This window comes from Chrysoperla carnea, chromosome 1 (genome assembly GCF_905475395.1).
Source record: "Chrysoperla carnea chromosome 1, inChrCarn1.1, whole genome shotgun sequence".
Classification (NCBI taxonomy): Eukaryota; Metazoa; Arthropoda; class Insecta; order Neuroptera; family Chrysopidae; genus Chrysoperla; species Chrysoperla carnea.
The window spans coordinates 59,912,403-60,455,949 of NC_058337.1; the positions used below are offsets into that span (position 1 = coordinate 59,912,403).

The window sequence follows — 543,547 nt, forward strand, 5'->3', positions numbered from 1 at the left end:
ATTTTAATTTAAAATTTTTTCCCGTTTTTCACAGTAGAATTTAGATCGTAAAAACTTTGCGCCACGAACTGGATTTTTGATATATTATAGTTCTAAGCATTTTGAAGAAATGCCTTAATGGACACAAAGAAATTTAATGAACAGTTTTAGTCATATTTTCTCCACTAATTAAGTAATATTTTTCATTTCTATTTCATTTTACGTAGAAATGGTATTTCAAAGCAAGGAATTAGTACGCATTATAACGAATTTTTATGGATAAAAAATTTAATCTAGGGGAAAATGGTCTATAATAATCCCTCAGGATAAAAGGTCCCTCATTATTTTAAGCATAGAATATTATACATACATTTTAAGTTAACCATTAAAGCCATCTAGTATATTTATCGATAGATGGCATTCCGCACGATCAAATTAATCAACAAAGACCTTTGCTGATGTATCTAGCTAATTTGTGTTTCGTAGCAAAAATATTAATTTTACTGCTTATGATCTATGGTAAGACAAATTTCAACGTAAAATTTCTTTTTTTGTGATAGTTTTTGCTAGCTGGTAGTTTTACTCTTGGCTTTTGTTGACTTTTAATAATATTATAACACATTTTGATAGGCGTATAATAAATTTTAAGGTCAGTTTTTATGACGATATTCAAATATGTCGTTACGGGTAAAATGATCCCCTTTATATACGTTAAAATGATTCCTATTTTGTGTGTAAAATTATAATAGGTAAAGAGATTTTCCAATTTGTAACGGGTCTTGAATGTGTTGATTTAGATGATTTTACCACTGATTTTTTTTCATACAAATCGTTGATACAATGCAAAAGAACAGTTAATATATTTTATGTGAACTGTTTGGTAAAAAATGCAATGGGATCATTTTACCCATTATTCTTACAAAGTCAGTCAAAACGATCCCTTTTGAAAAATAATTGAATTGCTCTAAAAATTTGAACAGATCAAAAGAAATTGGCATGCCAATATTGTAACAATTATGAATAAAGAATCCAAAAATATTTCGACGTTGTACATATGTCGAATAGTTTGGCTATAAATTTATGTGTGATGTAGTTTAAACTTGAAATTAAAGTAGTTGTGTATTCTTTCAAATGACAGAAGGCAGATAATAGTTTTAATTAGAACAAATACAGATCCTGCAGGTGCAAGAGCAAATTTTTACTCTTGCAAAATTTTGCAAGATTATTGCTCTTAGTAGTTTTTTTGTATAAAAGTTTCGCGTCACCAGTATTAAGTATTATACTAGTAGAAAATAATTTCCCTTTATTTAAAACTATAGCAATATTATTACAAAATAAATGATAGAACTTACACTACAATGGTTTCATTAACCTTTTCACATTTCAATTTATCTTACCTAAGCAGTCACAGCTTCAATTTAAAAATCTCTTGTTTTTAAAGAAATATTAAAAAAATTTAAGTTTTAAACATAATTTGTATTTAATTAAATTTTTTTTAATTTACACGGGCACGTTCGCTTAGCACGTGTTTTTTCATTAATAATTTTCAGATAATACTACAAAATATGAATACATGATTGTGAAAGCATTCCTCAACAAATACCATGTCTAATAAAGTTATATTATGATTTAGCTGAGTCGAACAAACTTAAATAATAACAATTTTTTATTTGATAATTATTTATAATTAAAAAAGATGTAATAAGATAAGATCACATATTTTTTATGATAACAATAAATAAATAGCCCCATCATTGATAATACTATGTTACCTTAAAAAAGAATTTTTTGGAATCAAATTAGTATATAAATCACTTCTTTTTAATAAACTAGTATCACTTACAAGACATTCGTCAATCTAACGAATTATTTTTCATTAGAAGTGTTAAGTTTTTAATTATTTATTGTTAAGTTTTTTCAAAATGTCGTTAATTAAAGTATTTTATATTTTTTTAATATGCTCTCTTTCCTTACCGATGATATTAACGGTTCCAGTAAATTCGGTAAATTCGAATACTGCTGAAAACACGGAAGAAATTAGTAACTTAACACTTTTGTTCAATAAATTTATAAGTGTATTAACAAATTTAGTGAGTACAGTTACAAATACGAATAATACAAGTATAAGCCAGTGTTCAAGTTCTTGTTCCTGTGATGAAAATACAGCAACTGCAGAAGCAATTAGTAACTCAACGGCACAAAATGGCAATAATATTGCGGCAGCAGACAGTTCAGCAAATACGGCAGCATCCACATTAACTAGCGATGCTAGCGAATCTGTGAATTCGCAAGCAACTGCTGGAGGAAATTGTGAAGATAGTTCGTGTGGACAGTCAACTGTGATTACTACAACTGCATGCCCAATTGCAGCACCTTACCTATCTGATGATAGCTCAAATAATAATGGTTTGGGATCCGTAACTTCAGATACTACGAGTGTTGTACAAAGTGTTTCAACATATGGTTCCGATTCAACGCTAGCAATTTCAGCTACTGATAATTCAGCAAACAATGGTTTGGGCTCATCAACTTCAGATACTACGAGTGTTGTACAAAGTGTTTCAACATATGGTTCAGATTCGACGCTAGCAATTTCAGCTGCTGATAACTCAGCAAACAATGGTTTGAGCTCATCGACTGCAGATACAACGAGCGTTGTCCAAACTGATTCAACTTATGGTTCTGAGTCAACATTAGCAATTGCATCTGCTGACAATACAGTAAACAATGATTTGGCTTCTACTTCTTCAGATACCACAAGCATCGTTCAAAGTGATTCAACATATGGATCAGATTCAACGTTAGCAATTGCATCGGCAGATAATTCGGTAAACAATGATTTAGGATCTACTTCTTCAGATACTATTAGCGTTGTACAAAATGATTCAACATACGGTTCGGATTCAACTTTAGCCATCGCATCTGCTGATAATTCAGTAAACAATAATTCGGGTCTGCCGACTTCAGATGCTTCAAGTATTGTCCCAAATGTTGGAACTTGTAATTCAGGCTTAACACCAGCATATTCATCATTAGATAATTCAGCAAGTAATGGTTTGAGTTCTACATCATCAGATACTACAAGCATCGTGCAAACTGATTCAACATATGGTTCAGATTCGACGCTAGCAATTGCATCTGCTGACAATTCAGTAAACAATAATTTGGGTTCTACTTCTTCAGATAGTACAAGCATCGTTCAAACTGATTCAACTTATGCCACAGATTCAACTTTAGCGATTGCATCCGCTGACAATTCAGTAAATAATAATTTGGGTTCTACTTCTTCAGATAGTACAAGCATCGTTCAAACTGATTCAACTTACGCCACAGATTCAACTTTAGCGATTGCATCCGCTGACAATTCAGTAAATAATAATTTGGGTTCTACTTCTTCAGATAGTACAAGCATCGTTCAAACTGATTCAACTTATGCCACAGATTCAACTTTAGCGATTTCATCCGCTGACAATTCAGTAAATAATAATTTGGGTTCTACTTCTTCAGATAGTACAAGCATCGTTCAAACTGATTCAACTTATGCCACGGATTCAACTTTAGCGATTGCATCCGCTGACAATTCAGTAAATAATAATTTGGGTTCTACTTCTTCAGATAGTACAAGTATTGTTCAAACTGATTCAACTTACGCCACAGATTCAACTTTAGCGATTGCATCCGCTGACAATTCAGTTAACAATAATTTAGGATCTTCTTCTTCAGATACTACAAGCATTGTCCAAAATGAATCAACATATGGTTCGGATTCAACGTTAGCAATTGCATCGGCAGATAATTCAGTAAACAATGATTTAGGATCTACTTCTTCAGATACTATTAGCATTGTCCAAAATGAATCCACATATGGTTCGGATTCAACGTTAGCAATTGCATCGGCAGATAATTCAGTAAACAATGCTTTAGGATCTACTTCTTCAGATACTACTAGCATTGTCCAAAATGATTCAACATACGGTTCGGATTCAACTTTAGCCATTGCATCTGCTGATAATTCAATAAGCAATAATTCGGGTCTTCCAACTTCAGATGCTTCAGATATTGTCCCAAATGTTGGATCTTGTAATTCAGGCTTAACACCAACATATTCATTAGATAATTCAGCAAGTAATGGTTTGAGTTCTACTTCATCAGATACTACAAGCATCGTGCAAACTGATTCAACATATGGTTCAGATTCAACTTTAGCGGTTGCATCTGCTGACAATTCAGTAATCAATAATTTAGGCTCTGCTTCTTCAGACACAATAAGCATCGTCCAAAACGATTCATCATATGGTTCAGATTCGACGTTAGCAATTGCATCGGCTGGCAATTCAGAAAGCAATGATTTAGGCTCTACTTCATCAGATACTACAAGTATCGTCCAAAACGATTCATCTTATAGGTCTGATTCGACGCTTGCAATTGCAGCATCTGATAATTCGGTCAACAATGGTTTGAGCTCGTCGACTTCAGATACAACGAGTGTTGTCCAAACTGATTCAACTTATGGTTCTGAGTCAACATTAGCAATTGCATCTGCTGACAATTCAGTAAACAATAATTTGGGCTCTTCTTCTTCTGACACTACAAGCATCGTTCAAAATGATTCAACATATGGTTCAGATTCAACGCTAGCAATTTCAGCTGCTGATAATTCAGTTAATAATGGTTTGGGCTCGTCAAATTCAGATACCATAAGTATTGTCCAAAATGAGTCGACTTTTGGTTCTGATTCGTCGTTATCGATTGCAGCAGCTAGCAATTCAGTAAACAATAATAATTTAGGCTCTGCTTCTTCTGACACTATAAGCATTGTTCAAAATGATTCATCATATGGTTCAGATTCAACATCAGCAATTACATCGACCTCAGTAAACAACGATTTGTCTCCAGCAACTATTACCGAAGGTTCAATAGCTTCTGATCCTGTAATCATTTGTACCTGTCCACAAGCTACTAATCCGGTAACAACCACCTCAAGTCCATTAATTTCATACCCTCCACCAACGACTACTTCTTGCCCAGAAATCTTAAATCCAACAACAATAATTCCTATTACAATATCTAATAGCCCAACCACTTCCTGTCCAGCGCTTACGAATCCAACTACCATAATTCCTATCATAGAAACGACTACCTCAATAATTGCTTGCCCAGAAGTTTCAACTTCTTATATTACCCCAACTACTCCCAGTCCAGTAGTTACTAATCCAACAATTAATACTTGTTGTTCAGAAAATATTGAATCAACAACAACTATTGCACCTATCAATCCAACAACATTGCTTTCATTATTAGATATCGTAGTTCCTACTACAACTCCTTGTCCAATATCCGTCCCATATCCAACAACATCTTCTCCAACTTCCAATTGTGGTACCTCTGCATCAAATTGTCAACCAACTAGCTGTCAAACAGACAATATTTCAACAGCTATTCAAGTCGAATCTGATTCAAATATAAATATTGAAAATTCGTCGGTCAATTCAACATCTTTAAGCATATCAAATATTACTACGAATGATGCAAGTGCTTCAATTCAAGCATCTGCTAATAGTTCTGGAAAAATTTACATAAATAGCAATGGTATTGTATCAGCTGAAAGTAACGCAATAAGTTCTGGAGCTGTCAATGGGGTACAGGTAGCTTCTTCTCAAAGTCAAGCTACTGTTTAATTTAACATGAAAACGAAGAAATGTTAAGACTAATGCTAAAAAATATTCAAAAAAGACATCCACTATGACGATAAAGATATACTTTACCAGTGCCATAAATTCAAGTGGATTGATTTATATAACGCCTCATCTTATTATTTTCCTGTTTTTCTGTTAGCATTATACGATTCACGTCATAGCTCTTATTTTTTAAAATTACCGCTTCCACTATTAATTTGGTTAAATTGCGCCCCAATACTAATAATTTATTTCATATTTCAAATATTACTGGTATTATTTAAAATATGTGTTGGCTCATTCCGTTTTACGAACTTGTAAACTTGGACGAGATCACATAATTGGGAATCATTATGGCTGGAAAATTATCACAATTCTTCCTTTGAAAAGTTTTAAAGGCTATTGTGCACTATTTCTGTTATAACCACTTATAATATTTACTATAAAGAATTGAAACTAATTCGTAATTTGTACTCCAGACCAGTGTAGACGAGCGTGTAGAAATCGACAACAAAATGTGAATCCAAGCAAAATTACTAGATACTTTAAAAAATAAAAAAATTATGTAGTTTACTAACTTTTACAAAACGCAGTCGCATGCTCGTGTAATTGAAAATCTTCAATTAGGCTAATTTTGTTTACTTGTTAAAATTTTTTGTTTTTGTTTATTGCCGAAATAATAATAGTTATCACACATACAGGGCTTCAGTATGTAGTTAGTGAAAAATTATGTATTATATTTGGAATTTTTTTAAATATTAGGTATTTAGTGTCATGTGAATTAAAAACTTATTATGAAAACCATTTTCAAATTACAATTTCAAATACTTCTCATTGTCTTTGAGAATTTATAACAGTCATTATTTAATTGTTTAAGTTTATTATTTATAACAACTGAATCATCATGTTAATTTATGTGTTAATTTATTATATTATCAAAATGTTTGTTGTAAAATAAATTTTATTTAAAAAGATGCAATTTTTTTAAATTAACTAATTTCCTTTTGTAATTGTAAATTTTGTAAATAGTAATCCCATTCTATTTGGCGAAAAGTCTTTTCTTTCATTTACTTGATTTTTTAAGTTTGGGAATTAACATTCTACAAATACACCAGCGTTATATAGGCCTTTGACTGAGCCTCTATTTTACTAATTAATTTCAAAGTTGCAATTTTTCAGTTTAAAATAGAAAAGAGAAAAACAAACGCAAATAGCAGTTAAACTGAAAAATTGTGATTCGTTTAACGAATAGAATCCATCCATTTTTATGTTCGATAAACGTATTTGATTTGTCCATGTTTATTCATTATTGTGTGTTATTTGGAAATCGTAAAAAATGTGGCCGCACCATTACATACAGATAAAACTAAAACCAATTAGTTAAAAATGAAAATTAAACTTTTTTCTAAATAGAAATATTTTAATTCCACACCATTTTTTCACTACCATTCCATTCAGTGCCGGCCCTGATTTTTTTATCAGGGTAGAGCGAGATTGCCTTTCAACGCCCCTTTAGTCGATGTTTTCACTTGGCTTAAATTGTACTTTGTCTCTTTAAGTTAATAATAACAAATTTGTCAAAACAATTTATTGCAAACATCAAAACTAATTAAATTTAAATTAAATTAATTAGCTGTATTTATTATACTCCTGCTTCTTTAACATTTTCTGCTGCCACGTAAATAATGTTTTTTGCATTTTATTTTTTAGGGCCTCTTGCTACTTGACACCTAAAGCGATCGATCCTCCTGCTCTACCCTGGACTGGCGCTGCTACCATTCATATATTGACCAAAAACTTCTAGTTATATCACTTTAACGCTGTAGTGATCACCGGTTTTTTTTTTTTTTTAATTTCAAGGTAACGATTTCAGTATAAGTAAGCAAAGATTATTTTGTTTATCATTTTAATTTTATTATACAAAATACAAACTTAAAATAATCTTGAAATCTACATTTTATACAACGTCTAAATTGTCAATTTTAAATTTGTTTCGGATTATAGCGCTGCATGCTGCATTCAGAAATGAATTTATTTAATTTACTTCACTCACACATTCGAATTTTATACATAAATAAGTTAATTTCAATCTAAATTTGAGTTCAGATTGATCAGACATTAAGGCAATGTATGGATAAAAATCTGAATCTTTTATTTGTTAATCTGAAAATAATTAATTTGAAAATAATAATTATGTTTCAAATAATTATTTGAAAAAAATGTGTCGAAAGGTTTTCATGTAATTAATTATTAAAAATTGGAATTTTAACATATTGGTAAATCTTGTCCATTACGTTAAAATTTGAAATAATAGTCAAGTTTTGGAAATATCTTAACTAAAAAGAAAAATAATTTACTCTGCCAAGAACGACAGTTACATAAATCTGATTACTAGTGATATTAGATGCTATCTAAGTTTAAATAAAATATTTAATTTACAGATTAATAATTTTCGTTAAAAATTAAAAAATAGATCTTTTTCATGAAAAACAGAAATGCTTTTTGATAATTTTTTATGAAAATATAGGTCGAGTAGAGCCTGTAACTCGAAAATTACGTATTTTTAACAATAAAAACGCTATGAAAAAAATTGTAAAAAAGTCGCAATATTTGAAATAATTTAAAACGATTTTTTTTTTTTTTTTTTGCTCCACCGCACACGTGATCTGTGATGTTAATCCGACAAGCAATGGCAATAAAACAGTGTCAACAGTCGTATTAATATATCACTATTATAACTTTAAATGACGTCAAACCAACATTCGAGTAACTTCGTGTGTTTCCGGATCGTTTTCGCCAATTTGAATTTTAATGATTTTCATTGTCTGTTTTTTCGTTTTTTCGGTCATATGGCTCCAAAAAAATCGAGGAAAAAAATTTGCCCATTTATCAAGACATTTACTTTCATTTAAAAAAAAGAAAAAAAAATGTAAAAAGGTCTATTTAGAGTGTATTGTAAAATTGCGTTGTATTGTCCGATCAACCTTTATTAAATTCAAAACAAAAAAATTTTTATTTCTGAATGCCGCTCGAACTAATTATATTATCACAAAATATAAAATTGAATCGAATATTATCAATACATTTTTTTAAATAGGTTTCAAGAATTACTTCGAGAAAAAATAAATAATTGTAAAAAGGATGCCACGCTGTCTAAGAACTCGAATATACTTTCTGCACATCTATTGTGTTTTATTCAATAAAACATTCGAACGAGTTTTTCTCGGTGTATGATCTGGCATGTTTTGTATTTTCTTAAGTGCTTTTCTTAACGGTAATAATCCTAACGCATATGGAATTTCCCTACCAGTCGATTGTGAAGACGTATTCGATGTTTCACTATTAGTCTTTTTTCGTTTTGATGAAATTATTTTCCCACGGTCATCGTTATTTTCGGTGCTAATTTTTGGGGAGTCAAATAACTTTAAGAAATGTTTATTTTTTCGACGTTTCGATGCTAACTTTACAATATTAATATCATTCGACTCACTATCGTTTAAAATTTCGGAAATATCTTCATTTTCTGTCTGATTATCGTTAACTGTGGTCATGTAATTCGTAAGATCTGTTGAAAAATCTGCATGTAATTCAGCAATTTTTTGTTCGATCAAATCACATTCAGAATTTTCCACATTTTCGGTTTTTATTATTTTTTCACAACCATTCTGTTCTTTAGGAGACTGCGTTCTTTTTTGAGCTTTTCTTTGGCTCAACTCTAAAAAAGGTGATGTTAAATTTGAATTGAAATACCGTGAATTCGCCTTACGTTCTCGGGTAGTTTTAATTGGCTGTTCTTTTACGTCATTTTCAACCGTCTCTACATTTTCTATTAATTGTGAGGTAACATTTTCTATCTCCGTTTTACCCAACGATGGCGAGGGAGATGGGGTGTATAAAGTCTCTGATACTAATTTATCATATACAACATTAGTGGAAATCTCGGGTTCATGAGGAGTAGGTATTCTTGATTGCTGTTTAACCGCGCTGCCTAATAGTAATTCACCAGGTTTACCTTCTTCATCAACTACTTGGTAAATAACTTGTCCTCCACTCGCAATCTCTTCCAAAATATCTTTAGTAAGTTCCACAAATGAACCGTCATTACCTTCGCAGTAAATTGGAACGTCTGTTGGTACACCAGCCTCTTGAAGCACTTGTAAAGCTTTATTTGTTTCTGGATCCTCACATTTTTCAGAATCAGGATATGTCAGCGATTCTTCATCGAAAGATTCTAAATGTTCCTCGAGATATTCTTCGTCTTCAAAATGTTCTTCATCAGGTACAACTACTTCATTCTTTGAATTAGATATATTTTTATCGGATGTTGAAGTGACAACGATATTTTCATGCGATTCAATTTTCATTTCAGAAACAGAATCCAGATATTCTTCAGCAATTGCTTCAACCTCAGTCTCTGTATATTCTTCATTAACAATTTCTTCATTTGTAGTTTCAGTAATCTCAAAGTTAACTCCAGAAATTTTTTCTTGTAAAAATATCGAATTTTCTTCAAAACTTTTTTCATTCGATTCTTGGCTCAAAGTATTTAAATTTAAATTCGTATTACTAATAATATCCGAGCGTTCTGTTTTATAAGTGCTCAAATCATTAAGTACGTCTTCGATAACCTGAGTTTGTATAAACTCTGGTTCTTCAAAGTTATTAAACTGCGTTGGAATATCCTCAAATGATTCATCCAAATCATGTGAATTAATACCACTCAAACCAGATATTTGAAAAAATTTTGCAGCTACTAATACCGATGGCACATCGGATTCTTCGACATAAATTTCTCCTTTATAGATAAATTCTATTAGTAATTTTAGTATCTTAAGTTGAATTGATTTAATTAAAATAACCGTTGAACTGGAATTCTTTCGAAGTTGTTCCTGAAACATGTTATTTTTTACATTAACCATTTGATAAAAATTTAAAGTTTTGATACTAAGTATCGTAGTAATTTTCGGATATAGTGAAAATAAGCATTTTTAACTGTCGGTATTGAGTAATACGAGTTAGTCTACATCTTCACCAACAACAATATAACGTGAGCATATTATGACGATTACAACTTTTTGAATCGTTATATCCCAGAAACGGTGGCTCTTGGGAACAAAAGTATTGAGACATTTTTTATTTTTTATTATCTGATCTACAATTTTCGTCTGAGCTAATTTTATGATAAAACTTTCATAGGTATAATAATAACAATACTAATAATAATAATAATAAGTAATTAATAAGTTTTTCTTTTAAAATACAACTAAATGATCAGTACAACAATTTCCAATAGATTATTGATTCGTCTGATCTTTATTTTGAGAAAATCAACCGGTCCAATGCATTCTGGACGCTCGAGTGTATGAAATATATGAGTGATTCCTATTTTAAAATAAGTCCAAAGTTTGAATCATCTTATTAGAAAAGAATTGGGATATTTGGTAGATTGATAATCACGCTTTCGCAAACATTTTTTTTTCGACAATTATATTTTTATTGTAATGTACAAATGTACACACTCTACTTGTATACACTAATAAGATTTCGATTTATTAAATATATTATACATTATATATAACATTTAGATTTGCATATTTACCTCAAAATATAGACTGGCTGCTACTAATACGCACTTATGTACTCCAATATCGGCATTCTCACATCTTAAAGTTATATCCAAATATTGCCGAGCTTCATATAATTTAGTTAAATTATGTACTAAATTTGTGTTATGATTATCCCATAATAAACAATATCGAGTCATGTTATCAAATTATTTTATAGCTCTTTCAATTTCAAAAATATTAACCTAATACTCAATTCGATTATTTGATGGTAATTGTTTTTAGATCAAGTATCATTTTAAAATTATATTTTCCGTATATCAATTTCATAATATTTTGTTTAATCATTATTTTAAAATTGTTTTCTAATTCCACTTTTTTCCATTTGTTTTATTTATTACTTCTATTCAATATTACCTAACCTCAAAATTAGCATAGCATTGAGCGTAATAATATGGTAATAATAAAAATGTCATATATTCCAATGATATATTCGTGTTATAAAATTATAAAATGCGCGCACTAAAAAAAAAATACAACAAATATGAACAAATAGGTTTAATTGTTTAAACACCCTGAATATGCTTCGGTATTAATGTTTAAACTTTTTATAATTATATTTAAGGTTGTTAATTAAATTACACAAAATATGTCCATACAGAGAATTAATTACAAGATGAGGTATGCGTGCATCTATTTAATTAAATACTTTTATGTATTTTGTTTATGGCAATCTTTTCCCTTTCACAAACTTAAAGCCATTTTTTAGGCCTAAAATACGCTGAAATTCCAATTCGCTATTTCTTTTCGTTTTTCTGATTTCGTGTTCTCGGGTAGACAGACGGAAATAGATTCCTTTCTAATAAGATGATTCAAACTTTGGACTTATTTTAAAATAGGAATCACTCATATATTTCATATACTCGAACGTCCAGAATGCATTGGACCGGTTGATTTTCTCAAAATAAAGATCAGACGAATCAATAATCTATTGGAAATTGTTGTACTGATCATTTAGTTGTATTTTAAAAGAAAAACTTATTATTATTATTATTATTATTAATAGTATTGTTATTATTATACCTATGAAAGTTTTATCATAAAATTAGCTCAGACGAAAATTGTAGATCAGATATAATTAAATGTAAAAAATGTCTCAATACTTTTGTTCCCAAGAGCCACCGTTTCTGGGATATAACGATTCAAAAAGTTGTAATCGTCATAATATGCTCACGTTATATTGTTGTTGGTGAAGATGTAGACTACCTCGTATTACTCACTGCTCGAATTCCAACGAAAAAAACTATTTTTTTTAAAACCTGAAAAAGCTCAACATTAATTGGAAATGTATTCATCGAAAAGTTTATCTACTTTTATAAAGTGTCAAAATCATGTAGGTACTATTTTTACACGGAATAACTGGCTGTGATACGACATCTGTATTTTCCAGGACGGGTAAAACAACAGTTTTTAAAATGTTTGAGAAACAAGGTTTAGTGCAATGTGCTGAAGTTACACACTAGAAGTTATCACCAACGGAATTCGCTTTCTTCTTTCTATGTGCGGAGCTCGACCTAAAAAACTTAATGCTTAAATAAGTTTCGATATGCATGTTTCGTTAAAAATACTCGAAATAAAAAACTAAGTACAATTAGCTTGTCTTCCTCCAACATCAGTGGCTGCTCAAAACCACTTATTTGGGTATATTACCAAGTTCAAGTGTGGCGCGGTTATCAGCTATAGACTTAAAAGACTGGGGTTGGAAGTTGGTCGACAATACATTAAAGCCAGTTCAGACTTTGCTTCCACCTGCGCCGGAAAAACTGCTAAACACAATTTTTTGCAACTGTAAAAAGGGTTGCGGTGCTAAATGTGGTTGCAAAAAAATTGGACTGTTTTGTTCTCTAGCATGTACAAATTGTCAAGGCCAATCGTGCCCCAATGTCTTCAGCCCAGAATAAAATTGTTTTATCCACGTGGAAGCGTCAAGATTACTTTATAAAATAGCATCCTTTTCATCCCATTTGGATACCCTCACAGAATCAATAAATAGCATATGTTTTGGTACACAAGTCCTATGTATGTTTACCATAGAGATATGAATACATAGAGCAGCACGTCAGGGGCCAAAACTTACGTAGCAGACCCCCGGCGTTCTCTTTATGTCATCAAGTATAATTGTTTTCGTCTATTGTCAGAATCCTTGTCTTACACAATATAACACAAATATAAACAATATATTTATAAAAATTTGTGAGACAAGGAATCTGGGAACATACAAGGACAAACATACGTAATGACGTAGGAACTATTTTGGTCAATACAATGTAAATTGATCATATCGTGATACTATCATACAAAAACATATATTTAGCATGTGGGATCTCAATTGTTTGAAAATTTGGTGGAAGGTAGTTTTTAACATGCTGATTACAAGTTTTTAGGATATTTAGAGTCTCTATTTCTGAACGAACTAGATTTGACTATTTTCAAGTTTAAAGGGTCAATTTCCGCATATAAAGTTCTTATAAGTAAACAATTATTAGTTAGCATATATTTTTACGTTAAATTCGATATGCATTCAAAAAAACTTTTTCAAAATCAAATAAACAAACGAATAGGCATGACACATAAAAATCTCTCAACGATCATTGCTCAATACCACTTTCGATGCGGCAAAAAAATTACATCCAAAGAAATAAAATCTTATAGGTAGATTGGGATAGAAAATTCTTTCGAGTATTCCTTATTTTTCTGCGCGAAAATAAATGTTAAATTATCAAAATTAATTTGTTTATTTGAATTTGATTGCGCGTCGAATTTAAGATAAAAACATATTCTAGTCATTTTTTCTTATTTATTTCTTATACACTATTTGTGTTAAAGGAATTGAATGAACCCCTAAACTTAAAAAAGCTCGAATTTAATTCATAAACAAAGAGAGACCTTTGACCTGGAATATCTCAAAAACTGCTTTTAAACCTGTGACACTTTTAATCAGCATGTTAACATTCCCCATATCAATTCTGCAGTCTCCGAGGAATTTTTTTTAAACATTATGCTCCTTTTATACACAATACATCCATACTATATGATTAAAAGGGAAATGATGATCATAGCAGTGATTGTCGTTATTTTTTACAGGCTAATTTTATATCTAACGAATCGTTTTTATTAACAGTTAATCCGTCGAAAGTGTAACATAATGATTATTCGAAAATGTCTTACCAAAAAAAAACTAGCATTTTACAAATAAAATAACCCTGCAATAAGTTATTTTAATCATCTTACAATTACGAATAATTACTACCCCACAACCAGCGTTGTGATCCTCATTTACATATTTGTTAACAAGTGGCTAACAATTTTGCGTCAGTGTCTCCCAGTTTTTAAGTAGTAATGTGACAAGAATTTTTCTATTTAGTCTAAATTTTGTAACTTTAGGGGACAAGGAGCGCTAAAATATTACTTATCCAACATAACCATAATATTGTAAAACAAATTTAATTATCTTGGAAATAATAAAATTTTAAATACTTACCGCCCCTTTCGGTGAACTTGAAAACTCATGCGTTATCAAGTAAAATTTACAAGTATTGCAATTGCTTAAAAATTTGATGTACTCCCGTCGATATTTTTTCGTACAGAAAAGTATGGTCACAATGCAAATATATTGTTTTAAAAAAAGTATGAATCAATAATAAGATGGTAACATTTTTCATTTCTAATTTTTAAAGACTTATTTTAAAATATGATAATGTTATTTAAATTTGAATTTTGTAGAATACCTCTGGGATATATATTTTATGATGAATGTAAAATGAAAAATTTATTAATTTTGAGGGGAAGGTCAAAATAAACTAAATTCTTCATTTTGAAAAGACCGCTGAGCAGAGCCACGGTGCTTAGATCTAACAATTGTTTTATATTAATCGTTTCTTTCTCGTATCATATCGTTTCCGCATTCCACTTGCAAAATTTAAAGTATTCTGGGGAGGCTTTTCTGACCTGGCTACATCACGAAACATAGACAGATAGGTAGCGATTGATCACTTTGCATCAAATTGAAAACAAGTGGGAAGACAAATTTTTTTGAAAAATGGTCAATTATGTCCATTGTTATTTATCTGTCTGTCTATGTGGTTCGCGATGCAATCATATCAAAAAACTTTCCGTAGAATTATTTCAATTTTGGCGGCTTATATTTCCTTCTTGATTAGTATTATGAAATCGACTTTTGGTGAATAGCGGCAGATAAGATGATATCTTTGACTAGTATTAGAATCTTGACGAAGCGATATCGCAGGGATTTTATCCGCCTTTAAATTTGTAGAAAATTTATACTGATTTTGTAGGAACAAATATCTCCTTAAAGTATTGCAATTTAAATGTAGATATTTACACGTTTCGGATGAGACAAAACTGTTTATTCAAGTTTAATGTAGATCGGGAGATTTCACTTTTATGAAGTCTTCGAAAATCCCAAATTCCGGGTATTTTTCTAAATAAAATTGTTTTGAGCTCGTCATAACGAAGACGCATAGGAAGTTTCAATTAGTATAGTTCTAATCTGTAGAGAAAATATATTATCCATTTTCAACTCAAAAAAGAGCGCCGATATAAAATTACAATTCAATTTATTTAAATAGGAAAATACAATATGATTTCAGGGATTAATTTGCTTCGAATTTTAAGTGAAAATACACTAAAGTAAATTTTGCCTCAATCCATTCACATAAAAAAATAATCATGAAACGGGGAAAGGTCTTGAGGGAGCCCAATTAACCGGATAACCTAACAGTTCGTTGAAAGACTCCTCGCAAATGATGGTATCTTTTACAAAATTTTAGGAATTTTGTTTGAGAGTAAAAATTTATTGACTTGTATAATAGGTAAATTTGATCTGAGCTTATGAGCCTCATTCTCATAAACTCAGAGTGGAAGTTATACTTACTTCACCCTGTACGTTGTATTCTTTACGAAGGTGCTCATTACTTCTCATACCTCTGCCTCAATGCATTTATCATTTGCAGGGAAAATACTGAATCATTTCTCTTTATTGCAACCTTAAATACTAGACAGACTCTTTATAAAAAGATGTGTTAAATTGAATAATCTAATGTAAAACTGACTTCCATATACATATTCACAACAAAAATTTTATTAGTCGAAAAATTAGTCGATTAGTCATCGTTAAAATTCCTTCAACCATGATATACTAGAAATTTATTAATTTTTCTTAATAGCGTACCGTGCATAGTTAGCCATGGAAAGACATTATATATATATATATATATCTGTCTATTCGTTGCTTGCATAATCGTCCGCCCCGATTGCGGAAATACTTGAAACTTCTATATTGTTCCATAATTTTATTAATTTGAATGTTCAAAATTTCATCATGAATGTAAAACTATTAATGAATAATATCATTATTTAAAAATACAGGCGATATTACACTCATGATTCAAACATTGTGTGAAAACTCAAATTAATAACATAACAACGTATTTGCTTGGGTATGGTGTCCATAAACTTTGATGATGAGCTGGTAATTCTTAATAAACAAATTAGCTTAATAGTTTAAAAAATTGTTAAATACGTGAGATAACGCCACACTCAAAAAACTGTGAAAAAAATTGAATATTTTGGTCAAATAAAATATCCATACAAATTGTGGTAAAAAAACGAAAAACAAAACAAAGTTTTAAACATTGAAATCAAAATTTGATAATATCCCCATCGATTTCAGAATGCCTTTATTGTAAGAATCGTCAACAAGCCAGCCTGTTCAAAAATAAATATAAAATCAATTATTTTTACTTTACCACGACGCGCTCATAGTTCAATTTCAGACAGATCCATCGCTTAAGAATTATTACTATAAAAAAAGTCCGAATAACAAAATTAAGGTGAATTTTAAATAAAAATAAAAATTTTAATTTGAATAAAAATAAACTTTAATCAACAAAAGAAATAACTAAATAATAAATATAAAATAAATGATATTTTAAAAAAAATTTTACAATAACATATTATAATATTTAAAAAAATATTATAATTTTGAAAAAAAGTATTCAAAAATAACACAAATACACATAAAAATTATATTCTGGGTGTACGAGCATATGACGTTGATGGGGGATAAATGCCGAGAAAAACGGAGTCTAAAATGAATCTAAATAGTAACCAACATATTTGTAAATATAAACTAATAAAAAAATTGGCAGTTAATTTAATTCATTTTAGCCGCACATTTTCTGTGTTCATTTCCTCCAACATCATTTGTTCGTACACTGTGCATATAAATTATAAAGAAAATTTTTAAAAAATTTACAAAAAAATAAAATGCACAGTGTGTTTTGTTAAAATATAATTTATATTATTGCAATAACTTATAACATGCAAAAAAATAAAAATAAAAATTTTTATACATGGAACAATGAATTTCTTTATTTTTTTATTTTTAAATAACCACAAAAGAGCACCAATATAATAATCATTTTTAGTGTGTATGGTACTCTTAAAAATATAATTTCAACACTTTTCTTATATTTTAAATTTGTCCCATTGAAACCAATCTTTGGCCATAAAATTTTTTTATATTATTAAAAACGCACAAATTAAATAAAATAATTTGTAAACTGTGTGTGGATGCGCCATTTTTTATTTGTTGAGTATTAAGGTGTGTGTAAGAACATGCTTATTTATATTCGACTGCAACAAAATTCTTGTATGTGATTTCATCGAGAAGTTGCCTTGTTCCTACGTGCAATTAAAAAAAATTTAAATTAGCAAATTAATCTGAATTAATTAAAATTCACACAAAAATGAAGCATTTTATAAATTATTTGTTTAGGTAACATTCAGAAATTAAATTGAGTTAGGCCAGAACAATGCCAATGGTAGGAATTAAATCTTAATAGAGTTAATAGGGGCTTTAATAGAGTTAAAGATCTGAGTTAATTGGCATTATAATTTGCGTTAATTGATTCAATCAGAAATTATTTAATTTTGAAACGAGCTAGTGAAGTCAGCAAATGTATAAAATTATATATGATTATTATAAGTTTTATTTATTAAAATTTGAAAATGAAATAGTTAAAATAAACTTGAATTCCTATAATAAACTCAAATTAATTTCTGAAAATACTTTGATTTAAGTTCTTTTGGTGTTTTTATTAAGCTGTGAAATTTAAAATTAAGTTGAAATTATTAAGGTACTACTAAAACATTATTGAATTCAGCCTTTAGTTTCTAATTTATAATTTTATTTCGCAAAACGTGAAACTTAAGATTAGAAAAAAAAAACATTTTCACAAACAACGCAGACTTCCATTACTCCATTGATCAACATACTCCCAAGCATGTGTTCCTTCAAAAAATTTTATTCGGAAGATAAACATAATCGTTTCTCATTATATGTTTAGTATAAAAATAAAATTTGTTTTTTCAAGTAAATTTATCTTAGACAAGTAAATCTAGTGTCGAAGCTATGTAAATAATTAAGACAATTTGAGTAGCATAGCGTGACTAAATTGTACACTACACTAGCTCATATATAAGTATAATAACGCTACTGTGAAGAAATCGAAATAAAATTAAGCCAAGTAAGTAAGTAAGTACACTTATAAAGTACATTTAATAAATGAACATGCAAAGCAAACCTGATAAAACCCAAAAACCATGCTTCACATTATTGTCTAAATTTAATAACAAATAGAATTAATAATGGTCAATTTCATGTTTTTTTGAATTCATTGTGCACTTATAAGAACAAACAAAGATTAATATTGACTTAAATAAACAAAGAAATCGAACATATATTTCCGAATTTGTTATTGAAATATTTGTTCTAATTCCTCGGATTAAGGATTTTTAACCAGGGATAAAAGGCTAACAAATTTCAGCAAAGTTCATATCCTTCTACATATACACAAACCAATAGAAATTATGTTAAAAATTTGAAGATGTAAGTCAATACCCCCGTAAGAACATTATTATGACTCACATTGGCTTCGACTATTCTGATCAAGGAAATGATTAAAATACCAAGATTAATCATGGTAAAACTACAAAACTCTTCATCATAGCTGTCCCTTTTCTTAGTTTTATAATAAATACAGAAGTAAACGTAAATTAATTGTTCTCTCTTAATTTTTAAACAAAATAAAAACAAAGCGAATTGTTCGCTCAAATTCAATTCAACTTTGAAGCGTCCTTCCTGCTGAAATTTGTTCTACAATACTTTATTTTTGAATTCTCAAAAGCAAACAACTTTACATGCAAGCAAGAAAACATTCAAGGGATCAATAACGATGAATAAACAGACAACCTTCCATAATATTTTTAATTATTATTTTTAACAGTATTGTGGTATTTTCCATTTATTAAATGTTGTTTATTTAACAACAAAATTGCAACATAGTAGATACATATTGACATAAAGTACATTGTATACATTTCTTTTGCATTTCATACATTCAAATACGCTTTTGTTTTGTTTTTTTTTTTTTGAATTCTTTGTTAACAATTTATACCCATTTTGTTTTGAATAATTTTTTTTTTATAACTACTAATCGCCCAAAATTTGTTCACAGCCCCGCTAAACACACGTTTTTTGTTTTTTATTTTTTTTTTCTTTTTTTTGTTTGTTTTATAATATAAATCTTTAATTAGTAAAGAGATTTTAGTAAAGTAGTTTTTTTCTTTTGTTTTAAAGTTACGTTAAGTATTTTTCAGTACAGTTTGTTTTTCTTTTTAACAATTGAGAAAATGTTATTATAAACATGTGTTAAAATAATCAGTACCGGTGCAGAGTATCATTACAATATTATATTTTATAGGGTTTGCTTTTAATATGTTGACGATTCAAACATTTTTACAAAAAAGAAATATTTGCAAAACAATAAAATTTATCAGGGCAATCTTCCGATAATCAAGTAAAAACTAATATTACCGAAATAATTTGATTATCATCTACACAATAAACCGCAATAAAAAATAAATAGCCGCAATTTTAGCTCTGTTTACATTTAGTTATTGATGAAAAAAACCACACAAAAATTTTGATAATTACGCCATTGGTAATCGAATCCACGAGCTCTCGTCACTGGATTGTCTCTAACTTAAATATCAAAAGTATAAAAACTCTAGTCATCTTTAATGAAACATAGCCTTCTAAGTGTTTTTAATAACAATAAAAGAAACATAAAAGTTTAAATATAAAATAAAAATTTGTTCGAAAATACAATTACAATCACTAAAATAATTTCTATATGGAAATCAGATTAATTTGAGGAAAAATATAGTTTACAATATTGTTATCCACGTGAATAGCCACGATCCACGAAGCTAACATTGGTAGTTTTTGAACGTTGAAAAAATGTACTGTTATATAATCCAAAAACTATTAATTTTAAAGCCTCATGATCATGCAAACTTTTGACCAAGATAGTATACAATACTTCATCATATAATAATTTTGACAATATTGATCGGATTCAAATCCCTCACAAATGAGTGAGAGTTACCCTTAAGTTACCACTTGTGCATGTTTGCTATTTTGTCGACTACGAAGTTGATTCTAGAATTTTAAAAACTCAATAGAGAAAATCATTATACTGCGACAAAATAATTATCCAAAAAGCTATTATTTTTTTAGTAAAATATCGCTCTTTATTTCATACCCTAAAAAAAAATTGTTGACAAAAATATACTTTCATATATAAATAATTATAATTAGACAATATTTTCATTTAAGAGTCAAGAAAAATACGCCGTTTCAGCCAAATAATTACAGTTCAAGCAATTAGCAATCACACGAAATCAAAATTAATTATCTTATTCACAATACGAATGCTAAAACAATTTTGATGTTAGCCAACGATTTATCCAAGCAAAATGACCAGTAATTTGAGCTCATTTGCCATAATTAAAGCTTTAATAAATTGAAGACAAGATAAGCATGAAAAGTTAGAAGAAAAGTCAAACTAAAAAGTTTTTATTATAAAATTTAAAATATCAAAATATCAATGGTATGCATATAATTCTGGAAATTCCTTTAACAGTATACAACAGCAATGGTTAAAGAATTCAATTTAAGGATGTCAATAGGGCATATTCATGATTTCAAAGCATACTCAAATATTTTTCGAATAACTATAAAAACAACCAAGATATAAGCCATCAAAGGTTTGTTTGTATCCTTTGCATCCTTGTAAATCTTATGTCCGATCTCTCTGTCTAATATCTGTCTAATTAGCAGTTTAATATGTTTATATCATCTGTATTTTTGACCGATCTTAATTTTAATTAGACTTTTTTCCATCTTTTTACGGTACTTTCATATTTTATTAAGATATGCGAAAAACTTTACTGAGTATGCTCTATTGTGTCGTTGTTATCAAAAATTGTATGTTTTGTGAAACGTATCGCATTTGATGTTTTGGTAAAAGCGTCAAAAATGACACTAGCTTAAGATGAATTGCTAATTGGAATCAATAAAATGAATATGATAAAAAAATCGTTCTACATTGACTTCATTTCACACGAGTTTTCAGATTTGTGTATTGAATCGAGATCAAAATAATAATAATAATAATAATAAATAATAAAAAACATTATAGTGTTTTTAAGCACCCTGTATAAATGTAACAATAAAATACTATAAAAGGATAAATATGCTTTTAAAAAAAATTCTTTTTTCTTTAATATATACGAATTTAGTTAACTGCATCCTAAATTTTTTTAATACTGCTCGATTTATAATAATAAATATAAATTCCTATAATTGTTTCATTTCTTTTTTTATGTTAAAACATTTTTTTTGTCTAAATTTACATTTTTTGGTAGACATTTTTATTTGTTCTCTCATACATTTACAAATAATAATTAATAAATAAATAAATTTAAATAAATTAAAGCAGGTTAAGAAATGGTAATAGTAAATGCTCATCTATAAAATTGTTCCAAGTTAGTAGTGGAAATCTATTTTAGAAACTATCGTTTTTAAGATTCTATTATAAAAAGTGATGCTATTTTGTTTAAATTTTATGCCAATTAATCTGGGAGAGGCAATTTGACAATCAAAGTGAATATGTTGGGTTTGAAGAAGTCAGTATTCCTCAGGATATTAAAAAAAAAATAGAGAGTTGGAACTTGCTTTTTTTATTGGGAAACAGTTGAAAAATGAGTAAATTTTAAACCGCTAGGTGGGGTGCTAATTTGTTAGCACCCCACCCCATATGATATTTTTATCTAACATTTTATATTTTAAAGTTAGCTATGCTATACGTCTTTGGTTTGAAGTTTCAGACTGCTTCTGATTAGTTGTAGTTCCATTCTAGTTGTAAAACTGTGCCTATTTTAGATTCCGCAAGTTTATGTAACTTTATATTTTGGGAATACAATGATTAAAACATGGTTTTTATATCAATTTATGACTTTTTCTTTTGCCCTGTTTACAAACGAGTAGAAATCATAACGGCTTAATGGGGATCTAACAGACATCCCTTGGCAGTTGGTTGGTTTCTTTACGTTACTTATTTGCCATGATTGATTATACTGAATCTGTCAAGGCAAATAATAAAATAATATTATAATATTGCAATTTATTTGTATTCAGAAATGATTTTGGATCTCTTTCCTGCCTTTGTCTGAAAAAAAATTATTAAAACTACCCTTTTGGATTAAAATTGAACCGTGGAATATTAAAAGAACTTTATTTAGTTAAGTAAAAGTTAATTATGAAAGTATTATTTTACTTTCAACTTAAGTCATTAGAAATATGCATACCACAATTGTGGATATAACGTGAGCTTCATGCAAATTTTTACAAGTAGATGGAAATACAATCAAATCTAGGAACAATTGTCAATCTCTCCCATGTATTTTGAAATGCTTGATATTATAGATAAATTTTAAAGGCGTAAAATTTATACAAAACAAGTGTACTAAATTTTGTACAAAAAATAAAACTATTAAGTGCTCGTTTCTGTAAACTATTCTAGATCAATGATTCGATAATCTAAAATAAAACTACGACGAAAAAACTTACTAGGTAATTAATTATAAAATAATTCATAAAAAATTAATTATTACAAGCAGTTCTGTATAAAAATTTACTGTTACTTGTTAATTATTAATTAGTTAAATTGGTTCTCTATATAAAAGATTTTTCACTAAACATTTTCTCATAAATATTTTTTTGTTTTAATTCTTAAAAATACTAAAATGTATAATTTTGGTTTTTCTTTATCTCTCTATAAATCTAAAAATAATCATCATAGCCCATATTTTTATATCATTTTGTTTAAATATTTATTGTTAACAAAGCTATAAAGATAACAATTCAACCAAATTCTGTTCATAGCGAATTTTCTTTCTTAAGAAAATTCAGCTTTTTTACTATTTCAGAAAAATTATTTAGGCACAAAAATGATAGTTCAGTAAAGTTTTATTTTTATGGTTTTCTTTTTAAAAGTTCTATTGACGCCCTAATAATTTATATTTAAAAAATCTGAAATCAATTTCTCATTTCAATTCATTTAGTACACTTAAAATATTGAATATTTTTTAGACTCCAATGAAACATAATTTATTTATGCAAAATTTAACTTAAAAACTTTCTTGTCTAATTTTACTTATAATTGAACATAACTTCGTTGCTTAAGCCTCTATGTTTCAATAATTTAAATTTTCCGACTAAATAAAACTACAATTTCCTGATATTAATTTTTGCAAATTTACCGTCATTAAAGTGAACATAAGCGACGATCTACTCTGCAGATATTTTACATTTCATGTATCGATAATTAATTTTTTTTTAATAGCAAAACATTACACATATATGGGATTTATATAAAGCAATGACGGTTATTTTCATTGTTTTGAAAATATTAAACGTTTTCGGTATTCAGTTTTAGTTTATTTTATAAAATATTGAAACATTAAATTATTTAATTTTCTTTAACTTATTGTAACGATTGCATAACCGTCCTACCAAAATTGCGTTTATATGTTAAAACATTCGGTTTTATTAACTAAGAAAGTTAACTAAAGAGTGTTTCATTTTCGATGTGTCGCAATTTTGGTTTTGTATGTCATATATTGTGGACAAATGACAAGTGGAAAAATCCCGGTTAACAAAAATGGTAACATATTTCATCGATGAACGTGTGTGAATGGAGGGTGTTATTTTAAATTAAAAATAACATCTTAATTACACAATTATCTCTTGAATGTCATCAATAATATACAGTTTCAGATAACCTATGGTTTAAGGATCATTAGTGCATACCTTGTCTTCAAAAATCTCTAAAGAGAAAAGCCAACAGCCAATTAATGTCTACCATTTCATTGTCAAACCGTTCAAATATCAAATATTTCGTCATTTTCGTAAACCGGAATGATTTTACTTGCCACATGTCAAAATATAGAAAATTATAGTACAAAACACTAAAACGATAGCACATTCAATAATTACTTCGAATAATATTTGTATTTTCCACAATTTTACATTATGAAACGGTAAATTACTGCAAATTTATACAAAATGTCTTTCATTCTCAGAAATAAAATTCTTATTCATGTATAAAAAATGCTGACTTGTTAAAAATTAGTATCCGATTTATAAAAATAATTTTCTGAAGCATAAAAAAAATATGTACTATAAATTTTTTAGTATTTTTTTGGTCTATTCGAAATGCGACAGTATTATTTAAGAATAGGAGAACATTTTGTGTGTATTCTTAAAACAATCAAATTTTATACATTCTGTACGTAAAATTTAACCCACAACGCGTTATAATTTTAAGTGTACTGAAAACATTGAAATGAATTTAAAAAAAAAAAAAACATAATTATTAATTTTTATGAAGTGCTTCGTATTTGGAAAATAAATAAAATCGTATTTATAATTATTTGCACTGTTATTTAAAAAATATATATCAGAGTTTATAAATTTTTGTACACAGAGGTGTTTTCAGATGCGTTGGACACAATAGTACAGGTTACACTTGTTTCAAACACAAATCCAGAAAAATAAGAAGTAGAATAACAAATGGAGACACAAAAAATATTTTATTTACAACAAGAAAACAATCAACAAATATATATAAAAATGAAAAAGAAAAGGCAGCGTCCAAAATGAGAAAGAAGAAGCTGTTTGTTATATGGAAAAAAATTAATTTTTTTATAATGAACACTTAAAGCTGGATTTTAAATTTGTTTTTGTATTTCTCTCTTAGAACAAAATTTATTTTTTGAACATAGTAAATATAAAATGACAAAAGCTTTGCACACTTTGTACGAAATAGCAACAATATTTTTGTTCTCTATTAGTTTTATGTTTTTTATTTTTTGTTAGCATTTTTTTGGAAATAAATAATCGAACGGAAAAAGCAATAAATAATGAACCCCTGCAGTATTTGCTCAATTCCATTTTATATCACAAAATCATAAATAATTTACTTTTCAAACAAATTTACAGAGACGCACCATTTTATTAATGTTTTCAGTTAAGGAAATCATAATAAGGTTACGAAACTTCTTCCAAAGCAAAATTTGCATATTATTAGATAATAATTAATATCTAAATTTGGTACCACTTAGCTAACGTGAAATGTTTAGAAATCAAAATTTATAGGGATAGGAAATATTGATTGATAAATTTACCAAACAAGAGTACTCGAATATTAAGATTAGTAAGAGAGTTCTAGAAGTTAGAACAAATGTGGCATCACACTAATTCTGCCAAACCAGTATTAGTTGCTTCCACAAAATCCCAAAAACATTGTACTATTTTATGGCGTTTCACATTTTTTAAGTCTTATATCTGTAAAAGAGATTCCAGGAACCACAAAAAAGGAAAAAGTAAATGTAGTTTTCTTCAGTGGAAAAAGAATTTGAAATTTTGTCGAGTTTCATTTTAGTAACTTAATTATGGCAACACTGCGGCTGAAATTTCGATTCTTAAAACCGATTGTAAAGTAATTATCAGCAATGTAGAAATGGAAATATACTCAAAAGTTCTCTATTTGTTTAAAAGTAATTACTTATAATTTATATAATAACTCATTATTTTTTTGATGGTATTATAAGAATGGAATATGGCATTATTAAACCACGCATGCGGAGAACACCCCCATTACACGTCACCCAATATCTGCATCACCGTTTAGCACATTACGACTGTAAATGGCTTGTCTGTAACTATACCTATTAGTTGGTGGTGATCGTCTATCGGGAACCGGTGGTGGTACAATTCCTCCAGCCGAACTTTCTAATAACGCAACACCGCTCGCCTCATCCACTTCACCGATACATGATTCAACTAATGATGATTCTAATTCTGGATATTGAGCCATCCGGGATCGTAATAAATATGCATATGTTTTATAACGTTTTAACTGAAAGCATAAAAAAAAAAATTAACACTGAATTTCTCGAATCTCAAGGTATTCTGAAATACCTCATAATGAAGGTAGGTATCTTTTTCTTTATAGTTTTGTATTGCCAATGCTTTGGCACTTCTTTCTGGTTGATTTTTACGATGTTCTTCTAATTCTAATTCTAATTTGACTACTCTATCTTCATGGTCTCTTAACTGTTCTCTCTAAAAAAAAAATATTTAATTTTTGATGTTTATTATTAAAAGTCTCTTTCGAAGGTATATGGAAGTAGGGGAGAAGTGAAATGAAACATTCACTCTAGAGAAACCGTCTGGGAATCCGGGAAAGCAGAATCTTAGGAGCTTTAGCAGCAGAAGATTTGTATTTGATATTAAAGGACTTTGAAATTTTATTGAATTCATGCGAGTAATAAAGATTAGAAATGAAATCTACTTACCAAATTTAATTTTGTATGACTACAAGGTAAAAGAGGTCGTTGGAATTTCTTTTGAGATCCAACACCCCCTTCTAATGGTTGAGCAGAAAAACTTGCACATACGAAATTTATTGTATCAATCCATGATTGTAATTCTTTAGAATCACTGAAAAACAATCAAAACAGTTAGAAAGAGGAAGATTAATGGCTAAATTTTGAACATATTTACCTAGTTTGAAATAAATATTCAGCCTGATCAGCAGTCTGCAATCGAAACACATGTTGCTTTTTTGTATAATCTTGTGCTTTTGTTGCTAAGGCATGATGAATTCGAATTGCATTATGTAAATTATCACTCATTTGATTTTTTCTAAATCCATGTTCATCTTTATGTAAATACAGCACCAAATCACGCAGCGTACAGTAAAACATTTTCCAACTTCGCTTTCCAAATGGAGCTAGAAAATTGCAGCAGATGCCTTCGAAACAGCTATAATGTACTAATTCATGCGTCGTTTTTGACATTTTTAACACAAATGAAAATCAACGAATGACAATTATAATTTAAGGAAAACTGCAGACTTTCTTTGTTTTTATCGGTTAGGCAGTAAAGTATGTAATATGATAATTATATAAAAATCTACAAACTGCCAATTACAAAGGAAATAAATATTCGGATAACGACCTATAAAACCTGCAGTGTGTAAATAATTTAATGGATTTTGAAAATCTATTAAATTTTGAAAATGGCCAAGTAATAAAAAGAAAAACGTAAATATATTATCAAAACCTTGAAATACTCACTTTTTTTGGCATTAGCTTCATAACAACATTTTCGCATTACATAACCTTTTTTATATTCAATAGCACTGGCCGAATTGGGTACATCCAAAAATGGATTAGTGGTAAGATTATTTTGTAATTCAGTTTGTTTAGTTTGAGCTTGAACGGCACATTCATCACCTTCTTCATCCCTAAAATTTAAAAACATTTATTATCATTCTTTCAGATGTAAAGAATACCTTTTCCAACTTACAGTGCCCATTCAAGAGGATAACTTTTAATAGCTTGATACAATTGTTTCAAAACTTCTCGAGGGAAATTTTCACCATCATTTAAATCGGATAAATTTTCTACAAATTCTGTACACGTCATTTTTCTACCAATATTTTGACCATGTAAATCGGTATTTAATAACATAATGGCACATGTTAGCGTATGAACAGCATCTAAAATTAATTAATAAATCGTTAAAATATACGAGAAGTAGTTTCGTACGGATGTGTACCGCGAAATAAATTCAAATTTATTAATTTACAATTCGAATTCATTAAATCAATTGCAAAATAGACCACAGTATTCATTATCTTAAAATATTAATATTATAAAAAAATAAGACTCGGCATAACGAAACCATCTAATGATATGGCAATCAATAAAAACTGACAAAATAAAGAACACCTACTGAAGTGGCTTTTTCTTTATTCTTTTTACGCATTTTAAGGGTACTCTTTTTACGATTTCCACAGCTTGCTAACTCAATCATTTCACTTACCAGCTAGCGAATTTAATCATTACTACTCAATTAGAACGAACTATATTATTTTTAATATAATATATTTTGGGTTGAATTAATTTGCATCTAAGGCTAGGATCGCACGAGTCTTGCTTGAATATTTTCCTCTCGTTTTTTTTCAAAAACGTTATTAAAACGCACCATGTTTGTTACAATAATATAGTGTTAAATAGAGTTCTAACGAGCGTTGAAAAATTTATTTAGAAAAATAAATTTAGAAAATTTATTTATTATTAGAAAATTAGCTTTTGTAGAAAAAAAATATAAGTTTAAAAATAATACCTTGAGAATTAAAGGATCCTGGATTACAGTCTAAATATCTTTTTGAGAAATGTACTAAAACTCTTTCTCGTTCTTGTGTCTCTCCTGTCAGTGAAAATTGTTTTAAAAATTTTCTTAATGCTACATCTAACGAATCTCGTTCAAAATTAAAATATTTTAAATATTCTTCGGCTACTGCACGGCTAAAATCATTGCTGAAAAATTAAAAGCGCATTTTTTAAGTAAAAATTTAGAAACAATTTTAAATTTTTTAATTACTTTTTACTAAGATGTCGAGAAACGTCTGATTTTTTAAATCCATCCAGTGAATAAAGTCTTTTGGCAAGTCTTATAGCTGATGGCAAATCAACAGCTTTAGGTGAATAATGGAAACTATGTAAACTTTCGATATCGCTGTCATCTTCAGACATTGGTGGTGATGTTGCTTTACTAATAACTCTCGCTAATAATGGATCCTCTGCAGATAATCCTTGTGTATCATCTTCTGCATCTTTTAATTCATGATATCCTTGCATTTCGGGACCTACGTTACCTGAACTGTTATTATTTGCCGCTGCCATTTGCCTAACATTAGTACCAGTTTGATGGGGCATATCACTTCTTTGTAAACGTCTACTACCACGAGGGCTATGTCCTGTCACATTATTTTCTTTATCAGGGCCTTTCACTTGTATCACAATACGATGATCACTATCTGGTCCCCCTACCATATGGTTCGCATTCACAGTTTTAACACTCGCATAAGAGTTACTTTGACTATCACCTTTACCACCCGCGGCACGCCGTTGATTTGGCTCCGATACTAAAATTGTACTGTCACTATCACTGGGATCACTAATCATAATATCACGAGAACTAAGTATATCCATTGTCTCTTCATCATGGTAATCGGGACTGGAGATATTTGATATCGCTTCGGAAACACTAACACTATGTTCACCATTAAATGTGTGGCAAGGCATGGTATGAACAATACGACGAGAACCAGATTGACTTGACATTACTGAGGAAGACACAGAGGTTGGCGATGCCGGTGAAACAGAACGTAACGGACTATTGCCAGACGAGGATGTACTATGTGAAGAACTACTTCCATTCGACATAGTTTGACAACATGAATTATGATCCGATGCTGACGGAGAACTGACTGGTGCATTGTAAGTCCAGACGATTCGATCCGCGGCACTGGTTGGTGCAATATTACTATTATTTGTATCTTGTCGTGTATCTAAAAGCGTATTCAGCGAACTTGTCACATCCTCATCAATGTCAATGTCCACAGCACTCATACTATCTTTTTGTGGTTGCAAATGATCTTCGGATCGACTTGTTCGTACATACCCACCAGCTGAATGATACGCGAATCCAGCTGGTGATTTTCCCATGTCTGATCCAGTGCTTGATGTACATGATGAGTCCCGTTTCGCCGCAGCTACTGGTGATGTGCCCGCTGAAGTTGATCCAGAGCGACAATTCTGTGTACGTTGACCCATTTCCATTTCACTAGGACTCGACGGAACAGAGTTATGATAGTGTTTAATGTGTGTGTGCGATGGGTGATGATGATTATGATTATTATAATAGCGTAAGCTATCCACTTTTTTTTGTCGTGGGAACAGTCCGGTGCTTTGTTGCGTTCTAGATAAATTTAATATTAAATCCCCAGTCATCATGAACGCCTCGAACCGTGGCGGACCTTTAGATTTACCAAATTTTTCACTATTATTGAGAGGCTCCCATTTTTGCCTCTCTTCTTCATGAAAGCTGTCGCCAATAGGGAGTAATGATTCCAAATCGGAAAAGCTGCCATTGGCTTGGGGTGAGAGAGGAGGACTTTCTTGTGGTGATCGTGGTGATGCTTCTGGATGTGGGTGACTAGATACTGTCGTTGTTTTAGCAATTCGTTTTGACGTGTAAGGTCGTGATACTAGTTCGCCTATATCTTCTTCGGATGCTGAGGATAGAAACCTTCGTACTCGTGCTTTTATTACTGGATCTAGGATTCAATAAAATTTTCAAAAATTACTAGATATTTCTTAAAATAATATTTTAATCTTTTTTATCTTCTTACCTCTTTTTAGTTTTAAAGTCACAGGGTCTGTTGATAAGCGTAGACATTTTAATACTAAAACAAAAATAAAAAACGAATTTAGAAATTGTAAATTTTAAGCCTAATTAAAGGAGTCAGTATAAGAAATTGAAACTTTTTTCGTAGAACCCAAAACTTTCGATATCAAATCACGCGGGTTTAATGCAAATTTTTCACCACATTTTGAAGTATTATAGCTTCAAAACTAAAGCCAAGATCTGTTTTATGATTTTGTCGCAAAAAAAAAAAGAACTGGTAACTCAGATAAGGCCTATCTGTTTTTCTTTTGTTATTACAGGTTTATTTGGGATTCACCAGAAGGCAAAGTGATAAGAGTTTGAAAAATGATGAAAATTCAACAGAAAACATTTTGTTCAAGAAAATTTATTGCATTACTACCTTACAGCGTGCGTTTCAACGCAGTAAAGCTAAGCGCCGATAATCTAGCAAAATAAGCTCCAAACGATTGGGAAGCGGGCCGATTAACACCACCCTAAGGTATTTTCGCAGGTTGGCAATTTGCATTAATAAACAAAATAAACAAGCGATTCATTTTTTAATAATTTATAATTTTCTAGTAAAAAAGATCCAGATTATCATACATATGCTGTAGAAAATTTGTTATGAATTTTTTTAATTTCTGAATCTTTTATTTATGTCTTTTGTTGCTTGGGTATAGCTTTGAGAGATTAAGCTAGACCCTCATTTTTTAAAGATTGAAAAAAACACAAAATGGCGAACACAAAACTTTTCATATAGGCACTTAATTAACACCTAGTTAATAGGGGGTAGCCTGACGTACCTTCTGTTTGGCTGAAAATGGCGGTGTTTCCTTAGGAAGGAAACCGGTAAAGCTCTTTCTATTAGTTATTAGTACAAGCTGGTAGGTGTTTTAGTTTTGGAGGCTACAAAATGCGGCGAATCATTTTCATTAGTATCTCTGTATAATAATAATTGGTAATCAACAAGACACTTCTTGATTTTCTGAAAAATATTCTATTATTTCTACATTGATGGTTTTATTTTTTCCCTGCTGGATCATTGTTTAATGCTTCCGTGTGAAAAAATTGATTATTTTGTTAGAAACATAGAAGTACAGTGATAAGATTTAAATGGCAGTGTGATTTAGCCAACTATCTCTTATATCTCTGGTTAAGGAGAAGGGAATGATGTGAAAGAGATAAAGTTACATCTTTAATACATGACGATAGCTTACAAAAATTGAATTTTTTTACAATTTTTCGTCTTCGGGAAGGCACAGTAGTATAACAGGATAAAGTTTAAAGCTACGATCGTTAGGTACTGTTGATATAATATTTATAAATACACACTAAATGTATTGTTTTATGTTTTAGACTAAACAGGCTAAGTGTTAAAATATTCAATTTAAAGACAGAAATGATCGTAAAGTAAGTCTAATTTAAATATCTCCATATTTTATAAAGATCAGAAATGCACACATTTGAAATGACTTAATAATAGTTATATTAAAAAATGATATATCAGTAGTTACTTTGGACAGATTGGCTTCCTCTGGGCCATTCAGACATACTTTTTTGAAATGTGAAATAAAATTTTTTGCGAATTTTGTTACTTTACTTTTGTTATATTTATAATTAATAATTTTGCGTTTTATATCTATCAATTAATTATTTAAGTGAGAATTAACATTGTACCATCCCCAAAAGTCAAAACTTTTATTTGACATTTGTAATATATAGTTCAAGCTTTTGTTTTTAATCCGAAAAGTTTTACATAGTACAAGAGGCTCCAAAAAGCATCAGTATTCTTGATAAAAACAATACGATTAAATGTTAAGAAAGTGGCAAATGAAGCTGACGAGCCGATACGATCTTCTCTAGTAACAAATACTTCGGAAATTTCAGTAACAAAATGGCAGATGACACCCATTATAATTTTTTTATTTTTGGCGTTCCGTGTTACCTGAACACAACGATCCTATTTTTTCCAGATAACAGATACGCAGATAATATTTCAACCAACTCTTCATATTCATTTTTCGGCAGTGAGATAAAAACGTCTCAGCAGATTTCAGAAAATAATTTGACTTTTCCAGATTGCTCTATTGTCGTATCGTTCTGTCAGCGATGCAGCATTTACCTTTACCTTATCATTTGATAGTGCCGACTACCTTTTCCGTGTTGGAAGTGCTGTTCTAATGAATTACAAAAAATCAGCAATGATTTTATTGAATAATTTATATGTTTTAATTCCGGTTTTTCGATAAAATTTGTTGGCGTTTTCATTAAAAATTAGACAATTTAAAAGAATAAAATGTCATTTAGATTAATTTAAAGTGGAATGTAACCTGTCATGTCTATCCCAAAACTATATTTATCCGATAATTTAGAGTAGGGTAGAAAATGTCCAAATTCAATGAACAATGTGTGAGAAAAATGAATGAGGAAGATAAATAATTTTTAAGAGTTTTTTGCACATAAATTCAAATAAGATTGAGTTAGGTATATAAATTTTATCAAAAACATACTGAATCGTTCGAATTGGTTAACACCCCGTTTAAGGATTTGAAAGAGGGTGGTTTTGTACTTCTGAGAAGAATGATCGGTGTAGATATGTTTAAACTTTAACGTGTTAGAACGTGACCAACCTAATAAATTGTATATTATCTTCAAAATCTACTTAAAATTATAACGAGGTTTATTAATTGAATTATTTTATATTCACCTTCTTTCGTGGAAAATCTGTTAACGTCTGTTTCATTTACTTTAAGTATCACATCACCAGCTTCTACCTGAAACAAAAAATAAATAAAAATCAATGAAAAGCTTGAAAGACTAGCTTATTTCAAAATTATATTATCAAAACGTTTTGTTTTTTTAAATATTTCTTGGCAATCTTTTTTTACTGGAGTAGAAAGTTTTTTCAGGAGTATCATAAAATTTTATTTTTTGTTTATTTACGATATATTAAAATTAGCTAAATTAAAAAAAATTTTTTTGTCAATTTTTAATTTTAATAAGTAAAATTTTAAAGGGGGTTTAAAGCTATTAAATAAACTCCAATGGATTTTTCGATTTTAACATGTATGTAGGATAAAAAGTTTTTAACTGTTATTTATTTCTGTAATTTGATGTTGAATACGAGAAAGTTCTACTTTTGAGAAGTTTTATGAATATACAACTTTTTAAAAATATATTTAACTATCTACTTTTACCATTTTTTCAACGTTAAACTTTTCAAAAAACCACAAATATTCATAAAATTTTAAAACTACTAATCCTAACAAAAAAAGGAGGTTAATTAATTCCACAATACTACTTTTGAATTTAAAAAAATATATTAAAGGGATGTTTCAATAAACGGACTATAAAGTCTAGTTCACAATTGACAATCGTAAATGTCAAACTTACAATATAACAGAGCCAGCAGCCCTTCAACGTACCTAACTTACCTTCCTTATTCCTTTTTAACATGTTTAAAGTTTATCGAACGGACAAAAATACAAATACAACATATGACTTTGGAGTAGTTGTAACAAAAAATTTAAATATTTAAATGTCTACATTATAATAATATATAAGATAACCTAAGAGATTCATAAAGTTCTTTTTTGTACGCCATGTGTTCAAACATTAAGATTAACATATTTCATTTATAATTATCGCATAAACGAGCTAGATTTAAATTGCTTTATATTTTTTGATAGAACAAAAATTATAATAATCTCCGTGATGAAATTAAGTGATGGAGGTACAAATTTGTCCGCCATTTTGAATTTTTCAACTTTAGATTTTCAAAAGTGGAAAAATGTTCAGATGATTGAAAATAGTACAAAAGACATATTTTATATCCTCTATTCTTGTCAAAAAGCGCTGCTTGAAAAAGATAAAATATATTTAACTTTCTTAGGTTGAATAGTTTTTTGACAAATGTCCGAAGCAAAAGCAAATCTATGAAAAGGTCTATAGAACTGCGATAACAGACTTTACTTAGCCTACTTTTTTAATGGTCAAGTCATTTCATACACCCCACTGCTGTTTTTTAAGATTAAAGGTTGCATATAACTGCCATATTTGACTGCCAGTCGTCGTTCGTTATCAAAACTTGTGCTCTATAATTTGTTTTATGGAGATATAGAGGTTTGTTATTGATGCAATAAAAATGGCAAAAAGAAACAAACTACTGTTTGAAAGTATTATTTATATGTGAAGCTCTTTTAATTATATTTCTCTCGAAAATAATCGATTACTACAATGTATGGAAGGTTAACCGAGGGCGAGTGGATTACATTCTTGAGCCCTTTTATAAGCCCTAGAACATGATTTTGGATATATGTAAATGTCATCCTCCGCTACATTTAGATATTTCCGACAACCTTTCCAGATGAAATTAATTTAATTTTGGTAGGCTGTAGTGTATTCTAGGCAGAACGCTTACGCAAATTTTATGAATTTGGAAGAGGTAGAGAAAAGCCTATCCGATTTCTGAAAGCTTTGCTCTGCCTAAAGTGAGTAAAATAGTTGGAAATTTGTACATGAAACAAGTTGGTGTTAATGCAATAATAGAGGGGAAGTAATAATAATTTATTTGATAGTATGACAAATATTGTCATAATTAAATTAGTGATATATTCATAGACTATATGTTCTAAAATCTATTTGAAGTTTGAAGTAATCTGACAAAAAAATGGATTAATTAATGATTTAAAAAAATCCGAAAAATTTATTTAGTTGCTGTCACATGATTGAATACGATTTAGAGTGGTTGTCGTTGTGACGAAATCACAAATTATAAATTATTAAAGCTACTCAAGGTAGAGTAAAGATAATACAATTACATTTTTGATTCCGCTATATAAAGATAGGCGGCTATAGCTCTCTACGATTGGCTATCATAGATAGATACCTAAGCAATTTGGCTGAAAATGACGGCATTGTCTTAATTCTATCTTGAACAACACTCTATTCCCACCGTGCGTGAGTTTTATTGGAGGCGTTTACATGGTAACGATATGTATGGATGCATATATAATTGTATGGATTGCATTTATGACTTACATTGAAAATTTAATATTATTGTCTCACAAATTAAAAAAAACAATTATGATAATTTACATTTGAAAAATAATATTTGTGCAATTTGATTTCTTATTTTCAAATTTTTTAATGCATTAAGTTTAATTAGTGTTTTGCAATAATTTTAATTTGACATTTTCTCTAACTTTAACATGTAAAGAATTGCAAATTAGTCATAACAGCCTCCTTTATCGCCAAAATATTTCACTGGGAGCGCTGGCATCGATTTTATTGTCTCTACCATGACTACGCACACAACATATTAAAACTCTCTAAAAGATTAAGTTTGTGATATCACAAATTTTAGAATGCATAGTACCTATACATAGTAAATACATAACATAATTAAAAGTAAACACTTTTTATGGACTTTATACAAATCAGAAGTAGAATTGCACAATTGTGTAGAACTGTGCGTTAAAAAAAAATCTTGACTCTAAAAATAAAATCTTATAATCTAATATGGATTTCAGAAAATAGTCAAATACCCTATTTTAGTTCCTACAATTATGGTCAACAAATAAATCACAATTATGGTTTAAAAATACAACGACGACTTAGAAGCAAGAAATTAAAGTAAATAGGGAAATCAAATTAACGTGGTTAATTTATTTTAAGTGCACTAAGACTACCCGTGTTTTTTCTTAAAAGTAAAGAATAAACTCAATTATAAAAAATTAAATGAAGGTAAAAATGGTAGATTAATTAACATTTTAACCGCTATACTTACTGTACTGTATACGACATACAAACAACAACATTTATTTAAGACAATAAATAAAACATAAAACATAAACATTTTGATAAAGAAGAATGGTGTGTATAGGAAAAAAAAATGTTTAAAAAATATAAATAAATAAATATTCAAAGTAGAAACAATATACACATAATGGCAGCATTCCAGAACATTGTTTGAAAATGATAAAATTTATATACCCACTTATAACAAAACAAAACAAACGTTTGATAAAATAAAATCAGTCCGCTGTAGCTTGTAAGTAGTACGACTGTACGACCAATAAACATCACATAAATATAATGGGATAATAAATAATTATCAATATTAGGACAGAAATCGAATCGAATATTATAAACAGGAATGTGTCAGTTTGTTTGTTTGTTGGAATGAAGTTCTTTATCGTAAGTTACATATTTGGTGAATGACGGCTAAGTTTGTGGGCGTCGCCAGTCATTTGGCCAGAGAAGGTGGGCAGAATGTTAGGCAGATAGGGCTGCCAAAAAAAATTTTCAGAAAATCCGGACATTTTTTTCTTTTGTTGTTTTTTAGTGTTTGTAAATCTACCTGGAGCCCTTTTGTCGTATTAAATTAGCAAGTTTGATTAAATTACGTCGGTATATCAGTATTAGATTAGATTAAATTATAGCCTGAATTATCCCCATTGGACAAAGGCCTTCTCCAGTGTATTCCAAACTTCCCTAATAACAGATTTTCTAGTCCACTGACCGTTTGCAAATCTCTGCAATCTCATCTCTCCACATTGTTGGTGGTCAGCCCCTTTCATGTTTGAAATTTAATGGTAACCATGAAGTATATCTGGTCGTCCATCTATTATCTTTTAGTCTGGCAATATGTCCGGGCCATTTCCTTTTCAATTTTTTAATACTGACAGTTTCATCTTTGATTTTTGTTATTGATCTAATAGTGCTAGATGTAATCCTATCAGTAAGCTTGTGGTTAAATATAGATCTTTCCATACTTTTCTGGCAAGTACATTTAATTAATAAATATTTGCTTAAAATTAAACATAATATTCAAATCTTTGTCCGAAACATGAGTCTGAGACATTCTTTACTTGTTCCCGTGGCGTGTACACTATTTTTCTGCTCGACGGAGTCGGAAAGCGACAACTTCGTATAGGACAACTTGACGAAAGCTAACACTTTCCGCCCGTCTTCATACAGTTACTATTTCATAGCTATAGCAATGTCTGTTGAGAGACTACACAATGAATCAATATACACTGTATCAGGGGTACTACATCTTACCCCATTACATATTTTGTGTTACTTACAATGTTCGATGTTATAATTTTAATTATTATTATTATCATTATGCTTATAACGTGCCAAATTATTAGGTTGTCTAAGTTAATTTGATACGCACTGTAAATATTATATGACATTGTTATTATACTAAAGTAATTCTAAATACATCTACAGAATGTGCAACGGTTTCAAAGTAAGAGTAAATCTTAAATCTAATATTGTACAAGACAAGCCTTTGATCTTGTTTGCAATACAGATACGTTGAATTTATTTTTAACTTCCCAGAGGAAGTTAATGTAATGGGGCCGATTTTGAAAATCTCCTGTTTTACATATTTCCGCGGTTTTAAGGCCGCAATATCCGAATCAAACCTTTTTAATGTGATGTCTGTGTGTGTGTGTGTGTGTGTGTGTGTGTGTGTGTGTGTGTGTACGTATGTGCGTATGTTCGTATGTTCGTTCGGATTCTTTTGCCTCGATTATCTCGCGAACCAGTTATAACACGTGACTCGGCTTATTCGACACGTAATCGCGTATTTAAGAACTGACTTTTCAGCAGAATTAGTAGAGCCGTTTTATAATGGTAATAAAACAACTGGAAAAAAATGAATATAAAAATCTGAAAAGTGGTTAAAACACATCATTTATCTATGGAGATAATGATCGTTCCAGCATAAGCTGCAGTACACGTTCGAAGAATAATCTATGAAGGCTAACAAGACCTATTTTTTCAATGTTTTTTCCTCTTCTGGGAAGTTAGGACTACAAGGGTCGTGTGGACTACAGGGGTCACACTCACACGACTTCAGTACAACACCGTCTATGTACTATCAATTTATTCATTTTTTTTCTGACCACTTTTGCATTTGAAGGCTCACCAAATTCAAAGTATAAGCGATAAGAAAATAAAATTATGATTTTCAACCATTTATTAGATTTTAAATCAAAATAAAATAGCTTTGCCACCGCGAAGTTGCGGGAAATAACGAAATAAATCAGAAAGTCGGGAGATAGTGATATTAAACAAATTTATCACCGAATCATAATACTGTACGATATTTTTAATGTTTTGTACACCCAGTTTTTCATAATTAAAAATTTAAATGAATATTTTTCAAATAATTTAAAATAAAAGCTGCTCAGAGACGTAGAATTCACCTGAATATGAAAAAATAATAAAAAAATTTCTTTATTTACTGAACTCTGGAGAATTCATGTTTGATATCGGAGTCAGGAGAAACTAGATGATATCTAGAGACCACCGATCAAATCTGAAGAAGTGGCATTAATAAAATAAATGGAAATCGGAATGCAGAACCGATCCATATTTTAGGTAGTCGTGTACAATTTGGAGTAGGTATAGATGGGATTAGGACCAAAATTTTTACATTACATTCATTATTGAACTACTGCTTAAACATTGGCTGGTTTAGATTACTAGGATCTAGGAAGTGGTTGTGAGTGGTATGGTGATGACACTATTTATCATATTGTCAAATAGACTATACTATTATTCTTATTATTTTTTGCATAATAAAATTTAAACTATAATAAAAAGTCGGTTTCTACCATTCCCCGCCTAAGGTTGTTCAAAATATTTTCATTTTTTTTCTCAAGAGATTTACATTATTTAATAATTTAATTAATTATTCCTTATTCCATTAAAAACAAAAATAAATTAATTTGTTATAATGTGTTAATTAATTATGTTTAAAAAAAAAACGATATTTTATGATGTCTGTCTATCAAAATAATATGAAAAAGTATTTAATAATTTTAATCTACACATTATAAATTTGAGTGTCGTGAAAATTTCATTCTGGGAATTCTTTATTTATTCGAGGTAACATTCATGATTTTTCCATGTGGCTTCCCTAATTAATTGCGTATTAAAGTTATACAAGATGTTCAAAAAAAAAGTCTTAATGACCAACGAGAAGTCAACTCAAGTAGGTAGTTCAATTGGTTAAAGCGTAATCAATTCTGTATGTAGTATACCTAAGGTAGCGAGTTCGATTCCTGTTATCACAACAAAAAATTAATTTAATTAATGGTTGTGATGGGCAGGTGTAGTGCATGGTATATGCATGAAGAAGGTGCATTCCACCTCTCGAAATAATTGAGGAACTGATAAATGAAATTATCAGCGAAAAGGTGGTAATACACATATATGGTATCACAATGTGCCCTATGGCCTAAGTGTGTCTTTCGTGGACAGCCAACCTAACCTACCTTACAGGAAATGAAAATTTTGCCGCGAGGACCATGTTTATGCCCAGATTTCGAAGAATTAAAAACAATTGCTTTAGAAAATATTGATTTTTTGTATTATGCTCTTGAAGACATTGTACAAAATAAGCGTATCCATTGATTTTTGGATGTTTTTTATTATAACCACGTGAGATACAAGAAAACCAAAAGTTTTTATTGGCAAAAACGCTTGGAAAAATACTCGTAAAAATCCAAGTGGGCTAAGGCGCGAAAATATCTTGACATTTGCCTGCTTGAAACTGGAAGCCAGTTTGTCAATTAAAATCGAGGACATGATCGATTGACTAAACAGCCTTTGCTAAGATAAGAACAAAGTAATTGAGTTTGCATACAGGTTGCCGTTCCAGCATGTAAGCATGTCTTTGCAAACCATGTGAAGGTTTTCTAACAGTTTCCCCATAATGTAAGAAAAACGCAACTCACTTTCCGATACATTGACTCCGGTTAAATTGCTTTATACGTAAGCTGGCTATGCACAAAACTTCTATTTTTTTGTTCAGTTCGAATTGTAAAATTATTAAATTTTTGCACTTTCGTTTTTTTATCATTCTGTATGTAAACTAATTTAATCGCAGTAAGATTTACAGTTAAAATAAACTCATTGCTACAGAAATTGGTCAAATTAGAGAGTTTTCTAAAAATGCTCCAATTAAAAGGTATACAATTTTTAATGAGGATATTTTGAAAGCTTACATTTAATTTTATTACTATAATTTCTTTTAAACGCAGAGATGGCTTTAAAAACATTACACCTTCATTTTATGGTAATATCTTATTATAAGAAATTAATGATAAAATAATAATTTTTTGTTTGATACAATCTTTTGTTAAATCGAATAGTTCAGACAGTAATTAATAGAAAACATTTTCTTTTTCGCATTTCTTCATTCAACAACAGTCTGTTTAGAAACAAAAACCACTTTTATTGGGAATTTTTTTTTCGAAGAGTGTTTAGATTACACAGAAACAATTATACGAAAAAACAATTTTGGCTAAAAAATTTCCGCCCATTTTTGCCTAAACTGTATGGTTTGCAGAAAAATGTTTCGAACAAAAAATGTTACTTTTTTATTCAATAACAACTTTCTAATTTCATGTGTTCATCTATCTATTACCAATTATGAAGTAGACTAAGACTATCTTAAAAATTCAAGTATTATTATTCGAATATTTTTTCCAGAATCATTTTTATTAAAATGGAAAAATCTCTCCCGTTAAAATGTATAGTATTTTGTTCAGTTTTAATCTTTCAAACAATTTCTATGCACATGGTTTTCTGCATACCAGTGAAAAATAAAATAAGTAAATAAAACTTTCAATTTTTCCAAGTCATTAGCTTTGTGTGTGTCTTCTGTACATACTTATTTCGCACATAGAATTATTTATTTGAAAACATATTTTTTACAGCAACAAAAAAAACTAGAACAATACTTCATTATTTAAAAAAATATTTTAAATATTTAAAAGTAGTTTTTATTAAACAAGCAAAATTTTTTAAATAAGTAATGCTAAAAATTTATCGAGAACGCCACAAGACCTCTGTATATAGTTTTTTTGTTTTTATAAGTAAGAAAATGATTTCCATTTGTGTAAATGTGATGCTTGGGAACCCATACAACCTTTATTTCGAAGCTTCTCTCCCCTAGGAAATAAAAATTAACGGTATACTAAACAGTGGGAAGTGGAGTAATATCACCTGCAAAATGCTGTTTATAAGTGATAATTGGGTATATATGATGCCTGCCCACCTTGACACACTTACAACCCAGAGAGTAATCTCCCAACTTCTCTCGTTTAGGGGATAAAAATTAGCGATGTACTAAACAGTGTGAATTGGGCTTCTAACTCTATTAATGGTTTTGGAAATGGATAATGAAGTGGAACAATTATCCGAGAAGACGTTCGGATAACCAGGCCCGCCTTGAAGATTATGAAGTAGACATAACTTTTCGATGCACACAGTAATTTGTTGAAATTCTTTGTTTAATATTCTGACTTGACCACTTGCAGTTAATATGACAATATTTTTTTCTGTCTCAAGCCGTTTTTGCCCTTGGAAAACGACAGGCAACTTTTATTACAATCGTTATCTTATTCTAGATTTTATCATAGAATTCATTCGATAATCATGGCAAATTGTAGTATACAGAATCGTAGCTGTTTCGAAAAAACGAACAGAAATTTTTCAACGTGTAAGTTTCCAAACTGGCAAAACTTGCAGTAGAAAGGGAATGTTCAGTGATTTTGAACTCACCGTTTTAGTCGCTAAAAGATATTATCGATAAAATAACGCCGGAAAAACTTTTGTTCAAAAATTGGGTAAAGTCTTCAAAATTATATCTAGAAGAAGCGATGGAAATAGAATCATGGAAATAATGAACTTCGCTAAAAGCTGTTCAAAGTAATTATTTAAGTGAGGTAAATAGGTTTTCTAATACAGGTATATAAGCTAACCTAACCTAAGACTAAAACCTCTGAACCCTGACCCACCATCATCTTCCGGTCTATCTGTATTACATAGTATGTTAAATTTGTGCATAGAAGTAATATAATGGTATTCTCAGAATTTCATAAATTGCAATATAAAAAAAAAATCATAAGCTAAAATAATTTTTACATTCCAAACACTATGGAGTACATATCGTATATTTATATTTTTATAGAAATGCTTAAACATAAGTGGAATATATAAAAATATTTTAATATGTTTTAACTATATTCGTGTTCATATATAATAATTTTAACATATTTTCACACCATTTATATAAATTAAAAAGATAATAATGGGTTTAATTAAATTTTGAATTATTCATTAATATCACATACTACTATTATTTACAACCATTTTATGGTATCTCATAATATTGTAAAATTTTATTGATTTATCTGAGATAACCTTGAAAATATATTTATTTGTAAAAATCTACTGTCGAGACCACTACCGTAAGACTTCCTTGTAGGCTTCTTTAAGGAAGTTTACATTTTTTTTAAATATACCATTAATTATTGTCCTAAAAACTCTGAACAAAAGGAATGAAACAAAATTTTAATTTGTACTGCTTTCAGTTAAAAAAAATACATTAGGTAAATTCATAATCAATCATTGAAACCAGAAAAAAAAAACAAAGCAAATCTGAATAAAAAAGTAAGCGCAACATTTATAATATACGAAGATACGATAGAAAGATACAATATAATGATTATGCTTAAATAATAATTGAAATGCCACTTTTTTTCTATATTTTCCTCCAAGTACTCGTAATAACATCGTATAAAAATCATATTTTATTAGTATGTGCCAATAGAGCAGATAAGGTATGGAATAAAAAAAGCTAGGATATCTAGGACGTAGAAAATTAAATTTGTAAGTAAGTTATAGATAGAGGAAAGTTTTAACTACTACAGGTATTTATAATATTAACAAAGTTTAACGCCTCTGACTATCAATATTTTCTAAGTTAAAAATGTATATTAGTGTTGAAAAATCAAGAAAACACCAATTTTTTTCGGGATTACAACACTTTGAGCAAGAAAATAAAACATTTATCAGTTCTAGCAAACATATCAAAATACGTTTTTTGAAATAGGAATTAAATTTTGTACCCAAAACTGGAAAAAGTTTTAAAAATAACCCATCGATAATTTGAATAACAAAATAAATATTAAATACGTATGATGTTATTTTTATCACGATGTACTACCTTAAGGTAGTACCTACACGAAAGTGATATTCCAAGAATTTCTCAAAACTCAGAATATAAAATATTTAATTCATATTACACATGCTGTTAAAATTAGAAGATGATTTACCATGCCATACATGAGATATTAGCAATTAAAAGTGACGCAATTTGTACGTGTACATGGGAGAAGCGTATAAAAATACACAAATTTACAAATATTATATTTATTTATCAATGAATGACGTTCACCATCTCTATGAAAAACTAATATAATGTAGAATACTATATTTAGAAAATATATAAAAAAAATAAAAATTATTTACCATATAGTTTCGATAAAAAACTTAAATAAATAACTCGTTCTAGCGATGTTTTTTTATGGAGAGGATATAGAAACTAATGGTAAACGTATATATCATAGTGTGTGTCTGTATACGTATAGGAGATAAATTAGTGTGTAACTACAGTCTTGTGAAAATAATATATGGTATATGTATAATAGTCATAGCACAGTTAATGCACTGAATGATAGTATTAGTCCAAAACTTTTTGACTGGACTGTCGCGGAGGAACTACCTTAAGCGTAGATAATATAGGATGCATGGTTTTATTAATACAGTCTTATATTTAGTGTAGTATCCCGTGATAAAAACAACATACAATCTATACCAGTAGTACTCACATATAGCACTCACCAGTACTCAGTACTCACGTACAATATCTACTTGAAGTACATTTACTGTATTTAAAGTGATTTGTATCGAATGTGTGTCTCAATCTATCGAATACAATGTGCCCAAAACTATCGGACTACTCAGACTAATAAATACACAATGTAATTTAATGAAAATGTTTTAGTAATATTCAAATCTAGTGAGCCATCAAGAAGCTAAGAATTTGTTATTTATTGTTTGTAATTTCGAGAAATTCCTCGATTAAATTTAGTCAAAATGTAACTTTCATAATTGTAGTAAATAAAATTTACTATGCCATCATAACTTAAAAAGCTGTATCACAAAAAAAAAAAAAAATAATAATAATAATAATTGTACCTACATCAAATAACAAAAACAAATTTTTTTATGTATATGAAAAGTATTGCGATCGAAAAAAAATCGATATCGGGGTTTCAACGGAAATACACGTTTTGAGGGTCCCTGATTCCAAAAAAGTGGTTTTTAAAAAATGTGTCCGTCGGTACGTCCGTATGTCTGTTACCAAGTTGGAGCCTTCAATTGTCAACCGATTTTTCTAAAACTCGGTACATAGGTTCAGTTGGGTCATAATTCCAGACGATTTTTTCTCTAGGCCTTTTTTCAAGGGTACTTCCCTCTAGGCCAAAACAGAATTTTTGGGGTTTTCTAACGATTTCGATTAAACTTGGCACAAGGCTAGACCTTAAGGTGTTCCTAAGATTGGTATAAGCTACAAATCCGGGAAAATTCGAGAAGGCCCACACCCTAGGGAAAACCTTTCCAAATACAGGAAAATGGGATTTTCTAGGGAGAGGCTGAGGGGACAGCGGGGAGGGGAGAGTATCAGAGTTTATATCAACAAGGTCCTTGGTTTGATCGCCTCTGGGACCCCCCCCCCCCCCCCGGGGCCGTGGAGCTGAGGGGATGAAATCGTAAAAAGTGGTAAAATCAACCCTACCAAAAATTAATCAAATATTATTTAAAATGTCTTTTTAAGACACTTTTGTAACTTGGTAATATTTGCTTAACCTCATCCTTACCAAAGCACATCCTTCTAAATATTATATTAAATCCAATAAAGACCTGTTTCTCATAATTATTCAAATTGTTCACATAATCAAATAAATCAAATAAAGAAATAAATAAAACTTAATTAAGCCAAATTAGTGAAGTTAAGAAACTGACTTTGCTTGTTTTTAAATAATTCTTACAATTGGCTGCTTTCAATAAAAATATTACAAGAATAATATATCAATTTTATAATATAACAAGTGAAAACAAACAATTGACTGAGTTAATTGTTGAAATACCATGTATAGACAGTGTTGATGCGCAATCGTTTGTTTTTTTGACGTCACGTAAATAACAAAAGATATTCACTTTTAAATACACAACACACACACAACTGATATTCCTATATTAATACATACTATAAAATTTGCACCTATTTAACGCCCTTGTGGGTAAACAGTGATGTTTACAAAAAAATGTTTCAAACAAAAGTTTTTTATTTTTTTATAAGGAACATATTTTATTTTTTTACATTTAAACTTTTGTTCTATCTCTAACGGTTTACAAGATGGGTCCTACGGACCTAAGACCCAATTGACCTATGATGCTCATTTACGAACTTGACCTCACTTTTTACGTCCTGAGTACGCTGTAAAAATTTCAGCTCGATATCTTTTTTCGTTTTTGAGTTATCGTGTCCACAGACGGACGGGCGGACGGACAGCCGGAAATGGATTAATTAGGTGATTCTATGAACACCTATACCAAAATTTTTTTCGTAGCATCAATATTTTTAAGCGTTACAAACTTGGGACGAAACTTAATATACTATGTATATTTCATATATACATGGTATAATAAAGTCTTGTCCAATGTTTCGGACCGTTTATTTAAATTATTGCGGTAAATCTATTCTCTTGATAATATACGAAAATACAAAATTTCAAATTTTCTACAAAAGATCAAATTTTTTCAAATCATATTTTCTTCTAAGAATTGTATCCCAATCACTCGGCTCGTTTAATGCGATGGTTTTAACGCATCTCATAATTACAATCACGTATAAGCGACTTAGAGAGTTCTCTATCTTTTCGGAAATTACCTAACTTTTCAAAGCCCAAACTGATTGTTAGGCCTGTATTTGCCAAATAATAACAAATAAGAAAACTCAGATGCCATACACATAATTTTTTATATTTAGTTAGAGCTGTTCAAAGGAGAATTTAGACAATGCCGTCATTTTCATCGAACTACTGGTATTTATGGTAGTAAAAGAGGTATAGTCAATCGTGGACGTATGATCAGACTGTATATGACATAACCAAAATTAAATTGTATTTGTAAATTACGGCAAATAGTTTTTTTTTAGCTCAGAAAATCAAAAGTAAACAAAGAGTGAAGTTTATAAGCTTTCCTTTGCAACAGGTACATAAATATTTTCATAATATATTCTTAAGAAAACAAAGAAACAGAAGGAATATAAAAATCTTTTTATATTTTACATTTAATTGATTTATGACTGTTTAAAAATAAATTTGGGGTAATGTAGTTAGTCCTATTTCACTTTGTATCGAATACAAAGAAATAAATACCAAAGCATAACACATAAATAATAACATGCTTTGCTTCTTACAAGAAGTAAAGGAGTCGTAGACGGGTAGTGATCGAAGTTGCTTTTCATACAATATCTAGGGTAGTAATGTATATTCTCTACCAGAGAAAAGCATTATTGTGTAATACTTTCGTCGTCAGTGTATCGATTTCGTTTCTACCATATAGTGTACCATAAACATTTCTCTCAACTTTCTAGAGAGTTGACTATAAGACCATACACATATATTACATATACATATATATGGTACTTTTGCAACGATATGAGGGTTTGTTTTGTTGTACAAGCCTAGCTGTTAACCGATAATGTACTTACAAACGGGCCTTATAATATACCTACCAAAATACTATCTTTGGAGAAAATGTATTATTCATGTCAAAATAATATACAGATTGTTTTTGAGAAAGTTTTAAAAGCTTACGTGTAAATTGTACAATCACTAGGATAATTAATTGCGACTACGCGCCAGGATAAGAACAAAGTGTATATAATGAATGACGGCGTAATACATACGTCTTAAAATGAAGCCACAATTTTATTATTCTTTTACTTATTTTAGAGAAATGATAAAGAAGAAAATTGTGGTTTCGTTTCCTCGTAGCCTAAGTGGAAATCCAATTGATGGAAATCCGTCTATTTTGATTTGTGTGTTCTGATGATTTTGTTTTTTTTTATCGTTTTTATGTTAATCGAAAACCCTTGACAACCTAAATGGCGATACTGTCTGTCTCAGAAATTAATTTGTTTTTCTAAACGAAGCTCACCAAATTGTTAATTCTTTAGGCACTTGACAATTTTCAGTTTTTTACATTATTTTATTCTTATCCAACTAATTTTTATCAATTCACTAAAAGTCAAGAAAATCACGGAATTTTGCTTTCCATTTTCACTCACGGTCTATAATAAATACTTCTCTTAAAAATTGCATTTTATTTGTATTTATTTATTAATTTGCTAATCTAATAATTTGTTCATATTTTTTAGAAATGTAAAACATAGAAAATATTTATAAATTATTTTTGATTAGTTTTGCAAACATTTTTCGTTACATAAGTTTGTAAACAAAATCTCTAAAACTTCTAATCAAATGAAATATTAGTTAAAAAATAATTTTTCTTTGGTGTCGTTTATTGAAGTATCGATTAAATGTATGATAATAAAACCAAATTTATATGAATGCTAAGTTCATTAAAAGTTTTTTCATTTAAATTATGAATATATAATTATTATTTATTCATCGAAAATTTTTGTTAAAAAATACTAGGTCACACAAATTATTATTAAAACAAACTTAAGGAAAAACCATATTTATATTAATTTTTAGTATTTTAAATCCAATGGGTAAACAATTATGTGTAATTTATATTTTATATTCTAAACATTCCAAACCTTTTTTCCAACAAGTCTTCTTATCTGTATTTATAGAGCTAAAAATCAGGCTGGATCATTTTAGTCCATAAATTGTTAAATTTTGTAGGTAGTAAAATGTCAAGCAATTTTTTTAAACTAAAATTGTTGGATCGAAAGAAGCCTATTTGCTAGACATCATTAATTTGACCTTAATGGCCTGTTGTGTCATCTTAAAATTATACCGAATTCGCTAATGATAAGAGATTGAATAATACTTCAAATTAGAAAGTTGTAACTCACAAAAAACAACTATTTATTTGTTGGAATCAGTTTTTTGTAAATCGAATATAAGTAAATTGTAAATGTGGTGTTTAAAAACACTGTTTATCGCCTGTGACTATCAATGTCTTCTAGTTTATAGCCAAACAATTCTATTTTCAGATTGAATCTCTCGGATACGTGTTCGAGGTGACACGATCTAAGTCAACATTTTTTGTTCAATAAATTTTTTTGTTATCCTAGTAGATTTAGTTTTTCCTACAAAATATTTCAACTTATCGATTAAAATAGTCCACTCTGTATAATCATCATATATAATCGACGGATAGACGTTAAAATTTATTTTTGAGATATTAGTGCAGCAAAAGTTTCTAATTCAAAAACTATTTTTTACTTAAAACCATTTAGTACAGCGACCAATGGTGGTTCGCTTCATATTTGATCCGCTGATTCCAAATTCGCAACGCCACACTACTAAAAATTCTATCTATGTATGTTAAAAGAGTTGCAAATAAGGTCCGATAGAGCTTATAAACAGTAAGAATCGGTAAATCGGCACATTTTTTTCGCTTTTTCTAATTTTGCAACAGAGACGTTCAATAATGATTTAATCTTATTTTTTAAGATTTTCTCAATAAAATGAGTGATCATATATTCTATTAACTCTATTAGAAGAGTCGCTATGAGCTATGAGTCACTAAAAACGGGCAAAATGGAGGTAAGTGACGTATCGATAGAAAATTGTACATAGAGAACGTCATGTTCCAGAATTTGCGATATGATGAATGAGAGAGAAGACTGCCAATTAGTTCCTATGTGTCCTTGTCTAATCTATATGTCATTGGCTAAATATTGTTTACATTACACAAAATCTCTATGCATCATATGATTATGACATATGACTACGACAAGGACACATAGGACTATCTGGCATCCACTTACAGGGTAGTATATCCCTCGCATTATCTTTGTATAATATTCTATGGACTCATCATAACCATTATTTTGCAATAACTTTTGACCTAATTGATGCTGTGTTTTTTTGAAAATGTAGCATTCCATTATTCGGAATCAGCGAGTCAAAATAAAAATAAAAAGATTGGGCGGAAAAAGGCACAACGAATATGTGGCGGATCATCCATGCTCGCTGGAACAATTCTAAATGTGACTTGAAGTATATACTCATTGTGTGTTAATTATTTGTTCGATTCAAGAAGAATATTAAGCCTTAGAGAATCTTAAATATAGAAACCCCGATTTAGAATCCAATGGCATCCGCCTTGTCAAAGGGTCTATAATTTTTATAAGCCTAAAAACTTTTATTATACAAAATTATTTATTAATTTTCTAGAAAAGCTTACTGTATAATATTAACCTCAGTTTCATGAGATATGAAATGTTTACATGATACACACCAAGTATAAAACAAAAAAAAAAAAGAAGGATAATATTTGAAAAGGTGCTTTATGTTGGGTGTTGTGTTCTTTCAAGATATAGAATTTCAAATTTATATAAAACAAGTGAAAACAAAAAATTGACTGAGTTAATTGTTGAAATACCATGTATAGGCAGTGTTGATAACTCTGTCACATTTCACATACATACATATCTGACATATTTAACTGATATTCTCATATAATGCGCAAGTGTTGATGCGCAGTCGTTTGTTTTTTTTGACGTCATGTAAATAACAAAAGATATTCACTTTGATATTCCTATATTAATTACATACTATAAAATTTGTACCTAATTAACGCCCTCGTGGGTAAACAGTGATGTTTACAAAAAAATGTTTCAAACAAAAGTTGTTTATTTTTTTGTAAGGAACATTTTTTACATTTAAACTTTTATTCTATCTCTAACGGTTTACAAGATGGGTACTACGGACCCATGACCCAATTGACCCATGTTGCTCATTTACGAACTTGACCTCACTTTTTACGTCCTAAGCACGCTGTAAAAATTTCAGCTTGATATCTCTTTTCGTTTTTGAGTAATCGTGACCACAGACGGACGGACGGACGGACGGACAGCCGGACGGACGGACGGACAACCGGAAATGGATTAATTAGGTGATTTTATGAACACCTATACCAATTTTTTTTTTGTAGCATCAATATTTTTAGGCGTTACAAACTTGGGACTAAACTTATAATACTATGTATATTTCATATATACATGGTATAAATATAATATTTTTTACCTTGCGAAATTCGACGTATTTTATGTTGTGTACCCTGATAAATTGTACAATATTTGTTTATTTTTTGTTTTTATTATATATAACTAACATATATCTATATGCGTACCATATTGGATTATGATTAACGCTGATAAAAGAAAAAAAGATTGAGAGTTTTATATACACTCGAACCAAAAATAAAATAAACAATATTTTTATACAAATTTCGGTGAAAGTTACGAGAAACAAGTGAAAACAAACAATTGAATGAGTTAAATGTTGAAATACCATGTATAAATTGTGTTGATTACATTGTCATATTATACATACATACATGTCACACATACATAACTGATATTCCCATAATACATACTATATAATTTGTGCCTAATTGCACTCTTACGGGTAAACAGTGATGTTTACGAAAAAATGTTTCAAACGAAAGTTGTTTATTTTTTTATAAGTAATATTTTAGATTATTTACATTTAAACTTTTGTTCTATCTCTAACGGTTTACAAAATGAGGTCCTACGTACCCAAAAACCTAATTGATCTATGTTGCCCATTTACGAATTCAACCTCACTTTTTATGTGAGTAAAATTTCAGCTTGATATCCTATTGCCTTTTTGAGTTATCGTGTTGACAAACAGACGGACAGACAACCGAAAATGGACTAATTAGGTGATTTTATAAACACCTATACCAAAATTTTGTTCGTAGCATCAATATTTTTAAGCGTTACAAACTTGGGACTGAACTTAATATACTATCATATATTTCATATATACATGGTATAAAAATCAATGCACCCCATACATAGTGTTAAATTATGAAAAGTTTTAGAGGCAAAACACACGCATTACATTTTATGAGATATCGAAAAAGGAAAAGTTCAACTAATCGTAAAATAGAGACTTCAAGCTTTATAATGAATAGATGAACATGGGAATTTTAATTTACGATCAGCCTTTACGAAATGACATTAAGTGAAATTTTGATAAAAAATTTGTTGCATTAATTTTGGCGTTGAGTGTATTTCCGAAATTTAAGTATGGGTACGTCGTACGTGCTAGAATTTGGAACACAAAATATCAAGTTCTTTATATAATTCTATAAAATTTAATTTATTTGTCAACTTTCATATTTTGTTATTAAATTTTGTCTTAAAAGAAAGAAGTGGTATTAATTTCGATCTGCATGGATAATTTTCTCAAAATATGTACATGCGGCGGTATTTCGGTACAGTATTTTCGTTAATTGATATCGAAGCTGCAAATTCGATACTTAATTATAACAAAATTTGGTGTGAGCACCACGCAGCCGCTCTAGATGTAACGTAACTTTGTAATGTAACTTTGAAATGAACAGAGGATTTTGTATCTAAATTTTGTATTTTTTTCTTCTTTATACAACTTTGTTAAATCTCACTTCGGTATTTTCTTCCGTTTTTATGACCACGAGAAAGAGCTATAAACAAATAAACAAACTGCTTATCATGCTTTTATTATAAGTACAGATTATTAAATGTTAATTGTCAACTTGATATCAGATAATCACAATATTATTCAATTAACTTATTTAACAAAGTTTTTATTTTCATGAGTTGTTTTGAATGAAATTTGAATCTTCAACAAAACTTTTTGTTTTGTAATATCTACTAAAATACTGATAATATTTAATCGCTCAATAATCAATCGTTCAATAATCGTATTATTATTGATAAAAATGATATAAACATTCATTCTTTCAAGAACTAATAAATACCTGTTCAAACAAAACTTTTACTGAAAAACAAGTGAAAACAAACAAGACTGAGTTAATTGTTGAAATACCATGCATAGACAGTGTTGATTACTCTATCACATTACTCATTGTTTCATTTCACACATATATAACTGAAATTCCCATATAATACATACTATACAATTTACGCCAAATTTGCGCCCTCACGGGTAAACAGTGATGTTTACGAAAAATGTTTCAAGCAAAAGTTAGTTATTTTTTTATAAGGAATATTTTTTACATATAAACTTTTGTTCTATCTCTAATGGTTTCAAGACCTAATTGACTTATGTTACTCATTTACGAACTCGACCTCACTTTTTACGTCCTGAGTACGCTGTAAAAATTTCAGCTTGATAATTTTTTTTCGTTTTTGAGTTATCGTGTTGACAGACAGGCGAACAGACGGACAGACCGAAAATGGACTCATTAGGTGATTTTATAAACACCTATACCAAAATTTTGTTCATAGCATCAATATTTTAAAGCGTTACAAACTTGAGACTAAACTTACTATACTTTGCATATTACATATATGCAAAGTATAAAAATCTATCTGGTGGACCTAGCAAGTTTTCATTGTGCCCCTCCTCTATCTCAATATACAAGTAACATACTTATTCGTACCCTACTTAGACTCTGCGTATGGTTTAAGGGCGAAATTGCTGTCAAACATATGTTACCGCTGATTATACAATCATATTAAGCTGAAAATATTATTTAGCTTATGATGTTTTAGATTTAAATAGCAAAAGTAAAGATACTTGCAGCATATTTCAACATTTTTAGTTATTGAGTAAAATTTGAATACCTGCACATAATGACATTATTATCTAATTATCACATATGGTTTAAAAAATATATTCCACCGTTTTTATGTTTATCTCAATTTAATATGTCTGTCTCTTCTAAAACTCAGTTTTAAATAAAAAATAAATAAAATAAAATAAAAAAAGATATATTTTATGAAAAATTTTAACAATGAAATCTAATATCTTTTATTCTTATGATGAAAAATAAACATACTTATTTTCTAACAAAGAAAATTAAATAAACATTGCATTTTGTTTACTATTTACTCCCATAAGTAGTGTGTTTACATTCATGGAATAAACTTTTTTGAAATAAAAAATTATTCGGTATTATCTGTGGGGATGTCAGTTAAATCAAAATATATTAGGTTTAATGTTGTAGTGATTTAAGAAAGATAATATTTTTGTCAAAATTTTTAAGACTCCGTCAATCGATGAAACTCCTATTGAATCAGTCTCGCGTCTGTCTGTCTGTCTGTCTATCCGTTTGTCAGAGTCGATTTCCTCTGCATATCTTAGAGGAAATCTGCTTTTTAGAGCTGTTGCTAATCAGTAGAATTAAATTAAATAAACAGAGTCTTACGAATATTATTGTCATAAGTTCTGTGAATGGTCATATATTTCAACTTATCTGAATCATTTTTGAAATACGTTTCATTTTCCTCCGAGTTAGAAGCGGGTAAATGAGAAAGAAATCCAAATGTGGCAATATCTTACGGTCAACTAGGCGATTTTGATATCATTTGCTCAGTCTCCTGGTAACTACTTTAGCCTAACTAACTGTTCAAACAGCGGAAATCATTGGACATAAGCCCTACAAGAGATTACGGTGATGAAATTATAAATTAATTTTTAGGGTTTAGGTACTTGGATAGTCAATTCTTAATTCGATAGCGTCAAGAAAAATTAAAATAAACGGTCCGAAACATCGGACAAGACTTTATTATATTATAAAATGGATATATTATTCTTGTAATATTTTGATTGAAAGCAGGCAACTGTAAGAATTATTTAAAAAGAAGGAAAAGCTTTAGTTTCTTAACTTCACTAATTTGGCTTAATTCAGTTTTATTTATTTCTTTATTTGATTTATTTGATTATGTGAACAATTTGAATAACTATACGATTTTATCATGCGATTTTGGGATTTTTGAGGTTTTATTGCACTTGCACTTGAACGTAAACAGTTTACTAAATAAAAACCCAAAGCCCAAAAAAGGTGTTCCCAAGGGTGTGGGCCTTCTCAAATTTTCCTGTATATGTAGCCTATACCAATCCTAGGAACACCTTAAGGTCTAGCCTTGTGCAAAGATTAATTGAAATCGTTGGAGCCATTTTTAAGAAAATCCCAAAAAAAAGTTTTTTCCAAGAGTGTGGGCCTTCTCGAATTTTCCCGGATATGTGGTTTATACCAATAATAGGAACACCTTAAGGTCTAGCATTGTGCCTAGTTTAATCGAAATCGTTTGAGCAGTTTTTAGAAAACCCCAAAAAAAAGTTTTTCCCAAGGTTGAAGGCCTTCTCGAATTTTCCCGGATATGTGGCTTATACCAATCCTAGGAACACCTTAAGGTCTAGCTTTGTGCCCAGTTTAATCGAAATCGTTAGAGGAGTTTTTGAGAAAACCCCAAAAATCGTCTAGAATTATGACTAAACTGAACCTATGTACCGAGTTTGAGAAAAATCGGTTGAAAATTGAAGGCTCCAGCTTGGTAACAGACATACCGACGGACGCAACATTTTTTAAAAAACCCCTTTTTTGTAATCAGGGACCCTCAAAACGTGTATTTCCGTTGAAACTCAGATATCGATTTTTTTTTTCGATCACAATACTTTATTATAATATAATAAAATAAAAATTAGAAATCTAATTTTTAGGATAGTTCTCAGCCAATTTTGCTTACTTTTTTCGGAGGTAGATTTACAATTTTAGCGAATTGCCGAAGGAAATGGAGCTACTGCTTTTGTACTGCTATTTGAATTTTGTTCATTTTAAACATCCATTAAGTAGGAGGAATTATTGAAAAATTAAAAATTCGATTTTAAGAAAAATGTGTTATTTTTTCAATCTCCGGGGGATTTCGCTTAGCTAACGCAACTCCTGCGTTGCGAATTTTTCTATATAAAATATGCAAATCAATTTTGATTCTTGATGGAAGTAAATAATTTTGTTCGTATTCCTTGAAGCAAAATAATGAAGAAATACAAAACGAAGTGGTTGTATATAACATACATAGGGACATTCCAATATGATTCTAAGAGTTTAACGTTGGATAGGAACGAGCGAGGTAGATTGGAAATACAGACGTATAATGTTACTGAAAATATACTTTTTTGTCTGTCGAAAAATTCAAAAGCAAACAAGGAGACTGCTAGACTGCTTTAAAATATTTTCTATTGTTATTTTTTTAAACCGTTAAATCGTAGTCGCGCTTTGTATGTTTTACATTACATTTAAATATATTTTATTCAACTGACATACAAGGTGATCCAATTCATATGAGTCAAATGATATAATACAGTTGCAGCCGGGAAAGGGCCCTTTTATAGATTCATGATGTTAAAATTTTAGATCGTAAACTGCGAGTCATTATATACATATGTACTTAAAAATATACTATTAAAGCTTAGTCTTGTTTAATGTTGCTTAGCAATTTTTCACTCAGGAGCAACTTTTCGCACAGTAAGTGAATTGTTAGTTTTACACATAAAAATATAGGACAAATATATCTTTTGGCGGTTAGAGAAAAAAGTATGTCATTGTGAATATTATTAATAATTTAAAGCATAAGCTAATTTCGAAAGCCAGCTGTGGTGATATGTGTGTCATCACTCCGTTCCAAAAAGTTAGGGACGCCTTGCTTTAAAAATGTATTGAGGAACTAGCATTATTTTAACTATCATTTGATGAAACTCTGCTATATTAAAATGGACCAGCTTATATAATAATACACTTTCAATCATAAAAATTGAACCATCATGTTGAATTTAAAATGAGCCAAAATGTTTCCTAAAGGGAGATAATATATGCTTGAATAATTATCTACAAACAGGATAAAATAAAAATGTGATTTTAGGGAAGTATCTGTTTGGCGTGTTTTAAATTATTATATCGAGTGTTTGATTCATCAGCATTTTCAAAACATTGATGTTTTAACAACTGTATTCAAATCTGGAAAATATTGATATAATTATGATTCATTTTAACATCGAAGTTTGATTAATTATTACATTTGAGGAAAGAACAGTCTCTTGGAAATTAAGTTATCGAAATTTATGTTTTTGAATTCTATTAAAAAAGTATATAATAATAAATGGCTATTAAAATACTTGTAAGATTGGAAACGAAAAACATGGAGCGCATGCCCATAACTGTGCATAAGTATACAGAGAGTAGTGTCTGCTGCATGCGCCCCATTTTTTTTGTTTCCAATCTTAAAAGTATTTTAATAGCTATTTATTATTTTATTTTTTTAGTCCGTTATAAAAGCATTTTACGTTAAAAATTTTATTTATTTTTTTGATTTTTAGGGTTATGAGAATGCATTGTCATCCACTTCTGAGCTATGGTCAAAATTTCTAATCTTTTACTCATCGGGTTAGTCAGTAAGTTAGTTTAAAATCAATTACAGAATTCTACCCGGACAAAAAGCGAGTTAATAAAAACATGTTAAAAAAACACATAAGTTCATTCAAACGCGTTTATGTATACTTGGTATTTTAGAAAAATTTAAAACTTTACTAGCTCAAAACTAAATGATGCAATACTTTATTTACATTACACGTAATAAAAACTTAAATAAATTTTCCAATCTATCATTCTTAAAACCTATTTACACGACAAAGATAACATTAAATTTGAATAAGCATATAAGTATCAAAGTTCATTGAACCAAAATAAGAAAGTATGTAAGTAATCATAAATAGTTCAATTTAAGTTCCTTCAAGACCTTGGTGGAATAAGCGTTAAGGAAAAAATTGCTTTACAATTCTTCGAATATAATGCTAATATGGTAGAAATTTATTTTATAATTAATTAAAATTTAATTTGTAAACTGTTGATGTGTAAACTTCTTTTGCTGCGTTTAGCGATTTTTTGATAGGGGTAAAGTTTATAGATTCGGAATCGATATGTACCATGTGACTTATACAGGATGTCCGTGACTTGATAGTTATAGCTTAAAAGTGCATTCTCTGAACAATTTTAAGTCGAAAGTGCCTTCTGGACTTTTCTCCAAAACCCAATAGTTAAGGAGCTATGGGCAATGTTAACTTTAACCTCGGCCAAAAAGAGGATGTTATAGATAAGTTTAACGTATCTGTATATGCTTGCCTGTTTGTGGCATCGTAGCACCTAAATGGATGAACCGATTCTGATTTTTGTTTGAAAGATAATTTGATCGAGAGTGTTATTAGCTATGTTTCAAATACGAGATTAGTATTCCGGAAAAAAATGAAAATCGATTCCATCTGTTTAGGAGCTACGATGCCAATATTTAGTTTACGCCTGTATGTATCAGATTAAAAACATCGATTATAATCGAGAGACCATGATGTAAATAAATATCGTATGCATGAATAAAAGTAAACAAAAACAAAAAGTAATAATACAAATAAGTGGATATAAACAAAGTAAAAAATTCAATGAGTTGAAAAAATTGCACTCTGTGTCTTTAACTCGAATAGCCATATTGGTATGGCGCTTGACATGAATTCAAGAAGTCCGGGTTCGAGTCCAGGCTCGAGTGTATTTATTTCAATTCTCTTTAAGAAAGAACCTATTTTGATTTGTGTTTGTTTGGAAGATAACATGATTGAGAGTGTTCTAAATTATGTTTAAATGAGATTTCGTACTCGAAACAACTAGAAAAAATAATCTTGAAAATAAATGAGTAGTTCAGATTATGATAATAATTTAAAAAAATGCTTATACCTGCAATTACTATAGCGCCGATGATACATTCTTTAGCAGTTTTTGCTTTTTTAAACTTTGGGGTACAATATTTTAATAACAGATTACATAGACAAATTTTTACGTTAGTCAGACGAAAGATATTATGGTATATCACCTTTAAATGCGAAAAATAGGTTTATCTTACATTTCGCTTTGTGAATTTTAAACACTCCATTCGACTGAGTCCTCTCTTGTTTCTTTGCAGACAAAATCTCTGACATAGGTATTTGATCCATATATTATATTCGAGAAAGGTTTTGTAGTCTTATGTAAGAAAGGGCAATATAAATTAAGGGCAATAATAATAATGCAAATTAAATGCCGTACATAGTTTATGTAAGATGAATCATTTTAATATATTTAAAGATGGAAACGCGCGTGAAAACTTTTATTAAATTATATTGAATATGACATTAATTACATTTAACCTTTGATAAAACTTAGAAAAGAGGCAGTGCGATATTGCACACAGTACGTTTATTTCTCGATTGGATGAAAGTGTGTGTATTCACTTATTAAATTCATGCTTTGAGCATAAAACAATGACTCACTTTTAGGTGTCAACTACCAACAATCGACTGCAGTCATGCAGGCCAGCTAGTAGACACCTTCGACGAATTGTAAGTTTGAGAAAGGGTGCTTTGTAAAATGGTTAATACATACTTGAAACCTCGTGAGTGGCTTTATTTTGTAAATTGTTCCAAATTTTTTTTCTTTACGACGTTTTTCGAAGGGATGCGTTCTCAAATGAGCAAAAAGCAAAACGTCAGAAAAAACAAAGCAGCGAATTTGTCGGACATTATGACCACTTGATGAAATTAATAATTATTAACAATAAAATATTTTTCCCGGCAAAAATGCTTCACCGATGAGCTTGTCTACGACCTCGAACATGTCGTATTTTTGCCTTTCAATACATACATAGTTCATTTTTGCTGAATTCTTTAATAATTAATAATGTTATCAAGTGGACATAATGTCCGACAAATTTTCAGCTACATTTTTTTAGACTGAAGGCTTAAATATGACCTTATCGTGCTCATTTGCTAAAAGGAAACCACTCATGAAGTTTCAAGTATGTATTAAACATTTAACAAATCACCCACATTACTTGCAGTATAGTTCTGTCCCACGGTCTAAACAGTTGTTTTTTTTTTTGTTATTCTAAGCTCATCGAATAACAATTGTAAAAACGTTTGCATGGGCACTCTTTGTTATTTACACCCGATATACTTTAATTGTCAGTGTATGCTCAAAAAAGTTTTGTAGCATAATTAAGAAAAACAATAATTTCTAAGGGGTTATTGTTCAGTGTATCCTCCTCACATGATTGAAATTGAGTTCTAACTTGCAACCAATTGTTTCTAACTACTTTTCAACCAAGGTTATTTGCTTAAAAATTGGTTTTCACGAATAAGGTGCAAACCACTTGCAACAAAAAAAATTGCATCCATATCGGGAGGACCTTATGCAGTTGGAAATTTGTGTCTGTCACATTTCGTACGATAAGGTATATGCTTTTGAACCTCAAATAAAAGAGGCTAAGAACGTGTGGAAGTTTAACGACATTATGATGCTCAAAATTTAATGCGAAATACATATCTAATTTTCTTGGTAACTTCCAGCTTTTAAACATTGAAATAAATCTTTACGACCGGACCAATCGGGAGTTCAACGTACTGTATATAATAATACAATAAAGATGAAAAAAGACTTACTTGCATGTGCTATATTGTACGTAGTACTTACGTTAACATGTCAGTCACTTGACTCGGTAATTACTTAATAAATTTTATTTCTTTTTTAACTGTTTGCTTGTTACATCAAACAATATTATCTCATAACATTTTATTTTCATTGTAAATGTTTATATTTAATAATTGAATACAAATAATAATTTGATAACAACATAATTATAAACATAATATCAAATAACTTGATTCGTATTTAATCATTTAAATTTAAGTTAAATTGTTAAATTATTGTTTCTTTCTATAAGATGAGGTGTATTGTAGTCAAAATCCTCTATTTCTGTCTAGGAAATTGAAAAGGCCAGTTTATTGACTATTTTTATGTAAAAAAAATGCAGCTGAATATGATGGAGACCAAAAATTTATAAAATCATGACTTTATTTTTAAGAATTATATTTTTAGCGGCAATTTTCATCGTTTTGATATTTTTTTGTTGTTGCTTTTTTGGGAAAAGGTGCGTAGGATAATAAAAATCAGGAAAGAAAATGACGATTTTAACAAAATGCGTCGTTTAAAAGAGTCGCGATCGTTTTATTTTTGACCCTTCAATTGTTATAAACAAAATAAGGGTCAAAAATCAATTATTTCATTTTTCAAAACTTTACCCAAAATTTTTGTTTTATTTTCAATTACTATGATTGTCAATCGTTAGTGCTAATAAAAAAATGGAATAAAAAACATATAAACATACAAAAAATTAAATGTTCCCTCTTTATTTAGATATAATGCTGCAATCTAAGCGCATTTCGAACAGGAAATAGTTGAACAGAAAACGCGTCTTCTCGAAGGTAAACACCAAAAATAAATTACAATCTAACATAATTCATAATTACCTGTTTAGAGAAAGTCTGCTTGCTTTAAGGGTTAATTTTACACAGTATGTTGAAATAAAGAAATTCATTATATGCCTTTATACAATATCTAAGGTCAGTAACATTAATTTATAAAACGTGTTTTTATTCGCAACCATTTAAAACAAGAGATGATATTTAAGAGAAATTTCTCGTTTTTTATGTAAAAAGAAGTGAATTCTTCGTTCTTGATGTTGCATGTTGAAATGTAACTTTCACTGTCTGTTGTTTATATACAAAGCAAATTGCTATACCTATTGTTTATAAACATTTATAGCCTATATATAAGGTATATTTTAGTTAAATGTACTTGATCAGCCATTTTCTAAATCTTTGTTGCTTTTTATTTTTTAAATCAAATTTTATTTAAAATGCGGGGAATAGGTACTATATTTATCCATAGACACCTTCCATCTTAACAACAAACTTTTTGCGTCAATTGTTAAGAATTATGATATTTTCATTGTTGAAGTGCTATTGGAAGTGGAACACAGAAATTTCAATTTTGTATTCACTGTACAGGGTGTCCCTGAATGTCTTTAAAACGGTCTACCACATATATCTTAGCTCAAAATAAGTCGATTTGACCAAAGATTAAAAGTTACTCCTTTTTGGCGCTATACGTTCTTGAATTCCTCATTTTGAAATTGTTTTTCTTCCATAACTTTAGAACGGATAGCGCAATTTTGATAAAATTTGGTGTAGTGACATTGTTTTTCATACAAAACAACTTATATCAACTTTATTCTCATACAAAACAACTTATATACTAACTTTAAGTAATATCAATTCATGGGGATAGAATGTGGGGTTTTTGAAAGCTGGAACCCCTCTAATTCGAACGCCCAAGGAGGAAAAGAATTTTAAGTGTGGAATTTAGATGAAGTAAACAGTTTACTACAAAAAGATGCTATTCATAAACATCGACCCTTCCTTATATTTTGACATAGGATAGGAAAAGGAGGAGGGAAATTACTTTTCACTCTTTATCTCAATTTGCAGATGCTGTGATAAAGTTCAAAGGCTCAAATGGTTGAAATCAGCTTTGGTCATTATAAATCGCTCAGCCTAATAAACAACCCTACATATCGATTTTCAACTCATATATAAACTAACGTGATCCGCATAAGATTTGCCATATGCACGAAGTCATGAAACTAATGGGGTCATTCTAGGGAACATGAAACGTGTTTATAACCCATCCCCTCGTCTCCTCGTTGACTTTCGATAAAGTATAAATTTTCTGGGAAAATATGGCTAAATTACATAAGCAGGTAGACGCTTCGAATGAATAGAACACCCTTTTTTTGCCGCGAGTGTTTAAAATTAATATGTCAAGTTACGTTTCAATAAAATTTGCATTCAGTTGTATCACAAATGAAGCATTTTCATAATTGAATTATGTTTTTTATGTTTTATCCACTGTTTCATATTTTGCTATATTTTTTCATTATTTAAGGAAAAGAGCAGAATCGATTTTAAGATACCTTGCAAAAATCAATGCACAAAAATTGTAATCTTTCGCTGACTCAGAATGAACGACAATTAACCTTCGTAAGTAAAAAAAAACCTTGGATTTGGCCCTTCTGGAGAATATAATTCTCACATAAAACCTGTCACACGATCATAATAATACAACAAACCGCATAATTTTACATGTAATAGACAAATTATTTAAGTCACGTTTTTCTTACAGTATACGCAATCAAATACTTTTAAAAGATTAAATTATATTTTAGAAGATATAATGTAAATAAATTACACAAGAATATACTTAAAATATATAATTATTTTCTATTTAAAAATAATAACTATGTAATTATTTGATGTGTTTAAATGTACTGTAAGTAATGTGAGATCGTTAAATATTGAAGATGAATCATTTTGAGATTTATTGTTGAGGATAGAAACGCTGATTTGATGAACAGATTCTCCAAAATCTATTCGAATATTATAAACATCATTATATTAGGTTGTTTATTTGCCATTCGCGTAAAAATGGAGCAATACATTGATACTAGAGTTTTCGAATGCAGAAAATTTGAAACCTAGAGTGGCATACTAAAGTTATTTTTTATCCCTGAAAAATATCACTTTGTTTCACGAAAATTGAAATCACGAGTTATTGAAATTAAAATATATATAATACTAGCAGCCGGAAAACTTCTTACTGCCTGACAATGACGTGTGCGTTGGGCAATTTCAACTTTACAAACAAACCTACTGCGCTATAGCCTTCACGCCCTCCGCCCTAATTTGCCTCTACTTTAGTTTAGAATTTTTAAGTTTTAATTTTTAAGAAAACATGATTTTTAAGAAAATGAAATCTAGCTGATACATTTGCTGACAACATTGCATTCTATAGGCGAAAGAATTTATAAAATCAGTTAAAAAGTGGATTCAAAAAAGGATTTTCATACAACCCCCTCCCTCTTTTAGTCAGTGTGGTACCTACCAAATATAAAAAAATAAAAATTCAGTAACACGATATTTTTGTTTTTAAATAATTTACAGCAGTCATATAAGAGTAGGTTATTTTAAATGTATTTATTTTCTAACCATTATATTTAATTTATCGTACTTGCACTTATATCCCTATATATTATAAATGTAAAAGTATCGATGTTTGTTTGTTTCTTACGCTTTCGCGCAAAAACTAACGAATGGATTTGAATAAAACTGAACAATAATATAGCTCATACATCAGAATAACACATGAGCTGGAATTTATATATAAGTATTTAGAAAAATAAAAATAAAAATATTTAATTTAATCTGACATTATACTGCTCCATCTATGGTCATCATTTTGAACCATAAGTTAAAGATTTCTGTAAAAATTTAAAATAGAATTGTCAAACAAATGATGGCCATCTTTTCTGATATACTTAATGAATAATGACTTTTTTTTTTACATTTTGAAAAATTGAAAACTGCATATATTTTAGCTGTGTAAAACAATACCTTCGAGTGTTACAGAAGGGGAATAAGTGACATCAAGAGAGGTGGAGGCTATAGTGCGGTGATTTTTACTTTTAAGCCCAGTGAAGCGGGCGGTTATCAAGCTAGTATTAATATATATATCGTATTTATTATTAACATATATTATCATCATTAGTGAAGTTTATAAATAAATTAAGAAAACAAGTGAGTACAGGTGAGAATATGAGTGTCACACTCCTTGGTGTATACTAACTCGGCATAAGTATTCAAAGCAAATTGCATAAATGTAAAAATCTTTGAGCTCTGTCAATTTCTGAAGCAAACGTGATTTATTTCTGTACGGCATTTCTGTAATCATGTAATTTACTTCGAATACTTATCTAAAGTTAGTATCCAGTAACGCCGTATATATTTTCTGGTGCATCTGTATTCACCTGTACCGATCAAATGTGACGAGGCCATGGTACTTAAACTCACTTTTACATATAAGAGAAACTTTTTCAACATGATTCCTGGTGGATTATTTCACCCGAAAAGTTTTAGCATGGACTTTTTTAGCAGTCAAGTTCATTCTAACGTCTTGTAATTCACTCCTCAATATTTTAAAAACACTTTATACTAATTAAAGTACTTCCAACATATTCTTAGTACAACTACTTTATTCGCCCTTTTTGTATATTTAAAATATTTGTTTTAATAAGTGGTTCTTCTAATTTTTTTTATAATTTTCATTAAATAAACTTTGTCAACAGTAATTTTTTAATATATTTATTTTATGTAATGATCCTCGTCTGTATGATACGATGTTTAGTTTGTAGGTTCTGTTATGATTCACACATTATTCTATGAAATTAATGCCATCCTCATTAAAATTATAACAATTATTGTGTGTGAAATGTGGTTTAGTCATAATATAAATTTGTTCATATTATATCTATTATTATTGGTGTTAAATGCTAGTAGTGTGGCTATTATGGACAAATAACAGTGGATAGAATACATTTATTTTGAAACTAGCATGATACCCACCCGCTTCTTTGGTTTTAAAACTAAAGATCATCGCGTTGTATTCTTCACTTCCATAATACACGAAATAGGGATAGTGATTATTTTACACAGTTTTCAATAAATAAATAAAAGTATTGAAAGTCATAATGCATTGAGTATATCAGAAAACCCCTTATCCCTCTTCCATAATACACGAAATAGGGATAGTGATTATTTTACACAGTTTTCAATAAATAAATAAACGTATTGATAGTCATAATGCATTGAGTATATCAGAAAACCCTGATTGAACAGATGGTCATAAATTATATCTCGTTCACCTTTTTTACAGATATCTCTAATGTATGCTTTACAATGATATTTATAAATGGCGCACTAAAATGTTAAAAATATAAAATTAATTTTTTTTTATATCTTTATAAATTATAGCTTATGTATTATTTTGATGCATACTCTATGTCAAAAAAACGCTGGTTTTAAAACATTCTAAGTGTTACTATTATAACATAACATATGATGAGTACGCTTAAAATGTTTTAACTGTGGCGATTTTTATGGAATCAAGTATATTTTATTGTTTACAGTATAATATAGAGTTATAAAAAATAAAAACTCGACCAACTCTACCGAATGTTATGAAATTCTTTTTGTATCATATTGCCTTTAATACGTTTCGATCAACACCTCAACGAAGTCGATATCATTTTTTGTTCGCGCGATATCGATGACGAAAAAAAAGAGCACGAACGTACGTTAGTACTCATACACACACACACACATACTTCTCCTCCGAATTGGTGTTAATGCCTTGTCCTGACCATGAAACGTAAAGATATGTTGAAAATTTTCGATTTCGAAAATGAGACCATTTACAATAATTCCAAGCTGAAAAGTTAACAAGTCAACAAACAAACTCACTTTCACATTTATATAATATATAGGGAATGGATAAGACTCTACCACTTACATGTTTTATGGGGTGTAAAAGAAGATGATAAGCTACAAAAAGAGTTGATTTTAACTATTCGTTGTTGATTCCTATCAAATCTTCTGTTCGAAAAGTAATGAAATGGTAAAACAAAAAACACTTTAAACTACTACTAATTTTCAGGGGAATGGAAAATACAGTTTTAAGCTTTTTATCCGATTCATAGTTTCGTATATGTAAACCAATTTCTAGCGAGGATTGTAGAAATAATGTACATTTTTGGTGTTGACGCATGGAAAATCTATTGAATACTTTTTACAATTGAACCTTAAGAGACCCTATATTTTCTTGCTCCTGCCTCGAGAAAGGCATAACACAATATCAGTGCTAAATAAATTGAGGAGAAATTGACAAGAGATCTGAAGAGATAGAATTCGTTCATAGAAAAAAAGGTCCAATAAAATCGCATAGCTTTAAGAAAATGAAAAACAAAATTTTTGGAATGTTTGCCACATTTACTTCAGGCACTTCAACCTGTCATTATCTTACAATTTAAATTGAACAAGTGAAAATAAACAATTGACTGAGTTTATTGTTTAAATACCCTGTATAGAAAGTGTTAAATATTAGTGCTTGCATTATTTTTTTATAAATTAGAAGAGTTGAAAAATCTTTTGTTCTATCTCTAACGGCTTACAAGATGGGTCGTGCAGATCCAAGACCCAATTGAACAATGTTGCTCATTTACGAACTCAAACTCACGTTTTACGTCCTGAGCACGCTATAAAAATTTCAGCTTGATATCTCTATTCGTTTTGAGTTATCGTGTCCACAGACAGACTTACAGACGGATTTTTGGACCTATACCAAAAATTTGTCCGTAGTATCAATATTTTTAGGCGTTACATACTTGGGACTAAATTAAACTAAACTTTGATATATATTGCATATATATAGAGTATAAACATAGCTCATTCAGTGGCACAGTATTGAAAATTTTGATGACAAGACAAGATATATACTCTTTCAGAAATTTGCATTCGAGCTAATGGAATATACTCGAATAAATTTCGAAAGCCGTTCAATTCGTTTTCGTTTTATTCCATTTTTATCTTTCTAAATTTTTAAATAATGTTTTCTGCATTTAAAAAAAAAAAAAAAAAACTGTACATATTAATTTAATACTCATATCACAAATTGCAGCCTTAGTGATCCCTGTTATTTATCTATATTAACTGCACTTTATTATTAAATGGTTGCGATGAAAATTTAACAATGTGATGGTTATCGATTATTTTGTTATTTGTGAGTTTAATTTGGTAGGTTGTTTTCATTATAGGTATATTAATAGGTAGGTACTCCCATGATTGTTGATGAGGTTTCAGAGTGAATACAATTTCATTGTTCGCAAATATGCTTAAATCATTTTATGCCGACATAATGGTAAAGTGTTAGGTATTTCTAGAAAACGCTCCAATAATGTTACTAATTATACCCATTATTTCAATATTTGTATATGATCTATCTCTAATTTAGACAAAAACCCATTTAGCATTGAAATTTTTGATTATTTCTTTAAATTCATTTTATTTGGACCTATTACTCCCATGCATATTTACAGCAACTATTGGACAATAGTTTTTGTAAAAAAAATTCCTTCAACAAGAAACGGAGCATGAGAGAAATTCCTTCAACAAAGAGGGAACATGTCTTTGGAAATTTTTTTTTCAATTTCAATACACCCTGGTAAAATTTTTGTCTAGAAATGTTTTGTATGAGTACATTTTTAACATACAATGCTTTATTAAAATGGTTGAGCTTCATAGCAATCAATGCCTTTATACAATGACTGAATTTTTAATTAAAATCACATTTCTTCTTATAAAATTAAGTAAAAACGGAAGTCAAATATATCGTAGTATCGGTTTATTCGGCGATAACATAGACTCTTAAGAAAGAAATCAAAACACTTTCGTAATGATCTAACTAATACAGTTTATCTCATTTAAGATAAATATACCTTCATTGCATAGTCATACAGGCTTATGAGTCATTTTTTTTAAGTTACTTGACCGAAATCAGAATTTTAAACTCATCCGCCTACAAATTTTCATATAGAACTGATTCTTAACATTTTCTTAGCACCAGAGATATCGAAATAAATCATTACAAAAAGTTGCTTAGAAATTTTTTATACCTGTATACCAATTTTCATGACAAAATTCGCATTTTTTATTTTTTCATTTTTTTGGTTCAGACTCATAATTATTACAAGTTTATTGAAATATTTGAATACATAACACTTTAAATTATCAATTTGTCCAGTTTTCATATTCCATAGCGCACTATTTATAAAATAAAAAAATAAACTTTTATAAAAAACTTGCTAAGGAATGTAAAAACTGGAAAAATTGATAATTTAATAGTGTTATGTATTCCAATATTTCAATTTTCTTGTAATAAATTTGAAGACCAAAATATAAGAAAAAAATGCGAATTTGGCCATGAAAATCGGTATATGAGTATAGAAAAATATTCTAAGCAATTTTTTCTAACAGTTTTTTTTTTCGATATCTCTAATCATCTCTAGGACGCTGGGAATTGTAGCTGAGCTTAAAATTCTGATTTCTGTTAAGTATCTTATTAAATGTGACTCATCACCTTGTATGGGAATATCGTACTGTGTAAAATTTTAAAACGATATTCCTATAAATAATGATAATATGAGGGTGTCTTCATCTTAAATACTATACACTGTATAAACAGAAATTTCGCGGACATTCGCATTAAAATTAGTAAACAAATTATTCTCTAAAAATTGACGTAATGCCAAAATATTTTATAGCAAAAGCTACTTTATATAAACAGAACATATAAGTTGTAATATATTCACACTTCACACGTGTTCGTAAAATTTATTATACAAATAATTTATTTTTGATTCAAAGACTTTAAAAGATTTTAATTTTATTTATTTAGTTTGCTTTTGATTGTGAATTAATCAAAATGACGTTTCAAAACTTTCAAAGAAATAAAATACAGTGTCTTTCAGAAAAAAGTGTTAAAAAACATGTATTGAATCCTGCAATTATTTGTTATCTATTTTCACGCCGTTTTAGATATTAGATGTGATTAGTTTAAATCAAAATGTAGGTTTTATAAAGTCAAATCGAATGATCAACAATCAATTTGCTAAAAATTCTAAAAGTGATTAAGTACACAAAAATTATCTTTTTTCAATATTTCGGACTCGGAAGAAAAGTGCGTTAATAATTGGACATCCTGTATGCTATCAATCACGTTGTGATCGTAATGAAAATTTTCAACGAGTTTCATTTTCATCTACAATATTATATGCAAACTTTGATTGTCTCGTGACATTGATTTTCTTATTTTTTGGCACATAATATTATTATGTTGTAAACTATATTTACATAAAAACACGTATAAATGAGTAAAATAAAATAAATAAATATAGAATTTTAAAATATACATCGATCAAGTTCACACAAAGTTGTATTATGGTTTTTATTAATATTTTAAAAACAAGTTCAATGAAAATTTTCTTTTAGCTATTTTAATAATAATTATTATTATGTGTTTATGTTTGTTTTTATTATGGAATTTAATTATTGCGTTTGAAAATTTATTAGTTTAACACAGAATTTTATTTTTATAGGAATGCATATTATTATTATTATTATGACCCAATTTCATGGATGATCGCTTCTTGAGATTTATATGTCAAAAAGTGTCATAATTAATAAAACGATTTATATATTAGACGTTCTTCAATCTCCAAATGCTTAAAGTTAAATGTATAATAAACCGAAAGTTTATCTATCAAGTTATCGTATTTTCTCAGTTCGGTCATAAAACGTAACTAAAAACTGATAAGTATATAGTTATCTTTACTAGTATCAAGATATAGCTATCTTTACTAGTATCAGGAATTTCCATGGTTTGTGCGTAAATAAAATAGCGAAAAATATGCTTCTCATTTTCATGTTTACTGAAAAAATTCTATGGTAGAACTTGGCATTGGTAAACGGTGTTCGTATAAGTAACTCATAATTTGGTCTAGAAGAGATGACAACGGAAAAGTTTCAAGACGGTTGGATTTTGGATAATTCTTTTGTTATTGAAATTAGATAGGGATGACCTATAGGTGTCGTACTTAAGAGAGGCTGCATTGATTATGTATTCTAGTGCGCATCCCCGAGCTGGGAAAATTTGCACGTTTAAAAGTCATTTGAAAGCAACTTTTTATATCATGTATATATGAAATATACCAAGGTATACTAAGTTTAGTTCCAAGTTTGTAACGCTTAAAAATATTGATGCTATGAACAAAATTTTGGTATGGGTGTTCATAAAATTACCTAAAGAGTCTATTTCCTGTTGTCCGTCTGTCCGTCTGTCAGCACGATAACTCAAACACGAAAAGAGATATCAAGCTGAAATTTTTATAACGTGCTTAGGAAGTAAAAAGTGAGTTCGAGTTCGTAAATGAGCAACATAGGTCAATTGGGTCTTTTAAACCGTTAGAGATAGAACAAAAGTTTAAATGAAAAAATGTTCCTTATTAAAAAATAAATTACTTTTGTTCGAAAACAAAACTAGCGAGCATTCCGCGTTAATTTACCCAACCTTTGTTACTTAATTCAATTTAAAAAAAATATCCGAAAGATAGCCGTCTTGAAATTAACTCTCCAAAACGTTGCCAGTTCTCATATCACGAGATCAAAGGCACACCAAAAGTAGACACACCTATGAAAAATGGCCATTATAAATCATGTATGAAAAATCATCATTTTTTTCTTGGTTGGACATAAATGCTTAAAATAGCTTATTTTTTTTATAAATAAACAATACTGATAGACATAATTGCGATTAAAAGAATTTTCCATTAAAGCTGTATTTTATGCATCACCTCATAATGTCCTAGAGCTAGTATATTTATTAGCATAGTCGCTTTTCTTGAACTTTATGACTCATTATACGTAATGGCGTAATTGACAAATGAATAACAAGAATCTATCTTACATGAGTTTGTACCTTTGAAAATACACTATTGGAATCGGCAACAGAGTGAGAACCACGCCTCATAGTAGGTTGACAAGGATAATAAATGCGAAAGCATGGTTATTAATGCGCATGTCTTAATATATAACATAATATCCTGGCACGTATTTACAACATAATAATTGCCATTTAATAAATATTATTTAATAATTAAACTTTACCTGTCATACAAATATTCCTTCCAAATAAAACAACTACTAACCATTTTTTAGAACTTTTATACAGAATTAATTATACAAACAGTAACTATTGAAGCAGCTGACTTCCGTCAATACGATTATGCGCATTGAATGCTTTCGTATTGTGTTTCTCTGTCAACTGTTTAAATATTGTTGTAACATACGTTGGGTTTATCTATTAAAATAATGATCTAAGGTTTGTAAATTTTATTCAAAAATATTATTGCTTAAGATAAGTTAATTAGTTTTATTTATAAATAATTATAATTTTTTTATAATAAATATTGATTTTAAATAGCTTTTAGCGTGTATCGATTATGTATTCTATCAACAATTTTTTTTTATATTTCATAAAAATACAAATACTTGCATTAAAAATAACTTTAATTATTTTGCATATAAAGAAAAGAAAAGAAAAAAGTGTAAATAAAGTCACGTAATTTGAAAAAATATCTATTTATTTTACTAAAGAAAATACACAGTATTGATAAAATTTTAGAAAGAATATTAAAGACGGGTTTCGCATCAATGATATTTAAAGAGTCAGCTTGAGTTATCGAGGGCAAAAACATACATTTTAAGCAGATTCAATGCGTTTACTGCTTTAAACAAATATATTCCATAGATGAAGATGAACCACTAAGTAATGACCGACAAAACGGCAGCTAAGTGCTTTTCACCTATTTCGAGGTTCAATCTGAGAGGTGCTTGACAAAAATGTGGACATGAAATAAACTAATGTGGAAATTGAAATAAACTAGAAAAATGAATCATTTTCAAGGCCAGTAGCTGTATTAGTATTGAAGTATTCAGCACTAGTGATGAGTTTAAGAAAGAACAAGACTCTGATTTGACTATTTTTGCTTTACGATATGGATATTACTGTTTGTCGTTGTCCTTTTGCACTAGTATTGGAGCAATTGGAGCAACGTGTTTAAAACATGCCGTGGGTAGAGTCTGGTGTGACCCTTGAGGTCCACACAAAAAACTTCCCAACATAATAAAAAGTTATAAAAAATTAAAAAAAATAAAACCCCACCGACTTGAAACGACTCCACCGAATGTTATGAAATTGTTTTCGGATCAAATTGAAATTAATACGCTTTGATCGGCACCTCAACGATGTCGATATCATTTTTTGTTAGCGCAATATCGATCGGGATAAAGTTTAAGAAAAAGTGATATCGAAGACGAAAGAAATGTCTACGAACATACGTACGCATATAAGTACGTACATACCGTACGTACACATACACACACATAATTCTCCTCCAAATTGGTATTAATGCTTTGTCCTAGCCATGAAACGTAAAGATATTTTGAAAATTTCGATTTCGAAAATCCAATAACTTCCTATAGTGGGAAGGTAATAAATAAAAAAGAAAACTATTACTACCAATGAAGGCCGAAGCATCAAAAAAGGTATCTAACCTTTTTCCATTACCAGTAGAATATCCATTACGACTCCCTTCCCATTACCAGTACAATATTCAATAGGTAAACAAACTCCCTTTAGTGCTTTGCATTGGACAAACTTTTATAAAATCGACTTAGAAAATAGAAAAAAACAGTACAAATTCTAATTTATCTAATATAAAATAAGCAAAATGGCCTTGATCTTGAACTTGCAAGTATACAAGGTTAATGTGTAAGGCAAAACTATGGAATAATGTCTAAGACTAAAATTATTAGGCAAAGATAGTCAAATCATGGCTTTGATATAAATTATTCTAATATACCGTTCGTTACCTTATTTTTAAAGTAGAATAAAGAGAAATGTTTTTATACTCCAGCGTATGAATTTTTATACCTACTCTAGTTAATGCAATGCAACACGGTAAATAGATATTCGAATTTTTGAAATTAGTCTACAAGCACATGCTAAAAGTTCATATGTAACAGTAAGTTTAAGCACTATGGCATCAGTTTTGCGCAGTACAGATGAGTACAGGTAAGAATATGATAGTCACACACCTTGGTGTCTCACCCCTGCGCCATCGTATATGTATGGCGTTGTTGGATAGTAACTCTACATAAGTATTCGAAACCCTACCTGATTTATTTCTGTACCTACGGGATTTATAGCACTAGCTATTTGCTGGTGCGCGGGTGAGGCACCAAGGGGTGTGACATTCATACTCTCACCTATACTCACCTGTACCGCGCAAAACCGACGCCGTGGTGTTTAAACTTACTTTTACATATAGGAGCATCTTTTTCAACATGATTACATTTTAGACATGATTTCTCGGATCATTTCACGCGAAAAATTTTAGTATAGGCTTGTAGTCTAAATGCAAAGCAATGAAATATATACATTCTGATTAAAATTTTTTATCGATATGCACTCTATTATTTTATACAAAAGTTTCCATTTTATCTGTTTAATTTCGATGGTCACTCTAATAATGTGCTTAACCGGGTTAGATAGATATATGTTGGAGATCTGCTGGAAATCTCCAGTTACAGACATTTTTTCAATTGTTGTCGAAATTAGATATATTAAATGAATGAAAAGGACTTCATAAAATAATAATAATAAAAAAAATAGCCTTTAATCAAAGTATGTTTATTCTGTGTAATAGAACCAATATTGAAGTTTTTAATTACTTAAAACGATTGAATCAATAGCAAGTAAAAATAATAGTAGAATACATTCTGTTTTATTTATGCTCGCAAATACTTTATAAACTCTCCTCATCAAGTTTTATTATGTAACTAGAGTGATACCCACCCGCTTCGCTGCGTTTAAAAGTAAAGATTGATAAAGATTTTTTTTTTTAAATGTAAGTAATTGTCGTAATTATTCATTGTGTATATTAAAAAAGATAGTCGTGACTATTTTTACAGAAATCTGTAATTTATGGTAATGTCAAATGACTACTTTTACAGAATATGACAATATTAATATATCTTTATAAATTATATCTCATGTGTTATTCTGAAATATGAGCTATATTGCTGTACAAAGCGTAACAAACAAACAAACAAACAAACAAGCATGCTTACTTTCGCATTTATAATATATAGAGATAGAGAAGAGATAGAGATGGTTATTACGGTTTTGATTGAAAATTACCTGTTGTAAAAGTATCTATATACAGCGTGTTTTATACCTGTTAGTATGATTAAAATGTATTTCTAACGACATGTGACTAAAAGTAGTTTTGTACGAAAAATTCCAAAAATTAGTTTTCAATGATATATAGTTCTAAAATAAGACACAAAAAGTTCTTAGAATGGTCCAAAATATAAATTTCAATCGTTTTTAAATTAAATATTTGATCACAAGCATACGATAATTATCAATTTCGTTGATGATTTGCGAACTTTTTTTTATAACGCTTATATCTCAAAAACGGTGTGGTGAAAGGGGAAAAATTCAAGATACAAAAATTGTTTAAATTATCCAAAATAAAAGATACAACAAGTTTCAAGTCAAATATTTGATCAAAACCAAACAATAATCGTTAATTTCGACAATATCAAATTTTCATAAAATTAGGTTTTTTTAATCACTTGTATCTCATAAACGATTGCGTTTTAGGAAAAATTCACGAAACATAGAAATGCTAAGAATAGTCCAAAATAAAAGGTCTGATGACTACTTTCTCAAATTTCATAAGTTTTCAGCAGATTTAGCTTGGGCACTTTCTAATCAATATCTTCTACACACTTATACGAACATTTTGAGCCAGGTCCCATAAAAAGTCATGTTGTTCCATAGAATTACAACCTTTAATGCTTCATTTCCTACAGTAGAGTCAAGTTGTTGCATACTAATTAATAATTCTATGTTTACTATAAAATAAAAATTGTTTTATATTGTAAACAAAAATATACCATTAAATTTTAAAATAACAACAAACAAACAAACATATGAATGACCTTGTAAAATGAGTGTACACCTTTTAATAAATAAATAGCTAGTTGGCTACGTAGACAAGTGTGTCGGCTATTAATACAATTGTTTTCTCAATTGGTTGTTGTTGTGAGACTTGTGAAAAATAAATATACAAAAATGTCAGAATATAATTTATTGCCGTATTTTTCTATTTTGTTTTTCCATTTTACATCATTCTTTTGTAAGATAATAATTCATGTATCTTTTTTGTTAACTAAACTACAAAAAATATTCTATAAATTTTAGTCCTTCGAGCCGAATTCTAATTATACCATGTATATATGAAATATGCACAGTATATTAAGTTTAGTCCCAAGTTTGTGACGCTTAAAAATATTGATGCTACGAAAAAATTTTGGTAAAGGTGTTCATAGAATCACCTAATTAGTCAATTTCCGGTTGTCTGTCTGTCTGTCGTCTGTCTGCCCGTCTGTCATCATGATTACTCAAAAACGAAAAGAGATATCAAGCTGAAATTTTTATAGCATGCTGAGGACGCAGTGAAGTCAAATTCGTAAATGAGCAACATAGGTCAACTGGGTCTTGATCTTGTAAACCGTTAGAGATAGAACAAAAGTTTAAATGTAAAAAATGTCCTTATCAAAAATAAACAACTTTTGTTGGAAACATTTTTTAGTAAACTCTTATTAGTCACTGTTTACCCGTGAGAGCGCAAATTGTATAGTATGTGTTATATGGGTATATCAGTTATATATATTTAATGGGACAGAGTAATCAACACTGTCTATACATGGTATTTCAACAATTAACTCAGTCAATTGTTTGTTTTCACTTGTTTTTTAACTATTTTAAAATTGATAGTTTGTTTTTTTAAGTTATGAATTTTGCTGGATGGAACAGATTTGTTCCTGTTGGTAACGTTAATTGGAATATTGTGTATTATTAATTGAAGTTGATTTCTAAATTGGCAAATATTTCTGTAATTACCACTTATTTGAGACTTTGCATATGGCTTTATTAATACGGACCAGAAATCGAAAAATTTTGGATTTAATGAATTTACAGGGCATTTTTTCTTCTTCTAATAACAAGATACTCGAATAACAAATGGTATCTTAAAATAAAAAGGGATACATTTTAAATAAGTTTAAAAATATTTCATAGATTGTAGGTATTAGATAAAACTTTCCAGGACTCTTAAAATTGAATACCAGTTTTAGAAAATTTCCAGGAAAAAAAAAGCTTCACATTTATTATATATACTAAAGGCATACACGAAGTTTCAAACTGTATATGACAAATTTTTACGAGTTTACTAATTTTCAAGTTTCAATTTCAATTTCAAGTTTTGTACTTTCTCTTTCCCTTTGAATATTGCCAAGTTTGTGCATTCAGCATATGTAGGGAAATCATTTTGTGTTTAATTAAGTCCAGAAACGAAAGGTGATCATTGCGAGTTCTATTAGATTAAGGTAAAAGTTTCCAGAAACATTACCGTCTTAGGGTTGGTATTAGCAATTTCAAAAAATATATGTGCACTAAATTAAATTGAGATTCTTCATGGAGACCACAAATTATAGTTTTTAATTTAATAAAATTATAATCTATGATGGAGACCCATATGTAGTTGAAAACAGAGTTATAATTACGAAAAATTTTACATTTTAATTGGTAAATATCGCGAATTAATCCAACTCACCTGAAATAAAATAAAAACATTAGTAAATATGAAATCACAAAACATAAATTATTAAGCAAATAAAAGGAAAAGATGATAAATTGTTAGCATCAGATTTTTAAGATAAAAGGAATTTGATTTTTTCTGGCAAATTGAATATTTTAAGGTTCTTCAACTATATTAATAATAAACTCGTTTATTTTTAATTTGTCTAACCAAAATAAATTTTAAATATAAAATTTAAGTAGTTTTATTTTTAGATAAATTTCGTAATAGCTTGTTGACTAATAATATTTTGAACAGGTAGGACAGGTATTTTAAATATTTTAATATAGTAACAATATAATAGTGATTATAATTATTTTGATGAAATAACTTGAATAACAGTGTAACACTCATTGGCGGCAAATACTTCTCTCGCTGTGTGACCATGATTTTAAAAGTATATTGCGTAATAATCATGTGAATAATTATTATATTAATTTTTTATTTATTTTATTGACGCCGGTTAATAAAGAATTTACGCCTTGAGTTATTAAATTTAATAATGGGGAAAATCGGTCTTATAATATGTACTGCACTTATTTAGATTTTGCAATTGATTATTTCCATTTTTGTTGTTGTACAGCATGTTTCTTATCAAACATTTTCACAATTTTGATTTTTATACCATGTATGTATGAAATATATCATAGTATACTAAATTTAGTCCCAAGTTTGTAACGCTTAAAAATATTGATACTACGAACAAAATTTAGGTATAGATGTTCATAAAATCCTTTTCCGGTTGTCGGCCTGAATGTCTTTATGTCTGTCTGTGAACAGGATAACTCAAAAAAGAAAAGAGATATCAAGATAAATTTTTATAGCGTGCTTAGGACGTAAAAAGTGAGCTTGAGTTCGTAAACGAGTAACATACGTCAACGTAACGTCCGTAAATGAGCAACATAACATTACACAGTATGTATACAGGTATTGTGTATAATTTAAATTTATACGTTACTTTAATACGTTCTTTTAAATTTACACGTGTTTGTTTGTTTACAGCATATACAATATACATCGAGGAAAGTAGAAGAATGATACGTTTCTTACTTTGTGTGTAAGAGTGACCATCTTTCTTAATTTACATATGAAGAAAAAAAAACAACGATTGCGTAATCTATACTGTCTGTACATGGTATTTCAACAATAAACTCAGTCAATTGTTTGTTTTCTCTTGTTTTAATTGAGATTTTCTTCAGAAAAAGCCTTCTTTTTTCTTTAAGTAAACTATATTAGGAAGTTCACCCATTTATTATCTATGAGTTCACCTGTCAACATAAGTAGATACTACAAAAACAGTTTTCGTTATTTAAAGGAAAATTTTGTTAAAGTGATAAAATAAATAGGAATTTATTCACTGATGGAAACCAAAGGGTATGACACATTTTTCATTTCCCGTAAGTAAAAGTATTTACCACAGTTATTTGAAGTTTGTGGTTTTATTTGATATTTTATGAAATATAAGCATTATATGTTTGCTGTAAATATGAATAGTAGATATTTTCTCTTCTCAAAGACTAGAAAAATTTACCAATAGTTTTTTATGGAAGATTTTTGAACTTTCGAAGTAGATTGTACCACTGTGTACAATACCTTAAAGTGTGAATCAGTGAACTTTTAAATAATCAAAAACTAAAAAGACCGCAACCACTATTCACATCCTATCACAACGTTGATCGTGATTTATTTGAGGACATTTTTTACCCCGATGACGCCGAAGGTTATGCGTTTGACCTGTGCGTATGTATGTATATATGTTCATCTGTTCTTTTATAGCATCTAAACTACTACTACTCTATCTTTGAAAGCGTCTTGATCGTCCGCTGGTTATAGGCTATGTGACGTCACATTAAATTGAATATGGCGCCTTCTAGAAGACATAAAGTAATGAACAAGAAAAAAAATTTAATTTAATGATACCGTGTTAAGTATTTAGGGCGTAATTAACAATTCTCAAATATATACAATAAACATATTGTTATGCTTTATCACAAAATTAGACAAATATTATTGTTTGGCAAAAAAATATTAATAACATATATAATACCAATTTATATTTATATCTATCTTTCTAAGATATCTTTTTTTGTGTGAATGGCCTAAGTAGTTGTATTACAACGTAGCCGTTTAGCAAAAACACTAGACAATTAATTAAACGGCTAGATAAGCTTGTGTACAATCTCGTGAATGGAAGTTGATATTGATCATGAATAATATTAAATAAATTAGACCTCAATTTGCCACCGGATGGTTTTTTCGTAAGTTCAAGATTTACAGATATTTACGATTTTGACGTTTGAATTTGTTTAAACTGGAAAGTTAGTGGTGTAGACCATAAGGATTGAACTAACAGAGGCGGTTTGTTTTACAGTAAGCCTTATTTTGATGAATTTATATTCTTCGATGGACTACCCATCATAATAAAAAAGAATTTATACAGTACATTGTATGACACGAGCATGAAGAAGATACAATAGATTTTATAACCTAAGTTTGTCCAACTCGAACAGTCTCGGCAACCTACCCTAGCCAAACTTATTCTTCGACGAGCTTTTACATCTTATTGAACCAGGTTTCTTCCAATATTTTTAAAAAATTTTTTATTACACTACAGTCTACACGAAAACTTGTTTGTATTTCTATTGGTAATTTTTATGAAAATAAATAATATTTATATCGTAAATGATATTTGATATCAAATCGAAGTGTTTTTAGTACATTGTTACGAGCACCAGATCTTATAAAAAATAAAATATTCATTCAATGTGAGGTATAATAAAAAATTGTGTAATAAAAACAATTATTGTATCCGTGATAAAATGTAAAAGCCGTTATTATAATTTAGTTTCTATAATATTATTGCACTTCGTACTGTAGTTACAAATCGGTTGTGAGCAACACACAACGTCTATATACTGTATATAGTAGTTATATGCCAAATTTCACCTTATTTTAATGTATAGTAATAAAGAGATCTATTCTATAATTCGATAAAGAAGTTTTAAAGTATCTTTATCTCGATCCTACAAAAGGCCAACAAATTTTCAGCCCCTGGTTTTTATGGATAGATGCTATCAAATTTCTCCCAAATCAAAAGCTAAATTATTTCCATGTCACATTTAAGTTAATCATAATAATACAGTATATAAAAATTTAAGCATGTAAGACTTCAGGAACAATCGAAAATTAATCAGGTTTCGAACATAATGAATTTTCTATTTGTTTCCGATTAATCTTTTTATAACAATATCTAAATAACTAGATAATCATCAATTAACCGACTTCAGACAAAAAGAAGGAGGTTATCAATTCGGCTGTATTTTTTGTGTGTGTACCCTCAGAACTTTCAATTGAGTGAACCGATTTTGATAATTCTTTATCTATTTTAAAGCTGGTGCTTCTCGTGTAGTGCCATTTCATTTGAGTTCAGCTCTGACAACGGGATCAATGAGAAAAGAAAAGGACGATTAACTCAATATCACGAGGACGAATAACTTAATATCATGCCAACCGATTTCGATGATTCTTTTTTTAGTGACAAATTAGTAAGTGTAATTCAGTTTCACTAAAAATCACAAAATAAAAAAAACTTTTAACAAAAAGAAAACCTACTTCAAAAAAAAAAAAACTTTTCCAAAACAAATTAATATGCACTAAAAAGTAACAAATAACGATAATATAATTTAGTTTAAATTATTGTTATTTTTGGAGTCAGTGTCAGACAAGCTAATGTAGCCAACTGTTCTGACAGAGTTGTTTCCTTGGCTGACACCGACTTCAAAAATAACAATAATTTTAACTACATTATATTATCGTTATTTTTTTACTTTTTAGTGCATATTAATTTGTTTTGGAAAAGTTTTTATTTTGAAGACGGTTTTCTATTTGTTAAAAGTTTTTTTTTACTTGGTGGATTAATTAAAAATTTACAGAGAAAGCGTAGTCTTTTCGATAGTTTTTCCTTGTTCAGTGTTGTAGGCCTACTTAAAGAATACGCCTACACAAATTTCTTGGGGTTATTACGAATTTCTTTATGTACGTTTAAATGAAGTATCTAAAAGTAAAATGTTACTTGTTTCCATTTTCATCTTCGACTAATAATAAAAAATGGTATTGACCTCAAAGTGTAAAGATTCGGTGAAATAGTCTGCATATAGATGTTAAAACTTTCTTGATGCTAGAAGAACTACTACACCTGCTAGCAAGTAGCTTACAAAATATAATATTTATAAAATAAATTTATTTGATATCATAAAAGTGATTCATTTACCAGAAACATGACACTTTGTTTGTTAGTGTGTAAGCCACAAAATTTTTATTACTTCACTTCATACGTAGAACTTGATGGTTACAAATAAAACTAAATCATTGTACAACATTTATTATCATGCGGCAATTGTGCACACTTTTCAAAGGGGTTTGAGTTTCCCTTGTGTAGTGAGATTATGGTGAAATCTTTTATTGTTAATTCCATAGTTTCTAATACTGTAGCTAGATTTAAATGACCGATCGTTACATTTTGTAAATTTTTGTTTCTTCAAACGGATTTTGCGTTTTAAAAGCAAAATTATCTAAATACTAATCACTATCTAGGTAAAAATAAAGAAAGCATTAAAGAAACAAATAGATTTGAATTTTCAAGTTTTCGAATTTGATAAAATATGTTTTTATATTATATATACCTAAAAGTCTATATTGATATAAAAAGCAAATCAATAGAATTTCTTATAAACAAATAATTTAGATTCTAAAAATAATATATTATAAATATCAAAAGAAAACTTGACTTCACTATTTCAAAGTGAGTGTTATCTAATAGCATAATTTCTTCACAAGTAAAATTTACAAAATAAAAAAATCCCTTACAAATTTTTTGGGTACGGATCCCTAAACTCGGACTTGAAATATCTAAGAACACTCTCCATTAAATTACCTTTCAAACGAAACCAAAAAAATCAAAATCGGTTCATCCGTTTGGGCGCTACGGTGCCACAGACAGGCAAACAGACAAACACACAGACATAGCGGACACACACACATAGTGGTGGTCAAACTTATAACACCCGTTTTTTTAGTTCGGGGGTTGAAAAATTAAACAATTGGAGCTGAAATAAATCATTAAAAAACTACAAACTTTGGCTTCTACCACAAGTGCGTTAAAATTAACAAACGTTTTCAGTGTTTGTTTAAAAAATACATGTATTGTGGTAAATAGAGCAGCTAACACGTATACGTAAACTTAATTAAAGAAATGCGAACCAATTTAATTAAAGGTCTGCAATTGAGAATTTAAATTTAATTTTCAATGTTTTTTATAGTGGGTTATACCACCTTTTCCGGTAATTTTAGTGCACTTACTTCATGGATATACCATGCACTACACCAGCCCATCGCAACTATTAATTAAATTAATTTTGTTGTGACGGCGGAAATCGAACCCGCTACCCAAGGCATACCACGAACGGAATTGTTTACGCTATGAACTGCTAGGGTTGATAATACCTACTTTAAAAAGTGTAACACTTTTCAGTTATTTGATGTTAAATAATCCGAATTTCAATCGCCACCTGGAAATATATTTAATAAATTGCTTTGATTAATGTTAAATTGATTCAGAGAGATAATTTTTCTAGAGTAAAGAAAGTGAAGGATTCAATAAAGTTTATTATACTTCAAATAATGAAAAAACTAAACCGCAAGATATACAATGTATCTACAGAAGACTGTTGATGTTGTCATTCATGGTTGAACAGTGAAGTAAATTTTACAAGGACAGCAAATTTTATGTAAAATAAGAATAATAATAAAAACTTATGAAAATAATTTTTATACAATGATGTCATCATATTGTCTGCGTGTTTTTTACTTATTTAATTTTCTTTAATTTATTTCTTAAATAAATAAAATTCATAAAGAAGTTACATCGGGAAACAAATTCAGCGCAGTTTTTTATTAAATAACATAAAATAAAGCGTTAATATTTCAGCTTCAATTATTTGGTAATATCAAAAAGGGTCCATAATCGACAGAAAGAAACCTAAAAATATGCAGGAAAAAAGCCTTGGTGATAAAACTGTTTTTTTCTAAGATATTTTTTTTTTATGGTTAAATTTGAAAAGACTTTTCTTGAAAATCTGAGAGTAGATAAGTTTTTCTGTGCAGCTAATTAAAAATAATAAATAATTATATAACTTTGTTATTGTTACTTTTCCAAATTTGGGAGATACGGGTATAACAAAAAATTGATAAGTTTGTTCATTCACTGACTATCATTCAGCCAATGATAATTAGTAGATAATAGTAAATTTCACTTAATAATGGAAAGGGTTTTTAAAAAAGTACAAAATTATTTAATTGGATTTGGTCAAAATATATCCCACTTTTTATATTTTTATTATATTTTTGTGAGAAAACAGTAACAACTCTGAATTTAAATTATATCATTTTACGTAAACAAACAAACCACGCCCATTGTGACGTAATTTGTTTGTTTACTAATAATCGAATGTTTTCTCGCAAAAATATAATAAAAATATAATAAGTGGGATTTGTCCAAAACCAATTAAATAATTTTATACTTTTTTTAAAATTCCTTCCATTATTAAGTGAAATTTACTAATATCTACTGATTATTATTGGCTACTGGTTATCGAATGATAGTCAGTGAATGAACAAATTTATCAATTTTTCCTTAGCCGTATCTCTCAAATTAGGACTCACATTCAAATTTGGAAAATAGTTTTTTTGTTGCTCTTGATGAGCCCTTTTCCGGAAGCTAGGTTTCTGTAGTTAATAACAGAAGACGTTGTATAAATATAAGAATATAATATTGAATTGCATGTTATATAGGCCATTCACTGATGGGGAGCCCATTAACAAGCGGACCCGTTCGACAAACCTGAACGTCTGACTAATATTGATGAAAAATTTTATATATTAGTCAGCCTCTGCAGCTAAGAATCAATAGTCTTTGATCATTACACTGGGTTAACAGAAAGTTCAAAAATAATTAAAAAAATTTGGCAAATAAGCAGTTACACACACACACATATGATATTTTATTAAAAGATATTCATATTAAGATCATATAGGTCTCCCAAAACGTTGAAATATTATAAAATTTACAATTTTTGGAATGGGAGTAAATGACAACTTTTTATCCGAAAATTAATAAGAAAACTTAAATTGCGAAAGTATGAAAAAATTTGTTTATTTTCAGAATATTATAATAAAAAAAATAGTTTTTATTATGTACTGTATGGATTTAAGCGTATACGATATAAAAGTTTTGTAGCTTATTTTCATATACCCACAACTTTTGTATTGGTATATGTTTTCTGGAATATCCGATATGTGATATCCTATAACTAGAAACAATCAAAGGAGTACCAAAAACAGTTAAAGTATTTATATTTTTCGTAATTGCTAAAATATTTTCAAAACCTCGGTACTGTTTCAACAACGATAAAACGCGCACAGTAGAAGATTTGAAATTATTAATAATTTTATAAAAATATCGGAAAAAAATCATGCTGTTTGTGTCTTTATCTCTATCTCTATCTCTATCTCGATCTCTATCTGTATATTATAAATGTGAAAGTAAGCATATTTGTTTGTTTGTATGTTTGTTTGTTACGCTTTCACGCTAAAACTAGCGAATGGTTTTTAATGAAACTGTACAGCAATATAGCTGATATATCAGAATAACACATGAACTATAATTTATAAAGATATATTGATAAAAAAATTAAAAAAAAATTAACTTAATTCGACATTACCATAAATTACAGATTTCTGTAAAAGTAGTCATTTGACATTACCATAAATTACAGATTTCTATAAAAATAGTCCATATAAAATATTTCACGGCCATCTTTTCTGATATATTCAATGAATAATTACGACTATTATACATTTAAAAAAATAGACAACCATACATATATTTTACGTGTGTAAAACAATCCTGGCCATTATTTCGAGTGTTATAGAAAGAAGATAAGCAAGAGCAATCTTTATCAATTTTTGTACTTTTAACCCTGCGAAGCGGGCGGGCATCACTCTAGTGATTAATATATTCGTCAAATATGTTAACAATATTTGTCTTATTGAAATATAATAATTTTGTACCATTGAGAGATTATTCTGAATAGTAATTCAAAGTTCGATTTACATTTAAAAAAAAATTTCAATGAGCTTTTCTTTTCGTTATAAAAAATAAAACCATGTCTGTATATTAAATAAATAAAAAAAGAACTATACATGCATATTATATAAAAATAAACTTTTTTTATTTAAATAAAACTTTAAATATGCATAACAGAAATATTATTTTTGTAATTGAGATTGTCACCAAAGAGTTGTTGTTGGTTGAAAAGCATTTTATTGTTTGTATCTCTAGAGTTTTATACAAAATTAAGTTTAAATTTTATTTTCCGTATATATAACACTACATGCATCTGAAATATGTGTTGATAATATTTGTGTTCAAAGATTAAATTAAAATTTACATATCTATTCTCTTTTCAACTTCAAAGTGTATTCATAAGAATTATCTTTCTCAATCAATAAAGTATTTGAAATTTTGTCTAATTTTACACTTTAACGGATTTTATATTTCTTCCTTTTTCTTTTCTTTTATATATCGGTTTTGTTCCTTCTGTAAAATTTTTTTATGAAAATACAGTGGTTGCAAGTGGTATTTGAGCTTTATATTTAAAAATAGAGTTTTTTCTTATTATAATTTGATTTTCAAAAAGTAAACAAAAGTTATATAAACAATAAAAGCAGACAAAAACTTTACAATTATCAACAAAAACAACAATAAAAGCATATTTATGTAGAAGATGGATGTTTCATTAAAACTATTTTAAATTTTCAGGAGTGATTCTATAAGCCATAAATCGGTTGGTATACTCATCCGACTCGAAGTACCTAAAACTGCAACACGAAGATTAAACATTATTCAAGACTGTTATTCGTCCGCTTTGCTAAGAAATCCTAAGCCTATAGATCGTAAGAGGTAAAAAGTATTACCGTTTTTGCGATTCTCAGAGTTAAATTAGCCCACACTCCTTTCTACTTTATAATTATTCTTAAGACCTCCAAAACTACGAATTTGATATATCGGTTGTATGTTTTTTTTTTGTTCTCACTCCTCCATCTGCTTCTTCTTTGAAATACTTGACATTACAAGACTACTAAAAACATATAAATTAAAAAAAAAAAAAATCGCAGTACTTAGTCGGTGTGATACTGAAGTCGTGTGAGTGCGTCCCTTGTAGTCCACACGACTAACTTCCTAGAGGGAGAAAAAACACTAAAAAAGGTCTTGTTGGCCTTCATAGATTATTCTTCGAACATGTACTGCAGCTTATGCTGGAACGATCATTATCTCCATAGATAAATAATGTGTTTTATCCACTATTCAGATTCTGCAAATTCAGTTTTTTCCAGTTTTTTTATTACCATTAAAAAACAGCTCAACTAATTCTGCTGAACTCTTTCAGTTCATAAATACGCGATTAAGCCCAGTCACGTGTTAATATCGTAACTGGTTCGCGAGATAATCGAGGAGAAAGAATTCAAATGAACATACGCACATACGTACACACATACACACACGCAGACATCACATTGAAAAGGTTTGATTCGGATATTGCGGCCTTGAAACCGCGGAAATAAGTAAAAGTGGAGATTTTCAAAATCGACCCCATTATTAAATTGCTCTGGGAAATTAATTATAAGTTTTAAAATTTTAAAATTATTAAAGATATCAAAATTAAGTTTGTTAAAAATTATTAAGTATTTTTCTTGGGCATTGTAGTTATCTAGGTTGATACGCCTTGTACAAGAATCTACACATGAATGACGCACCGAAGTCACTTTATTTCTGTTGAATACAATTGTAGTTCTGTCAATATCTAAAAGTACTTTTCAATAATACATTTCGTAACAATTGTTGTTGTTGTAAAGTCAAATATACTTACTTTTTTTACTGTCAATAATAATATTTTTCTTTGTATGTTTTTTAATTTAATTTAATAAAAATATTCTCTCTTCGAGCTAAAGAAATTGCTTCAAAAATTTATTTTTCTTTTATGATTGAATTTTTATTTAATCGTTTTCTACTTTTAAATTATATATGAAGATAAATTTTATCGATTTCTACAATTTTTTAAATATTTTAGTTTTTTACAGAGTTGCTGACATGCAGAGAATGGAAAGATATAATTTTTTTCATAAATTATAATTGCTTCATTAAGCACATCCTTAATAAACAATTTAAAATATAATATGATCAAGTATGTATCTGTAACGAATGTTCGAGGTGGTAGAAAAACTTGCGTAATCAACAACCTTCTCTCTTTATATCAAATAGACTACATGTGAGGTCTTGGAAGCAAAATTTGGAAATTAGAGATAGGTCTGCAAAAGCAGTTTTCTAAAATTTCTTTGTTAACCCTTCATTTCGTAATAAATTACATCTTAAGTATGAAGAAGCTTTTTTTGGTCTCTATTCGACAATCGCCTGCGTTATTTTGTTTTAATAAAAGTGAATAACGAACTTATTGTTTTCCAAAATACATAAAGTGAAGAAACCTGGATTAGAGTTGTATAGTTGCGTCTTAAAATTTGAAATCGGAAAAACATGATATAATAATCCGCTGTGTAATTATTAGATAATGAAGAGAAAGTAACTCTGCTTTTGTACGAAAAATAAAGCAAAATTAAATCCTAACCAAGAGGGACACCAACGTTAATGAAGTTCGCTTTTCGGTAAAGTCAGTTACTTTCTGCAAACACTAGAAGTGTAAGTTTGGTATTTTTTACATTACGAATTTAAATTACTGAACCCTAAAAAATGTTATGAATGGTTTCTTATTTGAACTAAGGGTAAACTTATGAATGGGAAGAATAACCTTTAAAATAGTATCTCATTTATATTCATTGAATGCAAACTTTATTTAACTGCACAACATTAATCAAGTAACATACTATTTCCGGTGAATCATTTCCTCTTCTATTTTTGGGATATGATACGAAGTCATATTATGAAGTTAATTATTAAACATAATGTTATGAATGAAAACAAATATAAAAATAACATGAGAATATTGATAGTCAAAAATAGTCGCTGCCATTAAAAACTGTCTTTATGTCTTTTGTCTGGATATAAGCTAAAGAATAACAAAGCGAGTGTTTTATTAAAATAAAATTAAAAAATTTTAATTGAAATAATTTTTAATATGCTACGTTTTTAAAACGATTTAATAATTGTATAAACATAACTGATATTCTCATATAATACATACTATATAATTTACGCCTAATTTGCGATCTCACGGGTAAACACTGATGTTTACGAAAAAATGTTTCAAAGAAAAGTTGTTTACTTTGTTATAAGGAACATTCTTTACATTTAAACTTTTTTCTATCTCTACCGGTTTACAAAATGGGACCTACGGACTTAAGATCCAATTGAAATATGTTGCTCATTTACGAACTTGACCTCACTATTTATGTACTGAGCACGCTGTAAAAATTTCATCTTGATATCATTTTTCAGTTTTGAGTTATCGTGTTGACAGACAGAGGGACAGACAACCGAAAATGGACTAATTAGGTGATTTTATGAACACCTATACCAAAGTTTTGATCGTAGCATCAATATTTTCAAGCGTTATCAAGCGTTACAAACTTGGGACTAAACTTAATATACAATGATATATTTCATATAGAATGGTATAATTAATGGTGAAATGCGTGGGGGCCTCAAGATATCTCAGGTGAACCAATTATAAGAACACACAAGAGTATCTCTTTTTATACCCTGTATAATATGTAATATATATCAAGGTATACTGAGTTTGGTCCCCTTTTATAATACTTAAAAATATCTATCCTACGAATAAAATTTTGTTGTAGGTGTTCATTAAATCTCTTAAAGAGTCCATTTCCGGTTGTCTGTCTGACTGTCTACACGATAACTCAAAAACAAAAAGAGGTATTGAACTGAAATTTTATAGCCTACTCAGACTGTAAAAAGCGAGGTTGAGTTCGTAAATGAGCAACATTGGCCAATTGGGTCTTGATTGCGTAATCATTGTAAACCATTAGAGATAGAACAAAAGTTTAAATGTAAAAAATGTTATTAAAAATAAACTACCTTTGCTTGAAACACAACTTTTGTTTTTGAAATAACTGTTTATCCGTGAGGGCGCATATTAGGCCAAAACTATAAAAGATAGATAGTTGAAAATTTGTAAGTAACTTCCACTAGTAGTCTTGTGAAGCATTTTCGAAAAACGAAAAAAACTAGAAAATACTTTCGAAAATTTTTTAAATCTTCGAAATCGAAATAATCTTTATTTATTTACATGATCTTTATTTGCGATAAAAAGAACGATTGCGTAATCAACACTATCTTAACATGGTATATCAACAATAACCTGAGTCGATTTTTGTTTTCACTTGTTTATGAAAGAAATAGAATTTGCTATAGTAAATATATGAACTTTCGAGGAGAAAAAATTTCTGATTGATTTAAAATAAAACACTCTATATATCAAAATATGGTGGATAGATAGAATTAAAGATATTTAATTTATAATGCTTACACAACACCTTTATTATTTATATATCTAAGAGATGAATTTTCATTCAATTTATTTATACATATTAACTAACCTACGATATTCGGCCTTTTATCTCATTGAGAATTATTTAAAATTTTCGATTACAAAATTTTTACTAAACAAACAGAGACACGCGGAAAGACAATAGAGTGATTTAATAAAAATGTGTAGTAAAATATATATTTTTTTTCATAGATAAAAAATTATTTTAAAGATCTTAGAAGGCAAAATAAAGTTATCATGTCTTCCAATATAATTTGTCTTTCGGAATTGTAAAAGAGACTAGAAAAAAAAACTAAAAGCCTAAAAACATTTAACGATAACACACACTGTATTGTAAAATGAAATAAGGATATGTTATCAAAATTATTATCTCCAATAACCATAAATTATAATGTAATCACTTACCCACAAACAAAACATTGTAATATTTTTTAAAGTTTAAGTTTTGATAGCATTTTTGTAATCTATATATAATGTGTCATAACAGCGATTAAAATGTTTTCTCTGTTTACATTCCATATCTCAAATATAACGGTATTGTAAGTTGAGATTAAAGTTTGTAATACTGAAAAATATTGACCGTAGCAACTATTTTTTAATTCAGGTGTTCATGATATTTTACTCAGGTGAATCTGACTGAGTAAAATATTTGTCCACCTGATTTGTTAATGGGAAGAAAGTTTTTGAATAATCAACAAACACATAAGAATTATCAACTTCGCACGAAACTAGAAATGTTGCAAGCCAAATTACTAGGAGAAAATTTATAAATTATGTGATAATTATGGTACCTCACTAAAACACAAACCAGACGCCTCCGTACGAAAGGGAAGCTACGATTGAACGTTTTATCCTAAACTAGATTAGATATTAGATACAAGAAGGAAGTGGAAACAAATAAAAATCGATTGGTTATATAATAAGTTTCAGCTATCGTCTAAAGTCGAAAGCAAAATTCTAAATAAATTCTATTCACACCCCTTTATAATATTCGTTTCAAATTTAATAGTGGAAGCAAATAGGATAATCAAAACAAAACGTGTCTAAATTTTTGTGAACGGAACATTATTAAAAAGCAAAAATTCGATACGCCGGCCATTTTCTATTGCCCGGCGTAGACTTTTAACGACTTTTTTCGAATAGCTTGTGGTATTTAGTTCCAAAAAAGAAAATAATAAACAAAAACGTTTTCCTAATAAATTTATCTACGAAATGGCCTAGTTAATTTTCGGGTCAAATACCCATCTATTATAGTTAGGCTACGAAATACTAGGCAAACTAACTGTTTTTGTATCGGATACAATACTTATATTTTACAAAATAGATTATTTTGATAGACAAGCAGTATTATGAATCAAGTAACAACAGCTCGAATGGTCTTATGCAAAAACACAGCGTCGATTAACAAACATGCATTTCTACAATGGCCCAATACATACACAAGCCATATATGATGATTTAAAAAAAAGTTTCCACCCTTTTATTTTGGAAAGTAAATCATAAAACGCGAAAAAAAAGTTTCACCTGATGTGTAGGGGGAAAGGGGGAATGAACAGTATTTCTTTTTTTGTATGAGGACGGCTTCATAGTCTAACACAGATTAACTTTGTTTCTTTAAATGAAACTAAAAGGTTTTTGTTTCCTAGAAATCAATTTTCGGTACCTGATTTTACAGTTTTTTTAGGTCAAGAACTAAGTGTAAGAATAGTATGGGAAAAAAATTTTCCGTACAAAAGTGTCTTGTTTTTTTATGAAAATTAAGAATTTGTAAAAAATTAATACTTTGAAAATTTGCTGGTTAAATATTTTCCGATTTAAAACAACAGCATTTTTGAGACAAAGAATCATCTGCTACAAAATTTGTTAGTTCCAACTATGAAAATAAATTTGACCCCCGAGTGACCAAAAATTATTCCCTGTATAAAAATAATAAATACTATATATTTTCCATTCTCTAAAAATATAAGGGTGGAAACTTTTACAAAATCCGTCTGTAAATCTAACATATTACTATAGCTTGTAAAACATCAATGATAACATTAAAATTATCTATAAATAAAACAAACGCCCAATAGCATCAATTTTGTAATCAACCTCGGCTTTTAAAAATATAATATGTTACACAAAATAAACTTGCCCTACTTTTATGCAATAAAACAGCTCAATTAATGCTTTAACAGCCTGTAAAACTTTTTTATTTTATTGCAATAAGAAAAATGTAAAAATTTTTGTAAAAACCTAAATTTAATCAGCAAACATATTTTATTATTATGTAAATTTTTTGGAATGAGATCTGTTGACTGACTGATTCCTAATAGAAAGTTGCCATCTTTCGACATTTTTGCCAATTCAGCATTTCGCTATTACCAAAGTAGTTCTATCTTACTTCCAAGTTCAAAAAAAATGGTTTTTTAAAAACTTTTCAATTATGGAAATTTAGGCTCAATTTAGCAACATTTGTGTAAGAATCATGAAATGTACAATACCGTGGGCTTAAATTTTTTTTATTTCTCTAAGCTTGAGTAGTTTATACACATTTCATACGAACGATGGCATTTAGTGATCTTTTAAAGGTATATTCGAAATTTTTTTTAGAAATCTAAACAAAAATGTCTTTAATATTAATTCAATTTAAATAATGAATACAAACAGATTTTGCCATGAAAATTTCATTCATTTCAATGTGGGGTAAATAATTTTTTTATTTAAGAATTTGAGATCACAGTAAACGTCCCGTACATTCAATAGACCTCTTCATTTTAAAAAGTGATTACCTTTTGTTTCGGACAATTTGCTAAAAAAATAATGAAATGAAATGGATAACAAATATCTTGCATCTTTGTCTAACTCATTACTGTCTGTACGAAACAATAATGAATCGTAATTAAAATGAGAAAGTCTATTTAGAATTTGGATTCGTTTAAAGTGTGATATATAGAATTTTGTGTGTTAAGAACATATTATATTTTGTTAGTCTATTGGCTGAAGATTATTTATTTCAAAAATAAACTTTTTATTTATATATAAAATTGTTTACAAATTGATAAGAAATAATTTTATACATTATTTATTCATAAAAATGTCGTAAAATTATGAAAATGTACAGAACAAAATACATGCATGTATCGTACAGGGTGTTTTCAGTCAAAGCAATAAATTTTAATCAAATTCCGCAAACAGGAACCACTAATGGTCATTAAGGTAGTACCTACACGAAAGTGATATTCCAAGAATTTCTCAAAACTCAGAATATAAAATATTTAATTCATAATACACTTGCTGTTAAAATTAGAAGATGATTTACCATGCCATACATGAGATATTAGCAATTAAAAGTGACGCAATTTGTACGTGTACATGGGAGAAGTGTATAAAAATACACAAATTTACAAATATTATATTTATTTACCAATGAATGACGTCCACCATCTCTATGAAAAACTAATATAATGTAGAATACTATATTTAGAAAATATATAAATAAAAATAAAAATTATTTACCATATAGTTTCGATAAAAAACTTAAATAAATAACTCGTTTTAGCGATGATTTTTGTGGAAAAGATATGAAGACTAATGTTAAAGGCATATGTCATAGTGTGTGTGTTTATATGTATACTAGAAACAGTAGTGAGGAACTACAGTCTTGTGAAAATAATATATGGTATATGTATAATAGTCATAGCACAGTTAATGCACTGAATGATAGTATTAGTCCAAAACTTTTTGACTGGACGGTCGCGGAGGAACTACCTTAAGTTTAAAATTCTTAGTTTTGGAGATATTTTACTTAGAAATTTGACTCAAAGTCAATTAAAAAAAGCAATAATTGTTATCCCATCACCTTTTCTAAACAAATAAAAATTGTATATACAAACTTTTAGAAAACGTTCTTCGGTTCTTTCATATAAAGAAACTGAGCTAGATGTCTTCATCATTAAATTATTTATGTCGAAATAAAATGATTTAAAAAAAATTCATGCAATTAGATAAAAATGCAATTACCACAGTTTTTAAACTATTTTCACAAAATATAATTGAACAAACACAGTTTAACAACAAAATTATAATAATTCAAGGTGTGTAAACATCATCACATTTCTCATGGTTCCATAATTTATATTCGTCACTATTCACTGTACATAATTGCTGTAATCACAAATAAAACCAATCATTACATTATTGAAACCGTTGGGGGGACATAGCCTTTGTATACATTTAAATTTATTGACGTATAACAATTGAATATTTTCAATTAATAATTAATTATAGTATCCAACATCCATTTTTTTTTTGCGATTATGACATTTCTCTTTTATACTGGAGTAAATCTAAGCAAAAAAAGGCTGTTATATGGATTAAAAGTTCGAGCAACGAAACTTTGGGGTTTTTCTTTTCACATCAAAATAAGTATTTTTTGAAATTTTTTACTTTCCCGGAGTGGTGCAACATGTTTAAAAAACAAAATGGCGTCAAAAATGAAATTTTTTTCAGAAATTTTATCATTTTTATTTTATATTCGCAAAAGGAGACATCGGTGCATATCCAAATTTGGTAGGTTTGTAGTCCATGTTAAGAACTACTCCTCATAATTTTTTGGTGGGGTTTCGTCCCTTCCCCTCTCAGTTATATATATATGTATACATACATATGGTAAAACAGTTCATTTGACTATAACTTGAAAAATATTCGATTGATTTTAATGAAACTAATATCAATAGTAGGTTTTATTACTTACAACTTTCGGTTAAAATTTTAGCGAAATCCGTTAAATAGCTCGGCCAAAATTTCCAATTTAGGGAATTGTTTAAAATGGCTGCCATTTTATGCCATTTTGTCCTACGAGGTTAAATTTTTTTTTTAATTGTAGCATTTTTTATTATCTTTCGATTTTATAATAAGTGGCTTACCCGTAAAATGACTCCTTGATCCATATTTTTGCGAAAAACGGAAAATTTAACACTTTCTGGAAATAATTGTTTGGGGGGTGTATGGACTGGCTTTGGGGGGTGTTTTTTGCTTTGGCATGAGAAAACTATTTTTAAAAGAGGTCTATATGGTTTAAAGCAAAATTTTTAAGTTTTAACCCCCGCGCTGTAAGGGGGAAGGGGTGTATGAAATAAATGTATCTTAAAAGATTTTAAAAAGAGGTCAAAATAGTTTAAAATGCTAAAGTAACCCAAAATTTTAGATGCTTTTATTATTATAGCACTTTTTACAACATCCACCCCTTCCCCTCCCGCTTTCATATTTTTTGCAAATTCAAAATTTTTATGACGTATAAAGGGGTTTTAGGGGTCGCTGATGTCGAACTTTTGCAATAGATTATCAAAAACAATTGTAATATTTTTAGGGGGTGTACTTATTTGGGCCAAAAGTTCGAGATCAGCGACCCCCAAAACCCCTTTATACGTCATAAAGATTTTGAATTTGCAAAAAATATGAAAGCGGGAGGGGAAGGGGTGGATGTTGTAAAAAGTGCTATCATAATAAAAGCATCTAAAATTTTGGGTTACTTTAGCATTTTAAACTATTTTGACCTCTTTTTAAAATCTTTTAAGATACATTTATTTCATACACCCCTTCCCCCTAACAGCGCGGGGGTTAAAACTTAAAAATTTTGCTTTAAACCATATAGACCTCTTTTAAAAATAGTTTTCTCATGCCAAAGCAAAAAACACCCCCCAAAGCCAGTCCATACACCCCCCAAACAATTATTTCCAGAAAGTGTTAAATTTTCCGTTTTTCGCAAAAATATGGATCAAGGAGTCATTTTACGGGTAAGCCACTTATTATAAAATCGAAAGATAATAAAAAATGCTACAATTAAAAAAAAAATTTAACCTCGTAGGACAAAATGGCATAAAATGGCAGCCATTTTAAACAATTCCCTAAATTGGAAATTTTGGCCGAGCTATTTAACGGATTTCGCTAAAATTTTAACCGAAAGTTGTAAGTAATAAAACCTACTATTGATATTAGTTTCATTAAAATCAATCGAATATTTTTCAAGTTATAGTCAAATGAACTGTTTTACCATATGTATGTATACATATATATATAACTGAGAGGGGAAGGGACGAAACCCCACCAAAAAATTATGAGGAGTAGTTCTTAACATGGACTACAAACCTACCAAATTTGGATATGCACCGATGTCTCCTTTTGCGAATATAAAATAAAAATGATAAAATTTCTGAAAAAAATTTCATTTTTGACGCCATTTTGTTTTTTAAACATGTTGCACCACTCCGGGAAAGTAAAAAATTTCAAAAAATACTTATTTTGATGTGAAAAGAAAAACCCCAAAGTTTCGTTGCTCGAACTTTTAATCCATACACAAGGCGTAATTTCACTCTACTATTATTATTACCGTTTGTTTCCCGTAAACTTTCCATATCGAGATTTACATTAATTACAATCTCCAAAAATTGAAAATCATATTTTAACAAGCCATGGGCAGGATTTGGCGGGACCCCTGAGGTTCACACGAATAACTTCCCAGCATAATGAATAGTTAAAAAAATAAAAACTAGGACGAATGTTATGAAATTCTTTTCAAAACATATTGGCAACTCAACGAAGTCGATATCACTTTTTGTTCACGCGATATCAATCAGGAAAAAAAATCCATGAACCTACGTAAATACACACATACTTCTTCAAATTGGTGTTAATGCTTTGTCCTGACCATGAAACGATATGTTGAAATTTTCGATTTCGAAAATCGGACCTATTACAAAAGGTTGAAACAAAATATTTTTAGGGTAGAATTGGATAGATAGATGATTGATATTGAATTTACAATATCAAACTGTAAGACTAGATTTAATACAATAATAAAACCAAAAAACGAAGAAGTCGAGATCACTTCCCAACAATAATTTCCCATCTCTTTCTTGCAAAACGGATTTTATATTATCTCCAAAGATAACCGAACTGAAGTGATAATATATGTTATTCATCATCTCAATAATTTTATTAGATAATAGATGACCCCCTTTAATCTAAAAATGTTTTTCGGTTTTTAAACTTCTTTCTTTTTTTTTGGTATTAAAATATCAAGTTTAAAACTATTTAGATAGAAAGTTTTGTTGCAAAAGAGCTACAGGTAAATAATATTTTTTTTTATAAACTACTCGAAATGGAAAGTTAGAGTAGAACAGCCAGTATATAATGTGTTTGTATTACGGAATCCGTATTCGTTAGAATCCATATTCTACCGTTATTGGAAGCTCAGTTTAGTCGGGCATAGATATTCGGATGTTGCAACCATGATACCGTTTATCACAATAAATATCACTGCCTGATTCAAGATTGATGTCGTTAGCTAAGTTTAGCAATAATGATGATTATCGTTAAGGAGTTACAGAATCCGATTATGAACTTTTTGATGGCTTGAAACCAATATATTGTAACCGACAGTATTTTTAAATTCAAGATAAATTTAACTAGAAGATATTTTGGTGGTGGTGCAGAGAATTATCGAACATTACAATATTGAAAAAAACATACATCGATTGAAACGTTTAATCAATAACAAGTACAGGTACTTTAACTGTTTTTAACCTCCAAACCAAAAACAAGGGGTGTTATAAGTTTGACCGCTATGTGTGTGTATGTCTGTCTATGTGCATCGTAGCATCTAAACGGGTGAACTGATTTGGATTTTTTTTTGTTTCGTTTGATAATTTAATGGGAGTGTTCTTAGATTTGTTTCAACCGCGAGTTTAGGGTTCTATTCCCGAAAAAACTGAAAAAAGGCGATGATCTTCAAAATTGGTTCAGTTTGGAGAAGTCTCTAAGGAAAAAGGTAATTTAAGGTAACTTAGGGTTCCGTACCCGAAAAATTTATCGGGGGTTTTTAAATTTTATAAATTTCACTTGTTGTTTAATTCTTTTTATTTTGTAATAAGAAACAGTGTCTTGATCGATTGACCAAATTTTTCCTTCTTCATTTTGGTGTTATTATTTTGGTCGGATATATTGATGAATGGTTACTGCACCTTTCGAATTTCTACTTATGTGGATATTTCAAATAAGATATTCATGAAATATTTATTATTATAAGGGTTTCTTTAATATGATTAAAATCCGTGAATAAAATACATGTTTACTAAACTTTATAGTGTGCAATAAATACAATATTTCGATTTTTTTCTGCAATTGTGTAGGAAGCACAGAATTTTAGTTTGTGGTTTTTACAAGGCATTTACAGTTTATAGTCAAAGCATTTTATCTTAAAATATTACTAAAATTTTTTGAACAATTTTCGTTCGATTATCGAAATATTTAAAGAAACAGTAGATGAATGCAGATCAACTGACTTACGAAGAATAGAAAAAGCGTAAAGCTTCTTTGAAAAACTGAGAAAATCTCCAAAGTTGATTTGATAAAGAGTAATTTTTGTATGCGTAAGTTTACTCCAATTTATAAATTTAATCCAAATATTGTCTCTTGAAAAGGTTTTAAATCTACTAAATATTATAAAGATATCCTTGCTTTACTGCTGTTTGCAGTATTTTCAAAGCTTTGTTTACATTTGAAAATAAAAATACATAAACTTTTTACGGTTCTGAAACTGACAATTCGGTTACTTTTAGAAGACATGAGCATGCGAACATGTGGGGTTCAAGTTTCAAGAGAATAATTATGTTATGTGCCCGAAATATTTTGTCATCTCAATGGGGGGCCTTTAAAAATTATTCGATGGCCCACACACTAACGAAACTAAATCACCCAGTAACGTCATAAACGCAAAAAAAAAAATTGTTTTCCATGTTATGCTGATTGGAATTATTATTAAAAATCAATACACTATAATAATTACTTTTTAAATTATTCGATACAATCCAACAATTTAAATATTTAACTGATTTAATTAACATCGCTATTATGATCGTTCACTTGATGTTCTATATGAATCATTAACAACAATAGCCAACACATTCACTATAATTTTTAATTGTTGTATTATTTTCTATTTTGTTAAACAAATTTAAATATTTAAACAGCACTGGTAAAATGTTATAATAGTTTGTTTAGAGGTCTTGAGTTGACAAAGTTTTATAATGTACTAAAACAACATTTAAACTCAAACATAGAATCACAGACCCATAATAATATTTATCTGAGTTGAGTAGTACTCTGATACTCTGATACTCTGATACAGTTGTTTGTTGTCCGCCACATGCATGTATTACAGATTTAAGAATGTGGAATGCATATGTGAGTATATACAATATATGTACATGGATACATGTAGCAGAGAAGTTGTTTTTGTGTATGATGTTTCGCACGTATGTTAACTTGAATTTAAACATATAAAATAATTAACATAAGCGTATTCTTTGGTTTTTAGTTGGAATATAAAAAAAATTTAATAAAAAATACTTTTTAAGGGAAAAGCTTTTATTGTACTAAAAAGTAGAAAATAATTTTATCTATAAGTCACTCATACCCGACTATTTGTAAAAGCTTAAGGCGGTTAATTTAAAATATCAAAAATGAATCGAAACGCCTCATCTACTCCACACATGTCTTATTACTTTTTGATTCGTCCTTGGTATTAAGCGCCTCAAGCTTTTACAAATAGTCGGATATGAGTGACTTATAGATAAAATTATTTTCTAATTTTTAGTACAATAAAAGCTTGTCCCTTAAAAAGTATTTTTTATTAAAATTTTTAATTTAAGACTAAAAAAATGTATTTATATAAAATATGGTGGAAGCGATGGGAAAATCAGGACTACTTCAAAATTGAGTTCAAAGAGTCCACCGTAACATCCTTACATACATTGCAAGCTAAATAAAAGCTTTTAAATATAATAGAGCTGCAGCCCGTGATAGTAAAACTGCACTTAAACGGATTAGAGCCTACAGTGGCCGAGCGGTCTAAGGCGATAGAATTTGCTCGTTTGTCTTCTTTGACTTAGGTTGCGGGTTCGAATCCAGGCAGCGGCAGTATGAACATACATGTCACATATCCATAACTGATATTCCCAAATAATACATACTATACAATTTGCGCCTAATTTGCGCCCTCGCGGGTAAACAGTGATGCTTACGAAAAAATGTTTCAAACAAAAGTTTTTTACATTTAAACTTTTATTCTATCTCTAAATGTTTACAAGATGGGTCCTACGAACCCAAGACCCAATTGACCTATGTTGCTCATTTACGAACTCGACCTCACTTTTTATGTCCAAAGCACGGTTATAAAATTTCAGCTTGATATCTCTTTTCGTTTTTAAGTAATCGTGATGACAGACGGACAGACAGAAAACCGGAAATGGACTTATTAGGTTGATTTTATGAACATCTATACCAAAATTTGGTTCATATCAATATTTTTCACACTTGGCACTAAACTTAGTATACCTTGGTATATTTCATATAGATGGTATAAAAATAATTAATTTATTCTACTTTACTTGAAAATAAATGCACATGTACAATCATTCTTTCAGTTAAAAGATGATAAGTAAGCTTTACTGTTTATTAGTGGCTGTCTCATAGATAACAAAATCTTTCAAGACCCTAAAAATGATAAAAGATTACTGACCTTAAGTAACTATGTAAATATTATCGAAGATAATAAATGAGAACTCTAGGATTTTATAAATTTCGATTTTTGCCCCAATTTCCTATATAAGTTTTTTGTATTTTATAAATACGTATAAATACGTATTTCGACAACCAAGTAGTCATCATCAGTAAGAAATAGCTAGTCGTGATTACTCTTATACTGAATGTTACTCTTTGCTAATTTGGTGGCAGACTGCAGTCACGACTAGTTAATTCTTACTGATGATGACTACTTGGTAGTCGAAATATGTATTTATAAAATACAAGAAACTTATCTAGGAAATTGGGGCAAAAGTAGAAACTTAAGTGACTACTAAAAATTATTCATACATTTGCATTAACTGCCAGAAAATAAATTTGCTCTAGTTCGTACGCTCATGGTTTAAATTATTTAATATCATTAACATTGTCTTTATTATCTACCTTAATAATTATTTGTAAAGAGATTCTCAATCGTTTAATTTGGCGCCATGAAAATATTTTTAGGATGTATTTTTATAAAAATAAATGCGTTCTAGATTTCAAAATTTGTCAACACATACTTATACTTTCCGTTATTATTTAAGTGTTTTTAAATATTTAAAAAAAAATGAAATTTTTGTCATAATGTTGAAAGATTTTTCAATGCCTCTCAGCATCCAAATATGCTAATAATTTTTAATTATAATTTTTCATGAGATGGTTTCCTAACCTTGACATAAATAAATGGCTTTGAAAATTTGCACACCCGGTTAAATATTCCATGTCTTGCCTTTTAAAGTTATTCTAGAAAATCGGATCATGGGATATGAATTTTGATTACCTATAATTGATTCTGTTGATTATATTTAAAGGTATAAATTGCATTTATCCGCACTTTTTATCCAGTTTTTTTGTAACACTTCTAATTTGGAAACTTACCAATCTTTAAGTTGAATGAAAATTAGTGTATGTAAATATATTTATACGTATGCTGTGCTATTAATTTATATACAAAAAAATATAACTATTGGTCTATATTTTTATGAGGCCTGATTGTTAAAGTAAGTCGCTATGTAAACTACTGGACTTCTTTCTGTCTTTTCAGATTTTATGCAGACGGATTTTTTTAGACTTTTTAGTGTCCCGACACAATCTTATTATACCATATTAAAACTTTTTAAACCAATTTATTATTAACTTCCCAGTGGGATAGTTACTGTAATAGGTCCGATTTTTCAAATTGAAAATTTAGACATATCTCCACGTTTCTAGGCCTTTATGGTCGAATAGTATGGATTTTAAAAGGATGTCCGTGTGTGCAAACGTATGTATGTTCGGATTTTCGTCTCGCATATCTCGAGAACAAATGATGATTTTTACATGGGACCAGTTTCATTTAACGCATAATTATGTAACTTATACCTGATTAGGTTTTGAGCAAAATCGGTCAAGCCGTTTTTTGTACCGAATGAAAAATTGTATAATTGCCACTATATTATCACTTATATAGTTTTAACGCTATGGGGGTTGCAGGGGCGAAGCCCTCGCTTAGGTTTTAAGGGGCGAAGCCCCTGGGAATGCAAGGGGCAAAGCCCCCGCTGGGGGGGTCCGCGGAAAAATGGAAAAAAAAAGATATTTTTGATAATTAATAATTAATAATATATTGATTGATTTATGATATTTTTTTATCCTTTCCACTGGGAAGTTAGTCGTGTAGACCGGTAGACCGTGCTAGGGTCGCACTTAGTCCGCTTTTTTCTTATTAAATTTAAACATACAACTTCTTGTAATCATCTTTTAATTTCCATTATTTTGATACTTTACTCGTTAGGTTTGGTTAATTTTTTGATATTAATCTATGATCCGCCATTTTCGCCTATCTATCTAAGGACACTTGGGTTTAAGACGAATATGCCGAATACTGCCAAAATTCATATACATAAATACATACAAGATACAACAAAATACAAGGCACGCGAAAAAAATATAACCACTGGTTAACAGTCGGGTAAAACGAAAACCCTAATTACTATCAAGGTCTTCAATGTATACTAATCAATCACTATCTTGAAATTTGCCCACAACTTATGAAACAGATTCAAGCAAATTTACACTGCTTAACTAATATCAATTAAATTAATTGAGCTTTATAAGCATGCAGGCATTCCACTAACAAAGTAAATTCAAAACGTGATTATTTTCAAGCTCTTAGTATGATGAATCAGATAAAATAATACTTTAATAAAAGCTCATTCATGCAACAAACAGCAGAGGATAATTATTTTTCGAATAACTATAAAAACATCCATAAATTGTATCTCCTTCACCCCAATTTATGATATGGCAAAACAAAAAATATGATTTTTTTAATTTCTATTTTTTCACCTAGTCGTCCGCCCACTTCAATTTTCACTTCTTAGGTGACGCAAATTATATTGGAAAAAGGGCGGACATGTTACATATCATGGGCATGGGAAAAAGGATCACCCCACACCCCTTTTACATAATGATAACAAGATTGGAAGGACTACATATCACGAGCAGAACACGCCTCTATCTCTTAGTCCATATGCCTTTTTAAATTAAGATTATTTAAATCAGTTTTTGAGTTTTTTTCTAGAAGTTAATTTATCTAAAATTTGATAGCACAAAAATTGCAGGCGTACTATAGTGAAATACGCTACAAGTGGAACATCCATAATATTTGGACCTTATTGTAAGTAAATTTCAGAACGAAATAAACATAATTATTGAGTAAGCCAGATTTAATATTTCCTTCCCAAATTTCCTTTGGATAAGATTCAAATATTACGGTTATTTCATTGTGCCGCACCTCCCCTATGTAAAAATGACAACCAATTTGGTACAGATTTAACATCTTTTATCCATTACACAATCACATATAATAAGATATCAATTTGCTGTGACATATGCTTAAAGTACGGTTTAACAATCTTGTTAAAGAAAAAATAACTTTCTCTCCTAAAATGACACATCTAATTTAAAATTGTGTTATGTCTTAAAAAACGCATTAAGACATTTATAAAAAAAGACAGACACCATTTTTACTTTTTCTTGAGATTTAGTGTAAAATTCAATTTGGTAAAATAAAATAACTTTATTTCAATTAAAGAAAAAATCGAATAACGGCCAGTTGATTGACCTAGCTATCAGAAATAGATTTATTAAAAAAAATATTGTCAAATCTTTTACGGTAATGCGAAACAGTTCTTAGAAAATATCAATACCAAAATCAAGAATAACATGAAATTGTGCAATAAATAAGCCGGAAAATGTGGAAAAGTGGTGGAACAGCTGCGATTTCAAAAATTTTTTGTGTACGTATTCCTTAGACCTCTGGGAACATTCAGCCGCACTAACCTTGGCATAAGAAAAAAACTGAGAAAGTTAGGGTAGTTTTCCCATCCCCAAAACTCTCCAAATAGTACAGTGAAAACAAATCAATATTTCAACTTAAAAATCGTCTTCCGAGGGTTTTTGAGGTCGTTGATCATGAATTCAAGGTTAAAAAGCAACTGAATATGGTTGCAACCCCAATAAAACTACCCTTAAAGTGATAGAGACAAAAACTTTATTAAATCCAAAATTTTGCCTCAGAAATCGTGTCTCGTGGAGCTTTTAGGTTCGGTGTTCACAAATTTAATGTCAAAAAGCAATTGAGGATTGTTTCAACCCCATTAAAACTACCCCTAGTAGTGACAATGATAAAAAAAATTTGAAAATTCGGAATTTCACCTCAGAAATTGTCTCTCTCTGGTTTTAGAACTCATTGATAATGAATTGAGGGCAAGAAGCAACTGAATGTAGTCCCAAGCCACCCCTAAAGGCCACCCTTAGAAGTGACAGAGAAAAAATTTAAAATTGTTCCTCGAATATCGTCTTTCGGGGGGTTTTTGGAGCCGCTGATCACGAATCCAAGGTCAAAAAGTAACTTGGATGGTTGCAACCCTATTAAAACTACATCTAGAAATGTCAATGATAAATTAATTTTGAAAATACTGAATTTTACCACAGAAATTGCCTCTCTGCGGTTTTAGGAGTCGCTGATCATGAATTTGAGGTCAAAAAGTTACTGAATGTCACAGCATCCTTATTAAAACCTCCCCTAGAAGTGACAGAGATAAAATTTTAAATTTTAATTCTCTCCTCGAATATTATCTTTCGGGTAATTTTGGGGGCGCTGATTACAAATTCAAGGTCAAAAAGTAGCTGAAGAGGCTTTGCAAAGCCCAAAAAAACTACCCCCAGAGGTAAAAATGATAAACATTTAAAAAAATTCAAAATTTTCAAATTTTTTTAATCATTCACACTTCTAGGGGTAGTTTTAATAGGGTTGCAACCATTCAAGTTACTTTTTGACCTTGAATTCGTGATCAGCGATGCCAAAAACCCCCCGAAAGACGATATTCGATTAAAAATTTTAAATTTTATCTCTGTATCTTCTAGGGGTGGCTTTTAGGGGTGGCTTGGAACTACATTCAGTTGCTTCTTACTCTCAAATTCATTATCAACGACTTCAAAAACCGCAAAAAGATAATTTCTGAGGTCAAATTCAAAATTTTCAAAATTCTTATTCTTATTATTCTTATTATTGACACTTCTAGGGGTAGTTTTAATGGGGTTGCAACCATTTTCAGTTGTTTTTAAACCTTAAATTCATGATCAGCGACCTCGAAAACCCTCGGAAGACGATTTTTGAGGTGAAATATTGATTTGTTTTCACTGTTACAATTTGGGGATGGGAAAACTACCCTAACTTTCTCAGTTTTTTTTCAAATGCCAAGGTTAGTGCGGCTGAATGTTCCTAGAGGTCTAAGGAACACGTACACAAAAAATTTTTGAAATCGGAGCTGTTCCACCACTTTTCCACATTTGATGGTATTTTCCGGCTTATTTACTGTAGTATATTAAAAAGCAAAGAAGTAGCAATGATTCTCTAAATCAAAGTTTGCGATGCCTTGATTTGTCTTATATTTAACCGAAAATTAAATCAGATTATTCGCATTTTTGATTACAATTAATTAGTTTAATTCGAAGTATTTAGGGCGCAAAAATTCCTTAAGTGCGTATTTTAATAAACTGTATCTAAAAATTAATTAAATTTCCAACGCCTTGCCTTTTATTAAGTACATTTCTTTCCATCGTAGCTATCAAATTTCTATTTAGACGTACGTAATTCGAATTTTACAACGATGTAGAAAAAACGGTATTATTTTATTTGCATTAACGTCTATGCAACATATAAGTGAAGTTTACAATAAAGGCTTATCAAAATAATATCTGTCAATTTACTGACACCATCAAATAATCTATGCAGCATTCGGGGCTAATGACTTTTTTCGTAACCTTGAGTTTACCTAAAATTATAAATGTAATTTGTACATCTATATTAAGAAATTTTACGCAACAAGTGAATGTGATAATTGGATAATATGAATATAAAATATATTTTCCGTTAACTGGTGATAAGATTGCCAAATTTCTTTTGGCAAACGCATCAAAAAATATAAACATAATACATATATGCAGTAAATTGTTTCACAATGCAATTGTTATTTACTTTAAGTAGTTGACAAAAACAATTGTTTATTTCCTTTCATAGAAAGAAATAATACATACATTCAAATGATATAAACTAAATCAAAGAGTCCGGTACGGTCAAATGGGAGTTTAAATTGAGCGAGAGAGTTCCGACAAATTTAGATGCAAAGTTTTATCAATTTTCTTTTTTTAATAGAACTGCGCATAAATTGTCGACATGGAACATTTCACTAGTTCGCAACATTGCACTTAACCTATACTACATACCTACAGTTTAAGGTTTATTTTTTTAATGACATGAGAAAGAACGCGAAATCTTTAAAAGAGAAAAAATATAGTTCCCTAAATCCCTAAATATTATAAATGTAAAAGTAAGGTAATGTATAAGTAATGATTGTTTGATACTCTTTCACGCAAAAACTACTTAATGAAAGTGTACAACAGTATAGCTCCATCAGACTAACACATAAGTGATAATTTATAAAGTCATATTAAAAAAATAAATAAATTTAATCTATGACATTTCACTACGCTATCTATGAGCATCATTTTGAACCAAAAATTAAAAATTTCTGTAAAATTGTAAAAAAAATACAATTCATAGCCACCTGTTCAGATAAACTCAATGAATCAAGACTATTATAACAAGACTGTACATATATTTTACCAGTGTTAAATAATCCCTAATCCTATTTCGAGTGATATGGAAAGGGGATAAGCGAGAGCAAGAGAAGTGGAGGCTATAACGCTTTGTTTTTTATTTTTAAGATTAGCAAAGCGGGCGAGTATCAAGCTAATAGTAGTATATTACCTAAATAAATCTGACAAAAACCAATACTACCCTATATTGTCTATCTGTGTTTATTTATCTCATAATAGACACGTCCAAAAAAATTTTGTTCTATGTTTTTTTGTCTTAAAACTTAGTTCAAAGTCCAAAAAATGTGATCTAAGCTATCGAATCCATTTTTTAATCATTCATTTAATTAAAAATTTAATCTTAAACATCAAATTTTTGCACGGTAATAAAAGCATCTTTTATGAATGGTGTGGAAACAAAAGAATTTATATACAAAGAGAACGCGAGGGATTTGGTTATATACAGTTTTGTATTATTTTTGCTGAAAAATGAAAAAGTGTTGTAGATTTGCATATTCTCCAGTATGTGGCCGCAGTTTATACTAAGAACACAATATACTAAGTACACAATTTGTTTTTTCAGAAATATTGTAATTGAAATATTGGTAGATGAAAGTGCACTTAAATTGAAATAATAATAAACCTCAATAAAACTTTTAGTTCATTTTATTAAAAATTAAACAGTGTTTATCTTGTGTTTGTTATGTAAATAAAGTTTCTTTTGTTTCTAAATAGTATGCATAATGGTATTGTATATATTTTAAATTTATACGTTACATGCATTATGTATGTGTTTGTTTGTTTATAGCTTATACTATTATCCATTGAGGAAGTGAGAAGAAATAGACGCTCTTTACTTTGTGTGTTCGAGTGTCTATATTTCTTTACTAACATGACGTAATAAAGTAAACGATTGCCTAAACATCTCAGTTAATTGTTTAATTTCTCTTGTTTTAACCTAACTTTCACACAAATTAGATAAAATATCATACTATAAAATGTACATGAAGTTTATTCAATACAATTCAGTTTTAAACAAAGAAATATTAAACCTAGTTATTAGTTTCGACGGTCTCATCTCTATATAACCTCTAAAAGAGATACTATTTCTGTTTCTTGTCTCTCATATTATTTGATCACCATTATTGACTCGCCCAAACTTTGTTTTAAGAATTAGAATTTATTTTAAAATAAATAACTAAAAAAAAAAATTTTTTTTAAATAAATCTCTTCAAATTTTCTATAAATAAAATTTTATTTTGTTCTATTGAAATATATAAATGAATGTCCTATGAAAACAATAAGTTTAGTAGAGAGAGATAGGTTTACATTTTTGTAATAAACATTTCTACTACATAAAATATCATTTATAAATGGAATAAAATGGTACACTCACTCACACTAGATGTAGAAAATAAGTAAGCAAAACTAAAGGTTTATAGTAGACGGACGCCATGCCATTCTATTTGTTTACATCACTAAGCTACAGCTTTTCATATTTTAGTACACTACCCAGTATGCACAGTCAGTATGTAAACCTAATATTAATATTATTACTCGTCGCCGTTGGATGTAATATAATGACGAAGTAGATGGTCGTATGATCTTTACAGAATCATTCATGTACTTGGGTATCAAGACATACTTTTTGTTATTATAAGAACGGAAGTTGAGATAACGCTTTTTTATATTAAAATCTTACTGTACATGTTTTTTAAACAATAATTTTTAAGGCAAAAAACATAATTTATCAGATCTTTCACCTAAACTACTCGTTAAAAAGGTTTTTGGCCGTGAGAGTTTTTGATCAGTACGATCCAAAGAACATTGTAGGAGCGGATTGAAAAAGTTTCAAAGAAGGTCATTTTCCTAGTCACATACCTACTAAAACTATAAAATATTCATCGGTCGTACCTCGAAAAGTACTTATTAATAATTTTTGTGGCCGTGAGAATTTTTAATCAGAATGATTCAAAGAACATTTTTGGGTGGGTTAGAAAAAGTCTCACAGAAAGCCATTTTCCTGTCTAATATTGCGAAGTGCTTTTAGATTTATTTACCCTTAGCTCTGCGAAATCAAGTCCTAAGATGTTTTAGATGTAGAGGTAGAAGAGTGAGAAGAGAAAAGTCATTAAATATATTCTCTTAATTAAAACTTAAGCAAAAATATAGTTTCATTCTTCAGTTTTTTTCATTCCTTTGCCTGGCATCTTGTAATGATACATCCTCCGAGCATCGTAGATTCCCATTTATTAAAAATGCATATTCTTAGAGCTTTGTATCCATGGACACTTTTAGCCTACAAATAATTTTGAATCAAACATAATTACCATACGAAAACAATATGGCTAGTTTTGCTGGAGAAAATACTATAAGAAAAAGTTATAATGTACATGCATTCATTTATATTCAACTAGCATGGTACCCGCTCACTTTTCTGGGTTTTAAAGAAAAGACCACCGCCTTAAAGCCTTCACGTTTCATAACACTAAAAATAGGGATAGGGATTGTTTTTCATAGATAAAAGTATATTTACAGTTTTTAATTTAAAAAAATGTAAAATAGTCATAATATGTTGGTGGGAAGGAGAAAAATAAAACTTGAAATTTTCTGTTAATTTTAAGAAAGTGAAAATTTTGAAAATAAATAAAGATTAAGAAAATAAAATAAACAATAATTTACAGTCTGATAACTTTTTCTGTAAAACTAATATTTACAGAAATATTTACTAATGTTATTACAATTATTTAAAAAAATATTTTTGCTACTGCATTGATTTGAAGTGCGTGTATTGATCCCAGAATTACTTACCTCTAAGCTACACATTGTATAATTAAAGAATAATTAAAGCGTTATAATTAAATAATAAATATTTCAGTGTTTAAGGCAGTTACGGAAAGTTATTTTGATCATCTGCGAAAAGATACATTAAAAATAAATTTAATGTTTTCTTTTTCTTTTCATATTCAAGTTGATAGTGTGGACCATAAGCGTTGCACCCATATGAGTGGCTTGTTTAAGCCTTTGATCACTACTTGAAGGATCCTGTAAATAACAGCTAGAATATTCTGAACATTTTGGTGAAGTATGGCATTTTATTTCAATTTCTAGAAAACAATATAATATTATTTTTGGAAGGACGTATTACGTATTACGTAGAAGTTGTTTGTTATTGTAGATATGGGATTTATAATATACTTTGGTATCACTCTACCTAAAATATTTATAAACCCAACCAATGATCTAGTTTTCTAATAGAAGACTTAAAATTATTGTACACACAGCTGAGATAAAACCATCGTGCCATTTGGCTTTAAGCTTGAATAATATCAGGCCATCATATCTAATGTACTTGCTTTACCGATGTGCAACGTCCAATATACAGAAATGTCTTTAAATTTTTCGTGCAAACTGATGAAGCTCCAAAGTACGAAGATGAGTACGAGAATTCTACTTTCAAATAATTCTATTTTCAAAGGACAATATTCTTGTCAATTTCAATTTTTATCACTTGTTTCCATGGATGTACGTTAGGTTTTCACATAAAAAAAGAAACTGTTAAAATTTTCTAGCCCAAAACATTGTAAAATATTTAAATCTATTATATTTAAAAATTATTTCTAATGACTTCCGAATTTTAATCTTTTAGTGTCTAAATAACTGAAAAATTAAGGGAAAACTTATATAATGAAGAGAAATTATTATCCATTCACGAAGAAAATATGAGGACATATTGTTACAGCTATTATTATTTCGGAAATATGTTGGTGGACATTTATTTGCTCACGCACGCATATATGATACGCATATTCTTAAAATTTTATTTCGTCGAAAGAAGCATTAGAAATTTTGATTATTTTTTAACGGGTTTTTTTCTTGTTTATCTATAACAATAAATGATAAATGCAGTTATTAAAATTATAGAAGCTACAACTGTAGAAAATAAACGTCAATTGAAACTTTATATTTGTGTTTATTTTTTAAATTTCATTATAATTTTAAATTTTATTTTGCTTGTAAATATTATTCTTTTATGAGAATTCCTATGACCTAATAAGTCAGAATTTTCTACCTATGTATCCTAGACCCAGGATACATTTTTGTATGATTAAATTTTCTTGCCAACGTTCTATTTGCTACCTGATGCAGAAACTTTAATAGTTCGAAGAATAAATTTCTATTTAATTTAATTTGGTGCGGGTTATCCTTATCAGTTTCTATACAAAAATAGTATTGCCCAATTGACAGAACCAAAAAGAATATTAATGTTTCTGTTTAATCTCCCGTTTTTCATTATTTTTCCCATAATCATGTCTTTATCATTTTTATGCCACATTTATAATAATGAAAAATCATACTAAATCACAAATTTTTGCAAATTATGAATTTATATTTTGATTTTTAAACTAATCTACCGTTTTTAAAGGTAACCTCTATCGTTTTTTGTTCGAAATGGTCAGGCAACACTAAACGCGGAAAATTTTCAACTTGCTCCAAGATTCAAAGAATATTATCGAATTATAAATGGAAAAATCTATTGTACGACTTTCAATAAAACAGGGTTTTCGTAATTTTAAAGACTTCGATTTTTTTAATCTATAGTTAATAATAGGTAAAAACACACGATGATAACGCAATTTCATTATCGATAATATTATTTACTAATCAGCATTTGGAATCACTGTCAATACAAAAACATGCCAAAAGTAGAATTAAAAAATTATTATCTGCCAATATAAAATAAAACACACAGATCATAAATGACGATACCCATTGGCTATATCCATAAGGATAAATAAGGTATCGAATATTGCAAACATATAAATACTGTGTTGTACGTAAACAAGGCAAAATTTAAGATAATAAATCGAGTAGAAAATGAATGAAGAGCATAAATTAATTTATTAATATGTGCATCATTACAGTACTGTTAAAACGTTCATAAAAATGATACAAGAGCTTACACTACTTTTATGTATCTATATTATTAGTTTCACATTTTCACGCCAAAACGTAGGGACGCCATACACTTGCACCTCAAGATAGTGAGTTTGATTATGATAAGAAAGGCGGAAATCAACTTGTATAAAGCTGTTAAGTAAGTTATTTAAAATATTTTCCATTAATAGTGATCAAACTTAAATTTGAGGTGCACACCAAATGAACAGATATAGAGACCTGGTCCCTTTTTGAAGTGAAAACTTCTTTAGGCGCGCTGATCAGTTTTTTGTGTGAACAAAAACCATGGAACTCACGTCATAGTCACGCGTCACGGTCCATCACATTGAAAATAACGATTCTTACCCGATCACTGAAGAATGCAACATTTACGACAGTCCACATATGACTGACTATCTTTTTTTTTTTTAAATAATATTCATTCGAACGTAAGATTTGCGTAATTCAAGACATTACGCCATTTATCTAACTGGATTTTCAACTTGAGGTCGATGAAGAAAACAAGACAAGGACATTAATTTTGCTCGGATCGAATAAGTATAGAACAATACTTTTGTTAAAATGGATGACAAAAAATGGGTATCGATTTTTTTCGATTTTTTAACGGATTTCAATATCCAGCAAGAGAAATCATTGTCTACCGGTCTAACAATAAAGGACTCCGCAATATTAGATAGAAAAATGACTTTCTGTGAAACTTTTACTCGATAACCTAGTCGATAAAAATTTTTGTGGCCGTGAGAGTTTTTGATCCGATTGATCCAAAGAACATTTTTCTATTTTATATTGCGGGGTCCTGTAACAACAGTAAAAAATGCTCGGTTTACTTTGTTAATGAACAGTTATATAGATAGCTCAAATTCATTGAAGTATAATACTTTAACATACATAAAAACAATCAATTCTATTTTATATAACAAAAAAAGCTTTGACAAAAAAAAAAAATGAAAAAAATCTATCATGATGAAAAAGCCATACAACAAAAAACCATATACCTGCTAACGGTATTTTACGATATTTTTTGTCATATTATTATGGTGGATAAAAATGTCATTTACGATATATAATGCTTTATACAAAGACAGAATGTTCGAAAATGAAATATTAAAGGTAATTCAATTCGATTCGGTGGTGAAAAACATTAGAAAACATTTTGTAAAGTATGGCATAATAGTTTGTTGGTTGGTTGTGTTCGACCGCAATATGTGTCTTCTATCACATGAACTAAATAAAAATTGATAGGTACAAAAATACTTAGTTTAAAATAGGTACTTATTGCTGACCAAACATTCGAGTTTATGGTTTATGTTACACCAGTAATATAACATATTTGTTAACAGTAAACAGTATTGGGGCTTCGTACTGTTTACTTGGATTTGTTTATGTACTGGCTTCTTTACAAAAGCACTGCTTATTTTATTTACTCCAAGTTTGAGTTTAATCTTGATGAATTACTCTTTCAACATGAACATAAAATTTCATTATAAATGATAACAAAATATTGCACGATAGATATAAAACACAAAGATACAGGCAAACAAGTTTAAATACTCTACATATGTTTGAGTATCAATCTTTGAACAGAACTCGAAAAAAAAGTTTTGTCGAGGAAAATACTCGAAAAAGGATAGGTTCGAAAACACCTATCTTACGCGGGAACTGAATTCGATTTAAGCTCACCTCACTTATCGACGTTCTTGTGTGCTCATCTTTTTTATAAAGAACAACTTTCAAATTTAAAATATCCATCTATCTATTACCAGGTATGAAGAAGAGTAAAAGAAGTTCGAATTGAATGTCTGCGTAAGATGTGCACTATTTTTGTTTCGAACATTTTTCTCAATAAAAGTTATTTTTCGGGCTTCGAGAATATTACTTTAAAACAACACAGTGTAAAAATAAATACACGGAGGAGGCTTGATATCACCCGATTTACAAAGCATGTGAACATTTCATATTTTTAGGAAGGTTTTTTTTGATTTTTTCACAATGATTTTTTGTTTCACAAGAAAAACTGCTTTTGAAACTGAATTTTAAGAGAGCTTTTTCTTCAACTATTTCAGATCTTTTACGAAATTTAACTATAGGAATCCTGCTCACCTCAAGTATAAAGCCAGCATACATTTTTTTAAATGTTTAACAATAAATAAAAATTGTATAGCCATAGGCTTTAGGTAGACCAACGTCACTGACTGAGCAAGGCTGCTGTTAGCAAAGCTGCACTTTTTAGTACGATATTTGCTCTTCTAAAATGAAAAAAAGTAATTTTTACAGTTTTTTTATCTGCACATAAGAATAATAAAACAAAAAAATAAAATAAAATAAAATTCGTCAAGCTGAATGTTCCAATTAAAAATTGGCTGACTGACACATGATTCTAAATCAATTATAGTTTAAAAAACACGCTTTATTGCACTAAAAAGTTGATAGTAATTTTATTTGTAATGTAAAATCAAATCGTGGGGTGCTCGATATCTTCCAAATTACCTAATTTAAGAAATAAATGTAGAGAGAAAGTGCACGTTTTATTGCAGTAAAGCGTGTTTTTTTAGTTTTTTAAATTTTATTTTTTTTTATAGTCACGCTAAGTTAATTATTATGTACTCCTTGGGTAACAAAGTAGAGTACACAAAAATTTATTAACTTGGATGGATCGATCTCACGGCTTTCCGCACGAGGAGCGGACACCATCGCCACTACACCATCCGAGATTCACAATACTATTATTATGTCCAGATAATATTATAAAAGTAATAAAAAAAAGATTTATCCTAGTGATCTGGGTACTACGATAAAGTTATTAAATTATTTTATTGTTATCCTTGATATATTTTCTAATTTTCAAGTCAATCGGACGTCTACAAGTTGCGGAAAATTACATACATACAGCTCAAGCTAATAAGTGTGTTAGAAAAACTACCGGCTCTTTATCTATTAGCTTATATTTTTGAAATAGAATAAATAGAGAATTATTCGATTCTTACTCAATTTTTATAGGAATTATAAAAACAATTATAAATGATATAAATAAATAGTTTTTCATATTATTTTCGTTCAATTTCGTATTTTTCCCAAACCGAATAATATAGAATAACAAATATAAACATTATATTATATGTAGTGCCAAATGGTATATAAGTTTCCCCATGGGTGGTATTATGGGAATTGGGATTATTTTTTTTTATTATAAAAAATTTACTTTTGTGCAGTTTATATAGCCTTATTTTAGCTATAGCGAAGTGTTTGTGCATGCATATAATACACCTACATTTACCACCTACAAGATAAAGCACAGGAGGTGTTCTATAGGGGTTTTTCTTTTTTGATATTATTCGAAGTTGTTGTTTATGACATTGCTCTCTGAATTATACACGATTCTATTTTTATAACTTAATGTGTTTTCTAGATATTAATTAAACAAAGAATTTCTGTCTCTAGTATGTGGGAAGATAATATTCGTTTCGCAGTATTCTAGAATGGAAATAAGAATTTGTTTTTCTCAGAAAATAGTTATTATATATAAAGGTGAAGGAATTTTTTTAAATAGAAATATTCTCTGTACTTTTAAAAATCTTGATTTATACTACAGGGTTACTCCGACCTATTGACAAAATTCTGAAGGCTTATTATAGTCGTAAGAACTACCTATTTGTACTGAAAACCAATGGAAAGAGTATATTATAGTTTTCTGTCATTACAAACTTGATATTAGCAGTTCATACTGAGATTCCAGCCCGTACAAGTGAGGTTTAAAAAAAGACTTTAATAATCACCGAATACTATTATTACCGTAAAGCGTCCCTACAAAGACATAACATAACAGTAACCAGCCCACCCAAACGATGGATGTAGTATATACGTTCTAATCGCTCAAAATGTTCTAACCGCTGGAAACAGTTTCGTTGTTTCATCTGGTCAATTGGACCTTCGGTAATCCGAAGGTCGATCGATGATTTGATAGTAAATCGGAACTAACCTACGCTCTTGTAGAAAGTTCTTCTTCTACGTATTCTAATCCACGTATTACTATAAAATGAAAACGGGGTAAAAACAAGGACAAAAACCAGAAATGAAATCATTCTAATTGTATGGTGTAACCTTCATTATAATTGTATGGTGTACATAGAAGATAGATATTTTAACAAAAAGCTTTTATAATAAACTTTATTTTTAATTTTTTAATCTAGGTATTTTATTAGACCCGCAAAGCAACTGTAAAGTGACTGAAAATATTATTTCATTACTTACGAAAATATATCACCATGAAAACATCAATAATTTAACGTACCTGAAATAAAGAAAAATAAAAATTAGCAACAATTTTTTAAAATCCAACCTTTATTTATGATTAACATCATCAGAAATTTGTTATAAATCAATTTCAATGAAAAGTACAAAATAAGTTTTAAGTAAAGCACAAGAACTTATTTTAAATTTGTGCAAAAATATTTGTATTTACACAATCGTTGGTGTGTTTACCTATAATCGTGTAACTTCTGAGACAATCTACCATGTTTTTATAATGGATTAAAAAGCATAAAATAATTTCTCTAATCCTTATCAAGGATAAAACCTCGCATGTAGATTTACAACTTTTTCTAAATTATTCTGAAAATTCACACTTGCAAACTTTTGATAACTATTCAATTACTTGTAAGATTAGAAACGAAAAAACATGGGGCGTTTCATCACAAAAAGTCAGCAACTACTATTCAGCATAATTTCAGCAGCGATTTCTACCAACTACATGCGCCCCACGTTTTTCATTTCCAATCTTACAAATATATTTTAATAGTAGCTATTAAAAGTTGCCAAATATGAATTTTTAGGATACATAATTTAGAAAAAGTTATAAATCTGTATATCGAGAAGTTATTTTATACTTCTGTATAATCTCTTTTAAAAACGTGGTACAAATTTTTTTAAATTTTATTATTATTTTTGTGAACAAGAAAAGGAAATTAAAAAAACAAGAAGGAATATTATGTGATGATATTTGTTTATAAAATTGTCCAGCAAAGCAGATAGGTAACGCCTAGTGAACTATAAAAGCACAACCCTGAGAAATATATAACCATCAGCATATTTGTGAATTCCGTTTTTTGCCTTTCAAAAAGTCAAGTAAAATTTATATTTTTTCTTGTTCAAATCACTTCTATCTATCTATTCGTATGTAAACATGTCGTATCTATTTTAAATCTATCATTGACACATATTTATTTATAGATAGAATATCTTTGTGATCTCGAATATAAATAAAATAATACAGAATTAATTATATCATAATGACAAAAATAAATGCAAAGAATCTTAGCTATTCTTAGTCTTTATTTTTAGTCCAACATTCAATAAAAAAAAATTATGTACAATGAAAAAAGTACTAGTTACACGTAAATATGTTCCTAACATGCCATGATTCTTGGTATGTTCTTAAGATGGAAAATATTTACTTGCATATTTTCTTGTAGGGAGTTAATATTTTCTTGGTACAAGCTTCCGCTTTTTCCACACCGCTCCCTAGGCCTGTGAAAGTACAATTAATTAAAATTTATATATCATATACATGTATTTTTTATATAGTCTCAGTAATCTGAAGAAGTCAACCCTAGGGTAGCGGGTTCGATTTCCGCCGTCACAACAAAAATTAAATTAATTAATAGTTGTGATTAGCTGGTATAGTACATGAATGAGGTGCACTCGGCCTTTAAAAATAAAAAAAAACACATACATGGTCTCGCAAGGGTTTCCGTTGCATATGTGTCCTTCGTAGACAGCTATTATAGCCATAGCCTAATCTGAAGAAAGTCAGTAATCCGAAATCCCCTGGTTTTTATTATATCCACATTATTGAAACTCTACTGTTATATGATAAAGTTCCTGATACAGTCACCAAACGATAACTAAAAATACTAAATTAAAGCGTTCAGTACCAAAGTGTAAAAATAGCATTATTTTTTTATGAGATATGATAAAGTGATTACATAAAAATGTATAATAACATTTATATCTAAGTTGCGAAAATTTAAAAATGGAAAAATCATATATGGACAAAAAACAATTTAAAAAATCAGTTTAGATCGTCAGACAACCTCTATACGTGCCATGGGTTTCGTGATGAGATTGCATCACATCTAACAGACTAAGAGGTTATGTAAATAATTCTTAAATATATTATGGAATTCTCGCAAGTTAAGCGTTCTTTTTCAAAGATCTTGAAAAATTATCTATTGCATGGGACTTATGCACAAAACATATAGCAGATTCCACTTTTCTAGTATATATAGAACTGAAAACGTAATTTTGGGTAATTTTTCCAATTTTCCAGGGGAGTTGCAATCAAAAAGATGAAATTTCTCGAAGTTTCCCGTAGGTTTCAAGAAATTCTGCGTCGAAAGCCGAAAACCGCATCTTTCTAGAATGCCTAGAAAAATTTTAAGCAATTTGTCAACAATTATTAAAAAATTAATTGTTGCGAAATTAATTTTTTTTTCCGCATTTTCGAACGTGTTCTTAAATCGTTGGTATATGGTATCTTAAAAATGAGCCATGAATGAACTTGGTATGATGATTTTCTAACATTTTTCATTCGTATTTTTAACGAAAAAGTTGATTATCTAAAAAACTACGCTATTGTTTTACTTGAACAAAATTGTGGCTATTAACGACACACACAGATATTTTTCCCATAGATTTCATTTAAATTGAACTATTTTTGGAGAAATGAGAAATAACAAAGACGGCTTTTCACCAATTTCTCTGAAATTTTGAGGTTATGTTAAAAATGATTTATATAAAAGTCCTAGAGTTTGGCGTGATCTAGAACTTTGCTATTGAACACATTTCATTTTGACCGTAATATTAGTTAGAAAACGCAATAATAAAATTTCCCAACACTTTTTCGCCCCCCAAAAATACCCTTCTATTTTGCTACTGGGAATTAGATTTATTTTATATTCCTTATAACTTTCTTTACCATTTCCAATCGTGAAATTGCTGTTTATACTTTGTTTTTCAAAAATGTTAGTATAACTGCAGTATTTAACTCTTATCGTGGATATATACCAAAAATTTTTTACAATACTGTAGGGTTACATCATAATTACTTGAGGTGTATTTAATAGTATGAGGTTTATGATTTGGAATCAGTAAAGAATGAAAAAATCTTACTGACGTATTTTTAAGTTTTTAAAATCACTGTCTTTAAAATTAAAAAAATTATTAAAGCAAGTTAAATAAAATGTGGGACTTTTGAAGCGTCGTTTTTGAATTGATTGCACAAAGTAGGTACATAGCTAATTTGCCAAGTGGAATTTACATATTGGAAAGTAACTTAAATCTCGGTCTGGTATATACATCGAACCGTTAGGACTCAATATAGACGAAGAAATAAAGCACTAAAAACGAGTCAACTGTCGATTTGGTGAGCAGTAAGACAGATCGAGATGCGGTTTTTGCATTAGATTCTACTAATATCCTAGTTTGTAGATAGAGGTTAAAATAATCATACCTAGTAATATATACACATACATACATTTCTATATATGAACCTATAATGTGGTGTACGTATTATATAGAATAGAACAAAACACTTCATGCATTTTAATATTATTTCCCCGCGATACCGCCATCCCAACAGATATGAAATGTAATATATTAGTTCGCATATTTTATCCCCTTGCGTTTAATTTAATAGTAGGTATGCCGATTTTTTTTATATAACTAGGATTCTGTATAAAATTTCGAAGTTTCCAAGTAATCGCCGGCCAATAAATAGGAATGGAATACCAATTTCTATTCTTTGAATATGTAATAATTATAAAAGTGTATATTATACCATGTATATGAAATATAAAAAAGTATACTAAGTTTGGTCCCAAGTTTGCAACGCTTAAAAATATTGAAGCTATGAACAAAATTTTGGTATAGATGTTCATAAAATTACCTAATTAGTCCTTTTCCGTTTATCTGTCTGTATGTCTATCGTCTGTCGCCTGTCTGTCGTCTGTCTGTCGCCTGTCCGTCTGTCATCACGATAACTCACGAAAAGAGATATCAAACTGAAGTTTTTATAGCGTGCTGAGGACGTAAAAAGTTAGGTAGAGTTCGTAAATGAGCAACATACGTCAATTGGGTCTTGGGTCTTTAGGACCCATCTTGTAAACCGTTAGAGATAGAACAAAAGTTTCAATGTAAAAAATGTTTCTTATAAAAAAATAAACAACTTTTGTTTGAAACATTTTTTCGTAATAACTGTTTACCCGTGAGAGCGCAAAATATGCTCAAATTGTATAGTATGTATTATATGGGAATATCAGTTGAATATGTGTGACATGTATGTACGTGTAATGTGACAGAGAGACAGATAAATTTTTTGTTTTCACCCATATTATTCCAAGATTACAGATTCATTACCAATTTAGTTAAATTCACACTTTATCGACTTTTGTATATTTTTGTTAACTATTAAATATACATTTTTCATACTTTGTTTCAAATTATATACGAGGCGAGTTAATAACTGAGTATTTTTATTATTTTAAATGTAAAAATTATCAAAAATAAAAAATTTTTTATCATTAATATGTTCACACATTTGTTTATTTTGTTTATTTATAGAAAAAAGTAATTTTTAGTTCTACATGCTAATAAATTTTATATTTATTTACAAATGAAACCATATATCAAACATGAAAAATTATATTTTATAATATAGAGTTTTTTTAAAATTGTTTAAAAGTCTTATATTTCATTTAGAATTTTAAATTACATATGTTATTATGAAATATGTCATTTTCACCAACCTTTTTTATTAGGTTAACTTATTGTATGTCTAACCAGTCATATATGTTTACTCATTTTACAAGTTAAAAAGACCCATATCGAATCGTCATATCCGTCAAAAACAAGTATTTAAGGTAAATAAATTGGCTCAAATTATATGAAAAATCTGTGGATTTAATCAAATGAATTCGATAAATTGACTGTAATTGGCTGTAATTTATATAAGGGAATAATTATTTTATCTATGTATAAAATTAATGTTGAATCTATTAAAATTTTAAGGATCATGCCAGGCAGTCGATTTGAAAGACGTTAAGGACGAAAATCTTGTCATTTAAATTATTACTATTAGGGTTTTTGATCTTATAGCATTTTATACGTTCATTGCGTACGAACTATAAAAAATTTGTATCATATTGTGAAAACAGTTAGATTTGTTGGCGCCACAGAAAATCATTACATAATTTACTTTACTAATCATTTATGTCTATTTCCACAGCAATCTTTTAGCTCAATGAAACTAAATATCTCAAAGGAAAAAATTCTTACATCTTTGAAATTTTCCATAGTTGTTTATTAGGTTGTAAAAATTTCCTAAAAAAAAATTCGACATCTTAGAGGCGCGCCTGACTCCCTTTTTGATGGAGGGGAGTAATTGGGGGGTATTAATCAGTTTATTACAAATTACAAAAACAAATATGCATCAAATAAAAAATAGTTCTAGCTGATTTATTTGTGCACATTTTTATTTTTTTTTCCGACTTTCTAGCTTAGAAAGTTAATGATCCTCGTAAAAATACTAATATTTTTTATCAAAACTTTATTTTCAAAAATCGCCAGCTTTCGGAGCAAATGCGACATTAAAATATGCCATTATTGCACTTTATCGAAAGAAAGCATGCTACCTAGCGGAAAAAAGCTTTCGCTAAAAGTTATCAAGGGCAATAGAGGACATTCGCCATTGTCCATGACTTTGATGTTCAATTATCGATAAATTTTTGATAAACTCGAAGCGTATTTTCTTTCGATTATGACGATCATTAACTTTTGAATTTAAAGTTTTATTTTATTTCTTATCATTTACGATCTGAATTGGCTATTAAAGAAACGTGAAGAACTAGATCCAATCTGATGTCAGAACATGATGCCTTCCAACAAACTCTACCATTTTTGTTGAAGTTACTTTTTGATTGCCAGACTACAAAACGAGCTAATAGCCATTATATATCAAAAAGACCCACCCTGTATATGTTCATTTTCATTTAAAGTTTTCTATCATTCCTAAAGAAACATCCTTTATAAGAACTGTGCAGAAAATTTTGACTCCAACTCTTATAGCATCATGTATAATTTCCCTAAAATATAAACTTTTACCATTTCTCAGAGATGATTTAATTTTTATGCTACGTTTTATTACCTAAGGTTTCAAGCGAGCTTTTGTTAAGGTTTTATGACCTGTGCACGAAAAATAATGTTAAAACTTATTTTAATCTAAATAAAAAGTTTTTTTTTGTAACCTTAATCCGTTGATAAAAACTAGTTCATACACATATCACACATATATAATAAAACCTATGCGCCTACATTATTTGTTTGATAACGAACCAACTTCCAACGCTCGATCCCTGTTATGTAGGTGGAAGAGATGATATGTTTAGGTGGTGCAGGAACTGAACTACATATGAATAGTCCATCTATCCTGTTTAGTCAGTTAGAGTTCGATATGGTGTATATAACACCTTGTTTCGCGTTGTCATGTAGAAATGTTCACTATAACATACATTTATATTATCAAACAAACATTTGTTCGATGCTATTTCTATGTAAATGTGACGATAGTAAAGAGGGAAATCGACTAATGGCAGAATGACTACGAGAAACAATAAATCAGAATTATACTCAGCCAAGTACTTAAAGCTTTAAAATTTTAAAATGTAATTATTAATATTCATTTTGTACTAAATATAAAAATGCTCGTGCCTTTGGGATTAAAAAGGTTTTAATACCATTCATGACCGATTTTATTGATTCAAATGGATTCTGGAAATCCATAACTTCGAAAACTTTCATTTGGGTCATAAAAAAATTAGCTGCCACCTAATGTCACCTTCAATATAGCCTTCGAATCTGACAACTATGACTGAATTAACATGGCCACTTTACTATGTAATAACTAGAAATAATACCCCACGTTGCAGTAGTAATTTTCAAAGCTTTCTATACATTCTGTTATGTTTCTAAATGCTCGCCATCCAGCGTTACCTTTCGCTTCTTAGATAGTAGATAGTGAGTGTATTCTAAACTGATCATAAACATTTTGCAGCTTCTCGCACATAACCAATGTGCTGAGACAAGACAGTTCTCCTTTTGGAATAAGTCAAATGTGAAGCATAACTTCCAGCGATTCCAGTACAAATTCAATCAGTAAATCAAATTCACTCAATATATTTATTATTTTTGTCAAAACAATTGTTCTTTGCTTATAAAGCTATAGTAATATGCTATCTCAGAAGGGTGATGCCAGGTTGAAGGTGAAGGCCAAACTGAAGACCGCCTTGACTTACCTTTAGAGAAAGAACATTCAGTTATTCGGAGAATGTGCCTAACTATCTGAACCATATTTCGAGCGAAAGAGGCTCTGAAGGAGATCAAGGGGGTCTAGTAGAAGTAAAAAATAGGAGGGAACATTTGCTTATAAAATGAGGATTGCAAAGCGGAAGGGTAACGGCTAATGTGTTGTATACTTCCTTGACTTTTATAGTTTCTTCAATACAGTTAATAAAAATTTTAACCACATACTCTTAGCCACACACAGGTACTCCTACGAAACTCTTTTATTAATTATCAATGGGAGCCCAAGTTCTGTCTTGGTGATTATAACGATGAGCGGGGATTATAAGTGAATAGTTGTGACGGATGAGTCAAAAGTCGAAAAATACGAAAACTTTTCGTTTGTTTGAATTGTATCAGTAAAAACTATTGTAAAGGACCACATAAACTACGGTTTTTTCCAAAAATTTTCCGTAGAAACCTGCAAGATAAACTTTCATATACTAGTCAGTACAAGTATTGCCTCATTGCTACTTGTCTTTCGACTCTTACACCTGTACTTTTTGTACATAATATACAACTGAACATCAAAATTATTATGGGTATAAAATATACAGAACATATATACAGAATACTGAGAATGTTATAAATTAGAAGAAGAAAACGACATCGAATTTATTGATTTATATAATAATTATAACGATGTGATACGAATGTTATATTTTATAAAAGATATTATTATTATTATATGATACACAGAATGTTGAGTGTGTTGTAGCCTAGCTAATGTTGAATAGTGTAGCCTAAGCTATAACAAATAGGTATATACCTACTAAAAGTTTTGATTTCTATTCGATTATTATTTGTGTTATAATAACGACTGTACATTATTACATGTTGTAATCATAGATGCTTATATTCTATACAAAAGTGCTTTTATTACAGTTTCAGTATTAATAAATCACAAAAGAGAGAGAGATTTTCTGAGAATTCTCGAGAAACTTATCTTTGGTCGAGGCGGAGAAAAAAAATCTCAAAGTCTCTTTACCTTAAAAAAACACGCATATAACACCCAGATAATAGATCATATCCAAATTCAAATTATAGTTCAACTGAAGTTTACGTCTGACCAAGATAATAAAGAGGACCTCAAACTCGACATTGAATTATTCGAATGTCAACTAAAAAGGTCTTTCAGGTAGCTGAAACTACAGACAAAATCAGGCACACTTACATATAACCAAAAATTTAACAAAAAATTATTTCAGTGATTCGAGTCTGCTGGGCAACGAACACCTACTCTTGAAAAAATGTACACAGCTTTAGTGATTATTAAGCCAACATCTCGTTATCATTGTCACTAAAATAAGAAATAGCCTATTAGATGATGTTGTTAATGCCCTTGTATTTAAGACTATTTTATAAGGAAAAGCTTTGAATTAAATTTTGATTTCTTTATTGATTATTTTGCGGCTTACTACTATGCACAAACAAAAAAGTTTTGAAAGCTAATTATGATTTGCTTAATCGAAAAACTATGATATAATTAATATAATAGTTTATAAATATAAGAAAATACATTTTTAGTTTAAGTTGATAGAAAAATGTTTGTTTCGTTAAAAAAGTTTTACTTATTATTTTTTATTTAATAAAAGGTTGTTGTTCATTGGGGACTAGCAGGTAGTAGGGACCAAAAAATTATAAAAAAATTAAATAGTACCATACACTTACTAAAAATTTACCATTTGCTTTATTTTATTGAGTATATCAGAAAAGATGGCCATACATTTATGATCATCATTTTGAACCATAAATTAAAATTTTCTGTAAAAATTTAAAATAGTAAATGTCAGATTAAATATATATTTTTTTTTAAATATATCTTTATATATGAAATTATAGATCATGTGTTATTCTGATGTATGAGCTATATTGCTGTACAGTTTCATTTAAGCCCATTTGCTAGTTTTTGCGTGAAAGCGTAACAAACAAACAAGCAGACAAACAAACATCCTCACTTTCACATTTATAATATATTGGGATTAAAGGAGATTTAAAGTTACCATAGACATTAATGTATAAACCATACATTTGTATGAGCATCGTGACTACCTATATTATTTATTTTATATAATTAATTTTTAGTAGGATGAGTCTAATTGTTATTACCTAGTTCTATTCAGTGAAACTAATTTTTTTTATTCTTTTCGATCAATTACCAATACAGTGTAATAACCATTTTTAATTAGTAAATTAAAGATTGATTTCTTTTATCGTTTTGCGAAAACTCGGTGTTTAAAAATTATACTTTCAGCAAAGAAAACTCAAAATTATACCTTAGAATTGCTTGTTTTATTTTTATTTGCTGAAAGTTCAGCAAAAGTTTTGCCAATATTATGTCCACCGACGATCAGTCATTAGCTGGGACAAACATTTAAATTTTTATTATTATCTTGTATAAAATATTTACTAATGTTGGTTTTCGAAATTTCTTATATTCCTGAGTCAATGAACTGATATAAACATTCGAAATGTACCACTGCACATTAAAGGGCATCTTATCAGTAAATTACCAATAATTAGATAAAATACTTTTAATACAGGGAGTAAATAAATATAATACAGGGATAAAGTAATACAGGGAGCAATATTTGAGTAAACGATTTCACTTAATGACATGTGAAGCACAACCATATTAATATACTTAAAATTAAATTCCTTTAACGCCACAATTAATTTATAAAACAACTCATGTTAAAACTAGCTTATTCTGGAATATTTTATGTATCATATTTTAGTTTTATGTAAATCGATTTATACTAATTTTATCCTTACATGTATAAAAATATTTATAATATTATTTGTCCTATTAAAAAGGTTGCTACGTAGTTTAAATAAATTATATGTTTTAAAAGGGATTTTGAAAGGTTACTTCATTCTATCATACGTGAGCTTTTTCCTTTTTGACTTATACATGTAACGTGTTTCGTATAATATAGTATAGCTTTGCAAAAATTTTAAAATAAAAACCTTTATCGATGTCTATTTCTTCTTTAACCCAAAAACTTTACATTAACGAAATTTTCACATTGCTATTATCGAATAAGGTACCAAGTACTGTGCAAAAGTATGTAAGCTACAAGGACTATTATTATAAAAATATCTCAACTTAATTGGGAAACTACAGCGTTTCTGAGAGCTTATTTAAACAAGCTTTTTTTTCGATAAAATGATTTTTTTTTTAATTTAAAGAAATTATTTTTACCTTTTAGTTCAGCTAGTTACAAATGCTTGATTTTTAGTTTTTTTTTAAAACTATTATTTATTTTGTGTTTTTTAGACTATTATTTATTTATAAAAATGCAGTATAAATATGGTGGGAGCGCAAATAAATATATATATATTTTCAGATATAGAAATCGTTATTCCTGAAAATCCTGATCAGGATAATTAAACTTATTAAATTATTATATTGTCATCGTTCCTTGATAATTATGCCAAATTTCGAGTTAATCCGACGTTTTGAAGGGGTTAAAATCATATTCAAAGTTTTCGTTACATACTAACATACGTATGAAGCTAATAAAAGTGTGTTAAAAACAATTGTCTTTAAAGGATTATAAAATCAGCAATATTCGCAGCTTTTTTCAGAAATTCGCGCAATTCAACGCAGTAAACGCAACCGTTCTTAGATGCAAGACGTGCTTCATCCCTACCTAATTTCAATAAGAAAAGAAAATGATAAAAAATCCAGGCGTATTGAAATCATCATTCGAATATAAAATAACTCGAAAAGAAAAACATTACTGTTTTTACCGGGTGAGTTTTTTGCAAGAAAATTTTTCGAGAAATAAATTTTAGTTGTAACAAGTTGTTGGTTTCGAAACAAGACTGTTATAAACTTAATTTTAAATTTGAATGTGATAAGGTTATTTAAAAATATAAAATGTTACTAAATGTTAAGAAATAGGAAAACGCGGAAGATGTTGGTTTGTGTTATGATGAAAGAGCTAAAAAGGTTTTTGTCTATTTTAGCGAGCTATCTTTAGAGTTATAGTAGACAGATTTTCTACTATAACTTTGTGGGTTATCGAAATTCAAAGGTGTTCGTAAGATATGTTTTGAAAATAATCTACTGCGACAAAAGTTTTTATTAAAATATATAAAAGAAACTACGCAGTTTCATATACAAATATCTAGTTAATCTTAATATTTGTATTTGATATTCAAAGCATACAGAGATAGACTGTTGAGTTCTATACTATTTGTTTTTTTTAATATAATATACAGGGTTGTTAAATAAGATGTTACAATTTAAATGGAAAACAATTTGTCCAAAAACATGATACCACTTAAATAAAAGACACACATTGTCAAAAAGATGCTACCACACGTAGATGGAGGTGACTTGTTTTTTAAAAAACATAAAAAGTAATATTTATATTAGTAGCTCGGCCCGGGCGGGAAAAAGTTAAAAGGCCTTTATTAATATTAAGAGAACATCTATTAAAAATAGTAATTATAATTCAGGCATGGGCGAGTTATTTTAAGTCAAAGTCACCATTGTTATAAGTTTATTGCGTGCCATAAAGTTTATTGTGTGTCTCTTCATGCAAGTTCGCATTGCTCATAGAGGAGGAAGCGAGACAGGTATACGACTCTTCTACCTATTTCAGTTTCTCTAATAGTAATGAGATAGGTAGAAAAAAAATGTTGTCTTTCTGTCTTACTCGTATTATTGGTTGACACTGGTTAGGGTATCCCTGTCTTACTCGTATGTTAGTTACAGAAGTCTGTGTGGCTTCTCTAAGCCACGTTTGCCCATGCATGAGTTATATGTCTAGAGTATTAGGATCTGTAAAAACTAACATGGTGTGCCTAATAAATTTATTATTTAAATTTATGATAATTTTTCGTTCAAATTATTTGTCTAGCGTTTGTTTTCCAAAGCGGTATATTTTTAGTCAAACCTAGATATAATAAGCTTGAAAATGAGGGGTGAATCATGGAATTTGATACAGGAACAAGGAAGATAATGTCTCCTGTTTAAGTGGTTTCATCTTATTGAACATTCCTGTAAAACTGTATATAATTTATATCCCGTCTCTTTTCTTATTATTAATAATAAATTTTTATTCTGATATTTCTTTATTAAAACATTAAATATTGTTGAATATTACCAAATAAAACTAAAACAATGGGAATATTAAATATTTTTTAGCAAGATAATTTATTTCATTCTTTATAAGAAATTATCATTTGAGCCAGTAACAAATTTTATTATAAGTAGTGCTTTTAATGAGCTCACTGACTGAATAAAATATATTTAGAAGAGTTATTCAAATGTTTATAAGAAAGCATATAATAAACCAAAGTATCGGATGAATTTGATATGATGTTTTATAGTTCCGGGAAAATCTCTGGACGCTTATATTACCAGATTGATTAATTAAAGCTGTTCTTAAAAAATTGAAATTAATTTTTGTTTTTAGATGTTACACGGAGAGTTGGGATTTTTAACCAAATTATTTTTTTACAAAAAATGAAAGATCATATTTTATAAGTTTTATAACAAAACTTTTTTTATTTTTTCATGAAAATTTTAAAGTTACAAACATTTTTAAAAGAACTTTTCAAAAGAAAAACGAAAACGCCTGTAATAATACTGTATACAATTATTAATTAACATTATGACGTTACACGATCTTTTGCGAAAATTTTTTTGTCGGGTGTTTTCGTTTCTCTTTTTAAATTCTTTTAAAACTGCCTGTAACTTTTATCATGAATGGTCGGATCAAGCGATTGAATTTTTTTTTTTAGTGAGGTGAGGTAAATCTACCGTATTTTGATGATTACTCAAAATGTCAAGAAAACCACAGTAACCTCATATTTTCAACTTTGTCTTATAACTTTCCGAAAAATGCAGTAATTGAGTTGAAATTCTAGAAAAAGATGTAATTTATGATCTAAGTAAACGTGGTAAATTTAAGCCCGAAACATAACCTCAATTTTGAGAAAAACGAACTCTTTCTCCAAATTCAGGATATGTATCGGGCTAAAATTGACCACACTTTTAACGTTCATAAGTTATCTTTTTCCATAATTTCAACTAAAATCTTTTGTTTTTCGAAAAGTTATAAGAGAAAGTTGAAAATATGAGGTTAATGCGGTTTTCTTGAGATTTTGAGGTTATTTTGCTATGTTCAGAGTTCGATGGCATGCAAGGTCTATGCAGAAATTCAAGAAAACGTTACCAAAGAAAACAATGAAGGGATAATTTGTCACAAAACCGCGTGCAGAAGGTCGTACGGAAGGTTCCTGAAACGTTCCTTTTTTCTCTGTCTTTTACAGCGAAAGAAACCTCTTAAAAAAGAAATTAGCCTTTTCCCAAAATTTTCGGAATTGATTATCAATTCCGTATTCCGTACCCGATAACAACTAGAAAAGGGGCTACGATGTCTCAAACGAATCAATTAGATCCTATATTATGCTGGGGATTTCTTAAAATTTATTTATTTATTTATTTATTTATTTTTTTTTTTTTTTATTTAAGGTCGCTTTGACGTCTAGGTCGTTAGCGACCGCAGAGATTATACATTATTTACATGTGTTATTTTTAATACAAAATGTGTTCATATAATTAAGTCATTGTCCTTAATAAACTTGAAGAGGCTCGGGAAATATCTGGGATCATTGAGGATATCCTTGGCTGCCGAGGGTAATCCATTTTTGTTTCTTTGATGCTGGTATCCCTGACATTATGAAAGAACGTGATTCACCGACATTATTGCGTTGCAGTGTTGGCATCGGTTTGGGTTACTTTTGGTAATTAGATGGATGTGGCTCATGTTCGTGTGTTCAATCCGTAATATAATGATTGTACAATATTTTTGGCGGTCAAGGGTTGGTAGCTTGTCGAAAATATTATCGCGTATTGCATGGAGCTTAGTTGGTGAAAGTTGTAGCCATTTTTGGTTCCAGTGTTGCATTATTACATTTTTTATGTGTTTCTTAGCTTCACAATGTGTTACTGTTGTATTGGTTATGTCTTCTCTTCGTGTGGCTTCCTTAGCTGATTGGTCAGCTAATTCGTTGCCTTGTATTCCTTGGTGTGCTGGGATCCATGCTAGTACAACACTGGAACCTTGATTTGTTGTTTCGTCTATGAGTTGCTGAGCTATATGTACTAGTGAATGGGTACTATTCTGATTGCTGATGACTTTCAGTGCGGAGTTGGAATCGGAGTAGATGACGTTATTGGTTTTGTAATTTTTTGTTGTGATGATTTTTAATGTATAGATAATGGCTGAGATCTCACAGGTGAAGATGGAGCACTGGTTATTCATGCGTTGGGTGGATACTACAGCTGTTTCGGGTGTCACCGCATATCCTGCTCGATTATCTACAACGGATCCGTCAGTGTAATATTCATCAAAATCTTTATATTTCTCCTTCATTAATCGGAATAGCGTTCGACATATTTTTGATGGCGTTGATGGTCTGTCATACTGGCTCAATTCCCAATCACAATGAATGTTAAGTGTGTGCCAGGGAGGATAGTAGCTTAAGCTTCTCGTTGAAATTGGTGGCAGTGATGTTCCAGCTCACTTTGGTATTGCTGTGTTCGAATTCGGGTGGGTTTGGGTAGTCGTTTATTGTTTGCATATTTGTGTGATAAAAACTCTTTAAATAGGTTATTGTATGCTGGGTTGTTGGGCGTAGATGCAATGGATGTTTTTTTATTTAATACTATTCAGAAAAAAATATTTTGATTTTTATCGTTGCCTTATCATACAAATACTATGTCGACTCAGATGTGATGTGCCTTGAAATTTTTTAGTACAGATATTATATAACTATATATATATATAAAATACTCAGAATTAAATTTCAAAACTTGCAAGTAATTTTTTTACGGTAACATATTTTTTTTTATATATTCTTATTCGTAACAATTTCTTGTTCAAGGTAAGAACAAAAATGAAGTTGTACGTAGAAACAAATAGAAATAAAATAATTCCCCGTTCAATTTAGTTTCTTGCTGTTTCGGTTTTCAATGTTCGTTAATATGTAATCAGGTATGTGACATGTTACGGAAATAGATATACAAATAACATACCCTATGCTGTAGTCGAAGGCACAGTGATATAATAATATATTTAACGTATTTAATGTAAAGAATGACAAGATACCAGTTTATTTGAATCAGTATATTTACAAAATGTCTACAATTTCTAAGTATATTATCATTTTAATCTACCAACATAACGAAGTTCTTGCAATTGGTTCGAAAATCCAAATCGAAGTTTGCACGATATGTTTACGTTTCATAGTCAGGACAATGTAGGTATTAATATCACTTTTATATTTATGTCTGTGTGTTGGGAATGTTCTGAAAAGATTACCCAAAGCGGTGCACAGAAATTGGGGTGTTGGAGAAAGAATATCTTCTGATAACTTTTCTGTAAAACTAATACATATTAGCAGAAATATTAACGATAATTGATTTTATAAATTTGTATAAAACTAAAAAAATTTTTTCCTTAGTGTCGGGTATAGTACTTTATAACCTATTGTCTCTTCTATCGAATAATAAAAGATGTTTTGGAAAGTAAGTGTAAGTTATTTTCATCATAAAGGAAGTTGATATACCAGTCCACTGAACGAGCACGCTTAGGTTTCACGTTCCGGCAGCGGCAATATTTCAAATATAATTAAAGATGTAGTTAATTGATTGAACTATCATTTCATGGATGAAAACACAGTTACAGGCTATGCTTGGGGAGATTTTCAAGTTTTCCTATCATAGCTCCAGACAAATTCCGACATAGTTCCAATCAAAGTCGCTTAACCAAAAATAAGCAAACAAATTTTTCTCAGAAATTGAATGAAACAAGATTAAAGAGTTGTATGTATAAAACTTCTTCACTATTCAAAGTTTTAAACTAAATTATTTTCGTTTTCCTGTGAAGCATTTGATTTTTCATAAAAATAAAATAAAATATTTTCAAATAGTGCATGCACACTATAAACCTTTTTTGCCTTTTTGATGCATTTATTGCTTAAACTGTCAAATAATTGTGAAAAAAACTTGAAAATATTACGCATGCGTCTAACACCCGATATTCCACAAAACGGCATACGATTTCAATTGTAGATTAAGCTTAAGTCAATCATAACTCTTTCCTCTACTGAAAATTAAGTTATTTTATTCTTGGGTAGCCATTTTATAGCATCATTGATTTATATTTTTATTGTTCGTTAGTAAATACTAGAAGAAAAACTAATGTTTGACAGGTAGAAAGAGGTGGAATGAGATACCCAGTAAAAGTGTCATTTTCGTGATGCGAATAATAACAGTTGGTATTATAGCATCCGTTTTTCACCGTGACCAATATAAACCAAACACATACATACATATATTATTAATCTTTCAACATTCGGCATGAGTAGATACATATTAAGAGAAGAATATAAAGACCCAATATCTATTTTTAAACATATTTATGTACATATAGAGTAACAGAAATAGTCCAATTTATACTTCTGTTCAAAAATTATTGAACCTCTTTGCATTCTCTAGTGAACTATAAAGTTGTCCTTTTTCGCCTTTTTCCTTGAAAACTTACATACTAAAAAACATAGTTTTTTAATTTTGTTTTTGTATATAATTTATTTATTCAAAATTTAAATACTTTGGAAAATGTTCAATAAGGCAAATGGTTGTTCGTAATTAACTAGTAATTTCTATGTAGTTTTTTTTTCGGTATCAGAATTAGTAATGGTTATTTAATACTTAATTAAGTTAGTCGAATCATTTTTACTTCATTTTTGTAAGTACTTACTGGCAGCTCGTAATTAGCTTATAACTATGATATTTGTCACTTTTCCGTTTTCTGGCTACGACTAGCTAACTTCACTGGCCTAATAAAAAACATAAATAATTGTATAATTCTATTATTTAAAAATGTGTTTTTGAAAAAAGTAAAATACTTTCAAATTTGAGAAATTGAAACAGACACGATTTCATCAATTTTTCTGAAACTTGAGTGTATAACCCATAAAACTTTTAATGTATTGAAAGTATGGGTAATTTTTATCATAGCGGAAACCATTCTCCAAGTATTTTCTATGATCACGCAATTGTATATATATCTAAAAAAAGAATCTATATAAAAAATATATAAGTTTCTATCTACTTGAATACCAAGTTGAATATAAGTAAGTTTTATTTTATTTATCCCTTTAAAAAATAAACTTTTGTACTCAAATTAAGTATAAGTAATTCTTTTTAAGAATTGGAACTTTAATGCTGTAAAATATAATAAATCATAAACTGATAAAATTATGTCTGCTATTTCAAGCATACCTTTTTTCTAAAATTAGATATTAAGATAAATCATCGTATAAATACCATTAAAACCCTGCAAAAATAATAGAGGAAAAACATCTTTCATAACGAATTCTACTATGAAACCAATATATACAAATATTTTTTAAGGTCAAAGCGGATCAACGAATCACAGTGGTTATCATTTCGGAAAATAGTGAACAATTAATTAAAGTTTAAATCGCAATTTATAAATTAAAAAAAAAAAAAAATTGTATACAACTGTGCAAAAGTTCCTGTATTCTCAGTACCTTTTCCAGCCACCATATTAATTATACACATATTTTAATTATAAACTTCCCAGTATAGCAAGTTATTGTAATGGGTCCGATTTTCGAAATCGAAATTTTCAACATATCTTTACGCTTCAAGGTTAGGGCAAGGCTTTGGCACAAATTTTGAAAAGAAGTAAGTGAGTGTGTGTGTAAAATACTGAACAATACCAATAATTAATTTTTAATTAATTTGAATCAAGTAATAATATTTCTATTCTTCTATCATTTTTAGGCGATGTACTATGCAATACATATCACATCAAACAGATCCAATATAAAGTATTGTGAAAGTCGTTTAATGTATTTTAAAATTATATTTATTTCTTCAAATATAAACTTTTTTGTTGTAAATGCAATAATTGATTAGAAAATAATTTACTTGAAAATATTTTAAATGGTTTGTGTAGTAAACAACACGAAATTGAATACAAAAATATTTATAATTTAGATATTCCTATTAAAATGGTTTTTCTTTTAATGGAAACATTTTTATTTATAAAAACACCTTCAATCATATTAATATTATAAATGTTATTAATACTATGAATATTAATTAATATTATGTAAGTTCGAATGTTTGTTTTTCAATTACGCAAAAATGGATTAATGAATTTGGAAGAAGTTTGACAATTAGATAGTTTATAGCCTGAATTACCAACACATGGAATGTATCCGAAAAATGTCCCATACTCACAAAATATTAAGCACTAATAAGCTTTTTTGTTTAAAAAATCCAACTGAAGTTTTTTCACCGGGATTATCTTTATTCAGATTTAAGAAAAGACCTATACAAAATTCATTGCAAATTCATATGCACAAAAAAAAAATTCAATGTTAAAGGTCGTGAAAATAGTTTTTTTTTCAAATATCTCGCAAACTATTAAGTTTATTGCAGTTTTAGTTATTACAAAATTTGTTAGTTAATTTTTGTTCGTTAAAAGTTAATTTTACATAAAAAAAAGTTTTGTACAAAATTTCCATTGAAGCAATATTTTTCGAAATATTGAACTGTGAAAACTTCGAGTAAGTCGCATACTTTTTACTACACGAAAAATATTAAAATAATTTATAAATTAAAAATATTGAAAAAATAGAAATTAAGGAGGGTGACTGGCCAGTAATAGAAAAAAATAAATTAGTAGATAAGGATCCGAATTTTTAGTATGTTATAGTTCACGAAATATATTATTGTATAAAACAAAAATTTGGGTATCTTACCGTTCAATTAAGAGAGTTTTTATTAATTAAAAATACACTAAATAACATAACCTGTTATGTTATTAAAACTAAAATATTCTATTATATTATAGAAAACTAAAAATATTAACCTAAATTTATCAATTTTTTTTTAACATTTATATTTGACCATTTATCACAATTTAATAAATTGCGAAAATATATATTTTTTATTATAAGGATATGAAATATGATCAGAATAATATAGTTAGAAAAGTACGGAAAAAAAATCATTAACAATCTCCCTCATTTCGTTGCAACATTTAAAAAAAGAGTGTGTGTACTTATGTACACGCGTTAGAAGTTATACTTCTTTCATTCAAAATTAATTATTCATATGAATACTATATTTCACAACCATCGACTTGAACTGGCTCAGGGATATAAGTACTATGTAGTGTATAGTATGAACACTCAGTACTGTAACTATATTCAGTGTTGAAAATATATTTTTTTATTATTTCAATTCTGTGGCTAACTTCATCATGTCGTTCGTGCGCGCGCAGCTCACAAATTCACTCTCATCCAAACGCGCCAAAAGAAGTATAACTTCAAAAATAAATCAGTTTTTAATAGATTCGAATTCGTATAATAAACATATCCAAATATCATTAATGTCAGTTTGAGAGAGACAAAATAAAGCTCTCGCGGTCACCAGATGGGAAAAGTAAAGGAAAAGCCCTGTGTCGATTATTAAGATAGAAGGGAAACTTTCAAAAGATAATTTACAATTTATACATACAATAATCTCATTCTTCTCATCCAAAAAAATATATAATATTAATTTTTCGAAATTTAATATCTGTCTCAAACTTGCTGCTACCAAAAATTAAAATTTCTAATTTTGAGTAAACCAGAGAGTAATCGATGTTTATGAAGAACAACGTTTTTGTAGTTAATAGTTAGCTTTATTTAAATTGCATACTTAAAATGCTTAACCTTCATGAGCCTAAAAATTTGGGGGGTGTTAGCTACCAATAATCCCACATTTTATGTCAATCAATTGATTTTAATTAACAGCTGATGAGTAGTTTTGTATGATAAAACCATACCCCATACCAAATTTTATAAAAATCACGATATCCATTCTAAAGTTATTGAAGAAAATCAGTTTCAAAATTGCAACTTTTACTAGGGGAAATTAAGCTTAATCGACTGACTTTGAGCTGAGCTATATGTAACTATAAGGATACAAAAAAGTACCTACGCTGAAATCTTTCCTGGAATGTCCAGAAATAGTTTTGAGCAGTTTATGATAATAATTTCATTACACTATAATTAAATGAAGTAAAGATTCCTTTTTCTACCGCACAAAGCTGCTATAGTTTGAGAGTTTGGGTAGATACTAATTGAGGTAATTTAATATTTCTATCGCAGTTCAGAAAATTAATGTATTCTTAAAATAATTTTAGAACCAGTTGCTATTCATTTATCAAGTCGTCATAAATGAAGAAGAGTTAGTTTCCATGGGTATTTTCTTTTTGAGAAGAAAATAGATTGAATAAAATGTGACCGGGAAATTCCTAAGAAAACAAAAACGTAGTCTGTGTCATATGTTCACAAATATTCAGAATGGTTGTTACTTGACCATGGAATGGATGCAATGTACGAAATATTAACGTAAACGGCCTCCGATTAATCGACCTCCAATAAATAAGACAATAAAATTTACAAATCGCTTAAATTGTTATTGAAATAATTAAATGATGTTACAGTTTACTACGATAAACCTCGAAATTATATGACTGATATCTTCAGTAAAGTGGTTCATCAGATTACCAACTTCCATACGTGTATTTATTACAAATTTTATATGCAAGGAATGTATTTGAAAATTTCGATATAAATTAATAAATAATAAAAATTAGATTATGACAAATAGTGAAGCCTAAAACAAAATGATTGGTTTAAGAGTAAATTTGAAATTTAAGCTGAATATCTAATATTCACAGCTTTGCATTTGGAGGCTTGTGTTCGATTTCCATTATCATAGCTATAATATTTATATAAATAGTTGTGATTTGGGGAAATAGTGATTATACATGCATGAAAAAGCATGAGTAACACGAATAACCAGGGAACATAGGATAACGTTATTCTCATTGTAAATCACATTTACTGATTTACGTTGGAATAAAACAAAAGTCTATGAGTTCGAAAATTTATAAATTATCGACGATTTGATATATTTTGCATAATACGTGACAATAATATTTCATTAAATTTGATCCATAAAGTCAAAGTTAAATATTACATACAGACGGAGGGCATGTGAGTAATTGATGGTAAATTTTTTAAAATTATAAACAAAATGACTAATGTATGTTGTAAGTATAATAATGACAGTTTAAAAAATTAAAATTTATTGATGGCGTGTAATGACTAATGACTATTAATTGCATGATACATTGGCCCTAATATAATAAAATAATGTATAACAATATTACATTATAGCCAGGCTTTGATATTATGATGAACCAATGAACCATTGACCGCTCGACTACTCGAATGTCCAGCACTATACACTTTATTGTCGAACCATTTAATTATATCAAATAATAATCTTGATTCAATATGCGATTATTATCTCAATTAAGAGATCATAATTATTTTGCGTGGAAATTGTTATCAACAAATTTTAAATGCAATGAATGTATTTGAATATTTCGATATAAATGAATAATTCATCAAAATTGGATTATGGTAAATAGTTAAGCCTAAAACAGAATGTTCGGTTTAAGAGTAAATTTTAAATTTAAGTGGAATATCTCTAATATTCATAGCCTTGTTTCTATATATATGTTCTTTTATAAAGCTTTATACCGAGAGAAAAAAAATCGGTTTCCCAACATAGCTCGAAAAATAATGGTTAAATACAAAAGTTAAACGGTTCCAAGAGTTGTATTAGGTGATGATCTCGAAGTTAATTTTCTAGATTAATTTCTACTTCATTAAGAATTTTAACTGAAACACCCATTTTAGGAATGAAATTTAATCGTGCACAAAACTTTCAATCGAAACATGTATACGATGAGCTTGTGCATCAAGCACGCGAATGGTTTTTAAGAAAGTCATAAGCAAGGGTAATCCGGGATATTGTTTTTATTACTAAATTTTGCTGTTTTAACAAAAAGAAAGGACGTTAAAAAAATCGGGAGCGCCAAACCTTTATTACAAAATTCATATTTCTCTTTCATTAAATATTTCTTTTTATTACCTCAATTTTGGAGGAACTGAACAGGTTCTTACCCATAAAAATGTCGAAAAACGCAAGTCAAGTCAAGTTGTTGAAGAAATAAGCTCCCAATTTGATAATCAATCTGACTTCGCGGTAAGAAATGCATGGCGTTTATTACAATGCCGGTATAGTATATATGGCGTTATTTACAATATAGTATTGTAAATTTCGCCATACCAGCATTGTAATAAACGTCATGCATTTATTACCAAGGAGTAAACAACCCTAAATATCCAATTGCAGCTCATTTCATAAATTGTGTTTTGGGTCAAGAAACGTATTTATAGCACACCAATAACCTTTCCTGCTGGCTTTCGAAGCAAATATGACTAAAAAGTATACAAATTACTTTTTGCATGATGTTAAATGTAAAATCAAAATATCGAATACATAAAGAGCAAACAAGTAGTACACGAAAGTAATAATAATTTGTGTCCTCGCATTATAGAATTTTATATTTGATTTTCATTGTGTTAATTTAATATCAGATATCAAACAAAAATAAAATAATGTGAAATAGAGTGAAGCCACACAACCTCTATATGTATAAGCATCGTCTTTGTATAAATAGACCTAAAATTTATTATCCATATTTCGATTTCATAATTGCAAATACATATTCGACGTATAGAAAACATGTTGAAAATATATAGACCATTATGATTCAAAATTTGGGAAAAAATGGTTTAATGGTTATAAACCGCGAAATTGAAAACATAATAGGTACAATGAAAAAAAATTCTTATTATCAACCGATATGAGGTTGTCCTAACCTCAACGCGAGATCAAATTTGGCGAATGGGGCGACGAATGTGATACAATTACCGCATGAAATTGAGAGATGAAGTTAACGCAAACGCATGAGTTGTTTATATGAAAATAAAAAGTAACAAATTTCAAATATTGTTGTTTTGAAATGCAGCATAGATTTAAACAATCTTTTTTTGATTAATATTGTAACAAAAGACTGATGTGATTATCACAACCACATGAGCAGCTTTATTAGGTTTATTTTAAAAAAATCAGATTTCTTAATTCCACTGCGCTACTGATGGTTGTTATATATATTTACACAAACATCCTATATTATAAAAATGATAAATAAGTTCATTTCAAACTCACTCCAAGTTAGTAACAACATTCTTCATGTAGTTTACACAACTACATATGGATTAGACATGACAGCTATGTGTTCTTAATAACCAAATTTTATACTTAAAGCAAACGCAAATAAATTTTCTTTAAATTCATCGATTCGCTTTATTTACACGATTATATATTCCAACTAAATACAATTTTATTTTCCTTCAAAAAAATGCATGACTTTAAACTTAAATCAATCTCTTTCATAGAAGTAATGATTTTGTTTATTTAACTTCAGTGATTTTGTACCAATTCATATTTTAAATTCCATCCCATCTATTGTAAATACAAATATTTAGCTACATGTTCCAATCATTAGGAAATTGTTTGGAAAATATTTTTACTTTATTTCAATATGACACGGTTCTCTTCGGACTGAGGTTACCATTATTTTATTTTTTCTTTCAGTATACATAAAGTAAGACTTAAACGACAACATAAAAGTTAAATTTTAATGAATAATATAAGTGGGTTATTTGAATCGATCATTTGAAAATTATTGTAAGGTAATAAAAATATAGAAGAATTTTTCGCACAATAAATGATGGGTTCCGAAAATTACATCATTTGGACTTTGAATTTGACCTTGTAATTTTTCGATTAAAAAACTCCACTCTGTATAAATTCGTTCATATTTTATTTCCCGATATGTCGTAAAATTTTTTAATTTTAGATTGTTTAGACATATTTAAATTACACTGCAAGCTGTTCTAAAATTTTATGATAATACTTATAAATGTTCTCAACTTTTTTTGATCTATAAAGAACGTCTAGGATATTAGTTTGTAACATCCCACTGTAGGAGTTGCCATCGTAGGACCACTTTAAAAAGTAACCTAAGGGAGAATAATAATTGTGTACAAATTCTCATTTTAGCAAAATGAAGCAGGGTTTTTCTGCTAATTTCTAAACCATGGCAAAAATAAATATTGCGTACTTCTTTGTAGTGTAGCTAGCATATAGATGTAAAAAAGACATTAATGTCTAAAGTTTACTGCGTAGTTTGTATGTAATCAAACAGTTAGTAATAAAACAATTTTATATTTGATAAATTTTTGTTGTATCGTAATCTGAGTATTTGAATTTAACAATTATTATTAATAATATTAGTTAAACAGAATAACTTTCTAATTTTCTATCTCTTACTAGTTATGAAGCAGTAAGCTTTTGATTGAACCTGAAAGCTCAAGACGAATAACATGTTTGCGGAAGATATCACCTGAATTCAAGTGCAAAAAGTTGAGATCTAGGGAAAATTTTTTAAAACGTTTATTATTAACGTTCGGCGTGGCGTGTCTTAATACATTTGAAATTTCTTGGGCTTTGTTGGGCTGATTTAGACGAGTTCAAAAAAATCGAATTGATTATGTTAATTCGGTTATGTTAAGAGTTTTTAGTCAGAATTATTTATGTGATACACAGAAAATAAAACAGACAAAGAGCAATTAATATCACATACTCGTATTATATAAAAACGAACAGGTACAATAAAAAGGTGGAACCGAATGAAAATAAAATATTGAACTTTTAAAATAATTTAAAAACCTTTTGAAAATCGCTAATTCTGCGAAATTATTTCGTTTGATAGTTCGGTAGTGTTAATTATACACAAATGATTAAAATAAAAACAGCGGAGTACAATTTTTGAAAGCATTTGGGTAAAACATTTATGTAGGCGTAATTCTTTAGTTGTCAACACTGAGCAAAGGTGCTATTAGTCACACTTATTAAGTAAAGAGCCCGGTTAATATGTACAATTGCATCTTGAGCTTAAAATTAGTATTCCATATGTTCAGCAGAAAATTTTCAGGGCGTCGATAACCGACCTCCTGTTTCTCAAGAGGTTAAAAGATGCATGTTATTCAATAAAATTTTGCATGTGTTTGGATTATCTTATTTTCTATTCTTCTCCAGAAAAACAAAAATAAAACGAATTTTCATCAATTTTAAGCCAATGTTGTAATTAAAAATTGCTAGGCCATATATTTAAAAGATATTTCTTCCTCAATACCGCGATTGCCCAGTATTGTTGCACTACCTACGGGCTACGCCTACTTAAAGTTGACTTAATATAAATGTAAGCTGGTATTGAACTTATAGTTTTATATCTAAAGTTCTTTAATGCACCTAGTTTGGCATTATATTATTTAATTTTTACAAAAAGTACAAGTTTGGTAAACTTTTATAATAATTACATTCTTCTAAAAACAAAAGCAATTTATTCTTCTGAAAATGCCAATTGTAAGTCTCTATAAATAACATTTACACAGTTGCAAAAGTATAGATAATTTTTCAAAATCGTGCTGATTTTTTTTCTCAAATAGTCATATAAAACTATAGCCAATTTTTCATTTGTGATTAGTATGAATTTTCACTAAATTTTTTAAATTCAAAGTTGAAGATTTTAGACTAATTATAAATTGGCCCCAAAAATATAACTTTAAAGCTATTATCGATAAATTCTCGGCCTGATTCATCCACTCAGTATTAAAAATTATACTGACCTATAAGTTCTCAAATATGATATTGCAGAAAAAGATTATACAATATCACTACACATGAAGGATAGTTTATAAAAATTTACACCCTTAGTTAATATGTAATTATTCACTCGACGAGTTTTTATAATTCATAATTCATTTTACAGGAAATAAACAATAATGTTTTAAACACATTATTTAAAAAATTTCATGAAAAGCTTTTCTTTATTTAAAAAAAAAATCACCAGAAAAAAGCACTGTGTACATGTGTTTTCAAAAAAGCATTACATTTAATTCACTAAGCACAAAAAACATTTAATTTACTACGCCGTATTATTTATCCAAAAGAAATTTCGTATTATTAGGACATCACACAAAATATAGTCAGTTTATTCGGCTACTGATATAAACATAACATAACCAATAGTCATCCGACTACACAGAGAGCTTTTTCCACTCCTCGATGGACAATAACAAACCGGTTTGTATGAGAGTAACATCGAAAGCACGAAAGTGTAGCAGAGAGTAATGTAATGTTTGCGCATCGAATTGAACGCATCCAGGCAGCGTATCAAGCACACATACATATAAACATACCATCAGTTTTTCTCTAAAACACAATCGGTTTTGTAGGCACAGTTAGAGCATACTAAACATTTATAATAATAAATTCTTGTTGTTTAAAATATGGTGCAGTTAGTAAATGTCGATTTTCAGTAGGAATTGTATACAATTTCATCAAATTATTAGGTCATATGTTTGCTTTTCTTCTGTATTTGTATATTGAAATTTTTTTGGTAATTGGAATCGATGTTAGGGCGTTAACAAACATTAATTATATTTAAAGCAGAAAAGCTCATTAAAAGTAAAATCCCTAAGTTGAACATTTCTGGTCTTTTGACTTGGGTAATAAAAATTTTTTTATACGATCAATTTTTTGCCTTAACTTCTTGTGTAGGTATAAAAAGTAATAACTATTCTAGTGCGAAGTACAAACTATTTAAATAAATTAAACTTCTATCCATTTAGCCAGGTTAACTGTTTTAAGGATGGCATACAAGGACGGGCTTGAATGTAAGTTTGAAAAATCATACATTAATGCATTATATGACGGGTGCTTGTTAGTGTTTGAAATGGACATTTGTTGAACATAATCACACAAAAGACAATAAAGGTGAGTAATTCAAATAATCCCAGATAACGTAAAATCAAAGAAATGAAGATCTTTCGTTGGCTAATGCCGGCAATGACTACAGTGTCTTTACAAATCCTTACAGTACAGAAATGATAATTATTAATTTAAAATAATGTATACAAGGCGTATTGCGAAATATATATCAATATATCAGCCATTGGTATATTTCTAAAAACAGTTAACTATAATGATGAAATATATGTCATAACTGCTTTTATAGGTTATATGTAACACTAACCAATATACTGATGTATATATAAATACACCCATAGGTACTATTCATTTATTTGCGCTCACACCATGTTTAGTGAATTGAGTAATTATTAACCTTGTTGTTGTATATTTAAGTGCTCCAGCTACTGGACTATTATATCTTATTATTTCCATGAGGAAAATGAAATCACTGCTAACTCTTGGAATTACCGGAATAGCATTGCTTAATCAATTACATTATTTACGGTCACTTTTTTTATTTTTGTCACTTTAGCTTGTTAGAATGCAATTACATATATCAGATTTTGGTTAATCTTGTTTATCAAAAGGTAAGCATAAAATCTAGCATAACCTGTTCTTTACCGTGCTATTAGTGTCTTGTTTTAGTGTCACATTAGTATGGTGTCCAATTTTCTAGAAAAATATACGTTTGTTAATGGCAATTTTATTATTAAAGCGAACATTTTCGAAAAGTCTGTGTTTTTTGGCTTTCTGTAAAAATAGAATATCAAAGATAAGATTTGTTAGTAAACTAACATATGCATTTAATACTAGCGACGCCATTTATGTGTCAGACCGGGGACTTATCAGCCAACCTATTATACATTACGGTGAAATATTTCTTATTTATTTTTATCCGTGCGAAGGTGAGGAGTATGTGTTTGACCGGTATGTATGTATGTCTGTTCATTTGTTGCTTCATTACTTGTAAACTAATTATCGTAAATTGACAAATGAGGTATCGTTAAAACATCTTGATCGTCCGCTGGTTATATTATATGATCTTCAAATGAAATTGGATATCACTCTTTAGAGGACATAAAATCCTGAACTAAAAACAATATAATTTAACAATACCATGTTGATTGAGTATCAAATAAAAGGGTTATACACATCTGCACTAGAACATGCTGTTTATGTACTAATATTAATACACAACAGAATCTCTACCCCGTATGTATATTAATACCTTCATACGATGATACCTCTTACATCTTAATGCCTTTGTAATTTGACAATTTTTTTGATTTTTGGTTAATTATTTTAGTTAATTATATCAGAAGGTACGCAACAGATTAAAATTTGGTAAAAAGTTTCTTCATTTGTCTTGATAAGCTTAATTTACTGGTATACTTTTCTGTTATCAATTATAGAACACCCTGTATATTATTTTACTTTATCACAAATTAAATCCCCAAAATAATTTAAATAAAATAAAGTTCAAAAACTGAAACCTCGACGTTCATCACGTTCTAAAAAGTATGAAACAAGAAAATATTTTTCATCTAAAATTGTTATTATATTTTAAATCGTCACTATAGTCGGAGGTCCGTTCTCTGGAAAACATTGTAATCTCAGAATAAGAAATTCCTCGACTATAATGACGATTTTACTTATAATAACAATTTCATATGATAATAGTTTATTGTATGTATTAAAAATTTAATTCATGAAAATTGGACGGTAATCTGCTAGACTTTAGTTCGTATTTGGATTTTATTCAATCAATATCAATATGATTTGTTTCGTTGCTATAGAAATAGAATCTATTGATCTAGAAATGCATATCCGTTATTTACAATGAATTCTAATGTACAACGCAATTCGAAAATAATATATTATTTTATTGAACAGTAAAATAAATATTTGTTGGCTGATAAATAATGATATCACTTTTGTGAATGTGAAAGAGGTATGTAGGTATTCCAATTACTAGCTTCAGAAGCTTCAATAAATCATACATTATTTCCCGAAAATAATTTTGTGATATATTTGTAAATTTACCTGTAAATACATACTTACGGTAATAGAAAAAATTGTTGTAAGCATCTATAATTGAATTTTTTGATGCTGCAGTAGTCAAAAAGCAAAGCGAATGGTCATGTGCTTACCTGAAATAAAAAAGGAAAATTAGCTACAGTTTTATATATTTCCCTATCGAATGTGTATGTGCGTGCTCCTTGATTAAGAAAAAATAAAAATTGTCATTGTCAAGTCATTGTTTGGTCTTAAAAGTAATGCCATTCTCGAAAACCATACGTTTTACGCGTAGATTTCAAAGAAATATTGCTAAATCAATAAAATTATTACCAGTTTACATGTGAAGCCACCCATTCTTTCAAAACAAACCCTAAAAATATTTCTGCTATGATGGCTTGAATAAGTTGTCTTTATAAATCAAATAAATAAGATTCGGTGGCGTAATTCTCGAAAATAGGATGATAGAGTTATATAAAGTGTCACAAAAACAAGTTTTGGTCATATTTTCCACGAAAGTAGACTTAAGGTCTATATCGAATGTCAACGGGGAGGGTTGGATGTTTTATAAATACGTTTCATTATCTTTACTTGCGGCATTCTTACCAATTAATATTTCAAGTTTTGCCTGAAAAGTACTTGATGTTAATACATTTAGCACATGTGGACACAAAAGTTATTTAATGTAAATTAATGTAATATGACGAAAATGTATAACCTAAAACTTACTACCTACTGCAAAATCTTTAAAGCTTCTACCAAGTGAGAATCCGACAATCACTACTTATAATAATCGTATATCCTCACTAGTTATTAAAAATATTTCTATTTCAATAATAATAATAATGGAACAATAGTTATACAGTTGTGATGACGAAGAGGTCGACACATACTTCTACTTCAACACTATAGTAGGTAAACTCACTCTTATGAAGATCAGAAGTTCCATGTATCAAAAACTTAATTTTGAACACGTATGTAGCAAAAAATATTACCAAAAAATTATTCCATAATATTTCTATCTAGGTAAATATTCGGATGGAAATTTTGATGGCATCATTAAAAGCAAACCAAAAATACCTTACATATTTTCTCTCAAGTTAACCGTTTTCGAAAAAATAGTTCTCAAGGAACGAAAAAAGCGATATTCCTCCATTTTTACGAATAGCATTGAGAAACAAATACAAGAAATTTTCTGGTGATTTGATTATTTGATTACCAGGAGGATTAATAGCATTATGCCAAAAACTGAATAATATATTTTATACTGAAAAACTTTTTTAATAAAAATCACAAAATACAAAACCGATTTCAAAAAAACAAATCCAAAACAAATTAATATGCACTAAAAAGTAAAAAATAACAATAATATAATATAGTTACAATTATTGCTATTTTTGGAGTTGGTGTCAGCCAAGTTAATGTAGCAAACTGTTCTGGCACAATTGTTTCCTTGGCTGACACCGACTCCAAAAATAACATTAATTTTAATTACATTATATTATTGTTATTTTTTACTTTTTAGTGCATATTAATTTGTTTTGGATTAGTTTTTTTTATATCGGTTTTGTTTTAGGTTAAAAGTTTTTTATTATCTCTTATTTTTCTAATCTTTAACAGTCAATAAAAACAGTAACAATACAAATTTTGAAAATATGTTGCTCAGTCCTACTCATGAGTATATATTGCCAATATTTTAGTAACAAAAAAAAAAACCTTAAACGATCGTAAAGCTTTTGTAAAATCGATGGAACAGGGTTGAAAAGTATAATTTTGAGATAAACAAGCCATGGTACTACTTGGCCTCATTAAAATAGTCTTTATCTCAGTTAAGTTTTAGAATTTTCACTTGAAATTTTCACTTCATATTTTTGAATGTGTGAACTTTAAAAGATACAAACAAAAGTTTACCCCATTTTAATGGAATAAAATGAATAAATTTAATACTACGACTTCCAGCTCAAATTCTATTTCCTATGTGTCCTTTAGTAAGCTCTATTATAGAAGCAGGTAAACTAACTACTAACTAGTGTGTTGTTATGTGACAATGATGGCCTCTTCTATATAGAACGACTTAACTTTTCATAAACAAAGCACAAATATCGCAGCACCGAACATAATAACAAAACTTTTTATAATGTGTGTGGGTGGATGGATAGATGATTGTTTAGTATTTATATATAAATATTATACAAACAATGTTTTATTATTATTCTGTGATATTATTTGTAAAAGTAATTAAACATTTTCATGTTTTTTAATGGTATTTACTTTCTGTTACAAAGTTATTGGTTTTATGCCGTAAATAGACATAAACTGCTCCAAAACGTTTTTACACAAAATTTATTCGCATAGTCAAAAATATTGTTTAAGGTCGGTTATAATGTAGCCCGCCAGCAAATTAGCAACATGTAACATACACAAGAAGAGTAATTACGATTAGCTAATTCATACTGATGATGATTACTTGGTAGTCGAAATACGTATTTATATAATACAAAAATTGATCTAGGATATTGGGGCAAAAATCGAAATTTATTTCGAAATATTCTAAAGATCTCATTTATAATCTTTGATAATATTTAGTTCAATATACATTTTTTTATTATAGTTTACGGTAGTATGCTCTTTGGAGTCTAGACCCTCTAGACCCATCTAAATGATAAGGAAAATGAATTGGACAAAATAAAATCATAAATAAATGGTGAGAATGAATGGACATGTTTAATTTAATTAATTTATCTTATGTTTAATTTAATTAATTTATCTTACTTCAATCATTATCTACGTTAATTTTGTGTTGCTCCATCCAAAAAAACAAGTAGGCTTACCTTTACTTTAAAATTCAATTTTAAACATAATCTGACAATTTTGCAATTGCCTCGTTACTTCTCATCGCAGCCAAACACTTCTTTGCTTGGTAAATTTTCAAACGTGAACCCTATTGCACATTCACAACACGTCACATAATAATTTCTTGTTCCTGTATCATTTACTCAAATATTGACAATGTTTAAAAAAATTTATCTTTAGTTAGTGTGCAAAATTGATTGCAAAACACATTTATTTTTAAGACTTTCAAAATTTATTAAGGTTAGGAAAAATACATAAACAAACAAATTTCACATAGGTGATCGAAAAATTAAATATTCGTAGCGAAGGAGCTGCGTTAGCCAAGCGAATTCCCTCGGATATTGAAAAAATAACACATTTTTCTTAAATCGAATATTGCATTTTTAAATTTTCAATAATTTTTCGAAATTTCGAAAGCTAAACGTCGGAAGAAAAAATCACAGAAGTATCTTTTTGCTTAAAGAAATACAAAAATATTTTTTATTTTGAAAAATCTTTGCTCCATTTCCTTCGAAAATTTGCTAAAAATTACGGTGAGCCTGACCTAGAGAAGTGTTCCCTACATATTCATTAAACAAAACATCGTGCACTGAGGTACTCTAAAGTGGCAAATCGGAATGAAAATTGATAAATATTTGCATTTATTTTAATTGATTGAAGTAGGAATGAAGTTATAAATCTGAATTAATTTTCATCTAAGTCGCTTTTGATATTGAAAAAGCTTAATTCGTTGGCGGACAAAATCGAAGAATATTCTGCAAAACCAATAACACATTTTCCTTGAAGATGGCATCGTTTAAATTTAGAATTTATTAATATTAATTTATTAATAGCGGTAAATAAATTGAAATATTTACTATTTACCAAACCTTATGTTCCATAAAATAAGGTTTACTTTCATTTATCAAAGAATACAGCAAATTACTTAAACAGGAAACTAGTCTGGTTTGAATCCTATAGGTTCTATCCATTACGGCTTGTTTACAATGTTATTTAGAGTAAATGTTACAAGTATACTTAGGTAATGTACAAGTTTTAAGTTAAAAGTTGAAGTACTTGAAAGTTTTTGTATTGCAATATAATGTGATGTATGCTTGTTTAATTGTTTATTATTAATATTTTGATGATAATTAAAGCAAATCGTTTATAAATTTTAATAATAAACAAGCTTTTATTACAAATTACTGTCTCACTAATTTTATACATAAAATTGATGAAAAGAAGAACTATAACAGCATTTTATTTATTATAGCATGACCTGTAGCTTCGTAATAAACTGCACGGATCACTTTTTCACTCATCTCTATAGTTTCTATATAAAACTTTTCGATTTTCTATTCCTTTTTCATAAAAAAATCAGAAAACTGGATTGAAACCATAATAAGCAAAAAAATAATATTGAGAGAAAAAAAGATTAAAAAATGAAAACAGCCATAAAATGGTTTAATTGTTTCACATAAAGAATATACGTAGACCTTTCAATGATCTGACAAAAACAAAAGTATACTAATCGTAATTTTTAAATTAGATTGTTGATTTGTGTGTGTGATTTCCTGATTCCTTTAGCGATAGTACTTATAGTGATGCGCAAAATTAGTGTTGCAATCTTGGGCTTGTTCTTGCAAATTTTTCATGACCAAGACCAATATAGTACCACTTTGAAAAGACCAATACGAAGACCCTATCTATATGACTTAATATCCAGACCAAGATCCAACCCAGCAAGAACCAGGCCTAAGTCTACAAGACCAAGACTTATTTGCGCAAGAACTAGACTCATAACGAAACTTTCACCAAACATATTGTTGAAAATAATTAATGAACCTCCCAAATAATTTTTCAATGTGCATTTTTATTATCCCTGAGTAAAGTTTTCTTTCGCATTTTAAGTAAACCAGGGAAAAAAGAAGAAATAATAACTATATACTAACTTTCTCCTGTTCTATAATTGAAATTCGTAATGATTCGTAATGATTATTAAAAGTAAGACTCCAAAAAATTTGAAATAATAAGACACAATTGAAACTTAAAAGTTTAAAACATGGTTGATGACAGATCAAAAACAATACTCGATTGACCAAGACGAAGACTCAGATTATTTTTCCAAGATCAAGATTTTTGTGAACCAATTCCATAGACCAAGACTAAAACTATTAATGCAAGACGAATGCCAAGATTCAATTGTCTAGATCATGAACAAGACCAAGATAACTATAGTCTTGATCTTGAAATTGTATCGTTCATCACTAACTACTTATTTAACAAAGAGAAAAAAAAATTTGTGTGACTCTGTAGCATAACAACGAAGACCGAAGAGAATTTGCGTGTTATGTAGCGAAATAATTTTCGTGATTAAAAATCTGTTAAAGTGAATGTGGTAAACGTGAAAGTGTTGAGCATCTTTCGAAGGACAGCGAAGGTACAGCTGGAAAACTGAGAAACCAACTACTAAATTTAGGATTAACAACTGCTACTGGAATTTTGGATGTGGCTGAGTGGCAGGCACTCTACAATTCATAGGTGAGCAGACTTTGACTTTTTTATACTCTTTATGACTTTTAACAAGAAAGGTATGGTCCGAAGTGTTAAAAATAATTTAAATACAGAGTGTTACCTGTTTAGAATTTAAACAGAAAATAGTTTACTGTTGTTAAAAGTAAAAGGATAACAAGAGGAATTTAAAATTTTTTGTTTAATCAAACAAAAGTATGTTCATGATTATAATCTTCAAAGCATGCCGCTAATAACATTTTACCATAGGAGAAACATTGGTAGGCTTCATCCGTAGTAGAAATGTTGGTAGGCTAAGCAATATAGTTAAGCCTCATTGGAATTTCAAGACTTTTATTTATCTTGAAGATTTATTAAACAAAATACCAGTCTGCTAAGATAAATCTAGAAAAACATAACTATAAAATAATTTACCTTCATATATGCGTACAACTTTTAATTACATTTAAATCACAAGTTATGTATTGCGTGTTATTGACATAGTTAAATTCAATTACAAATATATGCATATTTAATAAAAATGTTTTTTTAAATAAACATATAACGAACATGTTAAAAATTATTCAAAAAACGTTTTATAAATGTAATTAAATTATTGATAACATAATTTGAGTGAAAAAAAAAAATTGTATTTAAGTTAATTTGTGTATGCTATGCGTTTGGTACATTACACATAAATAATGATATTCAACATTGATTTTTTCTTTCATACGATAACTAAATTTACATTTATTTCTGCTGAAGAGAATTCGAGAAATATTGACGTGAAATTTATAATATTATTGATAAATATACTATCCGGTAAGAAAGTTTTTGTTTTTTTTACTGTATTGAGGGAATAGTACATAACATTAGCAATATTTATGGCGGACGAGTCAATGAAGTATGCACGATTGACATATCTTGTAGATTTGTCAAATTCGCCACTCAATACTATAATATTACTTATGCTAACATAGATACTCATAGTATGTGTCTGTATACCTAAGTAAAAGGCATTGTTAGCCTAAGTTAATTCTGGTGAAGTTTAACTATGCTTTTCTTTTAGGAAAATTACCGTAAAAGAGACCTTCTCTCGCTTGGAACTCGACAATTTTAAGTGATGCTATAAAATGAAAATTGACAAATATCTGTGCGACGGCCAACCTGAAATTATAATTTTCTAATTTTTTAGAGTGTTGGGTGAATGTTTCATTGAATACTGGACAACACCATTTGTTATTCAATAATAATCGTCCATTTTTGGGACTATAGTCCTAATCGCACGATATTTGTTTGCTGGTTGGGTGTTAAAAACCAAAAAAGACACCAACAACACTAGCAACAGACACCAAAAACCGATATCTATGCTACCTAGGAAACTAAAACTTTTTCAATCGATTCAGGTTGCCAGGAATTTTGAGAAAATGCAAAAATCTTTTGATAACTATCAATTTGTATTTTTGGTAAAATTTTATGCTTTTTATCATTTAAAAAATAGTGAAAGTTAACAGAATTTAAAAAAAATTGAGTTAATTTAAAGTAAGTACAATGCAATTTTTACTCACATATTGTGTTGACTACTAAATCACAAGAATGTCTTTTTTAAACTAATACTAGAATTATTTCATACAGTAAAAACTAAAAGTAGCTATAAAATTAAAATCTTTAATCAAATCTTTGAATCAAACAAATATTTGACTTCTAAAATTAATACCTTAAGGTAGTACTATCGGTAATAGACTTTGCATTCAGAATTTAATGAAACTTGGCATAGCTGTCCATTATTATATCATAATTTAACCAGTTAAGTTTTTAGGGGCCTGCAGAGAACTGAAAAAAAGATTTTTTAAAGATATTTTAACATTGATCCTTATTAGGAAATCACAGATTTTTTTTATTTCACAAAACTGGACGGTCAGATTTTCAGTTCTCTGAAGGCCTCTAAAAATTTAACTGGTTAATTATGATATAATAATGGACAACTATAAGCCAAGTTTTACTAAATTCTGTAAATAAAAAAAGTATATTTTTTGTAAATAAAAAAAGTAAGCGCATTTTTAATGTACCAAGGTACGAAAGAAATATAGTTCCTACCGGAAAATTCTCAAAGCGATCAATAATGATGATTTTTGTGGAATGAAGAATTATTCTTCGAATTTCTTATTGGATGAAATATCTATATTCAAATATAAAAACTTACAAATCCAAATAATTTATTTTCATTCTTCACGAAAACTATTTCTATGTGTTGCTCTTACTAATCTTTAAGATTGTGACATTATTACCAATCGATTGGCGATAGTCCACATCAATTGGCAAGAAAAGTCTAACACACTCGTACAAACGATCACATACGGACATTAACCTAAACGCAGTTTTAGTGTAGACTCTCCTGATCATAAAACGTAAAGGTGTTGGAAATTTTGCACTTGAATGTGTTTAAAAAAATCCGAAATTCAAGATGATACGCTTCATAAATTATAATAACGTAATAATTTTTGTTGTTCAATTTTAGGGTTATATATATCCCACCTTGATTATTTTTCGAACTCCATTCATGATAACATTATATGCTGAAAAGTTATGATATGGAAAAAAAATCCATTTGCAAACATTTTATGTGCCACTTGTCGATTAAACATACCGAACATAACACCAGAAGAAGAAGAAAAAAAAAAACAGAACGTAAAAATGTAATAGGATATTTTTGTTTACTGTGAAAAGCATTTTGAAATTGTGTTAGGAAAAAATGTTTTTATATTATGATAACATTTAAATACGCTTGTATTTTCTTATTTTGTACGGTAATAAGGTTTTCTTTAATAATCTAATGTAACCCCAAAAAGAATGTTATTAAAGTGAGAAAAAAATAAAATCGTATAAAAAAATCTTATAGGTAATCAAAGTATTATTTATGACAATTCTCTAAATTTATTCTTCAATAACTTTTTATTATTTTTTCGTTTCCTATTTTTCTGCAAAAAGGATCTCCGTTAGATACTTGCTACTTTTTGCTTGCTCTTTTCATACCCTATATATGTGTAATAAATATCAAGGTATACTAAGTTTAGTCCCGAGTTTGTAACGCCTAAAAATATTAATGCTACGAACAAAATTTTGGTATAGGTGTTAACAAAATCACCTTATTAGTCTATTACCGATTGCCCGCCTGTCTGCCTGTCTGTCTGTCGTGCTTAGGATGTAAAAAGTGAGATCGAGTTCGTAAATGAGCGACATAGGTCAATTGGAACGTAGGTACGGAGGGCCCATCTTGCCATAATATATCCAAGATATTTTTATTTTTTGGACTGTGGTAGTTTGACATCGTTTATTCTATTGGAACAGTTCGACTCAAAATTAATATTTGGCTTAATTCAAATCGATTATCTTTAAGAGTAAAATAGATAGACTACGCAATAAAAATAAACATAAAATATTTTTGTGTATTTCGTTATTCTCATTCATGCGAACGCAACCAAACTATAATCCGAATTCTAGTAATTCTTATTTTTTTCATGATTAACTAATTTACAAAATTTTTAATGAAATTTTGAAGAAAAAAACGTAAAATTTCTTTTTTTAAGTATCAATTTATGTTTAGTCTATACAAGTCAAGCTTAATACTCCATTATAGTTAGTTTTGATAAAAGTGGAATAAGAGCATTGGGAAATCGCAGAAATACATTACTAATGCGTTATCACACGTATATCGCAAAAAAATTTATCTACACCTCTAAGATCTTAAAATAGTTTGCCATGAGTTGTTGAGAAAAATAGAATATTAAAAAAGTTACTATAGTAACTTGTTATAAATTTAGATTTTGACAGTAATTTGGCTAATTTTTATGTCACTCCTTTTTAAGCTAGTTTGATTGGTTGGAACACGGTGCGCTAATGAACTATTTGAACTTCATGGATGTAGATAAAACTATTTATCTCACTAATTATAGAAAAATAGCCTGTACAGAATATTAATTGAAATCCAACTTTATAAAAAATTGATTTCACGTGTAGCATCAATTCTAAATTACCCGTAAGGTATAGTAAGAAAATGTAACAAAGTGCAAAAGCCTCACTACATTTCATGTTGTTTGTTATGAATTTAAAAAAAAAAAAGTTTAATTTCTTCTTTGTTAATCGCTTGCAGACATTTTTTCTACTGTGTAATATCAACTCAAAAAACTATTTATAAATTCCTTCTCACATTTGACCTGTGAAAAAATGTTATCCTGATGAAGTTTTATAAAACACTGACTACCCTTAATTAAATACAGGGGGTGATTATAAGGAATATAAAAATTGTTGCTTCATGCTTGTCCGTTTTTAATAAAGAAATAATGGATTTGATAAATGATTCATGATCGTTTATGTAAATTGTAAGCTAGTTTAAAAATTGGCTCACACAGGAGAGATAATGTGGCTTTAATGATTAATTGCTCTTCATTCTGTATCCTCACAATTTTCACAGATTTGATCCCTCAAGGAAGTACTATTCATTTGAAACTTCAATATCTCAAGTTGTAATAATGTTGGTAATAAATAGAAGTATCCATATACCATTGGTCAACAATAAAGCTAACAAATCGTTGAGCTAGCCATAGAAATTTAAAACAACAAAATTTGAACAAACAAATTTTCCCAATTTGGAGGGACTTATAGAGATGAACAACGGCCTTAAAATGTTGAAAAATGCTTTTTTTTCGTTGATTTTTCCAAACTGAACAGATTTTTTTGAAAACATAGCTAAGAATAATCAAGTCATCCTTTAAAAAAAGCCTAATCAAAATCGATTCATCCACCAAGAACAGTCGTGGGCAATGGATACTCTACATTCCAACTCAGCTATCAAGGTAGTAGCAGGTACTCTCTCACTGAGTATCATCCATTTCACTTCGGAACATACATACAGTACATCATTCATCTCACTTCGGAACATACCTTTTTTGCTAAAAGTCACTCAGAGCACAAAAGAGTCAAAGCTTGTCTACCAGTGATTTTGAAGCAGACTGGCAGACAACCCAAACATAGGTACTCACGTTAAACTTCTTTTTGCATCAGGATTTAACAAACTAACAAAACTAAATTAAAATCGGTTAATCCATTGAGGAACTGTGATTCCACGGACATACGATTATAAACTTATCCTCTGCTCGAACCCCTCTTTTTGCGTCGGGGAATAAATCCAGATTACAAATTTAAAATAAAATTTTTTTGTGTATATGGTACATTGTTGATCAACCGAATTTTTAATAAAAGTAGGATTTTAATTTTGGATTTGTAACCAGGGATTTTTTTTTAAATTTATAATCCGGTTTTAAGATTTTTTCACTTTATCCCTTAAATAAAAAAGAAAAACAATAAATAAAATACTTCTCTATTTAATAAAGTTTTCTTTCGTTAATTTCTGAACAATCTGTAGTTTTACGGCTTTTAGTAATTACTGGGTTACTGTTTATAATGGATTTATCTTTTGTCCTGTTTGAAAACTCGATCGGTAGTCATGAGACATGGACATGATAAGTCTGGGTGAGAAGTTATAGAATATTGATAATGATTATCGAGAAAAACTTGAGAGTCAACCTGCCTTGTTTATGATATAAAGACATTAAAAAAAGTAATTAATTTTTGCAGTTGATCCTATATATAATAAATAAAGATAGTTGGTGAAGTAAATAAAATTTAATTCACTTGAAAGACATACAAGAGAAATTTTTATGAAAATATTTCATAAAGAATTAGCTAGAAGATATAAAGGTTGCAAAAATGTAACATTTTTAAGTAGAAGTTAAGTGATAAATTTGTCCAAAAAGTATACAAATACTTTTATTTTGCTATATAAAATTATGAAAATATAGCGTGGTTTCAAATTATTCTGTAAAAAAAAATGTTTAAAATAATATGTAAAAGTCTACGGCATTCATACAATCTCTTACCATTTATAGATGCGAGCTTTTCATTGAACCTGAAAGCTGATATCAAATTCAATGCTTGCATTCGATATGATTAAGTTTTTGAAACATTTTTCGTTTGACATATATTTCGAACATTATTGGTCAAATTTTAAGCATTTACGTCAAATTAAAAAAAAAAGAAGATCCTATATGATAATGCAACATAAAAATATTTCATTCATACTGAAAGATTTTTTATCATTTAGAGAAATTGTGCTTCGGGGGTTATAAAACGGATTTATAAAACCAAATGTGAAAAATACATTAATTTAGAAGAAATTTTGAATAGAAAATTTCACGTTCTTTAAATCGATAACACACCATCATTTTTGTAATTAAAATAAATAGTCTTAGAGTTATTTGCAATCAAAGTTATTCTGGTTAGAAAAAGCATACATTTTATGGGCTTGCGTTTGATTGATTTTCATTATACTCATCAAACTCGACATGCCACCAAAAAATTACCTTGTGTGAAAAAAATGAGAGGTGAACCCAATATGATTGTACTATCAGAGTTGCTTCTACCATTTAGTTTTAAAGTGTATGAATGGTCATTGATTTATTGAAATTCGGGATACAGCCTCCCTAAATTGGAGCTTAAGGGCTGTAAATCGCTGTCGTTTACTTTTAAGGACGTGCCTTTAAGTGCTATAAATTTTCAAGCACCATTAATCGTTTGTCAGTAAAAAGCTTCTTTTAAGAAGAAATGTATAATAAGGAAATATCACTTTAATGCTCACGTTTTTTTTTTTTTTGTTCGGTTAGTATAACCCACAAAACTTTATACCATAAAAAATTTACCTTCTTTGCAAAAAGTGAGAGTTTGGTGGCATTATCTGTTTTAAATGACTGTATTATAAGCCTATTATAAATTAATAAATGCAATCAAATCAATAAGTGGCTGGCTGAACAGCTTTCTCATCAACATAACAAACTACTTAATAACATTTATCAAATGAATACAAACAAATATCTGTTCTTCCCGTATAATTTATATTAATGACTATAAAATTATTGCTTAAGATGCCCTAGTCAGGTTATCAAATTATTATTTAAAATAAAATACATAAATATTTCCCAAAATATAATAAGTTAGCATTGTCAATAATCGTCACATCACAGACACGTATGACTCGGAGAAAGTGAAAATATTATTATAAAGTTTAATAAAACAACAATTATGAATCACCGTCTTGCATTATTAATAAAAATAAACTTGATATTACATTTCTTTTTAAACCATTTAATTTTACGATCAAAATCTAAAAATAATAATCCATAAATGCTTTGAAATATAATAAACTAGAAAGTTTATCAACCAGTCAGTGGATACATACAGTTAAACTTAATAATAAAAATAAATTTTCGTCTGGTCAAAATGAAACTCATGTAATCATTATTTATAACATACATACATAATGTTTCTATTTATTTTATTACATAAGATAAACTTGGAGACGTAATGAAACTGAATGAACCGTATATAGAAACAATAATATTATTCTTTTACAGAGAAAATAATATATTTGTTCTTATATGTATTAAATTCTTTGATTTCACAAGGTGATCCAAGCTTTGATCCAGACTTAGACACAAGCAGATATTCAAGATATTCAAAGATTCTATGTGGGTTTTTTACTCATTTTTAATAACTCGAGGCCATGACCATAAAAATACTTTCAAAGGTTTTTCATGGAACAGACTTTAGAGTGTTTGCAACAAATAGAGCGAATGGGAAAAAATCATTTGAGAATATTTAGTGGAAACTGTAAACTCAATAAGCATATGCACGAAATCAATCTCACAGGTAACGATATCTGCAGATTTTGTTTTGAAGAGGAGAAAATCGGAGTACACAATGTGTAGATGTGAAAGATCTCTACACAAGTGAAATAAATAAAATGTGTTCTATTCTTATTAAACCATTGATCAGATTGTGATGAAATTTTGGTAGGATTATTCAAGGACATCCACAAGGCTTTCTGTTTATTAAAAAAATTCTGAAGGGGGCTGAATTCGACCTATACCATACACATATACCCATTGGAAAAAAAATGTCAAAACGTACTGTAACAAAATTGCCACATTAACAACTGAACGTGGCTTATTTGACACGTTGGCTCCCCGTCGAACCAAGACGAAAAACCAAAACTAAATTTCTAAAAACCACCCTTTTGCCCACCCTTGAATTTCGTTAGGGTTCGTTTTAAAAAAAAAAGCAGTTATTGGCTTTTGCAGTAACAAAATTAGAAAGTTAAATGAAAATTGATTAAAAAACGAAGAAGTTTTAAGAATTCAAAGATTGTTTCCCATCCCATTCTAGCAAAACAAAGTTATATATATAGTTTCTATGGCGATATCGTGCAATGGCGTCCATATTCTATATCCCCCTCTTTGTTTAATTATAAGTTTAAAACATTCATATTTTGCATACTTCTAAAGATTTTCAAAAACCATTTTCTGCTCATGAAGAGAAAATTCTTCACCTAAAGTGATACAAAAATATAGTCATCATACCCATTTTCTCGTTTATTTAAATAACTAACCAATATTCACGTAAACGTTACAGCCGTAGCCTAACTTTTAAAAAATTAGGTAATAATAATAAAAAAAAATAGATAATACTTTAAGTAATATAATATCTGCTTTGTGAATATAGTGTTTTGTTTACACACTCATATGCTAAATTATATATGTTAAGTACTAATAGTTGCCTATGAATATCCAGAGAATCAATACAATACTACAGACATCATACAGGCTGTGACAGAGAAGTGAACAGTTTTGAAACGCTGTAAAAACAAATCCCATATATTTACTACTTTTAATTTTTTATTTATTTATTTAACTTAAATTGCATAAAAAAATCTTTCAAGCAAATTAACTATTGCTAAAAATTAATTGTGTTTTTAAGTAAATCGAGTTTATTTAGTAAATGTAGTTACTTTTAACTGTAATAATAAGACGTCTGTCAAAGTGGCTTAGGCTACAGTATCTCCCACTACATTCTAACTGAAAGAATGAGATGAAAAACTTGATAAACGTAAGGAAAAAAATACCGCCAGATTTTCAATACAATTTACTTAATTAACAATAAAATACTTAAGGTTGTCCATTCACCTGTTTTTTATGTGTTGATACCTATATTTAATGATGATGACGAACAAAATTTTGGAATAGGTGTTCATAATATCACCTAATTAATCCATTTCCGGTTGTCCAGCCGTCGAAAAGCTAAACGAAAAGAGATATCAAACTGAAATATTTTATAGCATGCTCAGGACGTAAATAATGAGTTTGAGTTCGTAAATGAACAACATAGGTCAAGTGGGCCTAGGGTTCGTAGGATCCATCTTGTAAACCGTTAGAGATAGAACAAAAGTATAAAGACAGAATGCTTGCGTACTCGTAATATTTATTCTTAACCGACTCTTGATTGAAATTAAAGGATACTTTTTATTGTAATTAAAAAAGTTGATCACCATAAACATAATTTGCAATATGGTTCATTATGTAAAAATATTTCAAAGTATTAAATAATCTGAACATATAACGAACGACGATATATTGAGTACTCGATATAAGTAATATTTTTAATATCCTCATAATAAGAATTACTAATATCATATTTCTAAAAATAGATACTAGGTACTCGACTTTTAATGTAATTACTTTACTTAACCATCTTGGATTATATAACAACGTTTTAACTTTCATATGTAAAGGAACATTTGAAACATTTCCAATGTGCCATTCAATAATGCAGTTTATAAGCCAAAGTTAAGGCTATCAACTAGCCAGAATTTTGCGGACTATGCCGAAATTCACCGAATTTGTACATATCGTTATCGTCCTGCAAAAAGGTTTCAGGATTGCTGTTTGTGCCGGAATTGTACCATAATCTACAATTATTTTGCCATTAAACAAAACAAAGGCTTATTATAGCTCGTTCCTACGACTACGTTAATAAGGTGAAGGACATCGATAATTTTTTTACATTTTTCATCAGCAAATCATATTTTCTTTTGGTAAAAATTTTCGGTCAGATCATGGAAATGAATCACTTCTAGATCATGTGAAGGGTGAAGTTTCTAGTAAAAACTCAGTGTCGTCAAATCTCAAAATATGTATCGAACAAAAATTAATACTTACTTCAATACATGTGCATTGAAAAAGTGAGTTTTTAATCTGTTTCTGAAAAAATTTAATAAAGAAAAAACATTTCAACCATTCACAGCCCTCGCCTATATCAAATTTTAATAACTTGAAGAGAAACCATTTTTTCTCCTTTTTTCTTAGTATTTAATTTTTCTATCTTTAAATTTAAGATAGTTTAGCCGCAAATCCACGTTTCTTAAGAATGTAATGAAATTAAAATGTAGTGTTAGTCAAGAAAAAAGACAAAGTTATGGGTATACTTTAAAACCACTTTAAAAATGCTATTAGGAGCTTTTATTTGAAGAATTAGTAAAATTTAGAAATTGAACTCGTTTTTGTAATAGGTGAAAAGAAAGAATAAAAACTTATAAACATGCAGTTAGTGTGTGTATGTGAAGGAAAAAGTTCAACAAACTATGCAAATTATTACATGGTTTTAGATATTTTTGGATAAACTTCGATTGACATATTAATAATATATCTAACAAAAATTTCCCTTTCGTTCTGTGTAGGTTAGGTTATATAGGTTGCTCACGAAGGACACACTTAGGCTATAGAGCCCATTGTGACACCATATATGTGCTCTACCACATTTCCGCTGATAATTTCATTTATCAGCTCCTCAAATACTTTCAGAGGCTGAGTGCATCTCCTTCATGAATATACCATGCACTACACCAGCCTATCACAACAATAAAATAAATTAACTTTTGTTGTGACGGCGGAAATCGAAATCGCTAACCTAGGCATACCGCGAACGGAATTGGTTACGCCTTTATCAACTGAGCTAATAGGGATAACTTATTTCTGTGTAATAATTTACTAATAATAGCGTTCGATATTCATCACTTCACAGGCTTCACGAGCCTTCAAGGAAAATTAAAGGAAGATCGAAGAAAGTTATTGTATGTGAAAGTCACCTGAACATCATCGATTCTTTTCTAAACGATAATAAATATTATTATTAAATGAAAATATTTTATTGAAAAATATAGTGAATTATTATTACAATACAGATTTATCAAAACCTTGACTTATTTTTAAGTAGAATATGAATTTTAATATTAAAATATTAAGGAAAAAATAATAACAAACCGATTTTAAAAATATTTATTTTAAAGAGATAGAGATTATCATAATATTTATAATGATTTTATGCAAAGTTTAAATATGCATTGGGTGTAGTTTAGCATAGTTTAGATACAGAAGCATTTAATATTACAAAAAGAATACAGTGTGTATAAAAATTATGTTTCAAAGCGGATAAAATATTACACAATCAGTGTTCCGTACAATAATTTGTTATCGTAACTGGATGAATCGGTGCAAAAAATCATCGACAGTTCCTTGAAGTTATAATTAAATATTCAATTGATGAGGAAAGACATTTGCAATTATTATCTTAAGATTTATTCAACGGCGGATTTCAAAAAGACAGCAAAATTTCTTTTTGCACAGCCTCTTCCTTTTTGATATTTTAACACCATTTTAATACAATATAGGCATGGGCCGTTTAAACAACAGAGCGTTTAAAAGAAAAGAAATGGAATTCAACAAATTTTGCTTTAATTTACGATTGTTGTCAATGTGACGTCGTTTAGAGTTTTCTTAACAATTTTTTTAATTTTTTTGGTAATACGAGTGAGAGCAAAGAATTTTTTTTCTCGAAAAATTAATATCTTTAATATGTAACAACAACATGACATTTTCATTAAAACAGACAAATAATTGCTAAGCATAAGGTACCCCCATGTTAAGTCAAAGCCTAAAGGCTTCGAGAAGTTTTTGAAGTTAATCTTTTTAACATACACTACTCAAAAATGAAATACAGACAGTGAATCGGTAAAAAAACGTGACGTTATCATTTTGGTATATTACGGACCTGCGTGGCATTTCTTTTCTGCCTCCACTCCGTCTTTTTTCATCCTCTCACTGGCCACTCCGGCATACACAGCATACATACAATGCTGTGTACGCCATTTCTCCCACAGTATTTAAATGCCAATTCGCCGGTGAATCGTTTTTTCTCTTATGAATACATATAGTAGTGTTTGAATTGGCTAAGGAGGGCTTATAACAATTTATGGCCATTCTACATAATCAACTATAATATTATTTACTTTTGTTTTTATATAAAGTGAGTGAAGTTTCAATTCTATTCTGGGTCCCTCGAAACAGTCCATTTTTTTGACATATACTAGTAAATAACAAAAATCATAGAGAATTGAATTTTCTTATCAAAGACTGTTTTCTTATCTGCCAAATTGAAGTTCAAAATGGCAGAAAAAAGTTTTTATAAACAAATGTACATCGATATTCGTAGGCTGGAAAAATAGAATAAGAGTTGTGTTTCAGTTGTACAAGTGCTTATTTATCTAAACTCAAGTCATTAAAATATTTTTTATAGCTATCATTAATAAAGTAATATGTTTTTAAGTATTAGTGTTTTATTGTTTAACAAAATAATAAATCTGATGTTATCTTGAAACAACAATCCTACCTTCGTTAATACAGTTTGCATTTTTTAATTTAAATGCACAACAAATCAAGCATTGAATACATTTCAAAATATTATTATCCAATGCTATAAAATGGCTCTCCAAGTATTTGGTTTCCAGATCATTTGTTATTGGTTAACCTCTAATTATATGTCATTTGAGAAACTAATACTTTTAACTGATTTACAGCAGGCCAAGCTATCTAGTAATTTAGGAATAAATGATAAAATATTTTATAATTTGGTACTTATTGGCGGCGGTGAATAATAAAAGAGCATTTGTTCTACATATGATGTTGAACTGTGTAAAAATGAATAAAACAGCCAAATTATTGTGCTGATGCCTACATTCTGAGTGTAATAGTTGTTAGCCTAATCAAATTAATATAATTTTTAAAACTCATCAATTACCACCTTATCCGTTCTAAATACTAAGTTATTATGGATATTAAGAACTGCTTCTAGCTGCTCGTATACCCCAGCGCTTCTCTAGTGAACAATTTTGCAAATTTCAGAAAAATAGATACTTTCAGGATTTATGAACATGGTGGTGGGGCACACCATTTAAATTTGCACAAATTTAAAAAATTCGAAAACCAAGACACATTTCGAAAAATTTTAGACATATTTTTCGTTAAAAATAAGATCAACCCTAAATCTACCCTGCTCTTACATCCATTACATAGACGGAGCGCTTGGTTTTTTGCTTTTCTATGCCATTGCTTATATGTTTACTTTCTATTAAAAAGTGTTTTTTTTTTAAATTTTTTTCATTCATTCCAAGTGAAAAATTATCAAAAACTTTCATTCTTCCATAAGAGCCAATGTATTTTATATCGATTTTCAATGACTTACTTCTTAAAAATTTGCACGGATACTTATTTTGAAATTTTAAACACATATTCTTTGAGTAAACGTCGGCCTATAAAAAAATTTGGAGCCTTGAAATCAAACAAATTTTTGTCATGCTCATACATCCATTAAAGGTTGCATAAAATGCTTTTTTTCAGGAAGTACGGTAAAAAAACAACCTTGTCTTATTTTAACGAGTGTAAAAACATGTTTTGAAGCTGTTTTTATTCCTTTTAGAAATTTTTTAAAGACAACATTTTTAAAAATATTTTTAGAAAAATAGTTTTTAGAAATTTTTGTAATGACAAATAAAATCAATACTACCTACCTTAGAAATGTGAGCAAATGAAAGAAAAATATTGACTTGTTAATTGACTTACCTGAAACAAAAAATAAGCACTAATTAAATATCAAATTTATAGTGTACGGTCGAAGGTTAATTTCTGGCTGAAACCGCTTAGCCGGCTATCGCCACAAATTTTGGCTAAAGCCGAAGAAGGAGCCACATGCTTAACAAATCTGAGACATTTTTTTCAAGATTGGCTACAAGGTACAACTAATCATATAAATTTTTATTTTATAACTTTAATATTGAAGGTTAAGTTTGACTGTATAATGTAGAAAAGTAATTTAAGTAATTTCTAGAAGTTGATCTAGAAATGATAAAAAATTACCTTGAGATTCACATCAAAATCACCTTCGGCAAAAACATCGGATTTGACCATAAAACCAGTCAATAGTTTTTGGCCGCAGGTGACCAAAGCCGAAGCTTCAATCGGAAACTTACTTACTTAGTATATAATTATTATTTAAAATTTAAAATCACCCGGTACATCGACTTCTATGTATATAAATGGAAAAGAAAATAGTTTCACAAACAAGGAATTTGATTTCAACAATTTTTTTTACAATGAACAAATGATAACAGTAGACTACCCACGTGTCATCAACATGAATAATCGATTCTGGTAACTTTATTGAATATATAAAGATTATAGACTGGAGAAGCACATTGAAATATCAAAGCTTTTTAAAAAAAAATCAATATTCATAAAATTGAAATAATCTATTTGGCTCAGAATATCACTAATAGTAGGTATAGCAAAAATTGAAAACAAATTACTTTATAGTATAATTGCAGCTATTTGGGTGCAACAATACCTTTGAAAATTTTTAGCTTTGTTTTTCCCATTTTCTAAAAAATCTTCACACAATTGACAATTTTTCATGATTCTTACGGTTTTTAAATTTTTCTTAAAAACTGTGCATTTTAGGTAATAAATACTCACAATAAAAGTCGTTAAGCATTAAATTTTCAACCAATCTATGTAGTCTAATTGTTCCCAATCTTTCGCATTTCCGGAAAAATCGATATTTAGTTTTTTAGAATTTATTCAAAAACTATACATTTTAGGAAAAAAATACTCCAAGTTGTAGCGCGTAAAATTTTCAACCCATATACAGTTTTTTCCAGTCTTGAAATTTGATCACTAGAGGGCGGAAAATAAACATAAGTATGTATGTCTCGTATATATTTAATAAAATATAGATTTTTTTGAAAAAGGGAAAGATTGGGAACAATCAAAATATACAGATAAGTTGGAAATTTCATGCTTTACAATTTTATGCAAAGTATTCTTTAAGAAAACACAGTTTTTAAGGTAAAATCAAAATGGGCGTCAGTCCCATACTAATTGGTGACACCCACAATACTTCTGGTGAATAGCCAATTCAATACTGTAATATTATTTATGTTAACACAGATACTAAAGTATATTTCTATATACCATGCCAGCATTTTAGTAAACGCCATGAATTTCTTACCGTGTAAAATATTCGAAAACGGATATTCATCGATGCTATTGTGTATGAACATAACTTCTATTATACCTACCTACACAATAACATTTGCTTTAAAAAAAGTAAAGTAGCATTTGTCGAATGAAAACTAAATAATAAAGACGTACAGAAGAAAAATATCATAAAATATGTATTACTAGAACTTTGAATGTAAAAAATATATCTGATACCCTTGAGTGGCAAATGTCCATAAGTTGTCTCCTTCACCCTGGTTTATGAAATGTCCAAAAATAAATTTAATTTTTTTTTTTTTCAATATATTTTTATAAGTTATAGCTCAAGTGTTATTCTGATGTATGAACTTTATTATTCTACAGTTTCATTCAAATCTATTCGCTAGTTCTTTGTGTGAATGCGTAACAAACAAACATCCTTATATTCACATTTATAATATATAGGGATAGGAAAAAGTCTTTACGTTTTACGACTGTGCTTTCATATTTAGCCTCTATAATTAATTATACGGAGTAATATGGAAATAAAGTTTTCCACTGGATAATTCAATGAAGAATTTTCAACGAATTTTTTATCCTAGGATCTTCTGATTCTATGGTTCTTGTCCCTTAATTGTACGAATGGATGAATTTTGTATACCCACCGAAAAGACTCGGATTATTCAAATTTTATACATATAAGTTAAGTTTAACATAGACATGTAATAATAAAATAATATCAATATTATGAAATTGGTGCTAGTTTACAAGATTTTTTTGGAAGATAGATGATTTCTTGGAAAAATACTTGGCATAGGCCAAGCGCACCTCGCTATGAAAATTTGAAGGCTCCTTGAAAGGAAAGTTTTCTTTTTTTTCTGGTAAATAGTTAACTGCGCGACAAGTTAAAATAGAATAATATTCATTATAGACAGCAGTTAAAAATAAAGATAATATTTGTATATGAGATAAAAGAATAGGATGAAACACTGAAACCAAGAACCACGAAATAAAGCATCCTCCAAAACTATAACTTTAGACGACAAACAATCGGCTTTGTTGATTATCGGAAAAAATGCATTTTTGCATTATTCAAAGATTTCCTGAGAGTAATGAACCCAGCAGCTATTAAAATTTTTACGCACCACCGTAACTACTGCCTGTCAAATTTCCACTCGTTCTGGACAGTCGGTCAAACACTACACCTGGCTCTAGACCCTAATAAACTTTCTTCTTTGAAACTCAAATAGATTTCAAATACAAATACAGTGTTGTGTAGAAAGGTGTTACCAGTTACATGTGAAACCAAGATATTCAAATACATGTAAGAAAATATTAAAAGTTTGAATGACAGGTTTAAATGTTAAATACATGCTAAAATATAAATCGTATCTTCAGTTTTTTTTGTATACACGCTGTGAATACGATCCATATATTGTTGTCTATTGCAATTGAGGGTACAGAAACTTACTAAAGGAGTATATTGTGACAGATTTTGAAATTGATCAAAGAATTTATTTCAATGCCAATTCATTTTCTTAAGCTTGAAATTAATTGTTATTCAACTCAAAGATAAATCAAATGGACGTCATACGAATTACATACCTAGTAACATTAGTGCTTATATTGAATGAAGTTTATTTCTCCGATGGAATTTGAAAAACTCGAAAGTTTCTAGACAAATGCATTTTGTGGTATTAGATGCCAAATGAGTATATATCTTTGAATTTGTCTGCCCGAAAGAAGGAGGTATAATGATTCGGGCTCCTGCAGCGTCAGTTTATTATTTATAAAAAGTAAGATATACTGTAAGCCAGAGCGTTAGGTAGGATATCTAAAAGACTCGGGTTCGATTCTCTTATACTGTGTAATTTTTTTAATTTCTTTCAATTTATTTAAATTAAAGCCGAAATAAGAGCCAAAACGGCCGACCGGTCGAAGGCGGTAGATTTCGACCGTTTGTCTACATAGACTTAGGTTGAGGGTTCGAATCCAAGCAGCGGCAGTGTGAACAATTATAATTAACGGGGGCGATAGAATTGATCAAATTGTCGTCGCATGGATAAGATTGAGGTAGCCGACTCCACCCACATCATAAATTATTGTAAGTGTGGATGTAGTTAAATAAATAAAGATTAACAAATAATGTGTGGGTGGTCTCTGTGTAGGCATATGTCAGAGAAAAGGAGGTTAAACCCCATTATTATTATTATTATTATTAAAGGCGAAATGGGCGATAATTCATTGACACGTTTCCAATATAGCAAAAGCTATTTAAAATCATCATTGTGCAACCTCAAATTTCAAAGCATGTAAAAATAAGAAACAATAATTAAAGCTTGGTTTTAAAATTAAAAGTAACATTATTCATAGGAAATATACTACTCGATACATTACCATGTAATTCCCATCAGAAAGATGCATTTCCATCTTTCCCTCTATATCCACATTATGGCTCTAGCTAATTAAGTTAAATAATAAATAGAATTGATAAAAATTAGAATTAATAAAAAAATAGAATTGCACTTTGTTGATTGTAAATAAAATCCCAATACGTATATTTTTTTTTTTTTGTAAATTGAATTTACGCACGAATTAAATTTTTTTTTCATGACTTAATCGCCAGAAACACAATAATCTAATTTATGTCACGTACTAGAAAAATTCCAATGTGTTATTCGTTTTCTAAAATTTATGGTGTAAAAAGAATTATGAGGAATTTACCCAACAAGAAAAAATTATCCAATTCATGTTTTATTGGGCGCAACTGATTTTTGTCACGAAACACATTTCTGTAAAGAATCTCTCATCTTATAATTATTTATTTGTGTATTTGTATTTCATAAATTTTTATACAAAATATAATATAAAATAATATATAAAATTGATGTAAAAAACTCGTGTAACTTCTATATACAAGTATAATAAAAAACCTTCAATATTATACCATGTATATATGAAATATATGTATATAGTTTATTAAGTTTAAGTTTATAACGCTTAAAAATATTGGTGCTACGAAAAAAAATTTGGTAAAGGTGTTCATAGAATCACCTAATTAGTCCATTTCCGGTTGCTTGTCCGTCTGTCTGCTTGTCCCTAAGCACGATAACTCAAAAACGAAAAGAGATATCAAGCTATTTTTATAGCGTGCTTAGGATGCAAAATGTGAGGTCCAGTTCGTAAATGAGCTACAAAAGTCAATTGGGTCTTGGGTCCGTAGAACCCATCTTGTAAACCGTTAGAGATAGAACAAAAGTTTAAAAGTAAAAAATGTTCCTTATCAAAAAATAAACAACTTTTATTTGAAACATTTTTTTGTAAACATCACTGTTTACCAACGAGGGCGCTAATTAGGTGCAAATTTTATAGTATGTATTATTTGGGAAAATTAGTTATGATGTGGCTATTTTTAAGCTTTTACAAATAGTAACTCATACAAAAAACTATTTTCTACTTTATACTACTATAAAAGCTTGTCCCTTAAAAAACATTTTTTATCAAAATTTTTATTTATTTTTCTGTCGCCGTTTTTTTTTTTTGATACGTTTATCTTTATTTTTTAGCCCATAACTTTATGGTGTTTTATGAGCGCATTATTGTAATTTTAATACATAATGTACATATTGTTGTTATTGACTAGCCAATATTTGATATTTTATTTGATATCAAGCACGGTAAATTTTATCAAACAAATACATTATCTTGAATTTTTTTAAAAATCCATAACTTTACAATGAATGTTTTATAAAAGATAAGGTAAAGTGGGGTAATAAACAATAGCCTATTTATATGAATGTGAAGAAAATGAAACTTTTAATTTAAATAATATTTATTATACACAATAAGCCTGTAGAATTTATGTTCTAATTAGATGAATGTTGTTTCATAAAGGTACACACTTTATCACTTTAAAAGACAATGTTTTGTTAAAATATCCATGGCATTTCTACTATATTATCTCATTTGTAGCAAATAATTTGAAACACTGTTGAAAATTATATGTAAAAAATTTTAATGATGTATTATACCGCGTAACGAAATGAAGAATCTCTACAACAGCATCCTATTAGTTATTTTTATTCGTTTTCTCAAAATAAAAATTTTCTCAAAAAACGATAACTTTGTTCAGTTTATCTTGAACATGTTGGATGGCAAGTATTAATAGGAATAAGTGAAAATAAAGAATTGACCGTGTTAATTGTTGAAATACCCTATAAAGACAGAACTAGAACATTTTGTATTATTTTCATAAACAAGTATGTAAGTTTAATCAAACAAAAATATGCATGTAGGACAATTCACAAAATTTTCGTTATTTTTATCCAAAAATTCTCCTAACAATTTTTGAAATTTGAAGTATTGAAATCTAAATACATTTTCCCCAAAAATTGACCCCCTTAACTCCCTACATATTATCGAAAAGGCATAATTTGAACTTAATTTTTAACTCTAAAAAAGGATATTAAAAACTATTACAAGTTTTTTATTATTTCTTTTTCAAGGAACTTTTTTTACAATTTATGTTCTATTTCTAATAGTTTACAAAATGGATCCGATTATCCATAAATCTACCGACGTATTCTCATTTACGAATTCAAATTCACTTTTTACGTCCAGATTGCTGAGTAGCTATACAAATTTTCAGCTCGATATTTCATGTAGTTTTTGAGTTATCCTGCTCACGTACAGACTGACAAACGGGAATGGATTGATTTGATCAATTTATGAACATTTATGCAAAAATTTTGTTTGTAGCATCAATATTTCTAACCGTTACAAACTTGAGATTAAATTTAATATATCTTGATAGTATTATAAATAGAATTCATTTTAACTTTTATCAAGATACAGGTCTGATCATGCCAAGGTTCAGTTTTGAGGGTAGGATATGTAATTCTGTGCCACCCCAGAACATGGAAAATTTGTTTATTTCACGAATAATTAAAGGATAATTCTAAACCTTTATTTCAAGCTGGTGTAAAGTTCTATCAGTGCCGTTGTCTGCGAGATTCTTCAAAAGCATGACACCTAATTATGACATGAAACTTGCCCTTAAACTTGCCTTTAAAGTTAGAATTTAGAATTATAATAGTTAAAAACTTAGTAAATTATTGAAAACAAAAAAGCTCATTGTGCCCGACTAATTAAGGATGTAAGAATATCTTATATTTCAAAATATCGAAAATTTTGTTTAGATATTTGGCTTTCGATATTTCGAAAACCACGGCAGACTTATTTTTCGTTATAATCAAAGTTGAAAATAAGGTACAAATAGTTTCAACCACAAGTCTAAATTGCCTTGGCGCTCGTACTACCTTAAAGGCCAATTGTAACACAAAAATAAGTAAACAGCAGAAAAACATGATGGATCAAAAAAAAATAAGAGGATCCTCTTATAAAACAATAAAAAAAAGGTATACTCGAATATTCTACAAAAAAAATGGTAAATGCTCTCCTGTTTCTCAATATAGAGTGAGCTCTATTATTCCTTTATTGTTAGTGTACATATTTAGAATAAAGAATGTCAAATTGGCATGTAAACACGAATTGAAACACAGAAGCATGAATGATTTTTATTAAGGATGCGTGTGCATTGTATGTATCGTAATACCCGCCATCATATGTTACAAATGATATTTTCATTCATAACAAACACATATTGTTAGACAAAATATGTTATTTTACCTATTGTCATCATTTTTTTATTACTTACAAAAGGTGTGTTGGTCTACTTCTAAAAATACATTTTTATGGAATATTTTTCTTCCAAAAACATTTTTTTTTTCGTTTTAATTCTCTAGGTCAGTTATTTTTTTTAAAGAAATAAAATGGGCTATATAATGCCGAGGGCCTTGACCCAATTATAATAGATACGTGAATTTGATGTTTACCTTTTTAGTAGAAAGTAATCATATTAGCCTTCAAGATAAACTTGTCAAATAAAAAACTATAGCGACATTTTCTACCATAATACCATATGTATATGAAATATATACAAGGTATATCAAATTTAACCCAAAATTTGTAACGCTTGAAAATATTGATCACCTAATTAGTCCATTTTCGGTTTTCCGTCCGCCCGTCCGCCTGTCTGTGAACATCATAACCCAAAAACGAAAGAAGATATCAAGCTGAAATACATACGTCAAATTTGTCTTGGGTCCGATGGACCCATCTTGGACCCGTGAGGGCGTAAATTATATAGTATGTATTATATGGGAATATCAGTTGAGTATGTGTTACATGTATGGATGTCTAATGTGACAGTGTAATCAACACTGTCTATACATGGTGTTTCAACAATTACTCAGTCAACTGTTTGTTTCCATTTGTTTTTGGTTAAAAATAGACATTACATATTTGCATGCCTAGAGCTTTGCTATATTAAAAACAGAAAAATAGTTTGCTAATCCATATCGCGCGAACAAAAAATGGTCGAGTTTTTTTTATGACTATTTATTATGCTGGAAAGTTATTCGTGTGGACCTCAAACTTACCCACGGCTTGTTTATTTTGTGCTTATATTATATGATTTATATTATTAACTGCAAAATTAGTACGTACGAAATTTGGTTTACAATTTTTGGAGTGTATTTTTAAAAAATACATTAAATAAAACAAAAAAGCATAAAAATATCGAAAAAATAACTGAAAAGACCCCTTAAAGAATTTTATTTAAAACGAAGAAGAAAAAATAAAAGAAAGGCTTTAATCACTTTTCCACGAAACTTTTCTCATCAATATTATTATATAAAATTTTTTCTTACCCCCTTTCAAATACAGTTTAGTTAAATTGAGTTGTAAAAATATTAAGTTACAAAATAAATTTTATTATAAAAAAATAAATAAAATAAAAAAATTAATAATTCAATTTTTGATTATATAAAATTTAAATGTGATTGACATTAAACTGACAATCAATTACAAATTATTAACATATTTCAATAAAATAATTTTGTTAGATTATGCTATTTTTAGAATAAAGTTGAAACAAATTATACTAAAAGCACAATATTTTGTATAATGTGTACAAAAACCTCAATAAAAAAAAGTTTTAATAAAAGAAAGAGTATGAAACAAAACACACACACAAATTTCGTAGTAATTTCGTTCCGGAAAAGCGACGGTTATGGAATATTGTTTCATAAGCTGTGTAGATTAACCATAATTTCAGGTAAGCTAGGCGCTAGGAAATTTAGGCGTTATATCACATAGACTAGGATACCATGTGGCCATGAGTTGCATACTATTATTCTTGATTCCCAAGTCTCAAGTATCGACATCACAGCTGCATTTAACTTCGGGATGAGCTAATTTTGTGGCTTGCTAGAATGTTTTCATGCTACCGAGTTACAAAAAAAAAAAAAAAAAAAACAAAACGAGAAGACCGTACTTTCTTTCGGCTACCGCTAAGGGATTCAGAAATCTTAATTTTGACATAAATTTCGAAGATAGCATCAACAATGAATAGAAAATTAACAATGAAATTGGAAATTAAAATTATTGTTCGGAGTAAAAGTAATCAGATTCTATTATTAGCAAACATATTAAAATTAACGCAAGAGCTGCGTTAACTAAGCGAAATCACTAGGAGATTGAAAAATGTGTTATTTTTAACTTTTCAAGAATTTTTAAATTTTTTTTTCGAAAACTAAGCGTCTAGAGAGTCACTCTTTCTCTCAGTTAAAGCGTAAACAATTTTGTTCACAGTATGCCTAGGATAGCAGGGTCGATTCCCGCCGTCAGGACAAAAATTAATTTAATTAATAGTTGTGATGGGCCGGTGTAGTGCATGGTATATGCATGAAGGAGAAGCACTCAGCCTCTGCAAATAATTCAGAGATGATAAATGAAATTATCAGCGTAAAATGTGCTAAAACACATCTTTGGTACAATGGGCTCTTTAGCAAGTGTGTCCTTCGTGGAGAGCCAATATATCCTAACCTAAGCGACTAGAGAAAAAATCACAAGCGTAAACAAAAATCAAACTTATCAAAAAATACAAAAATATTTTTATTTTGAAAATATTCAAAATTTTGTACTTTAAGCACACGCCACCCCTTGTTTATCTATCGATTTTTCTCATTAACGAACTTGACATTTCAAATACCAAAACCCTTAACTTATAGATACATAAATATATATATTTTTGACATCTATAAGACTAGATCGATGAACATTTGAAGAAATTTTCTAAAAATTCCATCATCAGTACAAAAGCAATAGCTCCATTTCCTCCTTTATTTCCGGTTTGCTCAAATAAAATTTGCTGTGCAGATTTATTCAACTTTTTAACCCCCAAACTAAACAAAAGAGATGTCATAAGAGTGACCGCTATGTCTGTGTGTCTATTTTTGTGGTAAAAAGTAGACGATGATCTTCAAAATTGATTCAGTTTGGAAAAGGCATGACACATAATTTGAACATATAAATAATTACTATGGAAATGAATGGTCAAATAAACTTGGCTCCATTTATGTCGAAAAGTGAAATAGTAAAATAATTAGGTAATTCAAGAAATAATTCAAAAGAACAAAGTCAACTCAAATATTTCAATTTCAATTAAATATTTCCAAAAATTTGTTCCAAAAAATGATAGCTCTTTAAGTCTCCTTTTCATCTCATCTGATATCCTTGACCATCACTTTGATATTGATTTGAGAAGGCGTGTTGTAAGTTTAAAGTTTTTATCTGTGTGTCTGTGTTTTCTCAGTGGCCTCGCAGCCCCTAAACGGTCGAACCGACTCGATTGAGAACATTTTATAGCCTAATTTCCAAAAATCGGTTTACAAGTAATAAATCGCATTCGGGGTTTTTTAAAATTTTGTAAATTTCTTGTCTACTATCAATTATAAATTTCAGAAAAATAAACCAAAAAAAGAAATTAAACTTTTGAATTATCTTGTAATAATTGCACACGTTGATGTTATGATGTTAGTAAAATGAAATAGGATTGTATGTCAGTAAACTAATGCCAATCAAATATAGTAAATAACATTAATAAATTGATTTGTATAACGATAATATAATTATTTAAATATGTATTGTAATACAATACAATATTGGTATACAATACAACTTTAGAAGGGGTATTACAATGTTTTGATTGCTATTTAATCGATTCAATTTGCTTTGTTTTAAATAGTAGCAGTGTAATATTATTGATACATCATGCCTTAGCAATACCATTTTCAATATTAATTTTTATTTGTAGAAACAATATCTTTTGATTAATGATTGTAATTATAAATGTATGTAAGAGCAGGGTTGGGCAAAGAATTGTGGGAATTTTAAAATATATCAATAAATAAAATGATTTAAAAAAAATGCAAATATCGACAGCGATACATAAAAACTGAAAATAAACAAACAGGTCCAGTAGCTTACACAGCAAATTTAACAGTCGGGACCCGTTATATTCTATACCGACTCAAATATTCCCAATAATGGAACTCGACTGCTAAAATCGCTAGGTAAACTACTGGACTTCTTTGTTTCTTTTCAGATTTTATTTAACGCAGTCGAGTTTTTTTAAAATTATTTATTTTAATTTAAACCCTTTATGTCCCGGCACTAAAACAACTTCTTATTCTGATATTAAAATTTTTAAAACCTATTTATTATTTCTAACTAAATTTATCTGTACGCCCGTGTGATTCTCAGTGACATCGTATCCCTTAAACGGTTGAACGGACTTGATTGAGAACATTTTATAGCTAAGATTCCAAAAATCGGCTTACAAAAAATAAATCGCATTTGTAGGAGGTTTTTTTTTATTTTGTAAATTTTACTTGTTTAAACTTAAAGACTCTATTTGATCGATTCAAAATACAAATTTTACCCATAAACTTTGTTTATTCGTACACCATATGCTTAGACCTTAAAGACGTATGTTATCAATTTATTATTCATAATACAATACATTTTCGTATAAAATATAAATATAATTTAACTTCAAAACACACAACAAGCTATGTTTATGATGGCTTATGAAAAATTAAATTGTTAGACATAAACATAACCTTTTCTGGTGTTCTGGTGTAGGTAAATAATTTTTTGTAATCTGATATGTAATACTCACTTAGGTGGATAGTATACAAGATGTAAAAATCTTAATTGGCTAGAAAAAAAAAATGTTTTACAACAAATTTTTCAGATGTGTAAATATCATGACTTTTGTTTTTTATTTTGAGCGAGAACTTCTGACATCATACACTGTTTCAATTATCAGCTATTTTAATATACAAACCGCTTATTTTATTATTAACTATGGACGGGGATGTGGTTTGTGACTGTAATTGCAGTTGTGGTTTGCGATGCCGTTCACTATGGTTATCGTTAAAGGCTTGATTTTTGTGGCCATGCTTTTGTCATAATTGTACACTGTAACACCAACCTTTTACTAATAAAGAAAGGAAATATAGACACATCGTGAATACCTACCAAAGAGTGGTACTGAATATCCTTTTTGATCATAAAGCCGGAAAAAATGTGTTTTTATGTTTTAGTCTTGTAACACTCACCAGCACAAGATTGAATTGTCAAAAAAATGTAGTCATATCAGATTCGATTTTGAACGTGTGCATTTGAATTGAAAGCATTCACTTTTTACTTTTTGAAAATGCTCGTCATCCTATCACGCTTTGCTGAGTGCAATTACTTAACCCAAAGCGTGATACCAATGGCAAGCTTGTTCTTGTCTCTTGAAAAAGTACTATTCATCGTTCGTCGTACGAACTTTTTTAAGTGAGTTGGTAACTCTCAAAGCAAAATTGACTTTTTGGACTCTAAATTATTGTTTTTTTTAGAATAATGATTGCGTAGAAGTTTTCCGAGCATCATTCGAAGACTGAAAAAATCTCTTGTGATGCTATTTGACCGTAATTTTACAAGATATTTGTTATTCTTTTTTCACTGTCTAATTTCCGTTTAAAAAAAAAAAAAAAGTAAAAGTAAATCTTTACATTATTTGCGTTTCATTTTTACTCAAAATTGATAAATTAATAGCTCATAGTGACCCATATTTAAGTTTTTCATATTTTTTTACAAGAAATATTATCGGAAAATATGCTATGTTTGAAATTACATGAACAACCTATCAAGTGGTTTAGAAAAATTGTGATTAAAATTAAAAACACAACCAAGTTCTAATTAGAGTATTGCAGTTTCTTAAATGTTCCACAAAATGCATTAACGCTTTCTTCTCTAGGTATGCAATAACGGAAGAAGATAAAATAGTTTAGAGTAAAAAATGTCAATTTCATTTTGATAGATTGTTAGCAACTTGCTCAAAAAAACGCAGGGTAGCCCTCTTTCTAAAGAAAAGAGCAAGCTTTTATAGCAATTAATTCAGCAATAGCAGTAATGGTAATATCATTCAAAATAATTTTTGCACTTGGCGTTCACTTTTTAAGATCATAAAAATAAATGCAAAATTGTTTGCTACCCTTTCAACCATCGATGCAAAGCGATAGGGTACGATAATAACTTTATAATAATGAGCTTTATACTATAAACGTGGGATTATTTTTCGTGGAGACACATATTTTGTTAATTCTATTTGAGGAAAATTCTGTGTCGGAAAATGTGCTAAACTAATCTAACTAGAGAATTTAACGAAAAGCAGGTCAATAGAATAATTAAAAAAATCAAATAAAATTTCTAAGCTATTTTTATTCAAACATTTCTATTATCACATCCTGTAAAACAACAAAAGTATTTTTGTATTCTAGCTACAGTTCGTGTATCCCTCACACGTGACTTCTTTACTATTATACGCTTATTATTTATATAAAAAAATTAGTAATAATTTATAAGGAATATATTTGGTTATTTTGTAATACAATTTTAGACGTAAATATTAGTGGCTTCTTTATTATATAATCCAATTTTATTTAATCAAATCAAATTTCTTGGAATTTAAAACAAATATTCAGTATTTCATTTTGACTCTATAAAAAAAAGTTTTTTGATTATTTTTAGAGATTTTCAGTATTATTTGTGCCAACTAAATTATTTTCGCGTTTAAAATTACCTATACTTTTATCAAATTAAATCTGTTTGCTTTCTTAGCAATTCAACATTATCATCAAAACATCAAAATTATCAGTAAAACAAAATTTTATCTCATGAATTAAACTTAAGGTAGTACTATCGGTAATAGACTTTGCATTCTGAATTTAATGAAACTTGGCATAGTTGTCCATTATTATATCATAATTAATGAGTTAAATTTTAGGGGTCTTTTTTCATTGGCCATACATTTTTCTAAAAAAACGAAAAGGGATACTAATTAAATTAAGCTTTTGCAGCATGTTATAAGAGTAAACTTTGAATTCGTGAATGAATAAAATCGATCAATAAGGTCTAAATTCATGAGAACTTTTCTTTTAAACCGTAAAAACCGTAAGAAGAAAAAAATAAATATTAAATATTTTGCTTTTGAAGAAAAAGCAACCATTGTTTAAAACATTTCTTATAAGCCCTATAGTTTTTCCACAATTATAGCTGAAGTAAAGTAGCGTAATTATTCAAATAATCCTTGTATATATCTTCAATAGTTTTTTACTGGAGTAAATCTAAGCAAAAAAAGGCTGTTATATGGATTAAAAGTTCGAGCAGCGAAACTTTGGGGTTTTTCTTTTCACATCAAAATAAGTATTTTTTGAAATTTTTTACTTTCCCGGAGTGGTGCAACATGTTTAAAAAACAAAATGGCGTCAAAAATGAATTTTTTTCAGAAATTTTATCATTTTTATTTTATATCCGCGAAAGGAGACATCGGTGTATATCCAAATTTGGTAGGTTTGTAGTTCATGTTAAGAACTACTCCTCATAATTTTTTGGTGGGGTTTCGTCCCTTCCCCTCCCAGTTATATATATATGTATACATACATATGGTAAAACAGTTCATTTGACTATAACTTGAAAAATATTCGATTGATTTTAATGAAACTAATATCAATAGTAGGTTTGATTACTTACAACTTTCGGTTAAAATTTTAGCGAAATCCGTTAAATAGTTCGGCCAAAATTTCCAATTTAGGGAATTGTTTAAAATGGCTGCCATTTTATGCCATTTTGTCCTACAAGGTTAAATTTTTTTTTAAATCGTAGCATTTTTTATTATCTTTCGTTTTTATAATAAGTGGCTTACCCGTAAAATGACTCCTTGATCCATATTTTTGCGAAAAACGGAAAATTTAACACTTTCTGGAAATAATTGTTTGGGGGGTGTATGGACTGGCTTTGGGGGGTGTTTTTTGCTTTGGCATGAGAAAACTATTTTTAAAAGAGGTCTATATGGTTTAAAGCAAAATTTTTAAGTTTTAACCCCCGCGCTGTAAGGGGGAAGGGGTGTATGAAATAAATGTATCTTAAAAGATTTTAAAAAGAGGTCAAAATAGTTTAAAATGCTAAAGTAACCCAAAATTTTAGATGCTTTTATTAATATAGCACTTTTTACAACATCCACCCCTTCCCCTCCCGCTTTCATATTTTTTGCAAATTCAAAATTTTTATGACGTATAAAGGGGTTTTGGCGGTCGCTGATCTCGAATTTTGCAATAGATTATCAAAAACAATTGTAATATTTTTAGGGGGTGTACTTATTTGGGCCAAAAGTTCGAGAAGAGCGACCCCCAAAACCCCTTTATACGTCATAAAAATTTTGAATTTGCAAAAAATATGAAAGCGGGAGGGGAAGGGGTGGATGTTGTAAAAAGTGCTATATTAATAAAAGCATCTAAAATTTTGGGTTACTTTAGCATTTTAAACTATTTTGACCTCTTTTTAAAATCTTTTAAGATACATTTATTTCATACACCCCTTCCCCCTTACAGCGCGGGGGTTAAAACTTAAAAATTTTGCTTTAAACCATACAGACCTCTTTTAAAAATAGTTTTCTCATGCCAAAGCAAAAAACACCCCCCAAAGCCAGTCCATACACCCCCCAAACAATTATTTCCAGAAAGTGTTAAATTTTCCGTTTTTCGCAAAAATATGGATCAAGGAGTCATTTTACGGGTAAGCCACTTATTATAAAATCGAAAGATAATAAAAAATGCTACAATTTAAAAAAAAGTTTAACCTCGTAGGACAAAATGGCATAAAATGGCAGCCATTTTAAACAATTCCCTAAATTGGAAATTTTGGCCGAACTATTCAACGGATTTCGCTAAAATTTTAACCGAAAGTTGTAAGTAATCAAACCTACTATTGATATTAGTTTCATTAAAATCAATTGAATATTTTTCAAGTTATAGTCAAATGAACTGTTTTACCATATGTATGTATACATATATATATAACTGGGAGGGGAAGGGACGAAACCCCACCAAAAAATTATGAGGAGTAGTTCTTAACATGGACTACAAACCTACCAAATTTGGATATGCACCGATGTCTCCTTTCGCGGATATAAAATAAAAATGATAAAATTTCTGAAAAAAAATTCATTTTTGACGCCATTTTGTTTTTTAAACATGTTGCACCACTCCGGGAAAGTAAAAAATTTCAAAAAATACTTATTTTGATGTGAAAAGAAAAACCCCAAAGTTTCACTGCTCGAACTTTTAATCCATACACAAGGCGTAATTTCACTCTACTATTTTTTATATATTGATCTATCTCTAAGCATATATTTTTTTTCAATTTAACAATTATAATATGTAGTTTAAACATTGATACTAGTACATATATGAATATACAAAAAAATTTACTCAATTAATTATTATTTTCACGCGCCCATATAAGAAAAATCAATCGCTCAGTAGAGTATTTATATCAAATTTCTGGCCAAATTATAGTGAAGGGATTTTTATGCTCAAAATTGATTAAAAAGACTATTTAGATGTTTAAGTACCTTTTATTTTTGAATATAATTTAAAAAAAAAATTTAGTCATATTCGTCTTCAAATCCAATTAAATCATTTTCTCTTCAATGTTTTGAATTTGTAATTTGAGCCATTTTTTATCTTATCTATGCTTGTTTTGTGTTTGCACATAACGTGATTTTGGAGTTATAAGTTGCAAAGTTTCACGGGGAAACTGTTTGCCCCTTTTTTTGAACTTTTTTCTTAGGCTATCTCAATCTATCTTTATCTTAGTCTTAAAAGAAAAGGCGCAAGTTCGCGCCAGATTTTTTCATAAACAAATTATCTGTAAATAAAAATACTAGAATACTAAAACTTTGCCTTTTACAAAAAATTTTGCCCGACAAAACCTGAGACATAAATAAAAATGAAAGCATGTATAAAAATCTAATTTTTGAGTCTAATAACCACCAAAAAATGAAAACTCATAAAATTGTGAACAAAAGGAGAATAAAGTGAGAGTAAGGAAAGTGAAACCTATAAAACGGTAGTTTTGTTTTTTAAGTTCAAATTACCCAACGACGCGGGCGTATAACTAAATCAAGTTAAAAATAAACTTGATTTATTAGCTTTGGTAAAGGCTTGAGTAAGGGTTGGCAGATCAAGTCTTGATTTACCCACCAGCCTTGGTCCAGGTTTGAACAACGGTTGGTCGATTGGTCCAACATCCACATAGAAAATAACTTCTGAAAGGTAAAGGGAGCTTCTTAAGGGTAAAGGGTGGCCAACTTTGACGGTTATGAGATGATATTTGTGAACTACACAGTATCTACATATCCGAGAAGTGTTTAGAATAGAACCGAATAATAATAGAATAGAACAAAATAAAAATTTTAGGGTACAAAAGAGGTCGTTAAATATCGATGTATAAGCTGTTTTGGCCAAGGTTTGGGCCAAAGTTGGCAAACCAAGTCTAGATAAACCAATGGTAGCCCAGTCTCGACACCATCGTCAGAATAGACAAATTCAAAATGGGTGGTTCTTTTTCGTTTCTAGTTTAGCAAAATATATTAAAAACAAATCATAACTATTTTGTCGCATTATTTGAACATTAATTTTTAGAAATATGAACAAGTCGGTATATTTTGGTCAGTAAAAGCTGGCACAATGCCAAATTTTACCTCTCTATAAAGGTAAAATATTATAATTCCCTGTATTATAACAAATTTAAACATTAATAAAATATATAAAAGCAAATACAGAAGCGACAGTTAGATGTGTGTGTAGGTATTCGATATTAAAGTAAATATTGTATAAAATCTATTAAGGTAATATTTGAAATTGATTACATTTTGAATATTAAATTGTGCAATTTTATATCAATACTAGGAAATTTTTTTATGTATTCTGTCTTCAAACATGGGTCGTCAATTAAAAAAAAAAATTGAAAATTTTAACAAATTTGAAAAGTTAATTAAAAAAAAAAAAAAATTCAACAAAAATTCAAGGTTTGCCGGAAGGACAAACATACCTACACTTTAAATTTGAAAATAGCATACAGTAGATACTTTCTGTTCATACAATGATATATTAGATTTTTTACCTTCGACCGGAATTGGATAGAGTTTGTCATGTATACCAACACATAGGAAATAACTACTTAAGATTAAATGATATCGTTGAACTAATTTGAGGGTTATAAGATAATAATTCTGGTGCCAACCTAATTTATTTAATTCAATTAGACACAAGTATTATCCTGAACCAACGCAACGGTCTAAATTGGTCTAGTAGTTTAGAAGTTATATAAAATTAACTTTTTGGGAGTTACTGTTTTCAATTATTACGAAAAAAACACGATAATAGTAGTTGTTAAATTAAATACTTGCAGCAAATTGAATTTGTGGCGAATGCTTGCCACCGCTAAAATCAATACTCTACGATTAGTACTCACAATATCATTGTGAACTATCTAACTTGTCAGTAACAAGCATCCAACACAAATCGATTTTTTAACTGAGTGTTTAAAAGTTCCATTAAAATAGAAATTTGGGAATTTAATAAAACCTTCCATATTTTACACCAATAAATCATAATTTTGACGTGAGTTGGCGTGTTTTTTGTCTGAAAACTGTGTGGAAATGTTCAATTTTACCAAAATCGCAATTAAAACACTGTGAAGACTACACTATCATGACTTTAGTGTTGTACAGCCTTTTCAGCGACACTCTGTATATACCATTCATTTTCAAGTTTTAAAGTTAAATTGTATTATTCGTATTATGAAAGTTTAGTAATTATACAATTCCACGAAAAACCTGTTTAATATAATAATTCAAAATGTTCAATCAAATATTTAAGGCAAACTCTGTGAGATATTGTTCGTAAAAGTATGTTTCTATTAAAAACAAATCATGTTTTAGATAGTGTTAAAGAACTTCTAGCCAACAAATCCGTGATGAAATTTTCATTTCGGGTGAAATGACCCAACAGAAATCATGTTGAAAAAAATGTAAAATTAAGTTCAAGCACCAAGTAACTTCGCTACTGAAAGTTAATCAATTTCCGAAGCCCTACGTGATTTATTTCTGTACGGCATTTGTGTAATTCACTTCGTATACTTATGCATAGTTAGTATCCAGTAACTCCTTAAATCTTTGCTGTTGTAGTGGTAAGACACCAGGGGGTGTGACATTCGTTATCTGTACTCCCCTGTAGGTACCGCAGAAAACTGACGCCATGGTGCTTAAACTAATTTTTACATATAGGAGCATCCATTTCAACATGGTTCCTGGTGGGACATTCCACCCGAAAAATTTTATCATGACCTTGTAGAATATTCGCATTGTCAGTATAATCATAATGAGTAGAGTAAATAAAAACATTTCAAAACAAAAGTCCCAAAAATGGGTTTTGCAAGAAGGTCTGGGAGAAAAAAAAAGAGTGCGGTCTTGGGACCCCCGTTAGGAACTAATTTCCTTACAAAACCTGTACAAAAACAAATTTAAACGTTAAATAAATATTTACAATTTTATTAACATACTTTTCTAAATCTGTACTATGCATATAATATGTTTTTGATTGCTTAGCAAAATAAAGATATAAACTAATTAGTTGTAATAATTTATTAAATAATTAACGTTTAAAAAATTGCTATTCGTTTGAGAGCTGATAGAATAGTCACACACACAGCACACCTCACACGGTTACGTGACGATTTCTACCAGTTAGCTCACCATGGTAAGCCGCGTATAGGAATTTTGATCCAAAAATTGCTTTTTATCCGCTAATTTCATGAATAGATAAAATCTTCAAAAAATGTAACTTTTTGTCTGTAACTTTATTGCCCTAGCAATAACCGTCTCCTGTAGTTTGTCTGCACTTTTCACGAAAAGTAATAAATAGTATCAGTTATCAAAGCCAATGCTTGAAACAATTCAAAACACATGGACTGACCGTACATTGGTTATCTGACACGTTGTCTAGTGTTACCGATAGTAAGTATATTTATTTTCCTTACTTAGGTATACATAAAATCATAAAACAAACAAAAAAACATTTTCGCCGGAAAAGAACAATGTTATTTACCAACAAATTATATTTAAACCCAAAATTTGCATCAAACTATTTTCAAGAAAATAAGTTTTGAAGCTATGAACATATCATATCCAATGTTTAAATAAAATGTCCAAGATTTGATTAATGAATTACTTTGTTTATGAATTAAGAATATTAATATTCTACAAAGAATTAACTTCACCTTTAGAAATTTTGTATAAGTCTCTTTTTCATATATATAAAATTATTTCCGCACAACTCAAATGTAAATACCAGGCCTTTATTCTACCTGGAATGTCTGTCCCTCATAAACAAAGTTAAATATTAAATTTAAACATAAAACTTATTATTAATTCAACAGTAATCGACGAGAAACTGTATAGAAAAGTGTCAAAATATGTTAAGCAGTGTGTGTGTGTTTAACGCTAAGTGCACTACCACAAAGGTGGTGTATGTTAGAAACGTTCATGTTTATTTATTTAAGGTTGCTTTTAAACGACTAGGTCATTAGCGACCGTGTTTCATAATCTATTATTGCCGAATCAAATTCATATGTTTAATTAGTTAAACAAATCTTTTTCACGAAAACTCTGCCAGTATCCAACATATCCAAAATTATTAAAATTGTTCTGTAATAATCAAAACCATAATAATTAACTTGATAATGTTGAAAATGTATCATTATTTAAACTAAAGGTTTCTTCATGTTTGTATCTTTTGCGGTACATAACATTTTCCTTCATGCACAAGCATAGTGTGTATAAAACATAGCATACGTATGAAATAATTCAATTAAACAAAACAACACAAATAGTTAGTGAAACCACTTTCATTATGGCACAATGAATCTGTGAAATATCGTACATACAACATTTCTCAAATTGACAATATGTTTTCTTCCTATTTTAGAACAACAAAAATACTTAATTTCCACACTTTTGGAAATGGAAGTCAATGGTGGTTAATGAAAACAGATTGTACAGATTGTAGTTAGTGGTTTTGTAATTTTTTAACTTCTTCGATTTAAATGCAATGTTACAACAATTATTGTTGTCTTAATTGTTGCATTTAATTATCAAATTATTTATCTCACTTTTAAATTCTTACTAAACACCACCCAGTAATGAAGTAATAGTAATCATCGTATGTCGCCCTATTAGCTCAGTTGTTTAAGGCGTAACCAATTCCGTCCGCAGTATGCTTAGGGTAGCGGGTTCGATTCCCGCCGTCGCAACAAAATTAATTAAATTAATAGTTGTGATGGGCTGGTGTAGTGCATGGAATATGCTTGAAAGAGGTGCACTCAGCCTCTGAAAATGAGGAGCTGATAAATGAAATTTATCAGCGGAACGGTGGTAAAACACATATATGGTGTCTCGTGGACAGCCATTATAACCTAACCAGCGTATGTAATAATAAACACGGTCGCTAATGGCCTAATAAAAATTTTAAAAAGTGAAATAGATAACGTGATAATTACATCCTTTGTATTTCTAAGTGTTGTGTTATACAAATTTATTAATTGATTTGCCTAATTATTTCGGATATTAGGCCTCAGTTCGAAATTTGGTTAAGAGCTTTTTCGTTCGTCTTTATAATCTTATTTAGGAAGTCAAAAGTTCTGCAGTCAATTATAGAACACTTTGTACATTATTTACAAATACATTTAAGTAATATCTATTTACCAATGTTGCAACAAAATCGTATATATCAGGTATTTTTTGTTGAATAAGTTAAATTTAAATTTTACTCAAGTTAAGCTAATTATCTAAGACTGATAACTATTATAAAAGACTGATTTAAATTTATCTGTAACTATAAAAAATGAACTTTTAGTGCCCAAATGTTTATAAAATGGCACACTCTATCAAATAGTGAAAATTACAATATTGTACACAGACATTATAAATTCTTCGAGTTATACCATTAATAATTTAAATACATAACTAAGATCATTAAATGTAATTTGTTATTCTTCAATGTTTGTTTGCCTACTACTATAATGATTGCCATAAATTTTAAACAATAAAGGGAAAAGGTATACAGGATCTCTCAAATAAATAACTATAGAAAATATTCCTGTTAGAAATAATGTTATTTTCTATCAATAAAACGATAATATATTTGAGCATCGCAATTTGTTGAGTGTGTTTCGGCCTAGTGAAAAAAATTACAACTTTTCTTCTCAGTGAATTTTTCATGCCGAGATGTAAAAGCTCTTATATACAACAATGCATTCCTCCATGGTATCTTGTAATATCAAGGAGTTAAAAAAATGATATAGATTCCATATATTAAAGAATATTTAGATAAGCGATAATATTTTTGTAATAACATTAAGATGGGCTAAAAAGAAAGAAAAGTAATGCGTTCTGAATACAGGATTTGTATAGTGGATAAAAAGCAATCATTATTAGTAAAAAAGTAAATGTTTTGCGACAAATTATTATCCGGCCATTTTTCTCGAGGCCTAATATTTGCAGAGGTAATAATTTGGTTTATAATTACTATAATGCTCTCCTTTGATAAATTTATCATAATAAACACTGTTATTACTATGGATGATATATATATTTTCAAAGACTGCGCAGCTAAGAAGTCCTTGTGCCCTCTTCGTCTCACTGCGCCACCTGTTCTTTAATCCTTTTGCAAATATGACGTCACTATTGGAATGATAACCAAGATTTTTGGGAAAATTCTTTAGCCGCGTTGTTCGATTTCATTATAATAATTTTTAGTAGGGGGTAAAAATTCTACTTTCGTTGTCTCCATGGCTTGGACATAAAGAGGGCATTCATACCACGTGACATAAATACCAAATTGAAAATGAGGGTTCACGGCCAATCTTTGAATCGATTGAACATGTGCTGTTGCCTTTTTATTATTTATTAACAGTTTTTATAACCATTGTATATCTTATATATAAAAATTTAACTTCCGTATGTTTATTATCTCAAAGCTCAAAAAGAAGTTAATGATTTATACAATCTTTGCATCCCGAAGTTCTCATGGGAACTGGAAATTGAATGAAAGTCGTATAAATGACAAATGCGTTGTTTCTCGATTATTTTTTTATTCCTCTAATAAATTAATATTAGTCAATGCCATAGCGAAACGTGGTCGGGTTTAACTAGTATGTTAATAATTTCAATTTTCAAATTATGAAATTTTAATTAGTCATACTATTATTAATTTTAAAATTCATAATACAGTTATTCTCAAGTTTGAAGTTTTTATTTCTGTTGGCAGTTCCCATGCCAATCCTTTTTTTTTTATATTGTAACAAAAAAGACCGATTTAAACCTTTAATTAGACAAAAAAAAAGGCGATACAATTGAATTCTATGAGTCTTCATTAAGACGGGTAAACTCTTTGTTAAGTTTATGACTTTGTAACCACCTGGTGATTCTTATCTCGTTTTGATCTTATGCAAGATCAATGAGATCCATGGTTACTAGCTCACATATAATTACTTTGGTTACGCTAACAGCCAATTACCTTCTGAAAGTGCACTATAAAACAGTTGTTTTCATTTATTCTCTACGTTTCAGCATATATATGTAAGAGCAACCTCTTGCAACTTTTTCTATTTCTACAGTAAAATGCGTAATATGGCTAATTTAGTATCCATCAATGTACCCAATTACTAGACTCTCTTATATCTAACATATAATTTACAATATAACAAGTTAAGAAAAGATTAAAAACAATTGCAGTCAGTGAGTATTGAACGTTACAAGATAAAGATTAATTGCTCCGTCATCTTAAACAAAACTCGCATAAACCAAATCCAAATTAATCCATGTCTCCATGAAACATTCTATCTTTAATGAGTAATATAACACAGACGATAGTTTGGAATAGTTGTAATATATAAGAATGTTAGAGAAATAGTTTGGTAATGGAAAACAACAGTTTCTACAGTCATTATAGTAGGCATAAATGAATCAATTATTATCTTTTAACAATGCAGGTGTGTGGCAGAAATTTTGAAAGAGAAAACCTTCTGCGGGAGTTACATTAATATGTATGTATCTATACATATAAATGCCTCCAGAAAACTAAATTTTAAATTACAAGTTTATTATATTCTGAGTGATTTTATATGTTGGGAGTGTATCGTTACGCTGAAAAGTAAATTACCTAAAAAAATATTTTTAATCTTGGAATAAGAAAATTTCCTTCGGGTCGCTGTAGAATCAAATCTGTTAAGTTTACATTCTCCTTTAGAATTAAGGATGCAAAAGTGTTTTTCATTTATTCATTTTACCACAACGGAATTTTACGCCAAAATGTAAAATAGCCTAAAATTCTACGAAAGTCAAATTCATTACAAAATAATGGACTGATTGTGATTGCTTTTTGATAATACAGAAAGTTTCAGGAAAAAATGATAGGCAATCTTGGAGATTGCCGACAGAAGTATTCTTGATTGATAATTTTTAAAATAACTATTGTATGAATAATTAAAATTGCATTATTGGAAAAATAAAAATTAAGATACTTGCTAGCTTCTGGTCACGTTTCGCTGTGACTTTATCTGATATTAAGTATTAGGGGATTAAATAAAAATAGTCTACAATCACATTTGACACATATGATTTTCATCCCTTTTTTCAGTTATTTTTAAATATCGATTCCCGTGAGAACTTCGAGATGCAAAGTATGTATAAGCACCCAGAAAGGCACCACCTTTCTAGTTTCGCAGCCATAAAGATGCGGAAACTAAATTTTTGCATATATTACATAAGTACAATGGGTATCAAAAACGATAAATAGTAAAAAGAAAATAGCACACAATGTTCAGTGACTAGGCCGTGAACCTTTTTCAACAAACCAAAAAAAAAAATCGGGAGGTGGTACATTATAAATGTTGTTTCTTTAAATAATTTAATTTTATAGGTTGTACTGTATGAAATAATTATAGCATTAGTTAAAAAAAAAAACATAGTTCTGATTTAGTAGTCAACCCAAAAAGTAAGTACATTACGTTTGGCTTGATTAGGATATGATGACATAACATAAAAAATGTACTTACTTTAAATTATCTCTGTTTTCTTTAACTTCTAATAACTTTCACAACTCAATTTTTTTAAATGATAAAACATATTTTGGTAAGAAATACAAATTGGCAGTTATAAAAAGATTTTTCCATTTTCTCAAAATTCGTGGCGACCTGAATCGATTCAAAAAGTTTTAGTTTCCTAGGTAACTTTGATTTTTTGTGTCTGTTGCAGTTTTTTTAGTTTAACTCCCAACCAGATAAGAAACATAAATCAAACAACTTTAATAATTAAAAAAATTAAAGAAAAATAACTGCATAAAATTAAAAATACACTCTTATGATTTCTGCTAGAGGTTATTAACAAAATTGCATCCCCTTGTTATGCTTTCATCCTCTTATGAATTCTTTTTGCATTCACTTTAGAAAATCAATAGTCTAAGTGGGTCGTAAGCCGATGTTTTCAACGAGGTATGTATGTCACGTGGTGTATGTCGCTTCCGTGTGGCGATCCAAACTATGGTGACCACCAATTTTATCTCTTCCAAAAAAACTTTTAAATAAAGTCACTGCTTAAAGAAGTTTTCACTTTAAAAAGACGTATTGAAAATGGACCGCAGGTAAAAGCAGAGGTGACTATTTTCATTTGAAACAAATTTGAAAACAGTTATAATTTGATACCAGTGTGTATGGAATAAGACTCAGAGAATAGAAAATATTCCTGCAATGTAGAAAATAATTGTGAATATGTATATCAAACACTTTTCTATGAAGTACCACTTAGAAAAGTACAATAGAGGAATTGTAACATGATGTGTTTGTAATCTAAGAGGTTATGTACTTTCTATGTACTTGATAAAACAGCACGGTTTTTTATAGAACCTCAAATTTTTTTCTAATTCCATTTAAATAAAAACTTTAAAAATTAATCAAATGTAAAATGTTCCATCCGCCATTAAATATTAGTACTGACTCTTTGTCAAATTTTTTTTTTATACTTCTTAATTCGCGTAAATAGACAGACATATTCAATTTGAAAGAGAATTGAAATTTATAAATAATAAAAATAAAATAAATAAATAAATAATAAAACTAAAAAATAAATTAAACTTGCCAAAGCTCCAGCTCAATTATTAAGGCTCGTTGTAAAGAGTTAATATAAATCAGCCTATTACTCAAAAAGTAACAATTATCCGAATGAGAAGAAATTTGGCATGCACAATTTTGACAAAAGTTTTAAATACATTTTGATAGTTATTTTTTGAGTAATAGTAACGTAAAAATTATAAAATTTTCTATTAAATCTACATGTCTAATATGGCGGCTGATTTATATTAATCAGCCTCAATTTAATGTTGAACAAGTTTTAATTTAATGTTAAGCACTTGAATAATTTCTGTTATAATTTCTATTATTCACTTCGGATATAATTCTAAAAAATTTAAAAAAATATTTGATTATTTTTTAAGCATTTGTAGGAAAATGTTTCTGCTGAGGCATATTTTTACTTATCGATTTAAAAGATAATTTCAGAAACCTGATTACAGCTGCACTTAAGATAAGAGCATTGTAAATATAATAGCAGTAATTTATTAGCCTACAAACATACATTCAAAATTTTTTATAGAATTTTCGAGTGAAAAACTGAACTTCGATATTGACACGTTTATAGAGGTCTAAAAAAATCGCTAGTCTGACGTCGGTGCAACATTATAAATTAACAAAAGAAATAAATAATAAGGATTTGATGAAATTAGCTGGTAAATTATATACCATAAGACATAGGTGGGCAGACTTGAATTTTTTTATACTCTTGATGGCTTTTAACAAGAAGGATATGTTCCGATGTGTTAAAAATAGCTTAAATACAGAGTGTCTAGCTGTTAAGAATCTAAACAGAAAAAAGTTTATTGTTCCTAAAATTAAAAGGATTATAAGAGTAATTTTCATTTTTTCTATTAATCAAACAAAAGTATGTTCAGAGTATAATCTTCAAAGTATGCCGTTTTTTTTTTAAATTTAATATTATCTAGTTATTGTATTATATAATATTTATATAATATATATATATATATATATATATATATATATATATATATATATATATATATATATATATATTATATAAATATTATATAAATATTATATAATACAATAACTAGATAATATTAAATTTTAAAAAAAACGGCATACTTTGAAGATTATACTCTGAACATACTTTTGTTTGGCTTTGGTTTTAATCTTATTCATTATATTTGCCGAGAATAGGCAAAGGTACTCCTAAATTGATTGAATAAATAATATTCATTAACAAAAAACCATCGCTTTTCAGCTATCAAAAGAATTAAATTTATATTACATTATTATATTTTTTCCCAGATTTATGTTTTAATTTATAAAAAAAATAATTGTTAGGATACCCTGTATTTAAGCTGAGTGAGTGAGTCTCACCTCAGAACATACCTTTCTTGCCTATTGTCATTGGAGGATACGAAAACTACCTGAAGAGCTTACTGAGTAAAAAGAGTAACTGGTGCCCACTAGTGTTAAATACTGATTTTCAGCTCTGATAATCACACACCTAAATCGTCATTACAATGACAATTTGTCAAGTGTCATCATAGCTCCCTATACGGGATATTAGAATGCAGTAAGTAATTAATATATACATTAAATGTAGATATTAACTATACAGGATGTTTACAACAATTTTAAGTTAGGTTTAATCTTAAAATGCTGTTGTTACCATACCGTGCACCAATGTTCCTTTTCTCCTGTAAGTATTGCAATACGAGGCATATGAAAAATCATGTTTCATGCAATGTGTCTATAGAGTCTTTAAAGCTTCTTTTTTCACTAACAGAAGTATGAAAATTATTGTTTTAAACTTTTTTCTATGTATTTTCTAGAGCTTCTAATTCAAACAAGGTGAAAGTTGTAGGAACTTATTATTGTGTTTGATTTTTAGAACCCAATAAAGAGTAATTTCAACCTGCAAAGTGGTCGAAACATAAAAAATTCTTTATTAAAAATTTCTTTTAAATAGTTGTGTATTCACAGAAATCAAGTTAAAACACTACTCATCTGTGACGACTATTTACAAAGATATTTTTCTTATCTTGAAAACAAAATATACGGAAATAGAAATTATCCAATTAAAGAATAAAAATAAAGACTTTCTAATTAGAAAGAACTATTTATTTTATGAAAAGTTTTGTTATTGTTAAAATATTTACGTCATATTATTGAATTTTATTTCTTTCAGGCATACAATAGTTGATTTCTGGAATACCAGCTTTTGGTGAATATACGGTTTTTTCCATACGAAAACCTTCCAACCACCATCACAAATATATGTTATATCTTTATATTACCTTTATCTGCTAACATTATAACACTAAAATTTCCATCATGCCCAATCTACCCCTAATGTTTCTTTCGCTTTTCTAAAATACTGTTTTTTCTGGAAATAATTTTTTTCATAACTTTAACTTGACGTGTCAAGTCAACTCTAGCAGCTCAATTGGTTAAAGCGAAACCAAGCGAAACCATTCCGTTGGCGGTGTGCATAGAGTAGCAATTTCGAATCCCGCCATGACAGAAAAAAATTAATTTAATTAACGGTTATGATGAGCTGGTGTAGTGCATGGTATATGCATGAAAGTAGTTCACTCAGCCTCTGAAAATGGTAAAACACATATATGGTATAAAAATGGGCCCTATAGCCCTAAGTGGATAACACCTATGGCCTGACCACGATATGGCATAAGTATTTCTCGTGGAAAGTCAATATAACCTAGATTAACCAAACTTGACAAATTGTCCAAAAAAAATTTTGGGTGGAACAAACCATTACCAATGGCATTATCACTTTGTGAATATTCGCTTTGGGGCGTGCTGAGGTAAATTTGAATTTCCTCATAGTTTAATTGAAGGGTAGACAAACAATAAATTTGGACGTGTCGTACTACATTGAAACTGTACATATTTATAAATATCTAAATAAATTTCTTTAAAAAAACAATTTTTTATCACTAGCCCAGCACATAAACAATGCTTCCAGTGATTGACTTTAAATATGTTAAAATCAAAATTTTTCATTTATTCCACTAGAAAACTTTCTATACAAGAAGCAACAAGTTCAAAGCTACCTACCGCTGAGCTGTACAAATAAAAATTCAATTGTACAAAATAAGTCAATTGTACAAAATAAAAATACTATTTAAATCTATAACCAATCAAAAAATGGATGTAAATACGTTTGTTCAATAATTATACTAATCAAATCAAAATATTATTACAGGATTACATTACATTTATAAAACTGTGTGTTACATTTTTGCATAGAACTAGTATGTCAAAATTTTAAGAAAATATCCTATATGCGTTTATTTGTTTACAGTTCACACAATTGTACAAACAGGTCACTTAAGCTATCTGAGCTCCCAGTAGAATTTATAGATATCATCAAGCTCCCTAGCAAAAATTGTAGGTAAATTTTTTTTAAACGATGTTTCTGATTAATGCGTGGCCTAGCTAGCTTTTATCTTAAACTATTTCTCAAGCACAAGAAGTGCCTTAGGCTATATGAAAACTTAAGGGCATTTTACTAAAACTTTAGGACTTACTTGAAAATGTTTAATGTTTACTCGACCGCTTTTTTTGATTTTTTTGTTTCTTTTGAAAGATAATTTAATGGGGTGTGTCCTTAGCTATGTTTCAAGTGCGACTTCCGAGTTCCGTACCCGAAAAATTACTCGGGAGTTTTTAAATTTTGTAAATTTTACTTGTTTCTCTACGATAAATAGATTTCGAGTCATAGAAGTGGAACTTTAACTTCAGATTTAAGCAAGTTAGACACGCTTTTTTTGGAAACCGCAGTTTAATTCACTAACATTTGATAGAATGGCTTAGATAGCTTAAATGACCTTGTAAAAACGTAAATTGTCACTTCTATATGATAATTTAGCTGATCTAAGTATCGCAACACTTCAGATTATAACTTTCTAATTGTGATAATTTGCATTTCTAGGAAAATGATGAATTGTTTGTTACGTATATTATATTCATTGCATATGTAATCCATTATGACATGAAACACATATATAAGAGTAACTAAGATTATATGATAAGAACACTATAATGTTATTAGATCGAGAAAGACCTAATGTAATTAATTATATTGCATAATTACAGGGATTTGAATTCACGTTTTTTTAGATATAATTTTATTTTTAATTTTCTCCTTATGTTGTCAAGTCATACCTAAACATAATTAACCATCAAAATTGATGGTTAATTATGTACTTATATACTTTTTTAAATTTGTATCCCCATTCCCGTGCTCATACATCCTTAATTAGTCTGGGTTTTTTGGTTTGCAATAATTTATTCAGTTTAACTTTAATTGCAATAGTTTTTTTAATTCCTAAAGACTAGTTTTGGAAAAATCTATGAAAACATATCATCCATCTACCGTGTTCCCATAAGACCAATATATTAGAGCCTGAATGTCCGAGCGGTCTAAGGCGTCAGTTTTAGACCGTTTGACTACTTAGACTTAGGTTGCGGGTTCGAATTCAGGCAACGGCAGTGTGAACAATTATAATTAATGAAGGTGCAGAATTGATCACAGTGTCGTCGCTTGGATAAGAACGAAGTAATCGATTCCACCCACATCATAAATGTAATTGTAAAAATTAATGTAATTTAATAAATAAAGATTAACAAATAATGATGTGGGTGGCTTCTGTGATAAGGCGTATGTCAGAAAAATGGAGGTTAAACCCCATTATTATTATTATTATTATTATTATTATAAGACCAATATGCCTATTTTTGAAGTCATTTATTTATTTAAATAATAAAATTTATCAGAATTGATGTAGACTTAATCCAACTTCAAATATTAAGCATTAAAAAATATTAAGCATTTTATCCAAAATTGCCCTGACGCTCGTACATCTTCAAATTATAAAACTAAAAATTGCAACTCCAGTAAAATATTAAATAAAAAATATGAATGTTGAATCAAGATTTATTGCAATAAAATTATTACAACGATAAAATAATATAAATAAGCAAATAATTTAAGAAGAAATGTAACATAGGAATAAATCGCACCAAAGCAGATTAAAAAGATCAATGTAAGTTGAGATTCATCTTTATTTTTCTTCTTTATAAGAGATTCAAATCTTCATAAATAACTAACAACATGAATGTGTTAGAAGAAAAGTCAGAATACAAGAAAAAAATTTGATGATTTTATTTCCTATGTTCTTCGCATACCGTATTATGTTATTGGCGCATGTAAAGTCGCGTCGATGGATGGAAATTCATAAAAAACAAAAAAATAAAAAATTTAGTTAGCTGTATCAATCTTTATTTAAACAAAGAAGCCAAAAATCCTGAGCAGAGTGGCTAATCGTACATTTGATCTTTAAGTGTTTCGTCATATTTTCTCCGAAAATATTGACTTATGAACTGTATAAAATATATAAATAAAGGTTTGTCGCTACTTTTGCAACCCTACTTGAACGTCGGCATACAAGGTTGGTCGCTTCCCACGCAGATCGATGTTATTAAATCTCACTTCAACAACCTGCAGGGAATTCCTAAAGTAAAAAATCGTCTTTTTCGGCATTTTTATGGTTTTTGTTAGAGGATTGAAAATCAGTAAGTAAGATTGGGTTAGTGTCAAGGTTGTGTCTTTTGCCGATGCCTCTAATCCCTTTCTTATACAACAATATCATGTTTTTTTGGCAGTTTTTAGACTTTTCACATCTCCACAGTTCCTCTAAACTGAGCTAGAGGGTTGAAAATTGGTATATACGATGAATTAGTGTCACTGATGTACCTTTTGAGAGTGGCAGCTTCTTAGCCCCATACCCTTTTTTGATTTAAAAAAAAAATGTGTTTCAGCAGTTTGGCTTAAAGACATTTCACATTTTTGGTAAAAGACAGAAATTTGATAACAATAAAAATCGTTTAAAAGTAAAAAACATTAAAGGAGGGGAAATTTGACTTTAATAATGGAGCTCCGCTACCCAGGAGTTTTTTTATGTTTCATAACAACCGAAATGTATTGATCTTTACACTTTTTCACTTTATTTATTAGGTACTACGTATAAAATCTGTATAGTGACTAAAAGCTCCATGTAAGGAATGCTTAAGATATTCTTAGATACCCACAGTCGCAATATGATTTTAATAATAAATAAAATATTTATATACAATCTTATATTCACGATGATCATCATCTGTAGATATGCGCCACAGAATTAGACGCAAAAAAAATGTTTTCCCAATTTTAAATAAAATATTAATAAAAAAAATTTTTCATCGAAAAACATTTGCTTGTATATTTTTGAAAAAGAGTTAAAAACTGAGGTTAGATGGTGGAAGAAATTTTCAAACCATTTACTTGTGTCAAAGAAATTTAAAAACAAGAGAAACAAACAATTGACTGAATTAATTGTTGAAATAACACATACTAAATAATTTGCGCTCATACGGGTAAACAGTGATGTTTATGAAAAAATGTTTCAAACAAAAGTTGTTATTTGAAGTTATTTTTTTATAAGGGACATTTCTTACATTTAAACTTTTGTTCTATCTTTAACGGTTTAGAAGATGGGTCCTACCCAAGACCCAATCAACCTATGTTACCCATTTACGAACACGGCCTCACTTTTTATGTCCTGGCCACGCTGAAAAAATTTCAGCTTGCATCATTTACCGTTTTTGAGTGGTCATGTCGAAAGACAGATGGACAGACAACCGGAAATGGACTAATAAGGTAATTTTATAAACACCTATATCAAAATTTTGTTCGTAGCATCAATATTTTTAAGCGTTAAAAACTTGGGACTTAATATATAATGTTATAAATCAGTATCATCTGAATTATTAAATAATTATAATAATTTTATTTGTGCTTAAGATCCACGTTTGTGCTTAACGTTATTAACGCGGCTTACACATTAATGCCAGGTCCATTCATCTTCCCTTAATTTCTTTGCTTTAAATTATTAGTCTGTAAGAAAATTACAGCTCTAGGTCATTTAGGAGACAGTAACAATTTTGACTGGAATGATAAAAAATTTCTGATATTTTCGCATGGCTAAAATATGGAAAATTTCGCAGCAATAGTTACTAAGAGTTCCGCAGAATGTACTTATTAGTAAAACATTTCCAAAGGGTAAATTTTTTATTTTTCCATTATAATATGCCGAACAGTTGTCAGTGGCGGATTAAGTATTTTGCCGCCCTAGGCCCTGTCTGATTAGCCGCCCTTTTTAAAAGATGAAATTTTATTTTTTTGAATCCGTTTATACGGTATACTGTGGACGGTCTAGACCGTAGACGGTATACCGTGTAGACGGTATACCGTATAGACGGTATACCGTATAGACGGTATACCGTATAGACGGTATACCGCAGACGGTAAACCGTAGACGGTATACCGTAGACGGTCTAGACCGAATAGACCGTATACCGTATAGACGGTATACAGTATAGACGGTATACCGTAGACGGTATCCCGTATACGGTCTAGACCGTCCACGGTATACCGTGTAGACGGTATACTGTATAGACGGTATACCGTATAGACGGTATCCCGTATACGGTCTAGACCGTCCACGGTATACCGTGTAGACGGTATACCGTATAGACGGTATACCGTATAGACGGTATACCGTCAACGGTCTAGACCGTTTAGACGGTATACCGTATAGACGGTATACCGTAGACGGTATAGACGGTATACCGTATAGACGGTATACCGTATAGACGGTATACCGTATAGACGGTATACCGTATAGTCGGTATACCGTATAGTCGGTATACCGTATAGACGGTATACCGTATAGACGGTATACCGTAGACGGTATCCCGTATACGGTCTAGACCGTCCACGGTATACCGTATACGGTCTATTTAGACGCGGTATGAAATTTTTTTTGCCCTTTTATACCGTGGGGCCCTTATACCGTGCACGGTATACTTTTTCACGGTATACTCTTTATGCCGTCGAGCCCTTATACCGTGTGCTGTATAGTCTCGTCCACGGTATACACAATATAGATTGGAAGGCTTATTTGAAGCAAATGAAATATACCGTGTGCGGTATAGTCTCGTCCACGGTATACATTATACAGATGGGAAAGCGTATTTTACAGAAATGTAACATACCGTGTGCGGTATACTCTCGTCTACGGTATACATTATACAGATGGGAAGTCAGTTGTACGAATTTAAATAATTTAACTCTAACATTAACTTATTAGATTAGTATTAACTGTTCAATGTCAATGTGGCAGTACATAAGCAACTAGCCTGAAAAATTTCATTACAGTTTAATGAAAGGTAACGAATAACGAGTTATAAGAGATTTTGCCATACACAGTGGCATACATGGATGTAGGTAAGTCTTAGTTTTGATATTTTGGCTACGAATCCTTACAAGCTTGATAAAAAAATTAATTATTTTTCTCATTTATTAAATTATACATCTGGTTAATTTAGTCAAAAGAATTATGTATATTTAGAAAGAACTGTATGTACGAAGAACATGGGAAACTTTTAAATACCACTGATTACTACATGATATTCTTAGACAGTTAATTACTAGACACTAAAAAGTTTGGAACGAAGACAAAAAAACTATAGGAAATGACGTACAAGATTAAATAATTATCATTAAAATTTAATTAGTTAATTCGATAATAAGTTCTACAAAATTACAAAAACCATTTTTACCTCTACACACAAGCTGAAATGACATTTTAGTTAATACTAGCCGTCCCCCGAAACTTTGTATTAGAGTTTGTTAACCCATTTTTTGTTATCATATCAGCAAAAACTAAGCCGAAAAAATTTTCGGCAAATATCCGTACTTTTCACGCTTATACATCGGAAACGGTGAAGTTTGGTGAAAATTGTCAAAAAATTAAGAATTGTACAAAATACAATATTTAATGTTTTTCAAATGTAAGTTTCTACAGCAACGACTTTTCATCGAAATTATTTGTTTTTAAATGCTTACATCTCGAAAACGTGAGGTTAGGTAAAAAATGTCAAGGATCAAAAAATGCTTAAAATTATCAAAAATATAAAATCAATAGATATTTTTAGATGTTAAATAAAGAGAATGTGGTGACCGGAGGTAGGGAACTTCTGTCCAACCGTATGGATGTAAATCGATAATGCACAAGATCACATGAATATGATTTTGTTGAGAGCACTCAGTGTTTCTTTCAAGTTCGTTTACACAATTGACATTCCAACGCTCGAATGCCCATATAACTAAGTATTTGCATTTTGATCATGATGCCTATTGAGACTTGTGTTTAGGATGCTAAGATCAACAAAATCTGATCGCAATATGAGCAAATTTTGACCTTGACTGGGTCAATTACCAGAAAAATTTTATACCTAACTGTTAAGTGTTCACATCAAATTTTTTAATTAACTGAAATTCATTCAATAAAAAAATCGAACTATCAAGAATTTCGTAAAGAACAGACTTTTTATACCATATAGATAAATGAAATATCCATAGTATATTAAGTTTAGTCCCAAGTTTGTAACGCTTAAAAATATTGATGCTACGACAAAAATTTTGTTATAGGTGTTCATAGAATCTTCTAATTAGTCCATTTTCGGTTAACCGTCCGTCCGTCTGTCAACTCGATAACTCAAAAAACGAAAAGAGATATCAAGCTGAAATTTTTACAGCGTACTCAGGACTGAGGTCGAGTTCGTAAATGAGCAACATAGGTCAATTGGGTCTTGGGTCCGTAGGATCCATCTTGTAAACCGTTAGAGATAAGTTTAAATGTAAAAATATATAATAATAAAAGTTTAAATGTGTAAATGTAAAATTCACTGTTGACCCGCGAGGGCGCAAATTAAGCGCAAATTGTATAGTATGTATTATATGGGAATATCAGTTATATATGTGTGACATGTATGTATGTATAATGTGACGGTGTTATCAACACTGCCTATACATGGTATTTCAACAATTAACTCAGTCAATTATTTGTTTTCACTTGTTTTTTCTTAAATTACTAACAAAGAACTAAAACTAAGAAATCATATACGTATACGATAAAAGATTTTGTTTTTTTACATTCTTGTTGTCATTACATTTCCACTGACATTTTTCATAAACAATATGTCACATGATGTTTTTTTTTTCAATTTCTCTGGAGAATAACAACTATGTTTGTTCTCTTTTTCTTCAATATAAAACAACAGCAAAGCAAAGCAATAATGATTCTTGTAACAATAATAAAATATATTGTTTATACATTTTGTTCATCGTTTTTGTTTTTTTACAGGTTATAAAGGCATTAAGTAGATTATAAAGTTTTTCGTTTAAGGCCATGTGTGTTTAATATTTTGATTGTTTTATGAAATACAAGAGTGATACCCAACCGCTTCGCTGGGTTTAAAAGTAAAGATTGATAAAGATTGCTCTCGCTTATCCCCTTTCTATAACACTCGAAATAATGATAAGGATTGTTTTACAGAATTAAAATATATGTATGGTTTTCTATTTTTTTTAAATGTATAATAGTAATTATTCATTGAGTATATCAGAGAAGATGGCCTTGAAATATTTTGCATTGACTATTCTTACAGAAATCTGTAATTTATGGAAATGTCAAATGATTACTTTTACAGAAATCTGTAACTTATGGTAATGTCAAATTAAATTAATTTTTAAATTTTTTTATGAATATATTTTTATAAATTATATCTCATGTGTTATTCTGACATAGCAGGTATATTGCTGTACAGTTTCATTAAAAACCATTCGCTAGTTTTAGCGTGAAAGCGTGAACACAAACAAACAAACAAACATGCTTACTTTTGCATTTATAATAATTATATAGAGAAGAGATAATTATAAAGTACATATTTATTTTGAGAACTGTGCAATTGGAATCGATAGGTATCTTTTATAGAAATTAAAAAAATTGTGTGTGCAAACTCCGACGCGTGATCCTTAAATGATGTGTTGTGTGCTGTGTCCGTCAGGTTATTGTCAGTGTCAAACAATAAATGCTTTATCACTTTATCAGTAATATGTGCTACGTAGTATAATTTATGTATGGTAACATCAAACATCCGAAGACGTACGATGAACGTTGGCTGAGTAGCTATGTATTTATTCTATATCGATGACTAACAACTACACTGTGTGCTGTGTCCGTCAGATTATTGTAATTTTCAAACAATGGATGCGTTGTCGACAGAATACATATAAACAAGTTATGCACATGAATTATAAAAAAGTGAAAGGTGCGCATAAAAAATCGGGCTTCTTATATGAAAATCGATTCTTTAGGAGTAAACTTCAAAAAAATTATAATTTTCTTTAGGCGGTTGTTATATTTTTTTAAAATTATCTATATTATTGAACAACAAAGTAGCTGTAAAAACAAGTTTGTTTTTTCGAGAAAGCGAAAAAATTTGGTATAGGTGTTCATAAAATTCCTTATTAGTCCTTTTTTGGGTTGTCTGTCCGTCCGTCCGCCGGTCTGCGAACACGACTACTCAAAAACGAAAAACGATATAAAGCTGAAATCATTGCTTTACAGCGTGCTCAGGACATAAAAAGTGAGGTCGAGTTCGTAAATGGGCAGCATATGTCAAATGGGTCTTGAGTCCATAGGACCCATTTTGTAAACCGTTAGAAATATAACAAAAGGTTAAATGTAAAAAATGTGCCTTATAAAAAAATAAACAACTTTTGTTTGAAACATTTTTTCGTTAACATCAGTGTTTACCCGTGAGACCGCAAATTAGCGCAAATTATATAGTACGTATTCTATGGAAATATAAGATGTTATATGTATGTGTGATATGACACCAAAAATTATAAAACAACACAGTACCATGTTGATAAAATAAAGCCACGTCCGTCATTGTCAAGATGGCAGCGCGAACGACTACGATACCGTACCGTTAACACCAACTAAGCGCATATGTGCGAAAGAGTGAAATGTGATGAAATTATTTTTCCGCGAAATTCAAGTATAGGTTTATGACCCCTTATAAATCCTCTGTGCCTTATTTACTTCAGGTACCTTATTACGAAATTTTTCATACAATCTACCATATAAGAGATATTTAATGAATGTTCATTTTAATGTTCAACGATTAGTAAGATCAACAAACGATAAAACATCACAGAGGTAAAAACTTGTTTCACAAGCTTTGACTTTCAATAGCACTCTTATTTACTGGACGTATACCGAATTGATGATCTATTTTAAAGTTATGGGACTTACAGTAGGAGTGGACTATGGACATGCGACTCAATATTCATTTTCAAAAGTTACACCAAGCTATGCAATATCTAGAACCATATATAATGCTGGTATTAGTTTATAATTTACTTATTCGAAACTAAAAATTATGATTTTTAGAAATATATTTTACAAAATAAATTTTCTAAGAAGTATAATATTATTTTTTCTTTATTTTCTAAGAATGTTTTCCATTATAAAATATATAAACTATATATACCGGGTCGATCAGTAACTGTTACCACCATAAATATACTCGAATCCGAAAGTTCCAGAGAAAAATTAGTGCAACAAAAATTATAGAAAGTTGTTCCTTAGGCAAAAACAGGCAATTTTGTTTGAAATATTTTTAAAAAAAATATGAATACGAATATAAATTGGATGGAATTTGTATTCAAAATTCTATTTTTAATTGTATTTTCAATTTTTTCATTTCAAGAAAATTATTATTATTATTATTTTTTAAGCCGAATTTGTAATTTAATCTATTAGATATTTAACTATTGATAGATTTTTTCACTCAATTCCTACACTGAAAAAAAAAATTGAAATAACGACAACCTTATCCCGAAGTTGATCGTTTCATATTGAAATAAATTAAAAATGTTTTCAAACAATTTCCTAATGGTTGGGACAAGTACAGCTAAATATTTGTAGTTACAATAGAATTTGATTGAATTTAAAATATGAGTTCATTGGTACAAAATCACCATTTCTATAAAAGAGATTGCATTTTATTGATGGAAAATAAAATTGTACTTAGTTGGAATATATAATCGTGTAAATGAAGCAAATATGAAAATTAAAACGACATATCTATAGGTTTGCTTTAAATGTAGAATTATGTTAGTACGAAAAAATATCTGTCATGTCCATATGTAATTGAGCCAACCATACGAAGATCGTTGTTACTAATAGACAGAGAATTTGAAATAAACTAATTGATCATTTGTATAATATATAGGAAATTTTTGTACTTTTTGTATTTAAATAAACCTATTAGCAGGTACAAATGTTAATAAGTATTCTTCTATCACATAAAAATTAGCAGCCCGAGTTGGATTTTAAACAACTTTGAAGGTCATAGAAAATTTTGCTTGTATTTAGGGTGTTAAGAGTTACTGATTCACCCGGTGTAAACAGTAGTGTATAAACAACTTAATTGGTATTGAAATAACTCTTAGTAATCTATTTATATTAAGAAATCTTGAAAAGCTGTACACTGCTTCCAAGTACAATTCTCCCAGGAAACTGATATTATTTGATTTCTCTTTAATTAGGTTAGAGTTAAATGGAGCATTTTTCAGCATTAATATGGCTATTAATCAGAAATTTTTTATTATTAACTATAGTTTTCACCCTGAAACTGGAAATTCAAATTCTTAAGAAATCTTCACATTCGGAGATGTCCACAATGCGGGTGGGAAAATTATGTTATGTTTAAATTATGTTTAAGAAATCGATTGTATGATATCGATTAATATTAGTGAAACTAAAATGTTTTATCATAAGTAAGCAAAGTTGAAGAAAATCGAAAATAGTCATCTCGATCTTTATGTAATAATACATTAAATTTTAATGAAGTAAAAATATGTAATTAAGAAAAAAATTTGAATCTCAAAATATTATAATATGCAGTACCAACAAGATTTTCGATGTACTACTGTGCCCAAAAATAAGGTGACATTGTATTTATTTTGGATATTCTTATTTATTCAGCCAAATCAATTCCATCACCTTAAAAGTAATCCCCTCCCGATGCAATGCACTTATGCCAACGGATTTTCCAATCTTCGAAACACTGGTTGTAGTCACTTTCCGAGATTGCCGAGACCGTCTTCGCTGCGACTTGAATCTCCTCTATCGTATCAAAACGGTGTCTTCGGAACGGAACAGCTAGAAGTCGCACGGCGCCAGATCAGGTGAATACGGTAGTCGGGCACGATATGGGTTGAGTTTTTGACGAAATGATCACGAATTTTGAGTGCGGTATGGGATGGTGCATTATCGTGATGTAAAAACCATGAATTGTCTTTCCGCAGTTCCGGCCTTTTTAGGCAGATAGCCTTACGCAAATGACGTATAACGTTCAAATAATATTCCTTGTTGACTGTTTGGTCGGGTGGAAGGAATTCATAATGCACAACAAACGTGCGCAGTTTAAATTCAAATGTCACCTTGTCACAATGTCACCACAGTATTATGGCGTAGAAAAAGATGTTTATACTTAAACTGAAACACCCAGTAGGCATGCCTACTGTGTTAGTTCAATGCTAAAAATAGAAAACTTAATGTATGTGCTTTATACTTGTTCTACAAGAAATAAGTAATGTATAAACAAACACACAGGAGGTAGGAATATTGTGATGAAGAATCCTGATGATATAGAATATAGTTGATATTACGTTGAAGGTAGAAAGTATTGTTCTTGCAATATTTGTAATATGAAAAACCTTTATTTTAAAGTATTGATTTCATTCATACTTTAACAAAATATATAAGGATTCAAATCGATATTGCAGGAAAAATGAAATATTTCAAACACACAGGTGTAAGGTATCATGTATTTAATGTGCGTGATTTCAATAAATTATTCTTGGCTAGCGAAAAACTATTCTTGGCAAGCATTTTTTTAATAAACTAGACCTTGCATAAAAGCAATGTAAAAACAAGTGAAAACAAACAATTGACTTAATTAATTGTTGAAACAAATAATAAACAGACAATATTGAATATCAGTGCTTGCATTATTTTTAATAAATAAGAAAAGTTTAAAAAACCAACACAGTTGTTCGAAAAGTATTTTCTAGAAATTTTAATTTTTTTTTAAAAGCCTTTTTACAAGACTCACTAGTTAAACTGCCTACAATCTTTCACTCTCTACCTTTTATAGTTTTGGAGAAAATGAACACCAAAGCTTTTTTCCTGATTAGCTACCTCTAGAGATTAGCAAAATTAGTCTCGGCCTCTTAACGTTGAAAAATTTTCAAGACTAAGACGAATATAATTCCTATCTATATGAATTAAAATCAAGATCAAGATCTAACCGCTGATCAAGACTTATTTGCGCAAGAGCAAGACACATAACAGACCTTTAACAAAACTTATTGCTAAAAATAATTAATGATCCGCCCAGAGAATTTTTCAATATGCTTTTTTATTAAGCATGAGTAAATATTACTTTAGCATTTTAAGTAATCAAAAAAATAAATAATAAACCATAATGCATATACTTATTCGGTATAAAACGGTTTGGGTGACAGGTTGGTTGACACGGTTTGGGTGGTTTATATAGATAATTGATAAATTTTTTAATGATTATTAAATTCAGAAATAATTGAAACTATTGACAGGCAGTTTTAAAAGAACTTTTCAAAAGAGAAACAAAAATGCTCGACAACAAAAATTTTCGTAAAAGATCGTGTAACGTCATGATGTTAATTAATAATTGTAGAAAGTGTATACTATTCAATTAACATTATTACGTCACAACGATGTTTTAAGAATATTTTTTTGTCCGCCGATTTTATTTCTCTTTTGAAAAATCTTTAAAACTGTCTGTAACTTATCATGAAAAAATAAAAACAGTTTTGTTATATCTTTCCATTTTGTCTAAAAAAATTTGGTTCAAAATCCCAATTCTCTTTATTTACGATTAACGAGACAAGATATTTATCTTTATAGTTTACGCCATTGTATCATAAACCGTCTAATTCTACAAAAACTAGAGACTAATTGAGGCTAAGCACAGCCATTAATGAATTGAAGCTGCAGGTTAGTTAAAAATTATAATCACCTATCAAAATTATAGTAAAATAAATTGTAGGTGACATGAAGTTGACTGGGTCAGCTAGTAATAAACAAATAACTTTGTGTTGATTAACAAATAAAAAAAAATAATAGATCGCTGAGTTGAAAAAATTGCACAGTATTACATGGCCCAGTGGATAAAGCGCTTGGCATGAATTCAAGAGACTACAGTGCGAACATAAGCACAATTTATCATAACTTTTAACCTTTGATTTAAATAAAATATACTTACATTCTATATATAAATATTTAGAATCTTCTACTAGAGACTATAATTAAAATATAATAGTATTGTTGTTGCGTCTTATAAGGATTCTTTATAAACCTCTTATTTTCAAATGGAAAGGCAATTTTAAGAGTGTACTCGAGTTAGACATATTCTATTCATATTTTCAAATATTTCATCTTTTCTTTTTAAATATTATCAGACATTTCATTCAAGTGTGTATAAAACTGTGAAGGTGTTTATTACTTGACAAGTCTTATAATCATCTAAACTAAAGAATGAATAATATTATTTGTTTATGAAATGAAGAGATGTAAGTAAATACCAATAATATACATCAGAAAATGTTTTATTTCATGTGAAGTATGGTAATTTATATTTTTTAAATATGAATAAATACATAAATAAAATATAAATAAATATCAATACAAATTAGTAAAAGGAGTAAAAAAATTAACTCTGTATTTAGAGAAGTGCGGTTTTCTAATTCAAATATATACGACTTCACTGGGCTTAAAAGTAAAAACCACCGCTTTATAGCCTCCACCTCTCTTGATCTCACCTATCTCCCTTCCATAACATTGAAGGAATTGTTTTACGCAGGTATAAGGTATGCATAATTTATGGTTCAACATGATGATCATTTTGCTCCATCTGTTATCCTTATTTTGAACCATAAATTAAAGATTTCTATAAAAATTTAAAGTAGAAAATGTTTTTTAATATCTTTATCTTTATAATTTATAGCTCATGTGTTATTCTGATGTATGAGCTATATAGCTGTGCAAACAAACAAACAAACACCATTACTTTCACATTTATAATATATAGGGATACTCGTATCAATACGTGTAACCGACTTACTAATTCTTCTATCAATTATTTCTTTATGAATTCGACGCCAATAAATCAATTATAAGTCGGCAAGGATATTATAGTTAGCTTCGATTTCACACCCGAATTTCTCACAAGGATAATTTCATTATAATTTTAACTCTTTTATACATACAGAATACACTAGCTGAAAGCTTTGATCAAAATATTAAAAAAATTTTAATCTATAAATATATAAAAATAGACAGCAGATATTCGTTTTTCTGGCTAAGGCTCAAAGACGACTTGACCAATTTGAATAATTCTTTTTTTGATATATTTGTAATAATATCAGGGAAGTTTAGCAACCATAGTATTAGGGAAAACTCAAAAGAACAGCCTTAAAATAAATAAAATAAAATATCAAAAGCATGATCAGTAATAAGAAATTACTGAAGAACATAATCATTCTTTTGTGATACTGATCTTTGGTAAAAAATTAAAATAATTATATAAGTTTTTTGTTCTGGTAACTTATTAAATAGACAAATCGATGAACGTCATAATCACTAAAATCGGTTCACGCGTTTGGTCTCCAAAGGACCAAACATACATAAATACACAGGCTGAAAATGAAAGTCGACAAACTATGGTAAGTGGGGTATCGTTGAATAGGTAATTGAAAATCCTAACTAAAAATAGTAAAATAAAAAAATAAAAACATTTAAAAAATAAAAAAACCCGACTGATTTAAATATAAACTGAAAAGAAAAAAACAATTCCAGCAGTTACTTTTACATAGCGACTTTAACAATCGGATCCCATTAAAATCAACACCGGCTCAAATATTCCCAATTACGGATCCCTCATATGGATATCTCAGTCGGGCTTTTTGATTTTTAAATAATTTTTTTTATGATATTTGAAAGTTTTAGATACTTTTTTTTTTCAAACGATTTTAATTACAAAAGATTGTTTATAATGAGATACATAAATTTTTGTTTATAAAAATTTGTTTTTACTACAGACAAATAAAGCTCCAAAACCGATCGTCCCTAGTGACATCAGCTTATTGTTTAACATTCTAAAAATCTAAACCATAAACGATTCAAGTATAGTAAAATATTTGTTTTTCTTTTTGCATATATTTGAGTCAAACTATATATATATATATATATATATATATATATATATATATATATATATATATATATATATATATATATATATATATATATATATATATATATATATATATATATATATATATATATATATATATATATATATATACATTATTTACAATAAAAGTAAAAGAAATTCGATATTATCAATACAAAGGAATGGATATTATTATCCCCATGAGGTGTATACTTGTAAATATAAGCAGATCCACATAAAATGACTTTTTTGTTATTAGTTAGTGTATGTGTATGAATATGTCTTGTAAATTGTAACATGTATGTAGTATATCGTGTCCTACATAACTGATATTACATGGACAAGCTTAACTGTCAAAAAATAAACCTCATTGACAAAAATGATTTATTTTTATAGGGTGCCCGTTATTTTCAAACTATATTATCTTTATATAATAATACGTTCAATTGTCCTCCCTCTGCAACTTAATACCACACTTACTGTGCGGTGGTAACTGGCATTGGGTGTCATGTATTTATATATACATTAAGTTTTTTAAAGTTTGTAGGTAAAAGGGAATATTCATGAAATTTAAATTTGGTTCAAATATTTTTCCTCCGTAACTTTAATGACTGGACATTTCAACTAAACCATTATTTTAGTAATTAATATCTTTTTAATTATTTAAAATTAATTAATAAAAGTACAAATTCAGTGAGGGCATTTAAAAATTTCTAAAACGGAAATTCAAATTTTTATACGGATGTGCCATCATAGTACGGGCTTGTCAAATTTGTATGATATTAATAACATACTGTATGATATTAATAACTTACATATTATATGGTAATTCATTAAATTATACTATCCCACGGTTTTTTTATTAGAAAACTAAATTAGAACGAGTGTAAATTTTGTATTGTAAATTCGTTTTTTTAAAGTGTAAATTATACATTGAACTGTCACCAATTGACAGATCACGTACTTATATGTCATCAACAGAGAGCGCCAAAATACTGCGTTTAAATATCTCAAAATTATAATGTATTTTAAATATTTTTTTACACTTAAATACAGCATTATTAAGCAGTATTTATATTTTTTACTTTGCTATAACGGTGTAAACAATGAATTAAAAATATAAAAAAAACACATGAATATTCCCTATAGTATTTTTTATATTTTGCTGATTCAAGGGGGCTAAAAGTGGCTCAGGTATAGGTGACTTAATAGATGGCCAACTTAAAGGGGCTTAAAAGTAAAATAATAATTATGCCTATAAAATTTGACAAACGCTTTTTCAAATTTTATTTTCGAAGAAGCTGTGCTAAAAAAAATATCTGACCTGGATTTCATTTGATAATTTTTACCCGATCTTACGTCAGACGTCCCTAGTTTGAATTCAAACTACGGGTTTATCAATGACTCTATATCTTTTAAAATGATTTGAATTGTTTTTTGTAACTTCTATAGTGTGCACTGTATATTATGTCGATTGGCTCAATCTTCAGATTACGATAATTGAATATAAGCTTTTTAAATAATTTTCCTATTATAATCCTAATAATAAAAATTAATAGTTATTTTATCTTATAAGACAATTTATCTCTAACCTGAATAATCCGGTAAAACAATAATAAAATTGTAAAAACTGGTTTCAACTAATTATTTTACTTTATAAATCTGACTTATAAGCAAAAAAGGTTTCGAGATTGTTTAATTTCTTTAGTTCAAGTTTTCCATCACAATGACACTGCTATTTACATAAAGAGGGATAAAATGAGCGATTATAATAACCTATCACAAATTCTGATTTCTTTAACCAAAGGACACGTTCTGACACCTCACGTTTTTTTTACGCTAAAATGATTTTTTCTTTTTCTACTTTTTAGTTGAGTTTATTTATTTTCTACTTCTTTAGTTCAGTGTGTTACAAAAGGGTATTCTTTTAGTTTTTTAAAGTATTATTTTTAAATATAAATATTTCACAATGTGATACACCTGTAAATCACAGGACTAGTTCAAGTCCGATTACAATACAATTTTACCAAGCCATGTAAAACTAAAGTGCTTTTTTCTTCTAATCACTTCAGCCTGAGTTGATGAACATTCAACTTTTTATACCATGTAAATGAAATATACCAAGGTATACTAAGTTAAGTCCCAAGATCGTAACGCTTAAAAATATTGATGCTATGAACAAAATTTTAGTGTAGGTGTTCATGAAATCACTTAATTAGTCCATTTTCGGTTGTCTGTCTGTCAGTCATCTGTCGTCTGTCCGTCTATCATCAGGATTACTCAAAAACGAAAAGAGATATCAAACTGAAATTTGTATAGCGTACTGAGAACGTAAAAAGTGCGGACGAGTTAGTAAATGAACGACATAGGTCAATTGGGTCTTGTAAACTGTAAGAGATAGAAGAAAAATATAAATGTAAAAAAATGTTCCTTATAACAAAATAAACAACTTTTGTTTGAAAACATTTTTTCGTAAACATCACTGTTTACCCGTGCTAGCGCAAATTGTATAGTATGTATTATATGGGTATATAACTTAAATGTGTGTCACGGGTATATCACTTAACTCAATCAATTGTTTGTTTTCACTTGTTTTTGTTAAGTTAAGTCAGAATTTTGGTTGTTGCACATTCTCGTTATATTTTTCAAAAATATACCACGAGTTTACAACAATTTTATAACCGATTTCAAAATATTTTCATAAAATTGGACACACAATATATTCAAACGATCTTATTAATCGTATTTAAATTTATACACTTGGTACATCATAAAAAATGTCGCGACTAGACGGTTTATTATGCTTACTACCTACATACATAAACAAGTAGAGCTTGAATATAATAATACACACACACACACACACACACACACACACACACACATACACGCCAGAGCTTTAACATACACACATACATTCATTGGATATATCCAACATTGTGTAAAAGACCACACCCACTTAACATTATAAACTCAATGTTATGAGCTCTTTTTGTAGTCCTTGCAGTTCGTTTATATCCATAACAATCTACTACTATATTGAGAACAATGTTTTGTTTTACGAATAACGTTGAAATTAAAGTTATCCTTCATGAAAATAAAGAAATGCTTAGTTTCTGGAATTACATATGGGAATTATTCTTTTGACGTATAAAGTAACCCAATGTTGGATAATATTTTTAACCTCTGGAAACGTACGTGAGATTAAAATTTAAGTTCTTTAAGTTTAAGATTAAAACCATATACATGGCCATTGTTTTAATGCTATGAATTTTGTCACTTTTGTACATGTTATTCTCTGATACGACATTTTGTGTGGTCTGGCTCGTTTTTATGCTATTTTTAAAATTGGGTGGGGTATCATCATGTATCCACACACGTACACGTTTCCTGAAGAAACGTAAAATTTAAAGGTATTTCTTTCTGAGCTGAAGATTGAGTGGCATATATTCTAATCGGAAGACGGGGTATATATCTCATGATACCTATACACATACTTTTAAAAAAGATCCACCTTGCTATTTTTTTTTAAAGAAATGGTATCCATGTATGGGTATCTATGAAAAATTAAAAACTGAAAACAAGAAAGAAATCATCAATACAACTGTAATAAAATCCTCTCAATTTGTCTACGACTGCTTATGAGTTACTTCTCATACGAGGATCCAAGCTCAAAAGAAGCTTAGGAAAAGTAAGCCTACAAGAGAAGGTAATCGTGAAAAGACGAAGGTATCTCTGACATTTCTTGAAAGGAACTTGCTTGAGACTATATTAATTCAATCCAAATTTCCTTCTTCCTAAAGAGAAAAATATTTTTTTTTTGAAGTTGTAGTTTGAGGCAAGAAAAATGAATAAGAATATGATATTAGAAAATTTTCGCAAAGCAACTTCAAAGAAAAAAGTTGATTTTTTATTTTATTCATTATTTATTTATTTTAAGATTATTCACAACTACAGTTTAACTGATTGCATGTATTTCGGAAAACCTTTCAACGTATCAAAATTCGTATTTATTTTTTGTTATATTAACTCAATCAAACTTATTACTTAACAAGTGAAAACAAACCACTGACTGAGTTAATTGTTGAAATACCATGTATAGTAATATATAAATACCATATAATATAGTAATAATGTTAATTACGGAGTCGATTGTTTTTTCACGTCATGTAAGTAAAGATAGATAACCAGCCATACATACATGTCATACACACATGACTGATATTTCCATATAATACATACTATACAATATTCGAACCTAATTTACGCCCTCACGGGTATACAGTGATGTTTTCGAAAAAATGTTTCAAACAAAAGTTGGAAACATTTTTTTGTTAATTTTTTTATAAGAAACACTTCTTACATTTAAGCTTTTGTTCTATCTCTTACGGTTTACAAGATGGATCCTACGGATCAAAGATCCAATTTACCTATGTTGCTCATTTACGAACTCGACCTCATTTTTTACGACCTGAGCATGCTGTAAAATTTCAACTTGGTATCTTTTTTCGTTTTTGAGTTATCGTGATGACAGACGGACAGACGACAGACAGACAGACAACCGGAAATGGACTAATTAGGTGATTTTATGAACACCTGTACCAAAATTTTGTTTGTAGCATCAATGTTTTTAAGCATTACAAACTTGGGTCTAAACTTAGTATACCTTGATATATTTCAAATTCATGGTATAATAAGTAGTAATATTATTAGCTGCATTATTTTCTGTTGTTTAGAGATTGAAAATTAAATCTCATACTAAAAGAAAATTAATAAAAAATCTGACAACAATAACAAACGTATACATTTCAATATACCTACTCAAAAAAATACAATAATCAATCAAATGGTTTAAAAAAAAAAAAAACAAAGATTTCAAAAAAGAGAATATCTTAGAAAGACTGGATAATAAAAAGTAAAATTTACACTTCACTTGTCAATAAAGCTGCTACCTAAAAGTGGTAATAAAAATAGGAGCATACAACGATATTCATGTTATAATAAAAGACATTTATTAAATATGAATATCCTTTGATGATACATCAGACATTTCATAAGAGTAAATACGAAATTGATTGATTAGCCTTATTTTTAAAGCAGTTTTTTGTTACATAATAATATTATTATACACTTGTAAAGAATAAAAAAAATAAACTTAATATTCAATTTTTCGAAGGTAGAATGAAAGTAGTATATCTACACAAAAAAACAATAATTTTTAGAAAAAAGAAATTTTAAAATTTTTTTACATCCTGACATGAAAATAGATATAGCGCCCTATTTTAAAAGTGATTTCCAACTAGTTGAATTTTTGAATCAAAATTTTGAAAATTCTTAAAAAAGAAACGTATTTTTTCGCGGGGCTCCGAAGTATTTTTATCGGACGCCCGTATCGTGTTTTGTTAAATGCCGAACCACTTACCTTTTTTTATTCATTATACTAATATTTTTATTAGAATAATCAAAAAACGTATTATTAATGAATAGGAACATGATTGGGGCCCCAAAAGAGTAAACGTTTCCATTTTTCACAATTTTCGAATAAAAATGTTTTAGGCTCGCGAACACGAAGCCACATAGTTTTAACCTGTTAGTAAACGAAGTTTCAACTTATCAGTAATCGAAAGAAAACGCCACAGTCCTGTCCAGAACTAACTCCATCGTGAAAATAGAAGTGAACAATTCTGATATATTTGCGTGTAAGGTGTGTATCTACACTCTAGAGTGCAAATTTTTGGTTTACCGAAATAACCCATTTTATAAAAAATATCGGAACACTTTGATTGGTACTGATTACTTCTGCAAAAAATTTGCAAATCGTTACGTTAAGGGCATACCTACAACAGGAGTGTGCTCGATAAATTTCACAAAAAAGGATGAGGTCGATATCAAATGTTGCTATGATTGACCAAAAAGCTTTGACCTGATTCCCGTACAATATATGCGCCCTAAGGTTTCGGGTATCGGTCATACCAACTAAACTATGTTGATAAAACATAGATAATATATTAAACAAACTGGAGAAAATAATAACTTTGAAACTAATGGAAAATGGTAAATTATGGATTGATTAAAAATCTTTCTACGTTACACACACATATAAGCTTATGCCATATAAGTGCATGATATTACATCGAATTTTCTACTTTTCATACAGAATTGTAGGCATGTAAGGTATAATGTGAAAAAAAAAACTTTTCACTTATGAGTTATCACAGATTTATTTATACACAATTTTTTTTTTCAAATTTATATAATAAACAAAATTTTTAATCTTATTTCCTTTAAAAAAGTTTGTTTTCTAACCTAGTTAAAAAAATAAGAAAAAGAAAAACCATTCACAAATAACACTGGGTAAGTGTGAATTTAACTTGCTTAAAAAGGGCTCTGTACAGGTACAGTAAGTAATATGACCAGGCTTAATATTTTGTGGCTTGGTAAGTTTATATCGTTAACTTGGCAACAAAGTATTTATTTATTTTCTCTATATAATAGTCCTATGTGAAATTTTGAATGAAATAATATAGCTCATATATCACAATAACACATGATCTATTATTTATAATAATATATTTAAAAAATTTAATTTAGTCTGACATTTCACTATGAGGATCATTTGGGATCATTTTTTAAAGATTTCTGTAAAATTTCTAAACCAGATACAATTCATGACCATCAGTTCTGATATACTGAATATGACTTTTTTTTTTATTCGTAGCGAAAGAGCAGCGTTAGCTTAGCGAATTCCCTCAGAGATTAAAAAATAATACGTTATTTTCTTAAAATCGAAAATTGTATTTTTAATTTTACAAGAATTTTATTTCGAACTATGCATCTCGAGAAAACATCAAAAGAGTACTTTTTTGCTTAAAATGGACCAGAAAATACAAAAATATTTTTTAAATTTAAAGTATTTTTAAAGTTTTATATTTTGCGCACCCACCCACCCTTTGTATATCTGCCGATTTTTCTCATAAACGAACTTGGCCTTTCAAATATGAAACCCTTCTTGATACCAAATTTTATTCAAATCAGACTTAAGTTGCGACCGCTAGAGAGGGTACAGACACATAAACGTATCAAAATGCCATCAAAACAAAAGCAATATCTCCATTTCGTTCGATAATTCGCTAATAATTGAAAATTGTACACATATTTTACTTTTGCAAAATAATTTAACCCATATTTTGAGTGTCATGGATAGGGGATAGGGGCGGGAAGGGAAATGAAGGCTATAAAGCGGTGTTCTTTACCAGTATGTACTTTCTTAGATTAAGCTGGAGAAGTAGTTTACGCTCTTTTTTCTGTATTGGATTGTCAATGAATTATTTTTATACGCCAGACAAAAAATCACTTATCAACACGCCAAAGAGCAGGAAATAAAAGCATAGCTAATTTTCAATTCATTATAGCTACGACCAACTATTTTAAAATTTACTTGGACTCACTTTTCGTAAAATCATGCTTACTGCCATGAAATTCCTATAAAATTTAGTTATTCAATAAGTAATCTGGATTTTTGAAAGCACAAAGTGTTAAATGAAATAGTTGACTACGAGGAATGCATCAAAAATTCTTTTTTGTATTATTATACCAACTAAAAATTTTTATGCAGAAATTTGAATTGAGGTAGAGAACCCTACTAAGAAGCTTATGTTAAATTTTCCGTATACAGTATACATAAATAACAATTTCCTTTAAATAATATTTTTTAATTTTATTCTTAAAAATATATTTAGAAAGACTGTGTAGATCAGGAAGCTCACCGTACAAAAATTTATCTCTTACTAAAAAACTTGATGAAATAATAGACCAGTATGTGTATTTTTTTTTTAAGAAAAATGAGATTTTGTTTTATACGGTACACTAATAGCGACTATGGAAAATTGGTTTTTAATGAAGTAAGGAAATAAAATCCGTTAAAGTTACGAAAAATTGTTCTCCGAACAAACAACTAAGACAAAACACGAAAAACGAATAAAATAAATAAAACAAAATTTGGAGCGAAAATAAAAATTACATGAAAAAGTTTTTTGGAAATAACCACAAGTATACTTTAAAGTTGAAAATAACCGCATCTTTGAACGAAGCATCGCATCTTTGAACGAATAATTACATCTTTGAACGAAAAATTGTATCTTTGAAAAAAATCGCATTTTTGAACGAAGGTACGATCCGGTATCCTTTTTCGTTCGTTTGTTGTAAACAATTAAAACTCTAAACTTAACAAATATTTTTCTTAGAAAGTTGGAAGGGGGTTTAAAACATGCAAGCAGTGCCAATAGGCAATACTTTTGGTTTATAATTTAGAATCTTTTTCAAAACTCTATTGTTTATAAAAATCGAGTTATTGATTTTTTTTAAATTCAAAGACCGAAAAGGGAAATTAGTATTGATTGGTTAGTTTTGAGAGAAAGACAAATTTTCAAACACTTAATTAACCACCTCAATTCCGATAAAAATCTTCATTTTCTGATTTTTCATAGATTTTTAGTCTTCCTTTGACCTCTGAGGGTTTATTTCTAAATATTTGGAACTGAACTTCAGCTTTTGGTTCTTGAAAAACAAATATAAATTATTTCGTTATTACTTCATTAAGATCAAAGTTTGGTAGTCGCTAAGAGTATACCGTAAAAAACTTCACAAATACAGAGGCTGACCTATAACACGTGGTCGAATAATAGTGTAAAACTTAGTTTTAGAATAAAAAAATTGTTTTTTGGGAACAAGTAATGTCCTCAAATCTTATTGAAGAATTACAAATATTATTCCCTTCAATGGCACTTGATTATCTTAGATAACAACTCCAAAGGAAAAAGTCTTAAAGTGTAGAAATTCACTATCTCGAAAGTCAGTTTCAATCCCCATGACATAAGAAAGACAAATTTTCTGGCAACGATAGTATACCGCGAGCTTTATACCAAAATTGGATCCAATATCCATAATAAACAAAGGTCCATTCAAGCAGAATTTGAAGTTAATCTTACTTAGGTAAAAAAATATAAATAACAGATAGTGAGTGTATATTTGATACAATAGCCTTCTGCATTTTGTAGTTATGTTTATATTTACTATTCATAATATATGTATACATGTATTTTTGTATAAAGTTTTCTCAATTTTATAGTTATTTCCTTTCTATTAGGAAATAAATCCATATAAATCAGTTTTTTTTATTTATTTAAAAATAAAACTTTAGAATGTTTATTAGTTACATGAGAAATATTTATTTTATATTTTATATACTATTTAAAAAAATTTATATTTCTGCGCTTACAACATAAATTGCATCTAAATGATGTTTAGAGGGGATAAAATCTAAACGGTTGTAAGCATTATTGATTTGTATAATATAATTTAATCTTAAATTAAGCTACTAAACCTTTTTTTTTTAAATAAAGAACAATAACAAATCAATATCAGAAGCGGTAACCCATGTAGAAAATAACAACCGAAACAACATTGGTTCAAGTCTGGCTAAAGATGGTTTGAATATTTAGCCAAGCTTGGAAATCAAAGCTGACCCAATCGTTTATTAGCATAGCATCGAATTCTAACATCTTTTCAACGATGGGTGTTAGCAAAAAAAAAGTTTGTTATGGTATCATGGAGTCGTCTTTGCGCCTTTGCTCACAAGGCTTTTCTCTCTACTATATATGATGATCTCTCTACGCGGATATTTTCTCACAATTATAACTTCAAAAGAGCAATATAAATTAACAACAAACTGGCTGCATTAGCATTGATCAAGGCGTGGACGAGGATTAACTAAGGCTTGGAAAACCAATGTCAGGTCTAAATGGATATAATAACATAATTAGTTAAGTTTTTCACTTTGATGTATAAATAATGATAAACATTTCGTTATAGCAAATTCATACATTTAATAGGCGCAACGGGTCTCTGCAGCATACAAGGCAATTGTGTTAGCCAAGGTAACAACACTCGTTGAATACTTTTAATTACCATATCAATTTAGAATAATATTGTTAAAAAATTATAAATGTAAACAAAAAAAAATAAACTTAAATTTCGAAGTTATTACTACCATCAAAAGTATTAAAAGTTGTCGTTTTTAAGGTGTAAAAGATTTGATAATTCATTTTTAGGACACTGATTTTTCGAACGATGTACCACACCTGCTACAACTAACTATAAAAAGCAACCAAAATACAATTAAATAAAAATATAAATATAAACAAATAACGTCACTTTTTAAACAAATAAATTGGAAAAAATACAAACCAGAATTGGGCAACATGAACACAAGTGTAAATTTTTTTCGGCATTGGTGTCTAAATAAAGTTCATTCTTTAGTTCGGCAAGTGAGCGTCCACATCATAGAAAAATGTGATATAATTACATTTGTGGAAATAGACTTTTAAGAAATGTAAAGAAATTATTATTACAAGCTACACATAAACTCAATGTACTAATTATAGTGACTTAAAACTAAAAATAGTATAAGAAATAAATTCGAAGATGCAATGTAATAATTGGTTTTAAAAATGATATCCAACACAAGTTTCGAATGTAATATAATCATCTAGACACTTAAACTCAGAAAAAAAGAACTGATGAGAAATTTTTTGATATCTTATAAATTTAATAATAACTACAAAAGTATCACGATAGAGTCTTTTATATTGTCTCTTGCTAATTCGTTTGAGCTAAATTTGAATGCCAATAGACAAAAGAATGACATCGAAAGTCCTTTAGAATTTATGCATTTACACAATTTATTAAAAGTTATTGGAAGAGCAAGTTAAGTCACAAAAATTTTTAATATCACAAAATCTTGGGATTAAAATTTAGTTACTGTATCGAGATACATTTTACTTTTTCTGATTTCATTCTTACCAGATCCATCTAAAAAAAATTAGATAAACGAAATTAAACCCACTAATCGTATGTCATACTTTTGATTCGTGACAAAAAATCAGCAGTGGAATGTAAAATTAAAGCGTTTGTCTACCGTGTATTTATGTGTGATAGTCAAATGAATATACCCATTTCAGGACTTTTTACTCCCTTTCTTTTAACTCGTAGTGTCTGCTTGTCTGCTCGCCGAAATAACTTTGGAACGATTTTAAGACCATCTTTCCGTGATCCAATCGAGGTGAAACTTTGCAGGCAGACTCGTGGCGACGATAAAAAACAAAGATAGTTTTTTTTTTTTTTAAATTTGAAAATTGGTTTAATCAGGATCATTCTTAGCTATATGTTTGTTTAAAAGCTAATTTTAAAAAGCATATTTTATCTGCGCTTACGATTGTAAAACGGATTATACTATAATATAACGGAAGAATTTATGATGTCATACATGCATTTTTTTTAAATTTTTCAAATTTTATTTTTAGCTTTGTTAATCTGGGATCATTCAGGAAGGATCATATTCTACAATTTAATTACATCGGTACTAAAACAATACTAGATGGATTATGCTATTGAAATTGTTTCAATTTTTGTAGGTTTTCGTTTACATAGAATAGATACAGACTATAAACCTGTATATAAATTCAAAATGTTTGAATAACGTGCCAATTAGAAACATATACAAAATAAGGTCGATTGCAAATAAGCACAAAACAAATATAATATAATAACATTTTAAAACGTATATTTTGCTCAGTTATTATATTCATATCGTCCATAAATCCAATATACTAAATGTTATATAATAATGTAATATAGTAAATATCCAATGTTTTTAAATGTTACATGTTACATACTGACTGTGGGATTAATGATCATTGTTGTTAGTCTACAGGGCGACTCCAATTGCAACAGTTATTTAAAAAAAATCTTAAACTCATTGACTTACACTTCGACTGAAGCCAGCCAAGATTGGGTTCCATTGGCTCGAGAGCAATTGTTACAAACACAATATATTCTCCATTGGAACACATCGTAGATTCTGATTGTAAGGAGACACAGATTGTATAATCTGTCTCTCCTTATTAAGTATTAAAGAAGAATTCCTAATAAAAGTATTAAAGAAGAAATCTACACTGCCTGAAGACTATTACCAATTGATTTTTAAACATGTATTCAATATTTTAATTCGATATGAATGGAATTGGCTTTTAAAATAGCAAAAAATTATCTTACACAACAAAAACCAAAACCATCGAGTTGTTGTGTGTCTCGGTAGGGACTATATCCCTTTCAAGATATTCTTCTGGAAATTTAAGGTATTAATTTTAGAAGTCAAATACTTGCTTTAAAGAATTTAGTTTTATAGCTACTTTTAGTTTGTACTGTATGAAATAATTGTAATATTAGTTTAAAAAAGACATACTTCTGATTTAGTAGTCAATCGAATATACGAGTAGGTACATTATGTTTGGTGTGATTAGGATATTTATTATGATACAACATAAAAATTCCATTGTACTTACTTTAAAAATCTGTGTTTTCTTTAACTTCTGGTAACTTTCACTACTTAATTTTTCACCCTCTAAGCGAAGAAATTATTGTAATTGAGAATCGATGTCAAATTTTCAACGGAAATTTAATATTCCCTGAATCCATTTTGACTTGTTTCCGTATGACGTCTGTATGTAAGAACATTAAGTATACATATACGTATTTCTTATAACTTATTCCTTATAACAGAAATACTTCCTTATATTAGCGTTATCGAAAATTTTGATTAACAGATTTCAATAAAATATTCTTTTTGACTATCCTTGAAACCATTGTTAAGCAAGGCTATCTTTCATAAAAACAGAATTCAATCATTTAAAGAACTTCAAACGTTTTCTCAACTGTTCAAGAAGTGTTCCCCATTTACCTTGCCTCCAACATCATCTCCCGAGAAATCACAGTTTTATAATTTAGTTCATTATAAACTTTTAGAAAATCTTGGATGTATGGCATCGGTTCGACAAGTTAATTGTAGTTAATTGTTGTTAAATTTTTTCGCCACCTTCACGCCACGATAGGCAGTATTAATATGCTATGATCGTTAAATGAAAGAATTTTAAACCAGCTTCCGCAAACAACAAGATAATGAAAGGTCGTAATTATCGATTATTTTAAAATGCAATCAACATGTCAGGATCTGATTGGGTATATCATAATTCACTTTACCGTGGGTAGTCCACCCTATACCATTTATATTTATTTATTTATTTTTTCGTGGATTTTGTATTGATTGTTTGGCTATAGTATTAAGGTATAAAATTTATTGTTGTTTAACATACTTCTATGGCTTTCCATAATATAGTTTTCTCAATTTGAATAGAATTAGGTTACGAAAATAAAAAGTAGGTAATAAAAATTCAGTTTGTGATTACTTTGGAGAATGTAATTTTGAAACTTATAAATGTGCAGGACATAATTTATGTGCTGGACGAATATCCAGAGATCGAAAGAAAAACATAAAACGGGAACGGGGCTGGGTCATTTTTTCTACATATAAAATTGAGAGTTTCCATAAAACAAAGCCTAAAAAACCCATTCTAACAAAAAATAGTTTACTGTCTAAAACTGCCACAAAAATTGAAAAATGAGTTGGATTAGTAAAAAAATAAAATAAATTCTAATCTTTCAACAGTTGCCAATTTCTAGCTATGTTTTTTAAGTGTAGTAATGTAAATGACATTTTTTAAGGAGTTGAAAAACATGAAAATCACAGATACGAGCAAATATAAACTTTATCTATTTCCGAACTTTAAATTCTCGAAATTAACATCGGTTAAAATCCCACAATAAGAGAACATATCTTGATGATTATTCATCATATAAACTGTATATTATGGTGACATTGGAGCCGTAATTGTTTAGGGAAATGGCTTACTCCTAAATCAATGGCAACCCATTCTTGAAAAACGGGAATTATTACGATTTATCGAGAGGAATTATCGACCGATCCAAAAAAAGAAAAAAACTGCATTGGTTGTTTGACAATATAGTTTCTAATTATTGTAATATTTGAGCGCTAATTATTTATGAAAACGGTTTTCATCAAAATCGATTTTGTCCAAAAACTGCAGTAATTTGGCGTTATAGTTTCTAGCACGCACACCAGTGTTGCCACATGCAATATGTGAAACAATGGCAATTGTTTTCTACTTTTGTAATACATAAAATTTAATTTTGATAACAATTTCATGTATTATACAAATATTTTAATTAATATTATTTATCTTTCAATTCGTAATGCATTAACAAGTACATAACGAGATTTCCATTAGGAATGATAGAACTTTAAACTAAAATTTAACCACTTCAGATTATCATAACAATAAATTTATTTTTGAAAGAGCGTTACATGGTTTCTAGCACGCACACCAGTGTTGCCACATGCAATATGTGAAACAATGGCAATTGTTTTCTACTTTTGTAATACATAAAATTTAATTTTGATAACAATTTCATGTATTATACAAATATTTTAATTAATATTATTTATCTTTCAATTCGTAATGCATTAACAAGTACATAACGAGATTTCCATTAGGAATGATAGAACTTTAAACTAAAATTTAACCACTTCAGATTATCATAACAATAAATTTATTTTTGAAAGAGCGTTACATGGTAATTTGTGTGATATGCGTATAATGATATCAAATAGTACCCTTAAGTTTGAAGGGGGGAAGCATATGCACAATTTTTTGATTTTTTGAAGACGCGTATGCATAGATTTCGTCTCATATTATCGATAGCTTTTTTTGGGAGTCGATCAGCGTTTCAACGACTTTTGCGTGTTGCTTGGTTATATACGGGCCGCAGTTGATTATAATTTCTTATGAACCGGTAAATATTCGACTTATATGAGCAATATACGGTAGTAACTCGAACTTAACACTTAAAAAATATTAACAATTTGCATGCGTTGTTCAACATTGTATGTAATGCTCCATTATGACTTTTAGTGTTAATCAAAATGGTTCACACATGAAGCATTTATCCCTCTTTCTTTCCGAACGCTCTGGGTATCGCTTTTTCGTTTCGAAGTCAATCTTTACTTGCGTAGAGATCACGAATGATACATTCATGTCACAAGCAAGGAATATCATGAATATCATCACCGCGAGTTAAAGTGATCTCACGATGTACTATGTGCCCAAAAAATAAAGTGACATTGCATTTACTTTGAAAATTTTTTTATTTATTCTTCCAAATTAATTTCATCCCCTTCAAAGTAATCCCCTCCCGATGCAATGCACCTATGCGAACGGATTTTCCAATCTTCGAAACACTGGTTGTAGTCACATTCCGAGATTGCCTTCAATTCCGTCTTCGTTGCGGCTTGAATTTCCTCTATCGTATCAAAACGGTGTCCCCGGAGCGGTGTTTTGAGCTTGCTGAACAGCCAGAAATTACACGGCACCAGATCAGGTGAATACGGTGGTTACGGAACGATATGGGTTGAGTTTTTGACGAAATGATCACGAATTATGAGTGCAGTATGGGATGGTACATTATCGTGGTGTAAAAACCATGAGTTGTCTTTCCACAATTCCGGCCTTTTTAGGTAGATAGCAATACATAAATGACGCATAACGTTCAAATAATATTCCTTGTTGGCTGTTTGGCCGGGCGGAAGGAATTCATATTGCACAACAAACGCGCGCAGTTTAAATTCAAATATCACCTTATTTTTTGGACACAGTATTATTTTTAGTGTTAATAATTTTAACCCTTAAGAAAACTATACAAATTTATTAAATTAAATTTCCAATTTGAGATATAAAGTTCTATCAGTATTAATGGACAACCCTTTATTTACTCTTATGCTTCAGAATATTTAAATAAATAAAAATTTATTTTACTATTAAAGTAACAAATTTTTATTCCATTGAGTAATTCTTTCTTAGTGATTTATTTGTTTTTCAAATAGAAAACTTGTACACATTTATGACTCATTTATTTTTGTAGGTAACACAAATATAACTCATTCTATGGAAAAACTTATGCTAAGACTTTTATTCTGCAATTATACATGGCGTATTTATTATACGGTTTGGTATTAAGTAGCCGATGTACGAAATATCATAAATAACGCGAATGAAAAATGGAACTTTTTTTGATGAAATAGTAGACAATACTTTAGCATGAATCTTCAGAAATGTTTCCTCTGTTGAAACCGGATGGTCACTATCAATTAAAAAAAGCCAAACCACGTTCTAGCAGAACACAACATTAAATTTTAAGCGACACTTTATTCAAATAAAGTATTGTATCTCAATACATAAACATTTGATCTACTTAAAATTTTAACCTGCTCAGCAGCCGAGCTAGTTAAGGCGTCTTTACTTGCTTAAACTACAGGCTGGTAGGTTGCAGATTCGAATCCAGGCAGCGACAGTGCGAAAAAAAATAGTTAATGGGGCGGTAAATTGATCATAAAATTAATTGCATATTGGAAATTAGTTTAAAAAAAAGATTAAAAATAATGATGTGATATGCCTCTGTTATAGACGTGATCTGAGAAACGGAGGTTAAACCCAATTATTATTATTATTATTATTACTATTTTTCGAAATCTATATGGCATATACCCTCTTCAAAAGCTAAAAGACCCCGCAATAGGAAAATGGCGCTATGTGAAACTTTTTCTAGCCCCCCTAAAATATTCATTAGATTCTTTTGGTCAAAAGCTCCCACGCCCACAAAAATTAACGAGTAGTTTTCGAGCTACGGGCGATCAAAGCTACGAATGTATTATAGTTTTAGCATATGACTAGAAAAATGGTTTTCTATGAAACTTTTTCAAACCACCCTCAAAATGTTCTTCAGATCGTTTTTATCAAAAACTCTCACAGCCACAAAATTTTTAACGGGTAGTTTTCGAGCTATGAGTGATCAAAGTTAAACATACATTATAGTTATATAACCCGTAGCTCCAAAATTACTTGTTCTAAAATTTTTGTGGCCGGTAGAGCTTTTGATCAGAACGATCCGAAGAACATTTTAGGATAGGAGAACAAGTTTCACAGAAAACCATTTTCTTATCTAATCTTGCGGGATCCTTTCAATTGGATTAGATGTTCTGAAATACCATGACATTCCTAAAACACTGCTTCAAACACAAGGAATACTTTTAGGAATATAAAAATATGCATCTATTTTTATAATAATATTTATTACTATACTTACATAACTGGTCGCGACGATTTATTTTGTACATCACAGGGTAGATGGAAGAGAAATTTTTCAAAAAGCCACCTTGCCATATCACTATTGCAAAAAGAAAATAGCTTCCGCTATGACGTAATTTAGGAAGAGGTTACTCAGTTCGACAATGTTTGAATGTGGTGTATTGATGTTTGATAGAATTTTAAAGAATTTTAGCGTGTTTATCACACCAGTATTAAGAGTTAAAGTTGAAAGGTTAAAAGTCGAAAATGAATAAAAACGAACCGTGACAATTCTGGCTGTTTATTAGAATATACGGAATACAAAGAAATAGGAAATCTTAGAGTTATACTGAAAATATCATATTCTGAAAACATTTTGGAATCTTCAACGTCCAAAGGATAATATCAACCTGAATAATGTGTCTTCAAAATTCAACTCTATAACGAATGTTATTCTCGCCGCAAAAAAAAAAAAAAAAAAAAAAAAAAAAAAACTTTAAGCGAACGCTAATTGAACAACCTCTATCGCAACATGGCACCTTTGTATTACACAGACAAAACGTAATAAGAAATGGTGAACCTTAAATAACGCACAAGAATTTTCTTTTTATCTATAAATGTGCTTCGTTAATGAACGAAAAAAACATTATGTAAATAAAAAACGTGCTACTGAATAAAAAACCCTTATTATAAGTTTTAAGAACGTTTATTATGTCTACTATTCACACATCAAAATTCTCATTTGTTCGAAATATCTATTTAGTCAGCAACCTTATTTACTTAAGCCGAAATAAATTAGTATTATGTATTCGAATGAAAATGGTTATGTCTAAGTATACGTAAATTTTATAATGAAAATGCATTATAAAAATATATTAGAATAGCTCCTTGCCAATTATTTATAAGCTTATTTGGTAACAAAACTAGTAAATAAGAATTGTTTGCAAAAAATAGAACCGACTCCAAAAAAAAACACAAATAAGTACGAAACTATTTTAAAGTAACTGTCTAAAAACGAAATAGTGAAAAGTATACAAGACCAGAGTATAAGTATACCACTATTTGAAATAGTGGTAAACTTCTCACTAACAAATAGTGAATAGTCACTATTTTAGATATAATTAAGAAACAAATTCAGTGACTTATAGGAGAAGTCTAAGAAAAAGAAATAGGATTATATCGTCCTAGGACGATAGGACGAAATATGAAACTGCAATAGTTTGATCTGCTCTTCATAAGGAATATTTTCGCTTCAGGAAGCTATGGGAATGATGATGAAAATTTCGAGCATTTGAAAAATATCTGCATTCTATATGCACTTATCTTCTTGAAAATAAATCCAAACTCACCTGCAAAAAACGAAAAGACAAAAGTTAATATATTTCTCAAATTAAAAAAAGAAATAATAATTAATTTTCACTAAACAAGTGAAATTTACAAAATTTAAAAAGCCCCCGGCCAATTTTTCGGCTACGAAACCCTAAAATCACATTTGAAACATATCTAAGAACACTATCCATTAAATTGCTTTTACCTTAAAACCTTCTCCAAACTGAGCCGATTTTTAAGATCATCGCCAATTTTTAGTTTTGTTCGGGTTCGGAACCCTAAATAAGCACTTGAAGCATAACTAAGAACACTCTCCATTAAATTACCTTTCAAACAAAACCAAAAAAATGAAAATCGGTTCATCTGTTTTGGCACTACGATGCCACAGACAGACAGACACACAAACACACACACATAGCGGTCAAACTTATATAACATTCCTTTTTTTTTTAATTCGCGTGTTAAAAAGAGTAGCATTTTCAAAATTAGAGTTGTATCACTTTTCTACACATAAATTTCAATATGCTAACGAAACTGTGAAAATTATAGAAATATAAACGTTATATTTTTTTGTTGAACATGCTTCTCTAGCCATATTAAGATTTAAAAGATTAGCAAGAATACGAAGGAAGAAGATTTTTCCAAATTGACCAGGAACATGAAAAACGTATTATACCAGCGTTACTGAAATTAAAGTAGTACAAGCATCAAGGTAGTTTTCGATTTAGGATTGAAATTACTTGAACCTTATTTTCAACTTTGTTGATGAATTTTGTTATAGCTTCATAAAAATAAACGAAAAATAAGAATTAAATTTTTCGATATCTTGGTTTTCGAAACATAGAATAAGCTAAATAATTTAACAAAATTTTCAATTTACAATATTTTGAGAATTACTCCAGATATCGAAAAATTTTGTTCTTACTTTTCGTCTTATATTGCCAAGTTATACCATAATTTACTATTAAAATTGGAAATATATTTTTTTAAAGTGTACCGTCTTCATGCATCCCTAATTAGTCGGACGCAACAGATATTTTTTATTTTCAATAATTTATTAAGCTTTAAACTTTAATTTAAATAATTTTGTTTTATTTAAACCTACTAATTTTGGAGAAATCTAAAATTTTGAGAATTGATTTAGAATAAGTCCAACTTCATATAAAAAAAACTCACGCTTTTTATTTAAAATTGCCTTGGTGCTCGTACATTCTTCAGCATAACTAACTATATAAAAATAATGTAATGTAAATAATCAAAATGATAGAACTAATAACGTCTCATGATAAAATAAATTATAAAACATTAATTAAAATTTTTCACAAACAATCCTTTGTGTCAACAACATAGATATAAATTTCGTTTTAAAAAGCTAACACAGTTGTTACGTTAAATATACAGGCTGACTTATTTTAATATACCGTTGAATAAATCGTCAGAAATTTACGTCCTATTTAAATCTATCACCATCGACCTCGGAAGCTAAAAATGACTAGCAAGAAAGTTGTTTCTTAAAGCAAACTATTTTTGCTTGAAACATTCCTTCGAAAATTAAATAGATTCGCCCGAAATTCAAATAAATTAGTAGGTCAAGCGCCTTTGTTCACGCGAATTTTTCCTCATTATTATAACTGCAGAAAGCATAAATATAAATTAACAACAAACTATGTTAATTAGCTTTGCCCAAGACGTAGGCGAAAGTTTACATTTCAACGGTTGGTAAACCAAGGCCGACCCAACCTCAAACCACGGCCAGGTTTGACAAATTTCATTTGGGTAAATGACCTGCAAGATCAGATTCAAATTTCTAAAAGATGCACTTTTTGATACAATCAAATTTCAGGCAAGATTTTTTTGGAGCACTTCTCTGATAAAATGTTTAGATTGATAGATTAAAATAAAGCAACAGGAGTTAATAAATTTTTGTCGAAAGTTACAACTTTTATTTGGAATATTTTGTTCAGGGATTTTCCTACCAAATACTGGATAGATTTAAAAAGATGGTGATAGATTTAAAAAGGACCAAAATTTGTAGCAAATCTATTCAGTTTACGACATAACATTTAAAACAAAATATATTTGTTTGCTTTTACAAGGGATAACTTTATAGTTTAATGTGTGCATCTATCTCTTATCAGTTGTGAAAAAGAGTCGACTTTGTTCGGCCCCGATGATTTAGGTCATAAATAATGTTTCTATCATGTATCCTTCGAATCAAACAATTTTCATAAAAGTCCTTATTTTAAGAGCTGTCATGACAAAATAGTGGAGATGATAAATTCAAATGCACATCCTGTAATTTAAATGTAAGGTTAGGTATGTGTTGTTATTTGAACAATATGACAATTAATTCATATGCATCCTCCCACACGTTTGAAGTACACACGTACAGTAGATATATGTAGGTCAGTAGCGTATCTACCTAGCGGCTAAATTCGCTTAGAACACGCATTAAAAGGTTTAACTATCTAAATATATATTTTGACAATGGCACAAAAGCTTAAAAAACTATGCAAAAATACCACAACTGTTGTTTAGAATGATTTTAGTAGTAAACTTTAGTAGGATTTTCTTGAAAAATTAGGTGCATAATGTTATTTTGGCACGATAGTCTAGCCAACAAGATAAAGTTGGTGATACCGGTCGTAAAAATATCTGTGATAGCTCGCGGGATACTGAAAAAGGTATCATTCCGTATCCAGCAAGTGAAAATGTGCTAGATGCGTTTTTCAGCAGAAAAAAATTGTAAAGGCTGTAAAAAATTAAAGATGAAAAAAAGGGTATTTCGTTTGCCGCCAACATTTCATAAAATATTTATTTACAGGAGAAAATTTTCAATAAGAAACTCTCACTACTGGAGGTCTGAACACTTTTTAGACTAGTAGTAATAATCTAACTTGTTGAAAAATTAATATTAAGATAAATTAAAGTGTAATAAAATCTTTAAATTGTTTAAAATACACCATAATTTTTTCAAATTTTTAAATTAATATTAAATACCTTAAAATTATTTCGTGTGAGATACTCGTTTTTGACACTGTTACAACAATCTAAAAATAAAAAGGCGTAAAAGGTCTATTTTTCAGAGTTGATTAAAATTATAAATAATCAAGATAGACTTCCGGGAATGGGAGTTTATTATTAGAAATTTTCCTCTATCAGAATCTTTTTTTATGAAATACCTCAACAAACGAAATACCTTTCTTTTCATCTTTAATTGAAAAAAAAATACTGCAATTTTTTACGTGCTGAACGCTTCTAGCACATTTTCAGACATCGTTCCGAATACAACGAGCTATCACACGTATTTTACGGCCACCATTTCTATATTTCACCAATTTGAGCTTATCGACTAGACTACGACTCTGATTGGTACATATACATAGATACACTACCGTATTTAGGTATCATCTATTTATTCTCTCTTTGCAAATGTTGACTGCAGTATCGAAACGTATAATAAAATATTGTAAAATTAAATTAAAACACGTTACAGGAATTCAATTTAAAATTTGTATCATATTACGAGTAATGATCATTTAAAACGGGTGTCAAAGAGTCAAGTAACTCGCTAATTCAGTAGTAGATAATATCGTATAATATCACGTCGTATAGGTATTAAAATTAAAATTTCTCGCAAAATTTTAAACATTGAAAAGTACCACATTGAAAGATCTAATCGATTTTGTAAATAATTTTCATCTGAAAAAATTCGGATACTTCTTTTTCTAAGAATCTTGTAATTTTAAACTAATTAAGTAATTTCTTTTTCTAAGAATTTTGTTTAAACTTTAAATTAGTCTAGTCATTCGGTTTGCTTTACACTAGATCCTTACAACAACTTCCGTTTTTCAACTAGCATTTTTGAATGTTAGATTTAATTAAATAGTTTTACAATACAAGTCATGCTTTTGTAAACTCAAAAATGAACGTGGCTATGGCTGACAACTTGGGTAAAGTTAATTGATTGGATGTATAATAATATATCAAATTGGCCTGCACGTGGAATATATGGAAAATGAAAAACTATGCTTCGTGGCATTTTCGTTTTTTGAACGAATCTCTAGCATAAAAATTAGCGGCGACATAAAACCCAAATTCGCAGAATTGTGACAGGTAAACGAAACATTTTCTCAATTAAAGCATATAGCTTTCAATTTATTTTAGAAAAACGGAAGATTAATTTTCCATAAAAAATTTTTTACTTTGAAGCTCTAAAAAAGTTGTTTCTTTTTTACTTGAAAACGAATGCACATTGATAGTCATTATATGTGTTGGTTGTATTGTTCTTGCTATGATGTCATAGACAATAATACCTGTCGAGAAATTAGAGAATACAACAATGTACATGATACTCTTGGTACTTCATCTTACCCTATTAATGATAAATCAAAATTTAACAAGGCAGCATGAAATAAATACATGCTACATGTTTTCGAGTATAATAATGGTTAAAATAAATAGGATATTTATTACGAAATATGATTCTAATTAGTGGATATAATACTCTTGTTATGTTCACATTTAATTCTCTATTTTTACTTCCATAATATCAAAACATCACAGTATGCTAACATTAACTTCCGATATATTCTTAACAATTCATTAACTTTCAGTGCATTTATACTTGGTTTTCAATGTACCTATGTCTAGTTTGGCCTTAAATCCCCTTGGGTTAATATAATAATGAAAAAAAATGAAATTTTTCAACCAATTTCGAAGCGAGATAGTTTCGAATATATCCGAAAAACCATTTTTAGAAATTCTAATACCTATCCCTTTATAATAAAAATAGAGCCTAAATGGCCGAGCGGTCTAAGGCGTTAGTCATAGAACGTTGGACTATTTAGACTTAGGTTGCGGGTTCCAATCCAGGCAGCGGCAGTGTGAACAATTTGTAATTAAAGGGACTGCAGAATTGATCACATTGTCGTCGCTTGGATAAGAACAAAATAATTGAATAAATAAAGATTTACAAATAATGGTGTAGGTGGCCTCTGTGATAAGGCGTATGTCACAAATACGGAGGTTAAACCCCCATTATTATTATTATATAATAAAAATGTGGAAGCGACTTTCACGCAAAACCTAATTTATGAGTTTTAATGAAACTTAACGTAATATAGCTCAGAATAGCACATGAGCAATAATTTATAAGGGAATAAAAATTAAATATTAAATTATTTTTTCACATTTCACTGCGCCATCTATGTATCTCGCGGACATTAAAAATCTGACAAAGCTGTATATCAGATATTTTTGGTGGTTGAAAGATACACCTTAATTAGTATGTGTTTTAATGTCACCAAATATATCTGATATACAGCTTTGTCGCATTTTTAAAGTCCGCAAGTATACATCATTACAATGCATAAATTAAAGATTTCTATGGAAAAAATGTTCTAGTGAAGGTAAAACTTATTTTTGAACTTTTTAAGGATAAAATCTTAACTAAATGGTTTAAGAAGATTCTGTCCATTTGGACTTTTGAACCAAACGACAATAATTTAAAATGTGATTTTCATTTTCTAATCAAAATCTCTACATATACAAAAATCAATAATAATTATTATTAACAAGTGAAAACAAAGAATTGACTGAGTTAATTGTTGAAATACCATGCATAGTCAGTGTTGAGTTCTTTATCACATAACACATACAAACATGTGACACATACATAACTGATAATCAAGTATAGTACATATTATAAAATTTCCGCCTAATTGGTGCCCTCACGGGTAAACAGTGATGTTTACGAAAAAATGTTTCAAACAAAAGTTGTTTAATTTTTTACATTTAAACTTTTGTTCTATCTCTAACGGTTTACAAGATGGGTCCTACGGACCCAAGACCCAATTGACCTATGATGCTCATTTACGAACTTGACCTCACTTTTTACGTCCTGAGTACGCTGTAAAAATTTCAGCTCGATATCTTTTTTCGTTTTTGAGTTATCGTGTCCACAGACGGGCGGACGGACAACCGGAAATGGACTAATTACGTGATTTTATGAACACCTATGACAAAAATTTTTTCCTAGCATCATTATTTTTAAGCGTTACAAACTTGGGACTAAACTTAAAATACTATGTATATTTCATATATACATGGTATAATAAGGTACCTACAATGTCAACACATATACAAAAAGGGCTCAAAACAATCATTAACTACTTTTACATAGATATTAACAAAAGAGTAAAATATGAATAACTATTATGTCTGGTTATGACATAAGATTGTATAATATACCATACCATCATGATTTGATGAAAAGTACAATACACATGCTAGCTAACATATAAAGAATACTTGAGATGATTATTAAAATATACAGAATGTTTCAAAAAAAAAAAATGGGAGGCAGTTCGTTGATAAAGTCAGCATTACCCACGAAAGGCTTTATACAGAAATATTAAGGAAAGGCACCTCCATTATGTATAAATTGACCCCCCCCCCAATTAATAAGTGATTATTGAGATGACGTTTTGATTTTGATTTAAATATATACCACTTCAAAGAATATTAATGATCAATTTATTAAGAATGGGCAAATGAATTGAATTGCCCATTGAAACAAATAATTTATATCCATATATATAAAATGCTTTGTACAGAACTACTAATAAAGTAACGTTTCTATAAAATATCTACTAAATTTATTCTTTCCTCTCATGAACACTATGTATACTCAATGTTTGCTCGTTTAAAACATTCTAAGTGTTACTATTATAACATAACATATGATAAGTACGCTTAGAATGTTTTAACTGTGGCATTTTTTCTGACAGTGAGATATGTTCCTATTCATATTTTAAGTAATGAAATTGGTATCCAATTTTTGTTCATAAAAATAAATACACACTAATCAAAAAAGGAAAATAAATCATTCCAGTTTTTAATTTAGAGAGGAGAGAGACTGTATAAGGTAAAAGTTTATATGAAACTATGCCATTTTTTAAGTTGTAAAACTTGATATATGAGCGCAATGTAAAACTTGATATATGAGCTCATGGTTTAAGACAAAATTTATTTTACTTTTTTCATAAAAATTCATTCTTTGAGGCGATCAAATTGGGAATGAAAGTTTATATGAAACTCTGTAATTTTGGTGGCGAATAATGTAAATTATTAAAAGTCCGTATATTAAAAAACTATTCGACCAGTCATCAAATGCACCCGATTTTTGTACTTTTTGGTCTAAATTACCTTATAAACTGAGTTTTATCGAAATTGGAGACAAAAAAAATTTCTCGATTTTTTGCAATTTTTTTAAAGGGTACCCCTTTGATAAAATCGAGAAAACAGCAAAAAAATTTTGGTTTGCATTTTAACGAAACTCAGTGGAATGTGTAATTTTGATACAAAAAGTATAAAAATCAGGATAATTTAACGATTGAACCTATAGAAAGTTACAGTGTCAGCGAGTATTATGGGCCAAAAATTAAAATCCATAAAATTGTGAACAAAAGGGAGAATAAGTGAGGGCTATAACGTGATAGTCTTTGTTTTTAAAGGAGGAATAACAAGCAAAGCGGCATTATACAAATATATGTATAAAAATCTGGTGTCATGGTGTTTGTGTTTTTAAACTGCTTTGAAATGGGAACCGATTCATACATTCGTTAGGTATGAGATTAGTTCATAAAGTATTTTTCATTTTCCTACCTCCACCCTAAGATGGTGAAAAAAGGAATGATAATTTGTATATCATATATCAGGAAATCCATGTAAATAATTTTATAAGCAAATATAGATCAAATTTTGCTAAAATGTCAATGTTACTAAAGTTTCATGTGCATCATATATTGATTAACAATATTAATAATTTAGTGAAGACTATAGCACGGTAGTCTTTAATAGCATTTGCTTTATTTTATTTTATAAACAATTTGGGTTCCGCAACAAAAACCGAAGACCGTCTAATTGACCAAGAGATGGAAATAAAGTACGTGTTTAACGGACGGGCTAAGCGGGACCAAGTAAAGTATGGCTATTTATAAATTGGAGCTGCATGGAAGAGCAAAGTATAGCTATTAATGAAGCTCCAAGTTAATTAAGATTAATAAACTCAGTCGAAGTTAAAATTAATTAAAGCAATAGATACTTTTAAGGATACAGTAGTATAGGAAATGTGAAATGCAGAAGTTTCCATAATGCCTTACGAGAGTTTTCCCTGTTTATTTAAATATCGTTCTAAATGGATATTCATTAATTTAACATTTCACTATCATCGGTTTATTTCAAGCTAATGAAGCAAAATTTTCTGATTGTTTTAAAAGACCTTGGCAGTAGCATTTCAAACTGTTCTCGATAACATAATTCTTCTTCACTCTTAAAAAGAATAAATTTTCGCAAAGGAAACACTTTTAAAAGTGTTACCCATGTGGGTTGCCGACGCAGTGGGTAATGAGTAATTTATCATCACATGGCAAATCGTACCGAAAGACAGAACAAATCCTGTATTCGTAAAGTAAAATATATATCATATACAAGTCGAATGGATTGGATTGTGTATTACGCACTCTAGTCGTGTCACATAGTTCGTACTTCTAGCTCCACTCTCTAGTGCAATCGAAAATTATCGCAATAGTTGTGTAATAAATTTTTCCAAAATGAATCTTGATAGTAGAACTATCTTTTGAAAATTTTAGAAGTAGAGAGAACAGTTTTTTTCTTCAAAATATATATATATATATATATATATAGTGCTTATCAAAAATCTGAATAACTATTTATCGATTGTCGAGAAAGGTGGATTGAATTTCAATAATAATCATAAAAAAGTAAATGTTTAATACATATATTCTAACTTTATTACTGTAAGCATATACTGGATGGGAGTTTATTGAAAAATAAGGAAACCATCGATATTTAGGTATTAGAAAAATGTACGAATTTCAACTGTTCGTCGAAACACATGTACAAGAATTTAGACGAGTGCTGTTAAATAAAAAACTAAACAATACTAGTACAGCTGGTTAAGTATATGCTAGAATGGGCAACAAACAATTTTTTTCTAATAGATGAAACGAACAATGTTGAGTGGAATATAATATATTCTCTCATCACATATATTTTACAAAGCCGTACGTAATTCTAAATTATAAGTTAAATAACAGAAATCAATAAATATATATATATATATAAGTTGATTTTAATATTGGCAACGAAATAGACAGAATTATTGGTGAATATAACATTCATATATAGTGCATCAATTTTCAGAAGAACGCACAACCATATTTTCGTTATTTAGAGGAATACCGGTTTAAATAAAATACCGGTTAAAAAGATAGTTCTCTAACGACTAGTTTGCACAATCGTACATACGACGGGGACACATTTTCTAAGACATTTAACCTAAATCTGAATTTTAAAGCCTACTATAAATTGACAAATAAGGTCGACTCTTCATACATATTTTGCTTCGCGTTAGAGATATCCAAAAAAATTATTAGAAAAAGTTAAGAATATTTTCTTATAACCATACACCGATGTTTTATGAATGTTTAATGTTTTATGATAAGTTTGATGAATTAGTTTTATGAAATTTAGGGTACATAATCAAGCTTTTTACCAGCAGAAAGTATGGCTTCTCGGCTGTATAGCTAAGAGCAAAGTATAGAAGAACTCACCAATCTGATTTAATACCTTTAAAATTTAACATTGACTATAAGTAGTTGTTATTTTATTCAATGGATTCTCTCAACCGAGGCTTTTTTTTGAATTTCTTAAATACATGATAAGTATTGAATGAAAGCTTTAAAAGTAATAGCGTATTATTCATTTACACTAAGAATTTCATTGTTAAAAAATTAATATTAAATAATTTTAAACTTGCATTTAAAACAGTTTGTTACAACAATTAACTTTAGTTCCATGTAAATTAGACGTTCTCTCAAACATTTTGGTTTCTGGGCGTAAGAAACTGATGATTCAGGAATAGTTTTCAAACCTAGAGAGTGTTCAATTTAATCGTATACAGCGTTTGTCTGTATCCAAACGCATGAGTACAATCAAACGATTTATATTTGAAATGCATAAATTTTTTTATAGTGTTTATATTCAACTATTTCAAGAAAATTAAAAAATTTACTTGCGATGATAGTAAAGATGATAGTGTAGACCAACATAATGGAAAAAATTAAAATGTTAATTTTGTAATGAAAATTGGTATATAGGTATAAAAAAACATTCTTAACTATAACTATTTCTAGTAATTTTCATTATGAACTTATGATTTATTATCATAAGCAATTTTTCATTGGTTTTATCAACTTTTCTCATTCTTTTCCAAATAAAGACCTTGAGCAATTTTTAAGTATTTGTTAGTTTATGGAACTCATATATCTACCTCATTATCAGCATTTTGCAGCAATTACACGTTCGCCACACAAATATTATTTCTCTATACATATACATATTTTATTATGTAATACCTTAATTAAATTTTTTTAACAAGCTAAACTAAATATACTAATATACTAAATACTAAATATACTAACATACATAAATTGAAACTGTGTAAATCAGATACAACCTAATGAAGCAACCTCCAAAAATCATAAAATAATAATTTTATTAACTTTATGTTGACAGTAAAAAAAAATTATAATACCAAAATAATGTATGCATTTTATAACAAACTTCCATTAAAAGGGAGTTTTTTACTTCAATATTTTTATTAATAATTACATTTTATAACTTTTTTAAAAAATAATTTTGCAAGCTGGTTAATGCACATTAAAATTTTATTATGATTGCATGATAGTAACATACTCCTTATTTCATAAAATTTCTCCTAGCAGACCTTTTTAGTTCATTTCGATTTTGTAAGGCTTCTGATGAAGCATTTAATCAAAATATTTATCCTTAAGGTATTTTTATCGGAGTGATAGAGAGTGCGATATCTTGTCTAAATAAAAAAAGAGAGAAGAAAGATAGTTCTCTAAATAGTAGTTGTATTGTTGCATTAGTGCAATAAATCTGTCAACGTTCCAAAAAATACTCTCATATATTGACCATCTGTGCACACAACAAAAAATAGCAAGGAGCAAATACAGCTAAAGTGAACAGCGTTGCCGCTAGTATAATAATTTACTTCTGGATTAAAATAAATATTCGTTAAAAGTAATGTTTCTTTGTTTATTGGTTTTTCGTAATATAGACGTCAATTACAGCCCATTTAGGCTCAAAGCATCCCCATAGTAGAATAAGACAAGATATGCTCTTGCGCAGCCAAGGGTAGAGTGGGAGCTTCTCTCACTCTCGGTAATCTCTCTCGCACGGTACCCAGTCACCGCCTAGTTGATTATTTGTTTACGTTCGATCTGTCAAATTGTTCAATGTTTTGTTTTTGTTGAGTTATCTTTTACATGTCTTATGCAAACAAACAAACAAAAATTGATTGAAGGAACGATTTTTTCACCACTAAAATCAAGGGTTGTTCATACAAACGTATTGACGTTTTTTAAAACATTTGAATCAGGAAGCGGAAACTAGCAAAGATGGCGTCGGCTGGGTACGTGCGCGAAATTCACCAAAACTCGTATTATCCATCGAACATACCTTGTCTTATTCTACCATAAGCATCACTAATTTGTTTATTGACATATATCTAGTTTTGTTTGCAAAGTTACTCTCTGAAGAAAAAACGCGAACTAAAAATATTCAAAGATGTACTCTAAATAGTTTGGATTACTATCCTTTACTTGTTAAATATCGACAAAAGCTTGGGCGGAAAAGGGTATCTAATCCAAATACGGAGAAAACCGCTCTTGGTCCCTGTACTTGAAGGATTATTATTATTGAAACACCATATCTTTAGATAAAATTGTAGATGTAACTTACGTTATTTCACTTTGAGTTATGTCTTTTGGTTCGCTGAATAAACACTTTTTATAACTTTGTTGGAGGCACTATATAAAATGGAATACTATGAATATTCAAATGATATTACAAACAAACAATTTTTTGTAAATAAAACAATTTTTTTTATATAAAAAATAAATTAAATATCAGATGATGCATCAAACATTACAAAAAACATATTTGAATGCTGATTATCCATAAATATTTTTTTGGGTTTGATCCAAATCCGATTTTAAAACATGAAGTGAACATATTGTTGTTGACATTACAATAAACACAAATATTTATATTTAATGTGTTTTGTACGTGGATTAACTAACGTACATTGCGTTGCGTGGCTTGTAAACATTATAAACAAATTATTTCACACATTATGTGTAGGCAGGCATTAACTAACTCTATCCATACATTGATCCAATTGATCCAATCCATACATATCGAGCCGAATGCGGAGATGTTGAAATTGAGTGATAGGACATATTGTTATCTCGCAAATCTTTTTATAATGCATCGGTGAACATCCCTTCTTGAATATTCTCCGGTAAAAAACCCATTCAATCACAATCCCATTCAAATCAACTAGGAGTACTATATCCTTCTCCTTCACTTACACTTACTTGTTGACCTCGAGCGTAGTGTTCGGAGCTCTTTTATACTTGTTGTATGTTCAGTACACTGGAGGCTTAAACGTGCTTTGCTCCTACTTCATTAACCTTGTTCAAATGATGCTCCGGGAGTTTCACACCCCCATACATAAATGAGGAATCTAAATTTACAGAAAGATTGTCCAAGCCGTTTTCTGATAAAGACAGGCATTATAGATAACTACTGTGATTTACACGAAACTGGATCTCAGTAAATTGTTTCAAGATAAAGAAGAAACATTAAAGAAGTACGTGCAGGGTAGATTAAGGTTTGAAATTGTTTTATCAAATTTTCAACTTTGATACTGTCATAATTTGATGAATTTAGGCGACAAGCAAGAATAAAATTGCTCAATACCCGGCCCAATTTTTGAAATGAACAGGAGTGAATAATTAAACCGAAGTTTTCAAAACTAATGTTTAAAAATTAACACCATCAAAATTTAAAATATAATTTTTTTTAAATTTTATACCTGAAATTACTTATTGTGATATACTGTTCGTATATTGAAGTTGGATGACACGGTTTTTTTATTTTATACACAAGTTTCTACTTTTAATTAGATAGTTTTTTATTTAATTTTATGCGATTCAATCATGTCTCTGTTAGTAATAGTTGATTAGTGAATTAAACCTAGCAACTTAAACCTTAACTTAAAAATTAGATATTTTTGTATAATATTTCGCAAAGCGGATATGTTTGATTATCTGGTTCATATTATATTGAAATAGTATCGCATCAAATTTCATTCTTAATGAATCGATACTTCATAAATCGGAAATAAATCAGAGTGAAAATAACTCTTCTGCAACAGACATCAGAATAAGTTGAGATAATAATTGAAAATTTTAGAATAGATAAGGATTAAGATTACACAGGTTTAAATTAACCTGAATTCGTTCAGGGCCAGCTTGACTAGATACTAAATAAAAAATAATAAGTATCGTCCGTATATTGAGTGTGAGACTACAAACTTTCAGCAGAAGAAATTTGCGTAGTATGAGAAAAAAGCAATACAACAAATAAAAATAAGCTTAGGCTTTCACCAAATAATTGAAAAAAATGAATGATTAGAAACTTGAGTTGACAACAAAAGTACATATTTAGATTTACTCATCTTGATATGGCTCGACCTTCAACTAATGAGAGAAAACTTATCACTATTAAATTCAACCCCAAGAACTGTGAACAACCTCAAACAATGAACCACCCTGAATATCTATATATTCATTCATTAAAAGCACATAATTATATTAAAAAAGGTTTGTCGTTCCATTAGTTACATAAGCTAATTTATTTAACATATTATATTTAGAGATAACACATCACATTGATGAATGATATTATTACTAATTTTGCCAATTAATAAATATGTATTGTTTATTTTATGATCCTTTTATCCATTAATTAAATATTAATATTAATTATTATTATTTTCTACTATAATTAATTAATTATTTAAAACTTTCTATAAAATGCAACTGTGCTACGTTATAACTACATAAAATTTATTGTTTTTTGTTTATAAATAAAAATATTATATATTATTTATATCGATGTGTCTATTTGCACGTGAACATATAAATTTCAAAACTATACGTATAGATAAGTTGCGTATAGAATGGCTAGAACGTTATTTTAATGGTGGAGGTCCTAAATAACTATTGTATCTAAATAAAAATTATATGTTTTATAAAATTTAATTATTTGATAACTTTTGTGTTGAAAAATTAATTGAACCAATATTTACTAAACAATTTGTAAACCATAAACCGTAACTCATTATATGAAGTAAGAAAAGTTCTTACGAACGTTCGTATGTACCAATCGCACACAGTAACACAACCATAAAACACAGAAAACATCCCCCTTTGTTTTATACATAAGAACGTCCTTAAAAAAACTTATCTTACTTCAAATATTTTATAAGGCTAACGAGATAGCTTACAATCTGTAAAATATACTGTTATTATTCGCGACTCCAAAATACTGAGCTGTCCTTTACTGTTTTAAATACGAAATGGTGAAGAGGGTGTAGACATTATCTAAAAACACATAATTAAATGACACAAAAGGGAATTTCTACTACGACTTCCTCTTCAATCGCCATTACAATGTCACCTATAGTTTCTTAGAGTCGCGGAAATTAGTTTTAAATAAGACCCTAACGATTGTTAATTAAATTCACATCACTAGTACACACGCTCCTAAAATCATCAAAACTTTGTTCAGTAAAATCAAAAAGAGTAATTCAATATGACGAAAGCAAATTGCAAACTTGAAATTCGAGTATTATCATGTTTTTATATCTTAAATAGGAATCGTTTTCGCTATTACGATTCGCGATTTTATATTCATACATTATTTATTGCCGATGGAAATTGAGGCTTTATATTCAACGAAGCAAGTTCAGTCTTAACTGAAATTACGTTCAATCATTAAGTTGTATTTCCGGAATGTACATAATTCAAGTATATTCTCTGAAAATTTCAACCTTTCAATCTTATGGCCCTGGAATAGAAGGCTCAATATAAGTCAACAAAAAAAAATTTAACTAAATGTAAACTTCTTTTGAAAATTTAAACGCATTTTTCTCGAAACTGCGTTTTTAAAGACGGTGAGCAAGATTTCTCCGAATTGGCTCGACCGATCGGTTTCGAATTTTTACACAATCTTCTTAGATATTTTTCCCAGGTGTTAATCGAAAGAAGAAGATTTCTGAAAATTATTTCGATATTGTAGACCACTTGAAGTTGAAAATTAATTGAAGATGAATTTTAATTTTTTGTTTATTTTTTTTTTTTTTTTTGTAATCCGTTATTTTGTCAAATATTAAAACTTTGACTATTTCTGCGGTTAATTTTCATTTTAGATCATCTAAACCAGTGCTCACCGCCGGACACCTTTTTTGGAGTACCTCCAGGAGATCGCCTACAGGAACAACACCATACCAAATTTTTGATATCGAACTACGGGATCTTAAAATTAAAGAAATGTCCTACATGTCTACGTTTTTATATTTATGTAAATGATTATTCAAAAAAAAAAAATCAATAACAACGTGTTTTTTTACGCTCGCAACTGGATATAATCCTTTCTAAAAACTGATCCACATATTATAAAGAGACAATTCTGCACATTTATTAGATGTTAGTTAGATATAAGATCATATCCAAGTGATAGAGATAAGATAAATTGATCAGATATCTTAGTTTAACTTCGCTTTAAGCGACAAATAAAACTGCTGCTTTTGTGGCAAGCCTACTATTTGCAGCCGCAATATTGCAATCAACACCTTAAAGGTTTATATAAAATGCCATACAGCATTCCAAAGAGTATTTAGGAAAAATTTTTATACTTTAGGGATTTGATGTTTGACTTTAAATTTTGGCGAACTTACTGTGTACTTCGTGTCAAACGCCATATGTGTATAAAATTAAACGTTACATAAATTGTTATACATCATAGCTAAGACCAGTGGTGGACAAACTTTCCGCGGCCTATTTATTTTATATAAAATGTTAAAGGAAAAAGGTTATAGTTCAGCAAAATTCCAAAATTGATATGTATATTTAAAATTATTAACGCTTTAGCGTGCAAAGAGGTTCTTTGCATTTTTTATAACATATAATTTCATTTGTATTTCATTGATTGAGTAAATTGATTCTGAAAATATAAATAATAATTCATTAAGACAAACAGTTTCCGTTTTAGCATTACCTACTCCATTCTTTTATTTTTTTTTATTGTTTACCATTATCTTGTGATTGTAGCAAGTGATAACTAACTAATTTTCAGTTCTTTCCCTTTTTCGTTATAAAGAAATAGATTCAATGAAATTCTACGAAACAAGTTACATTTAAAAACCCCCGACAAATTTTTCGGGACCCTACACTCGCAATTGAAACATATCTAAGAACAAGACTCTCCATTAAATTACCTTTTTCCTTATAATCTTTTCCAAACTGAGCCGATTTTGAAGATCATCGAACTCACATTAAATAACCTTTCAAACGAAACAAAAAAAAAACAAAATCGGACAGACAGACAGATAGACACACACATAGCGGTCAAACCTTTTGTAGTTCGGGGATTAAAAAGGTTATTATTTTTTGTCTTGTCTCCGAAATTTACTTTTTTTCTTCCGTTGTTACCTATTTTGCAAAATCCCTGGTGTTTTTTGAAAATGAAAATGGCAATTTTAAATGTGAAAATAAATATTATTCAGAAGAGTGTCGGAATTTAAGTATTTTTTTAAAGATTCTGTTAAAACAGCTTCATGCACACTCAGGTAAACCTTGGGTCTGGATTTCCACGCTCGATTTCTAGCAACACTTATGGCGGTCTTCTAGATTAGCGTAATTTATTCGTAGTTTTAGATCTTCTATAGTTGTAATATTTTTGAGACATCCCCACAAAAAATAGTCCATAGGAGCCAAGTCCAAGTAGAGGAGGTCAACGCATTAAATTGAATTAGTGCTCTAAACATCCTTCCTTAGAAACATTTTTCCTCCTACAAATTGTGAAAGTCTAGACGTAATGCTAGCCTAAACTTGAATGAAGTTCACTCAGCCTTGTTCTTCAGTTTATACAGATTCTTTTAAAAAAAAATACGATAATTTTGACATCAAACTGAGTGAGTTAAAAATTTTTTTTTTTCACATTTAAAATGCAATTTTTTTTTATGTTTACGAAAGCTCAAGTACTTATAAAATTTGCAAAAAAATATATAGTGGTCCATTCGAAAATCAAAAGTTAGGTGCTGTATCTTCAAAGATAGACCAAAAAACCGAATTTCGCTTTAAAAAAACTTAGATTAAAAATTTTGTTTTTTCAAAAACTCGCACCCAAGGAAAAATAATAAATAGAGCGTTGAAAAGTGGTCACCCGATACACACATTTTTCTTCAATAATTAATTATACACAAAATTCAATTATTACCATAACAAAAATTGATATTTGAGAATATCACCTACAGCGTTACAGTGATGAACAATTTTCAATTATTTTTTAAATTAAATAAATAAAATTTATAAAAATATACATTACTGTATTATTATTATTATTATAAAAGTCAGTTTACACAAATTGTCATTCGTTCATAAAATAATATATAATACAAAATTGATAATCATAGTCTAGTATTAGACTGCATGAATATATTAGAAATTTCGATTAAAATTGTTCCAAAATTTTGTAAAGTTGTCTTAAGCTCGATTCATACAAATTACCATTAAATCCATACTATCCATTAAATTACCCTTTTCCTTAGAGCCTTCTACAAACTGAACCGATTTTGATAATTATCTCATGTTTTCTAGTTGTCCCGTGTATGGAACCCTTTACTCGCACTTCAAACATAGCTAAAAACACTCTCCATTAAATTACCTTTCAAACGGAAAAAAATTAAAATCGGTTCATCCGTTTAGGCGCCTTCATACCACAAACAGACAGACACACAAAGCGGTCAAACTAATAACAACCTTTTTTTCGGAGGTTAAAAATTTAAAAAAACTTATATAATAAGTACGTGTGCGTTGTTATTTTTGGAGAAATGCAAAATAATTTAAATATTTTAAAGCGAAGACGGATTTTTTTGGACAGATTTTATATTTTATGTATTGCTTATAAGGTTCTCCGGACTATTAATCATTCTTAAATGAATTCATTAAATTTTCAATAAAGAAAATAACTGAAATATTCCAACTTTTCAGTCTAAAATAATCATACGTAACAAGTTTTTGCAAAACACAAATATTAACGAAACAGAATTACCAATGCGATTACATGTTTTAATTAAAAAAAAGTGTACATTTTTAGTTTTTAATAACGAATATTAAATATTTCGTAATATTTTTTAATGAAATCAATTTAAATTTATATCATTTTCGCAAATAATTTTACCTTTTAAATTAAAAATAATTAAAACGTTTAAATGATAATTGTTTGGAAACCAAATATTAACGCCATTAATTTACAGGCAGCCAAGTAGCATAATTTTCATCAAACCTGACAAACTTGTAAGGTTACTAACGGGAAGGGAATCATAGACCAATTAAATGACTAGAGGAAAATAGAAGAACTTGTTATTCAAATAGAATACCTATTGTATACAAGTCACATTCATTCTTCATGATGGATCATTAAATCGCTCGTAATATCAAATATGGTAGTCACCGGTAATGACAAACGGCAATATACCAAGATCCCAGCCTGTCAAACTTTGACCGTAACCTAGACTTTTGGCAATCGTACATACCAATAGGGTAGTCAATAACCATTTACTCGTAAAACCAAAATCCAATCTTTTCAAGAATTTTGGCGGCTTCAGAATACCATTGGTTACTATATTTTGAATAGCATTTCAGGAATGGTTCGAATTTTAGGTATGTAAAAAATTCTTTTGTTTACCTTCCCAATCAACTGAAACACCTGTTACAAGAAGGTTTAAGTAGCGACTTAAGCAATATTTTGTCATCAAATATGACAAGACAAATTATTTATAGATCAATTTTGTAAGAAATGATTTCCAATTCGTCACTTTTCATGTTCACGTTTCTTATTGTTTTTTCTATAAAATATTCCAGTCACAATCAAAACTTAGCTGATACATTTCGGCTTACTACGGCCAAACCCAAACCGAGAAATCTTTAAGAAGCTTCTCTTATAATTCAACGATTATCGATAAAAAGAGTCCATTTTTATTTTGCAATGCGAAGTTATTCAAAATAATCATACTGAAAAAAAAACCATTTCCGCCTAGTTCTTTTTCGGTTTGACGATAAACCACAATATTTTATATTTTTTATCGAAACTCCACTTGCGTGTAAACTCCGATAAAAATTTTGAAGATACTTTGGTATATGAAACACTTCATTATACATCGATAACGACAGAGGGAGGTATGCTTGTAGCCATGATTTTTTCTTTAGTCTCAAACGCTAGAAGTTTCAAGAATTAGCATCTGCGTCCTTTATAAAAATCACTCTATTTGATCTGATCTTTCTTGAAATGCTTGTTTCAGAGAGACAGTAATAAACCAGTGAATAAATTGCCATCCCTACTTAAGCTATTATGAAATATTATTGGACATCATTCTATAACCATATATTTATCTCTATTTGTTATTTGAACTTGGATAAAACAATAATTTTTAGCTGTAGTAAATATACTCCAAAATATACAAAAATAAAATAAAATAAAAAACCATTTTCTAGAAAAACAAACTATAATAAATTAGACGGCATTCCATTAAATAAAATTAAAATTTAGTCTTTTAACAAGTGAAAACAAACAATTGACTGAGTTAATTGTTGAAATACCATGTAAGGACAATGTTGATGACTCTTACTATACATATATTCATGTCACACATACATAACTGATATTTCCATATAATCCATACTATACAATTTGCGCCTAATTTGCACCCTCACGGGTAAACAGTGATGTTCACGAAAAAATGTCTCAAACAAAAGTTGATTATTTTTTTATTAGGAACATTTTTTACGTTTAAAATTTTGTTCTATCTTTAACGGTTTACAAAATGGGTCTTACGGACCCAAGACCCAATTGACCTATGTTGTTCATTTACGAACTTGACCTCACTTTTTACGTCCTAAGCATGCTATAAAAATTTCAATTTGATATCTCTTTTCGTTTTTGAGTAATCGTGATAACGGACGGACAGACGACAGACGTCAGACGACAGACAGGCAGACAGACAGACAATCGGAAATGGACTAATTAGATGATTTTATGGACACCTATACAAAAATTTTGTTCACAGTATCAATATTTTTAAGCGTTACAAACTTGGGACTAAACTTAGTATAGCTTGGTATATTTCATATACATGGTATAATAATAATGTGTACAGAAAAATTTTGTTGTTTTATTGTAGTATATAGTAATTACATTCAAAGCACAACAAGATTGACAAAATTCATCACTTGCATTGACATTTAATTGTAATTATTTGAACAAAACAATGTTAATAAATTTTCAGACCGTGGGCCTAGGCATAAAAAATTTTTTTATTCCCAATTCGATTTTGTTTTGAACCATTAAGATAGCTTTTAAAGCCATAGAAAACAAAAAACCTAGGGAAATTAAAAAAATTCCTACGATTTTTCTAAAATTTCTTTTTATTTCTATGTTTTATAATGTGAATCGATCTTTAAATTGAGATTAGATATTTTGCTATTCTAACTGGCTGAAACAAAGGGCAAAATTATGTTAACTGACACTCGATCAAACAGTATGTTCGTTGATTGAGAACTTTTAAATTGCAATTTTCTGAGTATCACCGGATTCCTTTTTTTTAGAAGGTTGGACATAATGATTTTCTATTAGATTTACATTAATTTTGGTATAAATATTATCGAAGATAATAAATGACAACTCTAGGATATATCGAAATTTATTAATTTTGGTAACCGATTTCAAACAAAAAAGGAGGTTCTCAATTCGACTGTATTTTTTCATGTTTGTTACCTCAGAACTTTCGACTGGGTGAACCGATTTGATGATTCTTTATCAATTTGAAAGCTAGTGCTTCCCGTATGCTCCCATTTCATGAGAAAACCTAAATTTTAACTACATTATATTATCGTTGTTTTTTTACTTTTTAGTGCATATTAATTTGTTTTGGAAAAGTTTTTCTTTTGAAGTCGGTTTTCTTTTTGTTCAAAGTTTTTTTTTTTACTTAAAATAATATTGTTCAATGGCTTGTAAAGGACACTTAAACAAAGCCTCGACGGTGATGTTATCACAAAGTTTTTAATATAAATGCAATCAATCCTATGTCCTGTGGACTATTGATTTTATGTAAAAAATAAAAACATAGCATTTAATAAAATGTACACAAAAAATTTACACTGGAATTTAATTTGTAAATACAGGATATGAATGTATATTGTATAAATAGGAACTTAAATTTTCTTGATTATACAGAGGAATTTGTTTATGTATTTATTCCACTTTTAACTGAATATTTACAGATTCAAGCCAAAAAATATGCTTAAATTAATTTACACAAGCGATTGGGCCCGGACAAATCCACGGCCCCTAGACACTTAGCATTTGCCCCCACCCCACCCGTCATCTCGAAGCCATTTTGGAAATTTAGTTAATTAAATGCACTAGTACAAAATACATTATTAACACGTTTTTATTAGCTTGGTTCTATTTATGTATCTATGTAACGGAATCTTTGAACGAATTTTCACCCACTTATCAAGGACCGGTAACAAAGCAATAATTTAATACGTTTGTCCGATTATCCTAATCAGATAACAGTCTATAATAATAATAGTTTAAAAAAATAAATAACACGCTTTTGTATAAATAGAACTAAATAATAGTAAAAAAAAAAAATCTTTTTCTTCTTCTTCTAACATTCATGATTTTCTAACTTGCAGTTATGTTTAACCTTCTTCGTTTAACACTATTTCAATAAAGACTGAGGTTTAACTCAAACTTTATTTGGTAGTTTATTTATAAACAATATACTAAAAAAAATTTTAACAAAAAAACTTTTTTAGGCACTAGGCTTTTATTGTACTAAATAATAGAAAATAATTTTTTTATGAGTCATTCATAAATGACTATTTGTAAAAGCCGGACGCGCCCAAATTAAAATATCAAGGATGAGTCGGAGCGCCTCAAGCTTTTACAAGTTTTCAACTTAAAAGCAAGCTTACAAGCAAAATTTCAACTTAATCGGAAAGCGGGTCAAATTTAACTTGAAATATATTATTACAAACGGGCAGGTGAAACTAAATAAAAGCTAGTAAAAAGCAGGAATCGAATAAAAAACATGACCGATTTCAAAATTTTTAATAGATACGATAGTTTGAAGTATATTAAAGTTTTCTATATGGTGCCAACTTAATTGGACACATTGTATACTTTGTTTTCTACTGGCCATACCGGTCATTACATAGTTTCCAAGGAAGTAATAATATCCGTAATACAATTGTTTTCTCTTTGAAAACATGTTAATTAAAATATTTTTAAATGCCCGGGAAAAATTTACTCAATGCATAACATAAACGAAAAATAAATTTTTCAATTTTTTGTGGAACAAATCTAGGCGAAAAAATTTGTTTGTTTTTTTTACAAAAATTTATATTATCTTTGAAGTTTATTTTAATGAATAAAAATAAAATTCGTTTAAAATACTACAATAATCAAAAAAAGAAAAGAAAAAAGGTTAGCATTAAATTAGTGAACCACTCTTTTTCAAATTTATTATACTGAAAATTTACCGTTTTTTATTCGTAAATTATTCGTGAAATTTTTAATTTTGCCTCTCAATTACTTTGGAAGAAAACCAGGTGGTCTTGTAACTTAAAGTTAGCGGACCACTACCTCTAGCAATGGTTTCCCAACTTTACCATACTGACAATTTTCTGCTTTTTATCCGTAAATTAGTCGAAAATTTTAAGTTTTCCACTCAATTACATTTAATCGGGTTGGCCCCTTACTTAATATTAACTTAGGAGTGAGCTTACTTATTATTAAGTTAAAGGGCTAGCTCGATGTTTTTAAAAATAAGTGAGGGAAAAATAAAAAATGTCATGAATAGTTTACGGATAAAAAACAGGAAATTCGTAGTATGTATGATATACTATTCTTCGCTCAAAAATACTCTTGAAATGAATCGTAAGTAAGCTATTCTTGAGACAAGTCAGTCTCAAGTACATTTCTTTTCAATACAAGAATACTGTTTCCTACCTTTTTAAATTCGAAAATACGATCCTCTTTTTTGTGTAGTGGATTCCAGAAAAAAAAAACTTGTCTAAAATATGGGATTTATTAGCATTAATTCAAAGTAAAACGGAAAATTAAAAAATTGGTGCAGGAATTATTACGAAAATTATGAATGAAGTATCCATAAGTGTGATAAGTATAACAATTGTCCGTGGGCAAACAATGAAGTAATTTAAATATAGAATTACGTAAATTCATAAAATATCCACAAAAACAACATTGTAAGATAAATTTAACAGAGAGTGGTCCACCAAAATAGTTACATACTGCATTTTAACGAAAAAAAAAAAAACTATGAAATTTTATTATTCCAATTGTGAGGACAAACTCTAAAAAAGTTCGACTCGGCATTACACATAGAGCTTTTGTATGTTAAAATGGGAACATATGAAATATAGACCCGATTGAAATTATACTATGCCTCATATATCAGCTGTAATTTTATGACTAAAGAGTCCGATACTTTACGGTAAAGGTTAGAAGGTGGCTCCAAAAGTGATCCAATTCTAAAACCTCATCATCTTGGTACCATTTTGATGTACAATACAAAATTTAATTCATTAGGTCTTAAAAAATTTTCGACAAAAATCGTTGAAGAATATTATTTTTTGAAATTAATGAGAAGCAAGTTCCGAAAGATTGCCGCAAATATGTACGAAGCTTCAAATTGTAGATTTAATGATCCTTACGTCATCCAATTATATTAACAAAGTGAAGTTGGAAGTCGTAACCTTCATTTATAAAAAAAAGTAAGTTTATATGAGCACCATACCTTAAAATATGGTTAATTTGAATAATGTTTGCAAAGATTTTATGATTGCGTTTTTGGTAAACCACCTTGTGTATGTAGCATTGCAATATCAAATATTTTCTTAATTAAAAATAGAATTTCAACCGTCTTCGTAGATAGCATTGTCTACACGTTCTCTATAACCATATGATACCAAACAAACAAGACGCAAACCACCGTTGCTGACTGCACTGCTCGAATGTAAAGACATGCAAAATCTTCATATTTATCTAGGTTATTCATTTAATAATAAAGCTTACTTACCTACCATCTAAATCAAGAAGTGCTTATAAACTATAATAATAGTGATTTTCTATAGTGCGGCAGAAAATTTAGTCGATTTTGAGTATGCAAGAAAATATTTAACTTTAAACACACATGACTGATATTCGAACCTAATTCGCACTCTATCACGGGTAACCAGTGATGTTTTCGAAAAAATGTTTTTAAAAAAAAGTTGTTTATTTTTTATAAGGAAAATTTTTTACATTTAAAATTTAAAATTTTGTTATATCTCCAACGGTTTACAAGATGAGTCATACGGACCCAAGACCCAATTGACCTATGTTGCTCATTTACTAACTCGACCACACTTTTCACGACCTGAGCACGCTGTAAAAACTATAACTTTATCTTTTTCCGTTTTTGAGTTATCGTGATGACAGGCGGACAGACAGACAGACAGACGAACAATTGGAAATGGACTAATTGAGTGATTTTATAAACACCTATAGCAAAATTTTGCTCATAGAATCAATATTTTTAAGCGTTACAAATTTGGGACTAAGCTTAATATACCTTGATATATTTCATATACATGGTATAAAACCATATTTTTATAAATTGTATACAGAGTGGACCCATGTAATATATCATAGCTTAGAGGTCGTTTTGTAGTTAGCCAATCAAAAACATAATTTTCTCGAAAAACGAAAAAAAATTCTAAATAACATTTTCTTAGTTTTCAAAGTTTTCGAAAAAAAAAACAGTTGACTGAGTTAGTTGTCGAAACACGCTGTATAAAAAGTGTTTAATATAAGCACTTGTTGTAAAAATTCGACACATCCACAAATTTGACTTGGAATCTGAGTGTCCAACCGAACTGTGGTAGGATCGTAGTTCGATTGTTGCTAATATATACAGGTTTTAGGTTTAATGTTCTCTATTAATATTGCAATGCTATATTAATTAGCCACATGTTTTCAATGTATGATAACTGAATCAGCGTTCCTAACTTAGTTCAACACGTATATCCTGTTCGTAACAAGTGCTTTTAAGCATGCATTTGAGCGACGTGTACTCTAGAGGTTGGTTTAGACTATATACTCATTATTTTTACATACTCAATACCAACTAGCACCACTCTGTAATAAAATATGGGATTTCAATTTAGCAAGTGGATATTTCAATTTTAATTAGTTGTACAGAGATACAATATCTTAACATAATTATATCTTTGTAGTTCAAATAAGGTAAAGTAGGAATTTAACACAAATACATTCAAATTGGAACCGTTGGAATCGTACCTGAATATTTCAAGTCCTAGTCACAAAATGATTTTATGAAGAAGTTATTTTTATTGAAGGAGTTATTTCGCGACATGTACAACCTCTCCCCAACAGCTCTTTCGCGTATGCATTTTGTAGAACCAGATATGAATCCACATTTCATGAACTTATTATATCAGCTGATCAATTTTATTGTACATTGAACAATACGGTAGATTACTGATATCGAATTTGCCAAATTACTCATAAAAATATAAGTAGATTTGATACCATAACCAAATTTGAAAGCTAAATTAAAATTGATTAAAAATCAAAGTTATAAGAATTCAAAGATTATCGCCCAGCTCTTTTAGTCAGGTAAACAAGTTCAATTTGGTGAAATATAAAAGCAATGGTCGTAAAATTACGGTCGATTGCTCGTTGGGTTCGGAACGGTGTCTAGAAAAATGTGCTAGAAGCATTTTTCAGCACGTAAAAAAATTGCAATATTTATAAATAAAAATGAAAAGGAAGTGATTTCGTTTTTAGCGAATATTTCATAAAATTTTAAGAAATTAAAAAAAAAAGATTCAAAACGAGGAAAAATTTCAAATAATAAATTCCCCTAGATTGTTGTAACAGTGTCAAAAACGAGCCTCTCACACTAAATAATTAAGTATTCAATGAAATGATTAATTTTAAAAATTTGAAAAAATTATGGTGTAGTATTCTAAACAATTTAAAGACCTTATTATCGTTTGAAGTTAATTTTCAAAAAGTTAGACAGTTGTTTTTTCAGAAAATTTTCTGGATTTTTCGTTTTCATTGTAAACTAAACAAATTTTTCGCTTGATAGAGCCCTTCTTATATATACGTACTTAACAAGACCACGTCAAAAAATTTTAAATAATTTTATTACTTTGTGTACAATAATTTTTTTAAAGTTAATCAAAAATGCAGGATTTTCAATTTTGAAATAAATTTTTTTTTTCTCTAATAAATTTCGATTTTTGCCCCAATTCCTAGATCAGTTTTTTGTATTTTTAAAATACGTATTTTCGACTACCAAGTAGTCATCATCAGTAAGAATTAGCAAAGAGTAACATTCACTAGCTAATTCTTACTGATGATGACTACTTGGTAGTCGAAAATACGTATTTTAAAAATACAAAAAACTGATCTAGGAATTGGGGCAAAAATCGAAATTTATTTCGACATATCCTAGAGTTCTCACTTATTATCTTCGATAATATTTATATTTTCAATTTTGGTTCACTTTCAAAAGTAATTATACAAGTAATAAAATTATACGCCAATTTTTTAAACATAAATTAATTTTATGCAACGATATTTTTTAGATATTTCCTCTAAACAGACATAAATATATTTTACCAATACCTTCAGTCTCACAAAAATAATTTCTTCTGTTACGAATTTCTTTAATAATAATCAGATCTAAGGCAGAAAATTTAGTATTTACATGTACAACATAATTGCATTAGAAAAAATGTTCAATAATAACAGTATGAAACTTATATCACGCTAATAAAAAGAAATATTATTTTTGCAAATTTTCAAAGAAATATTGCCATCATTATATTAAATAATAATAAAAAAGAAACTATAAAAATTTCATTTTCTTTCTATTTATAAGGCTGCTAATCTTTTTCCTTTTTCTTTATGGTAGATTGAAGACAACACCAACAAAACCACGACAAAAAACTACGATAAAAAACAAAAATAATTTATATATATTGAGGATTCCGTATAATATCTTTACAAAAATCTGATAATCAATCTCCATTTATCGACTAATAATATACAGGGTGAATAATTGTCGAATACCGTTAAGTTTATTTTTTGCAGTTTCCCTTGTCATTCACCAGGAGGTAGAAACAGAGACAAACTACGGCCTACACCAACAACGCAATGGCTTGCGGTCGGCATTGAAATAAGGAGCCGCCACACATAATACTGAAAATTGAAAATTATTTTAAAAAGTAAATTCGCTGTGCTGCTTAAAAGTAGCGACTAATAATCATTTGGTAGTATATTGCTCTTTTCCCAAGATAATCCGTCATTATTAACTGTCGATTCCACCTTAAGTGGCCTCGGTAGGTTGTTATCTGTCAATTGTATCATTCAGCCCTTACTGAATCTGGCGCTTATGCTATTGAAATGCCGGTGGTTCTTCAATCTTGATACTTGAGAAAAGATGGCAAAAAAAATAGCTACTCACGAGCCATATCCTTCGATTATCATAATATCGTACACCTTTTACATAAAAGTACTTTGATTCGAATAATCCCACGAGTCGTTTACGAAGAATAATTCAAGGATAAGTGCTAAAAATGTAGACGAACCACCGGATCGAACTGGATAGATATTGATTATTGAGAAGTGTCTCATGAAAAATTTTCTATGTAAATCATACTTTCCAAATTTCAGAAAAAAAATGTTAACCACTGTTAAATTGTGGATGATCAAAAAAATTTTTAATATTTTTGATTATCCGTTTATAAGGTCATTGTATGTCCAAAAGAGAGAAGATATCTCAATCAGACATTTTTTTGTAGTTATCCTTTCCACTTTTCATTTTTTACAAGACTTCATACTGGACAGGGGAGATGAAATTACAAACTGTGGTCACAAATTATTCCCATTTTAACAATAGTAAATAGGAAGAAGAAAAATTTTTTATATATTTGATCTTGGAATATTTTTTTATATACGCGTCCAAATAAACCATTTCCACCCAATTTGATCCGATCGAGTGCCAGCATTTTTCTTTTAACTTCTTCTGCGTAAACAGCTCATGGGATTTTTCTGACCAAATTGTATGTAGTTTGAATAGGGTCCAAAGCGGTGAAAAGCAGGCAAATAAAAAAACGATTCCTTATGTCTATACTTTTCAATAAACAGAGGTCAGACAGTAAGCAGATCTCAACCCTGTGAAACTTCTTAACATAACGAATTTGGTTTAAGAACTAGTTACAACAAACAAACAAATTTTGTAGAAAAATTCCTGATAATTAATCTCAACTGAAAACATGTCTACGTCACATAATTGTAATAAATATCTGTAAACAAAATGATTTTATTAAAATTATATCACTTAATTTATTGAATTCATAAATTCAATATAGGTAATTGTTAGGTAAATTTTGTACACGAACAACACCGGAGCAAAACATAAGAACGCAACGCCGAAGTAAACAGGTAATAATGAGGTGGTTTGTGGCTGGAGAGAAAAGGGGTTACTAATATACTACTCCCCCAATACACACAACAAACTTACACACACCCTTATTATTAATTTTAAATTCATTGTAAAACATATGTATATTATAATAAAGTACATTAATTTAATGCTTGTAGGTAAATGACTCATATACATTTGCGTGCAACTGTTGTTACTACGTAATACGTAGGTAATTATGTATTCGCAATAAACTCTAATTTTAATGTTTACAAAATATTGATAATAACAGCACACGACTAGGTCTGTATTATGTGTAGTACTTTATGCTATATTCTGATAAACATTTTGAAAATAAAGAGGGTTAAGGATAAGTTCATTTAACGCACTCAGAAATCACTTAAACAAACACACTCTGGGAGTTGATGAAATTCAAATAAACAATTTTTAATACGCGAAGTAGTTTGAATATCTCATTTTTTTGGGGACACTGAATCCAAATTTCGCCTGTGGATCCCGAACTCCCAGACACTCATTATTTAAGTGTTATTAAACGATTATCGCTCCCCATTCTTACGAGGGTGGTTCAGCGATTATTGCTGAAAGATCATGGACGGCAAGCACTAACCCTTTTTTGGGTTAACCCATCGCTAGAATTGATAATAACGACAATAGTTCCATGTTCGACAGTTTCTTTTCTTTTGACAGGCAGGAGGGGGAATTTCTACTTCGGAGAAACCTTGTTCATTTCATACGCAAATTTTTCACAGACCTTCCTCATTTTAAGCTGAAATAAACTTTTTTTGTATTTTTCATCCCATACGAATAGAAAATTAATTTGCCCTCTACTATATTCTCAATCAAAATGCATTTAAGTAAAAATCGTTTACCTTTAAGCTTATTAAAATTTAATCTCGATCAAAATTAAGCTGTGAAAAAATATACGGGACTAATATTAAAAATCAGTTTGACGTTATACGATCTTCGAAAGTCTGTAACATCGAAGAAAGCTTTTTTTTATATTCTAATTTGAAATATTTTTACTAAGATGAAAGATTATTAACTAAACATCCGTACTGGTAGACTCTGAGTTATCCTCAAAATGTGCAACAGTTATTAATGATTCAACTCGATTTTTTCAAGGGAAACTCGAAAAAACAAAAGTAATCCTTCAAAAAAATTGATCATTTTGTTTTTTACACACACAAAATTGTATTATTCTTGTGTTTAACTTAACCTTAAACATTTTTTTTAACTGACACTTAAAGGTGATTTATACTAAACAGGTAATATATAATTAATAAGCTTAAAAGATTTATAATATTTAAAACATTAATGTCTTTCAATCATACGACAATCTTATTACTTAATACATAATAATTTTTAATCATTATCGATTCGTTCCAAAAGTTTACAAAGGTTGAGTAATACCTTGGCGTATTTTTACTTAGATTTTCTCTGAAAATATAGGCTTATTTTAGAAATCCGTTTTATTTATTTGATTCCCGTTTTTGTATATTCCTAACGCTCCCCTTTATATTAAACGTGCTTAAATTCGTATGTGTCGTATGTAGGGTTGTTTACAAGACAGACCGATGTTATAAAAGTAGGAACTCATTTCAGGAATTTTGAGAAGATTATTTTTTTGGGTTTGCGAGTTTTACAGTCTCTCCAAAATGATTAACAGGGATGAAGATCGGTAGGTAAGTTTGGTTAGAGATGTAAATTTTCCAAATTCCTTTACTCCCTTTTTATACAAAAAAAAATCGACAGAAGATAGAACACGTTATCCCTTTTGACAGCCAAGATACAATCTGGTACCATGGATGGACCTAAAACCGAAACCTGAGTAGGTTCAGGAATATACTCTGAACGACCGAGAACAGAAATCTTTATCGGCCTTGGTTAATAGACCTCACTATTCCAAGCTGAAGTATATGCCATAGATAAATGTGCAATCAGAAAACTTTAGCAGAACAAGGATAAAACCATTGATATTCTATCAGATAGTCACGCTGAACTGAAAACGCAAAATTCACCTGAAACTCCGAAACTGTTTCGAAGTGCATTGTATCACTAGAATCTAGGCATAACTAGAATTAAGACATTGAATCTAGGCTTTACTAACCAGGATACTCAAGAATTGATGGAAGCTAACAGGGTGATGACTAATTAGCCAAAATGAGTATATTCACTCTACTAAACAGTCCAAAACTTTTTCTTGGGGTATCACAAAAGCTTTTTATGGAAAAGGCTTCAGATTAGAGAATTGCAGCTGAGGACAAATCATTTGAGAATACTTATTGGCCTACTAACTGGCCAATGCAAACTAAACAAGTATATGCACAAAATCAATCTCACAGCGAACAATTTCTACAGATTTTGTCATGTCAAAAAGAAGAAAACTGGAAAACACATTCTGTGTGAATGCGAAAGCCTATCTTTCAAATGACATCATTACTTGGAATGAGCTGATCTCCCAGCAATTGAAATAAATGAAGTGTCACCCAGAAATATCGTAAGGTTTATTAAATCTGTAAGACTTTTGGAGTACCATAGAAGCAAAAGAGATCCATAGATCAACCTGATCTTAGATCGCGGTACAAAAGATCTTCTAACTTTTACTCCTAACTCAAACACAATCCAATTTTATCTAACTATAAGAAACATTAAATGAGGGGAAAATATGACTTTAGTGATGGACCTGTGCTGCTCAGGAGTATTTTTAAATAATGTTTGATTAAAATTATAAAAGTTAAAATGTTTCAACTTTTTCATTAAAAATTTCGAAATGTATTCGCATTTTATTCTTATGTGTTATCTACTTTTCTTTATCAATTTAAAGTGAAAAAAAAAGTTGTAAGTATTCAATTATAAAGTTTTCATTTTAGACATGACGTAATCATCTTAGATCAAGTGTATACAAATATTTTACATACATATAAAATAATTACGAAGTTTAAATCAAAGCTTAGTCATAAGAACACTCATCTCCGTTCATTATTGTTTAATTTGAAAATAATTTTGTTTTTAACTTTTTAGCTTAAAGTAAAAAAGTACTCTTATGATTTTTTATCTAGACGCTTAGTTTTCGAAATAAAAATTCTTAAACAATGAAATATACAATATTCGATTTTAAGAAAAATATGTTATTTTTCAATTTCTGAAGGAATTCGCTTAGCTAACGCAGCTCCTGCGCTAGGGATTTTTTTCAAAAAGATTCCTCTTCTTTAATTAGCATGAGAAACGGTAGTTCCCAAACACAATTAAAAAAATCTCTTTTCGATTGTAGCTATCTTATTTGATTGCGAAGTACATATCAGTTCATCCTGAACTCTAAAGGAAAAAGCAACATGAGTTTATAATTAATTTAATTCAAAGCGGACAAAGTCACGGGACACAAAATTTAGCTGACAGAACACTTCATGTGCATTTTATAAACGTGACACAACATTGTTGTATGCCATATGAGTAATGATAAACTTTATTTAATTCAAAAATAAAAATAAACTCGTTCGTTTCTGAAGGATATGATGCAAACAAACGTATCTGACAATTGCAATCATATGAAAAAATAAACTTATGAGGAGCAGACCTCAACCACTAAAACCATATTTCCCCCTCATTTAATGTTACTTATTGAAAATGTTTATATGAAATGTCTACAAAAAAGAGTTCTACAACCCTGGAGAGTTGATAAATAAAAATTATTTTCTTAAAATGTTTAATTTCCTTAACAATAATAAGGCACTCCCCCCATTTAAAGAGAGTTTAACGGTGCGCAAAGCCTTAAAAATCACAAAAAACCTGAGATTCCTACAAATTAGAAAGAAGGGTGGCAGCCACAAAAGTCACTTCCTTGACATTAACCAATATACTAATTTTCAATCTTCTCAACTCAACCTGGTGGGGATGCAAAAATGTGAAAAGCTTTCAAATTGCGAAAAAACATAAAAACATATTTCGACATAAAAAGGGGGAAATGTGTAAGGCAAGTTAACACTTCCAAGATACTTCTTCTTGGAATTAAATTAACTTATATACAGAATTTTAACTCGCGAACTCAATTTGGTAAGGCTGTATAGAATAGATATGTGACGCCAGGAAACTCCATATTGCTGAAATAAGGCTCCAAACATTCTCTCCTCCCCGTTGACTTTGGATACAGTGCATAAGTTCATATTTTTCGTGGAAAACTTGACTACATACAGTTAATATTGAACTTAATTGTCATTATAGTGTTACAAGCATATACATAAAATATAAAATATAGGTACTATATAATAGTACCTACTCTATCAACCATGGGGGGTACCCACCTATTCATGTATGCATAATATGATAAAATGACGAATGACGCTGAATATTTCCCCCTTTGAATAATCATAAAAACCATTTATACATTCAAAATGATACAAATGTAAATATTAAAATGACCTAATTATAAATATTTTTAATTGACCTTGTAAATGTAATCCATCATCATACAATATCAAATTTGTTGTTGCATTTTTATTTTATACAAAAATTGATAATCCAAAAATGAAAAACATTTATTAGATATTACAATCAATTTGTTTATATACCCTTAATGAGTTATTTCATTTGATATTAATTTTTTTCGCTTCAAAAAATCACATATAACATAGTGGAGTATTTATACCAAATTTCCGGACAAAATATAATGCAGGGATTTTTATACTCAAAATCGATTTTAAAGACTACATTTAAATGCAAAGGACCTTTTATTTTGCAATACTAAAAACATTTTGTTTAGTCATATTCTTCTTCAAACCCAATTATTTTATTGCCTTCTTTAATTATTAAATTTTTTTGATTCTGAGCTACTTTTTCTATGATTGCTTTTGTATCCGTAAGATGATTTTGGAATTATCAGTAACAAATTTTCACTGGAAAACTGCGTGCTCCTTTTTTTGACTTTTGCCTTAAGCTATCGTAATCTCTATCCTCATCTTTGTTTTAAAAGAACACGCGCAAGTTTATGAAAGATTTTTTTTCATAAACATATTAAAAAATTACTTAAACTTTGTCTTGTTGTGTAAAAATTTTGCTGGGCAAAACGTGACACAAGCTTTGAGTATGATAAATTTAATGACAAAAATTACCTTTTTTACCATTAGCATTATACATATACCAATAAATAAAACGCAAACCTTCGTCTCCAATATGAACAAAAATCGTTACTTAATTGAATTAACAAACACAGTAAGCGTAGATTGAATGACACGGTAAATCGAAAGCGACAACAATAACATGCATCCGTAAGAGCAGGTAGATTGCGGTTTACAAAACAGGTGGGGAGCGATATTGAGGTAACTGAAGTCACCTGGTTGTGAGGGAGTGGTTATCTAAATACATAAAAAAAAATCTTTCAGTACAAAACAAAACAGTTCAGTTTTCTGACTTTTGTCCGGAAAAGTATAAATATTCCACTGTGCGCCATAATAATTTTTTTGGCACCAATTATCCTAGAGCACTTCGACTTACAAAGCGCATTTATCGATAGTACGAAATAAAGAAACACAGAACCCATTTATCTCATAATTTTGCAATATTAAATGCAATATCAGTTTTCGTATCAATATTTATAAACAGAAATTAATTGAAATTCGCAATTTTTAAACAATCAAGTTTGTAGACAACACTTTGCGTTTTTCATAAGCGCTGGTTCCCGATAGCTGGTTGCGTGGTGAGATTAATAAACCAGCTCCTGTAGTAATCAGAGGAAAATTGCAGCTGCATTATATTAAATAGTTTTTCATACTACATACGTAGAGAAACTAGTAGAGTTATAAATCTAAAAAATAACAAACTTTGCACGAAGTAGGAAATACTTCAGGAACATCAAACCCCGAACTAGAGACAAGAGATAATAATATTCGACGTCACATTCTAGGTTTCATAAAAAACAAATATACATATATCTCAGACACATTGAAATCGATTCTTAAGCGGTAGCTAGTGAGAGAATGAAAAAATGACATTCTAAATTAAAATTTAAAAAAAAACTCTAATGATATTATTTGTAACAGTATTATTTATCTCTTTAAATCGATTACATCCAGCTGGAGAAATTTTCTCACGTAGGTTGACAACTGATCGCCAAGCACAGCACAAACAGAGTTACAGTCAAGTATTTTATTTATAGATATTTAATTTTAAGTATTGTGTGGTATTTAAAATTATACTTTACACTTGTCTTTGAAAATTCATAAATTTGTAATATAATGACATGTAATATATTTTAATTTAATCTATTTATAGACTCAAAATAGAATAATGAGTGTGTCTGTCTTCTTCTGCCTGGAAAATAAGTAAGTTTGTTGTGTTCTGTGGTCTAATAATGTTTTGTAGGTAGATAAAGTAATACAAGGAGTCACAGATAAATGGCGTTAAATGTAAGATTTGGATACTAAGCTCAATGAAGTTCTAATTATTATACAGATTTGAACATATAGGGAATTCTACTATTTTTGAAAAAGTACTTCAAAATGTTGTTTATCTGTCAAAAAGGTTTAAAACTGTCAAAAACACGGGCATCTAATTTGATGACGTAATATCGGTATCATTACGCGAAATAACACAAATAAGTTTGACAGATATATTCATAGACATCTGATAATAATAAATATAAATACTTATTATCAATGGATATATTATACCCAGCTGTTTACACTGAATTAATTGATGGTCTATGGCTAATACCGATATGACATCACAGCAAGGCTTGCCCACGTTTTAGATCACGTGATATACAGTTTAAAAATTACGATTTTTAATTTTAATATTTTAAAATAAAAATGTGCTTTTATGACTCGAAATCAGAATATTTAAGTATATTTTTACATAAATTTTAACTTTTTTCAAATTTCATAATTTATTTTTGACTAACGATAATACCCTATTATATAAGTTTCTATTTGCCTGTCAGGCGGCCTCAACAAATCTACTACTGTGGCACAAAGTTTGTTGAGAGAGTCATCGTTCAAGAGTCGTGTGCAACATTTTATTTCGTAGAACTATACAAAGTTCTCTTCAGAAACAAAAAAGGAATAGCAAAAGTGCATAAAAATATAATGAGAAATACTGCAAAGTCTGCGGGATTTTTGGCTTTTTGATTAACCTTGTGGCTGTGTTCATTCACTGTTCTACTTGGAAGTCGTTTTTATAATGAGTTGTTTTTGTACCGAGAAATATAAAAGAAAATATCCTTATACTTATAAAATTGTCGAAACAAGCATTTCTAGGCTTTATGTCGCTTCTCTATTATGATTCTCGCGTCTCTATTATGTTATGTAGGTTGTTCAAAAGGAAAAAAGAATCGACTCAAAAAACAATAAAAATTTTTACAAGTCGATACCAGAAAGCTATATCACCTCGAAGGATCACAACACAAAACAGTTGACATTAAATAGGCGCATTGCGTGAACTTAGCTATCGAGTTGAAAATTATTTTATTAGCTACTAAACGGAAACATCCTGTACATACTCAGTTCATACCTACCATACATCGATACGGTAGACGTAATTGAGTTATTCCCCAAGTGATTTTAAACTACAGTTAAAATGTTCATACTCTAGGTACATAATAACCTACAAATATATGGCATAATGGCATTTAGGTACTACCGCACGGAAAAGAATACACAACTTTTTTTACCGTTTTTAATAGCATGGTTTTTTTTCAGCTAATTTTTATTCTATGAAAATGTAATTTATTTTGTGAAAATTTCCTATTAATTATTCCCCATACCTACTTTTATATTCAAAGCCCATACCACACAATAATAAAATGAATGTATGACAGAAAAATGAACGTTATAGAGAAAATATGTTCTAATTTTATTTAACTAACAAAATTACTCGGGCGTTGTCAAAGTATTGACGATCCACTGATAAAAAAATTAGACCCCAAGTCCAAGCAGGTTCATTAAAAATACTAATAAATATCTTTACATTCTATAGGGCTAATGGATTTTTAGTAATAAAAACATTGGAAATATCTTGTATAACTTAAGTATGTGTGCGAAATATTTATTTGGTACCACTATATGTACAGGAAATACGAACAGGGTTGTTGGCGGTACGAGCAAAACTAAAAGCTAGAACAGCCCTAATTTCGAACTTTTAACTTTCCACAGCTAACGATTCAACAGCATTAACTATTGAAGGCAGAATTATTTGAAGATAAAAGGTTATTCGAATCTTATAAACACTTCAAAAAGCTATTATCAAAATAAGAGAAGAATAAACTGACGAAGTATCTTATTTATTCTGTCTGACGGGGTAATCCGCCAAGTGTAAATTTATTGCCCGTTTAATATTTTAATGAATTGTTGTTATGAATACTCTCTTGGCATGATAAAATGTTCAATTCTTCAAATTTCTTCAATTTGTATTAAATCTTAGCGTTGTAGTTGTAACAGCTACATAATTATTAATTACTACAAATTTAGTTTCCAGTCACGATTAGAATTAATATCACGAAATATTTATAAACAATGATTAAATAAAATTGAACAAATCAGGATTCGGAAACTTATTTTAGTTAATCTTTAGTTTATTTTTTTTTTCTGCTTTTTTCTATTTTTATATAATGACTGTATAAAGAATTGAAAATCTGCTATCGCATTATTTCTCAAAAGTGTCCCCTGGTTCTCCAACGCAATTTAAAAATACCCTATAAGTAACAGCTATATATTTTAGAGAGTCGCATTTTAAATATTTTTATTTAACGTACGATCCCTAGAAGGCTAGTTCCGCTTTTGAGTATCAATAATTGCAGAGTAGCCTTACAGAAAAAATAGCACTAAATTTATTGATTTTCAAGCAAAAATTGTGGTAAATCTATCTGTTGGCGTTATGAAAAAAAATTTTTTACAAGTATCTTTAGAGGCCTCTTTAGTTCAAATGAGCTGGAATTCAGTATGTTAGATTGTACCTAAAAGTAATTTATTTCGACGTTTTTAGGATTTTACACATACGTACACCCCCTCCAAATTTAGCAGGAGGGTTTAAAATGTCTATGTATGATGAGATGTATCAAGGGTGTACCTTTTGGAAGTGTTAACTATCCAGCATTTTTAAAAAACGTCGTTGTATCCGTCTTTTCATGAAAAGCTGAAACATACACTGCAAAATATGATTCTTTCTGACATCTATTGGTGTATATCGTAGTTAACGAAATAAAGTACATTACCGGGATATTCAAATTGGTATTTATGTGGAGTTTAAGTGATAAAATTTGTGTTTTTTTTAACTAAAAAAATACCGAGGCTCGGTCATCCAGATATTTTTATTTTAAACTATATGCAATAAACAATTAAATTTTTATGATGTGGGTGGAATCGGTTACTTCGTTCTTATCCAAGCGACGACCGTTATGTTTAAAATCTAATAGTATATAGTAAGTATTTAATCAGGAGGAAACATGTTAGAGATGAAAATATTCTGCTGATGTTTTTTTTTTTATATCAAGTAATACCATGGATACAGATTAATTAGAATAAATCCTAATCATTTTCATTCCATAAGCAAGCATATCAACAAAATCAGATAATGGTACTGACTCCTAAATTACGAGTTCCCTATAATTCAAAATACACCAAGTTTTTTCTCTCTTCATAATCTATTAATCACATTTTAACAAAAACTTTCACAATAAATGCAATTGATTTTATATTTAAAAAAAAAAAAATATTTATTTATGTAAAGTACAATAATAATCGTTTAATTACCTGCAGCGATGCTCTATTATTGCCCTATATTTTAATATCTATGTTGTTTCCCTTCTTCAGTTTAATAAAAAACAACAAATAATTCTACATACCATAAATAACATACTGAAGACATTTAAATGAAAGTTTTCAAATATACTTGAAAGACTTTCATTGCAATGCATGTTTGGTTAAGTATATCACCCACATATTAAAAAACGATGTATTTATTTTAATTGTTGTTCTTAAGAAGACCTTGGCATGAAAACTTCTCAATTATTAAAAATTTTTATTTATAAGCCGATTATACGATTTCTATCACATCAATTACATTCAACTGACTGATGATTCGCGCCATGGCAAGTAATAATTTTCAGATTGATAAACAATTTCAATGCCTGAGTTGGTTAAATTTTGAAACTTTTTTCAACAAAGTGTATGTATGAGAACATCAGATTATTTTACTACATACATATATTAACTCGAAAACCTAAAATATGTACGTAAATATGAAACTAATTGAAATATCAGGAAACAAATTGTAGAAAATTTAATTTTCTACAATTTAATGTAAATATATCTGAAAATATTAAACCATGTTAATAAAATTTGAAATTTTTTGCATGTTTTGGGGATAGCTGGACACGAATCTGAAATTAACCAACACAGATTTTCTCAAGAAATATAATTTTTCGGCAATAAATCTGGCATTATCAAAGTTTAACAAAAACAATCTTAAATTTATTTGAAATTATACAAAAAAAAAAAAAAAAAAATCGAGCATAAATTTAAAGTCTATAAAATAAAATCAAGTTTCCAGTCTTGAGAATGACGCAAAGATGTGATTAAGAAATTGAAGATTGCAGCTAAAAATGTCTCCTTTCGAAGAACTTGTCATTATCAAATTGAAACACTACTTCCAACAAACAATTCGTTCATTTGAGTACGACCCTTCATTTGAATAGGGCACACACCTTCAACTTCAACAAAATGAATACTGTTGATTTCTTGGCGCAAGGAATTTTTTTGTTGTTAAGAAAAATTTTTTTCGTTTTAATATTCTTGAGCTAAGTAAAACATTTACTCTGTGTACTTAGATACGTGCAAACGTATGTCATATCGTGCATCCCTCAAAGAAAGATAGGTACCTACATAGGTACATTTATACTCAAGTGCAAAGTAATTTGCATTATTCATTTCTTTTGTTTATTTTCAACTACCGTGTTTATCGTTGTTTGTATATCGTTGAGAGAGGTAAAAAATGGTTTTTGGGGCCAAAAAATTCTGAGGAATCAAGTTTCGGTTCATGAACTAATAATGGTTAAAAATAAAATAGCTACTAGATGGGGATATTTAAATATTTAAAGAATGGAAATAATATTTGCGAACATTAAATTGGCAGCTAAAATTGTCAATCGGTCAAAAATGAAGAAATTTTTTTAATTGACCAAAAACAATTTCTTAACCGACTTCAAACAAAAAAGGAGAAGGTTATCAATTCGACTTTTTTTTATGTGGGTTGCCTCGACTGGGTGATCGGATTTTGATGATTCTTTATATTATGTGCTTCCCGTGTGGTCTCATTTCATTTTGGTCTAGTTCTGACAACGGCATCCATTAGAAAACCATAAAAGTCTTAAATTTGCATTAAATATGTACGACAAGAGGACGAATAACTCAATATCACGCCAACCGATTTCGATGATTCTTTTTTTAGTGACAAATTAGTTAGAGTTCTTCAGATTCACTAAAAATCACAAAATAAAAAAAAAAACTTTTAATAAAAAGAAAACCGACTTCAAAAGAAAAACTTTTCCAAAATAAATTAATATGCACTAAAAAGTAAAAAAATAACGATAATATAATGTAGTTAAAATTGTTGTTATTTTTGGAGTCGCTGTCAGCCAAGTTTGTAGCAAACTGTTCTGTCAGAGTTGTTTCCTTGGCTGTCACTGACTCCAAAAACAACAATAATTTTAACTATATTATATTATCGTTATTGTTTTACTTTTTAGTGCACATTAATTTATTTTGGAAAAGTTTTTCTTTTGAAGTGGGTTTTCTTTTTGTTAATAGTTTTTTTTTAATTTTTCGACACGCGAAAAGCTAAATATCAGCCAAATTATTTTTTACTTGTTTCGAAGTTCAAAGTTCTTCATTCTTAGGTTGGTGGAAAAAGATTTAGATCTTAAAAAAATAATAAAGTAAATGTAAATTGCAGCTAAATTCGACAACCGCTTACAGTTGGATGTAGTAGGTAGTTGGTAAATGCATAAGAAAGTCAGCTTCTATACTATATAGGTGGTTCATCTATATAAATATGAACTAATAACAAAGTGTGCATATTTCATTATACCATGTATATGAAATATACCAAAGTATATTAAGTTTAGTCCCAAGTTTGTAACGCTTCAAAATATTGATGTTATGAACAAAATTTTGGTATAAGTGTTCATAAAATCACCTAATTAGTCCATTTTCGGTTGTCTGTCTGTCTGTCCGTTTGTCATCACGATTACTCTAAAACGAAAAGAGATATCAAGCTGAAAATTTTATAGCGTGGTTGTATAGCGCATTTAACATAGGTCAATTAGGTCTAGGGTCCGTAGGACCTATCTTGTAAACCGTTAGAGATACAACTAAAGTTTAAATGTAAAAAATGTTCCTTATTAAAAATTAAACAACTTTTGTTTGAAACATTTTTTCGTAAACATCACTGTTTACCCGTGAAGACGCATATTATGCGCAAATTGTATTATTATATGGGTTTATCAGTTATGCATGTGTGAGATATATGTATGTGTAATGTGACAGAGTAATCAACACTGTCTATACATGGTATTTTAACTATTAACTCAGTCATTGTTTATTTTTACTTGTTTGATATTAAAATTTATTCATAATTTAAATAAATACTATTTATATGTGTTGTAAAACATTAAAAATATACTATTCATATTATAATTTTATTATCATAGAAAATAATATTTAATGCACTTTCAAAATTTAATTATATTCATAATTATTAATATTTATTTAAATAAATATTATTTTTTATCTGAAAATCGTAATGGATTTCGTGTTGCTCAGTTTGAAACACTTATTGAAACAAATGAAAACAAACAATTGATTGAGTTAATTGTTGAAATACCATGTATAGACAGTGTTGATTACGCAATCGTTTGTTTTTTTACGTCATGTAGATATAGAAAGATTGCCACTCTTAGATAGCCGCACGCACATAACTTATAATACCACATAATACATTTTATATAATTTGCGCCTAACTTGCGCTCTCAAGGGTAAACAGCAAGAAATATTTTTTACATTTAAACTTTTGTTCTATCTCTAACGGTTTATCAGATAGGTCCTACGGACCCAAGATGTTAACTTATGTTGCTCATTTACGATCTCGACCTCACTTTTTACATCCTGTTCAGGCTATATAATAATTTCAGCTTGATATATTTTTTCATTTTTGAGTTATCATGTTGACAGACAGACCGACAGTCAGATAGACGGATAGATAACCGAAAATGGACTGATTAGGTGATTTTATTATCACCTATACCAAAATTTTGTTCGTAGCGTTAATATTTTTAAGCAGTACAAACTTGGGACTAAACTTAGAATACCTAGATATATTTCATATATACATGGTATAAAAAACTTGGGACTAAACTTAGTATACCTTGATATATTTCATACATGCATGGTAAGGAAGCAACAACAATTATTCACATTTTCTGAAATACCTGTCTCAAAAAAATTAAGTTTTATAAATGTTCAAAGAGCTATTCCTCATTCATGACAAAATGTAGTATAGCTAAAATACAATTTTGAGATATGAAAGTATTAATTTTTACATAATTATTTTAACTGTGTAAATTTATTTGATTTTTATTACCAAAAAGAAACAACGTTTTGCATGATTACAAAATTGGTCGTTGAAGTTGGCCGTTTCATATTGAAATGAAGTAAAAATACTTTCAGACAATTTGCGAATGATTGGAACAAGTACAGCTAAATATTTGTATTTGCAATATAATGGGATTTAATTTAAAATATGAATTCATTGATATAAAATCACAGAAGTTAAATAAGCTAGATCATTACTTCTTTGAAAGTCATGCATTTTATTGATGGAAAATAAAATTGTACTTAGTTGGAATATATATATAATCATCATGTAAATAAAACAAATATACGAATTAAAAGAAAATTTCTTTGCGTTTACTTTAAGTATAATATTTGGTTACTACGAACACATACCAGGCATGTCTAGCCAATGTGTGGTTGTGTCAACTTCATGAAGATTGTTGTTACCAATTTACAGAGAGTTTTAAATAAATTTATTGATCATTTTTATAATATATAACATATATTTTTACATATATAACAACCATCGGTAGCACGGTTGGTACAACAGTGGACTTAAGAAACTAAAATCAATAGTAATCCATAGGGCGCTGGTTCAAATCCGACTATAAGAAATCAAATAAACCTAATAAACCTACTCATACAGCTGTGTCAATCACATTATTATTTTGTTCTAATATTTATAGAACCAATTAAAAAAGATTGTTTAAAACTATGTTGTTACTTTCATACTAACAACTCATGCGGTTGTGTCAACTACACTGCTCAACCCCGTACGGTAGTTGCATCACGTTCGTGGCCGCAACCACCATATTTACTCTCGTGATGAGATTTAGACGTCATATCGGTTGATATTAAAAATTTTTTTTCAGTGTAGCGATCTAAGTTATATATAAAAAACATCCGTGTATATTTTGTTAATTTATTTATAAATTATTTGTATTTAATTAATGTGAGTAAATAATAAATTTGTTTATATTACTGATATATGTTATACGCAACGCATATACCAAATGTAATTTAATATTTAAGGCCATTTTAATAATTTATAATACCTTTAGCTAGTAGCTAGGCGTTATGAATGTACAGATAAACCTTGTTCATGAATTGCTTCAATAATTATATTACTAATATATCAAACTATTATTGATCTTGTAATCAATGAATGACTATTATTATTACATCAATTTTTTTTTATTTATCAACAAAAAAATTTTACCTCTATACACAAACCACACAAATGATGTAAAAGAGTGTTGTTTTAGGGGTAAAAAATCAATGTTGCTTTCACTTCCTTGTACAAAATGAAAGAAGCGTTATAACTGCAAAAAATTATATGTTGAGTTTTCAACGTACATAACCCTGTTTAGTATCCCTAAATCAATTTTGTCAATTTATAACCACCGAAGGGGTGTTAACAACGTGTAAATTTGGCCAACCTTAAAAAATTCTAGCTTAAAAAATAAATCACTTTTTCGAGATCCGAATTTTTCAAAATTACCTCATAAGCCGTATTGACCAAAACTACAATGGATGGTATTATTAGGTTATATTGACCTAAATCTACAAGACCAATTTTGATTTTTTTTCAATAACTGCATTTTTCGACCTAAAAACTCAATATTACGATTTTCCGGATGGTTGATTTTGGCGCCGGAAATAGCGATTCAAAAGAAAAATCGAGTTGAAGTAACATTGAGACCACTATCTTTCTTAGCATACATATTATTTTTAGAGTCAACATCCTTTTTGAAAAAAAATTATTTAAAAAAAAACTGTAAAAATGGGTATGAGGGTCATATCTGGGCCCCGTGAGTTTTAAATGACTGTATGTACTCTAGCTACACCTTTTGTCTGAACAGTTTTTTCATCTAACCCTTCTGTTCAAAGCTGGACTCAAGAAAACCGAAATTTCCATGTTCAATTCAAATTTCACGCTTAAAACAGATCATATTTCTTTTCCTCAGCTTGGAGAGCAAAATGTCGCTAAAATTCATAATCGGCGCACAAAATAACTCCCCAGAAAAGTATATTCGCTATTTTTTATTGTATGTTTGTCATAACTATGCTAAATTCTATTTTGCTAGAAAGAAATACAAACTAATATTTGATGGCTGTTATCTTGGATTATTCGAAAAATAAATAAGCAAACAAAAATCATCGATATTCCCAATTATTATTACGTTAGTTTCTTTTTATTATTTGATGCAAAAAGTCATTTTTAATAATGGCTATAGTTTTTTTTTTTCAAAACAATACATTTAGTGACTCATTTTCCAATCAACAACAAAACACTCGTAAATAAACTACAATGAATGATTTAATTCCTATATTGATTAATTAATCCAATTTAATAATTAGCTAAATTATTGATAATAATTAATACAAAAAAAAAAATTTATTTATTTTATTATTGTAACATTTTTTAGAGTTTAGATAGTACTAAACTAACTTTAAAAACGCAACAACTGAGTAAGGATGTGCAATAAAGTGTGCGAATCCGACATTTTTTTTAATAACTCAGAAACACAGATATATATATACAGAGTGTCCCAAAAAGTATGAAAACCCTTTAAAATCTCGCAGAGTCAGCGAGAAAAAGCATTGTCCCACTTGCCTTAGAATTTCCTATGAAATAAGATCTTTGACCTTAGAATGACCTTGAAGATCATGGTTAAAGTCATATTTGGATGTAAAATATTTTGCTCTTTCCAAATCCACAATAGAAAATATTTTGAAAAATCGATTTTTGGTTCGATGTAGCCTTAAGGTTATGTTCAAGTTCAAACACAAGGTCACCATTCGATATCCCGTATAAAAATATATCGGATATGGTGGTTATGAAGGGGTTACCATTACAAAAATAAGATCACCTTTGGATTTCCCGTCAAAAAATACGTCGAATATGGTATTTTTCATTTTTTTCCCCTTTGACTCTGCCAGATCTCCAAGAGTTTCCATACTTTTGAGACACCATGTATAATACTGAAATACTAAACTTTGCAATGTTTTTGTTGACTCGCTGTCTTGTCGGTTTGTATATTAACGGCATAAAAAATGGTAGGAATACGGTGATAGCGTTGTAAAATTAAATTGCTTTTACTTCCCGCATATTTTGATATTACGTACATTCTTTATTTGTCTTATTAATATATATATTTCTTTATTTGACATAAATCAAAATAAATTACACAAATTGCACAAATTATTAGATCAAAAAGGACTATGTTGACTGAAAATTAAACAAAAAATAAGAATAATCTTAATTATTTCAACCATAAAAAATAAAAATAAAAACATAATAAAATTAAAAAAAAATTTAATAAAAATTTATAAAAACATGGACGGTTTCAATGCATGTAAGCGTTTCTTTTATTTAAGATAAACCTTAGAAAGGCGACCACCGGCTTAATTTTTTCAGGCTCAGAAACGTTTAGTATATCTTTTCTTTTCCTTCTACCCCCGGACAGTCTTCTATCAAATGCTTCACACTCTCAGCTGCATTACACAAAACGCAAACTCTTACTCCATTATCTTTCACGCTATTCCATCTAAAACCATACATTCGAAAACTAGCAATCACATATCTTTCATTTCTCTCACATATACTTAAATATTTGGCACCTTGAACGTAGTGGTCTAGCATAGCAAACATGCTCAGACTCTCTTTGCTCCTGATATCTTGTCTTATTAAATAAAGCTTTACAGAAGTATTACAATAAAAGTAAAGAATAATTCGTTTTTCCTGAGGCACGCACGCACGTTGACCGGCTTAGTTTAACACGTATTATATTAAATGCGGCTTCCATGTGCTTTTAAATACTTTATTTTGGTAAATTGATTTTAATCTCTAGTATTTGGACGATTCAATTTTTTTATCCTTGAGTGTATTTTTAACGGTATTTTTTTAATTATAAATATTTTGAATTGAAAAAAGTATTAAAAATCTTATCAAAAAGTGTGTAAGTAAGTGTTAACAAAGCCAGCTTGTGCTCAACTCTAAATATATGCATGAAATAATAATTACAAGATAGTTTTAATTGATATCAATACTGAACAAAAAATGCAATCTAAATACAAAGTTTAATAAAAATATTTTTTGTTTAAGTAATTAATTTTATTTTGATCCAAGAGCTGGGCAAAGATTCAAATATTTAGATTCAGCCTAAAATTGAAAGATTTTACGAAATATGATTCTGATTTTAGGAGAACGAAGCGAAGTAAAGATTTCTAATAATGATTTATTATGCTTTATTTAAAACACTCCTCTTCTAGATCGAATCTTGGTCATCTTCAATATTACCACACTTGCGGCGTTTCTGAAGTGCAACTTTTGATATCTATCCCCTTTTCTTTGACAATTGTACAAAGTTTAAAATTATATGCCTAGCAAAAATTACATTTAGATATTATTCTGGTTATACTTCAAGTGTTGATTTGGTTATGTTCGCCTTACTGGTCGATATCCTTAGTATTAGGTTTATATAGATCACTGTCAGGAGTAGCAGATGCAATTTCCTCCCCGCACCGCCAAATAGCTTTTCCTAGTTAAGTCAGAAAAAAATATACAAATTATTTTTTTTGGTTTTTCCCATGCGTTAAAGATATTTTCAATGAAATTTATACAAATATGATAAATGTTTTCAAAAATGTACAAAAAATAAATAACAAATTATTTTTATTAGGATAAAAATCATTTGCCAGGAGAAATTGTACCCACAGTACAGGTTTTTTTGGTATAAATTAGTAGTTAGGCGACAGATTCTATGCCCTAACTGAGACTAAATTTTCTAAATAAGGAACCTAGCTTTCCCGTAGTCTTAATATTCGTATCATTTACGAATTACTCAAGCCATAAAGATAAAATTAAAAATATCGTAATTCATGTAGAAAGCATTTTTAGAAGTGGTACGAGTATGGGGGGTTCAAAAATTTTAAATGTGAGCATAATACTTAGCGTAAATAATGCTTGAATCTAATGCTTCTTTAAAATACTTTAAGGTATCGAGATCAATTCTTAAAATGAACCCCATCTAAGTGATAACGATTCGCGTACTTTCAGAGACACTAGAATAAATGGGCAAATTTTTTGACAATCCTAATCCTAACATAATGAGAGATTTTAATAGAACTTCAGACTTTTCCATACTTTAGGTTGATCTATTATAAGATGAAAAAATAATTTTAGTTTACAGTGCAGAAGAAAATTTCTGTGTGTACTGGTCAATTCTGCTATAAATATCAGCAAATGTCAAGGTCAATGGGGAAACGATAAAAACGATATGGGGAAAGTAAATAAAACCAAAGTTTAAAACTTCACTGTAAGGCATATTAATTTTAATTTTTATAAAACAAAAAAACACATTTTTAATCACAATTTTTACATATTTTAACTTATTTTCACTGGTTGTTAAAATAATGATTTTGTCACATATTAACACAAAAATCTTATGTCACATAAATAAAAACAAATCAATGTTAAAACAATTGAAAATCATTTTAAAAAACACAAAAGAAATTATCATAAATTAACTGAAACCTAAAAAAAAACACATTCACTGAAGTATTTAGTGCATTAAGTCGCGCCCATTGGATACTTGCTAATAAAAAAAAGGCCGAATATTACACAAAACCAATAAACAATCAAAAAATACAAACTTTATTGACAGTTTCAAATATTGACATATGAAAAAAAATTTGCACAGGTGTAAATAAAAAAATTTCACACGCTATACCAATTTGAATGACGGATAGACGCCGGAGAAATCAAAACAAGCATGTTTTTATCAAAGAAAACGTTAATTATCACTTACCTCACCACTTTCAGCTGCAGGCGAGTTTTCCACAATATCATATATGATTGGAGGTAATCCAGCTGTGCCCAAAAGTGAAAAACCAAAACCCGTATTTTCACTGCGATTTAAAACTACCATAACTTCCTCCGCCATATTCGCAGACTAGCTTCATTGACGTTACATGTGTTTAAAACAACATATGCATTGGTTTGATATGTTCACCGATAGATAGCTGCACTCACACATATTTTTTAGTAGTCAATAAAAGTGGATTATATGGAGCCATAGGCGTGCACTAAATTATTTATTTATTAATTATTTCTATAATATTTCACAGTGAAATAACGTTCCCATAAGAATTCAAGTAATAAACTTGATTATATTTTTTCTTTAAGTAAATTTAATACCCTCACCGGACTAAAAATTTTACTTTATATTATCCTTTAAGCTAAATAATAATGAAGAATGTAAAATTCGTACGAGCTTTAAGAAAATGGTTATTAAGTATTCTATTTAAGATTTAGTTTGCATATTTCAATCATTTCAAACCCCGTTAGCTGAGATATAATAACGAAAGTTTTTTTTAGAAAATCTCGTATAACGGGTAACTGTACCTTAGAAGATGGTACATTACTTTCCCCATTATTTCCATTTACGGTACACTTTTTATTCGACATTGAATTGTCAAGCAGTAATTTGGTAATTTAAAATTCTCGTAAGCACTTTAATCTTTGCGTCTTAAAGGAAATTATCATTGATATGATCAGCTGCTTAATAATCCTTTCGAAGAAGAGGCACACATGAAAACGATTCAATCAACTGCATGTTAAATTCTCCACTTTTTCATCTAACATAAGAAATTCGGCCTCTTTATTAATATTACTACTATATTAATTAATATGAGAACTATGAGTTAGTAATTATTTTTACATTTGTTTTAAATATTTTATTGAAATGCAAGGTTTATATCAAATAAACATTTTGTTTACTAAATAAAACTTTTTAAAAAACTCTCCAGCACTGGAATGGCGCTTACACACACAAATTACATGTTTAAAAAGATCACTACTAAACCGTCTTAGTTCGTCAAAATAACTTACATAACGTAAAACTTGAATTCATCGTGTGTGTTGTGAATTCAAGTTTTTATGGATTATCAATAAAGTACAATTTTAGCATCAAATTAAAGCATTTACTAATATTCATAAGTTATAATTACGCTTAAAAAACAATATAAAAATGCAACCAGTTGCTCATTTAGTAAAAGTATCCTTACCAAACTACCTGTCAAGTCTTCCTATTCCGGATTCAATTGGAGGATGGTTCCGATTAGGAAGTAAGATGCTTTCAAAACACATTACTACTTGTTGAAAATTTAATTTTAATCTTATATTCATGATTTGAAAAAAAATTGTAAAACAAAATTTGTTTGTTTTTTTGTTTTTAGTTCGTGATTGGTTAGCTTTGATTCCGCCAACTGCAGTTACGGTCGGTGCTGGATATGTAGTATATAAAGCATTTTGTCCTAATGCTAGACCTAAAATCTGTGTTAATTATAAGGTAAAAAAGAATATTGCCAAAGTGGTAGATACTGTTGAAGTAGAAGATATCGCCGATAAAGCTGTATTTTGTCGCTGTTGGAAATCACAAAACGTAAATATAATTTGGAATTGAAATATATCGTTGTTCTCAGTGGGTTTTATTTTTTGTGGTTTGTTATTTTAATAGAATGGCTTCTTAATTTATATTTAAACGTTTTTTTAACGATTTTAGTTAAATAGCCATAATTGTAGGAATGAATAATAATTTTATTTTTCAATTTTGTGTGAATGAAACTTTTTATTTATTTTTTTTTTAATTATCATCTGTAACATGAAAATTTTTAAAATATTTTAAGGTGTTGGAATTTTAATAATTGAAATGGGTTGACCCACGTTCCTCTAGTCGCTTTTGAAAACGACTAGATATCAATTATTATTATTTATTTTATTTTTTTTTTTAAAGGTTATTACAAAGTTATCATGTTTGAGAAAGGAAAATTCCAAAAATTAAGTAATCATTTAAATTCAAAATTGTCAGGTAAAATACCAAATTATAGCATTTTTTACGTAGATTACGAATCCGTTGCCACAACTGGAGAAAGATTAACAATTTTTTTTAATCATCGAAAATTACAAAATTTTTATTGTCAATAAAAGTTATTTTTCGTACCTAACAATGAATAAATGGATTAAGTTAATTAAAATAGATTGTTAGAGTTCGTTCACACTAAAGTGGCACGAACAAGAAAGAATGTAGATATAAGTGCACATACAGTCTATGTCATTTAAAATGCTCGAATTAAAACATTCTAAGTGTTACTATTATAACATAACATATGATGAGTACGCTTAGAATGTTTTAACTGTTGCATGTTTTATGGAATCAAGTATACATGTACATCATACACTCTCTCTTGCTCGGTGCCACTTAGGTTTGAACGAACTCTTATTACCTTATTTAATATTAAATATGCTTAAAATGTACAAAAAATGATGTTAATCGTGAAAAAAGAATATTAAAAATTTGAGGTTATTATCCATTATTAAAGCACCTTCAATATACACCATGAGTGCGTCCATTCTCTGATCTATGGGTTGGCCTTGCCTCTAATTGGGTCGAATTAGCACGGGTCTGGGTGTTATTAGCCCTTAAGTTCATCCTGTGATCCACGAATTTATTAATGCAAAAACACTAGGAAAATAGGGTACTTCCGTTAATTAAAGAAAAACTTTAATTTTTCACCAGCTGCATTGGATTCGTAATCTACATTAAAAATGCTTTAATTTGTTATTTTTAAATGCTATTCCATTTAATCTTTTCACTATCATACATTTTATCTCTTCACTATTCTGCTCCTCTCCTCCGGGCAGACTGACTAGTGACGCCCCTAGAATCATCAGTTAGAAGAAATATCAGTCCCCATTCCATGTATGGCAGATATAAGCGAGTAACTGTTAAAAGTGTAGTTTTATTAAAATACCATCAGTGTGTCAGACCATTAACTCATCTAAATTCCTAATACCCAATCAAATTTATTAATTTATACGTCTTCAAATATCTCAAAAATGAAAGATAAATGGTGTATTTTTGAGGCTTGAGCTAATCTTATCTATAGTTTGTTTATTTTATACTGAGATCAACTAAATTTTGAATACAAGCATTTTATTTAAGTTAAATCAGTTAGATAATTAATACACTTTTGTACTATTTTTCAGTGGCCGTACTGTGATGGAGCACATGGCGCACACAATAAAGAAACCGGTGACAATGTTGGCCCAATTGTCGTGACACATAAAAAATAAATACCACACAATGTATATTTTAAATAGATACAATTTATAATTATTATTATTATTATGCGGGTCATTTTCAAGTTCTTTTTTGGGCATAGTGCAGGTACAGGGTCCATCGTCTAAGTTATACAAAAATCTATTAAATGTTAGTAAATGAAATAAATTGAAAAAACATCTCTCTATATATACTTGAAAAATCTGAATTTAATGTATTCAGAATCAAAATATAAATATAAATTTGCTGTAAATGTTTGTTGTGTATTTATTTATTTCTATAAATTATAGAAACATATCACGATTTTAATGATTACATTTGTCACTCGAGCTAAAAGTGACTCCATAATTAAACAAAACCAAAGGGATAATACGAGCATAATCGCTATTTTATTTATTCTGCTTATTTATTAATGCGAGAGATTAGTTGTTCTTATTGATTCTGGGTTAAAGCAAATGTATAACTAACATTGTTAATGCAGTTACTCATTGTTAATTTCCGTATTTTTATAAATTATTAAAATTAATTTTTACGATATTATTTCGCGATTAAAGTTCGCTATAGGTGTCACTACTACCTATCTCAATCTAGAGTTGTTCAAGGGAGAGTTAAAACAATGCCACCTTTTTAGCCAAAGTGGTTTGATATTTATGATAATATAAAAGCTACAGGCAATCGTAATTTGTGATCAGTTGGTCAGTCACACTCTATCAATGTCTCTAAAATCTTTCAGCGGTGACCACCACGAGGCGCCACACTTTTTATATTTAAATGCAGTACCTCCACCAAATATTGGCCCTAAATAAGGGGGGACGCGCGTAGGGCAGACGATCAGATTAGTAAAAACGAAATTGCGATAGGTGAATTAACTCGAGCGCGTCGGATGAAGATATGGTGGATTAATTACATGCTAAAAATGTACATTCCCATAATTTGATATTTAAGCTAGACGCAAAGAAATGGGAGGCTTGCAAAGTTGCTTTACCCGTAGTAACTCGAACGTGATAAAAAAAAATTCAGCTTATTGAAATTTACATTTTTTTATAATTTACATTTTTATGTAATTAACCCACCATATTTTAATCTGACGCTCTCGAGTGAATTCACCTATCGCAATTTCGTTTTTACTAATCTGATCGTCTGCTCTAAGCGCACCCACCCTTATTTAGGACTAATAATTGAGGTACCAAGGAAGGTCCAAGAAACTCCCCATATCTTAATCTGACACGCTCGAGTTACTACACAAATCTCTTCTTGGGCTTCCCTACTATAATAACAATTTTTTCCTTTGAGGGGAAATAGATAATCGATATCTAAGCTTCAAAATATGTAGAGAAATCTTGACACTTAAATTATTTTCCGTGTGTAATTTTGTTCATGAATAAAATATACTTCTTTTTTTTTATGATAAATATTAAACACAGACTTATATTAAATATACACAGACAATAATTTGTGGAGAATAATAAGTGGAGGATATGATTTCTTCTTGTTCAGCCTAAAATGTGCATGTCGCAGTTTTTTCTGTAAATTTGGCATCCCTATTATCTATCTCTTTCTAACCGCAGAAAAAATATATAACGGGTGCTAAATTAACAGAATAGGCGAATTTGCTTTTTTCTGCTGAACAAGCTAATTGATAATCAAATAAAAGACCATTTAAACTAAAAGAAATTTTATATATTTACAAAATATACAATCACCTCTTAAAAATATAAAAATAAGTAAACTTATTTAGTTCCTGAATTGTATTTAAAATCACATGTATCACAGTTACCTATTTTGACTGTTTTTTTTATTTTTTATTTAATATTATAATCTATTTACTTTTTTATTCATTTTATTTATTCTCTCAAAAATATTTTTGTTTTTTAGTTTACTAAAACAAAATTATAAGTTCACGTTTTTTTAACATTAGTATTTCTTTATTACACAGTATGCAAGGTAGTATGTAATAAAGAGATACTTAATAGGGAACTTCTATAGAGATATACCATAGAGTTGTGTAGACAAAGGAAACGCAATAAGTGAATTTTTGGCCGCAGTGAGAGAGGTAGAAAGAGGCAGAAATTTTAGTAATTGCAGTAATTTTGTACATGAGACGTATAAAGTAGACGAAAAAAGTTATACGCGCCTACTTTATCTGTCTCTATACAGCTACACGACCTACTTTATCTATCTCTCCGGCTACATTATCTGTCAACCGTTTGGGTGGCGACTTTGCAGATCTATGGTATAGCTTCTCCGAACTCTGCGCTTGGGGACGAGTTAGTGTAACATATGTGCGGAAAATAAGTATGCAGAAAATGAATATTTTAATCTATATTCAATAGTTTTGTGTACTTTGATAAGTATAATTTGTTATCACGGATAAAAAATAAAAAAATATATTACGGGGATTAATTATGTGCGTAGTAAAATTCAATGTTTATACATATTATTATAGCCGATAAAGTACACAGAATATATTTTATAGCGAATATTTAGGGCTACCATATTAGCTGCAGTTTGCACAAAGTTCCTTATTAAAAAATTATTTTTCATGTCAAATCATTTCAAACTACTTATTATCACATTAAAATTTAGTTTCATATATTTATATTATTACAAGTTATTATTATTAACTCTAAAATTTTTTAGTTTAGCCTAATTAGCAGCCATTTGGCCGCAAATTATTTCCACTGCTCTCCTTAGCAAACATTAAATGAATAATCAATATGCTTTTATAAAAAATAATGAATTTATCGGGAAAATGCAGTCACGGGATTTCAAGATTAAAAACATTAAAATTAAAATTTGTTCAAACTAACAGGCGTCGGCAAAGTCCGGTAAGAACAATGGAAAGACATAATTCCTTTATCTAATGAAGAGTCACAGTTATTTATTTTATCTAGATTTTAAACAGCTAAAAACTACTAAGAAGATTGAATCTTGATAGAACATATCTGTTATTAATTTTATAACAGATTTTCTATGAATCAGTGTTAAACAATATTGATAGACTAAGCCATTATGTTTAAATATTATAAATTTTAATGAGTATCAAGTTTTATGTTCTAGATTTACTATAAATATCTGTGACTGAAATCAACATTTTCATTTCATATCAACATTAACTAGAGCTTAGAGTCCTTCTTTGCTCTAAAACGTAAAATAATAAAAATATCTTTAATAACAATAGACAAAAATTTAAGCATTATTTTACTGCTAGTAAAAATCCAATACAATTGAGTGTAAGTGTCTACTTTTACTAAGAAATGAGTACTCTACTCTCCTAGTGAAGTACCTACTGACTTAATTAATAGTTTAATTGAGGAACCAATATCCTCTATCTCCTATTTGATCACTATATGACAGAGACTGTTGAAAATAGTTTCAAAATCGTTTTCTCGAATAGAAACAAACAATTTTTCCGTCTTGGAACGAAGAAGGGCTTAATTTATATTTTGATAAAAAACTGTTTTAAATTAATGTAAGTATGTAATGGCAACATTTTGTCATCACAAGAAAGTAGAAGTCGAAGCAGGCAATTCGATTAACAAAGAAGAATTTAACAAAACATTCTATACTATATATAGTAGTTCGTGGAATCAATGGTTGTAACCCATTTTTTCTATGAGGTACCGGTACTAACTGAGCACTACCGATTATTTCAGGTAAACCCGGTCATTTAATAATATATGCTAAGAATGAAAGACAAATTTTTTTTACGACTTTATAAATATTAACCGTAATTTTGATTCAAAGCGGTTTGATTGATTGTTATATTTTCGGAATTACCTGGTGCTTCTATGCTACAATATGTGTTCATATTTTCTACAAAAGTGTTTTGCAAACTTTGAGTTGCCTCCTCTTGTTCTTTCCAAAAGTCGAATATTTTCATTTTCAATATAGATTGGATATAAAATTTCTAAAGCAAGTTGATTGATTGATCGAAGACTTCGATTTTCGCGATCTACTAGTTCGCATTGGTCCAGGATTTTATATGGAATGTAACATTTAAGAAAATAATTTCTTTCGTAATAAGTTTTAACTTTATAAATACAAATTTCAATAAAATTTAAAAAAATCATTTGTAATTAAAAGAATGAAATTACATAATATTTTTTGATGAAGCTTTCGAATTGTATTCTTGAAATATACAACTTTGAATCTTTCCTATAATAATATAACGAAATATTAGTTCATATTTCCATATTTTTAAATAAAGACAGTCTTGTTTATTGATTTTCACTACGAACAATTCCACTAATATTCGAATAATTTGTTTAAAAAAAGTTTGTTTTCGAGTTGTTGAAGTCCTAATTTAACACAAATTTAAAATAAATATGTCTTTGTTTTGTAATCGATTCTGCAATTTCTTTGACGCAGTTCAGTTCTTTTCATCACGAAATTGTTGCAGCCTACAACTGAAAGAAAAGAAAAATTAATTAATTAACAAATGGAAAAGTTTAATTTTTGGAATATTAGAGCAGCCATATTAGACAAATATTTAATAAATTTTTGCTAAAATTATCTATAATCAGTTTAGTGTTTTACTAATGGCCAGCGTCTTAGCAATTAAATATTTTATTGTAATCATAATTAATCGTATAAATCTATTAAATTCCAGACTATGAGACTAAGTCTGTCTGTCTTGGACATTTGACCTGTTTAACCTTTAATTTTACTACTATACGAAATCTGTAGCGATCATTTATTCCATACATTAATTACGTTTGCGACTAAAAAAAATTTTTCTTAGAACTTTGATTTGTGTATGTGTAAGTGAAAGAAATTAAAACTCGGGAACGAAAAAATCTAAACAATTCAATTTTTTATCTGCGTTATATAATTCGAATGTTTAGCTTGAAAAATAAATATAATGTTTATAGAAAAACAATTAAATTATTTAAAAAACCGGATAGTATGATTTTACTTAATTTTTCCTCATTTGACTCGTAGTATGACGACCAAAATTTCGTAAACATGATTACTTTTTCAGAGGAAGAGTTTATAAACAGAAAAAAAACCAGAATTAATCAATTAATTATTTGCTATTACGCACAAATTCTGTACAATAAAAAGTACCATTCACTATGTTCGTTTTTCTACTTTAAATATAAACTATTGTTTAAGACCTTGTGTGATATTTGGCGGCAACGTTTTTTTGTAACTTATTTCAATATTTTGCAAGATATAAGCTATCAAAAATATGAATATACAAACGTTTTAATGAGATTTACTTAAAGCAAAACTATGAGACCCCTTTAAAATTTAGAGCACATGCTCAAACAAAAGATGTACCTCCAATGGCTTATTAAGCTCATTAGTGGCTTGGTTTATAAACCAATAATCGCGTCAATTGTTGATGAAATAATCCAAAAAGTTGACTAATATATGTAAATTAAAAAATTTATGACAGCCCCTGGTCGTGCGGAAGCTCAATTCGTTTTTAGTTTTTTGCTTTAGGTTAAGCCACTAACAGATCGTTTTACAATGGCTTAATAAAGAATTGTGAATAAATCATTGCAAATCAATCTACAAGTAGCTTTAGAAAAACATTTCAAACAAAAATAATGTAATGGCAGACAGTGGCGGATTTAAGGAAAAGGCACAAAAGGACACTTCCTCCTTATTTTTTTCAGTCTTCGTTACTAAACTTGCTGCCTTCCGTGTGATGCCCTTTCATAAAATTTGTCTTTTCCCCCATTTTTTTTTAGCCTTTCTTAATGAACTTCGTGTCCCCTGGTGATGCCTTTTCATATTTGTTTCCCCTCCACCCTTTCTTTAATCTTCGTAAATGCACTTGGTGACCCCTTGTGAGGTCTCAGTGGGCAGCAGCTGCTTTACCACTCCTTAACTCCTTAAATCCGCCACTATGGCAGAATACGTACAGTCTACAATTTAGAATACTCAAAATATAATTAGGAGTGTGAAATCTTAGGCAATCCCATGTGCTAAATAATATTAAAAAATAACTATTAGTGTTTGCATTTAGTAAGAAATAGAGGAAAATTTATGTTACAAAGCTATTCTTTTTACATTCGATTTTTGCCGAATTAAGTAAGTTTGGGAAAAATCAGGCCCGTGCGCACAGGAGGTGGTTTGGAGTAAAACCCCTCTCCCCATTGAGAATCTGTACACATAAATTTGATTAGCAATATAGCGAACTAGAAGTTTGCTTGCATTAAAATGTTATCTCTATTTCCGCATTAAAAGATCTCTATTTTGAGTATTGCAGTCAGTATTGCCATGGTACTGTTTGCTATTGCATTATTTATGTTAAAATCATTCGGTATGCTATGCCTATAAATTAAAACTATTCTATTTTAAAAGCTCTTACAGATTTTTCTGTTGTTAGTTTGTCTGTTCGAGCCAGCTAGTAAACAAAGCTTAGTTTATACCACTAGTATAGCATCATCCAGCATAACTTAGCTGAACTCTCTGAAAACTTGGTCACTTAACTGGTCTAATAAGACTGGTCTAGAAGAAATAATGTTAGGCACAAAAGAGAATTAGATATATATGAATGATTATTAATTTATCATACACTGACAGATGTCTCGTTCTGATGAATAAAAATGCCAATGAATAACCAATGACGAACAATCTCTGCTCAATTTTCAATTATATTCATTTTCATTCTTTGGTGTATAGACGGAAAACTATTTAATATAAAATTCGATTTTTATGATTTAGTTTGTTTAGATTTTATTTATTATATTTACCTCAAATCGATTATCGTAATGTGGATCAAAATCATCTTCGTTGACTAGTCTTTCCCGCGTTCCATATTTAATCCTAAAAATTATGTTAAGAATTTAGTAAATTGAACAAAATTCATAAAACTTGAGTAAACTTGGAGTTAGGGTAAAAATTCGATGGGTCATGCATAAGATTAAATCTTAGTTCATAATAAATATACAAAAATAGTCTTGGTGTTTGTTTGATAAATCCACCTTAAGGGGCTCATTTTCATAATAACATCTCGATAATTTTAATATTCGATGATTTTATTGAGAGATAAAAAAAATTCATTAATTATACAGCGTATATACTTAAGTTGGCTCCATATGGAAAACTTTTGTATTAAAAGGTATTACACATTCAGCTATTTATTTTTGACATCGAATGTACAGCGTGCCACAAATTGAAAAAGTTCGATAGGATTGCCAATGGTCGTTTTAAATGTTGACCACTTAATAAGAGAAACGGTTTAAGAAATTACTCCCGATATATATAGTAGTGTATTTAAAAATTTTTGTGAAAGAACAAATACAGATATGGAACACGAAGTTAAAGATGGGAATGTTTTGACCACTTCAATTTTAAATTAAATTTTACAAATTCTACTTATAAAACACGTTATCTGTTATCCTAATTAACCAGTCATCGTACTTCAAATGTTTATTTGCTGATTTTACTCATTTAAAGAATGATATGTAACAAAATAATTAATACAAAACATCTAATTTTGCCTATATTAGATTACGAACATAATTACTATTGTTGTCGTAAGTTATCTTCAGTTCGTTTTTGCCTCAACGTATTCTTTGCGTTCCATACATGTAATCGTTCTTTTACAAATATTTTAAAAATCTCCTACGTCTCGAAATCATATCTCGAAAGTGATTTCTTGAACCGTTTTCCTTTTATCTGCTCAATTTGTAGACACCCTGTACATTCGATGTCAAAAATGAATAGTCGAATGTTAATTTTTTCGAAAGTAGAGATTTTTATAAAGAAAAACTTTTTTTCGTAAACCTTATAATAAAAAACTTTTCCATATGGAGCCAACCTAAGTACACACGCTGCATATAGACATGATACTTACTCCAAAGATCTCCTCCATAAAACTAACGAAGCATATCCAACTAAAGCCACAAGTAATAACACACCAATCAATATTCCAGCCAATGGACCATGCGCCACTTGTGACTTCCCGTTTGTTAAATGATCATGTCCAAAATGTTTATCAACAATACTACCATTTTCCATAACTTGATCGGTCTCAGACTGAGTAGTAAACAAACGAGTATTGTTTACTACCGAATTAATAATAACAGTTTTAGCAGTAGTTGTTAAATTTGGATCAATTTGATCCACATCATATTCACCCTCATAATGTTTCTTGGATAATAAATCGGGTATTTCTGTATCCACATGATTTGGATTCTTTGATAAAAAAGTATCTAAGATTGTTTGGTTCGATTTAAATTTATATTTTGTTGTATCCGTTGGGAATACTTTTGGTGGTATATATAATGGAGTCGAGTTTGTTGTCGATTCATTTTGAGTAACATTTTGATGTTCGGTTGCATTTATTAAATGAGCTAATATTGTATTATTTTTTAAAAATTTATACTTATTTGAGTCTGTTGGAAATGATTTTGGTGCAGTTATACTTGTTGCATTTTCTACCGTGTGATTTGAGGTATGTGATAAAAGTGCATCTTGAATTGTTTCATTCTTAACAAAATGAAACAATGAGGAATTTTCTTTTGGGAATATTGATGGTGCTTGCACCGCTGTAGAAATAGCCACATTGGAATTTTTATTAATACTTGCTTTGTCACTCGCATTTGGTTTTGGTACAATTACAGTTTCAGTAAGCATTTCTTGTGCATTTTTTTCTGTTCCTGGTATTGGTTGTACAAAGTAGTGTGCTGAACCTGTAACAATTGTTTGATATTAGTAAATAATTAAAATTTCGTAAATATAATTCTTCAAAGAGTTATAAATGTCAAGAAAAATATAATCAAAGCCAGAGTTTCAAATTGAGACGCTCATCATGTTTGAGAATGCTTGAAATGCATTTTTTTTTTTAAATCTTGGTAAATCTGAGATTTGGACCTGAAGTTTTTGATTGTGGGACTTGAAACAACTAAATACAAATTTCATTTGAAAATAGAATATTTATCAAGAAATAATGCTGAAGAAATTAAAAATTTATTCTGTAATCACAAAGCGAACTTTGGACTTCTAGTTTTCTGGTCAACTTAAGAACATTTTTTATTTAGGTATTATGATCTATGTGTTCTTGATTCAATTTTTATACAATATACAGAATGCAGAATGCAGATATAGGTTGCTGAATGAATCGTCTAATCAAAATAATTTTTTTATTATTTTCTCGGCTATTCGACTCGATTTCACTAAAATTAAAGCAAAGTTTTGGAAAATAAATTTTATTACAATTCATTAATTGGACATTAAAAAAAATTTATATTGATGGAAAACATTTCAATGAAGAAGTAATAATGGAAAAAGTCTGAAAATTAGACATACGCTAGACCAATGTTTTACATGTGTCAATAATTCTATGGTTTCTCAATTTATTTGCTTTTGCGTATTCACTATTGTGTTCCCTGTAAACTAAAAAGCAACCAACTAAATAACTAAAAAATTATTTTCGGTAATTCTCGTGTAGGAAATGAATTTTAGCCGATTGGTTTAGTATGGCAGAGTACATGCGTTAAGAAATACGCGTGAGAAAGAGGTGTAATATGTTTCTTGCAAGTGTTGTAGCTTACCTCTAAGCTGTACGATGGTTCTACTGCTGCTCTGCGTGCTGTGTACAACGCACCGCGTATCGAAGCTACATTCAACACATATACATCAGTACTCTCTCATACTCGTTTGAGATATACTATGCAAAGATGTAAATTAAACAACCAGTATATGAAATCTATTATTCGTCTTCTAATAAGTAAATTGCAAATGTCGTCCTACCGATACCTGTTGTGTTTTATCGAGGCCAACATTTCATAAAACAAAGTACATTTTTAAAGCACACAGTTTAATTTAAGTAGTTCGATTTTTTTGCTTCTGATTTAAAATAACTTATATTTAGAAAAAATATAAATTCGATTCAATTAAATTGTACTATTAGCTCGAAAACACACTTTAAAGTTCAAAAAGTTTGTCTCTATAAAACGCATAAAGTATAGTTTGTTTTACTTATATTTAAAAAAAGTTTTCTATTATTGATAGCAAAAGTAAACAACTGCCACCATCTCTTGCTTTTAGATGTAGGTAGGAACTAGCTCCCTAAAGGTCTTCAAGTTACTGCCTTGTTGTAAACAAAACCAGCATGGATTTATTTAATTTTAGCCAATGACAATAAAATGTGTGAATTAGTGCCAATTAAATGCATAATTTTGAATTTGAAATCAATACAAAACTGGTTTTTCTTTGGGTTCCGTAGACAAAAAAAAATTTTTTCCTTAATAAAGTTAAAAGTTTTGCTCAATGATTTTTCACTCGCCTAAAATTTAGATTAAAATTTATTTTCGAGCTAGGTTCAAATTAGCTCAGTTGGTTAAGGTGTAGCCAATTACGTCCAAGGTATGCTTAGGGTAGCGGGTTCGATTCCCGCCGTCGCAATAAAATTATTTTAAATAATAGTTGTGATGGGCCGGTGTTATAGTGCATGGTATATGCATGAAGGAGGTGCACTCAGCCTCTGAAATTGAGGAGCTAATAAATGAAATTATCAGCGGAAAAGTGGTAAAACACATATATGATATCACAATGGGCTCTATAGCCTAAACGTGTCCATCGTGGACAGCCAATATAACCTAACCTCTAGCCTAGGTTCAAATAAAGATTCTCCTGTTTATAATTTCAATGTAAATCGTACTACTCTACAGAATATTAATTTTGGACTTTTTTAATAATAATGTGTTTTGCAAAACAGATAATAAAAACACACTAAATGAATATCATTATATTGGAATTCATTTTTTGAGACAATTATAACTGTAACTAAAGTCATTGGTAAAACTAAAGGTTATACCAGGTTATCTATATACAACAAATCTGCTATAAAATCTCACATGAACTCTAATATACGAGTATAGTCTACATTCCAAAAATGATAGAGCATATTTTATTTTCTTATTTATTCTAACTATAAATTATAAACTATCGGTAGGTATACATATACTTAATTAACTACACCCAAATTTTTTAATTTATTTAAAAAAAAAAATTGTAATAAAAAAAATTTAGGATTTTTTTGGTAAAGATTGTAAAAACCGTTTTCGAGTTGTACAAAGTAAAGGAATAGTAAATATATTAGATATCAATACAGAGATGCAAAATAAACATAAAAGTTTCTGGTATTGAATTTTGTTTTTCAAAGATTATTATTGAGAATTCTAGGTATTTGACATAACATTTTTAATTGGGAGAAAATGCCTAAATCAATTGAATCAATATAACAATGTAATCATCAAAGTATAAATTAGCTAATACGTGTAATTATTTTTTCGTTTATATAGTTCGAGGTATAAACTTTTAGAACAAACGTAAAATTTGTAATTTCGAATTGAAAATTTGTTCTCGGTTTATTTTGAGTATTCATCAAATATTTTCTTTGCAAAATAATTAATGATAGTATACTTCTTTCTTCGATATTTTTCGTTATATAGGTGTTCCCGGTCTGAGATGGCAGTTCTAAAAACGAAGTGCATAATTTTTTTTTTCCTTCCTACAAAACATTTGGCATAAATAATCAAATAATATTATGAAAAATATGAACAAAAGTTGCATGAGGGACATCATGTTCTGACGTCAATTTAGATCTTAAAAGTTAGGAGAGAGAATAATATATCTATATCTTTAAAATAGAAAATTGATTCTCATTTAAAACTAACATATTTTATTCAAAATATTTTTTCGAAAATTTTTAGCTTTCGGGAAAATATGTCATTATTACTTTTAATCGAAAGAAAACACGCTTTGCAACAGAGAAAGGCTTTAGCCAAAAGTTGTCAAGAGCGACAGAGGATATAGAGGATATTGTCATTTGACCTTGATATTCATATGATCTTGAAAATTTGTCTGCGCTTAAAAGTTATTAGCATGCTAATAATGTGCACAGACGAATGATTTGTATTGTCCTTGATAACTTTTTTCTAAAAAATTTTTCTAAGACTAGCGTATTTTCTTTAGATTAAATGCAAATAATTTAGGTGTTATTCTATTTCTTACCTTTTAGGATCTAAATTGACTATTAAAGCAACCCGAAGAATCAGATCCATTCTGATGTCAGAACATGATGCCCCCATCAAATTCTACAACTTTTGTTAAAGTTATTTTTTGATTGGTTAACTACCAAGCGAGCTATTAGCCAAAATATATTAAAATGCTCCACCCTGTACAGCCGCGCTACTAGCTAACTAAGTATTTAAAAATTGCTTCACGCACTCAAGCTGTATATAGATAGATCGAAATCAAGTTGTATATAGATGCATATTTTGTAGTCTCTATAGTCTCGAACGTGACTATATATACAGGTTGGCTCTAATAACTACCGATAGAAGAAGACCATCAGCAATTCTACATTGAATTTTAATCAAAAAGTTTCATCGCAAGGAAATTATTATTGATAGAGTTATTAGTTTTTTTAGTTTTTCACACTCAATATATTTTAAATTTGATAATATAATTGAATACATTTTAATTGAGTATTTCATAAACACTACATTGTCCTTCAATAATGACGACAAGTTATCGCAAGCAGATAAGTTTTTTTTTTATCAATTATTAGCATTGCAAATTGTAAAATTTGTCATATTTTTTATTACAAATTTATCAAACTAAAATTTTCTATTAAAATGTGTAATAATTAGCTAAGATCACGATAAGGTTAGAAATAATTGATAAAGTATTAAATATTACATATTTGATTTACAAACTTTGTATCAAACTTGAATTCAACTAATAGTAAAAATTAAACTTACTACCTTAAATACTCACTCTGTATGTATGAGAGAGAAAAAGATAAGTTAGAGAGAGAAAAGGAGAATTACGTAAAAAGAGAATCACTTGCCATTGTAAGCCCTAAAAGCTTCCAAAAAGTTTTACTAGAGCTAAGATCGTATCCTATGTTTTTACCCGACTGTCATAAGGAGTAGTTAAAAGGGGATACAATAATATATATAAGTTATATAAATTTAATTAGAAATAATAAATAGGTTAAAAAAGTTTTAATATAGTATAATAAGAGATTTTTTTAGTGAAGAGACACTAAAAAGTCTAAAATAAAATAAATAATATAAAAAATAAAAACCCAACTGCGTAAAATGAAATCTGAAAAGAAAGAAACATGTCCAGTAGTTTACATAGCGACTTCAACAGTCGAGATTCATTAAAATCTAGATCGGCCCAAAACTTCCCTATAATGGGCCTCGACGTAAAAGTCGCTATGTAAACTACTGGACTTGTTTCTTTCTTTTCAGATTTCATTTAATGCAGTCGAGTTTTTATTTTTTTCATTATTTATTTTGTCTTAGATTTTTTAGTTTTCCAGCACTAAAAAAATCTCTAATTAGACTATATTATCGACCCTTTCCCGCCTAGTTTGTCCTGTTACCAATATTTTTGCTAAAAAAAGTAGTACGCCTATAGACTATAAGTTTAGCAATAACAGTTATGTCTAGAAATAAGTTTTAACTCGATTTAGTTTTTCTTATTTAGTTAATATAATGAAAAATCTGTATAAATTTCACACTTGACCTGATTTAAATTATTGTTAAAAGTTCATGTAATTGACATATAAAATTAATAATAATTATAATTGTATCATATCGATGTATAGAATATATTTTTTTTTCGCATACTATTAACCTTTTGCATAGCAATTGACTTGTAATAAAGAAACTATTTGACTATAATTTATATTTTCATAATGGTCATAATTAAATTTAACTATGAAATACTCAATCATGAGCGTTTTTTTATATTTATAACCATTACTGATTGTAAGAAAAAGCATTGGCGCAACCACGCCGAGCAAGATGAAGGCGGACATTACTTAAAGTTTAATAGTGAGATAAATAACTGTATACGGTACTTTACTTATTTAACTGTCTTTGATCAACGTTTCTCTTGTTCTTTGAATAATTCGAAATCGCGATGTACATTAAATCATAGTAAATAGCTTTATAGTACTTTAATACACAGGCTCATTTAATGATAACAAGATCCGATGACTTTGCGGTAAGAGAAGATAAACTTCTACAAATTTCTATTGGATAACTTGAGATTGTTAGTTCATTATTCCTAAATTGATGCTGACCTAATCCGACAATACCTATTCAGTGGCCAAAAATTATTCCCGAAGAAAATAAAATTCTTCATATGTGCAGGATATAATATTTGGGATATGCAAGTTTTGATAAGGATATTTTTACAGGAGAGTCGAGAGGATTCACCGGGATTTTAATTATGAATCTACACAAGACAATAATATAAGTCATTTGTTTTCAAGACATAATAATTTTTATTTTCGAACATTATCCGTATACAGACAGCTTTTTTTTTTCTTGGTCTATACGTGAAACTTGACAAATAAGTTTTATAGATAAGAATGCTTCAAGTTAAAAAATGTTGGGTGTATAAGTGCACATCTTACACAGACATTAAACTTGACCTAGGTTTTCAAGCTCAATGAAAAGTTCACTCGACTCCGAAATTGGTAATAGATAGATGAACACTTTAAATTAGAACACTTTAAGTTGTTATTGATTAAAAAGGGAATATTTTTTTTTTAATTTACACCCAATTTGTTTAGACTGGACAGATCGCTCGCAAGCATCCCGTATATCAATAATTCTTTTAATACCCTGTATACGAAACATACCAGAGTATGCTAAGTTTAGTTCCAAAATTTTAACACTTAGAAATATTGATGCTAAAAAGGAATTTTGGTATAGCTGTTCCTAAAATCACGTAATTAGTTCATTTTCGGTTGTCCGTCTGAATCAAAATTGAAATTGAAAAGAGTTCGTAAATCGTAAATGAGTAACTTTGGTTCATCTGGTCTTGGGCCCGTAGATCCCATTTTGTAAATCGTAATGTTTGAATGTAAACAAAAGTTTAATTGTAAAATATGTTCCTGATAAAAAAATTAAGAACTTTTGTTTGAAACATTTTTTCGTAAATATCTTTATTATCCCGTAAGGGTTCAAATTAGAGCAAAACGTGTAGTAAAAATTTAAAATAGAAAATAGCTTCAAAGCTTCAAAGCATGTAGATACCAAAACATTAACAAAAAAATCCCTGAAAAATTTTGGAAGAAAAATGGCCGCATTTTATGTTGGCCTACATGTTCAACACTTTCGAATGAGGTATTTCAACAATTAACTCAGTTAATTGTTTATTTTAACTTGTTTTTTCTTTAAGATTTATGGAGTATTGATACTAACTGAGTAGGTATTTTCTGGCACCAAGTCTAGATAAACGCAGTCATTGCTAAGGGATTAACGAAGTGGTTTCACGCATTGCACTCCATCCATCCAGAATACAACTAATACCTACATATTTAAAGAATTTTTTAATAAAACGATGGTGATACGCCAATGGGAAAACATTTATAGCTACAATGTCATAGTACTGGTAGACAATTAATGTAGTACCTACATCAATTTCAATATCATACCCAATACATTTAAAATAATTTATTAGTTATACTAAAGTTTTAGTTGTCTGTCAATCATAGATTTTAATCTCGGAACGCAAAGTAAAACAGGTGTCTTCGGAACTAATATTGTGGCTACTGGTAAAAAGTAATAATAAGGTATCCAACTATTTCAATTATATCTAGGCTACTGTTTTACCTTAGCAGAAACGTACAGGAACGCATGTTCTTGTACTCAAGGTTAACGATATTCTCAGTGATTTTATCGTACTAAATGAATTAAAAGATGCTATCCTAGCAATGGTATTTCTAGCTAGGGGACCACAATGATCTACAAGGGCCCAAGGGAACAAAAAAAGAATTGGGGGTCTGTGAGATGTAAACGGGGGTCCACGATATTTGATCTCATTTAAGCAGGTTGCGTTTTCCATTTTCACTTTTCATTAATAGTTTTTTTCTTAATAATTTGTCCCAGATAGACTGCCAGGAAGATGACGTTTTTACTTCCTTTCAATATTTAAATGACCTCTATGCAGATTTTGAAATAAGATGTTTCAAATATGGCAATATCACAAAAGTTAATAAAGATAAACTTTAGAAACGAGATTAAGCTATTTGGGGTTCAAAAATATGTACCTTTCAATTAATCAAATAATTAATTAATATTATATCCTGCTTCTAAATAAAATTTATAACTTATTTAAAAAAAAAAAAAATGTTAAACTATTTCAAGGATCAAAAGATATTTAACACATAATTAAATAATAATTATTAATTAATCAATATCTAGATTTTAATTATTTCATATTAATTAATTAAAAAGTAATTCGAATTCATTAAAGATGCAAAATGCAAATGAATATTTACATGCATTAAAAAAGAAGCATTCTTTTATTATTATCATCATGATTATTAAATTAATAAATGGATTTGATTCTTCTTTGAATAATAAAAAGATTTTATTCAGATATTAATAACACTTTGTGTAGGTGATTCATAAAATACTAAGTTCCTACCTATTTCTATTAAAATTGTAGGTGAATATATATTTTTCCAAGTTATTATTAAAACTTTTGTATACAGTATCTTTCAAAATTAAACTAACCTTTTAAATAATTACTCATTCTGTTGACCAAAATTAGATATACAAATAGAATACGTATAGACACGAAGAGGTTACATATAATTTGTGTCACTCACATTAAGCTTAAGCAGGAGTGACGAAATTGGTTACGGCTTAGACCGGACGTCTAGAGGTCCCGGGTTAAAGTTCCGGCTCGTGTGTATTTTTTTCCTTTTTTTTCTATTTGTGTAAATTAATTTATTTTGTTGATTATGAGAAATAACAATTTTTATCGATTTTGAGGTTCTGAATTCGAACCTGGCTTCAAAGTTTTTATGAAAGGATTTCGAAATATTTTATATGAAACAACGTAACATCGTTCGGGAATTCTCATATAGAAATTGAAAATAATATTTTCTTAAAAATCCACTCTGAATTTTTCCGATATGTTTTCGTCTTTATTCGATTCCTTGAAAAAAAATTTTACATTTTTAATCGCTTTTGTAGAGAAGTAGATGCTATTTCCTGATGTTGTAAATCGTTTAGAGAAAAAAAATGTCTCCCGCTGTAATATTAGTTCGAATATAGGAGCAAAAACGAATTTAAACTCTGCATTCAAGAAATTTTAAGTTCAGATTAGAATTTCAATGCGTCAAAGACTTTTCGGAAAGTATAGGTACTCATGTTTCTTTAACAAAAGTTTTGTCGCCTGGCGGTACTCGAAGTGATTCTCTTAAATTTTAAATATTTTGATGCAGTCCACCGACAAATGATTTAAAAAGTTTGAAATCAGGATATACACTAATGTTTTAACAATTGCATTAAAAGTAGACTATAATGGCAATCAATGAACATCAAAACAAAAATATCTATTAAATCAATAAAAATCGATTTTTGTATTATTGGAACTTGAAACGTGTAATTTAATTTTTCGATTTTCGCGTTTCAAGGATTTTTTTTGTCTCGAGTATGTAAGTTAAAAGAAAGACATTGGCAAAACAATATCTACAAAAAATTGTTGGTTATTAATTTTCTTTTTTCGTAAAATTGCACTTCACTTTTCAAGAGTTGCAAACTGCAATTCTCTTAAATATGTATATTGTGTTTTCATGACTTTCTTTTAACACAGACGTATACGACTGTCAAACACACAAGTGTAATTTAATAATAATGTAGTTATTTTTGAATGCTATTGTAACTAAACATACAAGAAGCGGAACCGATTGCTTTCATTAATGAATCAATATTTTGCAAAAATTAACGGAAGAATACACGTTTCAATTCATGATTTTCCATACCTACTTCTTAGTATCAACTGTTATTTCTAAAAAATGACTCAGTAATTACAAAAATGTTGCGTCATTTCTTTAAGACTTGCTATACTACTCATGTGTATTGTAATTTTGCGAGACCTTTCATCTAATTTGAGGAAAAATATAAAATATTGATTGCCTGAGGCAGTTTTTAAATTATTATTATTATTATTAATCATTTTGCAGTTTATTATGTCGCAGATGAGTTGCCATCCATTACACTTTCCTAAGCTTATTTATCATCATATTTATAATCGAGAGCAATATTTGAATTTTTTTTAAAGAATTTGTATCACACTTAATGTGGGACACACCACTGAAATAATGTGGGAAACACTACGGAATAAATATTCTTAATACTTTTTTTAAATTATTGGAAATTGCAAGACGCTATTTTATTGACTTAAAAAATTATTCCAGTGATATATTTCGGTTTCGATCTGTATGTCAAAATGTTAATACATGTGAATCATCAATTATTGAGAATGGAAAACTAAAATAAATAAATCCATTTGAAATTATTTTGAATAGGCCTTTTTTCTATTCTTACCACTTCGTGTTTTTTATTTCCCAGGAAAAACAAGTGAAAACAAACAATTGACTGAGTTAATTGTTGAAATACCAAGTATAGATATCGTTGATTACAGAATCGTTTGTTTTTTTTACGTCATGTATGTAAAGAAAAACCACACATACATACAATAATTGAAACTAATTTGCCCCCTCACGGGTAAACGGGTAAACAGTGATGTTTTCGAATAAATGTTTCAAACAAAAGTTGTTTATTTTATTATAAAGAACATTCCCTATATTTAAACTTTTGTTCTATCTCTAACTGTTTACAAGATGAGTTATACGGATCCAAGATCCAATTGACCTATGTTGCTCATTTACGAACTCGACCTCACTTTTTATGACCGGAGCACGCTGTAATAGTTTTAACTTGATATCTTTTTTCGTTTTCGAGTTATCGTGATGACAGGCGGACAGATAGACAAACAGACGGGCAGCCGGAAATGGACTAATTAGGTGATTTAATGAACACCTATATAAAAATTTTGTTCATAGCATCAATATTTTTAAGCGTTACAAACTTGGGACTAAACTTAGTATACCTTGATATATTTCATATACATGGTATAAAAATTGAATATTTTTAAAATGCAATCATCATCGTAAAATATAATTAGAGTGTATTGATTAATCTATCAATAAAAAACTCTTAAATATTTATCAATAAAACAAACCAATGAGCACTTGCTGAGCTTGAATATTGTAACATAATTTCATGAAGACCTCACCTTCACGACGAGCAACTCTAAGTCAATGGCTAACAATTGATAATTGCGCAGTAATTTATTTTGCAATAGCAAAGTTGTACGCTCAATGTGAACTTTAGACTACTATGTATTACGTCTTTTAATTTCCCACATAATACAAAAGGTGTAACGATCCTTCTATCATCTAAGTATACGCAGTACGGTACCTCTCTTAATAAAATATTATTTGTTATATCAATTAAATTCATTAAATAACTTGACGTCATTTTATTCATTTGTTATTTATCAAACTAAAATGATATTGTTTGTCCATCCGCCCGTTAGTATGTCTGTTTGTCTGTCTGCTGGAATGTACTTCACCTCATATTTCAAATTTAATCTCATCACCTACGCAAAATATTACTATTTTTACTATATTTGTGAGGTTCTAATTTAGTATCTTCAAAAATTTTAAGCGCTCAGCAGCGTTTAAATTTTCTTATCATAGATAGATAACAGTAAGCATACTTTGTCTCTTTTTTATAACTACATTTTTGTCTATTGTAAAACTAATTAAAAAAAGTAAATAAATAAATTGGAATTGTTTTTTTTATTAAGAATGGATGATTTACGCCTAGGCCCATGAGGTCTGGGTTAGAGCGGCTTGATTTTAGGACAATTTAATTAAAAAAAATAATTTGGATTAGTTTTATTAAAAATGAATGGAAGATATATACATATTAAATTAAGTTAAATAATGTTAAAAATAAAATAAAAAAATCAAATTATTCAAGAGTTGTGTATTTGTAAAGATTTTTGCTGGAATAAGAATTTATAAAGAAAAGAGGTTTTCCAGATAAGAATGGTTAAAGTTACACTTGAATTTCACTTCAATGATACCCTTTACTCCAACGTTTTGAAATTTGGATATGTTATTGCTATTTATATTATGTTTTGGGTGTCTTGGTATCTACTTTTATTTTTCAAAAGTCCTGTTTATTTTCCCAATTTTTATTGTTCACATCCAGGTATACTTTTTCTTTTTTCACTGTACCTGGGTGTGAACATAGAAAATTGGGAAAATTAACAGGATTTTCGAAAACTAAGAGTCACCAGGGCAGGTAGAATATGAAAACCTATAACATCAAATTTCAAATCGATAGTCTAAAGGGTTTCATGGCAGTGCTTGAAATTTAATTGTAACTTTAACCATTCCACCAATGAATATTTAAATGGATTCTTAAAAAAATTCACGCCAAAGCAAAAAATTTTCACTCCAAATTTCACGCCAATCAAAGAATGTTTCCCGATTTTGAAGAGATATTAAGAAATGAATGAATATGTTCAATTAACATTATTAACTCAAAGATTCATCAGAAAATACTGAATATGTATACTCTAAAAAATATTTATACAAATGCTTACTATAATGTGGCATTGCTTGTACATTTTTCCAAGCATCCCAGCAAGCAATTGGGGCCTAGGGCGGCTTCGAACCTTAATCGGCTACTGAGAATACCAGATCACACATATTATGTTCCGAGGACCGAGCATATAAATGTGGATAGCATACGGAGATCATCCATAAATGCTGGGTAAATTATATCACAATGCAAAGAGATATGGGCAAATGTAAAACACAGGGAGCTAAATAAACTTCTCTCCAAATTCAATAATGGATTATTGCCCATAATATTTTATTTTGTGAGCAAATAATATTTTAATTGATAATAAAAATTAGTGATAATTACACTGATACATTTTCTATAAAAAATTCTCAATTATTGATTACGATTTTTTATATTTCATGGAAATTTACATTTATGTATTTTAAAATTATTAATTAATAAGATATTACATCGCAATCAATACCGTAAATTTTTATTAACTTTTAATGTGATTATTTAATTAAAATGATTAATTTTTAATTTAATGCTACATTTTTAAATAATGTTAATTAAACTATAAAATTAACAAATATTTAAAATAATATTGTATAATAATTTAAACTTCTTGCTTCATTTAATAAAAATAATTTTTAATATTTTTCAATAACTGAAAAGAAATAATACTTTTCATATTCAAATTGTTGAAAGAATACTATAAAAGTGTGAAAAAATATCGGCTTGATTGTTGAGAGCTTTCGTTAGTAGAATTCCATATTTAAATTTGTAAATATCATTTGTATGAATCTGATTTAATAGATCGAAACAATTGTCACAATCTTGTATAAAATATAAATGAATATTGCAAAAAAAAAATAAAATAAAAATTATTTTTATTTCTAAAATATTTAAATATCAATTTCTTATAAAAAAAATTGATTTATAAATTAAAAAATATATATATAAATTTGATTTTTTTCACTTTAACACGTGCTAACTGAACTCCAAAAACCAATTGCCAAAAACCAATTCATTTGGTTGATTTGGATCGAGTTCGTACAGGTTGGGGTAGTTTTTGATCATTTTTTGGAAAATTGTACTACTTATTTCACAATCTGACAGAAAGTACGATCTTGCGGTGACATAAACACTATAGGATTTATATAACAATATGTCAATTTATGTAACATTAATTGTTATTGAGTTTGGTTAAAATCAATCTTTTTCGAAATAATTGATAATTTTGTTTAAAAAAATCCATAGATTAAAAACCTACTTTAATGTTTTTCGGTTGAAATAATTTTTCATATTTTCTATAAAGAAATGGAAAAGATTTATCAAATATAAGGTTCAATTGATTAGAACAATAACAAATTATATTAATTAATAATAATTATCTGTTATAATTATTAAAAAATATACAATTACTAAAATTACATAAAAATAAAAAATAAAAACAGAAATTAAAAAAGTAGTTCATTTAATTCATGACTGGGAATTCCACTTGACCACCGAGCGACTGCAATGGTTTTATATTTTTATATGAACTGATTTTAGTCACAACTAGAAAAACTTTTTTAAACTTTGTTTAACGAGTGCCATGATACAAAAAATGTATTAATATGCAAAATTTCTGTAAATTAAAATGTACAAAATAATGTCTGATTATAAGTTAAAAAACATTATTTTATTATTGAAATGATTAAAATAAAAATGTAAATTATACTATGAGTAACTAAATGATTAAGAAAATTGTAGACATAACTATTTTTAATTATTTACTATTTTTAAATAAAATATTGGAATAAGCAGAAGCTAAAACTACGCATTATTTCGGAATAAATTAAAGGAGGTTACGATTTTTCTAACTCTTGTTATATCACTTTTAAATAGCTTGAGTTGATAAGATATAATCATATTATTGTCCGGAAAGCTCTAGGAAAGCTCCGGAAAGCTCTGGGTGGGTGCTACTCCTTTCTAAGAATGAGGGTTTGATTTGTCTAATTGAATTGGGTTATTGATTTGTCTAATTAAAATGTTACCCGAAAGAGGGCAAGAAATTAAAATTTTTAAACTTTTACATATTTTATTTTTGTTAGTATTTTTGTTTATTCTTCAAAATGGATATCAGAAAAATAATTGATTTGGGGCCTCCTAATAGATCCGCCACTGTCACTAAAACATTTTTTACTTCTATTCAGTTCAAACCCGTAGTCCTAATTGAAACGGGCAGTTTCTCTACGTAAAGTTGTATGTTTATAATTTACAAAAAGGATTTTCAGGATTCGTACTTTCACAGAATTTGCCAAATTATACATAATATTTTGATATTTAGAGTGCTTTTTTAACTTGAAATTTGAAAAATGTATGAATTAAATTTGAAAAATATATAAAAAAATAATAAATTTTTCTTCACATTCTACGAACTTTCTTAAAGAACAACAGTTCTCGCATATGAAATCAATGAAAATATCTGTTATTTTTTTCCTCGCGTCACAAAATATATGCATGAAAACAATTTTTTTTCTTTTTTAGAAAAGTGTAATTATTTTTCCCCTATGAAATACGAATCACCTACAAAAAATATAGAGTTCCATTTAAAAGAATCTATCCACTTAAAAATATAAACATTTGGAATTGATCGTGACTCTCAAATGATTAACCTTTTGTTTGAAACAATTTTTTGTATCTGATTTGTTTTTTTATTTTTTATTTTTTATTTTTTTTTGTAATTGTTAAGTTAAAAAGAACATCCGAAATTATGAAAGGAAAATGTTACAAATATGAAATTCAAGTATTATTTTAACCACAAAAAGACAGTAAAACTTTCAACCATGTTTATTAAGCCCTTATTGCATTTTATATTTTTTCTCTAAAAACTTTGATCATTTTTAGACATAACATATTTTTGTAAAAAAATTGCTTGCATATTAAAAAACTTCTGTACATTTACACCAAACAAAATTTATAAGCCCTATTAAGCTTTTTTATTTATATTCCTTAGGTTTTACTGGCATTTTGTGGTTAAAATAATACTTGAACTACATATTTATATTATTTTCTTCCCATAATTTCAATGTTGCATTCGATATTTAAGAAATTAACATCAAAATCCTAAAATATCAGCAAAAAGGTATTCCCACCGTGCGTCCGTGAGTTTTATTGGAGGCTTTTCTATGGTAACGATACACTTGTTTAATTATAGAATTGTATGCATGCATATATAATTGTATCGATTGCATTTATGGCTTACATTGAAAATTTAATATTATTGTCTCACAAATTAAAAAAATAGTTATGATAATTTACATTTGAAAAATAATATTCGTGCAGTTTGATTTCTTATTTTCACAATTTTTAATGCATTAAGTTTAATTTTAATTTGACATTTTCTACAACATTAACATGTAAAGAATTGCAAATTAGTCATAACAGCCTCCTTTATCGTCAAACTTTTTCATTGGAAGCGCTGGCATCGTTTTTATTGTCCCTACCATGAGTACGCACACAACGAATAGGTAAAGAAGTTGCGTATTGATAAAACAGGTACATATATAATTAGAAAATTATAATTTTTAACTTGTTTATTAGTCTTTGGTCAACTTTATTCTATTTACAATATTTTTTTACAATAAAGAAATATTTAAAATTGCTTGTTTACCATCAAAAAACTATTGTAAAACTTGAATATGTTATTCATGGTGTTATCAAGTTTTATTTTTATAAATAACAACATAACACAACAACTGTTATTATAAAAATATTAATAACTTATTCATAAACCTTGAATATTTAAAAAGCTATTAGCAACTAACATAGAATATAAATTATATCTAAAATAATGCTGCTTTTTCTTGATATCTTAACTTTATTTATTTATTTTTTAGGTATTTGTTATTTTTTTAAATAAGTATTAGATGTAAATGTCAGAAGACTTCAATGTTTGGAACGAAGTTCCTTAATGCGGCTTGCCATGGTGAGCAAACTAGCAGAATTCATCACGTAACAGTGTGAGATATGATTTGTGTGTATGTGTGTCTTATCCATGGGAACCACGATATGTTCACCTACTTTATATTACTTTAGCAAGTTTTTTCCTGCCCTATCCTTATCTTCCTTATTCCTTTGTCAAATTCCATAATTCACCCCTCATTTGCTTGCTTAATATGTCTAAGTTTGACAAAAAATCAAATCACGGTCTAAAAATGTACCGCTTAGGAAAAAACACGCTAGATGAATAATATGAACGAAAAAATATCATAAATTTAAATAATAAGTTTATTGGCAAACATGTTAGTTTTTACTGATGCTCTCCTAATTCTGCAGACATATTGTACTCAAAACCTTAATAGGCAAACATGCTAATTATACGGATGCTCTCCTAATACTCTAGACATAATTACTATTTTTGATACAAGTGAAAAGTTGCGATGACTGAATTTTTTTAAGTCGAATCAACGAATTTAAATAGTGGAATTTAATTGACAACTTTGGCAAAGTCAACTTACAAGAAGACATCTTTATCTTCCAAAAAGACATTTTTATTGTCTAAAATGTCGGAATATGTACGGTAACTAATAACTTATCATCTAATTTGTTAAATTGAAATTAATTTGTTATCAAAATTAAATAATCCTCATGAATAATAAAATAATTTATACTAATTTATAAAATTATGTATAGGTATTCTTGTATAGTAACAATAACTTCCTATATCTAAATATCAATGACGCAATTAAAATACCACTCCATATAAATATTAAAATTATATTAATATAAAATTATGCAGCCATTAAACTTTCTTATGACTTTCACTCTAAAAGTTACAATTCTAATAGATTCCATTTGCAAAAAGTCAAAAAACAGGCTGTAATGAAATTTGATTTATGTATGCAACTAGCTGTACCCTTTCACGCTTCGCTGTGGCACATTATGATTGCATGAAAATAGATGAGAAGTTTAACAGCTTGTAAATTTTATAAAATTTGACAACCTCCCGATAAAAGAGTTCCGATTGTTTATCCCCACTTCCATTCCACTCCCTTATCCCCTTGCGTCGGGCGTTATAGTTATGTAGGTAATGTACCCGTCATGCTTTTTTATTCGATACCTTACTTGGGTATATTTGAAAATAATTGATTGTTCATCCCCACTTCCCCCTCCATAACCCACTTGCGGCGAGTGTAAAAATAGATAAAAACCTTTCTCTTAGCGGGTTGTATTTCGTGTAAAAATTTGAGGTGAATCGATGCAATGGATTTTTACTTTATGTAAATCAACATTTTGGCAAATGTGAACATTTATAGGCCAAAATGCACCCTCGAACTTTGACAACGAAAAGTGGCCCTGTTGATGGATGTCAATTTACAAAACAATATAAAAAGTAGTAAGTTACGCGGCTTTTATTCTGAAATAATTGGTGGAAATGCCGAGAGATTATACATTGTTAAATTGAATTAGATTTAAAAACTCTTCGCCATCAACTTTTCAGATGGTGGAAATAACTTTCCATGCACTTCCATAAATATTTTATTAAATTTTACGAAATCCTCAAATTCAATAACCGTGAACATTTCTGTAGATATAAGTTTTGCAGAAAAAATGATCAGGGGATAAATTATTGTTTAATTCATTTTCTAAAAATTTTTTTATGGTCAAAATTTCCTATTTGTTAATATTAAAAGAAGCAAATTTAAAGTATCCTTTGTCTCATTTCCTTATTTAATACCTCAATTTCTATGCTCCGCTTTTGTCATCGTAAGCCAATTGTCAAGTGTAGTAAGTCGATTATCGCAAATCCGATATTGATATCAATGAAGTTTATCAACTATTTTGAAAAAATGAGTAAAGCAATTTTTGATTTCACTAAAATTCGCTTAGCTAGGTACTAATTTTTATGTCAATTAAAAATGTTTTAATTAAGTTTAATCGTCTGAAATTTGATCGGCAGGAAAATAATAATATGCAAAAGACTCAAAAACTATCAATGTCTATAGAAATGTATAAAGATTTTTACATCATTTTTGATAACATTCTTATCTTATGGGAAGTTAATGTTTCAACTACTGGCGTCAATATTATTCTAACTTCTTTTTTTTTTCTTTTTTTTTTTGTAAATAAATGTAATATAGGGGAATTGGATTTATTGACTTTTGTTTCCTAATACAAAAACAATTTACCTATAATTACTCATTTTAGGCAAAGAACTTTTATTTGCCCTAGGACAGCCCTGTGCAAACTAAGAGTTGTGGCCCATTTTTAGACCGTGAGAAAATTTTATGATTTGTTCATCAATAAATATTAAATAACTTTGAAATAACGAAATACCGCCTATTCATGGATCGCAAAGAAATTTATCCACGAAAATGGGCGCTATTGAAAATAATTTGCTCAACTCTTTCACTAGAAACTCATATAGGTCTTAAAATATATTATATATATATTCTTATTATAGATTCTATAAATGTTTAGATAATCGAGGTATTACAATCGCAACTATTAAATAATATTTTAAACTTTGTACGCCGCTTAAAAGTAGATGATTACATCAAATTAAAAGGTTGTTTTCGTTGAAAAAAGATCCTGAATCTTGTGTTATTAAAAGTTTGATTTGTGAAAAGATAATTTTAATCAATTAGCAGTCATTAATTAACTAATCTATATAATAAAATTGAAATGACAGTCAACTTGTCTGACTGTAGGTATGTGTGCGGTCGTACTGGAAATGGTTATTCCGATTTGGAGGAATTTAACGGGAAAATTTGTACACCAATTTCTTGAGAAGTTTATACCGTGCCGTTTTGTAATTTCAGACCAGATTATAATCCGGGTTATCAAAATCTAATTTCTCCTTCAAAAAGACCGGAGAATTAAATAATTTGTTTGTGATTATCGGTCATAAAAACGACGATTGAAATCGATATTTAAAAAAAGCGTCTCTTAACAGAACTTTAAACAGTACGAGTTAAACCATAAAAATGAAAACTAATTAGTATAAAAATATTTACTTAAACGCCCCAACCTATAAATATTTTATGAAAAAAACTCTCTGAAAGTATGAGTTTCTCCCCTAAATATAAATTGTTTATGAAAAATTGTTTAGTATTATAAATACAATTCAACTGATAAATAAGTATGTAATTTTTATAAGATTCACAAAAAATTATTTATAAAACATTTGTTATTCGGTCATTTGATGGTTCGAACGTGATAAGGTTATCAAAAAATGTTATTTTAATTTGAATAATGAACTGTGGATGATGATTCCAATTAAATAAATTCATTTAAGAAGCATGTGACTCCATGCCTGTGACTGTTATTTAACACCTTTTTATTACTTTGTGTTAATCTAAAAAATTAAAACAGTAGTTTTGGATTTATCTTGTCGGTAACCAAAAATTCAAGATAATATAAAACAAAAATAATTTTAAATTTAATTGAAAATGTTAAGATGGTGTAATCATATACAGAATGTTCGATTTACATTTTGGCATATAAATATCACGAGTATGACAGAGTACATTCGTTAAGCAATCATCTAAGTAAGAGGTATTATAGGTGTTATATGAAATTGCAAAAGTGACTTGTATCGTGGCTTATCAGTTGTAGTTCATCTATTCAACTAAGAAACTCCCACTCTCCAAGCGTCTTACAACTATCTCAACGCTTATCGAAGCTTCAACACATCTATATAACACCTCTCACTTAGATGCATTGCTTAACGCATGTTTTCTGTCATACTCGTGATATTTATATGTCCAGATGTAAATCGAACATTCTGTATAATTTGATAGGAATTATAATTGAGTTTTCACTAAATGAAATTAATATAAATGAGAAAAGAGGCTTCACCAGCCAATGGGAGAGGGAGGCCCTTAAAGATACAGAATATGAATTATAATAAAAAACAAATTTTAAGCGTCTTCGTTTGGATAAAGTAATCTTAACAATTATTTGAGGAAGGTTATGTTTATTTACAAATATTTCTTCACTATCTAGTCCTTCAACAGCCGAGTATTCCGATTAAGGTGTTTCAGGTTGTGTTATGGAACGTGGTGGGTTTTACCATTTTATGGCAGTTTTTATTTTATTGCATCGTAAAACTCTTAAATTATATTATATTTCAGTTAGAAGTAAATCTTAGAAGATATTTTGTGCGGCTCAAAGATCTACAGCCTTAATAAACTATATTATACTTCTGGACGATACTTCGTTTATTTTACTTGAACAGAAGTTAATCCATCCCAAGTACCTAATGCTGTCGTTTGAGAGAGAACCTTTCGTATTCAAACAGAATGTGTAGGTATTCGAATTCCCTCCTCGACACGTTGAAATCTGAAATTTCTTGTAATTTGATAACAACCACGTTTTTTATTCAGTTTTAGTGTTTTTCCAAAATAGTGGCCTAAAAACGCAATTATTACACTTAGATTTTTCTAAACTTTTTGACGCCACTTTATTCAAATATTCTTAATCAGCGTGAAATTTTCGGTAATTTGATATCAAACATGATTTTTTTTAGAGACGGGCAACTTAAAGTAAGTTAAAAGATAGAGAACTGAAAAAATTTAAAACGTCTCTGTGCCAATTAGTTTCTCCTAACCACTATTTTTTCATCCATCTAATTATACTATGATATCAAGGTCAAATTTATAATCAATAAATATGTATTTAATATAAGAAAAAACTTGTATTTTTCAATGATTTACAGAAAAAAAAAACTTGTCAAAAAATTTGATCACGTACTAATTTATTCCAGAAAAAAACATGATTTTATTAGATAAGAAAAATAATTTGCAAAAAAAAAAAAAAAATATTTTAAAAATAGTACAATAAATAATTTCTTATTTGTTACATTTTAATAAATAAATAAGAATTTTATATTATTATGTTTATTCTTTATTAATCTTTTTTTCACTTTCAAATATTATGAAATTTTACCAAGTAATAGTAAATTAAGGTTAATTATTGTTTATTTACGGACATACATAAAATACTATGCGATTTGTATTATATTACATAGAGGAAGTTTGGGTAAAGGTGCTTACCACTAATATTTAATGGAAATATTCAAACTTAAATCATTCATGCATGTGCGTATTGAAAAAGGGGTATGCCGAAGATTTGCCGGTTTTAATAGTATAAACCGTATCAGCATGCAATTTGCGTAACAAACAAAAAATCCTTATTTTTCGAAGTAAACATTAATGAGAATTGTCGGAGTAGGCAATAAATGTCTTTTGGAGAATTTTACAGATTGATGTAAGCGGCGTCCAGACCAAAAACACAACCTTTTTTCCTGGTTAGGGACCTGCCTTTTTGTAATACAAGACTAAAAGCAAAATTATGGCAGGTGGTAATGTGAGCAAAGAAGAGTGGGCTTCGGCCCCACGCGAGTATGGTCATTAAATCAGGTAAGTATGATTGTCATTATTAATTCTGTTTTTTAGTGTTTTATAAAGACTCCTTAGCTTAAGGTAGTCTTTTCACATTGGCTGGCAGTAAATAGTAAATAGTGCTTTTTTTTTTTTTTTTAAATTAACATTGGAGGAGAAAGGACCTCCTTAATAAAATAGCTGCCTCAAGAACAAATTTTCCTGTTAGGATTTTTTTATTGTAAATTATATATTTAAGTGCAAAAACAGAAGCCTGAATATTTCGAAAAATTAATTTTAATTTTTTTTCACGCCCTCTAATCGATAACTGGTAGTTTAATTCAAGAAAAGTTAGTAAGGTCTTACTTTCTCGTAAGATTGGCAACAAATGTTAATGTATTTGAAAAATTTTATTCATAAAAATTTATACGGTGATACGGTTAAGTGTGATTGAAACTTCACTATACGATAAATAAAGACTTTTATAAACAAATTATTTTTTCTTGTAATCTAATACATATTATGGAATATACAAGGTATACTAAGTTTAGCCCAAGTTTGTAACGCCTAAAAATATTGATGCTACGAACAAAATTTGGGTATAGGTGTTCATAATATGACCTAATTAGTCCATTTTCGGTTGTCCGTCCGTCCATCTGTCCGGCTGTCAACACGATAACTCAAAAATGAAAAATGATATCAAGCTTTACAGCGTGCTGAGGACCATAAAAATAGAGGTCGAGTTCGTAATTGGGCAACATAAGTCAATTGGGTCATTTTGTAAACCGTTAGAGATAGAACAAAAGTTTAAATGTAAAAAATGTTTCTTATAAAAAAATAAACAACTTTTGTTTGAAACATTTTTTCGTAAACACCACTGTTTACCTGTGAGAGCGCAAATTGGGCGCAAATTATATAGTATGTATTATATGGGAATATCAGCTATGTATGTGTAATGTGTCAGTGTAATCAACACAGTCTATACATGGTATTTCAACAATTAACTCAATCAATTGTTTGTTTTCACTTGTTTTAATTAACATTATATTAGCTCCTTAGCTCAGAAATTAGAACGAAGAAAACAATTATCGTTGGCTTTGAGTGACAAAAATTCATATCTTCAGCCAATTCTGTTGATTCGGCTCTTATTTCAGATTAAGAGATACAACTACATCCAAATACCATTACTTATTTTATACCGCATCATTAATTTGTAAACGTGCGAAGACCGCGCATATTACATTCATGTTCTTGTAATTATATTTTGTATATGTATTGGTAGTATCTTGTATACCTATTTATTAATACTGATAAACAAATATTCACCTAATTACTATTAAGAATAATAAGTAACTAAGATATTTAAATACTTCATACATACATAATTATTTAAAAACATATATTGGTATCAATACAAATTTCATATTCCAAGGACAACGTGTGAAGGCAAAGTATATAATCAATGTAAGTGAGCTATTATTTTGAATTAATTATTACATTAACAAAAAAATGCATGTGATTCTTTTATTTAAATATCAGTAATTTAGAAATCAATTCATTATTTCAATGACAATTCTTTTCAAGCAAAACATGTTATGTTTCTGAATCTCCACTCGGAGATTTGCATTGCGAGCTGCCAAAGGGAATATGGCATCTTGTTTTAAAATGTGCAATTTGTTGCATAAGGGAATTTGTATAATTTAAAATAAAGCGCGTTTAAAAAAAATAGAAGAAAATGATCGAAAATAGGACGCTTTTGAATATTATAAATAAAAAATACAAGTGAAATTTACAAAATTTTAAAAATTCCAGACAAATGTTTCGGGTGCGGGACCCTAAACTTGCACTTGAAACATACCTAAGAACACTCCTCGAAACGTACAACACGAACAACTATAATGTTCTGATTTACTATTCCAAGTCAAACTTCCCTATGATTCTATTTGATTATAAAATATAATACAAAAATGGTGGAGGCTGAGGAAAGATTTTTTTTATACCATGTCTCATATATATGAAATATATCAAGGTATACTAAGTTTATTCCCAGGTTTGTAAAGCCTAAAAATAATGTCCGCCTGTCTGTTTGACAACACGATTACTCAAAAACGACAAAATAGGGCCTAAAAAGTTCCTGAGAAGGGTCTAAAGAGGTCGAGTACGTAAATGAGCAACATAGGTCAATTTGTCTTGGATCCGTAGGACCTATCTTGTAAACCGTTAGATATAGAACAAAAGTTTAAATGTAAAAAATGTTCCTTATAAAAACATGCAAAAACAACTTTTGTTTGAAACATTGTTTCGTTAACATAACTGTTTACACGTGCGCAAATTAGGTTTGTATATTATTAAGTATACCTTCATTTACTGTATATTATGTGTTTGTTTATAGCAAATAATATGTTTACTGAAAAAGTGAGGAAAAATATATTGTTTTTAATTTGTGTGTAAGAGTGGCTATCTTTCTTTACCTACATGACGTAAAAATACAAACGATTGCATAATCAACACTGTCCATACATGGTATTTCAACAATTCACTCAGTCAATTGTTTGTTTTCACTTGTTAGTCTTGAATTATAAAATTTTATAAATATTTTTTGGCGTACAAGGTTTTATTTTAATGAATTAAAATGTAGAATTAAAACTTTCTTGAACGAACGTGCAGAAAAATATTTTTTGACTATTTAAATCTACATTTGTAAATTATTTCCTTATGAATATTACATTTTTAAATCGACGTTCATGTCCTAAGAGTACTTTTCTTTAACTTCAAAAGCTTATTATTTACGAAGGAATAACAACTTATTGTAAAATTACTTTTAAGTACCTACTTACATATTTTTTATTTACTTGAATTCATACTATTTGAAGTATCTTTTTATACCATGCATATATCTATTATGCAAGGTATACTAAGTTTAGTCCCAAGCTTGTAACGCTTAAAAATATTGATGCTACGCACAAAATAGGTGTTAGGTATAGGTGTGCGTAAATTCACCTAATTAGTTCATTTCCGGTTGCCCGTACGTCCGTCCGTCCGCCTGTGGACACGATAACTCAAAAACGAAAAAAAAGATATCAAGCTGAAATTTTTACAGCATGCTCAGGACGTAAAAAGTGAGGTCGAGTTCGTAAATGAGCAACATAGGTCAATTTGGTCTTGGGTCCGTAGAACCCATCTTGTAAACCGTTAGAGATAGAACAATAGTTTAAAAATAAACAACTTTTGTTTGAAACATTTTTTCGCAAACATCACTGTTTAGCCGTGAGGGCGCAAATTAGGCATAAATTGTAAAGTATGTATTATGTAAAGGGAATCTCAGTTATGTATGTGTGACATGTATGTATGTGTAATGTGATAGAGTAATTAACACTGTCTATGCATGGTATTTCCACATATACTCAGTCAATTGTTTGTTTTCACTTATTATTATTACAATTTGCATTTTCTATCACTTCTTAAAAACAGCAAGAGAGAATCGTGCATCAATGGGCTTATTTGAATTACCTTGCGTTTCTGTCTCGTTTTTATATGAGATATTCAAGTAAAAACCGAAACAGATACTATCACAAAATATTAATCTTTGCTTTTTCACCCCCCCCCCCCCCCTTTCAGTCTCATTACTTGATCATTTTTCAACTTTCATTTATCGGAAAGGAATAAAACAACAAAATTACCCCATAAACCGTATTCGAACTATTAAAAAACATTTTAAAAAATAGTATTAAATCGGTCCATTTGGTTTAAGTGATGTGTTTGAACAACACTTGAGAACACTTTTTTAAAAGTTTTTAGAAAATTTCGAATATGGCTATGCGGTACCTAGGTACTCATGAACAAATGGCACATTTAGGTGGCAAATTAAAGCCGCCGGGCCGAACGGAGGGTTAAATTTTAAAAATAATACTATCAGACAAATAACAATACCCTCCTATTTTGTTAACCCGACTTGTTATAACGTTTTGTTACCCCAAGTTTTTTTTCGCGCCAACGCACTTATTGATTTACACGGTCATGGATTTTAAGTAATACGAATTGGTAAAAGTTTACTCTGTGTTCTCAATCCTACGTGTATTATGTGATGAAGATAGATCTGATTAAATATGATCGATGCTCTAGTGTAACCTTAATGGACTTAATTGTTTATATGCAAAAATGCACGTAATTCAATTTGCTTTGTATCTAATTCAACATAAGTTCAATGTATTGAATAAATCATCAATCATTTACATTTCAACGTATTCTTATTGGAAATTCTTTAAGGTAGTACCAGCATGAAATCACTTTTCGACAGATTTGGCCGAATTTTTTTTCTCGGGTTTATAATAGCTTTATTTATGAATTCCTAAAATTTCATAATTTTTGACCGTTTAGATCGCGAGATATTTAAAGACAAAGTTCGCGATTTTGAGGGTCATGTCCCATTTAAAGCATGTAAAATGTCCGGTCTCTCCAACTATTTTTTATGATATTATTATATATTGAAGAAAAAGTAGAAAAAAATGTTTATACAATAAAATTCTAAAAAAAAATTTAGAAATTAATTTTCACTTTCGAGATATTAATTTTGACGTAAATTGATCGAAATTGGGACGTTGGCATAATTATTTCCCATTTTAAACGGTCAAAATTTCTGAAACTTTGGGAATTAATAGTAAGCATTATTAAATTCTTAAATTTAATTTTTCGTTAAATTCTGTCGAAAAAAAAATTGTACCATTGCTTTAACATAGAAACTGCAAATACCATGCTGGAACATCCTTAATATGATAAGTATTGAATATGTTAATGATTACCGTATTTGATAAATTAAAAATCATTAGGTCTTTATTTAATTATCTTAAAATGTATGTAGGAGGGAAAAAATTATTATTATTATAGCACGTATATAAGTAATATATATCACGGTATACTAAGTTTAGTCCCAAGTTTGTAACGCTTAAAAATATTGATGCTGCGAACAAAATTTTGCTATAGGTGTTTATTGAATCACTTCATTAGTCCATTTCTGGTTTTCCGTCTGCCTGTCTGTCCGTCTGTCATCACGATAACTTAAAAACGAAAAGAGATATCAAGTTGAAATTGTTATATCATGCTCAGAACGTAAAAATTGCGAGATCGTAAATGAGCAACATAGGTCAATTGGGTCTTGGGTCCCTTGGACTCATCTTGTAAACCGTTAGAGATAGAATAAAAGTTTAAATGTGAAAAATGTTTGTGAGTGATAAATATTTCATTTATTAAAATTAACAAAATAATGCCAACAATATTTTTGTAAATTTCAGAGGTACCTAGTACTCGTAAATTAAAGAAATCAAGTTCAAGTATTTTCATAACGTTTGTAATTTATTATCAAATCAATTTTCTAAGCTAATTATTAGTTAAATGGCTAGACTTAAAAATTTGATTTGTGATTTAACAAAATTTATAAAGCGTAGAAAATTAGAAATTATTCATTTAGGTACAACATTTTTCAAGGACATTTCATCATTTCATGTGTGATTAAAATTTAAATCTTATTTAAAGAAAACTAATCAAATTAAAAAATAAAATCATGTTTTACTTTAATGATTTTGTCATTTCTTTTCAAAATTTGGCATGTTTTCGATCTGGGAGCCGAACCTTAAATATTTTCAAAACTCACATTATCAGTGCTAGAATTTTGACAGGCTGTCGTTAAGGTTGCGTAAAACAAGTATTTTTTCTTATACTAAATTACTTCTCACAGCAAGGAGTTTATTTTAAAGCTTCCAGAAAATTATTATACAGGATAGACCATTCAAATCTATTATGGTCATAGCTTGTTTTGTAGTTAACCAATAAAAAAAATACCTTTAACAAAACTTTCAGGATTTGTAGGGGGGCATTATGTTCTGACATCAGATTGGACCTAATTCTCACTTTTTAAATTAGGGAGTTGACCCTCATAAAAAAGCTAACTTTATTTAAATAATTTTTTCGAAAATCGTTAGCTTTCGAAGGAAAAGGACTTCAAAATATGTTATTATTGCATTTAATCGAAAGAAAAAAATATTGACGACAGAAAAATGCTTTAGCCAAAAGTTGTCAAGGGCAATTCATCTGTGTGTGTGGAGGATATTCATTTGTGCCCATGACTTTGCCCTGAAATTCTAGTTTCTAGGTCATTCGACCTTGATCTTCAAAATTCAACAGGGCTTAAAAGTTTTTGACACAGATGAATGACCTTTATTGTTCTTGATAACTTTTGTCAAGAAATTTTTTCTAAACCTTGCGTATTTTCTTATGATTTAATCCAAAAATGACATATTTTTATCCCATTTCCTCCGAAAGGTAACAATTTTCAAAAAAACCCCAAGTTTCTATTATACTTCCATTCTTTGTTTAAATTTTTTCTAAGAAACTTTTTTTTAAATTTTATTATCGCCAAGAGTCTGCTTGCAAAGTTTTAGCTCGATTGAATCACGAGGAAAGGGTTCAGAATTATTTTTTCGACAGACAAGCTGACACGCAGACACTAGACAAGTTAAAAGAAAAGCAGTAAAAACATAAAATAATTTTTTCTAAAAGTATTCTTAATTATGTGGCTAACTCTACTAATGTTATCTTATATATTATTACTCTAGCAAGTTTTTTTCTATCCTATCCCTATCTTCCTTATCCCTTTATCAAATTCCATGATTAAGCCCTCATTTTTAAGCTAATTATGTCTAGGTTTGACCAAAATATACTCACGGTCTAAAAATGCATTGAACTAATAATGAAACATATTGTTCATAGACGTAAGTAATGTACGCAACATAGCTTTGTTTCCAAAATATAAATTAGTTCCGATATGTCAACTAAAAATGGTGTTAATTTTTACTTGACTAAAATATGTCCTTCAATAGCATTTAGATCATTTTTAGTGTTTTATAATATTTCTCCTTAATTTACATTATCAGAAAGATAGAATTTTATCAGCAGAAATTAATTTTTACTTATCAATGTGCTTGACACATATTTCCATCTATTTCTCAGATTTTGGAACTAAGGAAAAAGAAGGACAGGCATAAATCAGATATAAATTATCCTGCAATTGCAATTTGGTGAAATATATATAACTATAAAATTACCGCAGAAAAGCGGAGAATTAATTAATCTTAGAATATTTACGGGTAGCCCAAATTAAAAAAAAATTGAGTTTAACTGTTGATTTAGACTCACTCGGTATTTAAAAGCTAAGGCTTAGAGCGCCGTCTCCATCAAAACTACCGCTGACTGACGAGAATGTTATCGTAATATTATATAACCGGGATAAGATTGATCATAGCCAAATACCGTTGATACAGGTTTTATGAAAACTATTTAGCTAATTCTTAACACATAGTCTTTCAAAATCAAAAGTAGAGCATGGATTAAAAAACGGTAAACATAAGGCTAGAGAAGTGGACTCCATTAAACTATTACTTTCTCAATAAATTTCGATTTTTGTCCCAATTTCCTAGATCAATTTTTGTATTATATAAAAACGCATTTCGACTACCAAGTAGTCATCAATCAGAAAATTAGCAATGAGTAACATACACAATAAGAGTAATTACGATTAGCTAACTCATATTAAATGATGACTTCTTGATAGTCGAAATACGTATTTACATAATACAACAATTGATCTAGGAAATTGGGTCAAAAATCGAAATTTGATTCGAAATATCCTAGAGATCTCATTTATTTATTATCTTTGATAATATTTATATTATTTTCTCCTTATACATCGAATATAGGCAGCGTATGCAAAAGAGACAAATATGTTATTTGCAGCGCCGGACCAAAGGTGGAGCAATTGGCGCTCCAGGCCCCAGGTTGCAAGGGAAGCCAAAATGCCAAATGCGAAAATAATTTTGCATTTTAAGTGTTGATTATTGAAATAAAAGTTAAATTTTGGAAAAAAAGGCGCTGGTTATTTGGTATCGCTAATTTTTTTATCATTAAAATGGGAAAATACAGAAAATAAAAAGAAACGTGAGTCGACCCATCATTTTAAGTCATCAAAGTATTTTGAACAGAAGTATTGAACTCCGATGGGTTTTGTATAAATGGAAAAACACGTTTTAGTAAAATACAAAATGGTCTTAAACTTTATTAGGTCAAAGCACTATAATGTAAACCCAGTTTCTTATGGGGAATTTTATAATATTTTTTTTTATGAAATACTTGAATTTTTTTTTTTATTATTCTTTTTCGTGCCTACTTTCGCTGTTGAACTTCTAGTGTGAGCCAGCTTTGACGAATATTTAAAACAGTAAAGATTTAAGTAGGAAAAGCTTTAAGGAGGACCTGTGTAGTTAAAGTAGTTGTTCTAGTTCTAGTTGAGGTATTACAACGTGAAATTACCAAAAGAAGGAATTTAAAAGTACACCTTCGACTTGAATGGGATCGGACGCAAACTGATTCTATAAGCGTGTAGAAAAAAGTCAATTTGGTTAGAAAGTGTAGACTTCAAATTAATTCGTGTGAACACGCAATTAATTTTGTAATATTTAACCAATCGTGCTGAAAGATCATTCAAATAAAAAAATTATATAAGTATTTTGCCCTTTATTCTACCTACCATAGAAAACAAACTTTTTTGACTAAAAATGGCGGTATTGTCTTCCTTAAATAACTCTAGTGAAATGTGTACATTGTAAAACCTACATTATTTATTTGTCGGTTACGGAACCCTAAACTTGCATTAGAAACATATCTAAGAACTCTCCATTAGTTACCTTTAAAACAAAACCAAAAAAATCAAAATTGATTGATCCGTTTAGTCGCTTCGGTGCCACAGACAGACAGACACACACACACACACACATAGCGACCAAACTTATAACACCCCTTTATTTTAGTTCGGAGGTTAATAAAATAATTAACAGAAAACACTTTTTATGAGCCATATAAATACAATCTAATAATCTGAGATGATTTCCAGAAACCAGTCAAATATCTTATTGTAAAAAACATTTCATTATTGTCCTCCTTATCGAAAAATTCCCGGATCCCATTAAGGAAACGTTCTACTTCCGCTATCAAATAGAATTTTTGCAAAGGAAAAAGTAGTAAAGCTCAAGATAACTCAGCCAACGTATACTTACAAGCAAGCACTATATGAGTATGGGTACAGTATATTATTATCAGAATTTGAATATAAAAGTAGATAATTAAAATTAAAAAAACCCAGATCAAGTTATTAACCTGCCAATTGAATATTTTATCGCCATTATTAGTAAATTCACAGAAAAATAATTGAATCATAAAGGTAGAAACAATGCAAAGGACTCTTCACTTGTATATATCACTGTAGCGTTCGTTCCTTGCATGATTAATAATGCTGTTAATACTTAAAATGCAGTAATATTAATCAAGTAATAGCATTAAAAAAGTGGCTCCGAAAGGTAATATTTGTCTATTAGACTTAAGGCTAGCCTCACATGGCGAGTATAATTGAGTAAAATAAAATCTTTAAGAGCGGAGTGTTTGGTAACCCTGCATCCGCCAAATAAAATGACGGATCTTTAATAAAATTTAAATTGTTTTAATTTTCTTCAAAGCTTTTTCCGTTAATTTAATGCTGCAATATACGTACTGCTCAATAAATAATATTGAAAGTATGACGCTAGCCTAATGTCTGTGATATTTTTATTGATAAGCATATTTTACGTTACAAAATTTTACACACATACATACATACATACATATAAACCAAAAAAATAAAATTATAATTCACATACCTATTGTACACAAAAATCCAAACACAACAATAAAAATAAAATACGTATCCATTGTCTTCTGATTATTTTTACAAACATTAAACATTTTTTTAAATTAAATATAAAAAAATGATTAAAAAAATTATTATTCACAACAAAACAAAAGAAAATCACAACAATAAATATTATTAAAAACAGCTAAGTAAAAAAAGCTACACATGAGTAAGTAGTACAAAGTTAAAAAGTCTCCGCGCAGATGTTAGATTGATTGTTGGTTGATTTGAAAAGCGCTTTGCTTGTAAAAGAAATGACAGAGCAACTGAAGAAATAATCACCAAATTCTAAGATATTTATATATAATTCTGTATTATAAATAGAGTTACTACATAATATACATGTTATGTACTAACATATGTGTGTATAAGTTGTCTTCACACATGTACAACACTACAAGTATTTAATGTTCCTACTCACTTGTTACCTGTTGAAAAATTTATTGCAAAATATGCTTTTACTTCAAGTAGGAAAGGTCAAGTTTTACGATCGAATTTGAACGAGGAAGATCAGGGGACCACGCCTCAATCAAATCTAACAATCCTTAGTTACAGTTTTTGACCAAGCATTTATAACGACCAAGGTTAATAAATGAAGCCATGTTTTATCAGCCTTTACCCAAATTTTAATATAATAAACCAAACCTTAGTTTGCCAATCGTTACACAAACGTTCAGCACGGCTTATATATCAAGGCTTGTCATACATTTTCACAAGCTTTAACCAACCCCTAGTTTGCTAATTTTTACCCAAACCTTCACCACACCTTATAAATCAAGACTGGGCTTGCATTTTCATGAGTTTTAAATAAAGTTTGTTGTTAATTCTTTTTATATTTTTTTGTTTCTATTGGATTATGTCAAATGGAGTTCATAAAATAAGAGAATTTTAATTATATTTTTGGAAGAATTTCAATTTTAAAATATAATTGCAATATCTTGTAGTGTTAACAATTAACACACACATACAATACTATATTTTAAAAACAAATATAATCTAGACAATTATAAAAAGAAACAAACAATATCGTTTTATAGTAAAATATATGCAATAGAACATACATGACAGTTCTAGAATTTGCTAGACGATACGATAACAATGGATTGTAACTATATAAACAAAGTGTGCGATACCGTCTTTTTCTTCGAAGCCATTGGACATCAGATGTTCAACGCAATTATATATATCCTATGCATGCACAAGAAATGTATGTATGTACTACGTTTGTAAGAAATTTTTATAATCAGTAATCAGTAGTGTATTTTAATTATAATAAAATATATTTATTTATCTTCACTTATTTAACTTATCAAAAAATGGACATAAGTATAGGATGTATGATTAAAATTTCAAAATAAAATTAATAGGAGCTTTTAATAAAATTTAATGAAAAACAAACAATTGACTGAGTTAATTGTTTTTATAATAAAGGGAAAACAAACAATTGACTGAGTTAATTGTTGAAATATCATGCATAGACAGTGTTAATTACGTAATCGTTTGGTTTTTAACTTCATGTAAGTATAGAAAGATAGTCACTTTTACACATAACCAATATTCCCATATAATACATACTGTGTAATGATCTATACCAATTTGCGCCCTCGCGCGTAAACAGTGATGTTTACAAAAAAATGTTTCAAACAAAAGTTGTTAATTTTTTTTTAAAGAATATTTTTTATAATTAAACTTTTGTTCTATCTCTAACGGTTTACAAGATGCAAGACCCCATTGGCCTATGTAGCATCACTATTTTTAAGCGTTACAAACTTGGGACTAATCTTAGTGTACCTTGATAAATTTCATATTTACATGGTATAATAAAGATATTTGATTTTATTCAAGAATGATGTATAAATAAAAGTCTAACAAATTTTAATAAATAAAATATTTTACTGGAAATTTTTTTATCAATATCTAGTTTAAAGCTTGCCTATATTAAAAAGAAATTTTAAAAGGGGAAAATTGGCTGAATATACAAAATAATATAGTAATCGTTCAGTTTACATCTAGGCATAGACGTACCACGAGTATGACATAGTACATAGAGTAAGCAATGCATCTTACAACTCCAAGCGTCTTAGAACTAACTCAACGCATATCAAAGCTTCAACATATGTCCACAACAACTCTTACTTGGATACATTGCTTAACGCATGTACTCTGTCATAGTCGTGGTACGACTATGCCTAGATGCAAACTGAACACTAGATATATGTCTTCGCGAAGCGAAGGGCATTTGCCTACTTTAGGGTAAATTGAATGTCTACTTAGGGGTGTGAAAATTTAGCATGGATTTACTAATCGTTAATATATTTCTGGAACAAAATAAACGTATATTATTATTATATTATTATTAGTCTGAGACTATTAGAAACCTCATTCCGGATTTGCTGTTTGTTTTTTAAACAAACTGTTTTTATTTCGTATCATAATTTCAGAAAGTTAACTTTAAACTAGTGCTTTTGTAAAAAGTGCTTAAGTCTCTAAAATCCAAACTAAAAGTCTACATAACTCGTAAAATGGTTACAAGAACTTTGCACAAATTGTGACTTTTCATTAGCAGATTAAGAGCTGTAGCAATCCAAAATATCAGAAATAGTAACTGTAACCACTATTCCATAAGCAATGAAAAAGAATTAAAAAATGATTTACATTTTTAACAATTATCATTTTTGCTTCTTCAAATTGACTGTGTTTAGCAATAACAACCCATACAGTGTGTCAGAATTGCATGGCGCTATTTTAGAAGTTTTCTCTTACACAAAAAAATAATCTTTTGAGTTTGTATCTGTTAACTAGCCACCAAGATAATCCGATTAATATAGCTCATTATTTTTTGTCTGAGTAATGTATAGTCTATGGGTTCTCTACGTTTATTGGCTCGCAAGAAGAACTTAAAAATCGGATCGTGGAAGTCAAAGCAATAGTTTTCCGCATGTTATATTGTTAAATAATATCTTTGTTCCCCCTACCTCGGTGATAAATTACTATCGATTCGTATATTGTTTAGCAAATGACGGAAGAATATTTGACCCATTGGTTAAATAATTCATTTTGAAAGAAAATTATTAATTTTTTTTTTAAATAATATTTTAATTTGTGTTATATCATTAATAGAAATCATTTATTTTTAAGCATTTAAGCATTTTTAAGCACTATTAGGTATTTATTTCATCTAGCTAGATTAAGTAAGAACAGTGAATCAATACCAATGTACCTATTTTATATAGGTTAGGTTATATTGGCTGTCCAAGAAGGACACACTTAGGCTATAGAGCCCATGTGATACCATATATGTATTTTACCACCTTTTCCGCTTATAATATCATTTATCAGCTCGTCAATTATTTTCAGAGGCTGAGTGCACCTTCTTCATGCGTATATCATGCACTACACCAGCCCATCACCAACATAAATTGAATTAAACTTTTGTTGTGTAAACTGAGCTACTAGGGTTGACGTATTTTATATGTTTGATACTAATAATATTTAACATTGATTCTTCTATAAGGTATATGAAAACAAACACTGTGTGTGTTTATATGAACTATTTTGTTTATTTAGTGCAAGAACGATAATACAAATCTAAAATATTGCCATGTTATTCTGAAACACTCTGTATACATAAAATAATATTAAAAAATATAAACTATGACTAAAAAATTTATATTATTGCCTGCTGTTACTTATTATTTGCTTGTTGTTCAATTCACTCAACGTTCAAAAAAATAAATATATTTTAAAGTTCATATAGTTATAATCTTATAATATTAGTCTAGTATTACACGGATGTGACTTATTGAATACTATTTCGCACACTCTTATCAATAATTATATTGTTAAATCGTTCTCGTAAAATTATTTTTATATTATGCATAGACTTCAAAAGTGTTTATGAAAGAATCTGTATCTTTACTAAAAACTGTTGTTTGTCTGTCTTACTGTTTGTGTTTTTGCATCAAAAACTACTGAACCGATTTTGATGAAATTAAAATTGTTTAATAGCTTACGTATATATTGAAAGACTGATATTTCGCAACGATAATGAAGGCTGGATATATAACGATAAGATATATTATTTTCCCGAAATACGTGTATAATTCAAGGAAAATTAATATTATTAAAACTTTAGTTCAGCAATTTGAAGGAGATTTCCAGGGGAAAAACTATTAACGTCATTTTTATGGCCATTTTGAGCTACAGAATTGAAAATCGGTATGCAGGATAAGTTAGTATAATATAAACTCCACAACCCTAGGAAAGAAACTCCAAACTGATCTAGAAGGTAGGAAATTGGCGTTTTAGTTGGGTATTAGCGTATTGCCGTGTTAATGCCAAAAATGAGACTTTTAGGGTGTCAAATTTTACAACCTCCCACTATCCTTTTTTCTACATTATTTCTACATCTATTTCTAGTATATCAACGCATTAACGGATCCAAATCTTGCCGCGAGCCTTTAGGCTCATGCCCAGTTATGCTACTCTAAATAAAAAATAGTATTTGACTATAAAAATTATTTATTATACTATGTTTATTATTGTGGGAGTAATTATTATTTATTTATTTTTTATGTTATTAATATTTTTGTATAAAAATGATAATATTTAATTAATTTATTTTTAGATTGTTATATTTTTATTTTTATTGGTTACAAGTTTAAAAACTGCTATTCAATTCCTGAAATAAAATAATAATTTTCACCCAGAAAATCGAAATAAAAGTTTCTTTCGATAAACAAGAGTACCTAACCTTAAAAATTTAGTCATATAAAATGAATCAAATTATCGTAAGCAAAGTTGTAGAAAGAAAATCAAATCGCATAGAATTTTTTTTTAAATTTATTATTTACCGGCCTATTTAGATTTTAGTAATTATTCGTAAAGTTTGCAGCTTTTATAGTTGCATTTATAATTATAATATTATGATCGTAACTCATGATGGAATTAGGGGGCATAGGGGCCAATATATTGAAAATGAGGCTTCGTGGCCATGGAGACTTTTGTTCAGGGTGACAAAACATGCCAAAAATTCAGACGATTAAATCGAAACTCAATTTCTATAACGTTTGTGCGGCGTCCTTTACACTTTAGGTATTAAAATTCAATTTTCTTAATATTGATAATATATAATGGTATATTTTAATTATCTAGGTGTATATGTCGCAGCCAATTAGTTTAATTAGTCGTACATATAACAGCTTAGCCTTAACTAATCGGCGACGTTCAACTAGCGACCTGACTGATATTCAGACGTAACGTCTAATACAACATTTAAAATTAGCTGGCTGACGCTTGGACCATTCATACAATAGGGTGACCATTTGACAAAAAAAGACGAAATATCTGACATTATAAAATTGTATATTTACGTAATTTAAAATATAACATATTGTTATTTGGTAATCATGAGATCACATAGCGAAAATACAGTTGAGGAATCCGTGGACATTGAAAGATGACTAACTTGCCAAAAAAATTGGACTTATTGAAATTTCGCCACCATATGCTTGTGTCTGAATATTGCAACTCTTGCAGTGAAATTTTAATTTTAATGGAAATTTTGTAATCAATCTGTGAACAATATCAACAATATTGTTGCTTGCCAACGCCATATTTACAGGGAGTGGATTTGCAGCGCCAGGTGGCAGAAATTGAACTAAATTTAAAAGGTTAGACAAGTAATTAAACGTTATCGATCCAAGTCATTAACCTAGCTGTTTGATTGAATGACTGAATATTGTTCAGGACGCTAGTTAAACTTGTTGGCTCCGACATATATAGGCTAGCTGAAAATAACTCTTAAAATCGTTCTCGGAAATTCAAGAATCAATGAACATTCCACAAAAAACTAATATTTTAAGAAAAAGATTGCACCACACATTACCACCCATCCACATACATTTCGGTTAGATGAGCTCAAATGTGAAGCATTAATGTTCAAAGTATTTAACTTTCCTAAAAACGATAATTTTATTTAAAAAATGATTTTCATAAATCGCCCCCACTCACATATAGATGATACTGCTACAAAGCTTTCTGACTAATAAGAGACAAGCGACTATGTTTCACCAAAACCAGCATTCAAAAGCCAAGTACGTACAACACTTGAAAGAAAATTATTGGTCTTCTCCTTAAAAGGCGATATCCATCATCAATTGATTACATAAGCCTACACACAATTTTATGCAATGCATGAAATTTTATGGTTCAAAAGTGACAAAACCTTATAGACGGGGAGTTTGTAGCAGATACAAGTTTGTGCGAGTGTAAAGTGTAAAATGGCTAAGTTTAGCAAAGAAACATAATATTAATAAGGTCATAATGATGTCATGAAATCAGAAGTGTATTTATATAAGGGTTAATTGGGCTATAGCCTACTATAAGATAATAATACAGAATTCACAAGAAGGGTGTCCGAGAAATTTATGCGTTTATTAGTAGGTACATAAACATCGCGTTGTAAATATTTTTGTGTATGCCTGCTTCCAATTACACAGCAAAGCGGTCTTTTTATGTATAACGACAAATTAAAAATTTTCTTCATATGTCTGTACACTATGTCACAAACGTAATTAAACTCATTATCTTTGATGTCAATAGAAAGTAAATCAATGATATAGATTATTCCAATATAATCGATTCATTCGCTTCACAGCAGTAGGTACCGAAGAATAAACTAAAAGACTAAATTAAATTCAATTAAAATAAATTAATTTTACGATTTTAAACTAAATTATATTTATGATGATTATATCTCAAAAACATTTAAACTCAGCATTAAATGTTTTATTTAAATAATTGCACGTGTATTGATTTTTTTTGATTATTTAATAAATAATCAATACATTTAAGTACATATATTTAAAATGTTTTGTCCTCAATGACTGATTGATTGATTAACTGATTGACTAACGGACTGGCGGATCAACGGCCAGCCCAAACCGCTGATTGTAGAGACCTGTAACTTGCAGGGAATGTTTTTGTATGACGTAGGCAACCGATAAGAAAGGATTTTCCGAAAATCTACTCTAAGGAGGTGAAATAGGAGATGAAATTTTTTATGAAAATCCGTCGTTTTTGAGACAACTTCTTAACCGATATTAAAAATTATTTCACCTGTAGAATACTACATTGAAATCCATAAAATTGTGACCAAAGGGAGGATGAAAAGTTAGGACTATAACGCGGTAGTCTTTGCTTTTAAAGTTGAAATTGTCCAGCGAAGTATCTGATTGAAATTTGATTGAAACATTTTTACGTTAATTTCACTGTTTACCCGTGAGGCAGCAAATTAAGGCAAACTTTTGTGTCCATTTTCTCCACAATTATAAAAGATAGGGATTTGAAAATTTGCTGATAGCTTATAAAAAAATCTAATTTATAAAAAAATAATACAAGCACTGATATTCATATTCAACACTTTCTATACTGGGCATATTAACTCAATCAATTGTTTCAGCTTTCACTTGTATTAATTTCCACTTCGAATTCATAATCGAAAATATTCTTTCTGTAGAAGCCGAGCTTGTGAAAATAGGGAGCAACAATAAAATTAACTCCAATTGGTAAATCATATCCTGAATTTAAAGAAAATATCAAATTGCCATTTTTTGTCTATATTTTTTTCGATAAACTAATTTTCTGTATCTTTTTTGAAAAGATTTTGTCAGTTCTTGAATTGATAATTTCTGGGAAAGATAATCTTTTCTCACGTAGTTAACTTTCAGGTCAAATGTTGTCTCACAATATCATTAAAAGAAAATGCGTTTTTTAAATTAAATTTCCTAATTTTGCCAATTACTTTAGTCTATTGTACCATTTCTCAAGGTATTCGAGAGATTTATTGATAAGTGCTACATGTATCCTGTACTTATATTATAGTATGGTTGGCAACCCTAGGAAAATAAGATTATTAAATACCTTAATTTGTTACATTCTCATCATCATTATCAAATGGTATATTTTTGCCTGTTGCTAGGTTATTATTATAACACAAACCCTGCGACTCTTCACCTCTTCATGTTATACTGAAATATATGTAGAAATTATTTATAGATTAATAATATTATGTACTTTCTACAAGGTAGCTACTTATGTGGTAGCTATTTCTGCGTATTTATGTGGTTGACTATAAATCAATAATGTTACCAGGGCCGAACGTAAAGCTGAAAAGACCCCCAAAACCAAAATTGGAGTCCCAACAAAAAATCACTCGTTATAATAATATTGTGGAAATTTAAAGTATAGATAATAGTATTTTGTCGATCAAAAATTTTTTATTCACATCTAATACTTATAGCTTGTAAAGAAACAGTCATGATGATACTTATCAAACCATCTTTTCAAACTATTTCTAGGTGGACACAAATAAGACAAAGTGCATGGTGATAGCAAACAAAAATCAAATGCGAATTAAGAACTCATAACGGAACAAGTGAACCAATATATACCTTGGAGCTCTTATAGTCAAGAGGGGTGTGACCCTCGCAAAAGTAGTTTTTAATAAATTTAAGTCGTTACTGGCAAACAAAAACCTTTCTAAAAGAACAAAGACTTAGGTGCTAAAGATTTATTATATGCATGCAAATCGTGAACTGTGACAAAAAGAACAGAAAAATTTCTGAAAGCAACGGAGATGTGATTGACGAATTAGTACGTTTAATTAATGATGAGACATAGATTTTTTCGCAAAGTGGAAAAGAAAAGAAGAGGATGATAAATTTTTTATCGTTTTCTGTGTATTTTGCTTAAAGGCAGAGGGTGGGTGGAAGTGCACTTAACCCCCCCCCCTTCCAATGATAGAAGTGCTCGGTACTTTCGATTTTGAAACAATTATTAATCATAATCAAAACAATGATTGCGCTTCCATGTATATAAACAAAATATTTTGGACACTAAACACTTAATCGATTTTCATCAAACATAGCAAAATGACCTTTTTTGACTAAAACCAAATTAAGGAATTAAATACATATTTTTGTACCATAAGAAGGTAATCATAATCTTTGTAAATATAAGTAAACAATTCAATAAACGATTGAAAGTGTTTATTGTAGAGAGCTTTACTTTGTGGAACTCCTTCTTCAAATTCTAAAAAAAGAATGAGTGTGTTATTTGTTATTTAATAATATTTTAACTGGCATAATATTATTGTGAAATTATTATGTATAGCAGGGCTGCAACGAAGGTACGCAGCGCTTGTAGCAATTATTTATTTCGCGCAATTCCTTAATGAAATGAAAATTGAATAAGTGATAAAAAAAGAGCGAGAGGTGTCGTGGACTATAATTTACAACGTATTTAAGTATTTTGACGTAGATAGGTTTTAACCTAGCGATCTTCCACACAAAGAGGTAGGCACCATATAACCACTGCCTCATTGAGAATACTATTAATATTTCAAAATAATAAACTATAAAAAAAAAGTGCCAGTGTCGGAAACTTTTATTAGCCTAGCCTCCGTCTACCGAACGCGTGATAATTAACATACTTCCAAAAATTAACTATTATTACGAATAATAATTATTTATTAAATTATTTCGTATAATGATTATTTATTAATTATTAAAAATTTTTAATTACAAGAAACAATTACAGATGGAATTATCCTATTTGTACGTAAAAATGTGAAAAATAACTTATATGGACTAGTTATGTGATTTTATTAACACTTACTTTAATACCTGATGGATCCTTATTATCCTTACTATTTCTAAGTGTTACAAACTTAATATAACTTACTGCTATAATACTTATTATAAAAAAAACAAAACACCCATCCAAATTTTGTTGCACCTGAGTTGCTGGCGCGTGCTTTCACTGTCAAGACCTAGTTACGGGCATTAGCTCTGTCTAACACAATTTCATATTTAAGAATCAAGAGTTAATAAGTAATGGAGCTTTCGAAGGATATACAACACAACATATAATATTAAAATTCGTTAATTTTATTTTTGAGGCTGTATTAAAAATTGCATCTACCCTAAAATAGCATCTCGGAGAGATGAACTATTTTTAAAATTTCATTTTTTTTCTTCTATTGTTCAATATTATTTCTTTTGTTTCTTGTAAAGATCATCTACTTAAATATTAGGATATCACTCTCAGCTTTGTCTTTACTATAAGGGTATATGAAATATGAGGCGCAAGTTTGAGGCCTCCTGTCTAAAATGATCCAGAAAATGCCGAACAGATTAGAATTAAATACCTCATTACAAACTTATCAATTTATCCTTTCAAATTAGTCTCAAGATGAAGCAAACTTAGACTTAACTTGATTAAGTTGAGTAGGTCGTATAGAAATGCCATAATTGTATCAAAAAAATTTATTATAGGGAAATGCAAAGAACAGCAAACAGGTAATTTTTTTATTATATTTGCACTGCAAAACAAAAAACTGAAATTTTAGTGAGAATAAGAAAAAGTTCCAAACGATACGTAAAATTTTTAACTTGAGAAAGTTTATGAATATTCTGGCCCCAAAACACCACTCAAGTTTGTTAACGAGTTCACCTTATTGTAAAATAGAATTCAATTTATTTCATGGTAAAAATTTAAAACCGAGTAAAGGGGGAAAAACGAGGGCAAATCTTTTTTTAAATCCTACTTCCGGTTAAGTATCAATAAATGAGATTGACAATTGTCTGAAAAGATACACAGATCCGGATTAGATCAATTCTATAATACTCTATGCAATTAAATAAGGGTTCACTGTAAAAATAATAGTAATTTTCTTTATCTGCTCTACTGCTCTACATATTTACTTTCGTTTGTAGATTAATTATTTATCTGGATTAATTTGATTAAAATATGTACTTACAATGTTGTTCAAAAATAAAGAGATTATAAAATTAATATGAAATATCTTTTTAATTCTTAGTCACAATACAGAAAATGAAAAGTAATACAGAAGAATCTCGATAAGGTAAAAGCTAGCGATCAAATAAAACAGACCTTCCTATAGAAAACGAGTCCGAATCTTCGGTCCTATCTAAGTTTCGGCTGAAACCGAAACTTTTTTAGACCTATTAAAAATAAACTGTTATTTTGACTTTTACACTTACACTTATACAAACAATAAACACATGTTAAATGAAGTTAAAAGCAATAATTAATAAGTATGTGTTGTACAGCAGAGTCTGGCAGCAGACAATTTCAAAATCAAATAAAAACAAGAACTGTTCAAAATAAAAGCCGCACTACTAGTCATTATACAGGTTTAATTAAATGAATATTACTAGATAATCGATTTTGAAGTTGTGAATTTTCCGCCACCTTGTTCACCCCGTTCTAGTAACTAGGCACCCCGTTCGATAAGCGAGAAAAGAGGCGGCCTGATTACTTAACACACAAGCTATACGTGTTTTCTAATCGTTAAAATCGAGTATCTGAAGGTCACGGCCGAAGGTTCAGCAGATTTTCTGCCAAAAGCGAACCTTTGGTCAATCTCTGTTAAAAAACCAAAGGACACGTTAAATCATCTTAAATTCAAGGTGTTTAAAAGATGACCTTTGAGCCAGTTTATCAACCCTAAATCTGTCTATGTGGTAGACATGATTTAAAAAGTTAAAAAAAATTTTATTTTATTTTTTAGCGGTCCATTGCTTAATTATCATAAATTTCGAACACTTTTGTATGATGATATATTTTGAATAAAATAAAATATACATGTAATATTACTGTTGATAGTTACATACTAAAAGATTATTTATTGACTTTGTTTGATATACGACAAAAATGTAGTTTAGTCCATAAATAGTTTTATTTATTTCTATTGTATTAGGAATTGTTTTTATAGTTTTCATAACATTAATATACCATACCACAAAGTAGTAAACAACAAAAAACATCATATTTATATTAGATAAGTCAATAAGAAGTACTTATAAATAAAATGTAGAACTTGAAGTCAGTGATATATTTATTTTTAGATCTTATTTTATTGTGTACAATTACAAAAACACTTTATGATTAATTATTTATTGGTGGTTAGTTCATTAATATTTTGTCTACAACAAGATTATAAACTTGTTTACAGAAAACAATTATTAGAGTATTTGTTTTTAGAAATAACGACAAAAGACAAAAATTGTTTTTGTATGCATGTAGGAGATGTTCAAATATCTTGGATATTCTATTTTCAATTCTGAGAAGTAACGGGTATTAATTTCTTTCTCATCATTTCTAATAAAAAAATTTCATTTCAAAATCACGAACTTTAATTTTTGTTAATGTACCAAAAATATCTTTATGATCAGTAAAATACTTAAGAGAAGAAGAGAAAAAATGTGCTTTCATATAAAATCTTCCATTATTTTCCCTAAAGAACTTCTAAGCGCTGTTAGCTTAAACTAATGTAAAGACTTTCCCACTAAACTTGAAAAAACTATAAAAACTATAAAAATTATTCTGATTAACTAAGTCAGCACTGTGATACTGACTTGGACTTTAGGCCTTTTAAAAGTAAACCCTTGCTCATTACTAATAAAAGACGGATGCATAGATACTTAAAATTGAAAAGTTGCCCTTCTAAACAAATCCAAGAACTTTTGTTTGAAACACTTTTTAAACACGAATACATTTAGCATAAACCTTAGAAAAAAATATTCCAAGGCTTTATAGCAAACATTAGCCGGCAAAACTCAATATGATAGTTTATTTTGAAATTCAAGTAATATAATCGTACAGCGGAATCATGGTTAATTATAAATTCGTTTTGATCGACTGCTCTAATTTTAAAGTAAGACTAGCCCTACACTTTTAATATTATTGTAGCAATATCATTGACTCGATAAACTGTAAAATTAAGGTACTCTCATGAGTCAATTAAAATCAAGATTGGAAAAACAGACAGCGTCTCCTTATAAAAAGAGCCGAGTATTGAGCCTAATAATCGACCATGTAACCATATTGCAGCCCAATTAAAACGTTTATTAAATTTAATCGTTTTCATTTTCTTCAATACTTTGTCCATCAATATTATTGTTTCAATATACTCCTCAGGCGATCAATATATTGATCAATATTGATACCGGTAAAATGATCGTTTTCAAAATAATGTTTTCCATGTCAAATGAACACAGCCGTGAACCTCACCCTCTCTAATTTCCGTAATATATTTTTGAGATGTTTATGTAGATAAATAAAAATATCAAATTTTTTGCTATTTGAACGGTTCACGTAGCTTTTACTAATAATGTTAGTTTTTAAATAAAACAATTCAAACACTACATATAACATTACTTCAATCTCGCTAATTTGTATTCATTATTACTGCTCTAATTTTTTTTTTGTCAAATTGGCCACCATCGCGATAACATATTTTGCCAGATCGCTTCCCATAAACTATAAACATCTTATTTCTTCTGTTCCATAAGCCTATTGTAAAGTAATACATCTTGAATAAATAAATACAGTTGAAGTTGTGTATTGTAAAACCAGTCCAAATTCACCATAAATATATTCTACAGAAACGCATATAAAATAAACTGTTTTTTTATTTACTTTTTTTCAAAAAAGAAAAAAAAAAGCAATTTATAATTTAAAAACATTATTATTATGCTCAAAACCAGTTAATGACGTCTTTCTTGTATTTTTAGTGCCATTGTACTTTCTTGGTAAACAAATAATTGAAATTCCTTCAATTTTTATTATTTTATAAATAAGCACTATAACCTGCCACTTTTGCATTATTTCGAAAATAATTATTTTACACGTTTATACATGCAAAAATAATCATTTAACTTTCTAATTATTTCTTAGAACTTAACTACAGTTTACATGGAATTACAGAAATTAAATTATAGACCGGGTTCTAAAGGAAAATGTGTCTAAAATTATGAAGATTGTTGTTCTTTCGGTAATTAATATTGGTTTTGCAGATGCAATCCTTCAGTCTTTCCTTCAGAGAGAACTTGATTGGGCGGGTTCAGTTATAATTATTCTATGGGTTCTATTTTTTTGGTTAACTTGCCTTATAGATAAGTCTGAAGCTATAGGATTCAGCTTCCTCTGGTCTATTGTATTTTCTTTCCTATTCCAATTTTTAATTAGATAAACGCTCGTCAGTTTTCAAATTTATTCAGTATACAGATATTTTGGCATTGTCGCCTTCATATCTTGCATATTCGATTTTCTTGGTTAACCCTGTGATTGCGTTCATATCACTGATTCTCGGGTTGGCCATAACTCTAATGGGGTAGATTCAGTACGGATATGCGGGTTTTTGCGCACTTGGTTCATCTTGTGATCTACGAATTTATTTATTAACGCATTTCAAAATAAGTTCAAAAATGATTATTCCCAGTTCTATGAAAAATAAAAGATTTATTCACGCTAAATAAAATCTGAAAAAGCTTTAAAAACTTAGATAATGTTCTATTCACGCTAATCATCTACTAAAAATTATCTTAACGTGAGATTCACGGTAAACTCGCGATAGTGTCCGAATTACCTCAGTCCTTTTGCATTACTCAACTATTTTCAATGCCTGTCGCTGTCGCCTGCACTAACTGTTTATTTAACGGATATTGAACAGGACCTTATGAAAGGTAAGGTTTGGGTTTATCATATACTAATAAAAATTCTTGAAATATCTTGTATAGTAATATAATCGACATTATTTGAGAGTAATTATATTATCACAAAAAATGTAAACAAAAAAAAATTCCAATTAAAAATTTGACATTCACTTTTGATATCAAAGTTATGAGTTAACAACATCCAGACAAAATATGAATAATTATTGGACTTTTGAAGCTTAAAAAAACTATAAGTACTAAACGAAATTAATAGATATTTTGAGATTATTTGAAAATATTTTAATTGTATAAGAATACTTTTTAATAAGCTGCTATAAAATAATTCTATGATTACTTGAAAATTCACTAATAAAGTATGGATACAATATTAAGGCGGTTTTTCACTGAACGAACAGTTGAGTTTATGCTGTGTTTTTGTTTTCTAGAACTTGAAAAACAAAAATAAAACTGAAACAGATCACAAATAATAATTTAAAAAACCCACATTGATTGTGATTATTACTATCCAACTACCGCAAAGCACGCCGTCTTCAAAAGTTTTGAAAAGTTAATTATAATTGGAGTTTGTTTTGCTTCTGTTTTTTCGTTTAGTGGAAAACCGGCATTAAGTATAAATTTATTTGTAAAATTCCAATTTTGTGGTGATTCATTCTTATCTATGGATGGTAGAGTATATCCGTACCTTTAATTAATTCGTTTCAGGAAATAATTACTTTTTGTAACTCAAAAGAAAACTTCTATAATATGATAAGAGCTTGTAATATTGAACATCGAGTATACTTTTAGAATACATCGCATTCATTAACCACATGAGTAGCAGATTACAGATAATCTATTCTCTTTTGAAAATGCTTGAAACTCGAAAAATAAGTTCTATCGGCGCACATCTTGACCCACGCACACATTAAACTTGAGCAAGGTTTTCAGGATCAATAAAAAGCTCACTCTATTCCATACCTGACAATAGATAGATGAAAACTTTAAATTAGAAAATTGTTAATTATTAAAAACGTAACACTTTTTGTTCGAAAAATTTTGCCGCAAACCGTACAGTTTAGGCAAAAACGGACTGAAAAGTTTTACCCAAAAATTGGTTTTTCGTATACCTTCTGCGGAATCTACGCACTCTTCGAAAATAATTTTCCAATAAGTGGATTGTTTTTCTATAAAGAGGATTTGTGTTCAAATTGAAAGAAGAACCGCGCAAAAAGCTATGATATGTGATTTCCTATAGGGAATTATAGGGTATTTTTGCTATTCATTACTGTTTTAACTATTCGATTTAGAAAAAAATGTTTCAACCAAAGTATTTGCGTTTTTATAAAGAACAATTTTCTAATTTACAGTTCTCGATTAATGTTTGCCAGTTATAAATTAGGAGGAGGTTTTAATTAAACCGGAAAACTTAGATCGAATTCAATAAACGTATAAGATGTGTGCCTTTGAAATTAACATTTTTCGTTTGAACTATTTTCCTCGATTAAACTTATTTTTAGGGTTTCAAGCATATGTCAACTACAAAATTAAACCCTATATATTTTTCAATGCCTTTTGCGATGGCCCATAACTTTTATAACGTCAAGTAAATCAGTGCTTGAGTTCATGCAATTAAATTTTGAGCTTGGTTTTATTATGTTATTTATTTCGTAAGACAAACCTTTAATTGTCATCCAGCCACGCCATTGAGTGTGTATTATTGACTGCTCAATGTTAAGAAGTGATATCTCATTACATACACTTCTGATTATAATAGTAAAACGAACGTGTCAAAACAATGATTAATATAAGTAAATAAATAAATTGACCAAAGTTTAAACAGTCTGATATTTTTATTTCATTAACAGTGTATTCAGCTAAAGATTTGATTTTTAAGCCCCATGGACAATGTGCGATGAGACATTGAGAAACAATCTGGGTCTCGAGCTTATATTAAAGTATTTTTTACACTAGGATAACCAAATCGAATATTCAGTAATTCTTGATAATAAAGAATGCACAATAAAGTGAACCTAATTTATCTAATAACAGGAATCTCAGTACATCATAAAATATATCTACGTTTTTTTTTTCATTTATTGGACTTTCCAGCTAAGAAATAATCTCTCTAGGAGTTTAAGGAATATTGCGAGCTGTAGTTTCCAGTGGCAGATTTAGCAGGTGAGGAAAGGAGCAGTTGCCCACTGAGCCCCGAAATAGAGCTCCACAATGGGGCCTGAAGTGAATTTTTGAATACCAAAATAAAGGTGGGAAATGAAAACTTGAATAAAAAGGCACGACAAGGAGGCACGAAGTTCATTAACGAAGGCTCAAAAAAAGAGGAAATAGACAAGTTTGTAGGAAAGGGCATCACAAGAGGGTCACCAAGTTGATTAACGAAGACTAAAAAACCCTATTTATAAATTTTGCTCAATGGGCCTTTTTCCTTAAATCCACCACTGATAGTCTCGCTGCCTGTGAGTGAATTATACGAAGTTATCAGGACTCTTAGTCGGTAATGTAAGTAAAAATAAATGCTTATGCATATAAATAGATAGATACACACATCTGAATGTGCGAGTAAAAATCAATATGTATATGTATAAAATTTTTTTTTAATTTTTATGTTGTTTTACTTTAATGTTATTTTACTTTATATGTTTTATATATACTGCACATCAGGCTGTCAGGCTGTTTTCTCTCGCTCGCCAGATAGGCGCCGTAAATTCAGCCACGGGCGCTTACGGCTAGGCATAGGAGGTTTCATGTCCTATTTTATATGTTCTTAGTCCAACATCTTACAGATTGCTTACCTTTATTTTATGTGTTATATGTTGGTAAATTCGTTTTAAGCAAATAATTAAAAAAAAAAAAAAAACAATAGATTAAGCAAGAAGCAATCGTTTTCTTTAATCATCGTAAGAATACAAATCTACAAAGATGCATAAAATATAATTTATATTTACAAAGTGATTTAACAATTTTTTATTATATAAAATTCGATTATTCTTCAAAACTTTCCTTAAATGCAAAAAACAAAATGATTGTGCTTATTTTTTCTTTATTGTATAAAGAAAATATACACTAATGATTATTTAGAAATGCAACAGAAATTGTTACCTACTGTAATAAATTGCTTTTAATTGACAATGAATGGTTAGAGTTTAGTTCAGATGTTAATACCGATCTTGATTTCATGGGTTCTCATATGCCATCATATCAGTCGCTTTAAAAACCACTTTTGATGTTCAATTGTGTGATAAATTCGAAATAAAACAAAAATACAGCTCAATTAGAATTAGACTAAATTATAATAGATAGAAGACAAACAACAAAGAAAAGTTTTTCTTTTACTAAGGAGCACAAATTTAGTCATTTTCTTTTTCTACAATAAACTTTATTCTTTTCTGTTATAGAAAATATTATTTAATAAAAAATTTTATATATCTGTAAAAAACTGTTTTATGACTTACGGCACTAGCGTTGACATTTTATCATGAATCGAGTATTTTCCAAAATTCTTAAACCAAACCCTATTATTTTTGTATACTTTATGTTGCCTCTAAATAAAGTTAAGTCAAAAAGTTACGTTTCTATTGAGGCAAAAACGATCAACACGTAAACATGTAAATTTTACCGAAAGTCGAATTTCGCCCAGGAGTCAATTGTGTCAATTTTCATTACTTGTGATGACGTATGAAGACGTTCGGCAACATCTGGCTACAAAATATGATGCTTAGATGTTACTCGTTGTTCAATTGAAGTAGCACTAAACTGATATTCATTCTAAACAATGTATTTTACTTCAATACAGCTCATAGGCGCTGAGTGTTTAAAATTTGCACTCTCTTCAGACTATAATGCCTTAACTAATTAGAGCGAAAAGGCTCGTACTTTCCCTTTTAATTTTCACTCCCATTTCCGCATTTCTGAAAACAATGTACTACTAGCATAGGAGTTTCTAGACTCTATGACTTCGAAACATTATTACATCAATTCGAAATACAGTTGCGGTTAGAAAAAAGCATTCATTCAAAATTTAACATTGTAAAAATTTTAGTCCAAATTTTTTTTAGCGGAAATATTTTTAGTATGGACAAAAAATAATTTCATATGTGTAAAATTTAGTGTGTGATGAGGGATAATAAATAGTATTTGAACCATACAGCAAATTTTTTAATTATATAATTTTGCAGTTTTTTTTACTGAGTATATAATAAGTAAGTTTTTTTAAATCGTAATTTAATATTAGAATTTTTCAATTATTTCTAAAATAAATTCGATATTTCTTTCCATCCCTTTTAAGTTATAAAAAATCAACAATAATCGAATCACAATAATAAAGTGAAATATATTAATATTTATTATAAATAAATACTTTTTTTGATAACTATCTAATATATAAAAACCAATTTTAGTAAATTCATTATTTACTTCTTTTAAATTAATCACTGTTATCACATAAGTGGCTTTGCCGGTGGAAATCACACATTTGAAAGTGATCAGAAGACACATCACACGTACACGCATTGAAGTGTGTAATACATTTTAATTATTTATATTGTGTTACTTAATTTTCTAGAAACAAAAATTCACAATAAATTCTAAACAACAAGAAAAGAAACAAAACAAATAATTTTTTTTCGCCAAAATATTATCGTAAATCGATGATTTGTACAAGAGAGCCATTATCCATTCGTGTATGATCAGCAGTCTGCAAATATATTATTTTTATAATATAAATAAAAATAATTAATATAATACAAATATTTCGCGCTAGTTTTGCTGTTTACTCCAAATTTTAATGAGTATAATTATAATAATACCAGTGTATCAAATAGAAAATTTGCTTATGGCCAGTTTAACGTTTTAAAAAGAAAGAAAATATTACACAGAATTTGCGATGTAAAAAGGAGTAATTTTTATTCGAATACTTTATGAAATTAAAAATAAATTGTTAGTTATTTAGTTTTAAAAACAGAAGAACGTGTTTGTTCGTTCATATCTTGGAGACGAGAATAATTTTGAAAAGATTTATAATAAGGGGGAGGGGGGTAGCTTACGATAGGAAATTAACAAACCAAAATTATATTTACTATTTTAAAGAAAATTTTTAACTAACTAACTTCCAATAAACCGTTTAAACAAATTTTACAAATTTTTAAGTCCAATTTCAAAATTTTCCATCCACTTTCATCAATTTGTATAATATGATAATGCTATTTTCTCGACAAGCAAGAATTTTTAATTCATAAATTATTGCACACCCTGTAATCTAATTCAACATTGGTGTATGGTAATCTTTTTTTCATCGCAAACAGACATTTTTGGTCTCCCTTTTGACTCCATCGATGAGCATACTCTATGCAAGGAATTTAGATTATTGCAAGCTGAATAAAATAGGTCGTTAGGTTCTATGAAGCGAATTAATGTATGTTACCTTGCGTAAGGTAGCACACTTGGGTAAAACATGAGGTTTCAATATTCAAACTTTTCTTCTCTTGGCTTTATATTTCTTTTCTTTTCAGGAGACATAAAATCAATAATAGACTAGAAAATCCTCGAATTAATTTAGTTAAGAACTAGACAAGATCAGTTTCTATTCTCAACATTCAATTTTTAAAAGTGAGTTCATTGATTCATTCCTTGAATTTATGATCCAGATTTTCTTTGATCTATTTGTATTCACATAACTGATTATTCATTTGGAGTAAAGAGTAAACTTAGCGGTATTTTCTTCTACTAAAAGCTAGTATCAATAAATGTTACCAGAAAAATGGGTGGATCTTGAGGATGTGGGTGAAAACCAGATTGTCTACATTCCGAAATCAAATTTAAACCATGCGTAGTTAACACAAATATGCCTGTTCTGAAATTCACAAAAATTATCAAAATTTGTGTTTTCTGAATTACTTTTAAAGGGAGTGCGATTTATAGACCAAGTTAATTGTCATATGGATAAGGTCGTTTTCAGTTATTGCTGAAAAAACAACAAATTATACTAACATCAATGAAATGTGCATTCTCATGATGGCGTACGAGTTTTCAAAATTAAAATACTCGGTTTTTCCACATGTTTAAGAATAATTCAAAAATTCCCTGACCACATGTAGTATAATAATACAACCCTACAACTTTTTTGAAATCCGTTACGTGCGTTAATCCATGGAAGTGTACAGTCTCGTCTTCATATGTTAAGTGGTATAATGTGTTGAGATGTGGAAAAAGCTATTAAAAGTATTATGTAAGAGGGAATTTGATACGAGGGCTTGAAAATAATGTTATCTGTACCGCCTAAATAATTATTGGTTCTAAAAAATTAACTGGAAGTTCGCGTCTAATTATGCCGTGTTTTAATATTATAAATCACAAAAATGGAAACCATAATAGAAATATTCTTAACGACGCTATATTGATAGTGTGTGGATTTCAGCGTTATGTGGGAGAAAGTAGAACTAATTTAAAATGACTACGATAGGAAATTAGCCCAGCTGTTTGATTGAATGGCTGAATATCGTTCAGGCTGCTTGAATGGCGCCATTTAGAAAAAAGGCTAGGCTGTTAATTGAACGGCTAATTATGCTAGTTGCCTGCGACATATACACCATTATATAGTATTTCTATATTCTATAAATTTTGCGACAATTCTAAATATTCCAGTTATATAGCCTGGCCATCATGAATTAAAGGTTAGTACATATACATAAGGTTACCACGTACACATAAGGATATTATAAGATTAGGTTTTGGATGACCTTGAATCGCACATTTAAAATCTTTTTTCCATTTTATCATAGTCAAATATTAAATATACAAAACAATTTCTACTTACTCATGATATTTTGGTGCGCAGACAATTGCAATTGCTTCTGGCATCATGATTTGATACGAGAATTGTGTGTGAACATCAATACTAGATAAAAATGCTGTTTGAGATGGATGTGTCTAAAAAGAAAATTATAGACATAATTTGCAACATATTAATAATAAGTCAATGTAATTGAGTGTCTATATGTCAAATGTGACAAGTTTAACTTTTAAAATGGCATTTTTTATGAAACTTCAAATGAGATCCGTATAATCTAGAGCCTAGATAAGTTTCAAAAGGATTCTAGAGCATTGTGTTTAATAAAAGAAAATTGGATTATCTAAAGCTCTCGAAAGACATTAACTTGAATCAGCCAAGTTTAAGTTGTAGTAGTTCGCTAAGCCAATATTCAATTTAAAATATTCACACTGAGAAATACAAACCCAAATACTTCACGAAATTTCTAAACAAATTCTTCCTAAATGGCTTAAAGTAAAAGACTTAAAACTGGCTTGGCTAGAAAGTTGAGATTTTCATTTTAGCTAGATAAGATCTCAAAGAGAATCGCAAAATATTTTAGAATATACGTTCCATAGAAAACATACTTTTATCTTCAATCCATCATCGAATAGAATGATAGTTTTTATACCCTATATATGAAATAAATCAAGGTATATTAAACTTAGTTCCAAGTTTGTAACGTTTAGAAATATTGATGAAATGAATAAAATTTTGGCATAGTTGCACATAAAATCACCTAATTAGGTCATTTCTGTTTGCTCGTCTGTCTTTGAGTACAATAGCTTGAAACGAAAGGAATGATCGAACTGAAACTTTGATAGAGTGTTCAGGACGTAAAAAGTGACTTTGAATTCGTAAACGAGTAATATAGCATTGTTAGGTCACGGTCATGGTCCGTAGGTCATACTCCGTTATTTTTTAAACTTATCTTGTTAAAAATATTTAAAGAAATGATATTAAATATTGTCTATTTATGAATATTTCAATTAACTCAGTCAATTGCTTATTTTCACATGTTGTTTTTTTAAATTCAACAATTTGTGAGTGACGTTTTGATACTGCATAATTAGATACTTAATTTTTCTCCTCGTTTATTAAATAAATTCTTACTTACATGAATCCATCCAAGGGTAATCAAATTATGCTGATCCTGATAATCAAAAATTTCTTCTTCATTGCATGTTGTGCACGTATCGGAAGTACCTTCCTGTTTAGATATAATTACATGAGTAATAATCAGTTGATCTCGTTCCTAAAAATGATACAAATATTAATAATAACTGTATTATATAATAATACTGCATACTAATAATTTGGTTTTTGAACAATACTTAATGATATAAAGTTTTTTGGTACGTAGGACACTTACCAGTTTTCCAGCAAGTACACCGCAAGTTTCAATATTATTAGAAGTATTTTTGTGTGCAATACTTAAAAACATTCCTACTAATTTGTTTGGTATAACAATATCTCGATTACCGGGTTTCTGAACGGATGGGCTCAGCAACGAAGCTGGTTTTAGACTTCGATCAACATCAGGGATTCCGCTAAATAAATAAACCAAAATTATCAATAAAAAATTAAAATTGAAGATAAGTAAACTTATATATAATAATTTAATTATACTTACGGTATCGCTAATTTTAAATCAGGTTTGTCACTTATACAACTTGGATTTATAGACCCTTTACAGGAAGGGTCGGTGGAAAGAGGTCTGAAAAAACAATAACTTAAATAAAAAACACAATATTCAATTATTTTATATATGTTTTTAAAGGAAGTGTTTTTTAAGTTAACAACACTCTTACTCAAACTTTTTAACGATTACCGGTAAATTTAACTGAATGTATATAGTAAAAAGTTCATACCTTGGTTCCGAAAGATATGGATCTGGAAGCGGGGCAGATGGTAAACAGGCTGATGAAATGGAATCGGGGTATTTAACATTTCCGATTTCTGGTCCAGGTACAACTTGAGGCCAAGTGCGATCTTGTATTAAATGACTTTCATCATATCTTGAATTATCTTTTATTGGCTTAGGTTTAGGAGCAACCTTTTTGATTTCGTTTTCTTTTCTTTTCTGTAATAAACAATTATATCTTTATATAAATACTACACCAGCTTTCATCTGGGGGCACAAAGGCTACAAAAAAATGATAGATATATTATAAATGATTAAAATTATTCAAATGCAATCCAATGAGACTCTTCAGATTTGCGTTTTTGATTTAAAGGAGAATTAGTTATGTTTTAAGGATGTTTTAAGTTTTTGAAATAACTACAAAATTAAAAATTTTGTGTTGAACATTCAAGTCATAAAAATTTTAGTTAGTTTCAAACGTTGTCTTGTTTGTATTTTTACAATTGCACAATTCGCGGCAAGCACTAGTAGCAGTAGGCACTACAGTCTACTTCCAAAAATTTTGTTTGTAATAATTTTTATTTTTGGATGTTTCTCTGCCGAAGCGTGGGTTTCAACGAAGAAATTCTTATTTTATTCCTGTCCACATATTTTTGTTTAATATTCCCACAATGGCAGCTTAAATAACAATTTCAAAAACAACTAAGTCAATTGTAATATAAAATATATAGCACTTAAAAAGCAAACTATTTTGCCCAAAATTTAACTGTAATAACACTTTTTATGCATCTATTAACTTTGGACTTTATAAATGCAATTAAAAAAATGCTTGGAAAAAATACCTGTTCCTCAATAAATTTTTTATATTCTAAAGTATATTTCTGCAGCAAAATTCGTTTTAATTTCTCAGCCTTTGGTAGAACCTCACGTAATTTTGTTGCATTGGTAGCTTTCGTACTAACAGGCACTGATCCATATTCTGGATGTTCACGAATTTTTTCTATGAATAATGTCATAAATTTTAAATAAAGCACATAAGCATTTTCTAGACTCCCTTCTTCCATATATACATTAGCCATTCGTACCATTTCCAGACCTGATCGATAGTACCTATAATATAAAATAACATCCAGTATAATACCGTTTTAAAAAGTCTAATTGTTGATCACATACCTATGTGGAGGTACATTGGGATCAATTTCTACGGCATTACTATAATTTGATAGGACTTTTAGGCGTTCGGTAGGCTCTAATATTACCATGTTATTTGTGTTATATTTTGGTAATGTTAACTGAAGTACTGTTTTAAGGTTAGACTCATAACTCATTGGCATAATCAGTAAAATGAGTGAGATGACTTTAAAAAAACTTAAAACAGACTTTCTTTCATAATATATTTCAAATTTTACCCAAAATTACAAGAAAAATTATTGTGACTCATACAAATTATCAATTGATGAACTGACAGCTATTATGACATTATTAGATAGTGAAATAGTTTAGCATATTTTTATAGATGGCACTGTGAGATCAGAAATTTACTTGATAACAGATTACCCGCGTAGAACAAATATTATTTTTTTTTAAATATAAATTTTCTCGAGTATCTCGAGAAATTTGGAAATTTTTAATAAAAGTTATTTTCAAATTTTTTTTGTGCTACAAATTAAGATTTATAGATGAGATCAATTAAATCAAATAGTAAATTTTTTGCTTTAATAAAATGCACTAATAATAATAATAATAAACAAATCAACAATAAATTAAAAAAACTAAACTCGGCTGGTCTAAATAAAAAGTAAAGAGTAGGAGAGTATTTCACTTTTTATAATTATTGGGCCCCTACTAGTTCCCAAATGTACAACAGTCTTTAATTAAATAAAAAATAATTAGTAAAGATAACTATAACAAATGAAACCAACAATTGACTGAGTTTATTGTTGAAATATCCTGTATAGAAAGTGTTGAATGCATATTTATACCATGCATATATGTATTATGCAAGGTATACTAAGTTTAGTCCCAAGTTTGTAACGCTTAAAAATATTGATGTTACCAACAAAATTTTGGTATAGGTGTTCATAAAATCACCTAATTAGTCCATTTCCGGTTGTCCGTCCGTCCGTCCGTCTGTGGGCACGATAACTCAAAAACGAAAAAAGATTTCAAGCCGAAATTTTTACGGCGTACACAGGACGTAAAAAGTCAGGTCGAGTTCGTAGATGAGCAACATAGGTCAATTGGGTCTTGACCTATGGGTCCGTAGGACCCATCTTGTAAACCATTAGAGATAGAACAAAAGTTTAAAGGTAAAAAATGTTCCTTATCAACAAATAAACAACTTTTGTCTGAACAATTTTTTCGTAAACATCACTGGTTACCCGTGAGGGCGCAAATTAGGCGTAAATTGTATAGTACGTGCTATATAAATTGTATATACATATATGAAATTCCTTCAGGCGAAGACTTTAGAAAGATTTCACATGAGATTTTTTTCATAAAAAGTCTGGTGGGTGAATAACTAAACTAAATATGCATATTATATATCAAATGCATGGTATAATATTAATAAAACAAAATATTTTATAAATTCTCTCTGATATAATATAAATAAATTATTACAAAAGAATCTTTATAAAATATCAAATTAAAGATTGTGACATGAACTTAGTTTATGGCCTTTGATTTTGAAAACTCTTTGGTTATTGTTGAGATATAATACCGAACTGTTAATTAAATAATCAATAATTGTAGGTTTTTATTTAGAAAAAAATAATTATCATTAGAATGACAGAATTATATATTAGATATTAATTATTTTAAAAAATTTTGTAACAAATAATTATAATATATATTAGCCACAAGACGTCCATATACATACAGAGTATTGAAAAATAAGTGTAGAAAATTTACTATCGGAAATTTTTTAACTGTGAACATCATTTTCCCCTTCGCTGTGTATTTTAACCATAGATATAAAACCAATTTTAACTCTTTGTGTATTCTAGAGTCTAGACTATATGTCCTCGAATGTTGAGATTTTGTATTTTTATTATTATTGTAACATCTAACAGAGCACCTCCCCGTTAATTGTTCCTTGCACGTAGCAGCGATACAGAAAATTTCCAATATCTTGTTAAATCAACTGTAACATAGTTGCACATCCCCCATTCTCAACTTACTTATATTCGTTTATATTAAAGCAAATATTGGCAGGTGCAGATCCAGCCTTCGAAAAGGTTGTGACCACAGTCAGCCGAAAACCGGCCAGATGCGAGTCGAAGTATGAACTCGCCCATAATTGATATAGTGCATTCCTATAAAGGAGATGTTTACAAAATATATGACGCCCTGGCCAAGATCTTGTACAGTGTATAATTCCACATCAGCGAAGCCGTGAGGCGAACATGGGCGAACACGCGTAGTAAATTAAAAAACCTGTAAAATGTTAGTTTTTTCGCTCACGAAAATTTCAAAAGTATATACGTCTTTGTTTGCACAGCACTGTGCCACATTTAGTAAAAATGGATATTACGTTAGTCAAGTACTATAGTTAAGTCACGGTCTAGCTTTTTGGAACAGTCTATATAGAGGTAAGCATATAAATATTAGAAAATTATTTTGTAATTAGCTTTTATTAAGCTTATAAACATCAAATAATTTTTACTTAATCTTTAATTAAAATTTTTAATACATTAAGGTTATTTGTGTCTTTACTTAATTATTCATGGCAAAAATAATTAATAGGTACCCAATGATTTAAAATGTTGCATCGATTAAAAATCAAATTTTATGTGTTATTTTAAAAGCTTATAAAAGCTTTCAAATCCCGTTTACAGTATATAGTATATACAAACAATGTGATATGTACTTAGTTCATTTCAACTAATTTCAATCACGATTATAATTTACAAGTGTAAATTATAAACAATTTTTGATTATCAAGAAACTTTCGTAGGTAATATATTTATTGATATTTATACACATTTTTTTTTCTTTTAAAAGCTAAAAAAATGTAATAAAATACAAAAAAGTGTTACAAAGCATCCAATTTTCTTTAGAGAATAGGCAATAATCAAATTCACCAACAAAAAGGGAATTGTATAATGTCGTACATTTTATCGAAAATAAAATTCTGAATATTTGTGTCAAATGAATTGAAATATAGTGTTTTTTGGACTTTATTTATCTAAGAAAATGATGTGCTCTCCGATGTTTAATTTTGGTGGTGTTTACGTATCTTTTTACATAAACACTTTGCCTGCTTTATCGATCATTTATGCGATTTGTACTCTATAAAAACACAAAGCTTTTGGGCAAAACGAGTAGATAGGCTTTATTTATATTTGTGTATGCTTTTATCATTTATTATTATGTATTATTGTAGTAAATTATACACATTACACTACAACTTTTGTATGAGAGCTATGACGTGATTTATGAATGAAATTTATTTTTTGGCATGTTGATAGACACACAATATTGTAGTTTATACTTTCTTTCTACTTTTTATTGCAAAAAATATTTTATTTGATCCAAGAATGATTTTTATCAGCTTAGGCAATGTTTTACAGTTATGTTATATCCATTGCTAATGTTTAATATACTCCAAAAGGGCTCTCATGTAGGGCAAAAGGGTTTTTTTGATTGCTTTGTTATTTTTTAAAATAAATAAATACTTGACATACGTGACATCGTCTTTTATTTCAAAGCTTAATTTATATAGAGAGAAGTATCATGAAAAAGTCTGTTTAAAAGAATGGGTAAAAAACACGAAAGGAAATAAGAAAATAATAATAATAGTATCATAAGTTGTTGTTTATTCCTTTATGATGTACATAATGTGAAAAATTTTCCAAAATCAGGAGTATCCTTCAGAACTTCTTACCATTTAAAAAGAAAAAGGAAATTTGGCTCTTACATAACACGTAGGCATTGACAGAGCCGACCAAAGTTTTGAAAGAGCCAAGTTCTTATTACAGGACTAGAACCGTAAATTAACAAAAATATTTATTTTTATATTAAATGTTTTATGAAGCTCAAACTTTGGATATAGTCTTTACTTAAATCTAAGAAGCTTTAACAAAATTAGAAATCAATTGGAGATCAGTCATTGTGGCCTCCTTTCAACCAATCTCCACTAGCATTTTGAGTGACATTCCAATTATTTGGACAAACAGAATTCGCTTCTGTATAATAAAATGCAAGTTTTAGGGTTTACCCATTACACATAACTATGTTTTTTTTATACTTGCCCGTATAAAAAACGGGTCCGTACATGTTAATTATGTGCACTTAAATTATAATATTATCTCGCTTCACAGACGATTAAAAAAGTTAATTTTTAAGTAGGTATACAGTTTGACTGTATTTTAATTTTATCAAATTTTTAAGTGGGTTTACGGTCAAATTACTCTAAAGAGGCGATTTCTTGTGCAAATATTTTAAACATAACTTTAGAAACACTTTTTATATCGATATCCAAGTAAAATATATTATTTTATTTCAGTTGTTAAGAGTTCTGCTAATAATGGAACTTCGCCAGTCCATGCATAACATAGTTTTTATATTGAGATTATGTGGTGGTTTCCCACCACTGAAAGAATCAAAATGGTATAAACCATATTGGTGTTTTTGTGGAACAGTAACAATTGTTTGTGGATTACTTTTTGTATTCTCCAATTATTACAACGTAGTTTTTGCTACTGATTTTGATGAAATTGCTAACTCTTTGTATATAAGTATTGAGCATTCAGCAGCATTAGTAAAAATTTTCAGTTTATTATATTTCAATGGCTTAGTAAGTACTTTAGAAGGACTGCTTTTTAAAACATTTGTAAGATATGCGATTATGAAATGTTTTGATTTATGGAAGCGGTTTTACTTTTATGCATTAATGCTAGTCCAAAACAACGAAAATAGGCACAAATATTAAATGATTATTTAACATTGCAAAAAATTGAATGGATTATATTTACTTTGCGATTTTATATACTGCCTGTTACTTGTTTATTTTCGTTGTTGTTTAGTGTTCGCCGAGGCATTGAATGACTTACAGCAGGAAATATAATATATAGGGTCACAGTTTTAACTTTTGAATCTTTCCAAAATTAAAAATAAAATTTCTGCCTTATTATTTAAAGTTTTCAATGATTTTCTTAAAATGGATATTTTGGAAAAAATGGATATTTGGTGGGAAATGTACTTACTTGCTATATCAGGTCTACATAATCATATGGTCAGGTTTTTGCGTTGTTAGTACTTGAAATACTTATACCCACTTCGGATACGATATTTTCTCAAGATCATGTTTATTCATATTCTTTAGTGTTTGATGTCATCAGAGTCGCATTGGTTGGTGGGCGTCCTGAGGTTAATTCGTATCGAGGGCCCCAAAAAAGATATAGGGACCCATTTTCAGATTTTAAAAACGTAGTTTTTGAGAAATTATCAACTATCTTAAAAACAGATTTCTCAAGCGGTCAAACCGGGGTGGATATGTAAAGGTAGTAAAATAGAGAATGGAGTTCGGAATAATTTTTAATGGCAAAGCCTTCCTAAGGATGTAGGAAACAAACCAAAACTTTTGACTAAGAGCTGTTAAAACCGTTTTCCCTTATCTTCCCCCTAATTTGACCAAGATTAGAGTTCATAGGGCCTTGGTAATTCAACGAGTTGAAGCAATTCATTGCCCAGGGTCGTTTCTATATCTTCTGGGAAACAAACAACAAGATCTTTTGTAAATGAATCCCTAAATGAAAAGTAGAATCGATTCTCATAAAAGAATAGATCACTATTAAACTAAAAAGCAAATTTTCGTAGAGCAAAACTTCTATAGACCAAGAATATTTAAGCCATATCCTTGGTGGAAAAAATATTTGAAGAAAGAATAAGAAATTCTGAAAAGTCTTAGGAACTTTGAATTTCTAAACGTTTTCTGACTAGTATAATTTAGAGTTGTTCAGAGTTCTTAATACTTTTTTAAAGTTTCTAAGACTTTTTCAGAGTTTCCTAAGACTTATTAAGACTTATTATTTTTTCAAATATTTTTTCCACCAGGGTACATAAAGTTCTGGAGGTGTATTTACCAATGACATTATATACTGGCTAACATTGGGACAGTTAATTTAAAATTCATTTTCAATTTTAGATGAGACAAATGTTTGATGTACTTGATTCGAAATTATTTAATACAAAAATTGATAGTCAAAAAAAATATATTACTGCAACCGCATCGACAGTTCGCAAAAATACTAATATATTTGTAACTGTAACCACACTTTCACTTATCAATTATGTTGTATCACCAATTTTGTTGGGTGCACGTGGTACATTACCGTTTCCCGGCTATGTACCGACAGCAGCTAAATCAACACCATATTTTCAAATAATTTACGCTTGCCAAGCAATCGGTAAGTAACTCATTAGAAATATGTCTGGGCTGCACCAAAACCAAATAGTAAGTTTACATTGAGCTTGAGGGCCGAAAGCGTCAGTTGGACGGAAGCGAGAGTGCAATTTGAATATTTGATAATGGGGTTTAACCTCCGTTTCTCTGACATATACGCCAATAACAGAGGCCACCCACATCATTATTTGTGAATCTTTATTTATTTAATTACAAATTATATTTACAATTACATTTTTGATGTGGGTGGAGTCGGTTACTACGTTCTTATCCAAGCGACGACAATGTGATCAATTCTGCACTCCCATTAATTATAATTGTTCACACTGCCGCTGCCTGGATTCGAACCCACAACCTAAGTCTAAGTAAACTAACGGTCTATAACTAATGCCTTAGACCGCTCGGCCACTTAGGCTTATTTGAATATTTGATTAAGTAATACGCAAGAGTTGCTCGTACTGTTTTTTTTACGAGTAGATGAGCAGATCTTACTTTATGCACGCTTTTTCGTGCAATGGTAAATTGCTAAATATAAATTTAAAAGGCTATTTGAACAAACTATAAGATTTCACCTCAATCGGATATTGATTATACAGATATCGCTATGAAAGACAAATGGCGGTATTTGTAGGGGATGGTTTATTATAATTGTTGTAGTTGCCAAAACCTACTGGAAAATGTTTGCACCATCCAACTAGGCCCGACGCAATAGGAGGGGTGTTTTAAGTTTAGCGTGTGCATTTGTGTATTTGGGTGTCTGTCTATATGAACTGTGGTATCGTAGGTCTTAAATGGATAGACCGATTTTGTTTAAAATTAGTTTTAATTTTTTTGAAAGTTCATTCGATCGAGCGTTCTAGCAATGTTTTAAGAAAGTCTCTTATGTTCGGAGGGATTCCCATTGAAAAAAACTGCAATTATCAAGGTTGTCAGCACGTAACAGAAAAACGAAAATTTTTTACAATCTGCCAATGATAGAGGACATATACATAATGTTTGATTTACATCTAGGCATATAAATATCACGAGTATGACAGAGTATATGCGTTAAGCAATGCATCTAAGTAAGAGGTATTATAGGTGTTATATGAAATTGCAAAAGTGACTTGTATCGTGGCTTTTATCTGTTGTAGTTCATCTATTCAACTATGAAACTCTCACACTCTCCAAGTGCTTACGACTACCTCAACGCATATTGAAGCTTCAACACATGTATATAATACCTCTTACTTAGATACATTATTTAACGCATGTATTCTGTCATACTCGTAATATTTATATGCCTAGATGTAAATCGAACATTCTGTATACAGTAACAAGCAACAGAAAAATGTATAAAATGCCATTCATAACGAATTAATGCATTGTTAAAAATTAACTTTTGTTTATACACTAAATACACTAAAAATTGATTGGCAGATGGTTTTCTCGTGTACAAAGTTTAACATAACAATATTTTCCTTACAAACTTCCATTAGCTATGCTAAAGTTCGTACGCGAGAAAACCTTCTGCCAATCAATTTTTAGTGTATTGAAAAGTATTGCCTTTTATTAAAAGGATTTGCAGACTGTAAAGAGTTTTTGTCTGAGTTTTGCAAACAAAAGTAATTTTTAACTGCATTAATTCCTTATGAATGTTATTTTATACAATTTTCTGTTGCTTCTGGCTGTATATATGTTCTCTACCATTGACAGACAGTAAAAATTTGATTATGTTTTTCTGGTACGAGCTCGCAGTCTATAAAACTACTATAATTATACCATGCATATATGAAATATGCAAGGTATACTAAGTTTAGTCCCAAGTTTGTAACGCTTAAAAATATTGATGCTACCAACAAAATTTTGGTATAGGTGTTCATAAAATCACCTAATTAGTCCATTTCCGGTTGTACGTCCGTCCGTCCGCCTGTGGGAACGATAACTCAAAAACGAAAAAAGATATCAAGCTGAAATTTTTACAGCGTACTCAGGACGTAAAAAGTGAGGTCGAGTTCGTAAACGAGCAACATAGGTCAATTGGGTCTTGACCTATCGGTCAGTATAGGACCCATCTTGTAAACCGTTAGAGATAGAAGAAAATTTTAAATGTAAAAAATATTCCATATAAAAAATAAACAACTTTTGTTTGAAACATTTTTTCGTAAACATCACTGTTTACCCGTGAGGGCGCAAATTAGGCGTAAATTGTATAGTATGTATATTATATAAATTGTATATGTATGTGCAATGTGATAGAGTAATCAAAACTATTTATGCATGGTTTTTCAACAATTAACTCAGTCAATTGTTTGTTTTCACTTGTTTATATAATATTTTCAGTTGTTTGTTGTGGTGCAACATTGAATATAACAATTGATCTTTTGATAACCAGTTTTATGGTGATTGTCTGCGGTCAATATGACCTTCTAGGTGATTCTTTTACAAATATGTATGAGATCGCAATTGATAAACTTAAAAAAGATCCAAATTTTAATACCGCTGTAGTTACTGGCCTTGACGAAAAAGTTGATTCGCATGTTTACCAGGATTTGATTGTTAATGTAAAACATCATTTACAAATAATGGAGTAAGTGAATTTAATTATAAGATTTTCTGTTTCCCCGGTCAATCGTAATAATTAATTTCACAGTGAAATTACTGTCCAGAATATATTTTTTATTTCGTTTAGTTTTGTAGCTGAAATCGATAGAGCATTTAAATGGAGTTTGTTTGCTCAATTTAGTTGCAGTTCCTTGGTTCTCTGCCTTAATATTTACTATTTATCAACAGTATGTATTTATTTAATATTTTGTATGAGTATATATTTTTAGTATATGCATTTATTTTAAAAACTAGCATCATTTCGAACTTTATATATAGCTGAAATCGATAGAGCATTATCGGTTTTTCTGCCGATATTCACCAATTTTCTTCTTGAATTTTCAAAGAAGCTTGAAGCTTTGATGAAAAATTTCAGCTGGTCTTTCCCCTTCAAACCAGACTTTATAACTTTGAAAAATATAAAGAAATTAGAAGGCAATTATTGATGATAGCAAAGCATTTATTGAAAACTGAAAATAATACAATTTCATTTATTGATTAAAAAAAATATTTTATTTCAGATGAAAGAAATGAATTCTCAAGCTTCGGCAGTAGTTTCATTTACCATAGTTGTGTTAATACAACTGTTTCTTTATTGTTGGTACGGAAATAAGGTATATTTTAAGGTTAGCATTTTAAAGGTACGGACAAAGCTCCGGCAAAATTTGTAGGTCAAAATTGTAACCATGACCAGAATAGGATATTTAAAGAAATTGTATCAGTTCTATCCTAGATAATTGCAAACTCTAGAAAAAATACTTTATGAAGTAATAATGCCCAAACTACTATTTTCTAGATAGGAATACCACCCCTTTGAATTTTCTTGTATGTTCTTTTAGAGCATGGATTTTACCGACGACATATATATGTCGAACTGGCAAAAGTGTGGCGCCAAAATTCGCAAAGCGCTTTGTATAATAATAAATCGGGGCCAAAAACCAATAAGCATAACAGCCGGTAATTTTATACCTGTCCGATTAGAAACATTTATTAGTGTAAGTATGTGTAAATGTTATTTAAAACATGTGTAGTGACCTTTAATTTATGTATTTTTATATTATGGTGCTTAGATTGTAAAAACAGCATATTCAGCGTTGACTTTACTACAAAATATGGATGTGCAGCTTTAAATTTTTTTGATGCAGCCATGGACGATGATTTTCATTAATAATAGTAATGCATGTAATTACCTATCTCCGTTTATAATCATGCATTATAATCATACTTTTAAAATTAGCAGTAGTTATGTATTAGATTATAAAAAATTAAATAATTGGTAATAATAATATTGAATTCAAAATTTAAGAAAACCCCGTACACCAAAGAAAAACATTTAACAAAGTAAACAAACAATTGACTGAGCTAATTGTTGGAGTACCCTGCATAAACAGAGTTGAATATCAGTACTTGCATTTTTTTAATAAATTAGAAAATTTAAAAAACAAACACAATTACGATCTTTTGATCACCTTTTTGGTTTTTGGAGTTTTTATTACATGTATATATGAAATATAACAAGGTATAGGTGTTCATAAAGTCACCTAATTAGTCCATTTCCGGTTGTCTTTCCATCTGTCTGTCCGTCTGTCTGTCAACACGATAACTCAAAAACGAAAAGAGATATCAAGCTGAAATATTTATAGCGTGCTTAGGACGTAATAAGTGAGGTAGAGTTCGTAAATGAGCAACATGGGTCAATTGGGTCCTGGGTCCGTAGGACCCATCTTGTAAACCGTTAGAGATAGAACAAAAGTTTAAATATAAAAAATGATCCTTATAAAAAAATAAACAACTTTTGTTTGAAACATTTTTTCGTAAACATCACTGTTTACCCATATGGGCGCAAATTGTATAGTGTGTAATATCAGTTATGTATGTGTGACATGTATGTATGTGTAATGTGACAGTGTAATCAACACTGTCTATACATGATATTTCAACAATTAACTCAGTCAATTGTTTGTTTTCATTTTTTTCCGAGAATGTTTTACAAGACCGCTAGTTAAAGCTACCTGCAAATTTACAACTCTCTATCTTTTATAGTTTTGGAGAAAATGGGCACCAAACTTTGATCCTAATTTGGGCCCTTACACGGTTAAACAATGATATTTACATGATGTCAGAACATGATGTACCCCATCAAACTCTGCAACTTTAAACGAGCTATTAGCCATAATAGATTAAAATGGATCAATCTGTATATAAATTAAAAATATTTAAATTTTAAAAATAATTTTCTGGATATTTGTGCCAAAAATCACTTAAATATGCAGCTTTATTTTGACGGAAAAAGGGACAAACAAAGATATATATACCAGTAATTCATGTACTATGTACTTGTGATATTTATATGCCTAAATGTCAATCGAACTAGTGGTATATAAACAAATTAATATTGAAAATTATAATATTAGTATAGATTACATTGTAAGACACAATATAGGTAGGTAGATATTTTATATTTTTCTTTAGTTATGTTGAATCACTGCTTGTAGGATCAGAGTTTGCATGGCCTCCCGGTGATATATTACAACATTCAGACTGTGCATCAGATTCTTCCTTGACCATCCATTTATATTTAACACCCGATTGAAAAATTTTTAGTAGTTCATAAAGATTTGCAGTTGATAACTCTAGCAAAATCTCAATTTGATCCAATTGCGCTTGTAATCTATAAATTCAAAATTATGGATTTAGTAAAAACTTGAAATTTTCAAGTTAAAAATACTCACACTTCATATTCAGCGTAGGTAAAGACATGATATCGTGAATTAGCAAAACGTTTTTCTTTTTGTGCTCGAATGGCGTGTTTTTCTTTCGTGCGCAAGTGTCGTTCAACATCTTGTGGTACTACAAAAATATTTGACAAAAGTGATATTAATATTTTTTTCTTCTGCTTATTTATAGTTTACTATTGTAATCCAAAGGTAGCGGATTAGATTACCTTGCCACAAAAAAAATTAATTTAATTAATGGTTGTGATGGGAAGGTGTAGTGCATGGCAGGTATAGGTATACATGGAAAAGATGCACTCAGCCTGTCAAAATAATTAAGGAGCTGAGAAATGAACATATATGGTATCACAACGGGCTCGGCGGACTTAGTGTCTCTCTCGTGGACAGCCAATACAATCTAACCTAACCTAGCTTACGATTCCAATAAAATAGAGAAGGAGAGGGTTTTTCTATAGCTGCTTGGAGAATGTAAAATTGGGTATTTATCTTTTGTAGTTTAACGGTATCGCAAAAATAATGTTAGTAGAATTAATACCATAAATTGTTAAATTAAAAGTTAATAGTGTCTACGGAAGTTTAAATAAACTTGACATGAATCCAAGAAGTCTGGGTTCGAGTTCTGGTTCGAAGGTATTGTTTTCAATTCTCTTTAATTTAAATAAACAGTTTTAAAGTGATTGCCGTTAACCTGCCTGTCTATTTGAATTAATTGCAGAAACGATTGCATCTGTTCACATCATTATTTACTGAATTTAAAAAGTTTGTTCACATAACCTTTGGCTGTATAAACTTTCAGTGGTTTGTAGCAAAGAGCATAAGATAGAGAAGAAGGCTTCCATTATTGGCAATGTTAAGATATACGAAGTTCAACCTCTAGTAATTGGGTCCAGCCATAAACGCTTTTAATCTCCATAATTATGTTTAAAAAAATTCTGTTGCAGGGCATATTTTTGATCTAAGGAGCTCTGGGTTATGAGTGCAGCTCTATTCCTCTGCGTCACTCTGTGAAATAATATCATAAAAACATGTACTGATTCTGTTGTAAAGGCAGTAGTATTTACAGGACACAAACACCCAGATGGAATTCGTAACTGTATACGCGACGTTCTCCTATTTCTTATACTCATTGGTTTGTACTACTAGACCAAAATAGTTCGTATATTCTGTATGTAGTACATCATGTATCTCTGTGTCACAAAATATGCACGGATTAAATATATAGTACTCTATGTAATCCATACATTTTTTGTGCCACCGAGTGTACGTGGTACAGTGCATCAATATTATTGTAAAATAAGGTTCATATTTGTGTTATAATGAGTAAGACAAGCAGAGGCCATCTTAAATTAAGTCTCTTAACCATAATGGGCGCTGTGGTTTTTTCCCCTTCCTTTTTTGAATCTTCTTTAATTAACCTATCTCCCCTAAGTGGCGCCCATCTCATACAAACTTATATTTTTCTCCTTCTTCCAGGAATTTATTCTTTCTTAATAGTACAGTAAAAGATGTTACAAACAAATAAAAATAAAAGAAACCGCTCGCCTTTTGCTAAAACTTCATGGAATGTGTTTCTGAAGTGTCAAATATCATTAGTAAGGCATGAGTTAGTGGTGCAAAAGATTCTAACTCATGCCATACTAATGATTTTTGACACATAAAAAACACATTCCATGAGGTTTTAGCAAAATGCGAGCGGTTTATTTCATTTTCCTTTGTTAGTCGATTTTTTCAACACTTTTTACTGTACTATAAGTAATCACATGTATGAACTTGACTATATTTATATATATAATGAATGATTTGTTAAGTACTTTTCAATACTAATTTATTATTGTACGGTATGGTATGGGTCTCCCAAGACACTGCGGCCCCCGAGACAAGGACACACCTTAGTCAAAAACCAACATACATGAGGACTAAAAACTCCTTTGATGTGATTTTACGGTTTATGGTGCGAAGTATGATAAACCTCCGAATAATCTTTGAACTTAATTATTGGGAAAATCTTAAGAAACTTGTCAGTAATCACTTACATAATGGTATAAATTTTCTGATTTTTAAATCAGTTTCGATTTCATCAATTTGTTTTTGTGATATATGCTTTTGATTTGGTTTAATGTTATATTTGGAAAAGAACATTGAAATTTCTTCTCGTGTAAAATTCATTCTGAAAAGATTGAAGACATTTTTGTAAAACAATTACTGTAAAATTATTTGTAGAAATATTAAAAAGAGGATATTTTAAGGAAAAAATCTGAAATTTCTGAAGAGAAATGGAAAGTCTTCTTAAAATTTACTGAAAGGAAGGTACCTCTTGCTGAAAAGGAGGATATGAGGTGAATGTTATAGCACAATATTTTTTTGTATTTAAAATTGATGTTCAATTACCTTTTTAACAAATCATAAATTTCAGTGTAAGTCATGCATGAACATTTTTTCTTGTAAATTTTAACCAATTTTTTGCGTCTGCAAAAAAGATTATAATAAGCTCTGCTCAAAAAGTTTAAAGGAGTTACTTCTCTCGATCCAAATGATTCATTTTCTTTAATTAATTGGTATGCTTCACTTATGGTGGCTGTAACTAGATTCTGAAATAATATAATAACTGAATAACTTAAGAAGTTGTTCTTATTCTACTCATATTTTTAATGAAAAATTATATTATGAGTTATGAACAAGCATTGACTTGAGCCACATTGAAATCCAAGGTCTGTATTATAAGATAGTTCCGTTACAGAAATATTCATCGATTAAGTTAAAATGGCACACTCTTTACACGATATACTTAATAAGCCTAATGGTGGGTCCACACGATATAGACTATTGTTTGTACAGATATCTGTACAGACGGAAACCCTGAGTAAAAATTTTCATGTAAATATAATGACGAAATGTATGTGCAGCCTTATCATTAGTATAGGAATACTTCCAACTTCCGTGCTCAGACGTTTTTAAGTCAGACTTTACCATCATACCGACTTTTGTTTGCACTGATTTGTTGCGCCTACAAAGTTCTACAGAAGTCTGTGTGAAGAAGTCGTGTGGACCCACCATAAGACGGTTACCTTAAAAAATCTAGTGTTTCAGAGAATTCAAATATTTGAAGTTAACTAATTAGTAGAAAAGAATTGGTTTTATCTTAAAAGTGCTTACTGCCACTAAAAAGTAGAAGAGTACAAGAAACATAATTATAAAAATCGGACCAAAGACTTCATCTTCATTTCGCAAAGCATTGAAATCAAATTCACCGTGACACATTAGTAAAAGCGATACGCAAGTATCAAAAAGTGTTGAATATCCTTCAAGCTGAAAATATTTCTTAAAATCAAATTCTTAAATATTGTAACCACTTAGAATATCTTACTTACCGCTGAATGAAAAAGAAAAAATCCCCAAAATGAAAATGCAATATAAAAGGTCAAAATAAGCAAACCAAAATCATATACCTTGCAAGCTGCCTAAAATAAAGACACATGTTAAAGATCAATCAAAAATTATATCTTTATTTAAGAGAATTGAAAAAATTACACTCTGAGTCTAGAGCTCGTATGGCCGAACTGGCTAAAGCACTCGGCATGAATACAAGAGGTCCGGGATCGAATCCTGTTGCGAGTGTATTTGTTTCAATTCTCTTTAAGATTACTCGACAAGATATTTGTCTCTTTAGTTTACGCCATTGCATCATCAAACATCAATTATAGCCGAAAGGCTTTGACGTTAAAAAATTGTATACAAGATCTAGTACTTAAAACATATATCATAAAAAAATCATGCAAACAAGTTTGTGAAGGGTCATTGTTTAGCATGATTAAATGTGATAGCGGAAATGTGGCGGTTTTACGATGAAAGTCGAATAAGGTTACGAAAACAACTTTACGATTTCTTGGCAAATTAATTTGGGTATAAGGTTTCTCACAGCTTATAATTTACATATATACAACCACCGACCTTATATAACTTTTTTATAAATTACATGTTTGAAATGAGTTCGCTTACATTTTTCAGTGTTTTTACAACGAGATCCATTTTCTTAGTAAAGGTCATAAATTTGAAAACTTTACACCATGCAAGAAATATTACGATCGCACTCAGAACATCGTATAATTTGTTATATCGAGAAATATTGAAGTAAGATACATAGTACATATACTTATTTGAGTCTTCTAAGCGTTTTTTAACCATACTGGGAAAGAAAACTGCTTGCACGAATAGTATAAATACCATAATAAATGAAAACTGAAATACAATAATATTAACGCATAATTTTTGCTATTCCCATAAGAAATAGATATTTTGTAAATTTGACTTATTTTTACTTTTTCATTTGGTTTTTGGTTGATTTTTTTTTTTACTTTTTACCAAAGCAGTTGAGGAAAGTTGTCTGGGTGGTTTCGCTATGCAAGTCGACCCATAAAATTTTTTTCTATTAGATATATGTCGATATTAGATTTTTCTTGTTTTTCTTATTAAAATATTTTCATGCGAAGCATGTGTTTGGCAATCAGTGGCATTACTTATTACGAATGTACAGTGAGGTTCATGTTTGCTGCCAAAAGGGTAATTACATCTAGTAGCATATTTGGTTGAGATGTATGATAATGAGACAATGCCGATTGTTTCAATATCGGATTTGTGGCTCAATAAAAATTAGGGATGTTGAATTTGTTCCGATTGGGATGCTATTGTGTTTTTGGAATCATAATGAATCATATTATAAAATAAAAATATCATTTTTGAGTGAGAGAACGATGACCGGTGTGGAGAGTAAGTCTCTACTGTAATGCGAAATTTGATTAAATTATTATTTTAACGGTACATTACAGAACAAGCAAATGCTTAAAACGAGACTCTTTAATTTTGTGGATGACACTTAAAGTGGTACCTTAAATCTAAAACTATTTTTCGGTGATATTTGGAAAAAGGTTCGTGGAAATATTACGAATATGGCGGTGAGCTATTTCGTTTTCTCCAATTTTCGAGAATGATATTTTTATATCATTAAAAAATTTTTTTTTTATATTAGTGCGATTGCTGGCAGGGTTCTGTAGAACCTTACACGAGATATAGTTTTATTTCCTATCTAGTGCCTTATCCTGTATAACCGATTTTTGATGGTTTTTTTAGCTATCGAGAAGTTTTCCGCAATCCACATCTTCTGAATAAAAAGGAAAAAACTCTTTGCCTAAAGCTGTTTAAGGTAGCGAGTGTGAAACTAGCAAAAATTAATTCTATGGATTAAAAATACAAGAAATTATTCCTCTAGCTCTCACCTATACTTGTACGAAATTAAAAATTAGGAACGAAAAGTAAGTATGGCATGAAAAAAATATATATACCGATAATATAAAGACGTCAATCCAATTCCAAAAACCAGTAAAATATCTACTGCAACCGAAAAATTTCAATTCCCGAGCTTCTTCAAATGTGTAAATTATAATAAATATTATCAATCCTAATTCCAATCCAAATACAAAAAAATCAAATGCGGTAACATATTTTAAAACTTTTGTTGTGTGTATATTCCATGATGGAATGAATCCACCAGTGGGTGGAACTTCAAAAATAAACCTTAATACCAAAATAGCCATATATTATCATATACTCTTTAAAAATGCACCATATTTTTTGAATAATTAGCTTATGTCTGAATTTTAGCAATATATACTTTCTGAGATTTGATTTGATTTTATAATAAGACAAGTGAAAACAAACAATTGACTGAGTTAATTGTTGAAATACCATGCATAGTCAGTGTTGATTTCTTTATCACATCACACATACAAACATGTGACACATACATAACTGATAATCAAGTATAGTACATATTATAAAATTTTCGTCTAATTGGCGCCCCCACGTGTAAACAGTGATGTTTACTAAAAAATGTTTCAAACAAAAGTTGTTTAATTTTTGATAAGGAACATTTTTTACATTTAAACTTTTGTTCTATCTCTAACGGTTTACAAGATGGGTCCTACGGACCCAAGACCCAATTTAACGGACCCAAGACCTATGATACTCATTTACGAACTTGACCTCACTTTTTACGTCCTGAGTACGCTGTAAAAATTTCAGCTCGATATCTTTTTTCGTTTTTGAGTTATCGTGTCCACAGACGGACGGGCGGACGGGCGGACGGACGGACAACCGGAAATGGACTAATTAGGTAATTTAGTGAACACCTATGACAAATTTTTTTTCCTAGCCTCATTATTTTTAAGCGTTACAAACTTGGGACTAAACTTAATATACTATGTATATTTCATATATACATGGTATAAAAATTTTTTTCCTAGCATCATTATTTTTAAGCGTTACAAACTTGGGACTAAACTTAATATACTATGTATATTTCATATATACATGGTATAAATATAGTTTAAAAAACTAAAAAACACCCTTGTTGCTTGGTCTGAGTATACAGGGTGTTCTGTTATTGATAGCAGAAAAAAATACCAGTAAATTAAGCTTATCAAGACAAATGGAAAAGTCAGGTCAGGAGGTGATAGAGTAAAGTAAAGTGAAGTAAAGTAATGTAATAAGTATTAACTAATTGATAAGAATTAAATAAAGTTAATTGTCGATTTTAGTAAGAATAATCACTGAAAGTGTAAATAGTCTGTATTTTAAATAAGAAGAATATTTAATTGATTTATTTAAAAGTTTAAGTGTTTAATTTAAATTTTTGTACGTGCTTCATTCAGAGTAAAAAATTGTGTAGTTGGCAAATTGATTAATCATCAATTTTAATTAAAAAATAGACTCAATAGCTTACGTATATAAATTTTGCATTAATAAAAATTTTAAAAAAATTATTTTTTTAATAAATAGTGGAGTGCGCTAAAATTAATTGTACAGTGCAAAATATCTGTAAATAATTAATTAATATGGCTACCATCGCGAGTTTAAGCGAAATGCTCCAGAAATTTGCGGATGATTGCAGGGCTGAGTTTGGATGCTTAAAGAAAACTTGTAGTGAGACGAATGATAAAATCACTGCCATAGAGCAAGGTATCCTGGATTTGCAACAGGAAAATCAAGAATTGCGAGTAAAAGTGGAAACAATGGAGTCGAAAGTTGAATTTATGGAGAGACAATTAAAAAAGAACAACCTAATATATTTTGGAATAGATGAAGGTAATGAGGAAACTACCAACCATTTGGAACAAAAAGCTTTATCTTTAATAACTGATAAGCTACAAGTTAACATAAAACCTGACGATATTGCAAGCGTTTATCGTATTGGAAAGCGCAATGGTAGATTTCCTAGACCTGTCTTCATTGCTCTTGCTAGTTATAAGAAGAAGGTGGAAATAATCTCAAACAGGAGCAAGCTAAGGGGAACAGATATCTTTGTAAATGATGATCTAACGCCAAAGCAACGAGAGACTCGCAAAAACTTACAACTTCATGCTAAAAGACTGAGAGAGGAGGGTAAGAGAGTATCAATCAGAGGTGAGAAAATTGTGGTGCATGAGGATTCGTATGACGTTAATGAGCTAAATAAATCGTACAATGATGTGACAGCAGCTGATGAGGACCTTGGCCTAACACCAAATGCAGGCACGGCTGATGGTTTAAGAAGAGATGTTTTAGGGCGAACTCTCCGATCTAGATCCAATAAAAATCAACTACCAAAAAACTAATTGATTTAAAGAAAAACTTAAGTGTAGTGTTCTGGAATATAGAGGGTTTAAAATCTAAGTTACAGGACAATAGTATTATTAGTTATATAAAAAAGTTTTCTTTTATTTGTTTAGTTGAAACATGGTCACAAGGCGACTTGAAATTCGAATTAGATGGGTATGAATGTTTAGTTAAAAATAGAAGTAGAGTTGTAGAAAGAGGTAGATTTCCGGGTGGATTAGCGGTGTTCTATAGTTCGCAGTTTCAAAATAAAGTTACGGAAATTATTAGTAGTTTACAAGAGGTAATGTGGGTTTTATTTGAGGATTGTGACACAGTTTTTCTGTTGGGATTAGTTTACTTACATCCAGAAAGTTCGGTTTTGGCCAATATTGACTTTTTCAACCAGTTGCAAGAAGAAATAATAAGCTTGTCTCAAAGGTATCCAAAGGCAGAAATAATTATGGGTGGGGATTGGAATGCTCGAACTGGAAATGCAGAAGGTGATGATCAAACTGAAGTGGATAGATATTGTTGTTCTTTTGCGTATGATGTGTTAAATACTAAAATAAGGGACAGGAAAAGTAAGGATAAGGTTTTGAATAAATACGGTAAGCAATTTTTAAAATTTGTACGCGATTTAGATTTTATAATTTTAAATGGTAGAACTAAAAGTGATAAGGCGGGCGAGTTGACTTTTGTATCGAAAAACGGCTGCAGTTTAGTAGATTATGTTATTGTAACGCCCGCATTGTGGAACGACGGCATTGATTTAAAAGTGGGAGATGAAAGTCAATCACAGCATTTTCCTGTAGAGGTACAACTGAATTCGATAAAAACGGAAGGAGAAAAACGCTCAGTAGGATCTAAAATCAGGAAGTTTAAATGGAAGGAAAATGAGAGGGATAATTTTTTATGTAATTTGAATGGAAATGAAACTGAGTTATTTTTAATTGGCATAAAATGGATGCTTGAATCAAATGATATAACCAATACAGTTTTGCTTATGCATAAATGGTTTAGTTTCTTGGGAAGTGAAATGGAAAGTGAGTTTATTGTTCGAGCGCCAAATGCAAACAACAAAAACACTTGGTTTGATGCTGAATGTAAAAGCAAGAAGAAAGATTTAAAATGTAAATTACGAATCATGAGGAAAAATGTAAATCAGGAAAGCATTATAGAATATGTAGAATGTCGAAAATATTATAAAAATTTATGCAGAACGAAAAAACTAGAGCACGGATTAAAATATATTCAGGAAATACATGCAGCTTTAGAGGCAAAGGACAATAAAGGGCTCTGGCTGTTATTGAAAAATAATGATCATAGAGCCAATAATAATAATAATTTTAATAATATTGCACCTCATGAATGGATTCAACACTATCGGAATTTATACGGCGAACAGTGTGATTATGCGGAAGTTAACTTGGGGGAAATTAGCGATGAAAGAGAATATAACACTTACAGCGATGTTTTGGATGCAGCGATAAATATTTCAGAGGTTCGCTTGGTACTAAGTAATTTAAAATCAAATAAAGCTGGCGGCAGAGATGGTATTGTGAATGAATTTTTAAAGTGTGGGTTTTTGAATAATAATGAAGCTTTGATTATTTTTGTGAATTTATTAAACAAGTTGATGGAAGTCAAAATATTTCCAAAGGAATGGAATGTCGGTATAATTTGTAATTTATTTAAAGGCAGGGGAAGTGCACTGGATCCAAATAATTATCGAGGATTGACTTTAATGCCGAGTATCAGTAAAATTTACACTAAACTATTGTCAATGAGGATTCAAGAATGGGTTGAGACTGAACAGAAAATTTCTAAATATCAAACAGGATTTAGAGTGGGGTATGAGGTACTGGACAATTTACTAGTTATGAGAACATTGATTCAAAAAACACTTACATTAAAACGTAATAAATTGTATTGCTGTTTCATTGATTTTGAAAAGGCATTCGATTCTGTCGATAGAAATTTATTATGGAAAAAACTGTTAAAAATGAAAATGTCTGTAAATATGGTGGAAATTTTAAAGTCAATATATAAAGAACCTGGATGCTGTGTACGTATTGATAAATATCATGTGTCGGACGTATTTTACACTATGAAAGGATTAAGACAAGGATGCCAATTGTCTGCTATATTGTTTGTTTTATTTATCGATGATATTGTTGATCATATGGAAGGCCTTGAAACTATTTCTCCGTGTATCAAAGGGGATGAAATTAAAATTCTGTTATATGCCGATGATGCAGTTCTGTTGTCAAACTCAGTTGGTGGAATGCGAAGAGCTTTAAAAGGGCTTGAAGATTATTGCGACAAATGGAAGTTAACGGTTAATGTGAAAAAAACGAAAATGCTAACAATCCGAAATGGTAGCAAGCAGGGCAGGAACGAAAATTGGATGTATAATGGTTTCAAAATCGAGGTAGTTGATAACTTTCAATATTTGGGGCTTTTTATTTGTAGCAACGGAAAATGGGGTCTGCATCAAAGCAAAATGATTGAGAAAGCCAACAAAGCATTAATGGTGATTCGAAGAAAAATTTATAGCTATGAAAATTTTCCACCTAAAATTCTATTAAATATGTTTAGGGTGATGGTACTACCCATCTTATTATATGGGAAAGAAATTTGGGGTCTAGAAAAATGTGAAAAGTCTATCGGTATATTTGTTCATAGCTTTTATAAAGAAGTGTTAGGAGTTGCAAAATCATCACCAAACAGTGCGGTTAAGTTGGAGTTAGGGGAAATCTCGATCGAAGCTACTATACTACAACATCTTATAAACTATTATTGTCGAATTCATTTAAGCAACAAAATATTACAGAGAAATTGTTACAGCTTAAACGATACAACTGCAATAATTAAAAACAAATTATTGGAATTAGGATTTAATGCGATGGATGTAGCTCATGACAATTATTTGGAGATCAGGAAACATGTCAAGAGTACAGTGTATGAGTACTTCCTGAAAGAAATGCTATTGGATGTGAGGAATAAGGTTTCATTGCATTTGTATTCAAAATTGGATCACTATGAGGGTGGAGCAATGTATGTAAATTTAACAGACAGAGATGTAAGAAGAACTATTGCTATTTTCAGAATGAACAGGTTTGCTTGGGAAAATAAGAAAAACCGAAGCGGGGATAGGGTTTGTGTTCTGTGTAACGGAATTGAAACAATTGAACATCTTATAGAGGAGTGCTATGGGACAGTAGGGAATGAAAGAGACGATCTTTACAGTCGCGGATTGAATAATACGAAATTGATTTTGGACGCTAAGAATATTGCAGATCTTAAAGCAGTGTATAAATATTTGCGTTTCATCTTGGACAAGCGCTCACAATATCTTTGAATTTCAGTTTGCCTTGTTGTACTTGTGACCATATTTTATTTTATTTATTCATTTATTTCTGATTAGACATTTGGTTTAAAATTTATATTTTTCATGATGTTAATTTTTGTAATATGTTATCTTTCAGTTTTATTCTGATTTTTTGTGTATAAGTTATATAATGTTAACTATGTATTACTTTGATTAGCCAATTGGCATATCAATAAAGTTTATTATTATTATTATTAAATGGAAAAGCTCTTTACCAAATTTCGATCTGAGGCCTAATTTGGGATATGTGACTATGGGAAAAATAGAAGGATTTATGCATTCACAGGCCAATTTAACTCATTAAACGAAGAAGGTATCACTTAAGAATATAGAGGGGACTATCATGAAACAATAATTGATTGTAAATTGATTTAAACTAACTATTTTGTTATAAATAAAGACCACAAAAAAATAATACATATTTATCAAATTAATTCACCAATACAGAGACACTTAGATGTGGGAGGTATCAACATACGGAGGGGATTAAATTGTGTATTAATATTAGTGCCATGCACTCCAGATAAGTATCACAAATGTTTTAGCATAACACAATGCTCTATGAATTTTCATAAGAAATTATGTGATACTTAATTATGTGAATATTAATACACAATTAAATCCCCACCGTATGTTGATACCTCCCACATTTAAGTCTCTATATTGGTGAAATAATTTGGTAATATATATTATTTATTGTTGTCTTTGTTTATAACAAAATAGTTTTTTTAGTATTGCATACCCAATTAAATCAATTTCCAATCAATTATTGTTTTATGAAAGTCCCCTCTCTATTCTTAAGTGACATCTACTAATTTAATGACTTTGATAGGTCTGTGAATTCACAAAACTTTCTATTTTTCCAAAGCCACATCTCCCAATATTAGACTTCAGATCGAAATTTGGTAAAGAACTTTTCCATTTGTCTTGATAAGCTTAATTTACTGGTATAATTTTCTGCTATCAATAACAGATCACCTAGTATATGTATAGTATGATTATCGGTAGTAAAATAAATGTATATAACTGATGATGTCCTATGCATGTGTATGATATTAGAGAGTTACACACAAACATACAAACATACATACATACATGCGGGTTAAGCTAATATAAGCGTGTTAAAAATGTATTTATATTTTTCGTGTCCTGGATACTTTTATTTTTCAAAAATCCTGTTAATTTTCCCAATTTTTTATTGTTCACATCCAGATACAGTGGAATAAAAAAAATTACCTAGATGTGAACAATGAAAATTGGGAAAATACCCAGGGCAGGTAGAATATGAATACCTATAACATATCCAAATTTCAAATCGATACAGTAAAAAGTATAATCGCAGTGCTTGCAATTTAATTATAAGTTTAACCATTCTTATCTGGAACGGTTATTCTTTATAAATTTTGTTGCCACCAATGAATATTTAAGAGAATTCTTAAAAACAATGCCAATCAAAGAATAATTTCAATCAAAAATGTGTATAGAACAGAAATTAACCCGATTATAACTGTTATGATCAATAAATTTATCCCAACAAAATGTTTTAAAGGTGTATGTTATAAAAAGCAATTTTTAACTTCCCAGAGAAAGTTAATGTAATCAGGCCGATTTTGAAAATCTCCAGTTTTACATATTTCTGCGGTTTCAAGGTCGCAATATCCGAATCAAATCTTTTTAATGTGATGTGTGTGTGTGTGTGTGTGTGTGTGAGTGTGTGTGTGTGTGTACGTATGTGCGTATGTTCATATGTTCGTTCGGATTCTTTCGCTTCGATTATCTCGCGAACCAGTTATGACATTAACACGTGACTGGGCTTATTCGACGCGTAATCGCGTATTTCGCGTAAAGAGTTATCAGCAGAATTAGTTGAGCCGTTTTTTAATGGTAATAAAAAAACTTGAAAAAACTGAAAAAACAGAATCTGGAAAGTGGATAAAACACATCATTTATCTATGGAGATAATGATCGTTCCAGCATTAGCTGCAGTACATGTTCGAAAAATAATCTATGAAGGCTAACAAGACCTTTTTTTAATGTTTTTCCCCCTCTGGGAAGTTAGTCGTGTGGACTACAGGGGTCACACTCACACGACTTCAGTACCACACCGACTATGTACTGTTGTGTATTTATCAGTGACAATTAATTTAAACTGATGAACACCGAGATTATAACCACTGCGTAACTTACTTAATAAAACAAAAACAGTTTAAATTAATATTATACAAATTGTAATGTAAAATGACAGTTCGAACACCTCTGGCTACCCACAAACTATTTTGTAAAGCAATTATGTCAGCTAATGCTCCACTGCTCGACGGTAGATCAATTAAACTGCCCACTCGGGGGTACCAAGCTAATTTTCCATTTGCATAATCGGGTCCTTCATCAAGTCTAGAGAACATGAACAATTATTTTTCTTAAGTACCTACTTGTAGCAGAATTTAAAGTGAAAATTGACTTTAGTTCGATTAATTGGAATCGTTTTTTTTATTTGCCACTCTTCTTCGTTCTAGACCCTTTTCAAGTTAGCGATGTAGGTAAAATGACAAAAAAAAAACAGTTTTTTCCGCTTGAATCCTTCGGATATCATTATATTGTATATCTATTTATATAAAGAAGTTCCTTCTCAGAAATTTACACTAGCCGGAAACCCACAATAAGAGTTAAAAGTAAATGCTTAAAATGATGGTGACCCAGTGAATTATGTATTTGAACGTCTTTATTTTAAACCATTAACAAGTATTAAAGATATTAATTTCAATCAAAAGTCAATTTTCCGCTTAGTTAAATTTTACCTCTTCATTTTTCTTTACCTTGCTGGGGTACCAAATTGTTGTCGATCGTCCACAACGCTTGGTGAATAATACGAAAAACATTTATTAAAATAATTTTTTACAGCTGGAAAAATTTTACAACTGTTGTTCCAAACAGATACCTACAGGAACATTAATGAATGGCTATTATGTTGTTGAATAACTTTTAGGTGGGCTTAGCCGATAACATCACTGCAGACCAAAATGGCTGCTAGCCAGTGCCATTTCACAGATAGTTAAAGTTAATTCATTTATGAATGCTAAAGAACAAAGCGCTCGTATCGACCGTTGCTTGGTTAATATAGCACCCCACCCTTGTGAAAATATTTCAAGCAAATGACTAAAATAGTTTTAATAATTCTGAAAAACTCTTCTTTTGCATTTGTAAGATTTTCTTTTGTCTGAAATATTTCGACATGGGCATGTATCTGAAAGAAAATATAGATTGCCCATGGATAGAATGTCCATAGGTTAGGTTAGAGTGGGTGTCCTGGAATGGGACACACTTAGACCATAGGGTCCGTTGTGATACCGAAAGAGGGTTGACCCATCCCCAGCCAATACTTCATGAACCACTTGGAGCTGTTTAAGAACAGCAGGAGTGCTTTGACGTCGACGGACTTTAGGTTGGAGAGGTCGTCAAAGAGAGGCTGGCTCAAGTAAGTCCATCTCCTCATGGCAAGAGCTGGGTAGAGAAGATGTGACATTGTCTCCTCCTCCTCACTACTGTCATAGCTCCTGCATTAGTCGTGATACACTACCGGGCCCAGACGTTCAGAATGCCTGCCACCCAAGCAGTGTCCTGTGACAACTTTGCTAACAGAGGCCCTTGTAGTACCACAAGTACGTTCCTTCCTTCAACTAAGATTGGCCTTTTTGAAGATATCCTCTTTGAAGAGCAACTTGCAGTACGCTAATGGAACTTCCGGATATTTATTGATACTTGTGTCCGGCAGCATTGTGCCATTTCAGGCAAGTTCGTTAGCTTCACAATTTCCTGGAATGCCCCCGTATCCCGGTACCCATACCAGGTTTACATTCATTTGTTCCGCCAGCTCATTTAAGGACGTACGGCATTCCTATGCTACCTTTGACGTTAGATAGACTGAGCTGAAGGATTTAAGAGCTGCTTGGCTGTCGGTGAAGATTGTAATGTCCCTGCACCTAAGGGTGTTCAGTCTTATACATTCACATACCTCATGAATATTTATCACTTCCGCTTGATACACGCTACAGTGATCCGGCAGCCGAAATAAGAGACGCAGATCGAAATTTTCAGAGAAGATCCCACAACTCACCCTCTTCTCTAACTTACATCCGTCGGTATAAAATACGACGCCCTTTGGCTTAACCAGGTTCTCCTCCCAATCCTGTATAGAATGTCAATACTAACCAAGCAGTAATGAGCGGTCACTTCAGCTAACCATTGAGATTATTATGGGAAGAAGACTAAATATAATACAAGATGGTCATAGATTTGAAACGAATGGCTGACAATAGTATGAACTCTCTTTTATTTTTATTTTTAGATTGTTTTAATTAAATACGTGGACTTGGAAAAAATTAAAAAAAAAGAAGTTTATTAATATTCACCGTTTGAATTCTCACTTTACTAACAGCTTTGTTTTCATATAAAAAATTTCTATCTTCTGATGAGGCTTTTACAGCTATGCCTCTACTTTTATACCAAGTATCAGTAAAAACCTGCGGTACAAATACCTGTGTCATCCACTTAAAAAGTGCAAAATAAGTACAAGTTAATAAGGTAATAAAATTTCAGAAAATTAGAATAAGTATAGCCTGAAAACTGAGTAGGTATATAGCCTTACAATTACGACATTTTAAAATTCCAACTGTTAATATTTAACAATTTCAAATACAAAAAATAACGTATCCTATAGAGAACAAAATATCCGTACTCAATTTTAGGCGGTTTACTACAAGGAATTTACGTTATACATGGCGGCCGCATCTATTATGTCAACATACTTCAAATGAATGTCATTAGAAATAAAAGAAGTTTCTAGAAATGCTTTTTCCATAGCATGAGTCAAATCATATTGGTTTTCGGGATGAACCGTGAAAAAAACTAAAAAAAATATCAATTTTTTATTGGTACTTGTATACAAACAGTCTCAAAAATTCTCAATTAAGCTCATGGATGAAATGATTAATTAAACTTATTTACAGCTAATATGATAAAGTGCATATTTCTCAGCCAATTTATATAATAAGTGGTAAGTAGTTAAGTAGTTAAGTGGAAGGACTGGTTCGGCAGTGCCAACATATAATTGAAGGCATACGGTCTATGGTGTTAGTCTGATTGTGAGGATTTGGGAAGCTAAACAGTGAATGTTTAACAGTGGATGTATTTAATCAAAGTTTGGAGGGGTGACCTACATCCAAAATTACTACAAAAAACTCTAAATCTTATACATCTTCTAAACTTACAACTCCAACACACTATACAAAGTGTTTTTTGTCCGTAAGGCCACGATAGGCAGCGTACAAAACTTAATTTACAAAGAAAGGGAGTGTAGGAGCGTAATAAAAACTTAGTGTTTACAATAATATAATACAATAACATAAATAAGAGTTTTTTTTATAGTAATTTTGCATGTTGGTGACTCCTTCACACTATGATATTATTTGATATTGTTAATTAGCTCGTAAATTAGGCATAAGATCAAATAAGTCAATTATAGAAGACCCTATATTTATGTATATATACAGGATGTATATATACATAACTATGGTGATGGCTGGATGCACTATACCAGCCATCACATAAATTATTTAATAGCTTTAGTATACCCACAACCACAATGAAATTTCAAATAAATATGATTTAGTTAAATAAAATTTATTCTTTATGGAAAAATTGATTACACAAAGATTCACTGAAAGTATAAAATATTTGTAGTACACCCACAATTTTAATACCAAACTTTGGATCAGCAAGCTTTTTCTCGTCTTAAAATTTGCAACCAAAATGAAATATTTTAAGATAAGTAAATAAATATGATTCGGTTTAAATTCATGTATTATGTATAAATTGATTACGTAAGTATTCACTTAAGTATCAAATATTTGTAGAACCCCCAAGTAGTATAGGCTGAGAATTTTTATATAAAAAAAATTAACCCGTCGAGTTTTTCAACGCGATAATTAGAAGAATGTTAATTTTTAAGAAAAAATTGGAGTGTAGGAACTTAAAAAAATCGGAAACGTGAAATAACCGTTATTTTGCAAAAAAAAAGATGGAAAAGGGATTTTAATTAAAAAAAAAAAAAACGAAAAATAGGAAGTTGTAGTGCTTAAAAAGGACAAAAAATGAAACTAGCTGAAGTCAAATCCCTTGTGAACTTCTCGATAATTTTTTTGCCATTTATTTGCCTTGGTTTATGGGCTCCAATTGTAACCTTTTTTTAAGTTTCCGCACAATTTACAAAAATGCAAAAATAGGTGCTTCAGAAAGGCCGTGCGAGATCGGTAACAAAGCATTCTACGATTATATTATTTATAATGTTCGTTATTCCATCTGTTTGAAAGTAGATAACCAAGGATAAACATCTGCTGATCATAAATAAGACAAAAATGAGCTTATATTTTGAAATAGCTTACCAATCATCAAAACGATTAAATAAGCTAAAAATATAGCCAACTCTGTTAAAGTACATTTAACAATTTGCTCATTATTATCACCAACATAACTCATTTCACTCGTAATCCAAGCACCTATTTACATAAAAACTTATTTTTCGTCAAGTAAAAATATTTATTTTAAATCATTTATACTTACTTACCTTTAAGTATTACTTTTGGATTAACTCTCATTTTGTGATGTTTTGAATTTAAGGGTCCTGATTTGTAAAATATTCTACTGATACTTGAATCCGGGGATGGTGGCCGTTTATGTGATTCATTATGTTCTCGAACATCAATATCATTCAGAGGTCGTCGAAAACTCGGTAGCGCTTGAGATCGACGCATATTATTGTGAATAATATATCCTTTTAATTGGTATATTTAATGTAAAATAAATTGCAGCAGTAAAAACTATTTTCTAATATTTTTTTAAATTGGTATATTAAATATAAAAAAAATTACGCCAGTAAAAATTATTTGCAAAAAATGGCAAAATATATTGTGGCGATTATGGTCAAATGATAGAAATAAATACTTGGTTACCAAAGAAACGGTTTGATTGGATTCTAGGTAAATTAAAACAGGGAGATCACATGTCAACGCTGCTAACACAAATCTAGGTATATTTTCTCACAATCAACTATGGCAAAACTTTTTGGTCACTGCTACACCTCAAGCTTACAAAAACTAATGGAATGAAATTTCAATTCTTAAAAAGCCAATGATGAAGTCATAACTTACTTTGGTTAAAAAAATCGAAACAATTAGCATTTAGAAAAATAGACATATTTTTATTCCATAAAAGATACAAATAACAATGATTGATGTTCTGTATTTAAACGTTCGGTTAAATACACTTATAATTGCATTTATTTTATATTTTCAATTCTTAAAAAGCCAATGATGAAGTCATTGAAGCATGAGCAGAATAATCATTTGAGCCTTCGGTGAGAACATGTGCTAATTCTTCATGGAGTTTAGTTATTTGTTCGATTGCTAAGTCTATTAGCAATTCAATGTGATTCAATTGAGCTTGTAAACTGTGATTTAAAATTTATAGTATATTAGGAAATATTTGTAAACAGTCACTTCAGACGTATTCCAAATACTTACTCTTCGTATTCTTCTTTTGTAAGAACGTGAAATTCACCTGAATTTTTTTCGTATTTAATGGATTGGATTACCGTAGTTTGTGTGGCTGGTACTAAAAAATTAAATAATATTATTGAGGGCCTAAAAATACACAGTGAAGAGTTGAACCGGTTCGAAGAAAGTCTAGAAACGCAGAGCCCTTATACAAAATAATACTACATATACTAGTCGAAACATCACTAAAAATTATTAAGTGTAAGTGTAAAAAACAAAATCAAACTGTCAGATTAAGGTACAGCTTGACGCCAGGGCATCAAGTCGAACCTCCAGTATGAAAATCTGACGCGCTCTGGTTACTATACATATCGATTTTTTTTTTGCATTTTCAAAAGTGCACCATGAGTTTTAGTCACCTCCAAATTATCAGTCTAAGATATGGGAGCTTTCTGGGAGTCCATTTAAAGCCCCCCCCCCCCCCCACATAAAAATCTGACGCGCTCGAATTTTTTTTTCTTCCATTTATAACCCTTCTGTATGACCACCTCCACCGCCCAAACCGTCGTATTAATATATTTTCATTATCAGATAAGAGAAGCGTAGCAGAATTACAGTTTCAATACCTGACGCGCTCAGTGTACGCCATGTGCCTGTTTTTTTTTTTTTTTTACATTTTCTAAGTCCTTTAAGTCCTCCCAACATCGCTAATTTAAACAAGTGAAAACAAACAATTGACTGAGTTAATTGTTGAAATACCATATATAGACAGTGTTGATGAAGCAATCGTTTGTTTTTTGACGTCACGTTAATAAAAAAAGATATCCACTTTTAAATAGCTACACACACACTGATATTCCCATATTAATGCATATACTATAAAATTTGCACCTAATAAGCGCCCTCGTGGGTAAACAGTGAAGTTTACAAGAAAATTTTTCAAACAAAAGTAGTTTATTTTTTTATAAAGAACATTTTTTACGTTTAAACTTTCGTTCTATCTCTAACGGTTTACAAAATGGGTCCTACGGACCCAAGACCCAATTGCCCCATATTGCTCATTTACGAACTTGACCTCAGTTTTTAGGTCCTGAGTACGCTATAAAAATCTCATCTTGATATCTCTTTTCGTTTTTGAGTTATCGTGTCCACAGACGGACGGACGGACGGACGGACAACCGGAAATGGGCTAATTAGGTGATTCTATGAACACTTATACCAAAATTTTTTTCGTAGCATGAATATTTTTAGGCGTTACAAACTTTGGACTAAACTTAATACACTATGTATATTTCATATATACATGGTATAATAAACTTAATATACTATGTATATTTCATATATACATGGTATAAAAAGTTATAGGACGCTTTTTTCTTAAAATCATCTAAGCTACAAAATAGATATCGCCGACGCTCGAGTTACTACACATTTAGCATCCCTGGGCTATTCTTCGTCCCTGGACAACCCTATTATTAAATGTATTTATTTATTTCTGATAATTGTTATCCAGCTGTTGAAGCAGTACAACAACAAAACCGCAATATTAGTGTGAAAACTTAAAATTAACTTTCATTGTGATTTTTCACTTTGTGATAAATTTTTTGTGTAAATTAAACTGATGCATAAGCTAGGTACTACCTCTATCATATTGAGATATGTTAGAGTCGAACGAATGAAAATGTGAAAAATCGCCAATCATTTGTTAATCACACAATAAAATAAATTATGAAAAACAGCTAAACGTACTTTTTTGTTGAAATGAAATTAGTTCTAATTTTTTCTTGACAGTTTTCATGTATTTACTACACAAAGGCACGTCTGGAAATATTTCGTATTTGGATAAAAACATAATAATCTCTTCGTCATTGAAGTTAGATCTACAATTAAAAGGTCATTGTTTAAACTTGATTTGATATTTATATTATTCGATTCATATTGACAAATGTTGCTCTCAATATGCTTTCGATTTCCCCTTATCTTGTTTCATATCGTATATACGATGGGTGTATAATTGTATACAAATGATAGTGGTGAGTACTCGTCCGTCATGCATATGTATACCATCCACTCCACCAGCCTATCACATTAGCTATAAATATTATCGAAGAAACAGTAACAGAAAGTAACAGTGTGCAGTCCGCCACCAAATTAGCAAAGAGTAACATTCACTAGCTAATTCTTACTGATGATGACTACTTGGTAGTCGAAAATACGTATTTTAAAAATACAAAAAACTGATCTAGGAATTGGGGCAAAAATCGAAATTTATATCACATTAGCTGTTACGAAGTTGTTAACTCTTTTCTATTCTATACATGAAAGATGAGATTTTCACCAATCAACCTGAAATAAGGTCAACTGAACAGAATACCTTGGATAATTTTATTTCGTACATCACAAACTTTCCAGAAAATCGGAAAAGCACCATTTTTTAGAGAGGATTAGAAATGCAATTTTTTTTTCGGAAAACCGCATCTTTCCAGCATGTCTAGAAATCCCTTAGAATTTGTATAGACCAGCTAGTGAGCCAGCTGATCTTTCGACCTTCGTCGCCCTCTATCTCAAAAACGATTGAACACGGATGAAAAAATGTCTCAAATAATTTTTTTGTTTTACAATATTTATAACAGAAGTTAATATTAATGGGGCAATAGAAACCGAGATAATCGTGGAAATGATTATTTTACCTCTGACCTCGAATAACTTACGACGCAGACACGAATTTTTATGAAACTTTTGAGAAAACTTTTAGAACACCAAAGTGAAGCTATATACGAAAATTCAACTTATTATCTCTCATTCCGAGGTTGATCCATTATAAGACTGTGCTAATATGGGAATTTTTTAAAACCTTTACAAAAATATAAGTACAAACTCTATTATCTAGTAATAAACAAAATCACAAAAGATAATACGATATTATTTAAATAAAGAATATTCAATATTTGCATTCTAGTCGTTTGATTAATTTCAATCGCGTTAAATTAATCGTGCTAAAAATCTTTTATATTATTACTCTAGCAAGATTTTTTCTGTCCCATTCTTATACCCTTATTTTAGTTATTCCTTTATCAAATTTCACTTCTGCACCTCTCATTTTCAAGCTTATTATGTCTTGATTTGACGAAAAATATACTCACAGTCTAAAAATGTACCGCTTAGGAAAAAACACGCTAGACAAATATCGAAAAAATATCTATCATAAATTTAAATAATAAGTTTATTGGGCAAACATGTTCGTTTTTACAGATGCTCCCCTAATACACTAGACATATAATACTCAAAACATTAGGAAAACATGTGAGTTTTTACAGATGCTGTCCTAATACTCTAGACCTAGACATATAATTAAGAATTTTTTACTCTTTTCACCACTTTTCTACGAAATTTGTTGTTTGTTGTTTTTAGCCAAGGAATTCCGCACGAGTCTAATTAGTAATATAATTATTTTTATTAGATACCTTTTAAGTAATGAATATATTTCATTATATGTAGTGTCTTCCGATTGTTGAGGTTTTTTTACTGTTCTTAGACATCGGCAAAACAAATTATAATAAGCGCGTTTCAAAAATGATTTCGTCGTAAGTTCCTCTGTTCTATGCTTGAACATTGTTTTTTGAAATGCTTCGTTTATTATGGCAATGGCAACATTCTGAAATAGAGCCTCTTTTAAGCTTTCCTAATTTTGCTATTTCTTTAACGACTTACCGCCAATATAAAATACATTATAAATATGTATCCACCCAAAAAAATCGGTCCCAGTAACCAATCAGCTTCGCAAACATCTTTATATTGAAAGTCTCCAGCAAATATCCTTATTAAAGTAGCGCCTGTATCCAATATTGTAGAATATCTCTTTACCTTCGAGAAAAATTATTGAATTCCATAAAGGGTGTCCACAAATGAAGTTTAGGTAGAAAAGGGCAGAAAAAATATTTTTAAAAGATCATTTTGCATTCATTCGATAATTAGGTGAAAATTTTGTAGTATGGAATATTAATATGGGAATATCAGTTATGTGTGTGTGGCTGTTTAAGAACAAACGATTGTGTCATCAAAACTGTCTTCACATGGTATTTCAACAATTAACTCAGTCAATTGTTTGTTTTCACTTGTTATGTTGAGATTTTGGCATAAAAATAAATAAAAATTATATTTTGTCTATAAATTAAGTTAAACAATTTATTTGGCACTTACGATATGACCAAATAGGACTCTTCCACTTAAGGTAAATCCACCAAAAAAAACTACCATCATAAAAGATAATTGAAATAAGTGCCCCACACACTAAAATAAATATTGGGTTTAATTTGTATATAGTTACTTATTTGTTCGAACCATAAGTAATAGTATTTTATTCAAATTTTGTTAGAGGCTAATTATAGCTACACTTAAGTGATCGAGCGAGTTAAGGCCCAATCGAATTTAACCACTTGACTATTTAGACTTAGTTTGCGGGTTCGAATCCAGTCTGATCAATTATAATTAGGGGGGTAGTAAATTGATCACGCTGTCGTCGCTTGGATAAGAACAAAGTAGCCGATTCCATCCACATTATAAAATTTAATTGTATTCGGAACGGAGGTTTGACCCCATTATTTTTATTATTTTAATTTTGTAATGGAAAAGATTGTCAAAAAGAAAGTAACAAACTAAAATTTTTAAAAGTGTAAACTTTTGGGTTTAATTTTAACCCCTTAGATCCCGACGGTACTCAATTTTTATTATTCATATTTTCCCGTACAGTGAAAACATAAATAAAAAGGTAAAAAATTTCTATTTCTATTTTCTTGGTTGATAGCTGTAATGGGCAAAACATTCCACAGTTAATGAAATTTGTAAATGCTTGAAAGTTCTGAAAAATTACAAAAAAACATTGAAATCCCATAAGACAATTAGCATGGCAAAGTATTATCCATCAAAGGCAAACTATTAACTGTTTTAAAACTGTTTTAAAATTATGCGCGGTGATATAAATTATAATTAACTTCAAGAAGAGTTTGCTCATAAAAAAGAATTTTGAGAAGGGAGTGGTGGTTGGGTAAATGTGTTTTAATTCTATGGTATGTAAAAGTACCCTAGGGAGCTTGCGGTATTAATAGACCTGGTAGTTGAGGAGTTGCAATAGGTCTCCACAGATCTGCTGATCCACTGAAACTTATAGCATATGAAATTGCACACATTTGGCAAATAAAATATATCTACGGCATTTGAGTTATTTTCCATACCATTATATTTAAATAGAAAAAAAAAAAATTGAAAGCCCCAAAAAGTAACCAAATTAGGTCGATTAGAAAACTAAATTGGGCTGTAAAGTCGCTTAAAAAAACTAAATAAAAATAATTTCGAAACCTTTCTTTAGAATTCCTCCCCGAAGTTTACTACATTCAACAACATAATATACTATAACAATTATAAACTACATTCAACAATGTGTGTGCTCTTGTATTACTGTTTTTATCTAGTTTATACTCAGAGTAACTATAATCTGCAACTGTAAGTGATTCTAAAGTTTAATTTGGACATAAACAAAAATATACCTACTCGATTAAATACTTCTGCTATTTGTTCCATTTTTTGTGAAAATACCATATATCTTAAAACTTTAATCCAAACGATTACCATTAAAATTGGCGTGATTATTTCCGTGAATAAAAGTGATTGCAGTGAAACATCGTTATAACTGATGAATTTTTTCTTTTTTAATAGATCTAACTTTTTAGATAAATTAGATGCATAATTCATATTTAAAAATGCTGTCATAACTGTGTGAAACAGTGTGATTATTAAAAACTACAAAAGAATAATCAATATATATTAAATACATCTTTTTATTATTGTTCAAAAAATATTTGCAGCTTTCGCACGTACTATGTTCCACAATTTGTAACTCCAAGGGACATCCTCAGAATAGAATATTCCAGAATTTGGGTATATTCTTGTCTTAAACGCAAAGTCTTTAAATCTGTAGAACTGAGGTTGCATAGCGAATATAGAACGCAACATAGAACGTAATATAGTGATAGAGCAGTTTATTTAATTTCCTAGGTTCTGTCTCGTAAAGGGCTTGGAAAGTATATTAATGGTGACTAAAGTTAGTTAAAATTTGCGAGGAACCCCCGCTGTATAAAACATTAAACTTTCCAAAAAAGTTTTGTGCTAAGGTTTTCTCGGATCTGCCATGTTTATTGATTAAATGTTGGAACACAATAAAGACGATGCACGCGGTCAAAATAAGGAGCTGCCCTTGTGAATGTATTACAATTTTTCGCAATATTTGTAACTTATCTCGTTTCTCAATCGTATGAAGTATTAAAGAGATATTGTATATAGCTCACAAAAATGATTAGTATTACGTTTGAAAATGCCAATATTTTCTCTAAACTATTCACTAGTATTAACTTCCATACTTAGAGTCTGCAGAAACGAAAAAAAAACATTTTTCCTTAAGCAATCACAATGTTATTTTAGCCCCTTTCTCCCTTCCACCTTATACCTCTCTTTCCGATGCTAGACAATATTTACGTATTTAGGAATTGTCTAGGGGGGAAGGGTTTCACTAAACATACGTTAAGTAAACTTAGTAGAGCCGAGTAGAGTTCGATCTAAAGATGAGAACTTACAGCGCAAATTATTAAATCAACAACATTCCATGCAAATAAAACATACGCTTTTCCAAAAAATAATATTTCCCGAATTTCTTCAAATGTAAAATACAGTGTAAAGCACAATAATGAGGTTTCTATTCCAAGTACAATAAAATGAAAATTTGTAGTATATCTTATTAAATTTGCGACTTGTATGTTGAACGACGTGTATACGCCACCCGTTGGAGGTATTTCAAATACAAATCTAAAAACAAAAATTACAATATTTAACTCTTTTTGCCAACTAATACTAGATGCATTCATAAAGTTAGTTGGCGTAAACCTAGGTGAATAGGGCGTACTTTAATACTAGCAAAATGGATTTCGAGTTTGCTGAATCTAAATTTTAAATCCTTCAACTTTCGATTACTTATAATATACTTAAAATGTACTTATAATATACACAAAAATACAACTTACTTAATAAAAGCAAATGCATTAATGTTCATGTTATACAAATTGATATGCGCGATTACAACTCGAGTATGTTTTTTTATCCAGCCAGTCTCTTTTAAAATCATCAATTTTGTTAAGGCGTTTTCACTTCCTACTGGTAAATCAATTACACTGCCGTAAATAGGATAATTATGAAATTGACCATGGATAATATCGTATTCTCCATTTCTAATCATTTAAAATTTAAAATTTAGAAAATCTTAACTTTTAATATATCCTATATTCTACATCACAATAAATGGGCAGTACTTTATGAGTGATCTAAGTTAGAACCACAAGACTTCATCAAATGATAGATAAGCGGAAAAGCGTCTTTTATTAAATACAGGATGTTAAAATTTTGAGGGAAGAAGAACATTTTTGTGAATATTGCCAAAAAGCGCCTCTTAGAAAAATAAAAATTTGACAATATCATCTAAGAAACCTTCATGATTCAATGTTTATTGTTGGAAATTATGAAAAGCACTGGTAGAGATATGGATGTGCTATCACTCTATTTCAAGATAAAATCTCTAGCACCGTTCTCTAGCTTATTGTTGTAGAGGTAGAGATATGGGTGTACTATCACTCTATTTCAAGATAAAATCTCTAGCATCGTTTTCTAGCTCCTTTTTTTTATAGTATTACAATCTCTGTATTAGGAAAAAGGCGCTTTCGGCTGTACGTTTTCTGAGAAATCATTATCGTCCTACGGTTATAACTTGATTAATAAAACTTACTTTACGCTTGGTTCACGCCAATATCGCACTTTTTGATTTACATTATTAATAGAAAAATAATCGTGGCATCGATAAGTAAATTTGGAAAGTTTTGGATGCATTTTGCATTCTGTAGAATTAACATCCACCTAATCAAAATTACAATTTATTAGATTAGTCACAAGTGATGTATTTATTAAAAACCACAAAATACTCCTAGGAAAAGTAAAATTCTTACCGCCTGCAATGCCACAGCACCCAATAAATAATTCTCATATAGGCAATTACTATCATTTATCTCTGCTTGTATTTTATATTTACCATGCCCATCGTGGTACCAAATATCAGAATAAACAGTTGGAATAAAAACATGTTTTAACCACTAGAATAGAATTGTTATCGTAAAAATGTAGTCAAGCGTGTATTCTCACTATATCAAGTCAGAAAAAGAACGTATAGTTTGATTCTTAATAATTAAACAATGGATTAAGTAAAAGATCGATTTTAATATCAGTCATAGTTTTGAAAACATTATATTTTACTCATAGTCTCACTTTTAAATTAAAATCTTGAACACTTTCATATTTACTCACTCGACAAGTTCTTTCTAAACATTCAAAATTCGCGATTTACTTGAAAAAACTCGTGAGCAGCATAGCTTTAACGCTAAGGTCATATTTCTTCCTCTTTAGATTCTTCAAGGCGCATAAGAAATAGAGGCCCAAAACAAAACATATGTTTTATACGTAAAACAAAGAGTTAGTTAAGAATCATCTAAGAGACATATAAAGTTAAAAAATTCGACTTTCTTGATAACTCAGGCAAATTAGATCCGATTTCATTTTGATGGCAGTTTATCGCTAGTAATCACTTATGTGTTTAATTTCGGGACCAGGATTCCACATTCTGGAAACTTATTAGAGCATAGGTTAATTTTAATCAGAAATTTAAAAAGTATGGCCAAAATTTAGTAGGATTACATACTTGTATTGTCAAAATTGGATAAAATTTGGATGTGATAGAGCAAAATTAAATTTTTTTGATGCTGATGACGTCATTAAGTTAAAAAATTCGATTTTTTTGATAACACAGGCAAATGTGATCCGATCTTGTTGGAACTTTTTTGAAACCCAATAATTTTGAGTCATTCTTTTCAGCTGTCTTGCCAGTTTTTCGCTAGTTATCACTAATGTGTTTAATTCCGGGACCAAAATAAAAGTATGAATTTTTTTCGAAACCCACTAATTTTGGGTCGTTCTTTTCAGCTGTGATGTCAGTTTTTCGTTAGCTATCAATTATATACTTAATTCCGGGATCAGGATTCCAAATTCTTGAAACCCTTTAGATATAGGTTGATTCTGATCTCAAGTTTGAAAATTTTGTCTCAAATTTAGTAGGATATATACTTGGTTTATCAAAATTCCCAATATGGTACTTTTTGATAACTTTTAATGATCAACGAATATATATATGTATTAATAATAATTACAATTTTAATCATATTTGGTTTTTATTACTTTGTGTATTTACTTAATTTATTATCAACAAAATTTCGATTTTGGAGGTTAATCAGTTTCTTAAGGAAAATTCATCAGTATCGTTTAGGAAAGTAATGAGTTACTTGTTTTGCTTGGAAACGTAGAGAGAAATCAATACTTTAATTTTAATTGATACTCTATCATTTGAATAAATTTAAAAAGTTTATCAATTAAATGTACAGACTCTTTAAGGTAAATGACACGATTATGGTAACTCTGTCCCATTTTGCCTTTACTCTTATGTTAAATACTATGAGTATACAAACTTTCATCAAAATCGTTAGAGTGTTTGTTTATGAAATGAGACTTATTGTTTTTTCAATTTTTTGAACACATAAAATGTTTATATAAAAGTGTGAGGAAGAGGGTCGGAAAGTCAAAAAAATCAATCCTTCATTCGTATAACTAAATTTTAAGGAACTGTGGAAGTATGCGCAAAGCCTTAAAAATTGTTAAAATCTATGATATTCAACATAAAAAATGGGAAAGATGGACTGAAAAACACTTCTTTGTTGTGAATTTAGCAATAATAAATCAATTTATCCCGGTAACAAAATGTATTCCCTCGCTGATCAAAATTTACAGGATACTCAGCACTAAAATAATTGTTATTTTAGAATATTGCACATGTTGCGTCCCTTGCCTTTTATGTTTTGAATACGAAATACACAAGTTTTGTTGCTACATTACTCAGTGTTTGATAACACATCTCCTCTCACCCCTGTTGACCTTCTATAAAGTTGCATAAGTTTATATTTTCGGGGAAACTATAATTTATAAGCATGTATCAAGTTCTTTTAATCCTCCTGCGAAAACGCCCTTCTACTTGCGCTATAAAAATCATCATTATTCAAATATGAAAAATTTATAATTACATTAAAAATATCATCAACATAACGAATTTCATTAAAATTTATGTATACATCATGTCGACTTCTAAAAGTTGTTTCAATAAAATTTTTCTTTAATATTTTGGTAAGTATAAAATGTTGATCATGGTGTGAAAAGAAAACCACTAAAAATGATTGCCAAATTTAAAGACCCTTGTTTATAATTACTCAATTTAATTTAGTTTGAACGTAGAAAACCTCTTACCGCTAGTTAAAAGTAATACAAACATTATATATAGGGTAAACTCAATTAAATTGATTTTGATCTGTTGTTCCCTATCGTCGCTAAACATACTCATTCCACGTGTTATCCAATAAGCTTAAAAAAAATACAGTGATCAGTAGACTAATTCTGGTAGATTAATAGATATTGGCATAAGATATTTTTACTCATTTTAATAAAACTCAAATTTGAATTAATCATAGATTTATTTATAATTAAATGGTGGACCCTCATTTTACATTCCCCAGCTTATTATATCCTCAATAAAGCGTTTTTAGAAAAAAAGGCCAAGAAGTTTTTTATTCGAAGGGAAACAATTCACCTAGGTCTCAAATTTAGCCTGCTAAGATGGACGAAAAATAATCTAATATTCGTAGCTGCTAAGAGGTAGAGGAATAGTATAAATTAGAAAAATATTCTTCATAAAATCACAAACATCTTTTGTTCGAAAAGTTTTTCATATACTTAATAAGTTTACTATGGCTGTCAAGTTTCAGTTTTTTAGTAGTTTCGTTTTTCCTTTTTTGGATATTTAATTCTGTTTACGAAATATTAGAGTGAAAACTTTGTTAAGGGGATAAAATTGAGAATTTTCTTGGAGAGTTTATTTTGTAAAAATTCTTGCTGTATCTTTGAGACCTACCTTTTAGCACTTATTAAATTTTTTTCCCATCAAGGGAAAGAAAAAACCAACTGGTTAAGCCAACCAACTTATAAACCCTTTCCAAAGAAAGTTAAAATTAAAAATAACATTGATCACGGCTGCCTTCAGGAGTTCACAACTAAATTTACCTAATTTTTGATCTATTAATATCCTTAATCTAGGGATATATTTGAAAAATACCTTGAATATTTGGACGTTTTTTTATTGTACGGTGCTCGCTTCCTAATGATTCTGATTGATAAAATAATGTATTTATTGTACATTTTGATAATGGCAATTGCATATCTTCACATAATTCTAACGCATTGGAATCTCTTGACGTTCGAATAAAAAGATCTTGTATATCTTTTTCAGAAGCCATTATATTAATAAAAATGCTTTAATGCTGTATCGTTAAAAAGGAACAGAAAAAGTGTTTTCAACCAAAAAAAAACCTGGTAATGATAAAAAATTGCAAAAAAATCAAATCTGGCTCTGATATGAATGCTATAGATATATTAAAAAAAACCTTAAGGCTTGATTCTTTTCCCAACAATAAGGAAAATAGTTCATATAAACGTATGGTTAAACATTTTTCATCTTCTAGATGTATGATCATGAAGTTTCGAACAAAAAGATAATAAAAAACATAATATTTAAATGTATTTTTTATTGCATCTGAAATTCTTTTAAAAATAACATAAACAAACTTAAGAAGTTAAAATCTTTTATTTTCTAGAAATTTGATGATAAAGAGATGCTTTTGGCTATATCTTTATACGATCTTTTTTCTTATTTCTGTAAAATGCATCTTAACAAAAGGCATCTTGTGATTTTCATTTTTTGTTGGGCACTATACAGACAGATTAGTCCATATTAACAGCGGACTTCATCAAATGGTAGCTAGATAAAGTAAAGAAAATTTTTCAATGCACTTAGGTACAGTCGGGAAAGCATTCTTCTCTAGATACAAAATGTTGATAATTTGAAAGAAAAAAGATGATTGTGAAAATTTCCAAAACATCTGCTTAGCGAATTTGAAATAGGGCAATACGAGCTAAGGAACCTTTATAGTTTAAAGCTTATGGTGTTAAATCACTTATGGAGTGAGACATTGTCACATTTCGAGAATATAATTTCTTAGTCATACATAGTAGTTTATGCTTGGGACGTTGTGTGCCAAATTTCCAATTTTTTTAAGCAGCTGTTTTAGCAATAATCACAATAATACCCTTTTTTCTAAAATTTCAACAACCTGTCTTTAGAAAAAGGGAGCTTTCCCGGCTATATAATTGTATTGAGAAAATTTCATTATATTAACGTTATCAACCATTTGATGAAATTCTGCTGTTATAACTTGGACCGACGCTTTGTATATTAGATAAACTTTATTCGAAACCTTATCATGGCTTATCTCGAAAACGAAAAGCCTTTGACAAAAGTTATACGAACTTTTTTATTTATATTTTTGCAAAGAATCTCGCTTTAAAACTTGCAATATTAACGGAATACTCATTATATTGGAAAAATCATTCATTTAACGTTTTTTAAGGTATCCGGTTTTTAGTTCAGAATTTTTCTGCGTATCTATATATACCTACCACACCAAAACGTGTCACATATGGGAAATTTTGAAATTTAATTAATTATTTTGTAAAGAAAAAATCAAAAAATATACCCTTAGAGATAGAGCAAAAGTTTAAATGTAAAAAATGTTCTTTATAAAAAAACAACTTTAGTTCGAAACATTTTTTCGTAAACATCACTGTTTAAACAGTATAAACTCACCTTCACTACAAAACAACACTATTTGACAATAATGTTAGGATCATAGTTGATTAATCATTCAGCTCTTTTAGGTAATATTGCTATAGTAATAGAAGAAATTTATTATTGATTTAAAGAAAAAATTAATTATACTGCCAGTTTTTTTTTTGAACACTAATAAAAAAAATTTTTTTGTCAGTATTTATTTATATTTGTTAATTTTTCTTGTTATTTGCAGGTAAAAAATTATTACCTTGAGACAAAAAAAAAAATTATTAGTATGGATCAGAATAAATCAAGTGAAAAGATCGAAGGAGGAGTTGATTCGACCAATGCTCAAATTTGTGTAAAGTGTAAATGTGCACAGACTGCTTGCAATTGTGAACCCGAAACTAATATGAATACCGACAACAAAGTATGAAAAATTGGGGAAAAAATCAATAACTTTTGTTAATAAATAATAATTTATGTTAATTTTTTACCATAATTGAACAAATACTGGGTTTAGTGATTTACATTTACCATAATTGAACAAATACAAAGTGATTTTAGTGTCTTATTTGCCTAATTACTTTTGTCCACGGGATCAGCACCCTTTTTGTTTTATTTATAAAATTATTTAAGCGTGGCCTTATTTTAATATGATTTAGTTATGTAGTTTAAGAATATAATTTTAATTTGCCAGATTGAATTAAGGTTGCTTTCAGTTTTGGGCTTACTTATTTGGCAATATGAGCCATAGCCCTAGGCGGATCGAAACGTCAAAATATTTTTGCGTACATGTGAATTTGATCTTAAACATGACGAAAAATGTTATATTTTTGAATTTCACAAACATTCTCAACCAAACGTAAAATAAAATCTTAATTCATATACACTTTATGAAATAATGACGAATTCTTATACATTATAGAATCGGTCAAAAAGATTTTCGAGGAATTTTTGTTTTCAGTTCAAGTTGTATATGTATTTTTTGGTATCTGAACTAGCTGAAGAAACTTAGGGCAACGTTTTTTGCCATTTCTAAAGAGCAGCGCTTGATGTAAATCCAATCCTGGTTGCTTTATTAGCGAAAATTCATCGCTAATTAACGCAACTGCTCTTACATGCAAGACGTACTTCATTCCTTCTTAATTTCTGCCCGTGAACACGCTACCTTAAACGAAAAGAGTTATCTAACTAATAATTTATAGCGTGTTTAGGTGATAAAAGTGATTCTGAGTTCGTTAACGAGTAATATAGGTCAATTGGGTCGTAAGAGATCCATCTTTAAAACCCTAACAAAGAGCAAAAAATATTTGTTTTTAAAAATAAACAAGTTTTGTCTGAAACATTTTTTCCTAAATACCCTGTTGGAAAAAATATTTGAAGAAAGAATAAGTCTCAATAAGTCTTAAACACTGTGAAAAAGTCTTAGGAACTCTGAATAACTTTAAAATTCTTACAATATTTTAGTAATTTCAAAAATAGTAGCTCAAACAGAATAAACGATATTTTTTTAAGATATTTCATAGTTAAACACCATAGTTTCTATGGTGCGGAAAATTTTGAAATTTTTATATATTTTTCCATAAACTGACTAATTCTTTTCCACTTTTTCATGATCTCTAACTAATACTTTTGGAATTTTTGTAAAAAGACTCAGGACATCCAACGACACCAAAATATAATAATCGATATGATAAAGTGATACTAATCCTGTTTGTTATTGATGCTATCGAAGATGGTAGCACAGTAAGATGCCATCGATTTATTTCTAAATATTATGAATTCATTGCGTAGCGAGCTTAGCTCGCGCCCGGGGTACAATACTTTTTTAGCGCCCCTCCATTCGAAAACCATATCATATTATAGGTGAAATATACTCGCAAATTAATAAATAATAATAAAGTCATAGGCTCATGCTATGTTTTAAATATGATACAAAAAATGTAGTTGAGAAAACAAGACTAGATTTTAAAATGCATGCTATCATCTAGAATCAGTTCAAAAGATACCTATTATTTATCTCTAGCCAATTCTCTGAGCATTTGCGGCGTCTTCTTACACATATTGTAGTATCAATATCCCATTTTTTACAAAGATACTTACTATTTTCCTTCTTCTCTTACCTTTTTCTATTTCTTCTTCACAGAGCTTGTCTCGAATTTCGGCTTGTTCAGCCGGTAATGATTCAAGATCATATCTAACATATAATTTTATCAGACAAATCAAGAAAGGAGACAATTTATGTAATCACACAGCGTAGATGCCATAAGGAAATGCTGACAGACACAGGTCGAGTCAACCCTGCCAGTAAAAACGTGCAATTTCTATTATTCTATTATGAATATATTATTTTATTACAGTTTGATTTAGATTATTAATGTTCCTGTTTTCCTTTTTATTTACGAATTAACCTTTATTATATTACACTAGCACTAAACTAAAATATTTTACTTTTCAAAAATCAATTATAATAAAAATAAAAAATAATCAGCAATTTTCTGTTTTGCGAACCATTTGACACACTTTTTGAGTAGCGCCCGGGGCATGACACACCCCTTGCTCCCCTTGCTACGCCAGTGTATGAATTGTATGATGTGATAACATCATATACTGCGACGAAAGTTGCAAAATTCGCTTAATTTTTAACAATAACAATTGTTTCAATAAAAGGAATTATCAATTCACATAGGTAGAATGAAGCTTGTTGTAGTGACTTAATGCAGTTTACTACAGGTGTCAAACCCTGTTTCTGGGTTTTTCTTATAGCGGATATCTTCAGTGGAACACTATGATAAGATTTTTAAAATTTTGAATTCTATTTGCTAAACATTTTCTAATGACAAATCAGCTTGTATTTATCGGAGCTTGGACTATTATGAAAGCCGCTATTTAAAGCGTACGGAAAATGCACTATTGTGTATTCGATTGCCATTCGTCAATTCTTATTAGGACAAACATACTCAGCACATGCGAAAAAAAATGGAAAGAGAATAGATGCACTAAAATTTAAATGATCTTAAAGTTATGCTTTTTACAAGCAAAATTTAAATTTTTTCTTCGCCTTCAGTTCTCATCTTCACAACAAGTGTCGACATAGAAAATGCAGTTTTAAAGACCTATAAATAAACAAGTTATTTGACAACTAATATAATAGAATATAATAGAAACAATTATTTAAATTCTAATATTTTCATTAAAATGAAGTTATTATCAATAGCAATTTTCACAAGAAAAAGCATAACTTGGTGATATATCACAATTGATAGTTTTGAAAAACAACTTGGCCTTTTTAGTAGGTTCATAAGTTTTTCCCAAAAAGAAGATGTAAGTAACTAATTCTTTTGCATATAAAAACATTCCCAAAAATCTTGGCCTTCTTCTTTTATGACAGTTTTCCACTAAACGGACAAAAAAAAAAAAAAACAAAACAAAAATTCAAATAATGATTTTGGGTTTGTTTAGGTTTTATTTTTGTTTTTCAAGTTCTAGAAAACAAAACACATTAATACAACATAAACTCAACTGTACGTTTAGTGGAAAACCACATTTGTTATAGATGAGCTAGTAACAGTTTTGAAGTCATCATCAGGTTAAAAACACATTTTATCGATAGCACTGTACCAATACATTAGTAAGCTATTGGTCTTCCAAGCCAATGGCCAGCGTGAGCGAGTATTACATGGGCCAGGCTGCACGAAACGCCGCAAAAGAATATTTTCAATGTACACTTTGACTAATAAAACTTATTTTTATCGATTAATTAAAGTCAAAGAAATGAAAAAATGTAAGTCTTTCATTAAAAAATGCATCTTCCCAGATGTTAGGCATTGTATTAAGTAAACGGAAAATCATTGTCTTCTATTAAATTACTTTTGCAAACATCGTCTTCCAAGAGCTCCAAGTCTACCCTGGGATTAGATTTCAAATATAATTTTAAAATTTACAAATTGACCAAGATTGAGCCTTTGTTCGTAAATAGTTGGCGTAATAAGCAAACAGAAAACTATCGCCTGCCCTTAAATTACAGTTGCGAACATCGTCTTCAACATCTAGGAATACGCATTTTACAATTTTTTTCGAATGTAGTAGCAATACATATATTGCATATACTTACCGACACAAACAGAAGATTATTAATGTAAACCATTCCATAACTCGTTAAACGTAATGGATCAACATTTGTCATTTGTATTAAGCGCATTAATCCAAGTCGTAGCCTAGGATGTGCTTCATACCAATTACATTCAAACGCAGGATATGCTATGCTCATACTCTAAAAATTACAAAACGTGAAGTAAGCTTTTTTTCGTTCGAAGCAAATTTAATTCTTTGTCATATTTCAAATCAATTTCGATAAGTCACCCGTTAAAATTAGGATTTTGGCTTTTTAACTTGAGTTTCATTGAGAGTTATTTGACGTAGTCTATCGATGTCTGCTAGTGCACTTTTTGATACAGCTATAAAACTTAGCACGTTATTTTCACTATAGACACTATAGACACTATAAAATGAAATTTCAGTCGAAGCGGCTAAAGTTTTTTTAGTCGGAAATGAAATTTGGGCCCTTTTTTCAATATTTCGGTCGTTACAAGTCAAATCTCCACTTTTGGCTTTTAAAAAAGTGGCCTGGCTTTTACGTATGGGGACCCTTTTTCGCAAATAATGAAATTAATAGCATAAAATATACAACTGTATATGATATGGCACCCCTTTAAATTCAATGAAAATCGGGAATTTTGACATGGAATATCTCAAAAACGGCACTTTGGTCAGATTTGTGACCAATGAGATATTTGTTCAGAAAGATACGCAGTATATTTCCCCAAATTCTGGCAATATTTGACGAATAGCCATTCTCCATATACAATGGTCCGAGGTGCTTTTTTATAACAACATCGTGTTTAGTGTAATTTCTTCTATAATAATCATCAATAAGCCAAAAACAATTTATTACAAAGTTTCCTCTTCCGACCTATATTAGAATTAGAAATCCGTAAACGAAACATATTTAGCACATACCACTTCCTCAATTATCGTTCCTGCAAAACAATACATGGCTATTTCAATTACTACCACAACAATGTACAGAAATAATTTGATTAACTTTATTGGATCTTCCTCCTGCACAAAAATAATAATAATAGTAATAATAATAATAAAAAACCTTGCATTACATTTGGTAAGATGTCCAATGATAGTAAATCGTTCCAAACGGTACCGTGGGAACACTACCAAGTACGAGAGATGATGAAAGAGGTTGAGGGTGTGAGTTAATTATGAGTGGGTTGAAAAGTTTTAGAAAAGCTTACTTTCCAGACAGGCTGGTCTCGCGTGCCCGTAGGTCAGGATAGAAGCTGAATCGTGAATAGATAAAATTTATAGTTGAAAAATGTAGAATATAAAAGTACTTAAAATAAAAAAATTGAATTTGTGAAATTCACGAGGCAAAAAATGATAAAAGTCGGCCATTTGGTTAAATTTATTCGAATCTCTAAGAAAGCTGCTACCTGAACATCTCGTGGGCGGTTGTCGTACCGGTCAGGCAAGTCAGGCTTGCGTATTGTAATGACTTTGGTGGCTATGTCAGCGGTAGATAATAATACTATCTGGTAACGGTCAAGTACACTGGCTAGGACTCCCTTACTGAAAAGGTTCCAAATGAACGATCAGACTATTTACGAGCTCCTCAATGCAGGATGCTATGCGACCCGTGCATATTGAATGGTTTGTAGTCATGAAGAATACCGGCCGTATATAAACGAAGCCTGTTTGATTTATTACATTTTTTAAGGGTTCATCATGTTTGCTTTGAGTTGACGGAGCTCACCGAAAAAGAAGACAAAGCAAATTACAACAAGGCACCGCTAATCAAAAGGTAATAAAACCCACGCAAAATGGGCTGCGATTTACAAATGTAGAGCATATTTGCTCACCAACCTCGGATCTTCTACGCAAAAACCATGAACTCCGAAGCAGAGGTAAAAAAAATTGCCATTACAGACAAAAAGTGTCCATCGTAAAAAACCACAAGGAGCGTAAGGCAGCTGCCTATCAACGCCTCAAGCCCATTCAGGTTGAAAGCCTCTCTGATCAACAGACAAATCGCGAAGGAAGGGCCAAGGGTTTAATGAAGGAAAAGGAAAATGCAAAGGTAAATCCACCTTAGAGGCAATGCTTGACCTACTTTAGGAATGGCACAATTGTGTCTTTTAGAAAATATCCAATTTAAACGTCAAAAAATCAATTTTTATGTGTACGTGCCACTTATTGTATTATTTACATTTTATGACTTAAACCTTGTGCTTTTCAAGGTCTTGTCTTTTATTTTGATTTTCAGTACTTCGAGTACATTTTATAGTTAGGAGGTATAATTCACAAATAATAAAGAGATTTCACCTAATCACACCTTCCCTTTCATAAAAATCCAACGTAACACATTGTCTCCCGACCATTATGATTTATTTGCTAATATAATAAACTCTAAATATTTACTTACAATTTGTATTAAGTACATCAATCCACACAAAGCCAAACTTGCCAATGAAATATGGGCTCCATTGTTTACGTTAAGAACAACAGAGGCTTCTTTATAAAATCTGGTAAACATTTCATTTTGTTTTAATTATATGTAATGCTGTAGCCAGAAACGAAGATGAACAACAACTAGTAGCAAACAACAAATCTGTTTGATACATGCCTATTTTCTTTGTTGTTTAGTGTCTCCTTCGTGTCTGGCCACAGCTTAAAGCAGGAGTCGTGCTATAATCGAAAATAATAATTGAAGTTTAGCATAGGTCAAAATTTACATACTTACAAAATAGAGGGCCGAAATTAAATATGACCATCTCAAAGCACTTGAAAAAAGTACAAATTAAAAAAAAAGTCTCTCTTCGTTGCAAGGAAAAAGCTGTTAAAACAAAAATCATGTTTTTAACCCCCGAATCAAAAAAGGGGTATTATACGTTTGGCAGCTATGTGTCTGTGTCTGTTTGTGGCATCGTAGCGCCTAAACGTATGAACCGATTTAAATTTTTTTTGTTTCGTTTGAAAGGTAATTTAATGGGGAGTGTTCTTAACTATGTTTCAATTACGAGTTTAGGATTCCCTTCTCGAAACAATTAAAAAAGAGGCGATGATCCTCAAAGTCGGTTCAGGAAGAAGGTTCTAAAGAAAAAGGTAATTTAATGGAGAGTGTTCTTAAATACGTTTCAAGTGCGAGTCAGGGTTCCGTACCCGAAAAATTTTTCGGGGGCTTTTAAATTTTGTTAATTTCACTTGTAATATTTTAAAACCTACAATTTGAGTAAATAGACCAAATGCGTTCCTCAAAAAAAAGCTAGAAAAAATGAAATTTTCAAATGTCACATTTTAAAATAATATCGCGTACCCGGAAAATTTACATAAAAAATTTTTAGACATTTTTTCGTTTTCGACATAAACTATTCATATTTATGAAATTTAAAAATGAAAAAGCTTCTTAAAGAGAAGGAAATTTCCAATAAGGAAGTCTCACTCTTCGAAAGTCTATCTCCGTAATTTATAACTTTAATTTAACGCTGAAAATATTTTTTGCGTCATTTTTAGATTTTTGTAAAAGCGTCAAAAACGAATATCTCACACTAAATAATTTTCTTGGTTATTAAATATTAATTTCAAAATTAATAAAAATTATTGTATATATTCTGAATACTTATCAGAATTTACTATCGTTGAAAATTTACATTTAATTTAATTTTTCAACAAGTTAGACAATCGTTAACAAACCAAACTTTCTCGAATTTTCGTCTTCATTGTAAACTGAAAAAACAAATTTTAATAATTTGTTTATGATAATTTTTTTAAGTTAACAAAAAATGAATGATTTTTTATATTTTTATGCATTTTTTGTTAATTTAAAAAAATTATTATAAACAACGTATTAAAATTTTTTAAACTTTTTTGGCGTAATTTTATTAAGTGTTTTAAAATTTTACGCCAATTATTTTTTTTTTAGTTTACAATGAAGATGAAAATTCGACGAAGTTTTGTTAATTAACAATTGTCTAACTAATTAATTTAAATATAAATTTCCGACGAAAATAAATTCTTTAAAGTTTTCAGAATGCACAATAATTTGTAAAAAAATTTTAATTAATATTTAATACCTAAAATTATTTAGTGTGAGATATGTACTCGTTTTATATTGCATCTAAAATTGTTTCTTATTGGAAATTTCTTTCTCTCTAAGATTTTTTTTTCTTTTAATTTTATAAATATTAATAGTTCCGGCACATTTTTCTAGACATCATTCGAAATGCAACGAGTTATCACATTTGAACTTGTTGACTAGAACTGAGTTAACAAATACGTGTACGAAAAAAGATTCTATAATTTCACTGGCATAAGACAGACTATAACTTACTTTTTTAATGCTATATGATGTTTAACGCAAAATTTTAATTCTTCGTAAGCATGCTTTTCATGATCAAAATTTTGTACGCCAGTAATTCGAGTATTATTTATTGATCGTAAACATCTGCGTATTAATTTGTATTGTATGCATAAATGAGCAATAATTTGGAAAAATATGTATTCATAGCCGTATATTCCAAATGACATGTACAGACATATTATTATTATTATTAAATAAACTATTTCATGCGTAGGTGATTTATCTATATCAAATGGATACCTGAAAATGTAAACAGAGATTAATTTTTAATATCTTTTTCAATAGTTAGGTAGGGAAGAGTGCTGAACCTGGGTACTTTCTCCATTAATTATTCTAAAAAATAATTTAAAAACATTTGAGATACTATTTCTATTGTTTTAAAATTTTAATTATTTATAATTAGTCATTTTTTTGCATAAATATTTTTTTGAAAATATACTTTAGTGCTACTCTAGGTTTTAGCTCCAGCATTCATTGATAAACCCATCCGTCGAACGGGCGAATTGAATATCGATTGTAATTTTCCTGAAAATGACATTAACTTCCTTATTTCAAATAAAAGCCTACCAAATTTGAAGTGAACTGTACTGGAAATATTTTTTTAAATTTGAACAGGTGTAGATTTCGAAGTATCTGAATGTTTTTTTTATTAAGTAATTCAGAAGTTTAGTCGAAAAGAATGTTTGAGAAACCATTTTTTATTACAATTTTTCTAAATTTTTTTTGAATGTTTTTTTATCACAATTTTTCTAAATTATATAATTTGTGATTTATCAATACTATCCCGTGTTTGTGAAAGTGCCCAAATTTTTATCGCCTTAGAATTCTTAATAATATTCTATTATATTCGATTTCAACATAATTCCACCGTAATATACTTTAGATATATATATTATATACATTTTTTATAAAAATAATAGAAATAACAAACAATTGAACCAAAATAGTCATCCATTTTTTTTAAAAATTAAATCATAATTTGAATGAGTTTCTCAAACATTTTAAATATGGTATATAAAATAAAAACAGTGGGCGTTTTTAAATAATATAAAGTTTAAGTACATTACCAAGATATGATTGGCATTTTACGATGCCCTGGCAAGTGATCTATAAATGGAAACATCATCCAAACTTGTGGAAAAAATATGATGCTGATCAAATATACTATAAAACATTTATTAATAACTACAAAAATATTTTGAATTGATTTATCATCGTCCAAAGAGTTTATTGGCCAAAAATCATTTTTAATAACGTCCATCAAACGTTTGAATTCTTTTCTATGTATTATTAGAAATATTTGCTTAACGCAAACCTGTTAAGAAAAATAAGCCTCATAATTATCATAAACATATTTCGTAAAACAAACATCTCACAACATACCAATGTTCGTTAAGGGTTTTCCACGAAGAATTTCAAACTTAAATTAAACAAAACGTATGATATGTTATTGTCATTTATTTATTTGGAAAAGTATTTAGTGTCACCCAATGTAAATGGTACCCGCAGCTTCATTGAGCAATGCGTATGCAAAAATAAAATTCTTCAATGAGTCGATATCATAAATCGAGCTCGATATCATCGTTTGAGTTTACTTTCAAGAAAAACATGTAGGCAGATATCACTTTTTTTTAACAAACGAAAAATAGTCGATTCAGAAGTATAATATGTCGCCCATGAAAATTACTTTTGATTTAAAAAAAGGAACGTAATTTGAATGCGTTTTTAACACTGCATGTAATTTTGCATGGTAATTTTCCCAATAATAATTATATATACACCACATGTTTTAAACTATCAGCCACTCTTAATGGAAAACCTTTTATAAGCCTTTGAATATGAATGACTAAATAAGTCTTGGATTAAAGAAAGGGCTTGGTTTAAACATAGTTGAAGGTAGTCGAAAGTATCCTTAGAGTCCTCAACTTTTAAGGCATCCAACTTTTTAAAACATAATCCCTTTCTCATGGAATTAGGGCCTTGATCTTCCTTTATAATAGCCTACTCAGTATAGGCGAAAATCAAAGAAAAGTGAAAATCGGCAATGCTACCTATACTAAGTTTTAACTTTTTACCTGTAGAATAAAAATTTGCATATGCGATTATAAAAGTAAATCCAATACAGAGACCATTTTCAATTTTGGACAATAATATAGAAATTTAGAATATGTTGATATCAGTACAAAAAGTCTCTTTGCGCAAGCTCTTTGTGTAAGCGGGTAAAAATCAGAAACAAAAATTAATCACTTACAACAATCACAGTAAACATAGTGGAATATGCACCAAGAATGTAATCAAAGTTTGTTCGATTTTGATATATAAATACATGTTGGCATACGATTATTGTAAAGGATGTCCCCATACATAGGCTTGCCAACAATGTATACCACCAATTATCATCGAAAGGCCACGTTCCACAACAACGTAAAGTCCATTTTGGTTTACTGAGTAACATTTCCACATAATAGACGTGAACATCTGTAAATTCAGGTACATTTGCAAAAATTATAAATATGATTTCTTGAAACTTAAACATTTTAGCTTCAAAAAATTATATACGCATAATACTTAAACTCCCCGGCACAGAATTTCCTCCAGATAAAATTATCAAAAAAGTTGATGAAATTTCAGATGATATCTCCCGGAAAAATGATCCATGATCCAAAATGATCTTCTCCGTTTGCTCATTCGGAAGAAAGTCCTTACTTATTATTATCATCCCCTACAGCTTTTTTGTCGAAGGTTGGAAAGTTAGGAAAATATTGCACATTTATTATTATGGTCTTTATAAGTGAACATTGATAAGGTTATTCCTCTCTTTAGAAAAAGCGCTACTTAACGTTGCCATATAACCTTTTTTGAACGAATTATTTATTAATTATCACAGCGAAATTGACACTAGCTTTAAACTGCTGTTTCTTCTGGAATAATGATCGTACAGAAGTCTACCGGGCATTATACTAAACCTGAAAGTTAAAATATAAAGAAGACTTTTATTAATTAGTGGTTTAGAAAAATTGTTACGGCAATTATAAAGACAACCTCAGCTTTTTTTCTAGTGTTAAAAATAACGGAGCTATGCCTCGAAACACAGCAGCAAAAAAGGAATAATTTTTCAAAATTCAAGGAAACACTTGAAACGTTAACAATATAAAAATAAACAATATTGTTTTGTTGAAAAAAATATCATACGACCTTTTTGAACGAGTCATTAACTAGCAAAGTACTAAAGAGACCTTTGATTTTAAACTTTGCCGGACATCATTTGTAATCTGAAAGTGAAAGTACAAAACGAACAAAATTTTCCTTAAAAAATTTCCTCGGTTTGTTTTGTGTGTATCGCCAAAGCCGTAGGTGGTTATAAAATTGTTGACGTAGATAATTTGTTTACGTTGATACCTGTATCTCTGGCGGAGTTACACGTATCTGCAATAATTTTTGATAATTCTATCTGGGCAAAATTTTAGTCACACCGGTGAGTGTAACTATATCATAACCGTTAGCGGAATGACCTTTTGCCACCACGCCTTGGGAAGTAATAAAGCTTATCTAAAAATCAGATTTCTATGAATTACTATAAAACATCCGTTCACTGACAAAAATTTCGGATAAAAGTTGTAGTAATTTTGGACAAATTCGACTTTCTAGATTAAAAATTAGCCAAGATGTGATATTTTAATTACATCTCATCGAAATAAAAGTATCAGGACAAAAATATAGCTTTTTAAAATAACAAAGTAATTAGAAAAAAGTTATACTTACAGAGGATTACTTACTCATAACTCATTGAACATAGTCTCTTGTTCACCAAAAAATAGTGTCACGATGCTATCCCCTGCACAAGAGCGAGGCAATATAGTTTCCTATCTCCCAGATTTCGGACTAGGACGAGATTTCACCATTTGCTTTCGTCAGAAGTAATTTTATGTTTTCAAAAAATGGCAGCTGGTGGGTAAGCAACTAATTTCCGTCTCTCTGCAGAGGATAACATCGTACCACTGTGAAAAGTTATACTCAACTCACCATGTGAATAGTTTCAAAAGGTTTGTGCTATATTTTTCGGCCAACGTTTTTGAAGAGAATTCTATATTCAATGACTCGTAATTAACATTTTAACAGGAACGAAAATATCACTTTTACAGTAAGTACCTACATTTTTTCGATAGAACGTAAGGTTTTCAAGTTTTTCAAAAATTATTAAAATTTTAAACATAAAAAACTACATATTTTCACCAAAATATTAACCATAAGCTTGTTTTTCAGGTTAATCTTGAAAAAATGATTTTTAAGGACGTTCATGCGTCAACGATATTAGTAGAGAAATTAAAAACAATATGATAAAGCGATAGTTTAAATGATTTTCTATGATTTATAACAGGAAAAATATCCTGTTATCGAATTAATTTCATTAAATTTTAAGTTTAAAAAGTGACTAAAAGTAAGGTTTAACATGAGACTAAATGGAAAATATAAATCGATATTTTCAAAAATTATATCGATAACCATACTTGAAACTTTTACCAGTTAACTATTATTTAAACTTTTAATAGAATTTCAAAAAAAATTTCTATTTTCTACTAATTTAAAATTCTTTAAAATTTACATACTGTTTCCCTATGAACGCACATAGCAAAACAGGTACACGCATGAACGTCCTTAAGTAGGAAAAAAAGCTCCTATTTTACTTCAAAATGTACTATCGTGAAACCATTTCTTACAAAAAATATTTGGTGTTTCGCATCTATAAAAATTCTTTCCAGCAAGATAAAAGGCAATGTTGGATCGTGGTCTTAATTTCTACTCCTTAGACTTATATCTTGAAGCTTATTGGCAATAGCTTATCTTACCTCTTTTAGTTGATTTTATGGTATCCATTTTTATTCTAGTAACTCACAAATAGTTTGAATATTTATTAATACAACTAACGTAGTAACCCGATGAAGTTCTGAGCCTCTAAATGTAAAATTATATGATCATTTTAAATATCATTCATTAGCTATCATTTGATCTATTATTATTAATATTTGTAGGAACAACCCTCTAATACTCCTAATAAACAAATGACTTTCGGTTCAAGTCTTTCATTATTGAATTTAGATATAAATGACTTAATTTATATCTACTATCAATTTATTCAATTTACTAATATCAACTAATAGTTATTATTAACTAACTGGTACCTATTAATTGACAACCGTCCATTTCTTGGAAAATATTAGTTTTGTGAAAAAAATGAAATGAACATTTTTTTGTAGGGATTTTAATGCTCTTTAATTTGAGTAAATTCTTTGGTTTTAATAAAATTGATAATTATACTAAACAGTTATATGATAAAACTATAAAAATAAGAGATACTTTTTTCAAGATTTTGACGCCAGCTTATCTATTTGAATAAAATGAAATTATTTTCTTTGTGAGCAGGGATGTTTATGAAGGATACAAATTTTTATGACGAATTAATTCGGAAATGCAAATAATTCTGACATCCGTTAATCGCATTTTAGATTTCCAGAGCATTTATTCAATACTTTAAAATATATAATTAGGTCTAGGCAGGTCTAGGATCAGGCGGCTGAAAATTTGAGAGTTAGATGTCAAAATCTATTTTTCAAGGTCGAGGACCTATTTTGCAAGGAACCTGTAAAATTGTTTATTACTCGGCAAGCTTAACATTAATGAATATTCATTGAGGGCGATATTCAAATAAAAGATATTGAATAAAAACCCAAAAATCATTTGGTCGGATACTCAATAAAACAAAAATCATTTTGTGTGACCCTTCAGCAAGGTTCCTTAGAAGAGAAGTCCCGGCCATACAAATTTTCGTTAAGCACGGCCCTCTGATTACATCAGTTCAATAGAAAATATTTAATTGTGTCAATCATGAGTACTCAATAAATGCTTCGAATTGCTGCAGCAAAATTTAGTAAAATTGTTAATCCAATTGAGAGCCGTTTTAAAAGGAGTTCCACAGGGAAGTAGCTACTTACTTAAGCTAGCTTACTTAAGACTACAGTTTAGTTAATTGTTTCGGCAATTAAATCATCATCATGTTATTCAAAAGCAAATACAATTTGAAAAAACGATTAGAAACCATTATAATATTTCAGCAACAAAAGCAGTTAACCTTCTTATTAAAATTTGGTAGGTATATTTATTTCTCCAGGCCTAGATGTGGAATTTTTAATGTTAAGAACCTAGTATTCTAGAATCATAGTATGACTTATAAGTCAGAATAAATTTGAATATCTGGTTAATCCTAATTTCATTGTCATGCAATCCATAATAACAACATGGAATATATGAAATCAATAACATTTTTTTAGCTTTAATAATTTTTATACCATGCATATATGAAATATACATAGTATATTAAGTTTAGTCCCAAGTTTGTAACGCTTAAAAATAATGATGCTAGGAAAAAAATTTTATCATAGCTGTTCATAAAATCACCTAATTAGTCCATTTCCGGTTGTCCGTCCGTCCGTCCGTCTGGGGACACGATAACTCAAAAACGAAAAAAGATATCGAGCTGAAATTTTTACAGCGTACTCAGGACGTAAAAAGTGAGGTCAAGTTCGTAAATGAGCATCATAGGTCAATTGGGTCTTGGGTCCGTAGGATCCATCTTGTAAACCGTTAGAGATAGAACAAAAGTTTAAATATAAAAAATGCTCCTTATCAAAAATTAAACAACTTTTGTTTGAAACATTTTTTCGTAAACATCACTGTTTACCCGTGAGGGCGCCAATGAGGCGGAAATTTTATAATATGTACTATACTTGATTATCAGTTATGTATGTGTCACATGTTTGTATGTGTTATGTTATAAAGAAATCAACACTGACTATGCATGGTATTTCAACAATTAACTCAGTCAATTGTTTGTTTTCACTTGTTCAATTTATTTTTAAAGTATGTTAATATACTAAAAATTATTTTGTAATGAGATTTATAGAGAATTCTTTGGGAAATTAAATTAGCAAATCTCGCAAGATTAAGAACATAAGTGTGGTCTTGGTCTTGCAAGTCTTATGAGACCAAGAACAAGACCAATTTTGTTCTTCACTACTAGGTGTGCAGTTGGCTTCAAGTTGTCTCTTTACGGTGAGTGCTAGGCGATGGTTCGACTATTTCCTTTTTAAACAGTGTGTACAATGTCTTCTGACGGACATGGTTTGTATAAATTTTTATTATGCACATGCTGTTATTACTATTTAATATTGAATTACTGGCTCGACCCGTGAGGAATTCCGCAGTGCAGTACCCGTGGTTAAAAACAGGCTAGAGAAATGATATATAAGTGAATAATTGACTTTCTTTTTATTTAAAGACAATTTTATTACAGATATGATATACAAATTACATTAATGAACAAAATTAAATCTTAATATTAATTCTATAATCTGTTTTATCTTAAGCGGTACATTTTTAGTCCGTTGGTCTATTTTTCGTCATTAGCCACCACGATGTTATACTGTGGAATTAATTATTCACAAAATGGCAATAAATAATTAGTGAGCGGTTGTTTTCAGAAGCTAAATATTTTTTAAAAAAATTACATTATTGAAAAAGTTGTGCGTTTTTCCTACCATATATTATTCAAGAAAGACCCAGGTAGGACAGTAATATTACTTTTTTCACATGATTAGGTGTACCCAACATTAAGAAAAGTGGCCAAAGGGATCGAGTTATTTCTCTGATTTATCGACAATGCATGCGGTAGTAATAATACCAAGTGCTAATTATACCATGCATATATGAAATATACATAGTATATTAAGTTTAGTCCCAAGTTTGTAACGCTTGAAAATAATGATGCTAGGAAAAAAATTTTGTCATAGGTGTTCATAAAATCACCTAATTAGTCCATTTCCGGTTGTCCGTCCGTCCGTCCGTCTGTGGACACGATAACTCAAAAACGAAAAAAGATATCAAGCTGAAATTTTTAGAGCGTACTCAGGACGTAAAAAGTGAGGTCAAGTTCGTAAATGAGCATCATAGGTCAATTGGGTCTTGGGTCCGTAGGACCCATCTTGTAAACCGTTAGAGATAGAACAAAAGTTTAAATGTAAAAAATGTTCCTTATTAAAAATTAAACAACTTTTGTTTGAAACATTTTTTCGTAAACGTCACTGTTTACCCGTGAGGGCGCCAATTAGGCGGAAATTTTATAATATGTACTATACTTGATTATCAGTTATGTATGTGTCACATGTTTGTATGTGTTATGTTATAAAGAAATCAACACTGACTATGCATGGTATTTCAACAATTAACTCAGTCAATTGTTTGTTTTCACTTGTTTTTGTATTGTATTCTCATATATTTATACATATATATGATAATATATATACATATATTTATATATATTATAATATTTTATTGCTATTATTAGGTACGTTCATAATATTTTTGAAAAATAGTGCATTAACTATCCTTTTTCTAATTCGATTTTTTTTTTTCTTCAAATAAAAAATAAAATTACAATAAATAGTTTTAATAGTTCTAATTGGTTAAATATTATTCATCCTTATCTGTCATATTTAAAATAAGCGAAGACAAAGAAAATGAAGTTTTCCATACCTGCAAGCACAATTTTGTTTTTATTATTCATCTTAAATAATAGGGAATATTCATGTATTTAAACAAAATTTTATATTCATTTTTTACACCGTTATAACATAAATATAAATACTGTTTAAAAATGCAGTGTAAATTTGATCTCTGATTATAGTCATTGGGCTTGTACAGCAGAGATAGGAAATTTAATGTGCATTTGCTTTTCGCGAATATGCAGTTAACCGCTTATTTCTGCTAAACAAGACCATTTATTTTTATATTCTTCCATTAAAATATAGTATTATAAACATACAAATAGTCGATATTTCATTCTTTATTGTAGTTCATTGAAGATACTTACGGAAATAAACAGTGAATTATTGATGTAAAACATTCCATAGCTTGTTAAACGTAAGGGGTCTACATTGGTCATTTGTATTAAACGAATTAATCCAAGTCGAAGTCTAGGATGGGATTCACACCAGTTACTTTCATAGGCAGCATCTGATATACTCATGCTCTAAAAACATTTTATTTTACACGGTGAAAATTTATTTTCTTGCAAATTTTCAACAATATTTGAATGGATATTGATTGTTATTTACATTTGAACCAAAAACTCAAAAAAAAACAGTCGAATAAACATTATGTCCAGATAGTTCGCATAGACCGAATGTACACCCGACCAAACATCATATAATTAAAGGGCGTCACTCACTATGGAAGTTGCTACGATCCCGCGCCTCCTTTATTCAGTTCACTGATACCGAGTAAACCCCTTCTAAATAGAGTGTTTCTTTCGAACTACACTGTGTGAAGAAATTCAACGAATAAAGAATAATTATACAGTGTTTACACTGAAATCCATTTGAAAATACCCACATTCTACGTGGCGATAGCCAGTGCCTATCTAATCGTAATAAAAAAAATATTAATTTATATAGGAGAGTAAAATATCTTGCATGCCTTAAACGCGAAGCGCTTAGGCTACGCTTCACTTCCACTTTTAAATCTAATATTTGATTTCGTCACGTTAAATCGTAAAATTTAGTGGGTATTTTACGAACTTTTTAATGTTAATGTTCTAATGTTTAATTATAATCGATATATATAGACTAGCATCTATACCACATTTCTACCCTTCAAGCTTTTTTTTTATATAAATTTTATTAAATAATTCTTTAGAATCGTGTTTCCCAAACTTAGAAATTGCCTATTTCAACATTAAAAAGTCTTAAAAATGAATTAAGGAAACGATGGGCCAAAAACGTCTTAATCATCTCACTTTGTTGAATATAAAGCATGATTTGCTTAAAGAAGTCGATATTGATAGTGTTAGGTATCTCTAAATTTTTTCACATTAAATCCAGAAAAGTTTATTTGTAACAGTTTTGTTTTATTTAATACCATAAACTTGAGAAAATAGAGCAAAGAAGGGGCTCCTTGCCAGAATTTGCTACAGGCCCCGCGCTGATTTAATCCGGCTCAGGCGATAGCATATATACACTCTTTTTTAAAACTACATTCAATATGCATTTTGTTTCCCCTTCGGAACCTATCCCTTAATGGACTTCTTTAGGTCCTAAGTTAACCTAAGAAATCGTAATACTATAACGAGCATGTGAAATTTCCTCCATACCACAGATCACTCTAATTTAAAACGAAAGTCTATTGTTTATTCAACTAGGTTCTAGTTGAAGGGTACCAGAATTAAAGCCAGTTACGTGGCATGATTTTTTTTTAAACAAAATCTGTAGATTCAAAAGAAATAATTTCTTTTAAATTATTGGAATAACGCCATTTTATTTCTATATTTATTTTAAACATTTTTAAGTTGATGATACTGAAAAGCATTCTATAAAACAAGAGAGTTCTTATGTAAAACTATACCTAATACCTAATTATAAACTGGCTCAAAATTCACTTATTAGATTTATACATAGAAAAAATTATTTCTTTGTTCTTTAAAAAAATTAGAATTCAGTTTACTAATTTCGAACTTGGTTCATCTTTCATAAATAGCAGTGGTTTTGACATTCAGCCACCAAAGTCTTTAATAGAAGGATATGAAATAGAAAATATATGTTATTGTTTTAAATATTTTCCGGCAATTTTTGTTTTATGTGGGAGTGGTCTGGTCTGGAAAAACGTTCACATATACTGTCTATAATACACGTAAGCAAATCATAACTGTTTGTTTACACACGAGTCTTAGAAAGCGTATCTGGAGTTTTACATGAAATTTTAGGTTTAAGCTTGATCCTTTTGCTTTATATCCCAATATTAAAGATTACTTCTCTTGTAAGAGAGAAATGTTTTCATTTGTTATTCTTCTTAGAACAGGCGAATGAAGTTTACATATAATGTAAAAGTTTGTAAAATACAAAAATACAAAAAGAAATTTTACACAAGAGATTTGGTTGGGTGGCTTATAAACTACATATTGAAAATATTTTAAATATGATGTTTCTTCGTAAAAGTATCGCCCCGAGTGGCTTTTAAACTTCCTAAACTTTCTGGAAAAGTATAATTAAAATATATTATTTTTAAAAATGTATTGAGTTTTATCTTTGCATACCACTTGTTCTAACACTGCTCCAGCAAAACAATACATAGCCAATTCACTTGCAAAACAAATCATATAAACGATTAACTTCACCACACGAATTGGATCCTTTTCCTATAAAGAAACAGAAAATTCATAACACACTCAACTGACACATTAACATTTATTATAAGCAAAACATCTAAAGAAAAAGTGAAAGTAGACAAGACTAGTGGATATCCTTTTCTACTTACACTCAGTGTACTAGAGGCAAAAAAAAAAAAAAAAAACAGAGTGAAGAGGTAAAAAGAACATAAACGGTAAAAACGTTTCAATCAAAAAATGTAAGCTATTATACTCATTGATTGAAACAAGAACGACCTTTCCATGCAGTCTTAATTAATGTTCACTGCACCACAGAATCCGAAGACATTGTCACGATTTGCGAGATTTAGTACACTGTTGAAAATGTCTCTAACATAAAACATAGCGAAACGATAGAACCGCTGCCAATGTTCTTTACCGATCAGAACAACGATTCCAAAAACAAGTCCATCTACTTGATGAAACTTGGCAAAAAGATTAAAAATATCAATCTTGTATTCTGGAACGCAAACGGATTGACAAACTGTCGTTTTAAACTTGAAGGGTTTCTCCTAGATTGTGATATCTCAAGACGGAACATTCTATATCTATGAAAAGTAACCTTGAACATTATGAAATGGAAAAATATATTTCTGAACAAATTCAAGCTGCAAGCGTTGTCGTAGAGGATTGGATAAGTAGTCAATCACAGTGTTGACCCTTTACTGCCCACTGAGTCATTCAATAAACCAACAAACTTTTAAAACCATCTTCAGAAATCTTGGTAACGGATTTATCGCCGGGGGTGATTATAACGCCAAGCATACTTTCTGGGATTCTAAGCTGATAATGCTGATAAGGGCTGATGATGATAAAGGAAGGAACTTAGCTTGACCAGCTATCTACCGGTGAATCAAGTTACTGACCATCTGATTAAAACAAGTTTAAGCTGATCAGTTAGATTTATTTGTCATACAAAATATATAAAAAGCGTGCAACTTAAATCATACAAGGAACTCTCTAGCGACCATTTCCCGGTTTTATTATCATTTTGCAGTGAATTTATTCAAAGAGATAAGAACAACTTTAACAGAGCGTCGAAAAACTTATAACATTTAAAGAAAATTGCATTAAAGACTATAAGAAGCAGTAAAGAAATGGCTGATCTTTTTGCACAATATTTGAAAGAAACTTTTTCCAATTCCCTAGATGCATCAGACGAACAAATTGTTGTCAACCGCTCTTTTACAATTATCTCCATCAATCTAGGCTTTTTCTCTTAACGAAATAAGTGCGGTAATTAAAACACTAAACCTAAAAAAATCACCAAGTTATGATCTTATAACAATAAGGATTTTAAATGAGATGCTAAAAAAGGGATAGTCATGATTCCTAATATTTACGTACTTGGAAAATATCTCAAATAATTTTAATTCCAAAACCATGAAAACCAATCAAGGAAATCAAATCCTATCAGTTTATTACTAACACTATTTAAACTTTGTGAAAAATTATCTTTACTCACACATTGAAGTAAGTACAACGAACATCCTAATGCAAAGCTTGACGTCGAAATATGAATTCCATTATTTACATTAAGAATATCGGCAACTCGTTGATGAAACCTTGAAAAAAATGATTTAAACGTTTACTAATGTTCATTGGTTAACTGAATTTCATTGGTTTGATGTTGACAAAACAGGGTAGGTACTGGTGTACATAAATAAAAGGCTTTGTACACACAGTAATTCTTGCAGAATACATCAAGGGATAAATTTTTTAATTTAACTAAATTCAAAATGGTTTGTTATTAGAACAGAAAAATACATCCTGCATCTGTCATATTTTGATAAAAGGGTATACCTCGAGATGCAGTGTTTTATGAAAACAATATTAAATATGTAGGCAAAATGTTATTTAATCAGGGCCTTTTTCTGGATAGATTACTAACAAATTGAATCTTAGTGACTTTTCTTAACGTGCAGGCCTACACAAATTATGAAGTTGTATATACTTCTGATTTGTACAGTTCTAAGTTGTTTTTGTATTCTGAAAACTACTCTTCAAAAATTTAATAATACTAGAAAAAGATAGTCTTAGAACTCTGAAGTTGCACTCTCCGCATCTAGTATAAAATTTTCTCTTCTAATAACAAAAGTTGTATCCAATTTTTAAAATTTTCTCTATAGAACTATACACAGGGCCGGATTTAAATTTCTGCCGCCCTGGGGCACTGAAGAAAATGCCGCCCTATGACTGAAATTTTATTTTAATAGTTTTGATATCTTATTTTTTAAGAATTAGAATAACTAATTAATTGCAGAAAAAAGAACCGGTTCATAACGAGCTGACCATCTGGTTGCAGATAAAGTTTTTAACGCAATTCTTTTTTCAGTATGAGACTGTAAGACTTCCCAGCGATGCGTCGATGCAGTAAAAAAGTTGTATAAAGTTTGTACTGTGTGAAAGAATGACGCAGCTTCTGGGGCGCATTCTACTGCAACTGGGGCGCATTCAACTCCAACTAAATTCTTAGAATGAGCAGCACAAGAAGCATGTTCTGCAAGATATAATTTCATGAATTCTTGCCTGTAAGCCTGAATAAATCCCTGATACATTATTCGCGTTATCATATGACTGACTTCGACAATCTGAGAGATCAAGATCAAAAAACTGAAGAACAGATAATACAGCAACTAGCAAATCTTCAGCTTTATGTCTAGAGTTCTCAATAAACATGAGAAAAAAAAATTTTTTTAATTCTTCAAAAAAAACTATATTAATTTATCAATTTCAGAAAAAAAAGTATCAAATTTTATTTGTTCAAACCTTTATGGAAATAAATTAATTTTATTTTAATAGTTTTCACTTAAATTTAATATATTATAATATACAAAATTTTAATTTGATACATAATGCATAAATTATATTTCTTGAAAGATAAAATCTTTATTTAAAAGAATTAGTTAATTATATATTTTATAGAAAATGTTTTCTCACTTTCAAAATTTTGCCGCCCTAGAAAATTTGCCGCCCTGGGCACTAGCCCCGACTGACCCTAGTGTAAATCCAGCACTGACTATACAAATTATGAGCTTCTTAAAATTGCTTAAAAACACCGCTTCGTGAGTGACTTCAATGATTTTAATAAGAGTTAGTTGTTTATTTTAAATATTTATGAGGTAATTGAGGTGTAATTTGATTAAAAAAACCTACTCTAAACAAACCTAAATAACGCGGTCAGAAAAATCATTGCTTACAAGTAAAATTTTTACTGTGATTGGTAAATGTTCATACAATGAAATGGTTGTATAGGCTTATAAATTAAATAATACATTTTACCAGTCCTGCATTTGGAAATTGTCAGTTTCACGGCAACACTCTTTTAATTACAAAGAGTAGGATACAAAACAGGGTCCTACAAAAAATGGGCAGATATCGGTAGTATAATATTCATATTCTACAATACAGCGCCCATTGTCACAACTGACTACTAACTGTCTAAGAATTCGTAGCCTCGTTATCTTGCCAAAAAACAAAAAACTGTCCACCATCAATGTGCATTGTACTCAGTATACTCACTTTTTTAATAATATATGATGTTTAATACAAAATGCTAATTCTTCATAAGCGTGTTGGTCACGATCCTTTTTCTTCTCCAAAACGTCCATGTTGTTATTATTGATCTTATTGATTGAGCGTAAACATCTACGTATTAATTTATATTGAACACATATATGTATAATGAATTGCAAATATATATGTTCATAGCCATAAATACCCAGTGACATGTATAAACAAACTATTATTACCCACAAATAAATAATTTCATGTATAGGTGATTTATCGATATCAAATGGATACCTGTAAACGCATCTACATTAATTCATGTACAGCCAGTGTCGTCATATTTTCGAAAAAATATGTCGAACTCTATTCAATAATAGCACTACGGGAAAATATTGTTCGAAAACCTAACTAACTCCGAAAGGATATCATTTTTGGACCCATATTCATATGAATAAATCCCTAAAGTTATTGGACACATTTTTTTATACATATTGTACATGGATAGGTAAAACCGACTGTGATAAGTTCAAACGTAGGGGTTTGAGACATTGGATTCACAGAATAACACTAAAAATATTGTTTTTAGAAAAAGTGATTTATATAGAAATTTTACGACTTTGAAGAAGGCATATCTTGGTGATATTGAATTTGATGTTCACTTTTAAGATAATTCAATAGTCTGCTTATGAAAAATTTAAAAAAAATTTTATTGTGAGAACTTACAGAGACATACTCGAAATTCGGTAGATATTGAGCTATATTAGATCCTAAGTTTTTTTTTATTTTCAATTTTTAATCTAGTCAATTTTCAAAAAAATGTTTGAGAGCAATAACTTACATCCATGCATCAATGATTTCTTCATTCAAGAAAGTGTAAAATAAAAATAAAGACTATATTTCTTTGTGTCTTTTTTCATATAAAGGTAGACAAAGTGTATTCTGGTGGAAAAATCTTTGGCAGTCAAAATTTTTTTGTTTAAAGGAAAACACGAAAAATAGTGTTTTTTTTTAATGTACCTCTGTGGCACAAAATACATTTTTTTGTGACACAGAGGTATATGTTTTGAAACAAAATTTGGCATATTATTGAAACAAACTATTTTACTGTGAAATAAACGAAAAAATGTTTTTAAATGAATTTTGAGCGTATAAATTCAAAGTCAAAATTAGATCAAAAACATCTAGCTAAGACCGAAATAAATTTTTCCCCAAGCAAGAAAATATGCAAAATGGAGATAGAAGTTTTGTTGTTTTTATTTTTCTAGTACGTTATTAGTCTGTCTAGAGTAAAAATTCGCTTTTCATATCCACTTTATGTAGCACAAGCATCAATCTAATGCTTTTCAACCACATAAATAGCGAATGTGTAGCATGTTTATTATTATTATTAGAGCTATATGCCACATTTTCATAAATTTTCGTTAAGGGGACTTATCACCTTAATATTTTTTTGAAATTGATTTTTTTTTTATACATTTATAAGGACCGTTAAACCTTTAAAACCTTTAGAAGAGAAAATTTCAGAAAAAAAATGTTTTTGAGTTATCCTTTATACAGATTGTATATATAACATACAAAGTGTTCTGTTATTGATTGCAGATCGTTGGCCTACAGAATAAGCTCATAAAGACGAAGGAAAAAGAAATTTACTAATTTTGGATCTGAGGCCTAGTTTGCGAGATACCAAAATAAATTAATATAATATTAATAAAAAGTATAAAACTATATCGAATCACAGTTCAATAAAATATTGAAGGCTAGTATTGTATTATCACATAAACTAAGAAATAAGAATAATAAAAAGATACAACCGTTCCCACAACTATATTATATCAATATGCATACAATAAACTAAACTGATGATGCATTATCATTAAATATTATGCATTTTTTGTGTGTTTATATTTTATGTATGTAAATAGAATGTAGGACTACCTTCTATCTGCCTTCAATATTTTATAGAACTGTGATTTCATCAAGTTATTTACTTTTTATTAATATTATACTGATTTATTTTGTTAATTATCGCGCAAACTAGGCCTCAGATCCAAAATTAGTAAATAACTTTTTCTTTCGTCTTTATGAGCTTATTCTGTAGGCCAACGATATGCAGTCAATAACAGAACACCTTGTATATAGCGTGTCTACTAAAGTATATGTAGAAAACTTTTTTATTATAAGGTTTAAGTAAAAAAAAATTAATTCATTATAATAATATCTGCTTTCGCAAATATTGACATTCAGCTTTTCACTTTTGACATCGAATGTAGAGGGTATCCACAAATCAAAAAAGTTCGATAATAATTTTAATGGTCGTTCAGAAATGTAGATAATTTAGAACAGATAATAAGGGAAACGGTTAAAAAAACTCTCAAGATATGTTGGAGTATATTTAAAGAATTTTATAAAAAAGAATAATTAGGTACATGTATGGAACGCGAAACGCTGTATAGTAAATCATAGGGTTGTCTTTTATTTAAATGCGTTTTTCTCAGCTTCAGGTTTTTGAAAAATGTTGCAGTGATAACTGTTCGTCTTGAGTTTTTTCAAGTATTGACTGATCAAAACTTTGTTCTGCATTTTAAGCTCAAATTTTCGGAGAAAAAAATGTTAAAATATAAATGGATTACATTTATGTGGGAGAATGGTTACATTCTTTAAATCAAGAATGTAAACCATACCTGCGATGCCCTTTCCACTCGTTATGTTCAAATAGCCATAAATCTAAAAAATTAAATACATTACCAACTGACAATTGGCATTCTTCGATGTCCTGGTAAATGATCTATAAATGGAAACAGCATCCAAACTTGTGGAAAAGTTACAATAACACACAAATACACAATAAAACATTTGTTAACAGTGACAAAAAGTTTTCGAATTGAATTGTCATCATCCAATGAATTTATTGGCCAAAAATCATTTTTTATAGTTTCCAACAATTGTATATATTCCTTTCGATGTATCATTATCAATGATTGTTTAATACAAACCTGGTTTAAGAGAAATATTGGTGAACTCTTTAATTTCTTAAAATTGTTAAAATAATGGGTCTTGGCGCTCAGTTCATTCCCGTAGCCTATTGACGTTGCTAGATTCCCCTAGGTGTTTTCTAATTATTTTTGCCACCTTATTTCGAATTTCGAAAATTTTCGAAAAATAAGGAAAACTAGTTTTTTGGATAACCAAAATATTTTCTACGATTCTTTGACTTATTTAAAGAAAAAAAAGATCTATTGTAAAATTTTCTAAAATCTTCACTATGCTTAAACTCAAAATGGGTTTAAAATCGCAAAACAAGACGATTTCCTTGGAAGATTGGGAACCATAGCTACACCCAGATTCATTTCAAGTATTCTTATATCCCGAATACAAATTTCTCATGAAACCCCAATAGATCATATGAAAACTTGAACTTTCTAGTTTTAGAATCTATTGCTCAAAAAATTTAATCATGTTTAAAAGAATTTTAGAAGCTATAAATTAAAAAATTATTTTACAACAAATCTGCTAAGTAGATACAGTTGTTTAAAATTTCGTGTTTGTGTTCATTAACACGGAAACTTTTTATAGTTATCAATCACTGCGTTGAGTTACGATCAACTTACTACAGGGTTGCATTGTATCTTTATATCAAAATTATAATTAGTTTATTACATTATACGTCCGTGATTGATTTATAATGCCACACATATTTAAATTTTTTTTCATCCAGTGAAATTGGAGAAAAGAGGTTGCAACAAAAAGATTCGCCCGCGATAAGTGCTTTCCTTTCACACAATTTTAATAGAACAAAAAGCGAACTTTTAGCGAAGTTATACTTCTTCGGTAATAACAAATAAAATAATTTATAAATATTGTAAACAAATAATACATAGTCATGATGTACTCACTATAGGAAATGATAATTTCGATTATATACGCTTATCTATTCTCTTCATAGAGGACACTTAATCTGTCATATATCTTTCCTTGTCGATTATGAGTGACATTTCGTTTATCGACTAATTCAACTTGTAGTTTTTGCGAAGCCAGTACGCGCGCATCATAAAATTCACGTATCATATTTCATAACGCGCTTAAATATATTTAGACGAAATACCACCTCTAGCTGCAACCTCCCCTATCAGCAACAAAAGAATTTACTTACAGCAATCACGGTAAACATGGTGGAATAAGCACCAAGAATATAATCAAAATTAGTTCGATTCTGGTATATAAATACATGTTGGCATACGATTATAGATATTGACATGAACAAATGTATACAGGCCAACACTTTATACAACCAATTATCATCATAAGGCCAAGTTCCACAATAACGTAAAGTCCATTTTGGTTTACTGAACAACATTTCCACGTAGCTGATATGCACATCTACAAGTATAAATTGATTTTAGCTAATTTTCTTTCAGAAAATGTAATGATGATACAATTTCTTCATATATAGTACTCATATACTTTATATGCCATAAAAATGCATCAATAACTGTTGCAAATATAATGATTCAGTATATACAGGGTGGCCGTAACTCGATGGGCATATTTTAAGAGCTTATTCTTTGGAAAATTTTAAATCGAAAGTGTCCTTATATATCTCCCCAAAGATAATTGTCAAGAAGATTAAACTTAATAGGAAATTAATCCGATAGACCATGGAATTGTTTTTCCAAATTGTTGTATGGTAACATTCAATTGTTTGGGTTTTTTATTTTTTAAGCTGTAATTTTAAGATTAATTTAATGGCTACGTTTAAAAATCAGATATGCCCTTTATTTACGGATATTATGACGGAAATGCATAAGTGCAGGAATATCAACGGCGGTTTCTTAATCGAAGAATTTTTAATAAACAAGTGTTCTTAAATCTGTTTCTCCATTTGGCAGAAAAACATAATTTTACTAAAGCAAATGCAAAACCTTTCGTACGAATAGACAAAAGATTTTCCAACGAAGAAGCTATTCTTAACATGGTAGAATATTTTCTAACTACTATAGTCCCTGTAGTAGTTAGTGTACGAAGAAAAATTTTTAATTAATAAAATATCAAACTATTTTACTCAACAATGTCTTTACTGTATTGGTTAAATTCATTAGTGTCCATAATACAACTATTGGGTTTTGGACAAAAGCATATAAGGCACTTTCGACTAAAATTTATCCAAAGAATAAGCTTTGTTCACCGAGTCACGGGACACCCTATATATTATTCCCTTTGAATAAGTTCATGAAATGGTTTATTTGCAGTTATTTTGAACGGCCTAATAAGCAAAATCGTAGGATATTAAATTGACTAGAATTTGTCGCTTATTAACTATTTTGATGTTAAGTTTAATATTTACGATTTTAAGTTCTAATTCCATATCACAGATTTTAGTTTTTAATTTAATAAAATAAATTATAATCTGTGTTCCATTTTCAAAACATTTTAATTAATAGAGCTTTTAATAAAACTTTATGTAAAATAAGTCTTACCTCTTTTAGTTGCTTTTATGTTATCCATTGTTTTTATTTTAACTTCTTACAAAATCTTTGGATTCTTAATAATGTAATTCATGTAGATCAAACCCGACCAAATTCTAAACCATAATAATTTTAACAAAATTTTTTTTTAGTTTTTTACAAACATATAAAGAAAATAAATTTTTGTGCTTTTAAGTTCATTTTAAATAAAGTGTTGTGTCTTGCTGTTAATAATTTTTTTGAAAAACCCACAGTTTGCAGTACAAGATTCAAGAATTTTCCCTTTTAAGAAGTTTTTCCTCCAACGCTATGTCTTGTAAAATATTTTTTGCAAAAGCCGTATTTTTTTTTTTTAATTTTGTAAATACACGAAATTTTGAAAATTTTATTAACTTTTTTCTCCAACTACGAGATTTGTAAGAAAAATTACGTAGCACCTATTTTTTTGTTTAAAATTAACCAAAAATACTAGCAAATATTCCCTTATTTTATTTTTTTACCAATAGTAAAATTCAATTTCTCTATTGTTTATAACAATTTTTAGTTGAACTATAGAGCCGATTACCTTTAAAAATTGAATTAATATTGAATTGAATATCGGCTACGAAATGTGTAGTTTGGCTCCTAGAGTAATTATTTTAATACCATTTATTAACATTCAATTGATCTTTTATTATTAGTACTTGCTATAAGAACAACTCTGTAATTCAAATTATTAACAAATAACTAATAGTTCAAGTCTAACTATTTATTTTAGATTTTAATGACTTATTTTACTTTGTTCAAAGTAAAAAGAGTTGAGCTGATAACAGAATTTTAATTTTGTAATGACTCAAAACAATATCATTAAATAAATATATTATGATAAATATACTTTGTTAATAAACGGCGGCCGAAAGGCCCCCATAATTAAGTTAGATTTTTAAACTCTTCTAATTTATAAAAGAACAAGTGAAAAGACTTGAAATTGACTGAGTTAGTTGTTGAAATACATAGACAATGTTGATTACTCTATCACATAACACATAAATACATGTCACACATACGTAACTGATATCCCCATATAATACATACTATACAATTTCCGCCTAATTTGCGCCCTCAGGGGTAAACAGTGATGTTTACGAAAAAATGTTTCAAACAAAAGTTGTTTATTTTTTTATAAGGAAGATTTTTTACATTTAAGTTTTCGTTCTATCTCTAACGTTTTACAAGATGGGTCCTACGGACCCATAGGTCAAGACCTAATTGACCTATGTTGCTCATTTACGAACTTTTTACGTCCTGAGTACGCTTTAAAAATTTCAGCTTGATATCTTTTTTCGTTTTTGAGTTATCGGCAGACAGAGGGACAGACGGACGGACGGACAGACAACCGAAAATGGACTAATTAGGTGATTTTATAAACACCTATACCAAAATTTTGTTCATAGCATTAATATTTTTAAGCGTTACAAACTTGGGACTAAATTTAGTATACCTTGCATATTACATATTTGCATGGTATAATAATTAAGCACTGATATTCAACACATTCTATGCAGAGTATTTCAACAATTAACTCAGTCAATTGTTTGTATTCACTTGTTTTTCAATAGTTTCAATTTGACATGCACTACACCATTTAAATGTCAACAATTGAAAATTAGTCATATTTTAAATAAAACGAATGATTTTTCGGTCGCTTTAATTTTCACAAAAATAACTTGTTGGAATTTTCAAATAAAATTGTTAAGATCAATTCACAACCTTACTATTCAGTCAAGTGAATCTTTCTACCAATCTATCTTCCACCAATATAAAACAAAAACGACTTAATTAAGAATATCTTGCACAACTTCTAAATAGTTTTACTAATGTAAAGGCAGTTTGGTTTTAAAGTCAGATGTTATTTCTATTTATTTTATTTAAGGTCGCTTTTTAACAACTAGGGAAATCAGATTTATTTGACTAGAAATTGGTATTGTTTATCCTTAATTAGCCTCAAAATTGGACTTATTTGTTTTCGATATAATATTATTACTTGAAACGTGTATAACATCATTTCACAATAGTTTAACAGGTGGTAGGTGGTAAGTAAATAAGAACTTTTATAAAAATTACACGTTATTTACATAGAAATTTTAAATCAAGAAACATTAATAAATTGCAACTAACAAACTGAAAGAAACGAAATAATTACACAGAAGCCGGAACTCAAATCCCAGATCCTCTAGATAACTGGTCTAAGCTGATCTCAAATTATATGTAACCTCTTCGTGTATTATTCTATTTGTATGTTTTTGTATTTACCCAAACATTTCACACTGCTATATAAGTGATACAAATTATATTTTTTTATTGTGAAACCAAATTTTTACATACGTTTAAAATTTTTTTGTTCTTTTATGTAAGTCAAATAGAATAAGACAGGAAGAGGTTACAAATACTTTGAGTAACGTACATAGAACATAACTTACGGAGTTAGTTTCTATTCTATTGAAAATCTTTGATAAGGTGTTGAGATGTAAAAGGTTATTAAAACTATCATGTATGAGGGACTTATATAAAGTACACAAAAATAAATACTCATGTTTGTGGGTGTCGTTAGCATTGCAAATATAAACCAATAAAATTTATAATTGCAATGTATTTTATGTTAGCTAGTTAATTATTCAAAATAAAACTAACAAAAGTTGTAAGAAATTGAAAAAACATTTAAAATGTAAACAAAAAATTTATTGTTTTAAAATATGAATGGACGGATATAACTTTAATACAAATAAATATACAATTAAATTTCAAAAATTTTACATTGGAAATGTCTTTTAGATTGATCGTGGAACTTATACACAAAAAAATTAGAGATCAATTCTCTGACTTGAATATAATGAAAATATGAAAAATGAGATGTTAATGTGATTTTGTACGTACTGCATAAATTGACAAAAAATATTGTGACGAATAGATATCAAAGAGATGATAAGTTTATTCATCTCTCTGATTGATTTACCAGTTACCACCACCATTTTGACGTTACTGTAAAACTTTACTGTAAATTCTTTATAAAACTGTAAATTCTTTATTTTATCGATACTACGTACAATTATATTATATGAAATTAATTCTGTGTATAAGTTTTATGAATTTAAATAACTTGATATGCATAAAATTTCCATAATGATTTTAAGTTACAAAACACGATGGTTTACACCAAAGGCACTAATATGCGTATAAAATATAACTCTAAGTATTTTTCATAATATTAATAATTAACTATTACACAAACAGATCAGTTTAAGAATTATAAATATAAATTTCTAAGTATATTTTCTTTTACAGAACAACGTTTAATAAAATTTTCTTTAAATTATAAATGCACTTACGACTAGCGAATCGATCCATACTCTCTTTTTTACTATGATCAACAGGCAGTTTTCTAATGAAAAACAAGCTGGATAATACGATCTAGATGGGTGGAATACCAGACCAGTCATTTATGGCGACGAAAACTTTTTACTTTAAAATATTTTTTGTATATTTCTTCAGTTGCTTTACTTATATTATTATCTTTATTTTAAAGAACACCATTTTTTAAACATCATTAGATGATTTTTTTCATCTAATAACCGGTTTAAATTAAACTTCAAAGTAAAAATTGAAGTCTAGATCGATTTTCTTGTTCGCAAGTCTAGTTCAGAGATTCAATTGTAGAGATTCTTAACGAAAAGGCTCTGTGTCACATTAACGCTCCAAGTAAAATCACACCGTTTATACACTCTGCTACTCAGTCGTAAATTATCCACCTTTCTAAGCAAATGCCATTTAATAGAAATATAATACCCATAGTACACTCCGTAATTTTTCAACCGAGGATTTTATAATTAATTTTTTAAACTTTGTTTTAAAAAACATCAGATAAATGTGGGTACTGTCAAGTATAGCACCAAAATATTTCGAATAGGTTCAATACTTTTCCAGCTTTTGATCAATAATAGACTGAATATCAAAGCCAAAAGTTATAAAATAACCATGTAACCTAAGCACAGTACTATAATGTATACGGCGTATACTCAATGGTTTTATATAACAAATTAGCGTATATCCCGAGAAAACTGAACAAATTCTACACTTTAGATTTCTACCGTACACACTCTAATTTTTACGATCTGTATCTGTACGCCGTATACCTTATGCCGATTTTATGATTACAACACGGCCTAAACGGTATAATTAATTAGATTTGAGTTATAAAAAGAAAAGTAGAACCTTTTCGGATTAAATTAAATTATAAAAATTGTTTGTAATATCACTTTTTTTTTAAATATCAAAAAAAAGTTATCAGTTCAAACTTTTTGTCGGATAAAATTAATTACGATAACTTTACCAAGTTAAGAAAAATAAAATGAAAATTGTACAAAACACTTTGGTTTTCTTGTTATCAGTTTTAAGTAACAATATTAGAAAAATATTCGAGAAAATGGACGGTCTAATAACAAAAATATCGAAATCGCATAATGTTCAATATACCAAAGCGAATTTTAAAAATAAGATCTTTGACTACACAGCAAAGAAAAACCCAATTTTAAAAATATCCTATTTGACTTTACAAATTGTAATAAAGGATGCAATAAATTATTATTTAAGGGATTTATTCCTTTATACATATTTGAGTTTAACTACCGAGTATAATGTCTTCCAAAAGAGTCAAAGTGTACAGCGCCACGATGGCCACTTAAACGATATATTCAGAATTAAACTCAATCTAATGCAGTTTATAAACAATAAATTCAATTTTTAAAATTTACTGTGTTTGTTTCAAATTTTTTTAAAACTAGTCAAAAATCCTACTATTTGTAACTCTAACTTAAATAGTTTGTACGTCGAAAATTATGCTCTAAAATGAAATACAATCGAAGTCAAACATAAAAATATTAACGCAACAGAAATTTGAATATTCGATCCCGCAGCATGACAATCAACAATTCGTCTTGCACGCATATAATCGTTACCTAAATATGTGGAATAATAACGTTTTTCACTTGGTACGATTTGAAGTTGTTGAGCGGCGTCTTGAAATATCAAATCAGCGTACGGCGGTGAAGAAGAAAACATGCTAAAACTGCAAGAAACAATAATTGTTGTTAAAATATTTCGGAAATTTTTGTCAGTTAAATTAAAAATTATTAGTCTACCTGAATTCATCAGCATCTTTTCGTCCATAAAATTGCTGAGCATATATAAATAAATTTATAAATGCATTAATTTCTGTTTCGTTGTATGCATAACCACCTCGAGTTACTAATGCGTTTGCTTTTACTTTACCCAAATTACAGTTTTGATATTGGTTGATTTCAGCACGAGTGCCTAAATTAACGTAAAAAAATTGATAATCCATATGATTTTTAGGTTGTTTTTTATTGTTAGAATCAAGTTTGTAAACACTTCTGTATTGTAGTTTTATGTATTATTAATATAAATTTTGATTAAAATGTAGTCATCATCAATATGAGTTAGCCGATACTCGTCGTCAATTTGATTATTGTTTTATGAACTTTTTTTTAAATTTGTGACTCTTTTACAGTTTCTTGCGGCGACCTTTTGATTATCATTGCAAGGCAGTCAAAGCGTGTATTATAATACAAAAATTGATTTAGGAATAAAGGTGAATTTAAAATTTCAAAATTTGATGTGCATATTAATAAATCATCAACCTTAAGGTATATTGCAGACTATAATTTTACTATCTGTGAGTGAATTATAGGAAGTTATCAGACATCTTAGTCGGTAACGTAAGTAAAAAGAAATGTTTGTGTACAAATGGACACATTTATATGAATGCATTGGTAAAATTAAATATGTATATATTATAAAAACTTTCTTGAACGTTTTTTTTTTTTAACTGTTAAATAAAATAAACCAAACGCTAGATTTCTTTTCTAAGTAGAATTAAAAACATTCTTTAATTTCTTACTTACAATGAGCTAGCTTTTTTTTTAAATCTCATACTTTTTCGGCATGAAAAAGCAAAACAGTTTTGAATGTAAAAATATTCCATAATGCTATGTAAGAGTAGCAAGGAACAACTATAATTTTTCCACATTCATTTGTAGGAAACTCAAACGCGAGACTTAATAAGTATATTTTTATTGTGTTATAGAAATAAGATGTCTTAAAACTATCGGATTGGACGAGCAGAGTGATATGGATGACAAAGTTATAAGAAGAAAGCTCTTTAGCAGTTATTGGTTCCGATGTACCATTAAAAACACTAGTTGAAATTTTTATACTTCTTTAGGCACGTTATAAAAAAATATGTTGAAGTTAGTTACAATTTTTTAACATCACTCACAACAGAAAAGAATAGATAGATGGCAAATTAAGTATCATCGATGAACAAAATAGATAGGTAACTGGAGTATGTATTATTTGTTAACATTATTTATTAATTATTATATTTGTTATTGCCGAAAAAGTATAATCTCTCACGGGCGTACATAAGAACACAAGTCCTTTTTTCTCCAATTTTTTTTTTCTATTTTCTATTTTTTCTCTAATTTTCTCTAATTTAATTTGTCAGTGGTATACATGGTGATTGATTTAGGAACCCATGCTTCGAGGGCAGATCAATTATGATAAATTTTTTACTTCCGCCCTACCTGAAACCAATGCTGCCCTACCTCAAATTCGACTCTATAGACTAAACTGTATTTTATTTTCTACAATATTATAAAAATTAATTACAAACGATAAGAGTCTGATACGAAAACTATAAAGGAACTTTCTTCTTAGAATTTTAGTTTCTATAGTTTTGAGATATTCCATTAACAAATATATAAAACAAAAATAAAGTGATTTCAAAAGTGTTTGGTTTTTTTTTCTCTCATCATGATTTGTTACTTACCGTCAGGACAGAGTAATTCAAAATCACCAGTTAATGCATTTCGAGCCCACCATTCTCTACGTTTACCATCAGTATTTTCTGTAACTGTAGTATGTTTAACAAATGCCACGTCACCACCACCCTCAATAAGACACCTAAATGCACCGGTATATCCATAATAATCCTCCGAAGCATCACGTCGACAATATCTGTAATAACAGTAGTTGGTGAATCCAAGACAACATACAAAATAAAATAAACAATTTAGTAAATATTTATAACCATATACAAAGATTTTAACACTGAAATATTAAATATTTAGTTTTAACATACGTTAGAGGCTAAACACGCGCTTTCTATGATAGAACCACTTGCGAAAATATTTTTTAATATTATACAAATTCAAAAAAAAAAAAAAAAAAAATTAATTGGTTTTCTACAACTTTACTAAATATTAAAATTAATTCTTTGAATACCATGCATTGTTTGAAACTTTTTATAATTATTAATATTGTTAAATTACACAAAATAAGAATGTGTATTTATCCACTTTGAGCTAAAATTTTAGCATATCTATAAAGTTTATGAACAAATGTTTTAAACGAAAGTTATTCATGAATTTTAGGTCGCTGAAAACTTAATAAAATATCAAAATTAATTTATTAATTACCTAAAACTTGCACCATGACATAAATCACACATGTTATCATACTGAACATCGGTAGTATATTCGGGTGATATAGCGCCTGGAACACATGATTTAGAGAAGTATTCAGCGGCTGCTCGTAAACTATTGCAACCATAAGAACGAATCCAGCCATTACTGATTAAATATGCCAAAGGATAAACCCAACCTGCAGCCATATTTATACCTGGATGGCATGTATACTTCCCTAAAAGAAAAATAATACACATTTAAAACAATACTTATTGTGTTTATAAGATACGTTAAAAAGAATTCTCCTTATATGATGTAAATAACACAAAATGGTGAATAATTTTTCATTTGAGATGAAACTAGAGTTCATGATATAAAAAAATATTTGTGTTCAAAAAAATGATTTAATGTATCTTGGTTATTTGGTATAGAAGGGAGTCGTCTAGTCTCTCGGGAGTTGTGTCATCTTTTTTTTTCATCGTCTGTTAAATATTCTGATAACATACCTCTCAAATAAGTTAAATCCGTACGATCATCTTCTTCTTTGGCAACAGCAACAACATAATATTCTGATGTTCCTAAATTATAAACTTCACTAATAAATGGTACGAGATCGTGATGTAAACCAGCCGTATAGATGTCACTGGCATCCAACATTGTTACATCCGCATTACCAGATTGAATTGCATACATACAATGTATGTGTGATTGTCCTTTAAAACATGACATTTCTGGTTTCAATAGTTGTGCCTCAAGTGCTATCTGCAAATGCAAAAATGTATTTACAAACAAGTACGGTAATAGAGCCAATAATGGTATTTAAATTTATATCGGAGTCAGTTATAAAGAGAGAAGTATATCGCAACTATGGATGGTACAGTTAATACAGTCTACATAATGACTACCTTTGTATTGAAAATATCAAAAATAAATGTTGTTAGTTATACTTACTTTCATTTTAATACATTTTTCCATTTCTGGATCAGATGTTACACATAAAGTCATCCGATTTACGGGACATCTTCGTATTTCTAATATAAGTTTTAATGATGAATCTAAATATTGAGCATAATCTTGTTCTTTTTCAGGTAATGGAAACAAATCTATTGTGTTATCCTAAAAATAAAATTTTTCTGATAAATTCTAAGGAAGAAAAACAGCAAATTTCTAAATAGGTTGAAGGCAAAGCATAAGCAAACTTTAGTCTAATGTCTGTCAAATCTTCGCTAGTGTTGCTTTTCGGATAAGTTTTACAAAAGTTGTTGATGGCAATGGTTGTCAATGAAAAATACCTTTTGTTAAAACAACATATCTTCTAATCTAAGCCATAAAAATTGGTTAACATCAGCTTAATTTACATGTGATGCTCATTATGGAAATTTTCTTGGTGATTTGCTCAAGAATAGTTACTACAACCTCTCAGTTTGACAGTTGTAGCTTCAACAACAGAATCGTTATATAATGTCAAATTTCTAGCGTTTTTAATGCAGGTACTCTGTGAGTCCATACCATGCAAACAATTTATTTGAAAAAAAATTTAACTTACTTGGAACATTAAATTATGTTTATCACCATATGCTGGAAATGATAAAAATAAACTAAATTTCTCATAAAAAGCAGGTCGATCAGTAGATCCTCGCTCAGAAGAACGGTTTTGGTTATAATAATCTGGTGAATTATAATTATTATTGTTGTTGTTGTTATTATTATAATTATTTTCAAAAGATCTTCCATAAGGATTACTGTATCCATTATTGTATCCTTCAGTAGTTGAAGAACGTGCATCATACGACGTATTATAGAACATTGTATTTGCATCTTTCAAACCATAAAGACGTATAGCTGTTTCAAAGAAACTTTGTATTTTTTTTCTTTCGTCAATACTTTTGGCTGATGTTGTAACAATTGTATTTGCTGGTACTTGACCCCAATTACAAGAACGATAGTCATCTACTGGTCGACGTGTACCATCTAAGCATACTAATTCAAAATAATCCTTCGTTATTGAATCTAAAAAAAAATTGATAGTTTAAAAACCACTTGAAAATGATTAAAAGATCTAGCTCGTAAGCCATTGTCTTAAAAAATTGTGTAAACGAGTTGTTTTCCAATGGCACACTACAAATACAATAATCAAATGCTAATCATCCAACGGCCATGGACCATCATTTAATAAAACAAATTCGGCCTTTAATCAGCGAAATTATGGGCCAGGCCATTACGTAAGCATGTTATAAGTATTTTAATCAAATGAAAGCGTCTTAAAAGAATGATGATGACCATGTCTCTGGCATTTTTTTTACTATATCGGTAATAAGTACAGTGCCCAACCTTTATTTTAATAAACAACTAAAAGCGTGTTATCAGAATGATTATAGTCATGTGTCTGGACTTTTTTTCACTTTATCGGTAATAAGTATAATGAAAATTTTTTATTTTAATAAACATGTTCATAAGTTTGTATCAAACTAGCTTTCAAAAATAAAGCTGTTTGTGCGTACAATTTTAAAAGACAAAATGCTCTCAAGATTTTTTTCGAGTTTAAAACTTACTAAATTCATCTCCACTTAACATATCATTTACAGTCGTGTGTTTTAAGAAAGCAATGTCCCCTTCTTCAAGCAAACATCTAAATGCCCCTTCGTATCCAGCATACAAATCACCTTTATTACATTTTTCACCTGGTAATTTACCCTTACAAAGTGCACATAGCTTGTCTGAGTTATCACCAATTGGATTATATTTATCAATTAACGAGTTAATAGCACAAGATTCTCCAAAATAATTAATTGCTGATTTAACATGGTTGTTACAATCAACTATTTCCATATTTCCTTTCGCCATCAACTAAAATATTTTTATTTAAAAGAAATTATTATTACTGCAGAGATGGGTGGATAAAACACTTAAGTCAGAGTTAGTATGGCTGAAGATAATCTAGCTTATTCTAATTGAATGCATTTTAAAAAGCGCAAAACTGTAAATTACGAATAATAAAACGAAATATATATTTCGATTATTATTACATTCATTATTCTTAAGCATTGCTCGCCATGTATAACTATTACAAGATTTTATTACTTAACTTTACTTTTTTGTTTGTTTGTCTATTTATTAATCTGTTAAGCCTTGTTCACATTAGGTTAGTAATTACCTGTGGTTAAAAAAATTCATAAAATAATTATAGAGCGATCTTGGTGGCAGGCATTGCTTGAGTTTCTAATATACAAAAGTTACTAATTGTTACGGATTATTTAATACTTGACCATATTATTATAATGTGAACATGGCTTTAGTACAAAATCTTGTATTTGAAAATTAAGGTACTTCTCGGTGAGATAGAAATCTGAAAATCGCGGATGAGCGTAAATCGCATGATAATACAAATATTTGACAAAAAATAATAAAAATATAATTGAAGCGGAGGAAAAATTAATTGTTTTTCAAGCTTTTAATTTTTTGTAAGCTAACGTCTAATCATTAATGCATTGTTTGTAACCATTTACAATGTGACATTCTTCTAATTCATTTTAAATCTAGAGAGTGGAAATACGTTTATTCCAATAAAATAAAATGCTTTTCCCCATACAAATAGGATGCATTCTTTCAAATGATGATATTTTCAATTTCGTGAGCATCCGGAAATACGAGTTCTACACCAGAAATACATTTTTTCTTACTTCCCACGACTTATTTCACTCATTAATAAAACTAGAGAAATAATAAGGTATATATATGATAAGGTATGCTCTGTCGAATCGGCCAATTTTCAACCTGGAAATAGGACATTAAGACTCAAAATGCCTTTTATATTAATGGGGCATATTTGTTCCAAAATCGAGTAATTATCATATCCTATATAATTTCTATCGAATCTATTTAGTTTCCAAACAAATTTTTAGGTCAAGAGTTTCATATTTTCATGCATATCAAAAATATTGGTACTTACCGTATGAATTGGTATAACCCATCCAGCTAGCGTACCAACGCCAGCAAAACATGCTCTTTTGTCACGAATATCAGATAGCGTGTTTAAAGTAAATGTTGATTTCTTTTTAACCACTGCCACTGCATATGAATATTTAAATCGACCATCGTACACTTCTTGTAAAATCGGAACTAAACTATGAAAACGACCACCAACAAATAGTTCACCACTGTCTAAATTTGTTAAGTGTACCTTTTCCTCATCTAATAACGTCATACACTCATCAGTATCAAATGCCTAAAAATAAATAAAAGAAATTACTTTCTAAAATTCTACTACTACAAAATGAAAATTCGATCAAAAATATGAAACTATATCCGAAAAGAACCGTACTGTTGCGACAGTGGTTTCCAGAGCCGAATTAACCATTAGGCAGAGTAGATAAATGTCTAGGAACCCCACGTATCACGAAATAAATAGTAAATGTTTTATAGAGAAAATTTAATTGTAAAATTTGAATCCCCAATGATTAGATTTTGATTTGCATTCAAAAAAGTTAATATTTAAACTTAATGTACTTGACAGAACTATTTTCTTTCGTTTATTGTATTTTATTTCATTAAAAAAGAATTAAGTTAAAATTAAAACACTCGCCTCTCACTTTACTCACGTCTCTTTATCAACTTGAAAACTGCCTTACCCTATATAGCTTATTACAAATAATATTGGCTTCTAATTCCAAAAGACTCGAAAACCTCTATACATTTTTGATTTTCTTCGATTATATTAAGACAAATTAATCTAATAAATTTAGACTTAAGTAATACTCACTTGTTTACATGTAAAATTGAAGAAATTTCGCTTAAACTCAACTGCATCTCTTACAACGGCCTGTGCAAAATTTTCACATTTAGTTTGTTCTGCTTTACTCGTCGTACACCAAATTAACAAAGTTGCATTCGTATTTGTAGTTGTTGTGTCTGTTAAAATTTTCGCATATTTAGAATACACAAAATATATTTTGTAAATTGATAACTTACCAATTGCATTTACAATATTTGCCAAAACAAATAAGGCACTCACACTATATAATATACAATTTTTGTTCATTTTGAATTTATTTAATTATCCCAATTCCAGTAATGATTAATTAGTAAAAGCTGAGTAAAAAAGGTGACTCATATAGGCGCGATTTTAATTAAAAAACCAAACCTTTTATTCGAATATATTTCAAATCAAAACTTATAAAAAACTTACACCTATCATTAATTTGATATTACATATTTAAGTAAAATTAATATAAACAAGGGGTAATTATTTATAACCCTAAAAATCACTGTTTGTATACGCTAATGATGTATGTATACATGTTAATAAACGAAACGATTCACCACCTGTAAACTCATCTACAGGTACACACCCATATCTGTCCCAATTTAGTTCCTTTCTTTTTCAACGCAAACATGAATAAATACAATAGAGTAAGAAAGACAATGTAAAGTGTGTATACAACGCTAGATAGCACAATTGAGGGCTCATTCGATCAAATATATTATTTAAAAGGTATCGATATTTAAAAAAAAAATTTTTGTTTATTTTGATATTACTGCTGAATTATAAAAACTAACAAAAGTCCATGTTCTTTTGATTTTTGATTAAAATAGTTTTTGATACTCATTCAAATCAAGGAATATGTCAGTAAAGTAATATTAACATCAAGTAGGTACTTAACTACGATGTACTGTTTGCAGTGCTTGCGAACAAACAACAAATTGGTAGATGCTAAAAAGAATACAACTATAATCATTTATTATGCCACTTTTAAGTCTCTGACAAAAGTTATTTATCATTTCGGAAAGCGAAACCTTTTTTAATAAAGGACGTACGCGTATGTGTATATGTGTGTTAAGTTCCATTGAAGAGCCAAAGGGCGGCAAGGAATGCTAGGGATGGCCAATGTTGTTCATCACCGAACACCTGTGTTCCGAATGTCAATGGAATAAACGTTAATTTAAAATCATTTGAGAATGGGTTAAAATTTTTTGCACTAGAAAAGTTGAAAGTTATATCGGTTGCAATCAATGTCACTATGGTAAGCAAATATGGCTTCTATTTACTTTGTCCTACACCTAATATCACCAGCGTTTCCAGACACAATTAAGGGCCCCCGCAGACTGCAGACTTCTTATCGGCCGATAGTTTAGTCGGGTTGGGCTGAAAGTGCGCACACCAAGCCAACTAAACAGTTTGGTTGGTGAACAAGGCGCAGACTATCCAACAGCCGGCCGACTATTCTCGAACTAGTTTGTAACTGACTGTTGAAGTGGTCGCACAATGAAAATATTGTCCAGAAAAATTATTGCTCTCATCATACTCCGGAGGAGGAAAATCAAGTTTTCTTGATTGACTTCTTCAATCAACTTTTCGACGGAACTTTCTACAGTCAACAATTGTGATTTGGGCGACGCCATATTAAAAAAAAACGCACACGACGCCAAATCACAGAGCGACCTGAACTATCGGCCGACTAAACAATCGTCATGTATGCGCAGGCGCGTATGCGCCAATACTGATTAAACAGTCGGCCGATAGTTGGCCGACAGATTAATTTGAATATAATTGGGTAGCCCATCAAACTTTTTTATCGGCCGATACTGAATCGCTGTAGTGTGCGCATATGCATTCCTCTCCATACTGATTAAGAAGCCGACCAAACTATCGGCCGATAAAAAGTCTGCAGTCTGCGAGGGCCCTAATTAAACTCGTCAATACGATAAATCTATACCATTAGATATGCAGATAAATTAGATTGGAGCGTAGGAAAACGAAGATTACGAGGCAAGGGTATACGCAATATTTGGAATTTCTATATTTATTTAGAAAATAGAGATATTTATCATAAACAAAATTAATTTAAATACATTTCTCTAGAAGTAATCATCAGACTATTTTTTCTGTAATAGTAATACTCTTAAATTTAAAATATAATATGTCCATATTTTATATGGTAGAAATATTTTTACAGTCTATTTTTAATGTAGCTCTATGACTTATCTTACATTTGACAATTAGCGGTCGCCATGTTGTTTGCATTCGTTTTTTTTATGGAGTGTAGAGTAAAAGGAGAATCATCTCTTATGACTGTTTGACCAAAAAAGTGTCCACAAAAAGCTGTTAGATTATAGTTCCAAAACCAACTAAAAAGCCGCTGATGACCACTGATGACTGATGGTTCATATTCATATATATATATATATATATATATATATATATTCATTCAAATGCCGTCATCAGCTTACGGCAGCGCCACCACAATTTCACATGACTTTATGGACACTTTTTATATACAGAGATGATTCTCCTTTTACTCTACACTCCATAGTTTTTTTAACCAATTTTTAACTAATCAGTAATCACCAAAGATATTGTTACCATTATTTTATCTATGGTAAACACATTAATAATAACGGACAGTAGCACTCAAACAAACAAAGGACAAAGAGAGGAGGACAAAGAGTCAGGAGGATAAAGAATTAGGCGGACAAAGGTAATTGAGATATCGAAAAAAAATTGCTTTTTTGAGTAAAGAACAAGAATCTGTTACAAAATATGCAGGTCCATTCCATCACCATGAAGATGCATCCATATAAAAAACTATAGATTCTGCCTTAGAACATCATGATCTAAGGGTATGGCAGTATTTTCATTTACCCTTAAAACGTGGCGATCTAAATTTATTAATTCAACGCTTTGTTCGTTTTAAGATTTTCTATTCCGTTTTCGAATTATAAGAGTAGAAATTTTTTGAAAAACATCCTGTATATTCATTTAAAGTTAGGAACGTGAGACACATATGTTAAGCGTTTAACTGCTAATAAGAAATACAATATTATAAATGAATTTCATGCGGTTGCAATTGAACAGCTTCTTCACTTATTTCCCATAATTTTTTTGCTAAAGCCTCATCCTTGCCTTGATTTAAAATTTTCGAATCAATACAATCTTCATAGTATTCACCGCTAATATATTTTACATCATCGGATACAGCTAAATAGATTGAAGTTTGCGCACCTTCTTCAACCGTCTGTAAAATAAAAGTTTGTGATAAAGTTTTATATTTATTTGATAATATTAATATTTATTTTGTTTCCATTTTGCAAAAAAAATTAATATATATATAAGAACAAATAAAAAACGTTCTACTAAGAGCCTCATTACCTCATTTTAACTTCAATTTGATGTGTGTTTTATACATATATTTAATATGTGATAGTCCGGCGAAAACAAGCGAGACAGAGCAAAGGAGAGAAATAGAGCAAATGGACCCAAAATTATTCACTAACACTTCGGGCAGCTAACGCAGCCCATCTCAGGCGGACAGGTGTTCGTCAGGGATGTATTTTATCCCCAATCCTCTTCCTATTAGAGCTGTATGCCGTGATGAGAATAACAATAGGCGGCAGTATGATATATTGTCTTAGGCGGCAGGAAAAGGGGATTCAGTGGGGAATAAATGATCGTCTTGAGGAGCTGGATTATACAGATGATATATGCTTACTCTCCCAAAGGTACACAGATATGCAGTTTAAATTAAATTCACTAAAAGATATGGTAGAAGCGGTACTAAACCTTGGAGATAGCAAACAAAAGGTGGAGCTGAAGAAGATGTGAAAGCTCGTATTAAGAAAGCCAATGTTGCGTTTGTACATATTGTATTCCACCTGGAGAAAACGCAATACCTCAAAGAAGTCAAAGCTCCGCGTCTTTAATAGTAAAGTAAAGTCTGTGTTGCTACATGCGAGTAAGAATGGAAAGTAACAAACTCTACTACATCCCATCTCCAAGTATTTGTCAACAAGTGCCTCCGCCGTATTACGAAAATTTACTGACCAGATAATATTTCAAATGAGGATTTGTGGACAGAAACAGGTCAGCCACAAATTAAGCTGAGATTCGGGAGAGGGAATGGAGAGCCCTAGATTTGAATCCGCAAAGAGCAAGAAGAAAAAGAACACCCCGAGAAACATGGAAAAGGACAATTGATATAGAAGCGAAGAAAGTGAACAAGAATTGTGGCGAACTGAAGGCAATTGCTGGAGACAGAGATGGGTGGACAGCTTTTCTGGATGCCCTGTGCTCCCACAGGAAATAAAGGAAATAAATCAAGTAAGTCACATTCCTACTTTGAAATTTAAATTCAATTTAATGGGTAACCCGCGCGTTTTACATTTTTATGACACAATCGGTAGAGGCGTTAAAGCTCGTATACTCTTTGTTAACATTGCCAGTAATGGGAGCCTTTTCCTCTATCTTATACTCTTTGCTTATAAGTGTGCAAAATTTTTACATTCAAAAATATTCGCCATAGGTGCATAAAACGCTACGTACGATGGTTGCAGAAAAAGACATTGCTATTCCATTACAATGTAAGTACATATTTTTGGAGTGATCAAATTAAATAAAACAATTAAAAGTTGGCAATTAAATGACATAAAAAGTTACATGTAATCTTTAAGTTCAAAATTTCTATTTTTAACTAAAAAGAATGGTGTTATAAGTTTGGCCAATATATGTGTCTACCTGTCTGTGGTATCGTAGCTCTTAAACAGATGAACCGATTTTTTTTATTTGTAAGATAATTTAATCGAGAGTAGGTATTCTTAGCTATCATTGGCTTGCTTGGCCTAAAATGCGCATTATAAAGTAGCATCTGCCTTGTTTCTGTAAATTTGGCATCTTTCATGCAATATCTATCTCTTCCTAACTACAGAAAAAATATATAACGAGTGCTAAATTAGCCGAATATGCGGATGCTTTTTTGTAATGCGCATTAAACAGCCTATTTCTGCTATACAAATCCAATTACATATAAATATATGTAAGGAAATATATGTAAGCCCGATTCTGTCATATTGATTGCAAAACTTTTTTAAGCAATTTTTTAAATAGAACTTACTTTGAAATAAATAGAAGCGAAAAATTCGATTATACTACGAAATATGAATGGTCTATGTTGAAAAAGGTATGTATTTACGGCTCCAGGATGCAAACTATTGGATGTAACAAAAGTACCTTCTAATCGACGAGCAAATTCATTTGCCATTAAAATATTACATAATTTACTATTACAATACGTTATAAAATCTGTATCATATCCAGTTTTTATTTTGGTCAAATCTAGTTTTGCATAACGATGTAACATCGACGATACGGTTATTATTCGACTTGGCGATGCTTTCTTCAGTAAATCTGTAAATAATCAACGAACAATCAATATTTGCAGTAAACCTAGACTTTGTGTTAAAGATTTTTTTTTTAGAAAGCTCCGTGAAAATAGCATTCCCAAATGTGAATTTTATAAAATACTGATCCAAACGAATCCTTGTCCATCATTTTTCCACCCAAAATTTTTGTTTGTCCACGCACTAATTGAAAATTATGACAAATGCAAATTTTCATAAAATTCGTTTGACAACGATTTGCTCACGTTTTTCCATCCTAATATTTTTGAGGAAATTAAAATTTTCTGTAGCAACCCCAAACGCAAATTTTCTCAAAATGCAGATGCCATTCGTTTAGCAATAGTTTGTTCAAGTTTGTCTATCCAAAAGGTTGGTTTGCCCACTCGTCAAAATAAAGTTACCTATTACAAATATAAAATTAAAATTTTTCATGCCAAAATTTTAAGCTATATTTTAACAATTAACTTAAATGTAACGACTATTCAAAAACCGGTCAAGTGCGAGTTGGTCGTGCTTATGAAGGGTTCCGTAAGATATAACCCTTCGTGAAAGATTTAACACTATGTACTTTTTATATCCTGTATATATGAAATATAAGGGTGTTCCGTAAGTGACGCATTTGTTGCTTCAGGTTTGAAGAGTGCAAAATTTTTATGAATAACGTATAGTGGATTAACAATATCAGAAAGATTTACCTAAAAGTAGATTAGTTAGTAAAAAGGGTCCAAAATGATTCACTTGCATTGTAACTGCTAATTGATCTTCGGTTAACCGATTTCCACGTATTGCTGATCCAGCATTATTAATTAGCACATGAATACAATTTTCAGTTTCATGAATATATTTTGAAAATTCTCTTACAGATCGTAGTGATTCTAAATCTAATTGCTTTACAATTATATTGCTATTCTTTGTCCGTTTTATAATTTCCTCTTTAGTTTTTTCTGCTGTTTTTAAATTTCGACATGCCAATATCACTTTGGCACCACGAGCTGCCAAATCCATAGCTGTAGCTTTTCCAATTCCTGTAAGTAAAAACATATAGTTCTAGAATAATGATTACATATTCAAAATACATTACATCAAAATATTCTTTATATGATGATGATGATGATGATGTGTCATGTCTGTTTACAGACGTTGACGGATATGCTCTTCCATTGAAGAGCATAATCTTCCTGAGCAGTTTTGGGTGGGGGTTTGCCATTGCCCTCCACTTGAAGTTTTTTTTCTGTGTCCATTCATAACCTTTTCGTAGCCTTTTCGTCATCGTTAAATCGTTTTCGGTTTTGCTTGTCAGTTTTTTGAGCCATCTCCAATATTTTTCCTATCTACTTCACTCATTGAACTACTTCTTCTCAAAAAAAAGTCAATGTGCCTTTTGTCTTTAGAACTTTCTCCAATTTTTGGGTATTTTATTTTTTGTTTTATTAGAGAGGATTGTTCACAATTTTCTTCTTGTTTACTATCTTCTCTTTTATTTTTTTTATATTTTTGATTTTCATGGTCTGAATTTGGGATTTTTATTTCTTCTTTTTGACCACCGAACTCATGCACCAATGCCTTATATAATTTAATTCTTTATATAATTTATATTAAAACAATTGAAAACCAACAATTGACTGAGTTAATTGTTGAAATACCATAGTATTGATTACGCAATCGTTTATTTTTTTATGTCATGTAAGTAAAGAAAGATAGTCACTTTTATACACAAAGTAATGAGCCAAAAGTAATAGTCACACGTAAATACATGTCACACACATATGACTGATATTACTATATAGCACGTACTATATAATTTGCGCCCTCACGGGTAAACAGTGATGTTTACGAAAAAATCTTTCAAAAAAAAGTTGATTATTTTTTTATAAGAAACATTTTTTACATTTAAACTTTTATTCTATCTCCAAGGGTTTACAAGATGGGTTCTACGAACCCAAGACCTAATTGACCTATGTTGCTCATTTACGACCAAGACCTCACTTTTTACGTCCCAAGCACGCTATAAAGCACGCTATTTCAGCTTGATATCTCTTTTCGTTTTTTAGTTATCTTGGTGACAGACGGACAGGCGGACAGACAAATAACCGGAAATGGACTCTTTATCTGATTTTATGAACATCTATACTAAAATTTTGTTCGTAGCGGTATAACAAGTGAAAACTAACTATTGACTGAGTTAATTGTTGAAATACCCTGTATAGAAAGTGTTGAATATCAGCGTAGGTATCATTTTTGAATAAATTAGAAGAGTTTAAAAAACCAACACAATTTTGGTCGAATTCCGGCCGCCATTTATTTGGTTTTCGAAAATTTCGAAAAGTTTAGTTAAGTATTTTCTATAATTTTTTTTCGTTTTTCGAGAATATTTCACAAATCCACTAGTTGAAGCCACCTGCAAATTTTGAACTCTCTAACTTTTATAGTTTTTAAGAAAATGGACACCAAAATTTTGTAATAATTTGCGCCCTCACGGATAAACAGTGACGCTTAGGAAAAAAAGTTTCAATTAAAGTTGTTTATTTTCTTATAAAAAACATTTTTTGCATTTAAACTTTTGTTATATCTCTAACGGTTTACAAGATGGGCCCTGCGGGCACAGGACCCAAATGATCTATGTTGCTAATTTACGAACTCCACCTCACTTTTTACGCCCTAAGCATGCTATAAAAATTTCCGCTTGATATCTATTTTAATTTTTAGTTATCGTGTTAACAGACGGACAGACGGTATACATCTATACCAAAATTTTGTTCGTAGCATCAATATTTTTAAGAACTACAAACTTGGGACTAAACTTAGTATACCTTGATATATATTACATATACAGGGTATAAAAAACACTTTTTATATAGTTTGTTTCAACAATTAACTCAGTAATTGTTTATGTTTTCTGTTTTTTATAATAGTTTTTATCACTGTGGATGTTTAGGTATATTTAACTTTGATGTTCCCACCTAACTCCGCTTATCATAGGTTTTTCTCAAAATTTCAATTTTTTTTTTTAAACATTTATTATGTTTTAAGCACATATGTGATAACTATTCTTATCATTTAAAAAAAATTAAAAATATAAAATTTTTAAACAGTGTTTATAAAAATTATTTTCACCTGAATTTCCACCGGTAATTATCACAACTTTTCCATTCATTTGATTTGTGCTTCGACATTTTCCTGTCGTTAATTTAATATAAATTTTAATTGCAATTAATATAAATAAAATTAAACCTAATAGGTAACACAAAATTTCATTCATATTTTTTTATTGTCCTTTAATCACTCTCAACTTTACATATCTACTACTAAAGAGAATACATATTATAATAAAATTAAGAACAATCTTAAGAAATGGTAATTTAATAATTTAATTAAGAGTAGGTATAGTTAATTGAGCTAATTGTAGCAAATAATACAGTTTGATTATAAAATCATGAGTGCTTATAGGTATTAGTCTGTCCATACTATCTATTAAATAATTACGATTACCTACAATGTTTAAGGAAGTAGTACAGGATAGCAACTTCAGTCAAAGGCTTGATTTGTTTATATACCTGGTATGTATGTAATATTATATCAAGGTATATTGTCTTTAGTCCCAAGTTTGTAACGTTTAAAAACATTGATGCCATGAACAAATTTTTGGTGTAGGTTTTCATAAAATCACTTAATTAATCCATTTCCGGTCGTCCGTCCATCTGTCCGTGGACACGCTAGTTCAAAAACGAAAAGAGATATCATACTGAAATTTTTATAATTTATAAAATAGGTCAATTGGGTCTTGGACCCATCTTGTAAACCGTTAGAGATAGAACAAACCGTACCGTACTCGAGTTTTGATAATTGCTCTGCTCTGTTAAAATTCAAAAAATAATTTTGAAGTGTTTTAGGCAATTATAGAAAAGTATTTCCATCATTTGGGAAACTAATTGTGTGGACCATAAGGGTCACATGAACAGCTTGTTACAAAAAATAAATAATTGGCTTGACTTCAAAAGTATTCATATTTAACTTTGCTCTTATGGCAAAGCGACTGATACACGGTATATTTTGATAATTTTCACCGAGATTTGACTCTTGAAAATGAAAGAAAAAAACTGATTAAATCATTAAGTTAAAACCTTAATAAAGAAACAAAAATAAAACCGACCAACTTCATTAAGGATATACTTACGAGTAGTAATTTCAGATATAAAATTGTTTTTTAATACTACTTTTTCAATTTTGAAGATGAATTTATGATATTGTCTTCGGTATTTCGAAAATTAAGCCATAAAACGAAAAATTGTATTCTTATTTTTCTTTTAAATTCATCAAGTTATAATATGAAAATCATCACCAAAGTTTAAAATTTAATATATAACTCTGTCAACTGAATATACCCAACTCGTACTTCCTTAAAAGCTTATAGTTATATTTTTAGCTATCTTATAATCTAATAAAATAAGTAATTTTTCAATAATTTCATTTACCTAGATAATATAAAGAATGTGTCGTTTAATCCAATAACATGAAGCATAAATTATTTTTGCCCGCCATGTAAAAAATTTATAAAACACCTACACACTCACATAGGTACTACAAAACTTTTCACATGACTGATTCAAGAAAATTTAACCACTAATTGTCGCTTCGAATAGTCTATTATTTATTTGAAAGCCTTAAAGGCTTAGCACTTCTTAAGCCATACAGTGGTACCATAAAATGTTCAGGCATAATGCTTGTCAGCAACTATTATTTCATATCGAAATCTTAAGTATTATTTTTTCGTTTCATTGTGAAAATTATGTAATTTTTGCAAATAATAGAACCAACTTGGTAACTTCTGATTGTTCATGGATGGCTTTTGAATCAAGATTTTCTTGATTTTTGAGTTAATTATGTGTGTTTAGGTTTTGAAAATCAGCTTTATAGTTCATAAAGAAGAATTTTGCTATTGCATTATATAATATTCTTTGGCTTCTACAAAGACATATAATATCATTTTTTTTCACCTAGATTTGTAAACAACAACCTTTTAAACATATACTTTTCAATAAACTATGTGCTTTATTTAATATATTATGTAGATTAAGGTTGAATTATATTGTCATTGTTGAGCAATCAACAAACCAAATCAAAATGAAGTATCAAATTGCAAAAATAACCACATGATCTAACACTTAATAGGTAATCAACACTTGTGAAATTTACAAAATTTGAAACCCCGACAAAACAGAAAGTACTTGTGCGTTTACTTTCTGGGCACTAATTTAATTCACATAAAAATTTCATGAACGCTGCAGGAGCAAAAATCCTTAAAAATTACAAAAAATACTATGTTTCAATATAAGAACAAATTTTCTTGAGCTGCGATGCCACAAACAGACACACAAATACACACGTTAAACTTATAACACCCTTCTTTTTGCATCGTCGGGTTAAAAATATTCTAGGGGGTATATACTCTCATCAACAAACACTTTCTGGTTCGGTGATTTAAAGCACGACGGGATTGTACATGAGTTTGTTACTTTTAAAATCTTTGTTGACCGAGTTAGAAATAAAACCGTTTTGGATCAATATTACTCGAGCCAGGTCGACGCTTTTACAATTATTTACTCCGTATATCTTTAACAAGTATATTCTTGAATCGTTTCCATCGAAATTAGCGAAGAGATTTTGCAGATTTTCATTATTTTTTAATAGTTTAAAAGGCTTTTTTATACAAAGAAGCTATATAGTTGGAGCCAGTGCAAGATAGGCAGGCAACGATTTACATAAAAGAGTAGGTATCTAACGCCATCGCTAACTCAGACATATTAAATTGATACATTTTTTTCGCAATCATCTTGACATTTCACTTAGGCACTAAAATAATCATTTTTAATATCTACTTCCTAAAATTTTTATTCCATGTATATATGTAATATATATCAAAGTATACTAAGTTTAGTCCCAAGTATGTAATGCTTAAAAATATTGATGTTACGAACAAAATTTGGGTATAGGTGTTCATAAAATTAGTTTATTTCCGGTTTTCCGTCCGTCCGTCTGTCTGTGAACTCAAAAACGAAAAAAGATATCAAGCTGAAATTTTTACAGCGTATTCAGGACATTAAAAGTGAGTTCGAGTTTGTAAATGAGCAACATAGGTGAATTGAGTCTTGGGTCCGTAGGACTTATCTTGTAAACCGTTAGAAATAGAACAAAAACTTAAACTGTAAAATATGTTCCTCTTAAAAAAAATAAACAACTTTTGCTTGAACATTTTTTCGTAAACATCACGGTTTACCTGTGAGGGCGCAAATTGTATAGTATGTATTATATGGGAATATCAGTTACGTATGTGTGACATGTATGAATGTGCAATGTGAGAGTGCAATTAATACTGTCTATACATGGTATTACAACAATTAACTCAGTCAATTGTTTGTTTCCACTTGTTTAACATGTAATAGACGAGAAAATCGCTAATAATCGAATCGCTAAATTTATTCATACTATAGAAGATGATTGCCTAAATTTTCCAGCCGATTTGGGTTGGCAACCTATTTTTGGAACTGTGTCCCTTATCGCACGTTTCTGATTTATTTGCGGGCGGAGAGGCTAGACCAAAAAAACCGTAACAACTTCTTGTGAAACAAATATATATTATCTTTATGGTAACAAAATAAAGTGTAGTAAAAAAACGAAACCTATGTAATAATAATAATTAGGCAATTGATTCTGATCTTTGGTAACTTCTGATTATTTTGTTATTAGTAAGAAAATTCCTATTTTCAGAACTTGATAAATAATAAATAATCAAAACGAAAGAAACATAGTTCCTACCGGGTATCCCACATGACTTAGGCGCGCTATTATTATTACTATGCATATATTATTATTTAGATAGATATACCTTCTTCGAGATCAGCGACCCCAAAAACCCCTTTATACGTCATAAAAATTTTGAATTTGCAAAAATATGAAAGCGGGACGGGGAGGGGTGGATGTTGTAAAAAGGGCTATATTAATAAAAACATTTAAAGTTTTGGGTTACTTTAGCATTTTAAACTATTTTGACCTCTTTTGAAAATCTTTTAAGATACATTTATTCCATACACCCCTTCCCCCTAACAGCGCGGGGGTTAAAACTTAAAAATTTTGCTTTAAACCATATAGACCTCTTTTAAAAATAGTTTTCTGAAGCCAAAGCAAAAAACACCCCCCAAAGCCAGTCCATACACCCCCCCCCCCCAAACAATTATTTCCAGAAAGTGTTAAATTTTCCGTTTTTCGAAAAAATATGGATCAAGGAGTCATTTTACGGGTAAGCCACTTATTATAAAATCGAAAGATAATAAAAAATGCTACAATTTAAAAAAAAATTTAACCCCGTAGGACAAAATGGCATAAAATGGCAGCCATTTTAAACAATTTACTAAATTGGAAATTTTGGCCGAACTATGTAACGGATTTCGCTACTATTGACCTGAAACCTACTATTGATATTAGTTTCATTAAAATCAATCAAACATTTTTCAAGTTACAGTCAAATGAACTGTTTTACCATATGTATGTATACATATATATATAACTGGGAGGGGAAGGGACGAAACCCCCCCAAAAAAATATGAGGAGTAGTTCTTAACATTTACTACAAACCTACCAAATTTGGATATCCACCGATGTCCCCTTTTGCGAATATAAAATAAAAATGATAAAATTTCTGAAAAAAATTCCATTTTTGACGCCATTTTGTTTTTTAAACATGTTGCACCACTCCGGGAAAGTAAAAAATTTCAAAAAATACTTATTTTGATGTGAAAAGAAAAACCTCAAAGTTTCGCTGCTCGAACTTTTAATCCATACACGAGGCGTAATTTCACTCTACTACTAGCGTTCTCGTTCTTCATATCTCTATGATATAGACATACATATACCTACTTAAGTCATATACATAGGCGTCCCTACGTAGGGGCACGGGGGGGGCACGTGCCCCCCCAATAATTTTAATATGTCTCAAAATATAACACCACAAAAAACCAATAATTTTAATGTGTTAAAATATAACACCACAAAAACAAAAAATTAACTAATAATTTTTATGTCTTAAAATATAACACCACAAAAACCAATAATTTTAATATGTCTTATAATTTAACACCACAAAAACGAAAAATTAACAAATAATTTTTATGTCTTAAAATTAAAATATAACACCACAAATACAAATTTCATACACATTCAAATGAATCATTATCTACAAATAAGATGGATATTATTCGACTTGTTTCGACAACTATTATTTGACTAGTTACAACAAATAAATGCATCAATGCGTAAAAGTAGGAATGTGTTATTATTACATTAGTCTTTTACGATTGCAACTATTATGAATGAGTATAAGAGCTAGCAAAAATATTTGTTTATGAAATTTTTCAAATTACGACTAAGGACTGTTTAATAAAGGCCATAGTTTTTAAAGTGTATGTTTGTATTAGAACATTGAAAGTTTCTGGATTATTTTTTGTTCAGTTTTAATTGAAGATTTGTTTATATCATTTTTGAAATGACGAATTAGGATTGTTTAATTTAAATCGCAGTTTTTAAAGTTCGTATTAGAGTATTGAAAGTTTCGAGATTATCTTTTCCTCACTTTATTAATTATTTTTAATTCAAAAGTAATTTATATGTGTGTGTGTATGCATTTTGGATATTTTAAATAGGACTTGAATTAACAGTTTTTTTCCACCATAAATAAATTAAAATGTCGAAACAGTTTTCTTTGTTCAAATATTTTAAAAAAACGGAAAACTCTGGAAATATGAATGAGTGTACTCCATCGACTAGTTCTGAGTCGACTAAGAGTCCACCTGAGTCGAAATTGTTGGATTCATCCGAAGAGGAGTTAAATAAAAAGTATAATGAATCTTCAACATTTGCATTAAATGACCCTGGACATGGTATCAACGCTATCGATATCACGGTAGGTCCATACCAACCAGTGGTTGACTTCCCAACAATAAAAATAGGAGGAAAATCACGCAGTTTTAAGGCTAAATGGTACAAAGAGTTTCCATGGCTTGAATATAGCAAAAAACTAGACGCAGCTTTTTGTTTTCCATGCAGATTTTTTTTTCAAAATAAATCAGGAAAAGGAGAAGATAATCTTACATTGATTGGGGTCAAAAGTTGGAAAAAAGCTTTGGAAAAATTTCGCAAACACGAAAACACTGAAGTGCATCAAAAGGCTAAACAGTTTTGGCACGAATACAGGCATACAGGTGAGACAGTTTGCGACAAAATTTCCTCTGTCCATACTAGACAAGTTGACCAGAATAGAAAATATTTAAAATTTATATTTGAGTCGATTCTATTTCTGGGAAAACAGGGCTTGTCTTTAAGAGGCCATGATGAAAAAGAAAACTCTTTTAACAGAGGTAATTTGTTAGAACTATTGACATTAAGGGCAAAAGACAAAAAAGAAACATACGAAGGTTTGCTTAAGTCAAAACTTAATTACACCAGTGCTCGAACACAAAATGAAATTATTGGGATCATTTAAACCAAAATTATTCAAGACATTGTTGAAGAAATCAACACATCCTCGTCATTTTCCTTAATTTGTGACGAAACAACCGACATAGCCACTAAGGAGCAACTATCTATTTGGGTACGATACCCCTTTCAAACCAATAATAAAGACTTTAAAATAAAAGAGCGATTTTTAGGATTTGTGGATGTAAAGGATACACTTGCTACAACATTGTTTTCAACCATCAAAGAATACCTTGAAAATACAGGTATTGATTTGAAGAAAATGCGAGGCCAAGCTTACGATGGTGCCTCAAATATGAGTGGCAAATTTAATGGCGTCTCAGCCAAGTTTAAATCAATTGAACCGAGAGCAATATATACTCATTGTCATGCTCACTTATTAGATTTGGCTATTGTCAGATTTTGCGAAAGCGTAAAAGGTCTCAGGAATGTTTTGAACATTACTAATAGCCTGTATAATATTATAATGTGTTCGTCAAAAAGGTATGCAATTTTTGAAACTGTTAGGAATGAACGTGGTAATGATTCCGTTCATTCTAAACTATTTTCGCTGTCCAAAACGAGATGGACTATTCGCCACCGGGCATTAAAAGTGATTTTAGATAATTTTATAGAGATTTTGAAAACGCTAGACAAAATTTCAGACGATAATGCCAACGTCAAAGTGGCAGCAGATGCTGATGGCGTGCTGAAACAAATTTGCAATTTTGAATTTATATTTTGTCTAAAGTTTTTGTATCATATTTTAAGTATGACAGATATATTATCAAAAGAATTGCAAAGAGAAGACTTAAATATAACCACTCTCTTTCCAAAAGTAAAATCATTGGTGAATTGTTTTACTGATGAAAGAAATGAAATAGAATTTAATAAATTATGGAACGAGACCAAGCAAATGTGTGAGGGATTTAATATTAGCTCCCCAAAGGTGCAAAGAAGAAGAAAAGTTCCTAGAAAATTAGATGACAACCCTAATACCGCATTTTATGAAACGTCAAGTAAAGAAGATTTGAAGGTGAATATTTTCTATGCTGGGCTGGACGTTTGCATAACCAACCTCAACCATCGATTTTCAGAAAACGATTACACGAAAATTAAAGACATTATAGATGTATTATTAGAGCTAGAAAAGCCTATTGATGAAACAAAAATCATCACATTAGATGCATTTTATGAATTAAATGGCAAATTACCAAATGAGTACAAAATGTATAGAGCCTTTGCAATTACCAACTTTATCAACTCTCAAGATAACATTGAAAAACCGTCCCTTAGCAAGTATGCAAGTCTATTTTTAAAATATGATCTAAGTAAAAGTCTTCCATGCATACTACATTTTTTTGAGATTAGTCTTTCCTGGCCAATTACCACTGCAACGGCTGAAAGGTCGTTTTCCTCACTCAGGCGTCTAAAAACCTATCTTAGGAGTAAAATGGGCGAGGATCGGCTAGTAGGATTAGCTTTGATGGCCATTGAGAGAGAAAAGACAGCTGAGCTGATGTCGGATGTAGGACTCGATATGTTGGTCGAAAAATTTGCTAGTATGCATGGTAGAAAAGTTAGTTTGTATTAAGATGGGCAGATTTTTTATCACAATTTAAATAAAGTCGTATCTTTATTCTAAGTATTAATATTACAATTTTAAAGAAAGATTGATTTTTTAAAGAAAAGACTGTTTTTTATTAATAATTTTTGTTGAGTTTTTAACATTTTAAGAAAAGGTTGATGTTTTTTGTATTTTTATTAATTATTATAATTTTTAAGAGTGTCAAATTTTTTTTTTTTTTTTTTCAATACTTTTTTGTTTGATACCTATAAATAAATACTTAAAATTTATAACGTGTTTATTTAACTACAACTTTTTCTTCAATTAACAATTTTTTTTTTTATACTATTGGTGCCCCCCCCCAATAATTTCGTCCTCGGGACGCCTATGGTCATATACTCAAGTTTACTGTCGGAGTCTTTGCTTTTATTTATTTTTTTTTATATGTTTATAATTTTAGATTAAAAGTTATTTCGGAGTTTGGAGAATACTCTTTTTAATAATAGTATTTATTTTTACAAATGAGCGCCTTTTACATGATTTTTACTATTTGTTTTACGTACAAATATCATACTTATTATTTTTCTGTTGCACCGATGGTGGGTGCAAAGTCTTTTGCCACGTTCTAGTAACGGTCCTGTAATTTATGGGGAATTTTTACATACCAAGTTCTTGGCCGTCTTGTTAAAAATATAAACACAACAAGTGAAATTTACAAAATTAAAAAAAATCTCGATAAATTTTTCGGGTACGGATCCCTAAACTCGCACTTGAAACATAGCTAAGTAGCTAAGAACACTCTCCGTTAAATTACCTTTCAAACGAAACCAAAAAATTAAAATCGGTTCATCCGTTTAGGCACTACGATGCCACAGACAGGCACACACACATAGCGGTCAAACTAACACCCCTTTTTTTTAGTTCGGGATTAAAAAACAATTTAAACAAGTCAAAACAATCAAGTGACTGAGTTAATTGTTGAAATGCTATGTAAAGACAGACCCAAGACCCACTTGACCCATGTTGCTTATTTACGAACTCAATCACACTTTTTATGTCCTGAGCACGCTATAAAAACTTCATCCTTTTTCGTTTTTGAGCTATCGTGTTGGCAGACAGACAAACGGACAGACAGAAGGACAGGCAGCAGAAAATGGACTAATTAGGTGATTTTATGAACTCCTATACCAAAATTTTGTTCGTAGCGTCAATAAGCGTTACAAACTTGGGACTAAACCTAGTATACCTTGATATATTTTATATATACAGCCGTATAAAAATATCGTTGTGTGCGTAGTCATGGTAGGGATAATAAAATCGATGCCAGCGCTTTAAGTGAAAAATTTTGGAGATAAAGTGGGCTGTTATGACTAATTTGCAATTATTTACATGTTAATGATATAGAAACTGTCAAATTAAAATGATTGAAAAACACTAATTAATTAAACTTAATGCATTAAAAATTGTGAAAATAAGAAATCAAATTGTACAAATATTATTTTTCAAATGTTAATTATCGTAATTATTTATTTAAATTTGTGAAACAAGAATATTAAATTTTAAATGTAAGTTTTCAATGCAATCCACACAATTATATATGCATCCATTAATTCTATAATTAAAGTAGTGTATCGTTGTCATGGAAACGAAATTCACGCTCGGAGCGAATACAGCCGTGTGTGTATATAATATTAAATAGTGTAACAAATAGTGTGCGTATTATGAGCATAATTTTATGAACTTGACTTCTACGTTGTTAAACGTTGCAAGACAAAAAAGAAAAGTTTCTGTGAATTCATTTGCAGCGTTTCTCTCTCCTTGTATTTTAGTTCGCGCTAAATTTGTAATAGCCCAGGAGCTGTCAATCTAAAAAGTTCCCTCATACGTGCATATATTTTTTTTAAAAAAAATAGATAGTTTAAAACGATAGGAATTCGAAACGGTAGGTTTGCGTGGTTTTGCAAAGCCGAAAAAATGTTTAAAAAAATTAATTATTAAAAAAATCGATAAATGTTTGTCTCTCATGTTGTGAAATGGTTTGCCTAAAGTATATTCTACAGAAAATTTCATTATCTTTCAGAAAAAATTTACGCAAACCAATTTTTTTAGCCGGGAGAGTCAGGCAAGCCTTTTAAAGTGTGTGATGAGGGAGGAAATTTCTCCCTCATTACGTAACATGATTTTTTTTTTTTATTTTGTTCCTTGCAGTGTCTACTTTAAGATTATCTTGGTTTGTGGGCTCAGAAACGGCCGGAAATGTCCAGCAAACCAGCTTAAAGTTCATCTACTCTGAACTCATTTTCAATAAATATAAACTAGAATAAATGTTTCGTTGTAAAATTACTATTGTTTTATGGTGATTTTTATTTTTTATTTTCTATTAAATACTTTTATTTTATAAAATTACTTTTCTATATTTTCTTTTGATATACTTTAGTACGAACTTCATATAGGATATGACGTCTTGTTGTTTTTACGATTTGAAATAATGAAAGGGTAAATATAGTTAAAGGAATAATAGGAAATTTTTATTTTGGATGGATTTAATAATTTAATAGAGTGAAAACAATTATCAATTGTTAATGCTAAAACATAGTTTATTTTATTGATCATCAAAGTCAAACATAGTTTATATCATTAATCATCGAAGTCAATTTCATCAATACTCCAATGATTTCTATTTGTTGATTCTTTATCTTCTTCACTCTCTTCCTCTGATTCTTCGGTATTAATTTCTGCTCGCAAAATTTCTTCTACTTTTGAAGGTGCCGCTGGGCCTTTGTTCCATAACGGTTCTAACTTATTGTCGCTATTCAATTGCCATCCACATTCAGTGGGTTCATATACGACACACAGAGGTTCAGTGGCATTTTGCCACATTGTATTTACAAATATTGTACGCAAAGCTTTCTGCGACAAGGTTTTCCAACATGGAGGAATGTTGCTGGAATCGAAATTAATCGAAATCGAAATTAATTTATTGAAAATGAGTTCAGAGTAGATGAACTTTAAGCTGGTTTGCTGGACATTTCCGGCCGTTTCTGAGCCCGCAAACCAAGATAATCTTAAAGTAGACACTGCAAGGAACAAAATAAAAAAAAAAAAAATCATGTTACGTAATGAGGGAGAAATTTCCTCCCTCATCACACACTTTAAAAGGCTTGCCTGACTCTCCCGGCTAAAAAAATTGGTTTGCGTAAATTTTTTCTGAAAGATAATGAAATTTTCTGTAGAATATACTTTAGGCAAACCATTTCACAACATGAGAGACAAACATTGATCGATTTTTTTAATAATTAATTTTTTTAAACATTTTTTCGGCTTTGCAAAACCACGCAAACCTACCGTTTCGAATTCCTATAGTTTTAAACTATCTATTTTTTTTTAAAAAAATATATGCACGTATGAGGGAACTTTTTAGATTGACAGCTCCTGGGCTATAATATTTGTTTGCCGTTAGCGGTAGATGGCAGATAGTATACTTTTTGACACCGCCGTAACGCCGTTCGGTTGTATACAATAAATACATCGAATAATAACCAAGATTATTGTTTACCGTTTGATTAGTACTCAGTTTCGCAGTGTAATTAAATAATGAAATAAATTTATTAAATGCATAAAAACTATTAAAAATGCCTGCATTTTTAAAACATATCGAAGTTGAAAACTTCAAGTCATATCGAGGCAAACTGATAATTGGACCTTTGAAATCTTTTAACGCAGTAATTGGTCCAAATGGGTCAGGTAATTTTTAATGATACGTTTTATCATATTCTATAACTAATTATTATAATTATTGAATTTAGGTAAATCAAATTTTATGGACGCCGTAAGTTTTGTTATGGGCGAAAAAACATCAAGCCTTCGAGTTAAAAAGTTTTCAGATCTAATTCATGGGGCATCCATCAATAAACCAGTTTCTAGAAGGTATTCTGTTAAAATGACTAAATTCGATATTTTTACGTAATCTAATGAATGTTTCAATTTTAGTTGCTCAGTAACTGCTGTATTTGAGCTTGAAGATGGCACCGAAAAAAGTTTTATGAGAACCGTCAATTATGGTTCATCAGATCATAAAATTAATAATCAGAACGTATCCCAGCAAGCATATTTAAATGAATTAGAAAAGTTAGGAATTAACGTAAAAGCAAAGAATTTTTTGGTATTTCAAGGAGCAGTTGAATCAATAGCTATGAAAAATCCAAAAGAACGAACGGCTTTATTCGAAGAAATTAGCGGGTACGTGCTAATTTTTATTTATGGTTTTTATTTGTGCAAACTAGAGCATACTTGTTCAAGATATTACAAGTCATGTTTAAGCAGCACAGACATAAAATCTCTAATATATTATTAATATTATTTATTCGGTATATAATGTTGATAAAAAATTTTCTACACAAAGAGACACATTTCCTAATAAAATCATTTGATAAAACAGTATACTCTTTGATTATTCATTAATGTTCATTATTTACTTGTAGATCTGGAGTTTTAAAGCAAGAATATGATCGCCTTCGATTAGAAATGTTAAAAGCTGAAGAAGAAACACAATTCTCGTATCAAAAGAAAAAAGGTATATCAGCTGAACGAAAAGAAGCCAGATTAGAGAAAGAAGAAGCTGATAAATATGCTCGATTAAAAGCGGATTTGGTACGTTTTACATTTAGTACATCGACTAATTTAAATTCGTTGCTTTACTTTTTTATTTTTATTTTAGGCGGATAAGCAAATTGAATTGCAATTATTTCGATTGTTTCATAACGAAAGAGAAATCAAAGAGCTTGAAGAAGAATTAAAACGTAAACAACATGAAGTTGAAAAAATTGAGAAGAAAAAAGAAAAAGCTGAAGAAGTATTAAAAGAAAAAAAGAAGGAACAAGGTAAAGCTGGACGAGAATTAGCAAAAATTGAACAAGAAATTCGTGAAATGGAAGCGGAAACGTCGAAGAAAAAACCCCAATTTATCAAAGCAAAAGAAAGAGTTTCACATATACAAAAAAAATTAGAAGGAGCGCAAAAAACTTTGGAGAAGGCACGTAAAGCAAATGATGCACATTTGAATGATATTAGAAAGTTGGAGGAAGAACTCGCTAAAGTAGAAGCTGAACAAGCTGAGTATGAAGCAACTATCGCGGGAGAATCTGAAAGCCAAGGGAGAAGTGTTCAGTTAGAAGATGCTCAGGTTTGCATATTTAAAGATACTTAACTCTTTGCAATATGTTTTATATGCTTATCATTAATCGAATTAGGTACGAGAATATCACCGATTGAAAGAAGCTGCTGGAAAACAATCAGCAAGATATTTACAGCAACTGGATTCGGTTAATCGCGAACAGAAAGCTGATCAAGATCGTTTGGATAATGTGTATCGCATGCGTACTGATGCTGAAAATAAACGTAGTCAAAAAGAGCACGAAAAAGAAGAAATGCAAAAACGTATTGAAAAATTAGCTGATCATATTCGAACCAACGAACAAGCATTAAAAGAGAAGCGAAAAATGTGTTTAGAGCTGCAATCAGACGTTGGTACGTCAAAAGGTCGTGTATTAGAAATTGAAAAACAATTAGAAGAAGTTGTTGAACAACTTGGCGATGCAAAAGTTGACAAACATGAAGACTCGCGTCGAAAGAAAAAACAAGAAATTGTAGAACGATTCAAGAGTAATTATCCCGGTGTGGTACGTAAATTATTATTTCAAGTATCTTAAACAAATATTAATTTGCTGTAGTATCGCGTCGAATTCTATAAAAGTCCATTATCAAATTTTGTAACCCTAGAACGCAAAATTGAGCTATCCATTAGAACATATGATCCTGAATTCCAGTCTTAGGTACCCCTACTGTTTATATCCCAGTCGATTTTTTAGAGTTTGAAGACACTCTAAACCTTTCTTTTCATTATTAATTTTGTCGAGCGTTAATTTATAGAATTCCATTATAAATAAAACAAAAATCATTTTACAAAATCCACTAAAAATTATATTTATGTTTAAATAAATATATAATAAAATTTGTAACAATTGTTTTGTAAACAAGCGTTGTATAGGCAATATTTATTTACAGCGGTAGAATGCGCCCCGCCGGCGGCCCGGGTTTTTTCTAGAACAATGCTCCAGAAATGTAAGATATTGCTTTAATATTGATTTTCCCCTATATCAAAACACAAAGTCTTGTCAAAAGATTGGCATGTTTTGTTTTTCGTATGTAGTCCGCTTGATGGAAACAATAGTTTTGCGTTTGTTTTTGTTCTAGAAAATTTATTGATTTAAAAATAAATATCATTTTTAGTGGATTTTAAAAATAAGTTTTGTTTTCTATCTTATCCAATTAAAAAAAAAAAAAGATAATAACAGGATTTACTGTAAAATTAATATGTTATATAATAAATTAAATTTCTTTACATTAGTATTTCATTATTCTTACTTATTTTGTAGTATGATCGCATGATTTCAATGTGTCAACCAATACACAAACGATACAATGTAGCAATTACAAAAGTACTTGGTAAGTACATGGAGGCTATTGTTGTTGACACAGAGCATACAGCACGTCAATGTATCCAATATTTAAAAGAACAGATGTTAGAACCCGAAACATTTTTACCATTGGATTACCTACAAACAAAACCATTGAAGGAACGTTTAAGAAATATTCAATCACCAAGCGGTGTCAAGTTATTGTATGATGTGTTAACATTTCAACCACAGGCAATTAATCGTGCTGTACTTTTTGCAACGAATAATGCTTTGGTTTGTGAAACACCAGATGATGCAAACAAAGTCGCATACGAAATGGATAAATACCGCTACGATTGCGTTGCTTTAGATGGTACATTTTATCAAAAGTCTGGAATTATTTCGGGTGGTAGCTTGGATTTAGCACGTAAAGCTAAACGTTGGGATGAAAAACATATGGCACAATTGAAAGCTAAAAAGGAGAAACTATCTGAAGAGCTACGTGAATCAATGAAAAATTCTCGAAAAGAATCCGAATTGAATACATTAAATTCACAGATTGCTGGGTATGAATCACGTTTGAAATATTCCAAAGCAGATTTAGCAACCACTACCAAAGAAATAGAAACTGTTGAAAAAGAACTGAAACGATTGGAAAAAGAAATGAAAGAATTTGGTCCAACTATTGCCGAGATTGAACGTACAATGCAAATACGGGACCAAAAAATTGAAGAAATCAAAGAGAATATGAATAATGTCGAGGATGTTGTATTCGCTAGTTTTTGTGAACAAATTGGTGTTAGTAACATCAGACAATACGAGGAACGCGAATTACGTACTCAAGAACAAAGGAAACAAAAACGACTTGAATTTGAAATGCAAATTAACGCCATTTCAAGTAATTTAGAATTTGAAAAAAGTCGAGATACTCAAAGTAAGTTTCTTTTCGTAATATTTCAATATCACAGGTTTTCTTTCACTGAGATAAAATTAAAAACACTTATTTAAACATTTAGATAATGTTTCACGTTGGGAGCGAGCTGTTCACGATGACGAGGAAGAATTAGAATCCTGTCGTAAAGTAGAAGCAAAACACAGACAAGAAATAGACAACGATATGAAAAATATCGAAAAATTAAAATCTGAGAAAGTAGCACGTAAACAAGAATATGATCGAATGGAGGAAGAAGTTGGTAAAGCACGCCGTGAAGTTGGTACAATTGCTAAAGATATTCAAGCTGTCCAAAAACAACTTACGTCCATCGAAACAAAAATAGAAAGCAAAAAAAGCGCTCGACATAATATTCTAAAACAGTGCAAGGTTAAGTAATCACTTTTAATTTGTATTCTTTTAATGTCTTATTATTGAATAATAAATAAAATTTGTCTGTTATTAATTTCTTAGATGGATGACATAGCCATTCCCATGGAACAAGGTAATATGGAAGATATTGCACTTGAAACACCAGCAAATTCAGAAAATTCAACAAATAATTCGACTATTGGCAGTTCAAATAATTCATCACGACAGTTCCCTAGGGAAAATCGGTAAGTTACTAATAAGGTCACACGTAGGTTACTCTTAAGACCACAGATACTCATATATGCGTGCACCTTCATTTATTACGAAAAAACAGGCAAATAACGACTTCTTTTAACATGATCGAATAATAAAACGTGTTTTTTATTCACACTAATAAGAATTTTGATCCTTCAAACCTTAAGTGCACAGATGTATACCCACTTTTTTTATTTTTCAAGTAAAATACAAAATTAAAATTTTTTTTCGCTTTAACCTAAATGAACTCAAAAAGCGTATAAAATAATTACAGACTTGATTTATTTAAGTTTAGGTCTTAAGAGGTTATGACAAACTTTTATTTAAATTTAATTTTTTTTTTTTTCATTTTAGAGTCATTAAAATTGATTACCGTCATTTATCTTTATCATTACGAGACCTTGAAGATCCTGACGATGTAAAGAAAAAAGAAAACAGTTTAAACAAATCTATTAAAAGTCTTCAAGATACGGTTACAAATATTCAAGCTCCAAATATGAAGGTAATTTTCAACTGCTTTTAAAAATGCTTTTTGTTAGGATTACATTAAAAACTAGTCGTTATTCATTCTCTTCGTTGAACAAATGCAACTTTATAAATAAACATCATTACACGATATTCTCCCGTGTCTTTTTGAGTCTTTCTCTTTAGACACACTTAAAATGAGGATATTTATATCTCAAACTGAACTATTTCCTTCATGACATGGAGATTTCTACTGATTACACTTGTAGGGCCTATTTGGAGAACAATAAAATCTCCATACATGTTTTGCACCTGCAGAAACTTACAGGGCGTCTGGTTTAGAATGTTTGAGTCTGAAATCTTGGAAGAAATTTCGATGGAGAAGCTGTGGACTTTCTGTGTAGAGCTTGGTCTCGACAGGATGCCATACCTTCAACTGCTTACCTTCCTTGCATTACCTTTCCAAGGAAGGTACAATTTGCTGTTTTATATGTTCCTTCTGTTTTATTACCCCTCTTATGTTTTATTATTATTATAATATATGGTAATATGATAACTATACTCTCAGTGACTACTCTCCTATAAGAAGGTTAAAGACCACAAAGGTCACAAGTTTACACCAGGAAATGGAGTTTAATGAGGATGGGAGCTAATATAGCAAAGAGCCATTGTCTCGACAAAATATTACATACAGATCCAATTATTATTATTATATATAAAGGTTATTCACTTTATTCGACCCAAAAATTAAGGATAAAAACATTATGCTTGATTTTTAGAAAATTTAGATTCTGGGATATATCAAGGCTTATTGGCTGTACATTTTAAGATTATTTTCGTAATGTACAGGATGCCCGGAAAACACGAAAAATTCAAAAGTTATATATTTTTTAAATGGAACATCCTGTATAATATTTTAATTTCATGTTCTATTGTCAAAATAAATGTGATTTTCATCTAATTCAACTTGGTGTCTACTAATCGATTACATTTTTTGTCCCAATTGTGAATAATTGAATTACGTATATTAATATGCATAAAGTCACCTATGGACGATTCACTCGATTAGTAGGCTCCAAGTTTTGGTTTGAAAAGCAGATATAAGCTTAAAAAATTTATACGTTAAAATTGCTATTACATTTTCAGAAAATACAGAATATTTCGAAAACTACTAATTGATTGAATCATCCAGGGGCACTTTTCGCATATTAAATTTGTAAAAATTAGTTCGCATTATGGAAATGCGCTCTCCAAATTGAGCTTGAGCAGGTATTCGATTATCTGTGAGCCAACTCTAGTGGCTAAATTGGTTTGAGCTGATATGGTCTGAGTGTGTTCCTCGCATAGAAATATTTTAAGAATAGAGGGCGCGAGTACCCGGACATTCACTATTCTCTCGCGCACTCTATTCTTATTATATCTCCCTCGTAGACATCGAATATAACCTATCATGAATTGAGTTCATGTTAAGGAAGTGCTTTTTGGTAGTGTCGACAATACCGCTCCCTTCCAATCTTTTTATGTAAATATTTAATTCGTCCACAAACATGAAAAGAAAAAATCACTCTTCGATACGAAACATTAATATTAGTTTTTATATTAGTTTTCCAAAATAAGAATGTTGAGGAACTTTAAAAGCTCAAACTTTGTATCGTAAGGAGTATCGAAAATTTTGATTCGCAAACTTCTAACCTGTATATAAGGGATATATATATATATATATATATATATATATCCTTACGATTCAAAATTAGAGCTTTTAAAGTTCCTCAACATTCTTATTTTGGGGGAAAGTAATATTCCGTAGTTGATATTATTGATAAGAATGACGTATGTGCCACCTAAATTATTTATTGCTTCTTAGGCGTTTTAATCGTTTTAATATTTTCATCTAATTTCACCTAGTTATAAGAAAAATCATTATTAAAATTGGAAGCCGTACTTAATCTCAAATATTTTCATACATTTCTCTTTTTGGAAACTACCTTACATTATAAAATACTTTATTACTTGAATTTAATTTACAGGCTATACAAAAACTTGAACAAGCTTCAGGTAAACTACAATCAACAAACGAAGAACTGGAAAATGCTAGAAAAAAAGCAAAGAAAGCTAAAATAGCTTTTGAAAAAGTACAAAAAGAACGACACGATAAATTTATGACTTGCTTTGAATACGTTGCAAATGAAATTGACACCATTTACAAAGTTTGTATTCAAATTACTTTCAAAGACATTCATTTTCTAATCTTATTGTAATATTTTGCAGTCGTTAACTAAAAATCAATCAGCTCAAGCTATGATCGTGCCAGAAAATCCTGAAGAACCATTTTTAGATGGAATAAACTACAATTGTGTAGCACCAGGTAAACGTTTTCAACCAATGCAAAATTTGTCTGGTGGAGAGAAAACCGTAGCTGCGTTAGCCTTATTGTTTGCAATACATAGTTTTCAACCAGCACCATTCTTCGTCCTCGACGAAATTGACGCTGCCCTTGATAATACAAACATTGGTAAAGTGGCTAGTTACATTCGTGAAAAAACCGCAAACTTACAAACAATTGTTATATCACTCAAAGAAGAATTTTATAGCCATGCTGATTCCTTGTTTGGAATTGTTCCAGATGTAAGTACTCAAATTTACGAAAAGTGATTCAAAATCTTATATAATTAATTTAATTTAATTTATTTTTTTTCAGCAAGGAGAATGTTTAATAAGCAACTGTTTAACTATAGATTTGAATCAATTTCCAGCTAATTAAAAATGTTTATTTGTGGATTCTAAAATTTCTTGATAAGTTTTTAGTTATTATAATAATCTCTAATTATATGCACAGTCAGTCTTAGTTAAGTGAGATTCTGAAGAATATTTGATTTGATATCATTAAAAATAGTAATTTATAATTGTTACCTTTTCATCTCAAAAAAATATAGGAACAATGAAAAGACGAATATTCTCAATTACAAAAATTCGAGATTAATGGCCAAAATAAACTTTCAGATCTTTCTTAATCAAATTTGACAAGTTAAAGTATATATTTTAAATTTTATTTCATTTTCTATTATTTTAATTATATTTTTTCTTGAATTTAATTTTTATTGTTATATTGGTGGACTTCGTAATGTTTTTAAATTTTTTGCTCCATTACCCGCCAAGGGCTTAAAAAATTATACTTTTAAATTTAAAGAATTCGCAGATTGGATTGTTATCCATACAGAAAATTTTTAAGAATTTTAAGAAACTGTCATATAACACCCAAAAAAGTATTCTCAATTGTGATGAAAATTATTATGAAACTACACGATTTTCGTTATAAAAACACAACATGATAATAATTCACCTTTCGATAAGGTAATAATATAATCCTTTGTATTTCGTTTTGTAAACTGTGTAAACTATTATATTTGGGAAAATAAATTTTTATCGGACAAATCAAAAGCTTTTTTTTTGTTTTTAATTATAATTCTAATTTAGTAACTAATGGATACCATTTTCAGGTACAATTATATTTCTAAAACTGAACACTAAACAAGTAATCCAATTTATCTACGAAACGGATGACAAAATCGCTATCAGAAAACTTGGCCGAGGGACTATGGTAGAGCGGTTTCTAGACGACTTCTTCGAGCTTGATATTTTAGCAGAAAGTGAAATTTTTTTATTTGACCAAATCGGGCAATGAAAAAGTGCATTTTTTTGGGATGGATTTTTTGCGGTAAAATGTAAAACTCGTAGAGCTCTAAAAATTGCACACGTTACTAATAAATAATTACATTTAAAAAATATTTGCAATTGTTATCTTTCGTGTAACGACGACTATGATCCCGTTACATCGAGTGTTTCTGCATTCCACATTTTCGATGCCCGATTTCGGAATCAAAAATTAAAAAATTTAACCTGTTGCTGAAATATGCTCGAAGAAGTCTAGACGAAGAGATTCAGCCCCAAAAGACCGCTCTGCCATAGTCCCTTCACCAAGAGCAAAGTTTTTACGAAAGGTGTCCTTTTTCGAAAAAATGTGATATTTTCAAAATTTTTTGCTAACAAAAGAAACTGAAGATTTGTGAACCTATTACTCATAACTTCATTAAATATCAACTTTAAAATAAATAATAAAAAGTTATAAGCAAATGTAAAAACGACTATTTTCGCTCATTTTTTCAAGTTTTCTCGGCGTCTACGCAACCAAATCGGACTTACCATACATCAATCGATAGTTTTTTTTGACATCTAGAACTATCCCATTTAATTTTTTTGCATTGGACGTAAACTTTTTTTAATCGCAAAAAACCTTTTTTTTTACTTTTGCGAATGTTTTTAGTTAACTTAGCCATTGATTAAACAAAAAACGTTCTGTTTTTTTGCTTGTTTTCTTCTATAACGTATTTTTTGTTTTCTTTGATAGCGATAGTTTTTTTCTGATAGCGATTTTGTCAAATTTAACATTGGGCCTCCGTATATTAATTGGAATAAAGTTAAAACACCTTTGATTCAAGCTTAGACACCAACATCCGGATTTTCAGATATTCAGTGTAGTTTCAATCAGCTACACGATACGCTTGGATTTGCCAAGAGTAATCAAAGAACAATTATCCTCGGTGATTTTAATGTGAAATCGGAAAAAGAGAAATAAATTACAATAGAGGTGATAAAATTAAATTTATTTTAAGAAAAAATATAATCAAGTTTATTTGCTTGAATTTTTAGGGACGTTATTTCATAAATGCACGCCTATGATGAGACAAAATAAAAATATTATGCGCATAGAGTCATCTATCGGTTAATATAAATACCGATGTATTTTATTTAGTTGTACCATGAGAACTTTTGTTCTCTATGTATTTGTAATCTTTGGTTTAAGGTAGTTCCTCCGCGACCGTCCAGTCAAAAAGTTTTGGACTAATACTATCATTCAGTGCATTAACTGTGCTATGACTATTATACATATACCATATATTATTTTCAAAAGACTGTAGTTCCTCACTACTGATTCTAGTATACATATAAACACACACACTATGACATATGCCTTTAACATTAGTCTTCATATCTTTTCCACAAAAATCATCGCTAAAACGAGTTATTTATTTAAGTTTTTTATCGAAACTATATGGTAAATAATTTTTATTTTTATTTATATATTTTCTAAATATAGTATTCTACATTATATTAGTTTTTCATAGAGATGGTGGACGTCATTCATTGGTAAATAAATATAATATTTGTAAATTTGTGTATTTTTATACACTTCTCCCATGTACACGTACAAATTGCGTCACTTTTAATTGCTAATATCTCATGTATGGCATGGTAAATCATCTTCTAATTTTAACAGCAAGTGTATTATGAATTAAATATTTTATATTCTGAGTTTTGAGAAATTCTTGGAATATCACTTTCGTGTAGGTACTACCTTAACTAAACTGATCGGTTAGTATCGACTTCCCATGTATCTTAAAGAAAAAATTGATTATCCATGGATGGAGTGCCAATACCAACCGAGAAACTCTGAACGATTAGGTCAGCTAAAAGCATTCATTATACCTAACGTTCTTCTATCGTTGGGCTTTCTCTGTTTAAAACGCGCATGTCTGCAGGTTTCCTTCCTGTATTTTTGGCAACTTCATACATACTTATTTCTGCCTAGCCACAAAAAATATATGACGGGTACTAAATTACCACCATGGGCAACGGCGCTTTTTAAATTTTCTGAATTGCATGTAACTGTTTTTTAAAAATAATTTAAATAACTTACCTTACATCATTAACAATAAATACAAAACAAATAATTTTTCGCGAAAATAAAATTCATAATCATCTACGTTCTGAAAATAATCTCGTCGCACGAGTTTGGGTTTGTAATTTCTTCATTTGTCGAATTTTCATCATTGTAAGAAAATAATTATTAATCGCCTAATATGTTTACCTACCTATTTTTTTGATTTGAGTAGGACCTTCACAAAAATTTTGAGTATCGGATAAAGGATAATGCCTTAGCCTTTCACACATAAAAAACACATAAATATATATGAATATGGCAATCAATATGAAAGTATTGCTTAGCGTAATCAAATGTAAAAAAAAAAGGGGGGGGGGCTCTTTTGATTGTTTATTGAGAGGAATTGTGAAGTTTTTGCAAGAGATCCCAAACATCCTTTTGATTTTTCTATCAAAAACAAGTGTTTGTATTGTTTAGAAAAGAAGCTTTATTTTTATACATAATAATATAATAAATGATATTAAAATGAACAAAATATTACATTGTTTGCTATTCACCATCAAAAAAAAAAAAACTAACACATCTGGTGTTTGTAAAATGAACCAATAAAATAAAGAATACAATTGGTAGTGGTAGTTAACCCAATATTAATAATCGTAACTATAACTTATTTAAATACCGTGCATTTTGTATGTATGGTAGGTCTGTTTGTAAAAATATAAAGATGAACACGGATTAATTGAATACAATAATAATTATATTCTTAACTAATTTATATATACTTGAGGAATTTTCGAATTTGTAAATCCTGACATTAACAAATTCTTTGTTCAAAAAAAAAAAAACAATAAAATAAAAGAATAATATTATTATGCAAAACCATTTTTTTAATGAAGGATATCTCCTATGTTATCAATAGTTTACATTTTTTAGTTCTAAATATTCAAGAGTTGTTAACGACGTCGACCCACTGATTGCCATGCACCATCCTCACCATCAGCTGCGGCTGGTTGTTCACGTCCTGTAAATAATACATTTTTTTTAAATACAAATTAAAAAATGATTAATAATAAAATACTCTTCGAGAATACTTTACAATCTGAGAATTGTAGTTAGTCTCTCTCTTCAATTGTTACTCTAAGCCCACTTGAGAGTCTAATTTTGGTGTGGATTTTTTTTAAATACCACCATTTAGCTTAAGAACTCCGATCTAGAGTCATTCATATCAAAGTTGGGATTCCTTCAAACAACAATTCTAGTCTAGTGAGTCTAATGGGACAATTTTCATGCACGTATAATATACTAATTGGAATTTTTTAAAATAGGAGTTTTTACTAGTGGGTACAGTTTTATTTTTCTTATAAGACACATGAGCTCACGCTTTTTATACCATGCATATATGAAATATACATAGTATATTAAGTTTAGTCCCAAGTTTGTAACGCTTAAAAATAATGATGCTAGGAAAAAAATTTTGTCATAGCTGTTCATAAAATCACCTAATTAGTCCATTTCCGGCTGTCCGTCCGTCCGTCCGTCTGTGGTCACGATAACTCAAAAACGAAAAAAGATATCGAGCTGAAATTTTTACAGCGTACTCAGGACGTAAAAAGTGAGGTCAAGTTCGTAAATGAGCATCATAGGTCAATTGGGTCTTGGGTCCGTAGGACCCATCTTGTAAACCGTTAGAGATAGAACAAAAGTTTAAATGTAAAAAATGTTCCTTATAAAAAAATAAAAAACTTTCGTTTGAAACATTTTTTTGTAAACATCACTGTTTACCCACGAGGGCGTTAATTAGGTGCAAATTTTATAGTATGCATTAATATAAGTGTATATCAGTGTGTGTGTGTGTTTATTTAAAAGTGAATATCTTTTGTTATTTACGTGACGTCAAAAAAACAAACGACTGCGCATCAACACTGTATAAACATTTTTGTATGTGTTATGTGATAAAGAAATCAACACTGACTATGCATGGTATTTCAACAATTAACTAAGTCAATTGTTTCTTTTCACTTGTTACTGCATTAAATTGAGTACTAGTATAGTGGTTAACACTGTAGTGAGTTTACAACAATCAAAACATTCAGTTTAGTTTTGATACAAATAGTAAAAAATATCTTCCCACTGATAATAATGATAAGAGTACAATAGATATTACAAACTATGTATACGGCTCGGGTGCAAAGTTAATTTATTACCTCATTAGCTATGAAACCAATATATTCGTACTAGTACTCGTTTTTAAGTAGTACAGCTAAACTACTGGCGTGATTTAGCTAAACTCGCCTTAGTATCAAGTTGCTTCGTTGGGAGCTATGACAAAAGCTATTTTTCTATAATTGAGTACGTTGAGACTTAATGAATAAATTCTATTATAAATCCATTGGCGTTGTATTTGGGGTTTTAAAATTTTAAACCTCCTCCTATATTTCCAAACCCTTGGAGATAAGAAGATACACTTGGGAAGAATCATTAATCCTTATAGTTTACTCATTTGCAATTTTAATAACTTTATTAAGTTTCAATAAAAAGTTGAATTATGAAAAATTTTGTTCAATTGTTTCAGATGTTCTTTACATCTAAAAATATCGTTAATACGAAAAATATATGTTCATGCTTGATCGTAAACATTTCGTAAAGTTATTTAAGCAAAAGAAAAAACTAAATTCTTTTAAAATGCCTGAAAACAAAATGAATTTCGGCTTTATATATATCAAAAATTAACTACAGCAAAATATACGTCAAGTTTTGACTCCTGGTGTGGAACAGGCATGCTAGTTTACTGCCCTATTCGTTGTGTGCGTAGTCATGGTAGGGATAATAAAATCGATGCCAGCGCTTTAAGTGAAAAATTTTGGAGATAAAGTGGGCTGTTATGACTAATTTGCAATTATTTACATGTTAATGATATAGAAACTGTCAAATTAAAATGATTGAAAAACACTAATTAATTAAACTTAATGCATTAAAAATTGTGAAAATAAGAAATCAAATTGTACAAATATTATTTTTCAAATGTTAATTATCGTAATTATTTATTTAAATTTGTGAAACAAGAATATTAAATTTTAAATGTAAGTTTTCAATGCAATCCACACAATTATATATGCATCCATTAATTCTATAATTAAAGTAGTGTATCGTTGTCATGGAAACGAAATTCACGCTCGGAGCGAATAGTAAAAACTGTACGCTAGTTTTTTATCTCCGAGTGTACGTAGCTTTATAATTAAGCCTAAACCAAAAACGTTGTTTGGAACAAGTTGCTTACCTCTATCTGAGCCACGTGAAATAGGTCCTCGATCACGACGATCATCACGATCACCACCTCGTCTAATTTCATTTTCAGCTTTGCGAGGAGGTCTGTCCTCTCTACGATCATCATCTCGCCTGAACCTATCTTCTCTCGGACTTTCTTTTCTCCAATCACTATCACGATCTCGTGGCTCGCCTCCATCTCGACTTGCCCCACCTCCACCACGTTGATCCCTATCACGTGGCCCACCACGAGATATTCCTCCGCCTCTGCGTATTGGACCATCGTCAGCACCATCCTGTGCTTTTCTCCATGTACCTCCATCACGATTACCTCCACGATCTCCAAAACGATCACTTCGATCAGTAAATCCTTTATCAAAACCTCTGTCTCTGTCATCTCGACGTTCAAAACGATCATCGCGTCTACGATCATCATTACGGTCACCAAATCTTCGTTCACCATCTCGATCACCTCCTATACGACGCTCACGACGATCTTCCCTACGATCGTCTCTTTCTCTGCGGTCATCTTTATCAGCACCGATACGACGTTCTTCTGGATCAACTGGTCGCCGATCTTCACGATCATCTCCGCGTTGTGGACGGTCTTCTTTTCGTGGTTCAATGTCTCTACGTTCTGTACGCCATGAATCAGAGCCTTTACCACCATCTCCTCGTTCAATGCGTCGTTCAGTTCGTTCAACATCTCGATCTCCTCTACCAGCATCTCGCTCAATTGGTTCAGGTTTTGAATCTGGATCTCTATCTCTACCACGTAAAGCAGTAGGTCGCCATACTTCTGATTTTTTCTCTTTCTCAACAGGTGATGCTCCACTATCTCTAACACGCCCTCTCCATGAGTCTGATTCACCACGCCGTTCCGGAGGTGCAGCATCTTTTTCGGGTGGAGCACTACCACCTTTTCTCCAACTTGAATCTTTTTCACGTTCACGTAAAGATTCTTCTTTTTCTTTCATTAATTTCTTTTCAATTTCTTCCTCTCGAATTCTCTGAACAGCTGCAGCTCTTTCAGCTCGTTCAATCATTTCCCTTTGTAAACGTTCTTTCTCTTCACGTGCGGCACGTTCTTCTTCCTCACGTATGCGTCTTTCCTCTTCTTCTTTCTTTCTACGCTCCTCTTCTTCTTTCTTTCGTTCTTCTTCACGTTTACGTTCCTCTTCTTCCATTTTATCTTTTAGCCATTTAGCTCTACGGTCTTCTTTACGTTTCTGAGCTCGTTCTGCTAGTCGTTTAGTACGTTCTTCGGCTAGTAATTTTTCAAATTCTTTTAATTTATCCTCATATAAACTATTTCGTTCGGATTTCAATTTTGCTAAGAAAGCCTCTCGGTCAGGATTCATTCGTTGAAGACGTTCACGATTAGCAACAGCCAATTTACGTTCTTCAATGGCCAATTGAATTCTTTCATTCTCTTGTTGTTCCCAAAACTCTTTATCTTGTTTCTAAAAATTTTTAAAATTTAAATAAATTAACAATTATTTGTTCGTATCAACAATTTATTATCAAAACTTACTAGTTTCTCTTCAAATGCTTTCTTTAATAATGGAATTTCTTCTAAACGTTTAGCACGTTCGTAGTAATCGTTTTTCTTTTCTTGTGATTTTAATTTAGCTTGAAGTTCACGACGTTCTTTATGTAATTCTTCAGCCTCACGTGCCGCTATCTGTTCAGCATCTAATTTTTTAATTTCCTGTCAACATTAAAAAATAAATATGAGTGATATCATTCAAATTTCAACTTTAAATATGTATTACAATCTAATATTAGTGCAATTTAATTTAAACTCGATTCATTTTGTTAGCCTCTTTCTCTTTTTATTGTCGAATTTTCCTATTTTTTTCTAATATTCAACCTTTTTACAAACACGAAAAACTAAAGGGTTTCAATCGTGGGAATGGAGATTATCTTTTCAACTAAATTTTAAAATTGTACTATTTCATTAATTTGTAGTTTGTTTGAAAGATAAAATTTAACTTTTTTTTTATAATGGATGATCTATTCCTCCTGGAAGTGTTAGTGAAATACAGAATCACGTTATTATCAGTTTATTTAGAAATAAACTTGATATTTGTCTTTATTTATACCAAATGGATCTTTGACACCCGATCTTTGCACAAGTCAACTTTTTTTTAAGTTTCCATCCTAATATTTCGAAAACGAAATTGAAAATCAATAAACTCAAAAACACGTATCTCCTCATTCTAAGAGGGATTAAACATAGAGTTAAAGAATTTTCTAAAAAAATTGTGGTTTCATTAAAAAAAGAAACAGCTTGATTTTTACGTTTTTTGATTATCGATTTCGATTTCGAAATTTTAGGTAGGTCACTTGTATAAATTTGCATATTATTTTTGAATGTGTGCTGGCTCGCGATATTGAGTTTTTGAAGGATAAATATGTTCTAAATAAATTTTAGAAAACGTCTTATGATTTGGTCGATATACTTAGACATGTTCCGAAATTTTTAATAAATACAATTTTCTAATTTTTGTTTCTATATAAAAATTGACTTAACAATTTTAATGCCTATGAAATACAGTATAAAAAATTTCTTACATCTTCATCCAGTTTCTTAAGAACTTTTTGACCATGGCTGGTTTGTGATATTTGTTGCATTTTTTCCTTAAGGTGTCGATCTTTAATTTGTTGAATTTCATTTTGTTGACGTTTTCTTTCACGTTCTTCACGTTCTTGTTCTAAACGTTTATGTTCAGCGAGAAGTATTTGACGTTGTGCTTCTTCTTGACGACGTAATTCTTCTTCCTCACGTACGGTATTTAATCGTTCAATATATTCTTTACGATCTTCAATAATCTTATGACGTTGTAAAATTCTATGATGTTCTTTAACTTTGTTTTCATGATATAGTTGTACCATTTGCATACGCAATTTTTCACGTTCAATCTTAAAAAAAAAATTGTGTCAATTATTTCTTTAATTCTTTGAAAATTTTGTTAAAAGTATGAAAAAGAATAGACATTTTAAGCGAATTCTTTTAATTTTTTAGTTTCTGTCATTTAAACGAGCTATTTTCAATTAAAACAAGACTAACGCGTTGTCGAAATTGCTAAATATCAGTTCTGATTTCACAGAACTGAAATATATAGATCGTTCTTTATTTGGATTTGGAACATAGAATTGCATCTGTCGGTATTAAAATAACGATTGCCACGCTAGTGTCAACTAAAATATTAATTTCCAAAGCTCTTCAAAACGTCCAATTTTTGTACATTTAGTTTATTTTTAACAAAGTACTTTAGTTCGGTTGAATTAAAATCTTTGTGTGTTCACGGGTTTCAGATATAAACTAATTTAAAATGTATTACCGATAACTCAGTTTAATTTTTACCGATTAACATTGACAACTCAATTATAATGATAATCCTTTAAGTTATTTTTTGTTTTCAATAATTTTAAGAATTTTGTTTAACTTCGTTGGAACTGATTTAAATTTATAATTTTTACCTTTTTCTTATTCGGATTAATAACATTAACAGATTTATACAAAACAGATGCCATGTTCACTAATTGATTACGAATTTGTTCGCTCGGCATGGATTGTAATGTCGGTCCTTCAGGTTTATCTTCACGTTGACTTTCACTCAAATCCATACCAAAGTGTATACATTGTTTACCATGATCGATACGTATTTGCATATCATTGTGTCGGACACAATCAACAAGTAAACGTTCCAAATGGAATGCATCGGTGAATTTGGCCAACTCCAGTAAACGTGCAATTTGAATTGTTTGATAGACTTGAGCAACTTGACGAACTAATCGTACAAGCGTTACATCTTGTAATGCAGGTATGTATTGTTGTAATGGTGAACTTTCATCACTCGCTAGTATTTCAATAACACTATGAACACGACCACATAATAATAATGGATGGAATTCAATTTCGAGCCAATTGTATAAGTCTTGTAATTGTGGTGTAGCTAAATTTACAACGTTTACCCGTACCTAAAAAGAAATTTTTATTGTAGAAAATTGCATAAAATTAAAGTGGTGTGGGAGAGTTGGTAAAAAAAAAATCGTTATCGTTCTTCAGTAGTGATGCAGGATTGGCTCAGATTTATATCTGAAAATTTTAATAGCTGATAATACCTTCCAAAAAAGTGCCTATAATCTTGTATTTTTTCAAATTTATAAGTAAGAATTGTGAGAAAATGTAGGTTTATGGTAATATTTCTGGCTCTCGCTATAGTAGGAAGATAAAATGCAGATAAACAGTTCAATAGTTTTTGTCTGATGATCGAAAAAAACACAAAAACAGATAGCCAAATTTGTATGATGGATAAGATAAATATTTAATCTATTATAATACTTACAATATCTTTTAAAAGACTAGCTCTTGTAGGTGGTTGCGATAATCCTAAAAGTACAGCAAGTCGTTGTGCTTTTTCCAACGGTGATTTATCCGTTTCAATAAAACGATCAAATTCAGGATGTGCAGACGGCAATGGTATTGAAAGTGTGGCAATCAAAACTCTACAAGCCATTCTGTTAATAAAAAAGATTTATAGCATTAAATTCAGATTCAAAGAATATAAAAATGATATTCTTTCTTGAGCTAAATTTTTTTTAATAACGATATTTTTTTTCTGTTAATTTTTACATATTTATAGATTTTTGTATTTCATAAATTCTGCAGAATTTATACAATTGTGTCAAACCATATTTGTTTGATTTTGAAACAGGAGCATTTTTTATCGTTAAATTATTCTTCCAGCTAAAGAAAATATTGAATTTTCAAAGTAAAAACCGCCCTAATTCTTTTAATATAATTATTATTTAGATAAACTAAAACAGTATAAAATAATTCACAATATGCGTTTATATCATTTTGGTTTCTAAAAATTTTTCTTGTTAAATTTTATTTTACCTTTGTAATTCTTCAACGGTAATGTTCTTTTTCATTTCTTTTGATAACTGGAATAATTTAAACAATGCAGCTGCGTGGAATAAATAATTACCAGCTTTCCAAAAAACCATTGCTAATTTTTGATAATAATTGGCCATAGTTTTTGGTACAGGAAACTTTTTCGACATTGACATTAAACCATGAATATCTTCAATGGCTTTATAGGCTTCCTGCCATAACTCCATTTGTATTGCCGAATCAAGTTGATAAAGTCTAGTTTCTAAATTCAATTGTTGTGTTTCTGGTTTGGAAATGCTAACATTCACAGCTTGTTGTGGCAATTTACAAATATCTTCCAAATGTTTACGTAATTTATCACATAATTTACGAAATTCTGTTTTTCTATTATATTTTAAACAAAATTGAAATGCCATGCGTGCTATATCATGATACAAAGTTTCAACATGCGCATTTGTACGTAATAATTCTAAACATTGACAATATGATTCCCATAAAAATTTCACCCATGGTGTTAAAATTGTACGATCGGAACGGTCTTGAGCATCTTCACCAGAAACAGCACTTAATAATATACTTTCTGGTGTTGCTAAATTATCTAAATCGTCAATATCAATAACAGCTTGCGCAGATTGTTCACGTGCATTTTCTGTTTTTTCTTCAGCCATACGTAAATAACCACGAATGACATTTTCTAAAGATCCCACATTCACCTGAAAATCGATAATTTACTTAGTAACATAAGAAATATTTTTTAAAACCAGTTTTGATTAAAAACTTATAGAATAAAAATTGTTAAACGATTTACTCAATAACCTTTGGTCAACAATTTGGGAAAATTACACTTGTTTTAAAATTAGTTTAATTAAGTTACATAAAGTATTATACTTTTTAAGTAAGTCATTGGTGGTTTTGGGGTATACTTCATAGTCTGAATTTCAGAGATCTCTGGCTTAAATCAATATACAGTACATTACTATTATTATTATTATTAATTTTTTTTTTTTTGTAAATTTTATACATTTATTTTTTTTAAATGTATTATTTTTAGAAAGTTCTGTAAGTTGTGGCGATTTTCCAGTTTATTAAGTACTAGTGCAAATAATAACACTAAACCCGTTTGGTATACTATATTGTAGCTACTTACAACTCAAAAAATTAACTAAACTTACAATTTTCATTTATCAAGGTGTAAACTCGGCATAACAGGATATAAGACATTTTGTCTTTAGTAATCCAGGTTTTTAGTAATCTAGCAAGAAAGTTATTGTTCGATTTTGATGCCTTTTCAGTGATCTTTAATAATAATGAGTGTGGAAAGAAACTCATAATTATTTTTATAGATGCCACACTGATAAAGAAAGAAACGAAAACTATATTTAAAAAATTATCATTAAAATGCAAACAAAGAATTGTTTTAAGATGGCTCTGACGAATAATAACTAAGTGAATTGAGTGTTTACTTTATTTTAACTACACCGTTATCGTAACAATAGAGGTTACCAGATTAACACGGGTCAAATAGTACACAGTAAAATCGCATAATCTCTGGATAAAACAAAAATTATTTTTTGTTTCGAAATTTTAAACTGCAATAACTCTAGTATGCTTTATCAATAAAAGAGCTTCATAATTATACACGGAGTTATAAAATTTACCAACTCTACTTCAGGGTGTGATTCGGAATGAAAAAGTAGAAAAAAATATTTATAAAGGTCCGAAAACAAATTGTTTCTGTGTTCCGGCTAACATTCTCCTTGCATAATTTTTTTTATAAATTAAAAAATATTAATGAAAGATATAAGAACGAAAGAATAAGTACAAATAATTTTTTTAATGTAAGAATTCGGACAAAATCGAAAAAATCTTTCCGGTAATATAAGAAAAAAATAACATGGTTTTTAGTAATAGCCCCCTTAATTTTGCCCTATATAGGTATAAAATACACATTCGTGATTTTCATCACTTTCGCCTTGTTGAAATTGAATGAAAATCATTATCTTTTTTTCATCAATTTCTAGGAATGGTTATTCAATTCAATTTTATTCAAAGCCAGATTTTAATAAAATTTTCAAAAAATGATTGAAATTTGCAAACAAATAAAAATATTAACCTTTTTATACCATGTATATATGAAATATACATAGTATTATAAGTTTAGTCCCAAGTTTGTAACGCCTAAAAATATTGATGCTACAAAAAAAAATTGGTATAGGTGTTCATAAAATCACCTAATTAATCCATTTCCGGTTGTCCGTCCGTCCGTCCGTCTGTGGACACGATTACTCAAAAACGAAAAGAGATATCAAGCTGAAATTTTTACAGCGTGCTTAGGACGTAAAAAGTGAGGTCAAGTTCGTAAATGAGCAACATGGGTCAATTGGGTCATGGGTCCGTAGTACCCATCTTGTAAACCGTTAGAGATAGAACAAAAGTTTAAATGTAAAAAATGTTGCTTATAAAAAAATATAAAACTTTTGTTTGAAACATTTTTTTGTAAACATCACTGTTTACCCACGAGGGCGTTAATTAGGTGCAAATTTTATTAATATAGGAATATCAAAGTGAATATCTTTTGTTATTTACGTGACGTCAAAAAAACAAACGAATGCGCATCAACACTTGCGCATTATATGAGAATATCATTTAAATATGTCAGAAATGAATGAATGTGAAATGTGAGTTATCAACACTGCCTATACATGGTATTTCAACAAATAACTCAGTCAATTGTTTGTTTTCACTTGTTTTGTTTACAGATATGTTTTCTTGGTACAATAGTGCATACACTTTACACTAACTTTAAGTAGAAGAAAATAGTCTTCTTACATTGTAATATACTAACTTTTTCTTCTTACACTTAGAGTATGATACCGAACCAAAAATATATATAGCTAATTTTAAGAGAAAATTGGAGTAAAAAATAGTAAGTTCCTACACAAACCTACCTAATATTCCAATATTTTTGAAAAAGTACTTCAAAATGTTGATTTTGCTAACAAAAAGCCATCAAAAATTTATTTCGGAAAAATACACACCCTCTTGCCAAAAACTTAAATTTTAAACATTTTTTAAACAGTCAAAAACACGGGCATCCAATTTGATGGCGTAATATGGGTATCACTATATGAAATAACACAAATAACTTTGACAGATATATTCATAGACATCTGATTATAATAAATATAAATACTTATTATCTATGTATACATTATACCCAGCTGTCTACACTGAACTAACTGATGGTCTATGACTCATACCGCTATGACATCACAGCAGGGCTTACCCGCGTTTTAGTTCACGTGATATACAGTTTAGAAATTACGATTTTTAACTTTAATGTTTTACAAGAAAAATGTGCTTTTATGACTCGAAATCTGAATATTTAAGTATATTTTTACATAAATTTTAACTTTATCAAATTTCATGATTTATTTTTGACTAACGATAATACCCTATTAGAAAAAAAACTAAGCCGATTCTATTTTCACAAAACTATAAAAGAAAGAGAGTTGAAAATTTGTAGGTAGCTTTAAATAACGAGTCTAAGGATTCTAATTTGGAATAAAAAAATTCTTAGAAAAATTCAAAATTTTTGTGGGGAAATGGCCGCTATTATTTTCGGATACTTACAAGTTATTCTCTTTAAACAACATTGGCTGCGTCTATACAATGCTCGATTAGTAGTGGTATCCCATGTATAGATAATTAATGCAGCACTTGCACGAATAATTATAAGATACTCATTAGTATTTTTGACAAAATAATATTTTTTAAGACTTTTCATTGGAGACATGATTAAAATGTCAGTTAGAACTGACGCTAATATCAGCAATCGGGCAGTTGATTTTTAACTTCCAACCTTAAATTATAATTTGACTATAAGAAAAACGGCGACCTAAATCTCAAATAGATAAAACGCCCAGCCACTTTCGACTAATGACCTTGAGAATTTTGATATAATGATCATTCGTGTTACTTTTAAATTTATATATTGCAGCGATAAAGAAAAATATTCTACTTATAAACAAAAGTCATAACGTAACCGAATTTTATAGCTATCAAATTTCTACTCAGTAAGTTTTCTAAACGAACTAAAGGAAAAAATGACACCGTCTAATCTAAACTCGACATTTAAATACTAGACTTAATTTTCGGCTTTTCGCTGCCAAAAACTATGCATATATTATTAAGACTGTCGTTAGTAAGAATGTTTATTTGTTTAATTAAAAACCACTGAATATAAGTGGTAAGCATGAAATGAATAATAATAATACATACCGATTGAAACATGTTACGATATTGAAATAATCCTTCCTTTGCAATATGCGATTTTTTCAATTCGACACATAGATCTAAATATTTGAACATAATCGGTTCGAGAACCGACTCGGACCAGTTGTAAGCCCATTTTTTATTACGAAATACTTCTTGCAGGGTATCTAAAGCACGGGCGGGTTTACCCACTTCAATAAATTCTACAACAGAAAAATGATAACACTTGTCAAAACACTTTGTTCAGTCCATATCAAATACGATATCTTATTTTATATAGAAATTTTGAAACATTAAATATACGAAATTAAAGTCACAACGTGGTTTCAATCGTCCATATTGTGAAATTTTTTACTAACCATTTGCTCTTTTTAAGGCATTTTCCGGACGTTGTCCATAACGGGCCATGTTTTTTTTTTTTAATAAAATATATTCACTTAATTCACATTTAAAACGTCACTTTAGCAAATAAAATAAACTTTTTATTGCCGGGTTAATTCCACACCAATCTTGTAATTTGGAATGGACGTGAAAATTGTTGGCTACTCTACAGTGGCAACATGAAACGACGTTTATTTCATAGATATCACATAGTAAACAAATTCCCCTATTATTTAAGTATTATTTTTTCCCTAACGTGGAGTGAACTGGCGATAGCTTCATTATAAACCATTACAATACAACACCAAAACCAATTTTTAATTGATAAAATAATTTTTTCATAAAATTTTGATTTTAAAATGTCAAAAGCACACCCACCTGAATTAAAAAAGTAAGAGATATTAATATTTTAAAAGCTTATTGAGTTATTAATTTTTTTTGATTTAGATTCATGGATAAGAAATTATCACTGAAATTAAACGGTGGTCGTCATGTGATTGGAATTTTACGAGGATTTGATCCTTTTATGAATTTAGTTGTGGATGATACTATTGAAGAATGCAAAGATGGATCAAAAAATATGATTGGAATGGTTGTAAGTATAATAATTTATTAAATACTTTTTTGAGGTTATAAAAAATAACGCTTTACGGCGTTTAATTATTGCCGGCAAAAGATGTCGCTAGACTTCATTGAAAATTTGTTGTTTCAGGTAATACGAGGGAATAGCATTATTTTACTAGAAGCTCTGGATAGGATTTAGCATTAATTAAGTTTAAATTTATTAAGAATACTTGTAAATTAATTTAAGAATAGATAATAAAATTTTTTTGTAATAATTTTTTATTGCTTCTTGGTTCCATGCCAATCGATTGTTATTAAATGTTAGCAAGACAAATTTCATACATTATAAAACAAACAAGTGAAAACAAACAATTGACTGAGTTAATTGTTGAAATACCATGTATAGTCAGTGTTGATTTCTTTATCACATAACACATGCAAACATGTGACACATACATAACTGATAATCAAGTATAGTACATATTAAAAAATTTCCGCCTAATTGGCGCCCTCACGGGTAAACAGTGATGTTTATGAAAAAATGTTTCAAACAAAAGTTGTTTAATTTTTGATAAGGAACATTTTTTACATTTAAACTTTTGTTCTATCTCTAACGGTTTACAAGATGGGTCCTACGAGTTATCGTGTCCACAAACGGACGGACAACCGGAAATGGACTAATTAGTTGATTTTATGAACACCTATGAAAAAATTTTTTCCTAGCATCATTATTTTTAAGCGTTACAAACTTTGGACTAAACTTAATATACTATGTATATTTCAAATATACATGGTATAAAAATAAAACACATAATATGGGTTTACTCCAAACATCATTTGCTCAAATGCGCCAATCTTAAAGGTCACGTCTATGAAGTTTCTGGGAGTAATCCTGGATAAAAATTTAACTTGAGCTAAGCATTGCAATGAGTTGGCTAAGAGTTTGAACTCATTAACGTATCTATTCAGAAATTTAAGAGAGAGTCTGAAGTCAAGAAGTCAAAAAACAGTAACATGGTATACTATTCATTGGTTCATAGTAGACTTAAATATGGAATTTTGTTATGGGGGTCTTTCTCTCAATCAACACAAATTTTCATAAATCAAAAGAAAATATTACGACTAATTGTTGGTGTTGACCAACAATGTTCTTGTAGAGAATATTTTAAGGATCTGAGAATCTTGACGCTCTCTAGTATATACGTTCTCCATTGCCTCACCCACTTAAAGAAGAATATTCATTTGATTGATCAAAATAACTTTAATCACACGTATTATACAAGACATCGGAGCGACTTACTCAAGCACAACTTAGATGTTTTCGAACATAGGTAATCTTACAATGACTTAAAATTTTCCAACAAGTTACCATCCCACATGAAGCTTGAGTGTAACCAAAAGAAGTTTGAAACCGCCTGCAAGAATTTACTGTTTGATCATTGTTCGTATAATGTGGATGAATTACTTTCTACCAACCTATAATGTTAGGAATATATGACGAACCAATATGTATTATTTGTACATCATTTCTGGTCGAATAAATTTATTATTATTATTATTTCGCTCCAAAAAACCACTATTTTGTTTTGTATTTCAAATATCTATCTAAGAACACTTGGGTCTTTGAAACAAATGTAATGATACCTTAAATGTTTAGCCGTTTGGAAGATCCGAGGTAATAAAAAAATTTACAAACAAATATACATACATAAAAGATACGCGCGGAATACATAACCACTCCTTGATAGTCGGGTAAAAAAGAGTCTAATTTGGGGAAAAAATTATCCTCATGTATACTAAAAGAGCCCGTAAAAAAATCACAAAAGTTAATTTTTTTATAGTCGATTACAGTATTGGTGTACATTAATATAAATCCAGTCAGACAAGATCTCATTAAGACAAGTTTCATTGATGCGCTGTCAAAGATGTCATATTTATCGAATTCATATAGCGAATTTACTAAGGCAGAAATTTATTTTCCTTTACAAGTTATTTTTTGCAAATACATAATGTTAATTGCAGTCAAGCGACTATTCATTAGTCTTGAGAATTATAGTTCACGTTTGAGGTCGTTCATATAGTAGTTCGTTCACTTGTGATGAACTGGTAATACAGTGAATAGGAAAAAAGTGTCGATAGTGGAAAAGTTGAGAAACAGTATCGATTTTAATGCAACTTTTTGTAACGTGTTTATAATTAGCATCCCATTTGTATTTCTTGAAATGCTTATTTTGGTATTTTTAAAGGGTAGCTAGAAAACTACTTGCTAAAAAATTTTGCGTCCGTGAGAACTTTTGATCAGAACGATCCGAAGAACATTTTGGGGGCGGTTTGAAAAAGTTTCATAGAAAACCATTTTCCTAATCATTAGTATATACTAAATACTATATACTAAAACTACAATATATTCGTAACTTTGATCGCCCATAGCTTGAAAACTACTCGTTAAAAATTTTTGTGGTCGTGAGAGTTTTTGATCAGAATGATCCCAAGAACATTTTAGGACGTTTTATAAAAAGTTTCACAGAAAGCCGTTTTCCTATCTACTATTGCAAGGTCCTTTTACATTTACACAATTATATCAAGGTATTAGTAGTTTCTAGTTACTAGCGAAAAGGCACGATTTTTGGAGAACATAATCGAATTCGTGTAATCTGACATCGGATTTATAATGAGCGACCAAAAAACCCCCTGGAGCACAGTTTGAACGATAAATACTTAGTTTGCCGTTTTTTTAAAGAATCTTGAATTGAATGGTTATTCATGCAATTTTAAACACCAACTTCTAAAAAATTTTAGAGAATATAAAAAAACTAAATGTGGGGCATACTGTGAGCACGATCTAATTATTTATGTTTGGTCGAAACTCTGTTCCGGTAATATATTGGTTTTGCTTTTTTTTAAACGGAAATAGGACCGGAAAAAGAAGAAAATAAAATTTTCTTTTGAAAAATGAAGATCAGATCGTCACAATAAACTCTTTCATTATTCCGGAAGATATATGTAGTCATTTCAAGTCAGAAGTGTCAATTTTGCTTTGAAAGTTAATAACTCCCTCAAAATAGCTCGTACGAAACGTTGAACAGCTCTTTTTTTAAGAGAAAAGAACAAGGTTGCCAATGTTAATATCGGTAAAATAAATAGGAAATTTTTACCCACCCTTTCCATTCTTTGTGCAAAGCGGCCTTTCCTGACTATCGATTGACTTTTATATGTTTATGAGTCACTCATACATGACTATTTGTAAAAGCTGGACGCGTTTTTAATATACCAATAATGATTCAGAGCGCCTCATGTACAAGTGACTCACAAGAAAAATTATTTTCTAATTTTTAGTACAATAAATGTTTGTCCCTAAAAAAGTATTTTTTATTTAAATTTTTAATTTAAAACGTTATACAGGGTACCCTAAATAAAAAAAAACGTCAAATTTTGCAATTATTTATCTTTAAATATTTCGAATTTCAATCGCTAGTAACTCAAATGACACTTTTTGCTTAGATTTTATCGCTCTATCCATTTCCATTGTTGCCATTTTAAACATATATTTTTTTCACCCCCTAGAAGGGTTGGATACCACCCCCTTCACGCTAAGCATAAAAAAAATTTTCAATGAATTATAATTATATATAGTTCTAAAAGCCGTCGAACAAAATCGGATGTGTACATTCGTATCTGAATTATTCCTCAATTCTCACAAAGTATACGATATATCGCCTTGACCCGTAAAAATATAACCTTGGGTATCAAAAAGATTATATATGTCTATGTTGGGGATATTAAAGAAGAAAACTTCATCGTGTACAGGTACCTTTATAATGAATATGATGTATGCAAACGTTGATACAAGGATGCTTTATCATTGCATAGTCGTGTGGTTTAAAATATATTTTGCCAAAATCTTTATTATAAAATTATATTAAAAATGAATTTGAGTACAGGAAAACCACTTCAATTGATAAGAATCAATGACCTTGTAAAAATTTGAGATGTTACCAAAATAGTTTTGAGTATTTTTATACCTTTCACACATACACATTTTATAAATGAAATGACAAAACATATTTTCTTTGGTGGAAAAACATTAAAATAAATTGAGCTCTAATAAAAATGTGTAATTCTAATTCAATAATATTCTATAATCAAGCACTTGCGCATTTAATATTAACTCTTTCCAGTTGCAAATAAAACATGCTTTTCATGGTAAGAGGGATTGTAGCCTGCTGATCAAAATAGTCGATTGATACGCCTGCTTGCTAGGCAATCTATGTTACATTGTAGCTGTCTGGGTTTTTGATTATTGCTATTATAATATAAAGGGGCGTTAAAAATTTTTGAGAAAATTTTCTCTTGAATATAAAAATTTATATTTAATAATTGTTTACACGAAATTTTAAAATTATTGGTGTGTGAATAAATTTTGAAATTAACAAATAAATTGTTTGATCACCAATTTGAAGATAACAATTGTATTTACGGGTAAGTGGCCATTATACTTTTTTTTATATTTAGCCGGTTTTCCCAAATTTTTTTTCTTTTTTAAATTCGAAATTAGTTTAAACAAATTTACAAACTTACAAAAATAAACTTTTTTTATCAATTATGTAATCTATAATATTGTTAATGATTTTTAAGTGTTTATATGATTTACTTCCTCAGTATTATTTATAAACAGTATTATTATATAAAAAAGAGGAAGTATGCTTTGAAATAATTAAAAGAAATATCTGAATGGATGTTAGATTTATTTAATTGTTTGATAAAACAGTAAATTAAAAACAGTTCTAATTAAAGAGAAAATTTTTAAATACTAATTTAATTTAATTTAATTTACTAATTTTATTAAAATAATAAATGCATATTGTATAATGTTATTATGACGTCATAATTAAGTCGATACTTCTTTGACGTCATTTAAAAAAAATACAAGTTTTCTTATTGTTATATAAATGCAAATAATTATGAATAAAAAATTATGACATTTTTATTGAATTTTTGATAGATAATGAGGACATGTAATGCCGTATTATATACAATAGAATCAGAATGTCTATTATATTCCTGTATTCCTTGTAGTTCCTCTTTTCATATAACGACGCGCTTCTTCAATTGACGTTGAGTACCATCAATGGCATTGAGTGTTGTATTCTTGTATTATTATTTGTTACCGGATCAAATAAAATTATTATTATTATTCGCTTTTCTGTTGTATATTGGTATAAATGGTATTATAATAACTGCTTGTTAAGAAATGCTGTTTTTGTTGTACCTATATTCGTTATCGATATAGATAACCACAATAACATTATTACGATTATTATTATAGGGGTGTTATTAATATTATTAAGATATTTATGGTATTTTTTATTGTTTCGTGTGGAAAAATATTTAGTACAGTTTGAAATGGTGTCAGCATATCGAAAGCGAATTTTGCCATGACTTCAGTGATAAAGAGTAGTATAATAAAGCGAGGTGCAAAAAAAATATACGCTTTTTGGTTAGACGATAGCCACTTAGAAAACAGCCCTTCTTCAGTGAAATGCCCATGACGTTTTCTTTTTCATAAAAAGTAAAAATGTCCAAATAATTAGCTCAACCCATAATTTTTATATAAATATTGTGTCTGTTAAACATACTATAGCATTTATTATGTTTTAAAGGACTGACTAGCTATTAGCTTTTAGACAAAAGTAATTTATTTGGATAAAACATCATATTTTTAGTACTGCACGACATTTTTAGAAAAAAAATTGAAAGTTTAAAATTGTGCCAGCTTTAATGCCGTAAATGTCCGGCATTCGGTTAATGGGTCAAATATGTTGCTAATAAGCCGTAGTATAATTTTCCAAAAAAAAATTCTAGCTTTATCATTTCTAGCTTAAATAGATGCTAAAATTCCATATTAAACAAATTTGAAGTTGCCTAAAACATATTTTTGGAATTGTTTTTTTCGCAAAAGTCATAGACTGCGCAGCAGCGAAATAACCGCAAACCCCCAGCCTGATTCAGAATTTGGATTCACTAATTAAAACACCTACCCAAATTTGTATTATGAGCTCAGTTTGTGTCAAAGAAAATATTTAAGAGCTCTTTACTCGCACACTATGGTATTTACACTTTTAAATATGGGTCAAGGGGATGGGCGTATCTCACAATGGCTTTAAATTTCACCTAGACTTGCTTAAAAAACAAATCATGCTCCTAGCTGATAATAGAAGAAAATCTAAATTAGAAAGTTATTCTTTATAAAATAACATACAACTTTTTTAAAATACGTACACACTTAGTTTATCTTTAAAAGAACCTTTATCTTTCTTTGCATTAGATTTCCGTCGAAATCATAAGGTTAAGGAAAAAATATTTCCTACAAAAATTTTTTTTTTCAAATTAATAATTTTCCTACAATTTTCTAATTTAAATCACCTTTCAAGGTTAGGTTTACACCTGGACTATTTAAAATGGGACATCCGATATATAAAGATTTAACTTAAATCGTTAAGATATTAAAATTTAATTTAATTTGGTGATATGTGTCGATAATCTAAATTTTATAGTATCCAAATTAAATTTTATAGCATTACATATTTGCTACGTTATAAATGAAGAAAAGTATGAGTGGTAAATCGCATCTATAACCTCTAGCATTTGAGATCCACCATCCCCCCCCTCCTTTAAACTAGCGTCTTATTATTAGACTAGATGTCTGAAACATAACTTAAAATTTCTAATTTATTGTTTGGATAGGAAATTAATTATAAGATTGTCAAGTCAGTCTTCTAAAGCCGCATTTATCTAGAATAGAAGCCTGCCATTTGATAATTTTGTAGGGACCCATAACCCAAATCAAACAGTCTGCAAATAAGTTGATCTAAAAGCTCGGACTGTTTTTAAACTTTTAACCTTAAAACTGACGCTAAATAAAAACAAATAAAAACAAACAATTGACTGAGTTAATGGTTGAAATACCATGTATACACAGTGTAGATTACTCTGTCACATTACACATACATGCATGTCACACACATTTAACTGATATACCCATATAATACTACAATTTGCACATAATATGCGCTCTCACAGGTCAATAGTGATGTTTACGAAAAAATGGTTACAACAAAAGTTGTTTATTTTTTTATAAATAACATTTTTTTACATTTAAACTACTGTTCTATCTCTAACGGTTTACAAGACTCAATTGACCTATGTTGTTCATTTACGAACTCGACCTCAATTTTTACGCCCTCAACACGCTATAAAAATTTCAGCTTGGTATCTCTTTTTGACAGACAGACAGACAAACGAAAATGGACTAATTAGGTGATTTTATGAACACCAATACCAAAATTTTGTTCATTATATCAATATTTTTAAGCGTACAAACTTGGGACTAAACTTAGTATACCTTGGTATATTTCATATACATGGTATAACAAGTGAAAACAAACAATTGACTGATTTTACTGTTGAAATACCATGTATAAAGATTAATTTATTTACTTAATTTACCGTCGACAGTAGGTATCATGAACGTTTTTAAAATTTTTCTTAAATCTGATTCATAAATCGGGCTCAGGTGAAAATGATTTTGCCATGAGTTAATAAATACCATGTTTATTGTTGAAATCTGTTTTTTCATATATTATTTGGAAATTTACTTATTGTTTATTATTTAGAATAAATTTTCTTTTATATAATGAAGTCGATCTTGTGGATAAACATTTAAAAATACATTAAAAACCTCAGTTTTCAGTTTAAAAAAAAAAAAGAAAGTAATATGGGGCTATTGAGAGCCTACTGAAACCGGGATAATTATTCTAGAAAATTGTTTAGTTTTCTACATGATAGTGTTGTTCTACATTCGACTAATAGGTATTTAAGTAAATGTTATGGTTTAAAAATCCGATAAACATCATTTGCGTGTTAGGAGCGTTTAAAAACTAAAAAATTGTTTGACACGATTTATTTATGTAATTAATGAACTCAATCGTTTGACTAATTCTTAGAATAGGACATTTACTATTGTCTGAATTGATAAAAATTGTGTGAAACTGGTCGTTACTCGTCCTTATCTTATATTCTATCTATACCCGGGTTATTTTATAGAGGCCAACTTTAGGAATTTCAAAGTGTGTTTTCGAGGCTAGCCGTACAATTTAATTGACTCGAATTTTTAGGTTGGTCTCTCTAAACTAACCCGGATATAGTCTAGCTAACGCTGCAAAACTCCTAGAATTTCTGATTAATACCTGCCAGAGTTTTAATAAATCCAGATGGAATGTGTTGTTTGAGGTTGTTTATAACGCAGATGGGCTTTCTCCTCTATCAATGTCAAATGAGATATCGTTGTTCTCAACCGCTTAAACATGAAAACTATGCATTAAATGAAAAAAAAAGGTTCAAATAAACGCGTTAAGTGTCGTGCAATTGTAAAAAAAGTGAGACTACATAACAAGTAAACAACGTTTGACTTCAGACGTTAACTAGGCTAGGTATTTTTGAACAATAAAATATCAATTTTTACAGAGCCGCGAACTTTTTTCTAAACGCACCCGCGATATTTTGTCGTATTTTCAATTGCCTATTTTCTAACTTTTAAAAATTTACAGTTTTGAGGGGAGGAGCAGAAATTTTCGCAACTGCCTAGGAGCTGCAAATTTCTAAATCCGGGCCTGGCTTATACTTCTATCAAAAGTATAAATATTATACCATGGCGATAAATATTAATCTTATATATTTTATGAGTCACTGATTACAAATTAAACCTTCGAAATATGTATCGTTTCCTGGTTACAAGTGTATTGAGAAATTCTTATTAATAACTAGGTCTACCATTTGATGCCCTGCTGTTTAAACTTGGACTACCATATATATATCTACAATGTAATTTGTTAAATAATCGTAAATTATCCTACTTTAGGATAATATTTGTATGGGTTTGGAAGGTAAAATGCAAGTTGTTAAAAGCTCCTCAAATTACCTAGTTTTGGGTAATTATGTGAGACTAAAACACTTAAGTTCGTATTTTGAGGCTTTGAAGCATAAAATTGGTAATTAGTGACCCATAAAATCTTCGAGATATCATATTTTTAAAATCAAAATACTATTTTCAGAATCTTTGAAGGTTTTACCCCTTCCCCCCATTACTTTATTGGGGGTGGCATACCCCATTAGAATGGTATTCATGATTGAGGCAGCATTGTTGGGACAATAGAGTTACTCAATTCGATTAAAACTAAGAGCAACAAGTGAAAACAAACAATTGACTGAGTTAATTGTTGAAATACCATGTATAGACAGTGTTGATTACTCTGCCACATAACACATACGTACATGTCACCCATATACATATAACTAACTGATATACCCATATAATATTATACAATTTGCGCTCTCACGGGTAAATAGTGACGTTTACTAAAAAATGTTTCAAACAAAAGTTGTTTATTTATTTATAAGGAACATTTTTTACGTTTGAACTTTTGTTCTATCTCTAACGGTTTACAAGACCCAATTGACCTATGTTGCTCATTTACGAACTTTACCTCACTTTTTACGTCCTCAGCACGGTATAAAAATTTCAGCTAGGTATCTCTTTTTGTTTTTGAGTAATCGTGATGACAGACAGACAACCGGAAATGGACTAATTAGGTGATTTTATACCACGTATACCAAAATTTTGTTCATAGCATCAGTATTTTAAAGCGTTACAAACTTGGGACTAAACTTAGTATACCTTTGTATATTTCATATACATGGTATAAAAAGTTTCTCCCATTTGAGAAGTAAAATGACTACCTATAACGTTGAATGATCCATTAATTTATACTCAATCCCTTATAACAGTCCTTGTAAGTTTTTGTACAATTGTCTTGTGTTTTAAGTTTACTAAGTTTGAATTATACATTGCTGGTTTAAGACAATTTAGAACTAAACTAATAAAAATTTATCTATCCTGGGGGTTTAAATTTCCTTTATACCTTAAAATTTACTAGTAAGCGGGATTAAAAAAATTTAAAGAAAAATAAAATCTCTATTACTTTTATTAAGTACCTATACACAAATTTTTACGCAGCAATTGACATTAAAAGTTCAAATAAATCATTTTTATTTGATTTAGTTTTAGAGTATTATTTATTTTAGTATATTTTATGGTTTCTTCCCTATATATTTTTAATTATTTATTTTTAAATATATATAGGTAATAATTACTGTTCTATTTACCATTCATAATTCTGATTGATTTTATGTAGAGTGGGGATTGTTATTCAATGATAATTTCATTGTGTATTTTTTCCCTTCGAAATAATTTTAAGGTAGTCCGACCGTTTAAGTAAGTACGGTGAATGTCCTTTTTTGCGGTAAATGATAGTTTAAAGTCCCTTGATCACAATAAACACAGGGGTCTCTTTGGGAAACTTTGGGATCTCTTGCATGGCAAAATTTCGAATTATTTCATTTTAAAATTGTGATTTTTAACACAGTACCTTATGGAAGAAATAATAGTGTTAATTGTACAAAAATTAATTGGTGATTGAGCTTCAAAAAAGCTTTCATATGAAGAAAATTTATCACAATTCTGTTTTTGCAGAAAAACTTTACCTTACGTCTTGCCTTGACAACATTTCCGATTAAAGATAATATAGCAGTAGCGCATTTCATTTCCCTTCTTTATCTTTAAAATAATTCCTGATGGAGACCAAAGGACAAGAAAATTTCATGAGTCATGTAAATATGCCCTTTTTAATTCGTTTTTTGTTGCTGAGTGTTTTATCATAATTTGTTTATATTTGCACTTTTATATTAATTAATTATTTTCTTCTCAAATATAAAACCACAAATCTTTTATCTATTTCCTGCAGAAAATAAAACGGAAATTTCTGAAGTTATAATTACGTGTTTATTTTATTAATTCTTATTCACACACACACATACATTTCATATACTAAAAACTCTAATGGGCCTTAAAAATATAATCAAAGTACGTCTTGTGCCAATCCTGTGGACACAGTATAAAATGGAGAACCAGAACAGGTACCAGACACAGAAGTCAAAGTATTTTGTTAATAATAATTGTATAATACGTTAGTATTAAAAATGATACTAACATAATTATTACATTTAAAAGCTCTCTCATTCCCGAGGTCTAGTTCAGTAATTCCCGACTCAGTGGTCTCTCTTGACCCCTTGGGGTCGATTTTATGGCGAAAATAAATAATTCTACAAGCATATAGGCATCGCGTAATTGAGAGTCGTGCAAATCCAGCGTGAAAAAATTAGGTAAGGGCGCTGACAAAAGGAGCGGGTGGTGGATGAACGAAGGTTAAAAGGTAAAAAAAATAGTGATGATTTACTTGTTGATTATAAATAAAAAGGAAAGGATGCGGATCAGTTTTTAGTAAGGGGCAAAAAAGCGGAGAGTAGATTCCTGATTACTAAAAAAATGTGGACTGATAGAATTATTTACGGGTCCCGCTCTATCTTTGCATGACAGGAGGTCTGTCTAAATAATGAAAACGCAGATTCACTGGTCTAAATTGTTAGCTACATTCAATACTTAAAGTTGCCAATCTCTTTCCTGATGATGATTCGATCACACCTTACGAGGGAATGAAAACGTGAAATATGCCTAACTTTCGAAGTTTTGGCTTTTTGATGTTTAATTCTACAAACATCAGATTTTTTACATCACTTCCATAGCTACAACTTCTGGAATTCCTGGTTGGGTTATTCTTCCGTATGTAAATTGGCCTTAAACCATAAGACTTTATTTCTATTTTTAAATAACTATAAAAAATATCCCATATAATTTTACTATAAAACTTACGAGTGGAAATTTTATTTTCAATATGCACATTGTATGACGTTTGGTTGAATGTAGAATATATGCTTTTAAAAATATTATTAAACTTTCCTAGTATCGTATATCCTCAAGCGAACATTACGCCAGAAACCTCTATTTTTCCGAAGTCATGGATTATTAACAATGTTTGAATTCCTGTCCCCAAATCTCCTTAGGGTGTGCTCTTAAAACTTTCTACCTGTGAACTTTGGAGAGAGACTTTTGAATTTTGATCCCTTCATTAAGATATATGAGAAACCCAAAACCGGCATGAAAACTGTGGGTTTCTTGACTATTTCCGATTCGTTGACTATAGTTAATTAATTAATTTTTTTCTTTGTTTGTAAAAATAATAATAAACTGAAAGAACACTGATTTACATACAAGTACAGGTGGTATTATCAAATAGAGTCAGACACACACTATTTTAATTTATAATTATATTTATTCAGTTATTCATTAATACGAATAAAAACTGCAATTGATTCCAAAAATCATAATAAAATATTTTTTATACTTAAAAAAACTACTTATTTTAATGACTGTAAGGTGCCTCCTTCAAATAGAACAGCTTTTATTGTTATGCTTTGCTGACGAAATATTCAGCAGAGTCAATTATAATGGATCACTATGTGTATCAAAATGTACATACATGTGTCTCAAAAAGAAACATTGAACCGATTTCATTTGAAAACAAGTGAAAACAAACAATTGATTGAGTTAATTATTGAAATACCATGCATAAATAGTGTTGATTACTCTATCACATTGCACTACATATACAATTTATATAATACATACTATACTGGGTGTTCCAAACCACCCGTCCAGGCTGATTATTCTGAATAGTTTTAAAAAAAAATTGAAACGAAAAAACACGTATCAAATATTTTTTGAAACTCTATCTAACCATACCAAAAACACCCTCCACCCTCAACCCCTGTTAGGGGTAGGGGGTGTAACTTGAAAAAATCAAATGGAAACCCCTATTTTTTTCTGCAGATTTGGATTCTTCAGAAGAAAAGACAAACATTTTGTCTAAGAAATTTTTCCCGATTTTCGGTAGATCGCGCTATAATCGACAAAAATCGTTCTTTTAGATTTGGCATAAGAATTGCGCCGTTCAATGACAAAAATCAAAACGAAAAAGTAAAAAAAAATAAAAACACAAACACACAGAACCAAAACAAAAACAAAACAAAAGCAACACAAAAGTTAGAAATTCAACGAAAATAAAAGAGAAGCGAAAATGTCGAATTGCGGTAATTGAGGTAAACCACTAGACAATTGGGAGGATACTAAATAAAGCTCTTAGAAAGAATTAGATATGAATCATTTTAGATTTAATTTTTTTTCAGACTTTCCAAAATAAAAAAAAACATTTTTACAAAAATAATTTTTCTAAATCATAATAAAATATGAAAAACAAAACAGAATAGTCTTTTCTTCAAAAAAACAAAAACAAAATTGAAAATAACTATTCTCGACTCAAAAAACTTTTCTCGCCTTCACTTGAACTGCAATTCTAATGCCAAATCTAAAAGAACGATTTTTGTCGATTGTAGCGTGATCTACCGAAAATCGGGTAAAATTTCTTAGACAAAATGTTTGTCTTTTCTTCTGAAGAATCCAAATCTGCAGAAAAAAATAGGGGTTTCTATTTGATTTTTTCAAGTTACACCCCCTACCCCTAACAGGGGTTGAGGGTGGAGGGTGTTTTTGGTATGGTTAGATAGAGTTTCAAAAAATATTTGATACCTGTTTTTTCGTTTCAATTTTTTTTAAAAACTATTCAGAATAATCAGCCTGGACGGGTGGTTTTTAACACCCAGTACAATTTACGCCTAATTTGCGCCCTCACGGGTAAACAATGATGTTCACAAAAAAATGTTTGAAACAAAAGTTGTTTATATTTTGATAAGGAACATTTTTTACATTTAAACTTTTGTTCTATCTCTAACGGTTTACAAGGTCAGGATCCAATTTACCTATGTTGCTCATTTATGGACCCGACCTCACTTTTTACATCCTGAGTACGCTGTAAAAATTTCAGCTTGATATCTTTATTCGTTTTTGAGTTATCATGCTGACAGACGGACGGACGGACAACCGGAAATGGACTAATTAGATGATTCTATGAACACCTATATCAAAATTTTTTTCGTAGCATCAATATTTTTAAGCGTTACAAACTTAGGATTAAACTTAATCTACTATGTATATTTCATATATACATGGTATAACTAGTAGTATATTTTTTTATCTGAATAGATTTGCAGAATAATATTATTATATAGATATTAATTTTATACTGTAGGTGTCATTCAAGAAGTGATTTTTTGAAATTCATCTCCTAAAAGAGTGAAGTTGAATAAACTCAAAAATGGCGGTATATAACAATTTGCGAGCGCTTCATTTGAAAGTTAACATTCGCATTCTCCAATGTACAAAATACAACATTCGACCCATCACTAGTCTATATTAAAAAGAGGAATAACAAGGATATATAGAACCTACAAAATTTTCCAATCGTGGCGCTAAATTCGGTTCTGCACGTAATCAATACAAAACTGGTTAATATGTATTAAATAAAATGTTGAGTAGGTTGCTGAAAATTATTTAAACATTCAATCAGCAGTTTTTCAATCAGCTTTTTTTTGAAACATTTTTTCGTGAACATCACTGTTTACTCGTGAGGGCGCAAATTTAGCGTAAATTGTATAGTATGTATTATATGGGGATATCAATTATGTGTGTATAATGTGATAGATTAATCAACACTGTCTATGCATGGTATTTTAACAATTAACTCAGTCAATTGTTTGTTTTCACTTGTTTTTAATTAATAATTACTCTCTTAAGGTAAGGTAACTATCATTATTATTGGCGAGCCACCCTTCTTAAGCAACTTAATCTGAGGCTGTACGTATATACGTATTTAACTTAAGACTATGCTGTTTTCGGCAGGGTAACTAACAATATGTGCTTAACTTAAAAAAGTTATACTATGTGTTTGACCTAACACTACAAGATATTTTAATTCTTTATAACAAAGACAAAAAGTTTTGTAATTTTTTTTCGAAAAGCTGATAAATTTGTTCCACAAATTGGGTTAGAGAGTTTAAAATTGGGTTTAGAATTGAATTAATGTTAAGGAAATGCGTTTTGGTAATGCCGACATACCGAGCCCCCCTTTCTGCCTCGTATGTAAATATTTCATTACTATTAAAACATGAAAAGGCAAAAATCCGTTTTTAATAAAAAGCATATAATAATAATAAGAATTTTATAAGGGAGAAATATAAACTTAGTAATTTTTCTTGATATATTCTGTAAATTCAACTTGAACAATAATATGAAGATTTTCAAGTAATTAGTTAATTGAACGTGCATTCTTTGTTAGTAGAATAAAAAAAGCGTTCATTTTTCAGTAAAAACGTATACTGTTTTATGAATGAAAAGAAGTAAAAATACCTATATATAGCATATCAAATAGAAAAAGAAAAACTAATGGGAAAAATGAACAAATATAAATAATTGTATAAGTTTTCTTCATATACATAACCTTGGTGAATGGAACGAAAAGCTTTTAGTAAGTAATCCTTATACAACACTGTATGAACCTTGACCTCTTTTGTTCTTCGAGTTAAAAAAAGTTGGTGTCTGTAGTCACAATACCTCTATATGCAGATTTTAGTCTATGAAAAGTTCAATCTAGCCCCTTGGCATTTATTTCAACCTGAACAGAACCCTACAAACTCTATTTTTAATTTGGAAAATTTATATTACTTATTCAATAAAATTGTTTTACTGTTTTATATATTTTTATTTATAAATTATGCATTTGATATTCGTTGGGTCCGTAGTCATGATAGGGACAAACAAATCGACGGCAGCGCTTCCAGTGGATAATTTTGGCGTAAAAGGTGTTATTATGACTAATTTTCAATTTTTTATATGTAAATTGTAAAGCAAATGCCAAATTAAAATTATTAAAAATAACAATTAATTATTAAACTTGTTGCATTATAAATTGTGAAAGTAAGAGACAAAATTGCATAAATAATATTTTTTAAATGTAAATTAACATAATTAGTTATTTAAATTTGATAGAAGATGTTATTAAATTTTCAATACAAACCATAAAATTATATACCCATCCATACAATTATATAAATAAAGTAGGATATCGTTACCATGGAAAACGTTACCAAGAAAACTCATGCACGATACGAATAGGCACTATAAATTTTGTTCAATTTTTTATTTTTGAACAAAAAGTCGTATCTACACGGAGATTACAAAATTTCTATCCACAAATGACCGATATTGCAAACTTAACACATTCACTATCAATTTGTAGGTACGTAGTATAATCACTAAAATTAGTCTACGTTTAAGTTGGTACATACAAATTTTCTAACCTCTAACATAATTTGGAGAAACTGTGGAGATGCACAAAGCCTTAAAAACCATGGCAAAATAGGATATTTCGACATATAAAAGGGGCAAGTACAGTAGGGACGTTAAAACCTCCAAAAGGCATTTTCATTGAAGCTAGATTTTCCAAGACCAGTCTTAAAAATGTCGAAAAAAGGGTTTTCCCACGGGAATCTCTCTTGAAGTGCATAAATCAACCCCCGTTTTTATAAATTTGATCAATCTATAAATAAAGCCTTGCATACTGAATTATGCTTATTTGAATTAAATGAAATCGCTGGAGTTACCCAAAAGTAGCTGGAAACAAATATATACAGCATTGTTATCAGATATACCCATTAGAGGTTGAATATTTATAACGCATTCCCCTCTCCCCGTCCCTTCGATACAGTGCATAGGTCTGCAAAGAGAAAATATGATTAAAAACGAAATTTAAAAAAAAATTTTTAATGTTCAAATTAGCATTAATTGCTGTTTCATTTTAATAAACTTTTAGATTCTCACATACTCGTAATTTCAAAAATATATTTTTTTTATATACAAAACTGGGACTAGATAAACTTTTCAATTTTTTGTGTGCTAGAATTTATATGTTGTAGTTGCTAGATATAATAAACTATAACGCATACTCTAAACCTCTGGAAAACTCTTGATACTTATTAAGGGACATTTTTCAAACAAAACAAAAATATCGATTACGAAATTTTTCCCGATGAATATGCCGGTATGTGCTCTTCTAGGATGTATAATGTATATTGTATACCTACACGGTTATACAGTACAAAGAAACGCTTTTCATAGCAGAAGCATGTACTCCCGATTAGTACAGCGGCCAAGGACGATTCGCTGCTTATTTTAATTAGCTTTTTCTGCGTAGTCGTGTCTTAGTATTAGATCCAAAGTTATTGCAAAATAATAAAATAAAGGTCAAGGTACATGATTTGTACCCTCTAATGCCACGATGATTCAGATTCGTCATTTAATTATCCAGCGATATGGAATTAGACAAGCATTGTTACACTTAATTAAATTGGCTATAACTTACATTATTTCATACATATCGAGAAATTTTGATTAAAAAAAATTGCAAATAAGAATAATTAACAGCTTTAAATAGAGCATATAAATAAAGGTCCGTTTCTCAGACCACTTCTATAATAGAGGCTACTCACATCATTATTTTTTATCTTTATTTATACCTTAAACTACATCCGAATATACATGTAATTTTATGATGTGGGTGGAATCAGTTACTTCGTTCTTTTTTTTTTTTGCTCACATTGCCGCTGTCTGGATTTGAACCCGCAAACTCCCAGCCAGTAGTCAAGCAAGTTTATACGCCTAAACAAGCTCGGCTACTAGCCGGTTATAAATAAATAATCAAAATTCATTAAATCAAAACATTTTTTTTTCTTCGCTATAATGAATTATTTTAGTTCAGAGGCGTTTGATAATGATTTTTTAAGGTTTTTTCAATGAAATAAGTATTAATATAACCCGATAGCTCTATTAGAAGAGGACAATATTAACCAAAAAGCGGGAGTAGTGGGAGTAAGTGATACGCCATAGCTTGGTACCTGACAGAGATATTTGAAATATTCAAAATATTTTGATACAAAATTACCGTAGCAAAAAATGTGCAAAAAAAAAAAGTTCTTATAAAAAAAACTGTTATAAATAATTGATGCTGCGACTTTTGGAAGAGTAACATTCCAATTCGGAATCAGCGTAGAAAATACTAAGAAATACGCCTCTAGCGAAAAACATATATCAAATAAGGAGCGAACCGCCCCCGGTTGCTGTACTACATGTCACATAATACAGATTCCAGTAGTAGATACTAAACAAACATTGATACTTCACCGTTAATAGTTCAGGAACGTAATTAAGGAGGAGGTTCAGTTAATTTCTATAAAACGGTAAGCAATCGAAATATCACCACAAAACGAAATACTTTTATTTAAAAATCGAAACTAGTTTTAAGTTCAAATGACGGATTTTTTAAAATGTATGAAAAAAAAATCAATCCAGGCGCGGATCTAGAAATTTTTTTCGGGGGGGGGGGGGGCTCTATCACATCCAAATTTTATCCAATTTTGATAAACCAAGTATGTTATCCTACTACATTTGTAATCAACATTTGTTCATACTTTTTAAATTTGTAATCAAAATTAACCTAGCTCTAATTGATTTCAAGAATGTGAATCCTGGTTCCGGAATTAAGTACATAAGCGATAGCTAGCGAAAAATTGACAACACAGCTGAAAATAATGACCCAAAATTAGTGGGTTTCAAAAAAAATTTCAATAAGATAGGATGAAATTTGCCTGTGTTATCAAAAAAAACAAATTTTTTAACTTTATGACGTCATCAGAATAAAAAAATTTAATTATGCTTTATCACATCCAAATTTTATCCAATTTTGATAAACTAAGTATGTAATCCTACTAAATTTGGGTCATACTTTTCAAATTTGTGATCAAAATTAACCTAACTCTAACTGGTATCAAGAATGTGGAGTCCCGGTCCCGGAATTAAGTACATAAGTGATAGCTAGCGAAAAATTGACATCGCAGCTTAAAAGAATGACACAAAATTAGTGGGTTTCAAAAAAAATTTCAATAAGATAGGATCAAATTTGCCGTTGTTATCAAAAAAAACAAATTTTTTAACTTCATGACGTCATCAGAATCAAAAAAATTTAATTATGCTTTATCACATCCAAATTTTATCCAATTTTGATAAACTAAGTATGTAATCCTACTAAATTTGGGTCATACTTTTCAAATTTGTGATCAAAATTAACCTAACTCTAATTGGTCTCAAGAATGTGGAGTCATGGTCCCGGAATTAAGTACATAAGTGATAGCTAGCAAAAAATTGACATCGCATCTGGAAAGAATGACACAAAATTAGTGGGTTTCAAAAAAAATTCCAATAAGATAGGATCAAAAAATCGAATTTTTTAACTTTATGACGTCATCAGAGACCAAAACCATAGTTATCTTGATCTTGGCGATTTAATCTTGGTATTGGTCTTGCATTATGAGTTATAGTTTTAGAATCTCGTTTTTGATGTTACATCTACCATGTTTAGAACTGTTAAGTTTCAATTGAGTCTTATTGTATTATTACAGAATTTTTGGAGTCTTACTTTTGGTAATCATTACAAAATTAATCAATTACCTAAATACATATTATTTATATAAAATGATGAGAACATATAATCAAAGTCTGTCATCGAAACTGTGTTATACCGAAAGTTAGTAGATTAGTTTTTCTTTTTCTCTGTTTATATTTCTCTGGTTTTACTGCAAAAGAAAAATTTACTCAGGTATAATAAAAAAGCACATCGAAATGATGTTCAGTAATTATTTTTTATATTTATTAAGTTTGGTAAAAGTTTTGTTATGAATCTTGGTCTTTCCTAAATAAGTCTTGGTCTTGTATGTATAAACATTTTCTTATCTTTCATGATTTCTGAAAAATCTACATCAATGAACAATTTTCTGTGCGAAACTATAAGACATAGAAGATTCCCGATTGATAGGTAGGTTCAAGTTATTATTTGTGCCTAATTGCATACCAACTCGATCAAATAATAAAAAGGAGATATAATTAAGGATAATGAAATTAAAGGCGCCCTGGACGGACTCTAGGTTTGAAGTCAATTTTTACTTTATTCTATCTCTTAATCTGTTACAGTTTCAGAGAAAAGCACTGGAAACTTTTACGCCTTAAGGCGAACTAATATTTTTTTGTATTTTTGAAAACTACGTAGATAAGTATCTACCATGAAAAGCAAAACCTCAAAATTGAAAGGAGGGGTTTTTATAAAAAACCATTTCTAATAACATGTAAATTAGTACATTTAAAAAATAATGCGATTATTTTTAATTGCAGAATATAAAAGATAACTTTATATTTTGATTTCATAAACTTTTAATGATGCGAATTAAATTAGTAAATTATAATAAAGTTCAAAAATTCAGTGAACTTATTTCTTTTAACGATATATTATGTTATCTATTTGATACCAAACTTATTACTATACGACGTATACCAATATTAAAAACGCAAAAGTTTGGTTAGCGCTTTGACTTTGATTTTATTGAAATTTTGTATTCATCAACCTAGAATTATACAAGTAAGCCTACTCTAATTCAGTTAATTTGAACTTCGTAGAAACATCATTCACACATATTATATACCCAATTCTTTACATATATGTTTTTAAAGGAATTAACTTAAAATTTACTTAACGGATTTTAATAAAACTTTTTTTTTTATAAATATTTCTTAAGTGGGGGCTCTTTTTCGGAAATCGTCAGCTTTCGAAGGAAACGCGACTTTAAAATATGTGATTATTGCATTTAATCGAAAGAAAACACGATAATTAAGAAAAAATTCTTTAGCCAAAAGTTTTCGAGGGCAATAGAGGATATTCGCCTGTGTCTATGACTTGGGCGGATTTCGATTAAATACAATAATGACGTTTTTCGAAAAAATGTTTTAAACAAAAATTGCTAGTTTTTTTATGAGGATAAACTTTTTAATTTAAAGTGTTATTTTATCTCTTACCGTTTATAATCTAAATTGGCTATAAATCCGAATCTAAAGAAACACGAAGAACTAGATTGAAACTGATGTCAGAACAAGATGTTCGCCATCCAACTCTGCAAATTTTGTTTAAGTAATTTTTTGTTTGTTTAACTACAAAACGAGCTCTTAGCCATTATAAATTAAAATGACACACCCTGTACATATACAGATAAAAAAAGAAGATGAAAAATACACATTATTTAATATGTATTACTTTGCTGCAAATATATCTGATGCAGCAAAGTGTCGCATTGTTTTGTCCACAAGTACATTGATGCTTTTAGATTTGAAATGAAAAGATTCCCAGAGATCATATTTCAGAAATATAGGTATAAATAAATACCTGTATAAGACATAACTTTGGCTCGAATATTACATATTTATATCAATAATGGTGAGTCCGTTTAGGTGAGAACGAATTTTATAATTATATAGTGCTCATAATCAACCTCTCATTACGAGTAGACTTAATAACGTATTTATACAGAACTTATAATGATGGTGGGTACCTCGTCGTGAACAGCTTACTAACCGGTCTCAAGGGATTAGGGATTTTTGCTCAAGGCTACGCTGATGGCATATCCATACTTCCCAAAGGCAGAGGCGAGGGCACTATCAATGACTTGATGCAACAAGCGCTTTCTTACGTGGAGCGTTGGTGCATTGACAAATAACTCTGTGCCAAACCCGAAAAAACAGGTTGTGTACAAGGAGACGAAAAGTTGCTCAAGCATTTAGGAGTCATCCTGGGCGAAAAACTGAACTGAGGTGATCATTTGGATTGGAAACTAACCAAGGCAAATAGTTATCTTCAAGATAACTTTTGCTAGTCTTTTTTGGGACTCCAACCTCACATGGTGCACTGGTTATTTACAATGATCGTAAAGCCAATGCTCATATTTGGCAGTACAGTATGGTGGACAAGAACCTATCTGGCCGTAGCCAGAAAAAAATTGGACCACCTGCTCAGGGTTCTATACCTTAGTGTCACTGGAGCTATGCGAACAACATCTACCGCTGCTCTGGGTTCACTTCTAGGCATTCCGCCGATTCACCTAATGATTGAAGTGGAAGCCTTGACAGCAGCCTACCGACTTAGGAGCTGTAGACAGTGGCATTGTAGGACAAACAACTTGAAAGACTAATGATCCATGGAAGTTACCTTGATCTTACAAGTCTTACAAGAACAAAACAAGACTGATTTTGCCCATCACTGATACGTATAATTTGAATTCATCCACAGAAAATAGTTAAAAAATAATAAACCTTTAAAAACAAATAACTTTTCAAAGCTTTATGTAGCCTATATTTAGGTATAAAAACTAATAAATAAATTTTTTTTTGTTCCAGAAAAATGAAAAGAACACGTCGGCACAAAATATATTTTGTGTCAATATTTGTACTCGTATATTCTGTTATTAATGTATACTCAGACACAAAAGAATCTATTAAAGAGGAACTTTCCAACACTTTATCAGTGTCAACACACGAACCAATTCATGCAACAAGTGAAAAAATTAGTGAATCCGGTACAACGCCATTTACATTTAAATCAACTGAAAAGTCAATAAAAGAAGGTGATACAGTAAGTCCTGAAGAAAAAACCACATCTAATAGTGCATCGACAACTCCAGAAAATGTGCAAAGTACAACACCCACGTATATGACAACAACTTTTGTCCCAACTTTACGACCACGTCGAGAAAATTGTTCACCACCAGCAATTGAACAAGTATAATTAAAAATTTCCATAAATTTGTATTGGTTTATCGAAAAATTCTTTTTTAGTTTCCCAGACCGTTGATGGGTCCAAATGCACGAAAACATGGTGGACTTATCTTACATTTCATTGTGGCTATCTACACTTTTATTGGATTAGCAATTGTTTGTGATGAATATTTTGTAGCGTCATTAGATCGAATATGTGAAGAATTAAAATTAGCGCCAGACGTTGCTGGTGCAACATTCATGGCAGCTGGATCATCCGCTCCAGAATTAGCAACTGTAGTCATTGGTGTATTCTTTGCAAAAGATGACATAGGTTACAACACTTTTAAGTTTATCTTCGAAGCTTAAGTAGAATTAACACTTTCATTAATTTTTAGGAGTATCTGGAGTTATTGGTTCGGCAATTTTTAATATTATGTTTGTCATATCAGTATGTGCCCTTTGTTCAGGCACCGTCTGTTACTTAAATTGGTGGCCATTAGTTCGAGACTGTTTCTTTTATGCTATTTCAATTCTAGTAATGTTAATTACAATTTTTAATGAGAAAATTACATGGTTAGTAGTATTAATATCGAAACAATTATATAGTCTTGAAGTTGGTTGACTTGAACTAAAATAATTTAAGATTTAAATCCCACCGTAGACTATAACAGAGAATGCAATTCAATTTCGAAACATCAGCAATAAATGTGTACTTACTCTTTATTGCGGAATTTTTCGACACTTATATTTTTTGTTAGTATTGTCATTTTTTTATAGCCTGTATGTATGAAATACATAATATATCAAGGTATATACTAATTTTGGGCCTAGTTTGTAACGTTTAGAAATAATGATGATAAGAAAAGATAACTCAATCACGATAACTCAAAATCGAAAGGAGATATCAAGTTGAAATTTTTATAGCGAGCTCAGGACATAAAATAATGACTTTGTGTTCGTAAATAAGCAACATTGGTTAATTGGGTCCTGGGTCCGTAGGACCAATCTTGTAAAACTTTTGTTTGAAACATTTCTTTTCATTTTTTTCTTTTTTTATAATTAAAAAAGTTTTGACGAACTTTGGGTGGAAAAAATTATTTGGATATGATCCGGAAAAAGCCCTGATAATGTTGAAAGTTCCGCTCTTAAGTAGCGCTTCCAAATGAAGAATGTAATTTTTTTAATACATTTTTTTACAAGTCGGCTATTTGGTCAAATTACATTCACTATTTGACGTGACGAAGTTCAGAATTAGTCTACACTCAACGATAATGATTTGGTTAAAACTCATACTTAATCTAACTTTAACAAAACGATAGCCAGCCAGCTCCAAAGCTATGACCGCTTCCGAAATTTTTTTATTATAAAATCTTATTTTAGGGGTGAATCCTTATTCATGCTATTCATGTATGTGGTATACTGTATAGTACTTCATTTTAATCCACAATTAGAAAAATGGTCACAAACGTGGTCCTGGGTACCTTGTAAAAAGCCGGCTCCTGAAGAAACTGGTTTAGTCAGTTATAAAAATTTGGATGAAGAAACACGAAAGATACCAAGTTATACACAAGATGAAGAAACAAGAAAAGTAGTACCAGCTGCAAATTACGCAATCGATCCTATGTTTGATCCAAATGCAGTATGGGATCAAGCCGATCAAGGCTATCCAGTTGAACCAACTCCGATTCCTATAGCGCAACCAATACCAGAACCAGTGCCTGACCCTGAACAACAAAAACAAGTTACTGCTCAACCAGGTCCTGGAACTGTGGGACCTGCATATTATAAACCAAAAGAATATATTCCAGAAGATCATGTGTCACCACTTATTCGACCAGAAGGTTCGAAATTTTCTTTTACTTAAAAATTTAAATACATTCTAAATTAAATAAAACTGCAAAACAATCAATAGAAAATTATAAATAGCTATTATCGAATTTTTGTGATTTAATTTCGTAAATCTCCTTTAAACAATGAATAGTGGGTTACTTTAGTGTTATCATTAATGTCATCATTTCTTTCCCTCATATTTGCCGTAAAATATTAATTATAAAAAAGTAAGGTTAACGAAGGCCGATATCAAACCCAGAAGATTCAAGTCTGTAAAATGAGTTACATCCACAGGAAGTAACGCTATGGCAGGAGAGCAAAAACACAAGTAATAATAAAGGCTTTATATCATGGCTGACAAAATTAGTTTCTTTGAAAAAAAAACTAATATGAAGTTATTAATACAATCTTACAATTACTTACTTACAATTCTGTTGCTCAATTTTGCCATATGTAAATATTCCACTGGCAGTGTGTGTAGACTTTAGAAAAAAGGGACAAGCAATCTAAAAGGAAGGAGGAAAGCCGATAAAACCGAACTTTTAACATATTTAATATTCTTTTTTAACAGTCTTTTAGGGGAATGCTATTAACACTGCTCTTCACAAAATATAACGAAGTCAGAGCGAAAGTAACCAAAACTGCCCAGCAAAATAATAAAATAAAATTGAATGTTTCCTCGCTTCAAGAGTCAATTCTTAACAATTTTATTTAAGAAAATTTTCATTTATTTGAGCTAACAAAATCGAATATGAGAAAAAAAAATGTTTTTATTATCTGAAATTTTATTGATATACAATAGGTAAATTTTTCCTTTTAAAGAAAATGCTTAATAATAATGATACATATGCTAACAACATTTAAAGTATGATTGTTCTTTTTGAATGACATTTCTACATTGTTGAAAAGCCCTCTACCGGGTGGTTGAAACTATAAAAAAATTAATTCGTGTCCCATGAGATCGCTGTCTTTTGGCTTTCCTCTTGTAAGTAACCTCTGGAGCATCTCTACACTTAAACCAGCAGTATTCCGCAAACATTGTTTCTTTCTATCTCTCTCTGTTCATCACAGCTCTATCTCTAAAACTAGAGCTAAGCAGTACTTTTTATGATGATTTTTTATACATGAGGCTGTGCTATTTTTGAGTCCTAAATGTTTTGATTGTTGGGCAGTGTAATCTATTGGCAATGTTTGATGTTTTAGATATGAGTTTTTTCACTCAAGCTTCATGGGGTATAGTATATCCCATACATTATATGTGTATGGCAACGATGCCAAATTGCAAAACAGAAAAATATAAAAATTGGTATCCGTTTACATTTTTTATATCTATGATTTGGATATCATTTTATTCATATTTTATGGTTTGGATGATCACAATCATTGGTAAGTTTTAAAAACTTATATTTAATTGTTATCCCAAAAATAATTAATCTGTATTATATTTATAGGTAGCACATTAGGAATTCCAGACACAGTTATGGGTTTAACGTTCATTGCCGCAGGAGTATCAGTTCCTGATGCATTATCAAGTATAGCAGTAATAAAAGAAGGATATGGTGATATGGCAGTATCAAATGCAGTGGGATCAAATGTTTTTGATATTTTAATTTGTCTTGGACTACCATGGTTTATACAGACAGCTATAATTAAACCTGGTTCACATGTCAATGTGATAAGTAAAGGTAAGACTTGAATTTTTATTACAATGAAAGTTCACTCATCTAAATCCTTTTTTTTAAATAGTATAGAACATCCAGCACTTTTGCGACAAAACTATTGGTAATTTCCATCACCGCTTTCTAGAACGTATACGTGTGAACACTCGCTTGATGTTGCGTCTGAATACTCGGACCATTTATTGGAGATTGTTTTTAGATGTTTAATAATTAATTATCTCAGCATGATTAATCTTCTCAGTGCCTTTTTAACAATTTTTCGATGGCATGATAGGTTACATTCTATCATTCTATTGGAATAAATATCCTCAATTTTATATGCTACTTCATCTTCATCACTTTGCTGCTTTCCTGCTTTAACATTTTCTTTTTATTTATAAGCCTATAAAATGTAAATTCATTCACGAGACTAAAGGTATCTTATATCAGTAGTTTTATATACAGACTTTTTTTATAAACAGACTTCATTTGCTTAATAGATATACGTCAGCATTGTAATGAATGCCCACTTTACTGTGCCGCTGTGTTCGATATACATTTTATAGAATTATGATTTTCGATATATCAGAACTTTCAAGGAGTGATGATGAAGAGACCCATATATTTTAGAAGTCTAGAGGACGTTGAAAATCTAACGATTCCATCGTAATCTGTTTTGGAAACTTTCTTCTTTCCATTTTTTGTATTAGACTAACCAGGGTATGCTTTTTCCATATTTGGCTCTTTTTTCTTTCTTTTTGCCCATGGATGACCTCAACCTCTCAAAGTTTAAACTGCACAGATCTTTTTGTCAAACTGAATCTTATTCGGTCAAACTTAACATACATTTCAATATGATTTATGCTTCATGTAAAACTATATGAAGCTGTGGTTAAATTTTAGCCCTCTTAAAAGTCTCTACCTTATTTATTTTTAGTTTTAAAATAACCTAAACTTTCGATTAATGTTTGTTTCCCAATGATTCACACACTTTTTTCGGGTCTTATTTTTTACACCTTTCTATTATGCGCAGTACCTGATGCCCCCCGATGGGTTAGGCAAATAAATTAATGCTCAGGTATTAAGTAAATAAAGAGTCTGAATGGCCGAGCGGTCTAAGGCGTTAGTCTCAGAACCTTGGACTATTTAGACTTAGGTTGCGGGTTCGAATCCAGGCAGCGACAGTGTGAACAATTTATAATTAATGGGAGTGCAGAATTGATCACATTGTCGTCGCTTGGATAAGAACGAAGTAACCGACTCCACCCACATCAGAAATTTAATTGTAAATATGTTTGTAATAGAATAAAATAAAGATTAACAAATAATGATGTGGGTGGTCTCTGTGGTAAGGCGTATGCCATAAAAACGGAGGTAAAACACCTCCATTATTTATTTTAAAAAAAAAGTAGATACCTACTATATCTAAAAATTTAATGATGCATCAAACACTTCATGAAACTTACGGCATCAGCTCCCCGGCTACGTTTATTATATAACTTTCTTAAGATATGCATACGGCTAATTTTTTCTGCTTGACTGCTTGATGGTATGTATATTTCCTAAAATTCAGGATAAGGTTAAGTTTTAAGCCGGTAGTTTTTCAGAAAATTTCTTTTTTAATCCAAATGTATATGTTCTTGTCTAACTCAAAAGACTTAACGATTCCATCTATGCTATAATCTGAATTAATGAGATCGAAATAAACTATTTTAATGTTATCCAAAAAAAAATTTTAACACACATTTTTTTCTTTAAACAGGTTTAACTTATTCAACACTATCGTTATTATCAACAGTAGTATTTTTGGTTGTGGCAACACATTTAAATGGTTGGAAGTTAGACCGAAGATTAGGTGTAATACTTATGTTATGGTACCTTATATTCATAGTATTCGCCAGCTTATATGAATTAAATGTTTTTGGTAATTTAAATCCACCAGAATGTCCTAGTGCTTATTAAAACAGTGAACTTATATAAACACATGTGCTCAATATTGATTTTTTGTAGTTATCTAATTGTTAATTGTTGAATATATTTAGTGTTCATTTTAGATAAAAAAAATATTATTAAAAAATATTTTTTTTAATTAATCAGTATTAAAACAAAATATCAAACGAAGTTTGAAACACTATGGCGATAGAAATTTTGTTTTCAATAATGAAGATATTATGTGGTTTCCGAGAAATATTGGTATGATTAATATTATTATAATTGGTGTTACCAAAAAAAGTATATATATATTTTTGTTGTGTGAGAAGCTTCGCCTCAAATCCTATTTAACATGTTATACTGAATATATTTTTAATTATTTATTATTGTTATGTGATAATGTAATAATTTGTTTGCGAAGATTGGAATTTTATATAATTGTTATGTTTTTATCTTAATGTGTTACATATCATGTTGGCTGTACAATTTCCACAATTTTATTCTCAGAGGTCTCTGATAGATCTGATAAGGCGATAAAATATTATAATACTTACAAGTTTGTATTGGACGGATTAAAACAAGTGAGAATCAACTGAATCTTTAACCTGACCGCGGCCTCCAAAATATTTCTTTTTTTAAAGTAACTGATTGCACTCTCTCATTTGGATAATCTTATTTATTCTCGACAAGATGGTATAGCCGGAATCTTAAACAAAATTAGTTAGAGAAATTTGATGAATATTTGTTAAGTTTGATACCTTTGTTATATTAACATTTATATGAATTCAAAATTTTATAAAATTTTTAATTTTAAAATGATTTAGAAGACAAAGAGTTTTAGTTAATTATCCAATTTTATCTGAACTATATAATCTGGACAATGCAGGAAAAAAACTGTAGGAATATGTCATTTGGTATGATAAATCCGCAATATGCCGAACAAAATGTCCTTCAAATTTTTTATTCACGATCAATAACTAATATCAAACAGCATATTATGTTTAACGCAGTTTAGCACATTAGTACAGTCAAAGGAAAGAACGGCTTATCTCATAATCTACAAAAATTTGTTTTTATGTTTGCCTGTCTATTTTTATTAAATGGACCCTTTATTTGTATTCCAATGATACGAAAGCAATAAATTAATTATTTGTTCTTTTTACCACCTTTATGTAGCACACTAAGTGTGAGTAAAAAGAGATAGTCTTACTACACTGTAATAACGTTACTTTTCTACTGACAGTTAACGCACTACATCGAGCAGTACTCTAAAATTAGGCTAAGTTAGATTGAACGGCTTGTTTAGCAGTGCCGACACTCACTCTAAGACCTGAAGCCTATTGTGTTCCCGCCGCCACTTTTAGACCATTTAGATAACCATGTACCATGATTCTAGAACGTAAGTTTACTTGCGCCAGACATCCATTTATATCATTTCATTCACAGAAGTGGTAACTTGTGATACCCCATTTTTGAGGTTGCTATCTACCGCAATCAACCTTAGGCCACAAGTTTCGAGCAATGATACAAACATCTCGATTCTGTCAAATCTCTTCTTGATTATCTTTTGTAATTTCATTGATAATATTCTGTAGTGATTTGATCAGTGTAGTATTTATATCGCAGTATATATTATATATCATCACTTAATAGCGGTGAATTATAAATCTCCACACGATGCCTTCCTTTGCCAGTTTTCCAATCAACAGGTTTCTGTTCACATTTCTATGACTGAAAATTCAGTATAAACAATTCTTGATCTTGTTGCCTTGGATGCTATGTATTTAAGTGTAGTCTGGTTGCCTGAGTAAATTACGATATCCATGGGTTGTCTGTCACTGTTGTTTATGAGCCTGGCTTTCTCTCTTATTGCGAAGACTTTCATTTGTAGTATATTTCAGCCATACTTTAGTCTAAGTGACTCTTGATTTTGAATGTAGAACTAATTTCTTTACATTAACCTTAATCCATTTTTTTATTTCTTAAAGACTTCTTCTTCCTGAATTCTTCTTCCTTGATCTTCCTTCTCTAATAAAAAACGATAACAAATACATCTTCCTTCTTTGAAGCCTCCGAAACTTTGTAATACAAAATAACAAAAACAAATAAGGCTGTGTGTACAAATTATTTTGCTCTTTTAAATTTCAATCTTAACAACAATTTATTAGCAACATTTATATTCTAGTCTAAAAAATGTGTAGTATTACCTTCTAAAAAACATTAGTCCCAAACTTTAAAACAAATTTCTTTTACACTTTTCAAAATAAACCTCTTTATACACATGTTTACTCTTTAAACCCAAGATAAGGGGCCTATGTAATATTTGTTATAAAGTTTAGATAAATATATTATAAACATTTCCCACAATGTATATTCGGAATAATTGTTCGTGTAAAAAAAAAAAAAAAAAAAAAACAAAAAAAAAACGACTAAAACACTATGAAAATTTTCTACTGTTAATTGTTATGCATATATTTCTTATGAATATATACGGTATCTCAGATACTTACAGACAGAAGAATTTTATTTAATTCTACTTCGAATTTCCACCAAATGGTTCCTTTGCAGTTTTTCAATCTGCTATAGTATTAACGAGATAGGCTTCGTTATTTATCGTTTATAGTTTTGCAAATTTATCCCATAATATTAGTCAAATTGAAATTTCTATAATAATTTATCACCCAAAAATCTCACCTTAAAATTTTCGTAGATATTATTAACAATCAAAGTACTAAAAAACAAAATTTCAAATTTTTGCTACGAAAAAATTAATGTATTCATCTAGTAAACATTTTCGTTCAATGTTCCGAACACTAAATTTAATTTTATATTGAAAAATTTTAGAACCTTGAACGTAAAATCTTAACATAATGTTAGGTGATAAATTGCAGTAAATTTTATTTTCTACATCTTTGCTTATTATAAAAATTTCGATTTGATTACTATTAAGCGAGAAATTTTCAAAATTATAAACGATAGTCAACGATGCCATACCTTGTTAATGATACATCGGATCCAAAACCTGTAAAGAAAAAGAAAACTTTTTGGTGGACATTCGATGTAGAATTGTTTGCCATCAAAATCTTTGTTCTTAGGTCTTAATTTTCCAGTAGTAAGTTTAATATGATAAGACGAACGTTAATAATAATTATGTTTTGAAGAATACAAACAAAGCCATTGTGTCTAAAGTCGTCACAAGTTGACACAGCAGCATTTTTTTGCTAGGTATACTATGAAGTGTTTTTAGACATTGCTATCCACAATTATTGACTATAGTTTTAATTTGGCGCAAGCCATTTTCGATGTCAATTCATAGAAAAACGAATTTGGATATATCTAATCAAAATATTAAGAGCAATCAAAAACAAGTCAAATTACTTATTTAAAGTTATAAATCCTACTAAAAAATTACGACCTCAAGACAAAATTTCTTAGTTGAAAAAAATTGGTTCGAAAGTGATAAAACTGTTCAGGCGTTGAGATAAAAATATAAAAAGAAATTCATACACGGTTACAAACAACGAGTTTATGTAACTTAAAAATGCCTCAAAAGTTTTACTCGTGTACTTAAACAATTAAAAAGTATTTATTGTTAAAACTTTACAATTTAATATGCCAAAATATTTCAATTATTTATTAAACTACCTAAAGTTAATTTTACGACATTTGGAAAAAATTTCTATAAAAATATTTAAAAATTTTAAATTAGTGTAGTAAGCCTGATAGTCAATTCTTGCCCTTGTCAATTCTGTAGGAAGTCAATTAGATCTACGCCATTTTAATTTTGCTTGATAAAACTGATTTTAAATCTATGAAATGTAGAATCAAATGTGAATGGATCGATCGGATTAAAACTCCGATTCAAATTAAAAATAATTATTACGCTTTCTTATAGAATCTAAAAACGCTTAACTTTACTTAAAATATTTACAATTAATATGTAGATAAGAGACATGGTAAAATATATTATATAGAAAAATTTTTCAAATATCGCACTTAAGTTAAATTTTTTATTTATGTTAAAAACCTAATGTCAATAATATGGTAGTCAATATATTTATTATTGCTTAAAAATAATAACATCGAAATTTATGTTAAAAAATAAAATTATAAAATAATATAAAATTGTAAAAAAAACGTTAATTGCGCAATTATTCAACAATACAAAAACCCAAAATAACTTATTCATAATCCATTTTAAAATAGGTTTCCAATTTTTGAATAAAGAAAAAAAAATCATTCAAATTTCAAAACAATATAAAGGCTGCGTTCTTTAATTAAAATAAATAATTCATCACTTTGATGTATGCACATGTGTATTGATCTGCTGAACGCGTATTAATCTGCTGAACGCATCACTTTTCGTGTAGATTAACACGCATGCGTTTCCATTAAAGTGATAAATTATTCATTTTGATGCTACTATAGAACGCAGATTAATGCAAAAAATAGATAAATTTAATTTTATAATAATTCGGCGCAACTCGTTTTTTTTTATTACGAGGAAACGTAAGACAATAATTACAGCCTTAAAATTTAGAATAAAATAAAATTAAAACTTAGAGTATATAAATTATTATTATATTAAAAATTTAGATTATGGTTACTTAAAATTTTAAGTGTAGAGATAAAGAAAAATTTGAAACTTGCTGAGTTATATAGTGCACTCTGTTTTTTCCAGTAACATATAGACCAAAATAGTTTCTACGTCATTGTATGTCCGTCCTTGTCTGTTACCAGAATCCTTATTCACATATTACAGTAATAAAGGACTTATATTTGTATTATAATATGCAAGACAAGGATTAGTTACAGGCATGAATAAACATAAATGATGAAGTAGGAACTATTTTGATTTATACATGACATATCAATGTATATAGGCTTGCCGTTACATCGGTCAACATCTAGCAGAAACCGAATATACATAGTCTCATGTTCATAAGTACCGAGGCCAGTGCGCACTGGAGGAAGGTGGACAGGGTCGGATTAAACACATGAAGGATCCTGGGTCGAAATTCATAAGGTCCCATGTAAGGGCAGACTTTATTTTACAAATTTAAACAATTATAAGCACTTTTATGTATCTGGAAGTATTTTGCTTTCCATACAGTGTATTTATTATAAGCACTCTGAGTTATGTAATTTTTTAGATCTACGATTGAAGATCTCATGCTTGCTTATTCCATCAGTCATTTGCTGATTGATTTTTTTACACTTTTTTTTTCTTTTGATTGTTGGGAGTCCCTAGAACACGCGGGGACCCTCGACCCATTAATCCAACCCTGGAGGAGAGGGTGTCTTTGAAAAATAGTGACTGAATATCACATTTTGAAATCTTCAAAACACTCTTGGCAATTTTTCCGGGCATAGCTCCAGTACTACAATGATACCGAAACAAAGCTAAAAAACAATTATAAAAAAGCAAAAATTAAATTGGAATATAAGGTCAGTTCTTGACGCTCATTACTTACAACAACAACATATGAACAAACCTACTCTCAATATATTCCTGCAACCCATGTTACATATAGTCAAAACAGTTTATAACAATGAACTGTTATAACGAGACAATAGACAAGTTTCGACATCAACTGTTACAATGTCAAATATAACGACTATATTTTATATTTTTTAATTTAGCAGCCTTAAGCACTTTATATTTTTTAATTTAGCGGCCTCTCGCATATTAATCCCACTGTGTATGCCCCTATCAGTTTTTCTCACACGATTTCTCATCATTATGCGACTACAAAATCTGCAGCAAATACAATTAAACTCAATTTGGTACTATGAAATAGAACAGGGTTCATAGGCTATCAGAAACTTCAAAATCGTATTTGAAAATTTTAGATTTTGTTTTCCACTAAACACTTAACTAGTTATGTTTAATAACTAAAATGATTAAAATTTACACAAAAAAATACCACATGCTCTTACTTTTTATCTTCAAAATTGAAAATTCTCCAGTAGCAAATTCTAGGTTACACCACTCAAAACAATTTTTACCATCTCATAACTCCGTTGTCACAAGTCACTTATGCACTACGTCCTCGCGTGGTTGAATGGCCGTTGTGAAAGCGCACGAATTAATTTGAAATTTGAATAATTAACTGCGGTATTTCATTGTGCTCCTTATTCCATTGAGCAATAACTGCTCCTACATGAGCACATACTTAATTCCATCATAATTGTTGGTCCCTTTAATGTGATTATTATAACCGATTTTGATTGTAGTTTGCAAAGTATATTTGCAAACGAAACGTTTTTTTAATTCGTTTTATGTCCCCGATTTGGGAATATTTTTATATACAAACATCACTCCGAAATCGTATCATGGAATTTTTTCTTGATTACAATACTTCTTCGCATAAGAAAGTAGAATGTAGATGGATGTCAATGAATGAAAAGTGTTTGGTTTTTATCAACTTTTTGATTTAAACAGTTTACGCCGTTTTATATAATGAAATGGATACATATAGAATTACGATTATTTACATTATTTGCTAAAAAGATTGAAAAAAGAAGATTTGATAAGAAGTTGGTGAAGTAGCTTAAAATAAAATCAAAACGAATATTAGACGATTTTAAGGGTTTTAAATAGTAGTTTTATGTTTTTAAAATATTAAAAATAAAAAAATTCAAAATCTTACTTCCAATTATTTTAGTTTCGAAAAACAGATATTATGTCGACTATTTTACCAATTTACTTACAGAAAATCTTGTACTCAACATAAAATCAAGTTGAATAATTTTTTTTTATCTCTACTAATCCCGGTTTCCATCAGCTTACATTGTCATTGATAAATAAATACACCTCTAGGAATTGATTGTGGCTTAATTATGCTTATGCCGAACGACTTTTTTATCTACAACAATTCTTGTAGGTGAAGCGTTATCTTTCACACGGCTCGGAAAGTTTTCCAAGGCTCCAACAGACTTTAATGTATAAGATACCCGTTTTATTATTATTCGATTAGGAAGATACTCGAATATCAAATGCAAAAATACTCCAAAAATAAAGGGGGTGGTTGTCGTCCGACAACTTGAAAATTTCAGAAAATCGTAGTTTTCGGATAGCGAAATTCCTTCCTTTTAATTCAAATGTAGCATCAAAGTATTTTTGAATTTGTTATTCAAGTCTAAACAAATAACAGAAAAAACATTTATGTTTTTTTTGTATTTTGGTCAAATCTAAGTCGAGAGCGATTGAAAACTTTCTTAGCCGCGTAATAAAGCAGGCCCAATTTACAAGAATTTTCGTAGGTAACAAAAAAATTTTGACGCTAAGCATAAACAACCACACACTTATTTTTATCTTTTAAACGTGCATTTGTCAATGACAATGCATGCCGATATACACGGGGCAATTTGATTTCAAAATTGTTAATTTTTACAGGTCAATAAATTAATTTTTACAGGTCAATAAATTAATTATTTAAATAGTCAAAATATTTCATTTCAATTATAACGTCCTAGCAATTTTACTTTATTAAATAAAGTTTTTGAACTAATCAAAAAATTTAGAATGATATGTGATTGTATGAACTTAATTTCCTAAAACACATTTCAGAACTTCACACATAAAAGTTTAGTTTCAAGTTCACAGAAAAATATTATTACTTTTATGTGTGTTTACGAATAATTTTTAAATGTCGTTTCTGGAAATGTATGTATGATTTTGACTGATTGTCAGTAGAAGAAAAATATATTTATAGCCAAATTGTTGAAAATTATTGAAAAAAAATGCGTTCAAAATAAAATCAAAACAAACAAAAAAATTAGTTAAATACTAGAGATGAGAATATTTACTAAAATTTTGTAAGAAATATACAAATATTTTTATGAGATATAGAACAACACTTTCCATAGGGATTGTGCTGATTATTTCTGATTACATTCTGTATATAATCAGCGTAGCTAGTGGTTTTTAGTTGTGTAGGGAAAACGCATTTTATAAAAAAATCGATTACATTTTGAAAAAAGTTTCAAACTATAAAAGTTTATGAAGACATTTATTTCATAATATATTTACTTCATTGATTCAAAAAGATTTACTGTTATTATTGTATTTAGATTTTAAAAAACTACTTATCTAGAAAAAATGTAGCTTCTTAAAAAAATATCTAGCATTTTTATCAGGATTTAAAAATCGTATAAATAAACAAAATGAAAATATTTAATAATGGCACAGAAAATAAAAATTTATTGCACTGTACATTTTAAAACTCACGATATTGAATACATATTACTCTCTAATCATCATGGTAAAATTACACTCAAGTTAAATAAACAAGAAAAAACTCTAACTGGTTGTATTCTTGATACAGCTGTAAGCTTTATGTGGATTTGCCTGTGTGGATACTCATACTTACCGATTTCGTTCTCTTATGCACCAACAAATTAAATACTTACCGACTTTGTTCACTTATGCACTATCAACCACATGTCGTTTTTACATTAACTCCATTTTACGAAATGATCCCTATAACAAACGAAAACATAGACAAATCCACGTCAAAAGCTCATAAAACTACATTTTAAACTTGATGTATTTATATTTATCTACAATATTCTCTATAATATAGAATTTTGACGTAAGAACAAACTGTAAGCGTTCTCTATAAACAGTAGTATTAACTATAGATTACAAAAGTGTTACGCTGTAACTGATAGAGATAGTTAAACACAAAAATATATGAAACAAACAAAAGCACCTTTGTAATGTATAGAAATTGTTTAACTTTTTATTGAAAGTGCACCATCCTTTTTAAGTGTAGTTTTACTCTACGGAACTCTAAATTTTTGTATTGGAAAACTTGAATACTAGAATGTTTTGATTTTAGATTTATAGAAGAATGACTAATAGAGACAAGATTGTTTTGTGTTTGAAAATTTTCATTTTATATGTCTGTTATTTAAAAAAAAATAAATAGATGTTTCCTAAAAACATGTATACATGTATAAAAATAATAATTTGCACTCAATTAAAAAAAATTGATAAGTAGTAAATTATATGCTTATCGATAAAGAAAAAATTAATAAACAAATGTAATCCTATATAGCACTTTAACGTGACAACTGTATTTTCGTTGATAAAAAGTCTATAAAAAAATTAATAAAATGTAATAAAAGATTATGCGTGCTTAAATATTTACATTGAATAAAAACGCTATCGATGACTTATTTTTATTTTTTAATGATAGTACCTAATAACCCAAACAAATCCTTCAAATAGGTAGTTGTACCAGCTATTACGAATAGGGTTGAATTGACATTTTTACTTTTCTTTCGGGAAGTCAAAAAGAGTTTTTTGAAAAAAATAATCTTTATCAAACTGCGCTGCTAAACAAACTAACAAAGATGGAAGATTTATGACATCCCCTCACTTCAGTTTTTTGTATTACTATCCGTAGACTATTGGTTAGGTGTTAAAAAACCAGGGAAATATAGAACTAAGGCTTTCACCACGGGTTTTTATTGCACGAATCGTTCAATGGGTTATTAAAGAAAAAAAAAACGCGAAGTGTTATTAAATGAGAGGGTGGAAATTGAAGATAGGGGTGAGAAAACACCTGTTTTGGTGCTTTCGGATTAGTATTTTTTTTAAATTTGCTATCTCGTAGATTCTGTCGCTACGTAGAGAAATAAACGTTCCTTTAATAACTTTCTAAACCCTCATCAATTGTTATTGTTACTAAGACTGCGTAGAATATAGCGCCCGTGAGTGGTTGCGTTCTACTTTTCGCATTAGAGTAAAGTTAAATCAAAGGCCACATTGTAACTTTAATCCATTTAATAGAAAATTAACAAATTTTGGGAGCCTACTTACTCAAAAGAAAATTATCCTAATGGAATGAAATTTGTAATATGCTCAATCTTCTTAACATGAATATTTTTTGAGTAATAGTTTGCAAAAATATATCTGATATGGCTTCTGTTTTAACTTTGCTCTTAAACTCTTAAACATCTAGGCTGCTTATTTTCAAAATGAACGTAGGAAAACAAAAAATTTTTATAAATAAAACATTTTAAATTATATTGTTCTCTAAAAATGTAATAATGAGATAAAAATACAAAATAATACATTTATTGTAATATATGAACAAGAAAAAACATTATTTTGAGATATCAAAATGAAATACTTTGGAACAAATTGCCAAAGCTTTTAAGAATATGAATATTAATCAACATAAAATACAATTATATAATAATTTACGAAATAATTTAAATGTCATGGAAAATTTAAAAAGAAAACCATTACACCAGGAAAATTTTAAAATTAGTCGAAACAGATATTTAGTTTTAAAACACACACCAAACTTTTTTGTCGCGCAGTATTTGACCTTTTTGTCAATAGACAATGCATTTCGTTAACCAATTTAACTTTAGTTGTCTATATGGCGTAAAACAGCGTGAGTGGCTGGGAACTCAATAAAACCGTTCAACGCATATGTTATATGTTCTAGTCAGTTATTTGGTGACGCTAGTATACCGTGCGTTTGAGAAGCATCTAGGGATAGAACTTTATGTCTGTAGTATGACTGAATACAGAATACATTCGTTTAGTAATGCATCTAAAAGAGTAAGGACTACAGATACGATAAACAGATACGATAGGTCAAGCTGTTGTATGCGTCCAGAGAGTGGGAGATTTGTTGCATACAATTTTTTTGTCAATCATCAGTGCTACTGACTTATCGTATCTGTTTATCGTATCTGTAGTCCTTACTCTTTTAGATGCATTACTAAACGAATGTATTCTGTATTCAGTCATACTACAGACATAAAGTTCTATCCCTAGATGCTTCTCAAACGCACGGTATATCTCAAATATATCACAAATTCAGACCAATTTCAATACATGAGATCCTCTATCTATATATTTACATAGATACTATGTTTATGACTATATTTACATAGATAAAAATAACAGATAGATAGAGGATCCCATGTATTGAAATTGGTCTGAAATTTGAATGAAATTAAGAGATATTTTTGAGATATATACTAGCGCCATCAAATGAATGCTAATGAACATATATAGCATGCGTTGAATGATTTTATTTAGTTCCTTTCACTCACTCTGAGGCGCTGTTTTACGCTATATAGATCTATATGTTATATATCTTGAATATAATGGGCATGCTCAGAACAAGAAAGTTTTTAGTAAGCTAAGTCATACGCACAGAGACAGACTATTTAAGTTACAGGATAAAAGAATAATATCTAAAGAATATTCTGTTCTAGCTTAGGTTTCTAAGAACATTATTGTTCCAAGCTCAAATAATTTATTATAACAAATCAAATAAAAAACTTCTGGGTGATAAAAATTTGCAGTGTGTCTTTAGTAAAGATCTACAGTTGAATTTATTTTAGCAGAATAAGAATTAATGTGGCGTTAAAAGGAATATTATATATGACATACCGGTATTCGTTAAATGGAGAACCGAAAATGTGTAAGCGTTTTATGCCTTCATTATTTCATTCAATTCCACAATTTAAAAAATCAAATTTTTATTTAAAAAAAAAAGTTTGAGACAAAAATGTTCAGTTTAATTGTTGGTGTAATTATTTTCCTCTAGCTAGTAGTCTAAAATTCAATTGATTCAATCTTTTTTTTACCAAAACTCTCTTTTTTTATTAAATAAATTAATGTCGACAAATAAACAAAATAAATTCGTCATTGAGTTGAAAAAAAGGCATATCACACTTACTGCAGTTAATAGTCGAGATGGTAAAGAAGTGCATGAAGCCAAGATACCCCAGTTCGATTCCTGGCATATGTGTATTTCTTTCAATATTATTTAGTTAATACGATGGAAAGTTTATGATGAAACATTTTCGGGATGTTTCCATCTCCAGTATACATCCAGTATGTTACAGTAAAAACCCTTAATCGGTCAAAAAAATGTTATTTCCAAATTGCTAAGTTTTGACATTTTGGTTTCCTCGTGAAAATTAATAATTAAGCTGGAAATACTTCGTAACAGGCGACAACTATTCACACAAAACCACATCCGAAAATAACTTTACCACAAAAGGAGTGTTAACATGGAATAAAGTAGTGTGTAGGTCTTTCATGGTTCTCTGAATCACGTAAACCGATAGTTATACTTATATTCTAAGAGTTAGAGCGTCATTTAATGTATGAATCTTCACCACCTGTCGATTAGTACATAAGCTTTTGAGATAATCTGGAGAATTTCTTTTCAATCATATGATTGAATACAACCCGATGGCAATTTTTTAGTTATCATATTTTCGGAATTTTTACATTAAGCTTTTAATAAAAAAAAATTCAACGCGCTACTAAATATTTCCAATATTAGACCTTTATTTTACAGTTATTTTTTGGAGTAAAAAGTATATGCTTAGTAAAAAATTCCAATGATAATGCAAAATAATTCAGTTATTCCGATTTATTCCTATTCGCTTATTCAGATTTATGTTATTTGAATTAGAATGAGTAAGATTTTTTTCCAATTAAAAGTTTTCAATTAGTTTGAATAGGTTTTAATCGGAAACCTAATATCCGATTCAATTATATGGGAAATCTATTGAGTTTTTACTAGAAATTTTAAAATTAATTTTAAGTATTAAAAAGACGTTATTTGATTTAATTTTTAATGTTGAATAAAAATATTAATTAAAAATATAATTTTATTTGAATAACTCATGGAATTTTTATCTAATCACAACTAATGCATATAAAAATTTCTATTTTCAAAAATAAGTAATAAAATTCTTAAAATAGTTTAGAAAAGAATAACAAAGTCATTGACACAATATTTAACATTAATTTTATTTGAAAAATCAGTCTATGGACATTTACACGATTGTAACGTGTGTGAGCAAAAAAACTAAGAGAAAAATTCATATGGAAAACAAGCATTCCAACTTGAAGCCTTTCTGACATGTGTACTACAACAGTTTTCCAAAAGTGGCAGCATTCCTCGATTTGATTCCTAATCTTTTAAATAAAAATACCACTACGTTTCAACCATTAAAAAAGCTACAAGTTGGAATTCGCGTTTTTATTGGTAAACTAAGGCTTTTATTCGACAATGATAACTTTAAAAACTAGGAATTACACAAGTAGGACAAAAAATACATTATTGCTATGGTTAAATGAATTAAAATAATACTAAAGTAACGAGACTTTCAGTCAAACTGTATGAAAAAAAAACCTTACTGAGTATAGACTAAAAATGTTAAGTAATTAAATAAAGATCTGTTTTTCCAATTTACATCGCCAATCAGAATTTGAAAAGCGAATTTATCTTTTCGTTATTCAAAATTCCAATAAGGTGCTTTACTCTTTGTTTAAAATGTAATAAAATTCAGGGAACGAGTATTTAAGTTATCTGAGTGTCTATTCTAAAGAATACTTTTTTCTCTGTTACATTTATGGAATAAAATCTGTTCGACATGAGATTATCAAAATGATATAATTTTATTATAATTTAAGTTTCAAAAGTTATTTTAGGAGTAAATGTCTTTTATGTAGTTACTGGTACGGCTTATACTCTATATCTTGATGCTTGTTAAGTAAAATTAAATTTTATCTGGGAAATTCTTTTTTGTTGGAATATTAAACATGATTATATCATTTTAATGTACCTAAAGACAATCGAAGATTTGTCTTTACAAAAACCAAATCTGGCTTTAAAATGATAAATTTTTTTCAAAATAAATTAAGTTGCTTCTAACATAATCTAAAAAAATGTTTACCTTTTTGACGATCATTTCATCAAACAATTTCATTCTAAACTCTTTGTAGATGTAACAGGGAAATATTTCAATTTACAAAAGTTTGGATCATTAACAGAATGTCTTTGCATTTAAAAGCCAATACATAATAAATGAGTCACTAGATAAAAAATTTTTAAAAATGGAATAAATTTTGTACCAATCTAAATGCACAGATTCAATTTTTTTTGTAATTTCTTTAAGATTAAATTTTTTTTGCTCCCTTGCGGGCGGACAGTGTCGAGCCGCTTTCCGCCTCCACCGAGCAGAAAAATAGTATACACATCACGGAAGCAAGTAAAGAATGTCTGAGATATTCTTGACTTTTGCTCCCTAGATGTGTAATATATTATTTAAGTATTAATAGATATGTTCAAGCAATATTATTAATTATATAAAACAAAATATTTGCTTGAAAATAGCTAAAAATGAATTATGGCCTCATTTGTAATAGGATTTTTTTCTTTTAATCTTTCAACTAACAAGATTAAAGGTTTAATTAAAAAAAAAAAGGAGGCATATGGAATACTACATGTAAATATTTTTTCATTAAAAAAATGAAGTTTTTACTGTACGGAACACCAAGTGTTTGCTTTATTTGATGTGTTATTCACCGCTTCAACATTAATTTCTTCACTGTAACTATTACTTTCATAGTCACGAGATCGAATTGGTGTACTCGAGTTGGCAAATTTCATTTTTAACATATTTATTGGGCTGGAAACGTATGACAAAATTCCACTATCATTTCCATTACTTTCATCGACTCGCATACGTTTTGAACAATCTAATTGTACGTCAGACACATATGAATCTCCCTTGCGTTTCAAATTGACGTCACGTGGTTGGCCTTGAACTTTTCCAATACGTGGTGAATCTTGATATTTTTTTTGAATGTTATTAAAGCTTGCCTGGCGCAGGTCTCTTAGTGTTTTACGCCCAGAAATTACTTTTAGCGTTTTTATGTAGCTAAGATCTCGTGTTTGATCAACAAATTGGCTACGAGAGTCCGTAGACGCGTCATTACTTGACAATTGATCATCTTGAATCGTAAAATCAATGTTCTGTGTAGTATTATCACCACTATAAACTGCAGCTACACTAATATTTTCAAACGATGATACAGAAACATCTGGTGTAGATTTTATAGACGATGTATCTTTTAAATTTTGTAATTCAATACTTACTGATCCTGATGAGCTTTCAATATCGTCATCATTTTTGGTATATCCGTTAGTTTCAAGTGTATCAGATTTATCACAAATTTCTTCTGAATTATTTGTCGATGTCCCATTTTCTGTACTCGCAGATGTATTTACTTCTTCTATTGTTTCCGTTGTCTCTATTTTTTCAATAACAACGGTAGTTTGTTGTGTTAATTTAACGTCGGTATCAATTTCTTCTTTACCACTATCTTGAATTTCAACTTCTTCATTGGCACCATTTATAGGAACCACAACTGCTTTTGGTGTTTTGGGTGTTGGAATATTTCGAAAATCAGATCTGCGTGTTGTACTTCGATTAAAAACAGGAGATGATCCACTTACTTGCTGTTTACATTTATCCGAATCAACATCGGACGATTCCGCTGATAATTTTTCGAGTTCTGATTCAGTTTCATCACTCTCATAAATCAGAGGTTCCATTTTTTCACCATCACTTTGACCATCAACCGTGTTATTGGTATTATTTTCATCAGTTTTCAATTCAACTGTTTCTTTGCCGATATCATGTTGGGATAGAACTTCGTTTAAATTCACGTTTTCGATAACCACAAAACTTTCTTTGGTTTCTGACGATTCAATAGTGTTTCCATTTATTTTTGTTTCACTTGTTTCAATTTTTTCAGTGGTTGTCGTGGTTGTAATTTCAGTCATATCACTTTTCGATGCATTTGAGCTTCTACTTCCACGTCGGCCTGACGTTATTGAAGCACCTTTTTTTCCAGTTTTTTCTTTATTCATTTTTTTCAGTATCTATTTTGAAAAATAATTTTTTTTTTTCAATTCCTAATGCAATTATGTTCTGGGTCATTTACCTCTATAATGATTGGGTCGTTAAGTAGGATTGGCATATTTTAATTGTAAATTATTTCAGTAAATCACTCAAGCGGCAATACCGTCAATTCGATTAATCTAATTACATCAAGGACATTGAAATTGTAAATAATAAACTATTCTTGGTTATCAAGTTACGGAATTTCTAAGTTTAATGCATTTTACCGGCAAATTATACGAATGGGAGGGATAATTAAAGAAAATTAACCATAAAAATTACTTACCTTCAAAAGAAAATATAAAAACCGCTTGGTAAATCTGATATTTTGTAAATAATTAATATGTTTATACTTTTTACAGTAACAATAAAATAACGACTTTATTATGATACTACGACAGCCATTATGTTTTTTAAATCCCTTCACGCAATATATGTTTCATTCACATGAAGTTTGCAATTTAACGAACTGTACACAACGATAACAAAAACATTTAAATAAAGTAAAGGCGAAGTTAGAATATTAGAAAAATAGAACGGATTAAATAAAATTTTGAAAAGTATATAATTTTCCACTAAAATGTTACATTAAAGAAATAATGATATATAAGTGAAAACCACTGTTCTAAGTAATTTAGGCAGTCAAACAATTACACATTAAATTGTCTGTGGCCCCCTCCAAAATTCAGTTCTAAATTTGAGCCTGAAGGAATAAAGGTTTTTATTGCCACGACCACCTATATTAATAGACTTTTTCTTCGCGTTTGAAAATCTGATATCAACAAAAATCTATCTTTAGCACCATAAAAGATAAATGAAAAATTCAAACCCAACAAATTTTGGAATAACAAAAAATTTGGGTGAAACATTTATTCATAAACTCAGTAAATTAAAGCTATACCCATAGTTTCCCACAAAATACCTAACTGCGGCTTGAGTAAACCTAACTGCGGCTTGAGTAAAAACTAGTGGATTATCTATTTATTATTATTTTTACTCTAAAATACATAGAAAAATTTTATTCTTAGGAATGTTTCTATTCCCCGCCGTTTTCGATTTCATTTTGCCATAGTACAAAATTGTGGAAAATATTTTTCCGAGTTTATGAAAAACCTTTGGAATCAAAATTGTGTGTCTTTTGAAAGCTACTTTTCTTTTATCTCTTACAGTTTAAAAAATATATTTTCCTTAATCTCAGATTTTCTTCTTTAAACGCTGATAGTGGAAAATTTGACCTTTATATGTGAGGTCATGACTCGTGCCAAAAAGCATTCCGGGAAGGAAATATTTCAAACAAATGACTAAAAGCCTTACTAATTCTGAAAAACTCTTCTTTTATAAATGTATGACTTTTTAAGTCATTTGAGTGTAAAATTTCCATTTCCACCTGAATTCTTTGAGAATCTGGTAAAAGTTTTAATTTTTATTTTGGCGTGATTCGAATAAATAAAGTGGCTCCCCAATAAAGTAATAAAATTCTGTATCTACTTAATTTTAAAATTATTATAAGGATACATTTTATGTATATAAACCAACCTTTATAACATGTATTTAAAGTTGGTAATAAGAATGTTTTGACATTCTATTCAAGCCGGGCTTAAAAAATTCTAGAAAACGACGATCACAAACGCTGGGTCATTCAGATTTAAATATAAGCGATAAAAGTGCATAGCCTACAGTGTGTTAGTTTTTAAAATTTTGTATGATTTTACAATTTTAATTGGTCAATAAAAACAAAGAAAATGAGTTGCCCACTAAGCACAGATCACTTGACACAATTAAAAAAATTTATTGAAGTTTGTAAAACAACACCGGATATTTTACATCTACCTGATTTACAATTTTTCAAAGATTATATAATCTCAATTGGTGGGAAAATACCAAGTGCAACGAAAACTCAATCACCTAGTGAGGAAAATATCGAAGAACCAGCTATGGAGGAGGAAAAAAATGATTCAGACCCTGAATCAGATTTAGAATTAGATATGGAAGGTGTGGTTGAGCCTGACAAGTTAGATGATAGTCAGTTTATGGGTGATATCAACGCAGAACCTAGTGAAGAGAATTTGGAAAAGGCTGATGAAAAACGTTCAGAAGCTATGAAAGAATTTTCAGAGGGTCATTTTGAGAAAGCTATTGAATTGTATACGGAAGCCATAAAACTGAATCCCATTTCTGCTTTGTTGTATGCTAAACGTGGCCAAGTGTACTTGAAATTAACCAAACCCAATGCATGTATTAAAGATTGTACGCGCGCGTTAGAATTAAATTGTGATTCAGCTGCTGCTTATAAGTTTCGTGGAAGAGCACATAGGTATGTATTTTCTTACCAATGTTTTCCGGCCGATTTTTATAATATAGCAGTATTTCGAAATTATTGCAAAATTTAATTAAGCAAAATTGTTATAATTAACGAAATATATATTTGGAATGTTAATTTGAGATCAATCTCGATAGTCAATAAACTCCTCCAGTGAATGGAGGAGATATAATATTGATATAAGGAAGAGTTTCGATGTTAAATTCTCTTTTACTTAAGGATAAATATAATTTCGAGGATAAGTTATCCTTCACTTAAGGATAATTTATGCTCCTCATTAATTTTACAAAACAATTTTATGTAAGATTTTTTTCTTAAATTAATCTCTGTTACAATTTAATCAAATAAAAAATTTAACTGTAATATAAATTCTACAATATTCACATGTGGTTAATGCGGTTAGAGATATATTAATCATATAGAAAGTACAACTGATTGAGCTAATTTTAATATGTAAATAATAACTCGAGTTAAAATAAAAGAAGCACAAAGTAACTAAAGTCAAGTCAAGTCAAGTAAAGATAGGGTTATTTAAAAATCAAATGCTTTTTTAAATATATTACAGCAGGGTAAATTTTGGAAAATTATTTTTTTGGTACATTGCCAATTTCACTTGTTTAAGAAAAAATCAGAATTTTCCAGTTAAAATGCTCGAAATCTTATCATCATATTATTTCCGTACTTATTTTCTTGAAAATATAATATTGTTGTTACATCATAATTCTCACTAAAACCAGCCTGTAGCTGATACTTATTTAACATTGCAACATCACACACAAAAGAATCAGTGATCATTTGAAACTAAGGCCTTTCTCTTTTTGATACGTAGGGAGAAATTCTGTATAATTAACACTATATCACATAAATTGTTCCTTTTCTAGCCCAAATCTGTGATCTAAAATAATTCACTCCGAGGTTAGATGTGTATATATTTGTGATATCGAATTTTCATATCGATACTAATCAAATACGCGAACTGAGAACACGCGAGAAAAATATCGATAAATACAAGTGTGCTAACGTTATCAATATCGACCATGTCGCGCGAGACAACCTCAATGCTTGATATTTTTCTAAACATTAGTTTTTTCTTGGACGGGCTAACAAACATTTGAATGTTCACCGACAAGTTTATTGAATGTCCAGATTGATATCAAATTAATGACAACATACCTAAATTGAGGAGTTCACTCGTTAATCGTGATAGTCAATTCCATAAAAATATGATCTTATTTTCGTGCACTATTTGCGACAAAAGTTTACAATACCAAGACATTGTATCTATACATATACTTTGATTTGTTGTATAAACTCAATGGAGCTCTTTATTTTTGATGAAAATAAACATTTAGATATGAGACTTGTGCCAGCCAGCCAGGTGTATTTTAACCCAATAATATTTAGGAGATATAAATTTCACATTTCATTTTAAATAAAAAATATAATAAAATAATTTGCAAATTTAACAACCCTCGCACATAAATACGCAGGGTCTTCTAATAAAAAATTTCACAAGAACGTTGCTCGGGAAAAGGTTTTTGCTTATTTAAATACGCTTTTTATTAGTATTAAAATACGTACCATCTCACACTGTTCAAAGAAAATGTTGTAAAACGAATTGACTTGTATAAAGGTGTCGTTAAACAAATTACTTTGTTTATAGGCATCGCATAAAACTTTTGTTTAACCTTGTGTAATCAATAGTTTATTTTAATAAAGCATATTTCATGAATTAATTTTGCTGTAGACTTCTTGGTGATTGGGAAAAAGCTGCCGCTGATTTACGCCAAGCATGCAATATAGATTTCGATGAGCAAACAGACGAATGGTTACGTGAGGTGACACCAAATGCACGTAAATTAGAACAGCATAAGTTAAAGCAAGAACGAAAGAAAGCTGAAAAAGAATTACGTGAACGACAAGAACGCCTTCGTAAAGCTCGTGAAGCAAATGCCAAAGCAGCTGAAAGTGCTCCCGAACCTGATTTTCAATCTGCAGGACCAGGCGGACCTGGGGCTTCAAACTTTAATGATTTCTTTGAATTTTTGAAAGATCCTGAAATAATGGCTTCATTTAAAGATCCTGAAGTAGCTGCAGCTTTTCAAGATCTTTCTCAAAATCCAGCTAATGTTTTGAAATATCAATCTAATCCGAAAATTGCTGCAGTTCTCAAAAAACTTGCTTCAAAAGTGCCAGGTATGGAAACAAATTTTGCTGGTTCTGGACCCAACGGCGACGATGTTGGTCTTGATTAAAGATTTTGAAACTTTCGTTTTTTTTGACTGATTAAATTTTTTTAAGTAAGATTCTTTTTTTTTTTTTGTTATTCACTGTTATTATTATTTTTTTTTTTGTAATGCTCCAAAATGAAAATCCATATATTTTAGCATTAAAAACGGTAGATAATAATTTTTCGTCACTAATAAAATTGGAAAGCCAACGTACTATTATTTGTTTTTCATTCGTAAATTAAGCTTTGAAATGATTTGTATTTTGTAATACTAGTAGCCATGTATACTTTTTTATTATAAAAATCGTTAATAAAACTGGTTATTGAAAAAAAAAATCAACACACAAAATATTTTCACATTCCTAACTAACTTGGAACCAAACAAGTATCACAATAAACAAATGCATCACATTCGCTTTTTAAGAGAAACTTTTGATTTCATTTTATTTTGGGAAGTGGCAGGAGCCGCCATCCTGATTTTATCTAATTTCAAAACGAACAAGAACTTCGGAAATAACATTTCAATGAGTGATTGTTTATTTTTCGAGATTTTGTTTCTTTCTGTATTTGTTATTTTTGAGATCATATTCTTATACAGAAGCACACGTTGAAAATTATGTTGAAAATTTCTATTTCGAAAGTCGGACCCATTACAATAACTTCCTATATTGGGAAGTTAACAAGTTACAAAGTGAGAAAGGGTACAAGGACTTCGGCAGTAACATTTCAATGAGAAGTATTTATTTCTCGAGATTCTGAGTCTTTCTCTATTTGTTACTTTTGTGATCACATTCTTATAAAGAAGCCATTTGTTGCCATTGCTTTTCTTTTCCAACGCCAAATGAAATTAGCGGTTTATCAGCTAAGGAACATCACTCTGGAGACCGATCATTTTTTGTACTAAAAACTATCCAAATACCTATAAAATGTAGAGTATTATTCGAGCTACTAATCGAGAAGGGATAACATTGTTAAAGACAACTGCGAAATTTTAATGTATAGTATAAAAGATAGCAACGTCAGGAAATAGTTGATTTCAAGCATGCTGGACTTTGGATGTTTATTTTTTTATAGGTAGGAATGAAGTATGTCTGGCATCTGAAAGCGATGTCGTTTACTAGTGTGCATGCATTACAGAAAAAAGTTGCCAAATTGTTAAATTTAATTTTAAGACAATTTTTATCAAATTATTTTTCATATCCTTTTAGTAATTTAAAATATATTTGTCACAGTTTTGCCGTAGCTAACACCGTGCCGGTTAGTCTGAAATCTATCCATCTAATAAAAAATATATCTTTACTTTTATAGTTAAGGAATGTAGCCTCTTTCAGATGCCAGACGTACTTCATCTTTTCCTAATTTCAACAAGGAAAAAATTATCCGAAATTCACCCATCTTAAAATAAATTTTCGAAAACGTTGCCAGGTTCGTATCAGCATATTATGTATGTGAGCGTCTGTTAACTGGTAAAATTAATTTTGTAAACAATGAGGTAACTGCCGAGTACGAATTAACCAATCGAAGAGGGCAGCATTTCCGCGACGTAAATATTTTATACTTCCTAAAAATGGAAGTATGGAAGAAATTTCAAAACATTGGTTTAAATATCGTAACAGTAAAATACTATTTAATGATGGTAAATGAATGGGAATAGAAAATGACTTAGACAATAGCAAAATCGATAATATTTCATTAAAAACTTATATTAACGACATTTTACAAGACTTAAATTTATGAAAAACTTTTCTAATAAATAATAAAATAAGCGTTACTTTATTTTTTATGTGAGAGACAATATTCAGAGCTGTTGGTGCTGATACAGTATTAATTGATGTATTTCATTTATTTTGTTGAAAATTAACTGAATACCCTCCTGTGTTTGGATCTTGTTGTAGTTTAAAATTTTCTGTGGACAATCCAAACGGTCTCAAGAACATATTACCAAGATCTTTCAGTTTTCCCATCATTTCCTCTTTCATTTTCTCATTTCGCTCAGCAATCAATGGTGGTAATCTAATAGCAGCCCGTTGTGCTTCTTGTACAGAGGGATCTAAAGTAAGTACTTTTTGATAATCAGCTAAAGCTTCATCTAATTTATCAGTTTGTTCATATAATTGTGCCCGGCGCAATAAAGCTCGTATATAATTCTCATCCAAATCTATTGCTTTCGTACAATCTTCAATTGCAGATTCAGTACGTCCAAGTTTTGCTTTCGATGCAGCTCTATTTGAGTATAACATTGCTCGGACTTGTGAAAAACTTAGCGGGCATAGATTTAAACCTTCTGTGTAAATTTTTAGTGATTCTAAGTGATTACCGGTTTTAAATATATCATTCCCTTTATTTTTTAAATCTATTGATTGTTGTTTTCTTTCAATTTTTTGGTCGTCTGTTAACGTTGTTTCTAAATCTTTCAAAGCTTCTTCGTCAACATAATCATCGTTATCTGTCATATCTTTTTGGTCACATTCTGGATCTTCTGGATTTATTACCTCTGAATCATTACTAGTCGTATCGTCTTCTGGAATGTGTTCATTATCACTATTCGATAGTAATTCATCTTGAATACGTTGGGATTCAATACCTTGTGTTAATTCGTCTATAATTTCTTCATTGGTCTGTATATCTGTGTTTAATACTTTCTTTGACATATTTATTAACCTAAAAAATAAAATAAAAAAAACTCCAATACATTGTTGTTAACGATAAAAGTATTTTTCTAAATGTTATAATATATATCCATTGGAATAAAACGAATTTTTTTAAACAATAGGTATTATTATTGCTAATAAACGTCATAAGTATGATTTGACTGATTTTAAAAATCATGTAATTTCGTTTAAAACAGTTGGACATAAATATTAATTGTCTTACCTTAATTTTTATTATGTCTCAAAGACATTTAAATTTTTGAAAATATTTATTATTTCTGCTTTTTATATGAAAAATTAAAAAATTCGATGAACAACTCATTCAAGAATGGAATTATATTATTTTTACATGTGAGAGCGATTATAAGAATTAAGGATGACAACCATTTCTCAGTTGTGACCTGCCATCTAGTTAGTATTTAAAAACTATTAGTTTTAATTTTAAAAAATACGTGTGGTAGCGACACTGGTAATGCTTTTCAATTTTCATACAAATTAAGGGGGTAGGCTACTCAATATGTAATGGAATTAAGCTTGAACTTATTGACATGCTCGTTCTCAGTTTGTTTTTTACCATCTTTTGTTTTGAAAAAGATATTTTCCCACTGGAATCTGCCGTCGTCATAGAAATACCTCTTTACATTGGACTTTTTCAACAGAAAAAGGCGGGATACTGTGCATTCTCTTTTAGCACGCGGCACAAAAATATTTGGTGCATCTAAATCTAGCATCTTCTTTTACACATGTATTACATAAAAATATAGGCAATTCTACTGCCCATGAAATGTTGCCCAAAAAGATTGTTGCCACTTAAACTGAACTATTAAAAAAAATGATGGGAACTATTAAAAAAAAAATGGGAAATAGGTGCTCTTTGAATCATTTTTATTCATTCCATGTCTATCATTTTTTAAACCTTTTTTACTTTTGCTAAATATTAACTATATCTGTGCCCGTCCGTCTCCGACTGTCTACAGGATAATTCAAAATATGCAAAGAAAAAACAATCTGAAATTTAAAAAAAAAATTATTTTAGGATTTGGATAAGCTCAAAACATGAATTTTTAGCCACGTCAATTTGAAAATGACTATTTTGGGGAGTTTTTCCCAACATTAAACTGTTAATATCCCGAAAACGGTGAACTCAACGAAAAAAATCAAAAGGGGCTTTTTTTACGTGAACTGGCCTAAAAAACCAAGACTAACTTGGTTAAAAAAAGTTGTCGTTTGATTGTTTTTGTGTAGTTGGAGACGGGGTTATAAAAAAATTGGAGCGAAAGGGCAACATCCGGAATATTCATCTATAAGTTTTTCTGAATAAGAGTCAATTGGCAAAATACGCTCACAATTTGTAAACTCCTGCATCATTAAAGGAAGTGGCTTATTTATAATAAAAGCTAGACTCTGAATTCGCCTTAATCTAAGTGTTCTGTAATTGGACAAATTTATTGTTTTTTTTTAATCATCTCGGATTTTTAATTACGCATCAGATCGAAATTTGGTGCAAAACTTTTCGTTCGTCTTGTTAAGCTTAATTGAGTAGTGCCCATATTTTTATACTATCAACTGAATAACATCCTGTATATGAAATATATCAGAGTATTATTCCCAAGTTTGTATTGCTGCAAATATTAATGCTACAAACAAATTTTTGTTATGTGTGTTCACAAAATCATTTAATTAGTCTATTTCTGTACACAAAATGCTTGACTCAAATAAAATGTGCTCGTTCTTTTATGTTTTCTAAAAGAGCAAATTTGCCCTCACGGGTAAATAGTGATGTTTACGAAAAAGTGTTTCAAACATAAGTTGGTTATTTTTTTATAAGGAATATTTTTTACATTTAAACTTTTGTTCTATCTCTAACGATTTACAAGACCCAATTAACCGATGTTGCTCATTTACAAACTCTACCTCACTTTTTACGTCCTGAGTACTCAGCTTCTCTGAGTATTTCAGCTTGATATCGTTTTTGAGTTATCGTATTGACAGACAGACGTACAGACGGACAGACAACCAAAAATGGACTAATTAGGTGATTTTATAAACACCTATAACAAAATTATTTTTAAGCGTTATATTATGTAACGGTTACAAACTTGGGACTAAACTTAGTATACCTTGCATATTTCCTATATGCGTGGTATAAAAATGCATTTTTTTTAAATATGCTGTTAGTATTCCCACATATTTTTATTATGAAACAAAATTTTTTACATTTATTTCAAATTTTTCTATAGGTACCTATGTCTAAGTCAAAGTTCCTTATATACACAATACTTTAAATACCTTTTACAATCTCAACTCAGTTTCTTACGTCTTAGACTCGGTATCTAGAAGACTCGACTTGAGTGTAATATTTCGTTTCTTTCTATTTGTTAATAAATAAAACTTTTAACAAAAAGAAAACCGTCTTCAAAAGAAAAATTTTTCCAAAACAAATTAAAATGCACTAAAAAGTAAACAAATATTGATAATATAATGGAGTTAAAATTATTGTTATTTTTGGAGTCGGTGTCAGCCAAGCTAATGTAGCAAACTGTTCTGTCAGAGATGTTTCCTTGGCTACCACCGACTCCAAAAATAACAATAATTTTAACTCCTTTATATTATCATTATTTGTTTACTTTTTAGTGCATTTTAATTTGTTTTGGAAAAAATTTTCTTTTGAAGTCGGTTTTCTTTTTGTTAAAAGTTTTTTTTTTCCGATTTTTAGTGAATCTGAAGTACACTTACTAATTTTTCACTAAAAAAAGAATCATCGAAGTGATATTGAGTTAAGACTTTTATAATTTTCTCATGGATGCCGTTGTCAGAACTAGACCAAAATGAAATGGGACCAAACGGGAAGCACCAGCTTTCAAACAGATCAATATTTTTAAGCGTTACAAACTTGGGACTAAATTTAATATACTCTGATATATTTCATATATACATGGTATAAAAAGATCCTTAAATACCATGCATATATGTAATATGCAAGGTATACTAAGTTATGTCCCAAGTTTGCAACGCTTAAAAATATTGATGCTACGAAAAAAATTTTGGTATTGGCGAACGAAATTACCTAGAGATGGCTCTGGTGTGAATGCAATATGGCCGATATAGAGGATTTTCGTTCAAGTTGTCAAAATAAATTTTTTCATTTTTTTTTGTTTATTTGTTTTTTTAACATGGAGAAAGCCCTGGATATTAATATTGGTGATATATTTTATCTACTTGGTGGATCAGTAAGGCCGTTGATGGAAGGAGAGGCGCTTTCTCGTTCCAAAAACTTGTTTTTCTGTGGTATCCAATCGAAGCAAAATAATTGTTTATTAATCAAATCTTCATGTTTGCAAACGTCGAACATCACCGAGAAACCTCATGAGATCTAAATCAAAGTGTTTGTAGCCAATGACAAAAAAATCGAATGCTATTGTTCTTGCAAAGCGGGCGCGGGAAGCAAGTGCAAGCATGTTTTTGTGACATTGTGCGACAACTGACGCCTGTAGATCTTGTTTTCCCACACTGGGGAACACCACAACGTTTTTCATTTTTGATAATTTCCATCTCAACAACAAAAACATTCAGCACTTGTGTAGCTGTCAAAACTCAAAATCCTCTATAATAGTTTCACTAATCCTCGCTGCGCGGCGCCACCGTATTTTGCGATCGCGAATAGGTGTTCATTAAATCACCTAATTAGTCCATTTCCGATAGTCCGTCCGTCCGTCCGTCCGTCTGTGAACACGATAACTCAAAAACGAAAAAAGATATCAAGCTGAAATTATTACAGCATATTCAGGCCGTAAAAAGTGAGGTCGAATTCGTAAATGAGCAACATAGGTCAAGTAGGTCTTCTGTCGTAGTACCCATCTTGTAAACCGTTAGAGAGAGAACAAAAGTTTAATGTAAATGTTCCTTATCAAAAAATAAATAACTTTTTGTTGAAAAATTTTTTCGTAAACATCACTGTTTACCCGTGAAGGCGCAAACTAGGCGTAAATTATGTATTATACGGGCATATCAGTTATTTATGTGTAATGTGATAGAGTAATCAACACTGTCTATGCATGGTATTTCAACAATCAACTCAGTCAATGGTTTGTTTTCACTCGTTTTACTTAAAAAGTGTATGAAGGCAGTCCTTGTTTTTGTAGCCAATTTAAATATATGTATGTAGTTTTCAATTTCAAGTTATTAGAAAATATATAACATTTTAGTCGTGGCTTTATCCAGATTAATAAGTTTATTAATTTAGAGGTTTTATTAACTTTAAAATACACTGGTAAAATGGCTGCACATTGGAAAAGAAAACATACTTATATCGATACATTTCGACCATCAAAAGGTCTGTAGATTGAAATCCAACCTTTTTTCGAAGAACTGGCTCTTATGATAGATCTGGCCTCTAAAGGCCAAATTCATCTAGGCTTGTTCTTGCCGTCTTTCTGCTAGTGTCTCTGTTGTATAATGAAATGATTGTTTAATAGCTTTAATAAATATTTAAATAATTCAATTAATTCATTATTGAACGTTTATTAAAATGTAAGGGGATTTATTTTGAAAAAATATACGAATGTCTAATTTAATTTTCAGTAGGTGGACTTTTAATAATGATTATTTTAAATTTCCTTTTTCCTGTACAACGAATAATATATTCAATTATAGTAATTTGTTGTTAATTAAATTTTTGAATATTCTGTGCTATTTGGCAAACACAAACAACAAACATTGAAGGTAAACAAATTTCAGTTTAAGCTCAATTTGCTGGGATCGCAAAATGCCTTTGCCTATTATAGCATTGGGCTAAAACGGCAAAATGTTTGGCTAAGTAAGTATTTATATAGGTAAAAAACAAGAATTGTATGTATGTTTTACCTACTTAAAAAATTTAATACTATTTTCTAACAAATTTAAATGAGTAATTGTGTTAATTAATATGTAAATAATATTATTTATGCAATTTCGATTCGTATTTTCACAATTTCTAATGCACCAAGTTTGCATTACAATTTGCCTGTAAACAATTGAAAATTAGTAGTACTTTAAATAAAATACATGATTTATTGCAAGATAATAGCGCTGCGGTCGATTTAGATGCATTTCTACCTACTATACTCCCTGCCGAAAAAAATAGGTCAATAAAATATTTTCTTTATATAATATGCCTTAGATTTTGTATATGTTATAGGAAAAGTTGATCCACCAGTAAGAGGTGACTTTTCCTAGGTAAAGTTGATTGTTACTGATCTTTTCAGTAAAAAGTTGAATTGAAACTGAAAAGTGTTGAAATTTGACCAACATGTATATACTAGTCAAACTTAACTATAGCTAGGAAAAGTATACTCTCCCTGTCTTGGAAAAAAACTAATAAAAATTACTATACGTAGAATGCGTATCGCATGTTTAGCGTATCACGTTAACATAACTTCGAGTAAATGATTAGTTTGAACAGAATATTATCTAAGTTTTTTTGAGCTTTTCGCAGATTTTCCGAGGATCAGTGCGGTGAACGTAATCACAGAGTTAACCATAAAGACAAAAAATCCGCAAATCCTTTATAACTCGATCCCATGAAAGGTATAGCCAGCCCGTGGATCAGTGAATGAAGAACGCAATCATAGGGAAAAACTACGTTTTTCTCAATAATTAATAATGTTCTGTTCACGGTAATTATCTACTCCAAATTAACGTGAGACTCAAAAATTAATTAATAGAAATGTGGACTATTATTTGTTACAACAAGGAATCTGACATAATTATTACACTTACATTGAATTAATCTACGAGTATCAACTTTTAACAAACAAGATATCAATCGAAACAAACACACAATCACTTACCATCGTGTAAAGTAAAACATGTTCAATGTCAAAGTCAAGATAATTTTGTCTTTTAAAATTAATTAAAAAAACTTACGGCTTTCTTTAATTGTTTGAACTAGCTGTGAACTACTCGCTTCGCTGGGCAACTTAAATTTTAAACACAAAGGTTGTTGTATTATAAATTACCTTCACTTCATATGCCGTCTCTTACCCTCCTTATGGTAACCAGCGGGAAGTGATTTTGTTTTATTCTATGTATTGATTTTCTCGGTTCTGAGAAAAATAACCTCTCCTGGATGTTTTTTACTCTCTGTGATTGGGCGCACGTAGAATTTTCTAAGATAGGACTAGCACTGGTTATCAAGAAAAAATTTGATTTGATAGATCTCGCTTTGATCTCATAGAAGTCGTTTGGAATTTAAACGACAGAAGATTATCCTTACTATTATGGTCGGGCTAAGGGTGACAAGTATTTTGAAAGCTTTCAAGGATGAGTGCTATGGGGGTGGGGAGATAAGTGAAGACAAGGCAGGTGAAGGCTATAACGCAGTAGTCTTTGTTTTTAAAGTCAAAATAATATTAAACGATGAAAATAAGGAAAGGAAATTTTTTTGCAAAAGTAATAAGTGGTATTACAAACGTTAAAATTTATTAGGTACTTAATAATTAAAGTCCCTTAATTAAGCAACATCTCCATTAGTATTTTCATTGATCCATTGTCTAAATGAAGCGGTGCGTGTATAACCTGTAGGTTCACCAGCCATGCAACCATTAGCTGACCCAAAACTTACAATTCCAACTTGTGTTGCTTTACCATTGTTAAACTGTACCAAAGGACCACCACTGTCTCCCTATAAATTATACAGTTAATTTTTATACCATGTATACAGGGTGGATCATTTTAATCTATAATGGCCAGCTTCTCCTTTTGTTGCTAATCAATAAAAAAAATAACTTATACAAAAATTGTAGAGTTTGTTGGAGGACATCATGTTCTGACATCAGATTTGACCTAGTTCTTCGGGTTGCTTTAAGAGCCAATTTAGATTCTAAAGATAGAATAACACTTGAAAATAGAACGTTGATCTTAAAAAAAAAAATAAACATCAATTTTTGTTTAGAACATTTTTTCGAAAACAAATTTAAATACTTAAGAAATTAAATTTTCTTTTGAAGTGAATATGTATGCAACAGAGTTACATTTTCGAAGAGGATAAGGAAGTGTTTAAGGAATTGCAATTAAAAAAACTCCCCTTTAAAAAAAGTTTAGATATTTGCGAAACTGTAGATTTCGTAGTTTTAGAAATTTGAATACAAAGCTGAAAATTTATTATCCCCACGACTTTGTGTCGAGAGTTGGAAAGATGAGAAAAGCTATCTTATAATTTTCTAAGAATCTTTAAAGCCTACACTGTTAAAATTACTTTGTTAGAAATGCAATATATTCATTCGAAAGCTTATGGATTTCTCTATGGAATGTGTGACCAAGTTATACGCACTGTTAAAGCAAATTGAACACTTTCGAATTTAAATTTTTTTTAAAAACATTTTAATAAAAACTTATTGTTTTTTTACCCAAAACTGTTGCTTGCCCTCTATTTTTTAATTTAGTTACATACCGTGAAAGTAAATTTGACCCTCTCTAATTTGCGTATTCCGTCAAAAAGGAGGGGTGTGTAATAAACAATCTACAGAAAAATGAAGCTTTGAGGACAAATAAGATTTTGTTAATATGTTTAAAGAAGTTTAACTCTCAAATTGGCATTGACGGTAACTTAAAAAAATACGAACCAGAATCCCTAAAAGCGCGTCCAAACTATGTAATCTATGGGTAATTTAAAAAAAAAACAGTAAGTTTTATTAAAAAGTTTAAATTGAATTATAATGCGTAACTTGGGCACAAAATCTCGTACCAATGAGTAAATACACATTCAATAGAAGAGTTAGAATACATATATTGGATTTATTCTAAAGGTACATTTTACGGCCTGTGTATGCTTTCAAAATTCTTAGAAAATTACCATCCTTCCAACCCTCGGCAAAGAGATACAGCCCTATTAGACCACTATTTGACCATTTTATTCGGATATACAGTTGTTAAATATACTTGCTGAAATTTCGCAAGTATTTGAATTGTTTTAAAAGGGGCTATATTCTTTTGAAGGAAAGTGTATTTTAAGAATAGTTAAGTCAACAGTCAATATTATCGGTTTCCAAAAAAATAAATAATTTTAAAATCAACTAAAATTTATTTTTAAATAATATTTTAATTTTAGAATAAGTTTATTAAGCAACATCTCCATTAGTATTTTCTTTGATCCATTGTCTGAATGAAGCGGTGCGTGTATAACCTGAAGGCTCACCTGCCTTACAACCATTAGCTGATACAAAACTCACTACTCCAACATGTGTTGCTTTGCCATTGCTAATTTGTACTAAAGGACCACCGCTGTCTCCCTAAATTACACAAATTTTTTAATGGAATATGAACAATTTTGGAAAATATGTATTTTTCAAAACCCTGTCAATTTTCAATAATGTCCCGAAAGTATTTTAATTATCGTTTTATAAACTAGTCGGCCGATATAACACATTTCGTAAAATATTACTTTTTTCGGATTATTTTTTTGGTATAAATTATTTCATAGGTAAGTATGAAGGTAAATATTAGTTTCAAATATAGATAGATTCCAAAAATCGTATCAAAAGATACAAAGAAAACGTAGGTACTAGAAAAATGAGGTGTATGATAACTACCTCCTCCTCTCTCTGTATTAGCGATTTAAAATATTTTCATTATTTTTTTTATGATCAACAAGGAAAGCTAAAAATCTGGAGAAATAAAAAGAATTTTCAAAGAAAAGTATAAATGTATTAACCGAATTCTGATTTATTAGAAAACTCGTAGGCATGTACCTAAACATAATAGATACAACAACGGTACACCCATTAATTATTTAGATAATTAAAAGTAATTTGATTGTTATGTGTCTCTTACAATCTTAAGTAGCGCTCCATCACTTAGATCGGGCTCCGACCTTATTAGTTGCATCTTATTATTATTTAATGTTTTCTATTGAAATGAGATTATTATCTTTTCACGTTTTTGAAAATATCATATGAAACATTTACTTAAGAGGGCTGGAAGGTTGTGAAATCGACGCTGTCAAAGATGCTTCCTCAAATGGAACTATATTTTTAGATAAATTCTTATCTCTCTAGTTTAATTAGGGGGCGCAATTCAATTTGGAGTAACAATTCAGAGTGGAGGTAAATTCTCAAACAACACGAAAATACATGATACTTCCACACAAAAAAGAGGAGGAAGTCTGGGAAATGAACACTCTGCAAAAGGCACTTGAGTCTAACCTGAACAGCATATCGATTTTCAACCTTTTGGCCCAGTTCAGAGGGACTGCAGAAATTAGAAAATCTTTAAAAACGTCGAAAAAAAAGTTTATATATATATATATATATATATATATATATATATATATATATATATATAAACATTTTTTTTATTTGTTTGTTTATTTTTAACACATTTGCAATTTTTTTTAAATAGCTGTTCTGCGAATATTCCTAATACCTAATATCCTTTCTTTCTAAAATTTCAACAACCTGCATTTCAAAAAGGGTGCTTTCCCGATGTTTTTTAACAAGCCATTTCAAAATTTCAATACATGTTATTACGAAACAAAATTTTAGTCTTTTTTCCACGACCTATGGCTCATTAAAAATCTCTTTGTAAATTTTTTATTTCAAATGTTTGTGTGTAGCTAATAAAGCTTTCAATCTTGGATAAAGAAAATTAATAGAAAAAGATTCTTACAAAACATGTGCTTTCAATAGTGGCACCCATACAACAAATTGTTGATTCATAAATTTCTTCTGCTTGATTTTCATAATATTCAGCACATTTTTCATTTTCAATTGATGTAAGATTGGCGTATTTTAAATTTTCACTTAAAACACCTAGAAACAAACAAACAAATTTACAAATCTTCATTTTAAGTTACAAAAGACTTCGCACAAATTAGATGTAATTTGCATTTCGGTCAAACTTTTTAAAATTTAGGCAAATGATAGTTTAAGTCATTCTAAAAAAGTTATCATGGTCACAAGTCATGAAAATAACAGGATTTCTTGTTATAGCTAAATTAAAGTTGGAAAATGTACTTATTTGTATAATATATGCCTATGTGTGTATAGGCAAATAAATATACAGATATGTATAGCTACATGCTAACGTGTGTTTTTTAATGTAAGGGTGTTGTCTTTTAATTCTTGTTTTTTTTTGAAGGATATGTTACGAAATTCAAAGAAGAAGCAGTGTTAAATGTTCAGTGGATCAATAGTATGAATTGATAAGATCAATATTTTCAGCTACGTACATGATTTTTGACAGATAAATTACAATAATTTTTTTATATAAATGAGTACATTTTACAATTTTAATTTAGCGATAACTTGAAATCTTGTCATTTTTATGACTTGTGACCATGAGAACTTGTATTTAGAATGACTTAAACTATCATTCCCCAAAATTTGAAAAAGTTTGACCGAAATGCAGATTACATATAATGTGTGTGAGGATTTGTAAATATTTGGTTAATATATACAAAGAAAATTAAACATAAAACATATCATCCGATAAACTTAATATGAGAGATTCTCTTCATACTATTATACCTACTTAATGTTACGAATTAAATTTCAGCGGTCAAAAGAATTAATAACCGCTTAGTTTTTTACAAAAAGAGTTAAAAAAAAGTTATTTATTTATTGAAATCTGTTACAAATTTCCTAAATAGTATTCTTTATTCTTCAATGGCAGTTTTTCCTAGATCATGCAAGTGAACTTACCATTCTCGGTTTGCCCCCAACCACTAACTGTAAGCTTGGTTTTGGGTTGTATATATTGTGTTGGATCGGCTAATGGTATTGGTTGAATATACTCTAAAATAAATTTTATTTTAAAATTATTTGTTACATTTTGTTGTTTTCTGTTCGATATTGAATTCGGATTATATCGTTGTAGTCTATTTATGAAATAACTAATTTTCGACAAAAAGTTGTATTATAATTATGTAACGTTCTTGATATAACAGTCTTTCTCATATCTGCTAGTATGCGAAACTGGTATCATAACTATGAACATTGAATGAGATGAACATCCAAATCGCAGGCTTATCAGAAGATCAGTAAGGAGGACGCCCACCTCTTTTAATTAGACCAACGACCAGTTATTAAAAAACACAATAAATCCATAGTTTATACTATACATAAAGGCGCTGTTTTTAATTTATAAAATTCGACCTTAAAGTCCATAAAGTCTTTATAAACAGCAAGAAAGGTCGATATCTAGCCCGAGATAGTAAATATTTTTATAATAAGTTTCTCTTGTTTCATAGCAATACAGGTATTCTGGCTCACTAGTAAGCCTAAAAATTATTGCCTTTTTTGGAATGATTTGATCAATTTGAACTATATTGATGTGTGTTTTTGAATTTAAGAAAAGTTGGCCCACTTACCGCTTAATTTCACCGGACTTGGTAATTTAATTAAACCAATATCATTGTGTAAGGTGCTTGAATGGTATTCTTTATGATATTTTGATTCTTTTGCAGTAACTCTAACGCCAGTTTGTGTAATACTTGTACGTTTATGCGATCCAATTACTAACGAATATGTGTAACCACTAAAAATAGAAGTAATCTTACAATAAAAACAAACCCACAAAATGATAATAGGCTTTTGTCCACTAAGAATAAATCGGTTGAATAAAACTTTTTAATGATCATAATATGTAGATAATAAAACACAAAATTAATTTTAATAAAATTTAAGGATCATTAATAGTTTTAGATAATAATTTTCATAAACCTATGCATTCGGTCACTGTCTTGGTATGGGTTAACAAGTCCCGGCATCGAATCTACCTAAACGCTCATTCGTGGCTATGGGCCTGTATATATAAGAATAGCAACTCAAAAAAGTTCCAATATCTATGTAGAAAAAAATACAGGCCTTAAAGCCTGTTTAAAGCCAAGGCTTTTTCAAAAAAAATTACAATTAGAAACTTATAATCACTAGTAAAATTTATGATAACAAATTTTTGATGCATTATTATAATAATTCAGGACAAGTTTTAATATGTAGGTACTTAAAAACTATTGTTAATTAATCACAATGAAGTGGTTAAACGTGGAATTAATTCATATCTATAAACTCGGTCAATTAATATTAAATGGTTACTGTTAAAAATCTCAAAAAATAATGAAAAATGTTTAATCCATGGATAGATGATAATAATATATCTATGCAATTTAAAGAATGATTTTCTGATTAACATCTTGAACCGTAAACAAGAGAGAATATAAAACTTCCCAATATAAAATTACAAATTATTAAAAAGCAAACAATTTTGATTAATATTTTATCTACAGTCATTTTCACAAACATCTTTCTCCTCACCTTAACAGTGATATTTTTCCAAGGTTTCTATTGGTTTTTTATGTATATAGGTACAAACGTATATAAAACTAATTTAAGTGATATTATGAATGAAATAGAATTTTGATTCTTAAAAAATTTTTGTCAATACCTAAACATAAACTTTGTGAAAATTACTGCATTATTGTAGCAATATGGTTCTCAAAAAAGTTTTAACTTGTGTGGGATGAAATTTACATTAGTTTGGTCCGATTTTTGTTGATTTTAAAGCTTAAAAAAATCTTACTTTTGTACACAATGAGCAGCAGTTAAAACCCACTGTGGATGTATTAAAGCACCACCACAAAACGAGCCCATATTTATAGTAACTGCAACTTGCCATGGGAATTGACCAGGTTGAGCTTCTTCACCCAAAATAATACGATTTTCTATATCTAAAAAATTTATACGTGTAAGTTTAAAAAAAAAACTTCTAGATATATTTTTATTGTTCACTATTACCGTCATCTTTATCTGTGATGTTGGCACCACGTGCATGTACGGTAAAGCTCTAAAAATAATAAATTTAATAATCTGATTTTCTTTTCGGTAAAATACATAATTTCTGGAGCATACCTGAATGGCATTTGCACTTAGCAAAAGTAATGTTATACTAATAAATAAATTCATTTCTCTTTCAAAATATTAGACTTAAATGTAATCGTTTTGGTTTAAAAGAATCCTTTTTATATATAGGTAGGTACTGCTAGAATTTTATCATTTTATTGTGATTAGGTATTGTTATTATTTGTTATTTTTTTACTAAGCTTATACTTAATTATTAATTCTTTATTAATCAGTATCTAATCTCTATGAATGTGAAATCAATATTAGCATTCCGATATTTTACTTCGTAAAATAAAAGTAATAGATTTAAAAAATCAAAAGCCCCAAATGTACACTTGAGGCATTGCTTGGTTTTTTATGTAAAACACATCGTTACCGAGTTGTATATACTGCTTCATAAGTAATTAAAGATTATTTCACTCTGTAATTACTCTTCAGAATTCTGAAAATCGACCAAAAGCCCGCGACAGTCTGATCTTGAATTCCAGTGAATGAAATGTTCATTTCCTCGGATGAAATCATTCATATTATTCAAGCTGTTTCTCTGTGTATTTTCCCAATAAAGGTAAAGAACGATTCCCGACTATGAAGTTTGGATGATGGTGATTTTGTCATATAAAATAACTTTAAAAAGTATATTGTATAACTAGAAAACGGTGAGCTTTGCGAAAAAAACATACCTTTTTTCATTAAATGAAGCCAAAAGTAATTAAATTTTTATTTTTAATAATTTTTTTGCACCACTTTAGAGCCAAATACCTACTGAAATTGAATTAACTCTTAAAATTACATTATAATATTACATTAAACTTGAGTGCATCCATAGACATTCATCGGCTACGAAAAGTAGCTTGGTGCCTAGACTAATTTGTAACACTGATGTTTTTTTGCTTACATTTTTACAGTGGGTGTAAGCAGGAAAAGTAGGAGAAGGTAAAGCTACACGCTAGATAACATTTTCCAGCTCCACTTACATAGGGTGTAAAAACTGTGGGCAAGTAGGCAAAAAGAATATCCGAAATGTGCAAAATTATGTTTTAACTAACTGGGTATGTCAACGGGATTTATAACAACGTGGCTATGGATGCCTTTTGGTTTTGGTTATAAAATCATCTATAACCAAAAATTTTAATTTTAACCTGTTTTTATGTTAACAATTTGTTTCACAAATTAAAGAAAATTTTTAGATTATATTTTGAAAAAACACCTGCCCAAACATGTCAAACCGCTAAGAAAATATTTATTTTTTCCCGCGTGTGCAACTTCAAAACGCCGGATACGCAATTTCTAGGAGTATACTAGTACCAGACATTCGTGGGGTCCACGTGGCTAGAAATTTCGTTAAGATACATGTCTCCTCCTAAATTATTACGAAAACAATCACCTCACACAAACACACACTTTATATTATTATTAATTTTTTTTTATTACGTATGATGATTACTCGCACGACTTGAACATTTGTTTGTAATTCTCAGAATTTTTCGATCCTTATGTACCTATTTAGCTACCTTTTACGTATTTCCAAGGATGATTTCCAGTAAAAATTAAAAATTCTTGCAGACGAAATAAAAAGAATAAAAATTTTTGAAACTGTATCCTTGATCAATCACCTCATTCATGCTTGATTCATTGTTAAATTTTTCGGTACAAATGTATGGCTTTAACGGTTAATCTAATATAAGTTACTTATTATTTATCTAATACGCCAAAAGAAAATTTCTAGATTAAAAATAAAATTTAAAAGGAAGACAAATTTGATAAGAATCACTTCAGATGATCAATTCTCACTTCTTGAAAAGAAAAGTTAAGCTGGTTTTGAAAAAATCTTTGCTAGTATGCAAGATATGAACGTTTGAAATTCCTAATTAAACAATGCGGAAGATACCCACCAGTGACGTCATACGTGGGTATCGCCATAGAGATTACATATAAAACATTTAATCAATTAATCAATTTTAATTTCACTTAAAAATTTTTCATGGTATCAAGTCTAGTTTTACATTTTTATGGGTAATATGGCAAATTCAACATCAGGATAATCCACTATTAGATAAATTTTTAAACTTTGGGCCAAATAACCATCAAATATTTGGAGACAGCCGAATTAAATATGCTCACAGCTATAACATAGACTTTGAACTCAATGGAGAGAGGTAAGGGTGCGCTATAAATCTGATTAGAGGTGTTTAAAACACGCTTAATGGGGGTTTTGACACATGGAGACAAACAGGCTGAAATTGGAAATCATTACTTAAAAAAAACTGCTGAAAGAGACAAACGTTTTTAATTTAATCCCTTCAGTCGAAAATCGCATATTTCTAGACAAAACAAAAATCTTGTTTTATATCACCAACATATCAACAACCTTAACTATGGAATGGGAGAGAGAGTCCGTTATAGACCTAAAAATAAACTTTTAAAATCACATCGTGTAGAGATGTAATCAAATATCTTGTAGATCTAAATCTCTTGGATCTTGGATCTAAGGAAACGTTTAGTGATACCATAGACGTGCCTCCCGCTTAATAATTTTGATCCCGTGATAATTGGGAAAATAATAATATTAAATAATATCAAATCAATACTCTATATTTACAAATAACTTTTAATTTCGTGTATTGATAGTAATAAATAAAATTTTTTGAAAACTAGTGAAAACAAGCAATTGACTGTGCTAATTGTTTAAACAGCCTGTTTGCATTATGTTAATTAATAAAATAGAAGAGCTTAAAAGTTTTTCAAGAACTTTTCTTCGTTTGTCAAGAATCTTTCATAATATCACTAGTTGAACCCACCTGCAAATTTTCAACTCCCTCCTTTCTTTTATAGTTTTGGAGAAAATAGACACCACAGTTTTGTCTTAATTTGAGCCCTCACGGATAAACAATGATGTTTACAAAAAAATGTTTCAAACAATAGTTGAAAATTTTTTATAAGGAACATTTATACGTTAAAAATTTTTTTTTATCTCTAACGGTTTTTGTTCTATTTTTAACAAGATAACTCTTACGGGCCCAAGACACAATTGACCTATCTGGCTCATTTAATAATTCAAACTCAGTTTTTACGTCCTGAGCACGAGATTTGAGATACCCTTTTTTGTTTTTGAGTGAACTAATTAGGAGATTTAATGAATAGCTATACCAAAGCGTTACAAACTTGGGATTAAAATTAGTATAGGTATCTTGATATATATTTCATATACCGATTGTAAGCTATCTATCTCGCTATCTCGTTATCCATATAAAATATATGAAGTAAGAAGAGTTTTTATAGACGTTCTTATGTATAAAATAAAGAGGGAATGTGTACTATGTGCTATGGTTATGTGTTACTGTGTGATTGGTATTGCATGTGTACAACTTCAAATGATGGGCCTGACCGGCTGGTTCATGTATACACATTACACATACATAGTCCCTTCTGTTTTATACATAAGAACATCTGTAAAAACTCTTCTTACATCATATAATTTAAATGGCTAACGATATGGTTTACAAATTGTGTAATAGGGTATAATGTATTCCAGTAATAAATAGTACAATCCTGGCGAACATATGGGTCAGACACTGATCCACGCAGGTTTTTGAAATGATTCATGTTTTTATTTTTATGGGCGTAACCTAAAATATTTTTTTCCGGTTGTGTAGATTTCAAGCATGAAGTTAACTATTAATTTTAGGCAGTGCACTAGGGTTATATAATGGTAATCAAAGAAGGCAGTTTAAAAATCTAGAAAACTTGATACACCTCTCAAAATAAGGCCCCCATCACTGATGCAGCACATACAGAAAACTTAATAGCGCCTTGAAAGAAATATTTCTTACCCACTTTACAAATGATTGTTTTCTATTATATTTTAACTTCTATTCCCGCTTTTGCAAAAATCCGTAAATAGTCGTTAATGTAGTTGAATCAGGGAAAATAATTTAACCCCTCACCTCTCAAATTTTGAGGTTTTATATTTCGTTGATTACGTAGTACGTAGATTTCAAAACGAAAATATAAAAAATTTCGATACGCCGTACGCAAAAGATTCCGGAGCATTTTTCCAAATCTATAAAAAAGATTTGGAAATTGGTATATACCTGATGGTTGTTGGTCATTAGTGACTAATTTCATACCATTCTCATCTGATCATATTAAAAGGTGCAAGGGATAAAATAGAATTCTCTCAAGCAATTAACATCCTTTTCACTACTTTAATACTATCAAATCGGGGCTTGAAATCTATATCTATACCAATCGGGAACCGTCTCTTGCAGGTTCGAAAAAAGAGCTATGAAGTCCTCAGGACACTAAATTGTGTAATTTAGTTTCCAGGCGATTTACCGAAATAATGAAAGATAAAATGTTATCAATTGGTACCTATGTAGCTTCGAGTTATTGGTCTAAATTCCCAAAGTATTTTCCAACTCTCAAGTTTAGTTTCCAGAGGTGTTTTACGAAACTATAAAAAATAAAATATTCCAATTTGTGTAGAGTTTGCATGGAATCATTAGCAAAAGTTTAAAAAAAAATAAAAGCTAGAGCTTATATAAACATTTATTAAACGAAATTCCAATTAAAAGTTTGCAGGCAGATGTGAGTTTTTTAATAAATTTGGATTTAGATAATAATAATACAGAGAAAATAATGAAAAATTGGCATTATGAACAGAAAGAGATAATGACAAAGACCTTGATTTTCAGTAATTTTAAACGAGTTCTACTATGAAATTCTTTAACTATGTTTTTTGCGTTTAATTGAAACAAATTTTTTGCGAATTTTAAAACAAATTCAACAATATCAATAACTTTTACACATGAAAAAACTGATAGATGTATGATGTAATACATAAATTAAAATTCGTCATCAACAATCGTTAATTATATCAATTCAGGTAGTAATTATAAAAGTGTTCTCAAGAAATATACTTACTTAATATGGAATTTTAATTATGGCAAAAATTTCGAATACATATAGACATTCTTTAAGTTTCGATTCATATAGAAAGTAAATACAGAGTACCCCGTAAGTAGCGCATGCTTTTGTTGGATCAGGTAGAAAATAAAATTCTAAGACGAAAAGTCCTCTTCCATTTATTGATCTGATGCAACAAAAAATAGGCAACCAATCAGAAGCATTGTTACTAATACTTAAAACCACTCGGCTCTGATTAAGACTGGCTAATTAATGATTTTTGATAGATTAATCGCTCACAAAGTCCCCTAATTATCGCAAAAACGTTAAATAATGCTGGCAGACATTTCCTCCCTCTCCCTCCGCTCAAACGCCCGAAAGAAGGTATCATGGTTTGATGGATATTAGTTAGGAAGCGGAATGGGAGAGGGGATATGTCTTTGCGCCTGGGGTCCGTAGAACCCATCTTGTAAGGAGTTAGAGACAGAAAAAAAGTTTAATGTAAAAAATGTTTCTTATAAAAAAGTAAACAACTTTTATTTGAAAAAAATTTTTCGTAAACGTCATTGTTTATCCGTGAGGTCGCAAATTAGGACAAAACTTTGATGCCCATTTTCTCCGAAACTATAAAAGATAGAGAGTTGAAAATTTGCAATAGTGGTCTTGTGAAACATTTTCGAAAAACCCAAAAAAAATTATGCCAAATACTTTCGAAAATTTTCGATACTTCCAAAAATCATATAAATGGCGGCCGTAAAGCCGCCAAAATTGAGTTGGTTTTTTAGCTCTTTTAATTTATAAAAAAATAAGGCCAGCACTGATATTCAACACTGTCCATACATGGTATTTCAACAATTAACTCAGTCAATTGTTTTTTTTTTCACTTGTTTAATTTAACACAGGTAAATTTATTTTTTTAAATTAAAGCACGAATATGACTCGCCAAATCAATTTACAATTAAGTATTACCTACAATTAAAAATATTATTTAATAATAACTTTTTCATACTAGCTCAGGAAAATAAAGGTTTTTCTGTATAAAAAAGTTAAGTTTTTTCATGCAAAAAATGATCTATGAAAAGTCTATAGACCTTTTCATTATGTCATATGCGCAAGTGCAGAATTTATTTTTTCGCACTGACAGCAATAAGTAGGACTAAGATAGAAGATATTTGTTATGCATTTTATCACATTGGTTATAAATCATTTAGTACGAAACAAATGTGAATCGTGATTTTAAAATGAAAAGCCCTATTGCAAATCATGTGCGCAAAAAAAAAAATTCAAAGGTCAAAGGTCGCAAAATAAGGTTTTTTTTTCAAATATCTCGTAATCTATTAAGTTTATTGCAGTTTAAGCTATTACAAAATTAATTTTATACAAAAAAGGTTCTGTACAAAATATACGTAGAAGCAATAGTTTTCGAAATATTTAAGTGAGAAAAATTAGATTAAGTCGCATACATTGTCGCACGAAAAATATCAAAAATATTCAAAGACTCAATTGACCTATGTTGCTCTTATACGAACTTCACCTCACTTTTTACGTCCTGAGTACGCTGTAAAAATTTCAGCTTGATATCTTTTTTCGCTTTTGAGTTATCGTGTTGGCAGACAGACGGACAAACGGACAGACAACCGAAAATGGACTAACTAGGTGATTTTATAAACACCCATACCAAAATTTTGTTCATAGCATTAATATTTTTAAGCGTTACAAACTTAGGGACTAAAATTAGTATACCTTGCATATTACATATATGCATGGTATAAAAATAAAATAAATTGAAAATAAATTTTGTAAAATATTATAAATATTTACTTTTTTAAATATTTTTTTTGATATTTTTTTCAACCAAATATCTTGAGAACTATTGCTTCTACGGATATTTTGTACAGAACCTTTGTTGTGTAAAATTAACTCCCAAACATATTTTATAATAATTTAAAACTGCAATAAAATTAATAGTTTACGAGATATTTGAAAAAAAACTATTTTCACGACCTTTGACCTTGAATATTTTTTTTGCGCATATGATACTGCGATGCTTGAATTTTTATTTTCTCATTTTTCTGGGCTGTATAGCTGTTTGAGGTATCAGGTTCCATTTTCATTATTTTCTACAGTTGCCTGAAATGCCATACTCAACTTTCATAATTTTTTATAGCACAATTTTTACTACACTTTTTAAACCTAAGATATCAGACTCATTAAAATTTAATTCCATACTATTTATGTATTAAATAATGATTGAATATAAAATTCAATGCAATAAAAGTTTTCCAACCAATAATTAGAAAATTTTTGCATAGTATAATTTTATTTTTATTCTCATTTGTATTTATTTTTATTCAGCCTTTGGGAAACAAAATATGATCTTACATTTCCGTTCCGTTTAATTTATAATGATTGTAAATTTATTGAAACAATACAATATATTATAAGAGCTACGTCACGAAAAAGTTGATTTCAAGATATTTTTTATATTTATTTTGTGTTAGGCAGGAATGATGTATGTGTGGCTTCTGAGTGTGCATTACCTAAAAGAGTTGCAAAATTTGCTAAATTTAAAATCATTTAAGATAATTTTATCAAATTAATTTTCATGATTTATTTATTATTTATCTTTTTTTTTAATGTCAATTTCAATAAAATAAATCGTCAAAGACTTATGGCGATGTATAAGCTATTTGTGTTTCGTAGCAAAAATGTCAATTTTACTGCTAATGATCTCAAATTTCAATGTAAAATTTCTATTTTGTGTTAATTTTTACCGGCTGGTTGTTTACTCTTGGTTTGTGTTGACTTTTAATAATATAATAATACATTTGGATAGGCGTATAGTAAATTTTAAGGTCAGTTTTTATGACGATATTCAAATATGTCGTTACGTTTAAAATGATCCCTATTTTGTGTGTAAAATTATAATAGGTAAAATAATCCGCCACCATGTGGCGGGTCTTGAATGTGTTGATATAGACGATTTTACCAGTTATTTTTGTTTTCATACTAATCGTTGATGCAATGTAAAAGAACAATTAATATTTTATGTGAACTGTTTGGTAAAAAATGCAATGAGATCATTTTACCCACCTAATCTTAGAAGGTCAGTAAAACGATCCCTTTTGGGAAATATTGAATAGCTCTAAAAATTTGAACAAATTACAAGAAATTGGCATGCCAATATTGTAACAGTTGAATGGAGAAACCAAAACTATTTCGATGTTATACATATCTCGAATAGTTTGGCTATAAATTACATTTTTTCTTAGTGGGATAATTATAGGACACCTTCCCCTATAGGTATACTAGCTGTTTCCCGCCCGCTTTGCGTGGCGTAAAATATACCCGCTTTGCTGGGCAACATCCCCACTTGCACCCCTCCCTCCACATTTCCTTGCGTTGGATAACAGTTTTGTAATGTACAGGTCATGCTCTTTTATTTGATACCCCACTTAGGTATATTTGTAAATATTCGATATTTCCTTCCCACTTTCTCGCTACACCTTTCTACCCTCCGAAGGTTAAAAAAATTTCTAAATGTAATTTAAAACATTCTGACCAAGTTTTGAACTATTAAAAGCCATAATTGAAAAATATGAATTTTTTATTCATGAACACCCCCGCAACCCCCCTTGTGGGTGGAATTTCGTAAAATTCGTTCTTAGCTGACCTCTACTTGGCAAAAGGAATATTCCTGCCAAGTTTCAAGTCTCTAGGTCTTATAGTTCCAGAGATATCGTGATGAGTGACTATCTATATAGATCTATAGAGTCTCCTATATATATATAGATATATTGTTTCCTATATATAATATATTATTTACTGAAAATGAATTAATAACAAATTTCCAATTTGCTTGGACTAAAAAAGGTTCAAAATAAAATAAATTGGAAAATACACGTATCTAAATAAAATCACATCACGTCAAAGAAAAATGAATACCCATACAAATTCCAGGAATCATAAGTAAACTCGACTTAGTTTCTTTATAAAAGTATATTACCACCTATTTAATGAAAATATTGAATTACCAATAATGTGATTAAATAACAATCAACAAAATAATAAAATTACACCAAATACAATACTAACAATAATCATGGAAACTCCAATGTGTACGGTAAAACCAAAACGGGAAATTTATTAAAATTTATCAACCGCTGTTAGTAAGCACGAAATAATACAAGATGACATATTTCGGTATAAAAAAATATTCAAGTTTGTATAATTTTTTAAGATTTTTAATTGGTATAGTTTTACTGTCTTTTTAACCGACTTCAAACCAAAAAGAAAGAGGTTCTCAATTCTACTGTATTTTTTTTTTATGTTTCTTTCCTCAGAACTTTTGACTGGTTGAACCGATTTTGATGATTATTTATCTATTTGAAAGCTAGTGCTTCCCGCGTGGTCCTATTTCATTTTGGTCCAGTTCTGACCACGGCATCCATTAGAAAACCATAAAAAGTCTTAAATTTGCTTTATGTATGCACGGTAAGAGGATGAATAACTCAATCTCACGCCCACTGATTTCGATGATTCTTTTTTTAGTGAAAAATTAGTTAGTGTACTTCAGATTTACTAAATATAATAAATTTAAAAAAACTTTTCACAAAAAGAAAACCGACTTCAAAATAAAAACTTTTTCAAAACAAATTATTATGCATTAAAAAGTAAAAAAGTAACGAAAATATATTGTAGTTAAAATTAATCTTATTTTTGGAGTCGGTGTCAGCTAAGCTAATGTAGCAAACTGTTCTGTCAGAGTTGTTTTCTTGGCTGACACCGACTCCAAAAATAACAATAATTTTAACTACATTATATTTTCGTTATCTTTTTACTTTTTAATGCATATTAATTTGTTTTGGAAAAGTTTATATTTTGAAGTCGGTTCTTTTTTGTTAAAAGTTTTTTGTATTTATGCCTACAAACTATTATGTTTTTGTTTTTATGTAATATTATAATTCTTTTCCAATTAAGAATCACATTTCTGTGGCTATGCATTTTGTTAAA

The 543,547-nt window shown here is 29.4% G+C and overlaps 18 protein-coding genes and 1 long non-coding RNA gene across 23 annotated transcripts; 8 read left to right on the forward strand and 11 right to left on the reverse strand.

Annotated features, from left to right (window-relative positions):
• The first annotated feature begins 1,955 nt into the window (after positions 1 to 1,955).
• Positions 1,956 to 5,657, forward strand: LOC123306038 (serine-rich adhesin for platelets-like). The gene has a single exon (XM_044887908.1). The coding sequence runs from the start codon at positions 1,956 to 1,958 to the stop codon at positions 5,655 to 5,657; it is 3,702 nt and encodes a 1,233-aa protein (XP_044743843.1).
• A 3,024-nt stretch (positions 5,658 to 8,681) lies between these two features.
• LOC123304964 lies at positions 8,682 to 11,528 on the reverse strand. Its single transcript, XM_044886532.1, has 2 exons — positions 11,254 to 11,528; positions 8,682 to 10,543 (listed from the first exon to the last, which is right to left on the reverse strand). The coding sequence occupies exons 1-2, from the start codon at positions 11,416 to 11,418 to the stop codon at positions 8,837 to 8,839; spliced, it is 1,872 nt and encodes a 623-aa protein (XP_044742467.1). The 5' UTR covers positions 11,419 to 11,528; the 3' UTR covers positions 8,682 to 8,836.
• Positions 11,529 to 17,736: 6,208 nt separating this feature from the next.
• On the reverse strand, positions 17,737 to 274,724 carry LOC123290943 (PH and SEC7 domain-containing protein). 2 transcript variants are annotated; one of them, XM_044871329.1, is made up of 12 exons: positions 274,558 to 274,724; positions 33,700 to 33,766; positions 30,976 to 31,029; positions 29,163 to 30,900; positions 28,905 to 29,098; positions 28,083 to 28,275; positions 27,851 to 28,020; positions 27,276 to 27,504; positions 27,068 to 27,212; positions 26,691 to 26,834; positions 26,438 to 26,628; positions 17,737 to 17,983 (listed from the first exon to the last, which is right to left on the reverse strand). In XM_044871329.1, the coding sequence occupies exons 1-12, from the start codon at positions 274,690 to 274,692 to the stop codon at positions 17,962 to 17,964; spliced, it is 3,282 nt and encodes a 1,093-aa protein (XP_044727264.1). In that variant the 5' UTR covers positions 274,693 to 274,724; the 3' UTR covers positions 17,737 to 17,961. The 2 variants fall into 2 exon arrangements, with proteins under 2 accessions (XP_044727264.1, XP_044727263.1); XM_044871328.1 differs by having other exon boundaries at positions 27,276 to 27,525.
• Positions 224,181 to 231,320, forward strand: LOC123290944. The gene is made up of 3 exons (XR_006534914.1): positions 224,181 to 224,282; positions 231,084 to 231,086; positions 231,274 to 231,320. It is a non-coding gene; the product is annotated as an uncharacterized LOC123290944 (long non-coding RNA).
• An 896-nt stretch (positions 274,725 to 275,620) lies between the features above and the next one.
• On the forward strand, positions 275,621 to 278,126 carry LOC123304086 (CDGSH iron-sulfur domain-containing protein 2 homolog). The gene is made up of 3 exons (XM_044886332.1): positions 275,621 to 275,875; positions 275,987 to 276,192; positions 277,797 to 278,126. Exons 1-3 carry the CDS (start codon positions 275,779 to 275,781, stop codon positions 277,881 to 277,883), a joined length of 390 nt encoding a protein of 129 aa, XP_044742267.1. The 5' UTR covers positions 275,621 to 275,778; the 3' UTR covers positions 277,884 to 278,126.
• A 1,584-nt stretch (positions 278,127 to 279,710) lies between these two features.
• LOC123302878 lies at positions 279,711 to 317,552 on the reverse strand. Of its 2 annotated transcripts, XR_006535562.1 has the most exons (5): positions 317,410 to 317,552; positions 285,686 to 286,523; positions 284,580 to 284,652; positions 284,402 to 284,516; positions 279,711 to 282,278 (listed from the first exon to the last, which is right to left on the reverse strand). XR_006535562.1 is itself a non-coding variant. In XM_044885979.1 (4 exons), the coding sequence occupies exons 1-4, from the start codon at positions 317,492 to 317,494 to the stop codon at positions 282,273 to 282,275; spliced, it is 1,002 nt and encodes a 333-aa protein (XP_044741914.1). In that variant the 5' UTR covers positions 317,495 to 317,552; the 3' UTR covers positions 279,712 to 282,272. The 2 variants fall into 2 exon arrangements, 1 of the variants encoding a protein (XP_044741914.1); XM_044885979.1 differs by lacking the exon at positions 284,402 to 284,516 and having other exon boundaries at positions 279,712 to 282,278.
• Positions 317,553 to 336,360: 18,808 nt separating this feature from the next.
• LOC123304932 (STAM-binding protein) lies at positions 336,361 to 342,126 on the reverse strand. The gene is made up of 9 exons (XM_044886486.1): positions 341,824 to 342,126; positions 341,493 to 341,760; positions 340,658 to 340,869; positions 340,420 to 340,503; positions 340,159 to 340,336; positions 339,904 to 340,041; positions 338,793 to 338,905; positions 337,730 to 337,829; positions 336,361 to 336,674 (listed from the first exon to the last, which is right to left on the reverse strand). Exons 1-9 carry the CDS (start codon positions 341,982 to 341,984, stop codon positions 336,615 to 336,617), a joined length of 1,314 nt encoding a protein of 437 aa, XP_044742421.1. The 5' UTR covers positions 341,985 to 342,126; the 3' UTR covers positions 336,361 to 336,614.
• Positions 342,127 to 346,813: 4,687 nt separating this feature from the next.
• Positions 346,814 to 351,788, forward strand: LOC123306048 (odorant receptor 94a-like). The gene is made up of 7 exons (XM_044887916.1): positions 346,814 to 346,888; positions 347,801 to 348,062; positions 350,381 to 350,627; positions 350,730 to 350,829; positions 351,163 to 351,267; positions 351,481 to 351,636; positions 351,712 to 351,788. Exons 1-7 carry the CDS (start codon positions 346,814 to 346,816, stop codon positions 351,769 to 351,771), a joined length of 1,005 nt encoding a protein of 334 aa, XP_044743851.1. The 3' UTR covers positions 351,772 to 351,788.
• A 1,305-nt stretch (positions 351,789 to 353,093) lies between these two features.
• Positions 353,094 to 371,202, reverse strand: LOC123306056. The gene is made up of 7 exons (XM_044887929.1): positions 371,016 to 371,202; positions 370,834 to 370,947; positions 369,169 to 369,298; positions 366,620 to 366,787; positions 355,410 to 355,543; positions 353,374 to 353,491; positions 353,094 to 353,312 (listed from the first exon to the last, which is right to left on the reverse strand). The coding sequence occupies exons 1-7, from the start codon at positions 371,200 to 371,202 to the stop codon at positions 353,114 to 353,116; spliced, it is 1,050 nt and encodes a 349-aa protein (XP_044743864.1). The 3' UTR covers positions 353,094 to 353,113.
• Positions 371,203 to 371,746: 544 nt separating this feature from the next.
• On the reverse strand, positions 371,747 to 376,204 carry LOC123306065 (polycystic kidney disease 2-like 1 protein). Its single transcript, XM_044887941.1, has 6 exons — positions 376,144 to 376,204; positions 375,655 to 375,807; positions 375,408 to 375,598; positions 373,693 to 373,823; positions 371,971 to 372,061; positions 371,747 to 371,897 (listed from the first exon to the last, which is right to left on the reverse strand). The coding sequence occupies exons 1-6, from the start codon at positions 376,201 to 376,203 to the stop codon at positions 371,747 to 371,749; spliced, it is 777 nt and encodes a 258-aa protein (XP_044743876.1). The 5' UTR covers position 376,204.
• A 37,242-nt stretch (positions 376,205 to 413,446) lies between these two features.
• LOC123297166 (retinol dehydrogenase 11-like) lies at positions 413,447 to 434,427 on the reverse strand. Of its 2 annotated transcripts, XR_006535239.1 has the most exons (6): positions 434,255 to 434,427; positions 431,836 to 432,165; positions 430,855 to 431,147; positions 428,442 to 428,982; positions 427,074 to 427,079; positions 413,447 to 413,457 (listed from the first exon to the last, which is right to left on the reverse strand). XR_006535239.1 is itself a non-coding variant. In XM_044878802.1 (4 exons), exons 1-4 carry the CDS (start codon positions 434,397 to 434,399, stop codon positions 428,788 to 428,790), a joined length of 963 nt encoding a protein of 320 aa, XP_044734737.1. In that variant the 5' UTR covers positions 434,400 to 434,427; the 3' UTR covers positions 428,372 to 428,787. The 2 variants fall into 2 exon arrangements, 1 of the variants encoding a protein (XP_044734737.1); XM_044878802.1 differs by lacking the exons at positions 413,447 to 413,457; positions 427,074 to 427,079 and having other exon boundaries at positions 428,372 to 428,982.
• On the reverse strand, positions 416,733 to 426,107 carry LOC123297150 (melanotransferrin). Its single transcript, XM_044878801.1, has 11 exons — positions 425,939 to 426,107; positions 425,730 to 425,878; positions 424,920 to 425,195; positions 423,523 to 423,817; positions 422,517 to 422,980; positions 421,922 to 422,086; positions 421,477 to 421,732; positions 420,983 to 421,205; positions 420,334 to 420,521; positions 418,625 to 418,796; positions 416,733 to 418,551 (listed from the first exon to the last, which is right to left on the reverse strand). The coding sequence occupies exons 1-11, from the start codon at positions 426,006 to 426,008 to the stop codon at positions 418,320 to 418,322; spliced, it is 2,490 nt and encodes an 829-aa protein (XP_044734736.1). The 5' UTR covers positions 426,009 to 426,107; the 3' UTR covers positions 416,733 to 418,319.
• Positions 434,428 to 445,708: 11,281 nt separating the features above from the next.
• On the forward strand, positions 445,709 to 453,701 carry LOC123304045 (structural maintenance of chromosomes protein 1A). Its single transcript, XM_044886327.1, has 13 exons — positions 445,709 to 445,955; positions 446,018 to 446,138; positions 446,202 to 446,450; positions 446,693 to 446,861; positions 446,929 to 447,393; positions 447,461 to 447,889; positions 448,646 to 449,600; positions 449,683 to 449,987; positions 450,072 to 450,214; positions 450,579 to 450,726; positions 452,717 to 452,896; positions 452,958 to 453,314; positions 453,388 to 453,701. The coding sequence occupies exons 1-13, from the start codon at positions 445,844 to 445,846 to the stop codon at positions 453,448 to 453,450; spliced, it is 3,696 nt and encodes a 1,231-aa protein (XP_044742262.1). The 5' UTR covers positions 445,709 to 445,843; the 3' UTR covers positions 453,451 to 453,701.
• A 3,573-nt stretch (positions 453,702 to 457,274) lies between these two features.
• On the reverse strand, positions 457,275 to 469,399 carry LOC123291050 (eukaryotic translation initiation factor 3 subunit A). The gene is made up of 9 exons (XM_044871487.1): positions 469,213 to 469,399; positions 468,860 to 469,056; positions 464,582 to 465,291; positions 464,028 to 464,199; positions 463,159 to 463,659; positions 462,250 to 462,597; positions 461,207 to 461,383; positions 459,686 to 461,135; positions 457,275 to 457,429 (listed from the first exon to the last, which is right to left on the reverse strand). Exons 1-9 carry the CDS (start codon positions 469,259 to 469,261, stop codon positions 457,362 to 457,364), a joined length of 3,672 nt encoding a protein of 1,223 aa, XP_044727422.1. The 5' UTR covers positions 469,262 to 469,399; the 3' UTR covers positions 457,275 to 457,361.
• A 96-nt stretch (positions 469,400 to 469,495) lies between these two features.
• On the forward strand, positions 469,496 to 470,046 carry LOC123291051 (probable small nuclear ribonucleoprotein G). Its single transcript, XM_044871488.1, has 3 exons — positions 469,496 to 469,625; positions 469,682 to 469,829; positions 469,947 to 470,046. The coding sequence occupies exons 1-3, from the start codon at positions 469,594 to 469,596 to the stop codon at positions 469,995 to 469,997; spliced, it is 231 nt and encodes a 76-aa protein (XP_044727423.1). The 5' UTR covers positions 469,496 to 469,593; the 3' UTR covers positions 469,998 to 470,046.
• A 4,104-nt stretch (positions 470,047 to 474,150) lies between these two features.
• Positions 474,151 to 497,858, forward strand: LOC123305138 (probable sodium/potassium/calcium exchanger CG1090). The gene is made up of 8 exons (XM_044886765.1): positions 474,151 to 474,277; positions 492,030 to 492,411; positions 492,468 to 492,720; positions 492,785 to 492,962; positions 493,770 to 494,230; positions 495,423 to 495,605; positions 495,671 to 495,904; positions 497,640 to 497,858. The coding sequence occupies exons 2-8, from the start codon at positions 492,034 to 492,036 to the stop codon at positions 497,837 to 497,839; spliced, it is 1,887 nt and encodes a 628-aa protein (XP_044742700.1). The 5' UTR covers positions 474,151 to 474,277; positions 492,030 to 492,033; the 3' UTR covers positions 497,840 to 497,858.
• Positions 497,859 to 510,777: 12,919 nt separating this feature from the next.
• On the reverse strand, positions 510,778 to 521,133 carry LOC123306075. Its single transcript, XM_044887952.1, has 4 exons — positions 520,981 to 521,133; positions 519,951 to 520,767; positions 513,843 to 513,986; positions 510,778 to 513,537 (listed from the first exon to the last, which is right to left on the reverse strand). Exons 2-4 carry the CDS (start codon positions 520,755 to 520,757, stop codon positions 512,128 to 512,130), a joined length of 2,361 nt encoding a protein of 786 aa, XP_044743887.1. The 5' UTR covers positions 520,758 to 520,767; positions 520,981 to 521,133; the 3' UTR covers positions 510,778 to 512,127.
• On the forward strand, positions 515,142 to 518,320 carry LOC123290833 (putative protein FAM10A4). Its single transcript, XM_044871171.1, has 2 exons — positions 515,142 to 515,870; positions 517,624 to 518,320. The coding sequence occupies exons 1-2, from the start codon at positions 515,299 to 515,301 to the stop codon at positions 518,129 to 518,131; spliced, it is 1,080 nt and encodes a 359-aa protein (XP_044727106.1). The 5' UTR covers positions 515,142 to 515,298; the 3' UTR covers positions 518,132 to 518,320.
• A 6,061-nt stretch (positions 521,134 to 527,194) lies between the features above and the next one.
• On the reverse strand, positions 527,195 to 533,736 carry LOC123305238 (brachyurin-like). 2 transcript variants are annotated; one of them, XM_044886901.1, is made up of 7 exons: positions 533,639 to 533,736; positions 533,525 to 533,573; positions 533,310 to 533,457; positions 532,102 to 532,268; positions 531,434 to 531,526; positions 530,400 to 530,542; positions 527,195 to 527,418 (listed from the first exon to the last, which is right to left on the reverse strand). In XM_044886901.1, exons 1-7 carry the CDS (start codon positions 533,690 to 533,692, stop codon positions 527,248 to 527,250), a joined length of 825 nt encoding a protein of 274 aa, XP_044742836.1. In that variant the 5' UTR covers positions 533,693 to 533,736; the 3' UTR covers positions 527,195 to 527,247. The 2 variants fall into 2 exon arrangements, with proteins under 2 accessions (XP_044742836.1, XP_044742835.1); XM_044886900.1 differs by lacking the exon at positions 527,195 to 527,418 and adding an exon at positions 528,815 to 529,024.
• Between the last annotated feature and the right edge of the window lie 9,811 nt (positions 533,737 to 543,547).

What these genes read in the sequence shown, in the direction of transcription:
- LOC123306038 (XM_044887908.1), top strand. Translation starts at nt 1,956, where the DNA reads ATGATATTAACGGTTCCAGTAAATTCGGTAAATTCGAATACTGCTGAA.
- LOC123304964 (XM_044886532.1), bottom strand. Translation starts at nt 11,418, where the DNA reads ATGACTCGATATTGTTTATTATGGGATAATCATAACACAAATTTAGTA. An exon ending in CAGCCAGTCTATATTTTGAG is followed by an intron (nt 10,544 to 11,253) that starts GTAAATATGCAA and finishes AACATGTTTCAG; the next exon opens with GAACAACTTCGAAAGAATTC.
- LOC123290943 (XM_044871328.1), bottom strand. Translation starts at nt 274,692, where the DNA reads ATGGCGGAGGAAGTTATGGTAGTTTTAAATCGCAGTGAAAATACGGGT. An exon ending in GACTTTAAAACTAAAAAGAG is followed by an intron (nt 30,901 to 30,975) that starts GTAAGAAGATAA and finishes ATTGAATCCTAG; the next exon opens with ATCCAGTAATAAAAGCACGA. An exon ending in TGAAGCTAATGCCAAAAAAA is followed by an intron (nt 27,526 to 27,850) that starts GTGAGTATTTCA and finishes GCTGTTTCGAAG; the next exon opens with GCATCTGCTGCAATTTTCTA.
- LOC123304086 (XM_044886332.1), top strand. Translation starts at nt 275,779, where the DNA reads ATGCAACCAGTTGCTCATTTAGTAAAAGTATCCTTACCAAACTACCTG. An exon ending in AGGATGGTTCCGATTAGGAA is followed by an intron (nt 275,876 to 275,986) that starts GTAAGATGCTTT and finishes TTTTGTTTTTAG; the next exon opens with TTCGTGATTGGTTAGCTTTG. An exon ending in GCTGTTGGAAATCACAAAAC is followed by an intron (nt 276,193 to 277,796) that starts GTAAATATAATT and finishes ACTATTTTTCAG; the next exon opens with TGGCCGTACTGTGATGGAGC.
- LOC123302878 (XM_044885979.1), bottom strand. Translation starts at nt 317,494, where the DNA reads ATGTTTAATGTTTGTAAAAATAATCAGAAGACAATGGATACGTATTTT. An exon ending in TGGATTTTTGTGTACAATAG is followed by an intron (nt 286,524 to 317,409) that starts GTATGTGAATTA and finishes CAATTGTTACAG; the next exon opens with GTTCAGCACACTACTTTGTA. An exon ending in TTATGGAGGAGATCTTTGGA is followed by an intron (nt 284,653 to 285,685) that starts GTAAGTATCATG and finishes CATAATTTTTAG; the next exon opens with GATTAAATATGGAACGCGGG.
- LOC123304932 (XM_044886486.1), bottom strand. Translation starts at nt 341,984, where the DNA reads ATGCCAATGAGTTATGAGTCTAACCTTAAAACAGTACTTCAGTTAACA. An exon ending in CCCAATGTACCTCCACATAG is followed by an intron (nt 341,761 to 341,823) that starts GTATGTGATCAA and finishes TTTATATTATAG; the next exon opens with GTACTATCGATCAGGTCTGG. An exon ending in AAGATCCACCCATTTTTCTG is followed by an intron (nt 336,675 to 337,729) that starts GTAACATTTATT and finishes ATATATTTGCAG; the next exon opens with ACTGCTGATCATACACGAAT.
- LOC123306048 (XM_044887916.1), top strand. Translation starts at nt 346,814, where the DNA reads ATGGATATTTTGGAAAAAATGGATATTTGGTGGGAAATGTACTTACTT. An exon ending in CAGGTCTACATAATCATATG is followed by an intron (nt 346,889 to 347,800) that starts GTCAGGTTTTTG and finishes TTTCAATTTTAG; the next exon opens with ATGAGACAAATGTTTGATGT. An exon ending in GATTAGAAACATTTATTAGT is followed by an intron (nt 351,637 to 351,711) that starts GTAAGTATGTGT and finishes TATGGTGCTTAG; the next exon opens with ATTGTAAAAACAGCATATTC.
- LOC123306056 (XM_044887929.1), bottom strand. Translation starts at nt 371,202, where the DNA reads ATGCGTCGATCTCAAGCGCTACCGAGTTTTCGACGACCTCTGAATGAT. An exon ending in TCCAAAAGTAATACTTAAAG is followed by an intron (nt 370,948 to 371,015) that starts GTAAGTAAGTAT and finishes TTATGTAAATAG; the next exon opens with GTGCTTGGATTACGAGTGAA. An exon ending in ACCTACGCTGAATATGAAGT is followed by an intron (nt 353,313 to 353,373) that starts GTGAGTATTTTT and finishes TTGAATTTATAG; the next exon opens with ATTACAAGCGCAATTGGATC.
- LOC123306065 (XM_044887941.1), bottom strand. Translation starts at nt 376,203, where the DNA reads ATGATGGTAGTTTTTTTTGGTGGATTTACCTTAAGTGGAAGAGTCCTA. An exon ending in GAGTCCTATTTGGTCATATC is followed by an intron (nt 375,808 to 376,143) that starts GTAAGTGCCAAA and finishes TTTTTCTCGAAG; the next exon opens with GTAAAGAGATATTCTACAAT. An exon ending in ACAAAAGAAGAATACGAAGA is followed by an intron (nt 371,898 to 371,970) that starts GTAAGTATTTGG and finishes TTTAAATCACAG; the next exon opens with TTTACAAGCTCAATTGAATC.
- LOC123297150 (XM_044878801.1), bottom strand. Translation starts at nt 426,008, where the DNA reads ATGAACAAAAATTGTATATTATATAGTGTGAGTGCCTTATTTGTTTTG. An exon ending in TGTCATGGTGCAAGTTTTAG is followed by an intron (nt 420,522 to 420,982) that starts GTAATTAATAAA and finishes CTGTTATTACAG; the next exon opens with ATATTGTCGACGTGATGCTT. An exon ending in TGAATTACTCTGTCCTGACG is followed by an intron (nt 418,797 to 420,333) that starts GTAAGTAACAAA and finishes ACGTTAATTTAG; the next exon opens with GCACTCGTGCTGAAATCAAC.
- LOC123297166 (XM_044878802.1), bottom strand. Translation starts at nt 434,399, where the DNA reads ATGAATGAAATTTTGTGTTACCTATTAGGTTTAATTTTATTTATATTA. An exon ending in ACTAACTAATCTACTTTTAG is followed by an intron (nt 431,148 to 431,835) that starts GTAAATCTTTCT and finishes GATTATTTACAG; the next exon opens with ATTTACTGAAGAAAGCATCG. An exon ending in TCGCTTCTATTTATTTCAAA is followed by an intron (nt 428,983 to 430,854) that starts GTAAGTTCTATT and finishes TTTATTTTACAG; the next exon opens with ACGGTTGAAGAAGGTGCGCA.
- LOC123304045 (XM_044886327.1), top strand. Translation starts at nt 445,844, where the DNA reads ATGCCTGCATTTTTAAAACATATCGAAGTTGAAAACTTCAAGTCATAT. An exon ending in AATAAACCAGTTTCTAGAAG is followed by an intron (nt 446,139 to 446,201) that starts GTATTCTGTTAA and finishes TTTCAATTTTAG; the next exon opens with TTGCTCAGTAACTGCTGTAT. An exon ending in AGAGTAATTATCCCGGTGTG is followed by an intron (nt 447,890 to 448,645) that starts GTACGTAAATTA and finishes CTTATTTTGTAG; the next exon opens with TATGATCGCATGATTTCAAT.
- LOC123291050 (XM_044871487.1), bottom strand. Translation starts at nt 469,261, where the DNA reads ATGGCCCGTTATGGACAACGTCCGGAAAATGCCTTAAAAAGAGCAAAT. An exon ending in TGCCTTAAAAAGAGCAAATG is followed by an intron (nt 469,057 to 469,212) that starts GTTAGTAAAAAA and finishes TTTCTGTTGTAG; the next exon opens with AATTTATTGAAGTGGGTAAA. An exon ending in AAGCATTTGAAGAGAAACTA is followed by an intron (nt 461,136 to 461,206) that starts GTAAGTTTTGAT and finishes AAAAATTTTTAG; the next exon opens with AAACAAGATAAAGAGTTTTG.
- LOC123291051 (XM_044871488.1), top strand. Translation starts at nt 469,594, where the DNA reads ATGTCAAAAGCACACCCACCTGAATTAAAAAA. An exon ending in CACCCACCTGAATTAAAAAA is followed by an intron (nt 469,626 to 469,681) that starts GTAAGAGATATT and finishes TTTTTGATTTAG; the next exon opens with ATTCATGGATAAGAAATTAT. An exon ending in AAAATATGATTGGAATGGTT is followed by an intron (nt 469,830 to 469,946) that starts GTAAGTATAATA and finishes TTGTTGTTTCAG; the next exon opens with GTAATACGAGGGAATAGCAT.
- LOC123305138 (XM_044886765.1), top strand. Translation starts at nt 492,034, where the DNA reads ATGAAAAGAACACGTCGGCACAAAATATATTTTGTGTCAATATTTGTA. An exon ending in TTTAATGAGAAAATTACATG is followed by an intron (nt 492,963 to 493,769) that starts GTTAGTAGTATT and finishes ATCTTATTTTAG; the next exon opens with GGGTGAATCCTTATTCATGC. An exon ending in TTGGATGATCACAATCATTG is followed by an intron (nt 495,606 to 495,670) that starts GTAAGTTTTAAA and finishes TTATATTTATAG; the next exon opens with GTAGCACATTAGGAATTCCA.
- LOC123290833 (XM_044871171.1), top strand. Translation starts at nt 515,299, where the DNA reads ATGAGTTGCCCACTAAGCACAGATCACTTGACACAATTAAAAAAATTT. An exon ending in TTTCGTGGAAGAGCACATAG is followed by an intron (nt 515,871 to 517,623) that starts GTATGTATTTTC and finishes ATTTTGCTGTAG; the next exon opens with ACTTCTTGGTGATTGGGAAA.
- LOC123306075 (XM_044887952.1), bottom strand. Translation starts at nt 520,757, where the DNA reads ATGTCAAAGAAAGTATTAAACACAGATATACAGACCAATGAAGAAATT. An exon ending in CAGTTAATTTTCAACAAAAT is followed by an intron (nt 513,987 to 519,950) that starts AAATGAAATACA and finishes TGAAACATATAT; the next exon opens with TGCGTGAAGGGATTTAAAAA. An exon ending in TTTTATATTTTCTTTTGAAG is followed by an intron (nt 513,538 to 513,842) that starts GTAAGTAATTTT and finishes TTTTCAAAATAG; the next exon opens with ATACTGAAAAAAATGAATAA.
- LOC123305238 (XM_044886901.1), bottom strand. Translation starts at nt 533,692, where the DNA reads ATGAATTTATTTATTAGTATAACATTACTTTTGCTAAGTGCAAATGCC. An exon ending in CATCACAGATAAAGATGACG is followed by an intron (nt 533,458 to 533,524) that starts GTAATAGTGAAC and finishes TAAATTTTTTAG; the next exon opens with ATATAGAAAATCGTATTATT. An exon ending in GCTGCTCATTGTGTACAAAA is followed by an intron (nt 532,269 to 533,309) that starts GTAAGATTTTTT and finishes TTCTATTTTTAG; the next exon opens with TGGTTACACATATTCGTTAG.